At 38.4% G+C, this 576716-nt stretch overlaps 11 protein-coding genes across 29 annotated transcripts; 4 read left to right on the top strand and 7 right to left on the bottom strand.

Annotated features, from left to right (window-relative positions):
• Positions 1-3698: 3698 nt before the first annotated feature.
• On the top strand, positions 3699-53937 carry fat1b (FAT atypical cadherin 1b; the record flags this gene model as incomplete). Its single annotated transcript, XM_079893016.1, has 27 exons — positions 3699-6960; positions 8172-8486; positions 9440-9501; positions 9891-10205; positions 10486-10696; positions 12103-12168; positions 12399-12538; positions 13710-13985; positions 14095-14305; positions 14939-18997; positions 19861-20057; positions 20209-20362; positions 22238-22471; positions 24828-25217; positions 25302-25516; positions 26086-26223; positions 26375-26518; positions 26664-26852; positions 28982-29783; positions 30042-30173; positions 31606-31757; positions 31846-32308; positions 33051-33204; positions 33305-33415; positions 33498-34096; positions 34385-34504; positions 52598-53937. 27 exons carry the CDS (start codon positions 3699-3701, stop codon positions 52993-52995), a joined length of 13509 nt encoding a protein of 4502 aa, XP_079749142.1. The 3' UTR covers positions 52996-53937.
• LOC307171091 (uncharacterized protein) lies at positions 44438-51820 on the bottom strand. Its single transcript, XM_079892476.1, has 18 exons — positions 51740-51820; positions 50893-50983; positions 50638-50741; positions 50374-50509; positions 49970-50041; positions 49428-49811; positions 49217-49318; positions 48883-49115; positions 48616-48794; positions 47837-47927; positions 47371-47718; positions 47122-47239; positions 46871-46962; positions 46678-46795; positions 46239-46343; positions 45949-46149; positions 45636-45809; positions 44438-45261 (listed from the first exon to the last, which is right to left on the bottom strand). The coding sequence occupies exons 3-18, from the start codon at positions 50707-50709 to the stop codon at positions 45053-45055; spliced, it is 2634 nt and encodes an 877-aa protein (XP_079748602.1). The 5' UTR covers positions 50710-50741; positions 50893-50983; positions 51740-51820; the 3' UTR covers positions 44438-45052.
• Positions 53938-60744: 6807 nt separating the features above from the next.
• On the top strand, positions 60745-86004 carry mtnr1ab (melatonin receptor 1A b). The gene is made up of 2 exons (XM_079893393.1): positions 60745-61198; positions 83592-86004. The coding sequence occupies exons 1-2, from the start codon at positions 61009-61011 to the stop codon at positions 84458-84460; spliced, it is 1059 nt and encodes a 352-aa protein (XP_079749519.1). The 5' UTR covers positions 60745-61008; the 3' UTR covers positions 84461-86004.
• A 58632-nt stretch (positions 86005-144636) lies between these two features.
• Positions 144637-152480, bottom strand: cyp4v2b (cytochrome P450, family 4, subfamily V, member 2b). The gene is made up of 11 exons (XM_079892802.1): positions 152213-152480; positions 152001-152113; positions 151818-151903; positions 150490-150680; positions 150251-150320; positions 150002-150128; positions 149444-149614; positions 149265-149367; positions 148992-149126; positions 148380-148559; positions 144637-147020 (listed from the first exon to the last, which is right to left on the bottom strand). Exons 1-11 carry the CDS (start codon positions 152403-152405, stop codon positions 146857-146859), a joined length of 1533 nt encoding a protein of 510 aa, XP_079748928.1. The 5' UTR covers positions 152406-152480; the 3' UTR covers positions 144637-146856.
• A 12-nt stretch (positions 152481-152492) lies between these two features.
• fam149a (family with sequence similarity 149 member A) lies at positions 152493-168828 on the bottom strand. 3 transcript variants are annotated; one of them, XM_079892799.1, is made up of 15 exons: positions 168565-168828; positions 164096-164188; positions 163855-163987; positions 162881-163023; positions 161960-162082; positions 160531-160698; positions 159273-159457; positions 158388-158530; positions 158198-158292; positions 157826-158005; positions 156389-156512; positions 155736-155864; positions 155212-155290; positions 154906-155055; positions 152493-153469 (listed from the first exon to the last, which is right to left on the bottom strand). In XM_079892799.1, exons 1-15 carry the CDS (start codon positions 168759-168761, stop codon positions 153393-153395), a joined length of 2019 nt encoding a protein of 672 aa, XP_079748925.1. In that variant the 5' UTR covers positions 168762-168828; the 3' UTR covers positions 152493-153392. The 3 variants fall into 3 exon arrangements, with proteins under 3 accessions (XP_079748925.1, XP_079748926.1, XP_079748927.1); XM_079892800.1 differs by having other exon boundaries at positions 158394-158530; XM_079892801.1 differs by lacking the exon at positions 155736-155864 and having other exon boundaries at positions 153312-153469.
• An 8509-nt stretch (positions 168829-177337) lies between these two features.
• sorbs2b (sorbin and SH3 domain containing 2b) lies at positions 177338-229573 on the top strand. 10 transcript variants are annotated; one of them, XM_079892543.1, is made up of 30 exons: positions 177338-177638; positions 183837-183964; positions 195141-195191; positions 198004-198099; positions 199874-199900; positions 200090-200217; positions 200861-201154; positions 202424-202774; positions 203777-203918; positions 205639-205787; positions 208878-208944; positions 210941-211012; positions 211375-211588; positions 211709-211823; positions 212683-212766; positions 213356-213412; positions 215272-215315; positions 215628-215806; positions 216172-217710; positions 218968-219053; positions 219146-219192; positions 219361-219475; positions 219601-219729; positions 221157-221348; positions 223529-224374; positions 225134-225280; positions 226191-226304; positions 227363-227412; positions 227543-227649; positions 227914-229573. In XM_079892543.1, exons 2-30 carry the CDS (start codon positions 183958-183960, stop codon positions 227973-227975), a joined length of 5511 nt encoding a protein of 1836 aa, XP_079748669.1. In that variant the 5' UTR covers positions 177338-177638; positions 183837-183957; the 3' UTR covers positions 227976-229573. The 10 variants fall into 10 exon arrangements, with proteins under 10 accessions (XP_079748669.1, XP_079748675.1, XP_079748668.1 ...); XM_079892542.1 differs by lacking the exon at positions 216172-217710 and adding an exon at positions 226935-227000 and having other exon boundaries at positions 177341-177638; XM_079892546.1 differs by lacking the exons at positions 198004-198099; positions 216172-217710 and adding an exon at positions 226935-227000 and having other exon boundaries at positions 177341-177638.
• Positions 229574-233240: 3667 nt separating this feature from the next.
• Positions 233241-244259, top strand: pdlim3b (PDZ and LIM domain 3b). 3 transcript variants are annotated; one of them, XM_079892555.1, is made up of 8 exons: positions 233294-233770; positions 238030-238181; positions 238608-238692; positions 239650-239837; positions 240482-240664; positions 242769-242896; positions 243162-243273; positions 243414-244259. In XM_079892555.1, exons 1-8 carry the CDS (start codon positions 233678-233680, stop codon positions 243601-243603), a joined length of 1131 nt encoding a protein of 376 aa, XP_079748681.1. In that variant the 5' UTR covers positions 233294-233677; the 3' UTR covers positions 243604-244259. The 3 variants fall into 3 exon arrangements, with proteins under 3 accessions (XP_079748683.1, XP_079748681.1, XP_079748682.1); XM_079892556.1 differs by lacking the exon at positions 239650-239837 and adding an exon at positions 240137-240204 and having other exon boundaries at positions 233490-233770; XM_079892557.1 differs by lacking the exon at positions 240482-240664 and having other exon boundaries at positions 233241-233770.
• A 144-nt stretch (positions 244260-244403) lies between these two features.
• Positions 244404-248323, bottom strand: cfap96 (cilia and flagella associated protein 96). 2 transcript variants are annotated; one of them, XM_079892558.1, is made up of 8 exons: positions 248160-248323; positions 247874-247973; positions 246515-246734; positions 245562-245696; positions 245403-245478; positions 245063-245242; positions 244784-244956; positions 244404-244629 (listed from the first exon to the last, which is right to left on the bottom strand). In XM_079892558.1, exons 2-8 carry the CDS (start codon positions 247968-247970, stop codon positions 244578-244580), a joined length of 933 nt encoding a protein of 310 aa, XP_079748684.1. In that variant the 5' UTR covers positions 247971-247973; positions 248160-248323; the 3' UTR covers positions 244404-244577. The 2 variants fall into 2 exon arrangements, with proteins under 2 accessions (XP_079748684.1, XP_079748685.1); XM_079892559.1 differs by lacking the exon at positions 247874-247973.
• Positions 248324-248547: 224 nt separating this feature from the next.
• On the bottom strand, positions 248548-249539 carry LOC307171131 (uncharacterized protein). The gene is made up of 4 exons (XM_079892563.1): positions 249307-249539; positions 249001-249103; positions 248803-248931; positions 248548-248716 (listed from the first exon to the last, which is right to left on the bottom strand). Exons 1-4 carry the CDS (start codon positions 249339-249341, stop codon positions 248630-248632), a joined length of 354 nt encoding a protein of 117 aa, XP_079748689.1. The 5' UTR covers positions 249342-249539; the 3' UTR covers positions 248548-248629.
• A 17-nt stretch (positions 249540-249556) lies between these two features.
• On the bottom strand, positions 249557-251424 carry tstd1 (thiosulfate sulfurtransferase like domain containing 1). The gene is made up of 4 exons (XM_079892562.1): positions 251283-251424; positions 250214-250336; positions 249835-249997; positions 249557-249736 (listed from the first exon to the last, which is right to left on the bottom strand). The coding sequence occupies exons 1-4, from the start codon at positions 251293-251295 to the stop codon at positions 249682-249684; spliced, it is 354 nt and encodes a 117-aa protein (XP_079748688.1). The 5' UTR covers positions 251296-251424; the 3' UTR covers positions 249557-249681.
• A 641-nt stretch (positions 251425-252065) lies between these two features.
• On the bottom strand, positions 252066-552844 carry tenm2a (teneurin transmembrane protein 2a). Of its 5 annotated transcripts, XM_079892536.1 has the most exons (31): positions 552389-552844; positions 496459-496758; positions 479915-479956; positions 476043-476318; positions 345642-345839; positions 330191-330425; positions 314830-315068; positions 297005-297127; positions 287947-288152; positions 287491-287686; positions 286155-286256; positions 283212-283406; positions 279181-279381; positions 278865-279050; positions 272067-272213; positions 270906-271116; positions 270415-270534; positions 269602-269863; positions 268942-269209; positions 266366-266509; positions 265177-265426; positions 264988-265008; positions 264620-264849; positions 262436-262590; positions 261287-262176; positions 259556-259731; positions 258347-258582; positions 257870-258166; positions 255583-257200; positions 254441-254571; positions 252066-254306 (listed from the first exon to the last, which is right to left on the bottom strand). In XM_079892536.1, the coding sequence occupies exons 2-31, from the start codon at positions 496685-496687 to the stop codon at positions 253569-253571; spliced, it is 8322 nt and encodes a 2773-aa protein (XP_079748662.1). In that variant the 5' UTR covers positions 496688-496758; positions 552389-552844; the 3' UTR covers positions 252066-253568. The 5 variants fall into 5 exon arrangements, with proteins under 5 accessions (XP_079748662.1, XP_079748663.1, XP_079748664.1 ...); XM_079892537.1 differs by lacking the exon at positions 479915-479956; XM_079892538.1 differs by lacking the exons at positions 297005-297127; positions 479915-479956.
• Positions 552845-576716: the final 23872 nt, after the last annotated feature.

Below are 576716 nucleotides of genomic sequence, written 5' to 3'. Positions count from 1 at the left end.
TTTACACTTCAAATGTAGACTACTGTAGTTTAAATTACCATTGTTGCAGCTGTATGAATAACAGACTGAATGGTTTTATTTTATTTTTTTGCTCTGAATTAAATTGTCAAGAATTGGCAGTATTATACAGCTGTACTTCTTAATTTTCATATGACTATGAGTTTCTTATGTAAATGTGTTGCACAGATTGTTTTCCATGTTTAATTACCAATGTCCGTGTGCTATCATCCCACTTCTTTGCATCGTTACAGAGAACCTGAGTAATCCTGCTAGGGAAATAAAGACGATGCAATATGGGTTATGTGTTATGTGTTTATCTCTCCCTTTGTGTCTAACTTAACAGCACTGTACAGGGGCATATCATCGCCGGTATCATGAGAGGATACAGAGACGCTCAAAAGCACATATTGTCTCAAAACAGCAGAGTGCTTCTCTGTAGTCTCTTGCCAGAGATGAATGCAAATAACATGTTAGAGCGAGATGAAAAAGTGAAAGTGTTTTGCTCACAGGCTTATTCAATATACATCCTCCCACTCATGAACGATCAATGCGACACTTACAGCTTCCACGCTGTGAGTATCATCTTGTTGCAAAGCAAGTGCCAATACAATCAAAAATGAAACTGCAGGGTTTGCATTCTGTTGTTTTTCATTAAGGAGAAAATCTGGCAGTGGTTTATTGAATGGATCTTAAAAACTACACCAGTCTGAGAGGATAACCAAGTTTGTGAATAAAATGTCCAACAAATTCAAACTGTTTTTACAGGTATGCAAGTCAAGCTTGTTTAAGTTTTGTTATTGCTAGATTTATAAATAAAGCATGTTACCATGCACTTGGCAAGTTACTTTTAATGCACAATAACTGGACTTTATGGAGTAATATTCTGATGCATCGAGGTGTCTTGGTGTTTCTGGATTTGATGGAAGAGATATTAGGAAAGTGCATATAGCCTTTTCCCCCATTGTATTTCCTTTGTGAACCCCTTCACTCACTCACTCACACACACACACACACACACACACACACACACACACACACACACACACACACACACACACTTTGAATGCTCCTTAATGTCCTTTGGACTACAATCTATTTCCCAAAACAAACAACAACTGTTCAATAAACACAATCACATGGCTTAATTTTACGATTTAAGGCAATGTGTATTTCAGCATATGCCTTGCACTTAATAATAAGTTAATAACAAAATAAATCAGAAAGGTTTGTCATGTAAAAACTGTAACACTCAATCAAGCATAAAAGGGAATATTATGGAGGAAAAGTGAAATTTCGAGACAAAATGGCAGATTGCAATGAGACAGGCATATAAGACAAGCACAGGTCAGAGGATAAAAATATACTATTTTTAAAAAAATAAATATTAAACAGACAAACAAATAATTTTAATATTAATATGACCACACCCATCTACAGTATCAGGGTGAAAATACCCTGTGGTCCAAAATGACTATGAAATATTTCATTCCACTTATTTGTAGCATCAGCGAGCTGTGTATACAATTATCATGTAGTTGAATTATCACAATCTTGTTGATGTGTTACTTAAATATTTTTCTGACAGATCACACACAAACCATTCTGTAGCCCACTTAACTTACTTCTGACACTGATGACATCATCGAGGCTGATCGAGACGGACCTGTCCTCGGAGGAGCAGTAATGATCCAGCATCAGTGTGAGCAGTGTGAGGCACTGCTCTCCGGCTCATGTGGAGTTTAAACCGCATTTCTATTTGGGAAATACCTGAGATAGAGCCTATATGTGGATTGCTTCTTAATTTACACGAATATTCTTTTGCAGCGATGGTAAGTAACAGCTAAAGCCATGCACTTTTATTCACAAATAATAATACAGGTAAATCAATTTCTTGAATAGTTCCATAACTTCATCTGCGCTCGCGATAAATATCTGTAGCCTACTAAGATGATCACCACTACTATATAAGACGCGTGCATTTCTTACATTAACAATGAGCTTGGTATAAGGACAAACTTTAGAACTATGTCTTTCAGTCGGAACTGATCGATGTGCTTGCAGTTAATCAAAAACTTGACAAAGTCTTACGTTCAAATCATCCACATTAACTTTCAAATAAAATACAAGTAATAAAATACCAGTTTAATACCAGTAGGCTACATTTTTGACATTTTATTCAGCTCATATTTAGGCTAGCCTTTTATTCAAATAATTATATGGGATAGACTATTTTCTGTCATCAAGCCGTTGTCGCTAAATACACGTGTTTGTTCTGCACTGACCTACATTATCGTTCTTTTTACACTACCAAACAAACAAATAAATACGAAAAGAAATAAGCTATTAATTTACTACGAGTAAAAACTAATACCTGAATGATTCAGGTATTAGTTTTTACTCGTAGTAAATTAATAGCTTATTTCTTTTCGTATTTATTTGTTTGTTTGGTAGTGTAATAAGAACGATAATGAATGATGTAGCCAAGGCAACTGCACGAGCTGAGGATGTGTGCGGCGAGCAACTCGAGCCACTTGAGCCGTTGAGGAGCCGTTCGATTGGAGATAGAACCAAGTTTAACGTAGTCAGGACGTTCAAGTTTAAGTGCCAGAGTTATCACGAAAATCCTCGTAGTAAAATTGTACTTCGTCAATGGTTAAAATTAATGCATTTGCGAGTAACTTAGGCCTACGCGATTTCAGACGCTTCCTGCGTGTTTCTCAATATTGCCCAATCAGAATTAAGCATTTATAAGTAGGCTATTTATTGAAGTAGCCCTGAAATAAAAATCAGACAAAAATAAATATATATTTCAATTGAACAGTTTAGACAAAAAAGAAAAAAAGGTTACATTAGTGTTTTTGTTAAGTAGCCTAGCTATCATATTTAATTGGGATTGTATTGCTCAATGATATAGGAGAATATGGAGCTTATACTTAAGAATGAAAAAAACAAAACACTTAGAGGTTTTATTTAGAGGCACAACCCAAGGTATTTATAACAGTATAGCAAGCTAGTTACATAAACTGCATTTAAGAATAAATTGTCACTTTATATTTACCCATAATATGTCTTGGTAAGATGATATTTAAATATCAGTTATTAGTTTCTAATATTAGATTAGTTTTATGATTAAAGTTCTGTAGTTTTATTGTGGGGGAAAAACATTTAATGCAATCAATGATGATTGAGAGATGTACAGTAGGCCTACACAAACTTTCCTCAAATGCCAGAAGTATCATATTTCAGACTCACAGTCAAATTTTAACTTGATATTTAAAAAACAAAAGTGTGGATAATCCAGTAAACCTAAGCTGCATCGGTCCAGTATTTATCTTAAAATATTTAAATATCTAATATTTAAATATCTAATATTTTAAAATTAGTAACATGTGACCAAGACCTGAAGGTGGACATTTTTAGAATTATACTAAAATGCCATTTACTTGCTAAAAATGTATAAACTATCAATCAGAAGACATGTAGAAAACAAAGTTTTGATTATGTTGATAAATTAGAGGCCTTATAAATTCACGTATAAAATATGATACAGTATAGGCTTTATAGGGTTAAATAATTTCACATGGGGGTTGAATTGAGAAATTATTGTGCTATTTATTTTAATGTCATATTTACAGTTTTTCCTTCCACCTGTTGCTCTGTTCTTTTTTTCAGTTGGCTCTGTAATCACCTGTGTCACAATGGGTAAATCCTGGATTAACCATCTTGTAATGCTGTGTATGTGGAGTTGCTTAGGTGCCCAGCAACTGGATGATGCATTGCCTTTTCAGTTTACTCATCCAATTTACAATGTAATGATATTTGAAAATTCAGCAGCAAAAACCTTTGTTGAATGCCCCATAAAAATGGGCATTTTCATGGCGAACAAGTCTTGGGACATTTGGTACTTAATAGAATCCGGAGACCACGATAATTTATTCAAAGCTGAGAAGTATGTTTTGGGTAATTTCTGTTTCCTGCGAATAAGGACCAGAGGAGGGAATTCTGCCACTCTCAATAGGGAAGTAAAAGACCACTATCTACTGTCTGTAAATGCTATTGAAAGACATACTGGTGCTGAGGCACAAACACAAGTTAAAATACAAGTTCTGGACACGAATGATCTCAGACCTCTTTTCTCACCGACTACATACAGTTTTTCTGTACCTGAAAACTTAGCCATCAGAACAAGCATAGGCAGAGTTTCTGCCACAGATGCTGACACAGGCACCAACGGAGAGTACTATTTCAGCTTCAAAGAGTGGACTGACATGTTCGCCATTCATCCTACTAGTGGGGTCATAACTCTGGCAGGCAAGCTGGATTACTCTGAGGTGGCTCTTTATGAGATTGATGTGTTGGCCGTGGACAGAGGTCTTAAGCTCTATGGGAGTAGCAGCAGCAGTAGCACAGCAAAGCTAAAGGTGCATGTTCTGCAGGCCAATGAACATGCACCTGTCGTCACAGCTGTCCCCTTAACTCCATGGAACGCAACCAGGGATCCCACTTATGCATGTGTGACTGTGGAGGACAGTGATGAAGGGCAGAACGGCGAGATTGCCTCTTTGAGCATCGTAGCTGGAGATCCACTCCAGCAGTTCAAGACATTCAGAACAAACCCTGGGAGCAAAGAATACATGATCAAGGCCATCAAGGAAGTGGAATGGGAGGGTTATAGTTTTGGGTACAATCTTACATTGCAGGCTAAAGATAAGGGAAATCCTCCAAAGTTTTCCTCAGCCATAGTTGTGAGGGTGAGACCGCCCAGTGAATACACAGAGACTCCTGCATTTGAGAAGAGCATCTATAGAGTTAGTCTCAGTGAGTTTGCGCCACCTCACTCTCCTGTTGTTATGGTCAAAACTGTACAGAAACATTCTAAGATTAAATACTTGTTACAATTTAAAATGCAACAACATGAGAATCCATTTGTTATTAATCCAAACACAGGCCTTATTACCACCACGACACCTATAAAAGCAGAAAGTGTCAGTCAATATGAATTTGATGTTGTTACCAGTGACAGGCGAGCAGTGACCAAGGTGGTTGTCAGTGTAAGTGACGTGAACAACAACACCCCAACCTTTCAAAAATCTAATTTTGAAGCCAGTGTTGCCGAAAATGTGCCCATTGGGACCAGCGTCTTAACAGTCAGTGCTCATGACAAAGACGACGGAGAAAATGGCTATGTCACCTACAGTATTGTCAATGTGAACAAACAGCCTTTTAAAGTGGATTATTTCTCCGGTGTCATAAGCACCGCGGAGGATCTAGATTATGAGATAATGCCAAGCAAATTCTCCCTAAAGATTCGAGCCTCAGACTGGGGCTCCCCTTTCCGCCGTGAGGCAGAGGCTGTGGTTTCAATCACTCTCACCAACCTGAATGATAATAAGCCGCAATTTGAGAATATCGATTGTGATGTTACTGTGCCAAGAACTCTAGGGGTTGGTGAACAAATAATGGTGGTGTCTGCCATTGATGCCGATGATCTCGGCGTAGTGCAGTACAGAATTGACACTGGTAATAACTTGAATCTTTTTGAATTGGATTCCAGCTCTGGGGTGCTGACACTTAAAAAGTCGCTGAGGGATGGCAATGCCGCGAAACACTCATTCCACCACCTGCAAATAACTGCTAGCGATGGAGAAATATCAAGTACTCCTATGTTCTTAAATCTAACAGTTGTTAATGCTTTCAAACATGTCCACTCCAAATGTGCAGAGACTGGTGTTCTGAGAACTTTAGCAGGGCTGCTGCTTTTTGGCTCTAAACTACACAGTCAGAAAGAAGCAGAGGATGAATTCGCAGACATCCATTCTGTTAACCGCCACGCTCCACAGTTTATAGAGTCCACTCCTACTGTAATAGAAGTTAAAGAGGACCTTCCTGTAGGGACAAGCGTAGCACTCCTCAGAGCTGTCGATTCAGACTCTGGCTTCAATGGGAAATTGCTTTTTGTGATCTCAGGGGGAGATTTTGATAGCCGCTTCACGATAGAGTCTGACACAGGGTGGCTTAAAGTTTTCCAGCAACTTGATAGAGAAACAACAGACAGCTACACTCTCAACATCACTGTTTATGACCTCGGCTTACCGCAGAAATCCTCATCTCATATTTTAGATGTTAACATTTTGGATGCCAATGACAACAGTCCAGAGTTCCTTCAGCGTGAGTATTCAGTGGAAATAAGTGAGGACACTGCTATGGCAACAGACATCATTCAGCTTGAAGCGAAAGATAAAGATTTAGCGGTCAATGGAATGGTTAGGTACTCGTTTCTTACTGAAACTGACAAATTTGTCATACATGAGGAAACAGGGATTGTAACTGTTAATGGGCTGTTAGACAGAGAGGCCAATCCGTTGTTTGTTTTGAGGGTGGCTGCTTTTGATGCAGCAATTGATGAGCCTAAAATGGTATCAACAGTGTTGTTACACATTCATTTGAAGGATGTGAATGATAATGCTCCTACATTTATACCCCAACAATACCATATCAGAGTTAGAGAAGACATTCCAGAGGGCACCTTGGTGCTCTGGCTTGAAACTCACGATCCTGACCTTGGCCTGTCTGGACAGGTGAGATACAGTCTAACAGATGGGGAAGATGGAAACTTTCAGGTGGATAAAATGACTGGAGCTGTGTACGTCTCTCAGACTCTTGATTTCGAAACAAGACAAGTACATAATCTGACAGCAAAGGCCAAAGACAGAGGCAAGCCAAACCCTTTATCCTCATCCTGCTTCATTCAAGTGGAGATTGTGGATGTTAATGAGAATATGTACCGCCCCTCTTTCCCATTCTTTGTGGACTGGGGCACTGTGAGTGAAGACGTCCCAGTTGGCACCTCTGTTATGAAAGTTACAGCTCATGATGAGGACAGCGGCAGGGATGGAGAAGTTCGCTACACCTTACGAGGCGGTTCAGGCCTTGGAGTGTTCACCATTGATGATCAGAGCGGTAAGCTAATTTGTATTCTTTATTGCTTTTTTAAAGGAAAAACATTTATTAAATTAGTCTATCGGGTTTATTAATTCAAAACATTTGTAAGTAAATCATCAGTAGTATTAAGGAATCTACACACTAAATCTAAAGACAAACAAACACTATGCTGAATGAGCATACCATGGATGTGTAAATACATTTTCATGGTCATCTTTTTGTTCTTCTGTATTGAATGAGGAGAGATTGCTGCAAAAAAGTATTTGAACATTTAAACATATATTTCTTTGCATTGTGAATGTAATTGAAGTTTTCAAGCAAAATATTTCATTATTGTTCAAAATTATGGTTACAGTTTATGTGATGAACTACATCTGTGGTTACTCTGCAAGGACACTTGTGTGAACTTGAGGGGAACAGAATTTATACATTCTTAATCCATGAGGAACTTTTAACATCCATGGAACCTTTCCATTGCACAAAAGGTTCTTTGTAGTGGAAAAGGGTTATTTATTTAGAGGGTTATAATATTTCAATTATTAAAATGTTCTTCATGCCTATAAAAAAAGTTTCCAATACTCTTTGGGTCCACTCTATGCATTTTTAACAAACAACAATGATTTAATTTTGTTATTTGTACTATAGTGCTATCTAAAGACGTGAGAGAGACCAAATGAAAAAGAGAGAGAATAAGAGGGAGAAACAAAGAGCGATTTGCTGGGTACTTTCACCCTGAGGAAAGAGGTTATCAAGTTTTACTGAGTTGTAGAAGCCACACCGCTAGCTTTAGAAAAAAGCCCACAGCGTGAAAGCAGACACTGCCAAACAGAGAAACACAAAGAGCTGCCTCATCTTCCCTTACCATCTTATTCACTCAATATTTTATGTACAATGTCTGCCCTGTACACATTTAATCTTTTATGCAAATGTCTGTGTTATGAATTCTCAGTTCCCTGATAGATAATATATTTATTCTTTGCTTCTACTGTATGTTGATTAGCCTACATTTTTCATTTAAAAAGAATATTATTAGCAATGTATAAGACGTTCCTACTTTGTATGGTTATGTATGGTGGCTTCATCCTTATCTAGACTTTAGAGTTTGCAATGCAAAACTCCCAGTGCCATGTGACAAGATTTTATAGCAGCACCGTTGGTGCTGTCTCAGTCTAAATGTTTAAAGTGCTTCATGTAGTGCAACATGTTCCTTCTTCTTTTCTTTGTCACAGGCATTATAAGGACACAAGAGACCCTCGATCGTGAGACTACTAATCATTACTGGCTTACAGTCTATGCTACAGACCAAGGAATTGTGCCACTTTCTTCATTTGTGGAGGTTTACATCGAGGTTCAAGATGTCAATGATAATGCTCCACTGACAACAGAGCCTGTGTACTATCCCTCTGTATCTGAGAACTCTCCCAAAGACGTCTCTGTCATCCAGATCCAAGCATTTGACCTGGACTCTGAATCAAGTGATGATCTCTCATATAAAATAACCAGTGGAAATCCACAGGGATTTTTTGCCATCAACTCCCAGACAGGTAAATAGATGCCTCTGATCGAAACTGCTAAATCCCAGCATGTGGATTTGTGTTTTAAACATGTAAATAATGAATTTCAAATACATTTTACATATTTTTTTACATTTATTTCAGTGTTAGCATTATTATTATGATGATGATGAAAATGGGACTGTGTTATTAAAGCAATGCCCTTCATGTTTCATATGCAACAAGGAGCACCTTGAACATTTTGGGAACACAATTTAAAACATTTTACCCTGTACTTGAATATATACACCAATAGACATGAATAAACTGCAAAATTTAAATGTTGTTCATACCTGTGAGGGAGAAAAATGTATGAGCATTAACATGTTATTGTTCACAAATGTACAAGTAAATAACACATTTTCTGTTCAATAAATAACAAATTTTCACATTTACGTTTTGACATGAAATATTTCCTGAAGTTTTTAAACATCATTGATATTCACACCAGCTGGTTAATTACATTCACTGAGCAGCACAAGTAATGAATGCAGCTAATTAATTTGACGCGCCAATTGATTTCTCCTCCACCAAATTACTTGCCACACAGTCAGCTCAGCTTAAGGTCTCAACAGTGCAAGAAAAAAAGTTTTTCAAAGGATTTCGCTGCCAAAGTCAATTGAACAAACTGAACTTAGTTGGTACATTGAGAACTCAATGTTTTTCTGGAGAATAATTGTGACCGTTCAGTTAGCGTTTCCAGGAACAGAGAACATATTACATAAACTATGACTAGTTTTTTTCTCTTTTGCAAAAAAGTACATGAAGGAATGCAACATAAAAGAATACAAAATGTAGGGTACTTTTATCTGTCAAGCCTGAATGTTTCCCTTTTTTTTTTGTCTGGAGAACAGCTTGAATCTTTTATTACTAATAGAAGGTTTTCTCAGTCAGACGAAGAAACTCACTGAAATGTACTGTACCATTTTTCGTTTCTTGTACAGGGTTGGTGACAACCACATCACGGAAACTGGACAGAGAAAAGCAAGCAGAGCATCTTCTTGAAGTAAGCTGCTGAACCCTGTAACTGATGATATCGCATTGTATTTTCTTCCACAGAAGTCAAAGAAGAATTTTCATGCTGTTTTTCTTCATACAACAATAGAACAAAGTGACAATATGCCCAGCTCTAAAAAGGATATAAAAGTGGTTGGTCTGCTTCATGAATGAAATACTCTTTTGAGACATTCTAATTTTGTATTTCAATTACAAAAATGACACCATACCGGTTTAAAACAACCTGATGGTGTGAAAATAATTTACATTTTACTGTTCATGTTGAAGAGATATTGAAGTTTACCTTTAATTGAATACATTTTATGCCTCTCTCATGTTTGTTTTGGCAGTAGTTTCTCAAGCGCTCAGGCCTGAGATCTGTTTTTTATTCTTAAACAGATCACTGTTTCGGATGATGGCAGTCCAACCAAGTCTACAACGGTTCGTGTGATAGTCAACGTATTGGATGAAAATGACAACAGTCCCCAGTTTCTGGAAAAGACCTTTAAAATCAAGCTGGTGGAACGACCAGAGGCAGTCGAATGGGAGCCAATTTATCGAGTGATTGCTTATGACAGAGATGAGAGTCCCTCCTCTGATATCTCATACACAATCGAGGAGGGTGAAGAGCACAGGAAATTCTCCATTGAGCACACAACTGGGTTTGTGTTCTCCAAAGAGGCTTTTTCAGCGGGGGAGTATCATATTCTCACAGTACGTTTATTTCAATTCCTAGACTCCAAATGGTGACAGACTTAATGGAGGTGTATTTGCTGCTTCAAATATTTACAAAATTTTGAATGCAGCTTCTAAATGATAGAGAATTTTGTTAACTTTGATAATTAAATTAAGTAAATATTGTGACAGAAATCACCCACTGACATACAGTTAACAAAAACAGTATGCCCCATATAGTTACCATCCTTAAAAAATAGGCTCTTGATATGTCTATGTCAAAAAAACAGGAGAAAACACTCACATTGCTGTCTTGCAGATTAAAGCATCAGACAATGGAAAGCCTTCAAAGTCGTCCATCTGTCGGTTGCACATAGAGTGGATTCCAAAGCCTAAGCTGGCTAAACAACTGCTGGCGTTTGAGGAGATTCCGCTCTCATTCTCTGTGATGGAGAATGATCCAGTGGCCCATATGGTGGGAGTCATCAGCGCTCAGCCAATTGACTCTCCTGTATGGTTTACGATCAAAGGTAAAGATCTAAAGCTCTACAATCAGCCTCAAAATAGTATTTCCACCCACCTATTCACCCTCATGTGATTCCAAACCCATATGACTCTCTTTCTTCAGTGAATCACAACATGAGTTATTTAATACAAGTATGTTGGATTTCATGCAATGTATAGGAGTTTCCCAGCTTCAAAACGGACACAAATGCATCATTAATGTTTCCATGAAAGTGTCCATTACACTCATCCGATACATTTCAAGCCTACTGAAGTCATATGGTAGCTTTAAGTGAAGAACATCCTAAAATTGAAGTTGTTATTCACTGATAAGCTTACTCACCAGTGGTCTGTTAAACGCTATAAAAAGTCAGTGAGTTAAACTCCAGAATTGATGACAAATGATTTATGGACATTGTTACTTCTATCATGTTTTTGAGTGATAGTTTACATAAAAATGCAATTTCTGTTATCTACTCACCCTAATGTGTTTTAAAGCTTTATGACTTTCTTTCGTCTTTGTAACACAAAATAACATTGTAGCAAGGTTAGATGTTGTGGGAAGAAGGAGGCGGGAACCGGCAAACATTCAAAGACTTTAATAAACGTAAAATAAACAAATACAAAATGAAAGTAAAGACAGCAGCCTCTCGCGGATGACTGCTGTCACATATAACAAAACACAACATAAATCCAGGCCTGGCCTCTCTCGATCTTCACTGTAGTCGTTCCTCCTTCATGCTTCCGCTCCTCCATGAGAGATACGAGACTGGTGCGTTGCGCAGGTGTCGCTCATTTTCAATCACGTCACCGGCCTCGCGCCGTTCTCTCATGGCCCTCGGCCTCGTCCTGCTCGCCACAAACATATTTTGAAGAATGTCTATGTTTTTGTCCATATATGAAAGTCAATGGTTTCCAGTTTTGTTTGTTTTTCAACGTTCTTACAAATAACTCACACAGGGGGTGAGTAAATGATGAAAGAATCCATTTTTGAGTTTTAGTTTAATTTAAACTTCAGTTTAATCCTCACAAAATGTCTTTGAATGGCTTTAGAAGACACCACACAAGTCACGTATCACTTTTATAATACTTTTATGGAGCTTTTTGAAGTTTGAAAGCCTCAGTTCCCATTCATTGTAATTGCATGGGGAAAAAACATCATTACATATCTCCATTTATGTTTGGAAGAAAGAACATCATAAGGGTTAGAAGAACTAGATGAGGGTGAATAAATGGTGGCAGAATTGTATTTGCCATTTAATCTCTAGTCATTCTTGATGCTTCAGCTCTTTAAAGTTCAATGTTCAGATAATCTTCAATAACCCAACCTTGATTTTGCCCTAATCAGCTTTCAACTGTTTTTTTTCCCCCCTCTGCCGCCGCCTTGTCTGGCTCATCTGCTTTTCTTTTCTTGTTTCTCTTGCTTCACAAGGAGTCACACATGCTAAAGAAGTTTTTCACATTCTACAGATGTCTTGTGACCTGAACTGTACAGCAGGTATCTGCTGATAAATTGAAATATTTCCTATCTTCTCACAGCTCTTGCATTATTTCCTGTCACATACCAGAAAGAGTTCTGAATTCATATTCTCTGGAAGCGATCTTGCACAATATTTACTTTGAACGTTTGCTACTTTAATAGCTAATGCAAATTCTATATTATGCAAAAATTCTGCCTGTTTGTGAATAGCATTAATATGTGGCTGCTGTCTGTTTTGGTACTAAAAGGTGGAAACGCTGACAACCACTTTGATGTGGAGAAGGCGAGTGGCACAATTATCATCGCTGGAGCTCTAGATGCTGAATGGCAGTCAAATTACAACCTTACTGTTGAAGCAACAGATGGAACAAGATCCATCAGCACTCAGGTGTTTTGTCTTTAATGGCACTTACCAAGAAATTGCCCATGCATTTGTAAAATAGGATCAGTTGGATGGAGAGATAAGGAAAATGATGCACATCTTTGCTTTGACAGATTGTGCACGCGTGGATCTGTATTCTGACAGGATAATTATTTTGTTGTTTAGTATTACCTTTACATTTCGCCACTACTCAAATTGCAAAGAGTTTAAAATTAAAAAGATTGCATGTCTCACAATGAATGCCAGGTTTAAATTTGTCACAAAGGAAACATATCATTTAGCTTTTTTCTAAATGCTTGATATTTTAATCTTTTTAATCACGTGTCATAGTATAACTTTCACTCATTTCTCTTGCTACACATGACATATAGAAAGATCAGGTTTAAGCTTAATAGAAAATATTAAATTTCATGTTAAAAAAAAAAGGATAACCCAAGTAACTGGAATGTGCCCTGGCACCTGCATACTGTGATACTATTGGGCGCACTTAGCTGAAGTCAGGCTCACTGCTGTCTTTCTAATGTATAAGTTGCCACTGTCCTTTTGTCATGGTGTGAACATACCTCTCCTTGGGCGATACCTGCATCATGTATCAGCCAAGCCAGCCAGCCTTATCAGGTCACAGTGCGAGACTCATCCATCAGTGTGAGCAGACCCAGAGGCAAAGAATGATGTGAGAGGGAGTAATGTTTTAAAAGAGAGCTCTGTTTCAGCCCTCAGTCCATCTCTCCTGTTGCAGAGAGCATTGCCCTCCTGGAGATTGCACTCTGTACAGTTTGTCATCCTATAATGGGCTTCTTACTTGTGGGCAGTTTCAGGGTCTGTGTGAATTAAATATTTTAATAAATGTGTGTCTAAGGTCAAATAATACGTACTGAATACGTTATTGTTTTGAGTAAACATGCATCTTCCAAAAATAATATGTAAATCTAAATATGATTAAGTGTGGATTTTGGACATATATGCAATGATTTTGACTGGAAGAACTTAAAAAAAAAAAAAGTAGGAGTACTTCATTAAAGCAGCTAGATTTTTCCCTTTGTTATTTTATGGTTAATATAAATAATCATATACTTAAAATAATGTAAGTAATATAATATAATAATAATAATATAACAAATGTTTAACAAATACATATTCAAAATATTTACTGTGTGGATTGTGCTTTGTTAAACAGGTCATAATTCAAGTTCTTGACACAAATGAACATCGCCCCCAGTTTGGCCAAAATCAATATGAGATAAGTATTCCAGAGGAAACCAAGCCTGGTATGAAGATACTGGAAATAAATGCAACAGATAAAGATGAGAAGAACAAATTATCCTACACACTGTTGAGCAGCACAGACTTATTTAGCCTGAAGAAGTTTAGTCTTGATCCTGGGACAGGCTTTCTGTACACTGCTGAAAAACTGGACCATGAAACCATGCACAGACATATCCTCACAGTAATGGTAAGGCCATCTATATACTTCTTTTGTCCACTACATAAAAATAAAAAATAAAAATACCACACGGCATTTAACAGCTGATTGTTGTTAATATATATATGTTTTATTCCAGGTTAGGGATCAAGGTGTGCCTGTGAAGAGTAATGTTGTGAGAGTGATCATCAACGTGGAGGACAGTAATGACAATGTACCATGGTTCACCAGCTCTCAGTACGCCGCCCGTGTCTTTGAAACAGCTGCGATTGGTTCATCTGTATTACAGGCCACTGCACTGGACAAAGACAAAGGCTTAAATGCTGAGATCCTCTACAACATAGATTCAGGTACAGCTTATCTCTACTAACACTGTCAAATAATTGGAAAAGTTTTATTGTTAATGGAAAACGATCCAAATGTTATTAATTTCTGGACATCCTATATATAATATATACTAGTATACTAGCGAGCGGTGACTTCTTTAACTGGGTGTGCTGGGTGGCACATCACATCAAAAAAAAAGTGCTCGGTGCAGATATGTTGAATGGGTTTATAATAAGCGAGATGCTCGCTTCGCTCTAGAGACAGTGTTAACTACTCAGTTGCTTAGTCTCATGACACATAGCCTTATTTGACTTCTAACCACTGAGAACGCAGGACAATGATGACCCTCTGTAACTGGCAGATTTGAAGAAAATTACCTTTGTTTGGCAAATAAATAAATGACTGACAGTTACATACGGATTACCAAATTTTTATCATGTAAGCTTTATGGTACACCTCAAACAACTGAATTTATAGTAATTTGTAGTGTTATTAATTAGCGAGTCCATAAATGGCATGGGTATGCAGAGCATTCACAGATTATATGGAGTGCACACACCTGATACTAATATAAATAATACTACAAATAATGCATTTTTTATCAGATGTAAATGCTGTTTTTAAGCTCTCTATTCTCACTATTCTATTCTCTGTAGGAAATCATGGAAATTCCTTCAACATTGATCAGTCTTCAGGCATTGTAACAGTTGCAAGGGAACTTGATCGTGAATACAGAGACCAATATGAATTGTTAATAAAAGCATCTGATAAAGGAGAACCTCCTCTCAGTGTGGTTACAAGCGTCCAGGTCACAGTCACTATCTCGGATAATACCAAGCCGAAGTTCCCCTTCAATTCAATATTGGCTGAAGTCAGTGAATCTGTCCCTGTTGGAAGTTTTGTAACTTTAGTCTCTGCCTTCAGTCAATCAACCATCATTTATCAGATCAAAGAGGGAAATGTGAACAATGTGTTTGACATCAATCCAAACTCTGGCGCTATCATCACAAGGAAAAAACTGGACTTTGAAACCCTTTCGTCATATAAACTGATTGTGCAAGGTTCGGACATGGCTGAAATGTCGAGCAGTGTCACAGTAAACATTCATCTAAAAGATGAAAATGACAATAATCCTGTTTTCACTCAACCTGAATTTACTGGCTTCATCAGTGAGTCGGCTGTTGTCAGAAGTCTGGCTCTGACCTCTCAGAATGTTCCACTTGTTGTTCGTGCAACAGATGCTGATCAACAGTCAAACGCCAGGCTTGTCTATGAGATTATGGAGCCATTCGCTCATAACTATTTTTCTATCGTTTCTGGGACTGGAGCTATTCAAACTCTCAGTAACCTGGATTATGAGCAGAGAAAGGTGTTTAACTTCAGAGTTCAGGTCCATGACACTGGGATGCCACGTTTGTTTGCTCAAAACACTGCCAACGTGACTATACATGTCATTAACATCAATGATTGTGCTCCAAAATTCACTCAGGATTCATATGAGACAACACTCCTCCTTCCAACCTACAAAGGGGTTAAAGTGATAACAGTAAAGGCTACCGACGAGGACTCACTGCCAGACACCAAACTATGCTTTGAACTTGTAGATGGAAACATAGGGAACAAATTCCTGCTTGATCCAACCTCAGGTGATATTTTTGTGCAAAATGCTACACAGTTGCGGAGCAGGTACAGACTGACAATCCGGGTTTTTGATGGAAGTTTTACTGGCACTGCAACTGTGAAAGTCAATGTTAAAGATAATAAAGGTCACAATCTGAAGTTCACTCAGGAAATTGTCACCGCCTATGTGCAAGAAAACTCAATGGAGAAGAAGACCCTGGCAGTTCTCTCTGTAGTTGGAAATAGAGTCAACGAGCCTTTGTTTTATTCTATTCTCAACCCTAACAGTAAATTTGAAATAGGACGCACATCTGGAGTGCTTTTCTCCACAGGCATCCCATTTGACCGCGAAGAGCAGAATTTGTTTGAAATCGTTGTGGAGGTTACAAAAAAGTCAAGGTTGAATGGAACCGCCCATGTGCTTGTGCGAGTGCATATTGAGGATGTGAATGATAATGCCCCTGTCTTTATAGATCAGCCCAATAGCGCCGTTGTTCAGATTGACAAAATCGTGGGTTCGGTTTTCGGGAAGGTGACCACCGTGGACAAAGATATTGGCAGAAATGCTGAGGTTACATACTATTTGAACAAGCATGATAAATATTTTCAAGTAAGCCCGTCAGGAGAAATATCTCTTAGGAGACCTCTAGAGCTTGAAAATGTTGGCAAGTTCATCATTAACATTACTGCACAAGACAGAGGCAACCCACCGCTGTTCTCAAAAGCAGAGGTCATTATTTCAGTGGTAAACAAAGCCACACCAGTGTTCGAAAGACCTTTTTACAAGATTGTAATCCCTGAGAATGTGAAAGTTCGTACCTCTATACTCCAAGTCGTGGCCAATCAATCTGCAGGACATTGTGCAGTCTACAGCATCAGTGAAGGAAACCCATTCAATCAGTTCAACATTAATTTCAATTCTGGACTCATTGAAGTCATCCAGCCATTGGATTATGAGGCTCACCCCGCATATCGGTTGAGTGTCCAGGCGACAGACTGTCTAACCGGGGCCAACTCTGATGTTTTTGTAGATATCATATTGGAAGATGTGAATGACAACATGCCCAAATTCGAAGCGGCAGTGTATAATATTAGCATCTCTGAATCTGTTGTAATTGGAGCCTCTGTGTTACAAGTTGCAGCCATGGACTCTGACACAGGAAGCAATGCAGTATTGTTTTATCAGTTGTATGAAAAGGATGGAGCCACCTCAGATCACTTCAGAATAGATGTTGAGAGTGGAGTCATTTGGACTGCAGGACTATTGGACCATGAAACGCAATTGCAGCATGAACTGATTGTAAAAGCTGTTGATGGTGGAGCATTTCAGCTGTCTGCTGAGGTCCAAGTGATTATATATGTAACTGATCTTAATGACAACCCACCTATTTTTGCACAGCAGCTTTATAATGCCACCATAAGTGAGATTTCTTCTCCAGGGAAGCTTGTGACCTGTGTTAAAGCATATGATGCTGACAGCCGTGGGACCAGACAGCTGGAGTATGCTATTTTGTCTGGAAATGACAACAATTTATTTGCAATTGATGCGTCAAGTGGAGAAATTGTGATTGCCAACATCAGCCGACTGTCTCTTGAGCACTTCTACAACTTAATTTTGTCAGTAACTGATGGTGTTTTCAGAAGTACTGCTGAAGCAAACATCTATGTGATGGCTGAGAATAGACAAAGCCCATCATTTACCCAGGATGAGTATCTTATTGAGCTCCCTGAGAACTCTCCAGTTGGTACGTTGGTTGGACAAGTAGAAGCCATTGACGATGACCCTGGGATATATGGTCAATTGACATTCATCATTGTAAATGATATCGCCAGGGATAAATTTACCATCAAGGATGATGGCTGGATTCACACAGTAGAGGGTTTTGACAGAGAAAACCCAGAAGAGAAAGTGATTAGCATCAGTTTAATGGCTAAAGATGGCGGTGGGCGATTAGGCTTTTGTACTGTTATTGTAATTCTCTCTGACGTGAATGACAATTTACCCAAATTCAGGCTCTCAGAATATAAAGTTACTGTGCCAGGAGATGCTCCCAGTGGTACAACTGTGATCAAAACATCAGCAGTAGATGAAGATGAGGGAAGTAATGCTGATATCATTTACACTGCTGACTCTGATTCAGGGCACTTCGAAATTCATCCACTTAGTGGTGCAATTGTCACAAAGGAAAGTCTAATTGGACTGGAAACTGGCCTGCATTCCTTCTTTGTGAAGGCTAAAGATTCTGGAAACCCACCAATGCAATCTATTATTCCTGTTTCAATTAGAATAGTTCCCCCTGAAACATTAATCCCAAAGTTTGCAGAGCCGTCACTGTGGTTGGAGCTTTCAGAAGACCTGGCTGTCGGAACTGAGATGGATATCTTCCAAGCCCAGAATGAGCGGTCTGTGATCTACAGCCTTGTTGGAGGGAACACCCCAGAGAGTAACAAAGATGATGTCTTTGCTATTGACAGCAGTACTGGAAAGCTTGCACTCACAAAAAGACTAGACTATGAAACTATCAAATGGTATCAGCTCACAGTGCAGGTCCGAGACGTTGAAGATGGCATGGAAATGGTCTCAACTATAGATGTGAGTATCCATCTCAAAGATGTCAATGATAACAGCCCACAATTTGAGTCCTTCCCCTACCAGTCATATATTGTTGAAAACCTACCAGAAGGGACTTCTGTAGTGCAAGTCAAGGCCACTGATCTCGATTCTTGGCTGAATGGTCAGGTCACTTATACTCTGCATGAAATCCAGGAGCACCCTGATGTTCTGGAGATGTTTGCTGTGGACAGTGAGACGGGCTGGATAACCACCCTCACAGAGATAGACAGAGAAAAGGCAGACCGATATCGAATCACAGTGGTTGCCACAGACAGAACCCAAGGGCTACGTATGACAGGCTCTACTGTTGTAGAAGTGACAGTTGTGGACTCAAACGACAACCCTCCATTATTTGCTGAAGCAGTTTTTAAAGGTACTGTGAGAGAAGATGAATCTACACCAGGCACAGTTATCACCATTCTCAACTGTGCTGATTCTGACAGTGAGGAGATCAACAGGAGGTTCAGCTGTTTTATCACAGGTACACTGTCCATTCTACCAAGTAAAACTAGTGAGATTAAAATCACCAGACTGCTCTTTTCTATACAATGGTACATTATATTTTAGCTAATAAGTGATAAGTCCTCTAAAGCAACTGCTTAAATGTTAAGATATATATTTCACTAAAGATACTGTGTGAGTTACATATTATTCATCATATTATAAAGGCAAATGTCTATTATTGTAACATAGCGTAACATTTTCAGTTCTGTTTATTTTATTCAGATTTATTTGTAGTGTTTTTCACAATACATATCATTCCAAAGTAATGTTAAAAAATGCATTAAACATATTTAATAAATATTTAATATTAAAACCTAAACTTTTACAATTCAAAAAATTCATGGTGTAAAATATTTTCTTCTTGGCCCCCTAAAATTCCCTTGCAGCCCCTGGTACCAGTTTGAAAACCCTTAGTCTAAAGCCATACGATAGCTTTATGTGAGAAATGGACCAAATTTTCATCTTTATGTGAACTTTCCCTTTAAAGAAACTGGTATTGGCATTACAACATGACAATTTTGTGAGGTGTTTATTAACCTTTGGAAAGAAATTACAGAACTAATGCCACCAGCTCAATTGCTGAATGTTATGAATAATCTATGATATGTATATGAGTGTTCTGTATAATACCGACGCTGATTAGAGATATTCAGAGCATCTTGTTATTGTCCTCAGTTTCATTACATCGCCTGATTAGTATCTTGTATGCAGCAAGAAATACAATGAAAATCCCCAAGATGTTTAGAATTATGCTAAATGCATGATGATTTGACTGCTAATCTCCTTATTAAATATTTCTGATTAGACCAAAGTTAATTTTTCCTTGTTTAATGTATTCAGGTGGAGACCCGCAGGGCCTGTTTGATGTGAAGCACACAGATGGTGTTTGGGTGGTCGCTGTCAGCAAAACCCTGGACAGGGAGGAGAGAGATTTCTATCTTTTAAACATCACAGCCACCGATGGAACCTTTGAGTCAAAGGCTACCGTAGAGATCACTGTCCTTGATGCAAATGACAACAGTCCTGTTTGTGAAAAGGCATGATGTGTATATTCATTAGCCCCTGAGTTCTTTATTCTGGACTGTGCAGAGAACTTTTAATGAATATGCACATTTTTCACAGATGATTTTTTTTAGATAACACCCATTTCTTCAGTCACTTTAAACTGAAATCCACTTTTGTTCTCAGGATGTGTATGCGCAAACTGTTCCTGAAGATGCACTTGTTGGAAGACAAATTCTTCAAGTCTCAGCCACTGATGCAGATATCCAGTCAAATGCGGAAATCACGTACCAGTTGAGTGGTAGCGGAGCTGAATCATTCACAGTTGACACCAAAACAGGTAAAATTAAATTGTATCTAAAGCAAGGGGTTAAGTATCTTATTCAAGGACATAATGGCAGTAGCTCATTAATCAATCCCTTCTAGGTTCAAGCCCACAACCTTGTGATTATCAGTCCTGATCGTTATTGACTTTATAGCATTCAGTGTTCAATGTGAATAGCGATTTCTGCAATACATATTGTTCCAAAGCTGCTTTACATAAAATAATCCCTCAAAACTTTAAGTGAACAAGCCAAGCATGACAGTAACAAGGAAAAAACTCTCTAAGAGGTAAGCAGAAGGAAACATTGGCGAGTTTTCAACTCTTGCTGACATGTAGTATATATTAGTGTATCGTAAACACTACTATTCAAAAGTTTGGGCTCAGTAAGATTTTTTTATGTTTTTGAAAGAAGTCTCCTTATGCACACTAAGGCTTAATTTATTTGATCAAAATGTGCATTTAATTGTATTAATATAACATTTTATTTGAATAGGCTTTAAAGTGTAATTTATTCCTGTGATGGCAAAGCTGAATTTTCAGCATTATTATTGCAGTCTTCATAGTCACATGATCCTTCAGAAATCATTCTAATATGCTGATTTGCTCCATTTCTTATTTTTATTCATTGTGGAAACAGTGATAAAAATTGTTTTCAGGATTTCTTGTTAAATAAGAAAGAACAGCATTTGAAGACTTCAGATGCAAAAAACTCAGTCCGTCTGACATTTTTCTTTGAAATTAGCATGTTTTTAATTTGACCCTTATCAGTGACATTTTTGAAAATAATAATTTCAATAACTGACTAATAAACTTATCATTGGCATTAAAGTCCCTGTGAAATCAAAATTGACCCTATTTACTTTGTTAGCACATATTACTAGTCTTGTGGTGAACAATTAATCCGTGCAAGTAAATATTAAAAAACATTTTTTTTTACCATGGTAATCTTTAATCAAAATCTGAAAAGTTACTTCCGGTCTGGAATGGCGTCTTTTTCTGATGACCTAGGTTTGACGGCTTGGGTTGAAAACGCTTAACCACTCTTTGAGAGGAGATTGAGAGGAGGAGCGCTAGTTATTTACTAGGAAATAAAGCATTGGATTTAAGCACGTCAGACTTTATATGGATGTTTTTTCTTAGCACTTTTAATATTCGTACAATTTTTTTGTATGTTAAGTAAAGGGGGACAGAACTTGTGTGTCAACAATTTTTGTGTAAACAAATGTATTATAATAGGCCTATATAATTCCTAAAAAGGTGGGTCGCGGCTTGATGACCATGGGCAAATGTGGGTCCCATGGCCAAACTATTCAAAACATCATTCAATGTTGTGATAATCGTAATTAATAATCACAATTACAATTTCAAGGGAATAATCGACAATTATGATTTTTTGTCATAATCGTGCAGCCCTACTTTATTCAAATAAAATGTGAATGCATTTGACATTAATTGTTGTTTACTTGTTTGTTTATATCCATAATTAATTGATACCTGATTCCCTTACAAGAATTTTTGGCTAAAAATTCACTGAATCGATTTCAAGTCACTGAATCGTTTCGGATCGGATCGTTCTAAATGAACCAATATCGTCCTTGAATTATATCGACAACCACGAATCGCGATTCGAATCGTTGTTAAAACGAATCGTTACACCCCTAGAACCTTAACATATGAGCCTGATAAACATGATAATTTAAAAGAAAAATTTATATTTACATTAAATATATATTTATTTGAAGTATATCTTTCGTAACATTATAAATGTCTTTATTGTCCTTGCTGTATCCTTTATCCTTGCTGAATAAAGTAAGGTTTTTTAATTTCTTTAAAAAAGTACTGACCCCAAACTTTTAAACGGTAGTTTACATTTTTGTATTCTTCTTCTAGGTGTAGTGAAAACGTTGGTAACCCTAGACAGAGAGATGACAGATGTGTACAACCTAACTGTGCGTGCCGTGGATGGGGGCAATCGCTTCTGCCAAGCTTCTGTGGTCATCACTGTTGATGACGTTAATGACAATGCTCCCAAATTCACATCGGACCCACATCATGTGAGCATTTTTCAGAATACACAACCTGGGACGTACGTGGCACGACTAGAAGCCTTCGATGCAGATATTGGTATGAACAACTTTTCAACATAAGCAACAGTTTCTATTATTTGGTAACCTTGTTTTTCCAAATTCCCTCATACAAAAATGAAGAAAGAATTGTTAGATTGTAGTTAGATGTACAGTCATTGGTTCCAGCGGTGTAACCTGATTGGAGCAGTAGTTGCATTAGTCTGTGTCATCTTTCACTCTGTGTGGCCTTTCATCACTCTCGTCTTCACTCAGCATGTAGCGTTCCATGACGTTGGAACAAATTAGTATAATCTTCACTCTTGCACAATTGTCTTAGCTCCCTGCGAAGGTAACAATTACTTTCTTGCAGTAGTCCACACTCTAATTTTAAATAGATCATCTGAATTTTTATGCCTTGTAAGTTCAGATCGCTTTTTCCTTTTTGACATCTCAAGCACATTGCCTGTTGCTTATTTAACATTTCAATCATCACTCCATTCTCTGCCGCATCATTACTCTTCGAAGCTTCTGGACACTTGTATGTCTTGCAAACATTATTGTGGCCTCTAACTAAAGTAAACAACTGCCAGGTAGGATGTCTTGTAATTAGCGTTTCTTTCATGAATTAACATCCTAAAGATGTTTTTGCGAGTATTTTCTAATTGGAGAGGAGATTGTGAAGTGATTAATTTCAATTCATTCAGCTCTGTCATCATTGGATTTTCATAGGCGTTAATTAGTCAGATGCAATTAGGCTGGACGACCGGGCGACACCAACAACAAGGCCTACTCTCATTGCACTAATGAGCATGAGAACAAGTATGTTTTGTATATAAACTGCAAATTAACCCAACAAGAAGCAATTAGATCATATTTCTGCCTTCCTGCCTCACTATGTCATGAAGGGATTAGATTAGAGGGACAGACAAATTTTTTGCATCACTTGGGATTCATTGCAAGCCCAGCCGCTCTCCTCAGAATGTCATCATTTCAACCCACTCATGACTTAATTATATAATGACATTCTTCTGCCCACTTACTCAATTTAGGTCCAAATTTTAAATGTTTACTCTTCTCAGCAATGTGTATTTATTTTAGACTTCATTTTTGTCATTAGGAAGGGGGTCATTTTAATTACAAAGACTCCAAATCACAGCACAGGCCACTGCTTCTCTTGTTTACAGTAAATTTTATTCAAAGCCAGTGCCAGATTTATGCATAGGCATTCTAGACAAACATTATTTAGCCTATGTCACAATATGAGGTTAATACAGACCTGCTCAAAGCCAAGGTTTTTAAAAAAGTACATGTACTCCAGAGGTCCTTGGATATACTATAAAACACAAATAAAATTTCATTTTAAATACACTTTTACCTATTAAATACTTTTTTTCAACAAATTTTCAACTAATGATTTTGTCAACTTTCTTTCTTTCTTTCTTTCTTTCTTTCTTTCTTTCTTTCTTTCTTTCTTTCTTTCTTTCTTTCTTTCTTTCTTTCTTTCTTTCTTTCTTTCTCGTGGAGTAAAGACTATTGTAGAAAGAAGCACTTTAAAAAAAAAAAAAGCCTTTACAAAAAAAGGCTACAGTATAAACCTGTTTATTGGTTAATTGCAAGTTACCTTTATTTTTGTTATCAGTAATGTACATTAGGATGTTTCGTGTTACATTTTCTGTTATTTTGTTATGTTTATTTCATTATTTTAGTGTCATGTGTTACCCTGATGCTGTTTTGGTTTTGTGTTTATGACCCTCTGCTCACACTGTACACCATGTATTATGGACAGCCCACTTACAATGAACTCCTATTCATGTGGCATTTTTTCATCAGAGCTGCCAGTTTTTTACTGTAAATTTGACAAGATATCTTTTTACAGTGAGCGGTTTGAGAGGGTGGACTTAAACCTTGCTTCCTGCGAGCCGACATGTCTTGTACAGCCCACTGTGCCACAGCTCTGGCATATTCAAATATTAGAAGAGTACTCTACTATACAAGAGTTTGTTACTATATTGTGTTTTGTTCAGAGTTAACAGCATATTAATCACTGATGAAGAATTAAATTCTGACTATTTCTGCAAAAAAAAAAAAAAAAAAATAAATAAAAAAATCTGGCTTCAAATGAAAGGAGGGAAAGGGGACTTCTGTGAACACTTAATGAACTCAATGGATTCAAAGTTTTTTGCCCAGATTCACTGAAATGAACACTTCAAAAGAATTGATTCACTGAAATGAGAAAACTAAAATAAATAAATAATAATAATAGAATAAAACTACTCTCAGACAGCCTTCTTCCACCAACACCAACTTGATCCCAGTCCCTTGCTGCCACAAATCTAATACAGGCTGTTAGAAATCTAATGGAGACCTCCAAAACTGACATTTCCTAATACTCTTTCCCTTTTCTTTATCTCCAGGGATGAATGGAAAATTACGTTACTCGTTTGAGGACTCTGCCGGAGGTCTGTTTTCAATTGAGGAGAGCTCAGGAATTATCAGTTTAGAACTGTCCCTGGACAGACAGACGAAGGCCATGCATGTGCTGAGGGTACGTGCTACAGACCAGGGCTCTCCCCATAGACTCTCCTCTCTCAGTTCTGTAGTGGTGACAGTGCTGGACGCTAATGACCATCCACCAGTGTTTGAGCGCAAGGACTACGTTTCCACAGTTCCTGAAGATGTCTCGGTAGGGACTAAGCTTCTGAATGTCTTTGCTGCAAGCAGGGACAGAGAAATTACTTCCCAGACAACGTACTCTATCACCAGTGGCAACGAGCAAGGAGCTTTCCGAATTGATTCACAGACAGGTGACACACACATATACACACAGTCGCTCAAAGAGGACTCCACTGTGGATTTGGGGATCACTTAGTGAATGTTTGTATTTGCAGGTGACATCTTTGTGATGGAGCAGCTGGACTATGAGGTGTCTCCACAGCACTACCTGACAGTGAAAGCCACCGCCAGAGGGAAACAGTCGCTCAGTGACACAGTAACTGTTAACATTCACCTCCTTGACATCAATGACAACAGCCCTGTGTTCAGCCAGAAGATCTACTCGGCTGTAGTCAGCGAGGACGCCAGACTCGGGAGCACAGTGCTGACGGTAAGTGTTTAGCATATTTGCATTAAGATACACCTTATCCTTGAAGTGGTCCATAGTGTAGGTAGTTATGTTTTGTATTTTATGGTTTACAGTAGGTTCACTTTCTCATCACAATATGATCTGTTTTACCAATCACATAGCCTACCACCTATCAACAATGTTGGGAAGTTTACTTTGGAAATGTAATAGGTTACAGATTTTAACTGTAACTGATTACAGTTACATTTATTTTGTAATTAAATTACGTAACTCAGTTACACAGTTACTAACCAGCACTGCCTTTCAATCACCCCAAACACCCTAGCAACCATATAGAAGTGCCCTGGCAACCACATACTGTACGTAGTAACATGCTAAAAACTCACTCAGAACACCAACCGCATAACCGCATGAAAAACTCCGTACACCCTGGAATTGTGCCGGCAAGTTTTGTGTGAGCAGTATGCACATCTAATTAAAATGATGAAACAGTATTTTGGTTGGTTTGCTAAACCAGTATAGAAATATGTGGCATATAGTTTATGTGAGATAAACAGATTTTCATCAAGTGTAATGATCTTTTTCCTTAGGTACTAGCGAATGATATTGATGGGCATTTAAACAACCAAATCCACTATTCCATTGAGGACAACAACCAAACGTGTCCATTCATCATGGATGCAGTCAGTGGTGAACTTCGACTTGTCCATCCGTTGGACAGGGAAAAGGTAATGCTTTTTAAGTAACTTCTTCCCCTTCACTATGGAAAGGTGGGCTTTGAAATGATCTTCAAAGGTCTTGATAACAGTGTTTCTAATTCCTTTGCGAAAGCCAAGGATGACTTCATCTTTTCCGCCTTTTTCTTCTCCTTTAAATTAGGTAGCAAGTTACATGCTGACCGTGCTGGCCTCCGACAGTGGAAATCCCCCCAAATCCGACAGTGCTGTAATCAACATGGCTGTGTCTGATGTGAATGATAATCCACCTGTCTTCTCTCAGACTAACAACAGTCTCATCATCCAGGCAAGACCACTCTCTCCTATAGAGTAGAGCAAATTAAATCCTACGCACTCTTTTCTTATTCCATGCCTGAGTTCTCAGTGAGAGGTGATGGTGTAATCTCTCAGGTCTGTTGGAATGATTCTGTGTATCTTTCTCTCTTCGATAGGAGAATCTCCCTTCAGGGACCAGTGTGTTACGGCTCAATGTGACAGACAATGATTACCCCCAAAATGGGCCTCCTTTCTCCTTTAGTATTCTGAAGGGTGATGAAACAAGCCCCTTCAGCATAGACCAGCAGGGTGTGATAAAGACAGCTGGACCACTGAGAAAGGGCCAACACATACTCCATGTGCAGGTGAGAACTGAGCTTTGTCCTTTTGTTGTGTAGCAGCCCTTCAGGGGACTTTTAGAGCAGTGTTTCTCGAACTGAACTTCACAGATCCCAGTGGGTCCTTCACAAATAGCCAGAGGACCAGAAACCTCACTGATAGAGTGCAAAAGTTACTTTTTCAGCAGAATGGGGTTCTTTCTATAGGTGTTCATTTTCTCTTTAGAAATTAAAAAAGAGCATTAGGAGAGCCTTGAACGAAACCAACCAAATGCACGTCCTGATTTTGCAGAGTTAGGTAGCCTGGGTAACGTCAGACCTCGTCTTATTGAGATGTGGTCTGGGAACCACATGTTCTTTTTCTCGTATTTGAAGCGTGGTTTACGAATGCCCAGAGCCGTTTATTGGGCGCTACGAATGTCTATCAAACGCGCCTGTACGTACCTCATAGCCAATCGTTTCAATTATACCAGATGACATATGTAGAGCGACGAAAATTCGACGAGGAAGAAGACGAAATAAACTTGCGTTCTAAACTACTTAGAACACTATCTAAGGCTGCATCGAAAGGTAACTTCGCGTCTGATGCCATGTTGGATCCATAGATATAAACAAACTGCTTCGGTGTGTCGCATAGACGTCGTCATCGTCTTGCTACTCCCTCCCCGTTCTGTGATTGGTTCCCTTTTTGAGGGGAAAATCTGGTCCATGGTGTCCAGGCTGCCTAGCAGCGTGAATAAAATTGCGCTGCGTGCAAGTCAGCATGGGGAAACCCAGGCTAAGAGTTAGGTGCATTCCTGGATCAACATATTTTGTTGAACCTGGATCAACGTTCCTGTTCAAAATTCAATCCTAACCATATCCTTACCCCTAAACCTAACCCTACCCATAAGTTATCCCTAAAGTCACATGGAAATGATAGGAGAATGACACTGATGTAGAAGCACCCTTGTTGTAATACTAAACTTGACATAAACTGTAAACTTGTCCCTCAAATCTGATTGGTTGGTTGGAATATTGTTCCAGAATCAACAAAGATGTTGATCCAGGATCAGGTTCTGCTACCAAATGAATCGAAGCAAAAAAAAATGTCTGATTTGTAGGCTGAGAACAGCATTATGTATGTAAACCTAAAAAAATACATTTGTTATTAAATCAAAAACATGCATAATTCCTTTACTGTTAACAAAATATACCTGTTAGTGGAAGATTTGATTGTGTTATACAAAGCAGACATTCTTAAAGATTGGTGTGTTGAAAGTTCCCTCTTGTGTTGAACAAGTGTCATTACAGTCAAGTGAAAACCTTCCCATCCACAACTTCTGGTCCTGTGCCTGTTCTATAATATTGACAGAATTTGAATACATTAAACACATAATTTTATAATAAACTATAGACATATCTGATTTATATTATTATGTGTCATTTTATTTATATTTATTTTAATATTATATTTTATTATATACTGTATATACTACCCCCCCCCACCCCAATTCATATTTTTATTCAACAAGGGTGCATTAAATTTAACAACAATGACAGTTAAGACATTTATAATGTTACAAAAGAATTCTATTTCAAATAAATTATGTTGTTTTGAACTTTCTATCCATCAAATAATCTTTAAAAAAACTTTTTTTTTTTCTAACTGATAATAATAATAAATATTTCTTGAGCAACAAATCAGCTTATTAGAATGATTTCTGAAGGATCATGTGAGACTGAAGACTGGAGTAATGATGCTGAAAATTCAGCTTTGCCATCACAGGAATAAAGGACATTTTAAAATATATGAAAATAGACATAGATATAATATTTCACAATATTTTACTGTATTTTTTATCAAATAAATGCAGCCTTAATTGGTGAGAAGAAGAGACTTATTTCAAAAACATTTTAAAAATGTCACTGACCCCAAACGGTAGTGTATAGATTTATTTCTTTATTATTTTTTTCTATTTGATTAAGTTGTCATTTAAAAATATTATTCAGTGCTTAAAAGGTTAGTTGATGTATGTTCAAATTTGAATAAAAGGAAAATATTAAAGGTTTCATGAACTATATGTATGTACAGGTTATGGAGATGTATGAAAGTTATTGCAAACCATTACCTTAGTTTCATATTTAAAATGAAAATGGTCTGTGTCTGATTCCAGGTGTCTGACAATGGAAGGCCCCCACTGAAATCAGTCACTTCTGTCAGTGTGCTTGTAGTACAGGCGAGTGTGTATCCTCCATCTGTGCTTTCTCTGGATGTTTTCATCATGATCTTGGAAGATGAGTATTTCGGAGGCATGCTGGGCAAGGTCCACGTCACAGATCAAGATGAATATGACACGCTCACATTCAATCTGGAGCCACAGTCACACAGCTTGTTCTCTGTCATTGGCAAGGATGGCAGATTGTTGGCCCGTGGAGGCTTGGACGTGGGTTATTACCAGCTTAATGTCTCAGTCAGTGACGGTCGTTTCTCAGCCTTAGCCAGTGTCACAGTGAACGTGTTGCGGGTCACAGAGCAGATGCTGGACAGTTCTGTTTCTGTGGGCTTTGCTGGCATCTCTGCTGAGGATTTTATCCAGGACCACTGGAAAAACGTCCAAAAAGCTATCCGCAGTGTAGCCGGAGTCCGCAGGGGTGCCATGCAGTTGATCAGTCTGCAGCCTGCAGAAATGAACGACGGCCTGGATGTTCTTCTGTTCTTTGAGAGACCAGGACGAGGCGCCAGCTCACTGGAAGCCCTCTCTCAGAAGCTCAACTCTTCCAGAGCAGCCATCAAAGAGATGACAGGACTACAAGTAGTGAGGGTTTTGAATAGTCAGTGCTTAAGCTCTGAATGTCCCAGGAGTATTTGCAGACGAGTGGTCCTGCTTAACCAGACCAGTATGGCCACATACAGCACTGCCCGAGTCAGCTATGTCACTCCTAAACACAACATAACAGCCGAATGCCTCTGCACAGGTATGCAATGTGACCATTATAAAATGTGACATTAAAAACCTTATTTATTTATTTTTACTATTGTACTATTATTATATTAACAATCATAAAAGTAAAAATATTTGTTGAAAAGTAACATTATTGAAATTAAAATCATGATTATGTGTACTGATGCTTTGACAATATGTAAAACAATCATGCCAATACAGTAAAGTACAATTAAATTGAAACGTAATTTTAATCTCAATTAAAAAAATAATTCTACCTTCTGCTTTTCAGACAGTAAGTGTCTGAAGCATGAAACCACCTGTGTGAACAACCCATGTCCAGAGGGCTATGAGTGTGTGTCAGGCTTTGGGAAAGAAAAACACAGCTGCATATGCACAGGTGGTGCCAATGTCAAATGCTCAGGTAACAGTAAAATTAATTTCCTTATCAGATAAGACAGAAGTGTCATCTTGAGGACCCATCACAGGTGCAGATTAAATTGTTCCCCGCTCACTTAATTAATAATAATTTGCAAGCTTTTAGTGTGTAGTGTAAACACACATTCATTAAGTACAATAATACAGGGTTCATTTTCAGCTATTTGCAGATTTAATCATTAGGTGAAGCAGTGTTTACGCACAATTTAACACAAGGGTATTTTTTCATAATTTCAGCTTTCCTTGAGTAGGATCTATGAGGTGTTTAACAGTAAATCAACTACAAGATAATATAAGTGAATTTCTTCAGCTGATAATGGGTATCCTCCATTATATCCTTAACGAGAATGTCTTGACAGTTTTAAAGTCCCCCTGTAGTCAATAATTGTATCCCTTAAAACTCATCTTTGATCACCAAAATGAAAAGATTTTCCTTGAAAAAAAATTCTTCATGCCTAAAAATAGCTTGAATGTTATTCAGGTTATTCAATGTAAGGGCTACACCTTTACCTCATTTAGTATACGCGGTTCTATGAATATGCAAATTATCCCCGTCTCCACTCACTCACACCAGCTCAAAGATCCACTGGTTGACGATCACACGTTGACCTGATTGGTTACAGGGTAGTTTGTGACGTCAGAAACACCAGCGATTTCAAAGGTTCAAACTTTCTGAGACTGTCTTTGGTTCACTGCCGTTTTAAGGAGAAAATACTTCTGAATTTGTACATGGTTTGTCTTAAAACATTAAATACACCACATAAACAACATTAAAAGCTTGATTTTCACCACAGGGGGACTTTAATTATCTCTGACCCCCACAACCACGTGTTATGCTTCTTTTGTTAGAATCGTTACAAGTGGGTTTAACATGTTAATTTTGTTATTACAAAAATGACGGTAACACTTTAGTATTAAAATGGGATATTCTTCAAATCATGTATGAAGCTATCAAAATATTTCTGTAATATTGTTATTTTTATTATAGAATCAATAACTGTAGTTACAATGCAGCCAAAGGCAAAACTCAGTAACTGTACATTTAAAACTGTCCCGTGAGCGATCCGTTAGCACAACTATGCTAAGATTTAAAGAAATCCAAGTATGAAAACTGATCATCAAAATTCAGTCAAGAAATTTAAGAACTCAGTTCTAGTGTTGCTGTAGTTTCTGGGTTTTCCCTTTGTGGGGCAGAATGAGATTGTGGTAGAAACATTTTAGTATGGGTATTCTGTGCATGACATTTTCTACAATTTTCCATGGCTTAAAATGATTTAGTTAGACATTTATTTTTCCAGCCAGTATAAAGGTTTGTAAAATAGACACATGCAACCATGATCCAAACTTAAATGTCATCTGTATTTATTTTAATTAATGTGCTACTAACTTTATTTCCTGTTTTCCCTCTATGTTCTAAGGAGGATCTTCAATGACATTTAGTCAGAGCAGCTATATTAAATATCGCCTGAGAGAAAGCACAAGAGACGTGAAGCTCACGCTCAAGTTAAAAACTCTCTCAAGAGAAGGAACAGTAATGCTTGCCAGAGGAACAGGCCACAGCATTCTAGAGGTATAAAAGAATATTAAATCACTGTGTATTTCATTTTCTTGATTCATTTTCTTTCATTTTCTTAATACTGACTGAATGTATTCCTCAGATAGTTGGAGGCAGACTGCAGTTCCAGTTTGACTGCGGTTGGGGTCTCGCCACAGTTTCTGTGCACAGTGTCCAGGTGAATGATGGACAGTGGCACATGGCAGAACTTGAAGTGAAGGGGAACTATGCCAGGCTGGTTCTGGATCAGCTCCATTCTGCGTCGGGCATCGCACCCGGACCCCTCCACTGCCTAAACCTGGGCGACCAGGTGGTCCTGGGTGGACACGCTCAACGTCTCATTTCCAGACTCAGGCGCAATCTGCCTGTATCAAACAGCCTACAGGCCTGCATGGACTCTGTGCTGTTTAATGGACAGAGACTGTCCTTGGACTCAAGTGATCCATTAGGGGTAGCCATTGAGGACATGGTAGGAGTGTCTCCTGGCTGTGTCTTCTTCCCATCTCCAGACTGCTCTAGTAATCCCTGCCTGAATGGAGGGAGCTGCTTGATGAGGCAGAGTGGAGGTAAACTGAACCCCACATACTGTAGATTAATGAAAATAACATACTAACCGTATCTGTATTAATATAAAGGTGAATTATTCTAGTTACTGAACACCATAATCAGCTATATCAACATGCCCTCTATGTTTAATACATTTGGGCCTAGTTTCACAGACAGGGCTTAGATTAAGCCAGGATTAGCCCTTAGTTCACCCCAAGTAATTATGCTTTTACTTCTTGAAGGAGTTTATGTCCCCTAATGTGACTTTATATTCCATTTTCACAATGTGACTTTTTTTAAAAGTCTCATTGTGAGATATTAAGTCACACTGGGAGTGTTTGGGGTCAGTAAGACTTGAATGAATACTTTTATTCAGCAAAGATGCATTACATTTTTCAAAGCCATTCATTTAAATTGTAATAATATTTCACAATATTTAGTTTTCTTACCAAATAAATATAGACTTGAAGTAATTAAGTAATTAAAAACTATTACTGACCCCAAACTTTTGAATGGTAGTGTAGTTGCAATTTTGAGTAAAGTGTGTGTAACTGTGTAACTATGTTTCCTATTTTGAAATTTATCCCAGAATTACATTTTAATATTAAAAGGTTAAATATAAATTAGAATAACAGAAACATTTTTGCTTTCTAACTCCAACATTTTCTGGTTTCTAACTCCACTGTAGATGAAAAATCTTTATCTGACCTCCATGTTATATCTATCAGTTGGTTTATTGCTAAATCATTGATATTCTCCCAGGTTATGCCTGTAAATGCAGTACTTCATTCTCTGGGACTCACTGTGAGGTCAAGATCAGTCCGTGTGACTCCAACCCCTGCCTGTATGGAGGAACCTGCATCCAGAATAACCTGGACTACTCCTGTAAATGCAGGGGCCAGTACTCAGGACAAAGGTACTGCACTTTCAATGTACTGTACAAGTGAAATTTTGACTATAAAATCTTCTAATGGGACATAATTACTGTATGCCCAAAACTCTCTGTATGACCGCAGGTGTCAGATAGGTCCTTTCTGCAAGGAGAATCCATGCCAAAATGGTGGACAGTGTATAGACAGTCTTGATGGACCCATATGTCAGTGTGAGTCAGGATTCGAAGGAGAAAGGTCTGCTGTTGTTATTTTCGACCTCTTAACAAATCTTAGTACTTTCCTCTAGTATGTTTGACCGAGCATTTTTATTTTTTAGGTGCATGATTGATATCGACGAGTGTGTGGACAGGCCTTGCTTCAATGACGGCCGTTGTGTCAACACACATGGATCTTTTAACTGTTCTTGCTTGGTGGGATTCCGTGGGAGACTGTGTGAGATGGACACAGAAGTGAGAAACCAACTTATATCTTCATCCTGGAACTCTTGGATTGGAGAACTGGTCGCAATGCTGGCATTCCTGACAGCCATCTTTGTTTTGACGTTGCTCTTCTTAATAGTGTGGAAGGGAACCTCCAAATCTGGCAAGAGAGATAAAGACCTTGATAAGTACAAAGATGTTGATTCTTACATTCAGAGGTCCAGTGTATACAACCAAGCCCGAAAACAATCCTGCCCGGACACCCCGCCGCAGGTCCCGGTGCGACCCATCTCCTACGCACCCAGCATTCCTGGAGAATGTCGAAACAACCGAGGCTCAGTGCCTGAGTTCAGCAGCTTCACGCCAGATCCACTCTTTGGTCTTAGGAAGACTGTGGCTGTGTGCAGTGTTGCCCCTAACCTACCACATCACAAAGCATCCCATTCACACTCAGAAAAGGATTCCATACAAGCAGACTGGGATGAAGAGTATGATGGTAAGTGCAGTCTGAAGCTTCAGTTGAAGGCCTCAAGTAAGTACTATTTGGCTGGTTGTGTGATCTCCACATGTGGCCTCCATGTAGATTGTCAGCTTTTCTTTTTTTATTTATTATTTAAGACTATTTTTAGGTGTAAAACTAGTTACTGAGGGTACCTTTAAACAACAAAAGAGTTCTTGAAATTAACTCATGAATAGTCAGGTGTTTAGCAGTTGGTCTTAGTTATGACCTTTGCAGAATTGCTCTTTACTTTTCTGTTCCTTCTTTGTATATTCATTCTTTCAGAAAAAGTCCAAGACTTGACTTCCTGTTTAGAAATTGAGGACGACAGTGTTACCTTTTCTCGTGATAATAGAGGTCTGCGGTCCATCTGCTCCCTCCAATCAGACTTCACGGATGACAACAGTAAGTTGCACAAACCAAAAATTTCAGTTTGAAATGATATAATTTAGTCTTTTCCACAAATGCACAAATCTGACAAACGTAGGTATTTTTCTGTAGAGCATCTATTTTTTATTTTGTGCACTGGTGTATTCACTTGTGTCTGTGTCTATAATGAATTCAGCCCCAATATGGATTAAATCTGAGCAGAGATTCTGAACAGACTGCAGTGTAAGTGTTATGCATGTGATTAATTAGAACTAGAGTATTAGTCACCAATTCATGTTTTCTTTTATACTAGAATGTGTTTAGCCTTATGGTGCTATTGTTCAAAGGTTTGGGGTCAGTAGGGTTTTGTTTTATTTTGAAATAAATTAATCAATTTATTCATGAAGAACACATTCTACTGATCAAAAGTGACAGTAAAGACATTTATAATGTAAAACCAAGGTTTCAGTTTCAAATAAATTCTGTTCTTTTGATCTTTCTATCATCAAATAATTCCAAAAAAAACAAAAAAACACTGAAAACATGGAGTCATGGCTGCTGAAAATTGCATCACAGGAATTCATTATATTTTAAAATATATTACAATAGAAAACAGTTATATTAAATTGTAATAATATTTCACAATATTACTGTTTTTTTCTGTATTTCTGATCACATAAATGCAGTCTCTGTGATCATAAAATACTTCTTTCAAAAACATTAACAAATTTTACTGACCCACAAAGTTTGGAACAGAAGTCGTGTAATATTCGTTTCGTGATATACTGTTCTTACTGTTCTAATAATCATTTTATAGTGACTTTACAGAAGACCTAGTTACCGAACGCCATCATCAGAATCAGATTTAATACATGGGCCTAGTTTCACAGACAGGGCTTAGATTAAGACAGGATATCCCTTAGTTCAATTAGGACATTAGTAGTTCTTTTTAAACGTGCCTTAGAAAAAAACATTACTGATGTGCATCTTAAGACAAAACAGACTAGGTCAAGTTGCTTTTAGTTAAAACAGCTCAAACGTGCATTTTAGTCTGGGACTAGGCTTAAGCCTTGTCTGTGAAACTGGGGGATGGTCTTTTGTAAAGTTTTATGAAATTAAAAGAATTGTAAAATAAGATTTAATAACTGAAGTTTTATTCTTTACTTTTACAAGCTTTCAAAGTGAAACACCCTGTCAAAACATAGATTGACATGGTGTGAAAAAGGTATACAGTATGTACATATCACATCATGCTAGTGGTTTCATATTTATCATCATTCTGTATGTTTCTCTAACTCACTTCAGCTGATTGTTTATTCACTGTTAAACACTGACCAATGTTATCGCATGGACATTTTAAGAGATTAATTTTGCCATTTGAAATTTTGAATTTTTTTTTTCCTTGTGAGCTTTGGTACTCTGAGAATGACAGTGGTTATTTCTGTTTTGTTGTTTATCAGACCCTTCATGCATGCTCCATTGCTTTAGCAAGCTTGGTTACACTGAACAACTGTGTGAATTTGATCGGTTCTTCTGAATTGCCTATAACATGTTCTGCTCTATGCACTGGCATCGATCTCTGGGGCACTTTGCTGTTTAATCTTCTCTAACTCGGAGGAGTTATATAACAATCTCTTTCAAACCAGTGTGCTCAGATATTTCACACTGTCTAAGATTAATGAGCCTCAAAACTATCAAAGCATAGTCTGAAGATACCTGTGAGCGCAACCCGGTATCACGACAAGACGTGAAATAGTCACGTTGGTCCACTTTGGAAAACGTGTAGATGTCACAGTTTAACAGCCTCAGACGTGAATCTTACACGTTTGCGTTAACACGTTCCAGTGGAGAAATACCCGGATGTTGACCTATTCTACACGCGATCGCTGTAAGCTCTGCCATAACGACCTATTTTAGTTTTCATTAAACCTAGAAAAATGGCATTCTGTTGTATTGACGATCACTGAGCAATTTTATATTTAATTATTTAAAATGTGAAAAACATTATTATTTTCAAGGTGAAAAACATTCATTTGCCTTGTTCCACGCCGAAAAAAACGTCTAAATGTCACATTTTTATTCAAAACGTCAATTTTTCTTGCTTCCCCCAGCTCCTCGTTTAGGTGAAAGTAAACAATGTATTATATCGACGTTAAACCATGTTAACCATAACCTTTTAAATACTCAACCTAGTTCCGTTGCTTAGCAACTAAATTACCGGGAAACAATTAACTCCAGTAACTGCAGTGCCATTGGTTAGCACCTTAGTGCTTATACAGATGAGGAGACATTATGTGTTCACTGCATTTGTAATGTTTTGATTCCGTGAAGAATTTTTTTTTTTGCTGTGTATGGTACAATACATTAATAGTGCATACCCTTTCCAAACGTGAGAACTACACAATAGAAAGAAAAAAAATACCCGAATGTAAGACGTCACGTGACGTCACCGTAATTTGCTAAAGTTTTATTTAAAAAAAACCAAAAAAAAAAAACACACACACTGAATAACTATTCACAGGATTAATACTTTCAAATGTGAAACTTGCATGATTTTCCAGTTGTGGAAATTCTGGGAAAATACCCGTTAATGTCCGTTAATGATGACGTTATACTCCCGCTTTCAACCACGACTTCCTCCTCTTCGGACTTCATCAAGCAGGTAACGTAAGACGCGTTGACAACAATATGTACAACAATGTAATTATATAAGAGCTATTGCCATTTGCAATATTTTAGTGTATTAAATAACTTATTTCATATGTGTATGTTGTTCTTTGTTCACTCTATATATAGTTATAACGTTATAGTTATATTATAGTGAAAGCTAAACTTTCTATGTTGACCTTATAGTAACCTTAGGTATTTGGGTTATTAAGGATTTACCAATAATAAATGGCCTATTCAATGAGAATATGGAAATTGGTGAATACAGGCCTAATAAATGAATGATGCTTAATGCAGGCCTTATTAGGCTCTAATACAGAGACACATTAGTTATTTGTTAATTTTTAATACTTATTCCCTAAACTAAAGTGTTACCATCATTTCATCAATCAGTGCAACTTAAATATTTTATCAGTTAATCATTTTAAACATTTCAATTTATTTGATAAGAGCTCTTTAAAACGGATCAATTGGGCAGATCAAAAAAAGTTTTATGATTGGCTATGTATAGTGTCTCTTGTATTGCTAATTGGGCTAACTTTAACTGTCCCTTATAAGTATAAAGTAGGCTATAAACTCATCATAAAATATGATTATTTGAGACTACCCCCCCCCCCCCCCCCCATTTGTTAAGTGACCTTAGGTACAATGAATGGCGCTATATAGGTTCAAGTTGTTATTAACTATGCTGTTAGGTGTAGTGCCATATTTAATTTGACCAGCAGTTGATTGTCTAGTGTTCTCATTCTGTATTTTCACCCTCAACCACCCTACACTTTAGGAACCAATGTCAGAGGGAGGAAGAGGAATGTGTACAGGTAATTGCATTTGTTAGAAATGGCAATGTATGGGAAATCGCTACCAGAACGACGAGCTGTACAGCGAGGCAACCCCAAAAAATCGCCATTCTTATTTAGTTGTATTGGTTGTAATGCCTGAGACACCGTGCCCTGATGTTAGTGACCAGCCAAAGACCAGAAAAATTAGCCAACTTTTATATAATTTCATTGTATTATTATTGTGAAACCCATTCTTTTTATGTCTCTTTCCAAACAGATATGCCAGGACCTGGTTCAACTACTAAGAAATGTGCGTCTTGTTCGATGCAAATCAATGTGGCTTGCAAGACGTGCAAGTACTGCAAAGCAGCGCAGCCCCACAATCTGCGTTTGAAAAAAAAAATAGAAAGATTTGATTTGAAATCAGAGACATGGGCCCAGGCCCAGAAAAAGAATAACACTTCATCCCACCTCAGGGATGACGCTTCTTTGTTGGTATGTTACAGACTATTTTTATTTTTATTTTTTTGGCTTGCATACATAAGTAATTAAACACCTGTATTTTTTAGTTTTAGGTTTACACTTATTGACTCATCTTCTGAATGAAAAATCACTGTGTAAAGCTTCTAATTGCTGATCCCAAAATTCTAAAAACTGTTATTGCAGCGGAATAGTTCTTATGAATATGTATGCACGCACGCCACGCAGCATATGTCATTATGTTAGTATACAAAGATCTTGCTTTAACTGACTCTGAAATTTATCAGAGCATAAATGTTCAGAAATAATGTAGATTTTGCTTTACTCTTGTTGGAAGCTGGAAAGGTTTCAGGCCCTTGGCTCCAGGGGTGTGTTATTTATATCCCGCCCTGGAACTAAATCGTGGACCTGTGAGGTACTTCTGCCCAGATGTAAAGTCACTGAGGCAGCATCTGCCTGCCTAAAGAGGATGGAGGCGTTGTTTGAATTTGTTGTGCAAGGTATTGTTGTATGTTAAAGTAAAACAAGATGTCATTAGATAAATAGTAAGTTTAGTTTTTTTTTTTGTTTGTTTTTTTAATAGCAGTAATGCCATATTGAAATCAGTTAAACCCTTTAATTATATTGTGTTATTGAATTAATTTTTTGGTTTGACTTCTGTTAATACTAGGTTGGAGTCAGTCAGAGAAAGTAGCAGCCTCAGCAGCAGAGATCCCACAGCCTCCTGTGGACAAATCACTGGCCACATCAAGTAAGTGTTGCATAGTTACGTAATGTAGCCTACTGATATTCCAACCTAGATGCTGTTTATAATTTCACATTTTGTATTACTGATTGCTTTTAGGTTATTATGGAGCCCCTACTCTTCCCATTCCTACCCCTCCAGCTCCTAATATTGCCAGTCCTACCCCTCCAACTCCTACTCTTGCCATCCCTGCTCCTGGAGGAAACAAGAGGAAGAAGAAGAATGGTGGGTGTATATGTTTTTAAAAACATGTATCTAATTTATTTTTGAGACAAAGAATCTAGTGATTGTTTTCGCATTAGAAAATGAATGGACATTTCACCAAAAACAAATTGTGTATTTCATACTCTTCCCATTCCTACCCCTCTAGCTCCTACTCTTGCCAGTCCTACCCCTCCAGACCTTACTCTTCCCAATCCTACTCTTGCCAGTCCTAACCCTCCAGCCCATACTCTTCCCATTCCTACCCCTCTAGCTCCTACTCGTGCCAGTCCTACCCCTCCAGACCTTACTCTTCCCAATCCTACTCTTGCCAGTCCTACCCCTCCAGAACCTACTCTACCCATTCCTACTCTTGCCATTCCTACCTCTCCAGCTCCTAATATTGCCAGTCCTACCCCTCCAGCCCATACTCTTCCCATTCCTACCCCTCTAGCTCCTACTCTTGCCAGTCCTACCCCTCCAGACCTTACTCTTCCCAATCCTACTCTTGCCAGTCCTACCCCTCCAGAACCTACTCTACCCATTCCTACTCTTGCCATTCCTACCTCTCCAGCTCCTAATATTGCCATTCCTACCTCTCCAGCTCCTAATATTGCCATTCCTACCTCTCCAGCTCCTAATATTGCCATTCATACCTCTCCAGCTCCTAATATTGCCAGTCCTACCCCTCCAGCCCATACTCTTCCCATTCCTACCCCTCTAGCTCCTACTCTTGCCAGTGCTACCCCTCCAGACCTTACTCTTCCCAATCCTACTCTTGCCAGTCCTACCCCTCCAGAACCTACTCTACCCATTCCTACTCTTGCCATTCCTACCTCTCCAGCTCCTAATATTGCCAGTCCTACCCCTCCAGACCCTACTCTTCCCATACCTACCCCTCCAGCTCCTACTCTTGCCATCCCTGCTCCTGGAGGAAACAAGAGGAAGAAGAAGAATGGTGGGTGTATATGTTTTTAAAAACATGTATCTAATTTATCTTTGAGACAAAGAATCTAGTGATTGTTTTCGCATTAGAAAATTAATGGACATTTCACCAAAAACAAATTGTGTATTTCATACTCTTCCCATTCCTACCCCTCTAGCTCCTACTCTTGCCATCCCTGCTCCTGGAGGAAACAAGAGGAAGAAGAAGAATGGTGGGTGTATATGTTTTTTAAAACATGTATCTAATTTATCTTTGAGACAAAGAATCTAGTGATTGTTTTCGCATTAGAAAATTAATGGACATTTCACCCAAAACAAATTGTGTATTTCAGATTGCTCTCACAGCAGCCAGGAGGTATACAAGGGAGATATTTTGAAGGAACGAGTTAAAGAGGTTGGTCAGCCATTACCTGATATGGATAAAAACTAGGCAGTAGAACATTAAAAAATGGATGTTATTGCAGGGTTAGAACTGAACTTATTAACACATAAGACTTATCTACATTGCACATAATGATATGACATGATACAACATATGATTTTCCACTATTATTTCACATATGTTTTACATTTGTGGTTCAAGATTTTATTTGTCACATACACAGTTATATAGAGAATATATAACCAGCAGTGAAATGTAAAACAGGTCCGCTCCATGGACAGTGCTATTATTATTATTATAATAAAAACACATGAAGAAATTCCGAATACCGGTATATATATATACAGTATATATATAAACTAATTGTGTACAGAAGTATTAGACTTTTAGGTGAACAGAAATGTACAGAGATACTTACAGAAATATTTGGGAGAACAGAAATTTACAAGACATATGTGCAATGTAGAACAGGTTATTGTATATACTGTATGTAGACAGATATCATATACTGTACGTAGACAACTTAACAGTCTTTTATTTATGAAAGTGTATTGATAGTTATTGCACGTGTAAGCCTACTTAACTACTGTACTTTAAGTGTAGACCTACATATTACGTTACTTACAGTTATTAGGTTTTTTAACACTTTTGCTTTATCATTAGGGGGTTTTGTGTGTAGATTGAGGGGGGACATTATTTTAAACTATTTCAACACAAGGCTGCAGCAGAACAAAAATTGTGATAATAGTGAAAGGGGTCTGAATTCCTGAATGCGCTGTACAGTATATCTCTACCCTCTTTCGGTTGTGTAGCTGGCAGTATTGACAACAATCAAACTAACTTAATATTCTACTTTTTCATTAGGGAAGGAAGGAATACCTTCTGAAATGGCACCCTTGCAGTTTATGGTATGTATGGAAATCTTCTTTACTCTTTACCTCTTTTTTGTTTCAGTGCTGTTTGTTTGTCTGTAAGCAGGATTACGCAAAAACTAACAGCATGAGTTTCATGAAAGGTGTATCATGGGTCAAGGAAGTACCCATGACATTTTAGAGCGGATCCAAGTCAGTGGGCAAAGCTTCACATTCGCCAACATTGTGCCACACAGCATTTCGCCTAATCATTCCTTTCCTTTTATGGCCATAATTTGTTGGTAGTTTCAGTAGTTAAATGCACAAAAATGGCAAAAATGTAATTTAAGTATTTGAATTAATATGCAAATAAGAATGCATTTTAACTACTGAAGCTACAGAAAATTCAGTAAAATTAATAGTTTAATTGTTTGTAGTTCACTACTCCCCAACACTGGTAATTGAGACTTATTTTTTCTCAAAGGCCCCAAGTTGTACAAAGTAGGTACTCATTAGCCAACGTATATAAAAAATGTGGGCCCAAATGTGGGCTACACCAAATATTTCGGGATGATTATAAGATTGTATTTCAGTTAATCTATTTCTGCAGGGTTTGTAAAATTGCACTGTACTTTGTAGAAAAGCTTGACTTGACTTTGATACTTATTCATGTGATTTACATAACGTCAGCCATTTTTTGTCACCATGTAAGTGATAATGAATCAAATGTGTCAAATGACAACATTCATTTTTTTAAAGTAGTTTTGTAAGTTCTTGAACTCTTAAAATAAATACTTGTTACACATAACATACATATGTTCTCTGTTTTCATTTCAGTGGAAAAAAATGGAGAAGCACCTGGGTGGAGGAGGATTCCTTCCTTATGTAGTGTGTGTGTGTGTGTGTGTGTGTGTGTGTGTGTGTGTGTGTGTGTGTGTGTGTGTGTGTGTGTGCGTGTGCGTGTGTGTGTGTGTGTGTGTGTGTTTTAATAAACAGTTGTTACAATGCCAAATGTCTTTGTTGGACTTACTCTTTTATGCACTTTCACATACAACACATTCTGTCAACATCTGTGATGGAGTCATCACACATTAAAGCTGATTAAAACTGTTTTTTGGGTACCAGTACTATCGTCAAATATAAGTCCTTATTGCAACAGGTTGCACTCTTTTGTATATTCTGTTTATTTTCAGTCATCTTCATCATAGGAATTTAATCCCCCAGGCTCTGAAGCTGCACCAGCAAATGCAGTAAACAGCTGCCTGGAGCAATGACTTGGATTAACCTGGACTTGCAGTGAAAGCATGCAGAAAGCATGGAAACATCCATACTTCTCTTTATGATTCTTACATGTGTGTTGTACTGATTAATTTAATTTGACTATCACCTGCTGTGTCAACTTACATGTGGCTGACATCATTTAAAACTATCATGCAGGTACAGTGGTTGTTAAGATAAGGAAAAAAAAACATGGTGTGACCTCAATAAAAGGGTCAAATCTCTTGTTGGTCATAAGGGTCATGTCAGTAATTTTTTCACATATCAGCCTATGGAACATATGTTATACAGGACATAAAGACACAATTATTTGTCAAATTTGAGACCTCTACCTGGTTGTGTGTTGCCAGGAGGCGGAAGTAAAGCGTGGGAAAATTACATTCCTAGGGTTCACTACAGAGTCTGAGAGTGTGCGAGGTGTGACTTCACATCTTTCCCTTACTTTGCCTCATAGTGGGACATTATATTACAAATTTCAACATTCTTTGAGGTCTTCTTTTTAGAAATGTCAACCCTAGGTCTAAGCTTAATATCGAGCCTATGAACTGCATGGGTCAGACAGGCCTTGGCAGGGGTCTTGTCAGTAATTTTTTCACATATCAGCCTATGGAACATATGTTATACAGGACATAAAGACACAATTATTTGTCAAATTTGAGACCTCTACCTGGTTGTGTGTTGCCAGGAGGCGGAAGCAAAGTGTTGGAAAATTACATTCCTAGGGTTCACTACAGAGTCTGAGAGTGTGCGAGGTGTGACTTCACATCTTTCCCTTACTTTGCCTCATAGTGGGACATTATGTTACAAATTTCATCGTTCTAAGAGTTCTTCTTGTTAGAAATGTCAACCCTAGGTCTAAGCTTAATATCGAGCCTATGAACTGCATGGGTCAGACAGGCCTCATATCAGCAATGGAAACATATGTGATATAGAGCATAAAGACACACTTATTTGTTGAATTTAAAAGTTCCTTGTTATCTTAAATGGCATATTTAAAAAATGGCAAAGGCAGTCCATATTATCTGGTGTGACCAAAGGCCTGTTTGAACCATATGCATTTTATGGGTATTAAACCTAGGTTTACCATTTCGAACTTCTAACAGAACAATGAGATGTTGCATTAAACAATTGCATATGATACAAAACAAGGGAGCAAGTTGAAATCCCACCTCACTCATTCATAGACCCTTTAACACCCCAAATCAGATTTTTCAGATTCGTGGCTCTACATTCTGTGTACACAGAACCAGCTAGGGGTCTCAAATTTCACAAATCAAATTTGTCACTAACCCCTGTATCAATAAATGTCCTATGCCAACATTTCCTAATGTAACTTGTATGCCCCTCCCCCCACTATGCTGTCTCTAACCCTAACCCTATAATACAGCTTTTCATACAGATGAATCATTAAACAGTCAATTTAACCAAAATCTAACAGTCTGAATAGTAATTGTGAAGGAACAATGCAAAGTTAATGCAAAACTGGGTGGGTCTGTGGCAGATAATTAATTGCACACAGATTGTTTATTTTATTTTTGTAGCACGTGTGACTTATATGTTGCATTAATAAGAGGCACAAAATACTACAAATACTTTCACCTAACACGTCTGCAGTTGGATGGCTTCAACAAAAAAAGCATTGAATTGAATTTGAATTTATTTATTTATTTCGAGCAATATATAATGACACCTAACAAAGGCAATAAAGAAGCATTTTGATTCATCTATACAACAAGTTAAATTCATCATACTTTAACAACATAATTCCATCTATTGCTCGAAACGGAGTGGGTAGAAGTCAAATTTTAATATCCATAAAGTAGTCTTGGTGGTAGTCATTCATTATATATTAGACTAATGTAGTTGCTATATCCATAAAGTAGTCTTGGTGGTAGTCATTCAACAACTCACTGTCAGACTATGACTGTGTGAGAATGTGGTGCAGGAACAATTAAGCCTAGCATACAGAGCAGATAAAGCATAACAGCAGAAAGATCACTATACATCAGCTTTTATTTATACAGTCAGTAACAAATACATCAGTTTGACTGGTTACAGGGCTGGTGGGTGGGGACACTTCATCTGACACAAATAATTTTGCTAGTTTACTCAACACAATAAAGGCAATGGTATTTATTTAAATTAAATGAGGGAGGCTATCTACTGAAAAAGGGGATGTCCAAAACCACCCCCTCAAAAAAAAAAAAAAAAAAAAAAACCCAGGCAAGCAAATGCAAAAACACGTCAATTCACAAATTAGACATCTTCCAAATCACTGTCCTCTGAGCTCTCGTATTCAAGTTCTTTACTCTCATCCGGTATCTCCTCGGACCAGTCTTCAGGGAATAGAGGTCCTAAAGCCGAGCTGTATCTTGAGGAAACGACTTGAATCTTCTCCTCCACATTAGCAAGCCTTTCCTGTAGAAGACACTGTAGCCCACAATGCCCCTCGTCAGTTAAACTGCCTAGAAGGAAGTATAAAACGAAAAAGGCACACTTTAATTCTTACCCTTTTAGACCCTAAACTTGACCCAGTTAAGATAGCAGCCATACATTTCCATCTCTGAACAGCATTATAACATTCAATTCAATTCAAACAACATTATTTATCCCCGTAGGGCAATTCAGTTTTAGCCTACCAGTCATATTAACAAGACAACACTTAGTCAAGCATTCAGAAACATTGTCAATGACATCATATTGCATTTGGACATTAAAACAACAAATACACAGGCCACAATACATAGACTAAGCAGCGACCAAAGTTCAAGTAGATAAATGAATAAATAGATAATACTACGTAATAAATAAATGATAAAAAAAATCCCCATGTTCTTACCACGGTTTCCTCCAGACATTTCTGCAATCAGCTTCCTAATGCCATCAGCCAGCCCTCTGAGGTAGGTGCAGTGCTGTCTCATCTCCCTAAGAATTAGGATCTTCTCTTCTTGCAGCCGCATCTTTGACATGTATGCATCGAAGATCTTCTTCTTAGTGAGGATGTTTGTGGATTCTAAAGTCAAACAAAAGAGACAGTTAACAGGATTGACCTGTAAGCTGCAATATAGTTGTATAGAATACATGCCCATTAAGCTGCGTCAACATCTGTTTGCTCAATGTAATCCCTCTCCCTTACAAAAGTTGTTCCATACCAGTGCTGTGAACCTCCCATGGCCATATTAGACTGTCCTCCCCACTGGCATGGCCCACCATAGAGAGTCGGCTCTCCACCATCTGCTCATTTATGCCCTCCTCCTCTGGCACCTGCTCATTGTATCGTTTGATTGCTTCAAAGAGTTTTCTTTTCTCATCCCCCAATTTCCGTCGCCGCATTTGTCGAATCTTGTTGCTGTCTATAATTTCCAAACACATGACAGAAACATAAAATGTAGACAAGAGATTCACAAGTCATGTAAATACAATAGATAAGTCAACAACATACCTGTCTGATTATAAAGGCTTGCTTTTTTTTGATAGACACTCAGACATATGTGCTCTATCGTCCGCTGAAGGATATGTTGGTCATCCTGTCTGGCATCTATAGAATCTTGGGAGGAGACAAAAGCATGAATAAATAACCACTCTGGAAAGTAGTTTACATTTCCGATAGCTGTATTACTGAATTGTTAGTTAAGGCATTTGGGTCAGAGCCGTTTCTACCCGAGTAAGGTACAGGAATAGAAACCACAAATTTAACTGACAGTGCATCATGTATGTGCAGTTTGCAACAGTGGCTAAAACACCTTAAACATGATATTCATTTAGGACCATAATGTGTTACAGAAGAAAGTAATGTGATTACAGTAACAAGTCCTCAACACTGGCAAGCACACTATGCTGTAACTCTAAATATTCTATTATTTATAATGTCAATACTGTACCATCAGTGGCCCACTGTCTGACGTCATTTACCCACTGCTGCACCATGTTCTCAGGACACCCAAGTTCACGGCTCAAGTTCTCCAGCCTCTGGGACTCAGCCTCAGCCTTTCGGACAGTCTTCAATAAAAATGCAAACAAACAATTACCTTTGCCATCTTGGACCAAATTAATTCTGTGTAATATGGTCAATACCTTGACATATCTGTTGGACAATGCAAAATGAAGGCCATCATGCTTGCGTCTATTCCACCCAATTGCATGTACAGTCAGCATGTCATTGCGAGCTTTTTGAAAACATATTCAAATGTTACTGGGTGGCCTATTAAAATTTAATTAAAATAAAGGTTTCTCTTCTGTATTTTTATATAAAGAATGAAAGACTACTGAAAGAATAACTGAAAGAACAAAACATTTTATTAATGTAATAAAGAAGGATCACATACCAGATTTGGTCATGTACTTCGTTGTGAGAGCACAACGAGAGAGGAAACTGTTCACCATTTCCACCTCTTCCCCTGCAGTTGCGCCAGCACCCTCCTGATTCCTACCACTCCAGACAATCTAACAAATGTGTGAAAAAGTTATTGGTTAGGGATGCACCAATCTCAGTTTTGCAAAGATATAAATTGTGCATTCCCATTATCAATAATTAAATTAAATAGCAATATTAAATGGCATAATAAAGACAATACCTCACACTTAGTTGAATGGGCCTTGGCGTGCATGACTGACAGAAACGGCCTCATTTGAAGAAGAGGGCTCAGTTCAGGCATAGAGACTGACATCTTCTGAAGATAGGGCCAGTATTTGCATGAGATGTCAGTGCAGAAGAAATCAATGTTTGTGGCTGCCTGAAGCTCCTTCTGCAGGAATAGGGGATACGCAAAGATCTCCCCCCTGTACATGTTGAGACCCTTTAATATCACCCCATGCCTGCAAACAGCTACCTCAAGACCCTCTTCATCAAGTTTGGTAGCTCTTCTGGCAGTCTCCCTGGCAGCAGACCACTGACTAGCCCCACAAGTCCCTTTTCCTGGAGTCTGAATGAAAAAAAATTAAAAAATAAATAATAATAATAATAATAATAATAATAATAAATTAGATGCCCAAAATACTGCATTTACATAGCAGGACAACAAACTCTGAATCATTACTAACACTTTTCGCTTTACTCCTGATCTCTTCAACGAAAGAGGATACGTCCACATCTTTGGCAATAAAGTTGCCCTCAAAGTATGGTTCCTCTGACCTTAATGAAAGCAGGAAAAAAGGCATATTCAGTGTCAGACACCATTTGTTCAGTAGGTTTTAGAAGGTGTGAAACAACTTAAAGGGATAGTTTGCCCCAAAAAGAAAATTCGGTCATCATTTACTCACCCTCAAGTTGTTTCAAACCTGTATGAATTTCTTTCCTCTGCTGAACACAAAAGAAGATATTTTGAAAAATGTCAGTAACCAAACAGTTGATGGACCCCATTGACTTCCATAGTAGGAAAAAAAAATACTATGGAAGTCAATGGGGTCCATCAACTGTTTGGTTACTGACATTTTTCAAAATATCTTCTTTTGTGTTCAGCAGAGGAAAGAAATTCATACAGGTTTGAAACAACTTGAGGGTGGGTAAATGACCGAATTTTCTTTTTTGGGTGAACTATCCCTTTAAGCCAAGTGCACAGCTGCAAAATACAAAATTATCACCACATGGTTCTTCGTACTGGATTTTAAAAGGCAGCAAATTTATACTGATACCTGGCATCAAATGTGTCAAATTGTTGTAGTGTGGTGGATATATGACAAGTCTATAAAATGGTGCAGAGTAATGGCCAATGACAGCAAAAGAGGAAACCCCGGAGGAAGCAGAAACAAGTACAACCTATCATGGAACCTTGAATAATTATCTAATGAGAAATAGAAGCTTCTGTGTTGCCTTGCATTACCCTTTAGAGTGTTGAAATCTGTAGAGTTTTCTGTTGCCGTCTGCTGAAACCGCAAGCATGTTGGGCGTACATGCTGGGCAGGTGAAGTGCTCCACATTTGCCATTTTCTCACATAAAAACTGGCAGAAAGTGTATTCCACAAAGCTCCTCTGAAATGCATCTCCATGTATTTTACCCCTCTGTAAATGTGCAAAAAGTTAAGAGAAAAGTAAAATGAAATAGCCAATAGTCTCTAATTAAGGAAATCTTTATCCACACGGAACATACCCTTCCAAACTGCTCTGTCCTCTGCTCTAACAACCGCAAAAAGCCTTGTCTTGACAAACCCGGAGCAACGGTTTTCATCTCCTCAAATGTGCAGAAAACATCCACTGAAAACAATGTGTCAGCATTCACAGATGCTGGCCAATACCCACTTCTTATGAGGTCGCTTCTGTCAGGGGTCCATTGTGATAGACACACTCTGCACGCCAAATTGGGCAAGTACAAGTCATAACGACCTAGAAAGAGTCAAACGTATGAATATCTTGACACATAACTGCAAAACATATGAATATTTTGTGACCCTTAACTGCAAACCCAAAAAATAAAGCCAACCTACCATTTATGGAAACCAAAATTGTTGCTTTTCCAGCAGATTCTGTGATGTTTGTTGGGTCACATGAGCACAGTCGGTCAGGTCTCACTGTAGGCAACAGCCGAACTAAAAAGAAATTGCACAATTTTGAAAAGAGCTTAAAGGATTGTCTGATTGAGAAATGTAAATACTACACAAAAGTTCTCTCTCTCACACACAATAATCAGAGCAGTACCTTGATTTTTTAATGTATATCTGCCATTTTCTTTCACACAGCACACCGTTGGCGGAATGGGGCGGTAAAATCCATCAATACAGGACTCCCTGTTATGGAGTACCAGTTTTTTGTGGCAAATGACATCACACTCCATACACAGCCACTCTTCTGGCATGCAGTCTCTGCAACGAATAATGGCAGGAGATGAGCACTGACTGCATTTATTTTCTTTGACCACCCTGGAGAACAACAAGCAGTCCAGGTGGTAAGGCCTTGCTTTCTGCCACTTATCTTGGGCTGCAGACTGTCGCAAGCTCCATGATGATGATGATGTTGAAGGAGGACCATCTGAAGCTTCAACAGTTGTTGCCAGAATCTCCTGCAGTTTCTTCATCTCACTGTCTGAAAGAGGGACATGAAAAAAGCTCCTTAGTGGTTCTACAGAGAACCCATTGTGGTTCTGGAAAGATTAAATTACTTGGCTACAATATAGTGAAGTAACAAACAATCATTTTACACTGTTCATTTGATTAAAAAATGCCAATATGGAGTCATCCTACCAAGTAAGTGTTGAGACAAGTTTTGTTCTGTCACCATGGGTACCTCCTCAGCTGGTTCACAAGGATCCAGGACTGAAAGATATTGGGATAAAGTCTCCCTTAAATAATTTTGCAGTTTGGTGCAAGTAAGTAAATCAGACATGGTACTCTAGCAGAAAGAAAAATAACTACTGTAATGTTACTGCATCACTCGTTGATGCAATGTTCAGACAAAGTCTGTTTGGAGACATTACTAGCAAGGGGGGCATAGGCATCCTGTAATTTGTTGGGATTGTAACAATCAAAAGCAGTGAAGTTATAGGCTATATTTACAGGTGATTTAACCAGAAAAGACATAGACCAATCTAGCCTGGCTCCACATACACCCATTCAGAATATACAGTAAGATACAGACAAAGACCAACCTGTAGCTGATGAACGCATACGCGTTTCTCCGCTTCTGCTCTTTCTTTTCCGCAGTGGACGCCCTTCACAGTCTCTCTCAATCCACTGAAATTTACTCTCACGGTTAGGGGGTGTACTTTTCTCATCTTGCTTTTCCTTGCACAAGAGAAAATCAACATTACATGTAAACACAACAGCAGTGAGTTTTCTCCCATTTTTACTCACTGTATGAATCCCATTTATTTGCAAAATGAGCAGACTACTGTATAATTAAATATACTCACTTTCATTTGAGCCAAAAGCAGGTCTGCATGGAACATAGCATCCTCTGCTGCACCAATGTCCTGCTCAGCCATCTTAATTGTACTAAATTGCTGACGTTAGAAGTCTATTGGAAAATTAAGACATTTACTGAGTGACCAAAGAACACCATAAAAATATTAAATAAATTGTTTCATTTATTAATATTGCAAATGACATTAGCTCTTATATAATTACATTGTTGTATATTGTTGTCAACGCGTCGGTCTTAACCTTACCTGCTTGATGAAGTCCGAAGAGGAGTAATTCTTCGTCTTCGTCTGGCTTTATTTGGTGATTTGCATCGATTTCGCGCATTACCGCCACCTACTGTGAGGAAGAAGTCGTGGTTGCAAGCAGATCATTAACGGGCATTAACGGGTATTTATGGTATTTTCCCAGAATTTCCACAACTGGAAAATCATGCAAGTTTCACATTTGAAAGTATTAATCCTGTGAATAGTTATTCAGTGTGTGTGTGTTTTTTTTTTGGTTTTTTTTAATAAAACTTTAGCAAATTACGGTGACGTCACGTGACGTCTTACATTCGGGTATTTTTTTTCTTTCTATCGTGTAGTTCTCACGTTTGGAAAGGGTATGCACTATTAATGTATTGTACCATACACAGCAAAAAAAAAAAATTCTTCACGGAATCAAAACATTACAAATGCAGTGAACACATAATGTCTCCTCATCTGTATAAGCACTAAGGTGCTAACCAATGGCACTGCAGTTACTGGAGTTAATTGTTTCCCGGTAATTTAGTTGCTAAGCAACGGAACTAGGTTGAGTATTTAAAAGGTTATGGTTAACATGGTTTAACGTCGATATAATACATTGTTTACTTTCACCTAAACGAGGAGCTGGGGGAAGCAAGAAAAATTGACGTTTTGAATAAAAATGTGACATTTAGACGTTTTTTTCGGCGTGGAACAAGGCAAATGAATGTTTTTCACCTTGAAAATAATAATGTTTTTCACATTTTAAATAATTAAATATAAAATTGCTCAGTGATCGTCAATACAACAGAATGCCATTTTTCTAGGTTTAATGAAAACTAAAATAGGTCGTTATGGCAGAGCTTACAGCGATCGCGTGTAGAATAGGTCAACATCCGGGTATTTCTCCACTGGAACGTGTTAACGCAAACGTGTAAGATTCACGTCTGAGGCTGTTAAACTGTGACATCTACACGTTTTCCAAAGTGGACCAACGTGACTATTTCACGTCTTGTCGTGATACCGGGTTGGTGAGCGTTACTGAAATGTGTCTGTTGTGGAGCTGCTTGCAGCTGTGAGAGTGTGCATGATGTGACAATATACACTGCTGTTCAAAAGTTTGGGGTTGGAAAGATTTTTTGTTTGTTTGTTTTAAAAATGAATACTTTTATTCAGCAAGGATTAAATGATTTTATTCCTTCAATCGATCAAACATGACAGTTAAGACATTTATAATGTTAAAGGTTTCTATTTCAAATAAATGCTGCTCCTTTGAACTTTCTATTCATCATAGAATCCACAAAGAAATATTGAGTACAACTGTTTTCAACATTGATGATAACAAGAAATGTTTCTTGAGCACCAAATCAGATTTCTGAAGGTTTATGTGACACTAAAGACTGAATGAAGTAATGGCTGCTGAAAATTCACCTTTGCTATTCCATTTTAAAATATATTGAAATAGAAAGCAGTGAATTTAGATTATAATAATAATACACAATATTACTGTTTTACTGTTTATCTGATCAAATAAATACAGCTTTGGTGAGCTGTATTTGGTGAGCCATTAAAAAAATTCAACCAATCCCAAACTTTTGAATGGTTGTAGTGTAAAAACATGTACAATATAGTGACTCTGTTTATCAGTACCTACATTATATATATTTTGAGCTTAACAAATTTTCCATCTCAGATAAATGTGTAAAACTGTCTGATTTTCTAACAGGCTATTACTGGGATACCTCAGATTGGCTGCAGAATATCTACTCTCCTGGGGTCCAAGGTTTTCTCCAGTATGAATTTGTACAGATGTCCTCCTCTATGCACACCGCTCCAGATGTTCTTGACATGGACTACCTTACTCCTGGCGGTGACATTGAGAACTTCCTGCCAATTCCAGCTCTCCCTCTTAATACTGACATGTCTGCAGTTCCAGAGTACGACCAGCATACCAGACCAGAGGTCCATCACGTTATCCACCCAACAGCAAGGTCAAACTCCATGTTGCCCAGTCAACATCACAGCCATGGCTACCCACGGCCCATTGAAACAACCTTTGAGATGCCTCAGGGCCAACCTATAGGACCTGCTGAGATTAACGATTTCTCGGAAAGTCATTTGTGAGCCACACACTTCTAAACTCACTTACTCAGTCTTGCCAGCCAGTGGTTAGAAATTCAATTCTATGGTCAGTGACCGTGAAGATCTTAGTGAAGCTGCGGTTGGTAACACCTAAAGTGTGACACTGGTGGGTTGATGTGCTCTGATTTGAAACCACCTTTAGTCTCTCATGCAGAATCATGTCTTTATTCCTAAAGTCAAATCTTGTGTGGTTGGATATGTCACTGTTACACGCATTCCTAGATTTACTTTAAAGGTGCACTTTGTTTCTTCAAAAAATGTGTGGCAACATGACAGTCATGGACTTTATACTCTCACCTAGTCATATAGATGAAGCATCACAGTAAAGTATTGTTTTTTAGTTATCGATGCCATCATAGTCAAATGTGCTATTCACAGTCAGCCATGATTTATTCTGCAAGTGAAAATTTCCAAATCAGGGAGTATTTGGCCTCCGATATGATTGACCTTCATTTTATGTGTATGTGATTTTAAACATATAATTTTTTTATGAGGAAAGAAAAACAGAGTGAACTTTGAAATTATTGTGAATAACTTTCATTTCTGTGCCACTAGCTTCACCAAACAGAATTACAGAACCACACTGCCACCTTCTGCCATTGGTTTAGAGAGACATATAGAGTAGTCCAACCCCAAACTCATGCCATTGGTTTAGCCATTGTTTACAGTATATTGAAGTATTTAAAAATTTCACACTTCAGCTTTAATTAAACAAACATTTTTCCCCCGTGCTGACATGAATTAACATAAAAAGAAATGTTGTCATTGAAATGATATGGTCAGTGTGAGAATTTTACTGTTGTGAAATTTGTTATGATATCAGTTAGTTTTGGGTAATCAGAGGCAAATTTGACAATAAATTTAAAGTTTCAAGTTTTAATCCCTGAAGTATTTAATTACTGAGGTTTGTGAATGACCAGTGCCCAGCAAGAGGCATTATTTAAGTATGTCAACTTAAAATTTTAGAAACATAAAAAAGAAAATTATTTGTATTTGTCTTTTTTTTTTTTTTACACAATAATGTATGGTCTGTAAAATGGATATTATGCTCTCCTTGTGGACTCTTTGAAATGTTGATGTTCTGTATGTACATAAATGAAAATATTTTTAAGACATACATTATTCTGTCTCATTTATGCATTCATATTGTTTTGGTGGTTGTTTTAAGACTGTAAATAACCTGAAGGTCTTTGTTAACAAGTAACTTACATCAATCAACAGCAAGAGGTTGGGGAGTAGAAAGCATCTGTGTTCATGTGGTGAGGTAAAAAAATCATCTGAGAATGACAGAATGCGATCCCTTCACTGTTCTCCTGCTGCTTTAGCCCCACTATTGCAATCAAACAGTCTCATTAGGGGATTTAAACTTTTCTGAAGCTGTGAAATTTGCATTCGCAAAGGTTGATGATCCGGAGCTAATAGCAGATGTCCTCAATAGGGCTGTTATGGCAATAATGACTAGAAGGCCGTCTGCTATCAAGGTTATATTTTATTGTAAAATTAGGAGCGTTTTGCTACAACTTAGGGCATGACCACGTTAACATTTTAATGATTTCAAATGTTTGCAAAATTCAAACTTAATAGAATAGAATATAATAATAGCTAGCTGATTAATGACACGTCTACACTATTTTTGACTACAGTATTCAGGTCAAAAGTAGCTTTACAGAAAATGCTTGTTTCAATGTTACAATTTCAGATAATATATATATTGGTGTGCAAAATTGGTGTGTCAACTTTATATGCCTAATTTAAAGTCTTTGCATTGTAAACGGGATTACCAGGGAGATTCTTTCCATATTATATATACAATTGAACACTAGAGGGCAGCACACTCATAAATTCAAACAACCAGGTTGACTGCATGCATAACTGTCAAAACAACAACAACAACAAAAAAAAATGTATTACAAGATTTCAGACCTTAATACCGTTTATTTTGATAGCGATAATACATTTGAACACTTAATTTTGAGATTATTCCGATAAAAATATATTTTCATTTTAGAATGTTGCTGATAGTTAAATGATTCTCTATTGACTGTATGAAGCATAATATAATGGCCACAGCATGCTTATAGTAGCCTATAGGCTACTGGAGGGAAGACAGGTCTACACTAGTGCATGTCTTACAAATCACTATATGAGAGTAACATCATGTAAATGCTTTGACAAGTAGTGACAGAGGCCTGAGGCGAGGAACAGGATATATGCGCGTAACACAGTGTGACAGGTTGACCTTGTATGATGCAGTCATGTGACACTGTCATTGTGTGATCTACCCTGGTCCTTGATGAACAACAAATATTACAAGGATCTTCATGAATGGGAATTTATGTTCAAAATTACATAATACCATGCTAATTTTATATAGTATTATTAGGCCTGCTGGTTTTATATGGAATATATGCATGGAATCCATAGATGACTTTTGCCAAAATTCACACCACATACTGTGTACTGTTACACAATACACAATACTGTATCCTACAATGCAATGTGCTCAACTTGACCTTCCATTTATACAAACGAACTAGAAATATATGCCAGTCAGGATTTTCAACATCCCTTTGAGTGAACTGCCAAATAAGAGATTTTGATTTATTAATCAAAAAAGTCAAAATAAGCAAAATAAATCTAGTCAACTTTAGTGTCTGTATAATTTCAGTGCACTCGTATAACCCATGCACGTGGAAGAAGAGACATGCTTGCCTATAATAGATGATTGAATTTCAAATGTCAATGATGGATGGAAACTCTCTCCTAAAACAAGAGGTGCGTGAAGGGTGTTTTCAGCTTGAGTTAGGCTGTCTATAAATATGTATACCCTGAGTAGCACTTACATACAATCAGTGTCCTCCAAAAATATAAATATACATTTATTTTAGAGCAGCAGTTATAGACCAGTGCTGGTTACACTTTATTTTAAGGTGTCATTGTTACAGTACTGAGTAATATTATTTAACAACATGTACTTACTATAGGGTTAGGGTAGGATTAGAGTTTGGTTGAGGGTTAGTTGCATGTAATTATGCCTTATTTACTGTTAATACTATGGTAAGTACATGTAAAATATGTAACAAGGACACTGCAAAATAAAGTGTTACCCCAGTGCTTTTAGATAAATGGGTAATTCTTCAGTTTGAAAAAAATAAAACTTCTTCAAACTGTTTCAAAAGGAGACAGGTGAAAAGTAGACCTTTATTATAGAAGAGTAATTTTAAAAAAAATAAAAGGTCTGCGCAAAGGACAAGCCCAAAATTGTGAAATTATGTTAAATTAAACATTTCAAAACTTTTGAAAAAATAGGAATAATAAAAAACAAACACAATAAAAATTATATCCTATTCATTATATCTTGAACCTTTTTAACAGTATTTTATCTTTAAAAATATCCAAGTAGACGGAAAAATTCTGCTAATTGAAAAAACATTTATGTGTCAAGAAAACCACTTTAACGCACGCACGCACGCACACACACATAAAGTTCAATTAAACATGCTAATGAGCAGACCAGGTGGTAATAGCCTGTTTAGTGGAGTAATTGTCATGAGCAGTCTCCTCACACCTGGCCTCTACAGAAGGTGATAAAGTGGTGAAATGTTGAATGTCCTTGTTTCAACTCTGGCTGCTGTAAGTGCCCGTACAGAGATCTCTTAAGTGCTTTCAAAGAATTTTTTTAGGGAGGGGGAGGGGGAGGGGGAGGGGGAGGGGGAGGGGGGTGGGGATCTACAAAGAATAACCTCTTCATGGCAGCTATTGTTGCTCCCGGCCATTTCCAGGAAAATGGAGAAATAATGAATTTAATAAATAAATGGATACATAAATAAACAACAAGCTGTATTCCAGCCTTGAATACCTATTGTGCTCTTCCTATTCATTCATGTTCGATGTTATTTATCATCCAGAGAAAATAGAGAACGCCATTTCGTGTTGCTGCAAAATACCAATTGTCCATAAAATGAAACACAAAATAGCCCAACAAGATACACACACCATTCTACCTACAAAATGTCATTTGAAATAATCATTCCTTATCAATTTTACATTCATTGCCAAAATTTTGCTGATAATGGCATTTTTTTAACAGTGTACTTCAATATTGCTGTGGTAGACACTGACGTCTGCAAAAGTTTGTGCATTTCACAAATAGTCGGTTCTCATATAACTTTCCGAATCTGAGAAACTGTCACTTACTGTAGTAAAAAACATTTTCAAGTTCAAGTGACATTTAGAAGCAAATTAATTGAAGCATTGATTTTTCTATCCAGCCCATGGCAATATTTATTTTTTGTAATTAAATTACAATGTTTGATTTGAAAGACATTGAAAAGCTAAATCTTTACCTTTCAGAGACAACCAGTTAAGAAAATGGCAGTTCAACTGTGGTCAATAATTGTTAACTTTTTCACAATCTCCTTTGCTTGATGTTTCTCCGTTCTCTCTCTTTCACTTAAGACCGACCTCATCCATCTTTCCAGGTGACTCTCTTCACTCTCATTATCTCTTCTTTGTGTCTTCTAGAACTTCCTCTTTCCTCCTTCAGTCATCTGTTCGGTAACCGATATGACTGTCACACCCGCTTTGTCTTTCCATCCTCCTCCTTTCTTCCCTATACCGTTTATCTTGACCTAACAATATGTCAGGCTTTACTACAAGCCTCTCTTTATTTTATAAACCTCAAAATACCATTTTGGCTCAGCACAGAGCATGGCATTTCTCATTTTAAATTCACTTCTCAAATGTTTATTGAAGACAGAGGACTCACAGTCGCACAAAGACCTGGAGCAGCATGCCTCAGAAACACTGCAAGACTTACTCATGGCTGTGTCATAACGAATCAGAAATTTAACTAAGCTGAATATGCTGTCTGTTCCTTTACAGATTCGCTGTTGCTCTTGAAAATTGGTTTAATGCCTGAGGTAGGTAATTTATGTACACAGACGTCAACATTATTCATCCTAGTAAGGTCATTTTCTATTTATATGTTCTCACATGGCATTTAGAGGATCTTCTTTGAAGGTACAAACTGTCCATGTAATGTACAAATCTCAAGTTTGTCAGCAGCACCATAATATGTAGGATTGTCCACAACCACTGCATGGTCAAACATCAGTCTTCTCTGAAAGCCAATGGAAGACATTCAGGTCTTGTCCTTAATAAGCACACTGTTACAGACATTTTGATAACATTCTGATCATTCTGTTCAGAAAAGTTGAAATGGAGTCAAAAAGTTTCTTCAGCTCAAACCTAATATTACTTGGATACACAGTGAACGATAAAACCAAAACTCCAGTGTCTCCTTACTTCTTTACAACAAAGGCTCTGTCTCAGAATTAACTCGCGGTACACTTTAATGATTTATTGATGACCACGGTCCGGTATCCCCTTTCTCACACTCTCTTTAAAATGAGTGAGGATTCCTCGTATCTGAGGACCGACAAAGTTCAGAATGTAATTAAACTCAATACAAACGAATACCTCTACTTGGGAAACCAATGGTAACTCAGAGAGGTCACATGTCCACCACACGTCAACCTTTATCAATGAAATGCCAGTGAGACGAACAATGCACTTTAAGTTAATTACTTAGGACGTGGCTTTGTCCTTCATTGTTCAATCTGACAGTCATCAGATCATCATATCTTTGTAAATTTGCCATTAAGCCAAGCTGTCTGTTCTTATCTATCTGTTCCCATCTGCTTCACAATAAGGTGTAGTAGATAGCGTGACATGATTTAAAGGTTGAGGTATTTTTTTATTATATTACAAGTGTAAACAGAAATGAAAACGCCCAAGCCTGTGTTTGTTTAAGTGTTTAACCGCGTCACATGTGTGACTTAAGTTTGAAAGCTGATGCTGGCAGTTTCACACCATTGCATGACCTATTTGCTATTTATGTGTCACATTACAGAGATCAAATGCAACGTTGTTTCAGTATTATATAACCAAGCCAGGGAGATTGGGGAATTTTTTTTAATAGTCTTTACCTCCACTAGTGTTTACTGTAAATATTAATGTCAATGTCATGAAAAAAATTGGAAATGCTGGAATATTCTCCTCTGTAATGTGTCCTCTAGAGTAACCATGAGTAAAGTGTAATGAGATCCAGTGTTAATGTGTTCTGATAGGAGGGTAAGGGTACATGTCAATAAATGTTAAGATCTTCAGTCTTGATGAATGAGCGAATGCAAAATTGTATTGGATTCTTCTTCCTTAAATTGTCCCCCAGACTCCCAACTCATTAATCTGTTCCATTTCAGATAAGATGATTTTTTTCTTCTTTCAAGTGTGCTGCTCTTCAATACCTGGATCAAAAACAGACCCCAAAGTTGTCTGTGCATCATACAAGTTATACTGTCAAAAGTTCAATCAAATGCAATTGTTACCACTTGAACTATAGATGCTGGAATTTCAAAATGGCATATTGAGGGAAAAACTTACAAGATGGTATAAGTCAAATATGGCACATTAAAGTGCAGACTGTTTTGTCATAATGTAATGAATGTTTTGCAAAAAAAATGCTATTTTTGAAGAATGAGGGAATTATATTGAGCCTGATATCCAAAACCCATTAATATTGCAGTACATTTAAAGGCCAGAGAGATTGTGAAAAAAGTTTAAATCATCATTCGTTTTAGTGCAAGACACCAAGGGAAAATACTTCAAGGACACTTCAAGGGAAAATAGTTCCAATGTATGATATAACCTGTTTAACTTGAAATGTGTAGCTTTGACATGTCTGAAATGGAGTGTGTATGAGAGAGATAAAACTGCAACTATTGAATGTGAGTTATTTAAAGAAGCTGCACTGACAGGCATCCTCTAATGCAAAGCTAATGCATGGTGCTGAGCTACAGTCCAAAGAGCATTTGGACCACATTACGCTATGACGAATACATTTGGCTGTATGTGCAAATGGACAGCTGCATGGTCTAAAAGTTGTTAAGGGTAGTAGGCCTATTTATTGCTGCTCAGATGCTTTTTGCAGTTCTGTCTGGCAGTTAGAAAACTCCTACATTTAGATAACAGAATGCATGGCACATTTTTTTCTTTAGAATAATAACACCAGGAATATGTATTGAAAGAAACTTCTCAGAATTTTTCATTGAAAGTCATGCACATGCATGATATGACTGACTGCATGGCTATTATAGGGCTGGGCGATTAAAAAAAATCTAAATTTTGTCTCAGGAGGAAGCTGTCACATGTGTTTAATGAACTGTATCTTTTACAGTAATAACGGTGGAAATGCCAGACTTTGAAAAAATAAATCTACACTGAGAAAGATGCACAGGAGTAAAAAGTTTAATTATTAGTATTAGTTTTAAACTTATACATGTATGTTTTCAAGTGCACATTAAACTGACCTAAAATTTAGGCTTCTGTCTGTATGACTTTAATGCTTTAACAGTTCAACAAAAAACAGCCACGAAGCAACATGGGCTGAAGAGTCTTACTTAAAGGCATTACAAATACATGATTAGCAGTGTTTGAACCTACAAGTTTCAGCCCAAGTCATTAACCAATAAGCCACGCACTGAAACGATTAAATAAACTACGTGAATGTGTAAATAAACTATGAATTATCAAAAATTATGAATGGACACATGCATAATAGCACATGGATGTGAAAGGTGAAAGAAGAAACTCAACCATCTCCGACCCAAATTCCGAGCCGATTTCGTTGTCTTCCACAGCGGGGCAGCGTTACAGCGATCCACAGACAGCCTCATCACCCATCCATGTGCATTTGAGAAGAACTTAACTTGCTGTCGGATGTTACATACCAACAATCTGATGTAGACACAAAGCTATAAAAGTGCGGACAGATGTCCGCGCGCAGACCATGAAGGCGTGCGCTCCATCGAGGACCATGACATGACAAGAGACCTTCAATTTACGCAAGTTTACGTAAACGCAAAAACAGCCACTCATGGTTTTCCAATGGACTCAAAAATGCTTTATGACGAGGATTATTGAAGTGAAGATAAGATGAAAATAAATGGCAGCAGCCGGTTGATGAACAGTTCTTCATTGAGCCCTTACGAGATCTCGCTGAATCGCCCTCCCTGGGTCTCCACAACTTTGGGCTGCTTTCTGATCTTCACTATCGTGGTTGATATATTGGGGAACCTCTTGGTGATTTTCTCCGTGTGCAGAAACAAGAAACTTAGAAACGCAGGTAAGGTCGCTTTTAAAACAAACATGGCAAGCCTTTTAAACAGTTATTCATGTAAAACGGTTCCTAGTATTTTTTTTTATTTATTTTTTTGTCACTAGCCTATACAGTGCTTATTTTTAATTGCTAGCAGATGATCCAATATTAGTATCTTTCTCACTTTCACCTGTAACTATTCGATACTAGTAGCTACTACAAATAGTGACTAACATTTATTTCACTCGTCACCAGTACTTATTCCTTAGATTCTAGTGGGTTAATCTCAGTAGTGACAAGGAACAATATGAGTTGAACTTTATGGTATTTTTGTCATTCATTTCATTATAACATTATATAGGTTCAGATATTAACTGTTCTGATATAACTGACTATATGTATAGCCACTGTCCCAGTACTTACATAGTTTTCAGCTTTACTAGTAATTACTCATTGTATTTAATATTTATATCTATTTGATTTGTAGTTAAACTCCTTATCTCACTACAATTGCTTTATTTATTTATTTATTAATGAGGCAATGACTGGTCATAATAACATCTTTATTTCATTAAAATCTTACTAGCAGGATTTGGGCACCAGGATTTCAGTCAATGGGGTGCTTAAATTACAGGATATCAAATACTGACAGGATTACATGCATACTATTTAACAGACAGTGTACACAGTATGAAGTGAGTTTTAAAAGTTCATAAATGAATTAGGATCATGCATCATTCTGCATAAACTGGATTCTTACTCAGTGTGATTTCATATTTTCTGTCATTCCTGACAGGGTTTTTCGTTTGACTGTATTGGGCAGTAAGGGACTATTTTTAGAGGTTTCAGGTAACTGGCCCAATATCAAACAAAACTGAACAGGCAAGTCATTTTCCTGTGAGTGGATGGAGTGCTTATCACCGGTGTCAACACCGGCCCATATGTCACATTTCTCTGCCAATAGAGACATAGACCTTATGTTGTTCCTCAACTGTGAAGTTTGTGGCACCAGTTTGAAAACTACAACAGCACTATTTTACAAGGAAATCCAGTCTTGGACAAAAATGTAGCCTGCACTTGTGCATGCTTTACAGTGCTTATGTTTACATAAAGTACAAAGCAACTCCAATGAACTAAATATACTTAAATATGCATTATTATGTGGAGCAGCATATTGATGTTTTTGCTGTTAAAATTTGGTAGGCTTTAGGCATGTGATGGTATCAAATATTCATAACGCACAATTGCACAAGAAGCTTTTATAATGGTAATTGATAAACAAACTTTAGTATTGTCCTCTTAATAATAAGTTTAATAACTTTTTTTTTTTTATAATAACAAGAAGAAACTTTAAGATTTAAATACAATAAGACAATACATAATACAAATGTATTAAACAAATGTTCCAAACTGATTAACGTGCTAAAAAACACAAAGAACAACAATAAAGAATCAGAAAATTTTCAATCAATATCTAGATATCCTTTCTGGACTGGCATGTATTTAAATAAAATATTTAAATGTTAAAAATATCAAAAAATTCTGTTTGAAAACACATAAATACTGAATGCCTTCATTTTTTCCTCTGTGATAAGCATTCTCTGTATTAGAAACAGAATGTTATGCAGCTGCTTTGTGCGCTGGAGTAACCGGGGCAACCACTGTATTTCTGATGAGAACCACCTATGTCACTGCGGCTGTCAAAATTCGGAGGCTGCGCATTTGAAGGCTGCATACGTCATCGAGGCGGGCTCATTTAAGAAAAGTAACAGTTAGATTGCAATGTAAGAAAGAAATTACAGTATTTTGCACATCACGTGGAATAACAGTCAATTTTATTACAGTTATTTTTCTTAAATAAAACATCCTTGATATCGTATGCAGCCTTCAAATGCGCCCTCCGAATGACGTAGCCTCCGAATTGGGACACAACTATAGAGAATTTGCATTTTTGTTAAGCCCATCACGATGCAGAAATAAGCTACCCAGCAAGCAATTTTGCGTCTAAAAGACGTCTAATAGCCGTCAAAACACAGCTCAGACGTCTAGTCTAAAACAAGGCTAAATTTGGGCTGTCAGTGAAAATCTAATAGACAATCTAAATCTATAGATGTATAAATCTAATAGAAAATCTAACCATAGCCCAAGAATAAGACGTCTAACCATAGCCCAAGAATAGACTAGTCATCACTTAGACGGTTATTGAACGACTACATACGTCTAATAGACAGTGCATATGGGTCTAGGTTAAAACAAGGCTGAATTTGGGCTGTCAGTGAAAATCTAATAGACGTCTAACCATAGCCCAAGAATAGACTAGTCATCAATTAGATGGCTATTAAACGACTACATATACATTAATGGACAACAAAATAATGGCTAAAGGATTCTTTTCACTCAAATATAACAGGTTCTCATAAATGACAATCCATCCAAACAAATTAAATATAAAGGTTTTATTTAGAAAAAAAACATTAACAACTTACAAAAAGATCAAAACATAAAAATGACCAAATCAAATATTAAAAATACAATATAAAATGATTAATATATATATATATATATATATATATATATATATATATATATATATATATATATGGAACATCAACAACTTAAGATAATAAAATATAAAACTCTGTTGCTGCTGGGAAGTTGGTTGTAACAGCATCTGACAAATAAGAAAAAATTAATTTGCACAAGAAAAGCATTGTTGACAGTTTAACCTCAAGTGTGCATGGGACTAATACATTCACCTGTACTGTTTTTTCTTTTGTGTGTGTGTGTGTGTGTGTGTTCTGTTTAGGTTTTAATGCACATATGAGCTATTTGCATTATTGATATACTGCCGGATACTTTTTATAATTGCTCATTTTATATAGTCAATCATTTGTTTTTTTTATGCTGTATTATAAAATTAATTTGAAAGTTTCAAACTTGAATGAATGAAGGCATTTTGAATGAAACTTCATCTAATTGTGCTTGTACAATGACAAATATTATTCTACTCTATTACTGTATATGCTCTCTCTGTATGTAACAAGCCATTGTTCAGACAAATTCAATATTATAGTACAAATCATTGATGGACTTTGTCAAAGATGAGAGCTTTAGTGAGGAAATGCTATTTTCTTATCATAATGATCTAAAGAAAAGAGTAAAATATATTTGTGGCTTTCATAACACTTTATAATAGTTTGCACATGTTTCATGTTTACATCTTTGGATTTAGATAATTCTAGTTTAAGGGCACATGGAAACATGGGGTTACAGTAGCCTACACGTGCATGTAAGTTACCATGATACACTGTTACCCACTAAAATGTCACGATTCCAACAACACATGATAACAAATAATTTAGCTAAAAAATGAGCACGTCAAAACGAAAACACAGATATTTACAAGACAAAAGTAGGAATGTCTTACCTGTTCTCTTTGACCGAAAGCTGAATGCAATGCTCTGGCTCGTTTAAAATATTTCTTCTTCTTCTTTTTGTTTATTGGCGGGTGGCATCTAACGTTTAAAATATTTCAAAATGGTGGAAATGTTTATTGCGCGATCGCGAGAACGGTGATCTCCAGGGGGGCAGGGTTTCATATTATTTTGAAGTATATTTAATAATTCTCATATTATTAAGAATTTGTTTAATGTAGCATCCAAATGTATATAGGTGTGTGTGGGTTGTTTTAAATTAAATATATATATATAATTAATATATCATAGAGTTGTTTGTTAGGTGGTGATTAGACGAGATTTGTGGTGACGTCACAATCGTACTGCATTGTGGGACATATAGGTGCCTGAAGTGTATATATGAAGTAGACTCGCTCCCTCGGTCAAAATCGAGGGAACGAGGGTCTGTCCATCTAAACTTCCCTCGCCCACTTCACGAAGTGGGCCGCACTTCAAAATGGCGGCGGGGATTCCCTCAAGGGGAAGTGCTTAGGGAAGTTCGCAAGTGCGTGTCTAAAAGTGGACTGGAACGCAGCACCGGACGCCGCCATTGATTAGCGGACCATCACCTGCTGTTAGCATCCCATTGACTCCCATTCATTTTGGCGTCACTTTGACAGTGAATAACTTTACATCTGAGGCGTTTAAAGACTCAATTTGTCCATTATTTATTTCTAAAGAAACACGAAAATGTATAAAAGGCTCCATTACCTTGTATCTTACGTTATGGCCCCGTAAAAGCAGTTTTTGTAAAAATAGGCTAACGATTGCGTCATAACCACGCGACTCTCTGTCGCACAGTAGAGAGATTACCGTATGGACAGGAGCAGAAGCTCGCGTGCAATCGGGGGGACGTGGAGGCAAAATGACAAATAATTAATCAGAATACCTAGCAAAAGTTTCTCCTGCTCCTAGCTCATGGACAGCTCCTACTCACGATCTTCGTCTCTGCGAGTTTCGGAAGGGAATGATTCAGATTTCTCTTGGCACAGCTACTAGAAGACAGACGGGTTGCTCACGTCACATCTACGTCGTCGAGCTCAGTTTGAGTCTGAGCAGTACGCTCGACCATCAGGAAGTGAGTGCTTCTAACTGACATCACTTGTCTCTGTTGAATCCAATTGGGTCACTGTGTCCAGTTTATATACTGTCTATGGTGATCTCTACTAACTATCAAGTCTCGCGTTGCCAGTAGTCATGTCTCAGTAGGGCTGTTGCCATCTAGCGGTTGAGAAATGTAATTGCAATTTATTTAATTTAAAATGAAAGACAGTCAAATAATATCATAGATTTTTTACAAATGTGTGACAGCAAACGAAAAACATGTAAACAATTTTAATATTATTTTGGCTATACTAATCGCTGGTCTAAATCAGGGCTATAGCCAAGCCGTTAAACGTAGACCAGCAGACAGCACATAACCCGTCCAATTCAGAGCTGAATCGTGACTACAGATCGACCATGTCATGAAATGACACTGGCACCTTGTAGATATTATTACCAATGCGAACATTATGAGATATCAACCATACCATGCGTTGCCTGCCTAACAATTAATTAAAACTACAATTAATCAGTTTCGACTATAAGTGGGCTATAAATAGCCGGGCTGACTACGAGCTAAATCATGGCTACGCACAGCCTACACATAGAACATGTCAAAGAAATGAAACCAAACACCTTGTAATCACAGTTGACTTTGCTTACATGATGGAATATCATACATTTTGCAAGCTGCTTGGGAAAAAAATTACATGTAACCAACTTCAATGTTATTTTGGCTAGAAGTGGGTTACACATAGCCTGGCTATATCGGGTCTATATTTAACCGAGACAGTGAAATGACGGCTATTGCTTGCTGGGTAATGTGTATTCTAAAAATCTAAACAATTCAGAAAATAAGGTACCTAGAATTATTCACAATGTTTTGAAGTGCCCACAATAAGAATAGCCTACGGAACATGTTCATTACCAAAATATAACAAATTAACGATACTATGTAAATTGTAACACCTTTCCCTGAAATGTACTGTGCTTTGTAGTACTTTACTCTCCATTTTGACCTATTTCATTGTCTCTTCAGTTTACACATCTTTGTTGTAATGTTTTCAGTCATCAGGGGCCTCATTTATAACCGTTGCGTACACACAAAACATGCCCTGAAAGAGGCGTACGCTACTTCCGACGCATAAGTTGTGATTCATAGGAACAAACTTGACTGGAAAAACTTGACCTGCACGCAAACTCTGACCCATGCGTACGAACATTTTGGAGACAGAGCAGTTTGGCGACACCGATGGTGAGCTGAATGACTGATGGCAGATGAAGGAAAACTGATTTAAATCTTCATTATGAGTCCTAATCATAAAAAAACAGTGCATGTTTACAATAACAGTTTAAATAAATAAAATAATGATTTAAACTATGCTTTAGGCAACATCTGATATACACATTTAGATTAAATATGCCATTCTCATTAATGGAGTTAAGCACTTAAATTAGATGAAATCATTACCAAGAAGTTAATTTTTTAAAAATATTATAATAGGCTAAATATAAATATTTGTAGTGGATGCGATGCTTTTGAACACTTTTCTGTGTTTTATGCTGTTTTTTTAATGTTTTAACTACAGCGAGAATTGCTTAGCGCATGATATGGTCTGAGGAAATATTTTTGTGCAAATAATGATCAATAATGCACAATAAGGCCTATCTGTTTCCATTAAAAATATAAAGAAATTAAAAATACTATTTTGCCAGTGGAGAAAAACTCTCTCTGAAATGTATTTTATACTATTTTGATTTATTATTAAAAAACAAGGCAAGGATAGGCTACTAAATTATTTTTTAGCAATGTAGACGGCACATCTGTATCTCATATTTTCCAAATGTCTGTACTCTGTACCGTTAAACATGTTATCACGTGGATGAATATGCATATGTAAATGATATGCAGATGAGGATATGCATAGTAAAACTAGGCGTTGTAAGCTCCATATATGAATATTTCGGGGAGGAGACGCATGTGCGCACAATTTTCCGCTGACTGGGATTTATAAAGGGAATTCAGCGCAGGTTCTGGCGTACACACCGTTTTATAAATCTGAATATTTTTTTGCGTAGGCCTATGCCATTTTTGGCTTTCGGGCGCACGCACACTTCTAGTAAGGATCCTGCACAGTTCTATAAATGAGGCCCCAGGTGGTTTAATTACAGTTTTTCTTAATCGCTTTGGCTCAATTCTCAAATGAGACTTTTTTTTTTTTTTCTCAAAACAAGTTCAGATCTCTGAACAATTAGTTTCTTGGCCACATCAGATTTGAATTTCTTGTTGATTTAAGCAAATTGCATCTGTATTGGCACATGTGTGTAAAGGAGTAGCCTATTGTCTACAATTTGCGCAGTGACTAAATTCACATGGCTTGTTAATCAAAACTAATGAGTTGATTCCCAGTGAAATTTTCAAATTCTTCACAACCTCTAAACATTCCTTCATTGTGTGAGCAAAATGAGATTTCAGGTAACTGGCCCAATATCAAACTAAACTGAACAGGCCAGTCATTTTCTGTGAGTGGATGGAGTTCTTATCACCGGTGTCAACAAAAAAGTAGAAAAAAAAAACATGAAATTTGTATATAACAAATATTTCCATGGTGAAAACACATTTAAACATTTTGATCGGTGTGATTCGCACAATGACAAAAACACTTTTTATTTTAGTGCCATTGGCCAATTTACTGACACAATTACTAGTCTAGGTTTTGAAGCATACAAGTTTTGGGTGAGTTATTTCGCAGACATAGAGTAGAGTAGAGTAGAATAGAGTTCTGATGTTCCAGCAAATAGTTGTGACAATTGCACTTAGATAATGTTAAAGGGGTGGTTAATTATGATTTCCCTTTTTTAACTTTAGTTAGTGTGTGTTGCTGTTTGAGCATAAACAACATCTGCAAAGTTACAATGCTCAAAGTTCAAAGCAAAGGGAGAAATTAAAGAAATCACTTTTTAAGGACTACAACAAACTCATGGTAGGGACTACATGACATTCCTCCAGGGTTAGTGACATCACCATCCCTAAAATGTACATAAACCCCGTCCCTTGAACACGATTTATAGATTATTAAGACAGAATATGCTAATCAATGACTAGAAGATAACTACACATAAGCTACATAAATTCATCAACTAACCATTCAGAAATGTCCTGTTGCATTCTACATGTTGTCACTTCTTCTTGAGTCTCTCCATCATTGTCTGAATCCAGTTTGCAGATGAAAGGCTAAAAGTTTTTGAAATTTTCAGTGCATATCTGTGTGAGTGCAAGCTGTTGAAGCTCCACCCTCTGTGCCGGGAGCAGCAGCTCATTTGCATTAAAGGAACAGACACAAAACTGCATTTTTGCTGACCCTCAAAAAGGGACCACTTTAACATGCTATATAAAAATATATGTGGGGTATTTTGAGTTAAAACTTCACATACACACTCTGGGCCAATCTTGTGAAAAGGGCATTATACCACCCCTTTAAGACTGTTTTTCGAAAAATGTGCCAAAGTGATTTAGAAAAACTTCTTTATTTAATAATACATACATACATACATACATACATACAGTCATACATATACATTTTTGTTTCCTGTACTGAGTACAGTGCACTATAACCTTTGATAAGTGGGTCAAATTAACCCAGTAATTGTTCCATTAGCCTCCCACGATGTGTGCTTCATTATGTTCCTCGCCATGAGACGACCTCCCATGGCCCATTTTGAGAACCACTGACCCAGTGTGAATATTCAATTAGCAATCATTCCACCACATATACAAAGGTAAAGTGATTTAAAAAACAAAAAATGGGGTCACATGAGCACGCACACATTCACTCTTCATTGTTCTTCTGTGCTGAAACAAAGTGGTTCCGCTACTCCCCATTGCGGTCTATCTGTTTTATTTAAGCTACTCAACCTCAAAGACTCTATCTGCTGTGGCACAACTGTCTGTTTAGATTATTCAGACTAACCATTCCCCGCTGTTAGGTAAGCCTCCTTTCAACACAGCCAGTGTACCTACATCATAAAACTGCCAATGAAACTCTACCTGAGAGCTAGCAATGATATGCTGTTCTATATGCATGTTATATCTCAATACCTGTAGATTTCAAGGTATACACTCACACTGGGAATCAAATCCATGACCTTAGCATTGTGGGCATCATGCAGTACCAGTTGAGCTACAAGAACCCCATACAGGCACTTGGATTTCTTTTTACATTTTTCAAGGTCTCGGACAGTGTAACAGAGCCCGTCTTCTCTATGCGGCTCTCATCTCTAACTACTGCTCTTTAGCACTGACTTTGCTTATGAGCCCAAGGCGGTCATATTAGATAAAGTTCACTGTTCATTCAAGAGGAACTCTCTTCTACCAATTATTCACAGAGGCTGTGTGAGCGTAAGAAGGGCCCTTTCAGCAGGCTGGAACGAGGACAGAGAATAGTGATTATACTTAAAGGGCACCTATTATGGCTCTTTTCACAAGATTTAAAATAAGTCTCTGATGTCCCCAGAGTGTGTATGTGAAGTTTTAGCTCAAAATACCCAACAGATAATTTTTTACAGCATGTTTAAATTGTAATTTTTTGGGGCTCAAAAAAACACGCTGTTTTAGTGTGTTCCCTTTAAATGATAATGAGATGCGGTTCCACGCACAGGGGGCGGAGCCTCACGAGCTCGCGCTCAGAGCCAGGACAATCTAATCTGATAATATCAGAACAGAAACTCTCAGTTGCGGTTGCGGTGTTCATTTCATTCGGAGTCGGACAATAATGCCCACAGAGCCAGAGAATATATGCTGTATGGAGATAGAACAGGTATAGTTTAGTTTAATTACGGTTATAACTTATTTGTCATCTGCTTTTATCCACTATTAATACAAGCCTGCTGTGGCAGACCCTGTCCGCATGATGACCAAAATATACTGATGAGTTCAGTTAAGTTTATTGTACATCACACAAAAGATGAAGCGTTAGTTTTACTCCAGAGAATCACTGTAAGAGCTGAATAAACACAGTATAAGAAGTGAGCATTAAAATCTTATCCATAAACTCTCTCTCCCTTTCATTATCATCAACATACACAGTGAAGTACACAAAACACTCGTTACAACTAACAGTAAACAAATATATACACACCTTTTCAGTGGGTAAACTGGTAAATAAACTGGTAAACTTAATAAACTGGTAAACCTTATATCTGTAAAATGACTCGATGAGCTGTCATAAAGTGCGCGCTCTCAATTTCATTTCTGCCATGGTCAGTAACGTTAGGCCTGTCGCTCCGGAGACCGTAAGCTGGATCACAATATCCAGGGCTTCCAATGCAATGCACTTGTACATAATGATTAGTCATTACATCCTCAAATGTCTTGTTTTGTCCACAACTCAAAGATATTCAGTTTACTGTCACAGAGGAGAGAATACACTAGAACATATTCACATTTAACAAGATGGAATCAAATAATTTTTTACTTTTGTCTTAAAAAATTACTCAAACCGACTAATTGATTATCGAAATAGTTGTCGATTACAGTTTTTTCCAATTGCTAATGTAGCAGGTGCAGATTAACAACAGAAGGATGGATCTGGTGCCACATAGGCTATTTTAATTGAAAGAAAACTCAGTTTCTGTAGGCTAATTAACAGAAGACAATATAGCCTATGTTGCACTGTAGTTTCCACAAGTGTAATGGCTGCGACATTAACAGACGATTTTGCAAAACTAAAAAAACAAAAATGTTCCGTCCCGCCCTTCCGTGTTCGGCGACCAGGTTTCATTCTCGCGCAGCTTGTTTAGTAACTTCACGAGCGTGTCTTTGCCGCTCCGTGTGTGCGCCGTTCTCTTTGTTCCGTTTTTGTCTGTGTGTGTCGGCGCGCTCCGCTCTCTGCTCAATGTTCCGCTCCGTGTTTGCGCTGCAGCGTTCTGCTCTGTCGTTAACGGCCCAAATGCTCGAATCATGTACCGATCGGCGATCACGCACTAGAAAAGCAAAGTCCGCTCAAATAACGTGAAATTTAGAGGTGGATAAACGCAATTTAGAGGTGGATAAACGCACTTTGGAGGTGGGTAAGCACTATTTCCGAATTTTGGGAGGTGCGTAAACGGCGTTTACGTGCGTTTAGCCTCCACTACATCCCTGCGATGAAATCTAATGTCACACATCTGAATGTCCTCATTGCTATTTTAATTCACGCTCCAAAAAGAACTAAATACAGACAGACAGACAAACAGACTGCATTGCCCTGTTGGAAACTCACAATTTTTTTGCTTTTTGAGATGAAGCTTTATTTATTCTCAAGGAGTCATGTCCTCACTCCTGCCTGCCTTGGCCCTCGGCCTGCCCAAGGCTGGTTTCGATGCCTAGGCAATGAATGGACAATTGCTTATACACTGTACTGATGCTGCGCTCACTTACAGACTGACTCCTTTTTGAGATCCACTCTTGGCTCATCCACTGTTAAACACAGCCAGCCTGGTCCACCACCGTGCCAGACATTTTAATCCAGGGTCTGTATCAAATGTCACATGACATAGCAAATTTTCTGTGGCCATATTATTTTTTTTAAGTGGAGACAAAATATTTTTGTTTATTTTACTGCTGCTTATTATATGACTGTTTTTATATATATATATATATATATATATATATATATATATATATATATATATATATATATATATATATATATATATATATATATAATTACAATACTCCAAATAATTGAAGCAGCAGTTGCCATGTTCATTTATTGGTTTTGTGGTTTTTCTATTGTTTGGTCCAACAAAAAGTGTTTAAATCTCAATCTCTTGTTTAAAGCACACTTTTTAAAGGTTTTGTCAGGCCAGGTTGTTGCTTATTGCTTGAGAGTCAAACAAAATATCAGTGTGTGGAGTGATTGCCCATATTAACATAATTTACATATATGTGTTAACGCACAAAACAATATCCTCACTCACTCATACTGATGGTCAGGCTTTGAATTGGTTTGTTCAGTATTTCTGCAAGGCTGGACTATGACCCTTTATCTGGGTTTGACTGTGGCAGATGACTTAATATCAAATGTCAGATCACCCCTGATTGGGCTTTATAATGGTCTTATCATCTAGAGATGAAGTGAGGAATGATCTTCATGAATAAATGTTGCTGTGGCTCTATATTTTTTGTTGAACACCTTCAGAGTTTTTCAATTAGTTTTTTTTCTTGTCAGTTGTTTCTCTTAGAAGTAAATATGGTTATTTACCATTTTTACCTTATCAAGGAATTTTCAGTACCTTAGAATGTGACACATTTTATTGTGCTGATCCTTTAATCTGTGCACAATTGTGAGCTGAATAGTACATGCTAGATACAGTACAGTACTTTTTCCTCTGTCTTTTGTCACTCTGCTTGTCTTTAGTTGTACTAAGGACATGAGTGATGAGTTCTGTTTAAAGACTCCAGTATCATTTGAAACTGCTCTCCAGGATCCCAAAGCAATAAAATATTGATTTAAGCATAATATTTCTGTGAACTCAAGGTTAGTGTAGCTTCTCTTTAGTGCTCAGTTGGAGTGACAAAATTATATCAAAATTTATTTTGCAAAGGCTGCAGTAAAAACATGCAATACCCAGCCAATACTAATTAGAAGCCAGTATTCCAGAATTTGACCATCAGTTTGATACATTTGCTTTAATATCTGGTTGCTTAGATGTGGAGAGGCTTCATTAAAGGGATATTGAATAAATATAACCGATACTGTACCTACGGGACCCAAAATCTTTTGGTTAAAGCCAAGAAAGCTTAGTTCTGAAAACAAATACCCAACATTGTCATTTGTAATGAGTGCTGACTTATTCTTTCAGTTAGATAATAAAGAGCAAGCAACTGCATATCAATGTTTTCGTCTTGTTGTATTTGACTCTTGATAAATCAAGGGCACAGTATACAACATAATAGTATATGTTTTTATATCATGTTATACTTCTGTACATACATTAGTATGCAATGCAACAAATTGGCAAGAAAAGTGAATGTATTTATCTTATTAAAATTATTTATAATATAATAACTTACTGTAATAGCACATCCCCTTGGCTTTCCCACTGCAAACTTAAATATATGTCTCTTGTCCATCTACACTATGAATCAACATTTTCTCATGTTTATTTGACGTAGTTTATTTGGTGCTTTATAAGCAAAGAGACCTGTTACTGATGGTCTCTGTGTTAAAAGATTAATATGAGTATGTATCTGCAGACTTCTAGGTTATGACAGACTATTACATTCACAGTGCATGATGTCACAGAGACCTATAAAGATTTTGGAGTTCCTGTTGAATCCCTTGTTGTTTTGCCTTTAAAGGATTCTGAATCACCAGGGGTCCGTTCTTCGTACGTCGCTAACTCACTTAGCTGGATTTGATTGTTGGCGATTTGGCATGATCTTGGATTGTTTGGTTCTTCAACGTAGGCCTGTCGCGATAATTAAATAACCGTCTGATCGCGATTATTTGATCTAACCGCGATTGTTTCAGACAACCGCGATTATTGCGCTCTTTTATAGACCTACGGCACAAGGGGGAGTCATGAACTAAAATAAATAGACAAGCACTAATTACGTTTTCTAGCAATATATTCAAAGTCATAGCTTAATGTGAGGGACAGTAGTATATTTACATTGTTAAATTAAAGTTCACAAACTCGTCTGCAGCTGTCAATCATTCCGTTCAGCATTCAAACTCTGCAGCTGTCAATCATTCCGTTCAGCATTCAAACAACGCGCGTCGTCCGGTTACGACAGGATACACGGTAAAACTTTCTCCAATGTGACATTGACGTTATAATGCTTGATCTGTAGATAAAGGGCTGTGGATTTGCATAAAATGACTTTATTTTGCTGGAGTTTTTTGCTGTTTCTAAATGACTCGCTCGCTACCGTGTGCCTACACAGCACAAGGACTATGAATTGGCATCAGACGCACAATAACTGGAGTTTAAAACTGTGAAGAAACAAATGATCAATAAACTGTTGGACTGATATACACTAGGATTTGTGCCCTCGACATTTCTTCGCTTTGTGCCGTGAACTTTTAAATGCGCACTTGTGCAGCACGCGCTGTGCACTGTGACTCCATGTTGCATTAAGCACATCATTCTGCACCCGCGATGCGCATACGCGCTTTGTTCCGCTCTGTTTTGAAGCGTATCATATTATCATGGTTTGTGCGCATTTGTTTTTATTAACATGTTTAGATTTTATTAAATAACTGTGCAGATGTTTTCAAAAATTACCTTTTGCTGTTGATTTATACACTCACTAAGTTTAATAAACAAATTGTCATAGCTATTGAATATATTTATTTAATATTTAAAGGTGTTAACTGTAATCTTACACTGCAAAATGATAACTTACAAAGGATTAAATTCATCACAATTATTTAATGAATGAAGCACAAAGCCCTAAAACAGACAATTAATCAGCATAATCGCCAAAGCCCTAACACAGACAATTAATCGTCAAAGCCCTAAAACTGACAATTAATCGGCATAACCGCAATTATTTTTTAGACAATTAATCGTCAGCCAAATTTCATAATCGTGACAGGCCTACTTCAACGCTCATCCTGGACTTGCTGTCATAGCAACATGTGCGCAAACTTAAACCTGCTCGGGAGCAGGCTTATTTCATGTTAATAGGATTAGACTGCGGCTTCATAAACGGAGCTGATACGGGAAGTCCAGCGCAGCGCGATAGTGCACTTTCTTTCTGAGATATATATTTTTTCTCGTGATTCGTGAGATTGTCGTTTTCTGTCGCTTTTATGTTTAAAAAACAGTTTTAGTTTTTTTTTTTTTTTTTTTTTTGTGGCATTTCCAAGCCACTTAAGACCCAATGTTGTAAAGCAGTTTTTTTTTTTTTAGGCTATCATAATTTTTTATGAAGATCATACAATCATGACCATGCCGATTACAGATATGTCACTCAGGCTTCACTAACGTGATTGGTACCATAGACTATAGGCTACCACAGACTGCCAAGGCGGGGATTATGTGAACAGAAAGGGGATTCACAATGTAAATGTGCAGCCCAGTTACTATTGTGATTCTTAATATTCCAGATTAGTAATATTATATCAAATAAAAAAAAAAGGCAGTTGACTAAAATCTTCCATATCACAAATATGAAAGCAAAATGGCCAGGATCTGTGCATGACTTAAGAATTTTCAGAGATTCACATGTATGCACATTATTTGAAAGTGGTAAGGAAAGTTCCACAATTAAATATCAAGCTCACTGTATTACATACACTTATGCTGATCCTAACAGAACTGCATTTTTTCATAGGTGATTATGACATGTTCCTGCAGACAGGTGTTTTATGACCCCATTCCCTGACCCAAACCAGTTACAATGCAGCTCTTGCCAGAACAAGGGCACACAATGAAATGAACTTTGGCTAACTAAAGGGAACTTCAGTGTCTGAAAAGTCTGAGGGTTGCATACCTGACAGGGCCTGTGACATTGCTGCATGTGCCATATTACACAACATTGCCAAAAAAAAAAAAACACTTTTCATTAAATGTTTAATAAAAGACAAATATGCTTAGTTCCTTGAGTTTTATTTCAATTGTTCTTTGTAAAGAAAAGCCAGTGGTCAAGTGCCTGCAACAAGAGATATTAGACACATGCCTCATTCAACAAATAAAAAGGAAAAGTTGTCTATTCACTGCCCACCTGTAGGCCTATGTCTCCTCTGTCTGTGCAGACTCTTCTGTAGGCCTTTCTGTAGATGTGGAATCCTGCAACTTATATTGCAGCCATAAAGCATACAAGTATAAATTAAGTAAAGTTATTTATGCACTTGCAGGTAGGCTAGTTCCTCCATATGACAGTTATCTGAGAGGGTTTATTCACTGTCCAGTGCAATGGAAACAAATGGACATTACAAAGTCTTATACTTTCTTTCCTTTGGAAAGTTAGAAAATGTCCACTTACTGCACATATTTCAGCCACCACTTTCTTGGGAACAGATACAAGTGTTGGTGTATTATGTAAAAGTGCACAAAAGAGGAAAACACAATGTCATTACAATGAACTACACTGGGGAAAAATGTGATCAATAACTCATGGCAAAATATTTTTACATTAACATAAGTTTATCAGTTTTCACTTTCACAAGTCAAAGCAATTCATCATTACTCAAGATTTAACAGTTGAAATGACTATACAGCCTTAATTTAATGCAGCAAAAATTATTTTACAGTGTAGGCTACTTAGATCTTTTCTATTTTTTTCTCAGCCTTTTTCTTGGTTGCTTTTATAAACAGAACACCATTTGTTTAACAGTGCCTTTTATAAAAGAGACTATAATATAACAAAAAAATACCATTATGTAGAATATTTTTGTACTTCACTTTTATTTGTTCCCATGTTCTAGTATGGTGACTGACATTACAATGCACAAAGTAATTATGCAATTATTAAAATACAAAAATATAGGCTAAGTGATTAAGTGATAAAAACATCTAACATGGCCACTTCTAACGGATTTAAATTGTCTGCTACTTTTTGCCCTCTCTCCTGGCTTTTGCAGACTTTGAGGTGTTCCCTGGCGTTTTGATTAAACATTAAAATTCTGAATAAACTTCGACTATTAGTTCTTGCTCTGCTCAGGAGAAAAACTGAGCGCGCTCTTTGACCACGCTGAGCAGCCAATAGCAGCATTGCTGATCAATGTTTCTACTATCGTATCCCCTTTTAACCAGTGCATGAACGCGCAATTATCTCAGATAACTCAATCCAGCGATACTAATCATATCCGGCAAGTGTGTTCGAAGAACCGAGTTAGCCAGATCATGATTGATCATGATCACGATGATATCATCTTGGATGTGTCATTTGATCTCGGATGTAATAAGCAACGTATGAAGAACGGGCCCCTGAACTGCAAATGTCATGTGACAACGCTGATTGACTGACTTCACTAGTGACTAACCTGAGCTGTGATGTCAAAGGCAGCAAACACGAACAATATAAATCCACTTCACTCTTTTAAGTGCCCTACAAAAACAAATCATGATATGGGGAAAGAGAATTGAATTGATTATTGAATACTTGGCTGCTTTTGAATGGCTGTCCTTGGTGAAAGATGCTTTTTAGATCTAGATGGTGTAAAGCATCTACCAGCAGTGTCTAAACTAACGGGGCTTAATTCATTTCAACTTGATGCTGTGTTGATAGATGTTCTATCACATTTCCTACTGAACAAGTTGTGTGGAACCAATTAGTCTTCATTACCATCTCAAACTACTATAAATACATTCACCTCTGCATCCTGTAGGCCTGTTAGTCTTTTTGCATGTAAACAAGAGTAAACAAGTATCTTCTGTAGCAAAAAAGGAGACCAAATCATCTCATTTACACAGTAGACATTTTTATAGCAAAGAAAATACTGTCTTTTTGAGTGTTTTATTGAGCAAACCAGCTAAGGAGTCATTCATCAGTGAATAGACTACTGTGGTCACGCTGCGCTGCATTTGTGATTTTTTATTTTATTTTTATTTTTTTATAGCACAGTTGAATGACCTACTGTTTTGGCTTTATTTCACAGTACCCAGTAAAAATGTATCATCTCATCACATACAACTCATACAGCAAGCTCACAACTCGGCTAATCAAATTTTATTTATTTTATTCACTGTAGATTCAGCAGTGGTGATATAGCAGAGCAGGAAACACTGCAAGTAGTCAATGAGAAATTTAGTAAGTAATTATCTTTTTGCACTGACAGTTAGTGAATTTGTGCTTCCAAGTTAAAAGAGGTTGCTCACACACAACTGTAACGACAGTCCACTGGAGGCAAATTTGTAGAGAACCCAAGTGCAGGTTATTTACAAAAACGTGATCAAACAAAAGCATGGCATGAACTCCATGTTACAGGAGACAGGTTAGGGTTACAGGAAACAATACTTGACAAAGACACATGGCAAACATGAGGGCTTAAATACACACAAGACTAATGCCTAGACAAAGGACACCTGTGAACATAATCAAGACAATCAACCAATGACAACATGACACATAAGACAAGGGAACACATGGCAGGATCACATGACTAACGGGGAATCACATGACAAAGACATGAAACATGACTGACATGAAAAGTCATTTGAGTCAGGCTACTGGTTCATTCAGTTCAACCTCATTTTCTCCTCTTGCTGTTTTTCTCTGCTTTCTGATGACTCTGCATCTATTTTTGTGATGTGCTAAATAAAATAAAACATATGAGTTTGCTTTAACCAAGAAAATACTTGCTTTGTAGAGATGCTACCATTCAAAAGTTTGGGGTTTTTCAAGATTTTTTATGTTTTTGAAGGAAGTCTCTTATGCTCACCAAGGCTGCATTTACTTGATCAAAATCAAAGTAAAAACAGTAATATTGTGAAATATTCAGCATCATTACTCCAGTCGGCAGTGTCACGTGATCCTTCAGAAATTATTCTAATATGCTCAAGAAACGTTTATTAGTATTATCAATGATGAAAACAGTTTTTCATGGTACAACACAGCCATGGCTTCTCAGGTACAGAAATTGAATAAAATAATCAAATGTAAATTAACACTGCATACAGTCTTCACTGTATAAATTAACTAAAAATATTAATCATTAATTGAAGTTTCAAAAGCTATTCAGTCAAGAGCAGTGAGTGATTTCCTTGTCTTTTGTCATTTGATTAACATTAAAAACACAGACAGCAGGAATATTAGTCTGCTGTCACTTTAAGACATAATGCACTGATAGGATAATCTTTAAGATGGGCATGTTGACATCATTTTTTTGTGAATTTGTCCATTCAAGCACAAAAACTGAATAAGAACTCAACACAGTACATCATAGGATCTCTGTCTGTCTGTTTTACACGTTGCTATTTTTAACAAACCATATTATGGATGCTTCGTCAGATTTGAGATGAACCGCGGTGCAAGTGCGTGCCGAACCGAGGGTGGAGAACGGTACGGTTAGATTTTTTTTTTTTTAAAGAGAACCATTACACCCAGGGTTGCCAGGTCTGTGCCCAAGTAGCCCAATGGCCAGTCAAAAGTAGCCCAATGCGATTTTCTCCATATAGGGAGGCTGAATTCTCCACTGAATTTCTGTGGGGTGTTTTGGGGCTGTTGGATTGCCAAAATCATACTTACAGGGGTGGCAATCAACCCGTTACATTTTTTTTTTTACCCACGGCAACAACTTAAAAATGGCCCAATTCCGCAGACTTGGCAACACTGGTTACACCCCTTGTGGAAACCGTGATACACTTTTTTCCAGCAATCTTTGATGAATAGACAGTTCAAAAGAACAGTATTATAAATGTCTTTACTGTTGTCACGGTGCATGTGGAAGAAGAGAAGTTGAGGCATGTATCTAATCGCATGCTGAATTTCTTAAAGCAAATCACTGGAACACACAGGATTCCAATACAAAAATAACAGTGTTTCAGTTTACCATCAACATCAAACTTAGGATATAGCAAGAAAAGAACCGACAAAGGAATGCTAGATCAAAGGCCTATAAACAAAAACGAGGACCTAAACTACTGCACTGTAAAAAGTGAATAGTTTTCTCAACTTAAATTATCACGTTTTTCATAATAAACGTGATCATTTAAGTTGAGAAAACTTAATTTCTTTAGGTGTTACCAATTGAAGTAATTTTTTAAAGTTGATCCAACTATTCACTTTTTACAGTGTGTAGAAACAGGTGAGACTAATCCGTAACCAAGAAAACAAACTGGTAACAAATGGTAAAAAATAACTGGTAAAAAAATCTGGTAACACTTTATTTTACAGTGTCCTTGTTACATGTAACATAATAGTAATAACAGTAAATTATGCATAATTACATGAAACTAACCCTAAACCAAATCCTAACCCTATAGTAAGTACATGTAGTTGCTTAATATTACTCAGTACTTAAATATATAATTACACTGTAACAATGACACCTTAAAATAAAGTGTAACCAAAATCTTTCTGACCCCAAACTTTTGAATGGTAGTATGTATGTTCCTGATTGAAAACTTTCAATTCAAGAAATATGCTGTGATTGATTACTTTCATGTAGCTCAAACAGTAAAGTGTGGTGATGCAAGAACTGTTAAAATGTAAGTTGCTTTGCCAAGCATCTGGCAAATGCAGGAAGGTAAATGCAAACAATAAATCTCGCAAGATAATTTAATCACATTATAGTGCATAGCAGAAAGAAAGAAAAAAGCAGTCACATAAACAGTTGGATGTATAAGAGTTAACAGAGTGAAAAATCCTCTTTGCATTCCTCTGGCTCTCAGAGGATCTGGTGAATCTGGCCGTGAATTCCTCTCACTGTATGTGAGTTGGTGTGGAAAAATCATGGCCAAAGGTTTGCCCTGCAGCCTAGATGCCATTAGTGGCACAAACAAACTCTCCAGGGAGAAGTGACGTGCTTGTAAGGGCTTTTACTCTAAAGTCTCAGAGTCTTTGCCTCTTATGCTACAGTAGAATGGCTCAGCATTCACAGACACATGGTCATGGATCAGTGCTGCATTCATGTTTGCGGTGGGAGGTTGATATTTTTGGACATTTGATCATTTTTATAGAGACAAGATCATGATTATATTATGATCATTTTCAATATTGCATTTTGTAGTGTTTGTCCAAACAAACTTGAACAAATATTACGAATATTAAAGACATAATGTTGACAGTTTTGCCAAAACTCCTAGCGGTTTGATGTGTGCTTACAGACAATAAGCACACAAGCACTAATTTGAGCCTACATCTCACTATGACATGGTCAAGCATGCTCTGTTTACAAAACCTGTAATTAAACAGTTCATTTTCCCTTGACATCGACAACAGATCAGTTAGTTAGCAAAGTTTGTATAAAAACAGTACATTTATCTCCTTCCAGTTGTAATCATATAAAGCATCAAGAACTCTAGCGAGATAAACGCGGCTTGTTGCAGTTGTGCACTCAATATAATGATGTCTCATATGAAGTCTACAGCTGAAGATGACTTATGCAGTGAGATTTGTGGTCCATGCTACAGGGCCCCTGCTGGGCTTTCCAGATCTCGCTTCATATTTTTCCTCTCTCTGCTGGTCGTCCTCAGTTCAAATAAAATTTTAGAAATACAACGGTTGAAAATAGAGAAGCCATTGATATGTCACAGGAATGTTCTTGAACGATATTCTGATCTAATGATTCCTAATTGGCTAAATCATGAATGTATTTATTTCAGGGTTACAAGATTTTCCCAGCATGTTCTCACAAGCGTATGAGATAAAAATGCCAATATGCGAGTGCAGTGTTCAGCCTCTGAACTGGATGTCCGTTTAGTTTGAATGATTCAAACTTAAATGCTATCATTGACCTTTTCTTTTTAAGTGAGCCTAAATGAAATGAGTAGAGAATGAATATAGAAATTGACAAAATTGATAATAGAAAATACACTTGTTGACTCTTTAAAATTCTTAAAGTTCTTCCCTGTAATATAACAAGCTTCTTATTGTTCAATTAAATGGATAGTTGCCTGATTATTTGATGACCTTTCTTTCTTTCTTGTTTCTTTCTTTCTTTCTCTTTCTTTCTTTCTTTCTTTCTTTCTTTCTTTCTTTCTTTCTTTCTAGGATATAAAAATCTAAAGTCTCTAGGCAGGAGAAACAAGTCTCGGTTACACTTTATTTTAAGGAGTCATTGTTACAATGTAATTATATATTTAAGTACTGAGTAATATTAACTAACCACATGTGCTTGCATGTAATTATGCATAATTTACTGTTATTACTATGGTAAGTACATGTAATGTGTAACAAGGACACTGATTACACAGGTATCATGGCTGAAATCAACTAAAAAAAAAACTAAACACTTAAGACTGTTGATTTCTTAAAAATATCCATAATCTTTATATTAATATTAATCAAAATAGTTTATTAAAAAATTTTAAAGAAAATATTTGATACTTTGAAAAGGTATGATTTTATAAAATAATTATAAAGATGTGTACACTGGTGTATTCACAAGTGTATTCAAGGTGTAAGGAAAACTTGATGTTATTAGAGTCAGTGAATCATACAAATCGTACAAACATATAAATGGTTTTAAATATGTATGAAGCACAAATAGCTTACATGATACATGACATGAATAAAGAACAAACCATTTGGAAATGGTATATTTAAAACCAGCGACTCCAAGGATTAGCTAGGGTCTATGTAACAAAGTATGTTGTTCATGGAAGAAGGAGGCGGGAACCGGTGAAAGTTCAAACACTTTAATCCAGAATTAACACAAATCAAAAGTAAAAGACATACATACACAAAACATAACATAAACTAGTCCAGGCCTGCCCCTCTCTCGTACTTCACTGTCCTCCTTTTATGCTTCCGAAGCTTCTCTGTGAGAGATAGGAGACCGGTGCACCTCGCAGTGATGTGCTCTTCTAACATGGGGCCCAAAAGTTCTAAAAGGTCTTCATTGGAGAGCTATATGTATCATGTGACAATAACAGATGCAACCCAAATCCTTTTAATAGTAAAAGCAGCTGACAGGCTTAGGAAAGATATGAATTAATTGCATGCATTAAAGGTCATGCTGCAAAACTATACTGGCATCCATCCCGAAAAGCGCCTAAAGTTTGTTTTTGAAAGTTGTCATACATAAAACTTGTGCAGAATCTGAGATGGTGAACACATGGAAGTCATATGAAACCTCTTTATTTCCCATCTATTAAAATTATCGCTACAATATTGTATTTGCCCTCATGTTATTCAATAACCTAATAAATTGCATTCTGGTAATTTTAATAAGCTGTTTTGCTTGAAAGTTTTTCTCATTTTTACAATGTCTCTTTGTGCCTGTAATTGCATTTATCTCCTTTCCACTGTCATTGTTTTTCAGGGAACATATTTGTGGTGAGCTTGGCAGTAGCTGACCTGGTGGTAGCGGTCTATCCTTATCCTCTCGTGCTGGTCTCCATTTTCCACAATGGATGGAACTTGGGATTCGTCCACTGCCAGATCAGTGGATTCCTGATGGGATTGAGCGTGATTGGATCTATATTTAACATAACCGGCATTGCCATCAATCGCTACTGCTATATCTGTCACAGCCTCAAGTATGACAAGCTATACAGCGACAAGAACTCTCTTTGTTACGTCGTTCTCATCTGGATACTGACCGTGGTCGCTATAGTGCCAAACTTTTACGTAGGCTCCCTGCAGTACGACCCCAGGGTCTACTCATGTACATTTGCGCAGTCGGCCAGCTCAGCATACACCATCTCTGTGGTTTTCTTCCATTTCTTTCTTCCAATCATGATTGTGACGTACTGCTACTTGCGGATCTGGATCTTGGTGATCCAGGTGAGGAGACGCGTCAAACCCGAGTTTCGGCCCAAACTCACGCCGCACGACATAAGGAACTTCATCACCATGTTCGTGGTGTTTGTTCTTTTTGCCGTCTGCTGGGCTCCTCTCAATTTCATCGGCTTGGCGGTCGCCATAGACCCCGGGCGGGTTGTGCCTCTCATCCCGGAGTGGTTTTTTGTATCCAGTTATTTTATGGCCTATTTCAACAGCTGCCTTAATGCCATAGTCTACGGACTGCTGAACCAGAACTTCAGAAGAGAGTACAAAAAAATTATCGTCTCACTCTGCACTGCGAAGATGTTCTTCCCAGAGAGTTCAAATGATGCTGCAGACCGGAACAAAAGCAAGCCATCTGCTTTAATGACAAACAACAACCGAGTAAAAGTAGATTCGGTATGAAAACACAGAAAGGACACTATAAACAAAAACCAAATAAACATTTCAGCTGCTTTCAGAAACAACTATTAATAACCTGAATACAGGTGTCTGTATTTCTTGTACCTGTTGCTTTTTTAATAGGGTGCATTGCAAATATCTTGCTTTTTCTCAGTGTTTACAAGTTCATGTATGTATTAATGTAATGTTTTTATTTTATATGCAGCAGGTACACTTTTTTTTTCCAGGACATTATAAAATGAATGCAACAAACCAATGCAGACACTGTCAAAACAAGGTGCCAAGTGAGCAGATTAATAGCCCTTAAAGCTGATAAGTGCTCAACAATTCAACAATGTCATTTTATGATCTTTATCATGTTTTTTTGTTTTTTTTTTTGATTAAGTTATTTTCTAATGTTCTTTAGATGCTGTCTGCAGCACATGCCAAATAATGCATTTGCAAAATAACACTTTATACTTTGTTTATTGTACTTAAGTATAGTTGTTTCTTGGTAACCTTGGTTAAATTGTCAGATAGCCATTGCAGGGCAAATAATGTGAAAAACATTATTTATTTGAAAGTAAATGCCTTTTAGTTCCCACAACAGATTTTAAGGGATAGTTCACCCAAAAATAAAAATTCTGTCATAATTTGTTCTCCCTAAAGTTGTTCCAAACCTGTATGAATTTCTTTCTTCTGCTGAACACAAAGGAAGCTATTTTGAAGAATGTTTGTAACCAAACAGTTGTGGGACACCACTGACTTCCAAAGTATGGGGGGAAAATACCATGGAAGTCAATGGTGTCCCACAACTGTTATTTCAAACATCCTTAAAAATAGCTTCCTTTGTGTTCAACAGAAGAAAGAAATTCATACAGGTTTGGAACAACTTTAGGGTGAGTAAATTATGACAGATTTTTCATTTTTGTGAACTGTCCCTTTAAGATTACTTCACAAGTTAAATGTTGGCAAGCTCTTAAAGGGATAGTTCACCTAAAAATTAAAATCACAATTTACTCACCCTTATGTCATTCTGTATGATTTCCTTTTTTCTCAGCAGAACTCAACTGACGAAATGTTGCTAACGTGTTTTTGTGAAACGTCAGTTAGGTCCAAAACAACACTGGACTAAATTGACTTTCATTGTATGGAAATAAATAAATAAATAAATAAATGTGTTTTTAAAAATATGTTATTTTGTGTTCAACAGAAAAAAAATAGTTATAGACATGTGTAGCAATTTGAGGGTAAGTAAATGATGACAGCATTTTTTTTTTTTTTTTGAGTGAACTATTCCTTTAAGGGGTCCACCGTAGCATATATAACATGCATATCTTATGAAATGTGAACAAAATGGTAAATTCTAAAACCGTTTAGAATGAAGTTACTCTGAAACAACTTAAAGTTGATCAAGTTCAGTATACTGCTATAAACCACCTTTATAATGTCATATCAATGATGTTCAACACAGTACTTTCTTGTTTACAACATAAAAAGCAACAAAATGGAACATATTTGCTTGTCCTTTAACTTTTCAATGTTAATAAACTGTGCTGGATAAACTGAGATGAAAACAAGAGTTACGCTTGCTTAAAAGATGATAATTAGATAGGACAATGAAGCAATGGGAAAGGAGAGAAGGAAACAGGGTCTGGAAAAGACTTCAGCATGACTTAAACTCGTGTTATGCATAATGCAAATGCACCACAGGTCTGAGCGCTACCCACAAAGCCATACAACAACTTTCCTTTTCAGATGATGCCATGCGTGCCACACAGGGTTTTGGATAATGTTAGCCAAATAGCTGTTCAGTTTCATTGGTTGGATTTAATGTAATCTATTTAAGCTTAATGCTGTGACTTTAATCAATATTCTCATTGTTTTGCACCAGATAGATAAGTACTAAACTTAAAATTATACCTTCTGATATGATTTTAAAAAGACATTGCCTCATAAAACCACTTCAATGTAGATACTTTTTAAAACTTGTGTTGCTAACTACATTTTGCTTCACTTTTCACTCTCAAGTTATTCTAAACCTGTATGAATAATTGTTTTTCTGCTGAACGCAGAAGAAGATATTTTGAAGAATGTGGGTAACCAAACAGTTACAGAAACCATACTGGTTTGGAACAACTTGAGGGTGAGTAAATGATGTTTGGGTGAACTATCCCTTTAAGTACTTTAAAAACTTTGAAAAGCTAAAGATTCAGTGGCTTGCTTCCTTAACGACATTACAAAACAATTATGGTCACATGAATATGTGCCATCATGCCATATGGAAATCAATCACTTTAACTAAACACTATTTCAGCGTTATTTTAACATATCCCAGTCCCAGGAATAATAAAACATAATAAAATAATAAAACGTTTTTTTGCTGGACACCCTCCATAGACACAGAACGTCCATTCATTTTCGCAATGATCCCACTGGTGGTCTTAACACACTCTGATATGCATCCTGTTTGCTGCTAAGCTTTCCATATTCCAGCACATCACACAATGAGCTTTGACAACTCGTATTTGCACATTCGTATACATGGCCGTCTCACAATGTGATTCATCCAGCTTTTCCAATGCATATTTTAAACAGAATCACGCAATGCTATTTCAGAGCAAACCGGAGATTGATTGCATTGACCTGCTTACGTGCCCACGGATGGCTATTTCTGGACATTCAGTGAGAAGTGTCTTTAAACTGGGGAAAGCTTAAGTAATTACACACGAGCTTACGTTTTTTACGTCTCTGCACAAGCTTGACGAAGGATCAGGCTTCCTTTGAGAACCCCCACCACCTCTTTTCTTGGGTATCTCTTTCCCATACCCTTCATCTTAATGAACTTGAACAGATTAAATACGATCTTAAAGGATGAGCCATAGAGTAGCCACCCCCATCTACTGAGAATTTATAAATATATAGTTATTATTTGGGATTACATTATGATGAACTATTTTAATCTCAGGCTGATTCTCAGAGGAGGGATTAAAGAGGTGATGAGACCATCCCCACCTCCACACTTGAAAGAAAGGAAGCTTGATTAAATCAATTCCACAAGACATCGGCAATATTGATGGTAATTTTTACAGCATAGCCAAAAAGGAATACATTGAGTTTAGTAATAACCATCTTTCTGTTTTGCCAGGATTGCTAAAAATTAGCTTTGTGCAGGTTTATTTAAGTCAAAAATATTATTTAATATGGTTGAATCAACCTGACTACTTTAGGTGACACCAATGAGACAACAAATTTTTTTTTTTTTTGCCTTTTTTTTTTTTTTTGAAAGGTCAGGGATCAAGGTTTGGCTGGTTAGCATGATCCACTAAGCCCCTGCTGGTAGATGATGGGAACTACACACTTCACTGGTTCTCAAAAAGAACCTTTTTCCATTGACAGCCATTAAAAATTAGCTGTATTCAGAAAAAAAGAAGAAAAATGATGCTTTACCCCCCATGCACCCTCCCTAATTTAAATGGCTCTTAAAATTAGGAAATGAACAATATGAGCAATACCTTTTTTAATTAGTAAGACAACACTATAGGTTAAAAATTAACTAATACTGTAGATCTCACCATGTTTCCCCAGTTGGTTTCTCAAATGTTGTTTAAATATGCAAAATGACTAATTTTGAGAAAACTGACTGTAAAGATATATATTGCAATTGAAGATGCAAATAGATAAAGTGTAATAAAAGAAACACTTAGCCTAAATGTGTATTTTGTGTGTTTTCTTTCCAGTTTGAAAGCAGAAATATTATGGAAGCAAAATTGCCCAAATTCTCAAAATTAACAGTGCATGGAAAAAACAATGTTTTTGTCCTAATCTCTTGCCTTTAAATTAACAATAGCCTATTCTATATAAAACGATAGTAATAGTTATATAATAATAATACACGTATATAACTTTGATATCCTTGCTCAAGATCACTAATGAGGGTCTTGTGATTGTTAATGTTTTTGTGGTGCCATTAGCCAATCAGTGTTGTCGATGATTTTCTACAGCTTCAGAGTGATTAGTCACATGGTATTTAAAGCTCAGGTAATTGGCTCAAAAACGTTTGCAGTCCCATGAACAAAGACGGCAATTTTTATTCTTGTACAGGTCAATTAGAAATGGTCCCTAAAGGAAACAACAACACATTTCCACCTATTAAAGTATTCTGGATGAATGTTGAGGTGATTATTTTCCTTAGCAGTGGAGAGGACCTGTGTCTGTGGACAATGTGGACTTGTCTTCCCTTCAGGGCTCGAGAGTGCTGCTATTGAGTGGGATTCACCAGAGAGACTCAACTGTGAACCTGCTCAAGTTCAGAGCTCAGCAGTTTGAGAAAGCCAACTGTTTTTGTGCATTTAGGCGAGGGAAATAAGGGCCTTGTATTTGTGTGCATGCATGTATGAGTCTGTCTGCAGAGTCAAGATTCTGCTATCAGCAATCCTCAGTCCACCATGAAGCCATTGGACAGCTGAAGGGACAATGGATTACTATTCCACAGAGCAGAAAACATAATTGAGTTAGCAACATTTACATTTTGTGTCTGGCTATGGAGAGGGGTTTCATAAAGTCATGTTGTGTTAGGCTCCCGAGGATTTCAAACCTGCCCCTTATCTTGAAGCCTAAACTACGGATGGAGCCTCTTTCCAGGCATTCACAAGAAACAAGTGTGAAATGCAATTACTTTGCTGTTATTTCATAGTTAAATGCTTTCCTTTGGAATTCCTCCTTTAATTCTCCACAATTACCTTGAAAACAATAACATTCATGTCAGTCTGGTAACTGAACTTAAAATGTGAAAGGGAGTATCACAGTGTTGTTCAGCTGGTCATAAATATTCAATATCTGACTTATTAAACAAGGTATGCTAGAAGAATTTTGTTTAAGTTGCTGGATTTTTCTTTTTTCATTTGTTTTGTTTCACAGAAACGAGTGCTGTATTCATGAAATAAAAACAATCATGTAGAGCTCCTTCTCCACACCTCTTCTTTAATTTCACCATGCTTTGCAGATTTCAAAGCCAATATTTGTCTTGTTTCTTTGGCACAGGGGAGGAACCCGGCACAGCAGGTGAAAACACACTTGTACTTTCATTGTGGTGGAGAGAACACACAGTACTTATCAAATGAAAATATTACAATGTTTTATAAATTTTTCAACTCTGACCTAAAATACAATGCTGGCATGAATAGTGTTACTCAGTAGGTAAACACAAAAATGATTTATTTAAGATCTTTACACAAGGATATTTGCAGTTCTTTTTTGTGTGAACTGGAGCACATAAAGCCATTGTGGTTAACACACTGTGAGGTATTCATCGCTAATGCAATCTAACATTGTTTGCAGAACGGCTTGAAAAATTCTCTACATGGCACGTGAAAGCCAAAGGTCCACCAGATGCTCATCTGACCTCAGAGTGAGATGATTCAATTGAACATTCTGAGAAGAACAACTGGAAATTCAGAACAATAAGGTTCTCCTGGGTAGATGTTAACCTTTCCTTAAGGTCACTATGAAATCAAAATGGACCATTCTTATTTTTAGGAAATATTGCTGTTTTTGTTATAAATTATTTATCCGTGAACATATTTCTTTTTGAAAACAACAATTACCCTCTTAATCTTTAATCAGAATAACTTCCCCTCTCTCTTGCAATGACATCTCGTCTCTGTTGACATTTACTGGCGCGAGAATGGGACAACCTGTCACTCACATGACGTAACAGCAATAGCAAAACAATCCAATCAATTCACATTGGACAAAATCAAGTCCAGCCCTTCTTTTGTTCATTACAATAGAGAAGAAAAGACTTTAGCAACTTTTGTTTCATGGCAACTGTAATCTAGAGGCTTCAGAACTATCTATTTGCGTCATTAAAATAATCTGCAACAAAGTATAATTCCAGCAAAAAGTGTAATTTTTCATTCAACAGTTAGGAAACTGGTGATTCAAAAATTCGTAAAATATCATAAGGTGGCATTAATTCTCTGTGAGATCATTTGAAGCCTTCTTTTTGTTCATCTCATGCCTTTTATTTGGTCATGTGTTTGATGAATGAAGTTTGTGCGCACTAAAGTGTTTGGATGTAGTGTTCTTAAACCAGACATTACATTATTTAGAAACAGCAGCAGACATATTTCATTTATCACTGTGTATTTTTAGACTTGCACACAATGTGCCTGCATAACAATTTAATTGGGCTAGACTGGAGGAAATTTGCTCTCAACTTAAAGACTTAAAAAAACACATGCACATGCAAACACACATTCAGGCACTGTGGTCCAAAAGTGTAGCCGGACACTTATGCATCTAAATGTCATTGCAATACATACTGTACAAAACATTTTCTAGAACAAAGTAACTTCATGAGCCATTTTGATATTACCTTAAATCAGCTGTTCTGAAGTGTTTTTTTTTTTTTTTTTTTTTTTTGTGAATGTTAGTGAAGTTTCTTGAAATTCACACAGGTGTCCTATTAAAATAACCACAGGTGGTTCATCACATTAACTATGGATATGATCCAGTCATTTCTGATAACCAGAAAGTGTCTAAATATATGACTTTGATTTGTTTCTTAAACCAAATGTATGAAAATTGTGCTTGCTATCTTAAATTTATACAGTTTAATTTAAAGGGGTACCTCACTGCCAAAAAAAGAAAAAAAGTATCATGAAACTTCAAATGAACAGGCAAAAACTAATTTACCAGCCTACATCAGCAATGAACTGACCAAACAATGAAACAGCAAATTGAACAAAAGAACAGCCCCTTCAACCTATTATGAAATCACCATCATGTTATCATCATCATCATCATCACGAAACCCATAAAATAAACTGATGGGTTAGCCTCCATTTTTTGCCATGCATCAAAGTGAAAGGGTGTTTGGCAGGCATTCAGCTGACTTCAGAAATATCTCATTACACAGGACTGGACACAAAGCAGCTGTTTCATAAGCATTAGAACCTGTTAATATGTTTAGAAGTCCTTGGCCAGGGGAAGGTTAAGCCTTGCCCACCCTTACACATGCTCCGCCTATGGATGAGCATCGTCGAATCAGTCGGCACATATTTCAGAAATGAGGGGTGGGCCACAAATCCCTGAGTTTGTAAAACTGTTGGAACGGATTGCGAAAGACACATTTTGTAAGACACATTATCTGTAATACCGCTTCAGAGTGGTCTTTGGGGCCTAGCGTATCCTGTCAATCATCACGGTACGTGCCACGATTTCACATTATGCCTAGGAAAACTCAAGTGTAAGTTAAAATAATTAGATGTTACATATAATTTGTTTGCAAAACGTAAAGTATTGCACAGTTTATTGGTGCAGAGACTGCATGACGTTTGTGAAACGTTTGAAGATGAAGCACCACAATCACGCAGTGATTAATATTGGCCCATTGAGTCAACAAAACTCTTAAGACACTTGCGGTCTTCATGCACTTTGGCATAGCAATTTGGACAGGCCCACTGTCGCTCCCTTCCTGGACTTCACTCGCTCCCTTCAGGGACCCAGATCCTTACAAGTGATAAAAAAACTCTGACAGACTGTAGCTTGACCCTGCAGTAGCTGGATTCACTGTAAAAATGAATACATAGATTTTATTGATATCTAATCAGTAAAATTGAGGCAACAGATTACAAGCAATATTATTAATTAAATTGAACAAATTAGAATTGAGTAATAATTAATCCAATTAATTCCTTAAAAGTTAACCATTTAAAATGAGTAAAATTTACAAAATATCTTTTATTGCCAGCATTGAAGACACCTGATGTTAACAAGCAGAATCACTGAAGGAGAAAACCATAATGAAAGTCACCATTATGGAGATCGGTGTGTGTTTTAGTTGGGCTCTTGACCCTTAAATTATTAACTTTAAGTTTTGTTTGGCTGCTGTACATAAGTTATAACAGCCAGATGAACAAATAGAAAAGGTGATCTGATGGTGTTGGTTGTGTTTTAACATAATCATTATTTCACAATCATCTGACCTGAATCACTGAACTCATATAGAGTCCAATTTATGAGTTAGGTTTACTTTATTAAATATAGCTGCATAATATTTGTAGCCTTTTCAATGAAATCCAAATGATCAAATCAATAATATATATATATATATATATATATATATATATATATATATATATATATATATATATATATATATATATATATATATATATATATATACATTTTTTTTAGGCACACACAGGCATCAAGATTTAGCGTATGAAGCTCATTATTTATTCATGCAGCAATGCATGATGGGAGCCATGAATGAGTTTTGATTGGTGGAACCCAGAATGCACTGCAACATGCTTTATAAATGTCACCATTGTTGAGATTCACATGATTATTGATGTCTGTGTGTCTCTTTTTTGTGTAAGAGAAACTTTTTAGAAATTATTTGGATTACATTGTAAAAGTTAAATATATTATGCCGTACAAGGCCAGTGCTGCTATAATTAATAAAGTAAACCTAACTCATAAATTGGACTCTATATGAGTTCAGTGATTCAGGTCAAATGATTGTGAAATAATGATTATGTTAAAACACAACCAACACCATCAGATCACCTTTTCTATTTGTTCATCTGGCTGTTATAACTTATGTACAGCCAAACAAACTTAAAGTTAATAATTTAAGGGTCAAGAGCCCAACTAAAACACACACCGATCTTCATAATGGTGACTTTAATTATGGTTTTCTCCTTCAGTGATTCTGCTTGTTAACATCAGGTGTCTTCAATGTTGGTAATAAAATATATTTTGTAAATTTTACATGGTTAACTTTTAAGGAATTAATTTGATTAATTATTACTCAATTCTAATTTGTTAAATTTAATTAATAATATTGCTTGTAATCTGTTGCCTCAATTTTATTGATTAGATATCAATAAAATCTATGTATTCATTTTTACAGTGTTATACCTGACCATGTTAATGTACAGTATAGTCTGTAAGCACTGCAACCCGCAAACACAGAAAAGCAGGAATGATTTGTTCATTGTGTGCGTTTTTCATGTGACAAATAAACAATACTCAGGAGACATTACTCGTGTTTCTCGTAATTTATCTTTGGCTGCATTATAATGATTTTTTTTAATTCAGAAAATAATCAAAAGATTGTGTATGATAATGGGTTAGATACAACATTTTAACTCCACTCACATGAACAAAATTAGATTTTTTCTGAAGAAGATTCAGAGATCAAATCAGTAAAATTATCCAATCTTCCCATCCCATGTATTCTAAAAATATAATTACAAAAAACGTTGCTGATTTTTTGCCACTACTGTTTTGCGTTATTCAAATGTTCAATAAAATGTGAAGACTGCGAGCCATTGACTGTCCTAAGTGTGACGTTTGGATGGGTCCTGGTGACAAATCAGGTCCTCCTTGAAATCGGGTCTCTTTTAGGACCCCGAGCGATCCCATTGGCTCAAATTACTTTTAATAGGTACTCTCTTTAGCGCCTGATTACAATTGCTACAAAATCATGTTATGATAAATGTTACTTGAACTACGTAAAAATTACCATTAATGTCTGTATTAGTTACTCGATTTCCGGGTTCTCGGAAGCAGAAGTCGTAAGAGTTGGGTAAACTTCCATAGCGGCGAATGGGAGACTTCAGCCATATTTTTGTTGTAATAGCAAAAGAAAAAAAAATCCATGATAGCATTTCCACGACTTTCCAAAGAAAAGATATAGAGAGAGAAAGAAGAGAGAAAAATGTGAAATTTGCAGACACTCCGTCAGTATCACTCGCAGTGTTACATTGTTTGTAATTTACTGCCTTTTTTGCAATTAAACTGCATTACTTTATTATTATTACTGCATTATAAATATATACATTTATATATTTTTTAAACGATCAGATACATTTAATTCAGTGAAGGAAAAAGCGATAGCAAGGGAGGGGGTTGTTTAAGTAAAGGTGGGTGAGAAAAAATAGAGATGAAAACACCAGAGGCAGCAGCTAAGAATAAAACGTGATGCCTGGCGGTCGGCTGGCATATTCCCAGCTGGAAGAGGAGACATTTATGTTAAGTCAGAATGCATTAACCTCACTAACCGACAGGAGTTCTGTGCCAATGAGGATTCATTTGAAACAAACATCAAAACTACAGCCTTACCCATGGTAATGTATATATCAGCTGCTGTGATTTAGCCACAGGTAATCACAACGGTGCTGCTATAAGCCATATCACACTCCTGCTAGTGTGATATTGCTTATATACAACAATTCGACGGTACAAATATGTAAATAAATAAGAAACAATCATGGAGTATCTTAAATACCCCTTTTTAATGGTTTGCGTATAGAACTACTTCCGCCACAGATTCAGTGCTGCTGTTACAAATGCAATGCCTCTATGAATAATTCTAAAACATCACTTTGAATTTATCTCAATGAAGGGAAGTGTCAGAATTAAGAGGTATCTCGGTGCCACCGATTTGATTTGTCGGTTGAAAGACAAAAGGCAGCTTTCTAGTACAGCATTATTAAATTAAATTAAAATAAAATATAAAGTTATGAAAGATTCTCACCTGAAAACTCATTCTGTGACACAACAGTACTATTTTGAAATTTACAATTTTGTAAGTACTCGAATTGAGGGTAGGGTAGGGTGTTTGTGACAAGTCAGTTAGTCTAGATAATTTGTCATTATTATCTTACTAAAAAATAAAATGAATCTGGGAGACCCCACAGGTGCATTTTATTGATGGCATTTTGAATGCACAGAGATACCATGATGAGATCCTGAGGCCCATTGTTGTGCCATTCATCCATGACCATCACCTCATGTTGCAGCATGATAATGCATGGCCCCATGTTGCAAGGATCTGTACACAATTCCTGGAAGCTGAAAACATCCCGGTTCTTGCTGGGACAGCGTGTTCCAGGTCCTGCCAATATCCAGCAACTATGCACAGCCATTGAAGAGGAGTGGACCAACATTTCACAGGCCACAATCAACAGTAAAACTGCACATTTTAGAGTGACCTTTTATTGTGGCCAGCCTAAGGCACACCTGTGCAATAATCATGCTGTCTAATCAGCATCTTGATATGCCACACCTGTGAGGTGGATGGATTATCTCGGCAAAGGAGAAGTGCTCACTAACAAAGATTTAGACAGATTTGTGAACAATATTTGAGAGAAATAGGCCTTTTGTGTACATAGAATAAGTCTTAGATCTTAGATGAGTTCAGCTCATGAAAAATGGGGGCAAAAACAAAAGTGTTGCGTTTATAATTTTGTTCAGTGTATATACAGTACTGTGCAAAAGTCTTAGGCATGTTAGTATTTTTACCAACAAAAAAAGCTTTTAAGCCAGTTATTTATATATTTTGCTGTAGTATGTCAGTAGGAAATATCAGTTTCCAAACATTCCTTTTGTCATTAATTGTAATAATTCAGAGAGATTTTTGTATATCCACAGGGAGTCTGGTATGATCTCACCTCACCATCATCGAGTCTGTCTGGGATTACATGAAGAAACAAAAAAAAAACTGAGACAGACTAAATCCAGAAGAACTGTGGCAACGTCTCTAAGATGAAGAAACCTTCCTGCAAAGCTGAAAAACTATATGTGCAAGGGTGGTCACACCAACTAATGTTTTGATTTAGTTAATAAAAGTTAATTGATAAATAAAATCTATTTATGGCATTATTTTTTGAAAGCATCCTCACTTGGCAGCATTTTTATGTGTGCCTAAATAACAGCCCCTAAAAGTGCATAAAACTTTTCACAGTATTGTAACTTTGGAGGTAGGTTTCTTAAATTCTGACATATAGCCCCTTTAACTTCAATGTGTTACAAGATCCAGATATGAAGATCCAGTGCAGCTGTACAATATAGTACTGTAAAAAATGTGTTATATTAAACTACTGGAAGAAAGGTTGTGCTATCTCAGTGTATGAGTAAACACAGTTATTGCTTTAGGCTTTTTTTTAGACCAGCCAATAATTAAGTAATATTGTTCTACTGAGAAATCCTGAATACCACAAGCAGCAGGGGTTAATTAATATTAAAATAAAGCATATTTTCTCTCTAAAGGGCATTACAACCAAGTGTTATTTATAGGGCCGGCCCGAAGAAAGCTTCCACATGACACACGAGGCTTCCAAATAAAGAAAGCCCGATAATCATTTGGAGAGAATGAGATGTCAGGAGTGACAAACTGCTTCTTGAGTTAATGGGGACTTTAAATATGTACCATTTAGTGCCATTCAAAAAAAATCTTTTTTGAACACAGAGGGGTGATAAAGAAAGGAAATTATTAATATTCTGGCTTATAGGCTTATTAATCAATGACAACATGTCAAAATGACTAAATGCATACAGTATATGTTCATATCCCTTTTCCCAATGAGCATTGCTGCTGGCAATTCATTATGAATAGTTGAACAACCTTTTTGGAGTGTTAACACACATGTATTTAAATTTTCAGGCAGGAATGTTGTTCTAGGATCAACTAAATGTGTTGATCCAGGAACATGACTTACTTGGGGAAAATCACGGTGACCCTTCATGTACTGCGCTAGACTAACTGGGACTTGTCACAGCACTTGCATATTGTTGCCCTATTGTCGATTTGATTGCTTATATTTTTCTGCTCATTTGTAAGTCGCTTTGGATAAAAGCGTCTGCTAAGATTAAATGTAAATGTCCCAGGGACACGGGTGTGAAGTTTCAGTCCGAGTGGAATCTGACACTTGACCAGCAGCACTGCCTGGTGCTCCTGTTCACAAGGACTATAGACTATATAGGCCTTTGCTCCAAGTCAAATGAGTTTGCACATTAAATGTCATATGCTAGTTCAATAAATATTATAAACATTAATTGGAACTAAATTATATTCTCCAGTGCTAGAGTAATGAGCTTTTTATTTTTAATCATCCATCTCCCTCAGTTTTTAATTAACGGGCTGAGCTAAGAGAGCTGAGATAATTCCCATCAAAACCTCTCTCAACAGTGCTGATTTGGATTTTCTTTACCTTTTAGTTTAATGAACTGCCTCTAAAATTAAGTACTGAGATAATAAGGCAAAATCTAAGCTAATGGTAACCAGAAATGTAAGTTTAGTATTACAACCGCTTAGGGGATATTTCTTCATTATTTATGATAATATAGCATGGTTTATGTTAACAAAGTTAGTGAAGTGGTGTACAAAGCCTGCAGGCACACACACGCACGCACACACCCACACACACACACACACAAGAAAAAAAGAAAAAACAAAGAAAAAAAAAACTGCATCCAAATTAAACTAACAGCGCATTCAACAAAGTGCGTAAAATGTGTTAAATAATAATATACTGCTTTTTGGCACTGTTAAACTGCATGAAATTGAAATTATTTAGAATGATGTAACGATTGGAGTTGAAGTCTGAATAAAAAAGGAAAAGAAGTATTAGACATATCACATGCTGTTAGTGGCAATATGACCCATAAAATGAACATTTTTAAATGACACATTTTACAATGAAAATTACTCATTTTGCCATAGTTGAAAAAAGCATGTAGAACAATGCGGGAACTGCGCCAAAAGATAATACAACCCTGCATAAAACATAATTCAACCCTGAATGAATTACCCTGAAAACATGATAATTTCTGGGATGAATGTGTAAATAATCACTTTACGTTCTGTAGCTGCACATATTTGCATTTCATTAAACCTTGGTGTTAAACAAAACAGATTTCATAATGAATTCCCAAAGCTTTGTTCTGGAAATGCAGCACCTCGGTTCATATTACGGGTAATGAGAGCAATTTGAAAAGAGAAAACATTTGGAAGGACTGTCAGTTGATGCTAGATTATAAAGGTTTTTACAGCTTTTAAGCATTTATGTCATTATAAGTCAGTGTGTCCTTGTCCTTCTCTTCTCCTTTTTATTTTATTTTCTACTAGTAGAATGGCAGACTTACTTGTCTTACTAATGCTATTTTTTTTCTAGCTAGCATTTTATGTAAAGAATTCTAAATACACAAAATAAAGTAATATTCTTGCACTTTTGCCATAATTTGATCAAATTACAGCACAATTAAATGTATTCACATATCACATTACATACTTTTCACTGACACTGTTTTTTTCCGGCGTTCTACTTAAATACACTAACTATAGAGAAATAATTTTGTTAGGGGCAAAATTCTTGGTCGAGTAAAACATATGTAGGTCTAAATCATTTTCACACAATATTCTTTGTTTTTCCCTCCGCATTATATATATACATATACAGTTGTGGTCAGAATTAATGGCACCCCTGGTAAATATGATCAAAAATGGCTGTAAAAAATTAATCTGCATTGTTTATCCTTTTGATCTTTCATTAAAAAAAAAGCAAAAATATAACCTTTCATTGAAGTAAAATAATTGAAAGTGGGGGGGAAATCACATTATGAAATAAATGTTTTTCTCCAAAACACGTTGGCCACAATTATTGGCACATTTTTATTAAATACTTTTTGCAATCTCCTTTTGCCAAGATTACAGCTCTGAGTCTTCTCCTATAATGCCTGATGAGTTTGGAGAATAACTGACAAGAGATCAGAGACCATTCCTCCATACAGGATCTCTCCAGATCCTTCAGATTCCCAGCTCCATGTTGGTGCTTGTCCTGATGGAAGATCCAACCACGGCCCATTATAAGATTTCTAGCAGAAGCCGTCAGGTTTTGATTTTTTATCTGTTGATATTTGTTAGAATACACAATGCCATGTATCTGAATAAGAAGTCCAGAACCTCCAGCAGAAAAATATGCCCACAACATTAAAGATCCAACGGTATATTAAATTGTACACATGGGGTACTTTTTATTCTTGTGTGCACCAAACCCATCTACACTGTTAGACTTTGCCGTAATTTTACAGTTACTTACCGCAAAAAAGCCCAGTAAAATACCACTTATATTATTTACGGTAAACTACTGTAATATGCACTGCATTATGGGTATTTGTATGAAATTTACAGTAACTTACTGTATATGGAATTTACAGTACTTTACTGTTTACGCAAAAGCAGTAGTGCTACTGTAAATGAAGAAGACAGATTTTTTTAAGTTTGTATATGCATATTGTATTTATGTTTTAGGCATATTAAAATATAATATAATAATGTTTTATCATGAAATCATGAATCTGCATTCTCATTTTTAAGCTATGCAAACACTGGATGTTTAAAAGTTAAATAAAAAAATATAAAAAAATAAAAAAAACACGTGGATGGAAGTGTTTCCACTTCCGGTGCGGACTGGATCGATTCCATTCCTAGAGCTTCCGGACAACTCTTTGGGGTGCGGACTGATGGGGCAGTGAACCCGAGGTTACCCCGTGAGACAGTCCTAGAGCTTCTCATGTACTATTTTAGGGAAAAAGCTGTTTTTTTGGATACGTTGATTTCTTAGGCGTGCCGCAAGAACACCACCGACACAGTGTAATCACCATGGGAAAATCTCAGCGTAAAACTGGGAGTTGTGAAAAATATGATACACCGGTGTATTGCCAGATGAGAAGTTTATCTATGTATTATCTTTTTACTCTTTTAATTCATTTTATAACTGTACTGTACATTTTTTTATTGTTTTTATAACTGTTTTAAAGTGCCTCTATTATGCTATTTACTACAACACTTACCTACAACAGGTTTACGTGCATCAAAGGTAAATAAACTGTTTAATTTTCTCATAATATACATTTGCACATCACCACATTTTTCAAATATTCTTAAACGGCGTTTCATCGTCAGATGAATCAATCTCTCTAAATCCCTCCTTTCCACATGCTACTGGCCAGACAGCTCAGTCTGTTGTGATTGGTTTACTGCGTACAGCGCGCGTGTCTTAAACAAAAACACCCATTGACATAACAACATCAGCTGTCCTGAGGCTTCCTACACAGTAAACTAAACAGTAACGAACAATGACGTCGATTTTACCATATCAATCCGAACGCGAGTCCAGTAATGAAACACTGGAAGAGCTAGTTATTCAACCCGAACCTCCATCACAAGGACGACTCAAGCAGGACGTTTCTCAGTGATACACTGCATTAATAGACACAGTTATAGATAATCCTGGCCCATAAACTGATTAGCATAGGTATTTAAAGGGTTAGACCACCCAAAAATGAAAATTCTGTCAGTAATTACTCACCCTCATGTTATTCCAACCCCGTAAAACCTTCGTTCATCTTCGGAAAACAAATTAAGATATTTTTGATTAAATCTGAGAGCTGGATCACTCCTCCATAGGCTTCTAAGGGATTGGAACTTGCTGGCCCAGAAAATGTATTAAAGACATTGTTAATATAGTCCAAGTGACTCCAGTGGCTCAATCTTAAGTTTATAAAGCGACGAGAATACTTTTTGTGCGCAAAAACCCCCCCAAAATAACGACTTTATTCCACTGTTCATTTCCTTTTCTCTGGGCCTCGAGTTAGTTCGCGTAGTATAACTGTGCAGCGCTTCTGTGTTGTACTTGAATAGTGGAATAAAGTCGTTATTTTTGTTGTTTTTTTGCGCACAAAAAGTATTCTCGTCGCTTGATAAACTTAAGATTGAGCCACTGTAGTCACTTGGACTATATTAACAATGTCTTTAATACATTTTCTGGGCCAGCAAGTTATAATGCCTTAGAAGCCTATGGAGGAGTGATCCAGCTCTCAGATTTAATAAAAAATATCTTAATTTGTGTTCCGAAGATGAACGAAAGTCTTACGGGGTTGGAACAACAGAATTTTCATTTTTGGGTGATCTAACCCTTTAAATAAGACAGTGATAATGTGAGTTAGTAAGTATTTTGAACACCATCTTTCAAGAGCAAGCAGTTTGCGAATCCTGCATTGAACTCCGAGATTTGAGAAGCAGTCGTCAGTGAAATAAAGGGAACACAGCAAAAGTTTAGGATTATACTGCTGTGATATCATGGTAAAGATTAACTTTAATCACTGATTCTTCACATGCTTATCCTTGGGCAGTGAAAATAAAACTGGCTTTACCGTCACATTGTAGAGCACAGCGTCTTCTCAACATGATGCTATCCAGCATCCACAGGGATCAGCTGTAGTGTTTGAAGGGTTTCAAGTTTTCCCTGGTGTCGGCAATATGCTAATGTTCCGTCTTGACGTCACAACTAAATGGCTTATGACTCATTTGAAAAACGAATAGGCCTCAGAGGCCTCGTTTACACTGCAGGTCTTGATGCCCAATTCTGATTTGTTGGCTATATATTTGACTTCTTTTTTTTTTTGACCGTCGGTTTACACATTCTTTCAATTGTGACCCATATCCGATTCATGTGTTTACAATTGCCATACTATCTGAAACATTGCGCATGCTTAAAGGGTTAAATTATCTTGCACAGATGGACGAACGCGAACTACTGTATGCTTGATGCTAGCTCTGCGATATATGCGAAGTTCGCCAAACATTACCATGATTATGAGCCGGAGGAGGACGAAAAGTGCCATCATTGCAGCCTGTGCATATGCTTCAGTTATTGTGTGCGAGAGAGATCTCAGGACTGGTAGGAGCATATTGTGGCAAGCTTTAACGAGAAGCAGTGGGTCCGAAATTTTAGGATGAGCAAGCAAACCTTTGATATGTTGTGTCAACGTTTGTCCACATTCCTCTCCTACTACGACACAACGTTTCGACAGGCCATCCGTCCCTTTGCAGACGCGCATCGGGGTTGCTCTTGTCATTAAACCGCGGAGAAGTAGCCTAATGCCTCAGAAAATCTGATCAGCCTGTTTACTTGACAGTCACATTGGCACATATCCGATTTATATCCGATTTATTTCCACATATGAATGAGGCCTGAAACCGATCTCAAAATATCTGAATGCATGTGTTTTTTTCCCCTGTTTACACTGTCATAGAACACATCCGATCTGTGTCACATGAGCAAAAAATCGGACTTGGGTTACATTTCACTTGTAAACGAGGCCTTAGAGCTGTTACACACTACATGAAAGGTCATTTTCAAAAATCCATAATAGGGGCACTCTAATTTTCCTTTTTTGTAATTTTGTGATTATTTTCATTCCTTACTGTGTAAAGCACTTGTAATTGCCAAAGTGTATGACGTGCTATATAAATAAAACTGTCTTGCCTAATGTTGCATCACAATAAATAAATAAAATGGATGTAATTGATTGTGAGAGTGAATAAAGAATATGCTGATGTACATGGACTCAAGTCTTTTTTTGTGGAATTTATTAAATTAAATAGCATTCATGTAAAATATAAATAATAAAAGTGTAAAATGGGCATAATACTGTAAAATGAAATTGCGGTATGGACATCATACTGTAAAATTAAATTGCAGTAAGGGCAACGATAAAATGTCTAACAGTGTAGCGTGTTTGCTGCCAAAAAGGCTCTTTTTTTAGTTTCATCTGACCACAGAACTCTGTGCCGTTTGAAGTTCCAGTCGTGTCTGACAACTGAATTTGCTCTAGTTAGTTTTTGGATGATGTTTCTTGAAACCCTCCCAAACAACATGTGGGGATGTTGGGGTTGTTTGATTTTTTTTTTTTTTTTTTTTTTTTTGGTGGGCTTCTGACCCCAAGACTCAAGTAATCTCTGCAATTCTCCAGCTGTGATCCTTGAAGAGTTTTTGGTCACTCAAACTCTCCTCATCACCGTGTATTAAGACAATATAAACACACATCCTCTTCCAGGCAGATTCATAACATATTTAGTTGATTGGAACTTCTTAATTATTACCCTGATGGTCAAAATGGGGAATTTTAAATTCTTTAGCTATTTTCTTACAGCCACTTTCTATTTTGAGATGCTCAACAATCTTTTGATGCACATCAGAACTATATTCTTTGGTTTTAATCATTGTGATAGATGAGTAAGGGAATTTGGCCTTTGTGTTTCCTCATATTTAAACTTCTGTGAAATGATCAATCCCTCCTCTTTTCCTTCTCTGCTAATATATCTAACTGTTAAAATGACTTACTATCACAACAAATAACAATTCTTCTGACTCTCGCATGCTTTTCAAAACCTTCTCCTCTCTAATCAACCCTCCTCCTCCTCCTCCTCCTCCTTCATCAACCCTAACAGCTGACGATTTTGCCACATTCTTCACAAATAAAACAACAACCATTAGTGGCCAATTTACCAAACCACAAACTGACACACGCATCTTACCAGCTAGCACACATATTCTACCCTCATTCTCTCTGCTTTCAGAGGCAGAAGTCTCCAAATTCCTCCTTTCCATTCTCCATACTACCTGTCCGCTTGATCCTATTCCCACTAATCTACTTCAAGCCATTTATTCCTCAGTTGTACCCGCACTCACGCACATCATCAACACCTCTCTTCACACTGGTACCTTTCCCACAGCATTTAAGCAGGCTCGGGTAACCCCACTGCTTAAGAAACTCACTCTAAATCCAGCACATCTGGAAAATTCATAGCGAACACACTTGAACGTGATGTTTTCATCTTACGCAGAACAACCTCCTGGACAACAACCAGTCTGGTTTCAAAAGCGGACACTCAACTGAGACTGCCCTGCTCTCAGTAATTGAAGCTCTGAGGTTGGCAAGAGCAGCTTCCAAATCCTCAGTTCTCATCCTGCTGGATCTGTCTGCTGCCTTTGACACAGTTAACCACCTGTCAATCCTGAAGACGAAGGGCATCTCGGGAACCGCACTCCAATGGTTCAAGTCATACCTCTCAGGTAGGTCCTTTAGGGTGTCGTGGAGGGTGAGGTGTCTAAGACCCAACATCTAGCTACTGGGATGCCTAAGGGCTCAGTCCTTGGACCACTTCTCTTTTCCATCTACATGACATCGCTAGGATCTGTGACTCAGAAACATGGCTTTTCCTATCACTGCTACGCTGATGACACACAGCTCTACCTCTCATTCCAGCCTGACGATCCGACGGTAGCTGCTCGCATCTCAGCCTGCCTGACAGACATTTCTGGCTGGATGAAGGTCCACCACCTTCAACTAAACCTTGCGAAGACAGAGCTGCTTGTGGTCCCGGCCAACCCAACACTACACCACAACTTCTCCATTCAGCTAGGTTCGTCATACATAACTCCATCAAGGTCAGCCAGGAACCTTGGAGTTGTGATTGATGATCAATTGAACTTCACAGACCACATTTCTAGAACTGCCCGGTCCAGCAGATTTGCCTTATACAACATTAGGAGGATCAGGTCCTTCCTATCAGACCATGCTACACAACTCCTTGTCCAGGCGCTTGTTCTATCCAGACTGGACTATTGTAATGCTCTCTGACCTCTGCAACTGATCCGTCTGCTTAATGAATAAATGTAAATGTAAATATGTATTTGCACTTATGTAGTCTTGTGTAATGTTCCGTGTTACACCATTGGTCCTGAAGAAACGACATCTCATTCCAATGTATACATGCTATATAGAAGAATGACAATAAAAATGCACTTGACTAAAGCGGACCAAAAATCTACAGGTTGCCTTGACGCGTTCCCTCACTAGATTCTTTATTGCAGACTTTCTTCCCTTGAGAAGATAGTCAACATGGAAAGAGAATGTACGTCCTCAGCCCGCTCTGAAGAAGCGTCGAGGGGTGTTTCAGTAGCGGACAGGAAGACGTCGCGATCTGGCGAGAGCACAAGAGAAAGGGAAGGACCCGTTTCAAATCGACACGGGAGCTCCATGATCTTAACGAGGGTGTTGAGGCTCTCCCCTCGCGAAAGTAAGCGAGCCTCGGGCGGAGCTCTTTAATGGAAAAGAGCTCACAATGCTCACATTCCTCTCCCTCGAGGGCAATCACAGCACTCCAAACAAAACTCGGCGATGGGCCATGAGCAAGGCGGCACGCATCTCCTACCAGATTGTCTCGATATGTTTGTTGTTGTTTTTAGAAAGAGAGAAAATGCTGACTCCTGCATACCGTTTCTAACTCCTAACAAAGGCAAAAGAGATAGAAATAGAGAAGACCACTCACAGCATACACAATGCGGTCTTTGAAGAGAAAAATAAAAACCCTGAAGGCACAGCTGTTTCACGTGTATTTATAGCCTCTCACAAGCGCATTTAAATGACGTCATTGTCAGAGGTTAAATTTAAGCCAAGTTCTTGCTGTGTTTACCACACATGCTTCCCAAACAAAGAATGTTCCCATAGTGTATGAGTACGCAGCACCGAAAGTAGCTTTTGATAGTGAACACCCAATTATGAACAAATCTCTCACATGGACAGAAAAAGATTACCAGGTGCATCTTCTGTCGCTTTAAGATACTGTGGTTATGATTCAGGACTGGACCCATGAATGGATTTTAATTATGAGCTCCTAAAGTATCTGAATGATATTAAACACCACAAGCCGAGGAAGCTAAATGGACAGCCTCCCACTTTCATCAATCATTGAACAGCATGTGTCATGCGGTTGACCCCGAGAGATCATTCTCTGCTGGGCAATAATGAGCCAAGCCGCCAATATATTCACCTAAGTAGGGCAGAGATGGTCCATAATGAGAGAACTCCTGTCTGCAACTCCAATGATCCTTCACCCTCACTCCTCTATTCTCATCTACCACGTCGCAGCAGCAAAATATGTAATTGAGTTTTTGGATCTTGCTGTTTAGCTTACACCTTCCTTCACCTTCATCCTACCACAGTGATTCACTCAGCGGAGACAATGGGAGTCTGACGAGCAACGACAGGTAATGCAAGCAAAATTTTCAGCCTAACAAAGCAATTGTCATGCTTACATTTTACACCAGGCCTGGATGAGTCATTATGTGTAGGGTATGGTCACAGCTAGTCACATCCTATGAGAACTATTGTTGAAGTGTCCTGTACATTAGGACTTTTCTACCTGTTCCAGTGTGAAACTACATGGACCGTGTGTGTATGTGTGAGCTTGCAGGTTCAAAGCGAGTGCAGTGAATCATGGTTTAAAGCTTGCTATGTTCACCCATGCACACTGATTGAGCCAGCTTACTGACCTCCCACTGTTATCTGGCCTCTGGTCCCTGCAACAAATAACAAGACGTTTTCTAGCAGAACAATCCGTATGAAAAACATAATTTCTTTGTTTGATAAGCAAGACTCCGTGCCTGACAGATTTAGCACATTCTATCTTCACAAGGACTGAAAGCAAAAGTTTTAGAATCCAATGCAATGGTGCACAGTGTACTCCTCGTCAATGTTAATAAACAGTTCATACAATGAGAAAAATTGCAGATGCTTAGGGATGTTTAAATTCCCATCTTATTTTGTCGCAGGGTGCCAATGTTCAAGTTTAAAATCTTGCTTTTAATGCCCTTAAAAGGCAACATAGAACAGTTAATGCAATAGTCCACTCAACAAATGAGAAACGTCATCATTTATCACTCTCACATCGTTCCAAACCTGTATGATTTTCTTTCTTCATTGAATTTCAAAAGATTGTCTGCACTATAAAAAAAGATTCTGTCACAACCTCATCATCCGCAGAGAGAAACTGACACATAATTACACCAATTACAAAATGATGGATGTAAAGACTGGATTGTGAATATATTTCACTGGAACTTGGCCATTACTATTACTATTCTGTGTTTTATATGTATTTATTCATGTTCATCGTAAATGATTATATATGAATGTTTTCGGCTAATAACTGTTGTTAGAGCACTGTAATTTTAGCTACACTTTGCCATGATAAAAGTACCTAATTGACATGACTTGCTGTGAGGTTTTCTTTATGCAAAACCCTAATAGAGGCTATATTATAAGACTAGATTATAAGATATAGATTTTTAAAAGTTACTTTATTAACACCATTAAGGTTCTACCCAGCTAACAAAATATGTTCTAATAGTATTTTGCTAATGTTACCATTAAGTAATAATAAAAAAAACTTATTTCTGAATGAAATTATCCAGGTTTTTAAATGTTTTAAAATTGGTTATACAAAAGTTAAGGGAACATTCTATTTTATAATTTTGCAAAAATTATGGGAACGTTACTTTTGAAAGTTTTCTATACATTCTGAAACAAGTAGAACTTAACGTTTTAAAACATTTTCCATGAAAGATGTATAAATAATATTTGTGCTGACATTTTGAGAATATTATTAAAGACCAGAATATTTTGACCGAACATTTTATTAAAGATACTGGAATAATGTTTGTTAATAACTTTGAGAGAACCTTGTCAGAATGTTAGCCAAAGTTTTGAGAACATTCCCTGTTAGTATATAACACTTTTAAAGTATTTTTCAATGGAATCTTATGAAAATGTTTCTATTTAGCACAAAATGTGTTACAAAATGAAGAACCCTAAGAGTGTGAAGGATTTTTTTTTTAGCCATACAATGAAAATCAAGGGGGTGCAGTGTTTTTTGGACCTTCATTGTATGGACAAAAATCATTTTTAAATATCTTCGTTTGTGTTTCATTTTTGTAGGTTTAATATCCATTTAAAGCTCAGCTGTTCTAAATTATAACCTTTTATGACCTCATCAAAGCACCTAGTGTTAAACATAAAGCCTAATTATCAGTTTTCATTTATGTCAAAATCTCACACGTCACTGGATTGTTAATATCCTCACTGAGATATTTGAATTGTGAATGAGCAGCAAAAGTCACGTTTTCCCTTGTAGTTTGTGAAAGCCCTGGAGTGTCAGTCAGCCACATCTACTTCCGCCTGGTTCACGTGTGTCCTTAACTTGCCACAACTGATCGCGTTTCATCCGAGGAAGCATGTTTTGCCATGCACTCATGCTTTACGGGGGAGTCGAGGCAATGTAGATTTGCTAAAGGCAAAAGACAAACTGATTCATGTAGATTTATAAATATATGAATGCAGGGGCTCTAAAAATAGACTTGTTTTCCCTGCAAAACCCATTCATTTGAGATGGGCTCCTTTCACCGGGGAGATTCTGTTTATAGAGGCACTTCCCATCTCATGTGAGAATACTACACATATGGTAGAAATGTGTAATTTATTGTTTGGCACTATGGTCTATTAGACGATTTTCCTCTATAAAATGTAGGTGATATAACAACGCTAGATTTATGTGGTGGACATCAGCTTTATGAAACTAAATGTATAATTTGAAACACTCAGTGTAGTGATTTGTTGAGCACAGATAAATCAGTAACTTTTTATACTGTAATATAGAAAATGAAATGAAATTGCACATTGAACAGCTTTGTTCTACAGATCAAGCTGCCAGACGATAACGGCTTACTTAATTTTCTCTCAAGAAAACTAAATCACTTTAATAGAATTGACAATGTTTTATGTGAGCCAAAACAGGACAAACAGGATTTTGTAAGTATAATGAAGGTTTGAACAATCGTTCCAACTTTATATTAAGTGTCTTTAACTATGTATTAACTTTAAATTGAACTCATTTGACATATAACCCATGGTTATGTATGTCTGTATGATTATCATGCATATTGAAGTAAAAGCTGAGGGTTTTAGAATCTTGATGCCAGATATGAAATGATTCTTTAGGCCAGCTGAGCTCACAATACACACATTGCTATACAATGCACATATAACACAATATTCTTGTCAAAGAGACAGATGAGGTCCATCTGGTGAAGATAGGGAATCAAATTATTTTCCAAGTCATAAAATATATTCTGTCGTACCCACAGTGGTCCTGATACCAGTTTGAAAATGGGCCTTTTCCAGCTCGACTGCTCTTCTGGAATAGGGGGAGAGCAGGGCACAACGTAACGCGGGGCTAGTTGTAACACACTTGTTTTACATACTTCCACACATGCTAGCATGACGAAACTAAGTGTATTTACTAGTTGCCATATCAACACTATATAGAGAAAATATTGCGCCAAAATTAAAAATTTTCATCTCTATTTTTTGTATATTTAAAATTAGACAAATCTGATATTATTTTAATCTCCAATATGTTATTTAACGGTTGATATAGTTCTTTAATGCTTTGCTAACTAGCAGAAGACACTAGCAGGGTTTAAATCCCAGTTGTGCAGGTGGGGCATGTTGTCACACTGTGTTACAATGAGCCCCTATTAGAAATATGCTATTCTATTCGATACTTTTATGAATTCTATTGAGAAAACATGAGAAAAAGGTGAATAAAGACTGAGAGTCAATGTTCAGAAATTACTAATAATTAATATGTTTTGAACTATGTTGTATAGGTGTGTTTTCCTGTGTTCACAGTCAAACTATTTTAGTCGTAGTCAAATTATTTTATGTTTAATTATTAAAAAATGCCATTATTTTATATGAAAAAGTTATTAATTGTATTTTATTGAGAAAATATTTTAGTTTGTCTTATATATTTGTTTGATTAGATCAGATAGCATTTTAATCTGTCATATGGTCATGTTACAATACCCCACCTATGGGGCATGTTGTCACATTTCACTTCCATTCTTTCGGGGTATATCAAGAAAAAAGTATATACTGTATTAATAAAACAAAACCACATAATTGTACTAGATGTGTGAAATTAATGTGGGAAAAAATAAATACTCTGAACCCTAAGTAGATTTACACAAACTGAGAAAGTCAATAAGTGTTACTTTGTGCCCCGTTACTCCCCTACAGCCGGTTAGGTGACTGACTACGCCATCAAGGAAAATACGAAAGCAGTGTCAGATGTGATCATGATTTATGACTAGAATTCAGGACAAACTAAGCTGAATTAGCGCTACATTTCAAAACCGGAATCATGTTATTGTTTGTGGTGTTGATTGATTTGTGATTGTGTTGATTTGGGCTTGAAATCATCTAGCATGAATATAAGAGTAAACATAAATGCCTGCATTCACACACAAAAAAAGTCAAAACATCAAATATAACATAAACTTTTTAAATCATAAGCTCTTTGCAAGTGATCTTTATTGAAAGGACAGACATGTAAAAATGAGAGTGCTTTATTTGTTTATAGTTCCAATGCAGCATGTGGCTCTAATTGAATATATTCCAATATGGCTGTAAAATGTAAGACATTCAAAGACATTTGAATGATGAAGGATGAAGGTGGAAGTCAAAGATTAAACACAAATGATAATATAATTAATTCCTCAACAAAGATTCACACCATACTGCTTTTGTGAAATATAGTTTGTCTTTTAAAATAAGCTCAACCTGAAGTGACATGTGAATAAATTAAAATATTGAATTATAAAATAAATGTAGATTGTGTACATTCAAATATGAATAGCTTTGATAATTCTAACTGAATAAATGTGTATTATTATCATTATCATTATCATTATTATGAAGAAGAAGAAGATGAAGAAGAAGAGAAACAACAATAATAAAGTATTAAGCATTATAGTGGAAATATGGTTTTAATTAAAACGATAAGCAAAAAAAGAACCCAACATCCAATTGGGTTAGGTTGGTTGAGTTATCAGAAAGTATAAGCTACATAAAACCATCTAGATACCGTATTTCCTCAAAAGTGTTGATGTGAAAAAGAGCCTTCTGATAAACTGAGGAACTGAGAACAGAGTTGCACCAGTCAACCATATAAAAAGCTCTGCATATCATCGGCCAAGAGGGTGACACAAAAGACACCTTTTCTCTAAAAGAATTACATGAAAGCATGTCTGGAGTTTGTCCTTGACGAGCCCCTGAGACCAGCCATTTTTCAAAAAGAGAACACAGAATAATTCTTATAAGTACCTGACAATTCTGCACATTCACTTCATGGATGTACATTTTGCCTGCAGCTTCAACCAGTGCTCAAAGAAACATAAGATGTTTCTAAATGCCATACTAAAGTTCAATGTCTCCTACTATCATTCTTTCAGTGGCCACATTTACCTACATTAACCCTAACCACCCATGTTGCATTAATGGATTTAGCTGCGTGTTTAGCACGGCAAGTAACTGCTTTTCTTTGCATGTACACTACCATTTAAAAGTTGAGGGTCAGCCAGTAAGATTTATTCATTTATTTATTGAAAAATAAATTAATACTTTAATTCAGCAAGGTTGGATTAAATTGATCAAAAGTGGCAGTAATGATATTTATTGTTACAAAAGATTTCTATTTAAAATAAATGCTGTTCTTTTGAACTTTCCATTCAAAGAATTCCTAAATAAAATGTATCACAGTTTCCAAAAAAAATAAAAAAATAAGCAGCTCTACTGTTTTCAACACTGATAATACAATGTTTCTTGAGAAGCAAATCAGAACATTAGAAAGATTTCTGAAGGGACACTGTGACACTGAAGACTGGAGTAATGATGCTGCAAAATTAATCTTTGCATCACAGGAATAAATTACATTTTAATATACATTAAAATAGAAAACAGTTATTTTAATTTTAAATAGTATTTCTCAATATTACGGTTTTTCATTGTATTTTTTAATAAAAAAAAAAGTCTTGGTGAGAAGAAGAAGAAAAAACTTTTTAATGGTACTGGATCATCTCTTTTGCCAATCATTCATGTTGTGTTTTAATTATTGTTACATAGAGCTGAAACAAATACGAAAATAAAGAGCTGGATCTAATTGAAAGCAGTTCTCCAAACTCAAACTCAAAATAACACTTCTCAGGGTAACATGAAACAAACATGATGTAACCCTGATGCATGTAATCACCATGTATGTATCATGTTAATGAAAGGATTTGATCAATTGATGTATTTTTGTAATGTGTAGCTCTACCGCTAGAGAGATGAACAGTGTGTGAAGATGATGTTCGGGAAAAAGAGGCATGATATCGCTCAGAAGACAGGGTTTTAGTCTATGAAACCTTAATATTTCTAAGGATATGAATTGCTTCTGTAACCTAGGAGTGCTGCTCGTATCGCTAGAGAGAGAGAAAAGAGATAAAAACAAAGAGTTTTGTTAATTGAAGAAAAGTGTTGAAAAGAGAGTAGATGTGCTAGACTTAACAACTGAAGCAGAGTTTGTTGAAGTAATTAATTGCTCATTTTGTTGTTTTATTGATTTTCATATACCTCTGTTTATTGTTAAATCCAACATGTTAGAGTGTTTAATTATTTAATCTTTGTGTACTTTAAATTAACTTCAATATATTTGTTGAAGTTGATCTGCAAGTGTGCAGTGTAGGGTGTACTCTCCTGTTGAGACTAATTTTCATAGTGTATAATTGGGCTAAATAATAATCAAATTAGTAATCTGTTAGGGGTACAATTTAGTCAGAAGACAGTCAAAACGGATCCATTCGTATTAAGAACTCAGGGGCCGTATTCACAAAGCATTTTATCTTACTACTAGGAGTACTCCTAAATCGCACTAAAAGATTTTAGCTAGGAGTTTTCTCTTAAAAGTTATTCACAACGCCTTTCAGACCTACTCTTAGTAAAAAAAAAATGACAACTCCTAAACTAAGAGTGAGTCTTCGTTGCTATGGATGACATCATTACTCATGCACGAGCTTGACTGAAGTGACCACCTTGATTGGCTGATGATTGTAACGCGGGAATGATTCCAAACACCTCCCCTACGATGATGAGTGACAGGTGACAGGTCTGAGAATGCGTGCGCTACACAAGTAGTGCGAAGGACAGAAGATGATGAATAACTGAATAAATAGCCTAAATGAATAAAGTGTTATGACGGTGTGTGGAGATGAACCCAATTGCAGACAGTAGTCACAGCAACACAGTTTATTGTACAAATAACAGGAAAAACAAAGCCCACGAGGGGGCAAAACAAGACAGAATAGACTATTGGACAGAAAACACTAGACTAAGACTCAGACGATAAACTAGACAATAAAGACAGGATCAAATACTTCTTACAAGACTTTCAACTGGTAACTCACGGTAGGTATCAGACAAGGATAGATAATGAACCAGCACAGGACAGCAAACACAAGGGGATTAAAAAGGGAGAAACTAATGAGGGAAACAGGTGACACAGGTAAAGCAATAATGACAAAACGAGGATAACAAGGGGGCGGGGCTGGGTGACAAGACAACACAAGCACATGGCCCAAACAAATGGCCATGTGCTTGCACATAAAACATGGGCCTGTCATGATCCTGCCTCAAGACCAGGGAAAAACAGAGACAAGAAGGCAGAATCATGACATAAAGAGTAAGGCAAAACAAATAGCCTAGTAGCCTAATGAAACATATGGATTGATGCAATATCTTTGCAACATTATTGAATTAATCTGTCACTATATGCCTCTGCCTACATTTGCAAAGAGAAGAACATTTTAATTTGATTCACAATAAAACATTACAATTAGTTTACATGCAATGAGTAGCCTAGTTTTGGTTGTTGTTGGTGGCGTTATTGCATCCATGCAAAATTGTTCCCTCGCGATTGGAAGCTCCTGTAGCCGCCGCATACGCATTTCAAAACATCGCAACATGAAATGCCACAAAAAGCGGTTTGTGAAAAGGTCTTAGTGAGTTAGGAGTCCTCTCGACTTCTTTTAAGCTGTCCCAGGCTTAGGTGCTACTTTTAGGGCTTAAATTGCTTTCTGAATTACTCTTAGTCAAAAAAATTAGGAGTCCTAAAGTTACGAGTGACACGCCCATTATTTTTAGGAATTGCTCCTAAATTCGCCAGTTAGGAGCTACTTTTAGCCTTAAAATTCTTTGTGAATACGGCCCCTGGCCTTTATCAGTGTTTTACCTGGGGTTTAGTGATAAATTAATAAGGGGACTACACACAGAACAACCACTGTTACATAGATGAGATCAGCGGAACAGAGCTGCTAGATAGAGCCAACGAAGGATGAATCGAAGGGCTGAAGTGAGCCAGTGAAGACAGGGCCGAAAAAATGTGTAGCACAGGTAAAGGGTTAAGTGACGGCCTCCTTGGATGTGACAGGACAGACAGCTAGTTCAAATACGCCCTCTTGGCCGATATGGAACAGGCAAAGAATTAAAAACGACCTTCTTGACTGACACGGGACAAGCAAATAGTTCCGAAAAACTGCCTTCTTAGCCGACACAGGACAGGCAGAGGAGGTGGGAGTTGGAGCAATATCAACAACACAGACTTGGGGCTGGGTGGCGAAAAAAGGCTTGGTGCTAGGCAGGACCAGCGGTGATGGGAAATTCTGGGAGACAACTTCGTCCAATTCCTCACACTGCTGTTGAGAAGCTATGCACGGCTCACCCTCAGTGGTGGGAGAATGTGCAGTGATGCCGACTAACACATGGTCAGGTCTTTTGTTGGGCTCGGGCTCCGGGACAAATATGGGGAAAACACACAGTGGCTGGACTCATCGTAATGAATGAGATGAACGAGGTCCAAAAAAACTCTGTTCCAGGGAACATTCCCTCTGGGAGAGGAGGTGGAGTTGAACTGCTGCTAGATCCATACGATAGGTCTGATCTTGAAAGGAACTCATAACTAGACTGCTATTTTCCTCCTGGTCAGCAGGTGACGCTAGTGATGATTCGTTCATGAACGATCCGTTCATTGGGTCTGTCACGTGACAAATGAATGAAAGACTCGGAAGGTAAAGTAATTATTTATGTTCCCTGTAAATTATTTTTGACTGCATTATAATGATTTCTTAATTCAGAATATGATCAAGATTGCGTAGGTGGATGTGTTCGGGGAATTTGCCTGTTAAAAGTATAACATTTAAAGCCCCTTAAATGGATGAAATGACTCGAAAAAAGATTAGTTCATTTTAATGAACGAGATCAAACGAGAGTAAGTAAAATGATCCGAACTTCCCATCACTAGGTGGCGCCTCTCACCAGGCTCCTGCTGAACACTACCACTCATTATGCCTGGTGTGTTTTGCCCTGTCTGTGTCGGGCTTTATTGTTCAGTCTTGAGCCTATGTTACCAGTTGCATGCTGCAAGTTAAGTCTGTTGTAGTTTTAAGTCTTTGGGCCCTTGTGTCTATTTTGCTTTTCACTGAATTTTGGAAGCCCGGATTTCTTTGTTGTTGCACTTTTCATCAGTAAAAATTGCTCCTTGCTTTTTGCCACCTCTGCTCTTGGAGTCATTAATTGGGGAGTTAGCTCAATTAGTTAACTCAGTGACTTTGGACACAAGAGTCCCGGGTTCATTCCCCACCAAGAACAGCCCTACTTACAGATCTCACGTCAGTTAAAACAAAGGTGGGAATAAAAGAGCTGGATCTAATTGCAAGCAGTTCATTTTAATAAAATCAAACTCAAAATAACACTACTCAGGGTCAAATGACGCAAAACTGCGACACACAGAACAACCACCATTACATAGATGAGATCAGACGATCTGATCCAAAACTGAAACAAAAAAGGGCTATAAATACACCCGCAGACACTGGGACTAAACAAGATAATTAACAAGACACAGGTGAAACACATAAGGGCAAACCAAAAACCATGGCAACAGAGCATGAACAAAGAAAACACAGGAAACTCAACTAAGAACTGTGCAAAACACATACCAGATTATAATATAATATAATATAATAATCTGATATGTGTTTGTTTTTGCTTCAGTTGGACTTTGAGTTAGTTTTGCACTGTTCTTAGTTCAGTTTCCTGTGTTTTCTTTGTTCATGCTCTATATTATATTATATTGTATTATATTATCACAGCTAGAAATTAACTGAACACATGCCCCACTTCTGAATGTGCCAACTTTATTAATGGACCTTATTGTTTTTAACCTCAAGGTATTTCCTTGTGATTTCTTGATGCAAAGTTGGAATTCTTTGATCATAAAAGGACCCAATACGTTATGCTGTTGGCATTTATTCTTCTGCAAATGTCTTGCCGTCTGTAATATAATGCCTATATCTCTGTTAAACACTGTGACAGAACTGATGACCACAATAAGAGATCAAAGTAGGTAGTTTGGGCCTCGCAAAATACATCTCACACCAAAAGCAATTATTTCGGTTCACTTTATTGCTCAGCATAAATGTGTCTAATCAAATGCAATCACACACTTCACAATTACTAGGGGTCAATGCCTATCGTTAATGCCCCTGGGTGCAGTTTTTTTGGTTAATACTATAACCAGTCAGCGGCATGCACATATCAGAAGGGTCTAATAAGCATTTACTTCTCTCATCTTCTCTCAGTTTGGAAAGTACTTCTAGCACTAACAGGATTACAGGGAAAATCATTTGCCCAGGCACAAGCAAAAGGCTTGAGGTACCTAACGCTGTTTGCCTGTGATCGCCAGTATGTCTTCGGGGGATTAGTACTGCAGCTGGTGTGGACGTCTATTACATCAACAATATCGATAAGGGAAAGAGGCATTTTTAAGCCCATGTACATATTGGGTAATGTGATCAATCATGGTTTTTGAGGAGGAAGTAAGTGTGGAAAACATTATGTTTATGACATGAGCCATTCACATTTTCTCATTCTCACTAGACCTTGGCTCAGCTGACTTCTTCCAGCTGCAGTTTAAGAGTAATTTTGCCATGTCATGGCATTTATTTGACACAACTATGTCACCTCTGAATGATCTTTGGTAGAGTTGTGCAACACATTTGCAACTTTTCAAGCCACCTGAAACAAAACCATATAGCTTTTCCAAAAAGGCTGTTATGACTCCTCTGCCACATAAAATATGAGGCTTAAATTTTAGTGGGTATTAAAAATGCGTATAGGCAATGCTTTTAGTAAATTGCCTTATCTAGTTCAGTAATGAAACTCTAGAGCACACAAGCTGATGGGTTCTTTACATGCAGTCTGCAAGCAATCACATCATTACTGCATGACAAAAGCTGATTGGTCTGCTGATCCTGCAACCAATGAGATTGCTGTAAGCTGAGGACTCATTTATAAAATGTTGCGTAGAAACCATCTTATGTGTACATTTGATCTTATGATAATTTCTCAATTATGAGTACGTGTGATTCAGAGAACGAATGTGCCTCTCTTCCAGAAGAGAAATTTATAAATCACAAATTATCTTGTAATTGTGCACAGCTGAATGGCTTCAGATCTCCGCCTTGTAAACACCACCTAATTCATGTCATTAACATATAAAAGAGCACCAGTCAACGTCCAAATCCTTTACCTGAGAATCACGAGCGGCAAGAATAACTTAGATTGAACATTGACGTGGATTTTAGCGTACACACACTCTAAGTTCAAATCTGTGCGTACGCACGTTTTACAAGACTCCAGGGTTTGAAAAGTTCTTTGGGTTGCACCATATTTGCACTTTAATCTTTGTAATTTAAACGTGTGTTATAAACATTTCACATCATTGTTTATTTTATAAATGTTTTACAAATGAGGCCCCAGGTCCCGCAGCACGTTATTAGATTTACTCTGAAACCCTCCACCTCCCCCAGCTCCACCTGCCTAGATCTGCAATAGGATTTATGTATTCATGCAGCAGCAGCATTTATTACATGCTCACTGCAAGTGTGTCTGTGTATCTATTGGCATTAGCAGATCCATACCTGCTCTTCAGAAGCAGCAACAATAATCAACAGAAACAGCAGCAGCAGCGTAGCAGATCTAGGCCACCAAAACAAAATTCCACCTTAACATTTCTAATTTCATTAACATGCTAAAACTATTTTGAGAGTTGTCAAGAAATGTAGATATAATAAAAAAAATGTTTTTTATCCCTGTTTGTTATTCTTGTCCTTTTTGCATTGCTGTTGTGGTCTGGAAGATTTCCTGCTTCTAATACTTTCAGTATGTCATCCGCATTCCCTCAGACAGTATAAAAATGCTCTTAAGATCCAACCTATTAGCCGCTTAATGCACCTAAAATCATCTTCCTCCCTCAGGCCTCGTCCTCCACCACAGCTCTAATTCCATGCTGACTTTGGCAGATGCAGCACCTCTCAGTAATGAGTGGAGGAAGTCAAACCAAATAAGACACACTTTCAATAATTTTGGAGAGGATTAAAGGATATTTATGTTCTATTAACTGGTCGTTCCACCCACCGTGAGATAAAGAGTGGGCTGAACTGAGGAAACAACAACATAGTAATTGACTTAATGTTAAATGATAGCTTGTCATGTTGTAAAATCATTAATTACATCAACATATAACATATAAATCAGAGAAAATATGTTAACCAAGGAGCACTTTACCCAGTTTTTTTTTTTTTTTTTATATATAATGAGTCAGCAACTTTTTAACCCCTTTGAATAACTATTTGGGTTCTATAAATTAAACTCAGCTCTCTATCTCTATTTTTTAACAAAATAGATTAAAAACTTGTTTAATGTTTCTCACCAGTAAAACATGATCATAACTACCATCATGCAGTTGTAACACGTATCAGTGGGGTGAACTAGGAAGATTTTTCCCACCCTGCTTGACAAACTGAATCTACAAACATAAAAGTACCACTCTCTCACTCAAAAAACCCCCCAGCTTATTTAAGGCTTTGAAACAGAAGAAGTCAACTAAATTTTACAACATTTAGTCCTTCTGCAGATAAATGCAACCAATATTTTCGGTTAAAAGCCATTTGGTCTATACTGTGGATTTACACTATCTGAATGTTGCAACTCTGGATAAATTTGCATGATTTGAGATGTGTAGTTGGAGATTAACAAAGTTTTGCATCCATATTTTCATAGTCTATATCTACACTGAAAAAAGTGCATATGCCATGTAGTTACTCTTAAGAACAGTTTATACATTAATTGATCTGACTAAAATTAGTTTAGTTGACTGGAAGTAAAGTGAAATTAAGTTTTCTTGATGTAATTTCAACTAATTGCTTCAACTCATCCACATAAACTCATGTTTGGTGGCTTCAATTAATTTAAATAAATAATTATTGTATATTTCTATAGTTCATGAATATGTCAATCTAATTTGCCACCTTACACTGGGTGTAGTTATTTCTGGATAAGGTGACCTAGTTTCTAGCTTTATAATATACTTTGACAATGAAGTTCTAAAAACGACTTAATTCTCACCCGGGCAGCCTGGCCCTTGCTCCTGAAAAAACTGTTCCCAGTTAGTGTGACAGGGTGCACAGTGATAACTTTGCTTTAATAACTGTGAGAATCTGATTTATTCTTTGGATATGAATTAAATAAGAACTTTAAGTTGCTTAACCATCTGCCCACCTGCAGCTAAACCGTTTGTCATGAGTTCTGCAACAGTTTTGCTCTTAAACCCTCAGATGAGATTAACGGAAAGGGGTGTTGGATATCTGATGCAGTGAGATATCATTTCACCCTTTAAGGACTGTTACAGCTTCACTTAACTAAAGGATTTTCAACCACAAGATCCCTGTTTTTCATCCTTAATTCACACCATTTGACTCCAGCTTTGCATCTGGTGTACTGCGGCTAGGATTGAGATGAACCCACATGTTCCCATGAAAAGGCTTTACGAAACATGGACTAATGGAGTTTCATGGGTTGAAGTAATATGCAAAGAAAGGAGCAAAGTGATGTCACCTTGTGCACTTACTCTAATCTAGCATGTCCTTCAGGGAACACTTTTTAGGAAATACATTCATTTTCGATTAGAAAATCCTTACACATTGTACACACATTGTGTCAAAGGATTGTTATGAGTGAAATATCTTTTTTTAAGGATTGCTATAAGTGAAATATATCATTCAAAAGTGTTCTGTTGTTCTATTAAATATGTAATGAATAATATACCATCAAAATGTCATTATTTCAAATAAATTATAAAAAATAAAATAAATCAAATAACAATAATAAAGTAAAACCTAGGGCCTAAAAAGTTAGTTCACATTTCCAAGGTGCATATAGAGCTCAAGGGAGCATGACTTTTGGTTTAATAGCCTGTTCCTGCCTCTCCTTTTAGCACCTTGCACTTTTTCATTTGGATTTATGGATCACCAGCAATCTCAGGCTGGACTCTAAGCTCTGTGTTGGACTGCCAAGAGTGTATGCACATTTAAGTTCTAAAAAAGTAAATATTTTACCACAATATGAAGAGGTGACCTTTTACTTTTTGACAAGACTGCCTGAATTACTTACAGAAGGCACTTTGGGGTGATCAAAGCTGTTTATATCTGAGAAAATACTGTCATCATTTAGGAGCTTCAGTAAAGCACTAAACTCCACAATTATAAATTCAAACGGATGAAAAACATTTCTAATATTTGACATAAGCATCTTTGAATGTTTCCACTCCAGCTCTGAATATGTCATGAGCTCCCTTTGCAAGGGAACTTTTTAAATACAAGGATTAATGATTTGTTTGGAGTTTGGCCGATTTATTTTCCAGACTATTAGAAGCAGTTGCTAGACGGCTCTCTTCCGGGATTATGCAACACAGCAGGTCAGTCAAGTGCTCACACGACAAACTCTTTACAGCAGTATTGTGCAAAGAGGAGGAAACAGAAAAAAAGGAGCAGCTGTACACACGTGTATATCACTCAATTAGCATGTGCGCTGTGACCTCCTGTACATTCGCCCAGGGGACCAGTCACAGAATTCCACTGTCTCTCTCTCTCTATCTCTCTCTTGCTCCCTTTCCCTACCCCCTCTCTCTCCTGAGATTTCAAATCCTCTAGACACATCGTTAGTGAACAGCCGTCTTTGATACAATATGTGTGTAAAGAGCCAAATTAATTCTGCTGCCATTTTATCAACTCAGTAGTTTTATCTATGGTTTTATCTCTCAAAAAGGAAAAGATTTGAGTTAAAACCTTCAAAAAAATTGAATTAAATGTAAAAAAGACTGAATGGTATTTTCTTGTAAAACACTCCAATAATCTTGGTTTTATTTACAACTTTAAACAACATTTTATTCAGTGTATTAAATGTTGATTAAACAGAATCTAGACTAGATTAGATATGTGGACAAGAAAGGTTTAGTTACTGCATGTGGATTACTTAAACTTATAAGTTTTAAATGTAGTTTCAAATAAATACTTAAAAATAAAAGTTCTAAAGGAGGTTTTTCCCAGAGATCCTTTCAGTAACCAGCTCTTAAAAGAACTAGGCCTATTTTTATTTAGGGTGAAAAACATTGAAAAAAACATTTTTTACCACTATAAAGGACTTGCTTCCACCATGGATTACGTTATGTTGTTCATACCATAGATGCCATAAAGAATGTTTATTTTTAAGAGTGTTTCTCCAGTTAATGGAGCCACAGTATTTATGCGCCATCAATTATTATGTAAAAAACATTTTGTTGTGCCTCATAATACACCAAATAACAGCCCAAAAGATGAATTTAAACACATTTATTTGCTTAAAAAAAAAAGTATTTAAAAAAAAAAAAACTAATGAAATCCTTCGTCATCATCACAGAACAGACTTCTAAAAATCCCAGAGCAAATCTCAAGGATTTGCTGAGTAATGTGGATTCTGTCTTCTGGACTTCTGCTCGCTTTCTGCAGGGCTCTGGCTGATTGTGTTCAGAGGAGCTTTTGTCATGTTGAGTGACTTTCAGCAGACACCTCACCCCCAGGCCCACCGACTGATTCTAGCTTTGGATATATCCTGGCATCAGCATTTAGCTCACACTCACAATCTACCCCATCAGCCCAGTCTTTCCTTTCCATGTTGTACGTTCCTCTTAAAGTTGTTTGGAACAGCTGGTTCTAAAAGATTATGTCACAGAACAGATTGAATTTGAAGATGTATAAAAGTTTTGTTAATAACAATCTTACGCCTTAATTGTAAATGAAACAAAGAGTGGGAAACTGGGGCGAATGGTTTGAATCTTCAGATTTGCTTGACAGAGTAGCGTTCCAAGTGTGCTGATTTAGGCAGTGCAGCAACACTGAGACTCAATTCTCGACTGACAAAATCACATCCTCTCTAGATTTTTTTTTTTATTTGTTCAGAGAAGCCGTTTTATTCGGATATACGTCAATAGGGAAGAAAAGACCATTGCAACTTCCCTTTCATGCTGATTTTAACAGGGACATTTCTAAATTAGAACTCCTTGGTTTTAGGAAGTAATTATATTTTGAATTTTATTTCAGTAAAATGAAGATATGCACAAGCGGTTATCCTGATAGATACAGTCATCTACTCACCTACCTTCAACCAAATCAGATAAGACTATTGGATGAACGTTACGTAACCTCATTCATCTTAATGAGCCAACCTGATTCAGAAGGTTTTATAATGAGTCCCTCCAACTTTTCAGGTAATTTTCTATCCCCAGAAGGAACAGTATCTAACTGGATCAGAAACATCTCAAGTGTAAAACAGCACAATCATTGGACTTGACAGTCTTAAAATCTCAAGGTTAAACCCAAAATGTCAGCCTCATGCCATTCTTCAACACTCTATTGTTTCATAGATTACAAGAATAGCCAAACAATAAAACAAACAAACAGGAAAAAGGAAGTTACAGCAATAAGAAGGATTAAACATCATGTTTCCATCTCTGCTGTTGGTATGCCAAAGAGTCACATCCCTCTTCTACAGAGAAAACTGGAACTCATTACAGCATTATTAGGATGAATCGCTCTTTATGGTTCTCACCTTCTGCCAGGGAATCGATAGTAAGAAAATTGGGTTTCACACAAAATAGGGCTATTTTAGGCTCGAAAAACTCATTTATAATTCTTGTATTCAGTGAAATGTTTGTGATATAGGTCTTGATTGATGCAAAGCACGATATTATTCAAAAAGAAAGCCCATCTTTTATCACCTCAAAAGCCCTGCCATGGGGGCTTTCAGAGTGAGTAATTAAAAACTCATATTTAGAGAGTGTTTTCACCCCAGTAGCTTGGATCCACTTTATAAGGAGTCTCTTTTTTGGCCTTCTCATGAATCTGGATGTCTGTGCTACAGGCAGAATTTTTGTCTCAAATTAAAAATGCCATGCTATGAAAAATTACTAGCATTTAAACTCATCTAGATACACTCCTTTTTGACGACACAATCTGTTACCAATGCTGCCAAACTTGAATAAAAGGAGGAATGACTACAGCAGTGCCTTATTATTTGTGTCTAATCTCCCTGTAAATGTGTAAGAATCAGTCTTTACTGAAACGAAATTTCAAATCAACCGAATCACACTGTAATAATTTAGCTTGTGCAGGTCTTTGTAGAGATTAAAATCAGCAGGGTGCTCTAGACTTCACAATCCTCAAATGATCTGTGTGTAAGCCATCACGTCGATGCTTTAGAAGAGATAATGCTACATTAAGTTTTTACTCCGTAAGACATGAGAAAACTAGATCCTCACCATAGTCTCATGCAAAGATGTGTAATCGTGACCCATTTACTACATTGCCTGCAGTGGTAGCTATGTGCATTGTGTGTCATGCTATGCTCTGTGCCTCAGATATCGACTTTTTCCCTTGTTATTGGCAAATCATTCCTTGACCCATTTTAGACTTGATTACATATCAGCTTTTTAGCCTAAACTTTCATGACATCCTCCAAGGAGGTGTTTTGAACATGACAATGTAATAAATACTTATATACACTTATAAATGAATACAAAAATAGTTAATGTTACTAACAAGGTTTTGTGTGCACTTTGTTTTATAAAAAAATGTAAAATGCTATCCAGGCATCTGGTTTATTTAGATGAACACACCGATTTACTAAAATGAAACTTCTCATACTCCCAAATACTGACAACTTTTCATTCACAGATGTTAGAACAAATAAAACTTGTTATTATGAAGAGTATTTTTCTGACCTGGTTCATTCATCACTCATTGTTAGAGATATTTTCCAAATAACTGAATCTAATTTCTGTATATAATGCTACACATCATTGAGTATATATTGTTACACACATCATTGATTTGAGTCAATCTCTAACGACCCAGTCTCTTGTTCACATGACAAACATTATACTTCCCCTGATCTCCCGTGCTCCATTAACCCTCTGACCCATCTACAATCCAATTTAAACACATCACTTCACTCATGGTTCTGCTGACTCAATTGGTAACCAGTACCCCTGACCCGTGCAGCTCACTTCTTATCGCTCAGGTCCCCCACTTCTATAAATCCACCCTCTGCTCGGCAGTTTATTATCGCTGTGCTTCAGTCTGCCCTCACTCTCTCAGAGCTGATTCCTTCATGCTAATCTTGTCCTAAGCAAGCCTGACGACTTTCATTCCTTATAATGTCCACAAACTAAACTTTAGTTTATTCCTTACAGTTTTCCTATTTTCCTAAAAAGCATGTTTATTAAAGTTTTGGAAGTGAACTACGGAAGTGAACTACGCTGTCTGTAATGTCTGTATTTACTATAAATTTACTGTATATTACTAGTTACAGGGTGCCACACTCACAGTAATTTTCTGTGATTATCTGTCTGCTAATCTCTTGTGTATTTACACATATTTTGATCACGTTTGATTAAAAAAAGGTAAAAACAGCAATATTGTCATAATATGGAATTGTATTATTTCACAATAACATTGTTAAACAGTTTTTTTTTATTCTGATATTTTCAAATGTAATTTATTCTTTAATGGCAAAGCTGAGCAGAAGTAATACTGATATGGGATTAGTCTGGATTAGTCTCGTTTTAGTCCAAAAACGAAGAAGAAGATTTAAATAGAAGTGTTTTTATTTAAACAAAGTCAACTCAGATAATCAACAGATGCGAGACAGTGTGAAAGAACAATAACACAAACAACACCGGACCAAGAACAGAATACAAGGAGGAACTTAAATACACAGTGGCAATATTGAACAGAATACAAACAGGTGTGATCGTTAATGAATGTCCATGGTAACGAATTAGTGGCGGGAAACAGAGAACAAAGGAAACAGGTGAGAGAAACAAAATAAAAGTCCATGAAAATGAAACTAAAGCTAAACTGAACATAATGGTGACAGAAACATTTGTAATTATTATGTTGAAGACAGTTGTCTTCTAATATTTTTTGTGGAAACCATGATACATTTTATTTTCTTTGGCCATTTATTTGAAATAAAAATATTTTGTAACTTTATAAATGTATTAACTGTCACTTTTGATACATTTTATGTATCCTTGATTCCTTACTGTATAACTGTATTCATTTCTTTAAAAAAAGATTGTATTGATCTTAAAAATCTTAACTGTAGCGAAAAGATCTTATGTGTGTGTGTGTCTGTGTGTGTGTGTGTGTGTGTGTGTGTGTGTGTGAGTTCATGTTTTTCTATCCCGGTGGGGACCTCAACCTGAATGCACACTGACTCATGGGGACTCGTGTCACCGTGGCAACCTAAACTGAGGTCCCCATGAGGAAACAAGCTTATAAATCATACAGAATGAGTTTTTTTGAAAAAGTAAAAATGCAGAACGTTTTCTGTAATGGGTTCCATTAAGTGGTTGGGTTAGTGTAAGGGGATAGAATATAGGCTACAGTTTGTACAGTATAAAAACTATTACGTCTATGGAGAGTCACCACAAAGATAGTGAAGCAGACGTGTGTGTGTAAGGGGGAGGCGATGGAGGCAGGAGCTAGGTAGGAGACAACGAAGGGAGGACTCAGAGGAAGACCCAGAGCAGAACCAATATGAAGGTCCAAGGTGGAACCGGTGGAGAGAGAAGACAGGACAGAACCAGTAGTCCATCTGACAGAGGTGGCGTTGTGAATGGAGGAGACCCAGGTAGAACTGAGGAGATTAAGACACAGAGTGACACAGATGGCCTGGAGGGTCAAGGCGGAGCCGCAGGCTCATGTGACCAAGTTGGAGACATGGAATTGGCAGACCACGACAGAGTTGGTGTGACTAAGGGCAAAGGCGGAACCAGAGGAAAGGAGGAGCCCAGCTCAGCCAGAGGGGTAGAGGGTTGAGGCAAAGCTGGAGATTCAGAAGTCCGAAGCATAGCCAGAGCAACAACTGACCAAGGTGAAGCCAGAGGGACAAGGGACCCCAGTGGAGCCTGAGGGATGACAGACCACGGTGGAGCTGAGGGAGCATGGAGCCAAGGTGTAGCCAATGGGTTGGAGGGCTGAGATGACGTCTGGGGCTTGAAGGCTCGAGGTGGTGCTGAGGGATCTTCAGACCAAGGCAGAGCTGATGACCGGGAAACCCAAGGCAGATCAGAACAGCTGGGCAAAACCACCGAAGAGGATTTGAAGGGCTGAAGGTAGCCAGCGAGGTAAGGCCGAGGAACTGGATGGCTTTGTCAAAGGAGAGGAGAGAAAGAGGCTGTGCGGGACCATCCGTGATGAAAGAGACTTGGAGCTGGGCTGAACCAGTGGCTGAACTGAAGGGCTCCGGAATTAAAAATGGCCTCTAGCATGTGCTCTGGCTCTAGCTTTGTAGCGGGCTCAAGCTCTGAGTCTGCGGTGGGCTCTGGCTGATGGTCCATTACGGGCATGGCTGAAGGTTGGCTGGACTCTGGTACTGAAGTAGGACTGGAGTTGTTCTCATCTATGAGGCAGACAGTAAACAGGGATCTGCATTGAACCAGTACCCACTAAACACAAGAGCGAGCGGTTATGATAACTTTAAAGTGTCATAACCTCTTTTAGCATGGTCGTTCACACCTTAGAGTTGAAAAAGTCTCAAGAAATGGGCGTGTAAAGCTGTGGAAAAGTGGGAGTGAAGAGAGTGGGAAGATGGGTAAGAGGGTGGGAAGAGGGGAGACAAAAAACAATAAAACACAGACCTGTAACAATGATTATACAGACACGTGAATATTAAAATATGGCCATGGAGAATATGCTTACTCCAGTCCGTTGAAACAATTCACAAATCTGTCATTATTTTCTCACAGTCATTATTTTTCCCTCATTGGGGAACTATTCCTTTGACAATTAATACTCAAAACAATCAAACAGAAAAAAATACTCCCTTTTTGGTCATGATAACTTGATATCCAGACATAAGCAGCAGCTACAGTCTCAACAGAAATAAATCAATATCTGGTCAAGATCAAGCCTCAGGGGTTCAACTCCATAATATTGAGTTAACAGCACAAGTTATCTAGTTGTCAGCTCACAGCCCAGATACATGTGCATCCTAATGATGCATATTTCCCCATATATAGAAAACAAAGAGTGTCAAATGACAAAGAAATAAGCGCTGGCAGATCCTACACCAAAGCATCCTGTCTGATCCCAGAAGGAGGCTGCTCATCTCACATATGCATTGGCAATGCTTTTGGTATCATGCCATGTGTTTTTCCTATTCTCTGAGGACACTTTCAAAGTTAAAGAGCAGGGCTGTGTAGGATGAGAAGTGGGTGGCTTCTTTTCAGTTTTCTATTCAGGTTCACTCTATCAGTTCCCTCACTGATGTTCCCAGGCAGTGTGCAGCTTCCCCATTTGTCCTGTGTTTGGTTGTTAATAAACAGAGACGGGGGCAATCTGATACAAAAGATATGAAGAGCTGGGAAAGCTTATGGTAACCTTCACGATGAGCCAACTGCAGCTCTCATGTCACCCAGGCCAGTATGTAGCTGTTCACCTCAGCTGAGTGTCTCTGCTGGTATAAATACAAGTCTTTGAACTGGTCCATCCTGTCACTTCCCTTCTCTCACTACACATTTTTAACTTCTATTGCATATTGCATAACCATAAGCATATATCACATGGCAGCAATCATAGCCTGGGTTACATCAGAGAATGGTTATTTACAGTAGGCTAAGTGATAATAATGAAGATGAAAATGAGCATACATTCAGGAGGATCTTGTGTCACTGTGTGACATATGTAGTGTGTAATTGACAGCAAACATAGTGTTGCTTGTTTACTTTGTAACTGTTGCATCTTGCCTTTACTGGGTATGAAATTTAGATACTATTTATATAAACTATTTTCAAAAAAATCTTTTTATTCTGTAATCGACTGATTGGGATCACGCCAGGGAGCCAGTCATCTTCGAGTACTATTGAAACGAGCCAATGGATTTGACGTGCATGATTTGCATCACACACTGGAAGTGGATGCACGCACTAGTTGCCTTTCGCTTCAGAGCCGATTATTTAATGTCTCTGAAGAGTGCTGTTGTTTACAACGAGCGAGTGTGTTGGTGTTCTGGAAGACTCTCCCAGTGCTGGTGGTTTCTACAGTGTGAGTGCAGTGGTGATCGCGAGCTTTGAGCTCTCAACTGCTGTTCTCACAGCAACAAATTTCTAAATGTTTGTGTTTGTTGGCGGCTGGTTAGAGGGCGGAAAGGTGAGTGCTTCACTGTTTCAGTTCATTGTTCAGTGTTGTCGCGGTCATTCCCCTGTGTGCTCCGGCACTGGTGATGGGTCCTATTTCCTGAAAGAGCAACATGGATGAGGTTGTTCCCTGTTCCTCTCTGGCGGTCAAAATTGTTGCATCACGTGTTTAGGCTTACAGCACACTGAAGCAGCTTTTGTGGACGGTTCATGTTCCCATTGCGGGAATATGACTGTTGCGGTGTTGAGATCGAGACTCGCCTTCGTTCGCGAAGCTGGAGTCCCCATTACCATGCCCCACCCCCGGGTGCCGTGTGGGATGGGTGATCGGAGGATAGTGATGGATGTCTCGCCCGGTAACCATTCCCTGTGGGCTCCTCACTCCTCCATCACACCGCAGCCGGTGGAATTTCCTATTGAATGTGCTGGTCCCTCTGTAATGGAACGATCAGCCGTTTCAATTGGGGTTCCCCCAGAGGATAGGATGACGATAGCAGCATCGGAGAGTGAGCTGGCCTCTGGAGATGACGTCTCGACTGCGTGATGTCCCTCTGAGAGTGTAACGTTGCCCGAGCCGGATCCAGAATTGTCAGCAATGCTGAAACGGGCCGTTGAGGCTGCCGGGCTCGAGTGGAATCCTCCACCGTGTCCCACTTAGTCTCGGTTGGAGGATTGGTTTCTCTGGGCGGGCCGCGCTGGTTCTCAGCTCGCCGCCCCAGTGCCTTTCTTTCCTGAAGTGCATGGAGAGCTGTGGTTGTGGACGGCACCTTTCTCTGCCAGAAACTGCCTGAATAGTTTTTCCCCCTCACTACCCTTGACAGAGGAGAAGAATTGCAAGGCTATCCCTCCAGTGGAGCGGTCTGTCGCGACACAGATGCACCTGTGTCCGGCGGCCGCTGCATTTTGGATGGGGGATCCTCGTCTCCCCCCTAAGGCCTGTGAATTCTCGTCCGTTCCGATGGGCAGAGCTTAGAAAGCCTGCGGGCAAGCTGCCACCTCTTTGCATGCCATGGCGCTGCTACAGGTCTATCAGGCCAGGGCACTCATGGACATGCACGATGGTAGCCCAGACCGTGCACTCATAGGTGAGCACTGCACTGCATCCGACCTCGCCCTCTGAGTGTAGTGGCGTGCGCGATCGGTCTGGCCATGTCCACCTTAGTGGTTCAGGAGCGCCATCGTTGGCTCAGCCTGGTTGATATGGCGGGCGTGGAAGGTTCGGTTCCTGGTCTCCCCAATTTACCAGGTTGGGCTGGTCGGCGACACGGCGGAGAACTGCACCCAACAGTTCTCTGCCGCCCAAGCGCAGATGGAGGTCATCCGGCACATCCTGTCCCGGCAGCCTGCTGCTACCTCCACCCCGCCGCAGATGGTAGTTCCTCCGCCTGCTCGTCGCCGAGGGCATTCTCCTGCCGCCACTCCCGATGGGACTCCGCAGCAGCCTCCAGCCAGGCCTCAGCATGGAGCCGGCCGCAGTAGGGATGCCCAGCCCGCTCCAGACACTGCCAAGCCAGGTGGCAAGCGACAGCAAAAGCATTCCTGAGCGGGTCGCTCAGGGATGGAGGAGGATGCTCTTGGAATTGGTCACCGATCTACTCCCTCCCCCCGGGTGAGGGCCGGGTGGAGTCTTCGTTAATGTGTGTGTCTTTTCCACCGCTGGCTCCCAAAAAAGCTGAGCAAGCATTACCCACATTTCAAAGAAAGAGCAAATTCATCTGTTCCTGGGTCCCAAGAGGGCAAGTCTGGCGGTGTGCGACCCTGTAAAGCCTTGCACCCCTCAGCCCCCTCTTGTTCGGCAGTACGGCAGCTGGGTGCGGTTCAAGGACCCGGTCATCCTCCTTCTCACGCATCCCTGGCCGTCTCGTGGAGACAGGTAAGTGTTGTGCACCACACTCAGACCCTTCTTCGGGCCTTCCGAGCCGTGTCCCTGTCCTCCACCTCGCTGCCCCACCTCGGGTAAGTCTGTGGTCCCCTGGCCCGGTTCGTGGAAGCCAAAAATGCTTCCCAACCGGTCCAGATGGCCCCAAAACTATACCATCAGACTCAGCTTGCGATTCCATTTTGCTCGGCTTCCGCCCAAGCTCAGTGATATTCATCATCACACCTAGGTGTTGAGCAGATATGCTCCTAAAATTTGTGATATTTATCACACCTAGGTGTTGAGCAAATATGCTCCTAAAATTTGTGACTTTAGTCACACCTAAGTGTTGAGTAGTGCTCCTGTCTTGTGTGCGCACATCACAGTCTACTGGCGAAGGACGCGATGCAGCCGCTCCCTCCAGCCGATATGAAGGCCGGCTTCTATAAGCCCATACTTCATTGTAGCCTAGAGAGTTGGGTCACGACCATCTTGGTCCTGTGTTAATTGAGACTGGCCCTTTTTCGAAAGCCTCCGTTCAATTTGTTACACAGAGATGCATTTCCAAATGCTCCATCCCCAAGATTGTTCTGCAGCGTTCGACCTGAGAGACATATACTTCAGATCTCTATCCTTCCGCACCACAGGCCATCCTGTGTTTGTGCGTTCAAAAGGTGTGAAGTATCAGTACAAAGTCCTACCCTTCAAGTGCTCATAGCCAGTCAACTTGGAAAGAGTAAACTCGTCCATAGGCTGAGGATCTCTTTTCTAGTTTGGAGATGGATTCGGTCCACCGCATCTCTGAAAAAGAGCGTGTGGATGGTTAGTGCTGTATAGAAGTGAGAAAGGGTCCCACTGAAACTCTTCAGAGGCTCCTGGGGCATATGGTAGATGCAGCCGCTCGACTTCCTCCATATGAAGACCGCTTCAGCACTGACTTCACGGCCGAGTCCCGAGGTGGCTGTGGCAGAGCGGCACGCTCCGTGTGAAAGTGCCCTGGCCTGCCACCAAACCCTCAGTCCGTAACAGACCTTTTGTTTCTCCGGGCCAATTGTCCCTAGAACGAGAGTCCATCAATACCGGCTGAGGGGCCACGTACAGAGGGTATGCAGTAACGGAGGTCTGGACGGCCCGCCGACTGCATTGGCTTCCATTGCCTCGAGTTGCTTGCAGTTCATCTCGCTTTGAGACACCGCTACTCAGCAAATTTGTACTGATCTGAAAAGACAACATTGCGACCGTTGCGCTACGCTTCCGTCGCATGTCACAACTCGCCCGCCACCTCCTCCTCAGAGTCAGAAGCTTCTGAGGTCGCTTCATTCCACTTATTACTTCTGGCCTGCTCAATCGTGCCGCTGACAAGCCTCACGACAGCCTATGGCCCAGGGAGAGAGGAGTCTCTGTCCCCAGGTAGTCCAGCTGTTTGGCACCACTTCAGGGCTGCACAGTTACATCTGTTGCCCTTATGGACTCGTCCCTCTGCCAGTTGTTTTTTCTCCTGTCTGAGAGGACATCCCTTGACACAGAAAAAAACTCTGGCCACAGCTGGCCCCGGGGCCCCCGCAGAAATGTATTCCCCAGTGAACCTTCTTGCACACAACTGTACTAAAGTCAGGGAGGAGATGGAGCAGGTCTTGCTAGTTGCCCCTTATTGGCCCAACCAGGCCTCTCCTCTCGACAGCCTTTCCTGACTCCTTCCTCTGAATACATTCTCAGGGATGGGGCATGATGGCACCTGTGTTTAGAACTTGGAGAGTTACAGGTCTGGTTCTAAAAATAACGGGACGCGGAGGTTCTGGTTACTACCGCAATAATTTTTATGCCGTAGAGACCATCACTTCTGTGAGAGCACCTCTCAAAATGAGGCACGCTCCCCCTTAGAAGTGAAACCTATTCGTTGAATTGAGTCTTCTCTCCGTGAGGAGATCCCGAAGGTGTAGGATCACTTCAGTGCTTCTTTCCTGCTAATGGGTTGGAGTGAGGGCTGTCTCCTCAAAATGAATCCGCCTTGCAGATCTGCCTCTTTACCCTCTTGGGACTTATCTCTGGTGCTACTGCACTGCAGATACCGCTGAGTGAGTTAAAAATCCTTTTTTTAGAGAAACAGTTCTCCTGCTTGCTTGGTCTCTTTCTAGAGGGTAGGGACTTGCACACATTTTCGGTCAACGAATCGTGCCTGGAATTCGGGCCGGCTAACTCTCATGAAATCTGAGACCCCGGCCTGGATATGTGCCCAAGAGCCTGCAAGCGCTGCCCCGGAGGAGGCAGACCCAGCCCTGGCTTTTCTCTGTCCATCCGCTCCATTGTGGTTATACGTGCTCAGAATGCAAAGCCTGGACCTCAGACCAGCTCTTGTCTGTGACCAGCAGAAGGGAAGGCTGTTTCCAAGCAGAGGTTGGCCCAATACACGTGGTTGCCTTCTTCAAATTTTCCCAAGATGCATGTGTCCACCTGGGTGGTGAGCTCCTCCTAAGTGAGAGTATTGCTCCCTCCTAGGCGTTGACACAGAGTGCCTCGCTGAACATATGTTAAATTGAGTTGAGGGCTGGGCGACACCTATCATGTTCGCTAGAGAACTAGCCTATGTGTCGAACCGCTGCTTCCCGTGGGCTCCCTTCACATGAAGCCAGTTTCACTGTAAGCCGGTTCGAAGTGTCGGCTTGCTGCGCCATTCCCCTCCTATGGACTGGATACATGCACAATTCTTGCTCCAGTGAGTTCCCCTTACTGCCCTCAGCCGAACCCTGTCAAGTTCCTCCATACCCTTCGGAAACGGATGTGGCGGAACGTCCGAAGCCAGGTCTATCACTTGTATGCACTGGTGGAACCTGTGTTAGGCTGGGTCCATATGTTGTGATCCCTACGGCGATCCCATATGTGTATTCTTCCACGGTACGGCTCCCTGCAGCGAGCCCGTGTTTTCCCACGGCACTGTCCGATTGAGTCTCCCCCTGTCATAGGCTGGAGCCACCCCAGTGACATTTCATATGTTCTACTGCCCGGTCATCCGCCCAGTCCATATGTGTTTTCTCCACGTTACCTCCCTTCGGGCAGGAGGTGGCTTTCGCAGCGTCTCTTCCTTCCATTGATAGGGCATGCTTCCCAGTGGTCCTGTGGAACAGCATTGACTTCCCTGGCCTAAGCCCTGCCCCATCTCCGCCTGAAAATAATGTGTGAGGGATCAGGAGGCTTCTGTCTAGGCGCTGGAAGGTGGCAGCACTAGTGGCGTTTTAATAGGGATCCCAATCAGTAGACACGTCGACTACATTGAACGTGAGCAACTGAAAGGGAATGTCTCGGTTACGTATGTAACCCTCGTTCCCTGAAGGAGGGAACGGAGACATAGTCCCGTCGCCACTATTGCTGGACCACCGCTGACTCCGAGTTACGCTCGGCTCCTCAGCCGAGGGCGGAGTGTGTGATGCAAATCACGCACGCCAATTCCATTGGCTCGTTTCAATAGTACTAGAAGATGACTGGCTCCCTGGCGTGATACCAATCAGTCGACACGTTGACTACGTCTTCACATACGTAACCGAGATGTTTTATATTGTAATATATTCTTGAGTATAACAATAGTGAGCTTTTTTAGTTCTGGGATGAATAGTTTTAGGCAGTGATATTTATATCAAGAGAATTTTTCTGCAATGTAGAATTTTAACAGTAAACATGCTACAGTTAAAACTGTTAATTTGCTAATTGTAAGTTACTTAAAGGTATAGCGGAGGATTTTCCCGAATTTTAGAAAAGAACCGCCCTCTCCACTTTTTGAAAAGAATGCACATGCTCAACACTCTACCTGCTCCCGAGAGGGAACGCCTATTAAACGTGTGCACGAGAGAGCAAATTGAGATGTTTACCGTGTCTACGCGGTGCGTGACTTGTGCCAGGGCTAGCATCGCTAATCATAGCTTACACTAACTTTTACTAGCAGTGATTTTAAATGGATTTCTTCAAATAGCATGCCAAACTTTACCTGTCGAGTAGAAACTTCGCGACTGAGGCATCAGTGGGAAGCCCAACCTGTGTTTTGAGTGCACGCCATCGTGTGAATGAATCTCCCAAAAACACTCCGGTCTTGTTTCTATCTTCTGCGGCCTTTCTCTTCTTCTCATACACCTCATAGACTTTTTTTCTCTTGCGACCCTCAGCCATTTTCAAAGGAATGGCTGAAACCGTAGCTCATCACACACGAAAGTGCGCATGCGCAGAAAGCGAAAACTACCTAGGGACGAGCACATACGACGGGCTTACGTAAACATATCACCAGAATGATTGACACTTAGGAGGACCAATAGTCTTGATGATCCACCCGGAAAAAGAAAATCCTCCGCTATACCTTTAAAAAATATTAGATTCAATGGACAATGTGTGTAATTGTAATGTCATTCTATATGAAAGAAAAAGTTAAAATTACTACTGTAAAACGTGGGAACTTGCAGCTGTTATTGACCTATTTCTACCTGATTTAACATATATAAATTAATTTTGCTGCTATATGTTTTGGTTGATTCAGTGATGTAAAACCTTCATATGTAAAGGGTGCTACCAGAAGTCTCTGTATGATTCCTTACATTTGATTATATTTTATTTAATTGAATAAAAGTGTTTACTTATGTTATCAGTTGTGCATTATAGGTGTTTTGTGTTGTTTGTTAATGTTCCTTGCATTGTTGTAGTGTCATGTGTGTTACCATAATTTCTACTAGATGAACTTGACTCTTTTTAGTTAATGAAATGTATTGTTATGAACTGTATATTTGAAATGTAATCCCTGGAATATTGTCACATATTACTTTTATTTGTTAATTTCTGGAAATAGCTGACCTTTACTCTTGACATCAGGGACAATGACTCTGTCCCTATATGTTTATCTATATGACCTTCCAAATGTCATGCACAGTCCTACTCATGTTCCACATAACACAGATCAGCTCTGACATCAAGCTAATGTATACAGTATTTCCAAAGAGTTAAGAGATTATACAACACACAGAGTACAGGGATGTATGAATGCTTTTACCCACCTTTATAGATCTCTTTCTTATATATTAAATATCTGTGATCACTAAGCTTTATTTGCCACTGCCAGGCAAAGACTGATATAATAAACTCAACCCAAAGGCACTGGGCACCGCTTGTAGCATGCAAAATCAATGGCGCAAGATCTATATTGCAGGAGAAGGCACTTGAAGGACATTTTTCTTCTCACTGATAACATAATAAACACAGAATATGATCATGTGTTAATTAATGAATGGAGCTTCTAGATATTGTGACAAATTCATCAGTGTTATGAGAAAAAAATAATTTAAATCTATGCCACAGTAATTTTACACTCTGCTGGTGCAAAAGAGGAGACAGACAGACAGATAGACAGATAGATAGATAGATAGATAGATAGATAGATAGATAGATAGATAGATAGATAGATAGATAGATAGATAGATAGACGGAATTTGCCAACAACTCAATCATGCAAAAATATAAATCAGGACGCCACAAACAATAACATGACTTCTTCCACTCCCCAGGCATATTAATAGTGTAAAAATTGCCAAGGTAATGAGCTCTGTATTATGTTGAAGAGATGAAGTACTGTTCAATATAGCATATAGTTAACTCGCTCCATCTCATTAGAGCTCTTCTTTAACTGTGTCAGGATGAGGGCAAACCCAACTTTAGACTGCCATTTACAGTGTTTTAAGTAAAAAAAAATACATTTATCTGAAATCTTCTTTGACAGCTCTTCACAACATGCCCTTGATGTTTTACAATGAAAAAACAATGAGTTAGCGAAACATCGATAAGGAACTGGGTATCTTCCAAAGCCTGGAGCTGTTGAAGGGATTGGGGGAATTTAAATATTCAGCTCATGAAGACCAGGCTCCAGAAAATCAATTTCCCTTCACTTTCATGTTGAAGATCTGTGCAGATCCACCACACTGAAGCCCAAATTAAGGTTGAAATGGAGAGCATCCATGTAGCTCCGGGGGAATCTAAGTCCAGGCTGCCTCTGAAAGCGTGACCTAAAGTCATACTCCAATTATATAGGGTTTGGATTACTGGCTTGATTCAGGGTCTGCTAGGGATATTGAAGTGTTCCATGAACACTTCAAAAAGCACATGGTTATAACTATAGAAGAGATCTATTATTAAAGGACTAAAGATTGATACCAGACAAAGGCTCACTCAAAACGTCTCAGATCTCAGGCAAACAGATCTACCTGTGCGTCACCGAACTGTTCCCAAATCAGCTGAACCAACTGGGGATGGAGACTCCATTTCCCAGGAAGTGGCTGAAACCGTGAGAGCTCGTCGGTTGCAAGGTTCAGCTCTCCCGGGATGTGAATGGCTCGAAATGACCTCAGATGCTTCTGACTCTATAGGAAGAGGTGGCGGGTGAGTTCCGACATACGGCGAGAGCGTAGACCACCTTGTCGGTTGATGTACGCTACTGTCGCGGTATTGTCTGAGCAGACTAGTACGTGTTGGTCCTTGAGCAACGCACAAAAGCGGTGCAGAGCCAAACGTATCGCCAGCAACTTGAGACAATTGACATGCCAAGGGCGCTGGGGTCCTGTCCAGGAGCACATGGCTCCCCAGCCCATGGTGGAGGCATCTGATGACACAACAACATGCCTTGAAACTCGTTCTAAGGGCCCACCGGCCCGTAGAAAGCTGAGGTTCGTCCACGGGATGAAGGTCTGATGGCAGGCCGGAGTAACTGGTACTCGGAGCGTGCCCGGTTGTCACGCCGACCTTAGGACTTGATCGAGAAGCCAGTGCTGAAGCGGTCTCATATGAAGCAGTCCGAGCGGCGTGGCTGCCGCTGCGGACGCCATATGCCCCAGGAGCTTCTGAAATAACTTCAGTGGAACCGCAGTTTTCCCAGTTGACCCGAAGGCCCAGACGGGCAAGGTGCCGGAGCACCAGGTCCCTGTATTCGCAAACCTGGTCTCGAGAGTGAGCTAGAATCAGCCAGTCGTCGAGATAATTCAGGATGCGAACCCCGTGTTGCCGGAGTGGCACAAGGGCTGCCTCGACTACTTTCGTGAACAAGGGAGGAGACAGGCTAACCCGAATGGAAGAACAGTGTACTGGTATGCCTGCCCCTCGAAAGCCGAGGAATGTCGAGGAAGAATGGAGACATGAAAGTATGCGTCCTTCAGGTCGATTGCTGCAAGCCAATCCAACGGACGAACGCATTCGAGAATGCGTTTCGCTGTCAACATCTTGAACGGAAGCCTGTGAAGGGATCGGTTCAAGACCTGCAGGTCCAGGATTGGCCGTAACCCACCGGTCTTCTTGGGTACAATGAAGTAGGGGCTGTAGAAGCCAGACTTCATTTCGGCCGGAGGGACAGTCTCGATCGCCCCCTTCGCCAGTAGAGTGTCGACCTCTGCACGCATGACAGGGGCATTGCCACCAACCATGGTGTAACGGACTCCCCGGAAGCGGGGAGGAGACTGTGCGAATTGAATCGTGTAGCCAAGCCTAATGGTTCTCGCGACCCAGCGGGACAGATTGGGAAGCTCTAACCAAGCTCCCAAGAACTGAACCAGCGGGGTCATGCGAACCACAGACGTACCCTCGATGGGCAGCGAGGTGGAATGACTGGCCCAGACATGGGAGGCGTAGCATCCCGGTGAGGGGGCGCGGTCATTTGCCGCGTCCTGACAGAGGAGGCCAGGGAAGGACCAGCGTTCCACGGGGGCCTGCTCTGCCAGGGGTCTGGCGACAGAGGGGTCATCCGAGACCTCTGGGGGCTCAGAGATGGGTGTGTCAGTTCTTTCTTTTACCACAATAAGGTGCTGCCTGCCGAAGGGCGAGCAGTGGGGAGTGGAGAACAAAAGATTCTCCCCCGGCCCTCCACCGGGGGAAGGAGTGGTCCTGCTACCACCTCCTGAAAAGAACTGAGTGCCATCTTTGAGCAGCCCATCTCAGAAGCACCATTTGGCCTGGCGTTTGGCAGGCTGCGGGGCTGGAGCGGTCTGGGGTGCCTTCCTGCGGTCACCTTCACGGCGCGGCCCGGGTGGAGGCTGCTGCTGGGGCTGAGCAGAATATGCTTAATAGCCTTAGTCTGTTTCTTGGCGGTTGAGAACTGTTGGGCAAAGTCCTCGACCGTGCCGCCGAAGAGGCCAGCCTGGGATATGGGAGAGTCGAGGAAACGGGTTCGCTCGGCCTCTCTCATATCGGCCAGGTTGAGCCAGAGGTGTCTCTCCTGGACCACGTTAGTGGACATCACCTGGCCCAGGGAGCGTGTGGTCACCTTCGTCGCCCGGAGAGCGAGGTCTGTGACAGCAAGCAGCTCATCTAAGAGCCCTAGGTCAGTTCTACCCTTGTGCATGTCCCTGAGCATCCGTGCCTGATAGAACTGCAGGATGGCCATGGCATGCAAAGAGGTGGCAGCCTGCCCCGCAGCTCTATAGGATTTCGCAACCAAAGTCGACGAAAACCTACAGGCTTTGGAGGGCTGCTTACCATGGATTACCATGGGAAAAAGCGCTCTGAGGACACAGTTGCATCGCAACAGAGCGTTCAACCGGAGCAGCCACAGTGTAGCCTTAGGCTGCGGCCCCATCAAGGGGAGAAAAGGTGGAGGAGGCCACCAAGCGATCACGGGAAGACAATGGAGACTTCCAGGACCTCGTGACCTCCTCATGCACTTCCGGGAAGAAAGGTATTGGAGACGGGCGCTGACGGGAGTATGCCCCCAAAAACATAGACAAGCGCCTCCTCAGGTCAGGGTGGAGGGTTCCACTCGAGCCCGATGCTCGCGGCTGCCCGGGCAAGCATGGCTGTCAATTCTGGATCAGACTCGGACAATGCTGGCACGGCCGAAGGCGGCAGCACTGCAGAATCCTCATCTCCAGAGGACTCCAGCCCACCTTGTGATGCTGCGATGGACATGGTTTCTTCGTCTGGAGCGCCGAATGAATGAAATGCAGGAAACGTCCGAATATGGAACTGCGATTTCAACCGGACGACTCGTGGTTTGCAAGATGGGAGTGTGGGCAGAGGAAGCATCGTCTGCGCTTTGTTCCACACTGTCACCCTCAAGTCACCCTGGCCACCAACCAAAGTATCGCCTCTCGAAGAGGGGATAGATCAGGGTGTGGATGAGGGGACTCTACCTCTAGTGAGGTCATTGAGTCTTGACTGCAGCATCACGATGGTCATGTTCCCGCAATGAGAACATGACTCATCCACAAGCGATTGTGCCCATCAGAGTGGGAAACAGTAACCAGAAGTGCATCTTTATAAGACATGCCATGCGCAAGCTCTTTTGTGAGAGGATTTAACCTCTGCAGAGTGCTGAAGCGCCCAGGGAGAAACACACGACTGGCAGTTCACTGCACAGATCAGCAGGCAATGTGAACTCGCTGCACACCAACACCTGGAGAGCAGCTCGTCTTGAAGAGTGAAGATAACTCAGAATGGCTTGTGGGAGTGAAGAGAACTCGCTCCGAAGCGAAAACATAATGCGAGATTGCCACCGCTACTCCTTTTATAACCCATGCAGAGTCGCGGCATGCAAATTCCGCAGACCCTAGGCATTTTCATGCCATTGGCTCGTTTTCTAAAACTCGAAGGTGATAGGCTAAGCGAAACCCCCAATTTCATCAGTCACTGACGTAACTCATAGTGACCGTATGAAAGGGAACTATTATTATACTCAGTTTTGCTGTTGTGCCTCAAAATAATATAAACAATGATGCAAAATGTTTATGACACAAGTTTAAATGACAAAGATTAAAGGGCAAATATGGTGCAACCCAAAGAAGTTCCCAAATCCTGGGGCCTTATTTAACGAACGTGCATACGCACAGATTTGATCTTAGAGTGTACGTAAGATAAAACTCATGCCAATGTTTAGATTTGTAAAAAAGGTCTTTGACATGGAAAAGTGCTTAGCCCCACGTCAGGGTATAAACAGGCGTACAAACTTTTCCTTGTGGCAGAGTCGGAGTATAGGTATTTGGAAATCTAAGCAATTATTGCTGCTCATGATTCTCAAGTAAAGGATTTGAACGTTGACTGGTGCTCTGTTATGTTAATGCCATTAATTAGGGGGGCGTTTACTAGGTGGAGATCGGAAACCATTCACCTGTGCACAATTTCAAGATAATTTGCGATTTATAGATTTCACTTCAAGAAGAGAAGCATACACACATTTTTTTGTGCATATGTTCCTTTCTCTGAATCACACGTATGAACATTTGAGATCTTATCAAATACATCAAATACAGGACGTCTTTTACGCAACATTTTATAATGAGGCCCCAGATCATTGTAACAATTGTCTACTAAAGGCGAGCTGAATCCGAACTAAAACTTAAACTAAACTTAATGAACATAAACTAAACTTAATGAACATAACATGACCATAAACATGAAAATAAACTGCAGCTTAACATGACATATGATATGGCATGAGACATGTAACACGACATGACATGAGACATTTGCCATATGACAAATGACAAGACATATACCATATGACATTTGACAAATGACATGACATGAGACATATGACGACATGAGACATATGACATGACATGACATAAGACATATGACACAACATGATACATATGACATGACATATGACATGACATACGACATGAGACATATGACATGACATGACATAAGACATGACACAACATGATACATATGACATGACATACGACATGAGACATATGACATACGACATGAGACATATGACATGACGTATGACATGACATAAGACATGAGACGACATACAACATGACATACGACATGATATATATGACATGAAATACGACATGACATACAACATGAGACATAAGACATGAGACATATGATATGACATTTGACATGAGATATGACATGACATGACACGAGACATGAAATGACATGAGACATGACATGAGACAAATGACATGAGACATGTCATAACATGAGACATATGACATGGCACGACATGAGACACATGACATGACTTGAACTAACCAACAATAACAAAGCTGGACAAGGCACAATGGAAACATGAGGGCTATATAGCTGCGTTCATGCTATGTTGTAATTACCGTAAATTCAAGATGGCCACGCAACGTTTCACTCAGAGCTGTTCCTTAGAGGAATTATGCGTTCATGTGGCAACACTATCAAATGGTCAGGTGGTATAGTGGTCAAGTGGTACAAGTAGAGATCTCAGAAAATTCCTGGTGTACAAATTGTAATTACAAGCTCTACAAGAAAGTGAAAGCTCTTTACAAGTTGAAATCTCATAATTTATGATAATCACTGCATGGCACAAATCAGAACATGACACATGAACTACGGAACCACATGGAAGGAACACATGAGGGATCAGGGAATCACATGACATGAAACAGGAAACATGACAATGACAAATTATCAAATAAAAGACATGGCATAAGCACAAATAGAAAACATGAATAAAACGTGACAGATTTTCACAAGGACAAAAAAAAAAAAATCCTCCATGTAGAGGTGCCTTTGTCATTAACGATTGTTTTTATATTTCAATTATGTATATGCTTTAAGTCTGAAGTCCACTTTCTGAATTGGCCTTTAACATGATGCCTCTCTATAAGTCTTGCATTAAAGGATCAAAACAGAAGCTTTCTACTCATATGAAATGAAGAAGGTACGTTCAAGTTTGAAAGATGACATTCACAACAGATCCACCCCTAAATACACAAGTCATTTCTCTACTTTACTGTCAGTATAATATTATTTGTATAGGCTATATGTTTTTAAATTTCTGAAAAGAAATGTCTTCTTTAGAATTCCCTTTATTTGGCTCACCAAATAAATATATACTGTACATGGACATGAAATACTGATTTGATTATTTTATAATTTAATTATAAAGCTTATCATAAGGCTGTTGTTAAGCACTAATAGTCCATTACAACATACAAAACAATCAGCTTTGCAACAAGATGATGTAGCAAACTGGCTCAAAGGGGAAATATTTATACAACTATAGTTTTTCTCAGTCGCTTTGGTGCATTTCTCAAATCATCCTTAATATTTGCAAAGAAGTATTTGCATTTTCAAAACAATTCGTACAAATGAAAAGTCCTTGTGTCATTGTTCACAAACAAGATAGTCAAAATGCTTAGTCATGTTGTCAATAAAACACTGCACTCTGTTAGTATTGTCTGATGTAAACTATGGCAACAGTTTGTATGACAGTTACTGTATTGAAATGTACAAAGCTGCGCTTCTTCTGTATGCCATATATCCATTTCAAAAGTACAAATTTACACACTACTGTACGTCAGTTATTGATTGAAAGAGACTGGATAGGATTCACAGTTACACTTTTACTAGTGGTCTACAAAAACAAAAACAAAAAATTACAAAAACCATTCCACTATTATTGTGATATAGAAAAGAAAAAGAAATAGAGGCACAAAGGCAAAAATAAAATATTAGAAAGGCAAACACAGGAAAGATCAATTAGGGAGAAATTTGCTTTTGCATGCAGCACTGTATGAGGAATTGCAGTGGAGTCTGTCTACACCTCTTGACGTGCCAGTCTGTTGGGCCACAGATTCTCATTTACATCACAATGTATATCTTCCCTTGCAATGCAACATGGAAAAATATTTTGGAATGTCTTATCCAAACCTCTGCAGGCGTCTACTGTGATGTCATCACAGGCTACATCCATGGCAGCCAGCAGAGTCATCTGAGTATGTGGCTGGCGATCATAGACCTTCCACCTCCATGCTGAGAAGAACTCCTCAATTTGTGCCTATGTGTATTGGGTGCTTTCCATTGTCCTTTGCCACCTGGCCTTTTCGTGCTTGTCGTGCCTCATGATGTAATGTTTTTGTTGTCACAGGAGAGATTTAGAGATGTCTCTGGTTAAAATTTGGAAAGGCAACTAATGTGACACCGGGTCTTTTAGTGGCCATTATCTTGTAGAATGTTGGTGCCGGACTAGTGATTTAGTGTGAAAAAGGGGAGAGATTTTATGACCAGATGCGCAGATTGAGCAGCCCGATTGCCTCCCAACATTACAATGAACATTGCAATGATGGTACAAGTTGCATTTGTATAAAATGACAGAAGGCTGTTTGTATTGTCTGCTATAGTTAAACTACCATTTATTTTTTAATTGCAGGAGACCAATCAATTTACTCTAATTATTGACATCAGAACATATTTTTGTTGTGTTCAGAGTATTTTAGAAAAAACAAAGACAGCTTTCATAAGTTCTAAGTCAATGATCGAAAATGAGTTGCCCTATTGGCCACTGCAAATAGATTCTTAAAGCAATTATGTCTTTTATTCTTGACTGACCTGTCCAGGCCTCAAGTCAGGAAAAAGACCAGAGAAGCAATTAGTGTGTATAGTAGTATGTGTCACATTATAAAAGGAGGTCGTTTTTTTTTAATATAGGGCTATATTGAATTAAGTTAATATTAAAATTGTTCATTGATGAAAATACTTGCTTAATTGACTGATATGAAAGATGCCATCTCTCCCCCAGTATTTCAGTTCTGTGAGTTTTTTTTCCCCCACTATTCAAAGTAATTCAAGTTGTTTCCGGAAGAAGGGATTTGACACTCGCCTTTATGTTTTGGATAGCATTGATCTCTGTGCGGCGACGTAGGTAGAGGCTTTTGATGAGATGTGTCCTTTGAAGAATGGAACACTTAAGACTGTGTTATCTGCTGTAATCTCTTTGTGCTATAATGACTCTGCCTTCCAGCTAAAGAAAACACTGGCACATTATCACCTTCCCATTGCACAGTTAGTACAGGTGGATACTACCATATGTTTAGAAGTACAGTTGGCTGAGACCTCACTGAAAATCTTGGATATTTTTTTTTTATTAAACCTTGAAATTGAAAACAGAGCAGAGAGTTTTCAGACTTTGGAACATTCAAAACAAAGAAATGTTATGAATGATAAATGAAATATTTAAGATCTATTTCTAGATTGCTAATCAAATAATCAAATTTGTGACTATAATCATATGATTCTTTGCACAGACAGTCAGATGTTCTTGCTTCCATAAAAGCACAAGAGGCTCTTTGGAAGATTCTCAAATCATGCAGGAAAACATGATCATCAGGTTTCACACAAACTTGTTGAGTTCTTGTTGATGCTGCCGTCATCAAAGCAAAAGATGGACAAACCAAATACTAAGGCATTATTACTAAGACAATTTAAAACCCATTAAAATGAAAGTATTATGCAATCATTTAAGACACTTTTTTGGCATAAAGGATTCTTTAAAACTGAGTCAAGAACCTAGAGATCTAATAACACAGATGGAATAAAAACCTCTTTGAAATCTCTCATCTCTTAAGTATGAATGCACATTTTCACCTATAACTCGTCAAACTGCATCATCAATTTTAAATGTCTGTTATTTTTCTTGCCAATTTTAATTATAGATTGATACCGTACAACATTAAATACAGACATTTTACCCAGAATACTCCATTTATTGTCTGCCAAGACACAAGAATACCAGCAGACACAATATGGACATGAAATAATGTCATGGTGCAAAGCCGCACAATTGCAATCACAATCACTTCGAGCTGCTGGTAAATTTACATAATTGTTTCTACTCATCTAAATTACAGGAGAAACATGCATTTAAAAATCACTTTCATTACGTTTGTGCCATACTTTTTCCATCAAATAATTTTTTTCTTGATTCTTGATGAATTGCAGTAGCGGTTTGGGACTTGGCAGGATCAACTGACTTTCCCATCAGCCTGATGATTTAAGGTGTCCTCTCACCGGCACTGCTCAGGACAGACGAGGGATGAGGAGGAGCAACACTGCCTCTCTGTGGAGGAGCCCTGCTCCTTATCACCCATCAGCCCCAAATGAGCTGACAGAGCAGGTTTAAAGAGCATGATACAGAGATACAGGTGACGCTTGTAGAAACTGAACTGAGTGTTGTGAAGTAATTCTTAATGAAAGATATTCAGTACTGGACATCACAGACTGAGATATTTATTCATGCAAATTCATATAATTAGCAAAATCTCCCTGGGGATGAATAGAAAGATTTGGTTGTTGTTAATATCAAAGACATGGTATGTTGTACGTCATCTTAGCATTTCTGAGCTTAATTGATATTTTGATGAAAATCACTCTGAGCTTCTTTTTAAAGTGTTTTGTTTACTGGGACAAAATACACACTGAGACTTAAATTTCTCATTTAATTAAAGAAAACATTTCCACAAAATGAAAGCCTCGAGACATTCCACCATGATGAATGTCAGTTTGATTAAGCATCACTTATACTCAATCTGTGTATTTGAATAAGGTGCTGATGGTATCCGGTGTGTCTGGATGTGCAGACACTGTTTAGTCTGAAAATACTTTTGCCAAAGACATATTTTCATCCAGTGATTCGAGACGATTAATAATGGACAGCCCTGAGGGCTTTAGATCCGCAACAGATCTCTCAATTTGCGATTCGCCAAATGTTTGTTCATGCTTTTGAAACAAATCTCTTACTCTCAGCTTTTAAATAATTGTTTTCTATTTTAAAATGTCATTTATTTCTGTGATGGAAAAGCTGAATATTCAGCATCATTTCTCCAATCTTCAATGTCACATGATCTTTCAGAAATCATTCTAATATGCTGATTTGGTGATCAAGGAACATTTCTTATTATTGTAAATCTTGAAAACAGTTTAATATATTAGCTTAATATTTTTTGGAAATTTTTTGGGATTCTTGGATGAACAGAAAGTTCAAAAGAACTACATTTATTTTAAATAGAATCTTTCGCAACTTTATAAATGTCTTTACTGTCACTTGTGATTAATGTAATACATACTTACTGAATAAAAGTATACATTTATTATTCTCCAAAAATAAAGAAATAAATCTTACTGACCCGAAAACTTTTAAACAGCAGTGTATGCTTGAAATCAAATGATCAGTTTTGTACATCCTCTTTTTCTGTAATTACCCCCGCAAGTGAGAATGAAAGACTATTCAACATTATAAAGGGAAAACTAGAGTGCAAATGTGCAAAAATAGTTGCCTCAATTAAGTTGATTTACTTGATTCTGATTCAATTCAATTATGACATTATGTGGTTAAATATATTTATTGAATGACCATTTAACTCTATAATTCATCATTGTCGCACTTGCTGTGCTAGTTTAATGTACTCTGCGGTCTCTTTTTTCTCATATAATAAAATAATTTCAACTTAAATCAATATTTCATGTACATTATGGTAAGTAGCAGTGTTGAGGTTGTCAATTAACCGATCACCCTATCTTGGCTTATTTCGTGCTGTTAAGTGGCTGGCTGTACACGATTTCTAACTTATAACTACGTCCACATGGAATCAGAAATCTGCCTCGCTTTGGGTGTTTGTTTAGAAGATATTTTGCTAATTTTATTACTTTTTCAGCTTCTGGTAAGAGTCTGGTACTTTCAGCTCTCCTTTTACCATCCATTCCACAGAATTACCCATAAAATCAATCACAGAAAATACAAAAATGACAGCACATTGCGTTTGAGTCTACTCAAAGCTAGAAGCACAACAACACTAGCAGCACAACAACTGTCTGTGATGTGAGGACTGAAGCAACCGTAAGTTTTAATGGTGTTGAGAGTTATTTGGTTCTTCTTTGTAGTTTGATCCAAATGCCCTTCTCGGGACGCAAAATGAGTTCCCCCAGAGGCCGCAGTTCCTCACGGCTCTGACACGCCTCTACGTCAAAGTGACGCAAGATCGTAGCAAGAACTACCTTCTCCTCCATCATGGCGAAGCGCTGGCCTGGAGCCACAGATACACAGAAAAAGAGAAAATGGGAAAGAGAAAAACAAGGTCTTGGAATGGCAACAAGACTATGAGAGGGGAGACGCTCATGAAGTAAAATTTCTACAAATGTTCAGATTTGGAGCTTTCATTCCTGGAAGGCAGTGGAGATGAGTCGAGTGATGAAATAATAAATCTCCAAAGCAATGTGGCACTCTTTCAGTTTTGTTAGAAGATTATTCTTGTGTGTGGCCACTGGCCAGTGACCTGAACCTGCGAGCACCACTCGCTGTGAAACAATCTGTCTCATTCAGAGGTGGGATAGAGGCCCAAACACTCTGGAGATGAGTGTGGGAGATAAGTGCACTGAGTCTCTCGTTCAGATAGTGATGCTCAATAAGCAGATTGACTCTCGGGTGAAGTATAATAGAAAAAGAAACTTCACTTTAAAAAGTTCTGATAATAATAATGTCATAGGTTTGGAACCAAGATCTGGTTCAAGTTCAGAACCTGAATAATGCTACTGAATCTACAGTGGGAAGCAGAAAACGTAGCCTGTGTAGTCTGATTATAGAGAAAACGACTCTTATGAGTCGATTCTTTTTAGTGAATGAAAAACATACAACACAACCAGTGTAGTCTGCTTATAGAGCAAATTACTCTTTATCAGATGGTTCTGTTTAGTGAATCAAAAACATACAACACAATCAGTGTAGTCATTTTACAAGTGCAAATGACTCTTATGAGCCAGTTCATTTTAGAGAATCAAAACACTACACAACCAGTGTAATCTGATTAGGGAGCAAATGAGTTGATTCGTTTTGTGAATCAAACACATCCTGTAGTGTACAACTATTGTAGTCTGATTACAAAGCAAATTACTCTAAGCCATTTGTTTTAGTGAATCAAACGCATGCAGCGCAACCAGAGAAGTCCAGTTCCTGAACAAATGTCTCTAGTGAGTCGGTTCTTTTTAGTGAACCAAACACTTACTGTGCAACCACTGTACTTTAGTCTGATTCTTGGATAAATGTCTCTTATGAGCCATTTTTTTCCCCATTAATCAAAAACATACAGCTTTCAGCTAACTGTGAGACTTAAGCAAAATCGATAAATTCTTTATGATTCCCATCTCTATGCATATGGCCCATATAATAAAATGCACTCCTTTGTATGGTGCAGTTATATCGTTATGCAGTGCTTCCCAGCCTTTTTGTCTTATGCACCCCCACAGCCCCATTAAGAAGGCCCCAAAATTAAAATGTGCTCCTTTTCACATTAATTCATATTATACTGGATAGCATTTAGTCTTATCATTTCTATTATATGTCACTTTTAGATCAATTTTTTGTGTTATCATTCTGTTCTTTTTCTTACCGATGCAGTTTCTTGGCCCTGCAGAAAAAGGGATGTATGCATATGGATGCCTCCCTTTGCTGTTCTCTGGCAGAAACCTTTCCGGTCGAAATTCCTCAGGTTCTGGGAAGTAGCGTGTGTCCCGGTGAAGAGCATATGGTATGATAACAGCATCCACTCCTTTTGGAACTTTGAACCCATCTGCAAACGAGCAACAAAACAACCTCAGTCAGTTATTTTATACATGTCACAGAAAATTAACAACTAAATAGGATTTAGTGCACTATACACATGCCAAACTATACCGCTGTGTGGGAGACAGAATAAAGCTTTAATTTATAAATTGATAAACGGATGTATTTATTGCGCATTGCAACACTTTCTGTCCTGAAAAGTTGCTATTTCCCATCCAGCTGCTCTTTCATTTAACCTTGACATGAAAGACTCTTAGCTCTTAGCTAGAAATAAACACTCAGGGTGCTTCATATTTGACAATGTGAGATGGAAATAGAAGCCGTGACATCTGCTGTTATGCTGAGATGCAAATAATGAGAGTGGCATCAAAAATGCAGATCTTTGATCTTGCGCCGTTTGCTGCACTGTTTGGCAAGGTGACAAACTGCTGCCACCTACTGATTTGACAGGCCTCGCAGATGCTGCGTGCAAACAGAGGCACGGAGGGGAAGATCCGCAGACTCTCCTTGATAACACACTCCAGGTAGCGCAGCTTTTTCAGGTCCTCCACCCCCACGTGGCGCTCTGACGAACCTGCCAATCAGAACACAGGAGATGCAGCTGAACTTTAAATGAGGTTGTTAGGAAACATTCCCAAGCTGCTTTCTTGACTACTGAGTAAACAGAACAACTGCTTTCATTGAGAACACATTGTGGAAAAGACTTGCGTACCAAACACTTCCTGTAGTTCTGCCTGCATTGCCTTCTGGACCTCAGGATGGGAACCAATCAGATGTAAGGCCCAGTTCATTGAAGCTGCTGTGGTGTCATGACCCTGTTAAAGAGAATGGTCCTTAAAATAATGTTCAACCTTTGTCTTGACAAATTTCCTTTTATAGTTTTATTTGTACCTCAAACATGAAGGTATCCACTTCCTCCTGAATGTCCTCATGACTCAAATGCTGTCCATTCTCATAAGTAGTTTTTAACAGCATATCTAGAAAGGCCTGTCTCTTCCTCTGCCCCTGGTCAGAATCACTATCAGGCTCAGAGCTCATGAACTTCGCTCTCTCCTTGATGACCTTCAGGTTAAGAAAACAGAAAATTCTGTATGAATAATCTAAAGGTTTGTATTTAATAATTATAATTAGATTTAAGGGGGGGGGGGGGGGGGGGTAGCATGTGCTATCCACCTTATTTTTAACTTAAATCGTAACTTGAATGTGCAAGGCTTCCGGTGTTATTCTCTTTCAGTTATTTTACCTGTAAAAAATGCCCGTTATTGCTGTTTGATATTGCAAGCTAGCATTTCTTATCATATTATTTTTATGTATTATTATAATTCTAAACACATTGTTTTTCAGTGCAAATAGTTTTACAATTTACTGGACTTAGTTATTGTTTTAGTTATTTACCTATTGAATCGGAAGTCTCACACATTCACAGAAAAAAAAAGTGTGATCACTCACACTTGCAGTGAAAGAGTGGAGAATCTTCAATCTTCTGGAATGTTCTTTGCCTTCCTGCAACATGTTGTAGATCCAGTCTGGCCACAGCCATGGTGCTCTCTGTCTCTTGGTGATGATGTCACTCATTCTGCAAAAGGATTATAAACACTGTCAGTTCTCAGAGAGGACAACATGGCTCCCCTATTTATTAGCAAGAACACATGCTCTAACATTGAAGTATTTACATACTTACATACGTACACTACTTACTTATAGACACTTTGAACATACTCAGAGTCAGCATTGCTCTGTGCATAGATCTTCTCTCCCATTGCAGTTTCTGTTGCAGACAAACATATCCCATATGTTTTATCAATGGTTATTATAACTAAGCGATACGTGTTAGGGCTATTTTACATTAGCATGCATAAGCAGTGTGTAAACAAAGCAGCAGGACAACCTCAACAGCACTCTCACGTTGTGCTAAGGAAAGATTGGATGTACTGTACCACATATGATGTCCAAAGCACACAAGGTTACGTAGTTGAAGCAGTTGAACGGCTCTCCATCTCCCTGCTTCTGCATCTTCTGAATCAAAATATCTGTTTGTTCATTCATAACTTCCAGGAAGTCAGAGAGGATAGAGAAGTGGAAGGTTGGAGTCAGCAATTTACGCCGGTTACGCCACTTGTCCCCTGTGCTGTGGGAAGAAAAGTTGAGAAGAGTCAAGTCTGTGACCTCAACCTATCTTACATACTGTAAAGGCCTAAAGTGAACATGGGGGTCATTTTGTATTAAATTTCTGCATTTGGACAGATGGCCAGAGACTTTGTGTCCAGTGTGGCTGATTATAAACTGTGCTTTTGATAGACTTTGTTTGCAGCGCTTGATGCAAGCTGCTCTTGAATATGAGATATGAGATCTGCCAGTTTGGCAGGTGGTCCTCTACCTTGTGTGAAACAAAGTTTAGATTGACTTTAAATGTTCTGAGCTTTGAAAGACATGAGTGCGGCTTTTTTTAGGTAACAGAGAGATCAAGACAGCACTGCTCTTTCTACTTAATACATAACACACATGTAGTTATTTCTAACATCACCAATTGCAAACATAGTGATGTATTTAATCCTTGCATTATGTTAAAATTCTGGGTACAATTGTTATTTTCCAGGTGTGACCCAATGAAAAAGGTAAAACAGAACTTCTCACACATTACAAAAAAGAAACCACGAGGGCATATGCTTTTTAAAACTGTATTTAACAATTTTAAAACATTTTTTCACAAAATGTATTTATTTATTTAATTTTTTTCATTTTTGTGTGCTTTCCTAATGCTTAAACAGTAGGGCAAGGCACTAGCAACGGCAAAATCATGGGGTAAATCCCAGCAGATTTCACATAAACACATGAACCTTCGAATAAAAAAGCGGCTACCAAATGCGTAAATGTAAATACCCTCAGATTGTCACACAATATCAAGAAAAAAAATTATTCAGAATGTAATATCAGCAATTAACAAAGTCCCCCAACTGATCTCCTATTGGTCGAAGAAAGAGATAATCCCACCCAAAACTCACTCCATTGGTTGCTTGTCAAAGTCAATGTTGCTTTTCCAGACTGTCTAAAGTCACTGTGTTTACACATTTTGTGGGGAAATTAGCATTAAAATGTAAATACTTAAATATGTCTATTATTCATCTATATTAAGATGAGAGAAGCTATTATAACATAAAATTGACAGTATAATTTTTGTCTGATGCTACCCTATTCATTTAATTTCACATATTTACAGTGAGCATTACAACAAATTGTAATAGAATTGGTGGTAAACCCACCGTACCTAGTGAGCAGACCTGTGCCGAGCCACGGGTGTAGGAACCTATATGGGTATGACTTGTCAAGGTGTCTGGAATTACTGAGGACCACCTGATGGAAAAACATAGGTATGAAGAAACTGTGAGAAAAAAAAATAATATACACATCAAAAAGTAAATGGAGAGGATAAAATTTGAGAAATAGGCACCTCAATATTCTCTGCATGATACAAGATCAGAAAGGGGACTGGACCCACCCACACCTTTGCTAGAGGAAGGTGTCTGTTTTCATTTGTGCCCTCAATAATCTGATTGAAAAAATCTTTAACAGAAACACACTTTTATAATTCTGCAGTGTTAAATTATCATCAATCAATGGTAACAAGAGCTGATGTTAGTCAAAAAGATCACAATCCCTTACCGCCTGCATTGGCTTTAAACTGCAGTGCATTGCCAAAGATTGGATAAGCGCCTGGCATTCCTGGAATTGGTCTCATTTCGTTCCATTTTCCTATATAATTTTTAAGTGGATGATATGTGGTAGATACCAAAAGAAGTAGAAGAACGGCTGTAAATATAATCCCCAGGATGTATAATCCAAAAAGGACGCCCATTTTGTTTCGATGAAGCTGGTTGTAACTAATGCTCTGAAAGAGGAGCACGGATTGCTTCACCGTGAACTTCAGACTTAACAGTTTCACTCTCTTAACAAACAGAACAAACAGAGAGAGAGAGAGTGAGAGAAAACACCCTGGGCTAATCAAACAGATTTAGTTATGATAACTTGGACACATGCAGGTTATCTGTGGGTAAATTGCCTCCCGCTAAAACATTAACAGACAACAGAAGTAATGCAGCAATAATGCACAACTGTGTGTTGTGGTTTACTAGCACAAATTCAGCTGTCTTTCTCCAATGGAAGAGGTCTGTCAAGTCTATTGTTAAAGATAGAAAAGCACCTTGAATGGTCTGGATTTTTTTCTAGTTATCTCTTGCTTCATCAAATTACAATCTAGAGCAAAAATATTAACCCATTTTTTTTGTGAAAGTGAGCATAGATAGCATATTTGATTGCTGTGATATATTACTGAACCTTTGCCAAATTTTATAACAATTTTATTGCAAATGACTCTACCAAGGAGGAGAAGTCTCAATAAAATGTTGCTGAAATAAACAGTTTGGAGGGTTAAATCAGTATTATCAACCATCAATGTAAAATAAATAATTAGGCTATGCATTTTGTTTTATCAACCTGTTGGCCTCAGACATCTGCAGTAAAACAAATTCATATTAAACTCGATATGCATTAACAAAACATGTTTGGCATTCATCCTTCAAAATGGTAAAAAAGGAAACAACAGGGATGCATGAGGTCATTTGTCCTGTTAGCTCCAGATTGTTCTCCAGGTCACTGGGAAAAACTATAAAATCCATAAACTGAAGGCACTACATGTGACAGTTTGTAACGGACATATGGTGACACAAAATATGTACAATAAAGTCATATTATGACAGTGATTGAATATCAGTGCGCATCACCCTGTTGCATTCATGTCTGCCCTGTTAAGCTCTTTCATTTAATTACAAATTTAACTCCCCTGCTATGGCATGACAGGCTGAAATTTCTTCCTCACATGCAGTGGAAACCGGCTCAACTGTTTCCGATGAGTCTGGCCACCTGAAAGCAGATTGTATTGGTGGTTTACTCAGTCTTAAAGAAATATTTTCATTATGTGAACCTCTTCTCTAGGACACTATGGAAGCATATGGGTAGTAATATTCAATTTGAAATGTAATATGCAAAATGACAATGCAATATGTAAAATGGCAATGCATTTCTGTATTTAAATTTACATTTTCCATTACATTTGTGAAACGTTTGGTGCAAAATGAAAATGAAAATTCAATTATTGCCATTTCATACACTAGTTTTAATATGTAAATTGAATACATATTTTAACGCTTTATAAGTTGCAAAATTAAAATTAAAATGTATTACAGAAATGATTAGATATGTTTAACATCTGTAGCAAAATGATCATTTAAATGTTATTTTTCTTAATTGCATTTACACTTAATTGCAGAGTTAAGACACTTGCGATTGCATTTTCAAATGTCCAGTAATGAATGTAGCAAACTTCAAAAAATGTAAATGTAAATTTAAATACAGAAATGCATTGCCATTTTACATATTGCATTGTCATTTTGCATATTACATTTCAAATTGAATATTGCTAATGCTATCCATATGCTTCCATAGGACTCTGCCTTATTAAAAGTATTAATTAATCTCCAGTGTCCCAAAAGCTAAATAATGTCCATATCTTACTGACAACTCACACATATTCCTTTTAATTAAAGCCCTCTTTGTCATTGCTTATTTTTCTGGTTCATTTATTTGTTGATTCTACACAGCATATGGTGTGTAGACTGAACGGTTAATTGGTTCAGGCTTTAAAGATAGATTCTGTATTACATAAACATCAACAAAGGGCAATGAATTTAAACTATGTGAAACCAATTCACAGAAAAAAAGGTTCAATGGGGTTCTATATAGAACCCTAGGGATTTTGACTCAATTTTAAAATGCCTCTATTATGCTTTTTTGAATATTACCTTTCATGCAGTGTGTAATATAGCTGTATGTGAATGTAAAATGTCTGCAAAGTTTTAAAGATCAAAGTGCTTGACGAATAAAGTTATCTCCTAAAGAAAGAATCGATTCTGAACTGCTGAAAATAGTCGTCAGCAATTCCAGTCTCACTTGCTGTTACATACAGTACTGTACCTACATGACAATGTAACAAATTTGCATAATGCCAGCCTATGGTCTTCATTAGCTGGCCATGAACAACGTCTACTTTGACCCGCCCTCAAACTCTGTAGTTGTAGGTGAGGCCTGGAAGAGTTTGGCTTGTGTTGTCAGTATGTCAAGAAGATGCTGTTTTCAGCACTGTGAATACAATTTGTATGCACTTCAAAAGGATGAGGACTCGGGCTGGAATTGATTCAGAAAAACCCTTTGAGGTTCTATGTAGAACCTTTTCTTCTAAGAGTGTAATAAACTGTTACATTTATATTAGATGAAAGATAATAAGCCAGTACCGCACTGACCAATAGAGCCGAACAGGGGCATGTTCCCTCCTTCCCCATCGGCACAGGGCAGACGCCTCCTGCTAGGTGTGGCACACTCCAAGAACCCACTAGCTGTAGAACTGGTGATACCCATACTGAAGCCTGTCACACCCATAGGTGTGCTCTCACCTAAGAGGCATACAGAAAAAGCTTTTATTGTTATCTTATTTTTCTTAAATTACTTATTTTTAAGAAGTAAAATTGTAGAAAGCAAAGCCATAGTTGTTTGTGTTGTCCTTCATGACACTGGCCAAATCAGGCACCTACTTTGTAAAAGTGACGCACCTTTGACAAGTCCTCGACTTGTCCTCAAGTTACAGGCAAAATCCATAGGAGTGAATGACCTTTTCATCGGGGTGTCGGACTGCAGAACAAAAACATGGCATGGGTTACATCTAAACAATAGACTCTGTCGAATTTACCAGCTATTTCAAGCAGTGTTACCACAGCAGTGTCTGAACCAGGAAAGTATCTATATCACTTCTTGTAGGATGTGGTGTCATGTTTCTACAAAGTTGTATAGAACTCTTTTGGTATTTGGTTTTGTTTCACATTAAACTGCTGGTTACCCATAGCTATAACTGCCTAACATCTGACACCACAATGACTACTATTGGACTTCTTTTTACAAGAAGATACTATTTCAGTCATTCTACTTCAAAAATATTATGTTTAATCAATGTGTTACTTGCTGTAATTATTTGTATTTGAAATGTACTAGCATTTTTTACAAATAGTTTCAAATTAAATTCTACACCTTTTTTTCCCAGTGTAAATACTGTACTATGATCATAGTTGTAGGGAATTACTCTGAATGTATGAGTAGTATTGGGCCGAGACAGAGACTCCAGCATCAGGGTGGGCTCTCTCAACGGTGGGAGATTGTTTACTGTGTGCGTGACACTGGTAGCTCCGCCTCTTATGACCCTCCCTCTGAGCTAGGAGATACAGAGAAAGATCACAGCTTTGACTTTGAAATCAAACCAAATCAGTGCAGACTGAAATGCCAAACATACTTAAATACACATTTACTAACACAGAAATGTTTTAAAAATTAGATATTAGTTTAAGGTAGTTTGAACTTTCTATAAAAGAGCAAAGAGCAACCATGTTTACAGTTTCTAATGTCATGTCAACTAGACTGTATGGAGGCAATATGTCCTTCACCCATTTAAAAAAAAAAAAAAAAACCTGCTGCTATCTCTGTTTACAGAGATCAAAGTCTGCACACTATTTTTAGGATTCTTTAATGAATAGAAAGTTCAAAAGAACAACATTTATTTGAAATAGAAATATTTTTAAACGTTATTAATGTATTTACTGTCACTTGATCAATTTCATGAGTCCTTGCTGAATAAAAGTATACATTTTTCTGACTCCAAACATTTGAAAGGTAATGTATGTATGTGATAAGGCAGATCAATAGTCTGCAGGTCAAAGTGATACCGGTGTGGCTTGTTACCTGCAAAAGCCTGGAAATAGGCGCGTAGCAATCCTGCTCTGGAGACTCAGAGTGTATCTGAGGAAGCCTGTGGTTTTGAACGGCACTCACTGGGGGAGAGGGCAGGCTTTCATTCACAGTGGATCTGTGAGAAACAAACCCAAGAACACATACTTACTCTAATTAGCAATCTGCATGTTTACTCATGCCTGATACCCCTGCAGGAGCTCAAGGCTACTTCTATGATTTTTCCAAGTGATGACAAGGTTAAAAGTGTTACAATTAATTAGGTACAATGCAGCTTGAGGGACTAATTTAACAAGCGCTTTTAAAAAGAGTCTGAATTTCAAAAGGTCTCAGCCTGTTATAACGCGACCCCAGTAGACCTTGCATTGAATAATCTGCAATAACATATTATGAAAGAGTTGCATCATGCATTAAGTTTTTACTGCAGCAGAACCTCTCATATCACATTCGTTACGTAAAACTTGTGAGGATATAAAACGATGCACACAGAGTTGTAGTTCACTCAAAAATGTTCTCAGAGAAACACAAAAGAAGATACAGTATTTCTCTCCATGTAACTGCAAAAAATAGCGACTGGAGCTTCCAAGCTTTAAAAAGGATGCTATAAAAGGATGTACTATATTCCAAGTGTTCTAAAGCCATTTGATAGTTTTTTTATGATAAACAAACCATCTTTATTTACAGACAGTCTTCCCTTCCAGGGAGTTGTTAACTGCTGCAACTAGATCAGCGAGTCAGTGAGTTAAACTTTAGAACCAAATCAGTTTGATTTGTTAACAATTCATTCAGACGGTTTGGTGAACTGTATTGAACCGATTCAATGAAAGTATCTGACTCAAAAGAATATGAGTCGAACATCGTTACTTTTTCATGAAGTTTCATGATGGTGCCAACTAGGGATGTCAATATTATCAGTGAATACCGACTTTAAAGTCACCATGAAATTGACAATTCTTTTTTTTAATGAAATATTGCAGTATTTTTTATAAATGATTTATCCATGCACATCATTTTTATTCATGTGCCCAATCTTTAATCAAAATTACTTCCTCTCCTCTTTGTAACTTCTCTTCTCTTCTCTTTTATTTTCTTTTCTTCTCTTCTCTGATGACATGTTTACTGGAGCGACATGTTTTTCTTGTTTGAGAACACGTTTCATTCAGAAATACGTCACAACAGAAAAGAAAAGACTATCGCGACATTCGTTTCATACCAACTTTTCATTCAGTTTCTCAAACAATGTTGTCATACCTGTATGGCTTTATAGTGCAAATTTAATTTGAACCACTTTAATGATACTAAAGCTCTCTGTTTATATTCCACAGAAGAAACAAAGTCATAAAGGTTTGGAATGACACGAGGGTGAGTAAATGATGACAGAATTGTCATTTTTGGATGAACAACTCCTTTGATAATGTATGCTGATCTTACAGTCTAGTTCCTCGTAAGAGTTGGCTTCCGTTTCCTATAAGGCTGTGGTACATCCGAACCCTGCCACTGAGTCTGGGGAGTCTGCGATGGGCTGTGGGTTTCTGTAAGAGTGTGCTGGACCCTCTCAGAGCCTGGGTTTTCACACACATCAAGACGCTTGGTGCATCATCTGGGTCATATCTTAGGAGAAGCAAAGACAGATCAAGTTGTAGGCCTTCATTTGTTTTCATGTTGATTTATCTTTAGTTAATATACTCCTTAATTCTGTTTCTTATTAAATAGTCTTTAAAAATAGAAATAGCAATAGAAAAAAATGTTTTGTTTAGTTTTTGTAGTGTTAGATAAGAACTTTCCAAACTCCAAAAGACTTACAGGGCTCTCTCGCTAAATCCCTGATGTCTCTGTTGCAGTGGCTTTGCTTGGATTGTCATAACACCATTTAAATTAATCTTGTAGGCACTTGAGTCCTGAAAGAAGAAATGGCAAATTCATAACATGAGAACAAAATAACAGACAGAACCTCAACTTTGCAGCAAAGTGCATGTTTCTCGTAGAATGTCACCTGTACATTACTGCTGCATGTTGACAGGAATGTGGTTCTGCTACTAGAACCTCTGGACAACAAAAGGTGATGTCCTTTAACTGGGATCTGAGGTGAAGGCACTTGACTGGAGCTCTCTAATGTTCTCCTCTGTGTTGCTCCATCTGATGCCAAAAGAACATTAGGAATAGAGGGAAATCTCCAACAATCCACTTAACTGCTGGCAAATTAGCAACAGAATTTCATTTTATTACTCCAAAATGCCACAGAGTAGCACAAAATCACATAGGGTCAAATACAGTTCATTCTGATGATGCATCAAGGAGACTGTAATTGAGGTTTCTATCAATGATCAATAATCTGCGAATATGTTTTTTTTTTTTACATATTTATCATATCAAAGGGCTCACTCATTTTTATCATTGTTTCCACAAATATATTAAGAAGCACAACTGTTTTCAACATTGTAATAATAAGAAGAAATATTTCTTGAGCAGCAAATCAGCATAGAATGATTTCTGAAAGATCATGTGACACTGAAGACTGGAGTAAAGACAGGAATCCCATCACAGGAATAAATTACATTTTAAAACATTAACATGGAAAGCGGTTATTTTAAATTGCAATAATATTTCACTATATTACTATTTTTACTGTATTTTTGATCAGATAAATGCAGCCTGGGTGAGCATAAGAGACTTCATTCAAAAATATTAAAAATCTTACCGACCATAAACTTTTGCACACTAGTGTACATACATCGACTAAAAGCAACAAAACTCGATTTTCATTTCCAGGGGGTCTTTATGCATGCAAAAACGGTGTTCTTCACCCACCCAAGATTTATCGATCACACATGCACTGTTGGCTAATTCTGTTTAGTTGGTTTCAGTAATTCAGACACACCCGGGAGTTGTTTCTCCCAGTACTTATGTAAGAGCTCCTCCAGAAGACCCACCACCTCCCTCCACACGTCATCAAACAGCTCATCTGCAACAGCGTCACGGATGCATGCATGAGGGGATACTGGTGGGACTCCACCCCTGGGGGCCATGGATGAAGACTTCCTCTGATCCACCTCCTCATCCTCCCTACAGTCAAAACAATTGCAGAGCTACAATAAATGATTCCCATCCTAAGACAGGATGCCTTAAAATGGGTGCACACTATTATGAGTCCTGATGGTTTTATCCACCAGTAAAACTGCAGAAAACATGATGTAATAACAAGGCTGTAGAGTAATTGTAGAATTTAGATGACCAGTTACTGAATACCTATTGAAATGCTAAAGAAACGGAAAAAAGAATTACTATTTTTGATTCAATGGGAATAGGTAGACTGGGGCTAATTTTTGCAATGTCTATTGTAATCACAGTCAGTTCTTTTTGCTCAAATTTTGTTTGTTGTTTTCAACACAAAGTTCAAAACCCTCCTAAATACCAACATTCTAAATAGTAAAAGTACTAAAATTTCTCAATATATTTTGGGGCAAATGTTCAATTCAGGCTTTTTAGAGGCCAATAAATTTAAGGAGTTTGTACTTTCAAAATAAACCTACACTGAGGGATATTAGAGATTAAAAAGTGTGACAACTTGCCTTGTCTTCCCTATAATTATGGTTTGTTCATGAAGCAAAAAAGAAGCAAAAAAGATCTTCTGTTGCATTATAATAGAGGGGTATGTTAGTATATGGACCCTTTTTACAGACTGTGATGACACGTTTTAACAGTCATCAGGATCGTTATAGTTATATATTTATATATTTATATATGTATATTTTTATAAATGTATGTACATTTATCACTATACTTTGTATTATATTACCCATGCATTCGATTACAAAAAACTAGTTAACGCTACTGTGAGGGAGTTTCTAATACAGTGGCTGTGGGAGTGACGGTAAAATTGACATCTTTCTCTCTACTGACTGCCGTTATCAATCTTTCTCTTTTTCTTTTCAGCAGGTTTTTCTTTTGCTATTTGATCAAATGGGAACACAAAAATATAATTAATGCAATCTATCATTCACCGATATAGAAGTTCAACCAACTATGACAACTTCCACTTCTGAGAAACCAAGAAATGTGAAAAGATTAAATTAAGTACATGAATCTTGGAAAAAAAGGTTGTAGGCAGATTAAGTAAAAGACAACTTGTGACGTACATTTCTTTTCCATCATAAGCTAAAAACTCCTCTATGCTGCCCTCTGCTTCATACACCTCCTCTTCCTCAGTGAGGTAGAGTGAATGCTCAGAGAGAGGAGAGCTGGGGCTTTGGAAAGACTGCTCACACCAAAGGCCCGGGGCCAGACTGCGGCCTGCTACATACAGCCTGCAGACAGAGAGAGAGAGAGAGAGAGAGAGAGAGAGAGAGAGAGAGAGAGAAATGAGGGAGGAAGCAAATTCTTGCCACAGCCAGCCCAGACTGATAAATGCTTTGCCGGTGGACATGTTCAGTGCAGTATCTTTAGAACATATTGCATATTTTTAATCAGGTGAGAGGCCTCATCCTCAAGGGTTGGTTTTATGTGTTATATCAAATGTATAATGTATGATAGGCTTCAGTGCATATTTCAAAACAATAGATAAGTGCAGTCAAGCAAAAAGAAAGAGCTAAACCCAGAAACAAATCAATAGAGTGAGCTCATTAATCAAGAGATAAAGGACCCCAATATTTTTGGTAAGATAAGACTGACCTTAAAAAGTTCAGGAGTAACTCCAGCGATAAACAAAATACCGTGATAATTGTATAATGCCAAGAAATCGTTGAAGAAAATTAGATATACATATATATATAAATTATTATATTATATTATATTTCAGATTACATTAGATTAGATTATTCAAAAGTTTGGAGAATTTAATTTTTTTTTATTTTTGTTTTTAACAGAAGTATCTTATGCTCCCCAAGTCTGCATTTATTTGATCAAAAATATAGTAAAACAGTAATATTATGAATTTAAAAATAACTGTTGTCTTTTTTAATATATTTTTTAAAATTAATGTATTCCTATGATTGCAAAAATTGACTTTTTGCAATTATCCCTTTGATTTCTTTAAAATCAATTTTACTGACTGCAAACTTTTGAACAGTAGTCTACCTAATTATTTTCTTTAAATTAATGAATTAAAGTTATGACACCTGGTTGATGTCAAATCATTTCATACAAAAAAAAAGCCATGAAACAGACAGAAAGTAATCAAATACAGTTGCTTGAAAACAAATAGCTGAGGTTTCTATTGTTCCCAGATAAGTTTTACAGGTTGTTTGAAACCATCTACACTGGCCCTCAGTCAGACAGACATCCATCACTGCTGTGCTCAATGCCCGGAGTGGAGACTCAAGTGGACAATCAGCATTGTCAACCACTCATTAACAGTGTAGTGCAACTATTAAATATATCCTCATTTAAATCACAATTTCATTCATACTGTTTTCAAAGAGACAAATATTTGTATAGTTGAAACCATAAAAGTAACCCTCCTCAGAGCTGTTATTTTCTTAAACCGAAACAACTGAACAATTAAACATTAAATCTAACCCATGTGTTTTAGTACTTTTAACTGTTATTCAATTTTATTGAGAGGCTTACTCGCTATGGTCCTTGTCCAGACAGGTCGGTGTGGAGAAGGAATAGGTTCTGGCACTGGACTCATGTCTGCAGATGTACTGAACACCCTCCTGTTTGGGAGGCTCCAACTGGTTTCCTAAAATTCTGTGCTCAAGGATGCAACACAACGAGACAGTATCAGTTAGCAGGGCTGTGCAATGCTGTGTAATGTATTATGAATATTTATTTGGAAATTGTCTTTAAGTAGCACAATAATTTGGTAATAGCGACACCTACAGGTGAACAATATGTAGTGTTGGTTTGAACCATGTAGCTACAGTTGCTGTGTGAATATCAGAATGCACATGGACTAAGAGGTGTCTGATCGGAAAGAATAGATCAGTGCTTTCTGATTAGAAGGCACACACGGTATGTTGTTTGTTTTTTTGGATTTCGTCTGTTAATTTATCATTTAAATGTACTAGCTGTGTGGTTCAATAAGCTGTGGACTTGGCTAAACTGTGCCTTGGAAAATGCATTCACACATTATGCATCTAAATGTAATTTTATTTATCTCCAGTTTTTCACAGTGCCGTAATGGTGTCAAGATGGTATGATGATGGCAGTGCTGACCCTTTGTGAAAGAAGATATTAAACATTAAGACATCTGTTGAAGCGTGATTTTTCTAATCAGAAGAAAACCTTCAGGAGCCGTTATAGTGTGAAAGTGCTTATATACAGCAAAAAAAAATCATTAATATTGAGTAACTTACATTTTAGAAATAATATTGCAAGTTACTTTTTTTTGTTTTTGCTCCATCAACGAACAATTCCAAACAAAGCTACAGCACCAGCACTTTAATTCAATTTGTCAACTTTAAAAAACTAAGTTTGCCTAACCCTTTTAGCCTCAGAGCAGTCAGAATTCTCTAACAAATCTCTCTTTGCTCAAAGGAGCTGTACCTGAGATGGGGGGTGTGTCCGTTCCACTCCTCACACTCCTCCTGCAGGGACTCCGAGCGGCTGCTTCCTCTCCTCTCATACAGGAGCTCATCCACAGAGTTAAAGAGCTGACGAACACGCTGAGTATTCGCCCGCTCAAACTCCTGCATGCAAGAAAAAACAAACACTAAAACATTCAGTGAACACAGATGAGGAGATGGTGCTAGCAGCTAGTGATGCATTTGCAAAAATAACAGTTAGACACATGCACTAAAACAGGAAACTGTGAGAGATTTTAAATAACAGAAATATGTCCTGTTGTAGATGTTTCTTATTTTTCAATTGTTTATTACCTAGAACATTTGAATGATAATCAATAGCAGTGTTGCATGCTATTCAGAAACTGAGAATTCAATTTACATTCCAATTCAATTAACTAATTTCAACTGAGGTAGCAAACAGGATACATAAATCTAATATGAATTAGAATTTAAGTCAAATTAAAATGGAATGAAATTCAAATAAATGAACTCTATCACTATATATATATATATATATATATATATATATATATATATATATATATATATATATATATATATATCCATAAACATGCTGTCATAGATATACATTTTCAAAAACAATAATTATAAATCAGCATTTTTTTCTTTACATGGCCTTATGAAATTCGGATTCAACATGTTTTATATTGAATAAGAAATAATGAAATTATTTCAACCCAAGTTAATATTTCAAAAAATATAAATAAATAAATAATAATCTGTAAATTCCCTTGTCATTCCGATTCAAACTCCAATTGAGCTTCCTGTGGGTTGTGGCCAATTAAATGTAAGTTCTCATGAACTAAAAAATCGAAAAAATAAAATATATAAACCTCATTAATTGAATAGGAGTTGATTCTAAAATTCAGAATGTTGCCCAACCCTGATGAAAAAAAAAAAAAAAAACATCTGGAAGAAGAACAGAGGCATTACATCATATCTCCAGGAGCAGATGGAGCTGTGGTCTGTGGAGAGACCGGGGCCAGTGCCTGGGCTGCCGGAGCGGGAGGGGAGGTGACTCACGGGGGTAGTGCCACCGGCAGACGACTGACCACATGACGAGTTGCTACCAATGAAGAAATGAGGCATTACTCTAAGGACATTAGTATGTTGTAGAGCTAAAACCTTACAATAAGTTCTGAATATTCCGAAATGAAAATAATGTTTGTATTACCTGAGGCCACGGTTTGAGACCCTGTTGACACTTCTGGTGAAGGGGGCAGGCACTGCATTAATGCTTTTGCTAGGTTCGTTGAGCAGCTTTTTCCTAATACATGATATGGGAATAAGAATGAAGATGGGTCCATACAGTTAATGAAAACAGGTCCATTTATGACTTGCTACAGTGATACATTAAGAGGCACTTATGAACTGAAAAGCACAATAAGCATCCTTTGGTTAACATGCTAAACTTCATTTAAAACTATTTTAAAATGGATTCTGCTAATTGTTTTATAATAACTGCATGCAGGCAGCTATTAAACCCTCATATTATTTTAGAGACTACAGTACATCATTTTTTTTTTTTTTTTAGCAGGACTATTTAAAATGAACTAATCAAGGCAAAGAGCTAAAAGACCTTTTGTTATGAAAAGCATATCCACCTGCAGGTATAAGAGGGTCACATGATGCTGTCGCCGTCAAGCTTTCACTCTTTGTCTCAAACTGCCTCTAATCTATCAGACAATTATATCATGAATAATTTAAACAGTACAAGATCAAAGTACAATATACAGGCATGTTGGAGTGTCACATTTATCACTATGACAACAAGAAGCTTTATCTGGAAATGTTATACAGTAAAATAAAGAACAGAGAAACCATTAATTTATTTGAAACAAAGTTTTTCGTGCTTATTTCACATTGCTTTATATCATTTTAAATATCTCTTTTGGTCTCTTAAGATTCGTCACCATTCAGTATCAGTGTTTATCGAGACCTTTATGAACAAAATAAGTGTTGGTTATAACTGTAACCCACGAAAAAAAAAAAAAAAAAGATTATTCAAACCAAATGACAGCAATATGTCACATAAATGACAAATGTAATGGGATTATTAACTTGCATACTTCGTACAAGTGCCCTTGTTAATGTAACAAATGTTATAAAAATTCCAATAATGCATTACGTTATGACACATTTGTGATTGTTCCTTCAAAAATGCTACAACGTCACAAACAACTTACCCAATTACAATGAGTCCAGCATGTCTGTCATGGCACACTGCCCTGTAGCTGTCTGGGTAGTAAGAGAGTACAGGAGGTACATGTAGGGTGGCCAAAGATGAGGCCCACCCAAAGCCCAGTGCACTGTGCATGGGTAAATTACTCCTATCAGTGGGACCCAGCCAAATAGCTTAAAGACAAAACAGCAACATTCACACTTCCAGATCAGCCATCAGAAATGTGTGACTTCTTGTTTCCCCTGCAGGTCAACATGAATGTCCTTGTCGTCCTCCCGCCCAGTGCAGAGGTGCCTCTGATCTGTTCATTCAGCTCCATCAAGGGAGTGTTTGGACACGCTACAGTGGCACAACACAGGTGCATGAATGTCCCCACCCTCCCCTGGATGACTCACAGACACCTTACAATCCATCCCAGTGGACTTTTTCTTTTTCCATAAGATTTTTTTTTTTTCATCCTGGAGTAGGCTACAACCATTCTCTAGAAACCCTTAGAAAATGTTTCAAGGAATAAGACAACCATTCTTTTTAAGAATATATATATATATATATATATATATATATATATATATATATATATATATATATATATATATATATGATATACTGATGATGACTATATATATATATATTAGTTTTGTCAAAAGTACCGGTACTTCGGTACCAAGTCGTTACTGAAATTTTTAAAACGTGACCGACTTGGTACCGAAGTACTGATACTTCTGACAACACTACTGATGACTATATATATATATATATATATATATATATATAGTTGGAAGTGGAATGATGATACAGATGCTGAATAAGCTCCTCCTACTGGAAGAAAGGCTTTTGGTCTGCAGTGATGGCTTATTTTTTAAGGCCAACCTAAAGTATATCACACTGCATCACACTGGTTCCCTCAGAAAAAACCCTATTGGATTATAGGCTAGGCCTTTGAATTATAGCAAAAAAAAAAAGCTCTGTGATCAACAAAAGTTTATGATACTAACACATTTTGTCCATCAAGATAATTTTCACAAATTAACACAACTTTTATTAATTTTGAAGGTCACGGTCGCTCGAATTCAAGATCACTACCACCAAGCTTCCAACAACTTCTTCCTCCCTGACAACGTCCCATTTAGCAACCGCCTTTTTAAAGACATTTTTCAATTAGTGTGTTTTATGACGTAGAATAAAATGTGAAAATATCTTCACCACAGACCTTATAAAATCCAAAAAAAAACATTGACTTGGGGACGATGAAACCGGAAGTGCTAAAATGCTAACTTGTTTCCAGGGTTTTGACCTACAAAAATATATCATCCCTGCAGCACTCTATAGCTGATGTTTAACTCTTAAATGCATGCCTTGCTAGTTTGGTTTTCTTTGTCTCCATTTTGCCTCGTTCATCTGTTGTCATGGTTTGTAATTACAGTGCTATGCATAAGTTTAGACACACATGCTAAATTTGACTAAAAAGAGGAATAAAAAATTATCTTTTGGAAATTGAACTTAATGCCTTTTAAATAAAAAAAAAAAAAATAGGAAAAATCCAACCTTTAAGGACACCAATTTTCTTTGTGAATGAATAATGTATCGAAAATAAATACATGTTCTTCCTTAAAATACAGGGTGCATAAGTCTGGACACCCCTATGTTAAATTCCCATAGAGGCAGGCAGATTTTTATTTTTGAAGGCCAGTTACTTCATGGATCCAGGATACTATGCATCCTGATAAAGTTCCCTTGGCCTTTGGAATTAAAATAGCCCCACATCATCACATAGCCTTCACCATACCTAGAACTGAGCATGTGTAGTTGCTTTATTCTAATTTCTCCTGCGGATTCTCCTTGTCAATAAAAAAGGACAAACCCTTTGATTTTTCTGTGTTGTCCTACACGTTACAATAACATGTATTTAGTTAATTTATTTATTTAATTGAATTCATTTCAGGTTAAAGTTTTAAAGAGAAAGATCAGACAAAAATATTACAATACAGTAAAAATAGCAGTTTAACTTGTGTAAAATGATGTAACGAAAGTTGCAAACCTATAGGATATTGCAATAATGCCATACAGTATATAATGCCCGTTCCAAAAAGCATTTTATGTCATCTACTTGATATTTCTCTTAAAAGTTAATGAAGTTAACGAAGACAACAAGAGCACCCTGTGCATACAGGAGCACAAACTGACACCACAGCTACAGAAGAAGTAGCACAGAGAAAGGGGAAAACTAATTAGCAGCGGGTGAGGGCTTCAACAGTTGGCAGGGGTCAACAAGGAAGCCCAGCATCAGTGGCGGCTCAGGTTTCTCTCACAGAGCAAACAGCAAATAATTTCAGCAGGTTGAACGCCAGGGCCTAATGAAACATGCATGAACAGCATGGCAGCAGAAAGCCTCAGCTGACTGACATGGATTCTTTCTCGTGTCTGCCTTTTAGCAGCAAGCACAACGGGACAGTGATTTTACTCAGTACAAGCCTGTCAAATGTTACACCTTTCCAGAGTTCTGATAAAACATCAAACCTTGTCACTTTTTGCATATGATGGAATACAAAAGTCAGCACAGGGGATATTGGCATCACAAGAACTGCACTGATCAAAATAATCAATCAATCAATCAATCAATCAATCAATCAATACATGTATAAATTGTGTATTATTAACCATAATATTTAAAACAATTAAATTGAAGGCCTATGTGCTGTGGGGAAGAGTGAAGAGTAACTATAAAACAAATACTTTAGTTGCGTAGTGATATTTAACCATACATTAGCTATATAAAAACACAGTAAATGTATTCTTAAACTCTTCTTAAGCACAATTTCACCCATTAAACAATTTCCAAGGCATTGTATAGGCCTAATTCCATTTCTCTTTTATTCAGAAGACAGTGTCTGAAAGGCAGTAGCCCTTTTTTTATCTTTATTTTTTTATAAAACTGCATTTAAGGAAAGAGACACATTTGCCTACTTCAGGTTTTTTTTTAAAGATCAGCTCTAGAGAGGGATTTCAGTCGTAACTAAATGCTGGTGTAGATTGAGCAATTAGATATGCTCGTGCCAGAGGAAAGACTATACCCTGATTCGATGACATTAGTCTTATATTAATTAGTTATCAAGTAGTGAGCACAATTCAATTAACGTTAAACATTGAAGGTCTTGCCATGAAAGAACACAGTCTTGACTATTTTCTAAGTTTTAATGTATACAGCAGAACTAAATAACAGTTAATTTACCCCTTATTCCTCAAGTAAGTTAGCCTAGCTAACTTATGTGTTGCTGCTAGCTAGACATAACTTTTTCCCTAGACAGACAGAAAACCCCAATATAGGCTACCTAAACTTGAATAACAAAGAAATTCTAAATATTATTCTCAAAGACTGTACAGGTTATTGTTCTAAAACTTGAATGAATGCTTGACACACATGTATGAATCGATGTAAGTTAGGCGAAAGAGAAGGCGCTTACTTCAAGCTGTCATCACTCTCTCGGACCGGACTCATATTGTCCTGAGCTCTTCTTGTCCTCTTCCATCTAAGTGTTCGCTCCGAGTCTAGCGGGGACTTGTCGAAACCACAGTGATAAATTCTGTCCGGAAAGCCATGCTGGTACTTCGGTCCGGTAGAGCCGCCGCTTGGCTCAATGCGCTCTACGGTCACCTGCATTAATGACTGTGACTGACAGCTTCACCGCGCTGATAACGAGAGATGCGCGCGCCCCGCGTAGACTAGACAAAGCACTAAAGCAGGTGACAAGCTGTCACTCACCGAACGAGACGCTGTTACTATCTGCCATTAACATATCTTCGACATTAACCACAGTTCGAATTTTGGGGAAGCTGATTAAGACTCGACGGAAGACACTAGCACTAGGTGCGGTGAGGGGTAGGCCTTCTCAGAAGTGAGTAACTACTCTTTTACAAACCTACACGTCTTAAAACAAACTTTACGTAATCACAAAAGATTAGCAAGTTAGTCGGCTCGCGCAAAATCGAAGACGTCGAAGAAGGTAACAGTTTTCCGTTTCCAAATCTTTCGGTTAGATTTCGTTCCGAACGATTCATCAACAAAACACAATGAATACTGTAATTATTTAACAGTAGCTATTTATTCGTCTCGGACACGGTTTATATAGGCATAATTAAAGATCAACATAAAATGTAAAACCAGTTTAAGCTCTAGCCTACTCTTGAGAAAATTAAATTATAAGTATAAAAGTAAAAATAGTTATTTCCTATTCTTTAAATATATTGTTATACTTACAAAATATAAATCATAAACAACAGATGCAAAATAAACTTTGAAATACATCAAGAATATCACATCAAGAATATCACCTTGGTGCAATTTACACGTAGAACACTAGATGGAGCCATAGAACAGCAGATTAGATTTGCTCTTAGCACTACTCGCATCAAGTTATTTTCTTCTTCTTCTTCTTCTTCTTCTTCTTCTTCTTCTTCTTCTTTCTTCTAAATAATTCAACGTGTTTTCAATATTTGGAAACATTCAACGACTTCAATAGCAAAAGGCCCATTAGTAAAGACTAAAGAGTTGGCTATTTAGGTAGGCTAATATGCCACATGACCTCCTGGGATTTGCTTCATTAGGCTCCTGTATAGCTTTGAGAAAAGAGGACATGTCTTTACAAATAAAAACCTATTTATAGAGATATGTACTGTACTGTATCTGTCAATATCTCTTGATAGAAGGGCCAATAGTCCATATTTTCTGCTATAGTATTGAAAGCTTTGGGAAAAGAAATTGAAGTAATATGAGGGACGATAAAAATAAAAATAGACAAACATCAGCTGTTATGGGATATATCAGTGAATTTTAAACTATTATGACTTGTTTGTTTCTCTGTGGAGAAACAATAATCACTGCAGTTTTAATTCACTGATCCGTGGCGTCAATTCCTTTGAGGGTCAACACTGAGCCAATGTGCTTGTTATGGTGCTTCAGTGGCAAGTTTATTTATGAAAAGTGCGTATAAATAGTGCAAGAGGATACTGTGTGGTCAGGGTCATCAGGTCGTGGGGCTGTGAATCCTAGGAGGTGGAGAGATGAATAGCTGGCGTCGTCTTGGGAGGGCCAGCGATGAGAGGTACTGAAAGGTCATGTTGAAAGTGATACACCCATAATTCAAGCCCCCCGGTCACCCTCCAATCACACTGTCCCCTCCCTTAAGGTGCCGCCAGTCCTAGCTTTACGTCTTTGTTAAGACTTTTCAGTAGCCAGAGGAGGAATGTCTCGAGAGTCCACTCAGACTCAACAGATTCATTTTCTATCCTTAAATGTGTTGGTACTGATGACAGAAATAGCTAGGTTTGCTTGTGAAAGACGTGATTTCAAATGGATTTAATGTACGGCATATTTTTACCATGTATTGTACGTTAATAAACATAATTGATGCACTAAATCAATTACATTGTTACAAAAATGTCCTTTCAAATGAATGCTGTTCTTCTAATGAATCCTGAAAAAAAGTATCAAGGTTTCCACAGAAATATGAAGCAGCACAACTGTTAATAATGATAAATATAATATCACTACTAATAATACATGTTTCATGAGCAGCAAATCATCATATCAGAATGATTTCTGACGGATCACGTGACACTGAAGACTGGAGTAATCATGCTGAAAATTCAGCTTTGTCATCACAGGAATACAAATACATTTTAAAATATTCAAGGAAACATTAAATTGTAATAACATTCAGAATGTTATTACTGTATTTGTTTTAGGTTTATTAAAGTTTATTATATATGTATTAGGGTTACAAGGGTTAGTTGCTGTACTAGTACTACATAGTTATGTATAATTTAGCCTACTGTTATTAGGAAGTACATGTAACGTGTAACAAAGACAGTGTAAAATAAAGAGTTACCAAATTTTGTGTGTATATATATATATATATATATATTAATATATAGATAACATGTAAATGTAGAAATTTTCCTTTTAATGTCACTTCCATTTTTTTTTTTTTTTTTTTTTTTGTGGTCTGTTTAGGACCGTTAGGCTAAACGATTTGTTTACTATGCTAAAATAATTAGTCTTAAATTCTGATTAGATTCTAGGTCACTGGAACTACAGAATCCGTTTGAGAATTTATTCAGCTGTTGTTTTCCCCTTTCCTTCTTCCCTTCTTTCCTTCCTGCCTTACTTCGAGAACATTCTTTTCTCGCTCCATATCTACTATGGTAAATCACTACTATACTTTTACCACCAAAATAACATTTCCAGGTTATAACATGCTTTAACCTCAGTTAAACAAACAGCCTACCAAACATAGTGTGAATGGCCTCATCCAGGTCTTTGAAACAAAAATAAACTACACCAGGAATAACCTTGCAGGATAAAAGAGCAGATATTTATGCAAAAGTGTCTGAAAGGCCGGGTTCAATGGATTACTGCCACCCGTAGCTACTGAACAGCTCGCCGCCAGCACTTATAACCTGTCGCTATATATTCAGTCATTCCCATCTGCTTTGATTTAATACCTATTACCCAGCCTCCTCCATAGCCTCTGAGTTCTGATTGGTCCACTTACGTGCTAAGCCCAGGCAGCTTATAGTATTTGTAAAACGTGAGACACAAAGAACGCTTGTTCCTTTGCTGGAAGCCGTGTGCGCGTGTGTGTTTACTTGGAGCGGCTCTGGCTGAGGATGTAACCCATACAGTACGTTTCAGTGCAGGTTCATCACCTCAGAGGGTGTCCTGTGGAACACGTCAGCAGTGGAAGGTAAAACACAAAGAGGGACAGTCTGGAAGCTGAGAGGGAGAAAAGAGCACAAGCAGGAGATTTGGACTGGATAGCAGACACTTTGGAAGAGGACCTGGAGTCTGGAGCGAAAGAAGAACTGACTGATATACAGTACGTGTTTTGGATAACAGCTGGGGATGATATGATCTCTCATGTGGAGGACACAGAGGCCAATGAGCTTATCAATGAGCTTGGGATCCTGACTGGGAAAGAACCAAGAACCTCTGCCATGACAAGCCAGAATGCCTTCATTTAAAGGTAATGTGTTTTGTTTTTGCTCTCTTTTCGACGTTTATTAAATGGGGGGAAACAGGAATGAATGTTTTATAATATTTGCCACTGAAACAGATTTTATAGCACTGCTACTACTTAAAGTCTGACTTTAGACGATTTAACTTTGAATCTGTGTACAAACATTTATGTACAAGAGTTTGTTTAATGGCACAAAGCTGTCACTGGTTAATATTGACATATTCTTTATTATAGTAATACTTAAAGCTGCATTTATCACATTTCCCTCTCAGCTTTAAGCAGCTTATGAGACTTGTTGCCTTCTGGAAAGACAAGCAATGACACTGAACACTGATGTTTAATCCATGTTGTGGGTAAATGCCATGGGCATCATTACATAATATCATGTATCCTCTGTTTTTTTTTTTTTTTCAGTATTCATTTTATTCACAGTATTCATTTCTTTTGAACCAATGATTGCTATCTAAAACGGATCATACGTTTATGAAAAAATAAGCTCTATGAGATGTATTAAACCGACAAATTTAAACTCATGCTTTTTTGTCCTTTCCCAAATGTAAGATTATATACAGTAGTCAATTAACAAAACTGACAGTACTATAATAGGTGATCCGTGCAGTAGGATACTCTGGCAACTAAGACACATCTTTGTGTTAAACGTCAAAGTCAACCAACCTTTGTTTATTTCTAGGACTGTGACACTCAGCTGAGCCGGCTTTCAGCCCATAAGACCAGGCCACATGTCTGGTACAAGGACCCTGCTGCTAACAAAGTCACCTGGAAGTTACTGTCATAAGACAGCATAACTTAGTGACTGTTTCTTTAACACTGATTCTATAGTTGTGATCAGAGATACAGTGTGTTATAATCAGCCACAGGGAATCACTGGGCAAAACAAAATAAACAACTAAATAAACAAACATCAGTGTTATTTTAGTATCACTGCACTATCATAGTTTTATTAATATTTTGAATTTTTATATTTTCCATTTTCATATTAATATGAGCAATTTTGTTGAGTGTTTTTGTCTTTTTTAATATATTTCTGTTTTTTTTTTTTATTTTAGTACATGAAGTTAAACTAAATGAGTAAATAAGGTAAAGTTTATATTTATACTTATATCTATGTCCAATAACCTAATTAATCAGACCCGCTGTGCTGATTAACCCTTATAACACTCATCCTGAGACCAAAAATCTGAGTGAATGGTGAAAATCTGGTAAAATGCAGTTTTTTTCTTAACCCTGGAAATAAACAGAAAGTTTAAAAATATTTAAATATTTACAACAAAGAAAGAATATGACAAAACAAATAAGAAATATTTAACATTCTGGCACGATCATGTGAATCTATGTACAAACAGTCACTCATTCGTGTCTCTTTTGAAGCTCAAGATGCTCTGTTCACTGGTCTCAGACTTTGACCGCGCTGTAGATAAAAAAATTCAATAAAATAAAAAAACCTTTGATATCAATCATGTCATAAGTAGATGTTTACATTTATTTAATTTTATTGTTCTTTCACGGTTTGAATACAAAGTTATCTTTTTATGTCTTCTGACGTATATGCTGGGACCGAATTTCAGGATGAGTTTTTTTTTTTATCTGTTATATTTCAACCTGTCCCCTTCTCCGCCTTGAGTTAGACTGTTGTTGTTAGCACTCACTTACAGCATTACCAGCACTTCAAACTGACTCCATTATGTGTGACAGGCTCAAGTTTTTTGCAATTGTTAACAGGAATACACCTAAATTATTATTATTATTATTATTTTGTGAAAATGTACTCTAAAGAAAGCTACAATTCAGAGGTATGTGCAGCAACAACGTGTCAGTGAAACCCAAGAACCCCGCGGTATTCGGTTACAGGAGATTTCACTGGTTTTAGTTTCCTGTGAACTCCAGGCCTTGGTTGGGTTTGTAGGTATTGTGCATAGGTGTGTAGGCAGGTATGACCTGCTTTTCCCAGCCAGTGGCTCCAGACTAGTCCTTCACCTCATTCACAGTCATTGTGTAAGGCCAGATTCCAATTACAGCCTGAGTGGGTGTGTGAGCAGGGCAACAAAGAGAGAGCAACATGGAAGCCTCTGTAAAGTGGACAGAGGACACTCTGTCCGCAGGTAAAACTATCCTTTTGGGGCTCCCACAGCAATCACTGGGATAACAGGGCTCTGTTGCAGGGGGAAGGGGGTAATTTCTTACACCCTGATGAGGGAACCTTTATTCTCTATACTGTTTTAAGAACAATGGAAGGAGGTCTGTTAAATATGTCAGCTGATAAGCCGGCGTCAGCTTTTAAAATAAGTTATTTAGCATTCGGGTCATGTTTGTGAGGGTTATCCTCATGAGGAAGATTCACAAAGAAATACAAGATGAAGTGAAAGTGTCATGACGTGAAGGCCTAGGACGGTAACCCATACTCGGAATTTGTCCTCTGCATTTAACCCATCCATGTTACTGCACACACACACTGCAAACCCATGGACACACACACCCAGAGCAGTGGGGAGTCATTCACTGCGGCGCCTGGGGAGCGATTGGGGGTTAGGTGCCTTGCTCAAGGGCACCTAAGTAATTTTCAGCCAGTATTGAGATTTAAACCCACAGCCTTCAGGTTACCACTCTGACTCTCTAACCATTAGGCCATGACTGCCATGAAATTTGATTAGAAATTCCCAATGCATCCTCTGGGAATTTGGCAAAGTTTCTGTCACTGGCACAAAGCCTTGTTATGCCACACCTTTAGGCTAATGTGTAGACCTACTGAGGTCATTTATGTCATCTGGATGGCTCTGCTGTTATTAAACTTAATTCACTGACTAGATTTAGCCTACAATCCAGACACATAATAGCGTCTTTATAGGAGTGCTTTTGCATTTTTTTAAGGATTTTTTAAGATTTAGTGTTTTTATAGGCGTGAGGTTATTAGATTCAGCTCAGGCCCAAAAAAGAGACAAAGTGATAAAAACAGAATTTCCCCAAGGTCAGTTTAGCCCTTTAGTGAGAGAAACCTCAACGTATGATATAAAAATGTACAGTCAGCAGGCCATTATCACAAAATAAACCACTAAAGGGTGATCAGACACTGATACTGTACAAACCTGAAGGTTTTTCTTTTGCAAAAAAAAAAAAACCCTGCTGACTGCACTATCCACCTCAAACAAGTAAACGTTATCCAACTTTATTTGGCTATTAATTTCAATAAAATAATGATTGTGTGCAAAGAGACTGCAGAGTGATATAAAAACTAAATTTGTGTTGCTCTTTTCAAGACAGATCAGTTTTGTAATGTCTATTCCACATAGCATACCAGTAGGGGGCAATGTGAGTTCCCTTAAAATCCCAGTTGAATGTTTCTGTCCTAAGGGGATAAAGGGAATAGATGTGATTTCCATTTATCTCTGCTCTCAGTTCCTCTCTGAAATAGCTATTAGAGGATCACATTTAGCAAGGCTAATTTTGTCATAAATTAGTTCTGTGCGCATCCAAAATCCAGTCCATGCAGCAACATATTTTTGTAATATTGCTGCTATTGTACCTCAAAGCACATTTGCTTTTAAGTAATATAATAGTATATTGTAATATATGCACTAGTAATTTTCAGGTGCCCTATATTTCTTCACCAGCTGCTTACAATCCCTAAAAAGAAATCAAACATTTCCATGTGAAAAAGATTAACAGGTGGAATGTCAGCAATCCTTAAAGAGCTGAATAAAGCCATTGAGCCAGTTTCTATGCTTTGAAATAACTGTGAAATGCTACATAAGGTGTACTGAGAGAGGCAAATGACATTTTAAAAGAAATCAGTGAGATTAATTATATGCAGTTCTGTTAATCAGCTGGCAGTTTAAGCACTTATCCACAGGTTTAATCAAAATTGTGCTATCTGAAATTCAGCATTACTGATTATGTTCCCATAGTTTTTCTATCCGGCCCTGTCTGGTCTCTTGAAGGTGACAAAGTGCAAAGCGTAGTGGTAGTTGACAGTTTGCTGGTTAAATTTAGATGTGTGAGCGAATGTCTGACAGGCTCAAGCAACCCTATCAGGGACAAGGAAACTCCCAAAATGGTACTCGATGAAATATGTGGCATGTCTGCAGGGTGACCTGCTTAATGTGATCAGAGTAACAGAAGGCAGAGTGGGTATCAGATTATTTCCCATTGATGTTTTGGTTCATTCACACCTGTTTGACCTATTTTACATAAAAAAGAACAGTACCAAAGAAGTGATTCTAGACCAATAATTAAGGCATGTTCGCCCAAAGATGAAAATGATGTCATTATTTACTCACCCTCGTGTCTTTCCAAACCTGTAGAGCATATTTTGAAAAGTATTTTTTTTTCTTTTATTGAAAGCTAATGGGGTCCAGTGTTGTTTTGGACTCCATTGACTAAAACACTTGAAATATTTTTCCAAATATAATCTTCATTTTCCACAGGACTTAGAAGTAAATGATGACAGAAATTCATTTTTGGGTGAACTAACCCATAGTTTTGCAATATAGTGTTCATAATTTGCGATCATCACTTCAGTTACTTTGTAACACTTTACAGTAAGGTCTCGTTACTTATCGATGGTTATGAATTTGTTATTAATTATTCTTTTTTAATTTGCATTTAATAAAAATACTGCAGTTCATTGTTAGTTCGTGTTAGCTCAGGTCCAATAAATAATATCAACAGATACAACTTTTGATTTGAATAATGTATTAATAAATGCATGAATGTTAGTTCATGTTAACTAATGTGGTTAACTAGGCCTAATGTTAAATGAAACCTTATTGTTAAGTATTACCCCTTTTTTCATATGGCATCGCATCTTCCCCACAGCACACTGATTTGGCGATTCAACTGCAAAATGTCCCATGAGTGCATGCACACTGGTGGAAGATGTAAGTGATGGTTTAGTTTGCTTTGCTTAGTAATTTTCTTTCACAGTAGTCAACACACTGACATTCACATATAATGCAATAAAATTACTAGAGGCATTGTCACTTTAATGAAAGGTCTATTGTCGTTTTCACAATGAGCTTCCTCTAAACATCATTACATAGAGTGTAGCTACCTCCAGGAAAACATTCCTCAGTAAATATCCACCACAAGGGAGGGGTACTGCGCTATTCATTACATCCCATGATAAAGCATGCACTCTGTTGGCTGTTACTATGACTACCAGGATCTTCTCCAAACCAATGAGAGCCCTTCATCTCTGTCGACCCAAAACAAGTGCACTGAGAAGGGGGTCGGCATGCTTCATCATTGATCCGCGTTTCCATCTCTTGAGTCAAGAAAGCGCGTCTAAAATCTGAATATTGTGTCCGGGGCAGCCATAGTGCTTGTTGAGAAGAACAAAAATAATCGACTGGCTCTCGCGCTGTTGTTGCCGAGAAGCTGCGCGAGAACGAATTCATGTTTTTTTATGCAAACACACGTGTGTGATTTCGTTCAACGGGATAACAACATATGAGGGAATTTAAACCGCGTTTTCTCAATCTGTTGGATTGCACAACACATGGGAGGTAGGTGCGCAAATCAAAAAGCACTGCAGGAATAATTAGCATTCATTCAATTGATTCATTTTTATTGAATTAAACGTATGCATTAGTAAATTGCATGAAGCAATATGCACTATAAAATTTTGCATTAAGCAGTGTACATTTCAAAATGGCATTTTTGTATTAAAAAAATAGGCTATACACTAACTGAATTGAGTATTGCACAATATGCACTATAAATGTATTTATATTTGTACAATATGAACTTAAACTGCATATTGCTGCACGTGAGGTGCTTTCGGTTGGATTCGACTTGCTGTTGGATTCTCCCGCTGTCCCACTCCTATGAAACTCAGGCTTGTGATGTAGCCTATCATGAGAGCAGACACGTATAAGATCTAGTAGACTGTATTGAAGTATCAGAGCGACAGAAAAACAAAACTACGTCAGCACAAAATGGTTTGCACACAGATGTACTGTCTGTTGGAAGGTATTGCATTTACATCAGGTATTTAATGATTAAAGCACCCAGAGCCTTTCGCTACCTCCACTGGAGCTTTAATGAGCCCTTGGTCAATGGTTGCTGTGCAACTGTCATTAATGTGTCACTGGCTCTGATGTGCTTGAGGAGGCACAAGGTCAAGAAGGTCATTAGAGATGTGCACTATGTCATTGACTAAATGAGCTACATGACAATAGTCTCGTTTTCCATAAGAAAAAAAAACATGTTATTATTGTGCATTTTAATATATTTTTAAATTATTATATTACAATTTATGGAATTCACAAGTTCTGCCATTATCTTTTTTTGAGAGACATCTATCTTAATATTACTAAATATATGACTATAATAAAAAGCTGGGTTGGGATTGAGTAGGCCTGCTGCTACTGTGAGTGTCAAAGGTCATGACAACCTTAGCACTTAATTATTTAAACAATTTAACAAGTTTGCCCTGAGTTACCCTTGTGAAAAAAAACAAACAAAAAAACACTGGCATAATCTCTAAAAGAGAAGGCCTATTTATATAAATAATAGGCTATACTTTAAAATAATGTGCTTACAGTAAGTGCAAATTGAATGTAATGGTTTCAGACACTTAATTGCATGTTATTTGCAAATAATGAAAATGTATTGTAGTTTAAATTTATATTAAATGCAATTAGTCTAACTTGAGAGTGCATACCTATGAAGGACATCTTTATTTGTAAAATATGGTTAAAGTTTACTGCCAAATATAAGAATTTATGGTAAACTAAAATTTGATGTAATTTCTATTGAAACTTGTTTGTATTTGTAATTTTACATTTGTAAGTTGCAGTTTAGTACATTTAAATATTATATTTGATATGAATATATAATGAATAGTTACATGAAATGTAATATTGAATATCTCACCACAGTTCAGATCATAATCAAGTACTTTTGCATGCGCTTTAGTGTGTTAGTCAGCACACATCACAATAAGTGTACATTTTGAAAGCACAACAAAACATTATTAAAATGATTTAAAATTTACTTTAAAGTAAAACTTTTTAAAAGTGCAAAGTGCATAACCTCACTGTGTATTAAAATCAGTCATAAAAAATACTCTCTTTAAATATTTACTTACATTATAATATCTGCAAGAGAATCATGCATGTAAATACAGAAGGCCCCGATATTTATAAATACTAATACACTATATGAACATTTACATGCACAAAAATGGAGGTCTCTTATAACAACAGTAGTGAGAGTGTAGGTTTATGCAGCACCATCTGGCTTTCATGGTTCCTTAAGAGTGAACAGGATGCTAAAGATACTAAATGATACTAAGTTATTGTAGTGATGGATTCTGAAGTGTCTATGTTTGGGTTGCAGATCTAATTTTGACCTTTGTTTTCTTAAAATAAATAAATAATACAAAATTGAAAAATGCCTATACCCTATACTTTGTTTCTCACCAGTAGGCTAAATTTCAAACGTAGATCATAATTTGATATTATTCGGTTTTGAGAAACCGTTTGCTAAGTCCTGGATCATGACCTTATACCTTCCTTTCAGCTTCAGTTTAAAGGCTTTGGTTGATGTAACACCTAAGTCATCTCAGGCACGAGCATATGAGTGATGTTAGCTTTACTGGGTGGTTTTCTTTGGCTCAGGTTTGTGCTGACACCTTCGGTCTCTGCACATTCCTTGAGCTTCTGGGTGACGGCATCTCTCATGACGGGAGGGAGCAGATCACAAGGTGTCAGATCTTCTGTGTAGCTGTTGCTCTCTTGCTGTTGGATATAAAGGTGAATCTCATTATGAAAAGTCTGTGCAGGGGCAATCAAGTGTGAAATTTGTCCTGATGTGGGTTATAATGTTTAAGGACAAAACAGTAAGAACAAAAGCAACAACAACAAAAATCTCTTTAGAGTTGAAAGAGTTTCAGTCTTTGGCCCTGCTGTCGTCTTGAGGGATTTACACAGTTCATTTGTTGTGCATTATACTGAGTGGCAAGTTAATCTGTCTTCATAGGGTAGCATGACTCTGTCAGGCTTCTGGGTGGATGAAGTAGGAGACGAACACGAAGATGATGAATTCCAAGATTTTAATTCTAAATATAAACAAATACAAACAAAAAGGGAGCGTGCGCTCAGAACAAGGATAAACCTAACATTAAACAAACCTAACATAAACAAACCTAACATAAACATTGACCGACAAGTGATGAGTGAACAGAAGGAACTTAAATACACAGACAGATGAACACAAGACAGGTGATGCAGATGATGAACAGGCGGGTAATGAAGGGAGTGAGTTCAGGTGTGGAAACAAGGAGGATTCTGGGAACTGTAGTGCAGACAGGACGATGACAGACGGTGAATGTGACATTACTCCCCCCTCCCGGTAGGCGCGTCCTCGCGCCGTAGAAAGACCAAAGGGGTGGGAGGGTGGGCGCCCTGGAGGCTGACGGGGAAGACAAGGCAAGGGAGACAAGGCAGGAAGCCTCCAGGGCGGAGCAGACTGTGGGTGTGGTCACGGTGGAGCAGGCTGTGGGCGTGGCCAGGACGGAGACGACCCCTCGGGCGGCCACGGCGGTGAGGACCCTTCGGGTGGCCACGGCGGAGAGGACCCTTCGGGTGGCCAGGGCGGTGATGTCCCCTCAGGCGACCACGGCAGTGAGGACCCTTCGGGTGGCCCTGGCGGTCCGGACCCTTCGGGTGGCCAAGGCGGAGAAGACCCTTCAGGTGGCCACGGCGGTGAAGACCCTTCAGGTGGCCATGGCGGAGAAGACCCTTCAGGTGGCCATGGCGGAGAAGACCCTTCAGGTGGCCATGGCGGAGAAGACCCTTCAGGTGGCCACGGCGGTGAAGACCCTTCAGGTGGCCATGGCGGAGAAGACCCTTCAGGTGGCCACGGCGGTGAAGACCCTTCAGGTGGCCATGGCGGAGAAGACCCTTCAGGTGGCCATGGCGGAGAAGACCCTTCAGGTGGCCATGGCGGAGAAGACCCTTCAGGTGGCCACGGCGGTGAAGACCCTTCAGGTGGCCATGGCGGAGAAGACCCTTCAGGTGGCCACGGCGGTGAAGACCCTTCAGGTGGCCATGGTGGTGAGGACCCCTCAGGTGGCCATGGCCCCTCGAGTGGCCAGGACGGAGCCCTATGGCCCCCCCCCAAAAAATACTTGGGAAAAGTCCCGGGTACCAGAGAGGGCTCGGTGCAGGGCAGATCCAGCGACGAGGGCTCGGTGCTGGGCAGATCCAGCGACGAGGGCTCGGTGCTGGGCAGATCCAGCGACGAGGGCTCGGTGCTGGGCAGATCCAGCGACGAGGGCTCGGTGCTGGGCAGATCCAGCGACGAGGGCTCGGTGCTGGGCAGATCCAGCGACGAGGGCTCGGTGCTGGGCAGATCCAGCGACGAGGGCTCGGTGCTGGGCAGATCCAGCGACGAGGGCTCGGTGCTGGGCAGATCCAGCGACGAGGGCTCGGTGCTGGGCAGATCCAGCGACGAGGGCTCGGTGCTGGGCAGATCCAGCGACGAGGGCTCGGTGCTGGGCAGATCCAGCGACGAGGGCTCGGTGCTGGGCAGATCCAGCGACGAGGGCTCGGTGCTGGGCAGATCCAGCGACGAGGGCTCGGTGCTGGGCAGATCCAGCGACGAGGGCTCGGTGCTGGGCAGATCCAGCGACGAGGGCTCGGTGCTGGGCAGATCCAGCGACGAGGGCTCGGTGCTGGGCAGATCCAGCGACGAGGGCTCGGTGCTGGGCAGATCCAGCGACGAGGGCTCGGTGCTGGGCAGATCCAGCGACGAGGGCTCGGTGCTGGGCAGATCCAGCGACGAGGGCTCGGTGCTGGGCAGATCCAGCGACGAGGGCTCGGTGCTGGGCAGATCCAGCGACGAGGGCTCGGTGCTGGGCAGATCCAGCGACGAGGGCTCGGTGCTGGGCAGATCCAGCGACGAGGGCTCGGTGCTGGGCAGATCCAGCGACGAGGGCTCGGTGCTGGGCAGATCCAGCGACGAGGGCTCGGTGCTGGGCAGATCCAGCGACGAGGGCTTTGTGCTGGGCAGATCCAGCGACGAGGGCTTTGTGCTGGGCAGATCCAGCGACGAGGGCTTTGTGCTGGGCAGATCCAGCGATGAGGGCTTTGTGCTGGGCAGATCCAGCGACGAAGAGGGCTCTGAGCTGGGCGGGACCAGCGGCGAAGAGGGCTCTGAGCTGGGCAGGACCAGCGGCGAAGAGGGCTCTGAGCTGGGCAGGACCAGCGGCGAAGAGGGCTTTAAGCTGGACAGGACCAGCGGCGAAGAGGGCTCTGAACTGGGCAGGACCAGCGGCGAAGAAGGCTTTGAGCTGGGCAGGACCAGCGGCGAAGAGGGCTCTGAGCTGGGCGGAACCAGCGGCGAAGAGGGCTCTGAACTGGACTGGACCAGCGATGAAGAGGGCTCTGTGCTGGACGGGACCAGCGGTGAAGGCTTTGAGCTGGACGGAACCAGCGGCGAAGGGAGCTTCAGGGTCGACGGAATAAAAGAAAACAAAAGCTCTGCGGGCATGACGCTGTCTGTCACAGGCGCAGCGGGCATAACGCTCACAGTCTCAGGGGCGGCGGGCATGACGCATACTGCCTTGGCTTCGGCAGATCTGGCGTGAAGTGCAGGCTCGGCTGGACTGGCGTGAAGTGCAGGCTCGGCTGGACTGGCGTGAAGTGCAGGCTCGGCTGGACCGGCGTGAAGTGCAGGCTCGGCTGGACCGGCGTGAAGTGCAGGCTCGACTGGACCAGCGTGTTCCATGGCTTTTCTGACTGACATGAAGGCTGGGTCGAACATCTTCAAAGCCAGGTCTGCACTGTTCGACACCAGCTTACGAGCTCGGGGCCAGAGGATCCCCGCAATCAATCTCCCCATAGTCTCTTTATTCTTTTGGTCGGTCAATCTGTCAGGCTTCTGGGTGGATGAAGTAGGAGACGAACACGAAGATGATGAATTCCAAGATTTTAATTCTAAATATAAACAAATACAAACAAAAAGGGAGCGTGCGCTCAGAACAAGGATAAACCTAACATTAAACAAACCTAACATAAACAAACCTAACATAAACATTGACCGACAAGTGATGAGTGAACAGAAGGAACTTAAATACACAGACAGATGAACACAAGACAGGTGATGCAGATGATGAACAGGCGGGTAATGAAGGGAGTGAGTTCAGGTGTGGAAACAAGGAGGATTCTGGGAACTGTAGTGCAGACAGGACGATGACAGACGGTGAATGTGACAGACTCCAGGACAACTTTCTTCACTCTAAACTTTAGTTTAGACACGCTGATAAATTATAACTGTCATCAGCAAACTGTATCAGAGACAAAAATAGAGCCAGAATCTATGGAGCTTTGATCACTAAAATCCATCTTAAGGGAACTTTAACTAAAAGTCTTACAAGTTGCCCTTGTTAATTTATGTATAAACAGATGTTTAGATTTTTTCTCTCAGATTTGTTTAGATTTTGATTCATTTTTTAAACGTTACCTGCAGTCATCTTAAACTGTAGATATTAGCGCATGGTGGGGAATAGTATGCACTGGCATAGCCAAGATGTTTGACCACTCATATCTTCTTAAGCACAGATCTGTATATGTTTTCTCCAGAGGCGTGGAGTAACTTTCCAGCCTGCAGACGTGCATGTCTCCATCTGAAAATAGCTTGAGCACTTGTTTAGCGAGGGGGCTTGCCTCTCACTTTCTTACATCTTTTGCCTCCAGAAGCCAGCTGCAGTCTGGGACTTTAACCCTGAAACGCAGTGGATCTCAGGACTAAAGTGAGAAGTGTGGACGTGGATCCTGCTGCCTGTCAGCTCAAACCCGACGCCTGATTTCAGTCCTAATGCCTGGTAAGGATTTGCCTTTCTCTTGGTTTGGGATTGTGTATTATATTTGATCAAATATTTGTATTCTTTTTTAATCAGCTGCATGCGATATAAGAAAGAAGTTTGTCCTGTAAATATCAGAATAATTAACTTTCAATCATATATATATATATATATATATATATATATATATATATATATATATATATATATATTATATATATATAAAGATGATGTAAATATAATAAAAGAGCCTGTAAACAAGCAGTGGATAGACACAATATTTAGCATGTGTTAAGCATATTAAATAAATGACTGATTCTTCTCATCATTGACAGTTTTAAATAGAGGAAAAGAAAGGATTTATTTGTAAGATTTTTTAATGCAGTACTACTGATCATATATTATTATTATTATTATTATTATTATTTGGGACATGCCTAAAACCCTGAGTTGTTTTTAACAATCAAAATTTGCAATCAACAAATTAATTAATGGTAAAATAAAAACACAAGTGTAAAAACAAATTGGGACCAAATGTTAAATGTAGTAATTAGTATGTTACAGAATTACAGAAATGTATTTGTTCTTAACAACTTGGGTAACATGGATGAATGCTTGAGTCTGATGAATTCTGTCAGCTCTACAGTTTGTGTAAAAAATGCTTAAAATTAGATTTATTTACTTGCACAAAGCTGTCCTAAAAATCCTAAAAATGTTACTGTACTTCTCTACGTCGCAAATTGTAAGGAATGATAGAATTTTGTAATAGATTTGCTATTTATTTATAGAAAATCAAGCGGTAACAGAGTTGAGCGCAAAATGTGTTCCAGCTAAATATGATATTTTTGGTATTTAAAATGAGTTAATATTTAAAAGATCTTTGGTAACTCTTTATTTCGATGGTCCACTTTAGACATTCTACAAACTATGAGTACCTTTTCAATTACATGTCAACTAACAATCATTAGAGTATCAGTAAACTGTCTGCTTAATATCCTCTAAAGCCCCTTTCACACTGCCAGCGACTTTGTCGCTGTATGTCGCTATAGTCTCTGTACTGTGAAGTCGCTTGTGGGCGTTCGTAGTGCTCTAATGTTATTGGTAGACTGCACGTCTGGCCATATCTATACAAAATACCATCACTAGTGATATATACAACTATATCATTTTAATTTGACTTGGAATTAGGCTCAAAAGAAACAGTATGCTATTGGGAGAGTGTTTTTATATTACCACAGCAGTGTTTAGTGGATTAAATCATTTAGCCTACTAGATTAACGATCGATCAATCAACAAATTAACTCATACTGTCATAAATTACTAAAACGTTATTCGAATTTGACAAATAATCAATTTTCTTGTCCCTAATAGTCAACATAATGCAGGGGAAACTGTAAAATGAACTGGAGCAGTGCTAAACCTGCATCATAAAATTACAACACTCAAACTAAATGTGTGAATTAAACTCACTGAGACTGTCAACAGTTTTTTTTCCATGCATCATTTTATTATATCCATGTATGTGGTTACAGTCAAATCATATAAAACAGTGAAATCGCCCTAGAACTCTTCTGTCTTGCCTGCACTCGAGACGGTGAAGTGAGCTGAGCTCCACTGAAAGTCTTCTTTCCTATTGGTCTGCAAAACTTGCCCTTTCCAAGACTGCAAAACTGCTTTTAACTTTTAGCAAAATGCTAAACACAGTTAGTTGACATGCAGTTGCAAAGTTACTTATAGTTAGTAGAGTGTCTAAAGTCTACCATCGAAATAAAGTGAGGCCTAACCAAATTTCTTTTTCCTAAAATAAATTAAGAATTAAGTTCAACATGTAATATCAAAATTATGTCGTTATATGATTTTAATTGTCGAGAAGGTCAAGACAGTACCTAATGGACACATTTTACATTTGATGTTTAAAACTAGCTACTTCTCATACTAGATACATTTTATGTTGCATAATAGTTTATATAACGTATGTAATAGTTCAAATATAAATAAACAAATGCTATTTGCATGTTTCATGCAGTTCAGGACAGAGACTTCAGAGCTTTTTTATCCCAAGAAAAGTTTGTGAAGGTTTCATCATAAAATATTATATAATCTAGGTGAAAAAGAATTTTAAAATAAATGCATGCATCTGTCAGTTAGTTCTTACGTTCAATGCAATGCTTTTACTAATTCAACCCTGACAGACGTATCGTGTACACGGTTTGAAATAATACCTCCTTGTCATGCTTAAAAAGAGCCTTTGTTGCAATCTGATGTCTCTCTGACAACATTTATTAATATCAGCTAAATTGCATTTCACTCTGTAATGTAAGGCATCCATTGATTAACTGTCCATCATAACACCAAAATCCTTTCAACGTGACCTTATGTTCTTTTTTCCCATTTTGGTTTAATAAAAATGCACATGGTACTTCTGTGACTTTTGCTAGGGATTGCTTGAGATAGAGCTAAAGCAGCTTTGAGAGGTCAAATATGACATACAGTATAATACACATTTGCTGCAATATCACCACAGAAGCACGAAAGGCTGTCATGAAGATGTCTTACAGGAGGCCGCCTGGTAGACTCTCGGCCTGCTCCTGTTTTTGTTATGGGGGAGGGCTCTTTCGTGACTGTGGTATTTTTAACTTTGTATAATAAAGGAGTGCCCAATCCCTGTTTCCTGAAAATGAACCCTTGTTATACTTCTAACTCATTACAGCACTGTAGGCCTGGACGATATAGTAAAAAAAACAATATTTCACAATATTCAATGTATAGTTCTCAATAGCCCTGAAGCTATTTAAAGAAAAAACAACTACATTTTAACTTGATGTTAATGAATAAATGGATAAATTAAGTTTTGAATCAATTCACTTTAATCAGCAGTATGAACTGATTTATGATAAATGAATTGAAAGAATGAATCTATTGAAAAGGATAGTTCACCTAAAAAATGTAAATTCTGTCATCATTCCCTCACTCTCATGTCGTTCAGAACCTGCATTTATTTATTTGGAACACAAAAGAAGATATTTTGAAGAATATTGAGAACCAACCCAGCAAGTTGTCATTTCACCGTCTAGGTTAACTATAGACCCGCTATAGTCCGGCTGTGAGTAACCCACTTCTAGCCAAAATAACCTTGAATTTGGTTGCATGTCGGTTGTGCCAAAATAACTGGCGAGATGTATGATATTCCATTATGTAAGCAAAGTCAACAGTGATTACAAGGTATTTTGTTTCATTTCTTTGACATGTTATCTAATTGATGACTAGTCTATTCTTGGGCTATGGTTTAGACGTCTATTAAATTTCCACTGACAGACCCAATTTTGCCTTGGTTTAGCCTAGACCTCTGGGCTGTGTTTGGACGGCTATTAGACGTCTTTTAAACGCAAAATTGCTTGCTGGGAAACTACATCGCAGCCTAATGACTTATATTATATGGACATATTCCACAAAATAACTTATTTTATGTTCCATAGAAGAAAAAAGTCATTTGGGATTAAATGAAGGCGAGTAAATGATGAGTAAATCACGAGAAATCAAAGTTAATTAACTTTATGGACAAATAAAAAGTGCATTGAAATAATCCCAATATGCACGATAATGCTTCATTTTGTCACCAAATCATTTTCAAATATTGCTCAACCCTGTATGCGATACTGTAAAGTAACACAAAGATCTGTTGAATAGGGTAGCTGTTGAATAGCTGTTGAATTAATAATCCCTTTAGATCGGCTCAGAAATGTTTTGCGAGCCAATTCATTGTTTGCTAAAGCGTTTAGGTCCGTTTGAAGAGTTTTGAAATAATACTGAGGATTTTCTAGTAGAATGCAAAAAGTTGCAAAGACCTATTGGACCTCTCTTTGATATCATGTGGCTGTTTATATCGGACTGTTTTGAATGATGTCTTCTGATGGAAGAAACTACGCAGGATGTCAAATGATTTGCTAGTGTACAAATGGCGATATCATGTCAGAGGACTAAAAGACTTAGCAGTCTGTCACTTTGGGTGCCCTCCAGAGGTTAAACACCTAATTAGCAGATGGATCTTCTAGCCCAGGGGAGTGCTTCTGTCAGAGGAATGGGTCCAACTGGTTTTGTAAATGTCAGCCCATTTAGATATTTGTCAGATTGCGTCTAGGAGAAGGTGCTGGAATGATGAGTGCTGGCTGCTTATCTTGGCTCTCAGGTTGGGTCCCTGTTTCAGCCGCTGGCTGTTGTGTGTGTATACATTGAGACCCTCTAAAAGGTTTCCTATCTTTACATAGCACAGAGCTTCTTTCTAAAAGATGAATAAAAAGACAGGTTTTTCAATTGTTTTGAAATGCTTTCATCACGATATTTTTATCTGTAGACCTCAAGTCGTGCACTTCGTCAAAAACATTTAGAAATGGCAGAACGTGCTGAAGGCACCATTTATGGCAACTCTACCAAAAAAGGAGAGATGCCAATGTGTACTGTTTAGGGAGGTCTAAAATGACAAAACAGATGTAAGAAGGAAGCTATGCTATATCTCAGAATATCATTCTTGCGTCTTGATTTTTTCCATAGTAGTAATAATGAGCCTGTATAAAATCTTCAGCACATTATTGGTGGTCTTTGAGGTCAAAATGCCCACTTTGACTACTGTCTATATGGAAATTGAATTTCTGTGTGGTAAGTATCACACAGAGGGCTCAAATGTTATGATGCAGATACATCTAGTAAGACTATAAAAGCTTTTGGCACAAAACACAGGGCAATATTCCTAAAAGCTATTTGACTCCCTGTGATGTAGACTGTTCCTTAGTGTTGCACCTGTGCACAGTGTTTCGCCAAATAGTTCGCAAAAAAAATAAAAAATCTGTCATCAATTAAGCACCCTCATATCATTCCAAACCCATAAGGCTTTCGTTTATCTTCGAAACATGAATACATTTTTAATAAAATATGAGAGATTTCTATCCCTCCATTAAAAGCCTATTCACCCAAAACTCAGTTTTGGGTGAGATTGTTAAAGAAATCCATATGAATCGAGTCTTCTGATGTCTTCTAAAGGGTCATGGTCAGTTTTTATGATGAACACATTTAATTTAGGCTCTTATTCACATATAAAAATTAAACCTGTGCTAAATCAAATGTGTGTGTGTGTGTGTGAAGTGGACCCTGCAACTGAGCGGGGTCCACTTCACAAAATGGATTCACGCATAAACATTGGTCGACAAACATACATGGAGCACTCAAATATAGTAAATAGAAGCTCAACCATACTTGCATGATGTACGAGAACAAACCTCATTGACACTTGGAAAAGCTCAAACAAGCAAGTAAGTTTCTGTTTACCAAATTTGACTGACCTATGTTCACTGAACTAACCCTTTAGGATAAATAAATAAAATGTGAAAATACCCACTGTTTCAAAGTATAGCCATAAGATGTAAACAAAATGCGTGTTAACATGCTATCAGTGTGAAAAAAAACTAACCTTTGCTGTTTAAAGTTCTATCCAATTTTAAAATGTTGTTTTTATTTAAGCACAACGCCATAAAAACTGTACAGCTCAAATAAAAGTTTTAACAGAATAATTAATAGAACTAATTTTATTAAAAAAATTAGTTTCGATTTTTTACATTTTAAAATTTTGATGGAAAATAAAGGACGAGTTGATTATTATTATTATTATTTTTAATCAACATTATGCTACAAATGCTGTTGATAGAGTATAAATTGCATTGAACCAAGAATATGCATTCAATGGTTTTTGAAATCCTTTGACTAACTATTGTATTTAAAGACTCCCTTAAGTCTTATCTGAGATTTTTACAATCAGCTTTTTACAGCAGTCCAAGCTTATCTTGAAGACGTGCTTTCAATTCCATAAAGGCGCAAAATTGGGAAAGTAATACTGTAGCCAAACAGGAATCTTCCTGGCTTTCGATCTCTAGCTGTTCAAATGTCGAATTGGCGACGAATCTGCAGGCCACATGACCCCTCAAGGGCACCTGCTGTTTCCACCAGCTGGATCACAGCAGAAACACTCAAGTTCTGGCAGATGTCCCAATATCCTCCTCTCATCGGCTCGGCTAGACAATATCTAACTACTCACACTCACATGGATGCCAGTGAATACTTTCTGGCACAAACGTGTAAATCACAAGGGTCTCTTTTAATTCAATCCCTTCACTTGTGGCAAGATCATGTGTTATGCACTTTGCACAGTCATTTAACCATAGTGGGAAACATGTAGACTCACAGTCCTTGACCTGTAATGCCCTGTGCCATATTTGGATTGTGACCCACTCGAAGTTGAATAAACCAAGTTCTATCAGTAAGGCTCGAAAATAGCAGTTGTTCAAGTATGTGCACAACTCTGACCCATTACTCTAAACTAAATTTGGAGACGTTATCAACATGATTTGAGGTTTTGATGTACTGATCGCCATGTGTGTTCATTCTGCCAATATCAGTGCAATTGTCTTTATTATACAGAAGAGACCAGGGCAAGTTGTCACACTTTTTAGTCCAGTGAAAATCTATCAGGTTAAATTTCTCTATTTTAATTTCTTGGATACAAAAAGCTATTGAACATTTAATCTGTTTCATCTTCTATTTCCCAGGTAAAATGATACCTTTCACTGAACATAATCCATTGAACACATAGAATGAAATTCATCCAACGTTAAGTTAAGGCTTTACTTTAGTTTTAAAAGCTTTATCACTCTTAGGTACTCAATTCGAGTACTACACAGTAGCTATGTTGTATTAGGAGCTGGATTTAGAAATGAAATTATACTCCTAAAACACATGGGAACAATTTAAGCAATTATCTGAGGCTTTAGAAAATATGTGTGGGACTCATTGCATCAAACGGAAAGCACAGCAGCAAACATGCACAGTTCCCAACTTAATGTAATTGTGATTCCGAAGTTACCATTTAGGAGAACATAGAACTTCTTGTGTCCTGACTGGGATGCTCATATAAATAGCCTGTTTGGAAATCCCTGATGAAAAGAAAGATTCTTCCTATTTTGGAGAATACAAGCAGCATATCCAGCATATTACTGTCTTACTTTGGGGATTTTAGAGAGCTCATTACTCGGATGTTATGTTTTGACTGTCAGGAAAGGCAGGAGCCATAATGTAACCATTAAACTGCTCTTCTGAGGACATCTATTTCAAGACATTCATAATAGAATCTCCAGCAGGTAGGATACGCATCAGCAGAATCCATAGCTTTCAAAGGGAATGCAATTACTGTTATCGTATTATACACACTAAAGTACAAAAAGTATCTGCGTTCTGTGGTAGAACATTCCATTTAGAGCTGATATTTCAGCTTTTTAAAATGATGTTTTCTAATTATTCTCTTAAATTTGAACTTAAACCAACACCACTAAAAGTATTACAAAACTTATATTTATTGGTTTTATCGTCTATAAAGCTGATCACTTTTTTTCTTTTTTTTTTACTTTTGGAGAAGCAATGTCCCTCTAAACTATATGTTTGCTGCATAGGCCTGACTCTGTGGCTTTCATATCTGCATAAAAATATATGTAAATCTAAATAATATTTGTATAACTAGAGTGCATAAAGCTGCTTTGAAGACAACACATTATAGCCTTTAAACCATTCTGGCCTTTGAACATTGAATAATTCATCACAAATAAACAGACCAATAAATATTAAGACTGAATCCATTAATGCCTTCAGCTCTCTCTTAGCTCTAAATTGGCAGCATAGCTGTTTTTAGTCTTTTTCTGTCCTGGCACTTGAGCACTACTCATGGAGGCTACTTATGACATGGTTTCATCCCTAACTTCTGGTAAAAGGCTGTTAGGCTTGTGAAAATGGCCCATGTCCAGTCCTTACGCAGAAGTCGGAGAAATCTGACTATAAATAAGCCATCAAAACAGAGCAACATGATCGCCATGGTACCATGCATGTACAAACAGTACGAGTGTGTATTTTATTAACATAAAAAATGGCTTAGGTTATGTTTACAAACATTGTAAAATTAAAACTGACCCAATTTGAAGGGGTCATGGCATCATTATTTTAATATGTTCACTTATTTTAATATGTTCACCTGAGGTTCACTTATAATTTTAATAATGGGGATTTTTTTTCCACAAAAAACAAACATACGCAGAAAAATGTTTATTTTCAACCTTCATTCTGACCCCCTGTCTGAAATTATACATTTGTAAGGGGCGGCTCCTTTAAAGCTTGTCAGTAAACGGGCACTATTATGATTTGCTCACGTCATTGCATAGGAAACAGTATCAACGCCTACTTGCTATTGCATGTGAGTAAGTGTTTTGAAAACATTATAAAACCGTCATTTACAGACAAAGCATTATGAAATCTTTTACTTAGGGTTTGTGATGCAGCTGCTGTCAGATTCAATACAGCTGACTGCTTCGTCTTTTAACAAAAGTTTCTTTGTGAACTGTACATGCATCTGTATGCTGTATTCAGTGTAGACAGCGTCAGTGATTATAATGGGATCTATTTGCTTTTGACTAGGGATGGGCGATATATTATCGTTTGCGATATACCGCTAAAAATTCTCCTCACGATAAGAATTAGTCTTCCTGTGATAATAACGATAAAGCCCAGTTGATGACGTACTGTATTTCTGTTTGGGACCCATTCGCAGCTCAGTCTAGAACTGGAACTGCCATTAATCTCTTTTAGGCCATTCAATGTTTCACATTCAAGTCCAGTAGGTGGCAAAAATCTTCATCTGCTTCTTCAGAATTTTAATTCCTTAATTATTTTCTCTACCTCTGCAGCAATTACAACTTTTGTGCTGAGATAACAAAAGTGGAGAGAAATCATATTAAACAGTAATATCAAAGTTGAGCAATCCTGATGAGGGGTAAAATCAAGTCCTACCTATAATATTTCCCTCTGGCTATGCTGTCTTCAGAAACATTCCATGTTGGTGTAAATGCTGCAAAATTTTGTATTCACGCTTTGCAAATTTTTGTTGTCACTTATTCTGATATGCATGCACAGTCTTGTAGCATTTTAAATTCATTTTCAGCATAAACTGGAGCTTTCATGGTTACTGCATGTCCTCTTGGAGTGTCTTCGTGGTGGAGCTATTTATTTGACGAGCGCATTGAAATATTGATGGCAATGTAAATTAGTATGGCTTATTGGCTTGGCTTATTGGTCTATGGCATTTCCCCGACAGAATGATTCTTAATGTTTGGATAGATAAGTAAATGACCAGTGTGAGCCTTTCTCATGAATATAAATGTGGAGCTATGTCCATTTCTTAGGCGAGTGTCCAGCTCCCTTCCCCTCCAGCTGTTCTGTCGCCACAAGTCTGCACCCTTGAAATCCAATATCATAATCTTTTACTGCTGACAGTTCATTACAACCTGTGATTTAGCAAAGTCCAGTGGTGTCCCAGGCAAAACTGTCCCTTGTGTTTTTATCCAGATTTATTGGCTGTGGTGTCTGAAGATTTATTTTGAGGATGACCTCTGGGTCTGTTTTTTAATGAGACTCAGCATGGGGCAATCCTGTTTGGCTCAATGATTTATTAAGGGCTGATGGTGATTATTTATTTACCTTTATACAGAGCTGATGATACAATGTATGACACTTTTTTTTTTTTTTTTAGAATTTAGAATTTAGAATTTACAAACTCCTTTAAAGAGATAGGTCACCCCAAAATGATGTTGTTTTTGTTTTGTTTTTTGTACTTTAGTTAGGAGGATGATGTTGACACTGCTCTTTTTCATAAAATGAAAGTGAATGGTGAACACTGAACAGTGGCTGTTAAGTTTAAAAAATGACAATAAATCACCACAAAAGTGGTCCATATGACTCATAGGCTGTATTCTAAATCATCTGATGTTATACGATAGCTTTTGTGAGGAAAAGTCAGAAGTTGTTATCGGTCTTGTTAATGTTAAAGAACACTAAAACTATTAAAAATAGTTTTTGTTAATTGAAATAAAGCTACAAGTATAAATGTATGTAAAATATATATAAAATAAAATGTTTAAGTTGAACTACCAAAATTACTAAAAACTAAAACTGAAATAAAAATAAAGCTAAACAGGAAAATTTAATAAAATATTAAAATGACAGAAGCACATAATAAAATGAGTAAAGCTTAGATCAAATTTAAAATATAATATACAAATAATATTTATACAAGTACATAGTAATAAGATGCCAGGTGACACTTAACCGAAGACAACACAGCAAATTGAACTACTGTTATGATGCTTTTACGGTACTTTTTGTCATTTTTGGTCACCCTTCTCACATTCATTACATGAAAAAGAACAGCACGAACACTGCCTGACATAATCTTAAATATTTGGAATGGCATCAAGGTGAGTAAATGATGACAGAAATTGAATTTATCCCTTTAAAAGGTTTAGAATAGCAAATTTGAATGCCTCTCTTTTGTCATGACCTGTGAATGCGTAGCATACCGCTATCAAAGGATGGTCTCAGGTGCAGCACACTTTGGGTGTTGAACGACGGGTGGTCTACGTAAATGTGACAAGTGGCACACGTGCCTGCCATGGCACTCTGAAAGCTAGACATGCGTCTTTCACATGAGCACACGCTCACGGTGTCTCCTATCTGGCATATTTGCAGCTCTTTGCCTCTGCTGATGAGTTAAGTAATGTAATAATGTGATTAAATGACAGTGTTCCTATCATAGACCATCCCTGAAATATTCAGCTAGTGCTAAAAAAAAGTGAGATATTTCCGGAGTAGGGTCACATGGGCTGTTAATCAATCACTGAAAAATTAGTAATCTAGGTCAAACTAAACAGGGGTTTAATTAGTTACAATAGCCCCCCTACTAGTGTGTGACGGCTGTACATTTCTGGCAACGAACTCAAAGAGTTGTTAAGCTCTAACACACCAAAAGTGGTCATGTGTAAGATCAGAGAATGCGTGAGGATATATGTGTATGTATGGTGTGTATTTTGATACTGCGCTGCGTGTTTCTGAGCTGAAACGCCAGGCTTGTATCACCTTTCACTCTAGGGCCACATATCCCAAGAGGGATGTTAACCAGCCACATTAGACACTTGCTAGCATGCTGCTGTGCCGGGGAGAGATGGTACGCCAATACCACTCTACCTGCACCCATACATGCTGTACACACGGATAAATCAATGGTTTACTTACCGAGCAGTATGGGTTGCTGACTGATTCTTAATGATATGTCTTTCAGGACTGTGTGACATCAAGACACAAGAAGGAGAGATCTTCAACATGAACACAGGTTAGTTCAAATCAGTTTCAGTTTGCATGGTTGAAATCATTTAAGGCAAATTCAAATATCAAGAAAAATTTAGTAAAAAGTACTTTGCCATTGTCGTGTTTTTTGACACGGTATGATAATACCATGGCTTTTGGGAATTTGCAATGGTAATTTTTGACAGGCACAATTTGATTTTAAGATTTTTTTTGAGGTTGGAGAATCATGCAAAAGACATGATATATGAATATGGTAATCATTACCTACTATAATACTGTTCAAAGGTTTGGGGTCAGAATGATGTTTTTAAAAAGGGCTCTTATGCTCAACAAGGCTGCATTTATGAGAAGAAAATTACAATAAAACAGTAAAAAAAATATTTCAATTAAAATAACCGTTTTCTATTTTACTATATTTTAAAATGTAAATTATTCCATTGACGTCAAAGCTGGATTTTCAGCAGCCATTTCTTGTTATTATCAGTGAAAACAGTTGTGCTACTTACTGTAATATTTTTTTGTGAAAATCGTGATTCCTTTTTTTCCCCAAGGATTCTTTGATGAATAGAAAGTTCAAAAGAACAGCAATTATTTGAAATGGAAATCTTTTGTAGCATTATGAATGTCTTTACTTTAAACCGTTTTGATCAATTTAATGCAAGATTAAACATTTATTTTTTTAAAATTACCTTAAACTTAGTGTATATCAGAGAACCATGGTATTTCCGTTTGTCACCATCAGATCGTAATGATAGTAACACCACAGCACATTTAAAAAAATTGTAAGGGAATAGCTAGATCCTCTGGCTACCAGGTTCCCTCGCAGCTGCGCACATCTGATGCTGCTCCCAGATAGACAGGAAAAACTTAGAAGCCACACAAAAAATATAGGGCTTACAGCTAGAGATTTCTTAAAACACAGCGAAATGAATGGGCGGCATTTCAGCTGGAGTCCGTCCATATGTCTATTGATTTTCAATGTGGAACTGAAATCTTGTACTGTAAATACGCAGCATTGATTCATGCTTTTGTGCCCTCTACAAAACTTCTGCCATTTTTTTGTTATTAATTATGTATTTACATAATAAATGTAGAATCATAAAATTACTTTACAATTACTTATTAATTAATTTAATTGATTCATTTACTATGGGTGGCTGAAGGGTCTACCCAGTTGAATTAGGTTTGGCTCAGCAAGAACAAAAAGGAGAGGGAACACTGCCTACCAGCCACAACAACTTATACAAATAATGAATACAGTGAACAATTTAAACAAAATTGACACTAATCAAGTGTTATGAGGCAGAAAGGAATGAAAATATGCCTTTCCCTTCACATAGACCCAACAGGACTTGTTTTTGTTGGGCAGAGCATGTGATTTTGTATTCATCTCAGGGATTCTGGGAAAAGCTGTGCAGGGGGGTGTTCTTATTTCTTGGCTGACTGTCTCTGAGAACTCTTAAGAGTCGGGCGAAGACTCTGGCATCCAAACTGCCTTTTTGACATCCAGAGGTATAGCAGTCAGAAAAGAGGAAACCCATCAGGCTACATCTGGCAGTGCCAACACTGAAAGCCTGTCAATCTGCAAGATTCATCTCGTAGTGTCCTCAGTTTTAGGTTCTAAATTGGTTGTGGCAACCTTGGATGCCAGGAGTTCTTAGAAGACACTTAAAGGGACAGTTCACCCAAAAATTAAAATTCTTTCATCATTTACTTACCCTTATGTTGTTCCAAACCTGTATGAATTTATGCCTTGTGCTGAACACAAAAGAAAATATTTTGAACGATGTTGGTAACCAAAGAGATGCTGGTCCCCATTGACTTCCATAGTATGAAAAAAATACTATGGAAGTCAATAGGGACCAGAAACTATTTGGTTACCATTCTTCAAAATATCTTCTTTGCATAACAAAGGTAACTCATACATGTTTAGAACAACTTGAGGATGACTAAATGATGACAAAATGTTTGTGGATGGTAAGATTATTACAATTTAAAGCAACTGTTTTCTATTTTAATATAATTTTCAGCAGGTATTACTCCAGTCTTCAGTGTCACATAACCCTTCAGAAATCATTCTAATATGCTGATTTGCTGCTCAAGAAACATTTCTCATTATCATCAATGTTGAAAACAGCAGAGCTGCTTAATATTTTTGTGGAAACCATGACATATTTTTTTCAGGATTCTTTGATGAATAGAAAGGCATTTATTTAAAATATATTTTTCAATGTAAATGTTTTTTAGTTACTGTTATTTTACAAAAAAAAAAAAAAAAAAAAAATTAAATAAATAAATATCTTACTGACCCCAAACTTTTGAGTGGTATGTTTGTGCTTATACAGAGTGTTTACACAGCAGTAAAAGGTCAAACCAGAGAAATCTGGGAAAAATATCAGTACATTTTAAAAGTGTGATTTCTAGGTGCTGACAAGTCAGGTTTTAAAAAGTTATATGAATTTCTATAGTCAATACACTGTACATTTTTGTGCTTAGTTTTAAACCATGTGCTTGTAATGCCTGGAAAATGGAAAGGGAAAGGGAGTCATGGAAAAATCATGGAAATTCTTAGGTCAAAAGGTGTGGGAGCCCTGTACAGTCAGTCAGAGCACAGCACATCCAGCCATTCAACACGTGTAGATACTGTAAACCAATCATACACGTCACACCTACATTAATCCACCCTGGCACTTAAATTGTTTTGGTAATGTATATTGTTTAGTTGCTAAGGTCATGTTTCACATTACCCTGCTTGCTGTAAGTCACAGTCATCTTGCCATGCAGCAGTATTGATGCATGTGCATTTGTGTTTGCATGTGCTACTGCACTTTTCACAGACAGTGGAGGACAGATCCGCAAAAGCGCCACGCTTTTACTCACTCTAACCCCAATGAAGAGAATCCAGAGCTCACCAAACCTATACACGCTCACAGGTATCATTCCCGTACAGGAAACAGATCACACTAATAGAGCTTCATTGATCATATTGTCATAAAACTACAATAATGCATTGAAAACTAGTTCATTAAAATGAAAACATTTGCCAACGAATGGTTCATGTTTGCTTGTTAGTCATAAGCATTATATATTAGCAGTGGAGTATTTACTCTGCTGGTGTTAAATGTGACGGTATGTTTACTCAGACACTGTGAGCAGGAATTCCTCTTCACTGCACTCAACGTCACTCATTCAACATCTGTGTTTTATCCTGCTGCATCTTATGTCCTACCACAACCTCCCTCCCTGACTGTCAATCTTTCTCTCTGTTACCCTTGCTCGCCATCTCAAACTTGTGCTCGCAGCTCCTCAAGGACTGTTCGAGAGCTGGAGCTCTCCTTTTCTTTGCTTAAAGGGAAAAAGCAGCTCACAGTGACCAGATTGTTGCCATAGTTGTGCACTTCCATGGCAACAATTGTATACTTCAGGCTTTTTCCCCCGTCTCCTCTCGGCACAGTTTCCTCCGGGGGTGACCCTTTTTGTTTGAGCAGTCTCACTGACTATGACCTCACACACGCATATTCTCCATTGTTTAATTAGACAGCGAGGAACAAACACAGGACAGAGTTAGACCGCTGTTCATTTAGCACTGTGCTTAATGAACAAGGGTTTTTATGTTACATTATACACAAAATAAATCAAATTAATAGTTTTGACTTTTATCAAGTGTTTATTTAAGACAAAAGTGTGTGTTTTAAAAGAGCCTTTCTGAAATTAGTTTGCAGAAGTGGTAACTGACTGCCAGATGTTAAGGGAAAACCTCCTTCATTTGTAAAACTTTCCCACTTCGCCTTTCATTCTTTCTTCATGCTGTCCATATATTTTCCTCTCTTCCATTCATCTGCTGTAAAAGTTAAAGCAGTGGTTTGGAATAAATTACGGATGACATTTGCGCAACATAATCCGCTAAAAACGTGAATAAGTAATGAGTGAATATATTCTTTAAAATAAAGATTCCAAAAGCGGATTTTCACAGCGATGCCATAAAAGAACCATTTTGGGTTTCCCAAAGAACCTTCCAGTGAGCAGTTCTTAAAAGAACAATCATTTTCTAAGTGTAAATAACATTTTAATAATCTAAAGGACCTTTTTTCTACCTTAAAGGATCCTTTTTGCAGAGGAAAGGTTCTATGAATGAAACCATTGATGCCAATAAAGAACTTTGATGTTTAAGGGCCAGATTTACTTAACAGGGCAAATTAGCGTGAGCTCAATTCCAAAAGGAAGCAGATGGTAGTGGAAAGTTCTGCGCGTGATCTACTGACGACACAAAAATTAAAGAACACAGATAGATCATTTCCATAATGACCAACGTAATTTATCAAGAGCGTCTGGTTTGAGACATGCTTTTTTTTGGCGCAAATACCAGTAAATTGAATAGCGCAAACCTTAATAAATCACCTTATTGTTATTCATTTATATACTTGCCTCCCATACATTTTGTGTCTGAAAGGGAAACTCCTACAAATGCATATGCAATAAGGTCAGCCGCAGGAATAACCCTGTCTACGCATTTTCAGCACTAATCTTTCACTGCATGTCTTTAGTAAATCCTGACATACTGTAGTTTTTTAACGCCAAAAGAGGGTTTGAGCTGGCGCAAGCTGTTAGTTAATCTGGCCCTAAGAGTGTACCTCATTTCACTGTGAAAAGTAGATCTCTTGCTAGTATTTAACAAAGTTCTCTTATCTCAATTTCACCTGTGCATAGATTCTGAATCACAATCCAACGATTCAGGTAAGCAGCCTTTATTTTATTTATTTAATATATTTTTTTACAAACAAGTACATATGCTTTGGAAAACAATGTAACTGTTGCTGCTCGTATTATTATTTCTTACTGGTCAATAGTGGCATTCTGTGGTGAAATATTGTGTATATATGAATATTAAACACGTTTTCAAGTGTTTTGTTTGTCTCCTGATAGATTTGTGGAGGCCCAGCAGCAGCACCAGTGATGGTCTGAGAAATGGTGACCTGTGCTCTTCCTCTTTGGCAGCTAAAGGCTACAGAAGTGTCAGGCCCAACTTTCAGGATAAAAAGTCTCCCACACCAGTACGTTCTGCTGTGTTTACTTCATTCATTTGTTTTTCTTATCCTTTCTGTCGCTGGAGGTTTTCCTTCCACAGGAAACCCCTGTGGAAGTCCATTCGACAGGTTTTATTAATGACATTTTTAACTGTACCGGTCACACCCTTTTCTAGCGTACTGCTCAGTTTGAAAACTGAGCACAAAGAAAAGCTCTCAAATGACTTGAATGAACCTCTGTGCTATTATGGATTTATGATAACTGTGATATCTATCTATCTATCTATCTATCTATCTATCTATCTATCTATCTATCTATCTATCTATCTATCTATCTATCTATCTATCTATCTATCTATCTATCTATCTATCTATCTATCTATCTATCTATCTATCTATCTTTTCCAGCTACAGAGAATTTTGGATTTTAATATTATTTAATCCAATCTCCTCTGTATGTGTAATATGTTTGTTTTCTCACTGTCACACAAGTTATGCCCTGCTGATGGTAATACAGCAGAATTTGACCGCCTTATACATGTCCTCACTATAACAATCAACTGTTTATCTCAGAGAGATTATTCTCCAAGGCAAGCACATCCACACCCTTATTCAATGAGAGAACCACCACAGAACAACAGTATCTGACCTGTGCTCTAATATCCTACAGCCCACTCTCCTTAATCAGGCACAAGAGCATAGTGTCCATTCCCACAGACTGCTGTCCACAGAGGACCAAATCTCATGCTCTTCACAAGCAGGGCAGTCCTACTTGCACCCTTCATCTAGGGAGTTGGAGAGACACGTAGCTTCCCTCTCCATTCGCATTAACCCTATGCAACAGATATCGGGACGGCGCACACAGACACTGTCTTTGAGACCCCCGACCCCTCCTAAAAGGATGGACCTCCCGGATAGCCACTCACGCCCCTGCCCTCCACTGCCATCTGCAGCCCCTCCAGTGGTATATGTCACGGATTTCATAATCACATATGCATTAGCTTAATAACACCCTCCCTACGCCATGCTGTGTTTTAGCAAACATAACTAACGCAGTTTCTCCATTTTGCTGAAGAACTTTCAGGTTTCTGTCATTATATATTCAAATCATAATAAAGTTTATTTTAAATTGAGTACGATTTCACAATATTACTGTATTTTTTATAAAAATGAATTATATATACATATGTTATAATATGTATGTATAAAATAAATAACAAACATTGAAATGCCATGGAAAATGCCATATTCACATTATTTGTATAATATATATAATATCACAAGTAACGCATTGCATAATCAAATTACTTTTTTTCAAGTAACTAGTAAAGTAACGCATTACTTTTAACTATATAAAATAAAAATAAAACATAAAAATATATATATAAAAGTTACTTTTAAAAGTAATATGTTACAATATTGTGTTACTCCCTAAAAAATAACTGCGTTAGTTACTTTCTATGTAAAGTAATGTGTTACGTTATGTTTTCATTACTTTTTCTCACATTGCTTCTACATTGCTTGCTTGTTTGTTTTTTTAATTTCTATTTTTGCCAAACGTAAAGGCCCTTTCACACCAAAAGTGAAATGAAGGAAATGCAAATTCACGCCTGTACAATAGAGGGCACAGCTCAGACAAACCTTTCAGCGGTGATTCATTCTGAATCGCAGATGAATAGGACGCAGGAGAAGAAAGTTCAACACTCTTACTTCAGCAATAAAAAATTAAACACAAATGTGATGTTTATCTGAAGTCATTTTGTTTATTAGTATGGTTTAATTGAATCATCAAAATGCAGCAGCAAAGACACCGGTTAATAAAGTAAGTTTAAATACATAAAGTCTATTTTATGTTAGTTACTTTACTAGTTACTTGAAAAAAAGTTATTTGATTATGCAATGCGTTACTTGTGATATATATATATATACATACGTATAATGTGAATATGACATTTTCCATGTCATTTCAATGTTTTGTTATTTATTTTATATATACATATTTTCTGCAATACAATGTGACTTAGAATTGGTTGTCACCTCATTGTGATCTTAATGAAGTTTTAAACTTCTTTTAGCCTTATGCTTTAATGCAACATTGGAATAACATTTTGATCTGTAACCCCTCCATCCTCTCTAACGCACAGCCATTCGCTGCATCACATCACTTCATCTCTCACACGCGCTGTGTCAACTGCTGAGTCTCATCTGTGCCACTCTCCTCTCTGTCATTCAGCCTGAGGTACCAGTCCTTCTTAAACAAACCTATCCTGGAACAGCACTGACCTCACACTCACCCCCTAATCGGCTCAGATTCTCCCTCGATTTCATCAGCTCCAGAGCACCTGACGTTCACCCAGAGACCCCTTCTCCAGGCCCTCCCTCTCCCGGCTCGGAGCCTCCACTGGGGCAGAGCCGCTGCTCTTCCCGCACTCAGAGCGAAGCATCCACATCAGTGCTGGAGGAGTTGAGGGCGTGTGGACTTGGCCCAGAGGGTGGCTCTCGTACCCCTTCTCCAACCCTCTGCCAGATGAGTGCGGTCACAGACAACATGTGGTTACACTTCCCTGCAGCTAGCACCACTAATGTAACTATTCACCGGCAGTTCAACACTCTGTCTTACTGTTTCTTTGTCAGTTTTTATAAGTATTCCTACTTCCATTTTAACTTTTTTTTTTTTTGTAGCAAGGATGCAAGGAAGTTGATCAAAAGTGACAGTAAAGACATTTATAATGTTACAAAAGATTTCTATTTCAAATAAATGCTCTGAACTTTCTACTCATCAAAGAATCCTGAAATAAATGTATCTCAGTTTTCATAAAAATTAAGAACCACAACTTTTTTTTCAGCATTGATAATAGTAATAAATGTTTATTGAGCCTGAAATCAGCATATTAGAATTTTACTTATTTATTTATTTATTTAGAAAACTCCTTTAGCTCATTTCTACTTGCTTTGTTCAAACTTATTGTTGATTGTTTCTAATTTGAGGCCATTCATCTGCATTTAGGGGCTAGTTCAACAAACACCAATATCACTTGTCCAGTGTTCACATTTAGTGGTTTCAGCATTTCTTCTCTGTGTGATTATAAAAATACTAACATCGCCTCTGCTGTAGATTCACATAAACTCTGCATCAGTGGTCTCAAGGGTCGTCACTAACACCTTTTGCCATACAGATTGTCTTGATGTTGTGTCAATGCTCAGTTTATCGTTGTCACACTATGTCTTTGTCAAAGATTTTAGGTGTGGGAGAACATGGTTTAATTGAGACTTCTTCTTGTACTGCTCCTGTTGTATCTCTTTTTGTATACTAACACTTAATTCTAACCACTTCCAAATTCTGAAACCCATTGTTTTTTCCACCCTTGAATATCTTCCCTGTTTGTGGGCACTGTATTTTGTTTGCTTATTTTACTAGTCAATCCACAAGTCTTTGGTGGTTTTGTTTTCCTTGTTCTGTTCTTTATCCTCTTTCTATTTTATTAAGGCTAACAGATGTCATCTGTGGCATAAAAGTTTGATCTCAGTGTAATTTTTATGCCTATAGGTTCTTTATTTAACAGTGTCTCTGTGTTGTGTTATACAGGGCCAGATGACTGTGAACGGGGGTCTGACTGTGCCAGCAAGTCCTCGTAGTCACCTCCAAAGACCCTTCTCTCCCTCAACATACCCCCCTCCTCCTTCACTGAGTCCTAGTATTACAGCCATGCAGCACGCTAGAACCACTGGTGAGTACTAAAGCTAATCAAACACTTCCCCGTGCTCTTGTGCTCTTTTCATTATTGATTTCATCATTTGTAAGAACAGAGAAAATGGTATATTGCATCTCAGTTTGTAACTAGTTTAACCACAGCCACAGGTTATATAACCATATTAAATGTATACAATCTGATACATTTTCTCCCAAATAGTGATAAATAAGTTATAGGTTAGTTTGTGGCCAACTGTGACCAGAGCAGCCTGATTCATGAACAAATGACTCTCATAAGCCAACTCTCATTTTATATGTATCAATATATAGCCATACATGGTTTATGCATATATTGCAGTACTTTGGGTTACACTTTATTTTGATGGTCCCCTTTAGACATTATGTTGACCATAAGTAACGTTGCACCTACAAGTCAACTTATTCTCATGAGAGTATTAGTTGAGTATTAGAGGACATTTTGGGGTAGATTTAGATTTCGTAGAATAAGTTGGCATGTACTTGCAAAGTTACTTATAGTCAGTAGATTAACTTTTGGGGGCCATCAAAACAAAGTGTTTAGCAGATATTAAGCAGAGTCTACTAATACTCTTATTAGAGTTAGTTAACTTGTAGGTGCAACATTACATATAGTCAATAGAATATCTAAAGTGGACCATCAAAATGGGTTACCGTATATTGAAAAAATACAAATTTCCCATATATGAAAATGTATTATATCAATTTTTTATCTTAGAGTATATTCCTATATATTTTTGTTTTGTAATGGCTGATTCCTAAAGTAAACTTTATTTTTAAATTAAGTTCAGTAAGATTCATTACTAGTTTTAATCGGTCTGAAACACTGACCAGTGTAATTTACAGAGAGAAAATGTATTTCTTATGTTAGCAAAATAAACATTATAACTGAAATATACCCTATTGAAGTGAATCAAAATTGAATCAAGAGTTTGTGAATCAGAAACAAATTGAATCAGGAAATCTTTGTTGATACCCAGCCCTAATAAGCAGCATAATTTGTGAACATGGCTTTAATAATTAATCAAAGACATGGTGTAGCAGAACTGTAAAAATACATATATTCCAGAATGGCTGTTGCTGATGTTTAAGTAACTCCTACCATCCACCTGTCCTGGAAACACCTGTACTGCCAAGTGTATCTCATAAGCATTACAGTACAGCTGTAAAATTGATCTCTGATAAATCACTGTTGATGTGCCAGGCCCTAATAAAGTGCTAATGAGTAAGAAAGCATGACCTGACTGTAGAGGTGTTTACTGGCCGTGTGACACTAAGCGTATCTGGACTGGTCCGCTCTGAGCGTGCTCCTGCGATCTCTCTAATCCCAAGTGGAAAATGCTGGGGATTAAGCTCAAATCTGAGTGACGGAGGGGTTGGGGTGAGGGAGGAGCTGAGACACTGGGATTAGAGCGTCTGTATGCGTAGGGCTGGCCTTTGTTTTACAGAGCGCATTTTGTTGTTTTTTCCCCAAAAGGCTTCAGTCTGGATGCCTGTACATGTCGGACTGTGTGTAGAGCTGCTTTTTATTCTATGTTTTATTGCTGAAATACTGGAATCAACATATTTATGGATTCTTTCTCCTGATTTGGAATTACAGTGTGCACTGCATCCCTGACCTGGCTGTATTTCACAGTTATGAACATGGGAATGTTGGTTAGTTCCATGGGAATTACTAAAAACTCACTCACCCCAACTTGACCCTGTCTTCCACCCATCAGCCTCTGAGTCTAGCACCCCAATCTACGCCAACGTGGATCCTCCTGCACGAGCACCACAGACTGACAGGAAAGAATCAACAGGGAAAGCTCCGCAATATACTGGCATCGGTCCTGTGGATGAGTCCGGGATTCCCGCTGCCATACGGACGGTGAGTTAATGCTATTCTAGCATGTTAATCTTTTGTTTCCATATTTGGTAACATTTTATTTTGATGGCCCACTTTAGACTTTCTAATAACTATAAGTACCTTTGCAACCACATGTAATCTAACTCTCATTAGAGTAGTAGTAGACTGTCTGCTTAATATCTGCTAACACTGTTTCCTCAACAGACATTCTACTATAAGTAACTTTACAACTAATATAAAATAACATAAAATAAACTATTATATTAACCTGAACCCTAACACCTAACCCTAACCTAACAGTCTACTAATAGTCTACTAATACACTAATGAGAAATAAAGTGTAACCCAATATTATGCTGTGCATCTTAGAATAGATATAATCCTTTTTGAGGAATAAAATATTATTAAAATTATTAAAGCTGTATATGGGTGTTTCTTCAGCTGTGGGCATTAATGGGTATCTTGGCTCTATGGACTTCTGACATTTTTGTCATTTAAAAGTTATGTACATTTCCACCACAATGTCATTTCTATCGCATCTCAAATAATGTATTGTGTTTTACAGCGTTGTGATGGAAATTATATATTAATTTTACAAAATTACACTTTAATTGCAGATAATGCACAGTACAAATATTCTGTTCATGAATGATAATTCTAAATTGATAAAAAAATACCCTAGTGAAAAAAACCTATACCAAAATGTATTATATATTTATTTCATACTAAGTATACTATAAATCCGTTAACATGTTTACTAACATATCCCTTGAGACTTACTGATATACATATTATAATTAAACTTTTTTGGAGTACTTCTTTATTGCACAATGCACATTTCTTAATATTAAGCCTAAAATGTATTTAAATATAACTATTAGTAAGGATAGAATGATCTCTGTATAATATTAGTCTTTAAATGCAAGATATTTAAAGTGTACCTAAAGTATACTTGCAAAAGTTCCACTTTAGCACAATCAAATATACCTGTACTTACAGTAAGTTTACCTTTAGTTGGAACTCAGCACTATTTACGGATTAAGTACAAAATTAGTTTTAGCAGACTTTAAGTATATCAATTTAATATACCAAAAGTACAATTGCAGGGTATTTATATTAAGTACATAAATATGTAATTATACTTAGCATAAAATAAATGCATTTCACATACATTTTGGTCAAATTTATTTCATCAGGGTAATTTGAACACAAAAAAGATAATTTTGTGTTAATATACACTCACCTAAAGGATTATTAGGAACACCTGTTCAATTTCTCATTAATGCAATTATCTAATCAACCAATCACATGGCAGTTGCTTCAATGCATTTAGGGGTGTGGTCCTGGTCAAGACAATCTCCTGAACTCCAAACTGAATGTCTGAATGGGAAAGAAAGGTGATTTAAGCAATTTTGAGCGTGGCATGGTTGTTGGTGCCAGACGGGCCGGTCTGAGTATTTCACAATCTGCTCAGTTACTGGGATTTTCACACACAACCATTTCTAGGGTTTACAAAGAATGGTGTGAAAAGGGGAAAACATCCAGTATGCGGCAGTCCTGTGGGCGAAAATGGCTTGTTGATGCTAGAGGTCAGAGGAGAATGGGCCGACTGATTCAAGCTGATAGAAGAGCAACTTTGACTGAAATAACCACTCGTTACAACCGAGGTATGCAGCAAAGCATTTGTGAAGCCACAACACGCACAACCTTGAGGCGGATGGGCTACAACAGCAGAAGACCCCACCGGGTACCACTCATCTCCACTACAAATAGGAAAAAGAGGCTACAATTTGCACAAGCTCACCAAAATTGGACAGTTGAAGACTGGAAAAATGTTGCCTGGTCTGATGAGTCTCGATTTCTGTTGAGACATTCAGATGGTAGAGTCAGAATTTGGCGTAAACAGAATGAGAACATGGATCCATCATGCCTTGTTACCACTGTGCAGGCTGGTGGTGGTGGTGTAATGTGTGGGGGATGTTTTCTTGGCACACTTTAGGCCCCTTAGTGCCAATTGGGCATCGTTTAAATGCCACGGCCTACCTGAGCATTGTTTCTGACCATGTCCATCCCTTTATGACCACCATGTACCCATCCTCTGATGGCTACTTCCAGCAGGATAATGCACCATGTCACAAAGCTCGAATCATTTCAAATTGGTTTCTTGAACATGACAATGAGTTCACTTTACTAAAATGGCCCCCAAAGTCACCAGATCTCAACCCAATAGAGCATCTTTGGGATGTGGTGGAACGGGAGCTTCGTGCCCTGGATGTGCATCCCACAAATCTCCATCAACTGCAAGATGCTATCCTATCAATATGGGCCAACATTTCTAAAGAATGCTTTCAGCACCTTGTTGAATCAATGCCACATAGAATTAAGGCAGTTCTGAAGTAGAAAGGGGGTCAAACACAGTATTAGTATGGTGTTCCTAATAATCCTTTAGGTGAGTGTATGTTAATGTATTAATTCATAAATATTTTCATAGTTATAATTGAAATTTGGGTCTGGTACAAGGGCACAACAATAAAAATCTGTAATATATAATAAGGCACTTGAAAAGTAACACATATATGATAAATGCATGGTAAAGTTTATAAGAAAGTTTTAATGTGACATTTTTATAATAATATATAATTTAAAAAAAACATGTTTGCATAAAAGCCTAGCGTTAATTTTGATAAAACTTCTCTGACTCTTTATTGGCTCTGGGGAAATTTTTGGAAGTGCATTCCTGTAATTGTTAATTCCAGAATTAATCTTCAATCGGTCTCTGGTCACATGGGACTGGCTGTTTTGATTTGTGCACTAAATTGCATTTTCCCACACTGAGTTTTATATAGCCCCAGGGAAACAGGGGCAGCTGTGCTCAGCATCATTGATGGACCAGCAGACAGTGATGTGTCTCTCTCAGCTTAACATAGAGAGGCCAGTTGCATCAGCATTTTTATAGGAGGCTTTTGCATCCAGAGTTTTGGACTCAAGGTCATGGAGCACATTCGGGTTGCTATTTGTTTTCTAAACTATATTTTTGGACCTTGGAATCTTAATCTGTAAGGACTGGGAATGCCTGTAATCTAAAAATGTTTGTTCTGTGTATTGTTTTAGACTGTTGACAGGCCAAAAGATTGGTACAAGACCATGTTCAAACAGATTCATGTGGTGCCTAAATCAGGTAAGACTGGATCTTGTGTATTTACCTTCATTTTACTTTAAAACTTTATATGTCTTATAAATGTAAAGAAAGAAGTCTTAAAAAGCCCTAATTAGAACAAGCCTATTATGTGATTATTAGAAGGAATGTTCTAGTCATACACTGACAAACTAACATATTTTATTACACATTTTTAAAAGCTATTAGAGCATTTATGCAACATAGGAATTTAAAGAATTGTTTTGCAAACTAAACAGGATTAAAGACTGTGTTATCGTGTACATTCAAAATTGATTCTTTTACACTGTACATGACATAAACAGATACTATTTTGTTTTATGAATGCAAGGGATATACAGAACACTTGTCTCATTGCTATTGTGATTTTAAATTGGTCATGAATTGAGAAATCAAATTTTCCTTGATTTTTTACATTTTGACACGGCTAGGTCATTGTTCTATAAAAACATCATGTAAATTTCAGCACTTAAAGCTTCATCCTTAGTCTAAAAACAGCTTTTATTAAAACCAACCGACTCGTTTAGGATTTTGTCACATTATGACATAATAGTGCAACGAAAGACCACCTCTGCAGAAGAAAATCAACGCCTATTTCTACATCATACCGTCTTAGGCCCAGGCCGCTGGTGAATTAGTGAGATGAGAAGGAGAGAAGAGAAATACAGGATCACTGGCTAAAATAACATTACCTTCCAAAGGATCCTAATGCTAGGAAAGTGGTTATTTATTTTCAACTATGTGAATGTCTCAGTAGAGCATTATTTGTTTGTTCAGTACATTTCACTTTGGATTCTTTGGTAAATCAGACGCAATTTCGGCGCTGTGTTTGCAACCAGACTTTTCCTGAAAGACGTGTAATGGAGAAATGCCACAACATATAAGTAAATGTGTTCATTCTAATGCCTAATCTGTGATCAATGACTTCTGATATGATTCATGAACAGTCAGACGTTCTTTGTTTCAAAATCGTTTATTGTTGTTTATGTATCAGTAAATCAAGCCAGTGAATAAATTATCAACTTCATATTGTTTCTCTTAGTAGCATGAAAATAATCTTTTTTTTTTAATTGTGATTAAATTATATAAAACTGATCAAAGAACTCTCCCTTCATAATCACTGGAGCTGTCTATCGTACAGCGCAAGTTTATCAGTGACTGGACTCTGGACTCTCGCCAAAACTCCCATTATAATCAATGATGCTGTCTACACTCTTATTTACATCATGTTTGAACTGTTAGATATGATATAAAAAAAAATAAAGATCTGTATTTTCTGTGACTGCGGACCTGTCTGCTAAAGGGATAGGTTTTTTTTTTTGAGAGAGAGAGAGAGAGAGAGAGAGAGGTGCAACCTAGGGCCATCTAATGAGGAGTGACAACAAAAGAGCTTTGCTCAGCAGGTTGTGGATTACAAGTGTGTTCATTACTGGAAATGGACTGTCAGGAAGTTTACCTAAAAGATTACAGGGGTCAAATGATCAACACTATCGTTTTGCATCTTATTATGTTTTTTTTTAATTATCTTTCTCCCACATCCTGCTAATGAGTTTGTTTACATTATTAAGTTTAAAGGACTCTGTATGCAGTTCTTGTTTGTGATATGTGCAATCCATGTTAAAGGTACACTATGTAACTTTTGGCCCTCTAACAGTTAAAAAACAAAACTGCATGCATTTTGCAGAAAAACATTGTTTTGGTTGTGCTTTGGCTCTGTGTGACTGTGCGGATGAATATGGTTAGATCAATATCTGAAGCTGTTACTGATACACATTAATAGACATGGTACTTCTTAGAAAAATCCAGCACAGCGCAACAACCATAATGAAATGATCCCGCTACGTCGAAAATATAAACACTCATAATAGGCTTACCATATTGAATAAGGGTAAGACAAAAACATGTTTTGGTAGAAGGATTGATTATATATTGACTCTTTATTTAAATTGTGTTAATAAAAAAATAAGAAAATAAGAAAAAAGCTTATTTGTTTTCACAGAGAACGAGTGGTCTGGATCCCGTACTGCCACAGACTCTGTTACAAGTACTGGTACAACTATTTCCAAACAAGGTTTCTGTTCTCTTTAACTACAGTAAAGCAAACATACTATTGCCAAAAAAAATATATATATAAAAATACTAGTATAAACCAGTTGCAATAAGTATAATTGAGTTTCTTTTTATTATTGTTTCAAAAACAGTAACAATAAGTTAATGTCGTAATGATTTTGTAATTTCAATAAAAATATATTTCTGTGTAGATTATATACAGATATATACAGATTTTATATATATATATATATATATATATATATATATATATATATATATATATATATATATATATACATACATACAGTATATATATAAAATAATCATTATTATTATACTGCTTTTTGAAACTAACCTGATATATATTGTTATATATTTCAGATAAGCATGCTGCCCCTAATGCTGTTCAGGCCCATCCTGCACCTAAAACCGGCACCTACCGGCCCATCACCAAGAGTGTCTCTGATAATGGCGTATACGGTTTCAGGGTACCTGCTGCCTCTTCTCTCCCTTCTCCTCTTCCCACATCAGCATCCACACAGCAGAGATCCAGTGAAAGGGAGGCACCACAGAGAGGCAGGAGCACACCCGACATGTAAGAACCATTTTTCAGGCAAACTTTTTTTTAAGGATTTTCAGATTTGAAAAAGATTTGATCATGCATCTTACAGCAATATTTACAGACACTGTTTGTTATTCTTTGCATGTCTCCCAGGAATGAGTGGGGACCTCCTGATAGAAAGGTTGACACACGAAAATACAGAGCGGAGCCGAGGAGTATTTTTGACTATGAGCCGGGGAAATCATCTATTTTAGAGCAAGAAAGATCGGTAAATAATCAATGGTTTTTCAATGTTAATATGCTATATTTTTTGGCATGAAGCTTTAAAAAGACCCAGATTGAATGAAGTGAGCTAAATACATTGAGAGCATAGTTTTAAAGGTAGATTAATTATTTATGGTTTGTTTGAAGTTAGCAGCACAAAGTCCTTAAAGTTTATGAAGCAGTTTTGCAATTTCAGTTTAGTTTTTGAAGGCACAAACGTATTGATCTTAGAATTAATGCCCCATGACTCTATGGGTATAGACAGATCGTTAACCAGATGCAACTAATGAAATACTATCAATCGGTGAATCCACAGTGTCAGCAGCGCTTCAGGCATGATACACCATATACTGATTGACTAAACTGAGTTGTTCTTATATATTAATGGAATTGTATTGACAATATACATGGCAACATTTGTAGTTACATGATGAGCATTCTGTATATGTTAAAAGAATCACCACAAACGTTGCCCTAATCGAGCGGAAGTGCTTCAGCAAGCTTGTGTAGAGTCACTCAATAGAACACATAAATTGCAGGTCCATTAGAGCGTAATGTGGTCAAGGTCACTAATAAGGTTGGAGAAACCAATTTGCTCCTATTGGAGCAGTTTGTCCTTGTGCAGCGAGCATTTGTTATGTGCTGCTGCCCTCTGCTGGATAGAGGGGGAATAAAAAACAGCCTTTGCTCTGTTGCTATTTTCAACATATTATAAAAGTTTTGTACTCTGCTGAGCTTTTCATCATTTCTTGTCAGCTGAAGACAGTTTTCATTTTACATCTGATTGTCACATTCCCATGATTACCTCAGTTCATCCCTTCCTTTCATCTTCTTCTCCCACTTGCTTTCATTCTCAACACCAGACAAGTAACTTAAGACCTGAGGACTTAGATTTAGAGAATGAGCCATGGTATAAGTTCTTTGCTGAACTGGAGTTTGGGCGGCCGGTAAGTGTGGCTTTGGTTTGGTGCTGCTAGCATGCCGCTTGTGATTGGTGTGGGGTTGGAAAGGTCAGATACGTGCTGCACATGCCGTCGTCCCGTGATGGTCATGTCTGAAATGACTGGTTAGAATGACCAGACAATTCTGGACGCTGTAACACATACGATGGAGTTTGATAATGAGCCTCGAGTCGCTTCCTCTTACCAGCATTTAAGGCTTTGATTTTGTGTTTTTTTATGCACATTAAACTACTGTTCACTGATTATAAAATCTGTTGTGGAAATCATTTTACTATTATTTGCATGACTTTTACTGTTTTCTGGATTTACAAACTAGATGTTTGACTTTTGTCTTATTCTTTTTGCAAGGTGTGTGTAGTTCTGTAGTCTTAGGCTTGGCGTGTTATAGATTGTGATAATGTAAAAGCAGATGTACTGCAGTATGTAGTGTTTTTGTTGCATATGTGCAACATATGTTGCAGTTTGTGGTCGTCACATTGTTCTTCAATCTCCTCAGTCATGTGACTTTACTTTCTCCCTTGTTATGTCACTGTTTCTCTGCTCCTCCCCTGCTCTATCCCACCTCTGGGTGAAGCCTCCCAAAAAACGTCTTGATTACAATCCAGAGAGCACACCTCGATTCTCCGCAGAGGTAAAGAATGAATAAATGAATCCGATTCAGTGAGTGAGTGAGTGATTAACTGCTTCACTGGCATACTATATTGACTGACTGACTGATTCACAGAGAGAGAGAGAGAGAGAGAGAGAGAGAGAGAGAGAGAGAGAGAGAGAGAGAGAGAGAGAGAGAGAGAGAGAGAGATGAATCAAAATAGGCTAATGCCTACCTTCTCAACCCAACCTCATTTAACATCACTTAACTCCGGTTATAACAATAAGCCCATTGTTTCAAGTGGAGCAATGCACTATTTGATCCTTGAGATATGAACTAAATACATCAGAACTGACTAAATAAAAGCTTATGTACAGAATAATTACTTTGGATCATTCTGTTAGTCATGTTCAGAGTTATTAATTTAATTTGCAACCTGCTTCTCACAAAATGCGTGTTTTCCTTTGACAACTCTCATCACTCTGAGATACATAAATAATGTGCATTTGATTTAAAAATAATAATAATGGGCATATCAAATATGTATAAAGGCATACTTAAAATGAGGAAAAACTATTTCTTTACAAGAGTGATATAAAACGTATGCCTTTTGCCTGTATTACAGGGTCTTTTTTAGTGTCTTTTTGGACACTACTTACAAGTACTGTATTTATATTGTAAAATGGCATAGTATGTGCATAAGTACACAAATTGGGATACAGCTCATGTCATTTAAATAAACTTTGGCTGCATATTAGGATAGCGTGGCAAATTTGTGTTAAGAACATTCTAGTGATCATCTCTGATCATTATTTAAGTGAAAATGCTGCTATTTTCAAAAGTAATGGCAGGTGCAAGTGCGGTACATGTTTTGTCCCATGTCTCAAGAATCAGTGTTCTGCATCTACAACCACTCAGCTTCTTTTTTTGTCATAATACATTTTTTGTCTATTATTCCATTGTTTATTTATAATGAGACAGGAGCACTTCCTCCTGGCTCTCATCTGCCGATTCTGTCCATGTGTTTGTAGTAGGTGAAGGATCTATGGACATGCCCTGTACAGTATCATGTTACATTATCCTGTTTCACTCAGGGGCTTTTTTTTTGTCATTGTAAATATAGTTTGCTGGCTGTCAACTGGTGAAATTAATTATGAATAATGGTTAAACTGAACTGGGTAGTGAACAAGATGCAATGTTTTGCATATAACTATCACATGCAAAAGTGGTGCATCTGTGAGTGAATTTGCCCTAAAATCTCTAATGACTTTTTAAAAAAATGAAATGCTTTCTGTGAATTGCTACTGACCACTGTAAGGAAAGAATATAACTTAGAGGCCGATGTAGTAACAGTTATGGTTTGAGTAATGCTGTAAATCCAAACAAATAATTGCTAAAAATGGTCACAGAGGCTTTGCAGCCAAATTTTGAGCTGTGTAGTGTGGTATCTGTCACTCAGAGCTGTATTTATGTTGACTAGATGTAAATGTGTCACTCTGTGGAGACATTCCTGGTACTGCATGCTTGGGCTACTTTTAAAGAGGGTTAAAAAAACGCAAGGGGCGTCTGCTGCTGGTCTGAAGAGCTGTTCCAGATAATACTGCTCAGAGCTTCAGCAAACAGGAAGATGATTATCTACTCCAGCCATGCGTACAAGGAATTCCCTGCTTTGTTCGACATAGAAACCCTTGTAAGTGATCTAATGCGTCTAGCTGTCCTGGGAATGGCTGGGCTTTTCGAGGGAGACCAAACATATGTCACCGTATCCAAACATAAGAAGTTTCACTGTTTTTAACCATTGGTATATTTGGAGAGCTCTAGGTATCAAGGATCATACTATACCGTAAGTGTGGACATTAAATGAGGAATTCACCCTGCTCTTTCTTCTTCATCTGTTTCAGACCTCCCTTTATCAGCCATCCACAGGCCTTGAAAGGCCATCAAGGTAGGTTTACTGTGTATCAATGACCCCAAAAACATTTGGACATATGCGTCACAAAAAAATCTATACATTTAATTTCATAGATTTTTAAAAATATCGACATTTTTAGATAAAAAATATCAAACTATGGGACATCTAAAAACAGACATTTTCTCAAAACATTTTTACAATAACTTTTAACTAACTGGTCCCAGGGTCATTCTCAGTGGATGTATGGAGCAGGTCATACCATTACAGAACAGGTTAAGTGTAACGTTCAGAAAATCCTTTAGCAGTGTTTTTACTCTTTTTACTTCAATGACATTGATTCTGCAGCTCTGCAAGTGATAACAAGAGGAGAAGGAAATCTGAACCTGCAACAGCTCAGCCCAGGGTTCAGAGCAGCGTGGGCACAACACAAACGTCTATGAGGCCACCAGAGTTGCCCAAGAGCAGCAGCACCCAGAGGAATCCCCTCACCAGCCCCAGTTCCCCTGCCACCACCAGGACTAAAGGTAGATCTCAGACGAACAGTCACATTCGTTCACCTTATTGAAAGAATAAGCAACAGAGGAAGGTTCACTGACAATATTCATTTTGCTCCTCGCAGCACAAGCAGAATTTTAAACGACTTTCCCTTTGCATGAATAAAGTTCAATGAATTATTTAGTGTGTACAATCTTGCCACAGTGTAGTGTAGCATATCAATTGCTTCTTCTTTATTCAACGTGGGCTTGTTGATCAATATGTCTGATTTCTTTCCAGTTTTCTTCCAGGTTATTTTATAAACGTCCTTACTTGTCTCTCCCATGGATCAATTACCTTTTAATGTCTTCTCGTGTCTCTTTTTTTACCATGCTGCTTGTGGTGGATATCAAAGGTGGGGATGTGAGCTATATGCACACAGCACATTTAAATGGTCAAAATCAAAACCATGCTACCTCAGAATCCACATATCAAAACAAAGAGCAAAATGGGGACAGTTTTATGGCTGTCTCAGCTCTCTCAGATGGGTTCTCCAGCCTCCCTGAAGGCTGGAAAAGAGCCCAAGAGAACGCAGAAGACTGGATGATCACAGAAGAGACCTCGTCTAAGCTCAAATCCTGGAGTTGTGACGATCTCCTGTCTGAGGGGAGGGGAAAAGAAGTGCAAACCCGTTCAGAAAGCATCGGTTCATTGTTGCACAACGGGGAAGTAGAGGCATCACAATGCAATGACGTCCGAGAGTCTGAGGATCTTAGGGAGAAGACCAGGCACCACTCAGCCCACAATGCACCAGGCTTCCTCAAACTCTACAAGAAGATGCATCACATCAACCGGCAAGAACTGATAAGCTCTACCGTGATCTGCTCTGTGAAAGCCAGGATCCATAAGTATGAGAGCGAACAGCGGAAGGACAGATGCACTGGCAACAAGGGCTGTAGCGAAGCGGTGCCTAGGAACATGGTGCACAACAGGATTTCTGAATATGAGAGTCTGATCCAGAAGTCCAAATCCATGCCAAATCTTGGAGATGAGTGCCTGATCAGGGATTCTTTTAGGAGGATCAGCAGCCCCAAGCGTAGCCTTTCTATTGAGTCATTACTGGATGAAGAACCACCAGCCAGGAATCCCCCTGAAGGACGGCCTCAATACCCCAAGGTAAACACCCATGTGCCAATCCACGTCCAAGTCACCAGTGACCAATTACAAAACTCTGCCATGCACAATGACTACTCAGACAGTGAACATGATGCTGTAGTGTCTGATCTTAGTGACTTCATCCAGATTGAGGGCTCATCCTTCTGCAGCGAGAGGGAGTTCGACCTGTGTTCATTTGCCTCATCAGAGAGCTTTTGCGGATCGGGGCACCAACATCATTATCACAGGCAGCTTGTGAGCTCCTGCAAGGGCCGCTGCCCGGCTTCCTACACACGATTCACCACTATGATCAAGCACGAGAGGGCCAAGCAGGACCGGAAACAACATTTGCGGGTAGAGGAATCTGAGTTTGGCCTCAGCAAGCTTGCCTTCCTGGTCAGCCCAGTGCCTTTCCGCCGGAAGAACCTGTCACCTTTGAGTTTTTCCCGAATACCAAACTCAAAGAGCTGCATGTATGATGCTCTAGATTCTGCCCTAAAAGACATCTACGACCACATCCGCACTGAGAAACGCAGGGGTAGCCTGCCGGACAACACCATCCTCCATAGGTTGTTGGTGGAGTTGCTTCCCGACATTCCTGAGAGGAATTCCTCTCTGCACGCGCTTGGGAGAGGAAGCCCTACAATTCAACTTCGCTCTTACCACCCACAGCCAGATGGCATGCCCAGCCAGGACACTCACCAACCTGAGTACTCACACCTGTCCCATAGTGCCTCTCACAACCATATAGACAGCAACAACAACCAGAGGAACCACAACTCTGAATTCTGCTATCAAGGTGGACCCTTATCTAAATACCCTTCGTCTCCTGTGTTTGAGTTCTGCTCCTCCACCATTGCATTGTTCCATCTGTGTTTGTTAATGTGCTTGCTTAGAGCAGTGATGTCCCAACCTGCTCCAGCAGGGCCAACATTCTGCAGAGTTTAGCTCCAACTTGCCCCAACACATCTGCATGGAAGATTCAGGTAAGCCTGAAGACCTTGATGAGCAGGTTCAGGTGTGTTTAATTGGGGTTGGAGCTAAACTCTGCAGGACAGTGGCCATCCAGAAGTAGGATTGGACACCCCTGGTTTAGAGAAAGGAATCATTATGTTGCAAGGAGTATCAGAGAGCATGACTCATTCCCACATCCTCTGCTTCATCAGTCTTTTATTTTCTCATTTTATCAAATTGTCCTTTTTTTCTTATTTTTCCCCCAAACAAGTTATTTTCCTGCTCCATTTACAATACCTTTATGTATTTGGTAGATGCTTTTATGCATTTAAGGTATATATTTTATTAGGTTCATGCATTGTCTGGGTATCAAAACACTAGAGGAACACTACTTTGTGTGTGGGCTTGCCACAAAAGAAATGTAACTTTGTAAAGTTTCAGTCTATATAAATAGCTTTAGACAGATGACTTGAGCAGCTGAAGCATGCAATCTAAAAACAGATTTGAGATTTTATTGGCCTGGGAAGAAACATACTCTCTTATCAGTGTTAACACAGTTCACTCACAGTGTCTAATATGATGGTGATGAGATCAGCCTCAGTACCTAAAGTTTTAGTTTATTTGTTTTTTGAGAAGGTCAATGTTTATGATTTTTTTAACCATAAAGACATGCAACACTGTATACTTTTGCATAGTTAATAGTGTTTATAAATGAAGACCGTTCAGACCAAGGGGGCTTGCCTGCACTTGGCACAGTTGCCAGCTAACCATTTGCGGTTCTAGTATAAATACGCATGGTCTAAACTGGGGATCTGAGTGGATGGGTATAACATAACTTCTGAGATGATTCTTGGAAGTTGACTTCATTATTATGGACAATAAAATATGTATATATTCTTTCTTATTTACAATATTTACTTTTAATTTGCCAATAAAATGTGTATATATTCATATTTCCTTTTTTTCTTTTATTTTGTGTGCATTTCTCTCATCAAGCCCCAAATCATTACTTCCTTTGCTTGTGCTTGTTCCCATGCATGTAATAGCGTTGGATCTCTGTGAGACTTGTCTTTGAATCGGTTTACTTATCTGTTCTCTTTAGATCAGGACACATCCAGAGAATACTCTTACCCTGATGTGGGCAGCCACACACAGCAAAGCAGAAGACAAACCCCTGAAGTCAGAGAGGTAAGGGAATATGCTTTGGTCAAATTGTGAATAAACCCACATAATGAGAAGATGTATTAAAGTTTGATTGCTCTGCTTCGTTCACTTGACAGAAACTGCCAGCCAGAGCAATATATGACTTCAAAGCACAGACAGCGAAGTAAGAACAACTTGCAAACCACGTCACCGGTTTCTGTTCTTATTGCATTTGATGTGCTACAATCAACGAGTACATTTTCATGTATTATTTATGTCTTTCCTTTGAATGTCTTTCATTTTGTTATTTCCCCACTTGGAATATAGTTAACTTAATTTTTTTTCCTTCCAGAGAGCTGACGTTTAAGAAAGGAGAGACGGTATACATCACTCGGCAGATAGATAATAACTGGTATGAGGGAGAATATCGTGGCCATGTGGGCATCTTCCCCATCTCATATGTTGAGGTGCGTACTTTATTGATAAATATGTTTAGCTAATAGAAACACTATATATTTATACTGTTAATTATTGTTTTTCTTATTAACTATCTTCTGAAGTTGCATCTTCTTATCTTCTTGTTTCTTCACAGAAAATCCCTCCTTCAGAGAGACATCAGCCAGCGAGACCTCCTCCTCCAGCCCAAAACAGAGAAATTGGAGAAGCAATTGCCCGCTACAACTTTAATGCTGATACTAATGTGGAACTTTCATTAAGAAAAGTAAACATTTTCTTAGTACTGACGTCATAAATATGATTTAGTGTCAGCAACTGCTCATTAATCCACTCCTTAAAGGGATAGTTTACCCCAAAATGAAAATTTTGTCATCACTTGCTCACCCTCGAGTTGTTCCATGAGTTGTTCAATGTTGGCAATCAAACTGTCTGGTTAGCAACATTCTTCAAAATATCTTCTTTTGTGTTCAACAGAATTAAGGGTGAGCATTTTTGGGTGAACTATCCCTTTAATGTTTCTTACCACTTTAAGAACATGGGCCCTATCTTGCACCCAGCGCAATTGACTTTGTACACCATATATCATTCCTATTTTGCACCCGACGCACAGAGGACTTTTCCCTCCACAGACGCACGTCGGTAAATTAGGGAATGAACTTGCGCTCCCGGGGGCGGTTCAGTGAAAAGAGGAGGCGTGTTCCGGCGCAAACATTCCCTGGTGCTATTTTGCAGTTTCAGAAAACAATTCCGCCACAGACCAGGAAAAACCTAGTCTAAAGTCAGTGGCGCGTTATTCAGATGCTATTTTAAGGGCTCATGCTTGGCCATAATGTAGCGTGTGCACAACACGCATAGACTTTGCTTCTCTCATCTACACAGACGCAGGCAGCAGTTACCATTTTTTCAAACCATACATGATTACAAGGAAAAATATTACCACACAAGTGAAATCACTGTGGTGTCCATGAAGATGTGAAAAAATAGGCATAAATCTAGCTTACACATTTACCCAAATTATTATACGCCTGTTTAACCGAAGCTAATTTGGGTTGGTTTCTCCCATCCCCATACAATGTATGCTCTGTCTTTTACGGCCCTGGCAAGAACGTTGGTCTCCTCAGCTGTGAACCGCTCCTGGCGTGCGCCTGGCAAATCCTCCTTTATAATAGCAATCCGCCATGGAACAAACGTGCCTGCTTTTAAAGGGAATGTGAGATGACGCTCTGATTGGTTTATTTCACGTTACGCCCAAACCACAACTATGAGTAATGTAGCTACTTCAGACCAACCCATTTTAGATTTGCGCTGGGTGCAAGAGTCATTTATCCCGCCGGTATAATAGCAACAGCGCCCGAGACCCGCCCACAAAGTTACTTGCGTTCGCGTTTGATACTTGCGTTTCAGATCATTAAAATAGGGCCCCATGTCTTTTGCTAAATTATTTTCTATTTTACTGAATGCTAATGTTTTGCACTCTAACATTGTGCTTTAACCAAATAAGAAGAAAGTGCCAAGACATAAAACACCTTAAAAAAACGAAGCTTTTGCCCCAGCCAGCCACCACTTCATCACACAGTTGTATACTAAATATCAAATATGTTCTATTTGGTTATAATTTTGTCATTTTGCACTGCATTTTTGCTTTCAATCCACCAGATATACCACCTTATATCTTGTGTTGGTGTCTTCCAGGGCGAGCGTGTTGTTCTGTTGCGGCAGGTGGATAAGAACTGGTTTGAGGGCAAGATCCCAGGTACAAACAAACAAGGGATTTTTCCAGTGTCTTATGTGGACGTCGTTAAGAAGACCACAGTACAAAGTACTGGTCAGCCTCCTGGGCCCAATATACCCACCAGCTACTGCAGTGACAGACTGAACAGTAGGGTATGTTTAAGCTGCAATTTTACCCAAAAATGTACTGAAAGGGTTTAAACCACAACAGTTTAAGGGTCTAAAAATGATCACATATTACAGTCTCATGAGGTTTTAATCATTGTGACTAAAGATATCTGAATTTCAGGGAACTTATCCACAAAATATATACTCTGATCCAGTTAAGTGACTTTATGATCTTATCTAGATGAATACTGTCTTATACTTTAAATACAATACCGACAAACGGTGGCGTCAGAGGCAGTAAAACCTCTCATTTATATCATGTTACTCATATTGCCATAGGTCATGTACAGCACTATCAGTGTCAACAAGGTGGCAAGTACAAAATTAATCCTTTCTCAGATGGCAACTGTCCCAATGCCAAAATAGATCACCTCTGTCATCTTTAGATTACCTTTGGCTTGTTGTGTAAGATAAGCCTGAGTTTAGATTAAATGCCCTTGAGTTGTAATTCCATCTAAAGAACAAAGAAGTAAAGGCTTATTCCTTCGCTCACATGAGCCGAGTTCAGCAGGATTAGATCAGATTTATCACACATCCTGCCAGTATCCAGTATAGGCTAATTAAAACGTGGACATGACCTGCTGTGCTATACATGTGCTACTCGGCTCTTGCTGTTACTGAAAGGGATGTTCTGTAAAGGTGAACTAATGTGACTGGACTGCACTAGTATCTTGCTTTTTCTTATTATAGCAAACATTGTAGCAAATACAACTTTGTACTACATACACTGACACCATAAAGTATTTGGACACTTAAGTCACACACAAAAGATGTAATATTATTGCATTAGATAACACAATATCAAACCAATGTCATTTATCTATTACTGTTTCTTCTTATCTAATGGACGCTGAGTCTGGAAATAAAGTTGAATTGAATTGAATGGAAAATTATATATACAGTATATATATACAAACAAAGATTAAATGATAAATCAACAGATATACACTGTTTGAAGTTGGTAAGACTTTTTAATGTTTTTGAAAGAAGTATCCTATGATTGCTAAGGCTACATTTATTTGATAAAATGCAGACAAAATAAAATAAATACAGTAATACTGTGAATCTTATTACAATTTAAAATGACTGTTTTGTATTTTTATATATTTTAAACTGTAATTTATTCCTGTGATGGCTAAGCTGATTTTTCAGCATCATTACTCCAGTCTTCAGTGTCACATGATTCTTCAGGAATCATTGAAATAGGCTGATTTGGTGCTTAATAAACATTTCTTATTGTTATCCATGTTAAAGACAGCAGAGCTGGTTACTATTTTTGTGTAAACTGTGATACTGAACAGAAAGTTCGAAGGAAATAGAAATGTTTTGCCACAATGTAAAAGTCTTACAAAAATCATACTGATCCCAAACGTTTGAACAGTTGTGTACTGTTCAGAATTAAGCGTGTTTAGACACTTTCTAGTTGTCAAACGTTAGTGCACGGCTTATATTTGTAAAAAAATTTGTTGAGGAATTCACAAATACACACATAATTGTCCAGAAAATGTCCTTCTAGCTCATCTTTGTTCAGTGACTTTTTTTAATTAAAATTTTACCAAAGAGTGCTTGAAAAGCATTGTGCACTGGGGAGGACAGGATACTCTAATTGCTGGTTTATAGTTACATTTGCTATGACCTCTCAGTGACCTTGTTGTTGTTTCCACCTCACAAATCAATATAGACAGCGAATCTACTCTAAAAATGATTAATTATGGCATATCCTTCCTTGTAGTTCATGTCTTTTGTCTTAGGCCTGTTTCCCACATACTGTGTCTGCGGAGCCTTTACAGTACTTGAGTGCTTGACTGCAACAAGCTTTCACAATGACAGCATTTCTGCTATGTAGCAGAGCTATGGCTGTATACTGAAAATAAAGTGACTTCTAGGATATTATATTAAGAATTTCTTTTGACAGTGGCCATAAATTATGTGAAATCTAATTTACATGATGAGTGGGATTATATTTACATCCAAATAGTAAATAATCTACTCATAATGGAACTCAAACACAAACTGAATACTAAATAGAAAGTGCTGTTTTTGTACCATGCTTTTCTAGGTAGCATTTTCTCGTAACAATTCACTTTCACTATCAGTTCTCTTATTTTCCAGCGAGTATCATCACTATCACTTTCTGTTTCTCCTCTCTCCTTCTTTCTCTTAAGCTGTCATCTGCACGTACCCTCTACAACTCTCCATCCCCAACTGTCCGTCCATTCTCCTCATCCTCTCCTAGTCCACAAAGAGCCGCACACCTACAGGCCATCACCAGCGAGTGGTTGGCCCTCACTCTGGGTCTGTCTCCTTCAGGAACCCCTGCCCCTACACCTCCACCTTTCCCTTCCAATTTCCAGCCATACTATGAAGTGTTGGACTCTGCCATCTCCCCTTCTCCCGCATCCTCCATGCTGAGCCACTCTCCCGCCCTCACTCCTCGCAACTTCACTCCTGCACTCAAAGAGGGCCACTTCATTCCCATCTCCTCCCCAAAGTCTTACATGTCCCCTGAACCCAGCCTGTCACCTCAACTTTATCTAACCTCCACCTCCTTCACTCCTTCGCCCACCTCACCCTCATTTGATGCCAGCCCCAGGTCTGGCAGTGTCATAGAGATCCTCTCCAGTCAAAAATCTGATTTACCCGAGAAGGAACTGCAGTTGTTCTCAGATTACCATTATAAACCTGACCAGACAGACCCCCCTAAATTGCGTAGCCCTATTGACTTGGTTGTTTTTGACGCCCACGAATCCCCATTGGATATTCTGCCATCAAAAGAACCCGAGGATGATATATGTGAGGAGTTAGTTTCAATCATTAAAGCCAGCCGATCAAAGGGCACGTTCGAAGAAGAGGAGGGATTTTATTGCCAGGAACCAGACATAATGGAAAAGCTACCCAGACTGTTTATAGAGGAAGAGCCGAAAGAAGACAACAGCTTCTTAAATGAACCCCTGACATCAAATACGTTTGCTCCAGTCCAACCCGCCCAGAGTGAGGGTTCAGATATTGAGGTAGTGCTTGCAGTGTGGTTATACTGCCCAAATGAAAAGCCAAAATAAATTTCCTTAAAGGAGAAGAGTTTAATGTTTTAGATGACCAAATATTAAAGGAGTAGTTCACCCAAAAATTTAAATTCTGTCATCATCTGATCACCCACATATTGTTCCAACCCCATAACTCTAAACCCGTAAAATCATAAATTAATCTTCAGAAAATAAATTAAGAATTTTTTTAATGAAACCTGAGAGGTTTCTGTGCCTCCCATTGAAAGTCCAGGTAACCAAAACTTAGAATATCTAAAAAAGGTCATAAAGGTGTTGTGAAATGAATCCATAGGAATTGAGCGTTTAATCCAAGTCTTGTGAAAAGATATGATCATTTTATATGCTGAACAGATTTAACTTAGGCTTTTGTTTTTGTGACGCATACACAAGCATCTGGTTTTACCATAGATGATGCACTCTATGTGTTCTTCAGAATTACATTTTTTGGGTGAACTATCCCTTTAAATTCAATGATTTCGGAACAAACAATGGAAGATGGGTGGAGTGCTCAGATTCGTATTAATTTCAATGATCATAATTTATGCAGTTCTTTTTGGTGACGTTAATGGCAGAAAAAATGCACACTTTAAACCTTTAAACCCTGAAGCATCTGTAGAGAATTACAAACATATCTTTAGCATGTATAGCTGTTTTAGTCTCCACATTAGCAGGGTGAAGTTTCCCAGAATGCCTCTCCATATGTCTCTCCCTCCCCTGTCCTCACAGATATCATTGCAGTTCACACAGCCCTCATCGGCTAAGTACTCTCCCCCTTCCCCGCGCTACACCCCCCCATTGCCTGGGGTTTCACAGTCGCCCCCTCTCTCTGCCAAACTGTTCTCTCGACAGGACCTCCGCTCCCCAAAGGTCAAGGTAAAGACAAGCTGCTTGCTAGTGACTGTCGTAGTGCTAATCATCCTCTACCCTGCCCTTTAGTCTTGCCACTCCGTAATACAGACACTAACATTCCCTATTAAAGTGACCTATATAACTTAAAGCACATAATCCTTGCAGTATGTATTTCCATGAAAGATTTATTGCACCACAGTGTGCACGATTCATAAATAATTCTCAAAACAATGTAGTTCATATGTTTGGCATGCAGTAAATTATTTCAGTTACATGGGAAGCTAGAATCATAATTATTAGTAGGTCGTAGACATATTTAAATCACCCAACCCTTTTTAATTCAATACTCACAACCCCAGGATCCTTTAAATTTGCTTGATAGGCCTTCCCCTATTAGTTCTGTCCACTGGCATGGGAGGGAACAAACAAACTAGCAGCGCTCATTATGGATGGTTGGGCAACTGAGTAAATAATGAGACATTTAGACCAAAAATAAAGTATATTCACTCATTAATGTTAATCCGTTTATTTAATATATAGACTACCATTCAAAAGTCGAGGTTGGTAAGATTTATGTTTTTGAAAAAAGTCTCTTATGCTCACCAAGGTCATATTTATTTCATTTCTTATGATTCTCAATGTTGAAAACAGTTGTGCTGCTTAATAATTTTGTGAAAACCACAATATATTTTCAGGACACTTTGATTAACATTAAGTTAAACTGAATTTTTTTCTGAATTTGTACTTTTTGCAAATTTTTTTGCAGCAATGTAAAAGTCTTTACTGTCACTTTCAATCAATTTACTGCGTCCTTGCTGAGTTTTATCTTACTGACCCCAAACTTTTGAACGGTAGTGTATATTTTTGTAACTTGTGTTTGTATATGACTGCACATAACCCTCATTTCAGCTTCTCCTGGTTCTGGTTCTTTCAGTCTGTGTTAAGGCGTGATGTTGTGGTTGTTGGTAAGCCCCCTCGTAGCCCTGTGATGTCTAGGAGGTCCTGCGGATCGCCTGTTAGAGGTCAAAACTTGTCACCATCTCATAGGGTAGGGAGTATGTGCACCTTGTGTGACTCAAGGGAAATTCAGTTTTCTCTCATTTCAAAGTATCCCTGCACAACGCATAATGTCATTCTCTGTATTTGACCTGGGAATTCACTGATTTAAGTGCAATTCTTTCCATTTTTGCTGCTATAGGTGGATATAATGATATTATGATAGAGTATAAACTGCCATATTATATATTTTTGTCAGCGTCTGGTCACATGATGCTTCAGTATGCAGTAATATTCAACATACAGTACAATATGGAGGAATGCTGAGTCATGAATGAGGGATACTCTTAACACCATGGCCTTGTCTGTTTATGCATTAGTGCATTTTGTGGTCAAGAAAATAACATTTAATTCCTAACAGTGCTGTAGAGTGATAACATTTTGTTTGTTCTGCATGTGGAAATGTGTCTGAAAGTGTTTTTCCTGCATGTCCATGACTTCTTGGATCACAAACAGTGGATTTTGACAGCCTTTCTTGTTTTTTTTTTTGGTGTGGCTCAAAGCAGCTGAAGAGATTGGCTTGCTCATGCAGCATTGGTTTAAGCCATGTACTGTATTGAGATTGTTTGGGGTGTCTGGATTACTCTTGGGAATGTCCCAATGATCTTTCCTGTGTACACAGCTTAAACAAGGTGTACTCCCCAGGGCCAGGCAAGCAGCCTATTCCCCACATTTCCTTCCAAAAAAGGGGAGTACAGTCCTCGTTTTCAGGATTTAAGGCATTTCTCAACGGTTTCTAAATCCATAAACACATTTTAGAAAATGCGTTGTTTAATGGCTTAGAAACCCTGAATTTGAGCCCCGGTAGTCCTGGATCTCATACGTATTTGACAAAAATGCAATTACTCTTTTTTTAAATCTGTATTTAATCACGTTTGTGGGTTTGATCATGAAACTAGTTCAGATACACAGCTGATCCAGGTCTGGCCTCAGGCTTTGCATTAATGGTTCTCATTGAGCACAGTGGAACTCACAGTGTTCTCAGCATCAGATACAGCAGAATGAGAGACAGAAACATTTAAATGGCCTTTCATGGTTTCTCTTTTTCAGTCCCAAAGACAAGCATATGTTCATGATCCGCTTCAAGGTGTTGGAGAAGCGTGAGTATCTTATTCAAATATTGTAAAATATTGTTTTATGGTAACATTACTTTATTTTGGGATTTGGCCAGTATATTACTTAATATAACCTATTGTAGAGTACACACTTAAAGAGCCTTTCCTCTTGCAGATTTCAAGCCCTGTATAACTACATGCCACGAAATGAAGATGAGCTGGAACTGAAGGAGGGGGATGTTGTTGACGTCATGGAGAAGTGTGATGATGGATGGTTTGTGGGTAAGACTGTAAACTCTCATTTTTAATAATGTTGCTTGTTACTACACAACTTGTTACTGTTTTAGTGATGTTCACTTATTTGCCACTAGCTGGCGCTATTCTCCAACAAAAAAAATAAAAAATACTGTCAACAATGGCCAATGGATTTATGGATAAATAAATCGAGGGATCCGTACTAAAATATTGTTTTGCCTAATAATGTATACTTAGATATTAGATAGATTCATTTTTATGTCTGCCTCATTCTATATTAATTTTTTTTAGGAACGTGCAGGAGAACCAAATTTTTCGGAACCTTTCCTGGGAACTATGTGAAGCGGCTATAAATGGACTCTTCTAATACACATCTCTGATGGTCATACATATACTGAGGAGAGATGGACAATGTCACCTACAGCTTCCTGCTGGAAATAGCATGACATGTTCCAGTCATCAACCTGTTGGACTGATGGAAACAGAAGCCAATGGCCTTGAAGGGGGTTATTGCACCATTCATGTAATTTGGCTTAAATACGTTGAAACCATTATGTTAATTAGGAATTTCAGTAAATGCTTTAAAACATTTGGTTGCCTACATTTTTCTCATAGTTGAAAAAATCAGTACGCTTACCGTCTAGTTAAGCTGATGAATTTCAACAATATGAGCACTCAAGTGCCCTGTTTATCTTCATTGGAAGGGTGAAATACAGGTGAGGAATGATCTACTGGTGCCCTTCTGTACACTGGACCTGATGTCTGATCTGATCTAGACCGTATAGATTGAACAGTATTGCAGTTTCATGTTTGCGTCAGGCTGTGGATATTAACCATTCCTGCCAACATGTATGTTTTTAGTATGAAAACTCTCTGGTTCAGAAGAATGACCTCCGGTTTTCTAGGGCTCTGTGTTCTTCCTCCAGACATTCCTTTAAGCATTTGAAGGATTTTACAGATAAGAGAAAAATATTTTTGATGTTTTTCAATCTAAAGAGAGAAAGTTTTTAAGAATGCAGTACCCCTTACAAAAGGCGTTTTGGCAAAAGTGGGCATGTTAACCGTCGTAAACTGACTCTTATTAATGTCTCTACTGCCTATAATAAATATTTCTGTGTTGGGTGACCTTGCACATCACTTTTGGTTTACACTGTAATCTATTTATGGCCAATAAGAGGAGCACATGATGTCATAATTACTAAACTGCAATTGGCAGCCATGTATTTTGTATATGTCGTCTTCCGATTCTTCAAATTGGTTCAATTTGAGTGAGGAAATGTACGTGAAAATCTATTTTTGTTTATTTGATCATTCAGCAAACGTTTCATTATGATATACTTAATATATTGTTATTTGTTCACTTTCTATGTCTTTGATCTGTTCAGCACAGTGAGTACACTCTCACGTTCAAATGTTCAATCTTCCTGTGAGACTGTATGACTAACAGTTTTATTCCAGTCGGTAAAGCAAGAAATGTAAATGTGTCAGTCAATAGAAACATGAACCAATAATATATGTAATTTAGGCAATATTATACCTCATGGAATTATGCAGTCTCTGTGTTGTCACTATGCTTAATGTACCAGTAACATCCTGCGCATGTTGTTTCATAAAGAACTGCTCGTCAGTGCAAACTCATTATTGTACCAGTATGAGAATTTATTAAGAGATGCGTATGGTTGTACAGAGCAATATTTCCACCTGGCTCTGAGCTGTCACCAAGTCTTCCTGATCAGAAGTGAAGTTAACTGAGCTGTTCCTGGTGCATAACTCTACTACGTCATTTATGTGATAACATGGATACTTGTTACATTTTTAATAATGCATGTTTCAGAAACAAATGTTTATAAAGTACAGAACACTGTGATATGTTCATTCATTTAAACCTAGTATAATTCTGGCATTGAACATTTGGTGCTAGAGTGTGTGATGGATTCTGATTGGATAAAAACGGACTAATTTCACCGGTCAAGAATAGACAGAATATCACATCACTGAATTATATAAAGACATGACATGCAAAGTGCTAAACTATTGCTGCTGGTAAATCAACATGTCCACCCATTTGTTAATACACAAAAAAATATATAGAATTAGACTCTCCAAAAAGTAAAAGCAATCAATGTTTTTAAAGTCTTTCTTTGCCTTTTCTTTCTCTGTGCAAAAGTACATAAATAAAGTCATATATTTTCTTAGTGGGATTCACAGTCTCCGTAAGGATAATTGTGCCATCCTGGACATCATCCTTCTGTTAGCAATCTAGTCCCTGCAGACCGTCCAGTCTATAAACAGCCACATCGTGTCCTGGAGTTGTCCCTCCTGCTGCCATGGGGACACAGTAAACAGAGGGTCAGTGGAGAGCCTGTCTGAGTTTCTGTCCCAGAGAAAGAACCAGAGCCATCCAGCTCACTCACAGGAGGAAGGGGTTTCTGTCTAGACTTTGTGCTTTTCCCGCATTTGTTTTTACTGGAGCAAAATCTCACACGCTCTCTGATATAAATATCTGGGAACAGAGCTCAAACCTTGTTAACATCCAAGCCAATCTGTTGGCCCAAAATCATAATTTACTCACTCTCATGTCATTTCAAACCCCCTTGACTTTTGGAACAACGTGAGGGTGAGTAAATGACAGAATTTAAATTTTTGGATGGCCTGTCCTTTTAATTACTAGAAGGTACACAAAGTGATGACTTGGGTTAGAGAAGGATTTTCTGGTGTTCTGGTTTCGTAGATTTGATGTAGCTCAGGCCATGACAAATAGCCCTTCCCTGGCACACCAAACAAGGAGCTGTTCAAGCCTACAATACAAGTGCTCTCAAGCTAGAATGTTTGGCCTTCAAATGAAGAGCACACAGGCCACTCCAGTGCCACATACAAGTACACAGTCCTCTCTGTGCAGTTAGGCTACATAAACTTTACTTTGGAAACAAGCATCGTGAGCATGTGCCTGTATTTCGCATAATAAACATGACGACAGCCAGGGGCTGGACCTATTTTAAATTTTGAAATGTTTGCCAAATCCATATTCATGAGTGTAAAAATATGGGGACACCTTTTTTTAATGGGGTGCCTATGTGTCGCAGTAGGCCTACTGATGAATAGAAACACTCCTTATGGCAGCTCTGAAATAATGAATGGCATCCAAAGTTTTGGCTACTTCTGTTAATCAAAGTAGGCTATTTGGACACTTACTTCATGAATGATGTCTACCTGCAATGTTTTTGTTTTTTTTGTTTTTTTTTAAATCAAGAAAAGACATCATAAATGTAACAAATAATTGCTCACTAGATGGGCTTGATGTAGATCTTTGCTTCATAAAAAAATCGTATGAGTCAATATAATGTTCTATTTCTTTCTTGAAACATTTGCGAATATAGATTTTTTTTATTAAAATCATAAAATGTATTAAATAAACCTGACTGGTGCGCATGCTCTAGATGATGCCATGTTACGCATTTACATAAAGTCGAAAAGCTATTGAAAAGCAGCACAGTGGCATGTAAGATCGAGTACTGAACCAGATTTAACTTACGTCTGTTTGTCAGACGTTATTAGATATCAATCTGGTGAACTTCACTTGTGGTACTGTGCGAGTGTGAAGTTGAGGAGAACTCTGTACATGCGATAAAAAAGTCACCTAAAAAACACCAGTTGGTAACAGTCATTGAGAAAAGTTAGTTCGAAGAAAAGGTCGTTTATTTGCACATGCCACTTGGTCCTAATGTTTAATCATCCAAAGCAAATGACAATGATAGTATTTGGCTGTAAGTTGTAACCACCCTAAACATTAAAAGGTCCGTCCACACACCAAGAACGATAACTAGGGGAGAGTGGGGTGAGTTGTGCCAGTTTTTACTCAAAGTGACTTTAAAGTGAGGCCATGGCAGTAATGCCTTCAACTTAAGGATGTACATATATTTCAGGATGTGGTGCATCCCTGAGAACAATAACTTTGGATCTGAAATAAATTGTTTCAGAAATATAGCTCTTGGAAAAAAAGTGGTCTCATGGCACAACTTGCCCCTGGTGTGGGGGAAGTTGTGCCTTTGGGGGAATACATTGGGGGTAAATTGTGCCAGTGATTTCTGAAGTAAAACAGAACATTTTAATGTTATAAACCATACTGCTATATGAAAGCAAGATAAATTCAATACAAAATTACTAATTCAAGGTTTATTTAGATATTGTCACCCTGGATACCATAGCATGCGTTTTTCACTATGGTCAATTGCATAGGGATTTTGTATTGAACATAACTCTGGATCACAGTGTCATAGAGACAAGGGGGCAGGCTCATTTTACTCAGACGACCAATAAGTCGCTCAGGATCATTGTGAAGCTATCAAGCTTTGCCCTAGCAACCATTAAGAGCACCATAGCAACACAATATATGATATTTGTGAATCATTTCAGGCAAAAAGGCTTTGGCAATAGATGCCTGTTGGCATAGCGCTGTCTGTCAATTATGTAACATATAAGAATAAAGTGACTAGGCTAATTTCTAAACATCCTATTGTGACATAGGCCACTTAAAAAACGGAATAAAACTTCTCTTTAATAACATAGTGCAAACTCAAAACTGAAATCAGTGTTAGCTAAATTAAACAAATAACAGGCAGGCCCAAGTAAAACACTGATGAGGCATGCCCATCTCCTCACTTCTCAAGATTATCCCCTGTGAGAATGTAGGTCTAGGTGGTCTGGATCTGGCACAACTTAACCCAGGCCCTTTGGCACAAATCACCCCAGACCCACAAGTTTGAAAAACTAGCATGATCCAGCAGTTAAGAGCTAACATCATGCTAACTGTATAGACTCATTGTGTAGCCTACTAAAGCACTAAAACATGTGTGAAATGTTTTTCAAACTTGTCTATAATTGTTCAGACACTACAATCAAAAAACCTTAATCATAGAAATTTTACTTTTAAAGGGAAAAAACAGTTTTTTGCACTAAAATGTGCTTAACTCTCATGCCATGTGTCTCTCTTCTTTGGAGGACGAGTAAAAGTGATTGCTTTTCAAAATTATGTGGTCACATGACCAATTTCTTCTATGGTTTTCCAGAAACAAGGGTGGAACTACTTCCCCCACTGGCACAAATCACCCCACTCTCCCCTATAGATAACTAGCGTCCACACCAGCGGACTCGATGCTCGAGCTCGTTACAGCAGAATGGATTCTGATTGGCTGTCAATATTTTGTATCGTCCATCAGCTGGATAAAATCGTTCTGAAAGTGATTCGATTTCGTTTCTCTGAGCCGATATCGTAGCTGTGGTGTGAACTCTGCTATTCTTTAATATTGAGAACGATTTATAGAACTATATCATTATCTTTGTAGTTATCATCCTTGGTGTGAAGGGGCCTTAAGGCATTTTTTCTTGTATGAGAGAATTATCACTTGGACTGAAATCCACACAGTTGTTCCCTTATGTGGCTGTGCTATTAAAATTGTTTACATTCCTAAGAGGAGATGTTTAAAAAAGTGCTGTGTTGATATGACAATATGACATGATATGGTTTTGTTATTGTGCTCTGTAAATAGCTCAATCTGCTCATCGACAGCAAAGGCTCTGACTCAACGCTCAGCCTTAATTTCATGACGAGTTCTCCTCTCATTCAGGCACAGGTGTCTGGCCAGCGGTAAGGAAAGAAAAGTCTAGACAGCACACAGGGTGATGACAGAGCGAAGGGAGATTTTAGTTATTGAACAGCTAAGAGTTTTGGGAAAAGAGGATTAATCATAAAGGGTGTAAGGTTTGGATCTGAAGGAGGTGGGGAGAGAGTTTGAACCCTCAGTTCCTCAGTCTACCCTATGACCTCACAAGAGGAGTGGCATCCTGGCATCATCTTTCTTTCATTCACCCTCCTAATCCCACACTCATGCTTAAAAGGGATTCAGAGACAGGCACTGGCTTCCAGTCGTGGTAGGGTGAGCAATTCGTCCAGGGTAGGAGGGATAGAGCTGATCATTCTCTTCTTCCTGCAGATCCCTCGCCAATAAGAAGAGACAAGTTCAACTTTGAGAAAGAGACTAAACAGAACAAGACAGAAATGCCACAGAACGTGGTACTGGACGGGCCAGCCCCTTGGGGATTTCGACTTTCAGGAGGCAAAGATTTCAACCAGCCGCTGACCATAACTCGGGTAAGTGAAAGCCTTTGGCTAAAGTCTCTGCTGCTTCACACAGTCCACTCAAGATATAATGATGCTTTTGATGTGCTGGGTAACACCGCCGTGGGCATGAGAAACCAGTGGGTGGATCATAAAAAACATTCCCAGGACCTTACTTTAGACGTTACTGAGGAGGACAGTGAGAAACATTTCAGAGAAATATTTTTAGAGTCACAAGTTCAAATTGACATTCATTTTTAGAAACATCTTTGGCTGTCAGGGAATCATTTCCCAATAGAGACTTTCTATGTTTGTTATATTGACTCACATATTTTTTTGATGTTATTATGTGACTTTCTCTAGTAGTGCATTTTAAAAAATGAATACTTACATTCAGCAAGGATGCATTGATCAAAAGTGATAGTTTAAATTGTTACAATATTTTTATTTCAAACAAATGCATTATATATATCATTAATATATAATGAAAAAAAAATCAGGGTTTCCACAAAAATATTGAGCAGCACAACTGTTTTTTCAACATTGAAATGTTTCTTGAGCAAATCAGCTCAGAGTGCTTGCTGAAGGATCATGTGACAAGACAGAAGTAATGATGCTGAAAATACAGCTTTGCATCACATGAATAAATTACATTTTAAAATATATTAAAAAACATTATTTTAAATTGTAATAATATTTCACAATATCACTGATTTGACTGTATTTTTGATTTCCAAAAATGACTGTGAGGCATTTTCTCTTAGCTACTAACACGCACACACACACACACACACACACACACACACACACACACACACACACACACACACACACACACACACACACACACACACACACACACACACACACACACACAGGCTCCAGAGGGGATCTCTACACCTGTTGTCTGAATGAATTGCGAAGCTCTTAGTCCAAAAATATTTTAAACAGCCAATGAAGTCTGAACATTTGTGGTAAAAGAAGAGGTCAAAGGTTAACAGCACCCATGTGAGACATGAACTGAACAATCTCTTTAATTTAAGTTACTATGTCAGCACCATAACAGACCTCTTATCCACTAGGATTGTTCATAAATGCCTGACACTAGATCACCTGGATGGTGGTGAAAGCGTGTCATTTCATATATGTAATTATTTTGAACTGAATAAGAGACAGGTACAATGGCATGCTAGATTTATGCTCTGCAACTGCACAGTTTTGGTGAAGGCTAAGAGGATCCTATAACCAAACTTGTGCTGTCTCTCTCCTTCTCAGAAATCTGTTGGGAGTCTGACTGGGGAAAATGCTATGTATTGTAGCTACACGGCATCTACATAATGACTTTTGTCTCTTATCCAGGCCTGTGTCTGAACAGTGCTGCATTCTGATGTGTGGAATGTAGCAGTTTGATTAGTGGCTCAGTCTCATCAACAGCAGCTCTTTGATCATGACATTCAAGTATATTCTTATACTTAAGAAAGCCAGTTCTGACATTCACCATAAATTGTGGGGAAAAATGCAGTGGAGAACAGAGAGGTCGTCGTAAAAATGACTGTCTTCATACTCTCTGATTAGAAGCAGAACTGCAGGTCTTACGAAATATGAATTGAAAAAAAAAACCCAGAAAACTGAAGAAAAAGAATGTGGTTGGATGCATAATACAGTGCTGGTATAAGATGGTATAATGGTTTTTCAATGATTAACTTATTAATATACCATGGTATTCCAAGATAATACAAAGTTATTAACCATGAAACGTCCAAAAAAAAAGTATTTTTTTCTAATGCATCACTGGGTTTTTTGGCCACATTAGTGGGAAAATGAACTTCTAGGTGAACTAAATGTGAAGTCTCAGCTGAACAGAATGATGTCATTCTTAAAATAAACCAATCAGGTTTATTTAACATTCCTTGCTAATAACTTCCATCCTCGTGAAAATGGCATTGGATTTGATTTCAAACAAAAACAATAAAACCAGCTCAAACATAATTTAAATGGATTAGAATGAGCGTTTCTTATTTTTGTGTACGTCAATACCCAGAACCTGAAAGCTAAATATATCATGTTTTCAAGCAGAGAAATACTGATGACTAATGCAGAATATGTGTGGTTTCTTTGTATAACCGCTGTCTGTAATCATACACATATTGATGCCAGCAAGGTGGTTCTTTTCTCATTCTCTGAGCCCTGATGTTCTTATTCGAGTAACATTAGCCTCCATTGATGCGGGCATGCCAGCACAGATGGGGCTTTTATGAGAAGCCAAATCAGACTGTCTAAATTATACTGTTGAATTAAAAATGTAAATGACTAAATCCAGTCATTGAGCAGATACTTTACCGAAAGCGACACAGTACATTTATTACTGGGACATTCCCCCTGGAACAACCTGGGCTTTAGTGTTTTGCTAAAGGGCATGATGGGGATAGTTCATGGTTGAGCATCAACCTTGAGCTTTTTCCATTTTATCATTTAAATCACCCTCGTGTCGGTTTCCACGTAGGTTCAGTCAGCAGAAAAAAATTAAAGGAATAGCTGTGTTACAAAAAATAAGATACTTTGAAAAGTATTTTTTTGACCCCTTTTTAACTGAAGAAAATCATGGCTTTGGAATGACATGAGGGTAAATACATTTTCATTTTTAGGTGAACTATCCCTTTAATTCATTCTGCCTGATGTTGCTCTGAACATATTGTCTAATGCTCAGCTTGCCCTAACATGCTTCTCTTGTGGGTTTGTGTCACCTTGGGGATTTTTCTGCACAGGTGCTGCATAGCTAAAACTGTTATATTCATGTTTCTGTATATACTGAAGCTCAGATACCAGTCACTCGATGGTTTCATCTCAGTTCATAGCTCCTTTTGTTTCCATCTATTAAACAGAGTGTCTTTGTTTTTGAGCCAAACACATCCTCCATTTGTTTGAGTAGTGTCAAGGGAACAATCTCATTTTCATTGTGTCCATTCTGAACAATTTGGGTGCTTATTTCTTCACAGTCAACCCTTTCTGCAGGCGCCCTGATAATAGATGTCTACAGGGGAAATAAAGTCTAGTTTTTTTTTTCCGTTTGTTGCCTTAAATATGGCCAGAGATCAATGTCTCTTAAATGACATCTTCAAAGATGTATTCTCTCTAGAAAATACAGGCGGACAAAGGTGATTTTGTTGTGTACACAAAGTGAGAAAGACGTCAGGAAATGAAATATTACGCAGTGACTGTTATTTGACAGGAAACAGGCTTAATCACTGCTAGCTTCATCGGTCAATAAATTATGCATTTGGAATAAAACATCACAAATCTTCATGACATTAAGCACTGATGATGGAAAACTAAAACCCTCTGGTCTTAAATAACTGGCATGACTTGACCTGGTATAAATCTTCCCCTCTTGAGAGGCAGACCTAAAAAGAAGAAGGTCAGCGGTACTGGGATATAATAGAGCAGCTGAGTCAGGAGGAGGCAGACAGAACGAGACCTGCACACAGGACGAGGTGATGAGATAAACGACTAGGGGGACGATGAGAATACCTAAGAAAATGAGCCGTCAGTGATGAGAGGAGTAAGGAATGATGTCAGAGTCCATTAATGAAAGAGAGCATGATGGAAGGAGAGGGCAGAGAAACACCGGGCTGCAGGGTGAATGCCAGAACAGTCAGATCATCAACCGCCAATAGGCCTGACTGTGTTCCCCCCGAGGGCGATACACGGCCTTGACTGACACATCCACGCCGTGCTATTTTTAGTCCACTTCTAAACCAGAGGGTCAACAGATTGTTTCTACCCCTGTCACTTTCTGTTTAGGTCTAAACTGTTCCATGGATTGCTGGAAACTTACTGTGACTTTAAAAGAAGGTTCACATCTGATCTTAAGAATCTGAATGCTTTCAAATCTTTGTTTCTAAAAAAAAAAAAAAAAGAACCATTTAGCATATTTATCCAAAGTGATGTAGAAGCCCATTGTCCTGAGCGGACACGATCCTAAACCACCCCCAGTTACATTGAATCTAGGGGTCATTGAAATGTGCTCATAATAAAAGGAGAGATTTTTTATCTAAGTCCAAGAAATGTTCTATTCATTTTGGTTTCTTGGTTTTGAAAAACGTGTATACCATCTTCAAGGTTCAATACTCTGAAAACACAATGCAGTGAAACCTCCCCCACTATATATATATATATATATATATATATATATATATATATATATATATATATATATATATATATATATATATATATATATAAAATCATGAATTATTAATAAACACTAAAACAAAAAAGGTTCTTGCTTTCAGGTGACTCCAGGCAGTAAGGCATCTCGGGTCAACCTGTGTCCCGGAGACATCATCCTGGCCATCCAGGGAGTGTCCACAGACGGTGTGACTCACGCTGAAGCTCAGAACAAGATCAAAGACTCCACCAATCAGCTTTTCCTCAAGATAGAGAGGTACCATGAGCTTTTCTCATTAAAGGATAGAGTTACAAACAGCGTTAGGCGTCTTTCAACAACTTTATATCATGTTCTCTCACCTCCTTTTAAAGTTACAGAGAACTGTAAGCAGGAGTCCCAAAAGAATTTGTCTTTACCCCTTGCTATGAAAGTGTCCATCAGTACGCACAGAGCCTTATTTATGACAACGATGAATGTGTCTTTCCTCGGTGATTAATACCCTCCTATAAACCACCTGGCTTGTACATGCCAGACTGTTGACGTTACTTTACTATCTAGAAGAGGTCATGGTCCTGTTGCCCAGTAATGACCCCCACCAACACCACCACCCCCACCCCTACCCCTTAGTGCTCTTTGATCTTTTTTTACAGTTTCACAGGAGACGAATACATCGTGTCTAACTGTATGCATTATGTGTTGCAGGCCAGAAACTAAAATGTGGTCACCTCAGGTTATAGAAGAGGGGAAAGTAAACCCATTCAAAATCAATTTGGAGGCAGAGAAGCAAGTAAGTGCACAGCTCATTATTTGTATCTGCTTATAACATGCAGCAATAAAATGGATAATTAAAGACTTTTTATTTTTTTAAAGAAATGCTAGAGTGCATGAGGCATGTTAAAGAGATACTCCACCCAAAAACCAAAATGGTCTCATTTACTCATGCTGTCCCAGATGTGTATGCCTTTCTCTCTCATGTATAACACAAACGAAGATAGGTGTGTGTGAAAATTTTTAATATTGACACAAAATCATTGTGAAGCACTCACGCAAGAACTGACGGTCCTTTGTGCTTCCGAATCACTTCTCGCATGAGTTTCATAATGTCCTGGTGTTTACATAAAGGGGGAACTCATGAACCCACATATGACAGTAGGCCGAAAGCTGGTTTATAGTTTAAAAAGTATATTAGTATTTTTCTCACTCACACCTATCATTTCACTGCAGAAGGCATTGCATCATCGAGTAGGGTCATATGGATTACTGTCGTGTTTGTTTTTCGTGGTTTTTGAAGTGTCAACTTTGAGGGTTCCAAGCATCCACTTGCATTATATGGACTGACAGAAATGGGTTATTTTTCAAAAAATCTCTGTGATCCAAAGAAGAAAGTAAGTCATATACATGCGGAACAGCACGAGGGTGAGTAAATGATGAGAGGATTTTCATTTTTGGGTGAAGTATCCCTTTAAAAATTGTGCAAGTCTGCTATGTTTTGTTTGACCAAAAGTAGATTTGTCCTTGTCCAACACAATATAACTTAAAGTAAAGCCATATAAATACTTACACAAACGCACATGCACACATACACACAAACGCATATAATTTGCCAGATTTAAATGAAAAAATATGCAACCATTAAAAATGTTTCGAGAAGTTAAGCATCTTTAACAAAAGGACATATCTGGAGAATGTGGTGTTTGTGTGGGGCTTTAAGTATGCAGTGTGTCCATCTGTCCTACACATGCAGGAGTATAAACCTATTGGCACAGGTCATAACAGAAGAGCACAGCCCTTTGTGGCTGCCGCCAGTCTGGATGACAAAACACAGGTGGTGAGCTCCGCCTACAACACTCCCATAGGCCTCTACTCTCAAGATAACATCCAGGACGCCCTGCAAGGACAGATCCGGGGTCTGGTGCATGAAAAGCCTGAGGGGTGAGTGCCAACTTGGATCACCCCAGCCATATGGACTAAGACACTTCCCTCTGCTTGCTGTAGACCGGCTGTCCACTTACCACTAACACACGCCAGAAGTCCTCACAAGACTTCCTGCAGCCTGAATATAAGCATTTGGATAGAAAATGATGAAAATGAAATGCCAACCCCTTATTTAATGCTGAATACCAGCACGTTATAGCAGACAAATATCCACATTTGGGCCTGCAGTGTTGGATCTTGGAGGACTTTTGCTCCTTTCACCTGTCTATTAACATCTTCACTCTTATGTCTTACAGGACGTTGATTACTTCGAACACAAGTTTAATGTCAGACCAAAGCCCTTCACAACTGCAAGCCAAAGGAGGTCATTAGACAAAAGCACCCTGCATGTAGTCATTATGGTCACATAATCACAGTAGAATTATTATATTTTACATTCATATAACTTAGAACAAACTTTCTGATGTATTATATAGCAGAAGCGCATTATATACTGAAGCTCTATGTACATCTCTAACTACTTCTTCCATTCTTTTCTGTCTTGTTTGTCATTTTCTGTTTCCTCTATGTGGCCCCTTTGATTTGATTGCTTCCTGGTTTGGTTCATCTGGCTATTATACACTGACCTTACACAACTCCAGTGACAGTACATCCCAGACGCTGATGGGAAATGTAGCTCAGATGCCTGGCACCCCATCGGCTGGGTCCAAGGCATCTCCTTCTGCACAGTATAACTCCCCTATTGCATTATACTCAGCAGACAATGTTTCAAACACACTGCAGCAGGCTCAGATGTCCACTGTAGTCAGTCAGGCATCGCCCAGGTAACCAGAGCTTTGTTTCCATCACGCTTGCTTTACACCACCTTACAAATGTACCAGCTCATGCTGATACAGTAAGCATGGGAAAAAAAGGGAAAACTTTCAGTTATGTTCTACAGGTCTGGAAAAGACACTGATATTAATAAAATATTAAATATTAAATATAATTAATAGGTTTTGCTCAATATGAATTGTGTTTACAGTAATAAATTATCAAGTTTAATAATGCTCGATGAAAAAAAATACTATTATTTAAAATAAATGCACTTAATACAAACGTTATGGGTTCATATGAGACTAGTGTGATAAAATTGATTGCTAACTTTTCAGTTAGCCTCTTACAAAGCCAGAAAACACGGTGTCTTTTACTACATAACTAGAAGTCCATCGACTTATGCAGTAGCCTCACTGCGGAAAGAACGATTTAGACAGCCCTGCAATTTAAACAACATATGTCTTTGTATGGAAAAACAAAAATATGTGTTTGGTTTTCTGTTTTTTGGTTTTCAGTTTTTGCTATTAAACCCTCTGGAATGTAGCCTGACTACGTCAGACTTCTTACTTCCGCTCAATTTCATTTCGCTTCTGTACTCAGTCTGAGACAGCGTAATAGCTTTCCGTTTTCCTCCGGCCTGAAAACAGCCGGCCAATCAACAAACAAGAGGGCGGGCTGAGAGCCGTGATGTAGACGCTGATTGTACCGTGGATGCGTAGATTTACTTCACATAATCTGCAAAAGTCGTTCACAGCCATGTTCACTCCGGTATTTCGCTCGATGGTTTTGTTTTCGCATCATACATGTGTTTACAGTGGAAGTTAGATGCGGCTGAGCATGCGCATAACACACGCCATAACCAAACGTTATGTGATTGGCTTATGGGTAACCAATGATTTTAAACTTCAGACAAGCGCCCCCCCCCGCGAGAAAGAAAACGCTTTTCAATTATGCCATGCCAGACTCTGTCTACGAAGCAAAGCGAAGTAGCAGAGTCTGGTATTACCAGGCAATCTGGAATGCCTTGTCCCATAGACATCACAGGTCAAAATTTACTGTGGTAATCAACAGCATGTTTATGCTAACTTGTTTTAAATCTGGGACATTCCTTTAACTAAAATTCTAGGGATGCACCAAAATAAAAAATTCTGGGCTGAAACCAAAAATTCTGGATGCGCTTTGTCAAAAACCAAAACCAAAATTTGTTGTTTACATTTGCTTATTTTTGTATAATTGTATTAATATTAGACTTTTTAATGAAATTCAGTCATTTTAATGATACTGAATTGGGAGAGGGGTGGGTGGGTTCAAATACACTAAACACAGCATAACAAAGTTACAAATAAAGTAAGTTTGAATTCCGGTACAGACATGCAATGATAGGCCTAAATGTAAAAAAACAAAAACATTATTGTGTTCACTGTAAAAATTAAGTTAATCTTTGTTAAAGCTGTGTTTTGTTGTTTGATTAACATTAATGACTTAGCAGCAAGTATTTATAGATTGCTGTCACTTTAAGACCGAATGCACGGATCTAATATAGTGATGCACATCCGATTTCTTTCTCATCTCGTTTCGTTCATTTAAGACATAACCGACTGTGTTTACAAGAATACTTTCTGAGACTGGTATTTTGACATAAGTTTGTGTGTATGTGTCCATTCAAGAGCACAGAGATGCAAAAGAGGAATCAATTCACGTGCTGTCTCTCTATGTGTATGTGCGCGGCCTTCGGGTGTGTGCGGCTGTGCTGTGCATGCAGATAATAGTGAGCGAGTACTGAATTGATGGTGAAACTTAGCAATTAACCAGTAAACACCAGTGCCGAACCATGGGGCCTGGTCCGTACGGATCACGGATCTACTATGATCCGTTTAACCCCTAGCATAGAGCGCGCTGATAACGGTTAGAGCGAGAGTGAAACCTGAGCGCTGAATACTAAGGGTGCGGCGGCATTTATTTCCGGCTCATATTTTCGGTCGTTTTTCTCTTTCAGCCAAAAACCGGCATTAATACTCATAATGTGCACTGCCAAACTTTTATATAACATTGAATGGTAATTTTCACTGAATGGACAAACGTTGTGTGCTTCTGCCTTTTATCCGTTTTCAGCCCTAAACCTCTGACATCCATTGAAGAATCCCATGTATACCGTATGCTCCAAGAGGACCATGCGCTGCCACATGAACCACGTCAGTCTGGATCATTTAAGGCCCTGCAAGACTATGTCGAGAGTGATGGTGAGCTGCCTTTATTTATTACAGCACCACTCATCTTTAGAAGGGTGCAATGTTGGATTCATAAGACAGAAATTACAGCTAGTAGCACTGATGAAGAAGTCAAAGTTATACTCAATTTGACTTCAATATCCCTTAGCAATTCTGCTAATGACATCAGTCAGAGCCTGCTGATCTTTTAATGGTCTGGATTCAGATGAGTTTTTATGAGGGAGCATTTCACATTCCCGAAGTGGATCTGAGCCTCTTTCCTTTATTATTCTGACAGGCACAAGGCCCATGGTGACTAGAAGTGTAAAAGCCCCAGTGTCAAAACCACAAGCGGCCACATCCTCACTGCAGAAGCTGCCTCTCTGTGATAAATGTGGCACCGGCATTGTGTGAGTATTCAGCATTCAGCATGATACCGCACAAATGGTGTCTTCTTTGATAATATATTACCAAAATCTTCTACACTGAATTGTGTTCATGCATTTTAACTACTTCATTAAATGAAACTGTTTCTACAACTGGCTTACAGAGGAACGGTGGTGAAAGCTCGGGACAAGTACCGCCATCCAGCCTGTTTCGTGTGCTCAGACTGTGGTGTGAACTTGAAGCAGAAGGGCTACTTTTTTGTGGAGGGACAGTTGTACTGTGAAGCCCATGCCCGAATGCGAATGACCCCACCTGAGGGACATGATCTAGTTACTGTATATCCCACTGCTTAGAGGGACGGAGAAACTCAGAACTCACACAACTGACAGTTGAAATTAGACAATTTGTATTGTTTGCCCTATCTGGTTAGTGTAAGAATAGAGCTTGAACCTTCAAACTTCATATTATTTTATAAAAGAGAACGCAAGGCAACTTTTTGACCCTGTATACCACAGCATTTTAAGTGATCATATCATTACTGTTTACACCTGGTATTAACATGCGCTTCAAATTGATCTTCTGTGTTGACTTGTGTTCAGATTTTGACGAGACACTCCCAACTTATTTTGCCACACTCTACAACAGAGTGCAGGGCATGAACACTATGAACAAATCCATGTTACGTGGCTTACGTGACTTACAAGAGAATAAAAACATCTATTTTGAATAATCTGCATGTTTTAGAGCAATCCAGCAAAGATTGAATCACTTTCTTTGGTGCGCTTTCTCACAACTTGTCCCTGAACAATCACATTTGGTGCATAGGTGCATATTTGGTTGCTTCACTGCGGTTCGGGACACATTTAGGACAGATAGAGTTTACACTACAAATGCAAGGTGGAAACATGCGTTTCTGACTACATGTGTATGTTTCAGTGTAATGATTATAAAGCATTATATATCCCCAAAATGACCATTTGTGATCCAAATCACAAAAAAATAAATCAAATTAATGCCAGGTGTAATCTCTTTCTCAAGGCCTAAATCCAGTTCTTGTTGAAAAGCCATGAGTAAACTCTCTCATTTCTGATTTTACATATTAGGCATCTGTGCAGATCAAATCCTAAATTTCAACACATCAATCATACTAAGTTTCAGTTATTCTTAAAATACGCAAGAAAGGTCATTTTCTTAAAATACGCAAGAAAGGTAATTTTGCTTTTAATACAGGTTCAAATACGCCATCATCTATGTACAAGGTATTTGGTAATGCGCACAAACTGTGTAAGAAATAGAAAAAAGCAATATTTCTTTTATTGAGAAGTTCTCAATATGCCATGACTGAGAGGATTTGATTGTAGTTTGTGGCGTTCACAGCCCTGCAAAATAAAGTTACAGTACATTACAGTGAGCCTCAAGTGTCTTTCCCTGTGGAATTTGGTAAGCAACTAATATTAATGACCATTATTATGCAAAGCATTAAGCACAGTTTGGAGTGTGATATGGGTGTCTTGGTCCTGGACCCCAGCTTACTTTTTGACATTGAGGCTGATGATGCTCTTGACGGGTGTACTCTTTGGACCAGGGGAGGGGTTAAATATCTTTCCTTCCTTATTTGTCATCGATGATTTAGTCTTTTTGGTACCATAGGCTTCTGCAGAGTAGCTGGGGTAGGAGTCAAATGTTCCAGCTTTCATGCCTCCATTCTGCAGAAAATAAGAATACAATACCTCAGCATACTACCATAATAATACTCCACAAAATTTTCCAAGACAGCTAACCTCTTTATCTCCTTTTAGGCATATTATGTACCTTTTTACTGGGTGAACTTGGTTTGAAGGGCACCATAAAGTGTTTTTTCCCATCAGCCTTCTTTGGAGGTGGTAGAGGTTTGTCAAATTTGTAAGGATTGCTGTCAAAGCATTCATTTGGATGAAGGTTCAAACGAAACGCTCCCCCTTTCAGCATGGATTTGTGTGACATGATCTCACGCTGGTAAACAAATTATCTCTCTCATTAGAGGAAGAGAACACAGTCGCATGCTTGCATAGAATTATACTGTCAGGCACTCAGCGGACGCCTTATCTTAATTAAAACAAGGACCTGGGAGCCTGATAAAAAAAAAATCTAATTTAGGTAGAGCTAAAAATACCTTTAGCATTTCCTTGGCTCGGTCATAGGGGTCTGAGGAATAGGACACCATCTTGGAGAGAGTGATGTCAGGATAGCTATTAGAGAACAGGGACAAATCAATACATCTGACACAAAACCACAGACACTTGCATATTAAAGGATAATGTAATTTGCTTACCCATAACTTCCCTTCTTGGGTGGATTGGTGTAGAAGTTTTTCCCAGCTGATTTGTTTGGTTTCCTCGGAATCTGTAGGGTACTCATTGCTTGAATGGGACCCCCAATTGTCCCATAATAGCTGCCCATCCCACATCTACAAATCAGAGAAAACTATTAAGCAACTGCAAAGACCATATTAGGAATGATAGCTGTATGGCAGTTTTTTTTATTCTGGTATAAATTGGGAAAACAACACTATTACTCCTCAGGTTTTGTGTATATATTTTTTGCATTCTCTCAGATGCACATGAAAAAGACTGTTTGCATTTGATGCTTTGAACTATTGCATTATGGTGAAATCCTTGTTTTTGAAAAACTGAGGATTTTATCTTGTTTTCGGGTCAAACACATCATTAAAAAGCACAAAGCATGTCCAAAACAAAATCTAGGTTTCTGGGGTCTTTTTCATGTCTTTAGATTTTAATAGACCATGCCAATTGTCACACTAATGAAATAGCCTCGAAACATATACATCTCGGGTTCAACCTTGTTCTCCTTACTGTACAGATTCAATATATCTTTCTGGATATTCTTTACACCCGTGGGGTACACTTTATTACGAGGTTCAATAAAGCTACCGAATATTAGAGGGATAGTTCGCCCAAAAATTATGTCTTCATTTACTCACCCTCATGTCGCTCAAATCTGTATGACTTTCTTCTGTTGAACACAAAGAACGAAAGCCATACAGGGTTGCAACAAAATGAGAAAAAATGATGACAGTTTTTAAGGGGAAATTATCCCTGTAATATCTTGTAGTCCATTGCCACAACAGTTAGGCCTAATACTACTACTACAAATACAAATATTTTTAATTCTTATATTTTCACAATTGTTTATCATTGAATACTATATATATAAAAAAATATTTATTAAACAAGTTGTGTACCACAGAAAGAAAGGAGGACTTACGTTTTTTTTTCTCCGTTACTGGGAAGAAAGGCTTTGCCTATGTTCTTTTTGGCCTGTTGTATCTTGTATTGTCTGGCTATTTTGACAGGGTCTGTGAGCGCCTCTCTCTCAAAGATCCTCTTAAACTCTGTGTCAAAGTATCCCGTCTGAAGCGCGGACTTTGATTTAAATCCTCCTGGTAGCATCTGTTTGTTCTTGTATGCGGAGTCATTAAATGGGCCTTTCAGCGACAACAAAGTGCATTACACACACATTACATATTAACCATTTTATTTTTTCTGTTATGCTGCTGTCACATTATCCTGTGTCTTACACTGTATACAAAAATGCTTATTGTACTGTATTGCTAGTCATATTTTTTAATGAACACATGAACACAATACAGTCACAGTGACAATGCAGCGTACTATATATTAAAGGTTGATTTATTTTAACTCAAAAAGCTGAACTGTGATCATTCAGCACAAGTTTTTAAGCCAAAAATAAATGGTGCTGAAACAGGGATTTATGACTCTTTTTCACTGACAGGTCTTAGATTAAGTCAGGATTAGGCCTAAATTCAATTAAGACATTTTAGCAGCTTTTAGAAATGTTCATTAGAAAAAAAAAAAAGAAAAAAAAAAAAAAAACTATTACTTTTGGTGTGCATATTCATAAAAAAAAAAAAAAACAATGGTAGTGACATATTTTAAGATACCAGTGCAAGTTGCTTTCAGTTAATACAGCTCAAACATGCATTTTAGTCTAGGACTACAGGCTTAAGCCATGTCTGTGAAAACTGGTTGAAATTATGTGTGCCTTTACAGAAACTGACTTGAGAAATATTCAATGGGGTAAAAGCGTGACAAGTAGCCAGTTTCCTTGGTAGATAACAAAAATTGATATGGTGACCTGTTTGCTAAAAGGCCATTAGCCTACTATGCGGCTACAACTGTGGTGATTTGATATGTCACAAGTAAATAAAAACAAAATTAGACTGTGAAAGCTACATTATTTTACATTAGGAACATTAGATACATACATTAGGAAATATCATGTTCATTTGCGATTTTACTCAGAAAAAAAAGTAGGCCTACAAAAGCTGTCACTGGGGCGGTCATATCCTACAGAGTGCATATTGTTAGGCCTACTTTAAAGGTACATATTAGTAGCCTACCTAAAGTGTACACACTAGTAACTAAAAAGGACAAATTTAGCTTTCGAAAAGGTACCACCCCAGTAGCAGCTTTTGTACCTAGTGACCATAACATTATTTTGAATTAAGTTACCGTGGTTGATGCGCTCTTCGCAACAAACTCACACTGCGCATGTGCGCCACCAACTGTTACTAATAAAGTTTAATATGTTCGTTACACTTACGGTAAATAAAAGGTGTATATTTGTCCCCTATTGAGATGTATCCCAACTCTTTAAAGATGCCAATCCGCTCCATGTCAGATTTCCCTTCTGAAGGCATTTTCTAAAGTTTGATACACAGCATTTATGGAAGAAAAGGAATAGAAAAAGATCTGAATGTGGAAACATGAGCGCAGCTGTGCAAACTAGTTTAAGCAGATCATCACGCTATGATTGCATTTAGCAGATAACCTACACCAGTATGCATTATACTTTCACTATTATATAATATGGCTCAATATATACTTACCTCGAATTGTGTATGCCTTGTGTTAAACAGTCAGTAACTTAGGCTAATAGAACTAACTCGACCGCTTAAGTGTGTTCGTGTAGGTTGTGTATTCGTTGCCATGGTGTCCAGCAGCTCAGTCAGTGCTGGACTGTCAGAGTCGTTCACTTTCTTACAACAGCAAACACTAAACAAATAAAACTACAACAAAACGTTTAAGATAAATACTATTTTATGCACTTTACATTTTTATGCACCTGCACATTACAGTCTGTTACGCAAAGGATAGGTTTTGCAGTGAAACGCAAACTCACACTTAGCGGTTATAAATGAGGCTATAGGATAGCTATATTATAACAAAAGCCTATTTATTTAAGGAAACCGAACTATTTACATAGGCCTATATAAAGTTAGCCTACTTTAAACATAAATTATCAAAACTTACATTATTTTATGGACATAACACAGCCTACAATTCTGAACCATTAGATCTACTGCAACTGCAGTTTAACTGTCAAATCCATCCCAGAACAAGAGAACTCCATCATTTTAAAGTCTTCCATAGTGACGGCAACAACCTGCAACAAAGGTGAATCAGTTGTTATCCATAGGCTATTTGAGTGCAAATCTATAAGAACGAGCATCAACTTAACCGGGCTCTCACATTTCCGTGACAGGGGTCGTCGTAGTCACAGATGTCCTTTGGAAAGGCAGATCGGACCATCTCTTTGAGCTCAGCTGGGTACACATATGTGGGTTTGTCACATGTACTGCAGCCGACCCTGTTGTTCAGCTGTCAACATAACGTTAAGATTAACCAAAATAAAGTAAAACTGAGATTAAAATGCAAGGTGACGCTTACTAACTGACGCTGGATTAAACGGTAAACTTTTCTTCGTTTAAGCCGGTCGGTGTTCTTCAGCCTGGAGGCCGCGTGCAGCAACGGCCCCACCCAGAGGGGCACACTAGATATGGAGAGCTTATGTGAGTCATCATCATAACTACAGCAGTTTTAAGTCTCCAGTGACTGCTAGTACTTATCTGAATCAGGCATTCACTAGTTAAAAGTTGATTGCACAAACAATCGACTTAACACACGATTCAAACACTGATATTACATCTTTACATTCAACCATTTAGAGAAAAAGGAGTAATCGCAGAATATTACCCGAACGATTGACAGAGATCACTATAAGTGTCCATTAATTAGCAGCATATCATAACGACATTTCACTGAGTGATATTGTTGCTGCTTCAGGGTGAAGGCTGGTGCACGATCTGCGCATGCTCAATTAAAAGAGGAAAGCATCGGAAACAATGTAACTGAATCATCGGCTATTGAATCTGAACCAGTATGGACCTAAAACCTTTTTCATTTTATTTCATGCCAAAGACAAGGACAACAATTATTATTTTTTAGTTATCAGACTTTATTAAAACACATGTACACATATTAAGATGTTATCATTAATTTTAATTAAAGTAAAAAAGGTCCCTGATCTCTGTTTTTTAAGATGGAGTCTTATAAGCGTTTTGAAGATTGTCATTTGCCCCCTTTTTCTGACCATTCCTTGTAGCCCCCAGCATAATTCCGGGCACTGAAGAGAGAGAAGGACAGAGAACAGTGTTACAGTTTCAGCAAAACCCTATGGTTGCATGTTTAAGCATTCACAAATCGCGATGGCAAGTTTCTTACCACTTGAACCCCAGGCTTCTGGCTTTCTCTGTGGCAACAGCTCCACGTCTTCCCATCTGACAGTGGAAAACCAGTTCAGAGCAGTCCAGAGATGGCTTACCTACGCCAAACTTAGACTGGAATTCAGCTGCGTCCAGGGACATGTCACTTTCTACATTTTCCACTAAAATAAATTGGACCAAAAAGAAAAAGAAAAAAAGCTCCTGTTTTTACACTTGGCCAATTCACTTACTGTACAACATTGTGTAAAAAAAAAAAAAAAAAATTGTACCATAAAAATGTGCTTCATGTAGTAACCTTTAAAAATAACTAAGTAGCCTACATTCAAATTAAAATATTGCACTTTATATAAATGATGATTGTGCATCTTCCCTCACACCTGGAATGTGGATGGAGCCTGGAATACGTCCTCTGTCTACCTCATCTTTTGTGCGCACATCCACCACAAACCCAGAGCCCTTCTCCAAGAGAGATTTGAGATCGCTGTAGGAGATATCCTTATCTATAGCAGAGAGGAATGTGGAAATAAGGTCAATGAAAATGCAGTTAACGTCTACATACCTGTCATGTAGTAAACACTGTTGATTGACCCGAGTAATAGACATCAGACAATGAAAACAAAATGTACATTTTATACTTCTAGGCCTACATGTTATTTTTTTTTTTTTTTTTTTGTTGAGATTGATCCATTAATTGATGTTTTCAAACAGGTTATTTCAAGAAAAAAAAAAAAAAAAGGTAAAGGTAGGCTATAAAAAGGCTGCACCCAATGTCACTATTGCACCTGTACTGTGTGGTTAACCAATGGTTAAGTAACAATGAAAGTGATTTGATTATGATGATATAGCTCATATAACAGCCTTTTTGCTTTTACTTTAGAAAATTAATGGATTTATTAAATACATTTTGTATTAAAAAAACCCTTTTTATTTCTTCGTTTGTTTCTTTTGTAACTTGTTTGGTTACCTTATGATTATTTACTGGTTTAAATTGTTTCGATGGCTGGATGTTCCAGAATATTGTTCATGTTTTTATATACAATGCAAAATCCAGAACGTGTCTACCACAATGTTTTACTTTCTGCAAGTCATCATTACGTCACAAGATGAGATAGCAAACAATAACGAAAATAAAGAATAGGACAGCAGGCAAGCATTAGGAAAGGTAACATAATAAATTTGAGAGAACGTGCACCACAGAATATTAGCAAAGATATTAACGTTCAGCTTGGTATGACTGTAAGTAATACAATTTTGAGATAATGGAAGTGTTTATTAAGGTGCACATAGGCACTGTCACCCTGACAACAACAGAGAACGAAAACAGATGCCCATGTTGTTTACTGTAGGAAGAAAGGAGTGAAAGAAGAAAACACCTGCAGTTTCACACGTCGCTTTCTTTAATTCTCTTAAAGTATGTCGCTTACATTTAGATGAAAACAAACTTACCGCTGCTTGCCATGTTGAAAAGATTAAGACAATTCACCAGGTGACTACGCTACACCTTTCCTTCCTTGTCATTCAAGTTTTTAAAAGGCATCTCCTATTGGCTAATCATAAGCTTATGCGTGGTCGTGTAAAAGCTCACCTCCTCCTGTAGCTTCAGCTAACTTCATAATAAAAGACCCGTAGCTTCAAAATAAAAGACTGCTTAGGTAACTTTTTTTCATTCCTCCAAATTCAAACATTTCACTTTCATTATTAAAGTTTTGTAAGGCGCACAAATAATAATAGCAGTCATAATAATAATAACAAATCATTATTACATTGATTATTATTACCAATAGAAAGTGTGTTGATGATTATGAATAGTACTTATAATCTCTAGCTCACTTGGAGTGTTTGATTGTGTGAAGGCAGCACTTAATTTTACCATGGTAAACAGTTTCCACCAAAGCACCCTTTACGAGTTTTCGGGTTATTGTTACTGTTGCAAACCATAAAAATGTCAGATGGAATCTCCTTCAAACAGTGTATCAGACGCTAAGTAATACTTTACATATAACAGATTACAGGTATAAAGAATACCGTGCTATTACAATAGCACATGTTCATTACCATATTGCATATCCAATAAGCCATACTATTACCACAGTAAACTATGGTTAGCATGGTTACTTTTTGTAAGGGAAAGAATAGTCCACCCCATGAGCTGTGGAGAAATGACATGTTATAACAGCAGTACATATGTGAAGACATATTCACAAATACATGAGACTAGCCAGACTCACATGATTTAAACTATTTATTGGTAAGGTCTCAGAAGAGTCTCACTTGAGTAAGAATCATCCCTCAATACTGATTTGGTACATCATGACATCCATAATGAGTCTCTTCACAGTGGAACAAATCCATTTCTATGGTTTGGGTTCTAGTACAGCAACTTTTCTGCATAAAAACAAAACTAAAACAGAACATCAAACGGGGCATCGATATTATTCATCTGTGATATCTGAGTGTCACGAAATTCTAGTGTTTTAATACCAGCTGTTGATTTGCACATAACAAGCCACCTTCTGTTAGAAATATAAAAGTTGATATTATGAACAATATTCTACTGTGCTGCATAAAGGTAAATCTATACACTGTACATACAGATATATTTTGAAAAACAAGTTTCACAGTTTTTAAACTTTATTTAAAGTATAAACCATTTTAAAACACTTTACATAAATTATTTCTGTGCATGACTAGAATTTGCTTTGAAGCAAAAAAAAAAAATGTAATACAAAAATGAAAAATTATTACATATCATACAAAGGAAAATAAACTCAACCATTAATGTTCATCTTTGTAGCTAAAAGCGGTGACTCCTTTATGATTGTCATATAGTACTATGAATGATAAAAATGAAAACAAACTAAGTAAAAATAAATAGTTTCTGACACTAGTAACCTTTCAATCTGGAGACTGTGAGCGTTATTTTTTTCTGATATCTCTATACAGAAGTGCCTTGGTGAAGGTCTCGTTACTCTAATGCGACTGGGACGTACAAAACTATCGCATCTAAAGCACACTCAGAACTTCACTGTTATCTGATACAATGCAAGTACTTCTCTATCAGTGATAAAACAAACTATGTCTGACTTGGATTTTCTCATCACTTTTACTCCACTGGAATTCTCTTGAAGAAACAGTCTGTAGACGATGGAATATGCTGCGGTGGCAATTGAAGAATATGAGGCCTGAGACTGACATTTGTCTTGATGGATGTTACTCCTCAGTTTTGACCTCACCAGGGGCGCATGAGACTCGCAGCACCTCTCTGATCCGGATCCCACCATCACAAGGGTACCATCTGGCACCAACATCCTCTCAGTAACCCAAAAAATATGGGTAAAAATATCTATTCTTTTTTAAAAAGGGGATTTTTCATATTTCAGCAACAGTAGCTCTGTTTTGTTTTTCAGTTTATCAGTGCTTTTTGACGTCCATTGTTGAAAAACAAAGACGAGGTCTTTCAAATTGTTATTTTTTGCCAGAGGCAGTATTAACAAAGTTTTTTGAGTGTTCTTCTTTTAAAAGTCCCTGCAGCGTTCAGTGAGTTCCCCCATTAGTTCAATTATTCTCCATGGGTTCAGGAGATAACGGAAAGAAAGTGAGGGGAAAAGAGAAAGACGAAGCAAGAGAGAGAAAAAGATAGAGAAAAAAGAAATGAAAACTGTAAAGGTATAAGCGGCGAGAGAAAGCGAAATATAAAGAAACGGGAAAAAAAACAAAAAACGATTTGGACTGTTACCTCTTCCCCATCTCATTCTGTCTCAGGAACTGAATGTTGAAACTGCTGTCTGCTAGTTCAGGGTACTGTTCCACTGGTAAAATGTAGTACCCGTCGTACCCCTGCACTTTCCCTGTTGAAAGGAGCTGCTGTCTCTCTCCTTCAGTCCACAAGCGGCTTCCCTCTTTATTATCCCGCGCCCGCTGCTGCTCTCGTAACCAGGCGCCCGATAGCGCCCGCTGCCGCGCCAACTCCAACAGCCGGGCTCTCTCCTCATCCAGCACGTCTGACGCCAAACCGTAACGCACACTCAGAGACAGAGATGGAACCCGGAACTCAACGGTGACCCCACGCCGCGATCGACCGCTTACCGTCACGTTGATCCCGCTTTCCAGTGCCTTACGTCCATTGGTGAGTCCCAAAGCTAAAAGGTCACTGTCAGCTGAGCCTATCTTCACAAAGAAATGACAATCAAGGCCGTCCTGAGTGTAGTGCGTCCCATCTAAGTAGACAGCGCTATTTAGCACTAGAACCACCTTCCTGCTGTCATCGCTGGCCATGCTCGAGACCCCTGTGACCACACGGCCTTCCTTCACCGCCAACATCACTCCTCTTCCAATGATGGGGGTACTCGTGCCAAACCAGTGGCCCGGTTTCTCGTGTTTGGTCTTGCGCTCCTTGTCAAGAAGCCGTCCCTCCAGAGCCATGAAAGCTTGGCTGTGCCGCTCGGCTTCCTGCTGAACTCCGGTTATCAGCTGCAAGAAGACAATTTAAGCCCTTGGTAAATGCAAGCAAGATCGCATAGTACAATATTCACTGACCTGCTACTCTTGGAAATACAAAAGTAATTCCTCTGAAGATTTACTATGGTATTAAGGTAGTGACTCACCTGCCCGTTTTCACTTTCTTGACTGGCGAGGAGCTCATATGGCGGATCCACAAAGTAAAGTGTGTGTCTGGGAAAGCCTGGGATGATGTTGCTGAGCTGAAAGCCAAACATCACCAACCAACTCTTCACATCTGCAATGAAATGTATATAGAAAAGGAGTGTTTAAGCTGTGATTTTGCAATAAAAAGGGTAATTCATTTACTGAATATAGGGCTGTCAATCAAGTAAAATCCTGAAACAAATTAATTGCATTATTTGCCTTTACATTTAATATTTATGAAAAAAAAATGAATACTTCTATTCACACATTAAACTGATCAAAGTTACAGTAAAGACTTTAATAATGTTACAAAATATTTCTATTAGAAATAAATACTGTTCACTATTCTTCAAAGAATGCTGAGAAAACTATCACTGTTTGCACACAGATATTAAGCAGCACAACTGTTTTTAACATTTAATAAGAAATTTAGATAACACTAGTTCGAAGTGTCCGTGTTACATTGTAATTATACATTTAAGCACAGTGTAATGATAATAAACTACATGTACTTACTATAGGGTTAGGATTAGGATATGGTTAGTTGAATTAATTTATGCATAATTTATAGTTATTAATACAGTAACTACATGTAACATGTGTAACAAGGACACAGTAAAATAAAGTGTTACCAAAATTTAATAAGAAATAATCATAAGAAATGTTTCTTGAGCACCAAATCAGCATCTTAGAATGAGTATTGATGCTGAAAATGTAACTTTGCCATCACAGAAATAAATTCCATTGTGTGTGTGTGTATATATATAAACCAGTTATAATAAATGTAATTAATAGTAATAAAGTAATAAAACTGTTTTTGATCAAATAAAGGCATCAAATTGTAAGCATAAGAGAATTCTTAAAAAAATGGTAGCGTATGTGATGTGCATTACGATTACGTCTCTGAATACATTTTGTGTTTTCTTTCCATATCATTGAACATTATAAGAAAAACCTGTATTTATTTTATTACATTATAAAAAAAAAAAAAAAAAAAAAAAAAAACTTAAAGAACTAAATTAACATGTAAAACTGACAGCCCTAAAAAACTAATACGCTGGCAAAGCTGCAAAGGCACCCAATCATAAAATCATAAAGTCACCTGTGACATAATTCTTCACATCCAGCATGTCACTGAGCGGGTTGTTGTTCTTGAACATGTACAGGTTGAAGGGTGCCAGATCTTTGCCGATCTTCTGCCACATGGTGTAATCAGGCGATGTCCATCTGGCCGCTAAAACATCATAGTCTCTCTGCGTGAAATGCGCTAACTTGGTTAGTGAGTCATAAAGCCCTCCGTGGAAGCCGATGACGAGCTGGAACTCAGGGTTGGAGTCGTGGTACACCTCCCCATAAGCAGTGTACTGCACCTGTTTGATCATTTGCCCGTTGCTGCTGAAGACCGCCAGTGGCGTACCGGTGTTGTCAGAGGCGATGTAGTATTCCTCCCCACTACTCACCTCCATGGCAAACAGATGGCCCTGCAGGTCATAGTACAAAGAGCTGATTTCCGAGCTGGAGTGGTTGAACACATGCGTGACCCGAGTCGGGTTGTTCAGGTCAGCATAAAAGAACTGGAGGTGCTGACCCAGACTGTTCTTAGTTGACACCCTGCGTCCAAGCCCATCGTAACGGTACTGCACGCTCCATCCTCCAGCTGCACGGCTGTAGGCGCGCACCAGCTGGCCTTTAGAGTTGTAGTCGAACACATCGCCGCCCCTTTGGCTGAGGTAACCGTCCTCGTCCAGACGGTACTGCACGTCACCGAGCCGTGTGATGCGGTCTCGAAGGTCATAGCGGAGCGGCATGAGTCGGGCACTGTTACCCGGGTTGAGCAGATGCAGGTTGCCGTTTAAGTCGTAGCTGTAGCGCCAAGTGGACCAATCGTTCACTTTGACGCCGCTGAGTTGTCCGTCACCGTCGTATTCATAGCGGTACTGCGTGGTGTTGGCGTACGGGCCGATCTTTAGCTCTCGTTTGATTACTCTGCCCATGTTGTCGTACTGCACCGTCATCCAGTACATGAGAGAGCGAAAGATCTCATACTGAACCTCTTTGATTCGCCCGTGAGCATCGAAATGCTTGCTGAGGGTCATCACAGCAGTGGTGATTATCTGATTGATGTCGTAATAGATGACTCCGAACTTTCCAAAGTGCTCCACTTTACCGGAGATCTCGTCATAGCGGTACAGATCCACAGGAAGTGGCGTCTCGCTGATCACCGGCTTCATGCTGGCGATTCGGAAACTATTGTCATGGTAGGTGTAGTCAAAGCGTGCGTTCACCATACCTTCCTCCGAAAAGCGATAGATCTGTTTGTCGATAAGGGGACCCATTTTACGATAGCGAATCGTGCAAGAAAAGCCACCGCTCTGCAAGTTGACCATTTTTAGCACCCCTGCGGTCTCGTCGTAGCCAAAGGTGATGGCTGTGCTGTCATACAAGATCTCTGAGAGCTTGGCCAGCTTGCCGTATTTGTAGAGGACACGACGCCCAGTACCCAGGAAGTATGTGGCCTGGGGACGTCCATCCTCACTGAAGTCGTAGATGATGGACGCGTTGCTCTCTGGTGGGTTGTAGGTGTTGCGTATGTAGCCGATGGAGACGTGAGTGAACATGGTGTGACGGGCGACACTGGGCATGGTGACAGCCGTGATGCGGTTAGACGTGTCAAACTCAAAGATGTATTGTCTCTGGCTCTGCAGGAGAAGCACCATGGACTGAAGAGAGAAATGTTTTCAGAAAATCATTATCACATTCATATTAATTAGCAACAACATCTTTAACAAGCTGTCATAATTCGAAATGAAATCAGGCATCATAGTGCTCCGAATGTTGGATAATTCAATTAAAAAGCAATTACTGAATGAATTTTGTATTATATGGTGTGTTTTTAAAACAAAACATAAAACAAAAAGATACAACATTTTTGTTTAATTAGTTTAAGTACATCAATGCATGAATATCTCTAAATTGTGTTAAATACATGCTTCAAGATATTTCAATATTTTACTGGAAAGCAAGTAAAAAATAGTGTTGAAGAATTAAAAATGTATTTATTTCAATGACTAAATAAAAGCCATTAAAATATGAAAACAATATTAGGGTCCAATTCTCACTATTAACTAACTATTAACTATGACTTTTGCCTCAATAAACTCCTAATTACTGCTTATTCATAGTTAGAAAGGTAGTTGTTAAGTTTAGGTATTGGGTAGGATTAAGAGATGTAGAATATGGTCATGCGGAATAAAGCATTAATATGTGCTTTATAAGTACTAATAAACAGCCAATATCCTAGTAATTTGCATGCTAGTTATTAGTGAGAATTGGACCCTAAACTAAAGTGTTACCCAATATTCCTACCTCACTTTAATCAATAATCTCACCTTGTCCAGGTAACTGTAGCTCCACACCTTTCCATCTACAAAAGAGCGTGAGAGTATTCGTCCCTGCGGGTCAAACTCTGTTCTCTCACTCATACTGCCTCGGTGCAGACCCACCAGCTGGCCTGTACTGGAGTACGACACATTCACCACTGCAAGGCTGCTGCTGGGTTGCCATATTGCTGGTCTGCCCTGGGCATCATACGTGATTCTCAGAGTAAACTTCCTGTGGTCGTCATAGATCTTCTCCGTCCGTGTGTTCCTGTCGAAGTCTATTGACAGTAGATTGCGCCCATGTGCCTGCAAATTGCACAAATATTTGGCATGAAAACCACTCCATTTGGTGAGATGATTTGGTTACTGATTAGTTGATCTATCAGATCAAGCAGGAATCTTGCACAACTTTGCTTGCAATGTGTACAGAAATGTGAAAATAATGTACTTAATTACAGTAATTAAAATCTTAGAGCAAGTGCCCACCCGAAGTTTCCTGCCAAACACAGTGACCTTGCCCTTGGCCAGCTCTTTGCGCAGTCTCCACTCGATGGAGTTCAGGCCGTTGTCAGTGGGGAGGCTAATGTTCCTGCGGCCGATGGTGGGACTCACTGATCCTGCCAGGATATGGGGCTCAGTGTGGTAGCTGATTCCCATCCCATTGGCGTACATTACTCTTAATGTGCCATTGTTACACAGTTGGTAGCTGTTCCGTACTTGATCTGCAGGGGGCAATAGAGTGACATATAACATTACCATAAAATTAAGAGCAAAAAATGTTTCATAACAAATTATCAACGTGACAAGAGGACAAAACGACGACAACAAAAAAGGCTTGATTTATTTTAAACTCATGAAAGGGCTGTGGGGCATTTATCAGCTCAAGAACAGTCTGGTTGTCTATCTTAGGATCATAAAAGATAACAAGAGAAGTGCTTTGTTCATAACAAATGATGTGGATCCCTGAATCCCTTTGTTTCAAAGTGCCACAAACATTTATTATGCTTCAAAACACACACTATAAATAAATTACAATCCATGAAACTAATTTATGAGCAGAAGGTACGTTCATAATTGTAGATAATATCGCTTATAATTTATAAGGAAGCTTTTAAAAGGCATTTAGTCAATTTATTATTCGCCTCATGAGCGTGTCAAGGTTAGATTCAAAAGCATCCTCTGAGGGATGTTCTCCTTGGACTAAATCCTCTGTATTTCCTTCAAAAGGTTCCTACCCCATCCTGTGTTATGTCTGATTGAAGTTTTACTTTTTTTGTTTAGTCTGCCATGGGAAGGAAGTAAAACATTTTTGCTTTCTCCCTTTGTCTTTTGTTCTTTCATCTTAACAGATGAAATAAGCTTTGGGAAAGCGGGGTTTGTGGTTGAGGACAGATGAAGATGGTGAATATTTACTTGGGATAAGGTAATGAATTTGTCTCAAATGATATGCATCACAGCAAAACACAACTGTAGTGCTAGGCTTGGGAGAGAAAACAAATGATGTTTTCTGCACTGAATCATACAGTACTTTCGCTTCTAGCCTCCCACATGAATGTCGGGTCTTGCCGTGCAAGTTTGTAGGCGCTGATATATAAAACAATTAAGTTAAAGAGTGAAACGAAATTTAAACCAACTAAACTGAGCACATAATCATTTTCAAAATGATTTATGAAAACGGCTACTGAGCCGACATACCTTGCACAACAGTATAGGAGGCTTCTACTGACGAAAGATTAGTGATAACAGTGACGTCATCATCCCTGTTGGAGCTCTCAATGTCAATGTTGATGGATTTTTCGATCTCTCTATGCAGACTTGTAACCATTCCCGTGGGGTACGTCACATTGGTTAGCCTCCCTTCACTGTCATACCTGCAAATATACTAAATGTTAGGGAAAGTCATTTTTAAAGTTCATATTAAAGTAAAGCACCCTTGGGACTTATTATAATTATGGCCAAAACCATCTAAAAAAATAAAATAAAGTCTTAAAACAAGTCTAATAAGGTTTGCTGGACTTAGAAGGTCAGGCAGTTCTGGTTTTAGAAGCCAGTTAGCTCAACTGAAAACAAGCAATCTAAGATTTCTTTAATACTGATGTAAAGTAATTAACAAACAGGTGTTTACTTTTAATGTAGATGTTCTTAACAGAGCCTATAATAGTAGAGGGAAAGGACTGAAAGGTCTAGTAATGTGTAGACAATTACTCCATATGGGTTCAGTGTTATCCCTGTATCTCTCTCTCTCTCTCTCTCTCTCTCTCTCTGTAACATTACATTAGGGAGTAGATCTGGATCCTGCCACAGATCTGTCACAGTCTGGCTGATGTCTATGCCAGTGCAGTGGAGTGTGGGGAATTGTGCATTATCAAGAGCTGGGTTGCTCTGTCCTCTTCCTGGAGATTTACTTTCCAGCAGAGTGTTCCAACTCTAATCAAACACACCTGAAAAAGTTAATCAAGATCTTCAGGTTCCCTTGGAAATTAAAGGCAGGTGTGTTGCCAGGTTGGAACAGAACTCGGCAGGAAAGAAATTTATCTAGTGTTCCTTTCAAAGTTAAATAAATGATAGTCCTACAGGACAGTCCTCTAGTGTATGATGACTTGTGTCTAATTATTATCATATTGAAAACAGTGTTCAATATTTTGATAGGAAATTTTTTAAATAATTTTGTGGGAACTGTTTTACATTTTTCAGGATTGTTTGATGAATAGAAAATGTGACTATAAATTTCTACTCCGTCACTGATGATCAACTTAATGCATCCGTGCTAAATAAAAGTATTAATTTCTTTCAAAAAAGAACTTCCCCAAACTTTTGAATGGTAACTGCAAAAAGACACAAAAAGTGCAATTCAAGCATTTGTAAGCAAGTGTATGCTTAATCACCAGAGAGGATCATTTGCAGTGTTTTAAACATCTGTCTCTGCAAACATCTGTAGATGTTCTATCCTTAAGTAATGTTAGTTTTGACTCATTTTATTGATTTGTCAGCATTTTATTTGCTTAAGAGTGAATGTTCATAATTAACTTTGTATCTACATAACTTAGACAGTTACCTCTGATAACAGATCACTCAAAATTGTAACGTGGGCTCATGCATTTTCTTTAAAGCTGCTTTGAAACGATGTGTATTGTGAAAAGCGCTATACAAATAAATGTGAATCGAATTGAATTGTATCTCCCTAGGTGCCGCCATGTTCGTGTGACATCTTACACGCTCATCTTGTCAAAGCTTTCTATTTTCCATTCAAACTGTGGATTTGAATTTAAATGCAGTTCTTTTTCAAGTGCTTTTCTGAGAATAATGTTGAGCATTTTGACTCTCCAAGCTGAATGGAACATAGAGAAAATACTACATATAACTTCTGCTGAGTGTAGATGAAGAATTTAATGTACACACAACATGTCATAGACCACAAACACTTACTCGTAAAAGGTTGTCCAGCCCGTCTCGTCTGCCTTAGTGGCCAATAGGCCAGTGTTTCCATTGTATCCCAGCAGAACGATCTCCTGGTTGAGAGCAGAGATAGAGCGCAAGCTTCCTGCAGGATCCAGTCCCAGCGTAACCACCTGATTATCAGGCTGTAGGATGAGCCTGAGCAGACCCGCTCCACCCTGCCCAGCCCCATCCCTACGCACTTTCACTGTATTATTGCAGTTATCCACCACTGTGGCCAGTTCTCCATCAGGGCCATAGCTGAAGTTGTAGAGGGGCAGGCCTGTCACAAGACTGATGGTCTGTAGGTGGAGACCCTCTTCGTTAAACACATACAACTCTTGTTCCTGAGGGGACGCGACCTCATATAGCCCCAGCGCTGAAGGTCCCGGTCGGTTAGTGCGCACAGCACGGATCCGAATGTTATTGAGATCTGCAATGTAGAGCGTGCCATCAGGTGAGACAGCCAGAGACATCGGGGAGTTGAGGCTGGCATCTGTAGCGTAACCGTCGTCTCCTGCAAAGCAGTTACAGTTGACATCGTTCTTGCAGTCGCACTCCGACACAGCGCCAGCCAGCAGCGACATCTCTCCGTTGGTGCTGACTTGCCGCACGCGGTTGATCTTCTTCTCGTCTGTTTCTGCGATATAGAGCACGCCTGAATGGGAGATGCCAATAGCCGTGGCACTCTCCAGGGCTGAGTGGATGGCAAGTTTGCTGAGGGAATAGTCGATGCCAGGCACCTGGCAGTGCATAGGCCGCCCCGCGATGATACTCACTTGGTGGTTTTCAGTGATGCGTAGGATAACATTGTTCTCTAGCACATAAAGAGAGTTATCCATGGGGTTTACTGCCAAGTCGGTGGGCCACTCCAAGCGCACCTGGATAAAAAATGAATTAAAGTTTAAATGAATCTTTCAGATTCACCAAGGACTTTTCTTGCATCATTTTCTGGGCTTCTGATGAAGGTTTTGCAAGCCTGCTAGACATGATTAATACTTGCATATCTGCATGTTTAGCTTTGAGAGTCTGTTTTGAAGATTTAAGATATAAAGAAGTAGATTTTGTGATCAAATGAACCATCCAAGTTCCTGTCTCTGACTGCAAATCATTTATAACATGGGCTGTCGACATGCTGACCTGACTGACATCCATGCTGGAGTCGCAGCTCAGTGGGCGCACAGCAGTGAGGTCGTTTGCACCCAGGAGAGTAGAGATGATGCCGTTTTGATCGACTTTCCTAATCATGGTGGCATCCACAAAGTACATAAGCCCGTTCTTATCTACAGCAATACCTGAAAAGAGAAACAAACAGGTAAAGAGTCAGCTAGGAAGTTCAGGGGTGACAAAGACACAGTAACCCTTTGCCTGTTAGACTTGTTTATTTTTGTCTTCTGTGGTTCTTAATGATCAGACCAAGTGAATCTTTGATCTGGTTTCAACCTGTTCTAAGTTTATCTTCAGGCTCTTCTCAATTTGTCTTTCCCTCCCAAGTCCCTGTCCTATATAAGCTAGCAAATAATACACGTCCATCAAGCGTCACTCCTGTGTCAACTCATCAATTCCCCTTATCAGACACAGAAGGCAGAGCAGACGAGAATATCTCGAAGTGCTGACAAGAAGATGTTCATAAAATGGGCCTGTGTAGGTGTATGGTGCAGAGGGACTTTGAACAAAAAGACAGGGAGACAAATAGCATGAGGGGAGAGACTGAGTGCACTTGACTGAGTCTTTTCACTGTGAAGTCATCTGGGAATCGGTAATGAGGCCTGTGTAGTCTGTCACCTCTCTACTTTCTTTCTCTCACTCCAGCTGCTCAAATTCAACGTCACGTACAGAAAATGTGACATCCTTGACAGTTTGGTGTCAGACTGGCTATTTTTTCCTTACACCAAACCTGGATTTCTCTTTGAAAACCTGCTCTAACTTATCATTGCACCTTTATCTTTCTTTTTTCATTGCTATATATTTGTTTTGGTTGAATATGTTGTGCTTTAATTCCAGTTTATGTTGAACTTCACCCATTGCATGTATGTAGAATTATATTCATACAAATTTATAAATTATTTTATTTATAATCATTGGTGTACATAATATTACAATTCATAAACTAGTATAAACCCTTTAAAATTAATTTCAGTTTATATACAACAAGCTAATGAGAATCTCTAGAGGTAAAATGTAATTGTTCAGATGTTGCTCTTTCATAGCTCAGGAGAATTAATCAAGTTCTCAGTTTACTTATCATCTCTGTCTCAGATGTTACTCCTCTTTAAGCAGAAAAACTAAACACAAATGAGACAACTGACCCGAGTAATAAAGAGACCTTCCTGCAAAGCTACAGTACTGTGAAAATCTTTAGGCACTTGTGTAAAAATGTAATTTAATCAAATCAATATTTAGTGTGACCACCCTTTGCTGTTAAAACAGCTTTTGTCCAGGTACACTTGAACATAGTTTTTCAGATAGATTTGCAGGAAGGTTTCTTCAAGCGTCTTGGAGACGTTGCCACAGTTCTTCTGGATTTAGTCTGTCTCAGTTTTTTCAGTTTCTTCATGTAATCCCAGACAGACTCGATGATGATCAGATCTCCATGTGGATCATACCGGCTGTTGTCAGACTCCTTGTGCATACAAAAATCTCACTGGATTAACAAAATTAATGGCAAAAGGAATGTTTGGAAATATATATATATATATATATATATAAATTTTTTTTTGGAATTAGGTCAAATTACAAAAAAAATAGGGTCATGGCTTAATGACCATGGAAAAATTAGGGTTCCATGCCCAAACCAGTTGAGAACCACTGATCTAGGAGAAAATGAAATATTCAAGAAAACTTACTGTGATTTTTCTTTCTATTTGATCTACCTAAACACAAACTCTGTATAATACAGAAATATGCTCACTCACAGCTCTGAACTGTAACATCTGAGAGTTAAAAGAGCCAGCACATTAAGTAAAATTATCTTTGAAAGACAGACAGAGAGAGAGAGAATACCAAGAGACTCCAATAATCGAAGCCAGAGACTCGCACTCCCCATAGCACATTCAGAAATTAATTAATAGCTTAAGGTTGAACGTTCTCTGTGATTGTGGAAGCAGCTGGAGGATAAGGCTCTTTTTATCCTTGTTAGGTGTCACTGCTACAAAGGAAACAGATGTAAAGACAGCCTGCAGAAACATTTCTTCACCTCAGACAAGTGTGAAGATGTTAGCGTGATTTCAACTGATGTGAAGGGGATAACCCATGCAATAAGCTTTAAAACTAAAACAACTGATTTAACTTTTGCTATGGTATTCTTTAATGTTTCCACCTCACCTTTGGGGCTCATGAGAGTGGCTTCTACAGCTTTTCCCCCGTCCCCGCATCTCTCATCGAAAGGAAGGCACTGCTCTCCTGTGCCCGCCACCACATCGGCATTGTCGGCCAAAAGTCTTCCCCCTGTGAGTGATCGCACCTTGTAGATTCGCCGTGAATTTGTGTCAGAGATGAACAGAGCCCCGGAGATTGGGTCCACAGCCAGGAAGTACTTATGAGTCGGGTTGTTACTATGAAAAATTAGGTAATTACGGAGTCAGTCCTGCAATTATGTAATTAGCTATAATGTGTTGCTCTATCATTATATTGAGTGAATAATCCAACCGAAGAGTCAAATGTGAGAGACAAACTTAAAGTTAGAGGCTCACCTATGTCGAAAATCCTTATTTCTGTAAGTGAAGAAAAGAACAAGAATCACAATTATGGTGCTAATACGATGAGATGGCAAAAATATATTGTATATTTAATTTAAGAGTATACCTATATAAGAATAATTTCTATTGATTTTTTATAAATTATTAGTAAAATAAAAGTCTCCTTTGGCCCTTTTTCAATACCTGAGCTCCAGTATGCGTGTGGTATTGAGGTTGGGATAAACTCTGCGTACAAAATTCAAGTCTCCGACATAAAGGCTGCCATCAATGCCTGCTGCCAGGGCTACAGGTGCCAGCAGCTTATTTCCATCAGCCAGGCCATTACAGCTCGGGCATGAGATGCTTCGCCGACGCCCATTACCCATGATGCTTGTGATGATGGGTGGCTGCTGGGACACAAAGATGTTCTCACCGCTGCCCTTATGAAGGATGCCTGGTGTCAGACAAATAAAGAAACAATAACTATTTAAATGGAAAAAAAGAAAGTGCCATTTTCAAAAGACCATTTTAGTAAAAGTGGTTTACCTGAGCCATTTATGAACATTACAACCACATTTTCAGGGGATTACATTAAATTATTGATCAAAAGAGGAGGCTATTCCACTAAAAGCAGCCAAGGATTACATTGCATCAGATTTTCAGTGTGTCACAGAGGTATGGCCCTCCCCTCACTCCAAATCTCAGACTCAGCTGGTCTGAGACTGGTCTGGAAAGCGTTATTTTACAGTTTAACCAGTGACAATCAAGACTCTAATTTGAAATGAGTATAATTACTTATTACACAACAGGGTTCACAAAATTATCAAATCTTAAAAATCTCTTATGTTCACCAAGGCTGCATTTATTTGATCAAAAATATAGTAAAAATAGTCATAATGTATTATTACAACTGAAATCAAGGCTGTGAGGGATAGAATAGAGTGCGTTAAATAGATTTTCAGCTGACAAAACATCTTTCCAAAAAACTAAATCTTTTAGTAAGCAAAACCTTTATACAGACTCTACATCTGTCCTTCACAGACTCGGTTTCATCTGCGTTAAATTCAATATGGTGTCAAACTTGACTAAAGTCTGTTACTCCAGTCTTCTGTGTCACATGATCCTTTAGAAATCATTCTAATATGCTGATTTGGTGCTCAAGAAACAGCTATAATACATATTATAATTATTATATATTTAATATATTACACACACACACACATATATATATATATATATATATATATATATAAAATGCATCATTTGACGAACATGAAACAATTAACTAAAATGTGCTAAAAAAAATAAAATAATGAATGAATGAATGAATGAATGAATGAATGAATGAATGAACAGATGCATTTGCCCCCAAATTAGAACAGAAGGCTCATACCACTGCGCAGGTTGAGTATGTGGTGTTTGTCCAGAGACCAGCCGCCCAGATTGGAAGGTTCCAGCTCATAGCCCTGAAGCATAGCCGTTCTCTTCTCCCACAACACCAGACTAAGACATGATTCATATTCATACCCCACAGAGACTGAGAGAGAGAGAGAGAGAGAGAGAGAGAGAGAGAGAGAGAGAGAGAGAGAGAGAGAGAGAGAGAGAGAGAGAGAGAGAGAGAGAGAAATGTATCAAAACAGCATATAATTAATTAACTACATGACAGGCCAATATTAAAGATGATTTATTTACATATTATGCAAGCAGATTGGATGGGGAATCTAGCAAGGAAATAGTGAGGAAGAATATAAATATTTATTCGAAAACCAAATGCTAAATTAACAATAAAAAAAAAAAAATTCAGCACTTAGAGACACATATGAGGCAACCAAAAGCAATAAGTGACCCTGCAACAATCATCACATTTCTCTTTCCAGCTTTGCCGACTGCTGGGCAGAAGTAGGACATATCAGGTTCTGGGCAAGCCTTCACAAATCACTGCAGCTTGGGTGCTTTCACAACCACAAAGCACCTTGGTAAAGTGTGAACATGATTTGTTCAGACACCCTGTGGCTGGACATGACTTCAGATTTAACTTTTCAAACAGGACTGTGTGATCTGTGCTGCTGCCACAGGGTCATTACAAGATCTGTGTTTCCACAAAAACTTTCCTTCCAGTTCATGAAAAGTGGATCACAACTCCATGAAGCCATTAGCATAAATACATATGGATATATACCAACGAGGCAGGTGAGAATTTATAGCTGCATAGATGCGAGAGGGACTGTGGGTATAAGAACCCCAAAATATAATAAAAAAGACTAAGAGATTGAGAGCTGGAAGGTAGACAGGCTGGGAAAGCAAGGGAAAGACAAAGAGAGATTAGTGGGTGTTATAAGGAGGTCACCCTAGACAGAGTGCTGTTCTCAGCGTTTCCTTCGGCTCACTGCGGCTGCTCTCTGAACCTGTGTGTTTTTCTGACAGGGACGGTCAGGCTGAATGATCCTTGGGTCCTATGTTCACACGGATGAGCACAAATCCTGTCTGATGTGTTAACTCTCACTGTGTTCAGTCAGTAAAGTGACTGATTAACCATTCCTGTTTAACTGATGTGTGTCCAGGATGCTGAACGGTCAACACAGCCGGCCAGGGTCCCAAATTAACAACCGTCAATTGGCAAAAGTGGGTAAATTTTATATTTGGCAGGTGAATTTCGCAGTGTCACAAGCCAATCTGGAGGGTGACAATTTTATAATGGATTAGTTACACTAGATTTGTGTGTTGTGACGCGGAGACCATCTATCAGTAACGTAATTTACAGTAGTGAAAAACATGACAAGACGAATTTGAAAAATGGTGCGGTGGGAAAAAAAGCACGACTCAAGTTCTCCAAAGCATGAGAGCACTTACCATTAACTATAAGAGCAGAGTTTAATGTGGGCCGGGTACCACGTCAAGTGCTGACAGCATTTGTGCCGTTTAATGCACTTGAGTGAGGTGTTTTATGCATTTACCAGCGCATAACTTACATTTTACGGTTACATTCCTTTTCTGTAATTGTTATGAACTGAAAGTCATCCGCCAAACAATTTGTATTAACAGTAGTGATGCACCAAAAATATTTTTTTTTACCAAAACCTAAATTAAAGTTTTGTATTTAGCCTAAAACCAAAACCAAAAATACATTTTATTTAATAATCAAATAATTAATCAAATTTATTTACTAATCAACACTCAAAAAAAAAAGCTGTATATAAGCAATTAAACTGCACCAAAGGCTACATATTCAGCTATGAACACTGAATGGCTTTCCTGAGATAAAAGTAGTTACGTGACAGATTGTTATACATACAAGCGGTTTTATTGATGTCATTCTGCATATGAAACACTGATTAAGCGATTACATGAGACAAGACAGATTTCAGTAAGTTGTACTGTTTCTTTCTACATACCTTCTGATGTTCATTCATGTATATTTTGTGCTATAACTAGTAGGGGTGTGAACCTACACTGTTCTCACGGTTCAGTGCGATTACGATTATCACGTCATCGATTCAGTTCAATTCGATATCACGATGTACTGTATCCTCAATTTTAAATTTTACTTCACATGTATACAATTCTGTCAATGAATACAAGCAGTCAGTTGTGCATAAAATAGACACTGAAACAGTCAAAAAAGTGCCATCTGAGAAGTGCTAATTAAACATTAGCGTTTTGGTAAATTATTTAAGCCTTTCAAAACTGTTTCAGATGAAAATGAATTTTCAGTTTGGGCCGGAATCAATAAAAGGAAATGGAATATATGCGGTTGGCGAAATTTAGGTGCATCACTGATTAACAGCAAGCGACTCTGCGTCAAAAACATGAGCATGTGCTCATACAGGTCAAACAATGAATTAATGTTCACCGAAATAGATAAGAACAACGACTGTAATGGGATGATAACATTTATGGGGAAATTGTGTCGGAGCATGTGTGCTAATAACTAAGCCATGCATTCAGTCACAATCGATAGTGTGTGCTTACCCACTGCATCAGAGAGGCCGTAGACACGCTGACCGTATGCATCAGTCTTGTCCCATATAAAGGTGTAAGCGAGGTTAGGTGAGGCGTGGAACCACTTTTGGAAGAGGTGGCCCTCCACAGCAACCATCAGATGGACTTTGACTAGGCTGAGGGGCACCACGGCTTGAGTCATGGTGATCTTGAGCAAGGAGCGGTAACCTGAGGTCCGGGAACTGAGGTGACAGAGCTTCAGACTGGTGCCAGGAATCTCTAGCTGCTCATGCAGAACCTGGTGGACAGATGGAGAAATGACTTTCATGTCATAGGAAAAGGGTATTTTCAAACAAAAAAGGAAAATTATTAAGAAGGTCAGAGGGCAGAAGAAAGACTAAGAAAGATGAGAGGACAGGGAAATGCCAAAAAAAACAGAAAGAGTATAATTAGAGTGAAAGTGGTTGATGAGGGATGACCTGTGAGTTTTGTCAGGTTAACAACCTGTCAGCTTATTTAAGAGAGAGTGCTCAGGGCGCATGAATAAAGTGAAAAAAGAACAATATTTGGGACACTAAAATGAGCAAAATTGAAGGGTAAAGTCTAACTGAAGAATCCAATCAGTGCAAAATGCATTAATCCGCTAATTACAGTAATGGAGGTCTCAAGGAACCAAGGATCTCATCACACCTGTGTCTCTGGAATGATGGACCTCTCTCCTGGCCTGGAACTGAAGAAAGAGGAAAGGGGGGAGGCCACTACAACAGGATCAGGTCTCACAAATCCACTGAGGTCACAGCTTGGGATGGTGTTCTCCTCTGTCTTCAACATCAGAGTGTCCATGGCATAGAAAATGTTCCAAGGGAGCCAGACCGTGCGTTCTTGACTCAGAAATGGAGCTCGCTCGAAGCGTAGGGTAAAAGAGGCTCCACCATTGGCAATGAGGTCAAATCTAATGACACAAAGAGAGAGCAAGGGGGAAAGGCAAACAGAGTGCAAAAAAAGTACTTGTGTTATTCACGGTTATTGATAGCGCTATTACATTCTGAATGCTTTAACCATTAAAAGATGCCATTTCGCTGGGAGGGATAATTCATTGTTTTAATATATTGCAGTCATTTCAGTGGAAAGACTGAGTTTGCTCTGCTCTAAATGAATCTAATAAAGATTTGTTCATTTAGCATGTAGCTCTCTAAATCACTAGAAGCTTATGTAAACAAGTAAGTCACAAAATAAGGCTTGGCGGCAGAAATAAAGTGTTTCAGAGGGGAAAGGGTAGTTTGTTGCTTGGATGTGGGTTCCATCCATCCATCCGTCCATCCTTTTCTAGTTAAAAATCAGTTACATGAATTTCTTACATTAAAATTCAAATTGCGATTATGCATCCACTTTGCTACCTCAATTTGAATTCAAGAATTGAACTGGAAGTATTTAAGTGGTATTATCAATTCCATTCTGAATGGCATACAACTCTGGTCCGTACAAGTACTACATTGAACTTACGTTCCATCCTGGCGTGTGAGGGTGTAGCCATACTGGGGGTACTTGACAAATGACACATTAACTCCCACCAGCGGGGTTCCATCTGTAGTCACTACCTGACCTCTGATCAGTGATGCCAGACTGGAGAACACAGAACAAACAAGATGACATCTATAACCAATATATCCAAAGAGATAGCATAAAAAAATAAAAAATAAAAATTTCATACATTTCTCATTAGTCAACTAATCTGTCAGTCTTTCTATGAAATATCCAGTAGAAGAAAGACAGGAAGATGCTTTAGCACCAGTCAATACAGTTCCTCAAAAATAGCTCAGGGTTACGAAATAAACTGACAATAACTATCTCAGCATTCAATGTTCTCTCAACAAATTGTGTGTACGTCAGTGGATATTTCATTTTTCTCCAACCATACAATGCAGGAGACATGACAATTACCCACTTCCCAACTAAGCAGGTGGGAAGTTGTTGTGTGCAGTAGAGCAAGTTACCTTGCGTTAAAGGGATTGTCTGCAGGGATTATATGTGTGCTGTCCCGGCCCACTAGCATCTTGACACGGTCATAGAAAGAGCGGACTTTTTGCTCAGGGTGCTGGCCCTGCTGGATGACCTGTAAGGGATCCCTAGACCCTCTACAAAGTGGACTGTTTTGGCAGGGACTTTGGATACAACAGTCTGGATCCATACAGTCAGTCAGACCATCTAAAAGAAACAAAACAGTGGTGTGATGAGTAATGTCATATTACAATGGTGCACAATCAATCAGAGCTGCCTAAGGCTGCAAAAGATTTCTCTATTCATCTCCTTCTCTGTTGAAAAAAAAAAGAAAAAGAAACATTCTTCATCTGTTGAACAAGAGGCTGTTTCATCAAAGTGTTCTCGTTCGTTTTGAACACAAAGATGTGGGATTAGAATTTTACCTCAGTCCCAGTATTCCTTTACAAAGAGTTTGAAAAGTGCTTTCTTCTTTCCTTCACCTTTAGGCTTTGATTTAAATTACTTACTGCAGAACATCTGACGTCCTTTTTGTAATTCCTTGTTTCAGATGAAAGCCAACAGTCCAATTCTATTTATTTTCTGAGCACAGTCATCATAATTCAAAGGCTAGCTTATTCCTATGAAATTTATAAGAATTGTGAACAGAGATATACATACAGACAGACAGAAAGTTGCCAAGTCTGGTTAGAATTGCACATTTACATCCAAAACCTCAAACGACTGAGTGTACTAAACAGTCACTCTCATTCCATCAGAGAAATGAAATACACTAAAGCTGTGGGGTGTAATCTGTTTGATGTTAAAAAAACTTTATCCTATGGCAGCTTAATTTGTTGAGACAACTATAAGCAAGCCATTCATAGGATGACTTCCTCGAAAAGTGTAAACACTGTGGTGCTAATAAACTCTGTCTGACAGCAACTTCTTGCTCAATTAATGGTGTAAGGTTGGGTTTAGACTACCTGTTTGCAGGAACAATGGCAAACAGGATAAATGTCTGTGAAATCTGTAAATATCTTTGCTCAATTCCATTTGGAATTATGTAAAATACACCAAAAATACACACAGCAGCTGTTCCTGTGCACATGTGACTGTTCCAATAACATGCAGTCTTTGACACAAAGTTCCCAGAGAGTAAACAAAAGATCTCTCACCTCCTTCATTGTCTTTGTTGTCTGCACATGAAGTCTCCATGGCGACACTGCAGCCCGTGCCTCTCCATCCAGTTTTGCACTCGCAGTGCCAGCTGTTTTGACCCAGCAGACACTGTCCATTTCCATTACATCGGTTAGGACAGCCATCTGCAAGAGCCAGAGAGAGAGGGAAGATGGATTGAGAAAGGCAGAAATCCATCATGCCAGTCATAAGAGCATTGATGTGTCAATGATTGTGACCTAAAATTTGGAAAACAAGCTAGAAATAGTTTCTAGGCTTTAGGTTTGCTTTAAAGTTGAACTTAACTAAACTAAACTTAATGGAATCAAATAGAACCAATGAAATTGATTTTATTTCAAAATAAAATCAATGGAATTACTATTGAATAATTATTGAATATATTTGTAAATAACTATTTTGTGATAAAAAAAAAAAAACGTTTTCTAGTTTGTTACCATCTTTTTTATTTTTTTAAGTTTTCATAAATTGATCTTGACAATCAACTTTTTGTTCAGCTGTTTATTTGCTAAACTTTGAATCTCCACTGAACCAAAATTAGTAGATGATTAGAAAAAAACATAATTTTGGCATTGTATGCACCAGCTCTGAGACAGCACACAAAGCATATTAACATGAAAACGGCAGACATAATCCAGACAATCAAAACTGACTGCCACAAATGAACATGAAATGCAAATCAGAATGATCCTTTATGTTAATATGTATCTAGGTTTTCAAACTTTTGGCCGTAACACTATAGGCAGACATGCATCAGTGCTCACACACACATATATATCTACCAATGCACTCAATGCCTGTCTGAGGGGGTGAAGTATATGAAAAGCATTACTATTCACACCTCAGATCAGTTCGAACTCTCAGAGAGCAATTAAATTATCTTCGGTAGTCTCCACTGATAGATGCTGTTGGTAGCAAATGAATTTATCTGAACTCATCCATTCAGGAGGGGATATTTGTAAAGAGCACATACACTCTCCGACTGTTCATTTACAGTAGCTGATTTGATTTGTCTGGATAGAGAGCAATGCTCTCATGTAAGAATGTGGTTAGGACAGACCGGAGTCTACAGATCAGATTAGGATGGCTCTTTAGGTCGAGGTATGTGTGTGTGTGTGTGTGTGTGTGTGTGTGTGTGTGTGTGTGTGTGAATGCATGCATGCGTTTGTGTGTGTGTATGCGTGTGTGTGTATGCGCATGTGTGTGTGTGTGTGTGTGTGTGTGTGTGTGTGTGTGTGTGTGTGAGAGAGAGACAGAGAGAACCAAAGACTTTAGAAAAAGAACATAGTGTGGGAGAAAACAGAGGTGTGGCAGTATACTTGTTTAAAAGATGTTTTATAGATAGAAGTGATTTGATAAATATACCACAGGTTTTTTGGAGTGAAATGTGGCATGTATGTGGGTGTTTAATGTATGCAGTTAGGGGATAAACAGTCATCCTAAAAGACAATAGCAGAAAACAATCTCGTCACAAAAGTTTTAAAAAGAAGAGCATGGATTGATGTGAATGTTTTAAGGAAGCTCTCTCTGGGATAGCCAGATACTGAGATATACAAACACAAGATAAAAATAAAAAGACTAAGCACTATTCTTCTTTAGCCGCACCAGTCCATAATTAAGCACCCTGGAGATGTGACCTGACATTTCCGAGTCATCAGGAGTTGTGTGTAAATAAAACATGCGGTCTAAAATTCTCAGCACTGCCGTGGGCATCGTCTCTTACCTCGCTGTAAAACAAAATCCATGCTGTGACCCCACACTGTGTCATCAGAAACCATTGCTGGTGTCTCGGAGTTTAATCTCCAACAGTTAACACTTCTGTTAGCGTGTCACAGCCTCCGCTTATGGTTACCCTGGAAACACAGCCTTTTGGAAGGAGCCAGTTTCCTTCATCACAAGGCTATATAGTATTAGGCAGCTGACCTAGCACAGGTGACACTTCAGATGATTTGTGATGAGGGAAAAAGAAATGGCCTTAATCAGAGGAGTGTGAAAACCCAGCATGCACTGGGATGCATCAACCATTGTAACTCAAATCAAATGTTGCTTTAATTAATGTAATTTTCAATGTCTGGGGTCCTTGAGATGCCACATTAACAGCCTGCTATGCATCGATTGTCACGCAATATTGAGCTGAGAGAAAAGTCACTTAGCAATGATTGCCTTTTAAATGGAGCTGCCATTTTAAGCAGCCAAATACTTATGAAACACCAGAACAGTAAAATCTATGGTGACCATTGATCTTCCTCATTGAGCAGCACTGAGTAGGGTCCCTCTTTCATGCCAAAGGCCAGTCGATTCTCAGCACACTAACTAGAATAAAGTGGGGTTTCACAAACTATTAAGCTATCTGGCTAAAGTAATGTGGGTTGACTCTATTGTAATCTACTTAAAAAGGAGCTGAGATTGCCTTGAGTTATGGGTCAGCGCACACGGTATGAGAGAGATACGCAAAGGTGAGATTGGGAAAGAAGCACACTGCATAGCAACATTTAGCCACTGATGGATGGAGATATGGATAGAAAGAGACAGATGTATTGGTGGAAAGGAAAAAATGGAAAAAAAGGAAAGAAAGAAAGAAAGAAAGGAAGGAAGGAAGAAAGAGTAAAGTAATGAAGGAAAAAAGAAAGGAAGAAAGAAAGCGTAAAATAAGTCATGAAGAAAGAAAGAAAGAAAGAAAGATAGAAAGAAAGAAAGAAAGAAAGAAAGAAAGAAAGAAAGAAAGATAGAAAGAAAGAAAGAAAGAAAGAAAGAAAGAAAGAAAGAAAGAAAGAAAGAAAGAAAGAAAGAAAGAAAGAAGGATGGAATGAAAGGCAGGAAGGAAGGAGAAATAAATGTCTTAAAGGATGGGATTTTGAGGAGGAGAAAGAATGTGTGGAAGATAAATCTAGTCCTCCTCCTAAACCGGCACCTGTCCACTGGCCTGCAGCCCTCTCGCCTTTAAAGGTCATAAAATAAAGGTTACATTCATAAATCCTCCAAATTCGCCTTAGGAAGAGACCGATAAAGTCCCACAGGGAGTGAGCACCTACTGTATTAAATGGCCTCTGTCTAGGTTTTCCTCACCTATACTGTTTCATGTACTACTACAAAGTCAAATAACACCCTGAATTTCAACATAGGCATAGCGAGGAGCTGAAAATTCTCACTCAAATGGCTTCTGAACTTTAGCAGAAGGGGATAATGCCATTCCTTAAAAGGAAATCCACCAAACAGATGTGCAGTTGGGAAGCTGGGATGCATTTGTCTTGTATGCTTATTTACCCAGGGTGGGTGTGGTTTCCACTCATGAGCCAATCATGCATTTGATCAAGTGTAACTCACATCCACTCAGGAAACTCTAGCATACAAAGTCAATGCCATTTCAGCCAATTAGAGATGTGCATTTAAATCGAGTAACTATTATCACTAGCTCTTGTTCTAGACTCGCTCCTATGATGCATGAGCATTCAGGTGATCACTGTGGGCCCTGCAGTTAAACTCTTTATTATCCTACACTCCCTGCAAACACACCGTACTCTCCCTTCTAAGGAAAGCACACACACTCCTGCCCCTCCATTAGTATTCATCCTATGAGTTGGAACTCATGCAGGCACCGAGACAAAGTCATTACCATGCCTCCTGTGGTCCTGCACCCTTTGTGCCGAAATATGTGCAGTAAAAACGTTGCTTGCTGTTCCTGACCCACTCTGCACCAACGGCTTATATTCACATTTACCTTAGGATCCACTCCCTCCCGATCCCTTTCCTCGCAATATCTGCATCCCTCAGGTACAGCAAAATCTATGTGATCTACTTTGTCTCCACTTTGCAGTTTCCTCTAATTTAGCTCTTTTGTCTGAGGTGGACTTGATGGAAGTAGAGAGTAGGATGACTGCCTCCTACATCTCTGTTCTGTGCAAACATAAAGCCAGACTCAAACAGACTGCTAAGAGCTGGTGAGCACTACTCTACCTCCAGTAGAAACTGCAGTGTACTTAAAAGCAGGCATTCCCATTTTGCTTGGAGTCATGTAGTTGGCCCAGCCTTTAACTCTGCTCCTTCAGCAGTTGAAGAGAATGGGGGTGGTGTACTGTAGTGGTTACAGCTCAAGTTTATTAACTGGAGTTTGCCGGTTCCATCCGCCACAAGAAGCCATCACTATTGTGCTCTTGACCAAGGCACTTAACCTCATGTTGCTCCAGGGAGACTGTTCCTTTAATACGTTTTGGCACCATTCTATGAATTTCTTCAAAGATGCAAAAACTAATGCCTACAAAAAGAAAGTCTTTGAGGTTAATGCAATTGCTTGGTCAACGCATTGCAAGAGTGTGGTCCTGTTGTGCATAGGATTCTCGTATTACTGTGGTGATAACAAAGCTCAGTACTTAAGGGAGCAATAGAGTTCAATTTAAATGTCATTAAACTCTATTGGTTCTTTTCAATTAAATATTTAAAATTTGTTACAAGATCTATTTACTCTGCAAGATTGTCTTCAAACCTTTGCTCCGCTACAGACCTGACAGACTGACTGGCTGTGACATCATGGCAATGTCTTGGCTCATGAATATAAGGTTGTGCTTAAATTAAAAGATAATCTTATAGGACCATCTAATCACCAAATTAACATTCATAAGTCAAACCTTTCCCGCGGTAGGATTTGTAAAGTCGATGATGATTTGGTGTAGCGGAGGTAAGCAAAGAGGTGCTGTACAGATAAACCTCTATTCCATGCATTCAAGAGGTGCCTGCTCGAGTGGAACCAGTTGCACTGGCATTGAGATTTAATATTATGTCATATATTGTTCTTTGACTCAAGCAACAACTTGAACAAAGTTACTCCAGCAGGATTATCTCTGTAATAACTGTAAGATGTGGTCAATATTTTGGATTAATAAACATCAATAAAATGTTAAGTTCTGAAGGACTGACAAGCCATTGCTCTTTCCAAGTAGATCAGACAGATTGGACAGTTTCCGTAGATCAGTTAATGCTGTTGGAGAGGGTCATTTCAAAAGCAACAAAGTGCAAAACAGATGATTAGAGCTATACTATCATCAACTGACAACACGAATATAAACACACACGCTGAAGAACACAGACTAGCACTATGAACCTACTCGACACAACATTCTACTCCACCACGGCTACTCTACAAACAGAAGCACACAGTCGCTATGCAGCCAAGCTATCAGAGGCGGAGGGGTTGCTCACAACCAGACTAAAGTTCAGCTAGCACTAGTCACAGTACGACGAGGTACAATACCTTCAATACTCCCATCCCAAAAGTCTGCATCAGAGAGGACATTCAGAGAGAACAAAAATGCATCAAAACAAGAAGACAAATGAATACATGTGTTTGCTGCATTTGAATCAGTTAAAAACAGAAGAATTCTAAGAAATAAAAATGGAAACTGAAGATGGAAGCACAAGTGTTTTTTAGCCTACAGAAAGAGTTTGGAGACGATAAACAGACTTCCTGTCATGGTGTACAATGGGGAGAAGGATTAAAGGCAGTGCACTTTCAGTCTTTGTCAGATCATCTTTGGAGTGACACACAAACATGCACACACACGCCCACAGAAGATGATAGAAAGGAAAAGGAAAATTTGAGTCTATTTTTGAAAGAGAGAAGTCAAGGCAAAAAGAGGTGTGACTTATCAAGGTGAAGACGCCTCTCCCTTCAATCAGCCGCAGCTATTCCGCAAGGACTGTTCATTACCCAGCAGCCCACTCATCTGCTGTTTGAGGCATGATCAAACACAACTAAATCTGTTCTAAGTCCAACACCAGACAGAGGAACAGTCTAATTATCCTCAATAACTACCACACACTATTGCACCTGAGCACAGCCATCATTGATCTTTCCTACACCTATTGACTCTGCTGTACCTGATTTCTCCTTGGTGTGTCTTATGCCCTATTTACAACTCATATAAACTTATGGTAATGTGATTACATAGAGATTTAAAGGGAAGATTTTTAGTTTGCTATTCTCCACTATTCTCTAAAAGCTTAAAACTTCTTCTCCAGAGATTTGGGCCCTGACTCTAATGACGCACTTGATTTGTACTTGCGGTCCTGCAATGACTGTCACTTGTGTCTGTGGTTTTCATAAGACTGTAGGGCAGGGGTGTTTGATCCAGCTCCTGGAGGGCAATGTTCCTACAGAGTTTTAGACAACCCCTGGCATAGGGTGTCCTATTTAAAAAAAAGAAAAAAAAAGAAGTTTTTTTGATCTAGATGGGTGCTCACAAACGCCTGCTTTTGTAGCCGCTACAGCATGTGCCCTCTATGCATGTCACCAATGTGAAGACTCTGAGGAGGACCACAAGCATTTTGAGCAGAATTTGGGAAAGGGAAAGGTTTTATAATGATGTACTCTATACCCCATCCTGATGGATCAATTTTTCCTGGAGTTCTCCTAAATCCCTGAGCTGCATGTGAACAGGTCATGTTCCTAGATCAACATCCTTTGCTGGTCCTGGTGAAGGAATTTCCCAAATGATAATCTGTGCCTAAAATGAGAGAGCAATGATAACACTGTTCTAGACCCTAACTTTAGTTCTAACCCCTTTTTCTTGAAATCTAACTGGTTGATACGAATTTTGCCCCAGGACCAACAATGATGATCCAAAAACAGGAGCCTCTTGTGTTAAGCTTCAAGGACAGATAAGAGGAAGGTCTCTATATAATGTTTATGAGAACAGTATAAGCAGAGCATGTGACATCTTTTGCAATGGTGAGTGTAGGGAGCAGGAAAAGGTCACAGTCTGGGTCAGGGGTGGGCATATGCCTACCGATGGTGCAGTGTTCTCCATTCCAGCCCTGCTCACACTCGCACTTCCCATCCTTACAGGTGCCGTGCTTCACGCAAAGTGGATTGCACACACGCTGGTCACAAGCCGCACCCGTCCAGCCCTCCTCACAGCGGCACGAGCCACCCATGCATACGCCGTGTGTCCCGCAGTCAACCGAGCAAACCTCTGAGGAAAGAAGAATAGAGCAGTATTGCCACAATTTACATATCATACATTAGAAATCAGGAATAATGAAATGAAAGGTTATGCTAAAACATTTGTATTACAGAGGGTACAATCAAACATGCAGACTGACCAACAGAGCAATCAGGGCCCATCCAATTGGGGTCACAGCTGCAGACGCCTGTGTCTGGAATAAAAGCACCGTGACCGTGGCACTGATCTGGGCATTGTGCTCTGGGCAACTCACAGCTGGGTCCGCCCCAGCCTGGTTTACAGTGGCACTCTCCGTTCACACAGATGCCATTATTTGAGCAGGTTGGATCCAAGCAGTCAACTGCGTACAACATGTGAGAGTCATGAATGAGAATTCATCTGTCATAAATATTAAAGACCCTATGATATTGGTTTATAAACTTAGTTTACTCTTCTGCATTGACACAATTTCTATTGAAAAAGGAATATTGAAGGACATAGAAGGGTTGTTAAAGGCCAAGCCTTTAGTTTGTGTCAACCACGATCATGAATTTGCTAATTGCTATTTTTAGTTAATACTGGTATTAGCTGAGGGACATTGTTTATTCTAGACATCATATAATTGTAGAAAATGATAAAGTGAAATTTGAGTCATATAGGAAAGACTGTACATTTTAAATTAATTTATGCGTTAAAATATACATTTTGACTTTTAGGGATACATTAGTTAGTAAACTATCCTAAAAATTAGTAGATGTGAACTAAAAGCCACACAACTACATGTTTAATAATCAAAGTCCTATTTACTAATTTTTTTTATACTTAATTATTTATTAGACCAAATCACTATATCCATAAGTCTTACTGTATATCTTTAGATGCTGAGAACATAAACATACAAAGAAAAGAAAAAAGCAATCACATAATGCAGGAGTTAAAGGGAAAAAAAAGTCAAATCTTTTGACTGAAAATTTTTCCTCGGCCAAACCCCATTTCACAGCCTGTCACACACTCAGTTTGAGAGCAGTTTTTTCTTCTTCTTGTAATTAGGAGTATAGTGAGTACATGCTTTACCTTCACAAATGAAATACTCAAAGATAATTAGCATTTAAAAAAGGCCATTTTGAACTGCGTTTCTATTATTTACACACTTTATGAAATTTCAATGTTTTCAATCTAATGCTTGTACAACACTTATCTCTTTGTGATGTAGACATACAAATAATTAACTATTTGCATAACTTTAACACAAGTTTTTATTTCTCAAATAATAAAAGCCAAACAGAGCTTTTGCCAAAAAGTGAGCTAATATCACAAACTATACATAATAGAATATCTGTTTTTAACCTACCCATTTAGCATTATAAATAAATAATATAATGTTTTTATTTGATTTTAATATCTATGTTGATTATATGAAACGTGAACAGCATGAGTATGATAGGATCATTAGATGCGCAATATATCAGGAGACATATGGAGGGGGTCAGACATGATAAATATATATATATAGATAGATAGATAGATATAGATATAGATATATAGATCTAAATATATATAGATAGATAGAAAGCTTGAAATGTCTACTTTTAAGCAAAACAATTCAAAACGACTACTCTCTGATGTAGGCTAATCCGTATAAAATGTGCATTTCTCTCTATAGGCGCGTTCACTACATTTGGGCATTTTTGTGTAATTATATTTATTAAATGTGTAGAATACTTTCCAAACCGTTACACATAGTATTATAAATTCAGACATTCATGATATAAAAAAATAAACGTATTAGAATAACTTTTAAAATGGAGTGAACACAGAGCAGTTTTTCCGTGGGCGGGAATGGAAAACCAAGAGTGGAGTGATTACAGAACGCTTAAGCCCAATTTATACTTCTGCGTCGAACTTACGCCGTAGCTACGTCGTAGGCTGTGTGTAGCGCGCGTACTCTTCGGCGTACCCTGACGTGCACCTCTCCAAAAATGTAACAATGCGTCAACAACGCGGACAACGACACAGAAGTATAAATGAAAACCAACGCGTTGCCTACAGCGTAGAGGCTCCGGCGTAGGTCCGACGCAGAAGTATAAATCAGCCTTTAGAGTGCAGAGAGGAACGTGCTTTCACTCCACTCCAGGCTTTGATCACATCCACCTCAGCAGGGTGAATACACCTCATCTTTCCTTAATTTAAGAGAAATGTAAGCATATTTACGGCCTTAAAATTATGAAAGGTGAATTTAAGACATAAGGACAGTTGGGAACCCTGCAATTGACGGAAATCCGTCGTAGACTCGATGCAATTAACGGAAATCTATCGTAACGACGGAGAACTTTAATCCCTGCACTTATAAATAGGTTTGGAAGTATCCACAAGTACATACTACAACTTTCACCTAAGCATGAAAACTCAATATACTACACCCTAAGTGTGAGTAGCAGTTTCCTGTCTAGAGGCTTTCACACTCACCTCTCAAACCCTCTCTCTCCCTGTCTCAGCATCTCTGTCTGTCTTCCTTCCTCTCCCTTCCTCTTTTTTTTTTTTGACTTTGACCCTGTCTCTCGCATGTTTCATCCAAGGTGCCTCAAAAAATTGATATCGACTGCTGAAAGAAAGAGATCTGGCCATGAAAAGTGCTAGAAAGCCATTTGAGAAATTACCCGGCCCTGTGGTGCCCTGCGTGACACCCCTGTCTCAGCCCCCCTCAACTGACAGAAGTGCCGCTCTTTCCCCTCTCGCGCATAAAGCCATTCACGCCAAATGTTGATGCTGCAGAAACTGCACATCACGACTATCGATTTATATGTCACCAGCACTTCAGGTAAATTGTTTGAGTGACTCTGCTGTGATGAATATCTGATTTGAAAATCTTAGAATGGCTGACCTAAAGTGCTGACCTTGTGATCTGCAATACCTCAAGATCCAAGTGCTCCACTAAAAAAACTCTTTTTACACACACACACACACACACACACACACACACACACACACACACACACACACACACACACACACACACACACACACACACACACACACACACACATTTGTTTTTCTGTTATGGTGGGAACTTTCCATTGATATTCTATTGTTTATTTTCTCTTAGTAATGATATTTTCTATCCCCTAAACCTAACCTTGATTGACAATTTTCATTTAGATATTATTAATATGTGTGTTTTTAAGTGATTTTTTTCTTGGTAACAGTTAATGTCTCTGTGTACACAAACCTTGACTGACAAACATATTACTATCCCAAAAATGTACATTTTGTCATTATTTGTGTTGCTTTTTTTGAAGCTTGATAGCCCCTTGTTGACTATGCTTTTATTTTATTGAAAAGAGTGGGATGAACATTCTTCTAAATATTTCAGTTTGTGTTACACAGGATTGGAATGACATGAGAGTGAGTAAACAATGACAGAATTTTCATTTTTAGGTGAACTATTCATTTAAATATCTTCAATCCCTCTCTAAACATTTTAATATGGGGACTTGATGCCAGACTTTCAAAAATTAATTAGAGATTTGGAGAATGAGAATCAGAAAGAATTAATATGCAAGGCTTTTGTTGTTCTATTTATTTGTTTGTTTAGCTGCCATCGCTGTCTCTCTGTAATGAGCAGACTTTCTGTTTTCCATCAACTCTGCTTTCCATCAACCTATTTCTATGTTTGTTAGCTGTTTTCATCCGAGTCTTCTTATACATCATCTTTATTCTTCTGTCTCTGTCTTTTTCTTTCTCTTCCCTTTCCATTTTTAGACTCCTGGGAGGCTGGGAATCTTCTCGTTTTCTTCTCTATCTTATTGCCAGTCACTGTCTTACTCAAGAGCCACTGAGCTTTACAGATAACAAAAAAATGAATCAAAACCAAAGCTATTGTTCTCAACATCTAGATCAATATTTCACAGCCTTTACTCATATCTGAGAAGTGTTTTTGCTGGAGCCTATTAGGCCCTACCAGAGAATCTAGGGAAACAGCCAAAGACGACTGTTTAAATATGCTAGAATGTGTGTTTCCCATTTTAAAATAGAAAAAAAGCTCATACAGGTTTGGAACAACTTGAGCATGAGTAAATGATGGCAGAATTTTCATTTTTGTGTGAACTATCACTTTAAGGCCATTGACAATGAAACAATGTCTACAGAAAGCAACACACACACACACACACACACACACACACACACACTTACCCTCAGCGCAATTATCTCCTTTGTAGCCAAGAGTACAAACACATGTGCCCTCTGTGCACGTGCCGTGACCACCACACTGGGGGTCGATGCACTGGCTGATGGGAACATCGCATTCCGGACCCTTCCATCCGCTATAGCAGATACATGATCCCTTGTCATACTGCCCATTTCCACTGCAGAGGACCGGGCATGCCGCTTGGAGAAATAAACAGAAAGAGAACAAGTAATGATTTGATATGAGTGACGTCTGATGTTTTCTTATTCATGTTTTGTCTCTAAATACATATTGAATAGCATGACAGACAAATGAGACCGCTTCGGGAGAGATATTTTTTACAAAAGAATCTGTATAAGTTTACAAAGAGATTGAGAAACAGGCTGGCAGTTGTGTCAAAGAATGGTGTAATATAGGGAATTAGAACATGGGAGGACAGAATCCATATCTGATAACAATGGGCTCAGAAAAGTCTCACACTGAGGACATATGATGTAAAATATAGGCATCAAATTTCAAGTACAATCAGTTTGGTGGATTTCTTGGTGGTATTCTCTTATTGTGACTTTTGAAATTATGATTGAGATTTCTTTATTTAGCTTTTATCCAAAATAACTTACAAATTAGATAAAAACAAGTTATTTATCAAAAAAAGAGCCAACAAGATTACATATTCGTACATATTCATACAGTTTTATGGTATTCATGGTACTTCAAGGTTTACTCCAAAAAGAAAAACATGGTAATACGTGGTACATGTTCTAAAACATAATATTACCATTGTGCATATAAACATAATGTAATGGTGCATGTCCAAAAACATGGTAATAACATTAAACGTGTCCTAAAAACACAATATCACCATGGTGCATGTTCCCAGTGTTGGGGAGTAACTAGTTACATGTAACAGCATTATATAAATTACAAAATAAATGTAACTGTAACTAGCCTGGGTTTCCCCATGCTGCCTTGCTCGCAGCGCAATTTTATTCACGCTGCTAGGCAGCCTGGATACCATGGACCAGATTATCCCCTCAAAAAGGGAACCAATCACAGAACGGGGAGGGAGCAGCAAGACGATGACGACGTCTATGCGACACACCGAAGCAGTTTGTTTATATCTATGGATCCAACATGGCATCAGACGCGAAGTTACCTTTCGATGCAGCCTTAGATAGTGTTCTAAGTAGTTTAGAACGCAAGTTTATTTCGTCTTCTTCCTCGTTGAATTTCTGTCGCTCTACATACGTCATCTGGTATAATTGAAACGATTGGCTATGAGGTACGTACAGGCGCGTTTGATAGACATTCGTAGCGCCCAATAAACGGCTCTGGGCATTCGTAAACCACGCCTCAAATACGAGAAAATTAAAATGTGGTTCCCAGACCACGTCTCAATGAGACGAGGTCTGACGTTAGCCAGGCTAAACTGTAACTGTAATTCTTGACTTTTAGACTACATTACCCACTAGCACCCTGTCTGTGAGAAGATGTCAATTAAGCAGCCAGCAGTCTAGAAATACTTCCTAAGGTGATTTCAGTAATGAGAGAGTCTCAAGGCTCTGTGCATTGTAAATATATTAATGTGTACACACACACGCACACAGCTGTGATCGGTTGGAGAAAACTGTAATGAAAAAAAAAAATGTAATTTAACATTGTGGTAACAAAACTATTAATCATGAGCTTCCCAGGTGAACAATAGAAGATATTGGGCTGTATGAACTGCCATTCATCATCCTTATGCCTTGGAGGGGGAGAGAGAGGGAGAGAGAGAGAGAGAGAGAGAGAGAGAGAGAGAGAGAGAGAGAGAGAGAGAGAGAGAGAGAGAGAGAGAGAGAGAGAGAGAGAGAGAGAGAGACCTCCACTAACACACAGATCTCAGTTTCTCAATGAGTCATACAACTAAAGTATGTTCTTAACAGTAAAGTATATAAATACAGTGAGTGTATTGTTAATTTGCACAGCACAAACAGAGGGGGTAATGGGGACTTCCCATTGACATTTGTTGTTCTTAGCTAATTATAATTGCTACAGACTAACTCTTACCTCTTAAACTTTTGGCAGTTTTAGAATTTTTAGAAGATACTCACCTATTTATTAACTTCTGATGATGGTCCATAAATTAAGTTGGGAATTATTTCATCAAATTGGTCCCAAAATGTATAGCTAAGTCAGAAACACACACACACACACGCACACACACACACACACACGCTCATCTAGAAACTATCTGGACTCTTGGGCTATACCCAAAGCTGTTGAGTGTCTAGAGCCATTGGGACATCTGAGATTAACACACATCTTTGATGTGTTCAGCTCTTTGAATCCCACTGCTCCTGCCATACTGGCAACAATTCACTGCTGTTCCCCATCGCATGTGCTCTTCTTTTCTTTATGTCTGTCTGGACCTTAATCTGCATGTTTTTTTTTTTTTTTATTTGCTACTTTTAATATTTTAATTTTAATATTTAATATTTTATTAAATATTAAAAATATTTTATTAAATATGACAAGGAATGACTGATGAAGATGTGAATGGCACAGAGAACCTTCAATGAGTGCAAAACCACTAATCCACAGTTTCAAAGAATAGTTCATCCAAAAATGAAAATGTTGTCATTATTTACTCTTCCTCATGTCGTAAATCCGTATGACTTTCTTCTGTCAAATACTGGTGAGTTTTTGAAGAATTTACCAGTCACTCTTTTCATTGTCTGGGGCTGTCAAACACCAAAATGACAAAAATGCACCATAAAAATAGTCTTATAAAAAATTGTTTTCCAAAGAAGAAAGTCATATGGGTTTGGAACGACATAAGAGTTAGTAAAAGATGACAACATTATCTTTTTTGGGTGAACTATCCTTTTAAACACGAAATTAATGGATCACTCTCTCTCTCTCTCTCTCTCTCTCTCTGTTCAGGGTGTAATTGGAGTGTTTCTTACCTTTCGAGCAGTCCATGCCATGGAACCCTGGGAAACAGTGACATACTCCTGACACACACTCTCCATTACCATGACAGTTACGGGGACACTCTTGCACAGAGTCTGTGAAAAGAATGAAACCTTTCAAAAAAAAAAAAAAAAGAGCCACTTTGATGGTAATGACAGCTGTAACCACCATATACAACTCTCATCTTGTCTTTTCCTCCACTGCATCGTTCCTCTCTCTCTTTCACTCCAGTTCTGAGTGGCGGTCTCTGGTCATTATTGATACAACCCATTCAAACAGCGTCACACGCCATTTCATTAGCCATGAGTATATCACGGCAATGAAAGTAGGCCATATCACAGTAGATTAGCGCAAGGTTAATTGGTGAGACACCACTTATTCGCAGAATTCATGCATGTGAATATTCATAGAACAGAGCCACAAGGTGCTTATCTCATTTCAAGTGGATGATGATATATATTAAATTGTTTAACATTAATAGATTGACATTATTTAATTATTTCACTTTTGCTGGATGGCAAGGACACATCTATAATTCTATACAGACAAAAAACTATTCATATTTTAAAATTAACTGGTCTGTTATTAGACCTCATTTATGAAACAAGCTGAACAAATGTCTGTGTGAATTGTTCTGAATATCTATCTTCGGGCAATTTAGTTTTCTCATTCATTACTTAGTTTTAAACTACCATTTAAAAGACTGGGGTCGGCAAGATTTTTTGAAATGCCTTTTTATACTTTTATAAGACTGCATTTATTTGATCAAAACTACAGTAAAACAGTAATATAGTGGAAATATCATTACAATTTAAAATAACTTAGTTTATTTGAATGTAATTGATTCCTGTGATGACAAAGCTGAATTTTTAACATCAATACTTTAGTCTTCAGGGTCACATGATCCTTCAGAAATCATTCTAATATGATGATTTGGTGATTGAGAAACAATGTAGAAAACACTTGTGCTGCCTAATATTTTTGTGGAATCTGTGCAAATTTTTTTTTTTTTTTTATAAATCATGATTTTTTAATGAATAGGAAATTCAGAGAATGTCTTTTGTTACTTTTGATCTTAATGTGTCCTTGCTGAATAAACGTATTAAAACTTTTTTGAATGGTACACACAATTAACTTATATATCTTTATGAACATATATGCCTGTTATAAAACACTTTTATATTGAATATTTGATTACATGCTTGCCTATCATCTAAATATACTGTATTTTCCCGTTCTCTATTAACGCGTCTCAGTTGAGAGGTATAGTGCGTGTTTTGAGGAAGCAAATGTATAATGTCGAGTTTAACCCGTGTGTGAGTAACTGACCCAGAACAGCTGTGCTAAAGGAGACAGATTCCTTCTCCTTGCCGTCGTTGTAGAAAGCCAGGTGCCACGTGCCGGGGTCCAGATACTGCACAAACACGGCCTCGTTCAGAACCACCGTCTGAATGCTGCGTCTCTCGCGGGGCGACTCCACAACGCTCCATTTCTCCTTTCCATCCAAACGCTCCATATAGTCGTACTGCACAGAGGGGAAACACAGAACGAGAGGGGACATTTTTATTTTTGTGATCTCAAGTGATTTGACAGCATTCATACATATCAAACAGTGAAATACTTTTGAAGTCGAGCTCAAGGAAAGATTTTATCTAACACCTGCTGACTTATAAAATGTATTTGCAATGACTGATTGATCCGTTGTTGTGATGAAAGAGTGTTTTTTTTTTTTCCTGAAAGGACTTCACAGAGTGGTCTCTCTGTAAATAGAATGGATATAAACACCTGTGCATGTGACGGCGGCAGCCCTTTGCGAATGTAAACCCCAAACAGTGCATCCTTGCCCAAGGAGATGTTGAACTTGAGGAACTGAGGCTGGCTGAGGTGCATCAGGGATCTCCAGAACACCCCGGGCGACACCTCCTGGGTCACGCGCCTGCCCACCTCCAGGCTGCCCGTATCTATGCTGCTGTTGCGTGTGGCCCAGGGACCTGAGACGGAGAGGAAGGAATAAAACAAAAATCAATCTCTCACCTCGGCTGTGTTGCAACTGCCCCTTGTTTATGGATTCAGAGGCAGTTGCTTTGAAAACAGAAAACAAAGGGAAACCGCACAAATGCGCTTTCTCTCTGGGAGACACTTATCTGATGGAAACTGAAAAACACAAATGCTGCTTCCTGAAGTCTCTTTGACCATAACCTCACTGTATCCACCAAGCACAAATAAAGCCGAGAGCGTATCACGTTAAAAAGCAGAGAGCCCGAGAGAGCGGGAATAGGGGCTTCTTTGTTGAATATCTGAGTGTGTTATTTTTTTTTTTCAAACACAGCTCGCAGAAAAAAAAAGAGGAATAACTTCTAAAGATGAAAAGTTAATGTCCCTTGTAAGAAGCTGAGCTTTATTGGAATTGTCACATGATATCAGCATTTTTTCAAATGTGTGAGGGCTCTACGATTATGAATGACATCTGGTTTTCAGAAAGACCTACACTCTTAAAGTCGACATGAAACAGCGCTCATAAAGTACTTTATTCTCATAATGTGATAGTGAAATAGTATAATCAGTGAAATAAATGTAGCATGGGAATTATGAAAAGATGTCACACTACCAAACATAAAAAAATGTTGTCAGTAAGATTTTTAAAAGGAGTCTCTAATGGCTGCAAAATACAGTAGAACAGTAATATTATTAAATTAAATATGTGAAATATTATTACCATTTAATCTCTTCATCTATTTAATGTATTTAAACTGTAATTTATTCCTGTGATGGCCATTATTCCTGTCTTCAGTGTCACATGATCCTTCAGAAATGATTTCTGAAGGATCATGTGACACTGAATACTGGAATAATGTATATATATATATTCTCCACAAGTGGGTTCATGGGTTGTTGTTTTTCTTTTCTTAGGGTGCTGCAAGGAAATTGAAATTGAAAGTTATAAGTTGATTTTTCACTTATCCCCTACTTCACTTTCTCTCCTCCTATCTTTCTGTCTCTGGTGTTTGTGGACTTTCAGGCCAACAGAGAGATCTCTCCTATAGCGAGAGTTTGTGTATTCTCCACCCTCAGGCTTTGGCTCATACCGCATGTCAACACCACCATCCTGTTTACCAACATAATCACACAAGCTGTTATCCACTTTTCATTTAATGGAAAATCCATGGTTGCTCTCTACCTCTCTGTCTTTTATTCTCTCTATCTCTTGCTCGTAGCTAGCGGCAATGGCCGAGTGTAAATGGAGGTTGCATGCAACAGATTCCCTCTGTCCCTATGGTTGTGATGTTCACACACACACACACACACACACACACACACACACACACACACGAAAAACAGCTCCCCTGTAATCAGGTCAGATCTACACTGGAGACCGTAGCCTTGACAGAGAAAACCTGTGAAAAATGGTGAGGAAATAAAGAACAATGAAAACACAATCAGGACGGAGCAGCCGCAACAGGAGATGAAATAGCCCCCCTCATTAATACAGTAAGAGCACGGACAGAGGAGAAATGGAACTAAAGAAAGGAAAAATAGAGAGCGAGGGAGGCCGGATGAGAATTTCCTTAGGGAAGGAGCGATCAGTCTGCGACTGTGGCTGAAGCAATAGTCCAGCTTTATTTCACAACAAAACACAATAGATCGGTTCCAAAACATAGTGAGCCATGTCACTGACTGCAGGTAGCCTAACATCCTCACTGGAACAGAATGGCATAAGTGACTCATTTGGAATGCTGTACACTGAGTTATACACATCTCTAATAAATAAAAAATATACATGTAAATTTGCATTGCACACAAATAGTCTATTTTAATTATTACTGATCATTTATTTATTTAGCTATATTTTCCAGTATGTCATGAAATGTACAGTATCTATAATCAAAATTTATTTCACTTCGCCTGCCATTTGGGATATATTTTACAGTGCATTCTGGGTCTGATTCCTTAGAATTGGCAAAAAAGAGCAATAGGGGTTATGCGCAACATACTTCCGGGTTCTACGAAACAGATATAACTACTTCCGGTCGTCAGCTACTGAGGTAAACACAGCGTAGGAATGGCGACCTTTTATAGCCGGTGTTTACAGGAGCTACCCATTCTATCCATTTCAGATGTAGCCTACAGCTAACTATCAGTAAGTTAGTTTAGACTTGTATGCTATCATAGTAGTTTAACCTTTTATATTTGCTTGCAGACGATTAAAACAATCAAATGAAGACTGCATTTTATTTTTTTATAAAAAATTTTTTTTCTGATACTTAAGCATTCGTGACATTTTAATTAAAATAGAAATAAGAATTGTATTCTAAAAAAGCGACAAATAAGTTACCTCAGAGATAACCTACCGCTGCAGATGCGTATGGTAGTGCTAACCGGAAATGCTTATACCTGTTTTCCGGTTCGAACGTTGGGCGTTCCGCATAACCCCTATTAAGATTCCTACTTCTTGGAATTGCATAAAACAACATAAAGTAATCCATAATGTGCTTTTATAGACTAGCATTCAAAAGTTGGGGTGAATAAGATTATTATTATTATTATTTATTTAATTTTTTTTGGTAGGCAACCATACTTTTATTCAGGAAGGACATCATCAAAAGTGGTGATAAAGACATTTATAATGTTTCAAAAGATTTTCTTCTTTTGAACTTACATTACAATAAATTACACTGTAAAATATATTAAAGGTAAGACATGAAAATCTGACTCCTGATCAGAAAACATGAAAAGTGGCAATTAACCCAGTAACTTTGTTTTGGTAAGCCTTTCTCTGCAAGCATCGCTCCCCTTCTGATTTATGAAGGTTACCTTTCCAACGTGATGACGCAATGCGTGGCGCGTCGCAGAACAGCACAAGACGAGCAACTGTGGTGTGGAGAAAAATCCTGAAATGTTTTCCTCAAAAAACGTAATTTCTTTTCCACTGAAGAAAGAAAGACATAACCATCTTGGATGGCATTGGGGTGAGTAAATTATCAGGAAATTTTCATTTTGAGGTGAACTAATCCTTTAATCTGCACGTTTCCACCCACGCCGCCGCCATTTGCTTTCGCAAGCGACTAGCAGTAATGTTAAGTTAAGTAGCTAGCAGTAGCAGCTAAACCAGTTCTAACGCAATGGCAAAAGTTCGAGCAGAGCATGCAAACTGTTCTGTCGTTGGCTGCACAGACGAGCACTGAAAACTATTTGACCAAAACAATGTCACAGGTGTCTTATAAAGACCTCAGGGAACTGTGTCAATTTGTGTAAAAGTTTAATTTTACAGTAAATGCAAGTCGATGAGATGAATCAATGTAACTCCACAATTACATACATGTATCCACTAACCATTAAGAAAGGTACAGGACAGGTGCAGTCTAAAAGTTGCAATCTCTTCCCGAGTCTCTCCATACTGGTTATTTCTGAGATTTTGGATGAGTGCGATTATTCGCGTGTTTTGTTATTGCATAAAGGATCGTCAGTCTTCTGAGGCGGGGAGCAGCAGCTCATTTGCATTTAAAGGGACACACACAAAAACTACATCTTGTGAAAATGGCCATTATTATCACCTTTAAAATACAAAACAGTTATTTTAAACAGTAATACTATTTTCTATCAGTTACTTGCAGCATTAGTGAGCAAATGAGACTAAAACGTTAAAAACAAATCTTACTGACTCCAAACTGAAGGGGGTCGCACACCGGACAAGAAGCGCCGCGTCTAGGACAACTCTAGGTATCGCACACTACCGGACGTGCACTTTCTCAGTTTATGGCCAGCAATATTGTTATGTAAGAGGACATTATGGAATTAAGACAATGTCTGTACTTTGTTATGATTGTACTGTACAATTAAATACAATCGTTGCTAAGTCTGTAGTCTGAACACTTTACCTCAGAGCGTCCGTTACCTGAATGAATTGAGAATATCACCTGAAATTCCGATAACATCATCAATTTTCATTCAAGCAGCTGATTTATGTAAATGAATGTAAAACTAAATGTATATTGCAGCACAGGGTGAAGTCAGTAGTATACATTAACTACGATTTGAGACAAATAAATGTATATGTAATATAAAACTATTTAAATGGCGCTCTGTGGCGCGGCAGGATTTTGAACAAGGTCCTGAGCCGTTGCTGGGCGCCGCCGGTGTGTGTACACTCAGAGAGAATAATGTGTTCGAATTTTAAAGATGTGGCGCTGCGCTTCTCGTCCGGTGTGCGACCCCCTTTAGAGTAGAACCTATTTTATTTATTTTTTTAATTATTTTTTATATGTTGGACACAAAAAGCATACACAAATAGTTTCCCATAGAGGCAGCCTAGTAGGTTTCGAATCAGAGCTAACGTAGAGATAGCGCATTTGAATCTGAGTGTCTAAGCACAGCATCAAGTACCATAACAGAATCCAGTCGAGTGCAGAGAGGCCAATCATAAGCTAATGTAGCCAGCAGGCAGAAGCACACACAAATCATTTCACAGATCAGACCAGAGCATCAAATCATCCCGCAGAAGCTCAGATTCGAGCATCTCAACACAATATGCCAGACAATAAGGTAGGATAACAGTTATAGGCCTACACAAAGACGCAGTAGAGGATGAGAGAGAGAGAGAGAAAAAAAGCAACAACAACCACCAGACACAGCAAAATGACAAAACTTATTATGTTATGCTACTGATACAGAGCAATCAGCAAAATCTGCCTGATAGCCTCATTGCAGCTTTGTCTGTGTATGTATGATTAATGAAATCTCACTGTTATGTGGAATACATTATGTTTGTATGTGAGAAAAAGAAAGAGTGAGAGGGAGAGAGAAGTCATATCTGTATGGATGAAATTGAAAGCGACATGCTGAGGAGGTGAGATTGAAGCACTTGAGGTGAAGAGCTGTTTCAAAGCTCACAAACTCACTCTGTTACCTACACACTCAAACAAAAACACAGCAAACTTTCACGCCACATAATCCACAGTAATCACAGAGATAGGTGTGTTCATATGTATCGACTCCGTTTCAAATGCCGCAGAGCTACTTACATTGGCAGCTGCCTTCTTAGACTGCATCTGCAATCTGGAGCACACTAGTAAAGAAGTTACTAAGCTAATGCAGCTATATTATCATGAACAAATTGCACCAAACATGCAAATATTTGGTAAAATAGTCAGTTTTATGTGATGCTGCCTTGATAAAAAGAAGGTAGACTAATTAAGTAGCTTCACTTTGTTGTGTTATGTTGATTTACAATGCTGTCTCTATTGCTGCTCACTAGGTTTTGTAACAGAACATCTCTCTCTCTCTCTCTCTCTCTCTCTCTCTCTCTCTCTCTCTCTCTCTCTCTCTCTCTCTCTCTCTCTCTCTCTCTCTCTCTCTCTCTGTGTGTGTGTATGTGTTTTCAAACATGACTAGCCACTGCCTGCTGTAAAAAAAAAAAAAAAAAAAGCTGTGTTGTCCTTCATACAGAGGTGATGTTGTTTTCTAGGACACTTCCTATGAATCTGTGAGCGTGTGAGATCAAGAAAGAGACAGCCAGAGAGAGCTGGGGAAAAGATATAGGTGAAGCAATGGGTTGTTACTTGCAATGTTAATCAACTTTGATTTTTCCAGCAATCAAACTTTCAATTAGAGTTATCAGTAGGTTATGAGGAGGTGCTAATTATGTGGGATTATGCTGGCTGCGATTAAATATCCTCCCATACTACTCTACATACTACAATATCTGCAGTATACCGAATGAATACTGTGTTATGCATGTACAGTAATACTTGTATGATCTACTATATCTGGGAAAAAGTTTGCAGCACAATTTGTACAGAATACAATAAACAACTTCTGTTGACCTTCTGTTTCCAAAATATTTAAAAGTTCATTATTTTCTTTATTGGGTTAATAGAATAGGATAAACACATTCCAAAAAGCTCAGAGTGCTCTGATTGGCCAGCTGACCCAGTGCGTTGCAGACCCTCAAGCGTGTGTCGGAAATGTAACGGGAGACGATGACGGAAACTTTGCAGATATTATACACAAACAGATTACACACTAAAGTTAAAAGAAAACATTAAAAATAATCATATGACCCCTAACATCTTTTTCTGGAGTAATTATTTGATCGGACTGCTACAGAATATTGTTTTTACACAAAATTGAATTAAAAATGCTAAATTTTATGTGTCTAAGATGATAACTGAACACCATTCGCAGATTAAATGTGCATAATGAGGTCATGTAAAAAAAAAAAAATCTCTCTGCTCATACTTCACCTGGGGTTAACAATTAATCCTGGGTAGTCATAAACTGACATTTTACATTGTACATTCCTTAAGCCCTCTATGGGACTAATTATGGAATCACAGCTAGAAAAAAAAAAAAAAGACTTTATATTTTACATACATTTATTCTCCAAAATTAGTTTTCTATATCTGACCTTTGACCTTTTTTAAGGTTTCATCATTTAAAACTGACTTAGTCCTATTAGGGTAAACTATTTTTGGCAAATTGTCTGAAACACACATTCAAATACATTTTCACTTTCTGAAAAGTAGTGAAAATGTGTTAGTGTTTCAAAAACTTTAAAAAGCATTTAGTACCATTCTATTTCATCTTGTGCTACTATTTAATTTGGAACCTGCATGTGAAAATGTCAAAAACTTGACACAAATTCAGATGCAACTTCGCTGCCTGGAAAATAGTGAAACCATGTCTTAGTGTTAGAAAAAAACTAAAAAACAAAAATCAACATTGTTTATTTCTTGGAATTTCTTATCAATGATTGTAGCACAGGTGAAAGTCAATAAGACTCTTCTTTTTCAGTGTAGCCCACACTTTCCACATGTAACTCGATATGGACCTGTTAGTCTTCATTTTTGGAGCATCCCTGTGAGTCTTTCCTGACCTCTGGTTGTAGTGTGGATCACATCTTCCAAACTGGCATAGGATAATATACCCAAATGCCTCACTTTCTCAACAATCTATGACTTCTATTCTTCATCTCTGCCATCATCCTTACTGCTTCTATCCTTCTTGATCTTCAACTTCTTCCTTTCTTACTAAGACCATATTTTCTGATGCACTGCCGTCACTATCATCAATACTCTCTGGAAAAGGTAGCTTCAGCTTCTATAAAATTATTAACATCAACTTAAAACACAAGCAAAACAGCTATTATACTGCCTTCCAGTAATGAACAATAGTGGCAGCTACACAGAAAATATGTATCCCCTAAATGGACTTTGTCATTTATTGCATAACAAACAGATTTGTTGGTCTTTGAGTTATTGATTTTCCAAAATCTGTATTAAAAAATGACCAAAAACTTAAGAGAACACATTTGGATGTACAATGATATAAAAAATAAATAATAATACTTTTATATGTATTTAGTGTAAAATGAGCTCACAATGGAGGCTTTACAGCATACTTGAAATCACATACTCTCTTGAGTAGGCTAGGTACTTATTTTGAACAAGTAATTACTTCACGACCTCTAAAACAGTAGGCTACGTCCTATATAGTATGACTGTAATCTGGACGTTCTACGTTCACCATACTGTCATCATCACTTGACCTACCAGCGAGCATTATTTCATTCGTAAATCCTCTGTGAATACTTATTTTGTCTCATACTGTTTTTTGCCTACTATACAGTAGTAGGGAAGTATGCGATTTCTGATGCAGCCATTGTCTCCTTAACTTCCTTGTTGTCAAAAATGTCAAGCACATGGCACATATGTTTTAATTTTAGTGGCTGAAGGGGATGTCATATGATAATGCTAAAATGTTATTTATTTAATGTTAGTTATTTCTAATATTTGTTTTACTGAATATTATTATTGTATTTCAAATGCAATTTTCTCTGCGTCATTTAATAATGACGATACACCATAGAGGGTTAAGCCAGTGTTAACGTTCTTATTTGCATATTTGCTGTGTCAGTGTCATTGATTGGACGAACAGCGCACACAAACTGTTTACATAAAAGGCTCTAGCTTTGCACATCCTCATTTATCACTCACTGTTGGCTACTATCAAATGTTTCCCTTTCTTTCTATAAAGGTAAGAATAAAACATTTGGAGTCTCTTGTTCACTCCAGATGAAGGGTTTTTTCAGTCACCATTTGACAGCAGTCATAACGCATGTGTTTCTGTCACTGCCCAAAGCATGCAAATCCAAAGAATGCAATTTGGTGTGTGTTGTCAAGCATCTTGCCAACATTGCTAACATTGTTTCACACTGTACAAGTTTGGGGGAATTAACACCGCAAAAGCAGGGGTTTTATAACCCAGGATATTAAAGTGGTGCTAACTTCGCTTCCAAATTACAAGAGTAAGACGTTCCTTTACCTAGGGTTAAAAGCAAGGCTTAGAATGACGATATCACGAGGGTTACTCGCAGTGCGAAAGCCCTTTTGACATGTTTCTCGTTGCGTAACATGGGCTACTGTTTCACCACTATTTTTGAAAAATAATCACCTTTACAGCATCACTGGCCCACAATACCTTGCTGCTCTACCTAATCACATGGTTACTTGGTTTCTTGTCACACGCAGAAATGAAGCCCGGAGAATAATGTCCTTTGTCGATCGTGGAAGCAGGCAGAGAAGTGTGTGTGGGCATAAATGTGCTGTCATGATGGGACCTCAGTGTGCGACAGAGAAGCAAATTACTAAACACAAATCAAACTAAATGGGTACAAGCTGGAAACAAATTGATATACAGGGCATGGAGGTTTCAGCACAACTGATTTCCCCCCCCTGAATCTAGTTTATAGACCTTTTTCCCGTTGTGTTTTTCTGTCAATCTCGACGTCGTCCTTATGGAAAAGAGCGTGCAGGACTACAGCATGCTGTGAGGCTGTGCTGCTCACCTCTGCCTCCAGAGGGCGCTGTTGCTACATCACTGTTGCTGGGCAGTCCGGCTCCCAAGCCATTGTTCAGCATGGGACCAACCACAGGTTTCAGCTGCCAGTTCAGCCCCAACAGATTCATGGCTGAGAGAGAAAGAGAGCAACAGAGAGAAAGAAAGAAAGAAAGAAAGAGTGTAAACAGTGCAGGTATGTGAAAAGAAAGGTAGCAAGAAAATGAAAAGCTCGAGGACTGCAAAGGCTACTCTGTAGGCTACTGCTGCTTCACAAAGAGCACAAATGATTCAAAACTAAATACGAAGTCTAAAATGTATAATATTGATCTGTTAAACCTAGTACAGACAGAGAGAGGCTGTAAGATGAAGTGGTTTATTTTTTCCCTGAGAAAAAAAAAAAAAAAAGACAGACAGGCCTAGTCATTTTTATTGATTGCCTGGCTGATTGATGTTGACTGACTGAGGAGCCATCTGCCACTCACAGGACACTTGCATTTGATCCTCAGTCTGATATATGTCACAGCGCTGTGTGTTTGTATAAAACCAGTCTGGGCTTTCTCTTATTGGAAAAATTAAAAAAATTGCTCTGACTATAGCAATAACTCAATATAATAAAACTCCTTTTACACCAGATTTGAACAGCTAAATTTAGCACATGCCCCGCACCTTGCACATTTATTTATTGAATATATTAAATATTAAATAATGACATGCATATATTGCAATATTACCAGATTATGTTCAACAGAATTCTACATATTTCCCACAAAATAAGTGCAAAAATGCCACAAAAAAGATTTCTTTTACTGCCTTTTGTAAAGCTTGTACAGTATACAATACTCAATGCAATATAAGGCATTATAATAAATTATAATACACTTAATAATTCATTGCATGTCTTTGTAAATGATTGCAGTATTGTAATAATTGTCAGGTCTTTAAATAGCATAATGTATAACAGCACAAGATTAACACCAAATGTCTGCTGTACTGATGTTTTATGTACTAATGATTTGTAGTGTTTAAAGACAGCCATACATTTGTATTATAACTGTTTATAAGTAATTACTATTTATAAAAAATTCAAAAAATGTGTAATGTAATATAGAGCCTTCATTGAAAGTGCCACAAAATGATTTTCTGCTAGTAAATTATATGACTGGCAAAATCACTTTAACTGTGTGTGTGTGTGCGTCTCTTCAGTCATTCAATCAATGAAGCCCTGAGGAAATGATGTAGACACGCTTCTAAAGACACAGACAGAAAGAGAAGCAGGCGGCGAGACCCACGTCTGTAGGAATTACTCGCACCTCAACAGGTTAAAAAAAAGTTAACAAATGCGTAGACAGAAAAGCAGCAGAAACCTGACAGCATTCAGAGCTTTCATGTCAAGCTGGCATGATTCAGCGACAATCTGAGTGACAGCTGAAAGAAAGCAGATCTCTCTCTATCTTTCCTCTTTTTATTGCGGGGCTGTTGTTTCTTTTTCATGCCTGTGGAGCTTATTTTGGTCTGTTCGCTCCAAGGTCTCTTTGCAGTTCGTCAGCTGAATCTCTTCCCGACCCGCGTCCTTTCTAGTTTTGCCAAGAAACTTTTATCACAAGCAGAAGAGAGAGGAGCGCTTAGTCTGCTGAACTCCAGAGGTGGCGCAGGAATCGCAGGAGAGAGGAAGCTCTTGTGCTTTATCTCTCGCTCCTGTGTGTCTGCGTCATCTGTTCTTCACAGTGGCGGTAAAGACGGGCTGAGATTGTGTGAGATTGTGAGTCATCAGAGACGGCAGCCATCACTGCCTCAGTAGTCTGAGTCACAGGAGGAGGTTCATATGGAGGTGCTGTGTTACTCTCATGTGTGACCTCATTTGTGAATTCCTTTACTGCACGATTCTTTTACTAACTTGCGAATCCATAGTGCAAATGTGCACACACTATTAGAATAGTGAATATGCTTTCTCTCTGTCCGTCTGGCACTCTCGGTGCCTTTCTCAGTCTAAATCTTTCTGCCTGTCTAACTCTCTCCCTGTCTCACACTTTGTCTGTCTCATTATCTCTCTACTTGTATACCTTGCTCCCGGTCTCACTCTGTTCTTCTTTCCCAGCCTGTCTCACTCTCTACCTCCAGTATCTCATTCTCTCTTCCTGTCTGACTCGCTCCCTTATTATCTCAAACTATCTCTCCATGACTAAATCCATCTCCCACCCTCATCCTATCATGGCAGGATTTCATAAACCTCTCTCTCATCTCGCTACTGTCTCTTTCACTCTTTCTATCTTTATCTGTTTCACTCGCTCTGCCTTTCAAACGATCTCTGTTTCTCATTCTCTCTGTCCGTATACCTTGCTCTCTGCCTGTCTTAAGGTCCTTGCACACTGAGTCTGAAATTTTCGATCCGAATTTTTTTATGACGTATGAAAGTTTCGGTGCCAGTATGTAAACGTGATTGACAAAATGAGGTCGTATTTATTTTTTAACTTGCAAAAATTTCAGTGTGCAAGGTCCTTTACTCTCTCTACCTTGTATCTCAATTCAATTCAGTTCAGTTATATTCCGTTCCATCTCTGTCTGTCGGACTCTTAAAGGAGAACTTGGTAACTTTTTTAACTTAATAAAACTGTCTAGAAATCATTTGGATGGTTAAACAACCTGTTCTGGTGATATTGGTGACTTTCCCCGCTCCCCCCAGCGTTCCCAGGCGGAAAACCAACCTTGCAACTTGGGGACTACCGTCCCGGCAAAATAGAAATTGGAAGTCTCGTGAGAAGCGAGAACGAGAACGAGCGCGAAACACGAATCGCTTTACGGCAATTCAACATAAACACACACGCATGTATGATGTATTACCAGATTACCCCACCTCGGTAGACAAAGCTCCACACGATTCAGTTGGCTTGCTCCGATCAAAACAAACGCACATGAGCAGCGGTAGAGAGGGGGAGGAGGCCGCCGCAAGTGAGTTTTTTACGACCGTGTTGTGACATATACGCCCCCCCACAGCTATAGGGGGAGCTCGTGGGGAAAACATGCGACAACAAAAGGGAAAATCAGCGAAGAAGTGACTAGAGTTCGCTAGAGTTGCCGAGTTCTCCTTTAACTTTCTATCTCAATCTATCTCTCCCTTTCTCAAAAACATCTCTCTACCTGTCTCACTCTCTACCTCACTATCTCTCTGCCTGTCTAACTCTCTTCTGTCTCTGTCTCACGTTCTCCCTACCTCCATTCTCAATTTCACTGTATTTTCAATTTACTTCACTATGCCTCTCTACCTGTCTCTCTCTTTCCTCACTGTTTCACCCTCTCCTTAACTATATCCATCTCTCACATTCATCCTATCATGGTAAGACTTTACAAACCCCTCAATCTGCCTGTCTCACTCTCTATCTCACTATTTCTATGCCCGTCTCGCTCTGTAAAGCCCTGTTCACACTAACAACGATTAAACTGCTGGAAGTTGCCAAGTTGCTGTGCTGTTGTTTTCTTGCAGGTGTTCCTACACGATTTCAGTATCCATCTGTATCAGGTAGTGGATCACTTTCTGCACTCTGATTGGTTGGCGCTGTATCATGTCATTGCTCATTTACACATCACATCGCCAACTGTCTCTGTCACTGGAAATCACGAAATCTATTTGCAAACTAACGATTTCTGGTTCATTTTCGTCATTGTAAACGTTCTCTCTGCCTGCCTTTCTCTCTCTTTGCATCTTGTGGTTTTGATCCAGCAGGTGGAGATTTACAGGATTTACAGGTATACTGTCTTAGTGACTCCACCCCTCTTCTCACCTTTCCTCTGCTTGCCTATCACACCTAAATCTCATCCCAGAAAATCAATTTTCTCTTCTGTCAAATTCCATCTCCCCATCTGCCTGCGTTCAGACATAGTCTCCCTCTCCTTTTCTCTCTCTCTAAACCTCTCCCTTTCTCTCTCTGCCTCTTTCTCAGTTAAAGGAAAGCGCTGACACTCTAAGTGTGTCTCTGCTGTCTCTGTCAGCTCTTTTATTTGTTTCAGACGGTCTGGAGCAAACACTGAGATAGCCTTTCTCTCCTCCACTCCTCTCTCCGTGCTTTTCAATCTACTCCTTCACCTCTAACGTTTCCACTCCTTTGATCTTCCTCAACCTCCTGTCCTTCAATATCTCTCTCTTTATATCTTCATTTGTCTCTCTGTTCTGATGGTGCGTGTCGAGAGCGACTGAATGCAAATTTTTCGATCGATTAAATAATTAACAAACAAATCATTGAACTACAATAACTGAAAGCATCGAGAGACGGGACTCAGACAGATTAACTGCAGCTCAGACACTCTGGATATCTGCCCTCCATGCTGTGTGTATGTGCGTGCAGCGTAAGCCTAATATATTCTGGACCAGTAGGTGGCAGTATTGAGTTAAATCTTGACTGCATGAAGTGACGGGTGTTCAATACAACAGCGAGGGAATGAGACCAATCTAATGAGCGTGAGAGGAAAAGAGAACCAAAGCTGATGGCTTGCTTGATAGTCACTGACGTTAAAATGAACGGTTGTTTTAGCATCTCCTTTTCTGTCTTCACGCACATTTTGCACAACATTAAGCTGTCTGCTATTTTACGCATGTGTGCAGATCAGGCTATAGATAACAGCTTTATTCTCAGACTCCTGATGAATATTCACTGAAAGGCTCAGCTTTGTGAGGAAATGTGTATGATTAAATCAATGCATAATATAGATGTGTTGATGTTTAATTCACCTGTACAAACGATATGGATGGATGGATGGATGGATGGATGGATAGATAGATAGATAGATATGTGTATGCATGTGTGCTGTCTTGTCTGCACCATAATTATACTGTGGCAGATGTTTACAGCTGGAATATTCCAGAATTCAAAATTTGGCCTGACATGACAACAGCCCTGCTACAAGGTTACCTTGCACAGAGAGAAAGAAGGGATGGAGCAAGGAAAAAATAGGAGAGATAATGCATTGAGGGAACAATGGAACGACATAGGGTGAGAGAAATGCTATAGAACAGAGATAGAAGAGAGACAGAACAAGTGTGAAGCTGGGCCGCTGAAACGGGTTTAAGGTTGTCCTTAAGGCACAGTTACGTGACAGGGACCTGGAGGAAGCTCTTGGCAGTTCCCGTCTGTTTATTTGTGTGCATGAGCGGGAGACGCAGAAAAAGAGAAAGTCAGCGGACGTATGTGCATATTGAAGTAGGTCTGGCAAGATGTCCCTCTATGATTCAGCCGCACCTGTCATCACCGATTAGACCTCTGTGACCACACACACACACATATAGTCATAAGCAGGTGGCAGGTTTCTCTCTGCTAGAACGGATCCATATGCCTGTGTACTATGCTGGTGTTGGCTGAGCTGCTTCTGGCCCGAGTGGAAAGTAAGTCACATGCGAGTGGACGGCCAGGACCAACCTCACCCCGAGACATGGCTATAAATAACACAATGGACAGCAGATACACAAACACACACACACACACACCATTTTCACATTTTTGGGGGAAATATCTGTTAACCCTCGTGTTATGTTGGAATTCTGTGCACTCCCCTTATGGTCCGGGTCAAATTGACCCGCATTGGATTCAATACAATTCCTCAAAATTCACACTATGAAAAACAACAAAGATTCAGCTTCAAACTGTAAACTTTTAATATCAACATTTGTCAAATATTCCACAAAATATATATCTTAAGATATGATTTAATGAAAATGTTTTTTAACCATTTTTTAAAACTATTTAAAATTTGAATATACGTTATATTTATATATATATATTTGCATATACATTTTTTTAACTTTTTTTTTTTTTTTTGCTTAGAACATCATAATTTTTCCTGCTGTCTATGTCGAAGTCTCAATATATTTCAGATATCTTGAATATATTAATGAGAGCTTATTTTACTATCTGTGTCTGTCAAAAAATTTCATTTGTAATTTGCAATTAATTCTGAACACCATGATTTAGCTTTTTCAAGTGTGTTTGGTTTGGGTTAGAGCACTTTTAGATACACTTACACTTTAGAACTGGAGTTGATGCCCTGACATACATAAAATAAATGTTTTTATTTTGTGTCTGTACAGTTGCTTTTGAATAGCTGCCTATGATGGTCAAATTGACCTGCGAACATCACAAACGTAATAGTAATTTGGTTTGTATATGTAAAAAAAAAAACACCAGCATGTTGAAACTTTGCATGCATGTTCATGATGATAAATGTGAAAAAGTCACAAAATATCAAAAAAAAAAAAAAAGGTTTAATATTATTTCAGGTAGCTTGAAAAAATAAATGATAGGTAATTTTTACCATCTGTGGCTGACAAAATATTTTTCTGTATTGAAATAAGTGTGGAAAACCAAATTTTTTAGCTTCATAAGGTAGTAAAAAAATAAAATAACAAAATATAACCAAGAAATGTTATTATTTTGGGTCCGTACAGTTGCCTTAGAGCGTTAAAATATGCGGGTCAAATTGACCCGCGAACATCACGAAAGGAACAGTAATTTTGTTTGTATATGTCAAAAAACACCAGCATGTTGAAACTTTCATGATGATAAATGAGAAAAAGTCACAAAATATCAAGAAAAAAAACATAGGTTAACCAGTATTTCCAACAACTAGAAAATCTAAACGGGTCAAATTTTCCCGCAACATAACACAAGGGTTAAATGGAGCTGATGTCTTATTAATAGCTGACAGTATAATAACATTAGCTCATTAGCTAAAAAACTGAACATACAAGGAAATGTGGAAGTTTCTGCCGAGTTCCGAGTCCATGCGGGCCTGCTAGAAACCAAAATAAATCTCACGGCCACACATTTTATAAGCACTATTGCTCCCTAAGATGTTAAATATGAAGTGAACAAGAGGAAAGAGATGTCTTCATATCTGCTCATCATAAAGAATACATGCGCTTATTTCCCTACAGATGTTATATATGAGGCTGGGCTCTTGCATGAATTTCTCTGTAGGCAAGCAAATACATTTTTCATAAAGAAGCAGCAACTCTGTCTACATACCTTCATCTGTTTGTATTTTTTCCCTCTCACTCTTTCTTTCTTTCATCACACATGCTAACAGCTTCTAGCGTCCACACTTATGAGTGGCATGCAGCTAAATTCTTTCATGCCTTGAGTGAGTCCATGTGCAATTCATCTGCATAGTTCCTCTGACAGGCACTTTCTTGAGAATTCAGAGTTGTGCGTTTCGTGGAAGCTTTCCCTGCTAAAATCTGTCCGATCAGCAAACAACGAATGTGGGAAAATGCTCCTTGACTCGCTTGGCAATTCTTGACAGAGAATCTCGCAATCTCACAAAAACACTCCAGGCATTGTGTGTGTGTGTGTGTGTCATTGAGCTGAGGGACATACTCTCAGGTCACCTTTCTAACATACCACAACACACGGCAGAATCCAGGACATCCTATCCCTCCATCCACACACACCTCCACTCAACATATCACACAATTACACAGCCATAATTAGAGCGCAAAAGAGACCTCATATTACTTAAAAGGTAATTTTCCCTTACCTTATTTTTGCGGTCTCCTTTGGCCTCCATAATAAACGCATATTAGCTCTTCTAATTTCCCGCTAAATTAACAAGACTGACCTCAATTAGGACACTAATTGTAAGCTGAGACTATCCTGGACGGCATTTGTAATTGGTTTACGAAACCTACTGTAAAAGAAAAGAGAAAAAAAAAACCCTCACCCTTTTCCAACATCTCATCTGAAACAGTAACACATTAACAATAACAACTTAGCATTCTCACTGACGCTTACAATAAAAGAAGCAAACATGCTGTTTTTACTACTAAGAATGAATAGGTTCTGATACTAACATGCATAGTCATATGCTAATGAAGCTAGTCAAATGAGGCAGATACCAACACCCTAATCCTAATAAAAAAAACTACACAAGGTTAAAGAAAACACGATCCTAGCTATGTCCAAAATCATATACTGTCTGAATAGATACATTAATGAGGAACAAACTTCATGAACGTTATAAACTATGTTCTTCAAAGTAGGAATGTGTGTAGTATGAATGCAATCAGGACGTACTACATTTGCCATGTTGTCATTGTTATGTGACCTACGAGTCAGCAAATTATCTGTGGGGTATTTTGAGCTAAAACTTCACATACACACTCTGGGGACAATAGAGACTTATTTTACATATTGTAAAAAGGGGCATTATACCACACCTTTAATACACAGCAAAGTTTGCCATTTCATGTCTGCAAGTCTCTGTCAGCTGATGGTTAGAAAACGATATGCAAATGTGAATGAACAATTTCCATATTAATTTAAAAAGTAATTCAATGCAATTTTTTATAAAGAGTAACATGTTACTAATAAACAAACACTGATTATAACTGTTCAGCTGACATCAGTCAGAAATGGACATACCTGAATACATCACTTTTTTACAGTAATAGCTAGACTACATCAGAAATGTGTTATGGAGTGGGAAATGGAATAGGGTAAGGCTACAGGGTAGAGTCAATGCCAATAAGAAGCCTGGTCAAAAGGCTTTGAAATGGAACTACAAAGCACTGGGAGATTCCCATGGGCTCTGTGTATATATGCATGTGTGTTTCAATAGAGCCTTGGCCTCTGTCTCTTGAGAGAGGGGCAAGTTCAAATACACAGTTAATGAGTGAGGCAGCCATCAATAGCATCCTAATCCATCAGAGAAGCACTGTCCTCACACAAATACACACACACTTCCTCCAGGGGCCCAGCCCAACTAAATGATGCAACTGAAAGCTCATTGCCTGCACTCCAAAGGTTGTTCGTCACTCACCCCTATGTTCAGAACACAAACATGCATTAAATCTATCATTTAGGCTATATGCACAGTAACATGTACTGAGTGAAAATGTATTTTGCCAGTCTAAAAAAAAAAAAAAAAAGTCCAGGTCATACCAAAATCAGAAGAATAATTATTTGAGAACTGGAAGGAAAATTTGCCTATTTGTAATAAAAAAAAAAAAAATGGTACTAAAAGTAGGCTTCATTGCCAAACAAACACACATTCTTATTTATTTATTTTGATATGGGGTCAAATGTAAACTGGACATCTTGACAATTTTCATGAGATTCACCCCCCGTTCATTTTTAGAGAAAAATAGAGACAGTAACCATATGAGAAACAGAGCCACAAACACATCTGATAAGAGTTTTTCAGTGCAGAGCTCAATACAGTGCAGGAATGGCTGGTGCTCTGCAAACCTGCTTATCAAGACACAAAGAGAGGAGCTTGTGGTATGCTGTTTTTGTATGCAGTCTGTGTATGTGTGTGTTGTGCCTAGAGGCTCATCCATTCACATTAGCGACAGGAAATGAGAGGCAGCTGAAATCACGAGCTAGATCAATGGCACACAGAGATAGACACACTCGCCCTATCTCTCTGTCTTCATTATGGCCGCCTCCCTCGTTCCCTCCATCTCTGTCTCTTCTTCTGGTTTCATTACGAGACATTCTGACGTATTTCAGGTCTGTCTCTAGCACACTCAGGGGTCCAACGCTATCGCACGTCCCAGGTGAGATCATATCGGCACTTTCTCTTGATGTATTTTCATACTGTTCATCTTTTATATCCAACTTTTTCACATCCTCCTTTCTTTCCTTTGAGATCAGAAAATCCTTGATGTCTGTAATGGAGATTGTTTATTTGTATGCCAGTATGGCATAATTGTCTTTGCAGCTATGAAATAGTAAGCTTTGTTTTTTCTTTCTTTCCACTCTAAAGTAGCACACATCCTCATGTCCGGTTCAAAGACTCGCCACATGTGGCATCATTGATTACTGGTATCAGCGAATGCAACCACTTCAAATGTCATGATTATAAACAGTTTTTGAGCTGAAATCAATCTAATACCTTCAAGAGCCTCTTTTATTGCGGGTCGTCAGCGGTCATCGTTTCTTTTTACTGACGGCGCTTGATGTGTTGGAAGCCAATCAGTCAATGATAGAGGTTACAGACTGAAAGTTTTACTTCAGAGAAGGCCCTTTGTTAGACAGGGACACACATGAACAGAGAGGAGGTCCAGCTGCAGATGGACAGTACGGGTTAGCCAGAGCAGCGGTGGACTAACATTAGCGCTGCTAACATTAGCACTGGATGAGGGGGTTCGTGTGCATGCGATCGGCTGACCACCGTGCCAGAAATGAAACACATCAATCAAAACCGACAAGGACAACGATGAACAGAGGAGAAGATAGGAGATGAAAGCCGTCCTTCACACGCACTCTCTCCTCTTTAGAGAGATCTTGCACTCTAATGTGTGCCAGCGCGAACGCTCTCCCCTCCAGCCCGCCGTACCGAAGTGAACTTGTGTCCCTTTACCCTTGGTGCGACTTCTCTTGACCTAAACAGTCTGTTGAGAGTCACCAGCTTCCAGACTACAACTCCTGCTGCTCCCGAACCAGGAATACACCATACACGCCATATGCTTCCTGTTTCCTATGTACCATATGTTGGTGCAGTGTCAAAGTCCAGCTTCCTCTTTCTCTCACTGTCTCTATGTCCCTCAAGACTGCCGTGAGATGACATGTCGAGGTCACCTCAGAGACACAATGACAATGTGGAATAAAGCTGCTCGTCTGACACACACACATATAACTAAACACAGCAGCACTCTTCATCTTGTTTGCAACTTAGATGCAAATTTGGTCATCCTTTACTCACCCTCATGTCATTCCAAACCTGCATGACTTCATTTCCTCAGTATCATCATAAAAGTGCACCGTATGTGTATGAATAGTTACTTTCCTCATGCAAAGCTGTCATGCTTTCAGAAGACTTGTATTACCATTCAAAGGTTTGGGGTCAGTATATATTTATGCATTACATCAAAAGTGACAGTAAGGACATTTATAATGTTACAAAAGATTTCTATGAATAAATGCTGTTCTATTGATCTATTACAATTTCCTTTAAAAAAAAAACATTAAGCAGCACAACTGCTTTCAACATTGATAATAACAAGAAATGTTTCTTGAGCACCAAATCATCATGCTAAAATGATTTATGAAGGATCATGTGACCCTGAACACTGGAGTAATGATGCTGAAAACTCAGCTTTGCATCACAGGAATAAATAGAAAAGTTACTTAAATAGTAATAGTATTTCACAATATTAGTGATTTTACGTGTGATCTATGAAGACAAAAAGTCACACAGGTTTGAATAACATAAGGGTAGTAAATGATGACAGAATTTTCATTTTTGGGTGAACTCTGTTTAAAAAATAATGTGAAATTAAAATCATTTTTATTAACTTGATGTCCATGATATTATTGTGCATTATCCATGAGTTTACATTACTCATAAACATTTTTTATTTTTTTTTGCATGAAAATGTAATAAATTTGCCTCTGAAATTACTTTTCTTTTCTGCTGATTAAAAGCCTTGTGGGTTGTGGAAAACAATATTAACAATAATATAATAGCTAAACAATCACAATCCAATAAAACATCCTGATGGATACAACAAAGTCCTGCTCTACATAATGTGCAAGTGAACATTCTGTTTCAATCCAAAATACATCACATTATGGAAATTAATGCAGTTTTATGTTTTCTTTAAGATCCCTAAGCTACATCAGGAAGCATGCAGTTAAAACTGTCTTAGGCAATCGATGTGTTTTCGGTGGTAGTGGGGTGATGTTTATGGATGCTGCCTGACTCCTCAGACCGCCCCAACACTGCGGCATGCGGTTAGAGAAAGCGGCTCTGATTACTCAATAACGCTTCAGACAGCGGTGCGTTATGGATGGAGGTGCACGCATCGGCTGGCGTGAAGGTCAACGGCCCAGAGTGGCGATGAGCATTTGAGTCATTGGTGGGCAATGAAGGGAAGTGATGATGCTGCTAAAAATACAGAGAGAAGGGGGTACAGAGAGGGAGAGAGAGAGAGAGAGAAAGCGAGAGTGTGTGTGTGCGCAAATTTGTCTTCTGTCTACTTCCATGACACTCACCACACGGCCTGTCTCCACTGATGTATGAGCTGCCTCTGTATCCGCACAACACAGAGGTGACACAGAACTCACATGCACCACACACTATCGCCATACCCACACACAACTTTCCCAGCTCAAGGACACTGATGCGCACGGAAAACGCACTGTGATCTAGCAGCATGCTAGTTACTAGAGCAACATATTCTTTTGGTTCTGGAACTAACTAAATAAATAAACAAATACAAATAAAAGTACTTTGTGATAAGAAAAAAATTCAATGCAGTCATTTAGCAATAAATACATTTGCAATTATAATAATTAAATAATTCATAATTAGTTTAATCATTTTATATTAATAGTTTAAATAAATGAATGATAATATAATCAAAAACACTAATAAATACTCTAATGCTAATGATACAAATAATACTTTGTAAAAAAATAATTTTGTAATTTTAATAAATACATTTATGTATGTTTGTATGTATGCATGTATGTATGTATGCAGGGCTTGACATTAACCCAAATGCGGGTGGATTTCAGCAGTGGTGTGTAACACAATCACTCCTACTATAGCCACTTTTGCGGGTTGAAATTTATGTATAATATATGTCAAATTTTAAGGCATCTGAAATAATTAAGTGAAATAATAAATTGCAATGGAGTGTTGTCTAAAATATAGATTTTTCAATACATATCGATACTGAAATATCTGAAACGCTTCCAATACTCATTTTCTGCAGACACGATTCCAGCTGTGCTTTCTAAATCACATCTCTCCGACAACGAGTTGACAAACCAGCCTCCCTCATTCACTCGTTTAATTTGCTTCAGATGAATATTGTTGGTGTTACAGGGCTTGAATTTCGTCTTAGGATTGCGCATCATTTTACTCAATCCCGCAGCTTTTGGGTGTGAGCACATAACACCGCTTCTCCGTACTAAATTGAGTTCTTTTTCACGGCTTATTGCGCTTAAACAGTCAAATACACACAAAATAATGTCAAAATGCCTGTCTTGGTGAGTAAAAAAATGATGTTTGAAGTGAACGTAAACAGTTGAGAAAGATGAATAACAGTATAATGGATCTGTGTGTCAGTTCTTAAATTGACAGCAGCCTAATATATCTGCTGCCAAATTGAGATCATTTTTACAAATATCTATATGGTATCAATGTCAAAATTGTGGCCAGTGAAAATGCTGAGTGGTAACTTTGGAAAACCACTCGTCACAGTGGCTGGTGAGCAAAAAAGTCAATGTCAAGCCCTGCATGTATGTATGTATGTGCTAACCCTCATCATTATCCCAACATAACCCTTAGTGAATCAGTGGACAAGGACTGGTTGCTGTTCAAGGAACCTAACCCAAACCCTATGCTTGACCCTCACCCTAAAATCTGATTGTTAATAAGTTCCAGGACCAACAAGAATTTGAAGAAAGAAAATGGTCTACTTGTGTATAACATGTTTATCAGCAGCAAGTATGCTTGACTTGCAGTTTACGGTGTGTATTTTAGCTGTGTCAGTGTGCCATAAGTGAGTCGTCATCTTCCTGTTGCAGGTCTGATGTAGTGTTTTTTCCTCACCGGGCTCTGAGCCATTCAGACTGCAGCCTGTGGAATCAACATGTAGCCCGATGGAGTCTAAACCTTGTTATCTCTGTTACACATTCCATCTGCCCCTGTCCGCTCTCCCTCTATCTCCCTCTTCCTCTCTTTGATCACTCTGGGCCAATGAATCAAGCAGTCTTTAGCGCAGACGAGACCGCGAGGGAGCTGTTGAGCGTTTGTCTTCTCCACAACATATGATGACAGACCTGTTTCTCTTTTGCATCAGGACCGCTCACCTGTATCCCAGCAACCCCTTCCCTGCTGTAGCAGCCTCACAAAACAGTGGTGAGAGTGATGTCATGAATGCATGCAACAAGTCTCTTCTCTTGTTTGTTTCGACACTTTTATTCTCTTCTCGTCATCTCTATTTCTCATTTTGTCTTCTCTCTTCGCTGTTTGTCTTCTCATTTTGTGTTAATTTGTCGAATTTATTTCCTTTGTCGCCTTTCTTATCATTTCGACTCATCTCTGTTTCTTTTGTCTCATCTTGATGCTTCTCGTTTGTCTCATCCCATTATCTCTATTTAATCATTTTCTTCTCATCTTTGTTTCATTTCTTTCTGGTCTCAATACTTCTCTTATCTTCTTGTCTTATCTCAGTTTCTCTCATCTTGATGTTTCTCCTCTCGTTTTGGCTTTCCCTTGTCATGTCTATTCTCGTCAGGTCTCATCTCTTCTCGTATCTTGTTTTGAGACTTTTATTCGATTCTCATCCTGTTTCTTTTGTGTAATTTCCATTTCTTGTCTTATCTCATCTAATTTTGATGCTTCTCTTCTCATTATTTTGTGTCATTTCATTCTCATCTAAATCCTTCTTATTTTGTCTCAAGACTTCTCTTAACATTTCATCTCATCGCTGCCTGTGGTTTTATCTTGACGCTTCTCCTCTCATTTGCTCTCATTGCTTTTTTTAATTTTGCCCTCTTGTTTTGTTAATTTGTCTCATCTCTTTCTACTGTCTCATCTTATCATGTCTTAATTCATGATTTTTCCCCCACATCTTTCCACTTTAATTCGGTTCTCATCTTGTATTAATTTGTGTCATCTTTTTCAATTGTCTCAATGCTTCTCATCTCATCTCTATTTCTTGTCTTATCTTGATATCTTGTTTCACTTCTCGTTTGGTCTCAGCTTGTGTCATTTATGTCTAATCCCTTTTCCCCTTTTACTGTATCTCATCTCAACTCATTTCACCAGGTCTTCATCTTATGAGCTTATATTGTCTCTTCTCTTTTGTCTCATCTCATCTTGATGCTACTCTTTGTGTCTCCTCCTCTCTTTTTCCTATCTTTTGCTCTACTCATTGATAACTACTCTGCACACCTGTGTGTGTGTGTATGTGTGTGTGTGTGAGTGTGTGTGTGTGCGTGTGTAAGCCAGGGGGAGCTGATATGTGTTAGTACGAGCATCTGTGAGCTCTCCTCTCCTGGTGCTGAATTTAGGCTTTCAGGGGCTACAGTGCCGTTCTGGGACAGTTATCCATCCCCAAAGAGAAAGCAGCAAAAAGGAGTCTTTCAGGCCTCCAGTAAAAGATGCGGAAATAAAAATAACTTCTTCTTTCTCTCCCCTGGAAGCTCCTTCCATTCCCAGGGAGATTGGGCATCTCTCAGTGGACTAGCAGCCACGTCTGTGTTGGGGAAAATGCCGCAGTGGCACATTTATCTGTTTGTGGGGATGCACTAATATACAAACACACACACAAAAATGTGCACAAGTCCATAAACACAGCTTAAGCAGGGGCAGTTTCTGACAGTTAAGACCTCCATCAACTGAATACTGCTGACAGTGCCGATAGAATTACCTTTAGAAAAGTAAATACACATTTATTGAATGAATCATCCCACTGGAATGAATCCTGTTCAGACCAAAATAAAAGTCTGACCTCTGATTTCAAACAATTTACAGCTGTTATATGAGTCACTACTATTTGATGATGTGTTTGGACACTAAGTAACAATTACAAATACATACATTTAGTTGAATTTCTTAACCAAACTTAGTGCGACAATCTGCATTAAGATTATTTGGTTCCCCTGGGCACTGACACCTAGAGTACTCGCCCAATTGCCCAAATGGTTAATCCGCCTATATCTGCAAACAAATGAAGCCAGATACTTTTGTCAGTACTAACTTCACTTTTCACTTTGAGATATTTTTGAAATTACTTTTAATTAATTTAATTCATCCACATGTGTAGTTCATCACATAAACTAACAATGTTCCATTAACATTTGACAACCAGAAAGAGACTTAAGACTTTTTTTATCTTCTATCTATTGTTTTAAGATTTAAAACTGAACAAATCTTAAAATACACTTCTTAAAATAAATTTTAAGTTAAATCTTTAAATTAAATTCCACTTTGCCCTCACAGGAATAAATTAGATTTATTCAATATTAAAGCATTATATTAAAATAGAAAACAGTTCATTTCAATTGCAATAAAATTACAATATTACTTTAAAATTTCACTTTAATGTCCAAACACTTTTTGAGGCCTCTATGCTGAAACATCGTTCCTCTGGCTTTCTGTGTAGTGTTATTTGGAGCGGGATAATTGAGCCGAGTTTCAGACAGCACAAAAGACTGTGGAGCACTGAAGGACATGGGAAAGGCAGACGGGTAGTTGAATACACGTACAGCGACGCAGGCAGGAAGAACAAGGGCGTTTGTGCTGACTCCTGCACTTGCTGACTGCCCCATCTGTTGAGCGGCGTCTCCAGAGAGAAGAGGGGCAGTGCGGGTCCGTGTGACACATCTGCCCCTTGCTTGGGGCTTTTAAATAGAGACACAGAGGGGACTGAGGCATCCTGCCAGAGCAAGACTCCACAGCCCAGGTGTGCTTCTAATAGAGGCCACAGAAAGCCAGCCTCTTCCTCTGTGTCCGCTTTTGTCTGTCTATGTGGCTTTGTGCCTTTATCCTTGTCTCACTTTCTCTCTGATGTTCATTGAGAGTGTACATTTTCTCATTTTCTCTTGCGTTCTCATGCTGTTCACACCCTCAGTGTTAAAGTCATCCAGTGTGAAGAGCGAGGACTCATTTCTGCTCTCAACTGGGGGTCTTTACGATGCTTTGTGAGGTGTGAGGGGAAGGCCAACGCTTCTCCATTATCCAATAACTTACACTCACAAAAGACAAAGCAGAGACGCCTTATTGAAAATAATAACAAGTGCAAGTGCAAGGTTAAAGACGCATGGCAATGCTTTGCATTTAAAGCGTCCTCCACAATAAGAGGTTGACTTTGTCTTTAGGTTGACTTGGATATCCATCGAGTAAACGAATACGTTGTAAATAGACTGAAATAATTTTTCACAAGTATATTATGTAGTTTACTTAAGTAAGCCAAATAATAAAACAACACAAAAATAAATCAGCCTATAGGATTTCCCCACTTAACTTATACTTGTGAAAAATTATTAAAAGCTAATGTCACCGGAGCTATAGTGAGTATAATTGTCGTTTATGCCTTGATGACATACCTAAAAGGACCACCCCTTTCAATCTGATCGAAATTTCACTTGGATCGCGCTCATTTGGATTGACTGAAGTGTTTACATGAAGGATTTTCAATCCGATTGAGCCATCAATCAGATGGATTATTTGGGTGCATGTAAACGTAGCTAGTGTGACACTATATCTTGTTTTAAATTTATCTCACAATTACTTTTTCATTTTTTCACTCTGTGGCAGAAATGGTCTTCTGTAGAAGACAGAGTCCTTCTAAGATATACACTGAATAAAGCCAGCTGGGTACCTTCGATGCATAAAGCACAAGGCGATTGTTGCTTTTAATAATTCAGATCTTAAAAATGTAACAGGTTCTAGTCACAGTTCTAGTCACAGATCATCCGGTATGAGTTAGGTAACATTTCGACATTTCTCCTCAGGCACATTCAATAATGAGCAGCATCTGGATAACATATGCACACACATATACAGTAACACACACACACACACACACACACACACACACACACACACACACACACATACATACACACTAATCTAATGATGAATAGCCTACTTAATCTCTATGTGGAATTAAATGTTCTGCTTATTGCTATTGCTGAACAACTGTTTGTACAGATATAAGTGTTCATTGCAATGCCTAAATGAGTCTCTCAGATGATTTAAAAAAGTGATGATGCAATAACGTACTAGTCTCCTACATTATAGTGTCTGATTTAAAAATGGTAAATCACAGTCAATACAAAAACAATTAAAAGCTACAGCCAAAAAAGAGAGAATGAGATATTTTACCGATGAAGTAAGACAGCAGAATGGCCAGCAGAGCGGCAGCAGTGATCGCCGACAGGGCCGCACATTTCCAGCTGCAGTACTTGGACGGTTTCTTCAGTTTGAAGGCGCTTCTGGAGAAGGTGTTTCTGGGTAGGAGCCGCGGTGGGGGCGAATATACTGTGCCGGAGTTCAAAGGGTAACCCGGAGATGAGCTGCTAAAGAGAGGTGTGGTCCCTGAAGAGGTCTTAAACAGGAAATGCCTGCAGAAAAGAGAAAGATAAATAGCGCTTTTAGTATTTCAAGCACACATGGAAGGTCACATCCATCCCTGGTATCAAACCCTCTCAGCTGTACTGTAGCTTCCAGCTTTAAGGTATATATGAGTGTGTGTGTGTGTGTGTGTGTGTGTGTGTGTGTGTGTGTGTGTGTGTGTGTGTGTGTGTGTTGTGTTGACCGTTGAGTGTCGCAGGCACTTGTTGGGGGTGAAGGACAGTGTATGCAGCGCCTCAGTGTGGTGCAGTGGACATATGGCACACGAACACACGGCACCGCAGGCCTGTCCCGGCCCACCGAGGGACACTTATACAACAAAGTCACTCAATAATTCAAGAGCCTCCGCTCCTTTCAGGTACAACAACAAACACATACTGTACAGAGACACAATTCACTGAGACCGTACGCAGCGGCTCGGCTCTCTGGTGCAGGGTCATTTCCGCTGAGCTGATGAATAGAAACATATAGACAGGAGGATATTGCTGTGTACTTCACAGAGAGATTAATCATTATAGCCTTATAAACTGACTCTTGGTGCAGACAAACAGGATGTAATTTGTTAATATCCAGTCTCGGCACCTAGACTATAGAGAGAGAGAACATACTCACTGATAATCAGCGTTAAGCTAAAATGTGGTCCATAGACCACAGAGTCATGTAACAACAGCCTGGCAGGATCCCACAGAATGCTTTTCACTACAGTGTGCAATTTGAAAGATCTAACAAATGCATCACAAATCACTTTTACCCCCGACTAGCTTTAAAGGGGTCATATAATGCGTTTTCATGTTTTCCTTTTTCTCTTGTGTTTTATGTAGCTGTTTGTGCATGTATAAGATCTGCAAAGTTACAAAGCTCAAAGTCTCCCACAAAAAGACTTCTATCTAAAAGAAAAGGCAGATCCAGACCTAGCTAAAACGCCTCGATCGAATTCTCCCTCAACGACCTACGCCACTAGGTGGAAATATACGCATAAAGCCGCCCAAATGCATACGCAAAGAAAGAAGGCGTGGCTTCAGTTATCGTAGTAGTGTTGTCACCGCCATGTTGTGGAGGTGCTGTGTGTTTCTGTGCGAAAGCAAAAGCAACACTTTATTTGGCCTTCCGAAAGTGGACGCAATTAGGAATCAGTGGTTTAGATTTATTTACAACACTGTTCCAGAACAGTACAACCCAAATGTTAGTGTGTGTACAGAGAATTTTATGGAAGACAGTTTCCTGAACCTGAAAGAGTATAAGGCCGGCTGTCCTAAAAAAAAAAAAAAGGATAATTTCAATTTAGGGCAATCTGGCACTTCTGAATCAGAGCCTGTAAGTATGTTTTATTGTTTGTTAAAGTATTTGCTATTGACTGTTCAAATGCGGAGTCTATTAACTGTCTTTATAATTGCTTTGGAAGCTGAAGCTTGCGATTATGGTAAGGGCCGTGACATTTCCGACACACGCTTGAGTTGTTTGGCCAATCACAATGCACTGGGTCAGCTGGCCAATTAGAGCACACTGCGCTATTTGGAAGGAGGGACTTTGTAGAAATCGATGCATTTTAGAAAGAACGGGCATAGAGGACCCACAATAATGTACAGTATGTGGAAAAATAATGTATTTTTTAAACATTAAAACATCTTAACATATTATATTACACCCATCTTTAAAAATAGCATCATATGACCCCTTTAAAAGTGTAATTTCTGTGATACACAGAATTGTTTCCAAAACACTCCTAATTCTTCCCTAAAAAATAATTTATTATCAGTGCATCAATACTGATAATACAACAGAAATCTGTGACAAAATTAATACTGAACAACATTGATGCAAAACACCTAAAATCATGTTAAACATGACTACTGAAGCCATGACACAGCTCTGTTAGGACACTGCGTCTTTAAGAAATTACGTCACACGGAAAGTAGCTGTCAGAGCGGTCTCTCTGGTGTCACACTGGTGTTCTCCAGCCTCTATTCAGTGCTGTGACACTTACTAACATAGCCTTAATGCTTCAATAGATTATTGATGAAACTTGTACAATTTAGCATTGTACTTAAATAATTTAGCAGTTAATTACTGCTCTGAGCCCCATGCTGGTGTTTCCTGCCCTACAAATGAGAACTTTTAAGCCTGGTCATGCCAGCAGCACGGATGCGGTGTTAAAAAAAGATGTAGTGTAAAATGGATTAGCTGCAGTCACATTGCCGTTGTGATTAGCATGGGGTCATGGGGTTTGTCGTGTTTTATCAGGTCCCGTTCTCTATTAATACCGAATCGAGAGGCTGAGAGCTTTAGTTCGGTCAGTTATCAGCCTAAAAGGTTTGTCTTTGGACCAGCCCACACACACTACCCCCAGGCACATCCATCCCTCATACCTCTAACCTACAAGGGTAACGGCCACAGGCTGCTCACTCCTGTGATCTTTAATAGCCTCTTTCCACAAGATGCCTTCCAATATCTCTGGACACGTTCCAGCGGTGGATTCCATTTCCAGAGCTGATTTTTGTTCCGTCGTGCTCCAGCCCTTCCATTACCTCCATCTCTTATCAGCCTATCCCCATACATCCCTCTATCATCCCACACTCACCCATGAATGGACAGACTGAACCCCCCTGGAATCAGGCCTGATGGGGCTACTGGGGTCAGCGACTAACTAATCTATCACCAAGCGATTTTTAAGCTTTAACCTACAGTGCACCTACATCTGCTTTCTTACATACTGTACTTATACACAATAGAACATGACCAGATAATACTAAACTAGTTTAACAAACAGTACTGGTCATTTTATATTTTGAATTATTAAAAACAAAATACTATAAAAATATATTTTAAAAAATATATTAAAAAGCAAAAAAATGTTTGATAAAAAATAAGTTAATACTGACTTATTTCTGTCTAAACTTACATTTGAGACACAAAATGGACAGTTGTCAATTTATGGTCAAGGAGCAAAAAAAAAAAAAAAAGTATTGTGTCTAAAACATAAGTTCTAAATAAAGAAATAGTAAGAGTACTAACCTAGTATGGTATGTTCAATTCAGTAAGCCACTTGTTTTGTTCCTGAATAAATCAGTGTTTTAAACAAATTGATTGAATGTATAATACAATAATTTAATGACAGTCACTTTTTTAGTTCCTGAACGAATCAGCGTTTTTGAATAAACCATTTGAGTGAGTGATTCAATGACTCACTCATAAAGACAGTCACTTGTTACTACTGGTGAAACAATGAAAATTCCCCACCACTATTGCACAGAAGTACAATCTGTCTGAAATGCATAAACACAGAAACAATAGAGTGAAACAGTGAAAAGTTCCAGTGCTGGCTGACTGTATATCAGCACTCATAGTGAGGACACCCTTTTAGTTCTCACACTTAATTTGTCCCATGTTAATATCTTATGTATGATTCCTTAAGAAAAAAAAGAAAAAAACCTCTCCAAGTCATGACGCCATACCCACCACGTCTGTATTCGCTCATCTCTCCACAATAGGGAAAATAAACCTCAGAAGAAATACAAAAGAAAAAGATAGAGGTCTGTCCTTCACACAAGCCACTCAGGGAGAGACCGAGAGAGTGAGAGCAGGTTGATAAACGTAATGAATGGTAATAAATGATAATAATGCAGCCGTATAATGAAAATAGGCCACACGGAGGATTCCACACGGTGGCTTTACATAACAAAGCTGTTTTTCCCCAGCTGAGGGTGACATCTACACTGCCTTAGGCCTCACTGACTCACACACATGCATGCATAACACATACACACAGAAGTGCACAAACTCATGCAAAACTTGTGTGCATGAACCGGGAGGCTCAGTCAAGTGTGGAAAAAAGCAGAATCTCGCATTTCTTTGTATTCACACTCTCTCTCTATAACGTTCTTTCCGCCCCTTCTCGCTTCTCCAAATGATGGTGTGATGCCACAGGTGGCACCTCCACCTCCAGCTCCATGCCTTTATCTGAACCTGCGTCATATCGCTTCCGTTCTTCCTGTCAGGTGCGACCGTGCACAAACTGTAAAGGGAAGCTAGCAGGTTGCAGGTAGGCAGTAATCAGCCCTGCAATGAGCAGCAGAGTGACAAGAAGTCAGCAGAAGTGCACGTCTAAAAATATAGCTCTGCTAACTTCCTGCAGGCCGCCTCTGTGTCATTCCTCCGCTGTCTGAAGTTGGGCCACTCACAAGGTCAAGTCAGTCACTTAAATGCCAAATCATTTTTACCCACGCAGAAGGTTGCAGCCACTAATTTGCCAGCTGACAGGGGTGACGGAGTGAAATTAATTAAGGTCATTTTGGAAGCGTGTGCGCTCAAGTTGAAGTGTAACTCATAGCTATTGGCTGAATCTCTATTGAAAGCTCATTTCATCTCGGGACAGTGAGGGGAAGCCGAATGCGGATGGAGTGGCTTAATTGCGGAATGAAATTAAAATGGTTGATTTACATAGTGTGCTTAATTGACAGTGATTTATGTCGAGCATTGTTTGGGAGGGAAGCTGGGGGAAGAGTTGAAGCCAACTGAGATGATGGAAGACGTGAGAGCAAGAGAGATAGAGAGAGATGAACCCAGACCAGGGGGTGGACAGAAATAAAGAGAGGCCAGATTGAACCCAAAAAAGGAGTGCTGACAGGGTGGGGTTATGCAGAGGACAGTCTGGAGACAATGTCAGTTTTGCACTTTTCAAAGTCCACAGGGACTGAGAAACTAGGGACATAATGATCTGAAGGAGGAACACGACTTGTTTACTGGGAGACAGGAAGTGAGAGGAGAAGAGAAAGAACAACGAGAGAAGGAGAGAAGCCAGATGAAGAGATGAACTGAGACAAGAGGGAATAAAATTGAGAAAGGAGAAGAATCAAGACAAGAAGAGGAGGTGAGATGACAAGAGGAGGAGAGCTGAAAGTAGGCAAGGTGAAACAAGATGAGAGTAAATGAGAAATGGATACTAATGATGAGATGACATAAGAGGAGATCAAATAAAGAAATGAGAGGACATGAGATGAGGATAATTAAAGATTGGACTATAGAAAACAAAATCAAAACAAATGAACTAGAGCAGATAAGATAGGATAGGATAGGAGAGGAGATGAGAGGAGAGGAGAGGAGAGGAGAGGAGAGGAGAGGAGAGGAGAGGAGAGGAGAGGAGAGGAGAGGAGAGGAGAGGAGAGGAGAGGAGAGCACAAAATGAGACAAGGAGACCTGATGATATGACATGACATGAGAAGAGGAGAGCAGAGAGAAAAGGAGATGAAATAAAGATTAGGGGAGTCAATATGAGAAGAGGAGGTGAGATAAGAAGAGAAAAGCTGAGAAAAGACAAGCTAAGGCCAGCAGAGATAAGACTAGAGAAGAAGAGATAAAATGAAGGAGAGGAGTCAAGACAAGGTGAGGAGATGAGACAAGAAGAGACGAACTGAAGAAAGAAGAGAGACAAGATAAGGTCACATAAGAGATAGGACAAGAGAAGGGAAAATTGACCAAAAAAACTAAAGGAGGAGAGAAGAGGAGATACAAATTAGTCCAGAGGAGAAGAGCTGAAAGGAGATGAGGTGAAACAAGATGAGGAGAGGAGAAGAGATGAAGAAATGAGAGGGTAAAAAATGAAGTGAGGAGACAGATGATGAAATAAAATAAATGCGAGGAGACAAGAAAAGAAGAACAGAAAAAAGAAAGTCAAGGAAGACAAGATGAGATGAAGATATGGGAAAAGAACAAGAAAACAGAAGACAAAACCAAGGAACTAAAAGAGATGAGATGACATGAAGTGAGAAAAACAGTAGAGGAGAGAAAAGGAGATAAAATGAGACAAGAACAGATGAGGTGAGATAAGGAGAACTGATGAGAGATGAGATGAGGAGAGATAGGCAAAGGATAGAAGAGGAGATAAAAAGAGACAAGATAAGATGAGGACAGACCAACAGACTTGATGGGATGGAACGAGGTCAGACAAAACAAGACAAAGAGAAAACATGATAAAAGAGGAGATGAAACAAAAGAAGAAGGGAAGGTAAGGTGAGGTAAGGTGGGGTAAGGTGAGGTGAGGTGAGGGAAGAGAAGAGAAGAGAAGAGAAGAGAAGAGAAGAGAAGAGAAGAGAAGAGAAGAGAAGAGAAGAGAAGAGAAGAGAAGAGAAGAGAAGAGAAGAGAAGAGAAGAACGTGAGACAAAAAAAAGGATATAAGCTGAGGTATTTTCTGTAAGTTCTCTGCAGATACTGAAGAAGTCATTGTTGAGGTCATGGTGTGTGTTGTGCATGAGGTGATTAATGACCATGTCTCAGTCAGACAGGTGTGTGTTCTCACTCTATATATGTGTGTGTGTGTGTGTCATTGAGCCCTATTAAATATGCATTGCTGAAAATGGCCCCTGCCACTCATTAGTTGTGACAGCCCCAGAAGACCCCTCATCACCAAACATGTAGTTAGTGTCAAACACCAGTGTTTATTTATTCATTTTTAACTTTCCATTTTCAGATCTATCCCTCATTTAACTGTCTGATCTCACACTCGCTGCCCACACACCTCTGATTGACACCCTCATTATATACATCATTTCTCCACTTTAAATAACCAACATCAGCGCCTATCAAGGCATGTAAGTGACTGGTCATGAAATACCTCTCTGTGCATACTGTAATAAGAGTAAAATACTTTTTTAACCACTTTTTCTTTTTGGGAACACCCACATACCAAAACACCCAGCATCAGACCAGACAGTTCACTGAGACAAGTTTCTCCCTGACCCAAACAACACTTGTTCGGTTTTTTACAACTTTTCTTCACTCCCCATTCTCCTCTTCACCTCCAATCCAAGTATGGGTGAGGGGTATTCTAAACACCAAAACAAAGGTCTCCGAAAACTTGTCTAATTATGTTTGCTGGGATTGCTGTGCCATATCCAGAATATGATCTGCGCGCGGCACGAGTAGAGAGAGGGCCCATAAATCTTCAGCGAGCTGCGGGCACCTGTATTCTGATTGGCTCCTGTTAGGATAACAAATTGGCCTCGGAGCGCAGCTGAGAATTTAAATCTGCCCCACACAGATACCTTGGCAACCACTGATGAAGTCTGAGAGAGAAAGAGGGGGGTGAAAGAATAGAGGGAAATAAAGAAAAGAGGCAGAGAGAAGCAGAGTGTTGCATTGTTCACTTCTCAGCCTGAGCTCAGGAATTCAAACAATTTTCTTTTAGGACAATTTTCCTGCATTTATGACCTAAAATTGTGCAACAATTCTCCTTCCCTCTTTTTCTGAAAAAAAGGCTGGAAAGTAAATGGTGCAAACTAAATTTGCATGAAGGAAATAGTAGAACTTACTATAATGTGCAATAAAGATCAATAACAATTCAGTATGCAAATAATACTATGGCATCATTAATGTGCAGTCACATTTATCTCCGTTAAGTGAATTTTCACAGACAAAATTCAGTGATTTCAATAGCAATCCATGAGATTGAGAATTTTGTGTGATGGGGAACGAAAATTTCAACAAAACTTTGACCACAAATTTATTGTCGGTGAGATTTGGAGTAGTAAACATTCTGCATCCCGAATTATGTGTACTTACACTTCACGCTGTACTTTGCCATCTAGTGTGTGGATTTTACAAGAATAGTCTTGTCTCAAATGGAAGACTTTTTTTTTATTACATTGTATTTATTGTTTATTTGCAATTATACAAATATTTTATAGTTTTACAGAAGATGTCTCTTTAAATATAATGTCACGTTTACGTTTTGTTTTAATTCTAGTTCCTGTTTCCTTTGTTCTCATTTCCCGCCACTAGTTTTTTTTCTATGGTTACTGATTTGAATTACACACCTGTTTCAGTTTCTGTTAATAAGCTTCCCATGTGTATTTAAACACTCGGTTCATTCAGTTATTTGTTTGGTGTCATCAACAAGTTAAACATGGTTATTTTGCTAAGCTTTCTCCTGCGATCTCCTGTGTGTACTTTTGTTCGATTTTTTTTTAATACAGCTCTCATCATAGCAGTCAAATGTATGTGAATAGGACACGTTTTAAGTCGATGTGGGATTTTCATGATGCATATTGAATAAACTTCACAATCAAACTTCAGCTACAGAGAACACCTACCACCATGTCTTAACCAGGTACCTTTACAGCATCACATCTGGTATAAATGTGAAATTATCTGATATAATCACCAGGGACTACAGGTGGAAATTAGCAATTGTTGCTATAACCTGGCCCAAGACATATTCTCTTGTTTAACAAGTTTAATGTTTATTTGTGCATTGTCCCTGTTTCAAATAAAACAATTTCCATTTCCATTCCATTTCCATATACAACAAAAGTACGAATGTATTAAGCGGTTTGTGCTGAAAAGTGTATGTGAATAAAAAACATAAGTGAGACTGCAAGTGCTATAATTAAACATTCACAAGAATCCTCTTCTGAGGTCAAAAATGACATGGCCCATAGCTAATGGAGGTGAAATGATGCAGAATGGATATTACCATCAAATGCAGAAATAACCGCAAAGACATCTGGTTCAAAGAGTTCATGGACCTGTGAATGTGTGCACAGCATATCACACAACTCAAATTGAATCTCTGATATCTGCACAAACAAACAAATCAAATTCTCTCATGGCTAACGGACCCAAGCTGCACTTTAAGAAGTTGACACAGGACCCTGCTACAAACACACTCGAAACCAAACACCAGCCAGGCCGAAACGACAATGCTCACCTCCAAAAACATCCCCTATGCCATGCATGTGAAAGCGCTGCTCCTCTTTGGTTCAATTGTGATAGTGCGACCTGCTTGGAAATCTTATTTGAGTGTGCACGAGTCTGTATGGAAGGGGAAGAGAGCAGCTTGCGAGTCCTGAGATGAGAGTAAAATTGAAGCAGGCATCAGCTGGTGAAGAGGCCTCACTCTATGATTGGAAATAAGCCTTCACAGGACCAGGCCATCTTCAGTCATTTATGCTGCCGAAAACCGATTCCACCCTCCTTCTTGTTTTCCGATCTCTCTCTCTCTCTCTCTCTCTCTTTCTTGCGCCGAAGCAATCTCTCGGATCCTCCCCCTTTCCCCCCAGCTTGTCTCTCTCCCTTCCTCTACCTGTCTGACAACTGCATACTTTGGCAATCAATCTTCCGGTGCTGGCAGCTGTGCAGGCACCTCTCAGAGAAAGGTTTGGTTTTCTTCTTTAGCAGGAAAGGCCTGACCTATAAAATAACATAATTTACATAGAGAACACACACACAGAGCTGTGTGTTCCTCTCTAAATGGCTCAAGGTGTTAATCTGTACGTGGAATATTCAGGGTAATCAATCTAAATCCTTATAAAAGTCACCCACATAAACAGAAACAGGCATGACCTCCAATTCCAAGAAAGAAAGAAAAATATTCTTTGCTTTTAAATGTCATGTTACTCAATCAAGACCATCTGGATGGCCACACAGAGAGAATCTTCCTTAGCATCAAGTCATAAACTGATGTGAGAGATTAATGTTAAACGTAGTTGTTTATCGTTAGAGATGTATAGGTGTCTTACATCTGCATCTTGTGATCAGTCTTCTCATCACAACGTCTTAGTTATGAGCAGTGGAGTTGTCTACATTCATTGAATGAAAATGCCCTTTGGAAAAAATAGCCAATGATCAATTTAGAAAAAAGTTAAAGCCAAGCAAAGCTAAAAGTTTATTTGTTTTCTATTGGATGGATAGATGATGCCTGCCCACCTTTAGCCACACAAAGAGACAGAAAAAAGGATGATAAAGCGGAAAAAATAGTGACTAGGAGACATGTACTGAACGGAAAATGAACCATTCATCCTATGGGAGCTCATGTCATTCCCATCTTTGAGCTGACATACAGTACATTGCGCCATGCACCACTCGCAAATTAACTTATTTGTCAACAAAAAAGTGACTAGAATAGCGACGACCCAAAACTCTTCCGATCATGGCCTTACAGGAGGCTGCTGTTGCATCACAGGGCTGGAGATTTTCCTCCAAACTTTCTCTCTTTGGTTTATAAAAGGTGGATTTTGTCAGTGTTTTTCTCCTGTAGAGGGAGAGGCAGGCAGTGATTGAAAATGCTCTCTCTGTTAGTGTTGATACAGAAATAAAAATAGGCCTATTAACTTTAGTGTGTCGGCTTATGTTGTGTGACCCAGAGGCGAGAGGAGATGAGCCTCTGCAGACACAGACTCTCCAAGCCTCCATCTCTGCACACTGAGGAACTGTCCATGTGACATTCTGTGCTATTTACACAGCTGAACACATCTCTGATCTATTCGGCTACTTAATGTGCTGGATCCCATTTTAAGCACAATATGGCAGCTAGTTTTTTTTTTTTTTTATTAAATATTTGATTTCATTTTCAAATTACCTTTTACTCACCTATTTTCAAAGAAAGTTAGGAATTTTGGGGCAAAACTGAACTGGAGACCTTCAGAGATAAAACAGCTGAGAGCCTGAATGGGGCATCAACATTAAACAGGCCTTTTCCACTATATCTACTGTACTACAAAATTGGGAGTTTTATGCAGTATTATTTTACAGAATAGATAAGAAATAATAATAATAATTAAAATCTCTGAGGACAAAATACATACATAACACAGTTATAATTTGTAATATCTAAATGATCGTTTTAAGTTTAAACGGTAACACTTTACAGTAAGGTTTCATAGTTAACATTATTTAACTGTTTTAATTAACGTGAAACATATCAATGAACAACACTTTATGACTACAGCATTTATTAATCTCAGTTAATGTTAACTTCAGCATTTACTAATACATTATTCAAATAAAAATTTGTATTTGTTAACGTTAATGCACTGTTAATAAACAGAAACAAACAATGAACAAATGTATTTTTTATTAACTAATATTAAAAAAGATTAACAAATACATAAACAAATGTATTGCTCATAGTTAGTTTGAATGAAACCTTATTGTAAAGTGTTACCATTTAAACTCAAAATTGAGTTACTTTAATTAGTAATATAGGGATGCAAAATTGAATGTCTATTCTAGAAATATACACATCATTTGATATTTTTACTTCATTCTCAAGACAAAATACCTTTAAACGTTATTATCAAAAAATAGTTTATTCTTTTATTTAAATTTTGTTTAACCAAAAAAGTGTAAGTGTATTAAAAAATATTATTATATATTTGTTCAGGCTTTAATCATATTCCATAGTTCACACAAAAAATGAAAATCCAACCATTATTTTCAGACATTCAGATCATGTCACTCCTATGTCCATATGCTGTTATTTATTTTATTTAATTTTTTCTTCAGTGAAACAAAAGATCCAAGAACATGGAACAACATGACAGCGGGGTAAATAATGACAGAATTTTCATTTTGGGGTGAACTATTTCTTTAACTCATTGATAAAACGTATATGGAAAAGACTGTGTCCATGTGGATCACTGTCTCTGCGGTTAACACTTAAAATTGAAATGGACAGGCACTTGCATGATTCCACTCAGAAGGCCCACACACTCGCCTGTTGCCCATGAATGGTGTGTGTGATGCTGGGCAATGCCAGCACAGATCCTGGGTGGTCTGCTGGTGCTCCAGTCTGTACTCGTGAGTTCTCTCGCCACACTTCAAAGCCTCCGCAAATGCAATGAGTAATGCAGTTAATAAATGTGAATATATTGGAAATGAGTTTGTGAATTGCACGTGCATGTGTGTGACAGGTGGCCCATCTGCATTGACAGAACCCCAATTAAAAAGCTGCAGTGATAGGGGTGGGGCCTGCTAGCAGGGGAACGGGGAGAGGGGCCAGAGTTTGGGCTGGCTTCCTGGCTTAGTGAGGCTTGGATTGGTGTGGGGAGTGTGGTTCTGTCTCAGCAGATGGCAGGCTTAGTGCTGCTGGGTAGTCCTGATGGCTTCAGTACAGGAGCCCATTCTAACACACCTGAACATTCATGATTCAATGCCGAATGTCGGCCCTTCATTTTAAGATCGCTTCATAATTTTGTGTGCAAATAAGGAAAGATTGTGTGACAATTATCCAGTGCCAGTTAGCTGTCTAAATATTACCCAGGCATAAAGCCGATAGATATTACACACATTGGCAACTTCCAGTGATTTATGACGACAGCGTGGAGAACCGAAGGACAGAATTAAATGCTGGAACCCACTGGAGTTTCCCGACAGGAGTACTTTAAGAAATATCATCATTTGTTACCTGTCAGGGTTAGTGCTGCTTAGCAGAGGTTTAATATGAAACAACAGGCTTTATGGAGTGGTTATGGACAAATGAATTTACATTAATTTATTTATGTATTTACATTTATAGTAGTTTATAAAATATATTTTATATATATATATATATATATGTGATAAGATGATAAAAGATAATATAAAAAGAAAAATAATGAAATAAAATAGCAATTTCAGGACTAACCGGTCACCCTAGTAGTGTGGTAAGATTACATTTATTTGATGGAATCATAACATTTATTTGAATTAATAAGTCTATCAAGAGAGAGATGAGCATCTGAATTACCTGCGTCTGTGCAGCACTCTCTGTGAGTTTAATTAAACAGCAAAAACAGCAACATACCTCATTGCTGAGTAATATAATGTAGCGGTTCAGTAGCGAAGCTAATTTATTCATAAAAGTTGCGGGGCAGTGTTGACAAGTTTCTGTGCTACTAAATGTTTCCATGTTTCTCTATATAAAATACATGTATAATGAAATATATTATGAGATGTAGCATTAATAAAATTTCTGGGAAACTGATTAAATTACACTAATTGTATTTATTTCATGAACAAGCTAGAAACATGACATGAAATAAAGCACATGAGCATAAACTATATGAAATAAATAATCTCATCTTAATTATAAACTTTCTAAAGAATTTTTAATGTCAGGATCAAGAACTACAAAATAACTAGATTTGCTGAACTGAAATTACATTCTAGTGCACTCCATAGCTCTTTATCTTTCTTTCCACTGGAAACCCTTCATGTAGACCCAGGGTTTTCAACCTTCAGGGGTTCCCCGAGGGTACTCCAGGGGTTCCATGCCGAAAATAAATAAAATATAAAGAGCTTAAATTTTCATGGCATTTCTATTAACACATTTCTAAATAAAGACGTATTTGCATTTTATAATAAGTTGAATGTTCTTAATGAAGGTTCTAAAGTGTTTCAGAGAATATTTACATTTTAATTCTGGGAGTCTCTATTTTGGCTGGGAGTCTGGCTTTGGGGGCCTTTGGATCTGTAAAGACTGAAAACCCTTGACGTAGACCACAAAACGTCTGCTGGGTAAATTCTGATGAGGAAGGTGCCGGTGGGCGTGTCCACAATCACCAACACAAAGAAACCAATCAAACCCAGCAGACAATTAACGCTGGAGGTCACGGGCAAACTGTCAATATATGTGTGCGTATACCGACCTTGAACTGAACAAAACCTTGCCACTATCCAATCCTGTACACAACGACCCCAGCAGTCCCAAAAGCATTCATGTCTGAGTGCTGGATGGCCCATGCTGACATACAGGACAGCCTATCAGCTCTGCTTTAATTACAGCCAGTCAGGAACCTGCACTTCCAACAGGCCTGAGACCTGTCCTTGTGAATTAAACATGCAGCCCAGCCTCATGAATAGTACATGCAGGTATGCTTCCTCTCTGATCTGGGAACAGAGGAGGTGACCCTCTGCCCAGCAGGAGAAAGATACAGACAAAAAAATAAAAAAATTATATATATACAGTATATATACATATATATTGAGAGAGAGAGAGAGAGAGAGAGAGAGAGAGAGTGTGTGTGTGTGTGTGTGTGTAAAAGCTGAGCCACAGGGGTGAGTGTGTGTGTACGCATGAGAGACAGAGCATTTGTATTTCAGGGAACTATGAATACTAATACCTCTAAAAGCTGTGCATGCATAATACAGTGTATGTTTGTGATCTGTAAGCACACAGTACTCTGTCTGTTTGAAAACTTACTGAGCACGAAAGTCACATAACTATAATGCTATATATTCTGTAAGCACATAATTAAGGACAGATTAAATGGATTAAAAAATGACAGTAAACACATTCATAATGTTACAAAACATTTCGGTGTCAAATAAATGCTGTTCTTTAAATTTTCTGTTTCTCAACGAAAAATATTTTTCAAGCAGCAAAACTTTTCAAAATTAATTTTAATAATACATGTTTATTGAGCACCAAATTAGCATATTACAATGATTTCTGAAGGATCACGTGACACTAAAATATCAGCTTTGCCATCAGTGGAATTTTTTTATTATTAAATAAATGTACAAGACTTCTTCTAAAAACATATAAAAACAAAAAAAACTACTGACCCCAAACATTTGTTTGAATGGTAGTGGGTGTGTGTGTGTGTGTGTGTGTGTGTGTGTGTGTGTGTGTGTGTGTGTGTGTACTGGTTTGACCTACATTATGAGGTCCTTATATTGTGGCGCATATTCAGGTTTCAGACCTACATTATGGATGCTGATGTATTGTTACTATATATATTATATATTATTTTATAATTTTATAATATTATTTTATAATTAAATAAATAAATGAAGAATAAGGCATTGCTTTCAAATTAGTTTCTGTATTTGAAAATAATAAAATATTAACCTATTATTTCTGTAATTTTATAATATTACAGAATTATTAGCATAAATAGGTAAAAACAAATATATATTTTAAAACGACAAGCTTGTCAAAATGCCTAAATTGCTTACACCCAACTAATAACACTCCTAGATTTGAATAAAAAATACTTATTTGGATTGAGACAGTATTTCTGTCACATCGTACTCAATAATCTTGCGCCCTGGGGGGCAGAAAGAGATTGTTTTGTCAGAATTAGGATATAACCTGCTATTTAAAGTCTCTTTTCTGCAAGAAATGTCTCTAACAACAGTGTTTTTAACTGTGTGACGGTAAAATTTCCTGAATGCAAAACTGTCATTTATTTCTATTTCTAAAACAGTTAGATCTGGTTCTCCAATCTGTCAGGAAATGACATTTTAACGGTGCAGATGAAAAGGAATCAAATACTTTGTGTCTAAAATGTAAGTTAATCATTGTTCATTTCTTTGTTTATACAGATTTGTTGTGGGCAAAAAGTGGCCACTGACCTGGTCTCCAATGGGACGTTGCTGTTGAGCACCCAGCTGTCCTGCAGCTGCACTGACTCGGGTGTGGTGGGCCCGTCACCCGGGGCGGACGGAGGGGCGTGGATGGGGTTGCGTCGGCCACTCAGCGTGTTGCGGTTGAGGGAGTTGGCAGAGGACTGGTGGTGCGATAGCGTCTGGTGGTTGTGCGGTGGAGGGATGGGCGGCCGCAGGGTCTGGCTGTGATGGTTTGGAGCTCCTGGGGAAAAAAATATTGAAAAACCCTTTTATCAGGCTGTCAATCAATTATCAATTGGCATTGTCAAAAACTGTGTTAAGCGATGCAGGAAATGCAAACGGAATAGCAGCAGTGTGAGGGTGAAGTGCAATCAGAATAAACATCAAATCAGGGACGAAAGGACGCTCTCTGTGATGACAGCCTGCCAAAGCTGTTTGTGTTGTTATTCTTTCTTTCCAAATTCGCATTCCGTGGCGGCAGGAAGCCCCTAAAACACTCAACCACCCAGCTTGTTAAGACACTTGTCAGACATGAAACTCTTGTCTTCACTTTTTAAGCTGTGCCAGCGTTGCTGGATGCTGCGTTTTTGTACCTCATGAAGCAGCATTAATTGACATTGTTTGGCTCAATGTAATCCTTAATGCAGCCTGAATTCAAAGCATGAATCTGCAGGAAGCACCGGCTCTGACTCTTTTACCGTGAAACACTTTGTACCTGGACACAACTGCGTTGCGGAGGCTGTTCACTTCAGCGCTGCTTTTGTAAGAGGTAACCTGCGGTGCTTGGGAATTGTCTAGCATATAATTTTAAAACAAAAAGAAAACAAATCTCTCTATCATGTTACATTTATAACTCTTGTCTATCAGAGGAAAGAGAGCAGGGAGGAGGTGGAGGCCAGACAAGAAGCATCAAACAAGCTCCTAATAATGTTTTCCCATGAAACACGGAGTAATGCAATAAAGATGAACCTCCCAATCCAAGTTTTCTTTCCACCAACACCCAAAACCATTTCCATTTTCTCAGGTTGCCCATCTCATGCTTGTTGATCCATGACAGTTGCCTGAAAGCGAGTCCCATGGCCTGATCTCCTGTCTATGGCTGTCAGGAGTCTGATCAGTGTGAGCTGATAGGCTAAAATAATATGAAGAGCCTCACATGCTTACTAAAAGTGCTGTGGCTGGTACTGGAAGGTAATACCATGGTATTTTAATATGGAAATCAAAGTATCATGGTAAATATATGAATATACCATGAATACCATGGTAAATATAAAGAACTGTCACTGAAAAAAAAAACTAACCTTACATTAGTTATTTTTTAATATATATTTATATTGCTTAACATTAACATTTAATATCCAAATTAGAAACAACATAAAGACAGTAGTATTTTATTAAAGAAGGCATCACCGATACCAATACTTTTAATTTAAGTTAATCTTCACATAAACCCATTATAATAATTGTCACATTTACCTGTGCCCTTCAGTATATCAGGGCAACATTTTTTCTATTCTATCTAGCACAAAAAGTTATTGTTTTCGTTGTTTTTGACAGGTCTAACAGGTAGGATATATATACAGAAATTGAATAAAGTCAAACACTTCATAGTCTTCACTGCATAAATTATAAATTAAATATAGATTAATCCTTATCAAAGCTAAAAAAGTTATTCAGTCAAGAGCAGTGAGTGATTTTCTCTTTTTCTTTTGTTCTTTGATTATCAACAGCAGTGGGTTTATTAGGCTGCTGTCACTTTAAGACCTGCAGCACATGACGTGCATCCCATTTTCTCACAACTCTTTATTTTTCATTTAAGACTTCATTTAACTCATTTAAGACTCATTTAAGACTGCGTTTGCGAGGATATTCGAAAAAACGGGCATTTTGGCATAATTTTGGTGTGTTTGGCGCGCGCCAGTACTGCACTGTGTGTTATCGCGCTTGAATGGTTTAAAAGCATTTGCATGTATAACAGCGTGGTCATATAATGTAATGCTAGCCAAAGGATGATGGGGAAAAAAGGATGCTGTGTTAATTGCGTTAAATATTTTTTACATGTTAAACTGAAAAAATTAATTGTGTGCGTTAACATGTTAATTTTGATAGCCCTTTTAAATCACTTTCCAAGCCTCGAGTTTAATTTTGAACAAAATAATTAATAAATATAATTGCTCACTCTCAAATCTAAATAAACTGCCCTTTAGCTATGCAATGAGATTAATTTCCTATTTTGTACACAGACAAGAGATTTGTAGCAAGCTCCTATTCATCAATGATGTAGCCAAAGACTTTTGGTTTTCTGTCGGCTTGACCCCTGTTTAAATCTGCGACATTGAAAAGCCTCTCACGCTCTCTCTCTCTCTCTCCTCTTATCCTCTTCTTCTCTTTTTTAATACAAGATCATGCATGTGCCAAGGACAAGGATGTGTATGTGTGGGGGATTCAATTCATGAACGACGTGTATTGACAAATAGAACGTTCTTAGAATCTAAATCCAACCAAAGGAGAACAGATCAAGTAAGTGTGAGTATGTGTGTGCATGAGTAGAGTGGATCAGTGCTGGCCTGGCCATGTAATCTGCTGTTTCTCGCTGTATTACAATGGCAACAGTGTTGGATCAAACATGGAATAAGCGTAAAGCCGGTCCCTGAGTGCTGGGAATTGGGAGTGATCCTGGCGCACAGGCACAGTGGGGTGGGTGATGGGGTCTGACCCCCTGTCTAAAGATCATGCAGGACTGATCTGAGCTCAGTGGCCCTGTGGCTCTATCCGGGGGTGACATGCTCTGATGACCCAAACTCAGATCTGTCATCAGTGAGCAAAATATATTGTGAAATATATTGTGAAAAATATGAAATATATTGTAAAATGTATTTTTGCCACTTTATTTAATGTTCATAGTCAGATAATTTAACAGATTTTATACACTGGCAGCTCAGCAACAGGTATAATGTGTATTTTTAGAACTGAATAAATTTACTTTGATATAAAATTTACCTGCCACTTAAAAATCATACTCTGACATGAGAAAAATTCATACAAAACACATGGTGGTCACTTTATCGTAACGTGTCAAAAATTTGACTTTCTAGATTAAGGGGGCGACACAACTTACCCATTGACACATTTTACCCCACTCTCTCCTACATTCTGTTTATTCCAGATCTGCAGAATATAACTATGAAAGTGATTCTGCAGTGCTAAGGTGAAGTAAAGTTTAGCCCCTGTCTCTCATTAGCTCTATATGGTGTTTGTTTGTAACACTATGCATGGCTGTCTGAGGCCACAAGATGAATGCCTCCTCTTCTCTAGAGGCATGATTCCTGTGGCTGTAGTAAAAGTCCTCGTCAGCATGCTGCTATAACAGTGAATGTGGGAGACGTGGCCTGATTTTGGGCCCAGGTGCAGGGTGAGGGAGGGCAGTGTACAGATGTTCAATGTGGAGGGAGGGGGGTGACCCCTTAACCTGAGAGAGACATTTAGCATCTGCCAATATACACTCAAACACTCTCCTGAGGATGTGTATACCCACGGTCAAACCCACGCATAAATATGCATGCGTAAAAACATTTAAGGACAGCAAAATAATTAAAACTCAGAATGTCTGTTGGGTAACTTGAGTAGCTAGGAAACTACATAACTGTTGCTCAGTTGCTTTTCATAAACACATACACTACCGTTCAAAAGTTTGGGGTCAATATGATTTATTCTTTTTTTTTTTTTTTTTTTTTTTATGTAAAAAAGCCTCTTATGCTCACCAAGGCTGTATTTATAAACAGCAACATTCTGAAATATTACAATTTAAACTGTTTTTAAACATATTTTAAAATGTAATTTATTACAGTGATATGAATATCCAGCATCATTACTCCAGTCTTCAGTGTCACACGATCCGTCAGAAATCATTCTAATATGCTGATTTGGTGCAACATTTATTTTAATTATCAATGTTGCAAACAGTTATGCTGCTTAACTTTTTATAGATGTTTTATACATGTTTTCAGGATTGTATAATGAATAGAAAGTTCAAAAGAGCAGTGTTTGTTTGAAATAGAAAACTTTTGAATGAAAGTGTAGTAAGTGTACACAACAGAACTTGTCACTGTCTTATCCAGCATCTCTAAAGAGAATTAAAGTGAATGTTATCGCAAGTAATATAATTATTCTTACTCGACAAACGACAGTCAGTGTATCGAGTTTGCTCATCTCATTGTTTACTTTGACAAACCATTAAAAAACAGCACTATACTAAACAAGACAAATTATGGCTCAAAACACTCCTATTGTCAAAAGGACATTTTTATGAATCACAGATGAGATATCACGCACAAGCTAAATAGAGCTCCTGCTTGTGTCAGTCCATTTTTTCCCTTCAAATATTCAAGGTTAAAGAACAGCATCTATTTCCCTCATTCTTCACAAATGCCTTTGTGCTTATTGCTGCGCAACCAGCTTAAAAAAAAAGAGAGAGAAATATTTGTTTGCACATTGCTTGAGAAAACAACAAATGCAAGTCACTTGTGGTTGAGGTGAAACGCTGTAGGCTCCCCCGTCAGCCCTTCCTGGACTGATGAAAAGGTTGATTTCATATTCATGAAGAAGCATTCTTCATTCGTAAACCTCTGCACGCATCATCAACTTTTATCCCGCGTCGACTCTGAAATGGCTGTGTAGAGGCTCTGTGTGTGTGAGGGTAAAAACTCACACCCGCAGCGCACAGTAATCGCTGTCCTTTTCACTCTCGATGTCTCCTTTACTGTAGGACACTGACAGAGTTGCACGCTTATTTTAGGAATGACTAATTGAAGCTTTACTTTAGAGGATAATCGAGGTTCTTTGTCCATGAATGTTTTATAAAACTAATTGATTCCTATTATAAACAGATTGACTTTTGCACATTAGTTATTCTGGAAACTGTATTAAATACGAGAGCGTACTTTTTCAGATGCTTAACAATAAAACTGAAATGTCTGCACAAACTATCAGTCAGTCATGCACCAAGGATACGTTCAAGGATAAAGCTAAAGCCCAATTCCTCTTTTTGGCTACAGTTAAACCAACAACAGCCAACACAAATTGAAATAAACCGCTGGACATAAGTGGCAGAAACCTCAGGAAATAACAGGAGTGAGAACATAAAACGTCAATTTGGGATGATATAAGAGATCGGAGAGAGGCCCTGGACCACAGGCTTGTGTTTGCGTGTGAATAAATAAAAGTGTGTAATTAGGAAACAGCCACTTAGACCCCCTACTCTTATATCCCAATGCAACCACCCCCTCCCACCATTTTCACTGATAACAAGGTGTTTTTTTCTCGCCATGGAGAGTGCCAAGATTCAAGGCAGATTACAGTGAGGCTATATACAGCACACCCCAGCTCAAGGCCCATCAAATACAGCTGCCTGCTCCCTATGCTGTACATGACAGCAATAAAATGGAATATGAAAGTCATTTCAGAAAATAATCACACAGAAAGAGTTTTGCATACATTTTATAATCAAAAGGTCAAGGTTTGGCTGGTTGGCAGGGTCCAGTTAGCCCCTGCTAATAGATGCGAGAAGTACATCATCTGACTACAAAAAGCATATTTTTGATGGCCATATAAAAAAAGCTGTATGTTCAGATGGAATATAATTGATTTTCAGTTGAATAGTGCCTGATTTGTTTTTACAGAGCTCTGTAAAATATGTGAAATGGACATTTAAATAATCAAATATAAAAAGATACTTATATAACTATATGATATAAAAATACATAATATAAAACCAAATTTACACACTCAAAGAAATCTTGAATTAGTTTCTAAGTTAGATTATTATATTTTTTTCTACTCAATATAATGTACTGTTAAATGTATTATTTATTCATTTAATTTTTTATAATTGTTGTATTTACTTATTTTAATCTACTTTAACCTATTAATAACTAATAATTTACTTATTTTAATGTTATTATTAATTATTATTTATTTTTATATATTTTATTATAAATTTTATTTATTTATTTATTTTTTAGACTTTTCTACGGACCCATGTCACTCCCTTACGGACACCTGGGGATCCCTGGACCCCAGTTTGAAACATCACTGCCATATGAATAGTTATTTTAAACAGTGCAACCATATTTACTTGCAACTAAAGTTTATTATTTCCGCATTCAACATTCATCATTAATAGCAACTCCTAGTAAATAGAATAACAAAACATTCAGGTATGGATGAGCCAATCAATAGACACATAATTTATAAAGGAAGACATTTTTTCCTTCTAAATGCACAAAAAAAAAAAAAAAAAAAAAAAAAAAAAAAAAAAAACACACACATTAAACTTTTACTCACACACAAAAATATGATCTGACAGTTTACTACTTGTACACTGGAAACATGTACAACCTTACAATTTAAGTACATCAAAGCACTGTGTGTGTGTGTGTGTGTGTGTGTGTGTGTGTGTGTGTGTGTGTGTGTGTGTGTGTGTGTGTGTGTGTGTGTGTGTGTGTGTGTGTGTGTGTGAAAACACTGAAAACATAGTGGAATTTTGTTCCTGTCTCAATAGCATAGTATGGAGTTCATCTAGTTTGACACAGATCCAAAACTACATGGTTCAGCTCGCTCTTACTAAAAGCAGATCCCCACACACAGTCCAGCGTGCCTGAGGTTAGCACTTAAACCCACCCCCTGCTCTTTCTGGGACCGTGCCTGTGCTGGGCAGAGCGAAGCGGAGGCACTGGGCAGGATGGAATTGGCTTTGAGTACACTGCATTAGTTTCACAGTAGCGCTCCGGAGGCCCACTGGCAGCGGGAACAGAAAGCCACCATGTTTGTTTTCCAGGCCCAGCCTCAGTAAAAATGTTTATTGATATTTTCTGTGGTTCAACACAAGAGTCGGATGCTGAGGAAGGATGCCCGCTCAGCAGCCACAGCCAAGAGGAGCAGTAGGCGTCAGGACTTCTGCTTCCTTTCAGAGGCTCTCACAAGCGTAGCCTCTGGCCTAAACAAGTCTAAAGGCCTGTTCACACCAAGGATGATGACAATAATGATAATTATAAAGATGTATTGTAGTTCTAAACATTGTTCTAAATACAAAAGAATAGCAGAGTCCACCCCTTAACTATATCGATAACAGCACCGAGAAATAATATTGTTGGAATCATTGTCAGATTGATTTTTCCCAGCTGATGAATGATAAAAACATTGACAGCCAATCAGAATCCATTCCGCTTTAAAGAGCTCATTTAAAGTGGCAGACGACAAACAAAACATTTCTTTGAACCGGTTCAAACTGATTTGCAAAGCATTTGTAAATCAGTAAACCAAAAGAGTGAATCATATTGGAACCACAATTTGACACAATCTTTGTAACCTAATTGAAAATAAAATAAAAATCACCTAATTTATGTTTCAATAACAATTATGCAACAGCACACCCTTAATTACCTGTGCAAAACAGGAAGAAAATGACTTTTAAATCTGAGTGTCAAGTCTAAACTAAATAGCTTCAACAGTTTCCTCAAAATGATCACTCAAATTAATAAGTGACTGTTTTTTTATGTTCGAAAAAAACTGAAACGCTAAATGAATTGACTTCCCTATGCTATTTTTCTTTGCAACCTTTCAGTACATTTCATGCTAATACATAATGAACAGCTAAAATTAATAAATAATAATACAACTTAATTACCAATGCAAAATAGAATAAAATGAGCTTTTTAAAGGCAGTGTCAAGTCTACACTAAATTGTTTCCACTGTTTCACCCAACATGATCACTCAAATGAACAGGTTCATTGAATGTAGTGAATCCCTAAAATGAATCCCAGTGTTTTTCCAGTACATTCTCTTATCCCTCAAAAAGACATTTACTGATACCTGCTCCCTCAGAATGAAGGGACAGCAGCTGGTCTGGAGGTCATGCTGTTGAACTCATGACGTTCTTTCTGAGAGGAGGTTTAATTAAAACACAGATTGGTTGGTGGTAACAGAAGTAAATCCAAGCTGTGTGCTGGGCTCTGAACGAAACATTTCCCTCACATTCAGTCTCATTGGCCCAATCCCCTCCTGTAATGAGCAATAATAACAGTCTGAGAGAAGAGTCATCAAATCAGCCTGAATATAAACAGGCTTTTGAAACCCCACTCTAAAACCTTCCCACACACAAACATACACGGCCCTCTGTTCTGAATACAAAGGTTTAAATACAGTAATACAAAAAAACAAAACAATTATACAACAGCACAACCTTAATTACAACTAAAAACAGCATAACATTAGCTTTAAAGCTGCAGTCTGCAGTTTTTCCTCTTTGTCACCATCTCTGTTCGAAATCTGCAATTGCAGTTATTCGCGGAATTATCAACTTTACGTGGGTTGTGCGGATGAATCCAATGTTTTGAGGAGAATGTGCGGCTGTCAATCACCGCGCTAGTGGTGTGCATACTGTCATTCGCAATCACAGATTCTCCTTTTTGGAAGTATGACCAACATAAGAATTTTGAATTTTGAAAAATGTCGTCTGAACAAGTAAGTATCCACTTTTGTTCTGACCAACTAAGGGGAAAAAAGCATTGCAGTAAATCGCGCCGATTAAATCTAATGATCGCTTATCATATCACGTCAAACAGTGCAAATTATACTTTGTTCGCAAATTGTTAATGTTAACAACATCAGCATTGCGTGACTATATTTAAAGCCCTTCCGATATTTGTCCTTGTTTTCGCATGGGCCCGGTTGCAGTCTCTTTTTTTCTCTGAAGTCCGAAGTCTTTCGTGTTTTACAATGGGTGAATCTCCAGTTGTCACTGGTGATTGTCGTTTGAACCTTTCTGGATCCGCCATCAAATTGATAAGTTTAATTATATCAAGTGCAGTGAGAAAAGGCTATAAATTTCCACCTCCAACATCCTCACACGCAATATAGCCTACTAGCCGAGACACCTTCTTTATGTGTACAGATGTGATGTAATGACGCAAAGACATGCTCGAATTTCCCGTGGAAATCCACCAGAACCACTGGAATTAAAAACGTTATTATTGTTTTGAATCAAGCTAAGGCAAGCAGATGGCTGATGAACACTGGCTGGTTATGTACTTGCTCAAAAAAAATATTTTGGATCATTTTTAACCCAAAAAAGCTACGGACTGCAGCTTTAAGGGGGCATCCAGTCCAAACTAAATTGTTTTAACAGAATTTCTTCAAAACACACAGTGATTAAAAATTCATCGCATTAGGATCTACGGCTGATTTCACTGGCAGGAGTATGTGACTTTGGAAACTGCTAAAAATAGCCAGCCGACACTCTCCATTTATAATAAATGGATAGCGATGCAAACACTACTCTCTCTTGCTCTCTCTCTCTCTCACGCACACACACACGCATATCTGGTTTACTATCTTTGTGGGGACTCTCCATAGACGTAATAGTTTTTAAACTGTACAAACTGTATATTCTGTCCCCTTACACTGACCCTACCCCTAAACCTACCCATTACAGAAAACTTTCTGCCTTTTTACTTTTTAAAAAAATCTCTCATTCTGTATGATTAATAAGCTTGTTTCCTCATGGGGTCCCCACAGTTACATGAGTCACCCCCCCACCCCCACCCCACCCCACCCCACCCCACCCCACCCCCCACACACACACATGAGAGATGGCAGATGTTAAAGGTACACTGTGTAAAGTATTTTATAGGCTAAAATCAATGTCTTTATTCATAAATATGTCCTCATTGGTGTAAAATTACCTCTGCCAATGATTGCGAAGAATTTCTTATCTTTATTCACATTGGACAAGTAAATCCAAGGAGGCTTCCATGTTGTTCCGCCATTTTGAAAAACTATAATAGCAGAGAGGGACAAAAAACACTAGCCTACCTCAACGTGTTTACACAACGCGTTTTCGTTCAGAGCCAGCGTCACGTGACTGAAACCAGCGGACAAGGAGATCAGTGAGAGGCGCTTGTCACTGCCCCGGCAAATATGAAAGGCTGCACTGCACGGTACTTCATACTACGATCTAAATTATAAGCTTTTTTTCATTGCTTGGTTGTGGAATTCATTATATAGGCAACATAACAGTAGAACATATATAGTTAAACTCGATGAAGTGCTATTGGAAGACATGTTGTCATAGCTTCTTGGTACATAATGGCTACTGTATTTGCAACACGCATTTGAAAAAAGTGAGGCACTAGAGAGCACTATTCGTTTGAATGCAAAATACAATTTCACTGCTAGATGGGAGAAATTCCTTCAAAGTGTACCTTTAAAAACTCTTGACTCTTTAAAAGTAGAATCATGAATAGTAGTACTATAATGCATAAAAACATGAAACATGAAACTGATCAAAGGTTAAAGTAAAGACATTTATAATTTTGAAATATTTCTTTAGTGTATGTCTAAAAGAAAGTGTTTCCAAATCTTCTATGTCTTCCTTTTTTTTTTTTTTTTTTATTTTACATAGAATTCATGTCAGAAAAGGAGGCATTTCGTCAGATTTCTAAGAGATCTCTCTTTAACACAGTCAGGCAGCCAGTCACAGGGTCTCACTGACAGCTGCAATAGCTCAAGTAATGACTGTGGCACGGTGTGCATGCCACCAGTGTCAGCGCTACCCACTGGCAGAGACACAGTCCAGCTGTGCACGTCACCCACTGGAGCACAGACCCGCAATAAACTAAGCAGAAATACAGAGATACACTCCCCTATCTCGAATTCTGAAGCTTTTATGTATTTAAATACAAAACCAACCATTAATAAATGCACTCACCAGACACACAACAAGCTCAAAAACATCTACTCAGAGCACTCTTCCTTTTTATAATGTCTCTCAGTTACTGGCCAGACATTTCAATTCCTGCACAGCAATCACCCTCGACAAGATTGCAGGACATTTAATTGGACTTTGTCTCACGCAAACACACATTTCAATCTCAATTTAACACAGCAAGATGTAAAACACACATATACACTCACTTGTTGAAGCAACATTCTCAGACTCGTACACAAAAATCTAAGCTCAAGGCAACATGATAATAAGGCAATTATTTAGCGCTTTATTTTCAGGCTAATTGCGAGCTTTGAAACTCCTCTCAGCTGAATGTGTCATCAGATCAAGGAAATGCAAACTATATGACAAACTTGTAAAGAATATGAAATAAGAATGATGATTTGCAAGCCTTTAATATTCAAAGTAGTTATTTTTCGAAATGTGGTTAAAAAAAACCCCACTGCATCACAATGAACGGCATTCGCCAAAGCAAAAAAGTTTTCTCTCATATATAGCTGATTAGAATCTAGAAATATATAGATATTTGCATCTACATCAAAATTACAGCTTGATTAGAGCATTTATATTCAGGAATTTAATACAGTACTAAATTGTTGAAAGAATAAAATAACTAATAGTTATACTATTATTACCACCATTATCATTATCATAATCATCATCGCTATTGTCGCTCTTCTGTTGACATATTTAAAATACTAATCACAGATTACATTCTTTGATTCTGACGGAAAAAAAAAAAATCTTTCTTATTTTGCTGTTTCTTTTCAGCAAATGCAAATTTGATGGCAGCTCAGAAGGAAAAGCAAGACTACTAACAGGCTCAATAAAATTATTAGTGGTCACCTTGTCTGCACTGAAAGACACTATGATTTCCCCTCTTGTATTTTTGATCTTCTCTCATCCATAATCCTTCTGGTGCGTCGGTCTAGAGCCGTTGTGCTGGCAGTGTTGGAGTGAATTTATTTACAGCGTGGTTAGTCTGCAAATGATTGATGTTGCTGCAGCAAACAGTAAACCAATTAGAGGCATGATGTAATGTCATTTTAAAAGGTTTATAATCGCGTTGCTCCTGAACTTGGGCCCCTGATCAGACGTAATAAAGATTTATAGCAGATCAAAGGAGAGGCTAATGCCATTAACAATAGATTATATTCCAGCAGAAATTACATTAACAACTTTTTTTTTCTCCTCCCCGCTAAATATATCCCCTGGATTGCAGATTTGGACGCGGGGCAAAGTTTGGAGGACTGTGCAGCGTACGGAGCATTAATTACTCTGCATGAGAGCAGCTGTACTAGGATGACTCAGACACACATTCTGTTCAGTCTGAGCTGTGATATAGTGATGCATAGTGAGGTTCTACACAACCTGAAAAAGTCTAATTAGTCACCATAACATAAATCAGTGCTTCATATTTAATGCCCTTGTAGGAAACCAATGCTGTTTGATATCATATCCATTTGTTTTCACCTTGAGCTTCACTAGTCATAAATAGCATATATTCCTATAATAAAACAACCTTTTTAGGGACAACAACTAACACTATGTCCTAGCCAAGCGCAACATGACAAAATGACAAACGATAAACCCAATCTCTCCTACGTTATGAGACATTCACACAGGCAGGCAAACAGCAAAAATCTTTTTTCTTTATTTTTCCTGCTTTTCCGAGTTACGTCAGTTTAGTGTTTTTTGGATTGTGAACCAGGAAACAAACACATGAAATTGAATTTTTACAAGCCAGATGCATTTTAAACATACAAGTTTGTTTGTATCGTTAATATGCAGTGCTATTTTAAGATATATATACAACTTTAGTATTTAATAATAGGCTACTCTAAATTATCATTCTTTACATTACGTTTTCATTTGACTAATTTTGTTCTATGCTTTTGTCATTTTTATTTTTTATATATATTTAGTTCAATTTTAGTTTTAGTAATTTTAGTACTTCAAATATTTTCTCGTAATATACATTGCACATCACCTAATTTCTTAAAGCAATTTGTTAGAAGATTCAGTTTCTCTAAACCCCTCCTTTCCAAGAACTTACTCTGCTCTGATTGGTCAGATGGCCCAGCCTGTTGTGATTGGTCGTGGTCTATCATTTACAGCGTGTTGGAAATTAAACGTCCATTACAATATCTGAATTTCAGCTCCAGAACTTCCTCAGCACATGATACAAGGTGATATGAACAGTAATGGAGTTGTATTTTTTTTTTTTTTTTTTTTTGTCAGTTCCAGCCCAAGCCCTCTGGTCCTTTTGAAGTGCATGCAAAGTGGATTCACAGCACTTAAAACAGCGTCCTTTTTTACATTTTGACAATACGAACCAAACTCTTCCAGGTCTCAGCTACAACTAGAGCGTTTGAGGGCGGGTCCAAGTAGACATTGTTCACGGGCAGCCAATAAAGACTATAGGCTGGCATTATGCAAATGTATTACATTGTTACATAGGTATGTAACAGGAAGTGAGACTGGAATTGCTGACGATTCGTTTTCGACAGTTCAGAATCGATTCTTTCTTTAGGAGGCAATAAATTAAATAAATTTATACTACAGGGCCGTTGAATGCTTGAATCTGATTGGTTGACGAACGTTCTAAGGTGTGCATTATTTTCAGGGAAACGCATGGCTAAAGTAGTTCCAGGCAGGTCTTGACCGCATTACAGTTCCATATCACTTCGCGTAGTTAACGGTTATAGCGGAAAATAGGATACAATTCATAACAATAAAAAGCATTTAGCCCCATGCGCTTGATCTGCAATTTTCAATGTCTAGCTTCACAATCAATAGAAACATGCAGTTTAATTTTAATAAATAAAGTATATAGTCCTGTCTATATTATAATCAATAGAAAATTAAACTGAATATAGGCTAAATAAATGGATAGTCCTGCAGTACGGATTTTTATTGCAGATAATAATAAATAAATAATTATTTATAGGCCCACTTGTTAAAAGGGCTTTGTGTTTCATTTATTTGGCTATAGTCTACTGTCATCTGTCAATGAAAAAAAAAAAAAAAGAAAAAGAATGACCGAATTAATTAAAACGAATTAAATTAATAAATAAATAGGCTAATAATACTGACGCACATGCTTTTCTGTCTCTAATAACTGCATTAATAACTGCATAAGGCCGGGGACACACTTTAAGGCCGGTTATGAATGCAATTTGATACTTATGACTGATAATGCCCAAACGTGCGTTCAGCGCGTTCAGTCTGTGTTCAAAGTCGGTGTTTAAAATCTGCTGCAGTCGATGAAAACAGTCCGAGAATGTGTCAGCTAGTCGTGTGTCCCAGCATTAGTCTGCTATCAGTGGCTCAAACCTCCGTTACTAACTCTAAAATTACGTTTTGGAATTCGCAACGGAGGCATTGGACTAGATGCGTAAGAAATTAGTCCTACATACAAAAGCGTTTTAATGACAAAAACTTTACAAACATCTTGAAATACATAATCTGAACAATGTTTCGAGGTGTGGTAACTGTAGTATAAGTGGAATAATTGACTTCAGGCCGTTGAATTATTAGAAAAATAATGCACACCCTCGGGTGTGCATTATTTTTCTAATAATTCAACGGCCTGTCGTCAATTATTCCTTACTTATTTACAGTGCACTTTGATCTTTAAAACTTTGCAGACCTTTGACATTCACAATCAGCTATATTACACACTGCATGAAAGGTATTATATATATAAAAGCATAATTAGGCACTTTTAACAATAACAACCCTGTTACTATGACCATGTTATTTTATCCATTGTGGTTGCCAGCAAAAGTGACTGAATAGTCTAAAAGCAGATCTAAAACAGGAGAAAAAAAAGAAAAGATAACATTTTCCCTGCAGTGTGACGGAAGCCAAAGAAAACTCCGATTATTCATGTTCAGTGGGAGATTGAAGATATCCAGCAGCCATTGACAATGTAACAAAGGGCCAAAATCATACCCTGGCAAGCCAGACCCACATCAAGATGTTGGGTCTGAGAACTCACCATTGGCAGGGCTCAATCCGAGGGGCGGGATAAACGGTTGTCTTTCAAATTCCCTCTGCACGCAATTGGATAGCGCTACAACCAACCAGAGTGTTTTCCCACCAGCGGAGCTAGTTGATAGATTAAACTTTTGCTGTATCTGGTCGGCAAAACTACGAACACATCTTCCTTTTTTTAAGAATGACGTAAGTGCCGTTCTTTGTTCTTTTCTCAAAGAAAAGCTTAACTCCAAGTCCTCCAGAGTCGCGGCCAAAGGTGATTCGAAAGACCGCTGTTCGCCAGCAGCAGCAGCCATTCTTTGTTTTCAAGTAGCAGGGAACCGTCGCAACTCTGTCGTCATTATGTAAAGCCCGCACACCGACTCTATACATGATGTGATTGGCCTGACTAGAGTTTGGTTTTTCCAGCTCGAAAGTCAACGGAGAGTTGCTAGACTACCCTGGCTGCAAAATAAAATTTGCTGCCGCTATGGTGCGTCTAGATTTCTAGGCTACCAAAATCACATTTCTCATCAAAAATGCTCTAATTGATTTTATTGCTCATTTTGTTGCGTCTAGTTAGGACACTACTATTTTCATAGCAGACAACCCACTGATAATACAGAACACAGTAAATGAATAAGATGATGATGGGGGCGTCAGCCAATGAGATATGAGTGGGAGGGGCTTACCAGTGGGGGGCTGTGCCCGGAGCAGGTATGAGTTGGAGATTTGGTCCTCTGGGTGGGGCTCCAGCATGGTGTGGGAGGAGCTGCTGTCCAGCAGGGGCACTTGACACTCCCTTATGGTAGGCGGGGCTGAATGGAGGGGGGCGGGTGGGGGAGGAGCAGGGGGCAGGAGGCTGGAGGAGGAGGGAGGGAGAGGACGACCTGAGGAATGGACAGAGAAAAGGAGGAGACAAACTTGATCATGTGACATGACACGGCAGATATCAACATACTACAGACAACATATAAACAGTTTTACAACACTCAGATTACACTGAATCATGAAGCACATAGACAAATGATATAAATGCTCTCATTTATGTAATAAGCACCCACTAGTGTGATCAACATGATATGTTTTACAACCCATTTTACTTCCATTATATTATGTGTTTGCAAGTGAAACGCGATAATACAAAAATGCAGGACTGCATTGACTGGATCATGAAAGTGTCTGTTTGTGATCTGTGTCTGATCATGAATATGTATTTAGTATTATTTAGTACTACTCCCCTCCTGAAACACCATGGACACTCACTTCTGAAGAAGCTTACAATACGTGGAGGCTGAAGATAAAGTTCACCCTTGAGAACATTAGTATGAATTCCAATGGTAATTCTTCTACAAATCTATCGTAATTTGCTGTTACTGTTGTAAAAATTACATTGCCTACAACAGTATAGCCTAAAATGATGCACCTGTATCTATTTGGCAATCGGTTAATATTAATTATTAAGTTGTTTCTAAGGCAATTTAATTAGTCTCATTTTTCACTTTAGAACATGTACTGATAAAAATGTGCTCAATAATACCAGATATGTGCAGTAAGAAAGTAAATAGGGTCAATTTTGATGTCATGTTGACCTTAACCATAACAGTCCCCTGTGATGTGGACATCGACAAATGAATGTACTCATAAAATAATTCTCATAAAGTGAGCTCCAAGGTGTTTCTCATAAGGCCACAGACTAAATTTACGGTGCAAGTTATATGTGCTCACGAATGCATACATAAATGATCTGCTCACACCTGTGCATAGACAATGAGGGTAGAAAATGACATCACACTCACTGCGCATTGACAATGTACAAAGAAAATTTAGGTAGAAGTAAATACCGTAGTAAATAGTGTGTTCATGTACATGTGTGCTCGTTTGTGAGTTATGGAGTGCTTGGACTGCAGAACAGCAGACAGGAAAAGCTGATCACAGCATTTTTATCCAGTAAAACTCCACACTGGGAGCATTGCATGAGTACATTTACACACAAACACATTCTACTTCATCACTGTAATACAGATGTTTCGGATGTGATTTCCCAACAGGATCCTGTAATAGAACCGTATACATACGCTATATGACAATAAAGAGCCGGCAGTTATGAAGTGCATGTAATTTTTCTACTCCAAGCAAATGCACGAGTGCCTTTCAATGCATCTGAGTTTCTGAGTAATTGCCATGACATTGGGGGTAAAATTGCAAAGGCTTTTTTTCTTCTTCTTTTAAAGAACTGTGTGCAGTCAGTCCTCATAAATGCGGAGAAATTATGAGGCTATTACCTGCCTTAATTACTCCTGAAATGACAGCACTGAGGGAAAAGACGGAGCTCGCTACAAACGTGCTACGCTGTTATCGGGCCTGCAGACATCCGAGTGGAGCTCTTTTAAGATTCATATCAGTAAAACTAAAATGACAACATATTGACCATCGTTTTAATTGGGATCAAACGAAGACTGTGCACTTTCTCTCTGTCTTAACTTCAAAAAGCCGCATGGGTACACAAACAGATTATCACGCGCAAACACACAGCTACCCTTTCATCTTCCTTTCATCGCATCAAACCCTGACTGCCTGTTAGCAGAAATGGAGGAAAGAAAGAGGGTGAAGAGACCTTGAATGCAGAAAGCATATTGAAAGTGTACTGACTCAACTTTCCTTTTCGAGCACAGCCGCACACGCTCGTCCTCCCTCTCCCCGTGACTCCTTTGTCAGTACAGTCTGCGGTCGTTCAGGGATATTGAGTCGAGGTTGCTGGCTGTGCCTTGTGTTATTGATTTGGTTTAGCGCTGCCCTGTGCCAGAATCACACACCAACACGCAAAACGCAGAGCTTATTAGAGGTTTTCACATTAGTATTTCTTTTAATACCATTTACAAATGTATGATTTGATCAAAATAAAGTAAAATCGGATATATTGTGAAATATTATTTCAATTTAAATGAACTGTTTTCTATTTTAATATATTGTTTAAAATGTAATGTATTCTTGTGATGGGATTTTACTGCATTATTACTCCAGTCTTCAGAGTCTCGTGATCCTTCAGAAATCATTCTAATATGCTGATTTGCTGCTCAAGAAACATTTATTATTATTATCAATGTTGAAAACAGTTCAAAAGAACAGCATTTATTGAAATAGAAATATTTCTTAACAATGTAAAAGTAATAACTAAGTCTAAATATTCTTGACAACTGATATATTTCAGTTGTCAACAATATTTAGACTTAGATACTTAGACTTAATATATATATAGTATATAAGTCTTTATTTTCATTTAATTAGCTATTTAAGTTTACGAAATTTTAAAACGAATACTTTTTATGTATTAATAATAATAACCCTGAATTGCCATGTGTCTTATACTGTTTTCTCCTTTTTCTTCTGTTTGGAAGACGGATGCATATTATGTGAAGAAGCGGGCCGATTGGACTGCTTGTTAATCAGACCCCAGGGACACGGGGCAGAGTCCTGTTAAATAATAAAAAAGTAAGACGAGGATGGAAGGTTATGTTTATGGTCAGCATTTCATAAAAGCATCTATGGCATATGTAACTGAGAACAAGTAAATGGGAGGAGAGAAATAGCGAGAGATACTGGGATCTTCACTAATGCACCGAGGAGATGAATAAACTCTGAAAAGCTCAGCGAATATGCAGATGAAAGAGCGAGAGGTTAAGTGTGCTGCTGGCTGATTAGCTTGACTTCTAAAAAGATGGATGGAGAATACGGCCGTAAAAATAAAGAACGCATATGGGCATCTGAGGACAGAAGTGTTGCAGGAATTCTGTGAAGTTGCAGGAGTGTTCTTGTCAAACAGTAGATGGACCAATGAACAGAAACAGAGAATAATATTTGGTAAGTTTCAATAAATATTTAAAACAGTTCAGAGGCAGAATGTTTATTGTCGTTGCACTCATTTTAACAAGCACATAATATTCATCACACAAAACCATGACACCATTTTCAATGGACCATTGCCTCAATAATGAGAGTATTTATGGCACTGGACAAGAGAAGCCTTTGTGTGTATACGCCTACAGTATGTGTGTGTGTGTGTGTGTTGGGGGTTATTAAATTTTTAAATCACTTTAATTACAAAAAAAGGAAAAAATGCATTAGGTGGCCAAAAGCAATTATAGGAAACTTAATCTCCTTTGCAATTAGGCTCAGGGGCATTTTTTAACTATTGTAATTTATTTTTGCTACATTTCTATAAAGGTCAGTATAAATTGCTTTGTGTTATTAGAACAAAGGCTCGTTAGAAGGGGGCTGAGGGGGGGCACCTGTTCCTCTAGATGATTCTTCTCCTTTGCCGTCCTTCCTAAATTCCCTTTATCTAATGGGAGAAGATGTGCTACTGTGGATCTGCTGGCCTGGAAAGCTGATTTGACCTTGAACGTCCCTGGTTTGGCCCTTAGGTAGATTGAATGCATTGAAGTTAAACTTTTTTTGAAATACTTTCTCCGATCCCAACTCAATGTGCAGAGGCAACTTTTGATTTCCTGAAGAGTGTTAACTTTGTGGCACTTTCAAAACATTGCACAATTAGTTTGAGCTGCTCATAGCAAAATACAAATTAAATAGGCTGGGGAAAAATATGATGCATATTCTAAATTAAATGTTTTTCTTTTGAACTTTCTATCCATCAAAGAATCCTGAAAAAGCACTGCATATTACCAAATCAGCATATTAGAATGATTTCTGAAGGATCATGTGACACGGAAGACGGTATACCTCACAGTATTGGTTGCATTTGCCATCACAGGAATAAATTACATTTTAAAATATATTCAAATAGAAAACTGTTATTTTAAATTGTCATAATATTTCACAATATTACAGTTTTTGTTTTTTGCTTTTTGCGATTAAATAAATGCAGCCTTGCTCAGCATAAGAGGCTTCTTTCAAACATATTAAAAAGTCTTACTGACCCCAAACTTCTGAACAGTAGTGTGTATTTCCTTGAACTTTTTGTCTATACACTGTAAAAAAAAAAAAAAAAAAAATTGTTGCCCTAAATTTTTAAGTACAATCTACTTGGATGTTTTAAATTACACTAAACTGACTTCAAAAAAATGTATGCTTCAATGTAAAAACATATGCTGTCATAATTTATTGCTCATGTACTTTTTTAGCAGGAATTTTTGGGAAAAACATTTTCAATGTTTTGCCAAATGAAAAATCAATACCCAGGTGCAGTCGTTTGAACCGACTGTATTCTATCCCTCACGGGCTTGATTTTGTTAAGGTAAAATTAAATATGACGTCTACTCTGACTGAGGTCCATGAGCATCAGTTGTGTGCCTTTTGTTGACAAGAAGCTATACATGGCTGGTCTGCTATAGCTAAAAAGAGCCGTCAGCTGTACTTTGGGTTCAGTCTCTCATTACCCAGCATTTCTTCACCGCCGTTGCTTTTGGCTTTAGTCCATTCTGACAAAACTCGATTTGAGAAAGTTTGTGGATAGACTACATGAAACTGCATTGTGACGCTTGGTTTCACACAGCTCATAATTCATAAAGTTTAAGCCTGTCCAGTGTCTTGTTTTATTTTGATTGCTGCTGAGTCTAACTTTTCCATCACTTGTTGGAGCCTCTGGGTAAGTGCGCTCACAAAATTAGATTATGTAATGTAATACCATTATGTGAAAATCATTTCGGTAGATTCACGGATTATGAGATGGAAGTCGACATGCCGCTGACTGAGGCATTCCTTTCGGCAAACTCTCACGAATGCGCTCACAGACGTATTCTAATACCGCGGTCTGGGTCTAACTAACACATGGGACACGGCACAATATCTCTCCACCCATCTGGCCGGTGAGGAGACGGTGAGCCAAAGAGGCCAAAAAGCTCAGGAAGAGACAGCTGGAGCCCAGTCAGATGGAAAGTGACAAATTACCGCCCTAATGAGAGCCATTCATCATTGCGACCAAACTCTCTCCTTCCCTCTATTTTCATCAACAGCGCACCTACACGTTTAGCTCAACCGTCACCCAACACCTGCATTCAACCACTCTGAAGACAGAGAGGAAAAGGAGGCGGATTGGACCTTAGAATATAAGAAATGCAACACATAGTTTACCGTACAGGTGTGAGAGAGGAAATGAAGAGAACAAAGAAGAGTAGGATGAAAAACTGATGTGAAATAGTTTTGTGTGTGTTTTAATCCATTTAAATAATAATAAATTTTGTGTGGGCTATATATATTTGCACTTATTAAAACGCATGGAGAGTCGTTGGAAAACTTAAAGTGAAAGTTCCCCCAAAAATGAAAATTCTGTTATCATTTACTCACCCTCATGCCTATCTGTCAACTCTGTCACACATTCCAAACCTGTGTGACTTACTTTCTTCTGCAGCACACAATTAAAGATATTTTGAAGAATAAACATTGGGTCGCATTGACTTTCATTGTATGAGCAAAACAACAAAAGGCAACTTTTTTTTTTTTTTTTTTTTTTTTTTTTTTTTTCACAGAAGTGGGGATGTCACACAGGTTTGGACCAACATGAAGGAGATTAAATTATGACAATTTTCATTTTTGGGTGAACTATCCCTTTAATGTTGGGATCAGTTGTTGTCTTTGTAGTGCATTCCAAATGAGTTACTCATGAGGGTCCATTTCAGTTTGAATGCTTCCAGAGAGTGCATCCAACTATGTAGGCAGTAGGCAGCTCCTTGATTTGGAACAGAGTGAATATAGTGGATGTAAAAAGAAGCTAAGGGGCAGTGACATAGATCTCTCGTGATATCCAGGGCAGGATGCCATCTTATGCCCACTGTCGCTAAAATGGCCGCCCCTGGTCCAGCGTCTGTCTCTGCTCTGTCTAGATTGTCTGGATTCTCTGCGATTGGCTCCATTTGCTCATTCTGATGTTGTGTTGTGTCAAATAGGCTGACAGGATCCTAATCTTTACAACCACTAAACTCAGTGGGGCCTGTCAAAACACTAACGCCCATTTCACACCATCAGCCAATGGTAATGGCAGAGTACTGAGTTCGATGATCGCACACACACACACACACACACACACACACACACACAACACACACACACACACACACACACACACACACACACACACACACACACACACACACACACACACACACACACACACACACACACACACACACGTACTGGCTCAATCCTATTCCCTTCATCCTGGTCTATTCAGCTGCAAATATCAAAGCATGAAACTTACTTTAAGCCTTCCACAATTTAGAAAGTTATCATTTCTCACCTCAAAAGTGAATTCATATATGTTTCTCTCCTCAAAATACCTTTGATGTTGAACTTCAAGCCTGCATACTCCTTTATAATCCTGCTCATTTTTTTCTGTCTGTCTGAGAATGACTTCAGGAAATGCAAGTTAAATCTTTCAGCATGAGGGAACAGAATGCAGCACTGAGACACACCAGCACGGCTCCTACACTTTAATGGAGGATCAGCCAAAAAGACTGAGCTTTAATAGAATCTGGCGAGTCCAGGTGTGTCGATAGCCACTTTAGCATCTCTTTTGTTATCGTGCTTTGCAATGTATAATGCTGGGCTTTGTGTCCATCATGGTGATTTTGACCTTGTTGGTTATGGGTGGTCATTTAAATACCATTATCATGCACTTGCTGCAATCAACCAAGTAGTAATAGATTAAATTTAAGGGTATGCCATATATAGTTAAAGCTTAAAGGAGCATGCTTAAACATTTCTGAGTGAACTATCTCTTTAAAAATGCTTTTGTTTGTTTCCCTTTACACATCAGCATACTAAATGCTCTGCTCTGTAATGATAGCAATTCATCATCTATTCAACGCTATGCTTATTTACTGTTTAGGCCGTGCACTGCAGCGCTTTTGCAGGACACTGAACTTTGATTCATGATCACTGACTAAAACCCATCCTCCACCGATAGCAGGTGTCAGTGTGTCCTGTTCCTCCAGACCATGATGGTATGACACTGAGAAAATAATTCCAGTGTAGCCACACAAACACACATTCATAAACTCATTGTCAATTATGCTCAGGCCTCTGTCCGCTCTCTGCACGTCATTTCCATATAAATTACATCTGTGTTGTCTTTGTATGGAATCCATAACAGTGTCATCAATCCACAGTTTACCTTATGGAAGAGAGAAGGAATAAATAACCTCCATCACTCAACAGCCCCAACTGTGAGCCTACAGTTACACATGTACCTGTTCAGCCTAAAAAATCTGTTTAATATTTTAACTGGAACAATTATATTTGGCCTTGCAAAACATTGCATCATGAAAAATATTAGCAAAATATAACATAAACAGGACAACCATCTGTGTCCTTGTTCAGCACAATCAAGGTCCTCTAACTCAGACATTCACCACTCACAGTGTTTTAGCAGCAATTCACAGGAAAAACAAATCACTGTACTTGCCAAAATACAAATGTTGAATTTGTTGACTTCTTTATTAAAGAATTTCTAAATAGTTATATACACTGTAAAAATGACAAAAATACCACTAATATTATTGTTCATGTAATACATTTATTATGTTAAAAATATTTTAAATAGTATTTATAATATGTATTTATGCATATTATATTATATTTGTATTTATAATATAATATTTATTTTTCCTTATGAAACACCCAATGAGAAGAAAAAAAAAAAAAAATTTTTGCAGACCAATATTGATGACTCATCCTGGACTACACATATTTTTGTCCAATCAAATGCACAAATAATAATGCCCCGCCCCCAATACCATTTGCAACTGATTAGCTAAACCTAAATAACAATTTTGGCTATATCTAGAAAGAATGGAAGTCCGTATGATATATCAATCTTAACACTTACAGTTAAAACATCAAAAAAGGAAATAAAACTGCACTCATCAAGATATATCACAGGTGTTTAATGCAGCAAAGAACCAGAGTATGCTGAGCGCCATTTTATATGAGAGTGATATTTCTATAAAGCAAGAACACACCAATGCTTGTCATTTCACTCCCAGAACAAGTCCTACAATATTCATAAACAGCTTTTTGCCAGCCACACACATCCTTGAGAAATGCTACACTTGTTTATTTACAAGGCTAGACAAAAAAAGCTCTAAAACCCAGCATTAAAAAGTAATGTCTACTCTGACATCGTGAGGACATGGGCTCAACCTCATTTGCCCCATGAAAATAAACTTTTTTTTTTTCGCTGATGCGCACTATAGCATTTTGCTCAAGGAAGAAGTTCACATGAGGAAGAGCTGACATACAGGCATACGCTTCGGGGCTGAACTGTAGAGTGGAGTAGCTGATATAAGGTGGTGACATCATAAAATTGCAACCTAGGCTGGGGTGTCTGCAGAAGTGATGTCACTGCCTCTTAGTGTCAAAAACTGTCAGTTCTCTTGCCTAGGATGAACTTTACACCTGTTGCTGGAGACTGCAGAGCTCTGCTCCAAATCACGGTCTGTGACTGTTCACTGTTCTCATACAAAGGGTCAGTGCCAAAAACTTTATATGCATTTCCTGAAGGTGCTTTCAAGCCACTGAGCGCATAGGGTTAACAAGAGAACTAAAGAAAAGTGTTACAGTTTTTACTTAGGCACATTAAAACTGCAGTTGGCTGTGAATCAACACACGATGTGGCCTCTGTGCCACGTTTTAAAAAACCATTCACACAATCTTTTTTTTTTTTTTTTGCTGTTTTGCAGCGATTGTACAGTGACAAGTTAAAATAACCTCAACATTTACAAACAAGTCTCAATTCATCTACTGTATATTCTTTTCCATTCTGTTGTGCTGCATTTAGCTGAAAACGATAAAGCATCCCTGGTGCAAGGATGGATTAAGAGCGACAAAAAAAGGTCTTGTAAATGAAATATTCCCACAGTAAAGAATGCTAATAGAGCAAAAATACAGTTTTAAAATGTCCCTGTAAAAATAGACTAGAGATGAAGTAAAGATGGTTAAATAAATGTAAGAAAGCACAGGCTAAGCATTATACAGTACGCAAACAAATAAAAGAAAGGAGACCAATGGAATACACTACATAGCTGAACAGATTTGAAAACACTTGGCATCATACACTAAAGAACTGAGGATCACACATTACCAGACATTCAAGTCTTTACAAACACAACAAACTCACACAGAGACAACAAATTAAAATCATGATATTTCACCTTAATGTTCACCGAAAATGTTTTCACTCTGGTGTTGTTCTAATGCAGTATGCCTTTCTTTCTTTTTCAGACCACAAAATGAGAAATTGAAAGAAAATGTCCCGTTCACGCTCGTCCATATAATGCTAGTGAATAGCGACCAGCATGAAGCTTTTAAAAGAGATGCAGAAGTATCACTGAACAGTCTCATTCAACACGTGTCATATATTTCAAGTGTTCTGGGGTATACAATAGGGTTTGGTGGAAAACAAACCGAAATTTAATGTATTACTTAATATAAATCCTAACCTCGGCCATTGGTCTTCTGTGCACGGCTGTGCAATAACTTCTTGCTGTGACAAACACAACAGATATATTCACCTCAGTGAAGATCAAATTGAATTTGTGTTGCATTTTTATTAATCTTTATTTCTCACAACTTATGTGCTTTTTCTGTGTGGGTCGAAGTGAATAATAGAGTGGCATGAACGCATGGCGAGCACATAAGACCAATGGCCAAGGTCAGGATTTTGGTAACATAATACATTACATTTTGGTTTGTTTTTCACCAAACCCTATCGTATACCTCTTGACACTGGTCACTGTTCACAGTCATTATTTGGACGAGCGCGAGTGGCACTTTTTTTTTTTTTTTATTCTCATTTTGTGGTCCAAAAAAGAAAGAAGGGCATAAGGCATTAGAATAAAACTAGGGTGAGTAAATGATGATTTAACTTTCATTTTAGGAGAAACTATCACTTTAAGTTTTGAAATACTATTATGATATCATCACCGGCTGTCTATTTACCAAGTTAGCACACATCAAACTGAAATCATCCACAAAACAAAGAATAAATGAAGTCATGCACAGCAGGTTATCCTCATTCAAATCAGCTGTTGTGTGAAAGTATATGAATTGCTAATAATGCTCCAGCTGACTCTCTTTGATGTCTGTGACTCTGATAGAAGCAAGCCTATTTTTAGCACTGGTAAAAAGAAATAAAGCACCGACAAACTTCTGTCTTCCCATTCTCCCCTCTCCCCACCTCCAAACCCTCTGTCGTCTCACCGTCTCACCTCTCCCTCCAGCTCCTCGATTGTGTGGTCTTGAGAAACCGTTTCACTCATACTGAAGATCAAAGTGTTTCGGGGAGAAAAAAAAAGCTCTCTTTACTCGAGATAACAGACTTCATCCAAAACCACTTTGCCACAACTATCACTGTTGCCTTGTTTGTTTGGCTTTTTGGATCACGTGTTTCTGAGCACACTTTTTCACATTTTTGCACTCCTTCACTCACTCATTTAAAGTTTCTTCACCCTCATGCCGCCAGCATAATGTGATAAACTTATGTCATATTACCATGGCTTTGAATTGTAGCTAAAGGACACAGTCAATTTGTGTATTTAAGATTAACGGATGAACAGTTATATAATAACAACAACAATTATAATACTAATAGTAATAATAATAACATGTTTAGACCATTTTAAGGTAACATTGTTATACTGTACAGTAATTACACAAATAAGTATTAAGAAATATTAATTAACTACATACGATAAGGTTAAGATTAGGGCTTTAGTTTGGGTTAGTTGTAATTATGCATAACTTACTGTTTTACTAAAGTAAAGTACACGTAACGTATAATTATCACCTTAAAATAAATTTACCAATAAAATCAATCCAAAAAAACCCCAAACAATTTATTATATTTTTATTATATTATTTATTATAATTTATATTTGTTATTATAATTTATTATTAAAATGTAAAAAAAAAAAAATTGAATATTAAAAAAAATAAAACTTCTTAAAATAAATTGTTACTACTACTACTAATAGTAATACTAAATAAAAACAATAAAACATATTTTAGATATGTTATATGCATAAACTTACTTTCATGATTGCATTTTAATTTATTATTATTATTAAATTTTCTATTTGAAATAAGTATGAAGAAGTCCAGTATGCTACCATGGTAACCGCCAACATACTACAACAATCTGTGATCAACAAAAGAACACACAAACAAACAGAGACAATGCAAATAAAATTCTTGAATATGAATTTATTAAGATGTTACTGTACTAAAAAGAACCTATGGTATTTTTATTTTATTTATTTTTTTAATTGTAAGGGCCTTGTATACATCTCATTTCTTTTATGTGTGAACAACAAATGCAAATCGGAAGTATTTATAGGCGTGACAAGGCAGTGTGAGCGTGGGGTGTTTTTCTACCTCTCTCTCTCACACACACACATGCACGCACACACACATAGGCAATGGTTTGGAGTGCTACTATGATGAGGTAAATTCATCAGCCCTTTGCATCAGCTGACCCTGAGGAGAAAGTGTGTCCCTGAGCTCAAGTGTTTGGATGAACCCTAAACACCTGATGCAACCGCTCCTGTGTGATACCTGAAATTACATCACACACACACACTCTTATTTACTGCCATAAACCATGACATCGAACATACGGGGAATTAAGAATGAATCATAATCGACACACCTCGCTCTTTCTCTCTCACTCTTTACAAAATCATTTAAGATGAAGGAGAGTCTGTGCTTTCTATGAGTTGAAAATGAGATTTTTAATTACTGCATGACCTGGGGTATATTAGCAACATATTAATGTGCGTCATTAACCCAGTGGTAACTAACCCCGTCAGCTCATTAACTACATGTGATTGGACCTGAGTGAGCACAGGCGAAGCTCCAGCTCTCATCACAACCACCTGTGATGATAGCACACATCCGCTAATTACAGAACTTTCAATGCGCGCATGCTGTTATCTTGTGGTCAGAAGAGCAAAAACACAAGATCTTAATGAAGCGAGAGGATGTCATTACTTAATCTACAGGAAAAAATACTGCTTTTAGAAAAGAATTATGTTTAATCATACAGCATTGCAAAAGAGAAGTCGCAGAAGTTTTATTACGTTTCATGAAAAATGTAAATTCACCTATAAACAACACTACTGCAGAAAATGATATAAATATTCAATTACACTTTTTTGAATGAAACCAATATACCCAACTATTCAAAAGTTTTCGGTCTGTAAGATTTTTACATTTTTTTTTATTTTTTTTTAAATAAGTATTTTATGCTCAGCAAAGCTGCATTTGTTTGATCTGTTTTCTATTTTAATATATTTTAAAATGTAATTTATTCCTGTATTGTCAAAGCTCAGTTTTCAGCACCATTACTCCAGCCTTCAGTGTCACATGATCCTTCAGAAATCCTTCTAATATGCTGATTTGCTGCTCAAGAAACATTTCTTATTATTATCAATGTTGAAAACAGTTGTGCTGCTTAATAGTTTTGTGGAACCCATGATACATTTATTTCAGTTTTCAGAATCAAAATTACAGCTTTTTTAAATAGAAATATTCTATAACATCATGAATGTATTTACTGCCACTTTTGATCAATTTAACGTGTTCTTGCTGAAAAAAACTAATTAACATGAGATTTTGTGTTTTTAATGCATTATACTTTTACAAATTATAAGGCAAGGCATTACAAATATGTTCATAATGATGAATCATATTTACAGGCTTAATAGAAAGTGCTTTCAAATATTGCATTTCCAGCTTCACGCATCCTTATAAATCCATTTAAGCATCTAATATTCATAATGTAGTCTAATTTAGATAATGTATTGTCTAATAGTGCAAAGAAGTGTGTGCTACATACACAAACAGATAATTGTTCTAAACAAACACAGGTTCATGTAATTGTGAATGCCTGTGCACATTCACACAGTCTCTCTCTCTCTCTCTCTCTCTCTCTCTCTCTCTCTCTCTCTCTCTCTCTCTCTCTCTCTCTCTCTCACACACACACACACAACACAAACACACTGAACAGATGGCTGTGTACATTAGTAGATAGGGTGCTTAATAAATGCACCTGCACACCTGATCTCTCTACAATCTATCGAGTCATTCTGAACAGCTTTCAAGTCAGAATAAGAGAGACCATATTTGACCTTGTGAAAGCCAAACGGGGCACAACTTAATAGTCTCCCACAATTCTACCTCACAAACTCACTCTCCAACCAACCCCACAATCAATACATTCACAGAGTGGTTCACCAAAATCAATGTTGTGACCATATAGAAATGATCCTATGGTCTGACACCATATATAAGTAAAAACAAGTGTCTTACCTTCTCTGGTCTCCATGCTGCAACAGTCTGCTTTATTTCACCCTTCCATGACAGGAGGACAACATGTCTGTCAGAATGTCTGTCTCATTGATTCATTTACACTAGGAGACACACTTACAGTTTTCACTGTGCTGCTGTCAGTGCCTCACTTCCACAGAGACTTCAGCTAAGAGTGAGGAGATAAAGGAAACTCTCTCTCTCTCTCTCTCTCTCTCTCTCTCTCTCTCTCTCTCTCTCTCTCTCTCTCTCTCTCTCTCTCTCTCTCTCTCTCTCTCTCTCTCTCTCTCTCTCTCTCTCTCTCTCTCTCTCTCTCTCTCTCTCTCTCTCTCTCTCTCTCTCTCTCCCTCCTCCTCTGCTCCCTCCCCCTCTCTTGGGTCTAGTTTCTGCATGTTGCTGCCATTAGTAAAGGGTCTCTGTAGAGCCGGGTGGACGCTTTTGATCTGCGTTTGGATGGGGCCAGTCACATCACGTCCAGGGGTTTTCAAAGGGACCTTCTTATCCTGCCTTTTTTTTGCAGGCTCAACATCTTCTTATTTTCACTTTAGGCTAATTCTTCCCGTGCACCTCCATCCATCTCTCTGAGGAGGGAAGTTGTGAAGGCAAACATCACATTCACACTATGTCCAGATGTAGCAGGCACGGCTACGAAAGCACTTAAGAGAGCTGCTCTTTGAACGCTTACGAGGTACAAACACCATACATTAAACAGAGTGCTTTAAATGAGAGCAAGGCCTGAGAAGATGAGACGGACAATAATGTCTTCGATATTCACCACAAAAGCTCTTCAGGTTCATTCCGCCTAGTCTCAGCCTCAGACGGCACACCCACTGACCGCCTGATGCATACTGAACACAAATTTGAATTCAATTTAATTGGCTAACTTGATCTGCCTGGAAACAGAGTCATATTTACCATGTACCAGTCTGGTAAAATTAGTGCTTTTGAACTACTGGATTTGACAAAGTTTGTCAAAGTTAGTGGCAACTAAGATACTGTACATCAAATCATACGCACTTGTAAGTGTAACTATCCTACACATTTGCTATATTTTGAGGAGACTGCCATACCATTATTGCAATTCTGAAAGTAGTAGTATTTCAATAAGTGCTGTTTTTCCATGCTGCTCTATAATTGTGATTATTTACCGTCTTTACCTTCGTGAAACCTGAAATTTGATCAGATCCAATGTGATTACTTTGGAACAAATCATATACATTTCCAAAAATATAAAGACATAAGTGTAACTGGAAATGTAACTGAAACTGATCTATAGTCAAATAGATTGACACAATCATTCACCAGGCTCTACATTCACAGTCAAAAAAACAAAATTTTGGATAATAAATTAATGCAGTATCATCTATATCAACTAACACAACCAGACTTCAAATCTTTTAGGCTGTTTATTATGGGATTTGCATATCATGTGACTTGTCACTATATTTGCTAAAGACTGCCATACTATTACATAAATTACAGGTTTTTTTATTTATTATTATTTACCACGCTGGTCTATTATTATGGTATCACTTATTTCAGATAAACCCTCCTCTAAACAGCATATAAAAACAAGGCAAGCTGTAATTGTTTGCTTATGTCAGTCAGAGACCCTCTTCCTAAGTGGGCGTTTCTTGGCCAGAATAAGCTACAATGTGGACCAGACCTCTTGCTGTTCAGTCATGCTCTCTACACCACATTCAGCCTCACATTGACTCTGAAGCGAGTCATCCATACAGAAAAGGAAGTTGTTTTTCAGATCAACTCACATGATGAAATCCAGGGTCTGAGGAGAAAGAGAGCTTTCTCAGCTTCTCGGTGCACAAAGGTAGCGGAATGACAGGATCTTGACATCTTTCCAGGGCTTGCCAAACATCTCCCCCATCACTGCATCCTTCATTGTGCGTAAGTGTGACTGGGCATGCATGTGTGTGTATTAAGGAGGGAGGGGGCACTTAATTGGCATTCCCTTGTGCGAGGCTGGCAGTATAAAACCAGTGGGATGCCTCTACCTTCATTAGGTTGCGCTGATGATCCAGCTGCAAGTTGCAGAACAGGCGTTTTACGCCCCATCTCTTTTGCTCTTTCTCCTTTTGTTCTCGTTCTCCTTGCATTTAATTTTCCGATGTGCGCCTCAAAGCATACGTATAACTCTATATAAGAGAACACAAACTCTGCCAGCGGGTGCAGTCAGCCAAAAGTTGCTTCCAGCTAAATCAACAAAGGGACTTATACTGTACACTTCACCGCCTCCTCTTCCCACCTCAGCCCCCTTTGCTCGCATCTTCCGCTCCCTGTGCCAGAATTCCAGCACCCAGCTGGAGGAAACATAGAAAAATGTGTCCAATTATGATACAGCATGCCCAAACTCTGCTAATTAGTGCTAATTCGGTGACAAATGGATTCTTCTTTGAATAGTCCTCCACTCGGGCTCAGCTGTATTCACCACAGCAATATGCAGATTACCTTAAAGTGGCTTATAATGAAACTATGAGCTACATCTCAATACGGAAAAGTCAGTTCAGACCAAACCAGTTTGCGAAAACAGACCCCACTTCCACAGTACAGCCAATGAAAACAAGAAAGATAAGACTAGGAAGAAATCTGAGAGTAACAAGTCAGGAAGACAGGTGGACAAAGAGGAAAAGAGAGTGAGATGAAAGCCATCTGAGGAGTTTTGGGACACTTAAAGCTATGACTAGAATGCTCTCCAGATTCCCATCTGCAAAGAGCACAACTAGGTTTCTCTAGTTGGTATTGGATTTAATTGGGAGTGACAGATAGCGTTCAGGACATCACTGGGATGTGTTTCCAGCAAGGCTCTAGTAATAGACTTTCATCTGTCCTGGACCAGTTCATACAAACATGGCTTGTTTCCTCATGTGCTTGGTAACGCATCTGCTCAATGGAGGAAATGGACAGTTCAGCGTTGATAGACAATCACGCTGTGTGAGTCAGTGGAAGAGTGGATTGGATGGAGGGATGCGCAGATGCTAATTACTGTGTGACACGACGGCAAACACAAATGAAGCTGAAATTGAGCTCACTTGTTTGCGAGCAACTTAACCACAACCCTTCACACACGACTGTGATGACAAAAGCTGCTCAAAGTTAATAAACTGGTTTTAAATGAAATGCTGAGGAAGACGCAAACAGGATTTTGAGGTAAACAAGGCCTGTGAAGAACCAGCTGGCAGTGTTGAGGAAGCTACATTAAAAACTGTAGCTTGTTCAGTTAAGCATAATTTGAAGTAATTAAACTAGTCAAGCTTCTGTTTTGAAGTAGTTATCTATCCTAAAAGCTAAAAAAAAAAAAAAGTAATGACTACACTAATGTTACTTACGGGGTAAAATATGCTTTATAAATAATAATAAATCTATAACTATCCAATCATATGCATCATATCAATTTAAGCAGGTCTGTAATTTTGCTGGCACAAAAACAATGTGTGAGTGCTTTTGAATGAATGAACAATCTCAATTAGGTTGACAGTATCAAAACTGAAGAGAAAAATGTATACTACTGTAAATACAAAAAATAAAATAATGTATTCATTTACTTGTCCAAAACAGTGCACGGACTTGAATCAGTAAATCATTGTTCTGTATATTTGTACGAACCGTCTACAAGAACCCACTCACTGGAATAAATCAGACTGTCTAATGCTACAAATGAGTTTGGTCCATTTAGGAAGAACCAATTCACTAGAATGAATCAGATTTTCTAATACTATATTTGAGAGAGAATAATATAGGATTATCCAAATCACTATAATGAACCAGACTTTCCAATGCAACATATAAGATAAGACTATTTAGGATGAACTGATTCACTAGAATGAATCAAACTTCCCAATGCACGAGAACCATTTAGGCGAGTGTGTTAGACTATTCCCTCAGTGTGTGGTCGCGCTACACCACTACCTTCACAGAAAAAGTAGCGAACAAAGTGTGGGTGAAAAAAAAAATACAATAAAAACTGCTCTGAACTAGTGGAAAAGTTGCATAGCACCTCTGGAAAATTATATAACTTTCTTTTCAGTTTTTGCTCCGTATATCTCTCTTTCAGTCGGTCTGCATCTTTCCTTTCCTGTGCTGATGTAGATCATGTTCAGATTTCTCCATAATCTCTTTCAGTCTCTTTCTCTTTTCCATCAACATTAGTCATCGTAATACTCTAATACTCCTCCTAATGACAGTCAATACTGATAGCATTATGAGGGGAATGGACATAAGAATGGGAGAGGTGGATGTATTCCCATGCGTCTCTTGTTTTGCGTCTCCCTCTCTCTCTCTCTCTCTGTAGAGGACGCAATCACAATCGGGTAGGAGCCAGCTCTGCGCAGAAAGGGAACCAAGCAGAAAATTGTTTGGGACATTGTGATAAGAAAGAGACTTTTTTTTTTTTTACATTTACATTTTTAATGTCTAAGTTTTGCATTTGATTATAGAATGTTCATAAAATGTGCATCTGGCTCTCTCATTACGCCGGCCGTATGGCCCTGTCCTACCGTCTGCGTCTTTAATCAGGGTGTTTGGAAGCAGAGTTACATTGACTCTGCCAGACACCTCAGCCTCATCTGTGGGGTTCTAATGCATGCCTGTAGGCCGGGATCCGGCAAACACAAACAACCCATGGCCTCTTTTTGAGTTCGGTCACTTTATGGGACTTTGGTGTGAGAGAATGGGTTGCGTGGGAGACAATCAGAGCAGAACAGAGATGTGTTATCTACATACAGACAGACAGACACACATGAACGGCCACCGTATATGTCAGCGCTGTCGTCAGACGCTCCTGTCTCTGGCTGACTGCAGGAAGCGGTTCTGCGCCGAGCTTCGGTCTCTCTGCGGACACGCTGAGAGGAACCATGCCGACACTGACGTTAATTAACCTCGCAGGGCCTCGCGAAAAATTAAAACACTAATTAATAAAGTAAACAATGCAGGGACACAAAGGGAGACTTTGCAGAGTCCACTAGTGGATGTCTGTACTCAGTTAAGTAACCTAACCTAGACCGTGTTAAAGTTGCGATGAGACTGAAGTAGCAACGGATCTTTTCTTCAGTATTTTAATGTACATCTGAGTGAAATGAATTGCCAAAAAAAATAAAAAAATAATAATTAACGAAATTAATTTTCACTACATTAATGAAAGTAGTGTCACCATAGAAGCACTCAGTGGGGTCTCCCTGCTGAAAAAAATGGAGATTTGCTGGTCTAAGCTGGATTAAACTGGTCTAGCTGGGTTCCCAGTGTGGTGAAGTCGGTTTTACCTGGTTTTGCCAGTCAGCGAGCTGGTCTCCCAGCCTGAACTGCTGACAAGTGCCTAAAACCCCTCGAAAACCCGCAAACTAGACCAGTTTGGGAGACCAGCAGCTGCATAGGCTGGTTTAATCTTTTTTTTTTTATCTATCTCTGTCTGAATCAGCCTTAAACTTCTTCTTGACCAGATATTTGGTTTATTATTATAGATTTACATTTTTTTAAATACTTGTTATATGAACACGTCAATATACTGGGCCATGCGGAAGATGCTGGTCCGATTCCGGCTCGCACCATATCCCGACATCCCCCACCATCTTCACCTCCTCAGGTTCTCTCAGCCTTCATTTCCCTTTCTCTTTCATCCCATCTGTCCTCTCCTCCATCTGCTTTCCCTTCTCGTTTCCTCTCCGTCTGCTTTTGTCCTCTGTACCGTTTCCTATCCTTGTGAGGTGCAGGCGCCATCGTAGGAACCTGATCAGCACTATATCAGCTCCCTCTCACACCGAGGCACACACTGTGAAAAACGCACACACCGATTCAATGCCTTATTTCAGCACTCCCCCCCTCTCTTTTCCTCACCTTACAAAAAAATACATGCACTAAAAAGTAGAAAAGGTCACATAATTAGCACACAAGCTAACGCTAAAACACCCTCTTAAAACACACACACACGCAAAGATAGACTCGACTCTTAGGGTTGCAATGTGTCTCTGGATTCGTGATTTTATGTGATTTGAAGACACGGATCCTCATGTTTTGTCTCCCTCAGCACGGAGAGTGATTTTCCCGAACACAGTACAGCTGAGCTAATCTCTCTTGGTTTCCCTTTCTTCAACATTTTTTGCTCTCTCCCTCTCTTGGCTCTTCTTGCTGAGCTTCTTGTTTGTCCTTTACGCGGGTTGAGGGATATTTTGTGCTTACTGACTCACTGCCTTTCTGCTGAGATCTAAGGTAGCGTTTCTGTGCCGCGGTCTCCCGCCGCGAACCGCAGCCCCTCTCATTGTGAACAATTTCCCAACCGTGACTCGCCCAGACTCACATCCATCCATGCCCTGACTCCACAGCTCCGCGCTTAATATCTCGCCAGCTGTTTTGATGGCGCGCACCGCCTCTAAAAGAGCTCCATTTTACATACAGTGGATGAATGGGAGTCATTAGCCATGCTAAGCTAATGGAGGAGAACTCATCCTGTCCTCTGCTGCGTTAATAGCCCAGGCGTCTTTTACAGAGAGAGGGCCAGAGTCTCTCTCAGGACCCATACGGCTTAATGAACTATAACCCCCTGTGCCTCAGAAAACACAAAGCTCTTTGGATTAGTGTGCATCTCAGCAGCAATGGAAATTAGCTGGTTTTGCGTTAAACTCTTAGTTTCCATATGCCTCCCAGGAAGTGCACATGCGTTGCAGAGTATTTCACTGAAAGGGTACATCATCTGGAAAGTATTGTGTTCTACTTTATAAAACAAATTGTTTTGGCCCTGGATGCTGATCGGTCATTAAGCCATTCCAGCCGTGCTAAAACACACAATATAATAGCCGTTATGAGCAAAATGGCTAGTTACTATGTATATCACTGTGCACTGTGTTATTTTAAGGGCTATATCTTAAAGTAGAAGGATGGCACTTATTAAATTATATTTAATACAATCATGATATAGAAACCTTGGACATTAATACATGTAGATAGTGTAGATAAAGAGCTCTTTTTAAGTTGAAGTCTACAGACCCCCTAAAGGGAGATGGTGAAGGAAAAAAAACTTTGTGTTCACTCGCAAAAGGTTTGCTTCTCCCCAGGACACTTTTGCGTTCGCTCTTAAAACTTCTGAGGGAACGCAAAGGTTTTGCGAGCAAACGCAAAGTTTCCTGGGGAACCCACCTCAGTACATTTTTTCCTCCCATCTCCCATTTTTTTCCATCACCATGTCCCTTTAAGGGCTCCGCAGAAGTCAATGGAAAAGATGCTTACATTTTTTTTTACTGTTTTTGTGTGGAAACAGTTTAAGATATTACGTAAACAAAAATAAAATGTATGGGGTGGTAATCTTTTATGCATCTCATTTGTATCTCAGATAATTTATTATGTAATTTACAAGCAGCTACCTTTATAATATAAAGTGGAATAAATGACTGCAAATGATATCTGCTGTATACTATTATATAATTTTTCAATCATTTGTATACTATTATAGTATTTAATGACATTTTGAATTAGATGCTTTAGTCTTTTTTTCTTTTTTATATTTCTAATTAGCTTCAAATTATGTTTATATCAGCTTTAGTTTTAGTACATCAACTTAGTTTATTTCAGTTACTTTCCAAGATAACATTTCTAATTTTGTTTAGGGTGTTTTAAGCTTACGTTTTTCATCTAATATTTATATATTATTTCAGCTTTATTTCAATTAAAGAAAAGTTGTTTAATGGTTTCAGCTAACAAAAACACTGGTTTGTGGCAAGATGAATTTCTCCAATCCACTGTGAAAACTAGTTTCACCACTTTAATTATAATTAATTCGCTTTCAGGTGTTTACGAGCAGATTGTGACCTTTCCAATATGGTGGATATGCAGATTTTGATCAGCAACAGTTGCTGATGAAAATCACATCTTTAAGATAACACACGCAAACACACACACACACACACACACACACACACACACACACACACACACACACACACACACACACACACACACACACACACACACACACACACACAACAAATAGAAAATAGTCAACTTTTGTGCACCAGGACTCTGGTTCCAAAATGGGTTGGATTGGTTTTTCATTCCCCAAAGAACCTTTCAGTAAACAGTTCTTAAAATAACATTTTTCTTTCTTTCTTTTTTTCTTAGTTTGAAGAACATTTAAAATATCTAATTAATCTTTTCCACTCTAAAAAAAAAAAAAAAAAAAAAAAAAAAACCTTTCATGGAATGGAAAGGTTGCATGGAAGTTATTTGTTCTTAATGGGACCATTGATGCCTATATATATAAAAAATAAAAATAAAAAAAACTTTACTTTTAAGAGTGTAGATAAATAGTTGACAATAGAAAATATAGTTTGACTCTATTCCAAATGGCCTGTGGTCCAGCACTTGCAGAGATGGCTGCTGGGTAATGGAGGACAGAGAGAAGGGATGCTGCTCTAAACGTTCTCATCCTATTTGTGTCTGTGTTGCAAGTCTATAAAGAAGCTGTCACTCTTCATTAGCTTTCATTTGGCTGTGGAAGACCTTCTATGTCCCTGTCTCTATCATGTCTTCTCTCTCTCTCTTTCTCTTGCTCACTGCAGTACCCATCTGCAAGCTGCAACAGGAATAAGGGATTCCTAAGTCACATAGCATCTATGCGTCTCTCTCTCTCTTCCTGAAACTTTAACCAAAAAAGAGACTGAAGACCACAATCAAAGAACTCACAATAAATACTTTAATATCCAGTCCTAGAGTAGATACAAGCTAAATAAATGTCAATGATGCAGTATTACCTTCAGCGAAAAGTGTGTCAGCTTCACCCTAAATGAATTTTAAGAGTCTTCTCGTTCACATGGACTGGTTTCCATCAATGCAAAAGGAGATTTATAGCTTAAAGTGCTTAAAGTCATTGTTAACGGAGAGAGAGTGAGAGAGACGGATATTCATAGAAAGAAAGGCCTGAAGAAAGAGTGGACAGACAGGCAGAGAGAGATTTTGCTCTTTGTCAGACACACTTAAAGGGATTTGGCATCTGGAATGATGAGGTACTCCCATCTCAACCAGTGACTGCTCTAAGATACTTAACACACACAAATACGCTCAAGCAAATCTCTGATTCATGCCGTGTGCATTCAAGCTGTGCGTGTATTCAAATATATTTAATATACTTGCTGCATGATGGCCAAAATGAGGCTGATATGAATTCAAATGAAAATTCATAAAGCAGCTTTATGCTCCTTAGAGGGGCTCTTATTGAAGAACAAACCGCTGAGTGCAGTTATTGTATTATGACTGATCATGTATGAAGTACAAATAATACAATAAACCTATTGTTCAAAAATACATAAGTAACCTAACCCATACATGCACAAAGAAAAATGCGAACACAAAAGTTTCTTGTAAAATGTACTCTGTAATAACCCAATTACTTATTACCAAATTATATTTTCACTTTTACCCAAAGCGACTTACAAGTGAGGAGCAATATGTCACAACAATATTCATAACATACAATGATGCTGCATGATGTGCAGTGTAGTTCTAGGGCGAATTCCAAAATGGCATTTTTACACCCTTCAGGAAGTGGATTTGTAGGGGATTTCCAAATGAAAGTGAACAACTGAATCCCAAACGTCCCCTCCCACAAGTCCGTTAGCGAACGGAACATGTGATGTGCACTTCAACGACATAATTTAATTGTTTATGGTCATGACAAGTCCTCACAATTCACTTTTAATATAGATATGGTGGGAGCAGATCAGGAACACAGACACACGCACACACACACACACACACACACACACTTCAGAATGGAATTTGACCATAGAATGTACGTAGTTTTCTTTCAGCTCAAGGATGTTTTAGAAAACTTTAATAAACTGCTAGTGAACAAAAACAATTTCAAGAGCTTCACTGGAATCCAGTTGTACTTGTTATTGTCAAATAAATGTTTTATAAATGTCATTTCTAGAGCTGCAGCTCAGATATTAGAAAACTCCTTTTGTGTCCTACAACAATCAAAATAAAAAATGAAACTTTTATGAATAAACGATGAGAGAATTCATTTATTTTACCATTTTAAAGTTTAGCCCTGGGTAAAGTGACGGAGTCCCATGATATCAGCTAAAAACGGTACGCGTGACCTTTAAAAAATTGTTACTAAGTGACATTTTGGTGGTGCAGGATAGTCACCATAGTGTCATTTCCATTGAGAGTGTGTTGTACTATCGAAATAAAATAAATCTTCAAGTCAAGCATAGTGCATTGATGTACCTGGAGGAGACAGTCAGCTGACTGTGAGAAAAAAATAAATATAATTATGCAAAAGTAACATATTGAGTCATTGCAATAATAACCAACACAGCTTTTATAATTATACTGTACTGTTACTTTTGAAAGTAATGTAAGACATGCAAACATAACATAAACAAACACAAAAGGATGAACACATGCACGCAAACAGACAGAAACAAATGCATGCATGCATACAGAAAAGGCATCAACTCCAGCAAATAACACACTCTCCCAAGCGTAATGTATGTATGCGTATGCAATCCAGCGGGTGATTTTTAGTGACATACAGTAAGAGAATTGGATTACTGCCTCTCTCTCTCTTTCTATCTCTCCTTCTCTTTTGACGAGGATGGCTGGGGAATAATCCCATTAGGGCGATACTATGGGCTGCTGAGCATCCTTTTTCTCCTGCAATTACAAACCACCAGAGACACGCGAGAGCCCATTGCTTTCACAGCTTGTCCCATCCATCATCTGTTTAGTTCTTCAGCGAGGCCCACCGCTTCCAGCTTTGTTTGGGTTAGCACGGCCCTTCTCACTGCGCCATGAGCGAGAATGAGTCTACCTTTATACAATCTATTTGCCATACATGAGTGATTATGTATGCCGAGGAAATGAGGAGATGGGTCGGGATTTTAAATCACACTGAGCTGTTAACACACGAATTGAACTGCAAGCTGAAGTGAATAATCTTTAAAGACTTTCTTCTATCTTATTTTGATACGCAGACATGACTAAAAGTAAGCTTCCCATAAGCTGATTTCTCTGAAACGCGTGAACACTCTAACTCTATGGCTCTATCAAAACATTGCTTTTTTAAATTCTATTTGACACAGCAACACTGTTCAATGGTGTGAACGGGGGGCGGGGCTATGTGTTTGTCCAATCCATGACAAATGGATACATTGTTTCAGAAATTATTTATCTTTGCAACCTTAGTTATTATTTAGCAGTTATGATTGTGAATATGTGATTATGAATATTAAAGATGAAGTTTAACGTAAAGATTACTTAGAAAAGATAAAAAAAAAACTTTTCTTGAGTTTACTAAAATTACTAAATCAAATGCAGAACATGTTTGGCTCCATTCTAGATACTTGGAACAGTGTTGTTATTGTTAAATGAAACTTCAACTAATTAAAATTTTTTTTTGTTAATTGAAAAAAATAAGTAAATATTACATGAAAAACGCAACTTACTGAAGTTGCAAACCTTAAATTACTAAAACTAAAATAAAGCTAAATATACATATGTTAAAACTATTACAATTAAAATGACAAATATTAACAAACAAAAAAAAAAAAAAAAAAAAACAATGAAAAATGAAAAAAAGGTAAAAGTCAAAACAATACGGACTATAACTAGTATAAATAATACTAAAAATAAGATAAAAACTATAAATTATAACTGTTTGGTGAAGTGAAATAATATTATGAAAAAAATCTAGAAAACTATTGATAATGAACCTGTTTAATAGATAATCAAAATTTTTATTTTCATTTAATTCATTTTCTTAACATTTTCATGAATTTGTTATACATTTTTGAATGTACATCAACAACTGATCTGCTAAGCACTTTTTTTTTTTTTTTGTTGATTACTTATTAATTAAAGCACTTTTAAAATGTTCCCAGAGCATAATTTGCATTATTGCAAGATACTAAAATAAAAAAATAAATAAAAGAAACCATGCAATTACCAGGTCCAATTTAGAGCACCAGCATGTGAAGTCGCGCACAATATAAGTCAAGATGAAATTGACATGACATAATTCGACAGAAACGTTGTCGTTAACGAACACTCTTAAGCACTCACGCACACATACAAACACATCGGCGGTGTGTGTGAGAGCTGGGTGACATTGAGAGGTGCAAGACAGCAGTGCTGATGAGATGAGACGTGATATGCCCTCACCAGCGGTGGCACTTTAATTAAAACCCCCAGCCACATCTACACCACATCGCTATAGAGAAAAGAGATAGAGACAACAATAATGCTGGGAAGAAATGGCGAGAGGCACCGTATTCCTTCTCTCTAATCAGGCAGATTAGGACGAGGTCATTGTGTTCGCAGTCCACATGAGTTTGAGGATGGGACAGCAGGGCTGATCCAGGTAATCGACGGCTGGTTGCATGGCTTGTTAGGCTGGCGAAGATGCCGATGTTTGACGACACCTGCTTGAGGTTGTGTATATGTATCATTATTAAAAGACCAGGTTGAAAAGATGGCGCTGTGGACTTGTGTTCTAGCTGTGGTGCTCATGTTTAAGGGGTCAAAAAGTTTGAACATCTTCTCTGCAACTGTGTCATTACATGCTGTTTGGCGATACCATTGCTATCGTCCTTGCATGGAAACCAGCACACGTGTCCCGCAGGAGACGGGGGGGACTCAGCGGACTGCCGCACCCCATGTCTCTGTCGTGTATTTTGGGGAGAAATTCAAATTCAATCACGGCGACAATGTCCGTCAAATTCTCCCAGTCCCCTTGCTAAATCCCACCACATCCTAAAAACCCACATTCTGGAGGAAAAAATGAAGTTGACGAGAGTAGAGGGAGTGCTGAAGGGAACGAGAATAACTTCCACTCAGTTAAAGTCTGTATGGGTAAAAACTCCCTTCAGATTACAGAAATAAGGAAAAGCTCCCTATTTGTTTATGACCCTCAATAAAATGACACATAGCTAATGTTGTTTCTTCTGGAAAGCTCCCGAGTGACTCCATCTCAGTCTGAAATATTACAGTTTACACTTACTGAGAATCACAATATTTGATATGTGTAGACAATATTTAAATATTTAAATGTCTCTGATGGTTTCACATTCATGTTCAACAGCACATAATGAGTGGGATGAAAAAAGCCACACGTTTATATATTATTACTTTACAATAAGGTAATGAGTTAACCCAATATTTAACATGCACTAACAGTTGACTACTTTTAGAGCATTTCTTAATCTTTGTTAATGTTGTAAATATGTACGTAAAATGACGTCATTACTTTATACGTTAACGTTATTTTATACATTATGAACAAACATGATCAACAATATTAATAATTGTGGGTGTTTGTTAACATCAGTTAATAGTGAACAACTATTTTATACATTACATTAATGTATATTAATGAATATAAAATTTGTAATGTATAATCATACAATTGTTCATGGATTCATGTTAATTACAAAACTTGACATGTTAAAAGTGTATATATACATATTATTCATTCTTAGTTCATTGTTCCTAATGCATTAACTAATTTAACCTTATTGTCAAGTTTGCATGTGTTGCTATTTTACAATAACTAATGCAATAACTAATGTATACAGCAGAACCTCATCATAAATTATTCTGTAACCTATAATCCGGAGTATTTGGTTTGATCTTCCAGCACCTGTTAGATCATCTCTCTCTTTCTGAACCTTTGCATCAATTATTCAGTCTGAAAGCACCAAAGACATAAACAACGACATCTAACCCAGTTTTTCCTATTATCTACTGAATTCTAATCCATTTTTGTTTATGGTTTAGGAAAAACATAAGAGCAAACACATTTCCATCTCGTAGATGACAGAAACTGTGAAAACATGGTAAACCAGAACAGACTAAAGCATTTCTGGCCTTTCTGTTCTCCTTCAAACACAGTATGATGGTTTTTTTGAGATTGCTTGTCAGAGGACACAGACACACACACACACACACACGTTACAATCAGTGTGACAACTAAACCCGCAGGCACACAGACAGCTAGGGAGAATGAATGAAAACAGAAAGAAAGAGAATCAAGAGATGATATGATAATGATGTGAACTTAGCAAAAGAAAGTAACAGGAGAAGAAAAATGGGATCAGTGCTTTATCCTGGTGGGGTGTTGGTGGGAGAGCGTATCATCAATGATAGAGTGATGGGCGGTCGAGGGAGGAGGAAAGGCCAGAGTTCATCTAAATTGTGGGGAGATTGAAGCAAGCAAAGAAAAACTGAGCGCAGAAGCTAAGCAAGGCCAATGAGTGACGGGGTCTAATAAGATGTGTGACCTATCGATCGCCAACAGAGACGGAAAACAGCAAAGCCTGATTGGCTTCCAGCCACCACAGACATGGAGCGGGATCACAATAACTTACAAAGCTCACACAGACACTGCACACCACACTGTCACAAACACATCCATTTCCTGACAGTGCCTCGCTAACAAAGACAACCGAACAGAGCGGCCAATTTCGGCTAATGCAAAGAGCCAGGGAAAAAAGTATTTTGTTAGAGGTTGCTTTACTTTGACAAGAAAAGCCTTAAGCCAACTGACAGATCTCACACAATCAGACTATAGTATATAGGATTGCAAGGTGAAGATGGAAATGCTTCATCTAAGCTTTATCTGTAAGCTAAGCTGTATATCTCATGTCTTCCCTTGTGCTTTAAAGGCATTCAGCATGAGAAATATCAACACTATGCTAGCCCAAACAGTCTAGACTGTCCGTCCGTCCATCCATCCATCCAGTTATTTACGCATTATTTGCATTTGGATTTTTTTATACATACAATATCTAAAACTAAATCAATGTAATACCATATATACTGGTAATACTCTATTGCACAGTCATTGAACTTCTTTACACATCATACTCTGAGCCTCGAACAAGAGATATAAAGTAGGAATATCCCACATCTGACTCAGTGTAACAGATATCTGGGGAAGCAGCAGAACACATATTAAGAGACTACTGTATTTCCCTGTAGGCGAGACAGGTTAATGACTTTTTTAAGGAAGATGATTTCTAGAGCACATATGGTGTGCACACACACCCAACACACCTCCAAAATGCACAGATTTTCCACTTTCACCTCATTAAGCGCTTCTCATTTTGAGCCAAGAGCATTTTTCATAGCAAACACTGTTGCTCATGGCTATACTGTCTGAGAGGGAACAAATATTCCAAGATGACACTCGCACCACCAACACCCTACGATCCTACACCGCGAGGTGCCGGGCTCCAGGCTCCAGGCTCCAGGCTCCGGGCTGGACTGACCCCATGGCCCCTTTGCTACGGCGGGAGCCACTCAACAGCCCTTTAGAGCCAACGTGCACCTGCGGCTACTTACTGTTTAATCTCTGTAAAATACCCAGGAGCTTTACAACACTGCTGAGCGAGGGAGAAACTGTGTGTGTGAGTGCGAGAGTGTGTGTGTGATTCCTGTAGACAGTCAGTCTATGTTGGCCAGCTCTCTGATTGATTAAGGCTGGGATGTCTAAACCTAGTTTCACGTCTAAAGAGATTGATGTTGGCTGCCCTTGATGGGCTATGATCGAGAGCACACCTCTAACAGATGTGGGGCAATTAGCCCATAAGAACTCGGTGCAAGAGGAGGGGGAACTGGAAAAATCGATGAATAAATGACAGTTGGATTGTGCGTGAACTAAATATTTGTTCGTTTAGCGCTAACGGCCGAGAGTAAACAAGCTAAAAAAACGCACACTGAAGGGAAAGTGTTGTCTAACAGTACTGTAACGTAATGCTGAATGATAGATAACATGCAGTCTATGAGAAAGGGACGGCACTTGTCCCAATGCCAGCGATAACTGCTTCGTTTATGGCTCCATGGCTGCCTAATGAATTATTGAGAGAGTGCTTGGTATTCAGCAAAAGGAGCTGGCAAGGGAATCAGTGTCAACTCTCACTCTCTCTCTCTCTCTCTCTCTCTCTCTCTCTCTCTCTCTCTATTTGTCTTTCATTCTTGCGCTTTATAACACACAGCTCGCTGACTCCCCTCCTCCATTTAATATTCAAATTAGAGTGATTTGCATTGATGCTGTAATCTGTTAGTGCCAAAAACGCCATTAATAAGTCTTGATGGCCGACGGGCTAGAAAACAGCCGCCACCCTCCATTTCACTCGTGCCTCAGCCTGAGTCAGGATGTGAAAATCGCATCACTCTCTCCTCCTCTTCTCCATGTGATGGATGGACGGACGAGCCGAGCCGATGTCAGCCCGCTTCCCTGACACCTGTCATACCACACCACATGTGCTGCAGCTAATGGTGTGCTTCCGTACGGAAAAGTCCACAGTGGGATAACAAGCAGGCCTGAGAGGAGAAGTCGCTGTCTCTCTCTATATCTCGCTGTAATCTCAGTCTCTCTCGCGGGTGAGACAAGGGCAGGGATGAGTTACAGCAGACGCGCAGATGAAGTCGTTTAAATGAGATCATGTATGTGAGAGAGGGGACGCAGGCTGCTGGGAGTGTCCGACTCAAAATGCAGGTCACCAGTTTGTGTCATGGCATTCTAAATGGCATTTTTGCGCTCTTAAGAAGCACAATGCACAAGCAGAATCATTCTGAATGGATGCTAGCGAAATGTACAGACAGGAAGTAGTTTTGCTGTTTATAATCATGTGATCCTGGTTTTGAAAACTGGTATTTTAAATTTGAGGGGGGACAACAAAAGCAAACACAAATTAGGAAAATAAAAATGTACTATTCCTTTGCTCATTTTTTGTAATAATTATATAAATTAGGAAATAGAAAAAAAAATCACCTTGCCTCAGGGCTTCTGTAGACAGGAGGTTGCTGGGAAATGTTTACAACAGAGGTCTAGACATGGCGGAACAACAAAATAGTCAAAGGATGCAAAGACAGGGATGAGTTAGTAGCTGTGTAGCAAAAAAGAAAAGAAAACAAAAAGGACATGCCAAATCAGATGATAAATTACACTGTTTTGGTGGCAGGATTTATGTACTTTCAACATTACCTAAGCAATCAGAGTGGACGCAATTATTCTGTGTTTATAGGATAGGGAGGGATACAAATGCACTATAGCGAGAGAGAAACTGACACAGCAGGACCATCACTCCCTGTAGGTTTAAATGCATGCACCTTACTTTAAGTGCCAATATATCATACATGAGAACTGCAAACATAATAATTATCAACATTCCTAGTCCAGAGAAGAAAAAACAGTAAATGCAACAGAGAAAGGGGCATGAAACGCTCAGATAATGGTGTTAAAATGTAATAAACACCTACAAACAAATGAACTGTAAAATAGTGTCATTAGAATTGATTGTGTTATTAGATGTTATGAATACATTGACTACATTCATAAAACGTTCTTTTGAACTTCATACTCAAAGAATCATAAAATATGTATATATATATATTACTTTTCTCACTAAAATATGAGCAGCACAAAGTTTTCCAAGATTGATAATAATAAGAAATGGAGAAAATCAGCATATTAGAATGATTTCTGAAGGATCATGGGACACTGCAGACTGGAGTAATGATGCTAAAAGTTCTAAATTATAATAATATTTCACAATAATACTGTTTTGACTGTATTTTAAATATATGCAGCCTTGGTGAGCATAAGAGTAATAAAGAGATAATTTCAATTACAATATTGTTTTTAAATGTCAAAATTTAAGATAGCACAATGTATAATAAATGTTGCATACAAAAAAAATGCCTACACTGACAGAAATCACCAGTTCCAGTCTGATTAGCATGTAGGTATTTTTCATCAGTAAAATTTGGTTAACAAGGTACTGGGTTGATACAATAAGTACTTTTGAAGAAGAACTAATCAAGCACAAGAGAAACGCACCTCACCTGGCTTATTTTGATTAATAAAGATTACTGAGCCACACGTGGGACATTTGCATTCACTGCACATATCAGAGAGGAAGAAATCTGAGAATGAGCACAGGAGATGCGTAGGCATTAGTGACCTTCAATCTAAGCAAGGTCATGTAAATTAAGGCTTTAACTGACAGAGCGCTTCAGACTCTGGCCTGAGGGGAATGTTTGATGTGGCTTGTGTCATTCGATGGAGACGCAGCACTGTGAAGCTCACACGATCATTCCCATTGGATGGGCTCCGTCTCAAGGTCACCATGTTCAAATGCTGCTAAATAATGGAATGTGTTCAAAGTTCGATTCTAGTCAACACAGACATGCTTTTTCCTCACAGCGCTCTGGGACTCAAACACAAACAGAAATACAAACACTTGAGAGGTAAAACTGTCTCAGTCGTTGAAATACTTTCAGTGCTTTATTTGCTTTGTTCTGCTGGTTTTCAATGAATCTTCACCTGCTCTCACATCCTACAGATAAGCAGATAACAAAACAATGAAGACTTGCCCTATTTTGTTGTGTATGTGTGCTTCTTCCAGACAGAGAAAATTTCTCTTTCCAATGAGATGGACCAGATGAATCAATATGTGCCATGTCCATTGCCTGCCATCAATCTTCATCAGTTTCTCTCAAGACAGAAAGAGGGAGAGAGATAAAAAAAGAAACTGAGAGAGAGACCAGCCCACCATGAAGGACCTACATGAGCCCTGTCATTTAAGTTTAATTGATTCAAATTATGACACTAATACAATTAGTTGCTTTAAAAAAATCCTTATTACTGGAACATTAATTCACCTCTATATTCTCTTTCAAAATACGAATGGGAAAAAAGCAAACCAAGTGACACTAGCTATAATGAAATGACATGAAATGAAATGGTAATGTGGTAAAATGTGTAGAGGTAGATTAAACCTGATCACAACACAAAAGTGATTTCAAAAACTGTGCAATAGAGTAAATGTGTTGCATGCTATCTGGTGTTAAAAACCCAGCATACTATAGCAGGATACAAATCCACTGTGACTGATAAAAAGCCGGAAACCAAATACAAATTACTCAAAAAATAAGCCCAAAAGTAATGGCGGCCACAAGAAAAACACATTTAGACAAATAAAACTGAGATGAAACTGCATTGCCTGCCTGACTGACTGCATAAAATATGAAGACATTCATAAAAGCTAATCAATAACATTTCACCGATACACCTTCAATTTCACAGTATGCAAAACCGCCAATCTGTCTGATCCCCAAAGGGTGGAAAATTATTCAACTTTTATTCTGTTAGAGGAATACAAGTGCAAGAAAAATAGAAACTCAGCTGAAAAAAGGCAAGGAAAAAAGAAAGAAAAGAAACAATAAAGGGAAAGGAAAAGAAAAAGAAAAAAGAAAAGTGGTGGGGGGAGAGCCTAAAACCTTTAGTCCTACCATAGCCTGGTTTAAACTTTTTATCCCCCAGCAGGGAAATCTTCACCTTTTCTTTGAGTCAAGCGGCGTTCACACTGCCAGTGAAATGCAGTGACAAAGCGGCATGATCCCATTCATTTCAATGGAGAGCTGGCGATTTCTGGCAACATGAGCAACAGTGACCGTCGCCGACAGGATGTAGGCGTCTTCAGCGACGTGATAAAGTTGAGATATGTTTAACTTTATGCAAATGAAGAGCGACTTTCGGGGAACCAATAGTAGTGAGCGCACATGATCCATCAAATACATCCTGTATTGACGTGTCTGTGGTGCAATGGAGGAAAAGTTATTTTAGCGGTCAGCAAATTTCCTTTAATTTTTGATATGTCTCTGTGTACATACGGGGGTACTCGCAGTGCGGACTCCAAGTGATATACTGATTCAATATATATTTAGTGTTTCCCTCCATAAATGTTTGTTTTTCGAAACAAGAAAACTGATTCTGTGTCTACAACATGAAATAACATCCGTGAATGTCATTCATAAACCGGTGATGAAAACGGCCACTAGCGACCCCACCGCCAGCCACTGCCGACAACGCAGATATACTCTCTTTCTAATAATCACGTTTTGAATCATTTTATTTTGTTTTCATTCTCTAATAATTCATCTCAAACTGCTCTTTATTATAACAATAGTCTGCTACTGATATGTTCATGAAAGCATATCATTTTTTGCTGTAATAATAAAGACAAATGAACTTGGAACAGAGAGAAATGCAGAAATAGAGATTCTAGTGATATTCAAGAGACTGATATATGTGGTTTAAACTTCAGGCTTATATATTTAAGTGCAGGTTTGTAGAAGAGCTTGTTTTTCTCTGCTATCTGCACAGATAAGGAGCGATGTGAGCTTGCACATTGCATGTTTCAGATGTCTACTCTTGCCCATATCTACTTTTTACAGCCGCAGAGTTGCTGGGCTCAGCCTGTTACGAGGCCAGCCGTTATTCTTCCTGTCTGGCTGAAAAATAAAGGTCAATTTCTTGCTAAGCCACTGGTCCGGCCAAAAACCTTGAGTGATCGATTTGACTCATTGGCCCATGGAGCCTGATCTTTAAAACGAGGGACGGTAACAGTCTTCTTTCTCCATCTCGTTCAACAGAGATGCCTAACATGAGATATTCACATGATGACTGACACTTGAGGACAAGATTCTTCTTCGATGGAAATCGTCTTCATCTGCAATGGTAGAGGTAAATGTTTCATAAGGGCATTTAGAGCTGAAAATAGTTTGAATCACATTCAATGTGGACTTTAAATTCAAGGGAAGCACATGGGATTTACTACTCAAAAACCTCATTAAGCCATTATACACATATTCCCAATACATCTTTGATTTATAAAAAATGTATTACACGTTACACTCTGAAATGTGTCTGAATGTAATTCTTAATGCAACTAAAACAGCTGAAAAAAAAAAAAAATCTCAAGTAAATGTAAACAAATAAAAACTCAATGAGACCTATTGTCTCAAAAGCTCATTCACATCAGTATATTGATGAACCATCCAACATTTCTCAAGTGACAACACATTGAGAATGTATTGAAAGACCAAGCCACAGATCTAGATGGAGAGAGACAGCAGAAAATGACACTGCACACCCTCCTCCTCAAATAAAGTCCTCAGATTACCATGAGGACATGAGATATGACCATACCCTACTGAGAGAGCTGCTAGACGGATCCACCTGTGTATAAGATGTTTATTCTATTATTTGAAGTGTTAGATCAATCTAGCAGCGCCCCTCCAGAGCCACAGCACTCTCAGGGACGACAGACTCATTATTTAGTGGAACGCTGTTGAGGCAGTGGAAAAACACACAAAGGGAAGAGGAAAAATAGGGGAGGTAAAGTGAAAGAACTGGGCCATTTCTGTTATTTCTATGGTTTGTAATTATGTAGGTCATTGTATACCCCAGAGAACGGAATTTGTAAATCTGACATAATAACACATTTAGCCCCAGTGATGCTACCAAGGTGTTTCTCATCTTGGTTAGCATTGTGCTGATACGTACGAATAAAGCAGCATCTCAGCAGAGAAGTGCAGAACTGGGTTAGGCAGGTGTGTTGAGTAAAAGAAAGAACCAACGAGGTCTTCTCTCCTTCCCACAGCTCAATGAGTCACTCAGCGGCAAATCAGCTCGGATAAATCAATACTTGAACGATTCAAGACGATGTGAAATCAAGACTGACCCTGGCTTAATAAATGTCCCTGGGCTTATTACACTCATGCATGTTGTTCTACAAGAAAAACAAACAAATGTTTGTTTTTATAATCTTTCATCAAAAGGTAATAACTCTCTCTGCCTCTGAAATGACTTTTCTGCTGATGTAACCAAGGCTGTGAGGGCAGGGAAAAAAATATTAACCAATAGCATCATGGTCCATCAATAACAATTCAATCCAACCCCAATGGATATGATTGTATCCTGAATTATTTCCCACTGAAATGTTCTATTCCACTCAGACACACATATATTTAACTATACACACACAAACACACACACACACACACACACACACACATATATATATATATATATAGCCATGAATTTATTTGGATGTTTACACACTGAAAACGTCCTACACAGCGAGCAAGTAACATGCTTGAATATATTAGTTTGCACTATTAAATAAAAGTTTAGGCTCAGTAAGATTTATTTCTTTGAAGAAATGAATACTTTTATTCAGCAAGGATGCATTAAATTGATCAAAAGTGATGTAAAGAAATTTATAATGTTAAAAAATATCTCTATTTCAAATAAATGCTGTTCTGTTGACCTTCATATTCATCAAAGAATCCTGAAAAAAAATGTATCATGGTTTCCACAAAAAATATTATGCAGCACAAAATTCAGCTTTGCCATCAAGCAATATATTACATTTTTTACATATTTTACTGTATTTTTTGGATCAAATTAATATAGCCTTGGTGAGCATGAGAGACTACTTTCAAAAACATTACAAAATCCTACCGACCTCAAATTTTTGCGCAGTTTGTGACTTCTACATCAAACATTTTGTGACTGTTCCTAATAAAGTTTCCAGCAAACTGGTGTTTAATTTATATGCCAAAGTCACTTTTTACTTAATTTGGCATTCGATGAGAATTCATTTTGAACCACGATCCCAAGCATTCATTCCCAAGACGAGGCAAATCAATGAGTGCTTGAGTGTCCAAGGCCCTCATTTCATCCCTCTCCATCCATCCACCATCTCTAACTGAGAAGTTGTACACAGAACTCTAATCACATTCAGCAAAGTAGCAGGATGAAAAAGCATCAGATTCTGAAAGACTCTTAGAGTACGCTGTGCAGGAACTCATTCATCAATTATTCACGACTCGGGCAGAACATTCAGAGCTGGGATATCAAAGCTTCCTCCTGGTGTAAACGTCCCATGCACTTTGAATAAAAGCAGAAATCAGTGCCCGCGGCTCCAGCCCTTATGTTTTCAAATGACGGAAACAGCAGTTGGTAATCAGATATGGCACTTGAACCACTGCAGATCTCTTGCATGACTTTGAGAGAGTCTACTGCGTGTGACCTCTGGAGGAGCCGTGGGCAGAGGCAGAGAGTGGTGCATGGAGGTTGCAGTTGTGTGTGTCTGTTCCTGCAGAAAGAACCAAAACTTGAAAGCAGGACCAGTGTTGAAGCTCTCAGGAGTACCACTAAAAGCTCTAAAAGTGGACAGAAAAAGCTCACCAGGAGAGAAGAATTAATGGAAGGAGTGCAAAAAGTGAAGGATGTAATATATTTCTTTTGGTTTAGCAAAAGGACAGGGGGAAAGAGTGGAAGAGGAGTGGAGAAATGCCTCTTCCTGCAATATCACCACTCAGTTCTAAAGCCTATTGAGCTACCTACGCTCTTATAAATAAATGTTCTTTATTGGCATCTATGGTTCAATGAAGGACCTTTAACATCCATGGAACCTTTCCATTACTTAATAGGTTATTTAGTGTAAAAAGTGTTATTTAGTTATTTAAATGTTCTTCACACTAAGAAAATGGTTGACATCGCTGCGAAATCCCAGTTTTGGTTTATTATTATGTGGTTTATGGTCAATGTAATGTGTACTTGCTAAATAAAAGTATACTTTTCGTTAAAAAAAGCAACACTAGGTGTTTAAACAGAGCTAGCAGCTATAAGCACAGCACTGACATCATAAGAGAAGCCAGGCTGCTCTCTGCCAATAAAATCTCTTTCTTCCAAGCTGTTTAACTTTGAGATAAGTTTTGTTTAATTAATCCAATGATTAACACCGGTACGAGCAATGTAGTATTTGATTATTCTTTCTTCCAGCATTAATTAAAAAAGTGATAGCATGCTGCTCTGAGAGTGATAAATGTTGTTATTAAAATGTACAAGTGAAAACTGTGTTTAAGTCCTGATAACCCCTCTTTAAAGCTGGGTCATGAGGAAATAAAATCTAGTATTACTCTGCATGCATTAAGACTGCATGACAGGCAAATCATAAAATACATGGATTTTAAAAGCCCCTTATTAAATTTTTAATACAACATCAGCCAAGAACAAGCTATGTGGTAAATAAATAGCATCAAAATTTCATGTGCAATACAAATTCAGGAATGAGCATTCGCTGTGATTTAGGTTTTCAGCAACTCGGCGGCTCAATTCGCCAGACAGCAGAGCGTAAAAAGCATGTCGAAGTGTCCGCTGTCAATTCCACTCCCTGACACACGCACAGCTCTCACACTCCCTGAATGTGCTAGAACTAAACATCTCTTCAGCACCATTATGCTGTCAAGGCACAGCATACGTGATGGTTTCTTCTCCTATCGCTTGTTTCCGACATGTATTCAGTGAGCGTGCCAGCTCTTAAACACCATGAGAATTTCATCTCCAGGATTTCCTTCTCCACCACTAACTAGTCTAAAGGCGACGGGAAGAAAGTCGGCCTTGATCTACCAGTCTCCTTGGCGTTCTCATTAGCGCTAGAGTTGGTGAAGACTTGCAGCAGGATTTATCCATCCCCACATCAGCCGTACTGATTATCCACGAGCCTACAGATCTCTCTCCTCCAGTCCGTCGTTCTAATTACCACCTATATTCCACAACAGTGGACGAGCTGATGTGTAAGCTTGCAGTCCTCCCTCGACAAAGAATAATGATGCGACTTTCCAAAACATCTTCTCAGCTTTAAAACATACCTGTTGTTCCTTTCACTAGAAGTAGAAAAGTTTTCACTGGAGGTAGAAAAAACTTTAGGTATCTTTAGGTATCAGATTTAGATGGGCTGGTACACAACCAACCGCTCTCCAACGTCTTATATTAAGGGTGGGTTGAGCTTCCTGTGGAGCAAGTAGATAAGCAGAAGTGGCTGTGGTAAAACAAACAGGAGAGTTGCTGTCAGAATGGTCTAGTCTTGGCCTCAGATCAATAATCTATTTTCACCCTGCCTGTGATGTCCTGTTTGTCTGGCTTACTCCTGCTTTCAGCTGACCCAGATGGAGAGAAGGCAAACACTTTCAAATGAGGCTCTCGTCAAGTGCTGAAAAACTGCAAACAACAACAACAACAAGCCTTTGATACCGCTGCTTTGGACTTTACATATTTATGCACTTATTGATGTCAACATTTATTTGCTGTTCTGTTTTAGAAGAGCTAAAAGAGCATTGGAATTTTTGTTGAAAGGTTTTTTTTTTTTTTTTTTTTAAATGTCTTGATTGTTTCATTGTTTGAGAAATAGAGGAAATAGAATTTAGGTTTCAAATAGCCAGATCCAAATTACTTTCCTGTTACTGGCCTGACTCTTTTAGAGAGCTTTGTTGTGCGAATTCGAGATCAATACTTGAAGTTCTCCCATTGCAATCGGCTCTAATTGAGATCCGTAACAAAGCAGCGGTGTCTTGTGATCCCGTCACATTCATTTCCTGTCTCTCCGTCTGCACAGAGAATTCAAATTACACCTGCTTTCACATTGATCTCGCCTTCACCGCCGTGTAATAGTTTCAAGAGCAAAGAGAGCACCTTGAGAACTTTGCAACTACCACTTTGACGCTTCAAAGTGTTCATAAAGAGATTGTAAATCTAATCCATGTGAATTGAGAGCTTAAGTCCAAATTTTCTGAACTGACACGATCGCTTTATATGAACAGATTTAATTTAGGCTTTTATTCACATATAAACATTCATCAACTTACATATCAGTTGTGGTAAACAGAAGCATGTTCGCCTGACGAGAAAGAAAAAATGAGGTTCCTCCTCATGTTACGCAGCACGTTTGAGCTTCCGCAAGAACCAATAAGGTTCATTCTTGTGTTACGCATACAGCATGTTTCGAGTTTCAGCAAGAACAAATGAGGTTTGTTCTCACGTGTCAAGAAGGTTCGGTCGAGCTTCTGTTTATGTTCGCTGATCAATGTTTATATGTGAATAAAACCCTAAATTAAATCTGTTAATCATATAAAGCAATCAATTCTCTTCAGAAAATTTGGACTAAGCTGTTCGATTCATATTCCTTCATATCTCTTTATAGACTTTTTGAAGCGTCAAAGTGGAATTTGCATGGACTGTCAATGGAGGGACATAAATCTCTCAAATTTCATTGGAAATATCTTCATTTGCATTTCAAAGATTAACAAAAGTCTTAGGGGTTTGGAACGACAAGAGGGTGAGTAATTAATAATAAAAAAAATTTTTTTTTGAAAAACAAAAAAAAACAAGCAACTCCACAGCAACACTAAAAACCAACTCAGGACACCTTAGCATCCACTTAAGATTACATCGTGGTAATAACTTTTATGTGGTTAAGTACCATTCATGTTCTATATAGTTCAGTCTTGATGGGGAAAAGACAGAGTGAACTCAACTGATTCCTTTCCCCCTCCCAACTCTGTTCTTTTGAAAAAAGAAAAGAAAAAGTTCCCCTTGACATGCTCTTTGGAAATAGGACATCAACCTCTCTCTGAAGGAATCTCCATCCAGACATTCACACAGAGTAGCTCGTACCGAAGTTGAACACCCTTCCCTAAGGTTTAATGACACACTCTCCACACCCCATCCTCTTCTCATCAACCAGATAGAAAGCGTTTTGGGCACTGTAATTAACCAGACAAAATCTCTTTCTATCATACTGCTCAAATGAACGAAAAAAAAAAAGAGGACTAATTACAACATTTGCACAAAGATTGTAGGACACTGATTTGTAGGATTTCTGCCACATTTGAAAGAAATAAAATCGTTGACGGCATCTGATAAAAACCCGGGTGCACCTTTTGAAGATCAAAAAACGCTTTCTATAGGTTTAATATCAGAGAGAGCAGTTTATTCCCATGGGGCCATTGAGCATCGTCTTCAAACGGACTTCCTAATGACTGTAGAGAGTTCGGTACAGCGAGAGACGTCTGTTGTACCGTAGAAACATGATTTGGCTCTAATGCGTTATCACAGCCTTGCACGGCATAAGTCCGCGAAGAGGTAAAATGGAGCTTACATGCTGAGATATGCTGTTGTTTGAGGGTCTTTTGGCATATATCTATGAGCCCTGAAAACTATGCTCCAGGCAAAAGGTTTGCAAGCGGTCTGAAACACACAATTACATATTCCGCTGCTGCCTTCACAAGCTGAGAAATAAGACAGGAGAGTGAGCAGGTGTGTGCGGTAGAGACGCTTGGGGCATTAGCATTCTCTCTGTAAGGGAGAGAGGAGAAACAGCACTATTATGCAGCGATAGCCTGCCAATTACACTAGTTTACACGCTGCACAGCTCATCAATATATCCGTCAGCCATTAGGAGCTCTTCATCATGGCCAAACACTCATGCACCAACCATATCCACCATAAAAAAACACACAAAAAAAACACATATATTTGGTTCCTGATGCTCCCTGCTGACATGACAGGTCAAAACCTGAATAAGGGCCATGAACAAGCAATGTGTGTTTCAGATAAACTGTTTCTTCACTCAGATCTAATCAACGATAACATTGATTCTATCAGCCACCCCCTAGGGACGGTATAAGATACGGCTCTAAAAATAGATACAGACCTTCATGACGCTTCATCTTTTCTCAACTCACCACAGTTCATCCACCCCCCTCACACATATACACTCTAATAACATGGTACATGACCTATTAGGGCCTGGTAACAATCACAAGAATCAGAATCGTAGTTAGTTGGCATGGAAACATAGCAGTCCATAAGACCCTCATTTCTCAGAAAACACCAGGAGGTCTGTAATTTCAACCATACTTTCTCTAACATGCCGTTCTTCAGAGAATTAAACATGCCAGTGGATTCTGATGGCAAGGACGATACAGGCTATTGGTTTGTCAAACATTAATTGTGCAGGTTGAATGTTTTAATAGCCTTCTGGGAAACTGAATGTGTTCAAAGGAAGAAAGACGAGGGAATTCAGCTTTAGTGCTGTGATACGGTTAATGGATCGTGCTTTGTACTATAGGAACACTTTTACTGCTTATTCTCTGACAACTTAGATGTGTCCCGTTGCCTGGTTTCTGCATCTCTTCCTCAGTCCGCTATGCTATTGAGGTCATACTTATATAATTTTCTCTTTAGGTTTTCAGAAGATATTTAGGTGAAAGTAAAATCTGGAGCGATCACATAACAGGACTTTGATCACAAGGAAAAGTGCAGCATCATGTCAAACCAACCCTGAGGTGCATCAGAGTGCTCTTTGACATCAAATAAAAGTGAATGGATACTGGGGCTCTAAAAAAATTCCCATAAACACCAAAAAAGTGTTCCCAAATTACATGCGTGCCAAATTCCAAGTCTTTGAAGTGAACTATGCAACTTATTGTTCATAACAGTAAATAAATAAATAAATAAATATACCTTTATTCAGCAAGAATGCATTAAATTGATAAGAAAAGTGACAGTATAAGTTTCAAATAAATACTGTTCATCAAAGACCATCAAACTTTGCCATCACATGAATAAATTACATTTTAAAATATATCACAAGAGAAAACATTAATTGTACAAAACACCCCCAGTTATTTTAAATTGTAATCATATTTCAGAATATTACTGTTTTTACTGTATTTTTGATCAAATTAATGCAGCGTTGGTTGCAGACATACGACTTCTCTCTGAGATTTGAGAGCCAGAAATAGCTACAAAAAAAATTGTAAGAAATAGTGACAGAAATGTATTTTTTGGGTAAACTACTCCTTTAACAGCATGCCCAGAAAACTTGAGACAGGAGATGACAGAGACAGGACTGAAAGGAGGCCACCAAGTGTAAAATGGTGGGAATGAAAATAAAGTGAGGGTCAATTTCTCTCCTAATGACTCCTTGATTACATGAGTGCGGTGTTGAATCTTCAAGGGTTTAGAAATCTGAGGGGAAGGGAAATTACAGAGCAGGACATCTCACAGCCCATTTCAAATGATGGAACAAACTGCTTCGCAGATGCTCAAGAGAAATATAAAAAAGTGTGTGTGTGTGTGTGTGTGTGTGTTTGTATCAGTGTCTTTGTGCGTGAGAGACAACAATCATTGTCCACTTTATTGAGCTTTACTAACCGCTCTAGCACTTCACTAACCTTTTGACTTAAAGATATAAAAGAAAATACGAATTTATACCTTTATCAGGCCACGTCAGGCTGAGGCTGAGCTGTTAGAGAAGCTAAAAACAGCAACATCACCCTGGGTCAAAGGTCCATCCTCATGTAAACAGTGTACTCACGGAAAGGCCTTATCTTGGAGTATGTGTGAGGAAAGAGAGAGAGAGAGAGAGTAAGAGACGGAAAATGTGAAGGAGAGGATGGGAGAAGAGTAATGATGTGGAGGGCAGGCCAGGCTGTGTTTAATGAGACAGAGGGAGAATGATTCATCCCCATCAGCAGACCAGCCTGCGATCGATGGCCACAGTCAACCCAGAGCGCTAATGCCCCGAGCCTCCGTACCACACTCACCCACACATTTACCACCCCTCCTCCTCTTTATTCATTTACTTTATGCTACGAATGCATCTGAGTGTGTTTCCATTTTCTCTCTCTGTGTGTGTGTGTGTGTGTGTGTGTGTGTATGTAGGATCGCATGAGTGCAATTCATTTTGGAATTAATATGTTCCAATTAATTTTGGAACATATTAAAGTGCAGCCTCTACCTCGGCCATTATCTTGAGTATATACAATTATTATTCATAAAAAATAAATGTCAATATTTAATGTGCATTTAAAATGCAAATAAATTATAATATTTATATTTTATCTTAGATTTTCATTTATCCATTTATTTATTTTTATATTTATAGATCACATACAACATTTTTTTATTTACACTTACACTTCAAAATTCAAATTTATAATTTAAACGCCTTGCTATCTTGTGCTACTGTATAAATTAGAATTTTGAAGTCTAGAAATTTTGCGTCTGTTCCTTTAAATGCAAATGAGCTGCTGCTCCCGGCACAGAGGGCGGAGCTTCAACAGCTTGTGTCCTTTAACCTCACACAGATGTGCACTGAAAATTTCAAAAACCTAAACCTAAACCTTTAGCCTTTTATGTTCAAACCGGAGTCAGGTGATTTCAATGGAGTCAATGATGGAGAGACTCAAGAAGTGACAACATGTAGAATGCAACAGGACATTTCTGAATGGTTAGTTGATGAATTTATGTAGCTGATGTGTAGTTATCTTCTAGTCATTGATTAGCATACTCTGTCTTGATAATCTATAAATCGTTTTCAGGGGGCGGGGTTTATGTAAATTCTAGGGTTGGATGACGTCACTAAGATGGGAGGAATGTCATGTAGTCCCTAACAGCCGTTTGTTGTAGTCCTTAAAAAGCGATTTCTTTAAAAGCAAATATCTCCCTTTGCTTTGAACTGAGCATTGTAACTTTGCATATGTTGTTTATGCTCAAACAGCAACATTACACACTAACTAAAGTTAGAAGAGTGAAATCATAATCAACCACCCCTTTAAAGCAAAAGTGGGCCATTCCTCTCCGACCCCTCGTTTGTGCTCCATGCTGGAGGAAAGGTGATCAGGAGAAGTCATGGAGTCTACCTGCAGGATTAGACAGCATTACACTCTTAATCCTCCTGCCCACATCCTCACCGAGAGAGAGAGAAAGAGAGAGAGAGGAGAAGGATATGCAAATGATAGTGATATACTTGCACCACACTGATAACACACGTCTATCCTGAGCGAAGCAGACGGTCGGCAAGTCCACGTACACACACACACATAAAACACTACCACACAAACAACACTGCATGTAAATGGCCAATCAAGTAACAGAAATGCAGGTCATGAACCAAATTCATGGTATTACAGGGACATGCATGATCTGTACAATTCCAGACACTCAGATCAAATGGATTCTGTCTGATAGTTTGATTTCCTGTGTAATATAGAGCACAACTGCTGACGGCTTTGCTCATTAGCATTCCATAACAATAACTCTGATCTCTCTGAATGGAAAACACTCAGCTCTCAAGATTTCTGTCTAAAGTCAACATGAAAGAGCACTTACAACCTTAAGTAATGTGATGCACTGTGATGTCTGTGAAAAAAAAAAAAAAAAAGTAGGATGGGACTGTATTAATTGGATCATAAAAAGAGTGTTTCTCTAATCAGTGAAGTCCTGAAAATGAGTTTGCTGTTGCTTATGAAGCACTACTGCCCTCCTGAAACACAATCAGCACCCACTTTTAAATATATGGTCATGTAGCTTCGGCTTGATATATATTGTCAACTATAATGCATAATGCTGATTAATACATTTAAGGGGCTGTTATTATTATTAATATTGCTCTGGCTCAAAGTAAAGCCAATTGTAGCTTTATCTGTAAAGCCAATTGTAGAATTGCAGATTTCAAAGTATAGCTCAATTTCGACCCGAGTTTGATTCCCAGCTCGAGGTCCTTTGCCAATCCTATTCCCCTCTCTACCCCATGCTTTCCTGTCAAAATCTCTACTGTCCTATCCAATAAAGGCACAAAAAGGCCAAAAACATAACTTAAAAAAATTACATACAAGCTTACATTTACTCATTTATTGAGAAAAGGCATGCAGTTAGTTTCATTAGCCAATCCAAAGCATACAATACATGGGTAACACTTTATTTCGATGGTCCACTTTAGACATTCTTACCTGAACCTTAACACCTAACTCTAACCTAACAGTCTACCGCAGTCTACTAATACTTAGTTGACAAGTCACGTATAGTCAGTAGAATGTCTAAAGCTGACCATCAAAATAAAGTGTAACCAATACTATGTGATGCGATCTGGGAAAACCCGTCGGATGTCGCGCTGGGCCATTTTCAGTAAATTCCAAAATAGTTTGAATGTCAGTTTTTTTGTCAAATTTTTTTTTCCATTAAATTATTATTCTATAACATCTTTTCTCTTATCTCTGAAAATATCTTGGCAAAATTCCCTTGTTTAGTGCAGAAAAACAGCGATTTATAGTGTCAAGCTGAAAATACTCTCTTTCTCTAAAGCATTCTCTTTGACCATTTTCTCTAACGCCCGGCAGAGGTGAATAAAAACAAACAATCACCGTATATCCCATACATCTGTCCGATAGTTTACGTTTAAAATAAACCACATACATGTACAGTGAATGTGTATAGTGCGCATTTCGCGCCAATCCTGTTTAAACTATAACGTCACGCAGTTTTATAACAATCGCGAGAAGGACAAGAAGCGTCTCGACGGTGACAGTTAATTAAACCTGTTTTTCTAAAAATTCCGTTCCAGAAAATTATAGCGATCAGCCGACTTCAGATAAACATAACTTTTGCTACCAACAAGCTATGATAAAAATAAAAACAGATTTGGAAAGGGCTTGATACCAGCTTCCATATGATATCTTAACCTGTAATAGGTGAAATTTCACCATGTGGTGGGTTTTCCCAGATCGCATCACATATACTTAATTAGCTGGGAATAACAATGAGTGGCCTAAAACAATTCCTTAAAAGCTAATTGGTTACAGGTTGGCATTCAACATTAGCCGGAAAATAGGAAAATAATAAATAGTCAGTGTTTTTATTTCTCATTAGTTTCAGAATTTGCTATTCCACAGCTCTGGTTCAAAAGCAGATGCTAGTGTATTGTGTCAAGCAACCGTACACACACAAAGTTCTGAGATCAGCCATCACAACCGTTCTAAATCAAAGCCAGAGAGCCACTCTCCTGCATGGAGCCGGCGAGAAGCAGCTCTGCCCAAATCCATTTCTCAGCAAGCTGTACTGCACTTCCTCTGGCTTTGACAGCACTTACCAGCGGGACTGCTCGTAGAGAGACCACTGTAACAACACACACAGTGACAGCATGGACGTGGAAGAACTTAGACGTGGAGTACATTGTGTGCACGGGCCGTAATGTGGACAGCAGGGTGTTGGGTCGTCACAATAGCAGAGGAAGAGAGGAGGGATGTGGACATTCTTCCACAGAAAGTCACTAAACTCAGGCCTCTGCTTCTAACCATTGATCTGTTTCAAATTCAAAGCCCTGCCATTGAAAAACTCTAAATTCAGGATCGAGACAAGCCCCACACACCAGCTCCCAGGAGGACGAAGCGCGGAAAAGAAACTGTCCCCCTCCCCCACTGCAGCACTTAAAGGATTTCACTTCTTTTTTTGTGTGTTGATATTCGATAAGCCTGTGTGCCATCTGTGCCCACACCTGCCAGGTTTAAGAGAGAAAGGTGGCGAGAGAGCGTATTTGAGATCCACGGGGAACAGCACTCTGAAAACAAAGCTCTCGTATGCAGCGAGTTCCTATAGCGAGATGGTGTTTATTGAATGTGACGGAGGCATACGAATGGGGGCTTTGCATGTGAATGAATCTACGGACACACCTGTTAATACACTGTGCCAGTACATGTGTGGATGTTTGCAGGGGCAGGTGTATTGGCGTGCGCTGCTGAGAGAATTGGCAATGAATAGAGCGGATGGCAGATCAATACCAATCTGGAGTCAGCACGAGGAATGCTAATAGCACACTGCTTCAGATGGCACAAGGCCAAGAGCGGCCCCACGTTACGTTTGTGCAATCCACATGCCAAATAAACACATGTGATGGAAATTACCCATACATGCACAACAGTAAGAATTTTGTATACATCTATCTATCTATCTATCTATCTATCTATCTATCTATCTATCTATCTATCTATCTATCTATCTATCTATCTATCTATCTATCTACACACACAAATATGCAGGCCATCCTTATTACTGGTACATAATGCAGCTCCACATAAGAGAATCACCAGCAAATGCATCTGAGTGAGTGTGTACGCGTGTGCGGGCAGAATGACAGATGCGCTCCGTGTTGAGAGGTGGCGTCACTGGGTGATCAAGAATGATGGATGAAAATGCTACACTGCCCTCTCGTCTCCAAGCCTCTTTGCCCATTTAACTGACTGCCATTCCTCAGAGCCAAACACACACACACACAGAGAGATGCATGGGGCTCGATTTCATGCTGTTATTGTCCCCAAGGCAAGGTCACATTGCCGTCGCCCCTCTCCCCATCATTAGCGTCTGCTCAGATAATAGCTCAATACACAATTTTACACAGATCTCCTTTCTCAGGCATCTGTCTCCCGAATACATACACGGGGCGTGCAAATGTCCGTGTGCCTCAAACACCTGTATACACAGGGGCGCAAGACTCTGAGGCACAAACTGTCTCTCATGCCAATCTCTTTCACAACAAATAGGCTAAAATCTATTTCCTGGACTCTCTCTTCATTCACACATCATTTCTCGTCCGCGTGACCTTTCTCACAAGGCGGAGAGCAACTCAATCTTCCTGACAGTCAAACCCGAATCTTGCCCGTATCAAAGAATGTCGATCTCGGGAAGTGGAGGGCAAACAAGCACTAGCGACTAACCCGCTCCTGCATCTCACGCCACCAGCCGTAGACAGGGTGGGAACGGCTTCAGCTGAGTGTCATTTTCACCTGCGCTTGCGTTTAGGTGTGTCTTCTCGAGTTTAGGTTCAGGTGAACTTGGCGTTTCGTCTGGGTGGGGAGATGTGTCGCTGACAGCTGGCTCTAACCGAAGTTCTCACTTTTATTGTGGAAAGTAATCTTTAAGTCGATGTGCACTGACAGCCAAGCTGTCAGATGGCGTCACGGGCGCCAAGAGGCTTTCCTTTACACAGGTGTGACAGCGCTAGCTACCTGAATAGCCACACAAAAAGCTTAATGAGTGTTGGCCAGGGGGCTTCGTTCCTCTTGGCACCAAGGGACCGCTGTGCTACTGAGTATCACGGTCTCGAGAGACTCGATATATCTGGAACACAATGAGAGTTTAATATATGACAATGAGCAATCGCACCACCCAGATTACATCACCCGCAACAGCACAGAGGACAGGAGGAGAGAGATTAGGTGAAGGAGACAGAGGGTCCATGGGACACGGGGAGGTGTAGAAATGCTGGTTTGTGAGACGCGTAGCTGGTTCACATGCGCGAGCAGCGCTCGAGCGAGCAGCCAGGGAAGTGATGCGTGAAACTGGCCAGCTTGCCAGACAGTCAAACTCACACACACACATACACACACAAAATAAGCGGCCAAATTACTGCAGAGAAAATGAATACCTCCATCCATCCATAGCAACAGGCCAGTCCCACTAAACACACATACTTAAACACACACACTCATAGCACACTAATATCAACATGCCTAATCAAATAAACACACACTAGGGCTGATGACAGTGTGACACTAGACATACCACTTGATAAGGGGTTTGCTATACTGTTAATACTGCAGTAGATATATTTGTGTGAATGTTAATAGGATGGGCTGCTTTTATGCTACTTATACGTGATACTTAGAAGGAAGAAGAATGTACACAGCCAGATGTGTCCCAAAAAGGCAATATGATGATAATTTGTTTACAGGTGCTGAGTGACATCACAACCGAACTAAAATACAATTAAGCTTTAACATGGTACTTTACAACACAATTGAATGTGGTTCATCCAATAAAAATTTAGAGAAAACTGTCCTGATTTTTTTTTTTTATTGTTTTACACTAGAATCTTGTAGTTTAAGTTGTTTTCTTGCACTGATGACTGGCTTATTAAATTATATGAATAATCTTTTGGTTTGTGTCTATTGAATTCCAGATAAAAAGAGAAAATAATCTAATTGCTCATATTGCCCTCTCCTAGCACACACACACAGACTCTCGCAAACCCTTTCTCATTCTTTTCTGCACATCTGTGGAAATGCTGTACACATGGAGAAGATGACAGGTGAACCAATGATGGGTTTAAACACTTAAATCTCAAGATTGTCTCTCCAAGGCCTCACCATGCTAATTTCCCCCTCATTCATCTGGCTGTAACAGCACCTGATTACAACAGAACAAATGCTGTTTACAGCAGTTGGCCGTGTCTGCCGTGTGTGTCACAAAGGGATATTAGGTGGTTGAGTTTAACTGAGCTAATTATTCAACTGTCGAGTCACCTCACTTGACTGTGAATTCCGCACATGAATCAACTGCACATTTACAATGTACCATTATGTGGGCAGAGGGAGAATTTCATATGGCATTTTCAGCCATTTAATATTCAAGTGTTAGAGACTAATCACACATATTGTTATCCTGACTATTGAAGTACATCAATACTAAACAGATCTGCTTTACAACACTTGAACACTCATTCTTTACATCACACTCTTTATTTCTTTTTATCTAGTTCAAGATAACACGAGAAGAGAGAGTTATTTTTTTATTTTAAATTTGTACACAATATTAATGTTCTTACCCTATTTTTGTTAATGTTAATATATATTATGTTATATATATTAGATTGTAGAAATGTATATATATCTATATCTTACTGACCCCAGACTTTTAAATGGTTGTCTTAATGTTTATAATATAGCTGGTAGTAACTATTTCTGTTTGCTTATTTATTATTTGTCAAATACCGACAAATAACAGTTGTCTTTTTGTGCATTACTTGGTGCACATTACTGGTCTTGTGGTGAACAAACAATCAGTGCAAGAGAGAGAAATACAGAGAGAGTATACAGAGAGAGAAAAAAAACAAAAAAGTTTGTCATGGTAATCTTTAATCAAAATCTGAAAATTTGCTTTGGAAATACTGTACATCACAACACTGAAGTAAAGTCGGTTGCAACTTCCGGTTACCGGGGACTTTAGGTCGAGTTGAAAAACTTTGGAAATGACCTATTCAACCTATTCAATTATGCTAGAATTTAGACTGCTAGAATTTGCTGTGCGTAGACGCCTCTAAATCAGCGTAATTATACTGGCCTTCCTTAACTTGCCGACTAGTGGTTTATGAAAATATGTCTTTTTGCACATCCCTAATGGGGGCAGCATAACAAAGCCCCCGTGGGCTTGGAGACGTAGCTCTTGAAGAGGATGTGTGTGTGTGTGTGTGTGTGTGTCATGTGTGCGCTATTAAGCATGTGTGATAGCAGATGGTTGTAAAGCTCTGTGTGATGTGGGTGCTGCTTGATTTCCATCTCAGCAACACGAAGCCCACACATCCTCTCTCGTTTTCTCATTCATTCCCTCTGTTTCTCGCTTTATCCGTCTCTTTCTCATCTCAGCCTCTTTCTCGAACAACTGACGCTTGTAAACTCAGTGATTGACCTTTACACTGACAGTATTTACAACTTAATCACATCCTCTGTAGCTCCCTCAGCTCCTCCATGGCACATGCTGTTTTTGCAGCTTCACTCTGTCACCACTTCACACATTTACTCATTTTTCAACACTTTCAATTAACTTCCGTGGCTCTTCCATTCGGTTTGAACCAGAGAGGAGTTGTTTTAGCAAGAAAATGACTGATCTACTTGGGTTCCTCACGCTTTTGGGCCGATCTGTGAGGACGACACGTCTTCAATCATACTGAAAGCATTTGTGTGTGTGTGTGTTTTTTTTTTAGATTATGCATTTTGCCACTTTGCACCTCTCTAGTGCTCTGTCCTTCACAATGAAGGTCAGTGGGAGATTGAATCGAGACTCCCGTGTCTCTGTGGAGGTGTCTGGGTGGATGAAGGACAAGCGGTGTTGTAAAGCAGTCGCCCCAAACTCCCTGCATCAGCGGAGGAAAGAGACAGAATGCAGAAATGCTACTAATGCTTTGGCAACACCAATGTACAATTACTTATCATGCCAATAAAGCACATTAAACTGAAACTGAGAACAAGAGGGAGATAGTGAGAATGTGATTTTGTGTGTGCATTTCTTCTTGTCTCGTCTCCTCTTGTACTATTGCTTCTTGTCTTGTTTTGTCTCGTCTGAGCTCATTTTATCTTGTTTTGTCTCAAAACATGTTGATGAAACTATTTATTTTCTCATCCTATTTTTTCTCGACTTATCTCATTTTGGGTTGCGTTGTCTCATGTCTTCTCTCGTCCTGTCTCTCTTCCTGTTTCGTCCCGTCTCGCTCCTTTTTTGTCTCATCCTGTTTACTCTTCCTGTCTCAAAATATATCAACATGTCTCTTCTATTGTTTCATTTTGTCATCTTATCACTTTTTTTCCTTGTCTCATTCTGACTTAACTGGTCTCTTTTCTCATGTTGTCTTATTTCAGTTTGTGTCATATCTCTTTTTTGACTTGTCTTATATTCTGGTCTCATTTCACTCCTCTTCTTATAAATAAGAATATATATATATATATATATATATATATATATATATATATATATATATATATATATATATATATATATATATATATATATATATATATATATATATATAATTGTTAAATAAAGTATCTATATCATAAAACAGACAGCATAGATTGACACTAAACCCTTAGACATTTCAAAAGATGTATACTTTGTTAACATTATTACTATTTCTAAGTGAGGTCAAGCCTGAGGTTGGGTCAGTGTGCTTCAAGAGGTTAATGCCAAAAAAAGAAAGAAAAAAGATCTGAGGTCCGACAGCAATGGCTTTTATTACACAAGTAGTATTTGATGGTTATAGTAGTGGAGCTTTAAAGAGGATGAATTTAAGGACAACTTCTGACACCCCAGCACGCTGACATCTCCCTAAAATCCTCTTAGAGAAGATGTTTCTCTTAATTTAACCCAGTAACACCTAAAATCTAAAGCACCAATTTAGAGAAAAAAAAAAAATCTAGATAAATTAGTCGACCTCACCAACAAATCCTGACTCATTCAAAATCCCCTACACACACACCAAAACACACCCTCTGACTTAATTTAACCCATTGTTCGTCATTCAAACACTATGAAAGAATATTTACAACCAGCATATGTAAATCAGATCAGAATCAAGAATCATGTGTTGGCTGATGATTTGCTCCTGTGATACACACAATAAAAAGAGAGCAGAGCGGAATAAACAATAAAGAGCGTTTCAATTTCCACACATCTGTCATCACAGAAGCTCGGGAAGTGTGGATGCTGTGCTCTGGGGTTAAACGTGCTGTGACTCGCCCACCTGCGCTGCTGGAGCAGGCCAGAGTGTGTGTGCAGTACCTCAAATGTCCAGCAGGGGGGGCTGGTGACTGAGTTACGAAGAGCAGAGAGAGACAGGGGGATGGGGGGGGGATGGGGTTTAAGGGGAGGATGTCAAACAGAGCTGGAAAATGACGGGATATATTTTTGCTCTGGAATTCATATTTTTCTGATGGCTTTGGTGGGGGGGGGGTGAGCTTTTTAGAGACTCAAGACGAGCAGGGAGGTCTGTCGACCGCCAGGCGTGCAAATGACTGCATGAGTCTTGTACGCTGTCTCTTCTCCTCTTTTCCCCTCTCCACAAGCCTCCCAGCATGCCCTGCATGTGTGCATGGCCTCTGGCTAATAAAAACTCGACTAGAAATGATTACAGATAATGTCCAAATACACACACACTCGCCTTATCTACACATAATGGTAATCAGATCAGTTAGGTGCGGATATTTACTGAAAAAATAGATGTGATATTTAACAGCGCAAAATTACGCATATTGCATGTTTATTCTCTAACATGTTGTGGCTTGATTCTCCACGGAGAGTTTCTATTGATATGGGGTGTTTGTGACAGAACAAGTGGCTGCGTTTACACTCTGGACCTTGTAAATGAAAAATCGCCACCTATTGCAACAATAATAGAATTTGTTCCTTACCTTTCCTCCACACTAATGAGATGCTAATGAGAGCCCTGGGCGGCAGGGTTAATAGAATCCATATTTTCAATTAAAATCTCCCTCTCTCTCTATTCCTGATGGACGGCGTCCTCGTCACCACAAACAGGCCTCAACTTAGTGAGGTAAACAGAGCCAATTAAGTTTCGCCATCTCTTGATTACTCTATCACTCTCACAGTTAGTTTTGTGTGATCAAATGAGCTGTCATCAGACATATGGCTCCACAACAGACCCAGGGCCCATTAAACTAGCTCACTGCAGGAAGAAATAGATGGAAAGCGAGGGAATGCTTAATCCACTCTTGCTTCTTCCAAAGCTGAGATTCTGTCTTTAATTCTACATCGGCTTGCAGTGTAAGAAGTGTGGTGTGTGTGTGTGTGTGTGTGTGTGTGTGTGTTTTGCTGAGGTCAGCTGTGAATGTGTGCCCCTGGACTAAAAATCCTCAAAATGCACCGTTATCAGTTCAGTCCGGCCTAGAAGTGATTTAGGGGTCTTGATCAGGGGCCGCTCAGTGCTTTGTACCTACATGTAGCCATCACTGATTGTGTACACAACTAAAAGCACACATTTACACTCAAGCCTGTGCACTGGGTTAAATTAAATTGTATCTATCATCAGGTCTGCTATTATTATCTTTTCACCCTTTCATTCTCTTTCTCGCAGTATTCTTCACCTCCCTAGTCAGGTCTGTTTACACAATCTCTGAGACGTACTGTATATGGTGCAGAAATGAACGGATATCAAAGTGCTGTGAGCTTTCGCACGCACACATGTGTGTGTATGTGAGAAAACAAAGGAAAAAATTATGAGTGGAAGTTTTATAGATTTTTCTTTTTTTTTTGCAATTTTATTTATTTCTGTTGTTTCAAGGATGGGTGCACATTCAAACAAAAAAAACATGATGATTCACACACGTTAAGGTTTCACACACAGTTAACAACTAATGGCATTTCACATCTTAACTGTCACCTTGGTTACTTGACATCACCAGAATACTAAATCAGACCAATAGAACAATACCCCAATATGCCACGAGATCCCCAAACATCTCACTTATGGCTACTAGCAGACACATACGATCATCTGAGACGCCAGTTTCAGTTAGATAGTTATAAACAACCTGCCTCAGGCACTCCCACCCTGAACGTGGTCGGCATTTAACCTAAAAATCATTAAAAAGCAGTCAAAACACAGCAAATTGCTCACATTGTTTTTATCGCCAAAATGCAAATTTGATCAAATTTGGCAATTTGGTCCATTTACTCAGGGAGGTAAATTAGGCTAAACTGCGGGCTTGTAAATATTGAAACTCGCACATGCATGAATAATTAAATGAGAGGGAGGAAACAAATCAACCATAGGCGCATCCATTCGCCACCATAAGTCGAACGTCACTCATCTAAACTACTGTCAACCAACATAAATCTTAAGTGCCAAGCGTGTCTACCGAGACCTACAAAAAAGAAGTTAGCAGCTAAAAAGCATAAACAGAAGAAACATAAGCTCTCAGATGAATGGATGCCCCGTTTTCTGTGGTATCCTGACTGCTAGAGGCACGCAAGCGAGAATGATTAGCGTTCTTTGACGTCTACATTGAGCTTCCCAGCTAAAAAAATAATAAATCAGCCTGAATTTTCGTCTGGTTTGGTTGCTGGTCCAGTTGGAGTAGCATCACATCCGTGATGTTCACCAGGAAAACTTGGTCCTTCTGGAGAAGACGGTTGACGGAGGAAGTTTTTAGCTAGCCAAGAAGCCACCAGTACCCAAAACATGACATGTGCTGGTTTTTCCAGCACGGTCTGAAGCAGTTTCATCTGCAACCTTTCACAGTTCAGTAGCACTCTCTCACACACACACAAAACACACACACACACACGGTTCTGCAGAGCTCTTACCGGTCTCTTGAGAGAGGGCTTTAGCTCTGCTGCTGGTGCTGCCTGAGTGATGCATTGCTCCTAGCGCGAGTCTTCCCCTCGTATCTCCTCCTCTCCTCTTCTCCGAACCGTCAGACGCGGTCCCCAGGCGATCTCTCTCTCTCCGGGACACAGGGGCGAGGGGCTTCAGAAGCCACCTACGAGAAGCAGTTCTGCCCTCTCTGTCTCCGTATGCCCTCTCTCACACAACTTCACACACGCGTGCATACGGCATGCAGCCACTTTCCACCTTCCTGGTCGCACGGCGCTCTAGTCCACAAACCGACGGGAAAGCTCTTAAAGTACGGAAGAGAAGGACGCATGAATGAATGAATGCCGGAGAAAGGAAACGGAGTTGTTGTCAATCTCTCTGCGAGTGCGGAGAAAATAATACAAAGGGCTGTTCCATCCTACATCTGCACATGACTGGAGCTCTGCACAGACTCTGAGCTCTGAGAATTATACAGCATCGCTGCGGAGCATGAGAGAAAGAGAGAGAGAGGTTTAGAGAGAGGTGCGGGAGAGAACAAGAGTGCGGGGGAGCACAAAAAGAGAGAGAGAGAGAGAGAGAGGAGGGGTGAGGATGGGGGAATGTGACAAAGCATGTTCATCAAAGAGAGAGGAGGAGAGAAAACGAGACAGATCGCGCATGTTTCTTCCGTCTAGCCGAGATGAGAACGTGTCAAGCCATGTTACAGAGAGAACGGTCAGTATTCGTTCTTTAACGTGCACAGACAGATTTTCGCTTCTTTACATGCACAAGAGTGTCGCTTTGGAGAGGAGGGCTTTCAGCATCAAAGGCGCTGACACAACACGCTGAACCTAAAAAGCATCCGTGTGGCTAAAAATACATAACCTTGTAACACCATGCTTTCACGCAAAACAACACTGGATATGTGAATGTTAGATTGGGGATCTGGCAGCCGCTCCAGGTCTTGAGAGCAGAACATGATCTGGAACTGAAACACGCTGAGAACGAGTGCTGTAATACACAAGCCGAAGAGGCAAGCTCTCTTACGCCTCGCACACACCTCTGACATTACCACCCAACAAAACCCAACCACTGCCTACGTGATGATATTCTTTATTTGCATTAGATTACAGCGCAAACAACTGCATGAAATGTCACCAGAAGAGCGGTATGAGAATGCAATGCGATTTAGCTCAAGATATAACTTGAGAATAAATAGTTCAAGTCAACGTAAAATGGCCTTCACATTTTGTGTGAATCACCTTTCTCTGTGCAGCAACTCTATATAGTGAAGCTGCGAGTTTAATTAGTTCAAGAACAGCGACGTTATCGCCTCGTTGCTGAAAAATATAGCATAGCTTTCAGTAACAAAGGTATTTAATAAAATTTACACCTCAATAAAAGAGAGTTGTGAGTTTTTGTGCAGGCATGTCTGATTCATTATCCGACAATTAGAAAAATAACGGACAAGTGGAAATTTTTGCGTAAATGTGTTTCCCTCACCTTGTGGTGGGTTAGAATTCCAATGGGATTCAGATATGCGTGTTTAGACGTAGGTCATATGTCCAGATATCATATATATATATATATATATATATATATATATATATATATATATATGTGATGCGATCTGGGAAAACCCGTCGGATGTCGCGCTGGGCCGTTTTCAGTAAATTCCAAAATAGTTTGAATGTCAGTTTTTTTGTCAATTTTTTTTTCCATTAAATTATTATTATATAACATCTTTTCTCTTATCTCTGAAAATATCTTGGCAAAATTCCCTTGTTTAGTGCAGAAAAACAGCGATTTATAGTGTCAAGCTGAAAATACTCACTTTCTCTAATGCACTCTATGCGACCATTTTCTCAAACGCCCGGCAGAGGTGAAAAAAAACAAAACAATCGCCGTATATCCCATACACCTGTCCGTCTCTTAACACTACAAAGATAGTTTACCTTTAAAATAAACCACATACATGTACAGTGAATGTGTATAGTGCACATTTCGCGCCAATCCTGTTTAAACTATAACGTCACGCAGTTTTATAACAATCGCGAGAAGGACAAGAAGCGTCTCGACGGTGACAGTTAATCAAACCTGTTTTTCTCAAAATTCCGTTCCAGAAAATCATAGCGATCGGCCGACTTCAGATAAACATAACTTTTGCTACCAACAAGCTATGATAAAAATAAAAACAGATTTGGAAAGGGCTTGATACCAGCTTCCATATGATATCAAAACCTGTAATAGGTCAAATTTCACCATGTGGTGGGTTTTCCCAGATCGCATCACATATATATATATATATATATATATATATATATATATATATATATATATATATCTTACTTAAAACCATATTTGGAAGTGACTCACAACGGATGCAGAAACAATTCTGATCTTGAGGATTTTTGTGTTTATATGTGTGCAACAATATCTGATCTCTGTAAGATGATAGCAAAAAACCTTATTTGTTTGTGCCAGTGTAAACACAGCCCATGAATTCACTGAATCATAAAAAGTGGGCGTTACATACTCGAACGAGGAGTTTGCAGTGGACCTCCCTAGCACCCTGCTTTTGAAGAGGCTTTTGACTAAGTAGAGGTTAAAGGTCAAGTTTACTCTTGAGAACATGTTGATGAATCCCAATGGTAATGTTTCATTTTCAAATCATTATTTGACATTATAGCTGTAACCTTTATTTTATTTTTTTTCTGATAACCTTAAACACCTTTATGATGTTAACTACTAGATATAATTCACCCAAAAACGAAAAGTCACAAAACGCTCAAATTAACGTGTTGGCGAAATGTACAAATTCTGTCATCATTTACTCACTCTCATGTTGCTCTAAACCTGTTTGAGTTTCTTTCTTCTGTGGAATATAAAAAGTGTATATGGAATGTATGAGGGAGAGTAAATGGATGAACTGTCCCTTTAAATTTACATTAATGCATTTCACAGACATTTTTATCCAAAAGTGACTTGGGCTGCGTTTCCAGATAGCGTTGTCTCTTAGCGCGCTACAAAGACTCTAAAGGTATAACTTAACCCTTTAAGGTACTACTCAACCGTTTGGTAGACCCCACTTTAAGTCACTATATTTAATTGAAAAATGCATCAAGCTTAACTCAACCTGAATGAGTCATCTCTATTGTTTGGTTTAGTTGTGCAATGCTAAAAAAATCCACTAGATGGCGCTGTGTCTGTGAGCAGCATGCCTTTTTATTGTTCCTTCAAACAGCATGTGACACAGCAAAAATTTACTCATCCTTTGATGACGCATATCGGCGGGACTTTTAAAGGTAAAACTATTTTGTTGACATATTATCGTTTCAGAGGAGATGTTAAACAGAATTATGTAACTTAATTAAACAAAAATAAGTCTTATAAGGGTCAAATAATTTTTTCAAAAAATGCTCTACCAAACGGTTGAGTAGTCCTTTTAGGGTAGAGAAGCTAGCTAATGTTGGTAAAATTAGCTAATGTTAGTAAAATTAGCTAATGTTGGTAAAATTAGCTATTTACAATGAACAAAAGGGTTAGTGTTGGTAAAATGATACATTTAATATTATTAAATTACATATTTGATGAGAAATATTTGATCAATATAGTATCTCAAGATAGTATCTCATGGGCTCAAGATACTATCTCGTGGGCTCAAGATACTATCTCGTGGAAGATACTATCTCGTGGGCTCAAGAAAGTAACTCATGGCCTCAAGATAGTAACTTGTGGGCTCAAGGTAGTAACTCGTGGCCTCAAGATAGTATCTCGTGGGCTCAAGATAGTAACTCGTGGGCTCAAGATAGTAACTCGTGGCCTCAAGATAGTAACTCGTGGCCTCAAGATAGTAACTCGTGGCCTCAAGGTAGTAACTCGTGGCCTCAAGATACTAACTCGTAGTCTCAAGATAGTTACTCGTGGCCTCAAGATAGTAACTCGTGGCCTCAAGATAGTATCTCGTGGCCTCAAAATAGTATCTCGTGGCCTCGAGATAGTAATTTGTGGCCTCGAGATAGTAATTCGTGGCCTCAAGATAGTAACTCGTGGCCTCAAGATAGTATCTCGTGGCCTCAAGATAGTATCTCGTGGCCTCAAGATAGCAACTCGTGGCCTCAAGATAGCAACTCGTGGCCTCAAGATAGTAACCCGTGGCCTCAAGATAGTAACTCGTGGGCTCAAGGTAGTAACTCGTGGCCTCAAGATACTATCTTGTGGCCTCAAAATAGTAACTCGTGGCCTCAAGATACTAACTCGTGGCCTCAAGATACTAACTCGTGGCCTCTAGATACTAACTCGTGGGCTCAAGGTAGTAACTCGTGGCCTCAAGATACTATCTTGTGGCCTCAAGATAGTAACTCGTGGCCTCAAGATAGTAACTGGTGGCCTCAAGATACTAACTCGTGGCCTCAAGATACTAACTCGTGGCCTCAAGATACTAACTCGTGGCCTGAAGATACTAACTCGTGGCCTCAAGATACTAACTCGTGGCCTCTAGATACTAACTCGTGGGCTCAAGGTAGTAACTCGTGGCCTCAAGATACTATCTTGTGGCCTCAAGATAGTATCTCGTGGCCTCAAAATAGTATCTCGTGGCCTCGAGATAGTAATTTGTGGCCTCGAGATAGTAATTCGTGGCCTCAAGATAGTAACTCGTGGCCTCAAGATAGTATCTCGTGGCCTCAAGATAGCAACTCGTGGCCTCAAGATAGCAACTCGTGGCCTCAAGATAGTAACTCGTGGCCTCAAGATAGTAACTCGTGGGCTCAAGGTAGTAACTCGTGGCCTCAAGATACTATCTTGTGGCCTCAAGATAGTAACTCGTGGCCTCAAGATACTAACTCGTGGCCTCAAGATACTAACTCGTGGCCTCAAGATACTAACTCGTGGCCTCAAGATACTAACTCGTGGCCTCTAGATACTAACTCGTGGCTTCAAGATGTGGCCTCAAGATACTAACTCGTGGCCTCAAGATACTAACTCGTGGCCACAAGATACTATCTCGTGGCCTCAAAATAGCAACTCGTGGCCTCAAGATACTAACTCGTGGCCTCAAGATACTAACTCGTGGCTTCAAGATACTAACTCGTGGCCTCAAGATACTAACTCATGGCCTCAAGATACTAACTGTGGCCTCAAGATACTAACTCGTGGCTTCAAGATACTAACTTGTGGCCTCAAGATACTATCTCGTGGCCTCAAGATAGCAACTCGTGGCCTCAAGATACTATCTCGTGGCCTCAAAATAGCAACTCGTGGCCTCAAGATACTAACTCGTGGCCTCAAGATACTAACTCGTGGCTTCAAGATACTAACTCATGGCCTCAAGATACTAACTGTGGCCTCAAGATACTAACTCGTGGCTTCAAGATACTAACTCGTGGCCTCTAGATACTAACTCGTGGCTTCAAGATGTGGCCTCAAGATACTAACTCGTGGCCTCAAGATACTAACTCGTGGCCACAAGATACTATCTCGTGGCCTCAAAATAGCAACTCGTGGCCTCAAGATACTAACTCGTGGCCTCAAGATACTAACTCGTGGCTTCAAGATACTAACTCGTGGCCTCAAGATACTAACTCATGGCCTCAAGATACTAACTGTGGCCTCAAGATACTAACTCGTGGCTTCAAGATACTAACTTGTGGCCTCAAGATACTATCTCGTGGCCTCAAGATAGCAACTCGTGGCCTCAAGATACTATCTCGTGGCCTCAAAATAGCAACTCGTGGCCTCAAGATACTAACTCGTGGCCTCAAGATACTAACTCGTGGCCTCAAGATACTAACTCATGGCCTCAAGATACTAACTGTGGCCTCAAGATACTAACTCGTGGCTTCAAGATACTAACTTGTGGCCTCAAGATACTATCTCGTGGCCTCAAGATAGCAACTCGTGGCCTCAAGATACTATCTCGTGGCCTCAAAATAGCAACTCGTGGCCTCAAGATACTAACTCGTGGCCTCAAGATACTAACTCATGGCCTCAAGATACTAACTGTGGCCTCAAGATACTAACTCGTGGCTTCAAGATACTAACTCGTGGCCTCAAGATACTATCTCGTGGCCTCAAGATAGCAACTCGTGGCCTCAAGATAGTAACTCGTGGCGTCAAGATAGTAACTCGTGGCCTCAAGATAGTAACTCGTGGCCCTCAAGATAATATTTTGTGGGCGTGGCCTCAAGATAGTAACTCATGGCCTCAAGATAGTAACTTGTGGCCTCAAGATACTATCTTGTGGCCACAAGATAGCAACTCGTGGCCTCAAGATAGTAACTTGTGGTCTCAAGATAGTAACAAAATCTTGAGGCCACGAGTTACTATCCTGAGGCCACAAGATAGTTATAATACATTTTTTTTGACAAAGTGGGACTTGGGGGGGCTCCGTACTAATCAAATCTTGGTTGAACTTTTGCACCAGCACACACACACACACACACACACGCACGCACGCACGCACGCACGCACGCACGCACGCACACACACACACACACACACACACACACACACACACACACACACACACACACACACACACACACACACACACACACACACACACACACACACACACACACACACACACACACACTCTTGATGTGTTTGGAGCCATCAATAGCAACCATCAGATTTTTTATTGGTCAAGAAATTGCACTTAATATGACTTGTTCTGAATGTTGTTCTTTTACTATGAACAGACATCTCAACCGTTTGGTAGAGCACTGTATCTAAAATACTGTAGGATCTAATTTAAAAAAAAATATTGATTGTTGTTATTGTTATCATAATTGAATAAAAAATGCAAATAAATAATTTTTCCTTTGCTTTTTTCATGGTGCGTACCTTAAAGGGTTAACTAAAGGTATACCATTTCTAGGCGTGTTCCCCGAACCATACCTTAGGAAGCTGCTTAAGATATACCTTCTTACGTGCGACGTTACCAGGTGCTGTCTGTGGCGATGCTGCTGAATTGGTTGATATCGATGGCTCGAAAATCAATTATTCTCTTATGCAGGGGCAGCTTCTCTGCGTTAATGTGTGAGCACTTCAGAAATAGTTGAAATTGCATTTATTAGGACTCATGGGATATTACAAAAAATAAACCAAACTATAATAGCCCATATTTTAAAAATGTATCATGTATTGCTGCCATAATAACCATTTCAAATTTTTACGTGCTTACTTCTCTTTCCCATTTTTGTTCGCTGAGGTGGAGCTGCGATGAAATATTGTTCTTGTAAATACTTTCCAGCATTTCAGTAATAAAAGTGTACATCTTACATACGGTGCTCGGCAGTGATCAAAAAGGATTTAAACAGTGAATTTTGAATCTCTTCTTGTAAACTCAGAGATGTGGATTCAGACGGCAATTAAATTACCACACGACCTGTTTGTCAAAAAACAGTAGGTAATTTGGCCAGGGATTTTTACGCGGGTTGGGTGAGAACAAACACTGACATTATGGATTCGGAAGGCAATAAAATCACAGACTTACCCCTGTAAATGTTTAAAATACCGGGCGAGCACATGAGAAACAATATTAGCGTCCGAATAGGACTTAACTGACAGTAGCCTATGCCTTCACTGGCCTTAGAAAGCGCTCCGCAGGCGGCGCCGTCTTTTAGAACAACTATTCGCTGTATCACTGCCATAGTTTGAGCAAACTCCCCACCACAATCATTCCCTTTAAATAGACTATTAAGCCTTTAATGGTTTGCCAGCTGATGTACCTTTGGATAATATAATTAAAAATCTAACAACAATCAGTATAATGACAGTTTTATTCTTTGCATGAAAACACTTGAATTAGCCTAATTGAACACTGTCTGGGTGTATTAAAACATCTGGATTATATTCGTATAGACTTGCAACAGTGATAAGGTAAAGCTAAGAGTGGTCCAGACCAACCTTCCGAACGTATGACTTACAGAAGGTATACTTAACTAAGAACGTTTCGGGAAACACGTATTAACGATAAGGTACAGCTTAAGGTGTAACTGATTTCCTGATTTCTTGATTTCCCTGGGAAACCCATGACATTGACGTTGCTAGTGCCATGCTTGACTATGTGATCTTACAGAAATGCTTTGCAGTTGAACCAGAGTTAAATTACTACATTAAATAATGGTAAGATTGTAAAAAGGTGGCATTTCCTACAACACCAGATTAAAACAATGCCTATACAACCTTTTGGCTATAGACTAAAGTTATTAAAGGCATACTGTACCCCAATATTCTGTCATCATTTTCACTATGCCTTTAATGCCATACAGTAGGTGAAGTCAGTAAAAAGGGAAAGTCACTTCATTCAAAGGCGGAGGAAGTGATTACATTTTGATGAAAGGATATGAAGACAAATAAAAACAATACAACTAGGAATGTGTATTAAGAAAAAAAAACAGGTTAAATTTTGATTTTATATTGACTTTAAAACTGCCCAGCTCAAAGTTCAGACTGCATGCAAGAGCAAATTATGTATGGGAGTGTGGGAACAGCCTCCAATACTATGCATTCAGAAAGGAGCTGGCCATGGAACTTCCTGCTCTGTCCAACAGAGGGCAGGGTTACAGATCAGCTAGAACGCATCCTGGTTCCAATCTTGCCTGCTTCCTGTCACCGAGTTACACACAAGCACACACACACTCCAGCCGAAGTGGCTATATTTGCAACGCCTCTATATTTAGAGCCGTTTGACCCTTCTAGATTGGACAAAGAGCCAATCTACTCCAATGACTCTCTCTCCTGCCCTCTCTGGGCTCACAGTACCGTAGGGAGGGACTGGATCCTGTACATATAATAAGCAATCTGGCCGCACACAAACATGCACCCACCCATAGCAAGAGCTCTAATGAAGAGAGCAGTTTTGGAAGGCCACACTGCTAGAAGTGCAGACAGCTGGATGCATTCATCTGTGCTCAGTTCATATCAGACTCCCCTCATATTGTGTTCAAATTACAGAGGACTTATCAAACAGACTTTTATCAGTGTCCACTCTTCATTAGAGCTATTGCAATCACTGTTAAGTGTCATGAGAGACGAAGCCTGTAACAAATCAATGGTGCAATATCAGTTAAGCTCAATCAACAACAGTGAACACTTACAGTGGGTTATGGTTAGTGAACGGGGGCAATCTGTTAACATTAAAATACTTTCAGTAGTATAGCCACAATTTGTAAAAGTGTGTTAGCAAGATTTTAGTGTGGAGAGAAAGAATTGGTGGTGGTTGAGGAGATTCCCCCTTCCATATAAAGCGATTTGAATACCCAGAAAAGCGCTATATAAATGTAAAATTATTATTATTAATTATTATTGTCCAAGACAATTTTCAATGGACCCTCAAATAAAATGTAATATTTCCTGCAGTATCTTCTGACAAAGCTGCTTGTTTCAAACTTTTTTTTTTTTTTTTTACAGAAAGCAGGAGTCATATATTAAATGGTGACAATATATTAAATTAATTAACCACAATTGTTTCTGTGATTTCAGAAAAAAACATTTTATTTTATTGTTCTTTAAACAATAAAATAACAGTTGAAAGTTAAAATTAAAGAAATTAAGTTCTAGAAAATAATAATGTTAAGTGATGTAATGTTCTGTGACCCCCTTTTTGAGAACCACAGCCCAATTTTTTTTTTTTTATTAATTCAATGTTATAAAGCTTCACATTTCTGCTTTTAAATCTTTCAAATATTGGCACAATTTACTTCCATTGTAAGTACTCATCGTAACCTTGATTTGTGCTTTATTGCAAAAAAAAAAAAAAAAGAAAAAAAATGATTCAAACAAGGGACTAGTCAAAATTACTTTTTTGTGATAATAAAAATATGCCACAAATGTTGCCGACTGAGCTTAACTTGTATTGAATGCAGAATATGTATTTAAATGGGGCAGAGAGTAAAAAAAGATTCAATGCCAAACTATTGAATTTCCAGAAGAAACAGATTCAGTCAGAAGAAAATGCACTAAAGAGGAAGAATTTCCACGTGTAATCACTTCTCCTGACCTCAGTAGAATAGCACCTGTCTTCCTGTCTTCCCTGAGCTGTGATGCGGAGCAGCGACTGGTGTGCGGAGCAGCAGATATGGACGATGTTGGCGTCCAGTCTGAGGCTCTGTAATCAATGCAGACAGAGCCGTCCTGCAGTATTAAAGGCTGTTCAGCCTAAAGGCTTCCAACCTGCTGAGCTGAAAAAGAGCACAGCACTTACACCTCTCAGCTTAAATATACAAAACGCATGCTGCACTCAAACACACGCATATAACCTTCCACCTGACGGCTCCAGCGACCGTGCCATCCGTCATTTTCAACAGACGTGGATGCACACACTTACTCACACACGTGTACACATGCTTACAGCCCACGTAACTTGTTTCTGAAAGAAATTTGACAAGTATTGCAGACAGGCCTATGTAGACGAAATACTCCAAGGCAGTCACGTGTTAAAGTAAACAGCCTTTAATGAACTGGGCTAAATCATTAAAACCAGTTAAAGGCAGGCATAGACCTACACTGTGCGATGTCTGTGCGATTTCAGCAAGGTATTTACTCACACTGAACGAGTAGATCGCATGCGATGTAAAAAGCCAAAGCACAGGATTTATGTGCTCACACTATACGTCGAGCTACGACTTCACTGCTCACACTATACGTGTGAAATATGCGCGAAGCAGCGCGATAAACCCTCGTGCCGGGTTGCGCCTATAGACGATATCATGTATCCAGAGATATTGTCAAAACAAGCATAAGCTATCAATATCAAGATGATTTAGCATTTCCAATTTATGTATTAAATTATTATTAGTATTATTGTATCATTATTCATTGTAATCATATTGTATTATAATTAAATTGCCACGCAATAATTTCATAGCGCATCACCGCATAACCAATGCGCTGTGAGGAAAATATTACATAGAAGCTTACTCCTGCTCATTGAAAATTGTCTAAAACATTTAGGTCGATTACAATGAATTATAGGCATATAATTAATTATTTAACAGTCTATAATATGTCCGAACACTGCAATAATTCATCAATGACATTTAAAACCAGCTTTATTTCAAAAACATTGTTTAACAAATTAATAAAAGAGGCAAAGCGTACATCGCAGGTGGCTTGGAAGACGTGGGTAATGGTTAATCCATTTTGCAACACGAACTGGAGGTAAGCAACAGTAATTTGTAGCTAGTTTGAACTACAGAACTTAAAGATCTCCATCTTTTCGTTTTTTTGAAACTTGTTTTCGCGCAGGCGTGATATAGTTAGAATTACTTTCAGAACGCTTTTTTTTCCCCAGCTGATAAAAGATAAACACATTGATACCCAATCAGAACCCACCAGATTTTAAAGAGCTTGAGCATTTAAAGTCCCCATGAAATCAAAATTGACCCTATTTACTTTGTTAGCGCATATTACTAGTCTTGTGGTGAACAATTAATCCGTGCAAGAAAATATAAAATTTTTTTTTTTTTTACCATGGTAATCTTTAATCAAAATCTGAAAATGCCCCTCCCCTCTGCATTGGAGGACCTTCTCTGATGACGTAGGTTTGAGGAATTGGTTTGGGCAACGCTTAACCACTCCCCTCAAACCGTTAGTCTGCTATGAGCGAGAGATGGAGAGGAGGAGCGCTAGAGTAAAACCCTGCCCTCTGTTCAATATTCCTTTTCACTGGGAAATACGTCATAACACTGGAGAAAAGTCGTTTGCAACTTCCGGTTCACGGGGACTTTAAAGTAAAAGACGGCATAACTGCAGTGTGTCACGGGTCAGTGTGTGTCACTGGTTCTTCTCTGTTGTCATGGTCCTGTCATTTTCTGCAGCTTGTGAATTGAGCAATCCGTGCTGCCTGGTAGCACTGTGTGCACAATCACAAGCTGATCTCCTCCACCTGTTGTTACTTTCCCTTACTCTTTATATTTCCAGCTGTGTCTACCTCTTGTTGTCAGTTGATCACTATCTTTGCTGTGTGTTTGTCTCATGTTCTGTGCTCACTTTCATGTGTGTTACTTCAGTTACTTACCTGCATGTTATTTGTGCTCAGGAACCTAAGACTGTCTGTAGACTATCTTGCTTGCTGAGCTCGGGGCCCGTCTTTCTGTGGTTGTCCTGTGCTAATTTCCTCTCGGTGGTCTCCTCTGTCTGTGTGCGGAGCGCACGGGAACCAACCATACTGTGAATCATTTATTTTTGCGTTTATTTTGTGTTACAAAGTTTACTGATCACCTTTTCACGTTTGTCACCGCTATTGAGTCCTCCATTTATCTGAGTTACCTGACACAGTCCACACTTACGATCAACAGAACGTTATTGTGCATTTATGCGAATGCTAACATAACTTTGTTAATGTTAATCTAACTTAGTTATTGTCCTAACTAAGTTGTCCTAACTTAGGACTATTGTCCTAAGTTTTAATAATTGTTCTAAGTCTGTAAGAATGGGAAAGCACATACCATAGCTATAACAATAATGACACAAAGGAACGATATCACTGAAATCACTTTTATAACGATTTTTTTTTAAACTACGATAAAAACGCTGACAGCCAATCAGAATCCTTCTGACTTTTAAGGTCTGGAGTATTTAAAGCTGCAAATGGCATTACGCTTATAATAAACAAATTGTTATCGTCCTTAGTGTGGACACTAATACAGTTATCATTATAGATCTGTCATGACAACTCTTGGAGTGTTCCGCATGGTAATGGGTATAAAAACGTTGATATATTTAGTCTTGGCGAAATAGATCTGCTGCGCTGCTTGCTACTGCCAATACATCCATGACACGCTGCAGTGAGCAAGAAAGACATGATGCTTCTGTACAATATAGCGTACATGAATTACCTGTAGCAGATCAATAAATGTGGAGCTGGGGAAGGTGGAGGGTTTCTGAAAGAGTGCATGACTGCTAAGGCAAATGCTAACCAAGTATTTGAAGGTTGAGCATGTGAGGTCATTGGCAACTGACACAGTAGGAACCAATCAGCTGTGCCCTATAGAGAATGATGTGACTGCATTAAAGAGCATTGTTTGAGTTAAAGACCAATGTAGAGTTTAATTAATATTAATAACTAATGAGTTTTACACTCAGAAATTAATCAATGCTGAATTTACTTAAACTGGACAATTACTTTCTTCTAGAGCTGCTGTACAGCCAAAACAATCTTTGTTGAATTCATTTTCTGTAAACACTGTAAAGCTGCTTTGAGACAATCTGTATTGTAAAAAGTACTATATAAATAAAGTTGACTTGGCATTACAGAGCTTTGTATTTATCTTTCATAGTGTGAACGGGATGTGGGTCCAATAAAATTAATGTTAAATGTAACTTTTTCTATAATACATGGACATGTAAAGAGGAAAGTAGTTACTCATTAAAGCAACATGCATAATTAGAACAGAAATACTCATAGCAGAACAGTAAATACTACAATTTTCTTCTCTTCTCCCAGGATTTAATTCACACACACACACACACACACACACACACACACACACACACACACACACACACACACACACACACACACACACACACACACACACACACACACACACACACACACACACACACACACACACGCGCGCGCACACACTCAAAATGCTCAAAAAAAGAAATATTACAAAATAACACTTAATTACACAAATCATGCTGAGAACTACAAATCCACTGCTCAGTTTGTTCATTCTAAATATTTTCAAGCAGTCACAAAAACAAATTGATTAGGTACGTTTCCATTTAACTTATTTAAGGGAACACAATTAAATTATGTTGTGACAAATATTTCATTGCATTACAGTGGTAGATTTACCAGTATCTAGTAACCAGTAATTATTTTTGAAACACTCTTAAAAGAATGTAATGAACTTTTATTTTCCCCGATCTCTTACATCATACCTCATTACAGTTGCTAGGGAAAGAGAGTTTTTGTGGTGCCATCAGCCAGTCAGTTTTGTCATGCAGTTCCAGAGTGTTTGATCGGTTTGTTCTGAAGATATGTTTTGGTTTGTTGTTTTGGTGTATGCTCAAACCTAGTCTCACATAGCTAATGAAAACTGCTATGGAGTCCAGACCTTCTGCCATCAGTCTGAAGGTCTGGACTCCATAGCAGTTTTCATTGGCCAAGGACCGCCCAGAGGCCGTCTGACTGACATGTAGCAACCAATCATGTTATTTGTGTTCCGCATCTTGTTTAGGGACGTGAAAATTCAACGTTGATGTCCCTACAATAACAGACTGGTGAGTAAAACTCTTGGATACGTCAAAAGAGTCGTTTAAAGAGTCTATGCACTTTATATACTTCACATCCTTTTGAAAATCCAGCGTTTAGTTGATCTCGTTAAGTGCTCATTGTCACAGTTGTAAACACAACGGCTTGCTTCTTCCATAAGGGGGTTTGGCGTCACGGCATATTTGTTTCCAGACAGACCATTAAAGAAAGCGTCACACACGTCTCCCGGAAATAGAATTCAACCAATCAGATGTCGACTTTGAAACTCCTGAAGTGTTTCCAATTTTGTGTACCATATTCATCAGACGTTCAGCCAACAGCTGAGACTAGCTCAACCTCTGATGTCAAGAAAAAAGTCAAGAAGATAATTCATTCTTATTCCAGTGTACGTAGTAGCCTCATCTTAGACAGGGTCATAACAGCCTGTAATAATTTGTGGCACCATTCCACAGCGACACAGCCTCACAGCAAATGGCTCCTGCCCTGGTCATGTGATAAAAAAAAATAACAGACTCCACATACACTAGATTGAGTTAAAAAAACAGAATGGGTAGTGACTAGTATCTATGGCTGCTGAGGAAGAGTTGGACAAGGTCAGACAACAAAGGGTGGGACAGCTTTCACAATTCTGTGAGTTCCATCACACTACGTTTACATTACAGCCATCGCACAATCTCACTGTTCTTTCATCTCTCCATTCAGCTCTTGCCCTCTTTCTTCTGGCCCAGGGTGAGAGGAAGTGAATGTGAATGAGCTAAAGGAGGTATGGGATGGGCAGCGAAGGGACCCGTGGGTTGAACACAGCCATTTGTCATCCGGTGAAGGCTTAAGAAAAGACTAGTTAACCTTTCCAGGGAAGCCCCTGGGGAGGCTACCGGCAATGAAAAAACCCAGAAAAAGTATCAACCAAGAAAAAATTTCTCTGGGAAAATAGATGTCTGATGCTCAGAGACCCATACCTTGCAAAACGCTGTGCTAGGCACTTTTGACATCTGGGTCGCCTCTACTCATGAGGAAGGACATAAAGACTGATTGCAGCCGTTGCACTATATGTAGATATGTAGAGATTACAGAAATCTTCTTGCTGACTATAATTGCAAATTTATTGGTGCCATATCAATGTATATATGCAAACTGGTTTTATTAGTGTATGGACTTTAGAATGCCATCACATATGTATATTTGCACTGCACAAAAGTATGAAAGTCTACAACTGCATGCGACAAACCTACTAGAGATGTATTACACCAGTCTAAGCTGGTTTGCTGATCTTAGCTAGTCTCCCAGGCTCGTCTGACTGGTTTTAGAGGAGTTTTGAGCATTTTGCAGCTGCTCGCCTAAGTAAACACCAGCTTAACCAGTCTGGGAGACCAGCTACTGTACACTGAGACCAGCACACCAAGCTTAGGCTGGTTTAAGCTTTTTTTTTTTACAAGCATTTACACAAGCTTTGATTTTAACAAACACATCAACACTCATTTCGGATGACTTATAACTACTCATGTAGTCCTGACAGTCTCAGGTACTGGTATACTGACCTGCAGGTCATCATTGAGAAACCAGTTAGTAATAGTGGCCAGCTTTAGTCGTCATTTGCCAAACTTGCCTCCAAGCCTGTCACTCAAGGCAACATTGCCATGGCAACAACTCGAGAAGGCCAATCATGTGCACACAGCAGCGGGAAGCTAGTCATGAACAATTACAAGAGTGACAAAGCCACTGAGTCAAAACAATATGCACATATGACTGGAGGCAGACCATCTTCTGTTGTAAAGCGTCATGTTAGTGAGAAATATCGATACAGACAAACAGCTGGTGATAAGAATAAAGAATTAAGATACACAATCATTCATAATCATAGCTTTCAAATTTCATAACCAAACATTTCAGCCTCCCTGGAAAATGACTGTCAGACAAATAACTCAACTGACCCATAACATAGATAAAATAAAAGTGCCTAAAGAGGAGTGACATACAGAAATACATTCCAGTTCACCAAAGTTGGATATGCAATTTTTGCTGTCTTTTATGATTGTTGCTTGTCAAATTGTATAATGTGACCCCAATGAGATTGTAGGTAAAAGCCAAAGTGTGGTAATATGCCACATCAACAGTCTTTTAAAGCTTAACTAAGATTTCAGTTACAATTGCCAGCATTAACTGGGTGTTTTAACTCCCAAGTCCAGTTCGAGTCCAGTCCGAGTCCGTTCTGACATGTTCATTTACACATGAAATTGAAATGATACCACAAAAAACCACGGAGCTAATGCTGCAGATGTTGTGTCTGGTATATGTGTGAAGGACCCCCTTCCTAAAACATAAAGATGGTTACTGTATATATTTTCAACTTTAAAAAGAGTGTGATAAAAACTCATTTATACTGTGTGAGGAAAAAAGTGAGACATTGTAAAAACTAAAATTATATAACTGGCTTTTGTACTGTACTAAAGCAATTTTTTAAATTATTCCTTTTAACATATTTCATTTATATTAACACATTAACTTTGGCAGCTCTAAAAATTATAATTTTGTACAATTCTTTTTTTCCCTCAAATATTTTGCAGATCCCTGAGAGTCCCCAGGCCTCAGTTTCAAAACCCTAACCCATCTGATTGCACTAAGCAATCCAACACTGGCAATTTTTCCTAGACAAAATGGATCTTTTACAATCAGATGGCAAAAATCACAGTGTGCACCGGGCTTAACCCCATGCAAGGACACAATAGCTCACAAATGCTAACAGGCTCATAAAGCTTGGAACGAGGTGGATGACGTCTTGCAGATTAAGACATAGATTAATGGATGGCCTTCTGTGACATTAGAGGAGGCAGAATTATGAGTCTGTAATTGAGGATCCTTCAGCAGGAGCAGAAGGACTAGATTATATGAGACCAGAGGGATGGAGCAGCTGGATGAAGCTTCTACCCTTAACAAGTAAAGAGAGAGAGTGAGAGAGGGAGAGAGTCACAGGGGGAATCAACTTCTCTATGCAACTATCTTTGGCGGTAGCTTTCAGCTCTTCCCCGTCTCTCTGAATCCATCTCTCTCCTTCACTTCCTTTGTCTTTGTCCCATGAACACAGGTTATAGCACACTTCTATACACATACTAATCTTTAGGGAAGGTGGAGGTTACACAAGAAACAAAGACAGTTTCGAGACTGAAGAGAGAAAAGAGAAAAGAGAAAAAAGACTGAACAAAAAAGCAAAGTAGCAAGAAGAGAGAGTATATGTGAGGAGGAAAATATATGATCTAGCTGGAGGTAGTTGACATGGGGTCAGTCAAAATGGCGTCTCATTGAGCACTCACTCTGGTTTCACAAGAGCTCTGGGGTTCGAAGGAAAGCCAGGTCTGTTTGAATCAGGTCATATACTTCTGCTCTTAATATATAAATATAAATATATATTGAGGTGGTACCATGGTACAGTGATGTAAGAGATAATAACACTATGGTATGTAAATATATACTAAGGAAGTCTGTACTACCTGGAGAAAGATATCCGTTGGCATTCCTAATCATGTCAATGTTTGTTTCTCAGCTGGCGCATGACCTCCAGGAAGTAAAGTTCGAATACTTCTATCTTTGTTGCAGCCACTCGGTTTTCTAGCCAATCACATAATGCATAAATGTGAGTAATTTAGAAAAAGGTTATAATATAATATAATATAATATAATATAATATAATATAATATAATATAATATAATATAATATAATATAATATAATAAATATAATATAATATAATATAATATAATATAATATAATATAATATAATATAATATAATATAAAAGGAAAATTGCCAGAATACAAAATTACTTTTTACATGGTGTTGTTTTACAAGATTTCATTCACAATTTTTAATAATATGGGATATATTAATAAACAAAAAATAGTAATGGAAATCTTTGATTTTTGAGTATGAATCAGTATTGAGTTTTTGATGCAAGTAAAATGGATTCACACACCAAAATAAGACAATACAGTAGTAAACTGAACCATGCTAACCAGCCAACCCTGGATTCCTTATAGTCAAGGGTACTGAATAATTACAGTATATACATCATGGTACTGTAGTTGCATAGTACTTGCTAATATGTGTCCAAATATCACCTGTATTAAGATGGTTCATGTCCAGACAGAATGAATGAATGAATGAATGAATGAATGAATGAATGAATGAATGAATGAATGAATGAATGAATGAATGAAGACTGTAAACTTTGTTAGTGAAAAGCCATAGGTATGAGGATGACACATGCACACACTTTCATGATGAGACAAATTCTTATTTAAAACTTATTTTGGAAGAAAATCTTGTCTTTGAGATAAGAACAAACCTCCTCCTTTGCTCTTTCATTAACCCGTATCCCTTGACTCCTTAATACTGCTCTTAAGTGAAATGAAAGTCACACACACATAAGCAAACAGCATTTCAGCAGCCTGTCACCCACAGGCCCTTCCAGTGAGTGATTAATCACCTCATGCTAATGAGTTATTTACTAATTAGAGTCTGACGTGAGAGGAGACATGGGGAACAGGACCACCACGATGACACGGGTGACGAAGGCACTTAGTGTGGACTCAACCCAACTGTTCACCACTGATTAAGAAAGAGAGATGTGTGTGTGGGTCTGTAAGTGCGTCTGAGTATCCTTTAAAAACAGTTAGTGCCAAAACTGCTTCACGACACAACAACACATTAGCCAGACAGGCCACTTCTAGTTCTTAGTCACACTTAGAATAGGACTTGTACCTCAACAAAGATGACGCCCATTGAGTGTTCAGCAGGGAATGTCAGCCACATGTTAATGTCTCACTCTGTCAGCCCTCTGAGAAGAGAAGTCTGCCCATTATAGAAACCCAACTGTCAATCAAAGCTGGCCACGCCCCAAGCCAACAGAGAGATCAGTCACAGGCTTTCAGCTACCTGACAGAGGAGCTCCCTCGCTTTCAATCAAAGTGTTAAGCAGAGAAGGCCTCTCATTCCTATGCCCACAATAGCCCTCGCATAGGTGCAAGGCAACAGGTCTGAATCAATCTTCTGCCTTCTATCTCTCCCACACACTCAGCACAAAAGCAGCAGAAGCCACCGAGTGTGTGCAGTGACAGAGGAGCCGTATTCATCAATGTGGCCTTTCAGAGCTCAGCTTTTGATCCGTCGATCCTATAGAGGGGTTCGTATCCAGCGCGGACCTTTACATAATGCTCAATTTCGCCATTAAACGGAGACTGACCTCTGAATGTGGGTGTTTTTATCTAGTGGGTGTGAAATTGAGGCCACTGAGTGTGTGGACCAACAGACCTTGTACACAGCAGCGCCATCTTTGATTTTTATCAGGAATGAAAGCGAGGCTGTGAGGGACAGGCATACATCTCTTAAGTGGGTTGTACCATTATTTAATGTGTTTTTGGATTGCTCTGCTGACGAAACACTGCAAAAAATATCTTTCTAAGAAGTTTCAGTAGACAAAAAACTACAGGCAACATGAGCTGTGGAAAATTAAAAGTTATCAGGGAGTTTTTTTAAGCGGATGCTATTGAAAACATGTCTATGCCTCACAGCCTAGCTGTCATGGCGCTGTCATGACGCTGCTCTGAATAAGATCTATGAGACACACATAAAGCTTTTCATCTTATATGTTGTGTACATCTATATGTATGTCTTTCATGCTTTAATATAAATTTGAAGAAGAACAAGAAGAGAAGAAATCATTTAAAATATGTTTCATCAAAAATAAAATACATGTAAAAAATAAAAATAAATGAAGAATTAAATAAATATCAACTTTGATAAATTAAATTAAAATAAATACATTAATAAAATAAGAAATTATTCAATTAAAAATAAGACCAATAAAAATAATGTTTTTAAATACAATATTTTAATAAAATAGTAGAAAGAGGTAGAACCAATAATTACAACTACATGCAAGTCTTTCAGGCCAAAGTCAAACCCACATTTCCCACATGTACACCAAGGAACATGTCAGTGTACATGCACTGCTAAGCCACAGCACCATCTATATAAACTTCTGTGTGTGTCCACATTCTTATTTATTTTTGTGTGCATCACCATTGAACACTGGCAGCCTGAGGTGTGTCAGGTGAGTGATTTTGGCAAGGTGTCTGAGTCAGACATCCAGAGGTCCTGTGGGTGCAGGGCCCGCAGGTGTCTGTCTCTGCCCATCAAAGAGATCTTCACTGGGCCTGAGGCATGGCGAAAGAACAGCTGAACCTCATGGAGAGGTGCCACTCTCCAACTCTCTAGGGCCTGTAGACCCAACCCTGGACACCTGGGACCTGTCAACCCCTGGTCTTCTTCAGACCACACACCCCCACATATGCCGTGAGATGCATATCGCTACAGATGTACGTGTGTTTGTGTATATTATCCATATAATCCGAATATTATGGAGCTGTTGAAATGTGGCTGTTCATAAAGGCTGATCAGATTAGAATAGACAAAGTGTTGGAGTCCAGGGGCCCACCGGATATCAGGTTGCCCTGAATAAAATAACCCAGCAAATTCAATGCGTACTGATCTCTCAGTGTAGTCGTACAACATGTGTGAGCTCTGTTAACAGGCCTGCAGAAGGCTGGAGGACATGAATAAAGGCCCTTTGTGTGATTTCAGTCAACGTTCCCCAACGCACAGAGCAAAGCATCAAGCTTTTTATTTAAATAATAATAATAATAATAATGTATAATAAAGTTGGAGAACTATGAAAACAGAAGCATTTTATGATGTAAAAACTCACTTTCCTTGTCCCACCTCCTGCTGTGCATCTGTGTACTTCCTCCACACATGCACACGTCATCTGCAGGAGTACAAGAATAAACATGCTCAACCTTTAGATTACAACTCGTTCTTTCATAGACCAATTCATACGTACACGCAAACCTAACAACACGCATCTTTTCATCTCAAAGCCAAGTGCCTTTGCGCCATAAAGAGTGCTGTGATGGCTTTCTTTCAGAGCAAAGATCTCAGCCCTTTGCACTCTCACATGTTAATTACATAGAAATGAACCAGGTTGGTTGCCAAGTGTAACATTTATCCTATTTTCTGAAAGACACAGCAAAGCTTTCAAAATAAAAACAACTTCTCAGGCTCCTTTTTCATTTCTCCTGAATATTCTTGTGAAGAATGGAAAAAGTTAACGATAATTCACAAATAATGCAATATGAAGAATGTAAAAGACTACATCAAGATGTTTAAAGCAGGGCTCAGTAGTTTCGGGATTTCTTCGCTGTATTCTCGCTTTTTGCTCGCAGGTTTCTCTCTAGAGCTCCCCCCACAGCTTCGGAATAGATATTTGACAACACTGTTGTAAAAACTCGTTGGCAATTCTCAGACACCAGAGGCTAGTAGATCAACGACATCAAAGCAGATGGGACATTCTTTAAAACGTTTTCTTCATTCGGGTTCGAACAGCGTGAGGGAGCGCAATAATGACAGCATTTTAGCAGATTTCTTTTGGCCGTAAAGCAATTGTTTACATCGCGAGACCTGATATCACGCGAGACTTCCTGACGCGGCGGCCGGCGGCCCGCCGGTTCAAAGTTGCAAGTGCGGATTTTCCGCTCACGGGCACCAGGGGGGTGCGAAACGACCACCATTCAACCCGAAATAAGTAATATAACCATTCCAATGACTCCGAAGCTGTTCAGTTAAGGTAAAAAAGTTACTTAGTTCACCTTTAATAAAGCAAAAAGCAGTTTTTTTAATGCAGCTATAAAGACTATGCGCAGTAATATAGAAATAAATTGATGCCGATCACAGGTGTGTGTGTGTGTGTGTGTGTGTGTGTGGTTTAGGTATTCCCTACATTATTCCCAAAATTGCAATATCCGAAATCCTTGTCCTTGCGGGGACATTTTTTGGTCGTCATGAGGAAAACTGCTTATAAAACATATTATGGGGTATTATTTAGGGGTATGGTGTAAAAATCATTACGTCTAAAGAAAGTCCCCATAAAGCATGAAAATTCAATGTGTGTATGTGTGTAACAGCTGCTGTGTAAGACATTTTAAAAGACACAGTTCAGTCATCTTTCTATGAAAATACAAGATCGTAAGTCTCTTCATCATTAACATAATGTGCTTCAACATGCATTCATCTGAGTGACTGAAATAACATCATTAACGATATGCTGAAAAATTTGCTATTAGTCACACACACGTTCATGCACCTTTGCTAAAAGTCACGTCAGATCTACTTAACAAAATGGCAGGGACACGTATAGAAGCACATGCAACCATGCATGCACACACACAAAGGCAAAATAAATGATATAAAGCAGGTCTACAGTGACAACTAGCCTCTGCAGGTTTACGTGTGTCATCATGGTTGCTGGAGTGTATCATATCTCTATGCAGACAGGCCTATTATTGCCAGCATATTTACACCTATGTGCCAGCATAGCAGCATGCGATAAACATAGTGATGAGTGCTGTGTTGATCAGTCAGTGGTGGGGTGATAATAAAATCTGAAGTATGAGCAAATCTACTAATCAGAAATGTCAGCTATCAGTGGCTCTTCATCACTACACAAAAACACACAAACAAGCAGATTCTCAACATATTATCTCCTTTAGTGTATACACACTTTAATATTTACAGTTTATGAATGTTCATAACATTAACAAATTTGGTTAATTTATTATTATTATTATAATAGAAATAAAATATGGCTTGAGTATAATCATATTTAGCTTAACGTGGCACGAGAGAGAGAGACAGAGAGCGAGTGCGAGAGAGAGAGCGAGAGAGAGAGAGAGAGAGAGAGAGAGAGAGAGAGAGAGAGAGAGAGAGAGAGAGAGAGAGACTTTTAACCCCTTTTATTTAGAACAATTAAGGGTTTAAAAAAATATATAAACAAAATACATTTTCAATCAATTAAACAGAAGACAAACATTTAACCAATTAAAAACTAAAGTTCCGTACTCACTCACAGTCACCAGTGCCTCTCTCACACCCCATCTCCATTCAAACAAAGCAACATTATCAGTGTGTTTGTAATATGTATACTCAATGGTCACTCGAGATTCTATTAAAGACCTAAACATAGCTACCATATCAACTTCTTTTCCTGCATTTTTACACGGGTGGTATTTCAAAATGGCAGCTTGGCCAATTAAAAAATTGGCAAGAGCACGTTGTTGCCATGACCTTCTATATTTATATCCTAATATAAACAAGGTATTGTTATATGAAAACCCACATTTTGTGATCAACTTTTCAAGTATTACAAATAAAGGACCAAGTCTTGGACATTCAAAAAAACATATGAAAAACATTATCATGAGCATTACAGAATGGACATAATAGAACCATCTTATTAAATTTTGAAACCAAGCTATTTGAGGCAATAGCACAATGGAGTACTCTCCACTGAAGATCTCCACATCGCTTAGAGATAGGAGGTTTATACAATACTCTCCATGATGGATACTTCTTCACAAATAGAGATCGTAGCCCTCCATTTAGTATCTGTTTTCCTTGCAAATGTCCAACATGCACAGATTTAACACAAATATAATACAGATTTTTCTTAGCCACATTATGAAAAACCAAATCCCCATATCCCTTAAACAATGTAGTCTGGTTTGTATTACCCCCAACTCCTCCATCTTTAGGGATCACCTTCAGCTCAGAGAAGTTCTGAGGTGTAAAACCATTTACCAGGGTTTAGTTTATAAAGGACATTAATGCAGGGGGGAAAGTATCCCTAATACACTTGATTATCCTATCCACAGTTCTCAGAGATTTTAATTTAACCTGTGCAGCAAGTGATAACACAGTTCGCCACTGACATTGTGTCAAATTAATTAAATCCATTACTTTACTGACCCCAGCATTTAAACAAATTAGATGGTAGTTTTATAAGGGGATTAAAAAAAAAACAAAGGTTCTGAAATCCCATAGTGCACATCTTCTGTTCTTGAAAAGTTTAAATATTTCCATGATTTAATTACTGACATCTAAAAATTAGGGAAGAAACAGTGTGCCTTTTCCTCAAAGGGCTTTTCCATTAAAAACAACTGTTTATCAAGGCCTATCCCACCTAAATCTGTTAGTATACAGTAGACAACCCAAATGTAACCCATTGTAAAGGAGCAGAACAATACAAAAGCCTCTGTAATGTTTGTAATCTCATTGCTAATATTTTTGACCTGCCCACACTGCCAAAATAACCAAAACCTGATTCAATGACCATGGTATCACTATGTAATTACAGTGTGATTTCATGTAATATTCAAATTTTTTGAAATCCTGTTTTCGTGGGTTTTATGAGCTGGAAGCCCAAATTATGTACAAATAAACAACTAAATACTTGAAATCGTTTAAGTTGTGGGCCCTGAATCTATAATCTATGGAAGTTTAACGTTTTGAATGGAATTATGGAAATAAATAAACTTTTCCATGATATTGTCATTTTTTGGAAAGGGTCTGTATATGGCGGTCAGATAGAAAAGATGGTACTATTAGGCTGTTATAAAACCTACCACTATTACTCTTAGCAACGTAAAATCAGTCAAGTCTCGCTCCAGACAAAGAATTTGTCCAACCATAATATCTGCTCTTAAAAGTCGACCAGGTATTATCTCAAACATAACACATAGAGAAAAAAGTATAGTAACACCAGCACTAAGATTAGTCCCGTGGCTCATTAAAATATTTCCCTTCCAATCACAATTCCATTGTGTCTGATTCTTTAAAGGAGTCATAACCTAGTATTACCTTGGATACCCACGCTCTATTATAGTCTTTCAGGCCCTTCTAAAAAAGAAAAGCTGAAAAAAAGTGGAAAAAAAATAAACACAGAGCTCCTCTGACCCTTATTTCTGAAGGCATTATTGTCTCGCGAGATCTGATGCGATATTTTGGCTGTCGTGGACGGTCATTTTAATAATGCAAATGAGGGGCGCGTTGATTGGTGGCAGGAAGGAGGGGGGTTGACACCGCAGGTAACGCTTCAGCATATCATTCCAAAATGACATCATGGCGCAAGTTGTGAATGAACCCGACCTGGCCGCGACGTACGGAATTCAACCTTATATCAAAAACAGAGCAACTCACGTGTGCACCACGTTTCTGCATCTTTCACGGTCGAGTGCGTACTTCGAATCGGAATTCAGTAATGGCGGCGCTCGACTGAATATGAGGGGGAGAGGGGCAGGGCGGGCTTCCTGCAGCATAGGTCTGCGGTGTCCATATATGGTATATCCTGAAATTAACATCACGTATTTGAGTGCGCGTGCACGTGGGCTGGTTGACGAACCCAGGGGTAAACAAACGTTTTCACTTTTAAATATCGACTTCCCGGCCAGTGTATAATCGTTAGGCAATCATAACATACATTTTTTCTCGTGGAAAAGTGAAAATTACAGGTCATGACTCCTTTAAGTCAGAATGAGTCTCTTGAAGCATAATAATGTCTGCCTTTTTTTGTGTCCTGACATCCACTGATGCTAAAAGATCCAATATTTATGAAAGCCATGGAAAAGAAAAGATAATGTTAGGGTATCCAAAGACCCCAAAAAATTAACTGGCAATCATGACCCCATATAGTCCTTAAAATGAGCTTTTAATCTTTTTTTAACAGTGCTCGTATGTTTTTTGAGCCTGTAGCGTTTAGGCTGATCAAGCTCCTCCAGAGTTGCCTTCCTTATCGCCAATGTACATGAATCAACGAAAAGTTGTAAATCTGTTAAGTGTTTTTCAAGTTTTGGTCTTCGCTGGTTAAAGGTATTGTCTAGAAAATCATTAATTTGGTGAACTGTAAAATAGGAATGTTTTAATTTAAGATTGTGACCATTCTCTGCCGAACTTCCCTGAGAATTTGCAATAGTACGATTTTCTGCAATATCAGTGTCACTATCAGAATCCATTGACTGAACTTCACTTCCTTCTTTCAACATACCAGCATCGCCCTGAGACAGGCTAAATCCTGATGCCTGCGAATCGACTGACTCGCCACCAGGCATCACGAGCTCAGCCCGCTCTACTGGTCGCTCCGGTTCATCGATTGTGCCAACGGGATCTGCGTCAGCACGCTCTACTTCAGCCCGCACTGTGCTGTCATTTACACTTACAACGGAATTCACAGAATAACGTACCAAATCGTCAACGTGCTCGTTCATAATAGGCTCGTTAGCACTTTCTCCATCTTTAGAGAGAGAAGACGCTTTAATTCCCTGATCAATTCTGTCACTGTTATTTTTTCACCTTCATTATTTCCTGGAGCAGAAGGCAATTGTTCCGTAGAAGGATTAAGCTCAATCACATGAATGTTAGCCTCATTATTCATTGAACATACCAGTTTTGTATGACCGTACTTCCCACAAGTAAAACACCTCATTGATTTAGTACTGATAAAAAATGGTATAATCTTTACCCAGCACAGTGGTTTTCGCTGACGTATTCAAAGATTGAAATTCAGCGTTCAGGATCATGAAAGTCTGACGTCTAAATGACATCACATGTCTGAGTTCTCGATTGTTTAATCCTAAATGGATCATTTTAATCGGCCCACTAGTTTACCATAGCGTCCTAACAAACGCTCGAGTGAATCTTTAGAAATGAATGGGGGCACATTTGAAAGGATAACCTTCTTAGAAGGATTCTAAACTGATAAAAAAGTATGATGACGGATAAACAGATAAACCAAATTCAACTAAATGCTGAATCAAAGAGACTTCTCTCAAAAAGACAACAACAGCCTTGTTCATCCTTGATGCGGACACAATGTTACAAGCACCAACTTTGCTGCTGATCGCAATTAGACAGTTCTCAACTGTTATGGACTCATCAGGTAAACATTTGCACCCATGTTGAGCGGTTAAAGGAGCACAATCATCTGAATTTGTCCCCATTTTTTCCACCCTTAGGTGATACAATCGGCGACAATTAAATATACACTGAAACCAAAATATCTAAACAAAATAAAGGAAAAAGGAAAAAAGTAACAACTCACTCGCTCACACATGCGCACACGCAGAGAGAGAGAGAGAGAGAGAGAGAGAGAGAGAGAGAGAGAGAGAGAGAGAGAGAGAGAGAGAGAGAGAGAGAGAGAGAGAGAGACTAATAATGGGATGGGTTTAAGACGGGCTAATGGGATAAGTGTACAGTTGACAGACAAGGGGAAGTACACAGCATTCTGAAGAAGGGATAACAGAAGGATCATAATCTAAGCAGCGTCTAGAGTGGTCTGGATGTCGCTGATAGGCTCACAGTGGCTCACACTCATGGCACTTGCCCAGATCCCTACTACACTCTCACAAAGCCCCACCAGATCAAAACACTTCCTTCCTTTTTTCCTGCTAAAGATGATAAATTCAGCTGTTTCGTTCTGGCCTTGGTAGACTTCCTAACACCCTCTCCGTGTCCTAAGAAGAACGCTGATCCTCATTCCAGAACTGATGGCGCGCTCACCGTTTATCCAAGTGCAAGCTGGCACCAGCCCCGGGATTCTTCCCGGAACAGGGCAGCACATTAACATAGGCATTGATTTCCCCATGCCTCCTACATGCCTGCAAACATGAGTTGAAATCATTCATTAAATCTGCCTCTTTGGAAAACTGAATAGATTACATTGCTTATCTTAGCTGGATCAATAAATGTAAGCAATGGTCGGATTAATTGCTTGTGACAGGAAAAAGCAAGCACCAATGTTTGTGTAGACGGCAGGGAGGAGAGAAACAGATACGGCGAGTACAGAGAGTGCCTTTATAAATCTTAATTCAAATATTCTGTCTAGGCTCATGGTCAGTTGTACCCCTGGATGTGACAGTCAGATCTTTCCATTACTCTTCTATCACTAAAGATGAAGGTGACTCAAGTGAACAGAGTGCAAAAAAGAGAGAATTGTTGTGAAGTGTGGAATGTTGGACACTTCATGCACTCAGCTGTCGCAGCTTTAATTATGTAGCAGAGGGGGAGGGGCATCATTGCTGAATGACAAAATAACCTTATAAAATTCATGCACTACACGGTTGAGAACAGAGTGCATAAGTGCAGTGTATAAGTGCATAGTGTATAGTGCGTCATTTGGGATACATCTTAAGTCTATTTCAATCAATGTAAGTACTTTTCTACTATATACTATGTGAAAATATGCATGTCAGAATAAGTATCTGTGCATCTGGCGGACATATTTCTATCCCATGAGGTCAATTTTAAAATATGGCTGACGTTGAAGGTAACATGACAAGGACAAGAACAAGACCGATATATTGTGTCTGTCTTTTATTCATACTAAACCAACGGTTCTTAACCAGGGGCCCGGGGACCTGGGGGGCCCTAAGAAAAATTCTCTCTCAAAATTGTGTACTGTCAGAAGACTTTTGGACCATTTAATAAATATGCATGTGTATACTGTAGTACAGCGGTTCTGAACCTTATTGACTTGAACGAACCTCCCATACTGGGTAAGCTAATTTTTTCCGGTGTGTAATTATATAATGTAGAATTAAAATATATTACAGTTTCAGCTAAAACAAAAAGTTTTAACTGAGTAAGTTTTAACCTTTTGAGTTTAAGTTTTAACCTTTTGTTTTAACTGAAACTGTAATATATTTGAATTCTATAATGTTCTGATTCTGTATGATTTTAATTCAAACAAATAGATATTGAGGGGGGAAAATAAATATGATTTCAATTTAGATTTTTATTTTTATTAGCATTTTAATTACATTTTGATTAATTTTTTTAATTGCAATGCTAAAAAAATCTAAATGTAAACTGAAATCAGAAACACTTTAAATCAGGGAACACATTCAATATTAACAAGTTGCTTATTAGCATGCATATTATTTGTATATTGGCTGTTTATTAGTACTTATAAAGCACATATTAATGCCTTATTCTGCATGACCATATTCTACATCCCTTAACCCTACCGCATAACTAAACAAAACCACTACAGCAACTATCAATAAGCAGTAATTAGGAGTTTATTGAGGGAAAACTCCTAGTTAGCAGTGAATATGTGTTCCCTAATCGAAAGTGTTAGCCAAAAATCATATTTCTTTTCCCCCTCAATATTTATTAGTTTAAATGAAAAACATATAGAATCAGATCTAAAATATATTGTGTTTAATTAAAATAACACTTCCAGTTTCTGTTAATAAGTTATTAAGTTTGAAAACAAAAGGCATTGCCATAATAAATGGTGCATTCATCCTCAAAAAGAAGTGAAAATCATGAAACATGCCTAAACATAAGGATGAGAAGTTTACCTTACCACACACTGCTTAATGGAAAAAAGGGGGAAACAATAGAAAACAACAAACACATAGAATAAGGACAAAAGGACAAAAAATGAAAACGAAAACAAAGCTGCGAATACAGTCAAAGCAGAGAAAATAAAAAACATAGGCAAAGAGATGAGAGAGCAGCAGAGTGTAACAGTTTTAACAGAGTGTAACAGAGAGAGAGAGAGAGAGAGAGAGAGAGAGAGAGAGAGAGAGAGAGAGAGAGAGAGAGAGAGAGAGAGAGAGAGCAAGCAAATACAGATAGAGTACCTGCGCTCTCTCAGTGTCTCAGTGTGTGCATGGTCTTAAGATGGATAACGGTATGCCACAAGGGCTCCCTGTAGAGAGCTGTAAAAATAGCAGCCCTCTCTTCCTCTTCTTCCCCACTCTGCACTCGAACCCTCTCATCTCCCTCTCTCTCATCCTTATCCCTCTTTTATCCTCTCCTCTGTCTCACCTCTGCCCTCCTCCTCTTTATCTTTCCTAATCTTTCATTCACTTCTGCTCTCTTAGTTACACGTGCAAACACAGACAACACTCGCCCCTCGTACCAACAGAGCAAGTGTTCAAACAGGGGGAAAGGAATAGCAAGCTGCGGAAAGGAGTTTTGGGTCAGAGAGGACAGGCCAGGACGGGATGGGGCGTGTTTATGTGGGAGAACGGTCACCCTGGCGCAGGTGTCTGAGACAGCAGAACAGCAGGGCCTGTGAGAGGAGAGAAGTGGAAACAGTGGTGGACTAGAGCGCTGCTACAGCAAGAAGAGAGGACCAGAGTGAGGCCTGCGGCGCTGGGCATGAGATCACTTATAAGATGGAAAAAATATGGATTTTATTGAACTAGGTGTCATGTGTTTCAGATGATCACGTAGTGACTGATGACGGACAGGTATAAAACAGTCAACAATACACTAGCGATGCATCAAGGACCGTATAAGAGGGAGAAGACGGAAAAATAGTAGACTAGAAATGCATATAGGCCTATAGAAAGAAAAACGCATGGCTCAATATGGTGGCTAAAGGAATTAAAGTCTCACTTTTAGCTCAAAGAGCCAGTCGCTTTTAGTTAAATATGTTCGCTGGACCAGGCTGAAAAAAGGTTTTGATTGATTTGAGCTGAAGCAGCAAAATTTATGATACCATAGTTCTCAGATTTTATTTCTGATTTTGAACATGTCATTTAACCCTCTATGGCATGGTGTTGGCCTCAGGCAACAAACTACCTTTTTGGACCTCACACCGCCCCTTTAATTTTTTTTTTTAGATATATATTTTTTTAGATATAATATAACCTGACATGTCTGTTCAAATGAAATGAGGGGCTGAAGTGGGTGTGACCTTTTGTTTGGGGGTGGAGCAGTCCTTTAATGAAGCAAAGCCACACGGTACACAGCGCCAGCAATTAGTAAGATAAATATCACTTTTTAACATGTTTAAGTTAAAATAACTTTATATTAAAAAAATATATGCATGTGCATCAGTATGTAAAGATGTATGTTTGATTGCCTAAAGATTTATTTTGTTTTTATTTATATACTAAAACACGGGGGGTGGGGGGGTGGGGGGGGGGGGGGTTTTGTCTCAGGGCAACACTGTGCAGTTAGACCACTTTTGTTAAGGCAATATCATAGGGTTAGGACCATATGGTGCATTCAAGTTCTCCTGGGAAGTTTGTTTTTACAAGTTCGGAAAACTCAAAGAATGCACATTATATGTGTCATTATTATTATTGTTGTTGTTGTTATTATTATTATTATTATGCTGCCACAGAGAATGATGGGAAATGTAGTTTGGTCACTCGTGCTTATCAGCTCATAAACTGGCTAAATGAGTAAATTGCCAGTTTTCTGGCAAACTTTATCTCTCTTCTTCATTAACAGTACACATAACGTGTAAAAACTACATTGTACTGCCCGCATGCAGAATTAAATTTATCATGACTGAAAACTAATTTCTTCCGCCATTGCTTCCCGCTCGTAATTATGACTTTGTGGTGATGTTCATGTGCATTCAACTCGTAATTACAAATTTCTGACATGCCTTGAATGCATCAATAGTCAATGTTTTTTGCAATCTGATACTTGCAGGAAATGGACACAAGATATATGGATATATTATCAGGGACCCCCAAGACCCTCCTAAAAAATGGGGAGAAATATTTTTTTTCCACTGCATTTCAAAATATTGTAATAATACTAATAAAGAAATTTAGATGAGTTTCAATATTTCTTTTAATATTTCTTACTTTCATATTTCTTTCTTTCTTTCTTTCTTTCTTTCTTTCTTTCTTTCTTTCTTTCTTTCTTTCTTTCTTTCTTTCTTTCTTTCTTTCTTAACACATTTGTTTAATTTCATGATGGCTGACACTTCATTAAAGATAACGCAAAGTCTCTCTTCAGAAGCTTGTGTGAGCGAGTGAGTGAGTGAGTGAGTGAGTGAGTGAGTGAGTAAATATGCACAGAGAGAGAGGGAAAAAGGAAGGAGATTAAGGGCATTGTGAACTCTGGTCAGTGTGAGAGAAGAGTTGAGAATCAATAATGCATATGCACAGATCCGATCTCAGCCCAGTCCTCTGACAAGGTGAAAACAGAACAGGACAGGACAGAGAGAGAGGGAGACATGGTATGAATGGCTGAAAACAAGAGTCTTCACTCTGCATTGTTAAGAACATTCTGTGCACGTCCAAATTTTGGAAAAAGATGCAATGTTGCATAAATGCTGCACTAAAATGTTCAACTCTGACCAGCTCATTCAGTAAATACTCGGATACAACTTTGGTTTTGAGCTTTTCCAGAAAACCCAGGGCAGGTTATGGTGTTCATGCAGTTCAACCCATTTAAGATGTGTTTTTTGAGGTTAACTACCTAATTTAATCTGATGAGTCCTAGCAATGCTGCACAAGATTGTCTACCAGAACAAGCTAAGCCAATGGACAAGCTAATGCTCAGTCAGTTCAGGATTCACTTTGGAATAGAGTTAAACAAGTCCCCACCAACTTACCCAAACTGGTCTATCAACTCTAACCAGGCTGATCAATTAACCTTTGACGGCTGGTAGTCTAACTATCCAATGTGAACTAGCTAATACAAACATCTGCTTAATCACAACCTTTTTGACTCCAAGGCCCCCTTTTTGCATTTTAATTAAGATTCTGTTAATTTAACTAAATGTAACTTTTGGCCCTCTAGCAGTTAAAAAACAAAAACGCATTTTTTCAGAAGAACATTTTGGTTGTGTAAATGTAATAGTTACACCGATCTGAGTCAGCTTCAATTGAAGATAATGGTGGTAAAGGAGGCAGAAGTGTTTTGCTTTGAGTAGAAGTAAAAAGTTATTTATCATAACTAAAAAAAAAAAGAGAGCGATAATCCTACTGCTCATAAAACATTCACTACTAGGCTTAAAAGATTTAACCAGTTTAGATGGAAAGAATCATAAGCTGACTAGCTGAAGACTTTACTGTAGCTATACCCATTAATTGACAAGGTACTTCAGCACAGCGCTACACAAACCCATAATTACAACATTTTAAATCCCTCAGTTCTCGTCATCTCCGAAAAGCCAAGCCAATGTTGATTCTTGTTTTCTTATGTGCTCTGTTGCGTTCTCTTTTTGCCAGCAGACTCTCCTCTATTCAGTGTTTTGTTTTTTTTAAATAGGTGATTCCCCAGAGGATCGAGATTTACCTGCTCCATGTCAACCTTTCTCGCTCGTTGTGGCAGCTAGCCTCTGCCACTCCCTCACCATACATGCGTCAAAGTAGCCGGAGGAATTTTTCTCTATTTACGGATATGACGAGTCATACACGGGTGAGTGAAGCATGTGCACAATTTCCCGCAAAAATCATCCTGCCGAATATAAACACTAGACTTACCATAATGAATCAGGGTAAGATGAAAACATGTTTTCTATGAAGGATTGATGATGTATTGACTCAAAACTCTATATGTTAAATATTTTACCTTTGAATTAAATAGGAATCATTTTTGAGAACCGCTGTGCTAAATGAATACATTTAAAATAAATGTCTAGTGACCATCAGTTCAAGCTGTGTTTTAGAATATGATTACCAGCTTAATAGCTTTGACATACTAGAAACCATGTGAAGCCTGCTTCCATCAGAAAACATTTTTCTTTTGTAAGCATAAATAAATATCAATAAATATTCATAAAAAAGACCTAAAGTAAGAGTGATACATGATTGCCTCGGCATAACCCTACAACAGCTGCAGCTTCTTATCAGACTTTGCAGTGTAAAGACAGAAGAAAAAAAAAAAACAAGAGGACCAAAGCATGAGGTGGCATGTGAGATGCTGGGTTCTGAATGATGGCTGATCAGCATGGCCCCGCACAGCCCTCCACTCCACTAACTGACTGCACTACTACCATCACACAGGCCCCACAAATGCCGAAGTGGTTACCATGGCAGCGAGAATGACAAAACTCTCGAATTCACATTTTCTGCTCTTTAAAACATTATAGTTGAGAGCGAGCGTGCGAGGCAGAGAGTGAGAAAGAGAGAGAGAGCTATCAATACTCATAAAGGAGTATGAGAATCCATGGCACTTCACAGCCATTTAGAATGGAGAACCATGAAAATGAGGGCAAAGCAGGACACATGTTCTCTTTATCTCTCTCCCACAACAAGATACAATGTGATCGTTTAGAATAAGAACATGGAGCACAACCTCTCTCTGCTCAGCAAAAGAGGCTGAGTTATCAGCTACTATCTAGTATAATATTTATTGTGAATTGTAAATGTGTAGTTCCAAAGCCTAGAAAGTTACCCATTGAGGGACCATTTTTAGGCATCACAGGTGTGCCCCAGATGTGAAGTTTGTTCCCAATGCAAAATTATACAGCATGTGCATCTCCTTCATGGAAATTTCAGCGCACACAGTAAGTTCAATTCATTAAAACACACCACTTATATGCTACATAGTTAATTTATCAGTTACAAAACATGTCCATAATTACCAACTGTCAAGTGATAGTCTAAAAACGTGTCTTCTTTGTGTCTTCATGTCTAAACATTTAACCTAAACAGCAGGGTTTTACAATGCATAAATAGCATTAAAAAAATAAATAGATATATACATAACATTTGGCACTATTACTGTTTGATTCCGCTTTCTAAAGACTGGATGGAAATCATAATTGCTTTTCTATTAACAGCCATAGTTGTAAGTTTAGGTTAGTAGGTTATCTAACAGTCCTTTAATTGTATCTTTAATAGGCTCAAATTGATAAAATGTTTTACGGACATTATTTGCCTTTACATTTATTTTTTTTTATTTTTTTTTATTCCTCAAATCAAGCAACTAAAACAAATACACTGTTTGTGTGAAAACATGAAGAAATTCAAATGTCATTTGGACTATTATTTTAACAGAAAAAAAAAACATTTTTTTTGGCTGGTAATTTGAGCAATTCACTCGGCATTGCCAGGTCCGGATAAAGCTAATTTGGGACCCTGCTTGTGAGCTTCTATTTCTGTTAGGATGCTGCCTTAGAAGGTAGCTGGCTATGTGGACAGCAGACAGCTCATTGTGTTTTGGAACAGAGCCTATGTGTGCATCTTTTATGTGCATGTGTGCAGGAGGGTCTCAGGTGCAGCAAGCAGGATTTCACCCTCATCACTTCACATAGACAGGTGGATTGGAGAGCCAGGGGGTTTAGGAGACAGTCTGTTACACCAGTGACCCCCAAAGAGCCTACCTGTCCACTGAGCCAATCCTCATGTCCAACACACAGGTGCACATACACACACACACATTAAACATTCACATAGATTGATGGAAACAGCAGTTATGCTGCTGGACAACAGTCTATAATACAATTTGTGACCATCGCTGATGCTCTAAGGGTTTGGCCTGTCTGCTGAAATGCTCTTTTGAGGGTCACAGCGGTAGACGAGACTAACAGATGGTCTCTCAGCCCACACTCAATGAGCAAAGTGACCACCAACAGGACCGGCTACAGAGAGGAGAATGAACGAGCGCCATTCAGTCCCAACCTACCATCCTAAACCACCGGTTCAGCTTTTACAACATCCATAGCTGAATCTTATGAAAAAAAATTCTAAAAACAGTGACGAGTATATATATATATATATATATATATATATATATATATATATAGAAAATATATACAAATAAATACAAATCCATCTGAAATGGCAGGCGCATACATCATTTTTTATCTGATTTATTTATGAGCAACATAGATTCTGGCAGATAGGCTTGTAGGGAAATAAACACTTGTCATAAATCGCTAGTGCCGTTGACCGGCAGCGCAATCTGACCACGGAACCTGCTCCACATTACACAGTGAAACCGAAACTGAAAAAGATTGTAATTTACAAAATGCCATAGTAGGATTTTTATTATTTTTTATTTTTATTTTTTAAAGGCACTGTGTTGATTTACGCTTGTGCAGCTCATGATATAATAATTAATTAAACTATTTAATTAATTAAACTATTTAAGTAATTTAGTGAAAAATTGTGTATTTATTGCTATATCTTCCAAAAAAAAAAAAAAAAAAAAAAAAACCAATATCATGTCTGTTTTCTCCCCCAATATCGTGCAGCCCTAACACATGTTCATGATGTTTTTTCAGAGAATGTCTCAGCGCAAACGTAGGCTTACGTCTCATGGCTGCTCACACGTAACAGTATGTGAGCCTGTGTGTTTTGTCAGGCAGATCAAACAGAGTTTTTTACGGAGAGGCATAAAAGCGCAATGGGCGGGTGTGTGTTTAATGCGAGGTTGAGCAGTCTGCTGAACGGCTGCCAGCGCTCTATCAACAGCCCAGCACACTGCCAATCGGCCGAGGAGGCTCGGAAGAGTGCAGCATCTGTGCCTTCATTCATCTGTTTGTGTGTGACCTGATTGACTGTCAGGCTCTGACGGCACAACGCTTACACACCTTCTCTCTTTCTACATATGTGTACGTACTGTATGTGGGACGAGACAAGACAAGAGAGGAGCCTGCGTATATCTGTACCAGTATTAGTATTCATTCATTTCTTGCTGAGTGTTTTATTCCATTTCATTTTATTGTATTATTGTTATTACTTTTATATATAATAACAGTTTTTTTTTTTTGCTCAATTTTATAATTTATTACCATCACTAGCATTTTAATTTGATTTAATTATTTTTAATTATTTAATTATAATGATTTTATTAATTATCAAATATAATAAGTAATATTTAAATATATATATATATATATATATATATATATATATATATATATATATATATATATATATATATAATTTAATAATAATTAAATTATTACCACCATTACCAGGACCAGAATGATGCTTTGGCAATATTGTGAGGAAAACAATAATGCCAATAACAGAAAAAATAAATGAAAAAAATCACAAAAAGAGACAAGATGCAACAAGAGAAAGAGAATAACTTTCTATACCTATGGTGAACGACAACAACCTTGCTTTGCATTGAAGGCAGTGCAGAATGCTCAGTGACAACTGACAAAAATTGTCAGCTCTGGCCTGCCTCAACTCTGAGTGTCAGAGACAGCTTGATGCCGTTAACATCTCTGTAAATGAAACACTGCATTAAACTTACCTTAAACTTTGCTGTTGTCTTGTTTTCTGACAGCTGTGCATTCAAATTCAGACAGAAGGTAACATTGTAAAAAAAAAAAAATCTGGCAATCTTTTTTGAGATTGTGATTCCTGTGTAAATTAATGTAAATATATACTGCCTGTGTGCCACATTATATGTAAATATGAATTTATCTTTTTGTGGTTTATATCTTTCAGTGCCACTTTTGCAGTATAAATATGTCTTTAGAGGCTTAGAAGTAGAGTAGCTTTAAAAGTTCAGTCGAGTTTCAGGTTTAGGAAACTGCCACAGCCTCCTCCATACTACACTAACAAACATTCCTTACACTGTTTACAACTCGTCTCCTGATCGCAGTCGTAATCTGATGATGTACTGTAGCAGCTGTAGATCTCAGGTTAAGCACCTCAATCGGAGTGACCGGCCTCTGCTGCACTGATCTGACAGCAGGCCTTTAACGTAATGGGTTTGTGTAGAACCTGATGAGAAACTTTCTGGAATGAAAAGCCTTTAAAAGAGTACTTCACTTCAGAATTAAAATTACCTGATCATTTACTCACCCCCATGTCATCCAAGATGTTCATGTCTTTCTTTCTTCAGTCGAAAAGAAATGAAGGCTTTTGAGGAAAACATTCCACGATTTTTCTCCATATAGTGGACTTCAACAGGGACCAATGTTTCAATGCAGCTTCAAAGTGCTCTACACGATCCAGCCGAGGAATAAGGGTCTTATCTAGAGAAACGATTGGTCATTTTCAAAAATAAAAATAAAAACATAGTTTTTAACCACAAATGCTCATCTTGCACGTCCATGACTTCATGCATTACGTAATCGTCACGCGAAAAATGTAGGGTAGGGCGAAAAACTACCGATCATTTCACTAGATAAGACCCTTATTCCTCGGCTGGATCGTGTAGAGCAGTGGTTCTCAACTCCAGTCCTCGGGACCCGCTGCTCTGCACATTTTGTATGTCTCCCTTATTTAACACACCTGAATCAGATCATCAGCTCGTTAAGAGAGACTCCATGAACTGAACTGAGTGTGTCAGATAAGAGAGACATACAAAATGTGCAGAGCAACGGGTCCCGAGGACTGGAGTTGAGAACCACTGGTGTAGAGCACTTTGAAGCTGCATTGAAATTACAATTTTGTACCTTCAAACCGTTGGTTTCTCGTTGAAGTCCACTATATGGAGAAAAATCGTGGAATGTTTTCCTCAAAAACCTTCTTTTCGATTGAAGAAAGAAAGACATGAACATCTTGGATGACATGGGGGTGAGTAAATTATCAGGAAATTTTCATTCTGAAGTGAACTAATCCTTTAAGGTCCTGACACGCCAAGCCAATGTTCGGTCGTTGGCCAACGTCGGGCCGTTGTTGAGTGTCAGCCGGCCTAGTTTTTGTGGTGTGTTCCGCACCAGTGGTACTAGCTGGACCCAGTCGGGGGTATTTTGGCCGATGGAGCATATTGTCACTTTTAGTCCTTTTGGTGTGTTCAAGTGCAGCTTGAACAGTCCCAGACGCAACCTAGGCGAGGCGACAACACAGTAGCTTTTTGGTGTGTCATGGCCTTTGAATGCACTATTCCAACCCTGTGAACACTTATGCTCAAACTCAATGTATGTCAGTGAGAATGTTACATAAACTGCAAAATCATACACACATCCAAGCAGCATATCTTTAAAACAGTCAAGTCACGCGCCAACGTATCCTGAGATGAAACTGGCATGACAGGAGCATCGGCGGTGTGTGCAAGTGCTCATCCGAGGAGACTCCCTCAGGGAAACGTCTCTTTTAGATCTCGCAGACATGCAGCTGGCTCAGAGACGGCACTGCAGACAGGATCATTAAACCTCCCATTTCCTAATCTGTCCCTTCAACCCACCATTACACCATTCCTACGGCCCGCCGTCTCCTCGCACACACACATATGCGTTCCGTCTGCTCTATCCGTCATTACAGAGAAAAAACACGGCCCCCCTGCAGCAGCACTAATGCAACGCAAGTCCAATTAGCAAAGCTTCCCGACCAATCAGCACGCAGCTCCTTTCCATAGACTAATATGGCATGATTGATGAGGGCTTTTCTCTCGGGAGATAACCTCTTATTAGATGCGCAATCCATGTGTGCGGCAGAGGCCGGAGTGGGATGTTGCGCATAAGGATGCTCGCTCTCGAACGGCACGCTGCAGTCATAGCCTACACACAGACAGCCACTCCACAAGTGCTTAACTCACAGAGTCAAGCACGATTATTAGCAATTACTTCTCTTTGTGCGTGTGTGGATATCTAGGGTTTTTTTCCCATTCCTCTTTTTCTCTTACAGAACAGCATGTCATCTGTACAAACCAATTTCATTAATTAAACAATGAATTTGTGTATTAATGAAATGCAAACAAAGAGCAGAGTTTAACATTCACAGTGCCATGAAAAGGAACAATATTGACTAGATCTCATAAAGGAAGAGGCCTATCCTCTGGTTTGCAGCCCAGCACAGTGCAATGCAATGCCAAGGTCACAGGTTTGACTACCGAGGAACATGTATGCTGCTAAAATGTTTACTTGGAAGTTGTTTTGGATAGACCAATGCATAATTGTAAATATGAATCTCTTCTATTTTGGGTTGAGCTCATCAGAGGTAATCACTTGCCAACCTGCTGTCATTACACAGACAAAAATGCCACAATAAACACTGTGAAGCCTACTGTAGATTTGTACGTGTTAGCAAGACACTTACTCAAAACAAAAGGGCATGAAACTTGATGCTTGTTGGGAGAGATACCGCGCGAACACAAAATTGATCCCTCTTTCGCATCTCTTTGCGCTTGAACGGACACTTACACTCAAAAATATGTTAAGTATTCTTGTAAACACAGTCGGTTATGTCTTAAGTGAACAAACAGTTGAGAAAGAAATCGGATGTGTATCATCATTGGATCTGTTCATTAGGTCTTAAAGGAGAAGTTCACTTTTAAAATGAAAATTCTGTCATCATATACTCACCCTCATGTTGTTTCAAAGCTGTATGAATTTCTTTCTTCTGCTGAACAGAAAGGAAGATATTTAGAAGAATATCAGTAACCAGACAGTTTTTGGGTCCCATTGACTTCCATAGTAGGAAAAAAATATACTATGGAAGTCAATGGGACCCAAAAACTGTCTGGTTACTGATATTCTTCTAAATATATTCCTTTCTGTTCAGCAGAAGAAAGAAATTCATACAGCTTTGAAACAACATGAGGGTGAGTATATGATGACAGAATTTTCATTTTAAAAGTGAACTTCTCCTTTAAAGTGATCTATATTTAATTGATACATTTAATGATTACATTTCTGTACCTAAATACTACTGTTAGCTAGACCTTTATTTTTAACTTTGTTATATTGTATTTATCTATGCTTGTAGTTTGCGTATTTGCTCTTATTTTATTAATTACTGTTCACTTGTCGTTAATAATGTTTAATTATTAAAAGTAAATTATTAGTATTTTAGTGAGTAAAGTTAGTAAATTATTAAAATGATTAAAATTACTGTTTTTTGTGCTTTTTTTCAGCGTTGACATCACAGGAATAAATACATTTTAAAATCTATTAAAATAGAAATTTGTATTTGCAAAATGTAATTGTATTTCATAGTAGTCAAGTCATAAACCATGATCTACTATTTCTATTTGCTAATGCCAATCAGGTTATTGAGCCTAGGGAGAAAGATGAGTCATTAACACTTTTGGTCTGTTTTCCCAGGAGAAGAAAAAACTCTTTATTTTTAGATAGATTTATGATAATGTGTACATCTATTAAAGGTCAACGTTTAGGAGTATACTAGCATATAGATAGTTTGAAAGCCAATAGATATGACTAAAAGCCCCATATATTTAATTTGGGTTTCATGGGATCTTAAATATATATTTTTTCTAGCCCATGTGGCCTCGATTATGCCAGCAGAAAATATCATTTCTGAATTAGAAGTTAGTACATTGGAAGATTATGACATTTCTTCTCTTCTGAATAACTTGCACTTTCAAATCATGCACAATAAGACCTTTATTAACAAATCTATGGTCAAATTTAAGTTCAGGTTGTATGTACAGGTATGCTTGTTTATGATTTAAAACGTATACACGTCCTGAACTTCACATCATAACGCTGATATTTGAGGTGTTTCAATCTCTTAACTGCGGCCGGAGGTTGAGACGTCTGACAAGGAGAAGCAGGGGTCTTTGCTTGATAAGACTCTCTGTGTGGTAGGGGTCAGTGTGAGATAAGAGTCAGTGTGTGTGTTAAAGGTCAGCGTGTGTTAAGGGCCTTTGTGTGGGCTGGTCTAGCCAAATCCAGTCTTCTCTATCAACACACACACAGACACAAAACCAAATCAAGCTCTTCTATCATTTCTGCTCCCTCTCATCTCTTCTCAGCACAGGGAACAAAAGGACAAAGAGAATGAGAGACAAACCAGGCTCTTTCTGTGCTCTCATAAAGGTCTCAGTGAGCTTTGATGGTGCAGTTTCAGTGAGGAAGGGAGGGTGGAATGAACTGAAAGTTGAAGTATGAAAAAATAATTATTATTAAATAAATAACCCAAAAACAAAAGCAAAGCATTGCAATATAAGTGTGAGGGTGGAGTAGCCCTACCAGAAAGCTTTATGACTGTCAGTATTGTCCCTTTGATAGAGCTGGTCGATCGCTTTGGTCTGAAACTGCCTGTATATCTTCTGTCATCTATACACATAAAATGAAAATACGACTGTGTTTCACACACAAACACACCCACTTACTCAGCTCTCTGTCTAAACAACATCATTAAACTGCTGTTTTTATATATTATTTCAGGGAATCGGAAATATATGAAACAAAAGGGGGGATTTTAAAGGGATAGTTCATCCAAAAATTCAATTGGTCATAATTTACACACCCTCATTTTGTTTTAAATGGTTAATATTGTTTTTCTTCCATGAAGAAAAAAAAAAAAAAACAAAAAAAAAACAACAACACAAGAACCTTAAAAGAGGTTATTTATACACCATATTTCAACTCACTTGTGGCCATACAATAGATACAATTAGATAAATTAGGTCAAAATTAAATTAAAGTACTTTTGGTCACACTTTATATAGGTTTCGTTAACTACTATATGCACTTACTATGTACTAGCCAATCCTTATGAGCTGCTAAATAGTCTTTCGTTGTTTTAATGACAATAGGCGCGTTTCCATTAAAGATTCGCGCAAAACTTTTGCGATTTTTTCTAAATATCGATAAAAAACTATTTGCGAAATGGCGGCGTTTCCATTAACCGATATGCGACTAAAACGTCATTTTTTCCTCTCGCGATAAGTCATTACAAAAATCATGGCAACGGACGTTGGTAGGTTTATATGTATCACAGCCACGTACCGCACTAGACATTAATTTTTATTAATGGAAGGAAACGTAGGCGTGTTATCCAAGCATTAATGGCAAGTAAAGACCCTATTGTGTCTGTGAGCGGCACATATGAAGTGTTTCGGGGTTTTCTCACTCATTTCTGCTTCGAGGTCTTGATTGTGGCATTTCTTTGAGCTTTAGAATCCAGTATTTCTGTCATTCTTTTGTCTTTCATGAATTCAATAAAGAACCCTGTCTCGTAGGCTATTCTGTCCAAACACACCGCGCCTTCTAAGTCAGCTGACCTGTAAATGCGCAAAAACTGTTTCCATTGCAGTTTTGCGAAATATTTCTTTTTCGAATTGCCTGAAAAACCACCTCATGCGAGCGGAAAAACTTTTTTTCCATTGAGCATATTTTCAATTCGCAGTTTCAATTTGCGCAATTTGAAGGTTAATGGAAACGCGGCTAATGACAATAAAGATCTATTCTATTCTATTCTATTCTATTCTATTCTATTCTATTCTATTCTATTCTATTCTATTCTATTTTCTTGTTGTATTTCAAAACTCTTTTGCTGCCATTGAGGTGGGATATAGGTAAGGTTGGGGACAGGTTTAGAAGTACTGGTACTCAACTGTACTTTCTGTTCTCACGGAAGCTCAAACTTGCTGCATAACACATCATTGACTCTCTCACGTCAAGAGTTTATGATTGAGCTTCCGTTTACCATAACTGATGTGTGCTTTGATGAATGTTTACATGTGATTAAAAGCCTAAATTAAAGTTTGGAATGACTTAAGGGTGAGTATATGATGACATTTTTTACTTTTGGGTGAACTAACCCTTTAAAGGGGTCATGAACTGGCTTTTTAAATTTTTTTATATTGTTGTCTGAGGTCAACTTCTGACGTTCGCTTTGTTTTTACATTCAAAAACATCAAAATGAATAAGTAATAGAGGCTATTTTCAACGCTGGTTTTGAGCCTAGCTCCTGAAACGCTCGGTTTTTATGAGCGTGCCGCATTGAAAACTTGGAAGTAAGCGCCCACTGCTATGATTGGATAACAGTTTTGCATATTATAATGAGTTTCATGTAATGCGAGAATCGGCGGGCGGGGCTAAACAGGCAGTGTTGAAGTAGGTGTTGATCTTCTTCTGCGGAGGCGGTGTTTGATACCCTTTGACGTCATAGCTCCCCACTTTGAAAAACCTGTCGTTCGCTGTGCCTGGTGTCAATGAAAGCTTTTACTGGACTAACAAGGAAGTTTTCAGTTCTGAAACTTACAGGATATTCTTATAGTATGATGACCTCTTATATGTCAAAAGCTCAAGGAAAATTTGATTTCTCAGTTCATCACCCCTTTAAGGGTTAAGGGAAGGGTGCAGGCTTGATGAGCATAAGAGACTTCTTTCAAAAACATTAAAAATAGTAATGTTTCCAAACTTTTGACTGGTACTGTATTTGTAACTACGGGAAATAATTACAGCTGATATTACATGCAGGTACAGTATTTTTAAATATAAGTACAATGCAAAAATATTTATGTACACAAGTGCACTATATCAAATGATTAATTTAAATGTTAGTACATAGCAGTTGAAGACACTTAATATAAAGTAGGACCATGCTTTTTTTCATTATTGTTATTAATTCATTATTTATTTATTTGTCACAATATTTTTTTGTTGTATAGAAGACTAGCTTACAAATTTGGGTTTGGAATGACATGAGGGTGGATAAATTATGGGTGAACTATCCCTGTAAGGAAGAGTAAAGAGTGCATTTCACACAGAAAAAAGAAAAGAAAAAAAAAAGAAATGTAAATGAATTTAGTCATGTAGTACTGAGACAAATAAAAAGGCTAAAAGATTGGTGGTGGTGGTGGTTTACAAAACAAGGGCAAGCTTGTTCTGTCACAGTGGCACCTTTGATCACAGAAATCTCAGTCTGGTCTCATAGTCTCGAGGGCCTAAAGGAGAGCGTGTCTGAAACAGGTCACACGTTTGCAGCCCCTGAGACCCACCCGGTAAAAGCCTTTTTTTCAGAGTTGTAAATACAATTTAATGGAAGGAAAAGCCTGTCGTAGGTGTCGTTTTACAAGCTGTACACATTGCTTTCTCTATTATGTCTACTACAGGTCAGCCTAACCTGTCTTGCCTTATGACCTTTTTGTTTTGTTTTTTAGAAAGTATGAATTTTGCAAATGCAGAGGCATTTTGGGCTCTTTTGTAGGAAGACAAGAAATATCTGGGTTGAAATATCAAAACTGGTCATATCATTTCTAACAGAAGTAGGGGTTGTGATTAGATGCTTTCATCAAAGACATGCTCATTTAATGAGCAACCTGATGAAGAGAGAGAGGAGTGAAATCCACACCCACACACACACATATCCAAAAATAAAAGGCAAGAGAAGCTTTCATGTCTTCATGAACATGCTCGAGGGGTCAAGTAGTTCATTAAACATCTTTCAATATGTCCCTTCACACCCGCAGAGACACAGTGATGGGACAGTTTGCTATGAAATGTCACAAAGCATTGCTCAATAGCTCAGTCATTTTAAAGGCAGTCTGTTTTGACTTTTTCCTATCACAACTTAAAATGCAGACACAACTATAATAAGCCATTTGTATGTTGATTTCCCTGAAAAGTGTAAATATAGCAACATTCGCTCAAACAGTGGCATGACTGGTTTAAAATATCTGTTTATCCAACCAACACAAAGGCAGAATGTTTGGGAAAACTTTTTTTTTCAATTATCATTGCAAAATCCATAATCATGCAATTCTATTTGTTGCCACCATTTTTAAACTGACATTCAAAAAATGTGGCTGTGATGATAGAAGTAGCTTGTTCATTGTCATACAATGTTTACCTCCGTGTTGATTATTCAGCTAACAAAACATAAAATATGCCTTTCCACAATTTTAGCAGATAATTTTTTTTTTTTTTTTTTTTTTTACTGGTCAATTTTGAGATTTTTGGACATTTGTCTTCAATAACGTCTTCTTTCAGACTTGTGGTGAAAAAAGTCCGAAATACACATTTAGGTCTTTATTTTACTACACTTTGTCTGTTTGCATCTGTAGATTTCTCATAAATTCAACAAAAGTTGGCGTTCTTAATCATCGAGCTGCTCCGCGATCGCTGTCTGCACCCTGTCATCATATACACCGTTAGAAAGCTCTCTCTTTCCTGTACAATGCTGTTGGATCCAAATATGGTCATTTCCTTTTTATCAGCAACCAATCGTGAAAGTAAAAGGGCTGAATGCGCAATCTCATTGGCTGATGATAAATCTTTAAAGCCCGTTTTCTCAAAATGACTCTTCTCTCATCTCCACTTCAGTAGCACCTATATACACCAAACTTTCCAGTCTTGTACCTAGTTATATTATGAAGACATTTACAGAGGGATTTTTAAATATATTATTCCTAGCTTGATTTATATAACATTTTATTCCAAAAAACATGGCGGAAATCTTTTTTTAAGGCTATTGACAGTATATTCTGATTTACAGGATAACAAAAGTAGATATCCATAAATCCCTCTGTAATGTTTTTTTCCCATCTAATATGTGAACACAATGAAATAATAATTTTTAACCTGGCTTTGTCCAATACTCAGATTTAGTTTTTTTTTAAATATATGCAAATTAGCGCATTTTAATTAGATATTGCCTACTTTGCATATTTAAACATTAAATTACAGAAAACTTGTAATACCTTTTTTTCTCATCTTAGGTAATCAACTGGGAAAGTTTCATGGTGATATCTGCTAGTTAAAAAATGTAACCTATTCACCTGTAGTGTCTCGCCTTAAAAAAAAAATGCCCCACCTCTTGCATTTGCAGCTGATAAATAACTAATGAAAAACGATTCTTGAATATTCAGCCAATGAATGAATACAAATAACTAAATAATTAATTAACAAAGACCTCACCTTTTGATTTTGGAGCTAAAAAATAAATAATTGAATGAACCAATAAATACATAATTTACAAAATAACAGCAGCAAAAACAAAACAAAACAAAAAACACTTCTTGCATTTTCAGCTGATGAATGAATGAAAAAATGCATTTTTTTCATATATGCAGCAAATACGTAAATAAATTACAGAAATCTCACTTTTTAGATTTTCAGCTGGAATTAATTAATGAATGAACGAATAAATGAATGAATGAATGAATGAATGAACGAACGAATGAACGAACGAACAAACGAACGAACGAACGAACGAACGAACGAACGAACGAACGAATGAATGAATGACATTAAGGTACCGTTGCACAATGTCCCTCAAAATCAGCCTCAAAAACATAGCATTCTGTGTGGGGCCTAGGCATGACCTATGATACTACTACATATCAAATGGACTGTTACTAGCCTCATTTTCATTCACATCAAACGAGTTATGTCCCTTATCTCACAGACTCCACAGTTACTCAGAGATGAACAACATTTCAATCTGGTTTTAGCTGGGTTGTGTATGTGAACAGCTGTTCAACCACCCTGCAGCAAATGGACCCTAAAGCCTGCACAATCCTTCTGGTCCTACACTCATCACATCAGTCCCCTCCTCTTCCCTCTCTGTCAGGGCAGAGTCCATATTGTGCTGCTGTCCTCTAAACACTGCGTTGCCTCTCACACAGCCCGCAGGAAGCCTTGAGCAAACACACACACACACACACACACACACACACACACACACACACACACACACACACACACACACACACATGCAAATACACATGATGATAATCCCTACATGTGCTGTCATCTAAAGAACTGCCTGTTCTATATATCTCAAATACCACAGCAGATTTCAGTTAGGAAGGTTATCTGCATTTGCATGTTTGGGTACATGTGTATGTGTCCCTTTATACACATGTGATTGTAAGGCTGAGTATGTACAATTCCAGAAGATATTTTAGTATTAATTATGTTAAAGTATATCTATTAATTATCTTTATTTCACTTTTATTTTAATATCTTCAGTTTTAAATTCAATTAATCAATTTTAGTAATTATATGTTCTTTTGTCATCTTTATTAGTTTTTGTGTTATTTTATTAGGTTTTGATTGAGATTTTTTTTTTCTTAGTACTTTTATAGTTTATTTTACTTTATTTTAACGATTTCTTTCTTTCTTTTAAAAAAAATAGTTTTAGTCAATGACAACAATGCTACTTTCATGTACTTCCCTGCTAAACAGACCAGCATAAATTTCCATGCTTGAGTGGAAGGATGGATTATGTCTCGGGCTAATGGGGCCAGTGCCGTGGGACCCCTGACTGCCAGGGACACCAAGCTGAAGACCCACAGTGGCCTGGCACCCAGAAACAAAGCACTGCAAGTGTAAAATTAATACAGGCAATCAGCACTTGAATGTATGCCAATGACTGCTGGCACAATGTGAAATACATGAATACAGATTGTTGTCACCTTTGTTTTAAATACAGGGTGTGTTCTTCCTAGTAAGTGTGACAATGTCTTGCAGTTGCTACATTATTACTTATCTTTTTAATGCAATTTCTTATTAATTACAACAATGTTATGTTCGGCAATTTCAACTTTCTGTTCCAACTTTAAAGCCTTATACATGAACATTGTCTAGTAGACATGGATTAAATACAAACACTGACACAAACAACAATAAATAAGACTATTGACTTTAGTCAGGTTAGATGCCATACTGAATTCAACACGGATGAAAATAAGTCTTACAGTCTTTACAATGGCACACACTATATAAAAGACCTAGATCACAAAATTATTTCATGGTGAAATTCTGAAAGTATTGGTATGCTATTCTACAACTGGTATGCTGTTAAACAACAGTACAACCTATTGAACAGTACAACCCCTTGTTTTCATTCCTGTCAAAAATTAAAGGTGATGCATGTAATATATTGACTGTACTAATGCTTAAAAATACCAAATGTTTGCAGATATGTAGGAAACATGCTAAGTTCACATACTAGTTTCTCTGAAAAACACTGCTACATCAAGTTGTTCTACTTCGTGTCAGAATGTTTGTTTTGGTCTGTTTTTTTTTATTTTTATTTTTTTTATCTGCCATTAATTACTCACCCAAACCTGTAACAATTTTGTTAATCTCAGAAACACAAAGAAGTCTGAAAGACTTCTGTCCCTCAACTGACAATCCATGCAACTCTTTGACAATTCAAAAGTTTCATAAATATATTGCAAAAGTAATCCATATGAATTAATCACATTCATCAAGGCTTATCAGATATGGTAAATGGAAGCTCAAGCATGCCTTCTTGACGTGAGAGAACCAATGTGTGTTATGTAGCACGTTTGAGCTTTCACAAGAACCAATGAGGTTTGTTCTTACGCTTCAAGCAAGTACGATTGAGCTTCTGTTTTATGTTCACTGACCAACATTTATATGTCTAAAAAGCCTAAATTCAATCAGTTCATCATATAAAGCGTGTCTCTGTTTATTTTTAGGTGAACTAACACTTTAAATACAATGTACCCCTGACTAAGGGTATTTTTTCTTTTTACATATACTGAAGTGAGATAACCTATAGTGGTTGATAACTTAAAATACAGCAGACCTATATCAGTTTTTTTTTTGTTTTTTTTTTTATCAGCCACTTGTTAAGACATATTAAAAAAAGTTTGAATTACAAGAGGCTAAAGTCACAATTCTTCATTTTTAAGGGGCAATTTTAAGAAATAAAGTCAGAATTGAGAAAAAATGAATAAAAATGAAATCAAAGTTAAGTCACACCTGCACACAAATAATGTAAATTAGTAATTAGTTGCAACTGCACAAAAGCCACAGTTACAAAATAATATAATGCCCTCTCTGGAAGAAACAGTATGTGGGGTGACAAAAGGAGGCCTAAAACAGACTTGTGCCCCTGGCTCTTGCAGGACAATAATCCATCCTGGCATACAGTATGTATACACCCAAAAGTGTGAGATTGGGTGAGACAGAGGTACACAACATTCCCGCCAACAAATTCTGTGACACATCATCCTCTGCATTTGACAACAACCAAGCTTCTATTGTCACCATGGAAACGCATACATTTCTAACATATTCTACACTGATCCATTTCGAACAGCTTTGACTGCGGTCACAATTAATTTTCCACTTTCTGTTTCCATTTTTCACCATCTGGGAGCTTCAAGAACTTGCATCAGAGAAAAGGCCTGTGGCCCTATGCGTAGGAGGCTGTATCAGTGGAAGTGCATATAGGATTAGCTGGGTTCACAGGAGTGTTTCATTAACTGTGCATTAGTTTAAGAGGAGGGACTATTCATATGGTATAGAATGTTCAAAGGATTTAGCAGAAGTGGCTATTCATCTTTAATAGGGAAGTAAATAACTTATCGATTCATAAGAAAGGTGAAAGGACTAATACACTGATTGGCAGTGAGGTGAAGGTGGTCAACCAGAGCCAAGGGCGTTGGAGTCAACCATTAATTGTTGGCTGCATGTGTGTAATGACCAAATCATCTATAATAGGAGTCAATGAAGCACCTCATTGACTGCAAACAAAGGCATATGTGCAGTTTTGTAAATAAACACAAAAATACTGGTCGTACAATGCAGAAATCCAATCTGCCAATCCTGCTATAATCAGCGCTTAAGGCAGCACATAAATTGTACAAAGGTATGTTTAGGTTGTAGACTTTAGTTCTACACAGTGACACATGGTCACTGTTTAATATAAATAGTACGAATCTTAAATTATATCTTAAATTATACTTTTTTTTTTTTTTGCCTGGTAAATTGATCAAAAGTACCAATAAATTGATATTGTTACAAAAAATCTATTAATATCATCACAGCAGCTTTGCAAGATTCATCAAAAGTACCAATACATTTACATTGTTACAAAAAAAAAATATATATATTTTTCATATAATATCATCACAGCAGCCTTGCAAACACTGTAATAAGAGCATACTGATGTCTTTCAAATCTGTAAATAATGACCATGATTTACAATATGAATGCCAAGGCTGACTTTTAAGCAAGTAGCAGTAAAGCTACCATTTAAAAAACACACTTCACAATGTTCTTATAATAATCCCTTTTTAACCAAATAACCACTTTACAATCTTGATAGGTTTGAACTGAATAAATAGAATAAAGACCTGAGGCTGAAGGTTATTGGGGCCATACCTCATATATTTACACTGAAAGAACTAGGATTAGGTCAAGACTTTGCAAACAAATACCTCAATATTTAAAGTTGAAGGCCTAACAGTGAAAGAAAGCAACAAGCTGCACTCTTTTTAAGTGTGAGCTCAGCGGAGCTAAGGAATTGCATACTGTAGTTGAACAGACAATCCTGTTCATTTGGAATAGGGCTGAGAGGAGTGACCTATTGATCACCGGCAGAGTGGAAGGAGCCAATGGGAAGGCAAGCTTCATGGATTGCCAGGATGGATTTGTGGAGTTTGCAATTGATCCTGAATTGGAATTGATTGAATTGTGGTTGCTAGGACAATAGTTTAACTGACACGTAATGATAGAGAGAGATGAAGGGGAAGTAGAAGAGGAAGAGAGAGAAACAACCCCTGATGAGTCAAAAAGAAAAAGTGCAAGAGGACTTAAACCATTAGCACAATTATAGAGTTGCCATCTCTTCTGGCGGAATCGTATAGCTGAAACTAGCCTCAATTTACAGACTCGAAATTGGAGGAAGGAAGGGGAACACAGTAGAGCAAATGTGTAGTATTTAAGTCAAAGTCATTATACGAGACTGACTCTTGTTGCACTTCAATATTTTACGTTTGTAATCCCAGATTTTTAGCCAATTCACACCCAAGATTACCAACACTTTTATAGCGTGTATACTTGTGAAACTGGTTTGAAATTTGTCTGACTAATCTTCATGTGCACCTCCTGAACAAGCAAGAAAAAGGCCACAGAAATTACGAGAGATTGTAGCTACAGTAGGGGAGGAAATCGGTCTTTACACACCTAGTCAGAACATCAGAAACTGTTTGAAACTGTGAGTCTTTAAGCTTCAGGTTTGTAGTATGTACTCTGCATTAGACCTGTAGGAAAGCTGGTTTAAAAACATCGGAAATATCAGAGCTCTGGCTCCCGGCAGAGCAGACCGGTGGGACAGCATATACGACAGAAAGAAACAACAAAGAAGAAAGGCAACCGAGAAGACTGCACATTCAACAGCAGTGTGTTTGTGTTTGTGTCTGTTGCGGACAAGAAAAGGGCCTATTTGGAGAACATTTCTTGTGCATGGAGGCATCTGTTTCTCTGTATCTTCTGCAACTCTCTCGACTCATCTTGCCTGATCTGAAAACTGAGCAGATCCTCTGAGAGAGAGAACATTCTGGCAGGTTGAGGTTAAATTGAGATGCGAGCCCTATTTAGAGAACGTTTCTTGAGCGTTTATCGAACACACTGTGGCAGACATCTGTTTCTCTGTATCTATCTGTTCACTGCACAAAGTTTCATGCCCACTTATTAAGAGCCGTCATCTGTTGTATTTCTGTAGCGTTTAGCACCCTCAGCGAAACGCAGCTTCTTGTAAATTGAACAACAAATGTGTTAATGTAGGTTTTTACATTTATTTTCTGTCATTATGCGTGTTTTTTTTTTTATATAATGCAAAGCATGCCTATTAGAGGGTCTAACGATTGAGACAAGCCCTATTTAAATGAGAATATCGGCATTCTCGCCACACCTTTTCTGCTGAACAATGTTTTCGATCAATGGCGCATTCTTATTTGATATCAATAAATTGACTAGCATCTGTCTCAATGTGCAAATGAAGCATATTGGATCAGCTGTTGTTATTGCTGTAAATCTACATCTCTTCCAGGGATAAGACTAGATTCACTTTGAAGGTGAGAATTAAAATGGATTTGTGGACTCGCAGTTCCATGTCACTTCACCCCCGGTAAGTCAGCAACAGAGAGACCAGACAGCAGCAGAATTAAATCAGGTTGACGCCTTGGCTGCAGCCTGGGGGGAGGAGGGTGAGCAAAACCATGCTTCATTTATCCACTCAATATCTTCAATGTCAGATTTTGTTGTGAGATCGACAATTGAAAAAAAAAATCGAACATTTTTTTTTCTTTTCTCTCCTTTTTTAATTTTTTCTTTTTTTTCTTTTCTCTCCTTTTGCTCTTGATTCAACAGATGGCAATTACTCCCATGTTGATACACCAGTATTTTTTTAACCCCAAAGATACAGGTGTCACCAAGGGAACGTGTCATGTGAAATCTACGCTCTTTTCCCTGAGGGATTGCAACAGGTGGCCTATTGCCATGGGAACTGCAGAGGCATTTGAGAGAAGGTTACCTGTGATTGGTTAATGCATTTGCAAATGCTGTCAGTCTTGTTAGTAGTAATTCCCTTCCTCAGCCTAGTATCACATAAATCTGCCTCTTGGATCTTACCTCGGAGTAATATTTTTCTAACGATGCAAGATGTCATTAAAACACTGGTTCACAACAGAAAAAAAAAAAAAAAGGGAAGTGTTGAAGAGTTGAAGTGTTGTTTTCACTTCACGTCATTTCAAACTTGCATGATTTCTTTCTTCTGCCGAATTCAAACGAAGATCATTTGTGAATATCTTGAATATTTTGTGGAACACAAGTGCATTTTTGAAGAATATCCTGTCCATTCTTTTTAATATAACTAAAATTAATAAGGACTTGGGCTTTTTAGCTTCAAAATGATAGAAAAACACTATAAAAGTCATAATGTGTGCAAGACACAGACCAAAATTTAAATTCACTGCAAATTGTAGCTTTCCTGGGCACATTCATGATTGTTCATCAGAGCAGAAATGATGTCTGATTTGAGAACAAATTATTATTTTGAGCCAGAAATGTTCAATCAATCTGATGATCTAGTTCACAAAACCATCGGAATGATTAATTCCCTAAGCTGACTGATTAAGTTCTGGAGTTAAATTGACTCTAAGTGTTTATGAAGCTTTTCAATACTTTTTGAAGCTTGATATATCCAGGCTCATTCATTTAGATTATACTGAAAGGAGTGGCCAGAATATTCTTCAAAAGTTCCACTTTTGTGTTTGATGGGGAAAAAGTAATTTGGATGTGGAATTACATTTTCATTTGTGGGTGAACTATCATTGAATTATAATAACAAATACAGACCTTTATTGTGGCCTCTTCCATGAACACAGAAATAAAAATGATCAGTGCCTCCAAACACAAACTATCACCCTTAATCAAAGAGAAACAATCCCTTTTCATAGGCTCTCTAAGTCACAAAGATCGCTAAATCCAATTAGGTAACGATTAGCTTATTGACTGGTCATGTTGGGTTTAGATGAACCAAAGCTGTAGACCTGGGAGAGATGGGACCCCACATACAACAACAGGTGGGAAAGATCACAGGTGAATCTATGGCAAGAATAGTCTTGGCGCAGAGACCTCTAATGAATTGAAGTAGATCAATTTGAAATGCTTTGACACATGACAAACACATACACACACACACAAGCACACATGCATAGGATTGCCAACAGGAAGCAAAACAGACTAAGACTGCAGGGCCTCTGTTAGAGCCCGGAGAGGGACGATCGATGAAGCCACGTGCCGTGCAGATCAATCTGGATTAGAACACTGGCGGGAGGCATTGGGAGGCCCCCTCCCCATCCTGCAGCGAGAGTATGCGGCCAGCAGGGGGCTCATAGAGGAAACCCTCAGGGAGAATCATGGGTGTGAGATGGAACCATGGGAGCTTGGATGAATATTGATAGGATTTGGAAGCAAAGCAGAAAGATTTTGGGGTTTTAAAAAGTATAAAATCTTGAGCTTAAGCCACCCTTTGCAACAAAAAAATCCATCTGTAGGAAAAACGTGTGGGTGGCATGTCTAAAATCATAGTAATTTTATAGTAATGGTAATAGTATGGTTCCACAATAGGTATTTTAGCTGAACTATTCAAAATGGCAAAATGGTGAATGTATCAGATAATCATACATGCCTATTTATAAATTATTTACTGGCTTAAATATAATAGAATAGCATTATAAGTTGGAGAATATGCCAAAGTTTTCTGCTTGGTTTCAGATTTTTAAAATTGGATATATGCCACGGTATAAACAGAATACGATTCACACAGACATTTCTACTGCCACACAGTATATGGATTTCTTCAACTTTAATCACTTTTAAATCTCAGGGGTTGACCTTTTTTAAGGTTTTATTTTTTTTTTGTTAAATGAATGTCACATTGAATAAAACATTTTCATCATACCTTTATTTATTTTTTACTACTTTTCAACCATTTTTACCTTTCATGTTCACATTTTTTACCTTTCATAAAACTGAAAATCCAACAAAAATATGAAGTTTTGTTTATATGAAACATTTGAATTAATGTTTTAAATCTAATCTAAAAAGTTAAACAAACACTACTTTCAATATTTATAGTGTTAAAATAAATGTGTATGATGCCCCCAAGAAAACTCAACTTACAAAAACTTTTTTTTAAATTACAGAACTTCTTACATTTTGTCCGCATATGCACTCCCAATAGGTTGTTTGCATATGACGTCACGTTACTGCGATGCCATGGCGCGAAATGCAGATGGAGGGCAGGAAGTGATTTGCTACATTTAGGAAGCACTATAACAAACTCAAAATACCTATGTTTTGCGTCGTTTATGGTTGCTCAAATCGATCAAGCCGAGAAACCATGAGGAGTTTTTATCGTGTACCAAAAGTTGTTGTTCATAAGGGGGAAAAATGCAAGAAACTGACCGAAAACCGCCAGAAAAATGGCTTGCAAACCTACGTCTGTGGTCGGGAGGAGCCGAATCGGAAAATGCCCGTGTGTGCAGTGATCACTTCATCAAAAGGTGAGTTAATACAACTTATGTGTCTATGTTTGTGTAACGTACCAGTTTCCGAACTTTGTAAAGTCTAAGTAATTGTTTCTTCTTTTCTTTGAGTTTGTAAGTTACCCCTGTAACTGAAGACAAACGCGTAACGTTAGCAAAGCTACCTACAAAGTGTTTTGAGGGTGCAGCCTTCAGTGGTTTAGTGGTGTTTCGGCGGACCTTTGAGAGTGGTTAACCTAATAACGTAAACAGCCGTAAAAGTAACGTCGAGAAGCGCCGCAGCGTTGAACGGTTGTTAGGGTTAACGTTACGGATTAATCCACAGGACAAAAAAGAATGACAGCCTCGATGACAGGCAAATCTTTCAATTCAGTTGAAAAATCACTCCTCTTCATAACGCAAGGATCACATCCAACATATGTTTCGATTTTTTGTCTATATCTTTCTCTTGTAATAGCATCTAAAGTAGTACAGTACAGACTTTCCTCCATCTCGTCCATTCCGCTCTTTACTTCCTGCCCTCCATTTGAATGTTGCGCGTCATCACAATCACGTGACTGCAAACCACCTATTCTATCGACAATTGAAATAAACTATTGAGATTGTGAAGTATAACTAAAGATCCACGACCCAAAAATGGCCATAGTTGAAGACACACAGTCATACAGCTTAGAAACAGCACACAGTAAGCGTACTTTGTACTTTGCAGACTGAGGGGGAAAACGAGGCTGCGATTGTGTGGAGAGATATGAATGACAGGAGAGAGGTTTAAGTGGGACTTTAAGAAGCTAAAGATCGCAGACGTCCAACCCCAACACTTTCCTAGAAAGCAGCAGGAGGTTTGCACAGGTTTGGTCACCTTGAGTGGGAGGAGGAGGAGGATGGTGGTTATCTAGGAGATTTCAGACACACCGCTGGGGCTCTGATAAACCAGTAAAGATGATGAGTGTTAAGAGACGCTCTGCTGGATGGAGACTCCTGCTCACCCTACTAATAGGCACATCTGCTAGCCTGCCAGTACGTCTAAGCATCACACTGATGCAGTTATGCCCACCTGCCAAGCCCTGCAGGGGGCCACACTGAGCCGACGGAGGCTGGCCTGCAGCACACTGGGGTGGGCGTCCAATCATGCCTCAGGGCTGGGAGGAAGATCTTTTAGAAGACGAGGACTGAATAATAATTGAGCACTGTAACTTTTGAGAGCGTCTGAAAACTAAAGTCTCCAGACCTGATCTGGCAAACCAATCAGATCCTTCTGGGAGGTTGAGATGAATGTGTTGTGAGGCCTTGCGGAGACATGCTGGAGACAATTCTGGAATCCATACTGACTTAAGACTGTACACAAGAGAAAAAAACAACTCAGCTTTGAGAAAAACAAAGTATTGTTGTGCCAGTGGGGGAGGCAAATGTTAATTTATACCATCTATCACCACAACTAGAAATATACACCATCTCTATGCAGCACTGTGGGCAAATTTTTTTACCGTTTCCCTAACCTTTATTCTGCCTGGCTCTTTTCAAGTTCACTTCTCTTTTTCTTTCTCTCTATTGTTCTTATCTCCTGCAGTGTTTTCAAAATGACCAGACCGCAGCACCGTGACCATTACACCCTGATACTCTCGTTAATTAACAAACCTGAAGATTTTGGCAAAACAAACAGAATCGGGCCCTCGGCTTCACTGCAAGAATCTGAAATGCATGTGATGGAGGAATATTGAAGGGAAGGAGGAATGCTGAGAGAAGGTGTGAAAGAAATGCCAACTTCAAATGCCATAGCCGAGAATAAATGCTCAGTACTATCACAAGTCAAATCAGCTATATGGTTCATGGTGAAAACATTATGTCACAAAGTAAGCGTATGTTAGCCATGATACAGCATAACCCCTAACGATGTAATAAAAGCTGAAAGCTGTCTGAAGCTGTTACCTGGGATTACTGATAGCCAGATGGCTTTGCCACTGTAATTAATTAGCACTGTGACTGCTGAGCAATCCTTCAGGGTCTAGAAGGACATCAGAAACCAGACTTTGCCTCAGACGGCACCACCCACGGACCGTTCACGGAGCGCCTGATGCATATTGCATATAAAAATGATGAGTGCTGACTAAAATCGCCTAATGGCTGGCTGCTACACAACTTCCGGGAGTTGGTGTGCGTCGATTATATAAGTCCGCAAAGGTATGGCTCTTTGAAAGATTACTTTTAACCACAATTTGCTAGTCCAGTGTCCCATCACCACCTACACTCAATTCAATAGAAATATTATTTAGCATCCAGAAGAGAACGACTGAGATGCATTAAAGGGCCCAAAGCGAAACAAGTACTCATTATAATCGTTTGCCACCTTAAAATCAAAATGAAATACATAAATTAAGCTGTCACTGCAAAACCATTTAGAACAGAGGACCAGGAGACGTGGACCCTTCACGTCCCCTGATGGAAAACAGCAACAACATGTTCTGCCGAGAAGGTAATTGTTCTAATAATTATACAATGCCCATGATACATTGACTAAAAATCCAGTTTTTTTGCCAAACATTGAAACTAATTGGTAACAGAGTCTGTTAAAGAATAATGATTAATGGAGTTCATAATGTGTAGGCTTATGATGGGGTAAGTCCTACACTTTCCTGGAGACACAATCTGATAACACTACAAACACTACCAAATCAATCAGACCCAGTGAGCAGCACTGATTCCACAGGGTCTTGTCTTCTGTTCTTCTAAGTCCCGATCGAACTCCAGGGGCATTATGAGTGGATCTTCATGTGTGTGGTATGTCAACCCCCCCCCCCCCCCCTTTTTTTTTTTCATAAGTACCACCATATACATCAATAAACATTAAAAGTAATAATGTTGCCACTAATGCTATTTCAAACCCTCTGACTGCAACTCTGCATGGCAGCCAACAAGCTTTGTATTCACAAGGTCACCTTTGAACTGCTCCTTTTCATTTCAGAGGCACAGTGATTGTTTGCATCTGATGAAATCTTACCTCTTCCTCGTCGGAATCTGCACAACGCTGCCTGATGGCTCCTTTCTATTCCCTATCATACAGTGTCTGCATTTTTTATATTCGTATTTATATGTTGAGTCTAAGGGAAGGGTTGATCCATTTTCCATGGGAGGATGTCAGTTCTGAGAGTATATTCCGATGATCAGGGAGATGATTAGGCATTTTAATATATTTAAGCAGTCCGTTCTGGGATTGCAGAGACTATCTTAGAATGAGAGAAAGCCGAATGCAATGCGGTCCGCTGTCACAGCGTAATTGGCTACAAATGAAAACTTTAAAATTCAATAAGAAGGCATTACCCATGAATCCATGCTTCAAGACAAAGCAAATAAGACTTGGATCTGAAGGCAAAAAAAGAGTCTGCGGGGAAATTTTCTTCAAGTACAGGAAACCAAATTAACAAGTGGCAAAGTTAAGTGGTGAAATAGTGTCCCGCGATGCAAACAAATCTACTGCTTTTGAATACTAACAACCACAATCTAATCTAGCACTAATTTCACCAACAGCTCTTGCTTTAGTCCAGCATGTACCTTTCTGAAGGCCAGGAAAGAGTGCCCGGATCCCTTTTTTGTTGCGTCCAAGGAAAGCAAGAGGAGGAATATTAAATAAATTGGTTAGAAATTCATCATTGTAAAAAAAATATTGCAAGTGGCAAGGCCAATGATTAACAAATAACAGTAGACTTTGTGTCATCTGTTGGCCAGAAGCCTCTGATTGGGAGGTTAACTCAAGCACAATAAACATGAGCAGGTGGATCAGGTTAATAGATGCTACACAGGAAACAACTCTCTATTTTACAAGCACACAGATGGAATCACACAAATACATAAAACACAACAAAATATACTCATTGAGGAGCAGGGTATTGAATTCTGTTTGGACATATTCACAGGGGTAGAGATTCAGTGGCAACTTACGGAACGGAATATCACCGAAAGGGTCATCGAAATCATCCATGTCATCTTCAAGGTACGCTTCAGTGGCATAATGGGAAAGACAATGGAGACAACAAAAAGATGAATGTAAAAGAAAACAAAAGAAAAAAAGAGAAAAGCCCAAACACACACTATATTAAAGCACCGAGACGGAAACCACTACCCAGGTAAATTATATTCTATAGCTGCATCTCATGTTTTAAACAGGTTCATTTCTCACAAACGTGCAGGATGTGACTATACGCCACAGGCCTGCATGTTGTGGAGCTCTCCTGTGGTCTTACCTCAGTAAAAAGATTAGAATGATTTCAGCAGCAGTGACTGAATCTGACAACTTTCTCTCCCTTTCTAATTTGCATCTGCCATGGAGCCACACTCGCTTTGTGCCACATATTTATTATAGGAGCGGCAAGGCCTTGTTGCATCTTACTATTAGTTGTGTTATTTCCAGCAGATGAGAACATTACTCAAGGCACATCTTGTTATGCAGGTGAGACCCTGCTGAAGCAGTGTTGTAAATGGAATTGAGAGTTTGAGGTGGCCTGGACTGAACAAAGCTAATAATTGAACCAAAACCATTATTGGATCAGCCTCACTATTAAAAGCAGTTAACGACATCGGCAGTGATGGAGAAGCTACTTTAATGTGTTACCTATTTCAGAAAAATATAATACAAATAATATAACACTCTGAGTGCCGCTATACAATCTTCCGTTATAGCATATAGTATGAATGATTCAGCCAACTGTTACTATTTCGTAAATGTCACGTTACAAGTGAGTGGGTGTTCAATCTTCAGCTGGCTAGCCAAAGCTGGCACTGGCAGGTCACATGACCTGCCACGATCCACTGGAAGGTCAGCTACCTGCCACCCCAGCTAGATATAGAAACTACTGAATGAAAACAGATATACCAATTTGGAAGCCACAGGCCTTGGTTTTTTTTTTTTTAATTAGCCTCATTAAATTCAGTAAAACTGCCCACTGGCAGCTCCATCCAGGCAGCCGCTATTTACGAGTATAACACATTACAATTGTGTACCTATTATTATGGACATTTTATTTCATATGATTGATGTTTTATGGAGGTTTAACACAACTAAAGTGGTCAAATGACAGTGATCCCAACTAGTGATCTCTGAATTTAACGTGTACACTATCACTCTTGTTGCACGAAAATACATTGCTTTATTATTATGACTATCTTATTAAAATAATTTTATATGATCAAAGTTTTAAGGAAGTTCAAGGAAGTTAAAATGGTCAAATGACCATGATCTCGACCAATGAGTTACTGATGCTTTAGTGCAAACAGCTGCTTTTAAGCTCATAGTTTAACATGTTCCCTATCTCTCCAGGTGAACTGTCAGTGGTTGGTGCTTCCTGGCAGTTAGGGATTGCTGTCAGAAGTAGCAACAAGGGCTTGGGCTGTTTCTGGTGAATAACAATGCTGCCTGCACACTTGTGTGATATTGCTTTTATAAAACAGCTCAAAGAAAGAAGTTCATATTGAATAACTTACAGTTACCTTTGGCTCTGCCAAAAAAAATAGTTCCAACCAAACCAGCAGAACCGTTGCTACACCCAGGAAAATGCATTTTGATGATTTTTAGTGATATATGCAATATGCATTTGTTTTATTGAGCAAATCAATTGAGTGATTGATTCAATGACTCGCTCATAAAGGCAGTCGCTTGCTTTGTTTTTGAATAAATTGTTTGAGAGAATGATTCAATGACTCGCTCATCAGCCACATGTTTCGTTTTTTAATCAGGTTTTTTGAACAAATCTTTTGATTAAATGGTTCAATGACAGTTAAAAGACAGTCACTTGTCACCATCTATTGGCGTAACAATGTAACCCGAGAAAGAGACACTGAAAATAAATAAATAAATAAATAAACAGCAGCATAACATAAAGTGTCTCATAGGGACACAAATGATTTGTTACGATTTTTTCTTTAAATTAAATAGCGGAAATTAGTTTGGTTTAAAGTGAACCAATTAAAAATATGCTAATACTATTGTTTCTTTGAATAGTTATGTCCCAATACTGCAGCTCAGAATGGTAAAGTGAATTTAACAGAAGACAAAGACAAAGGGTCAGTCAAGAAGAAACAGTGCATGAATTAGATGAGAATATGGAAGAGAGGTCTGGAAGGGTAAAAAAATGAAGGGATGAAAATGGAAGAAGGGTTGGACATGTGAGTGAGCAAACAGCTCTCACTTACAGTTAGCTGCGCACAGAGAAAAGGGAATGGAGGTTCCTACTTTAAAGGGGGAGGAGACCAGACAGCCTCCCTCACAAGAAACAATTAGAACATCCCTACCTCGATTCATCTATGTCATTCCCACAGAACAATAGCTACCATCACTTTACAGTAGGTAAAGACTGAAGAAGTAGGACCGGAAACAAAGAGAGCTTCTGAAAAATGATACAGTTATCAGGGTGTTTATATCTAGCATACATGCCCAATTCAGTGCAAATATCAATCTTATCTTCACTATTACTCCATTACTAATAATCATTTCAATTAGTATAGCACTTTTCATTGCATTAAGCAATCTCAGAGTGCTGAACAGAGAAGAGAAATAGATAAGAGTACTTAAAAGGGGATAAAACATTATGATTATGGCTGCAAATAGGCTGATTCCATCAAGGCAAATCCTTTACTAGTGCTGTGGAAGCACTGGGGTAGTTTTAAAATAGAGCTGTATATCATCAGCATAGCTGTGAAACGTTATGACTCTTTTGTTTACGATCTCAATTAGTGAGAGAGTATAGATGGAGGAACAGAATGGGGCTAAGAACTGACCCCTGTGGGACACCGTTGGTAATGTTAAGATATTTGATCTGGCCTTCATCAGGCCATGTGTGACTAGTTGTATGTGGAGAGAGATACATGAAGAACTGATCCAGAAAGATTATCCAAATCCATCAACCTCAATGGCACCTATTGGAGATAGATGGATACATTTTGAAGACAGAAAGACAACAATCTAGGGGCAAATGACTTACAAAAGAAAATGATATCGGCAAGTATTCTTTGTTTTTTTTTTTATGCATACGCTAGGTTATGTGTACAGTTTGCGTGATGGGAATTTCTTCATCAGCACAGTATGTGCGTATGCGTACGCGTGCAGCTCGATTTTTCTAACCACACATACAACGTACACTCAGCTCGTATATGCACTTTGAATTTTTTTGCACTGACTGACAGCTTACAGTGGAGGCCGTGGCAAAGGGACAACAGGCCTCAATAGCTTTAGCAGGAGAATATTTGGAAAGTGATACATAAAATTGCCTCTTGCATCACCAGAGTATGGCTATGATACACATTTAGCCTACTGACCTGGCAAAAACATAAATAAAAACAGCACTTCTAGATACTTTCACTGAATTGCCCATTAAGCAAATGTGTAAATGAAGGTTGTAGAAAAAACAAAAATACATACTCAAGGGACACTGCAGTGAGGGGATTTCAAGTGGCCAAATCATGCAACCCTTTGTCCTTTCTCTCTCTCCATCGGACTTTTTCAGACTTCATTAAGCGGTAAACTCTGGCTTGCTAAATGAGCCTGCCTGCATCAGCACTGTGCTGAGCAGAGTATGATAAGTCATTATTGGCGAGTAAGTTCTCAATTAGCTGCGTGTTGTTGTAGTCAGCACGTTTTAAAAAAAATGTTGGGTAATATTTTACTACTGTTATGGCTCCCATGGAGACACCCATAAGGGGCTGCAAAGCAAATCACAGTACAGGATGCATAAGCTTTCAGGATCTGTATGGCTTTGAGAGTAATAATTGGAATTTTTAATGGGTGTTGAATATGCTGAGATGGAGAGTGCAGTGGCTACCTTGAGGATAGAGTCCCATTCGCCCAGTGTTGTTGTCATCGTGGGCAACATTGACAGAGATGAACTAATATTGGCATGACACTGATCAGTGTTAGGAGGTAACTAACAGCAGTGATGCTAGTAATATATTTTTTTCAGTAGCGAGACAACACCTTAGCTGCTTTCAAAATAGTGTTGATTTTATATCAGTAAGCTACTTTTTGCAGAGGGTAGGTATTCCCAATTCTTTTGTAAGCCGAACCCCTTTGAACAAAAATATTTACTTGATGTACCCATTGAGATTTTAAGTCAAATTTTCAATCATTTATCAGCATGTTGGTAATGGTCAAATGACATGCAATATTCCATCTTTTTTCTTTTTTTTAACACAAACCCCCAACAGTTCCTCCACGAACCCCCAGGGAAACCATGGCCTTGAATGGCTGTGGCCTTTTAAGCTGTGCATGGTTTCGATTCATTTTAGTGAATCAGTTCTTTCAGGCAGCTCATGTACAGAACCAGTCTGATTTACAAAGTGTTATTCATCAAATCACTTTCAAGGTCACTTTTATATACAGTAGAAAGTGTGTATTTAAAGTATTTAATAATATGTATAAATACATTTGCATCCACTCTCCCACAGCAGGGGAAAAGAGGCCACACTGCTTTTGTCTCTGTGGAAATGTCGTCTTTTCTATTCTCTTTCTCCACTCCCAGGCTGCCGTCAACATGGCCATGGAGTGACCTTGACGAGCACAAGCTCCTGGGTTCACAAACCGACGCAATTTGCACATTTATTAGAAAGAGGACGGTGAAAGGATGAAGGTGAGGGTGAGGGTGCGGCCCACTGCTCCACTAAAGGACACGCATGAATGAGAGCCCTGATCTCACTCAGCACAACACCATGACTTAGAACAGAAATCATAGCAGAACACTCTCTCCTCACCACCGTAACAACCACAGCATAAGGTAACATCCCTCTAGAAATGCAGTATTTTTCAACCACAACTTGATATGTTTATTTCATGTCTCTGCCTTATTTGCATTAATAGTGCATAACTAATCAATCAAACATGCTATAAAAGTAAAGTTTTAAAGTGGAATATGGTTGCTGCCCAATGTGCCATGCAGCACAGACTGACCTGAAGAAGAAACAAGAGTAGGATTTTTCTCCATCTCTGGTAAGATAGTGATTAGTTAATGATTAGTCTTGTGCGTTTTCTTGCGCTTAAACAGACACATAGACACAAAATTATGTCAATTATTTCTGGAAAAGTATTCTCTCGGTTATATCATAAGTGAACAGTATATTCGGTCCATTCATTCGGTCTTAAAGTGACAGCAGGCTAGTATTCCTGCTGTTGTCTGTCATTAATGTTAATAAAATAAAAAAACATCATCATCAGCTACCGTATTCAATAGAAAAGAAGACAGTGAGGAGAGTAGTCAGGAGGATTATTTCTTGACTTAACTTCATACATAAACAAATAATCTTAAGAAAGTGTTATGCACTAATTAACATTAGCCTTGAGTAAGTTTTGAACTTACTTCAAATTGTAATGAAAAGTGATTTAGTTGTAGCCTAGTTGACAAGAGAAAGACTTGTCTAGAGTTGCTAAACTTTTTGGCACAACGTGTTCTGCTTGTCATTCCACCAATAGAGAGAAGGAAAACATACATAAAGCATTGTGTTAGGCATGCAAACAAATTAAAACCTACCTAGAAAATGCAAGAATTGTGACTCATTCTATATCCTATTGCCATTGCATTGACAGAAGAACTTTTTTGATAATGTTTTGTCTTTCAAAGATGGTTCTCCCTCCCAATTATTGGTGTTTGTTCTGCTAACAATGTGATGTTCAAATAATCAATAATCTCTTTTCTTCTTGTGTGTGCCTTTGGTTAGAGCTTGGTACAAAATGATCAGACAATTGTTCCAGACATAATTTAGAGAGGAACTGCACATTTATAAAGACAGAGGTTTGTAATAACAGCTAGCCTAGCCCAGAGAGATCCTCTGGCGGCTCTCTGGAGAGGAGGCCAGCCTGGAGATCGATGCCATCAGGAGGTAAAGTAATGGAGAAAAGAGAAGAAGGATGCCACACCCAGCAGTCCCTCCCCAGTCATCCGATTCTTTATGAAGTGACTGAGAAAAGAAAATGGCAGCCAGGATCAATAATCCCCTTCACTGAATTATAGCAACTCAAGCCAACACATTAAAAAGTGCACTTTAAAGTGTTTAATATCTTGAGCCCTACAGGCTCAAATCCTGTGTTTCTCTTCTGTGTCTTTATTGAGTCAGAAACACAGTTGTATTCATTGCTGGATTTGTCCTGTTCACTGTTATTTCTCTTTTATGGAGAGCGCTCACTGACTCTGACGAGAGGAGAATTTGGCTCTCTTCCAATTCGGCTTTCTCTGCAACCCTGTGGAAATACGGTACCCTTCAACATCCCAAAAAAAAAGCAATCCTTAGAAGGCAGAGAACTCTACAAGTTTCATCCAAACATATAGGGCTTTTTACCATCTAACAGTGAGCTGGGCTGTCACACATGGGGGTGGGAATAAATGCCTTAAACAAAAGTGAAAAGTCCTTGGTGTTTAAATGAGTATAAACTGCACAGCTAAGAGTAAACCACCATGGGGCTGTCAGAGCCGCTCTGTCACGCAATTCATCATGGGGTACTAATTCTCTAACAACATTACAGAGTCCTTCGCACTATACATTGTCACCAGCAAACTCAATCAACTTATTTAGACCCAAACACGAATCGCATTGCGATCGAGCCCCTGGGGGCCTGCCTTCACTGCTGTATGCCGCTCTGTTACACTCACTGATTCTGGATTGACAACACTGGCCAAAAATGTGGGAAGAAAAGGATATACAGCGAATTTTATTATGTCAATGCTGCAGATAAACTAAATACAAGAAGAGTTAGTTAGACACACTCCCCGTTGACTGTGTTTGCGATGATTCATTTGTGCATGGTATTCTTAAAAAAAAAAAAATACTGTTTAAATTACAAATTGTATCAAATGCTCTGTTCCAAGCTCTATTGAGGATATTAAGCCATCATTTCTATCTGCCATTATTTGGCAGAAGATTTTATTTTTTTTTTCTCAAAACAATAGGCAAATAAGACATCTTGAATTAGCCAAAATCTAAGGTACCAAGTCAATACCACAATCCATTGAGCCGAGTAAAATGGCAAGTATTCATATTCAAGTATGTAGAAGTACAAACAAACAATCAACACATTTAAACAGTCATTTTTAAAATGTTTCATGTTGTTTTTTACTAGTAGGCCTACAATGCATTAGTTTTAAGGGCAGTTGTCTGGCATTATGGTGCTCAAAGTAGATTACAAGTAAGAAAAATAAAATTGATGACCACAGAAAAATTAATGGATGGGGTGGGGGGTGGGGGGAGGTGAGGTGAGGTGTTATTAAATGTGTTTTTAAAAAAATTATAATAATAAAATTGCTTTCAAGTCTGATAAAAGAACATCAGGTGTCTGAGAGACCACGGGCAATGCTATATCACCATCTATTGTCAAAAATCAAAGCTGAGAATTAACACTGATGACTTCCATTACAACAGCAAATTAGAGCACATTGTAGACATCAAATGTTGTACAAAGAAATCAGCCCGGCAGTTGAACACTGCACTCCCACAATCAAACTTTTGTTTCTACAGTACCGTGATCATGTCTGACAAATTAACATAGACTTTGTGTATTTGTGTATTTGACAAATATAAAAAAAGGGAATGAAAGTTACAGAAAGAGAAAGCGTTAGAAGGCAATGCACACACTCACTGCTGTTTTTTTTTTTTTTAAATCCCAGCATTATTTGTTACTATAAAAGTATTTATACGATGTGGCGTTCACAATCATTCCTGGCTGCATTGATGTAGGCACAGCAGAGACCACATACTGTTTGGTTAGCGATGGAAATTTGAGTTTTTTGGGACGGCAACAGTAAATTGGTCCTGATGCAGATAAAAGTGCATTAAAATCACTATTGTTTTGCTCCCTTCAACACAATAATTCCGTAGGAGCGGTGAGATTGTGTATGTACTGTATGTGTGCATTTCTATTTTTAAGATAGATAGAGAGAGATGAAAAGATGAGAACCAGCGTTTAAAGTCTATAAAGAAGACACATGTTGATTGTGCCTGAATTTTCATATAAAAACACAGCGAGGTGGGAACGTTTTTTCATGTAGCAGGATCGCTAAATATGACGTGACTTTGTGCTTCCATGTGTCTGTAAGCCAATGTGTGTGTGTGCACCACAGGTTCGACTAATAGAGCCCCCCGAGTTGACATTAGGACCAGCATTGTCGACAGTAAATAACAATCAGCACAGCACACACACACAAAGACTGTAGGGTGACAGACAGATGTACGTCTCAGAAAGGTCAGGCAGCTAAATATAACTTCCATCTTCACCCCCCTTTATGATATATTGTGGTGTCTGACGGTTGGCCAGTGGAAGCAGAAATATCAACATTGCATTGAAATGAAAGGGGACGGTTAAGCTCAGATTTACTGGGGCCTGATTGATCGGAGCACATAAAGGGCCCCTGCGTCGGCCTGGGTCCGTTTCATTAACTAAAGCTGCAATGTAATGAACCCAGCAATGGCAATCTTGACTCCAATATTGGATGGGAAGCAAGGAAGAGGACTGAAAGAGACCTCTCAAGGGAGAGTTGTAAAAGGCAGGAATATTTAATGCTTGAATCAATGCCCACGCCAACTCTTATATCATCTAATGCATGTTTTAATCATTCTTCCCCAAGATCAGTATTATTTGGATGTGGGACATGGACACCACTGCAGAAATTTACAAGGGTTCTTCTTTCACCTGCAAATGGCGACAGTATAAAGACTTTTACGAGCATAGCTGCTGGCTGCCCGTAAATTTTCCTAAACGTTTGGGGAAATGAAAAGAGCAGCAGTTTGTTGCTTTATTTGTTTGTTTGTTCAGCGTTTGTATGTTAGGTCAGCAGAAAACAATAGCTGCACACTTCACTTCATGTTGAGATTACATGACTACAAATATTATTTGCTTAATCTTCATAACTTCATGGAATTAAATGTGTGCATTAGATTTCTACAATGGCATTCACTGATAAAAATGATTCTGTGGTGGAATAAATATTACAGAAAAAAACTATTCGGGTTTTTTTTTTCCGTAATATTTATTCCACCACAGAATCATTTTTATCAGTGAATGTTCAGGCAAGAATTAAAAAAAATTAAATTCTATATTAGTACTCAATTTCAGTTTGTGGAAATTAAAGCATAAATATCAACATAATAAAACCTATACTCAACTTTCTGATACTGGTGTTCCCATCATGCACGGGGGCATGCATAATTATTAAGGTAGCATTTTTCACTGTTTTCCAGCTGTATTTCCAATGTTTTATTGTTGTTAAGATTAGTAACTTGCTGTTTTGTGACATCTGGAGTTCATTTTCTACTCAAAATGGCACAACGAATATTATCATTATTGAGTACCAAGTATTGAGGTCTCTGTGTTCGAGTGGGCACCACATTCTATTGTGTAGATATATTATCTACAAAATATCTACCGTATTATTTACTTAAATGTTCTAAGTAGAGCATACACTTTGAAAGCATGTCTTGATTCAATGTTATATTGTTTGAGTAAAATGTACTTGGAAAAAGAGTTTTGCTAAGTAAACTTCAAATAAGTAGAAATTACTCAACAATTCAATTATAATGCTCAATTCAATTAGTTAAGTAGATTTGACTTAAATTTCTATCTGAAATTGGCTTAAATCTTACAATATTTGCAAAAGAAAATTGAAGTTAATTTTTTTTTTTTTCTCAGTGTCGCAATTTTTGTGTGATTCTGACGTCAGTGTCAGGTGCCAATATAAATGACCAAACCACTGACATATCGACCAGGACAACACAAACAAAAAATTAGCATGCACTTTTAAAAAGTAACAATATAGTGAATATCAACCACTAACAAAAAAGCACAAAACAAAAAACAAATTTGTTTGTTATTATTAATATTATTAACAATAATAATAAAATGCAGTTGTATATTCAAAATACCACAGTATTGCAATCAAAAACAGTTTTTTTTTTTTGTCTTGCACGTTCATTTTAAACGTGTCATAGTTTGTTTACCTTCCATCAATGACATTTCCCTCCTTTACAACTTTAGTGGAGGAGGTCGATACAACCTTTGTGGAGATTCACAAAAACAGAAAAGAGAGAGGCTTCTTCACAAATGATTGTATCCACTTCACTATTAACCAGCAACCATAAGAAAATGTTGTTTATTGATTTCTTGTTTCTATTCAACGTAAGATAAGAAGTTAAACATTTGTAAATGGCAAAGGACAAAAAGGCGGCTGAAAAGTAAAACTGAACTGGAGTTCATAAATAATTGATATTTGACGTGGAGTAGCCCTTCCATTTGCCTAACATGAGATGTGTAAGAAACAATCGTAAAAGCTGATGTGTTTCATCGAGGGTCATTAGTTGTGCAATTAAACTCTTAATTTGAGTTCACCTCAAAGAAAGTTAAAACATCATTTCAAGAAATATATTCTGGCACAATCCCACAGGTCTCCCACCAATCAGCATCCTTTTTCAGCAGCGTATGCTAAATAGTGCAATATTCATTAAACACATCCTGCAATCACACAAATCGCTTCATGCATCTGTACGATGTTCCTTTAGCCCACATGCAGTCAACTCATTTCAGCGAGTATCAAATAATTCCAGTCTCCCCTCTTAGATATGAATATCCCAGCATGCAACTTTGATTTCTCTCTTCTTCTACTGATGCTCTTTTCTTCCGTATTAACGAGACCTCTCCTGATGCTCCCATTACAGGATTGATTGCAGTTATTTGCAGAGAGCCTCATTCATACTATAATCTTCGGCACAAATCTCACTTGCGCTACGCGTCTGCATAAAGGGGCACAATCGGTTTGGTTCAATCTTGTTGGTTTAATGCGAGACTGCCCCCATGTCGTTGCAAAATTCACATTAACCAAAGCATGATTCATGGTTATTCATTCAGAGTAAGTGGAGCTGATTAAAAAAAAAAAAGGAAAACAATTGCAGTTGTTGTAATAATGAAACGTAATGGTCAGTGCCACAATCCTCTCTGATACACAACAGTAGTTATCGGTCATGCTCAAATGTGCTGCATGTCTATGGTCATGGGCTTCCCACACAGACACAGCAGCGAAACATTTAAGCTTCAAACTTAATTATTCAAGTAGAAAACATTTTTTTTTTTCTGAGTCCCCAACAAAGCTTCTTAAATGTTTAGTGAGTCAGATCAGTGTGGCAGAATACAAATAATCCAGCAAACAAAAGCCGCCCAACTCTTCTCGCAGCATGGGGCACCAATGTGGCTTTGTTTACCGAACGTGATGCGAAACACTGATCGCCGAACCGCTGCCAAACGTAGCTCGCATGGGACCGCAACCGAATGATGGGATAATTTCTTATCTGGCTGGAGTGCAATTACTTATGCAAACAAACACGCGGCAGAGTGCAGAAATGACAGCCACCCTAGTCTGGACAGCCGGCCAACGCTTCACACCTGCATGAATATCAATATACACTGGAAATACTAGAGTTAAATCCTATAGAGACAGCAGCAGAAAATGACAGCACCCATGCGGTGTAATTGAACCCCAGACACGTAAAGATCACTGACTCTTTGCTCTGAGAGCTGTAGCATGTGGGCATTAATCAGTCACTCAAATCGAAGAGGCTTCCAGTCATCCAGGCTGCTTAATAAGACAATCACCTGGCCTCATTATCAAACTCCCTCTGCACCTTACCTAGCATCAAAAAGGTGCGAGGAAAATATTCTAAGAGGATTACACGGAACAGACGCCATCGATAAGCAGAAAGAGTCGAATGAGGGTTTGTTTTATCCGCCTCAGAGGGAATCACACTCTTTAATTTCCTATTGACTTTTTTAAATTGAGCTGACTCGAAACACTATCTACTAGTGTGTTCGAGTTACAGTATGAATGAAGCTTTTGTTATGATGGTGAATGATGTGCTATATATGGAATTACTGTTACAAACAAATTCTCGGCGGTGACACTTCTTATATCAACCCAGGAAAGAGCTAGTTTAGATTAATGCTAAGATGAAATTGACCAACAAGTGCTTTGTGTGTTTGTTGAAACACTTTCTACATGCTAAAAGATCTTCATTGATCTGAAGGCACTCAGGATTTGACATTAACTATGATATTTCACAGACCGTGATCATTATGTTAGGTTGTTTTAAAAAGACCAGTGGCCTGTTGCATAAACACAGCCATTATGTTAAGACTATGTATTAGGAACTTGTCTGACAAACTAGCAGTTAGTCAGTCTTACTTTGAATTCTTAAATTAGAGAAATCAAAGTTCTAAAAAAAGATATGACCTGTCCTAATGAAGAACAAAAGCCTGACATCGTGTTTAAGCTGCTTATGCAACAAGTGATGATTTTGTATGAATACGATCTCTATAGAAGACATAATGGGACATGTCACCACGGCCCAAAATGGCTGTTTGTGGTATAAGATATTTGATCAAATATGTATTCGCGTCCATTGTAGTATGATACGGCTGTTAATAAATTTGATCAGTGTAAAATATTGTTATTTTTGCACCAATGCATATTTAAGTTAGAAAGATGTATACCATTCAAATGTGTTTTTTTTTTTTTTTTTGGCCACACTATAGATTAGCGTCCAATTCTCACTATAAACTACAACTTTTGCCTTAACGAACTCCTAATAAACTCCTAATTACTGCTTGTTAATAGTTAGTAAGGTAGTTGTTACGTTTAGGTATTGGGAAGGAATTGATTAAGGGATGTAGAATATAGTCAAGCAGAATAAGGCATAAATAATAATAATAATAATCAGCCATTATCCTAGTAAAATACATACTAATAAGCAACAAGTTATAATAGTGAAATGAACCCTAAACTAAAGTGTTACCGTTTGGGTTTTTTTGTTTTGTTTTTTCAACAATGATGCATTAAATTGTTTAAAAGTGACAGCAATGTCTTTAAAATGATAACAGGCTATTTCAATTTCAAATAAATGCAGTTCTTTTGAACTTTATATTCATTAAAGAATCCTGAAAAAAAAAAAGTATCATGATTTCCACGAAATGATTAAGCAGCACAACTGTTTTCAACATTGGCAATAATGAGAAATGTTTCTTCAGCAGCAAATCAGCATATTAGAATGATTTCTAAAGGATCATGTAAAATTGAAGACTGGAGTAATGGCTGCTGAAATTTCAGCTTTGCTTCACAAAAGTAAATTTTAAAATATATTAAAATAGAAAACAGTTATTTTTAAATGTTATAATTTCACAATATTGCTGTCTTTACTGTATTTTTCAGCAATGCCGAGTCTTTGTTAAAAGCTGCTCGTCTGAAGAACTGGAAGAGCGGCTGCTATTTTTATCCTAACAACTTCTGACTCCGTGCCCAATCAGATATTGACTAGTAAGCCCATGTCTAGACTTAACATCTCAAAAGCACAAATGGATGTTTTAGTCAAAGCGGGTGGTAGACTTTGAAAGCTGCCTTTACGTCAGGGAGAGTATTTTGGAAGAGGCAGACGGAGGGTGATAATGGATGAAAATTTCCTTCTGACCCCATTCTCTCTCCCTCTGTGAGTGACACCTGTCTTTCAACGTGATTGGTGCTGCTGACACATCCATAATATAACAGGGCAAAAAAAGGAAGATGAGAGAGAGAAGGATATTGAAGTGCATCAACATGCACAACAATTGTGAAAGAAAAAGGGGCAAAGATAAGGGTGAGGCTTCAAAGAGTGTTAGAAGTGGAAAGACAGAAATGACAGGTTTACTTGCTTCTATTTTGAACATATGCTTTCTTCCTTGTGAGAACACATTCACTGAAAGCAATATCCCGCTTCTAATTCAGTTCAACAGCAAGAAAGCTTGATTTTCTCAAGCACAGACTCACAGAGGTATCAGTAACACCTTATCTATTTTTTTCATGTTAGCATCACCACAAAAAAAAATGCAAATAGCCATAAGCAACATTTTAAGAACATGTGTGGAGAACAGAGTGAATCCAATGACGCTTAAGGCCAGTTCTCACAAAACTAGGTAAAATGATCCTAATGGAAACACCACACTTATATACAAACGTCCATGACAATTGATCATAATTTAAAATAATGGCAGCTGTATTTTGATTGGCTCTTGGCAGCCATTGCTGTGAATTTGTCTGACTGATATCGTAAACGTATGTTAGCCCATTGGCCCTAAAAAGATGCCACATGCCACATTTGCTCAGTAAAATGGTTAAGATAATTGAATTTGGAATAGCATTATACTCTTACTATTTCTGCTACATCTTTAGTATACTGAATTCATATAAAGATATGAATTACCTTCTGAAAACCTTTATTGAAATATTTATATTGTAGAAACAGTAGTAGTATGACGCAAAAAGGGGCATGAAATTATAAGACTATGTCTTCCTCATGCTCCTATTCAGCATTGAATGTTATTATTTTGCTGCTGAACTTGAACTAGTATGTTAAATTTAATAGCATTCTGAATTCATAATTTTTTTATGTTTATATGGCAGAAGCAGCAAGAGAAGTACACTAGTAGTAACATACTGAACTCATTTAATATATGGCAGAAACAGTAATGGTATGCTAGCACTGAGTTCATTTCTTCAAATATTTATATTGTAGAAACCCTTACGGTAGTATGCTAGTTTGTTATTCAAAAAAGTATACTGAATTATTTTCTTTGTATGGCAGAAATAGTAAGAGTAGCGTGCTAGTATACTATTCAAAATAGCATACTGAATTCTTATCTCTAAATGGCAGAAATAATATTTGGAATAGGATATTGAATTATTCTCTTCATAAATCTATATCTTCATAGCATGTTATGAATATTAAACGTAATTTCTTCAAATATATATTGTAAAAATAGTAAAAGTATTATGCATCAAACTGAAATCTTATCTTTACATAGCAGAAATAAAAAAAAAATATTCTATGCTATTTGGAATAGCATACTGAATACATACTGTATCTGGTCAAATTAAAATTGGTTTGATATTCCCAATTCAGCAACATTTATTGTTTTATTGTATTAAGTTTTGCATTGTATAAGCCCAAGTGTCTTTAGGTAAATTGTTGCTTGGTCTCCTAAAAAGCATAAAACTCAAAACTATATTTATTGAATCTCAGTACCACTGCTGTTGGTGCAAGGTAACATATTATAACATATTTTTTTTACTTTTTCTTAATTTATCATAGATGGTTCCTCTGTGACACATCCTGCCCAGATTATCAGGCACAGCCTGGGCGACGTTTAATTGGGATTTCAGTGGGAATGAGCCATGGTGCAGAGCTGAGAGACGCTGTCCAGCTTGCGTCCACTGCTGTCGGAGCAGACAGGCATGGGATCCGGTGACTGGCACATGTTGTGCCTACGCGTTTTTTCTGTGCCGTAAAAAACAGCGGCCGGGAGATTAGCATGGCAATTATCTGTGAGGCAATTATCAGCCGGCAAGATGAAGATGACTGCTTTCCAAGGTGTTTCTTTATGTGTTTAATAGCTGTAGAGTAGTTTGATAAATTGTCAGAGCGAGTTTGTGCGATGCTGGAATTCACAGCTGATGGATCTGCTTGAGGTGTGATATGGTGAGAACTCAATTAATTAGGATGGGTTTTGTCTTTTCATTAACCTACTCTGACATTTTCTACAAACTATGCTAAGATTAAGGATGCCACCAAATTAACAAGTAAGTGTGGAAACAAGGAACACGTTGCAGAATTCCAGCTAGGAAGGTGCCGATGAGGATTCAGTCGTCAACAACAACATCAATGGAAGATTGTTTTTCACAATGTTTTCGCTTGACGAACATGCATCATTTGACATTTAAAAAAAAAATATTTCTGTATACAGTCTTTTTATATTAATTGAGAGTGACATGTCATGATGTATCCAGTCTATTTATACGCATTTCCAGTGGCAGATTAGCTTGCAGTTTGACTAACAAAATCGGCTTGTGTCACTGGGGAATGATTACTAATGCACAGTGAAGCTATAACACCCAGGTAAGAGTAACACAAAAGGTATCCGAAATGCATTCAGCTCTAAATGAGTCGAAAGCATATAAAAGTGAATGTTTTATCACATGTTGCACATTTTTGGCATCTGTTCTCACACACCTTACACTCTAAAAGCCTTAACGATTTCTCTCGCACCCTCAGTTTCTCATAAACACGAAACTTGCTCGCTGCTTTCTCGCTCTCTGAAACAATCTCTCACCTGATTCGTCATCAGACTTGTTCTCGTTGTCAGAGTCGGTGAGGGTGAGTGCCGAGTTCTCCCGGCTGGAGAGGCCAGAACTGCGACGGGACTTGATGCCTTGGCCCCCCCACAGCTGGATGGCTCTCTCCGGTGAGATAGGGCCCTCTGGGTCAGAGTCCGCGTCGGAGCCGGCGCTCAGAGAGTAACCGCGCTGCAAGAGGCCGATCTCAGGGCAGTATGCGTTCTGATGCGGGGATGGTTCACAAATGCCCAGCTCCGCTAAAGTAAAGTTCCCTAAAGTGGTCAAAACAAAGCACAATCAGTTAGTTGTTGATGCATGTGGAGGAACTGGCATGAGAGAATTGATGCTGCCTTGATGCACCCTGTGAAGAAATCAAGCCATTTACACAAACTAGACATTGCGACTTAATCTTAATCATAATGAACTAGTCTATCACAGTCAATGCACTGCAAAAGCACTCTCTAATAGAATCAAATACCTAAAATCATCACTTAGCAGGACATAAATCACACAATGCAGCACTTTGGCAGCATCTCAGTTCTAAAACAAAACATATGTTATGATACCAGACCAGAATTAGAGCATTAATATGAATCAAACAACAATATCGGCAAGAAAAAGGGAAAACCACTCATTGCTCTTGCCATTTACTTCTGTTTACTTGAATAATTGCATGAGTAATGGTTTATTATTTGCGAAATACTTGAAGGCCTCACGCTTTTAGTTTAATTTGTTCAAATGTATAATAATATTTAACCGTTTTAATTTGGTTTTTGTTATTTAGCATAATAGTTTTTACTGTGGTATCACAAATCTTGAAATGTAAGTGGTACTGGTATCAACTGCTGAAACTCTGGCATTGTTATGCCTATCTCTGTTCTGCTGCTCATTCTGGACAGAAAGGAGAAGCTGTGACACACTTGTACAGTACATGAGTAATTATACTTAAATTATTATACATATGTATTGGGTTATGAAATGTGTACTTTACTCAAGTACCTTTGAAAATGAACAATTACGTAGCCAGGCCAAAATCATGATTGTTTATTTTACTGCTTACAATTATACCTTCAAAAGTATATATGTCATTAGTCTTCATACAGTAAACTATCCTCTTATTAACGTTAGAAGTGGAAAGACAGAACTGACTGATTTACTAGCTTCTATGTTGAACATAGGCTTTCTTCCACATCCATTGAAAGCAATATCTTGATTTTCCTGCTTCTTCTTGATTTTCTTAAAGGAGTCATAACCTGCAATTTTCACTTTTCCACGAGAATCAATGTATGGTATGATTACCTAACGATTATACACTGGCCAGGAAGCCGATATTTAAAAGTGAAGCGTTTGTTTACCTCAGGGTAAATAAACCAGCGCGCGTGCACGCGCACTCAAATACGAGATTTTGATTTCAGCCCCGTCTTGACGTCATGACGGGGCAGGATATACCATATATGGACACCGCAGACCTATGCCGCGGGAAGCCCGCCCCTCTCCCCCTCATATTCAGTTTAGTCGAGAAAGATGGAGAAACCGAGTGCACACCTGAGTTGCTCTGTTGTTGACTGCCAGAATCAACATGTAAATGTGTTTTCTCGCCCAAGAACGGACCAAGCTGTCAGGGACCAGTGGATTAAATTCATTTTTAATGACGCGGTTCCTACAACCCTTCCCACTGGCTTAACGTTATGTATCTGTGCTAACAAAACATTTTACGCTGGAATCCTTCACAAATTTGCGAAGTTGGCATCGAAGCTCGGGAAAAAGGGGCCATTTTCAACAATCAGACACTTGCCTGCAATTGAAACGGTAAGAATGTGTTTCTATTGCTCTACTGTGTGTAACAAACAGCAGCTAACTGCTAACGCGGCTATTGTATGCTAGCGGGAGTATTAGCTTCGAGGTAAACATGGGGAATGGCTGCTAACGTTACTTTGCAAACAACAAATGACTGAGATCATCATGAATTCGGCTATTGTATATTGATTGCCTAACGCTTATATATGAGGCGCCGTCTAGTTTGTGTGTGTGTGTGCTCGCGTCTCATATGAGTATGTGCGTGGAGAGTTCATATACATGTATGTGTGACTACTTAGTATGTATGCAAGCGTGTTTCATATATGTGTGAGTGAATGAAGTTTGATTTAAGCCCTAAACGGCGCCTCATACTTATACACTGGCCGGGAAGCCGGTCGCGGCCAGGTTGGGTTCATTCATAACTTGCGCCATGATGTCATTTTGGAATGATATGCTAAAGCGTTACCTGCGGTGTCAACCCCCCTCCTTCCTGCCACCAATCAACGCGCCCCTCATTTGCATTATTAAAATGACTGTCCACGACAGCCAAAATATCGCATCAGATCTCGCGAGACAATAATGCCTTCAGAAATAAGGGTCAGAGGAGCTCTGTGTTTATTTTTTTTTCCACTTTTCTTTTTTAGAAGGGCCTGAAAGACTATAATAGAGCGTTGGGTATCCAAGGTAATACAAGGTTATGACTCCTTTAAGAACAGACTCACAGAAGTATCAACTTAACTTTTATTTAAAACAGCCAATAAAATCAATTTCAATGTGAATTTAATGCATTATGCTCATACAAATGTATTGAACATTGTGAAGATACTTCTCTTTAGTCTAAAGCCATTCATTTTGATAATGTTAAGATCATTAGTGGGGGAAGAAAAATGTGGCTTGAAATTGGTTGCTGATCTTGCTCAAGTAATTTTTTCTGTGCCATTCCCCCCATCTTTTCATGATTGTCCTGTCTTCTCTACACTGTCTCTGAAAAACTGAAACACGGTTGATTGATCAATCAATCAATCAATCAATCAATCAATCAATCAATCAATCAATATTTTAAAGCTTAAAAGTTTGTTCAATATATAACAATTAAATGTGTTTGAATATAACAATTTATGCATTTAAATGTGCTTCCTCAATCTTGATTCCTTGTCACTACGTGCTCTGGTGGTTTTAAGACACTATTGTAAAATTGCTTTGGAACAATATAGTATTTACTGTGAAAAACAGTATATATGAATAAACTGAACAAAGTTAATAAACTTTCAAAGTGTATTAAGACAGACCTCACAAAAAAAAAAGGGGGCAGCAGGAGCCCAAGGTTTAACTGCTCAAATCAGTGGACGTGCATTCAGACAGCATCTCATGTGTGGTGCTGGACTAAGGGGCCTATTTGATCCTGCAGCTCTTTACCTGCTGTGAAATTTCCCTCACAGCATAACACCTCCTGCTTTGATGAGTGTGACCGCACTCATGCGCATACACAGCCTTGACACAAACCACATTCACAGAGAGCTGGGCAGAACCCCTCTGCAAACTAATATATATTATATATATATTGCACGTCATCCAAATTAAAGCACATCAAAGTGAATCGATAAACACAAGGGAGTCCCAATTAAGGACTGGCTGTGGGAAAAACAATTAAAGGATAAGGCATGCACAACCAATTTCTTCTCTCCAGTAATTAAAAGAGTCAATGCATGCCCTCCAATCAGCTGAAAATGAAGAAGCCATTTTATTCATTAACGCTCTTTAAGGCAGGGATCTTTACAGCGGTTGGGATCAATATTGCTAAAATCAAGAGACCTTAATAGAGTTGCTTTTTTCCTGACTATGTGGTGGGTGGACATAAAAAAAAAAAAAAAAAAAAAAAAAAAACACTTGATTATAGTAGTGCAAATGTAATTATTCCTTTTAAAATTACATTTAAGTTGTGAGAACTGGATACATTTACTACTAATAATATTACTACAGAGCTACACAATAACATTGAATATTCCTATGCTGCTAGTAATGCTACAAACACAACTAGCACTCATATCATTCTAGTCAGACCGTACTGTACCTGAATTGAAGTAGCTGAGGAACGGGGAAAAATCCATGTACTCTGTGAGGGCAACAACACAAAATACCGCCTTTAGCCTAATACCCAACTATTTCACTAACTTGGAACATGTATTACATCTGAATAACATCAGGTTTACAGTGTGTACTTCCATCTGTATGAACATTTCTTCCATCACCTCACAAACAGGTTTGTCTGTACACTGTTGTGCCTTTCATAAAAGTATAAAATTGATTAAAACAGGTTTGTATAAAACAATGACATTTTTGATGGCAAACACTTAGTGTTTAATATATATGTGTGTGTGGCATTTGTGAGTATATGCAGGTGAAATCACATTTGTCAATGACCTGCAGCATGCTAAGTTTATTTCTTTCTTCATATTTTCATATTTCATTCAAATCATTCAATTAAAATTATTCAAAAGTGTTGTATAATTATTGGATACTTTTGAAGAAGATTCCAGTCATATTTGGGTTTTTTTCTGCTGTCCAGCTTACAAGCAGTGCCATATGCATGAACACACGTACTCGCATAATGTTTGTTGGAAATCTGCAGACTGTGAAAAAAAAGACCATCTTGCTCCCTTTTTATGTTTACAAATTTATAGTACAGCCAGATGGAAAAATACTATAGTAAACCAAAATAACAGGCATCTTTTTCTCAAACTGGGAATCTTTCCCGGAGTGGGGACCGATCCCAAAAGCACACTCAAAGCTTGTCAAATCACAACTCCCAAAGGAGGTGGTCTTTCACAGTAAGAGGCCACAAAAAAAGACCCACCATCCTGAAGACATCATAATATCATCAAAATGTCTCCTAACTTCAAAATGTTCTTTTAAAGTTCTCAGTTCTCATTGTGTGTGTGTGTACGTGTACGTGTACGTGTGTGTGTGAGTGTGGTGGATGCATTTTCTGCCCCTATTCTCTTGTGGGTTATTTAGTCAATTACACACTTTTCATTACTTCTGATCATCCGGACTTTACTCTTGTCCTCATGTCTCTCATAAGCTCCTAAGGGATCATGCCTCTTTCTTCTTCTTCCTGCCAGTAACTGCAGTAAGAGCCACCATGCTCCATATTCTCTTGACCTTTGGCTTTATATTTCCTGTGCTCACTCTTTTCCTGACAGTGGTCCTCAAATATTAGAACTCAATTCTTACATGTCATGCATTTGCTGAGGTTACTAAACTGCTTCCTGCAGCTATCAAATACAATAGCCTCTGAGGGAGTAAAACAATTTGTCCTGTTCCATAGTTGTCTAAAACATCACAGTTTTTATAATGACCAGCAACATTTTGGCACCATCTGAAGAAACTGTTTACAGGTCATGTTTTTATGAGCGGTATAGGAAGACAAATGCATAAACTTAATTGAGTAGGCTGGATAAAGTATCTGTGCAAGTTGCAACCCACTAGACAAGTACATTTCCGTGCAAATGCATTTGTGCACAAACCCACTATGTAGTTTGATCATGCTGTTTTCTTGTTTCTTTTTTAGAATGGTATTTTGTACACTGTAAACTAGATGTTAAGACTTTTTTATTTAATATCATAATGAATTATGGGGTTTTGTAAGATTTTTTTTTGTTGTTGTTTTTGAAAGAAGTCTCTCATGCATTACAAGGCATTTCTTTGACCAAAAAATACTTCAAAAAAATAATATTGTGAAATATTATTTAACATAACTTTTTTCAATTTCATAATGTGGTGGCAAATAGGAATTTTCTACAAGCCTTACTCCAGTCTTAACTCTTTCCTGCCACTTTAGTGAATCTGTCAATATAATATAAATGCAAAATAAATAAAAGTAAAAGCTGGTAGAGAAGGTAGTAGGCAGATAATTTGAGAGAAAAAAAAGTGTGTGTGTGTGTGTGTGCGTGTGTGCAAAACCCTAGCAAAATCTTTCATCTCATTTCCCATTCCATTTTAGAAGCTGGTGCCAAATCAGTCAAACAGGTCATTTGAAAAAGTTACAAATTTCAACTTTTAGTGATTCTGGAGACTGTAGGGGTGCTGCATTGGATCTTAAAAATTGGCTTTTAGTTTGCATTAAAGCCTCGTACAGGTGCCCGGACACACATTGAGGTAATTTACGGGCATTACACATCCCCAAGGACTGACTCAATCCCATTTTGGGCCCCAAGAGTGTAAATTGTCTTCTGGTCATTATGCTTCATCAGGCCCATGAAAGAAGCATTTGACTTTCCGGAGAGAGTGGGCTGATTGGCCATTTGAGTAATATAAAAAGACCCCCGCTTCAGCAGGGAGAAGGATGTGATTTCTGCGTCCAGATCGGCATGCCTCTCTGCGGTCTCTATAACCCCCCACACCCCACTACTGATGATAGCGGGTAATGGACCTGCTCCAGAGAGCGTCTTTGTGCTGCATGTTTGTTCATGTTCTGTGGGCTGATGGTTATTATTGTAACTGAAGGCATGCACTGAGGAAATGGAGCTCTGTGGGAATCTGCGAGAGTAAGTGAGCGCTGACTGAATCTTGTTTAAATCTGCCACTTGACAAAATTTAAACTTTAACTCTTTTAAAAGAAACTTTGGAAAGAGTTACACGTGGGGTACACCATTTTTAAGTTGTCACCATAGACTGTAAAAAAATATGGACGTAAGATGTGTCCTAATTCAGGGGCTGCATCCTTTAAAGGCCACGTCCTTCTAAGTGCGCGACGAAGGCTGTCCCAATTCGAAGGTCCTTCGAAGGCTCCTTCAAAATGCGGCCTGCAAATGTGTCCTTCTTTTCCTGTGAATGCAGGATACATCAGAAGGATCCTTGCCTATCCCAGCCTATCGCAGCCTTGCCTATCCCAGAATTCATTGCGCGCCGGAGACGAAATTGCCAGATTACACTTTTAAATGTAAGTATTGGGTTTCAATTTAATCGAGTAATCTAATGTATCTAATAATAAAAATGAAAATAATATTAATGAAAAAATACAATAAAGGTTCAAATGTTGACTTATATGTTACCAGTATGTAATTTTACATAGGCTAGTTTATACTCTTTAGATTTTATTATGTACATAAATTGACTATGGTGAACATTTTTAGATAGGTTTTCAACCCCGTTTTGTTTTTAGGCAGTTACAACTATATATTTATAAATATATAACTTATATAAAGTATATATAAAGTCCAGTACAAATGTTACTGCAGCTTATCACAGTTACTAAGCGACAAAACTAGACCGTCTCATTGAACAAATCCCGGGACACAGCTAGCAACAATTTGTTAGTGGCAATACATTTTGTTAGTTTCATTTTCCAAATAACCAGTAGTGGAATTTAACGACATACATTTAATCTGGATTAAAGTATAATGTTGAAGTACTTTAGATTGTTATTCAACTCCAATTCATCTCAGAGGCAAATAATGTACTTTTTATGAAAAAATTACTTTTTACACATGGATATTAGATTATGATATTAGACATTGTTTAAAAAAATAAGAACAGTATATAATAGAAAAAGTAAAAATATGTCTTTAAGATCAGGAATAGGCAACGTTCGGTCCTGGAGGGCCGCTGTCATCGCTTGCATGGTAAAATATTTTATGGTTTGATTTTTGAGTATGTGAGTTAATTTCTTTTATTCTTCCCTCTTTCTGAGAACATCCCAATGACATGGCAGCCCACGCCTGAGTCAGCCCTGCAAACCTGTTAGTGGAAAGTGGAAATATGCACTAATCCCAGATGATGTCCCACTGGCAGAGGCCTTATACTAGGGCCTCTGTGCAGCACCACCAGGATCTCCTGCTCAGCTCAATAAAAGTCTACAGATTTTTTTTTTTTTTTTCAATCTGTTTTATGTATACTGTTAATTTAAACTTTTTTTGTTTTTCTTTATCTTAAACGTAACTTATCGAGTAAATAGTTATAAAAAAAGTAGGCTACTAGTAAAAATGTATAGAAATGTATAAATTAATTGACATGACAAAAATAAAAGTACAGAATAATTTATTTATTACATTTACAAGTTATACCTTGCATTACAAACATAAACAATGCACAGAAATTATTTTTTGTTTCATTTACAAATTATAACTTACATAAAAATAATGTAAGCCTATACGATTGTTTAATTTACAAATTTTAATTCACATAACCAAAAGTTTATTTCTCTACCAATCTGTCAAGAAGAGAAAACAATCTGTCCATTCTCTCTCTGCTCTGTCTCTCTGAAACTTCATCTCCTCCCTAAATATCTCGATCAGCTCATCCTCTCGGTCTCGTTTCTCTTGGCTGCTGCTGGTGCTGGTTCCTCATTCTATCCTTCGCAGCCTGGGGAATGAAGGACGGTAGGCAGGGTTGCCAGGTCTGTGCAACAAAAGTAGCCCAAAAAGCCCATCTGTTCTTCTCCATCGGGCAGCCAAATTCTCCACTGGATTTTTGCGTCTGAGGGATGTTTTGGGGGTGTTGGAGTGTCGAAATCGTACTTACGGGGGTGGAAATCTTTTTTTTTTTACCCACTGCGAACAACTTAAAAGTAGCCCAATTCCGCGGGAAAACCTCAGACTTGACAATACTGACAGTAGGCCGCATTAGAAGGATCCTTCATCTTGGGACAGCCTTCGTCGTGCCGCTGTGACGCAATCGGCCTTCGGAGGATGCAACCCCTGAATTAGGACACAACTGTAGTGTCTGTGATGTCACCCCAAGGTTTCTGAAGAGCATTTTTGAAGCCCAAAGTGGGCGGAGCCGGCCGTCGCCATCTTGGCAACACGTCACCTCCGGATAACCGAAAATGGGCAAAAGAGGCGGGATTAGCTGAGTTGATGTGGTGATGCGGTGATGCAATCCACCTGTCACTCAAGTGACCATGCCCGTAATTATGCAGAACTTTAAGGCTTAATATAATTTAAACGGATGAGTTATAGAAAAATACACCCCCCTCACAGTTGTCATGAAGGGTAAAAATAGCTATATAGACCAAAACCACTTTTTGTACCAGGCTGTAAACATATTTTTTTCTGCTGTAAAGTTGGGCATTTTAACATGGGGGATTGGGATTGACTTTCTTTTGGAGCCTGTCTCTTGCGGCCAGTCGATGAATTGCAGTTTAAGTCACTTGACTCACTTCTGTATTGGATTCAAGAGAGAGACCGGAAGGTTGCCGCTTGGTTGTCACATCTACCTAAAATATGTAGAAGATATAATGTACAGTGAATCCAAAAAGAATTTGGACACTTTAGACACATTCAAATTAATAATTGCCTCTGTGTGAGAATATCAGCCAGAGCCACATTTATATTAAATTTATTTATAGATCATATTTTACACAATTGTTTTTTTAGTTTTTTTTTGGATGACACCAACTTCTTGGTTGACTAAATGTTATTGCAAAAAAGTAAAGTGAGTTCTGACAGTGAGTTCTGACGCACTTTTTAAGTGCGGATTAGGTGTCTGATTTTTGAAAATTGTAATTTTCAAAAAATGTTCTTTTGTTTTTTGTTTTGTGCAGTGAACAGATAAATCAAGGTCAGCCTGCTGTGTTCAAGGCAAGGTACATTACTATGAGGTGGATTGTGAGAATGTGGTCCCATTAATGAAATGACACAGCTGGCTCGGCATCCCTCTTGATATCTACACCCAGATCCACTCGCTTTCTCAGCTCACGTATACACACACTCACACAATCACGACACCTTCAATCAATCAGCACCCATTCAGATTTACCTCTTGTTCAACACTCACTCTATTGTGATCTCTAAGCAACTTGTTAATGTAGTGCTCTATAATTATATTGCTATGGAGACGCAGTTGGGTTCCCCATCATTTGCCAGTAACTAATATACTTACATTTGATAGAGATACAGATTTTCCATAATTGACTGACGACACACTGCATTCCATGGGAAATCAGCTACTGCCACAGTTACACAATGTTGGGGTGTAGCACATCACAAGTCACACATGTTAACAATGTACATGTAATGTTACAATGTAATTTATGCTTGTGATTGCAAAGCTGAATTTTCGGCATCATTGCTTAATAATTTTTTTTTGTTATTATCAATGTTGAAAACTACGGAAGCCCTGAAACGCAACGTTAAAAAAAAAAAAATCTGTAAAAAAAAAAAAAATTCTAGTATTTCGAGATTAAAGTCGAAATATTTTGAGAATAAAGTCGAAACATTTTGAGAATAAAGTCAAAACATTTCGAGATTAAAGTCGAACCATTTCGAGATTAAAGTCGAAACATTTCAAGATTAAAGTCGAAACAATTCGAGATTAAAGTCGAAACATTTCAAGATTAAAGTCGAAACAATTCGAGATTAAAGTCGAAACATTTAGAGATTAAAGTCGAAACATTTCGAGAATAAAGTCGAAACATAAAGTGTGTGTGTGTGTGTGTGTGTGTGTGTGTGTGTGTGTGTGTGTGTGTGTGTGTGTGTGTGTGTGTGTGTGTGTGTGTGTGTGTGTGTGTGTGTGTGTGTGTAAAGAAATGCGCTTGTGAAGTCGAACTGCCTGGGACATGGATCTACAAAAAATAGTAGCTTTTTACTTTTATCTGACAGGTGCCAATCTACCAACATGCATTACCATGGCATTGCCTATAGACGAGCACACAGACTCCGCCGGAGTAGGTTCACAATCTGGTCGAAATTTTATGTGGCAGTGTTTTGACGTGTTTTCGTGCTTGTCTATAATAGGCAACACTATCTGGGTCGCGAACACTTAACAGTAACCGCACTGTCTCCCTCTTCACCATACGTTCTGGATACATTTTAAGTGCATCATTCTGTATCCAATCATTTGGCCGGATCCCGTGATTTCCTCAAATATAATAACCACTGGTGGTGGTTGAGGAGAGATTCCCTGAAATGACTGTAAAGCGCTTTTAAGTGTAGGCCTACAGTAGACATATGAAAGCGCTATATAAATGCCTCATTCATGCATTCATTCATAAAGCTGGATATCTTGATCCAGTCTGAAAAGTGTTTTCGCCTGTAGACTAAAGTCTATTCCGGTGCAGTATATTTTATAATGTACTATAGCCTAATGTCATGTTGGTAGACTTGTAGAATTTCCTTTTGTTGAAAGGCAAGATAAAAGTAAAAAGCTATTATTTTGTGAAGATCCATTTTACACACACACACACACACACACACACACACACACACACACACACACACAATGTCTGGTTCACTATCTTTGTGGGGACTCTCCATAGACGTAATGGTTTTTATACCGTACAAACTGTACATTCTATCCCCTTACACTGCCCCTGCCCCTAAACCTACCCATCACAGGAAACATTCTGCATTTTTACTTTCTCAAAACAACTCATCCTGTGTGATTTATAAGCCTTTTGAAAAGTGGGGACCGCTGGCTGGTCCCCACAATGTAGGTGATCTCAGGTTTTACTATTCTTATGGGGACATTTGGTCCCCACAATGTAATATAAACAAGGGCACACACACACACGCACGCACACGCATGAATGCCTGTGCGGCAATGTGAAATAATGGCAAGCACACACGCAACTTCTACGGAAGACTTTATTCTCGAAATATTTCGACTTTAATCTCAAAATATTTCAACTTTATTCTCAAAATATTTAGACTTTTATCTCGAAATGCCAGATTTATTTTTTTTACACTTTTTTTTTTTTTACATTGCGGTTCAGGGCTTCCGTAGAAAACAGTTATGCTGCTTAATATTTTTTTCATATTTTTAATTATTTAATTTTTTTGTGGAAATGATGTTCCTTTTTTCAGGATTATTTGATTAATACAAAGGACAGCATTTATTTGAAACAGAAATCTTTTGTAACATTATAAATGTCTTTAATGTCACTTTTAAATAATTTAATGTGTCGTTGCTGAATAAAAACATTAATTTCTTTCTCTTTTTTTTATCATTTTACTGACCCCAAACTATTGAATGGAAGTGTACGTTATTTTTATGTAAAAATGTACGAAAAAGTAACTAGATACACATTAAGAATAAAAGGTAACTAGATACACATTAAGAATAAAAGGTAACTAGATACACATTAAGAATAAAAGGTAAAGATGTGACAAGACTGGTTATTTTTACAAGCAAGTGCGCAATATTTTAACACCTCACTGTAAAAATAACATCTCCCAACACTGCAGATACTGAGCGGAAACTGCCACTTCGCCTTGGTTGACCGTGTGAGGATCACATCTAGCACACTGTCTGATTCAGAGCCTCCTACCTGTCCCTGTGACATCAGATCCTGCGTGGGGCGTGCTGGCACCGTAGGTGGTATGCTATCATCGGTGGTCTCAGAAGGGCAGGGTGTTAATTGAGAGGGTTTACGCTCAGCAGTGGGTGTCCAGTGAGTTTTCGCAGCATACTTTGTTCCCAGGATGCATAGCACATCATTAGGGCCCCCATTAATGTTGGGACATAGAGTTAACAGCTAAGCAAGAACAGGGCCCTCAGTGTCAAACGCCCTGCCCCATGTGAGCCACCTGCGCCACGCGGCCACTCAACACCTTTTAATTGGGCAGCAGAAATAGATCTGACCCCACAGGGAGCCATTTTGCTTCTCATAAACCACCTGACATAAGCCCTTGATATTAACACCATTGTATACGCTGCAAAAGGCTTCACCGCTAACATGTTTGAAGGCCCGAAAGAAGCAGATCTAAAGTATTGGGGAGTGCTAAGAGGGTGAGTATATTTTTTTGGTAGTCTGATAGCGTTCAAGTTGGGATCCATACTGGTTAACAGTTTGTAAATTTGTGGTGACAATTTTATCGAAACATCGTCTGCATTTGGCACTCCATTACACTTGTATAATGGCTTGGGTTGTGTTTACTGATCAAACCAGAGAGCTCCAAAACATATCTCTAATTTATGAGACCTTCAGTGTTTCCCATTACAACACAAGCTCGCTACTCATTACACAAAGTGTCATTTTAACCTCTCTCTCTCTCAAAAAAAAAAAAAGAAATCTCTGAATGTTTTAGAGTCTCGAGGTGCTGCGTAAGATGCTGTCTAAGGCTGGATTTGACAAAGTATTAAATACCCTGCACTCAGCAGCGTAGTACCATAATTGAACCCAAGGGCAAAAGCGCCCCAAATCGCAGCCACTTAGCCATGCAATACTGTACAAAATATTTAATAATTAAAAGAATCATTCCTACGGAGGGATAAAACAACAGCCTGAGAGATACAAGGAATGACATCTGTAATTAGGTAGAGCTTAGCAGGCTGGTGTCAGAAGAGGTGACACAGCTGTCCAAATTGTAAGTTTAATCGGCATATCATGAGCGCTATTAAGTGCCAACTGACCCCCTGATGGCCTTCAGGGCTCAGACTGGCCACTCAGTCTTGTCTTTTTGGATATTGTGCCCTGGTGATGTGGTAAGCTCCTTCATTAGATGTCTCAGCCACCCACTGCAGCTACAATGATTTACTTCTGCCTTAGAAGACCCCAAAATAATACAGCAAGTAATATACTGTATATTATTCTAACAGTAGGTTGGTTGTGGTTGCCAAGCAATGTATTATCTATTATCTATATCACACTCACATTGCACTCAGAGGTGTGTATTTATAGTCATTTTACTGCAGCTTTGGATCATCCAATCAGAATTTAAAACTATCTTTTTTTTCACTGTAACTATTTTTAACTATAACTTTATAAAATGGCCCATGCTTATCCTGTAAGCTAAAGTAAAACTGTTATGTTAAATGTTGTGTGGGGTGCCACACTTTTACACATTAGTAGTTGAAAAAATTAATAAAAAAAATAAAGAATAAATAAGGTAATATATACCTGAATCGTTATTTATATACATATACATGCATGATCTCTGCCGTTTAGTCTAAAGAATTATATATGTATATATATATATATATATATATATTATTCTTTAGACTAAACGGCAGAGATCATGCATGTATATGTATATAAAATAACGATTCAGCCCTCAGGGGAATCAGGATAACATAATGAGAGAATGTTGGCTGTGATCATAATGTGCATTTGCCTTGAGAGATTCCAGAACAGATTAAAGGCTTTCAGCAAGAATATGCCATATTAAATTCTTAAAAGATTAAGTGACATCATGTTAATGTAATCATTGTAAGGCTTCTGGTATATACGTACAACCTAAGTTTAAAAATACAAAACAAACAAATAAATAAATAAATAGATGCTGGATTAATCTGTTCAGAAGTTTTCGCCTGTTTGGGTGTGATCTCCCGCTGCTTGAGTTTTTCACAAAATGATTTTTTCCCCCCTTGCCTATCACTCAATATGTGTCACACACTCAGATACAAAAATAATGTGTCAAATATGTATCATACACTTCAATGAGTAAATGAACTGAGACAGGATTGTTTCAAATGATCTTCAGCTCAATCAATTGAACGCTCTGTAAAGGTGATGATACACGGGGCAACTTTTTGAGCAATCTTGCCGTCAACATGCAGCCAGGTGAGACACAAGGCCCACGGCCGATCTAAATTATACATAGGCTATAGAAATATGTTTCCCATTCTCAATGGGAAAGTGCCCAAGCAACATCGCTCAACAACATTGACCAGAAATATTGCTCAAAAAGTTGCCCTGTGTATCATCACCTTTAGACTGAATATCTTAAGGTGTTAAACTATATTTTGTGCATGACATATGTTTTTGTATTTCTAATGTTGAAAGCTACTAATTGCGTTACACAGTTGCCATACCAAAATTGTTATTTATATTAGCTATATTTATGAAAATTTCATAAATATGTGGTATTCAGATTTATAAATAAAGGACATATTAAGGTATAGTCTGAGGACAGGTTATTGTAAGGGTATGAGGCAGAATGCAACACTATAATTTTGATAAATAAAGAGATAAATCAATGGAAATGGTACACACCGTATGTGCTAAAACATATCCTCTCAAATCTAGTGATAATGTCTGATTCATTTTAAAACGTGGAGATGTAAATGTTGGTATTTGAAAAAAAATATATATATATAGATATATAACAATGTCAGGAAATGTGGGTAAACTTTGGTTCCATGTCCTAAAAATAAATGTTAGAGCATTTTTCTGATGTTTTTGGGGTTAATTAAAAGCCCAAGGCGTAAAATTATTTGCCTTGAAATGAACCGCTTTGCTTGTATGGGTTGACAAGCAGACTAGTTACAGACAGAGGAGCGTCTGGAAGCTTCAGGGACACTTGAAACCAATTCCCAAGCCATCAATGAGCAAACAAGAAAACTCTCAGCTGTCTCAAGGTTGATGTGAAAAGAGTTCCAGGGTGTTTGGAAGAGTGGACAAGGCTACAGGGCAATGAGAAATAGAATGTGACGAGGGCAGAGAGGGACAGAAAGACAGAGAGGGAGAGAGAGACTGCATTTAATCTCAGAGTCTTTTATTTTTAATACCCGGCAGGTTCTTTTGTTCTCCCTTTGATCTTTTCCTGCCCAGATTTATTGCGATAAACCAACAAAGCACAGAATCAACAAAATAAAATAATTAATGAAATGTGTGACTTGACAGCTAATTCCACATCAAAACCACAGCTGTAGGGTGAGGAGAGGGGACGGAGTGGGAAAGAACGAGTCAGAGAAAAGTCAAGTACAATTTCATTAACAAACTGCTAGGGGACTTCTAAACAGAAGATGACTAGCTTGTTCTTGCTCCTCTTTGAATGCCATGCACAAGCTATCAGCTTGTTTTAGTTAGCTCATAAAGTAGGAATTAGAGGTTAGGCAGTGTGCTGCTGTCCTCCGAAATCCACAATAAAGCCTGTGACGTTTGGAACAAAAACCAACATACAAATCTAGGATCAAACCGGATCCAAATAAACACCCCTGAGGGACCCCTAAAGCCCCTAATGTGAAACTCGTTAGTTCCGAATTGTCATTCTGAGTGATGACGTCTATAAAAAACCCAGATGCACATTTTATACAGTCATAAAGGGCTGTTAATAGACTATTTTTTACTCTGCTATTTATTTTAAAAAATATATATACATTTTGAATTTATAGTAAATTAGACTAACTTAAGTTAAATTAGCATCACTACACACACAAACACAAAGCGTTGCCAATAGTGTCCCCATCACAAATAGTAAGGTGCAACCAAAGTTTACAGCAAAAAACAAAAAACAAAATAAAAGCTTGCTGCAATGTATGGTGTTGCAGGACAGGCAATGAGTGTAGCATCTCTACCAAAGGCCTGTGCAGACACAGATGTGTCTCTGTAGACACAGATGTGCCCCTGCAGGGGTGTGAAGACATAGAGGGGCGGAGAGTGATGGAACATTCGATCTACTGGCCTACCGCTCGCAGCTGGACCATACGCTTGAGAGCCACCGGTGAGCCATAGAGCCCAGCTCAGTTTTCATTTTCACCTAAGAGGGACCATTCCTGAGATGTAGAACACATCTGTTTATAGGAATAAGTGGCCAGATCAATTACAATCAAAGTAAGGGATGCTAGGAATCTACCTCACCTCACCAATTCAATACAATGTAATTTACGACCATTTGACTGATTCAGTTTAATTCTCCACTGTTCTGTCTAAAATGGCACTGCTAAAAACAAATTACAAATGACTTAAAGGGTTAGTTCACCAAAAAATGAAAATTTATTAATTCAATAATTTGCTCACCCTCATGTCGTTCAAAACTATGCATTTCTTCCTTATGCGGAACTCCCAAAAAACAAAAACAAAAAGATATATATATAATTTTTGGTACATATATCTTTTCATTTTTGGATGGATTATTCCTTTAATTGTAATTCAAAAATAATATCTGTATATCGTTGTTTATGTTTTTTTCTTCATGTTTGTCACAACCAATTACAGTTTTCAAAATTGTAAACTTTTTTTATATATAAATAAACACTTTAAAATATCATCCACTTTATATGCTACAAATTAATGTAGACATCACAATATAACGTATGAAAATAAATTCTCATTTTCAGATTTGCTAAAGATTACATTTAACGGGATTACCTAAGTGAGCATTAGTTGACAGCTAAATGTAAAAAATGTAAACTGGAAAAGAGCATGACCAATTAAATAAATAAATAAACAAACAAACAGGCCATTAGCTAGTACAAAAAAATAGTATATACAAAAAAACTAAAAAAAAAGTCCAGTCTAAATGCTTTAAGTACCTTATCTGATTGACAGTCCTGACCTGTGAGCAAATTGTCATTCCCCACACAGCAAAGAGGCTTAAATTGAGGAGCATTAGAGTCAAATCTGCACTCAGCATGACATACAGGAGCATTAGAAGCATGTTGTGTCCTTAAACATGGAATGCAGTCGGAGTGAAAGGTTGGACTGTTCATTCGGACAGAAAATAGCTCTCTTAAAAAAAGTTGAAAAGTAATATTCCGCTTCCTCTCTGCGCAACCGTTTACGTGGGCCGTGATGACTATGTGAGTGAGCGGGAGAGAGGAGCGTAATTTGGCAGTGCCCTTTGAGTGCTGTTACATATGGCCCTTGCACACTGTTAGTCTCCCGTGGCAACACTTCCCACGGATGCATCTGCAGTCAGTGAGCCGCTAGCGCCTCAAGTAGCATCAATCTGACGGCTACCAACTCTCTGCTTCTCCACAGCCTGTCAGTCTGTCTATCTGTCCTCCCTCAATCCAGTTCTCTAAAGCTACCCATAATTCTTGCTCACTGTCGCTGTCACCACACATCCCCCGAGGGGACACAGGCCACTCCACCCCGGGCTGCATGAGCTCTGGGATCTGTTGTCAGTGGCTAAGTGCTGTGGCAAGAAACAGTTGAATGGATGGAGAGAAAAGAGGCTGCAATCTCTCCAGCGGGTTTGTCTTCCTGCCTCGCTCTGAAAACCCGGTCTGGCGCTGATCAATGGCATCGAGTTGAAATCCATTTCAGTGAAATCAATGCGGCACCGGCAGCGGCTCACGCAGAGGACGACTCGCAGGCCTGACCCTGCTTTTTTTAAAGATGACCCCCGCTCCGGATCCACAGCAGCCGGCTCATTATGATGGTGTAGCATTTAGACAGTACTCTCTCGCTCTCTTCCTGTTCTTCCTCTACTGCTTCCTTTTCTAGCCTGCCTCAGTTGAAGCGGCTGGCTTTTCTTATTCGCATCATCAAAGACATTCAAAAAGGGATGTAAAACACAAAGATTAAACAAAGGGTACCGTATCTGAATCAATCAGTTGAGTTTGAGCTAGTAAGCCAGTCACCTTCAATTTGAATCAGCACTGATCAAAAGTCTCCTGTTATTTTAGCATGCATCTGCAGTTTGGCACTGTGCCGAACACCCCTGCATAGAGTCAGCAACAAGTCTACAGCCTGAGGCATGAAGTGGGTCGAGCAGCATAAGCTATACGACGAATAAGACTGAACAGGTGACGGCGGATCAGAGGCATCAGGCTGGGAATCGTCTGCTGGGAATAGGTGACACATTTGAAGCAGCAGGGGGCAGACTTGGAGGGACTTCCTGTAATTTAAGTAAGCACTCTGAGGTTGAGTTGCACTTCTCTCCAGCAGCATGCGTAAACACAGAGAAGGTCTGTTAACTGAACGATTCTGCTTTTATGCTTCAACCCTTCTCTGTACAACACGTCATGTAGAAGCACAGATATATGCCATAGACACAATGTGATTTTGTTGTTGTTGATCCAAAATCGTCTAAATCAGATTATTATCACCCTAAAATTTTACCTACCATACTATTAAAAAAGAGGGGAGTGAAGTGTTGTTAGTCCCTAACTAGGTATCAAAATCTAAAGGGAATTATGATCTGATTTCAAACTTATTCCTGATACATCTAAATTTGTTCTTACACCATGTCCAATGTGTGAAGCTTCACACACACACCGACGTGAAGCTGTAACATGGGATAAACGGCATCTTATCCATGTTAATCAGAGTTTTTGTCCTAACCAGCCGCAACGGCGATACAAGACGGGTGGCAAGATTCTATTTTAAAACTAATTCTATTCGTTTCTGTGACATTGTGGCTGGTACAACAACATACAAAGTATGACAATGATAATCTCAGGTACTGATCATGTCCTTTATTTGATGTTAAAATAATTGAATGTGATTTTGAATATCATTTTGCATGACTTTTATAGACATACTGAAAGCGATGTATAATTAACCTCAGATCTGAATACATGAAAAGAAACTGTGAACAAGCAAGTGTATTGTACGACAAAGATTGTTTCAGTTACTCAGTATGTAAAAATCGTGTAATATTTATGAATTTGGTAATTTCGTTGTGACACACTCTTCTGATTGGCTTTGATTTTGAATGTGTTTTTTTTTGCATCACGTCTAGTGTGGACAGACAAATTGTTTGTCACTGGATTCTTATTGCATTGCATGTTTTTAACTGGGTCTTGAAAGTAGATAGAGAAGAGATGTTTCGAAGAGTAGTGAGATCCAAAGTTTAGGAGCAGTGACACAAAATGATCTTCACGTCGAATGTTTCTAACATCACACTTTGTCTGCGTTCAAAATTGCATACTAAATAGTAGGTACTATATTTTGGTTTAAAGTTTACTTTGTGACCTTAAAAAAATTAGAATGATTGTGTGTAGTATGAATGAAATTCGGATGTACTACGTACACTATGTTGTCAATCTTCCATTCATATATCCTCTCCCATGGGATGTCCATTGAATGCGCATTTCAGAATCTCACCGGAAATAGTAGGTCATCTGGGTACTTTTCGCCTACTGTTTATACTTTGAATAGGGACATACTACTCGAATCACAGACTGTTTTTCGCCTACTATATTGTATGGAAGTAGGCATATTTAGACGCAGACATTTGTCTCTAGTGTGCACATAAGTGTCTCTGAGCAAATTCGCCTAAGAAAAACCCTAACCATCAAATGTGATCGATTAATAATAAAGTTAATTAGATCAAAAATACAGAACAAAATTAAAATATACAGAAATATTAAAAAAAATATATATATTACAATAACTATTTTCGGTTACTATACATTTACTATACAACTACATACAACTATACATTTAAATTCTGAATAAAATTAATGATCAATGTGTACTTATAATTTGATCTATATAATTGGGTTAGGGCTAGTTGTATGTAATTAAGTATAATTTACTGTTATTACAATAGTAAGTACATGTAACATAATGGACAATGTAAAAGAAAGTGTTATTTTCTGTTTTGAAATGTCATTTTTACTTTAATTTTGTGATGGCAAAGGTCAGTGTTAATCTTCAGTGTCACATCATCCTTCTAATATGCTGATTTGGTGGTCTTCTTTCATGACTCTTGTTTAAAAAATAAAAAAGGTCAAAAGAATGGCATTTATTTGAATAAAAATCTGTAACATTATAAATGCTTTTACCGTGAATAAAAAAAAAAAAGGTATTCAGCAAGGATGCATGTTTTAAAACACATTCCTATTGCCCTAAAAGATCAAATATACAATATTCCAACACTGCCAAACGCATGTGGTATATGATCATTACACTGAGCGCTGTATCTTCGGCAATTCTGAGTTACATTTGTGCTGTATATGTGGTTGTCTCTTTACTTTGTGGTATATCTCTTGTGTGTTTACCTCCTTGTCTGGTGAACTCATCTGCTTCATGGTGAACCAGGTCCGCCACACATCCTCCATAATGAAGGCGCGAGTCATGATCGAATGCTTTCAGGGTCTCACTAGAGCTGTAGGATTTCTGGGTGGGTACGCGGCATTCGTCGTTGTCCAGGGAGGAGGTGGTGAACTGCAAATCTTTCCCACAGCGGCCGTGGGTCAGTGTACGGTGCCTGCGCTCTTTCAGATCCATGACATCTGCTGCAGCCCGATGATCAGATCAGTCCACAAGGTGGAGGTCTCAACAGCTGTACAGTCCTTCACCTGTTAATAGAAGACAACACAAATCAATAGATTTCAAAACATAAATTCCCTGCCAAAACGACCAATACGAATTTCTGGTTTATGCTGGTTGTTGCTGGTTTTGTGCTGGTCCAGCTAGTGGACCAACATAGTCATGTTGTTTGCCAGCAAATCTTATCCAGAGAAGCTTTCTGCTATAGAGAATCTTACTGATTAAGGCAGTTTTATCAGCACTGCAGCATCGTAAATCCAGGCCCACATGGAATCAGAAAGCTTTGCAGAATTGCCTAGAATTATAACATCCATTATTCAAAAAGTTATAAACTGTGTGTGTGTTCAGTTATTAAATATTTTGGATAATTTGATTATGCTTCAGCCACCAAAAAGAATGTGCTACTCAGCAATGTAACACATTTTACCATTCTGAAGAATTTCACAGATTTTCACACAGCACTGAAAATGTGAAAATTTTTATTTCTAGGTATTAGAAAGAAAACAGCATTTCATTCAGGCATTGTCAAACAAATAAATCCTGCCTGTGAATTACAGAAAAACAAAATCTCTTTCCACAGCAACTTTGGCTGCATGGCTTGTTCATAAACAAAACAGTGGAGAACCATCTAAACAAAAAGAAGAAGCTGTCATTACAGCCATAATCACAGATGAAATAGAAGAGAGGGAACTGAGACGTGTGGAGGAGTGAAGTCATGATGCCGGTGAAGAATGAGTGATAGAGTGAAACAGAGGAGAAGGGGGAGGAGAAAGGAAATGACTTGAGGGCATTGCGAGTCTCTTCCTCATTATCGCAGACAGAGTGAGAAAAGCTCCCTCTGTGGCCGTGAGAGGATAATCACAGATGCCTAGATGTGCCGAGGAAAACAGGGAGCCGAACACAGCTCGGCCCGATCGTATCACACGCTCACACACAAAAACACCAGCTCTTATCTATTTTAAATCCAATGCACACTGACTGAGATGCTACCCTAGCCATAAACTATCAAAGACAGATGAGATTCCGCCACTTTTTTAAGGTGTTTTCAATGTTAAAATACTTTGTTCAGTATACTTTCATTTTATTTGGGGGTTTTATTAGGAATACAAATGATTAATGTTATTAGGAATGTGAATATAATAATAAATTCTCACTAATGAACTGCACAGTTTTATATGATTAACGATGATTAATCACATTAGCTGTGACTAATTTAATTATAAATACACTACCAATGGAAAGAAATAAATAAGTAATTTTATTCAGCAAGGATGCATTAAATGTATCAAAAGTGACAGCAAAAACGTATTTTTTTTTAATCTTTTGAACTCTTTCAAACAAATCATTTGCAAACGTTCTGGGAAAAAGTTCTGGGAAAAAGGTTCGCACAAAAATATTAAGCAGCAAAATTGTCTTAAACATTGATTACAACAATAATAATAAAAATAAATGTTTCTTGAGCAGCAAATCAGCATATTAGAATGATTTCTGAAGGATTACATCTGAAGTAATGATGCTGAAAAATTCGCTATGCATCACAGGAAACATTACATTTTAAAATATATTGAAAACAGTTATTTTAAATTGTAATAATATTACCGTTTTTTTAACCTTGGTAATCATAAAATCTTACCGACCCCAGACTTTTGCAAAGTAGTGTATATTTAAGCATTGAATCCCCAAATAAATGTAGAATCAACAAAATACTATTAATATTATTATTATGTGCTTCACAAGTCCGGGAGAGAGCGTCTGGACGTGGGGCGTGTAATTAGCACAAAAAGAGCACATAATCACAAAAATGAAAGCGTTAATTTTTTCACTCATTTGTTTACTTCACCTCTCACATGTGCAACTCTTCAGAGCATGTGCACTACTACCCACAAAAGCCACATATCTGACACCAATACCATTCTAACTTCAGACGTGAAGGCACAGTTTTAGCGTGAAAGCCAGTTACTGTAATTAGACACTAATTAAAGGTAAATTCACCCACACTCGTCCAGCTGCAGGCAACCTCCCTCCACACACTCGAGCACTCCCTCTTAACTCTCTCCCAGTACAGAGTACATCAGGAGGAATTTTAGCTGGCCCTCTGTTCTGACCGCACTTAGTAAAACAGACAGACACAAACTCGACCTCCTGCCCCCCCACACACACACAAAAAAAACAAGCGTTCTCCACGCTCTTCCTCCTGTATTAGCTTGATTGGAGAAGTCCACTGCCCCAGGGACAGTCCGGCGTTTGGCATGGAGAGGATGATTTTCCTGCAACAGATCATTACATAACAGCACAGCCACTAGCTGTCCTGGACATACTGAAATTAATTGAATATGCAGAGGAAAAATAATCAGGTCACCTAACACGATAATTATTTACTGCGAAACACTCGCATAAAGAAACGAGACAGACAAAGCGTGCGACACTGGCTTAATACGAATTCATTAAAAGAGACTATAAGGTCATTTCAAGATTTGCCTCCCAGTGTCTGTTGATTAGAAGCGGATATTTAATGTTTATAAAGTCCTCATTATGGGCTAAAATAAAACATTCAATGGCCAGAGGCCATTAACGGTTCAGAATGGGAGTGTTTATTACCCCGAATATAAAACAGACAGAGCTTCGGATTGCGGAACGCAGGGAAAATCTTTGCTCACGAATGAATGACCAATTACCTATGTCCATCCAAATATGAAACTGTCCATTTCGAGTAAAAAAATGTCCATTCATTGCATCTGACCTTCCTTTATTCTACCAGGCCTGCACTGGAAAGCTTTGTTGTGATGTCTGGAGAGGTTTATTTGGTCAGCCATTGGGCTGCAGGGGCCTTTCCGAACTCTGATTTAAGATGCAGTGACATTGTGGATTTCTGCGAGAGCGTCACACGCGCGAGTGTGTGGGAGGGAGGGCTGGTTAAAGGAGGGCCTCGGGGCTGCTCTAACACCACAGTGGTGAGATGATGCACGATGGTGTGGAGGAGGAGAACCGGGTCAATATGAGCACAGGCTGCAGCACAACCAGGTCAGTCTTTCCATTCATTACAGGCAGTGGAGGAGAAGAGAGGCCTCAGGGCTCAGAGCAGATCCTGCCTTCATCTCCTCAGGCTCAGTCTACTGATACTTCCCCCTTTCACAGGACTACCATCCTCCCCAGAGAGAGGGACAGGAGACATGATGAAGATAGAGCCATGGAGCGAGGAGGAACAACAGGATTGGTGGAAGAATCTAGGACAGGCGATCAATTACTGGGAAACAATAATGGAGAACGCATCAAAGTTTGTGAACACCCTATCTATCCCACACCTACCTTTCTACATGCCTACCAATCTTCCTGTCTGTCCGTCTAACTGCATAATTGTCTATCTACATATACAGCAAATTATCTGTCGACATATCTACCTGTCAATTTTTTTTTTTTTTTTTTTATTAGGAATGTGAATTAATAATATCATTTTATTATGAATGTCACTGTGAATATAATAATACAATCTCATGAATGAACTGCACAGTTTTAAACGATTAACTGTGATTAATCATTTTAAATGTACACTAATTGTTCAAAAGTTTGGGGGTCAGTAAGATTTTTTTTTTAAGTAAGAAATTAATTATTTATCTGTTATGCATTAAATTGATCAAAAATAATAGTAAAGATATCCATCTGTTTGTCAGTCTGTCTTTCTGTCTGCATATCTGTCTGTCTGCCTGTCTATACTGTATCTATCTGCATATACTGTATGTCTGTCCATCCACCTATTCATCTGTCCATCCATCCATCCATCCATCCATCCATCCATCCATCCATCCATCCATCCATCCATCCATCCACCTGTCTCTGTCAGTCTGTCAGTCTACCCTTTTCTATCTGTCTGTCTATACACATTTATTGTGTACGTGTGTTCTTGTATATATGGTTTATGTGGACACAAGTGTGTATAATGACATGAGTATTGCAGCGTAAAAATGGTGGACACTTCCTATGTCCTCATAAACCAAATGGCTTAAAAACATACTAAACTGTGTTTTTTGAAGTTCAAAAAATGCCAAAGGTTTTCTGTAATGGGTAGGATTAGTGTAGGAGCACAGAATATATGATCATCCCTGATCAGTGCCCTGAATACTGAACTAGGGAGCTGATTGAGACGCACCCTGATTGTGAGTGTGTAAAATAAGGGAGGCCTACAAAATATGAAGAGCAGTGGGTCCCCAGGACTGTAGTTGAGAAGAGTTACATGGACCTATTTTCTTGTTAAAAGCAGTAAACACCACTGAGATAACACATGTGTGCACACATACAGATGAATAAACATTGAATTTCAGGTTAAGAATCTGATCTTAACTTCTTTCAAAACACAACACGCCACAGACACAATCTACGTGAGACATAGGAAAGAGATGAATGTCCAAAGAGAGAATGTTAATAAAACTGCAGTGCATACCATGAAATCACAGCTGAACTGAAGGCTTTATAGGGGAGCGATAGAAGTGTTGAGAATTAATCTGAAAAAAATTACAGAAGCACAATTTTGGCATCCAAAGAGCGTCTGACTAAATTAAACTTTCAAGGGCGAGAGTTTAAAAATGACACGGGTCTCCACAGAGACGGCTCAGAATGAAAAATCTGGCTGCTATAGAGAGATCACCACGCATTTAAGCTGGGAGCACTCTTATCAAGGCAAAGACATAAACAAACCCTTAACCTCAGACATTTGGAAGTTGAAGCTTCATTGTAAATAATGACATAATGTTCTATTTAAGATGGCAGGCCCATTTTCTAGTTTAAATGTCTGCACCAGCAACATTAAACCCAGAATAAATTGACAACAGGCATAAACAAACATGACCCTGACCTCTCTTCTCAGTTTATGGTCTGTGGCCTCCAATGCCTCAAAAAATACAGCTATTACTTGAGTCATAAAATTTGAAAACGCTAAAAACACAGAATAACAAATTGTCGAGTTGAAACATAGGAAGGTATTTTTATCAAAAACCACAGCACTTAAAGTTATAAGCACATTACAGTTTATCTGCATAATTCCTGTGAATGAATGAATTAATGAATGAATGAAAGAAAATTAAATACACAGAAATTACATACTTTAAGTATCTTCATCCAAACCCTTTTTTTTTTCAGCAGGGATATTTGCTCATCTATTACAAATACAACATGTTTAAAATGTATTTCCAAGAAAAAAATAAGATATAAATTAGATAAACATTGAAGATAATGCATTGAATTCAATTGCCATTAAACAAATACACATCAGGGCACAATTTACTTGACAGCCAATAAGATAAGCTCTTATTTGGTCTCAATTTAGGAGGAAGTCAGACGGGAGATTTCTCTTAAGTAGAGCATACATGCATCTTAGTTTTTATCTGCTGTGTACTTTTAACTTGTGACATTACAGCCCTTTTTTCACAGACAGATGAGAGGAACAGATCTGAAATTTTGCTGCAGCCTTGATGGTGAGGCAAAGCAGAACAGAGGCGAACTGGGTGTCTTTTGATTAAGATTTTAATGAGTGCATCCTCACCCAAGCAGGGGTCATTAATCATGTCCTATATGGAGGTATGACCGACAGGATAGAGTCTGTGCATGACAGGCTTCAGCTGGAACACGGCCACCATTTTAGGTCCATGCATGACCAAATTATAGCGGTGCACTTATGCTCAATTTATCCCTCCTATTCTGGGAGGTGAGTGTTTTGTATGGAATATGTAATGTATGGATTGTTGTAAAAAATTGTTAAAATAAAGTTGCTTTGAAAAATAAATTCTCTCTCTCTCTCTCTCTCTCTCTCTCTCTCTCTCTCTCTCTCTATATATATATATATATATATATATACTGTTTATATATGAAACCATATTGTATTTTTTATAACAATTTTTTTATATTAACAATTATACAATTAGTTTGCCAACCTCTCCGCCTTCTATTGTCCTCTCATCTGTTTTAACACCTTCTAACTCTCGATCCCTAGATTAAAACTGCCCTGCAATTGTCCATCAACCCTCTTAATTTCACACTCTCACAATTAAGAGCAACAAGAGTGCCTGTTTATTAGACTAATTCCAAAATCCAAATCCTGGCCATGCTCTCAGTTTCTTAATCTGCCTCTAAACAAAAAAGGGATTTGAGGCGTTCAGAGGTGCTGTGCTGTCGCTGCTAACACCAACCATCACAACCGCGCAGTCGCCAGAGCGAAGGTGCAAACGTGCGTGGTAATTAAGGACCGACGGAGGGAAGCTGCTGCTAGGGGAAACAGTTAGAGACAGCGCTCGGCCTAGTCTGCTGGGACTTTGAGTAATGACTTCCTTTACAGCTCCGGCAAGATTACGTCTAAAGCCAAGCCGTATCACGCACAAGCAGAATAACACATACATTAACCTACAGCTCACGTAAAGTGAAATAACCAAGATGGTGTGATGCTCTGCTGAGTGTTTCTACCACTGGAAAAAGGCATATCTAAGCACACTTCTCTAATGTAAATCTTCTTCTTTTTTTCTTTCAGCGAGGCGTGCGAACATATGCTGAGAGCCCGACAAGAAGTTCAGAAGTTAAGAAAAGCTGACAAGCTTAACGCCTGGAACAACAGCAGATGAGGTACATGAATAGCACCAGGTGAGAGCATAGAGGGCTTCGGCGGCTCAGGAGCACAGGTGCGCCACTCATCTCCTCTCCACACAACCTTGATGAGGGTTAAAGAGATGTTGGGACTTTGACACAGACAGCGCAGAGAGCAGACTGGAGCATGCGACCCACGGGCCATGCCAGGGCTGCCAGAACCGGTCAGACGTCACCCGCCAGCACCTCCCAGCATTATTAAAACAATACACTTGACAGCCTCATACCGTCATTTCGGGGAAGATTAGTAAATCTGTGTCACAGCTTGACATTCTTACCATCTGCTGGGCAAATTATTCAAATTTGCAATAAATGCCACCGTAGAGAGAGGAGATGCCGAGTAATTAGCAAACTGACAGAGGTGCCACGCTATGGCTGAGTGAGGCTGCGTTTTTCTTCTGCCTTGTTGTTGGTTTTAATCTTCATATCACAGGACATGAGAAGGGCAGGGCAGAACATGTTAGAAAGCCACAGAAGCACTGTTTAAACACCTCCCGGGTAAATGGCACGCGCGGCCAGGAGCCGAAACCTCTCCACGTTGAATAAATGCCAGTGGAGACACATTTCCTGTGCGGGAAATGTCAGCGGGAGAGCAGCGAGTGGGCCGACTCATCTCTGGTCTTCATCAGGTGAATAGGACACCCCTCCTCATCATCATAGCTCAATTTAAAAGGCTGTGATAAAAGCACCAGAATCACTTCACACTCTCCAGCTCTAATTTAAACTCACTGAAAACCCCATGTTACAAATAGTGGACATGTGAGAACTGGCCAGGATTGGCTCACAAATCAATCTCCCATGGAACCCATTAAAGGGATAATTTTCCCCAAAACGTACTCATCTTCATTCTTCCGTACAAAAACACACACACACACAAAAAAAAAACACACAACATATGTTAGGCAGCTCTTTTTCACTCAAAAAAAGTGAATTGTGATCATGGATGCCATCACACTCCAAAAAGTACAAAAAAAAAACCTTAATAGACAGTAGTCCATATGATTTGTGCACAATATTACAAGTGTTTTGTAGCCATACAATAGGTCTGTGTGAGGAAAAAATTCTATTTGAACATATATTCAGCTATATATATACAGCTATATATATATATATATATATTTGATATATATATCAAATTCTTATTATCTACATAAAGTCATTTTGACTTTGGGTAACATATAACGTCAATGTTACCCAAATTCAAATGAGTTATGTAGATAATAAGAGTCTCTTGGGAAGAATGAGCCAGTGCGATTGGTCACCAGAATAGCTTTTTAAGCTAGTTTTCCCAGAATGGCCATGGGCCATGGGTCAGCACACAACATCGCGCTCATGACATCATAATCAGGTCCTACCCACAACAAACAAGTCTGGAGGGAGGCAATTAATGTCCATCAGATGAGGAGTCACAGATGACTGAAGGCTGGTCTGGCCAAGGGACAGCTAAACCCAGAGGGCTCAATGACAAGGGGAGGGAATACAATATGCTGCATGCTCAGAGGACCACTGCCAAAGGACACCAGCTCTTACGGTGGGAAATTCAAGATGGACCTGCATGATAAACAAGGCAACAGTGCTCACCATCCAAACATGACAAAGCAAATATTGTGGTTGCGTATTGGCAGGTCTTTGAAAGATGATTCACACCTTCACAATAGAAAACTGAATCAACATTTCAAAACAAAAAGATTGTATTTGTGTATTATGTGATGCATGTCACTGTACATCTGTAGCGGTGAATATTTACGGCAATAGCTCAAATGCATTGCAAATTGCAACAAAAAAACAATCAGGTGATGTATCACATTTCATTATATTTGAAGCGCCGTCACTGAAAGGGCTGCTTGGCAACTATAAATAATGTTATGAAAAATGATATGAATAAAACAAAACTATGAAAGTTTTTAGTCTGATATGATGCTTTATAGAGGCAGAATATGTTGTGATTAAATTTGCTACAAAACAAAGCATGCAGGTAGACACGTGTCCATTGATAGGTGCATAAGAGGCTGTCGTTTGAAGGACCTCTAATGAAAAGATTGAACACAGCTAAAGTTTAGAGTGATGCTCAGTGGGTAATACAGAGGCCCAGCACCATATCCCAAGGGCACTTCATCCTCCCCAGCTGTGCCACATGTATAATGCACATCATTGTCCTACCATGTCCCATTTTATCTACAACCCAGTCATGGATGCTGAAGAGTATGCTACATAAACAAGTGCCATACAATTTATGAGTTAACATCCTGCAAAGCAGTGACAATATTCACTCTCTCAGTCTATTCTCCTCTCTCTAACGAACACCAAGCCATTCCAACACTTTTCGTACTTCCTCCCTCTCCACCCACCCCAGTGTCACAGGATTGGAGTGGCCTTTGGGGCCAATAGAAACACGGTCCCAGCTCCAATAACATAGTTCACTGGTCCAATTATGCATGCTAGATTTAGCGTCATTAGGAAAGACATCTTTTGGAAGGAAGAAATTCGGGATGCAATGAATGGTGCACTGGAGTGATTCCTTGTCAAGCCGCAGAGAGCAGGAATGGGTGCATTTCACATTCAAAATAACACTTGAAATAAGCTATAATTCAGTTTAGACTTAATACACAGTCGTTTGGAACATTTCATTCGGATTGGCAGTCGGCATGTAAATATTCTTGACATCGTAGTGGTAAACAGTAACAAAGTATTCTGTATTTGATCATTTTGATCAAATAAAGTATCTTTATTTTGGAAAACTTTTACTTTCACTTCACAACATTTCAAAGCTTTTACTCCACCACATTCCATAAAAACGCATATTGTTCTTGTTACTTCGAACCTAAGAAATCGCCAACCCTCTGAGACGCAAGAGTCAAATTTGTGAACGAGTGGATTCTTTCAAATGAACCCGTTGAATTGGTTCACAAATAACACTGAATGATTCATTCACAAAACAGACTGATCCAATTGCAGCTGTACGTGAGTCAACAACTCACTGATTCAAAGATCCGGTCAAACTGATCTAAGAACACCATTGTCTGAGCTTAAATGTTCATGCAACTGATAATTGAAAGTAAGTAACTTGTTCATGAAAACTTTGCACTACATGCATAAGTGTGGTCTTGTTTTTTCATGTTACTATATAGTATTATTATTATTATAATTAGTATTATTAAAAACCTCAAATCAATAATTTAACTTTATTTATTTAGAATGAATGAATGGATGAATTAATTAATCAATGAATATTAATTAATGAATTAACAGTTGACCAGTTAATATTACAAAATAAATCTGCCAGGGTTTATTTTGGGATAATGATTGCTTGGTTATTTATTTATTTTTTATTTTTTCTATGTATGTCCAGCCTCTTAAAAAGCTATGTGCTACGGCAGTACTTGAGAAATACAGGAAGTGCTGTCAGCCAAACGCATGACCTCCAAGGTGGCTTGATGACCGTGAACACAGCAGGGGTGACAGTGGAAGGTTAAGTGTGAGTGGGACCTCCGGGGAGGCCTGAGACAGTGGGTGTGAAGAGATCTGACCCTCAGCTGAAAGATGAACTACACAATGCTTCAGGTCAATGTCACTGGATCCCCCACTGATAACAGCCATTATGCCACAGCGGCCAAACTGTAAGTCCAAGGACATCAGCACAGCTAGTGTGCATTTCAAAAAGTCAGCTCAAAACTTTGGAAGCGTGCCGCCTGTATAAAACATATATGAATAGTTTAAGATTTAGTGGATACGTATAGTTTAAATATTTAGCAGGAAACATCAGTCTTGTAACGCAGAAGAGTGGCGTAGCTGTAATATTGATGGAAATAAGAAGGGAAATGTCCTCTTCCTCCGCTACGTGGGGGCCTTTCGGATTTTATGCTAACTGCACATACACTAGTCACTTCACAGTGTTACTTCCCAGTGTGAGCCTAAGGCGATAGTGCTTTTTTATTTGTTTGTAATGTTAAAGCATTCCACAAATGGCCAACCCGGTGGTGTAAATTGTGCATACTTACATTTAGGCAATCGACAGAGCTCGTTACAACAAAACACAGTGGCTAAATTTATTTAGAATGGACTGAAAATCCAATACGCCAGTGGGAGGGAGCCAGAGAGAGGGAGAAAGAGGCAGACATGGAGGAACGGTAACTAGAAGAAGATGCTGAGAAGGTAAATTGAAAACATAAAAGATTGCACAGAAATTATCTCCTGTGAAGATGTTATTCTGAAAAACAAAAACAGATGAATGATGGGACCAGGTATAGCATACTGCAAAAAAAGAGCATCCGTCATTTTGTCGTGTTTCTAACTGCTTATTAAATATGCCTGTAAACTGAAATAGATGGGAGCATGACCGCATGACAAAGAGGCCGAGAAGCATCCATTACATTTTAGGTGCTGCTGAGGAAAATCTATTTTATTTTGTGGGGGTTTCGCAACCCCAATTCACTTCCGTAATGTGACGTACTTACGAGTGAAAAAAAAAAAAAAAAGATATTCAATGAGGAACAATGTAGGACAGCACTTTACTGGATTGTGAGGAGCATTTTTTTAAATATAAATATAACAAACCATGAACTGTTGCTACATAATATTTGCATGGTTCCCTAAGGTATACCTTGGTAAGAATACCTTGGTACATGTCTGAAAAAAAATAAGGTATTGTGCCCAAAAAACAAGATAATACCATAGTACTTTTGTTTAGTGTAGTCATAAATCAATGCTGTTTGCTTAATCTGCTCAATTACAACAAATATTGAACGCATTTGACGCTCTGTTTCCTTAGTTTTGCGGTGTCATTTTCATTTCATGTTCCCGACTTCAATTACACCTGTTCCAGTAATATCTCTGTCTCTTTCCCCCGTTTCCAATAAAAATTAAATACTTTTTTTGACATAAACTTGGTAAAAAATGTCTTTGGGGACTTGCTCAAAAGCTTATTTCTAAGAAGCATGTTCATTAGCTCTGCCCTTCATCCGTATATGAATACTAAATGCATTTTGGGATTAAAATGTTTACGTCTGAATTAAATTGTCTTCAGAGAAACAAGGTGTCCTTGCAAAGTTCCTGAGTGCAAAAAAAACAACATCTAAATACCCCTGATGAAAGAAAAAAAAAGTGGAAGAGGGATTGGGATAGTGTGAAAGCAAAGCAAGTGTCTGATGTGGCCTCCACAGTGAGTGCACTGAGGGAACAGATGCCCTCTACAAAATAATTGCTTGTTTGATGAGAACTTTTTCCCCTAACCTAAAATGCACCGCTACACCACTTGCACAGCACAAATGATCTTCACTCTTCCGTCGGTTTTGTCTCTCGTTCCCTCAATGGCAATGAAATTTTCTTTATTCGACTCTTGATTCTATACTGGATGGACTAATTAAGCAAAGGTAGAGTTTGAAGGGTGATTACGGCAGACTGATTAATCTCCGTAGAGTCAAGAGATTCAGAGAGGGCTCAAAAGAGTGTTTGAGAAAACACTGTTTCATATTCTCACCTCCAACGTGGGATGTAGGGGTCATTAAACCAACACACACACACACAAAACACGCATATTGTTCTCGCTCATGTGTTCCTACTAATTGTATCCACTCAGCATCACTTTCCATCCCCTTGTGCTTCCTTTCATTTTGTGTAAAGTCTTCCTCCATTCCTGTGGCTGGCAGCACATGTCATCCTACAGTAATTATCTTCACCCATTCTGGAAAGTGACCTTCAGCAACTCTGAGAAACATACTAATCAGAGAGCAATTAGAGCAGATTTGTCAAAAGCAGGCAATGCGAGCCTCAGCAGTGATAACTCCTTACACGGGTCTGCTTCTAGTTAGTAAAGGGGTAGAGGTGTACAAACATCCAATGTTTGCACCACAGGGAATATATCAACCAAGGACAGGAATCATTTCTGCAAATATTCTTTGTTGTTAACAACAACAAATAAAAGTTTCACCCTGATGCAACAGTGATTCCTGACTGAATGAGAACTGCACTACAGCTGTTCTAATAAGTGATCAAATAAGAGATTTCAGAAATATTTTAAAAAGAAAGAACAAAATAGAGCAAAACAAACCAAAAACAACTAAGGGTATGTTTCACAAAAAAAAATGTGCTAAAAACTGAAAGGTTTTTTTTTTCCTTTGCGTTTTTCATGTGCAGATGTCAACGTTGTCAAAACGATCTCCGTTCACACAGATCTGCGAAAACAACTAAAAAAAAGTAGTTGGCTTTGTAAAGAAACACTACGTGCCAATAGATTGAACATGTGCATAACATCACCGTTTTCACAAATTCAGGTTTTTGTAGTTTACATGGCGAGGTATCGTTTTGCTGTCATGAAAATGAATGGTCAAAACGCATAAAAAGTTTACCGTTTTCTTTTCTTTTCTTTTTATTAGGGTGTCATGTAAATGGCCCTGCAGGCTGTCAGTTCATGACTTTTTATTTATTTATTAAATTACATGTTTAATCATTGCAAGAATTTATATTTGTTTTATACTGTCAAGCATTGTGTTTATTCTTATTGCTTTTTTTTTTTTTACATAATACTTAATTGCAAAAAAAATAAATGTTACACTGACTAAACAAAACTCAAACCAAGACCAAAACAAGATGAAACAAGACCAAAAAAAAAAAGAAAAGAAACAAGACAAAATCAAATCAATGCTAAACGTGCACTAAATCTGCGACAAGGGACACATTAAGTGTGTTCTCAATAATGTATTTGGCAACAATAAGCAGTAAGGAAACGCATTCAAACGCTGAGTGCCTATTCAATAAGTTTATCCTCTTGACATTTACAACTGTCATGATCTAACATGTCTGTCTCTCCATTTCAATGACTAAAAGTGCTTATGGACAAAGCAGATCTCCTGCATTCCACACTTTACCACTCAATTTGGCTCTCATCTTCATAAAAACCAATGGAAAACATCCCACATCGAAGCACTGCACATGCTCTCATTGCGATCGCATCTGCAACACTTACAGCTGCATTCTGGCACAAGCAAACACATCGCATAAGCCTCATTCTGTTTTTACTATGTAGATTAGCGGCTGAAACATGGTGCTAAAGCTATTTCCGGGAATAAATGGTTATGTTGAGCATTGAATGTCAACTTTAGATGACTAAGTATGGGGTGTCTAGCTAAGTAGAACACCATTAACACTTAGCAACTTGAAAGTGCACATTTTCAAGGACTGACAATTACCTAAGGTACAGATACACATATTGGCTTGTCACACTTGAAACTGTGTATCATGGGTCATTATTAGCTCTGGCTAGACATAATCCTGATTATGTTGTTCCATGTACAGTATTACACTGTTTATACCTCATCTTGGGTTACTAATTAATCCTAGGTTGTTAGGTTTTGAGATTTGGTGTTGAAATCTGGATTTAACATTCTTATTTGCATATTTAAAATGTTTATAACATTGATGGACAAATAGAGAGTGGAACCTGTTTTAATAGCTGCTCGTCCATCTGTAGAAATGTCACCTCATAAATCCGCTCTGGATATCTTAAGTCTTCAGAAACATTGCAAAAATAATAGTGTTTCTTCATCGTTAATTAACACGTTTGTCATTGCTGTTCAACATTTTACACAGTTTCCTTCAGACGCTGAAACTAATCACAGCATGAAGATTTCTGTGACTGTGCAAAGTACATGAATATTTAATAAGTTGAGTGTTATTAAGTTAATAAGTGCTGATGCAGTTTATTATTGTTTGTCTATAGCTAAACAACTATAAATGACAGTGCAATTTGGGTGTAACGCAGCAAAAGCAGGGATTAAAAAGACGTTAACCCAGGGTTAATTGTAATGTGAAAGCCAGTAAAAACACTAACAAAACTGCAAAGTGGCAATCCATGTTGGAATCACAATGTGGATTTTTCACAATGTGGATGCGCAAATTCCACAAAATATATAAATTATGCTATATTTATATACTGTATATATATATATATCATCAAGTCACCACCTCTTCTATAACCCACTACGCACAGTTCTGCCAATGGTGTGTAAAAAAAAAAAACATCAGCACATACCCCCCTCTGTCACTCCCGTTGTCTTATACATGGTTTGAATTCAGCAGCGTGGCCAAACGCTATGACATAAATAAGCAGAGGACAAACTTCCAGCTTTCTGTCAGCTCTCTCCATACTCCCAGCTTGCTGCTCCTAGTAGTTATGGGACAAAGTCTCTTGGCATCATGCTGATCATGCTAAAAAATTCCTAATGTAGATATCCCAGAAAATGCCTACACTACCCGAACACACAGATTCAGTTTGGTCACTTAGAAATAACAGTGTGGACAGTTAGTCCTAAAGATTGAGTTTGAAAACAAATTAAAGTTGTCTGTAGCTAGAACAGACTCATATTAAAGGTACACTGTGTAACTTTTTTTTGTTTAAAACTAACAAAATTTTAATGTCAATACACCATCAATCCTTCTTTCAAAACTTGTTTTTGTCTTATCCTGATTCACTATGGTACGCCTATTATAAGTGTTTATATTTTGGGGTATGCCGCTCGCCGGTGTATGTCTAGTCATATCTGTAAATAGAAAAAATTTGCTCAGGCTACTTTGACGCATGTATGATTTGTGAGTGCCATAGGTTATTTGTCACAATGGTCGAGATAAAAAAAATTGAGAAAAAAAAAAATTGAGATAAAAAAGCGCCAAACAGAAGAGAGACTGTTGGAAAAAGAGAACCTGACAGAGCTGGTAATAAAACAAGAAAAAAAAAACAAGGCTTTTCGGAGATGGCGAGTAATGAGGGATTTGAAATGTTGTAATTTTGGGTTGTTGTAATGCTGTGGCGAAATTTAATTTTCAAGGAAGTACCTTGTCTATTAATGGGTGTAGCTACAATAATGTCTTCAGCTAGCCAGCTTGAGATTCATTAAACCAAGAAGTGAATGTTTTATGTGCAGTAGGATTAGTATTTTCATCCGCATCCGCATCACACAGAGCCAAAGCACAACCAAACCAATGTTCTTCTACAATGCATGAAGTTTTGTTTCAAGTTGCATAGTGTACCTTTAACATCCTTTTTCACTATCAACATCCTGATCACTGCTACCATGCAGCTCAAATGCATTCAATGAGACTGCTTATGATTTCAAGGGGATTGTCTAATAAGCGTAGCCTGGGTTTCCCCATGCTGCCTTGCGCGCAGCGTGATTTTATTCACGCTGCTAGGCAGCCTGGATACCATGGACCAGATTTTCCCCTCAAAAAGGGAACCAATCACAGAACGGGGAGGGAGCAGCAAGACGATGACGACGTCTATGCGACACACCGAAGCAGTTTGTTTATATCTATGGATCCAACATGGCATCAGACGCGAAGTTACCTTTCGATGCAGCCTTAGATAGTGTTCTAAGTAGTTTAGAACGCAAGTTTATTTCGTCTTCTTCCTCGTCGAATTTCTGTCGCTCTACATCTGGTATAATTGAAACGATTGGCTATGAGCTACGTACAGGCGCATTTGATAGACATTCGTAGCGCCCAATAAACGGCTCTGGGCATTCGTAAACCACGCCTCAAATACGAGAAAATTAAAATGTGGTTCCCAGACCACGTCTCAATGAGACGAGGTTTGACGTTAGCCAGGCTATAATAATAATTGCATGCAATGATGTGCATTATTGCATGTTGATAAAGAACAAAAAATGTGCAATGTGCATTTCTCACTTGAATTTCTGTCTACCCTTATATGTAGTTTGCATGATCAGATCAAAAGCATTTTGCAACCTTTTTCTATCAAAATTGTCAAAGATGATTGACAATTAGCATATATTTTGAATTGGCAGTATGGTTATGTTCTAGGCTAGAACTCCCTGCTCATCCATGCAGCCTAGCATGGATGAGAGCAGGGAGAGCAGCGATAATTGATTTTTTGTGTATTAGGTGCTTCCATTTAAAACAACCATTTATGCAGGTAAATCCAGATTGTGCTGCGAAAAAAGATTAGATATGAAAGTAGAATAGAATAGAATAGAATAGATTAGAATAGTTGTATTGACGCTGGAAATGAGCTCTGTGTAAGTGCGTGTCAGAGAGATGGAGGTGCAGATGTCTTCAGACTCCAGGAGAATGAAACACGAGGGTGGCCGAGCGACAGAAGGAACACAGAGATAACCTGCTCCTGATGATGATGTTATTATTGTGTGTTATTGGTACGTGTCACACTGGCACAGCACAGAATAAACAACACAAACAACATTGTGTACAACAGCACAGAATTATGACTAGCCAAGTTACAACATATTTCTATGACACAACAGCAACATGGCACAGACAATTCATCCAGAAGTGTCACACCCTTTTAAACCTAGACAAGCTTTTTTGAATGCAACTTTCAAAAAAAATCTTCCAAATATAAATGGGAGTTTAACATGTGCAACACCACAAAACCATGAGCATTTGATGTTGAGACGACTACAAACACCCTTCTAAGTGGATGCTAAGCGGCTTCTGGCACTGTGATGTTAGTGGGTGTGGGAGAGAGTGAGCTAATGGACAACATTAGTTCTCAGGCTGAGACACTAATGCACAATGTGTCAGATTAAGGAGATATGTATCAACACAGGTGGCTGATGGTGGACAGGCAATACACAGATAGATCTCCCATTAGACACTTATAGTGAGCATTATGCATTGTGTTCTGTGACATTAGAACACTGGCCCTTGCTTTAACTTCAGGTATTTAAAGTTTCTCTGTGATGCTAAACCAGCACTTTTTTTATATAGTGGACAATGTTACAGTAGCAAAACTTTTAAAGGCTAATTGAAAACTGACACAGTATCTTTAATATTATTATTTTAAAAGATTGTAACATTACATCTGGGAATTTGACTACCCAATGTACGCAAACCACAGCTACATAAAAAGCTGTTCTGTTAAGCAATAAACATACAATATGTACAAGAAAAAAAAAAAAAACACTTGCCAAGCGCCAAATGTGGGTAAAACAGTGTCACTCGCCAATTGGTCGGTAACATTTTTATGAATTCTAACAATGCATGAATGTGAACGACGCTCGGGACAGTTGATGGGCAAGCGCTGTTTCTTTCATTACGAATGTTTAAGCATTGAAAGTTTAAATATTCATGCGAAAGAAGACTTGCCTGCTGTGTGAAAAGTTTTGTGTTCACACATCCAAACCCAGAAACAGAAAGCCTCATCTCAGACAGCTCACGAATACTAAACTGAGCTCTCTTTCACGTCGCCTTGCATTTGAGCGGACAAATTCACACATAATTATGTCAAAATAAAAATACCACGCGATCAACTTGGCAATATGATACTATCGGACTGTATTGACATAAATTGTAGATTTGTGCAGAACGCCACCTGTATACAGAGGTTCAAATCAGTCACTTTTGAGGTAGAGTAGGCAGTGTAGGTAGTGTCTCATTAGGTTTTGAAAGAGCTGACGTTTATTTAGGAGGGTTTGACATTTATTGTTGATTTCCTTCAGGTATATCCAAAAAAGAGACGCTGGAGATCGAGACCGAATTGAGTCTGATGGGTTTCTGACAGGACAACACTCCACACTGCCATCTTTGTATCATGCAGGCGAAAGTATAACGTTGTGAAGACACTTTAAAAAATATAGAGTGAATGATGCAGTTGATAGGAAATATCACAGAATCCAATCGTTAACTGGACAACATGACAAGGGTATTTTATAACGCATGTCTTTTCTACAAAACTGCATAACAATGTGTCATAGGGAGAATTATAGTTGCTGTTATTTGGCGACAATTTCATCACTATCTGCAAAAAGAAACTTGGTTTGAGAGCTTTTGGAGATATAACAATGGTTAGAAATAGCATCCCTTAAGAGTGGAGAATCTGCCAACTTGATATGCGAACCTATCGATTAAAAACAAAAAGTAAATCTCAGTGACGTCAGAACTGCGACAGTGTTCTGACTTATTGAGCTATTAAAAATCACAAAGAACACATTTGGCTTTGTTCTGTTTTAATTGTGTAAATGGCAACCTAGGCTGTTATTTACATTTGATTTACATCGCTGCCGTTCTGATTGTGCAGAATGTTTTGACGGGACGTCTGGGTCTTTTCAGAAGGATGTCAACACACAGATATAGCTATTACAAGGACAGTTAGATCCCCATAACCTGAATCCATTGTTGTTTCTCATTATCATTCTGACTAAATAAAGGCACGATAACGCTGATCTGCAATGAGGGCCTCTCACGCATGAATAACAGACAGTTTCATAACACCCATCTTCCCCTGCTGAGGACTTGGGTGGTGGGGTGGGGGAGCAGCCGCGCTTCAGAGAGAGATATCAGAAATGGAGAAGATATCAGCCGGCTGTTATTCATACCTGAAAACAAGACGGTGCCAAAGAAGCTGACAAAGCTGTCTATTTCTGAACTGTGGGAAATGGCATGTGTGGTGAGAGCTAGATGGCTCAAGATTGGCTATGAGACCTCATTCTCTCTGTCAGTCTCTATCTGACTCATTGCTTGGTTGCACATTTAAACTCAAAATGCACATCCACCCTACTAGTACAGTTCTGCAATTTCCAAGTAATCTTCTGGCCACAAACAAATGCTCATTTGAACAGATGGAATCTGGGCTAAACAGATTCAATCTCATATTTGAGGAAAAATCATAATAATGGCAAATAAAACACATGTGACCCTGGATCACAAAACCAGTCATAAGTCGCACAGGTATATTTGTGGCACTAGCCAACAATACAGGTGAAACTCGAAAAATTTGAATATTGTGCAAAAGTTCATTTATTTCAGTAATTCAACTTAAAAGGTGAAACTAATATATTATATAGAAAATTACATGCGAAGTGAGATATTTCAAGCCTTTATTTGTTAATATTTTGATGATTATGGCTTACAGCTTATGAACATTTTCAAATTTCTTAAAAAAAAAACATTCGTAAAGAGATTGTAAAAGATATCCATGTGAATCTAGCAGTTCAATCTAATTAAAGACTTCTGAAGACACAATTGTCTTATATGATGAAAATATTTAATTTAGGCTTTTATTTACATAAAAACAGTGATCAGCTAAAGTAAAAGCTCAACCGTACTTGCTTGATGTGCGAAAACAAACCCCATTTGTTCTTGCGGAAGCTCAAACATGCTGGCATAACACGTGAGAATGAAAGTCATTGGTTCTCACCAAGCGGGAAGGAAGTCGACCGGAAGTTGAAGCCGGCCGCGTGCCACCATCTTGTAGCAGAACTTCACCTGCTGTTAGCATTCCATTGACTCCCATTCATTTTGGCGTCACTTTGACAGCGAATAACTTTACATCTGAGGCGTTTGAAGACTCCATTTGTCCATTATTTATTTCTAAAGAAACACGACAATGTATAAAATGCTCCATTACCTTGTAGCTTATGTTATGGCCCCGTAGAAGCAGTTTTTTGTAAAAGTAGGCTAACGATTGCGTCATAACCACGCGACTCTCTGTCGCACAGTAGAGAGATTACCGTATGGACGGGAGGAGAAGCTCGCGGGCAATCAGGGAGACGTGGAGGCAAAATTACAAAATAATTAATCAGAATAACTAGCAAAAGTTTCTCCTGCTCCAAGCTCATGGACACCTCCTACTCACACTCTCCGTCTCTGCAAGTTTCGGAAGGGAATGATTCAGATTTCTCATGCCACAGCCACTAGAAGACAGACAGGTTGCTCACGTCACATCTACGTCGTCAAGCTCTGTTTGAGTCTGCGTGTCAGGAACGGAAGTCCTAAAAAATCGCTAAAAATGGGCTTCACTTGTCTCAATTGAGTTCCAATGAGATGGCTCTGTCCACTTTTTATACTTTCTATGGTTCTCACACATCAAGCATGCATGATTGTGAGCGCGTTACATGAAGGGGGAATCTTTTCAACTACCACTAATGTGCAGCATCCACCTGGATGATGTGACGGCAGCCATAGTTCGCCAGAAGTCTCAATAAAAAACAGCTTATTGGTGGAGAGGATACAGAGTGATGAAGCCAATTATTATGTAGGGATGATTAGAATGGACACATGCCAGTGGGCCGGTTTGGCCAGGATGTAAGGGTTACACCCCTACGTTTTCAAGGGACATCCTGGAATTTTTTATGACCACAGAGAGTCAGGATCTCAGTTTAATGTCACATCCGAAGACAGTGCTTTTTTTGATAGTATTGTGTCCATCACTATACTGGGGCATTAGGACCCACACAGACCACAAGTTGAGCTGGCCTCATTAGCACCTCTTCCAGCAGCAACCTAGTTTTCCAGAAGGCTTCCCATCCAGGTACTTGACTAGGCTCAATCCTGCTTAGCTTCAGTAGATGACCAGGTGAGAGCTTTAGAGTGATAGCTGCTGGATAATTATCTCTAAAACAACCCATGCCATCCAAAATATCTATCCAGTTTTACTAACTGCTTTGAGCTTCCTGAATGTTGTCAGATACCATACCCTAATGCACTCTTGGTTCACCTCAGCCAATACTAATTTGTGACTCAGTTCAGAAAGATTTATTCCATAAAGTGATTTTATTAAAAAAAAGAAAAGCAGAGCGAAAAGGGAAATAAAAGTCAAGGACAAAAGTACCTCCCGATGCAGACTTCAGCTGCCTGTGTGTCTCATTCACATTCAGGCCTGAGTCACAGATTTGACAAATTGGAGTGATCTCAGGACATAAGATTTCTGCAGGGGAAAAGTGTTGCTTCCCGCAGTCTAGCTCTGAACTGAAACTGCATGGCTGTGCTGGAACAGAAGCGATTCTCTCCAATTACCCATACTCCCCAGCGATGAACATCAGGGAGGGCCCAAACTCTAGGCTGATCTGACAGTCACTCCGCAGGTGACAGAGACAGCTACAGATAACACGGCCGGGCTGCTCTCCTCTTCCTCTCTCCAGACCTGTGGCTCACGGCTCTGCTACCGGTGCCTCTCTCATGCGTAAATGACAGAAAGAACAAAGAACTGTTGAGCTTCATGCGACGCTTGCCGCTAGCTCCGGCTGACAAAACCTGATGCTGATGGAAATCAGCACAAGCTAAGGGTGTTTTTACACTAGAGCTTTCTGAGTCTGCTTAAAAATGTTTTTCTGAACTTCTGGGTTATAGTGCAGATGGCTAGTTTATCGTAGTTAATGGGTACTATTATTGATATAATGAGCCCTTTTTTATTGAAAATGAAAAATGGCATAATTTACTCACCCTCATGTTGTTCCAAATCTGAATTCTTCTGTAGAACATATTTTGAAGTTTGTGTCTTTATGATGAAAGTCAAGGGGATTCAAATCAACTCTAGACCCCATTGACATTCAATGTATGGAGGGGGGGAAAAAATTTCAAAATATTTCAACAAAAAACAAAATAGTCATCCAGGTTTAGAATGACATGAGAAAATGTGAGAAAATGACAATTTCCATGTTTGGGTGAGGTATTCCTAAAACCATTCCTTGTGTTGTTTATGATTTGTTTGAAGAGTGTGACACAGAGTCTGACTCATTGCTTTCATATTTCAGATGTGCTTCTTGAGCTCTACCAACCCCAGGCACTAGCCTTGGTATTGACTGTCTTGCAGTACAAAAGCAACACTGCGGACACATGAAGGTGATGTGTCACATTATTTACATTACAGACCTCTAGTTGTTGCAATGGAAAGTTGGTTTGGTAGGTACTCACTCACCCAAGGCCAGGCCAAAGGCAGGGAGAGAGTCGAGAGGCAGAAGATGACAATTTACGGTCACTGGTGCTGTTCTGTTTATTTGTTGAATATATAGGTCTAAAATAGTATGTATATATTTAAAACACACTTAAATTAGCAAAATACTACATAAATATTACGTGGAAAAAAAAATATAAGCAGCTCTTAGATCTCTACCATACAGAAGCCCTGAAACGCAATGTTAAAAAAAAAAAAAAAATCCATCAAAAAAAAAATCTAGTATTTCGAGATTAAAGTCGAAACATTTCGAGATTAAAGTCGAAACATTTCGAGATTAAAGTCGAAACATTTCGAGATTAAAGTCGAAACGTTTCGAGATTGTTTCCAATTCTGATTTTTTTTTGTGTGTGTGTGTGTGTGTGTGTGTGTCTCTGTAAAGAAATGCACTTGTGAAGTCGAACTGCCTCGGACATGGATTTCCTCAAATATAATAACCACTGGTGGTGGTTGAGGAGAGATTCGATGAAATTATTGTAAAGCGCTTTTAAGTGTAAGCCTACAGTAGACATATGAAAGCGCTATATAAATGCCTCATTCATGCATTCATTCATTAAGCTGGATATCTTGATCCAGTCTGAAAAGTGTTTTCGCCTGTAGGCTAAAGTCTATTTCGGCGCAGTATATTTTATAATGTCCTATAGCCTAATGTAATGTTGGTAGACCTGTAGATTTTCCTTTTGTTGAAAGGCAAGATAAAAGTAAAGCTATTATTTTGTGTAGATCCAGTTTACACACACACACACACACACACACACACACACACACACACGCACGCACGCACACGCATGAATGCCTGTGCGGCAATGTGAAATAACGGCAAGCACACACGCAACTTCTACAGAAGACTTTATTCTGGTAATGTTTCGACTTTATTCTCGAAATGTTTCGACTTTAATCTCGAAATGTTTCGACTTTAATCTCGAAATGTTTCGACTTTAATCTCAAAATATTTCGACTTTAATCTCGAAATATTTCGACTTTATTCTCTAAATATTTCGGCTTTATTCTCGAAATATTTCGACTTTAATCTCGAAATGTTTTTTTTACTGATTTTTTTTTTTTTTACGTTGCGGTTCAGGGCTTCCGTACTACCATGATTTAAAAAGTAATAAATAAATACATTCATTTCAGAATATTTACCAGCCATGTTGATGCTATTTACAAAATAATTAAATGAAATAATTTTCACAATGCTCCCATTTGTATATTTGCGTGTTTACAATGCAAGCATTTGTGGTACTTGCAATATCACTTAGGTCAAAAAATGCCTTCCCAATCAAAAAAGTGTATCAAAAGATAAAGTACATACAACACAAGACTGGACAGGTTTATTTCAAGTTAATTATGACTTAAACTATAATGATAAACTGCCGTTTAAAGAAAAAAAAGTTAAACTGCAATACAGATAACATAGAAAAAAGCAGAAAAATGTTTATAGACTATCAAAATTTCCATGTGTCCAAAAGTAATAACAATAGATTGTTTCACAGACATAACTTAGGGAATAAAATGAATAAACAATTCTGATCAAGCTATGTACTTGTTACCATGTGCCTCAAACAAAAATCTGAATATCGTGCAATGATTTTATGGTACCAATCAGGTAAACTTATTTCTTCCTCAAAGGTGCTATATCATCCTGGGATTATCGCCCAATTTGCATGTACTGAAATGTTTGTGTCTTTCGATTTTGTCTCCAGAATCTAATTAATGACTGAGCACAAGGTGCACCTAAAAAATTGCAGGGTCCCAGGCCTTCACCAGACTACATACATAGTAGAGCAGAAGGATAGCACACACACACACACACACTCGACCGCAGAACATTTCAGCTAAGCTAAGGTTACACTGGCAAAAACCCTCACATCTTTACATGCCGTCTTCACAATGTCTCACATAAAAAAAGCATTTGTACTCTTGACTCTCATGACTACAGAATCAAGGGTTAAAGTCTCTGTGATAGCACGACCTCCTACCCACTAGTAAGGTCCCTAAAGGAAGAAAGGTCCATTTTAGTTTCACCCTCTCTAAAATAATAATCGAAGCCAAAAAAGGAAAACTTTTAATACACATGAAACTAAAGCCATCCGCATTGTTGTTGCACCCAGTCTATTCTTTTGCTCTGTCTCATGTCCATTCCTCTGCCGGCTTTTCTTTTTCCTCATGAATAATGAAGGGGAAATATCCAGCTTGTCTCTGCAGAAGAACACTGGGCTCTCCGGTGTTGATCAAATACAGCCTGTTAAATTATTGAAGGGAGCCTTTGTCATGCAAATCAAGTGCCTCAGGACTGGAAAGCGGCGAGGTTGGGCCGGATGCTAATGTCTTACGTTTGTTTGTTTCTAAATAGTCTTTTTTTTTTTTTTTTTTTTTTATCAAGTTTTTGAGGCCTTTTGGGCCGAACACAATGAAAAAAAAATTTTGATCGCTCTCGTTGGGCGTATAGGGTGCACTTTGCACTGCGATCCCTTATTTATAAAAAAAATATGGGCGTGGCATTCAACCTCAATACTCAGGAGAACTACGTTCAACTTGAGGACATCCATCAAACACGTAGTTTGTGACACTTGGAAGAACTCAAAGTAAAGATGAGGGCGCTTCGGCGTTAGGCGGGGCAGCTGCTCATCAGAGAGTGAACGAACATGAGCTAACACAAGCAGGGCAATTATACCCGCAGATAAAAGCTCATTACACAATCAATGAGCTGCTTTGTTTCTGGGGCCTATTATACCCTGTTATCCACCACTGGAAGCTCTCACTTCCCCCATCCTTTTATTCATTCCATTCTTTATTCTTCTTTGTCCCTGGCGATTTTGGATGAATGATAAATAGCTTAAATGAAATAGCAGAGTCGAAAGAGAAAGCAACAACACAGTACTCTGTGGAACAAAAGGCTTCCACAAATATGCCTATGCTGACAGATCGGATCGAACCGGCTCTTAGGAAGGGAAAATATGAAAATGAGTGATTGGACATCATTCTCTCTCTCACACACAAACAAACATGCAGAGACTATGAAGAAGAGGAGCAGGGATGGTGTTATTTTAATTGGACAGCATGTCATTTCAGCTTGCATGTATTTACACTAAACCACATGGGTGGGAATGTGCACTGCAATTTCATATTTAACCAAAGAGGGCGCCATCTGTAAGCAGAAAGCAATCAGTTCAGGGGTGTGTGACGGTTCAGAGACATTTCCAAAAAAGACCACATAAGGGTGTGTGAGGAAATGTCCTTGAAATGCACCAATATTTCTCCAAACCAATACAATATTTATGTGTCTTCCTTCCTGGCATGATACTCCGATTACAAACAGTTACAGTAAATAACTCAGCCTGGACAATAATATACTCACACAAATCCTCACAAACTAAGGCAATTCTGCACACACATTTTTCTGAGATATAATATTTATCTTCATGAATCGATATAACAGGAAAAATCTAATTATAAAACAAAGAGCCTGCATTAACGTGTACTTGAAAACAGGCACATACCAACAAACAAAACTGTGATTAATATTTGGTATTTCAATATTTATTTCATAATTATTTTGTGAGAGCTGGCATTCTACCAAACGATTTTATATGATGTGGTGAGTGATGGCAAATTTGTTTGCTGCAGATGTCAAGGACAAACAAAATGGTGCAGGGAATAAACAGTTTAGTCGCCAGTAAATAAAAAATAAATAAATAAATAATAATTAAAAAAAAAACCTGCCACATATGAGCTATAAACTCAAAGGAAATAAATGAGTAAATCAACTTTTTTGTGGACAGTTAAAAAAAATAAAATTATATTTCTAATTTTGTAACCTTATTAAACTAATGGCTCAGTTCTGATAATTTAGTCATACACATTGCACTGTTCCCAAACGGCTTAACCCTGACTGAAGAATACACAGCGAATCATGCAAAGACCAACACCTCTGTGAATCCATGTCCCTGCAGAGCTTCCATTTAGTCTCTTTTTATCTGACTTTCTCTAACTTCTCCCCACTTGCCTTTATTTTCCTCTCTTTTCCGGTACCTCCTGACCCCTCTTACCATTTCACAGCACCTATGTTTATAACATACTTCATCCCTCTGTCTCGTTCTCTGCCCTGTGGCGGTAGAGTGTGCAGCTCCGCAGGGATCCTTTCTCTAAGAGGCATCCATTAGTTACACTCTTCTCAGAACCTGTGGGCTTTATGGGTCACGGGTTCTGTTTCCCTCTGAGTGACAGCAGGCCTGGAGAGCAGACCACAAGCGCAGAGCCGCCGCACCACTCAACTAGAAACCTCCACACACAAATAAACAAACATCCACAGCGGCCTCTGCTACAGACGGAGGGATTCGAGGAATAAGGGAATTATTCTTCAGAAGCATCTTAGCTGCTTGTCTGTGTGAGGTAGAACACTTATCGCTGCAGTAAGTGATGCTGGCTTGATGAGACATGCTCTTTTACTGGGCTCATGGGCCTCGGGGCACACAGACAAACAGACTGTCTAACAGCTTCTTGTTTATGGTTTGGAACATCCTTGTGGCTCTAAGATGTGTAACATCTCTTGATCTTAATGTGGTAGAGATGTAGTGTTTATTGACTCCAAAACCTCACAGGAAGCAAAGAAGGCCTCATCCATAAGTATTCTGCTGCTGTGTGAATGTGGCATTGGTGTCTAAATGTGACCTTGCAAAATGAGAATAGCCACTTACTTAATATACAGTATATCCCATTGCAAGAATAAACAACTTGACAAGTTTGCTTCAACCTGGCATACTGTAGATTATGAGTGTAGTCTGAAGTATTGCATTAGAAAAAATACACTTGTTTTGTGTTTTAAAGGTACTATGTTCATACAATGCGAGCTTGATGTTTAGAGACAACATGCAATGACATTTGATATCACAATTTACCTTCAATGCTTACAATTGCTGAAAATATTATAAGACAGGACTTGATATACCCATCAGGTCAACCCAGAAGTTAGCATCACTCTGATTTATCTGTCATTTATCTGTTTACATATTGTTTTTTTTATTCATGTGCCCTTGTCATCTTTAATTAAAAACATTAACTTCCACTTCCACTTGCAACAGCATGTCTTCTCTGATGACGTGTGCTCCAGTAACTTTTCACTCGCATGAGACCACATCAATTACAAAACGACAGATCCCATGATCCAATAAATTCCAGATGGAAAAAAAAATCTAGTCCCGTTTCACTTAGATATACATCACATTAGGGAATATAAGACGATCACAACAAGTTTCATGTGACTTTAATGTCTCAGACGACAACCTCTTTTGTCCCATTTAGCCACTTGCTAGCAAACACATTTTTTCAAGACACAGGTATATGGTTTTGTATCTCCTTTTGTTGAATAAAATTGTGAAATTACCCTGAGCTTGTGTGAACCACATACCTTATTTCAGTCATTTAACCAAAAACCCATTGACTTCAGGACAAGTGAACCAGAAGTTTAAAACTGCTAAATAATGTGTTTCCAGAATCTAGGACTCATTCCTGCAGCACTCTATTTGGGTAATATAGTTTTTCTCCAACTGATTTTCTTACGTCAGCAGAAAAGTAATTTCAGAGTTGGAGAAAGTGATTTTCATTTTATAATGCTTATGAGTGTTTTGCCTTTAAATGGACCGGGCAGCAGAGAAATGCTAAGGAAAACAAGTTATGATTCAAAAATCCGGTCGCCCACACAAGTGCCACATCACGTTGTGGGGAAGCATATGCATTACCCAGCAGGCCACACCAATGAAAACCACTTTTTTTCTCTCTTTTCAGAATAATGTGCACTGATGAATACCAGGGACATTTATTATTGTTAGCAAAGGGGTCAATTTTGATTTCATGAGTTTGAGTTTGCTCACAAAATGTTTGCGTTCCCCTGAGAAACTTTGCGTTCGCGCGAAAAAAAAAAAAAGTGTTCTCTTTGAGTGAACCCAAACATTTTGGGTTCGCAAAGATTATCGAGGGAAAGCAAATCATTTGCGAGAGAACACAATAGCCAAATCATTTTTCCTTCCATCACATTTTTGTTTCACCCTGTCGCTTTAGGGGCTCTGTGAAATTCATCTTACATGTAGGCCTTCATCTTATGTCATTCTATATGTTTAGGCTGACCTGTTCATGAATCATGCATTAGAACAGTCAAACTAACTGTGACAGACATCAACAAAAGCGAATGATTCAGTGTGTGATCACCCGACAGTCCATTACTTATAGAAACAGCAATCAAAACCTCTCCACTGCTCGTGTATCTGCATTCATAGAGCCGAGTCCCAAAGGTAGCGAAAGCTGCTGCGCTGAAGATTGGCTAGTGTAGGCTCTTTAATGTCTGCAATACTAACAAGGCTGGCTCGTAGCTACACAAAGCAAGAATCTCCGTTGCTTCGCCGGCGACCCTGCGGTACCAGGGGTCAGACTACCCACACTTCCTCTAATTGGGTTGATGGAGAGTGAGAACTGCCACAGGCTGTAAATAAAAGACGGGCCACAGAGCGGAGGAGAGATCGACACAGTTTACTGTTTGCTAATGCACCTTTTTTTTTTTGTATTTATACCGCTCATGCTCTCTTTATCTCTGCCCTTCAAAGAATTATTAAACCTGAAAACATTTATAATTCATAGAACATCAAAACACGTCTGCAAGTATGACATTTATGGAGAGTTTGTCAATATCTCTCCTCACCCCTGGAAACTCGATGTTGAGCAGCCTTTTGACTCTGCTTAATTAAAAAAGCTGATTCGGATCATTTTGCCTTGTCAGTCAACTCCTGTTTTTAAAGTGCTGTGACTTTTGGGGCATTGTGCAAATTAGCATACAGAATTTTAACCCACAGTAAAAGGCCATGTCACTGATGTTTGTTGAACGGAGAGCTGAACTTCACTCGTGGAATGACTGATATGATATTCACACTTGACTGGAGCTCTGAGTTACTAACCGGCCTCAGTTTGCCTTTGGCTCATTTTCAACGCAAGAGATGACGCCGCTAACCTTCAGCCAACGGCAGACTACCTGACAAGTCTTGAATTTGACAGCCTGTCCACATGTCGCTCAGTGCTTTGCAAAAAAACAACATGGTTCCACATGACTAAGAAGGCAGTTATTCTCCATCCGTTCTGCACCAGCTTATTTTACAATCTGCAGTCCATTTCCTGACCTAACGTGCTTGATGGCATTCACAGGAGAGTCGGACTACAGGGAATGAAAGCACTCTGGTGAGTCACAGTCAAGACATAGACACCCACTCTCTTTCGAACCTCAGGCTGCGGCAGAGAAAAAGCAGCCAAAGAGCTTTTGCTGCAACATCTCCCCCCCCATAACCAACAAGAGAACAGTCACGATAAAAAAATAAATAAAAAAAAAACACAGCATGCCTCTTTATAAACATATTAGTTCACCAAGCTTTCAAAAGGTTTTCCCCAAATACAGCAAAGAAAGCTGCAGGGGTTTGTCATCTTAGGAGGAGAAGAAGGGGATGAGCGTGGTCTGAAACAAGATGATCAAGATGGGGGGGATGTACGCCATCAAAGACAAAACAGCGAGAAGGTGTAGGGGGAAATTAAAGCAGAAATATTGACTGTATAAACTTCTGTTTTCCCACCTAAAGTGCCAATGGGCATTTCTAGATAGTGATCAAAGGCAGGTGTCAGTACAACTAAACCTCCAGGATTCTGCTACCTAGAAAGAACAATGGAAATAAGCTATGAGTTATTTAGTTTCTAAAAAAAAAAAAAAAAAAAAAAATCACGACAATCACAGATATATAATTCTATATATTATGTGTATATAATTATGGATTGAGAAATTCTCAATTCAGACAACAATGCAGCAAAAAATGCTTTATGTATGTATGTATGTATGTATGTACACATTACATTACTGTTCAAAAGATTGGGGTTGGCAAGATTGTTTAATGTTTTTGAGTCTTATGATCACCTGCATTTATCTGATCAAAAATACAGTAAAGGCAGCAATTTTACAATTCAAGTGATTTCTATTTGAATATATACTTTAAATGTAATTTATTCCTGTGATGGCAAAGCTGAGTTTTCAGCATCATTACTCCAGCCTTCAGTGTCACATGATCCTTCAGAAATCATTCTAATATGCTGATTTGGTGCTCAAGAAACATTTATTATTAGTATTTTTATTATTAATGTTGCAAATGGCTGTGTTGCCTACTTCATTTTAAAAAGAAAGAAAGAAAGAAAGAAAGAAAGAAAGAAAGAAAGAAAGAAAGAAAGAAAGAAAGAAAGAAAGAAAGAAAGAAAGAAAGAAAGAGAATTCATGTGTCCACACACCCACACTGTGTGGCTTAATGTGACACACACACACACTCTCACCCAAGACCATGTTAAAATACCTGTCATTCTGCTGGCCCTTTCCATACCCACGGCAGGTAAATTAATAAAGCTCCTCGCTCTGTCTTCTTTTTGAGGAAGAACACCATTAAGACCAATCCCTTAAAATGGCAATTTAAACAAGGTGTGAAATAACATGAAACTACTGGAACTTCCTGATTGCTATGACAACTCAGGTTCATTTCTGCTTCTCTGAAGATAATCCAATCAGCCAATCAGCCCTCAAAGCACCTACGGCTACCATGGAGGGAAAAATGGAGATGTGCAGATGCTAACCTTAAAGAAGTGAATGTGTGTGTGTGTGTGTGTGTGTGTGTGTGTGTGTGTGTGTGTGTGTGTGTGTGTGTGTGTGTGTGTGTGTGTGCAGGGTTGGCTCTGTAAATCTGGGGGCCCTAAGCAGGATAATTTTGGGGCCCTGCCTTGCAGTGAATAATGGAGTATTGCCACCGCAAACCAGCAACTGTATACAATCTAACCCTTACACATTTAATCTGTACCTCTTTTAACATGATTGCCCACAATTACTTTACTGCTTATTAAAGTACACTCACTGAAACAGTAAAAGTAAAGATTACAGATTTAAACCTTTAGTATTAAAAAATCATCAATAAAGTTGTTGCATATAGGCCTACTACAGGTGTTGCCGGAGTCTCGATCTTTGAACTTCTTTTTCCCTTTTCCACACTTTAAAAAGAGGGAGAAGTTGGACCAGTAGGCTCATTTCTTTGCTTCCTTCTAAAGTGATTTAAACATATTCTTCTATATTGATGTATCAAAGAGATTAAAAATTCTGCAAAAGATTTGAGTTGGTATTTATTTTTATATATATTCCAACTACAAAAACACTACTTCAGCGAACAATCATTAGCCAAATGTGTATATAAAATGTTTAGTTATAAAATATATAGGCTACATAAATCTAATAAAAACTCTAGGTAACACTTTTTACATTTTACAGAGTCATTGTTGCACATTACATGTAGTTCATACAAAAATAATTCTACAGTTAAAACTGCTTAAAATGTGGATTTCGTTGAAGTGCCTCTACTATAATGGGATAATGTCCACTTTAACGCACCGTCTGGTTGCCGAGAAACAGCGCCGCGAATTGTGCAGAAAATGCAATAGGCCGCTCTTTGTGCATTGTGTAATGTGCCAAGTTCAAAAATCCATACAAAAAGAATTCTACAGTAAAAACTGCTTAAAATTTGGATTTCGTTAGAGTAGTAGCTCTACTATATGGGATAATGTCCAATTTAACGCACCCTCCGAGGCTGCTGTGAAACAGCACCGCGAATTGTGCAGAAAATGCAATAGGCAGCTCTTTGTGCATTGTGTAATGTGCCAAGTTCAAAAATTAATGCAAAAATAATTCTACAGTAAAAACTTATTAAAATTTGGATTTCGTTAGAGTAGTAGCTAATGGGATTTTTTTCTCCTTTTTTCTGCACCCGATTTCATTTTTGCGGTCAAATTTCCAAGTCCAGGGAAGAAAACGATTTTACACGGTTGGTTGACTGTTAAACCGCAGCGACACCGGCGAGTACCATCTGTAGTTAGGGGGCCACCTAGTGGCGGCGGGGCCCTAAGCAGCCGCTTAGTTTGCTTATAGGGAGAGCTGGCTCTGTCTGTGTGTGTGTGTGTGTGTGTGTGTGTGTGTGTGTGTGTGTGTGTGTGTGTGTGTGTGTGTGTGTGTGTGTGTGTGTGTGTGTGTGGTTCAGGTAGTCCCTACATTATAGGGACAAAATGTCCCCACAAAGATGGCAATATCGGAAATCCTTGACTGGGCATGTTTTGGTCCCCATGAGAAAAACAGCTTATAAATCATACTAAGTTATGTTTTTTGAAATATAAAAATGCTGAAAGTTTTCTGTGATGGGTAGGTTTAACACTAGAAGTGCCAGAATTCCATAACTACTAGAACTGCCGCAAGCGGTCATTTTGACCGCTATATTCCAAACTCTATATCTTTAATGATAAATACCCAATTGAGAGATTAATGCATTTATTGTATTAATATGTCTTTAAAAAACAAAACAACACCAAACTGTACATTTAAACAAGTTTAATTATACATTTATAAATAAATAATATCCGTAGATGTCCTGAACAAAATGACAGAGTAGCCCATATTTGTTTACACAGTTCGATCGCGTCCGCGTCCGCACCCGCCGACACACACACACACACACACACACACACACACACACACACACACACACACACACACACACACACACACACACACACCATATTCCAGTATTGCAATCTTGACATTGCAGCCTGTTCATTATAGCCACAATAAAATATAATAATAAAATAGTCAACCTAACATAAAAATTCCACTGCTCTGTTTGTAGCCTAGCCTACAATTCGTACCATTTTGCGCATGTGAAGAGGATGATTTTTTCCGTCGATATTGGAACGTGAGTGAAGTACAAAGCCTATAATAAAGAAATAGTTTACCATCCAAATACATCGCAAATGTTGAAACATTCTAATTAGAAAGTTACGTGAGCCTAACGCCGCTTACTTTCACTTTCGCTTAACGCATTTCATTTTGGCTTGTTTATAGTTATTTTTTCATTCTTGTTCTGTTCTGAATATCATTACATTTAAATGATTTGTTGTTGAATATGTTTAGTGTATTTTTAACCACATTTTATTGTTGTGTATATTGGTAAAGCCTATAATAATACCGCGAAATTCCGTGCGGTCAATATGACCGTCTATGGCCGAAATAGGTAAATATGTTCATTTGTTTTTTTGCCTTATGTGTAATTTATATGAAAAACATTTTAAATGAAAATACAGACACTTTTAGGAAAAGTCAGGTACCAGCAGGATTGTATTTATTTTTTCAACAAAGTTATTGCAGATATAAAATTCAAAACGGTCAAAATGACCGTCATGGCCGTTCTAGTGTTAAGGGTAGGGGATAGAACATATAGTTTGTACAGTATAAAAATCATTAGAAATCATCATTTTGATCATTATGGAAAGTCCCCATAAAACATGAAAACCCAACTTTCTTCAAAATATCCTTTGTGTTCAGCAGAAGAAAGTCATACAGCTTTGCAATGACATGAAATGATGCCCATATTTGATTGTTTGGGTGAATTATTCCTTTAAAAATAAAGGTTTTTCAAATCTTAGGTTCAGCCCACTTTTGGTTGACATTATCCAGTGCATTGTTCATATTACCGTGTCAGCACCAGACGTAAGGAGTAAGGCACAATACGACAATTGCAAATAGAACCTATTATAATCAGGGATGCTGTCTACACTAGATGCTCCGCAACCAACGCGACACACCAAATTCCTAACAGTAATCTGATGTCTGTTCTATTTCTGATGTACTCCACAGGCTTGCGTTACTTCTGATACAAATGACAAATGGATTTGTAATGGTCGTGTCCAGTATGGACAGCTTTTAACTGTTGCGGCACGAATTGATGCAACAACAGTCACATCCGGTATATGGGTTCATTAATGCTCATTCCAGCTGTTACTGTGAATTAGTGCATGTTATTCCAAAGAAATAAAATGTTTGCCTTCAAAAATCTGTCATCAAATTTAAATCATACTTTTTTTTTTCCTTTTTCAATACTGTTTCACCTTTCTTACCTGTTTCACTGTTGTTTTTTACAATTAAATGAGGATAAGACTGAGTTTATTATGTTTGGGAACAAGGAGCTTGGGAATGGTCTGGCTGGAACTAATGGACTATTGTCCAACAATATGCAAAGTTATGTAAAAGACCTTGGAGTATTTTTCAATTCTGACATATGCTTTGATCGTCAAGTTAACAGCGTTGTGAAATCATCTTTTTTTCAGTTAAGAAAACTGTCTAAACTGAAACCAATCCTTTCGTACAAGGACTTTGAGATTGTTTTGCATGCCTTTGTTTCAACCCGGTTAGACTATTGTAATGCTCTTTATCTAGGCATAAGTGAATCACTGGTTACTCGTCTTCACCGTGTCCAAAATGCTGCAGCGAGATTCTTAACAAATACCAGAAAACGGGATCACATAACACCTTTATAGATATCCCTTCACTGGCTACCTGTTAGATAAAGAATACAATATAAGGTGTTAATGTTTGTTTTTAAAGCACTACATGATCAAGCTCCTGAGTATATAAAGGACATGTTAATCCCTTATCAGTCTCAACGTCACCTTCGCTCCTCTCAGAACATGCTTCTAACCGCCCCACGGTCTCGCTTGAGGCGTAGTGGAGATCGCGCTTTTTCTGTTGTGGCTCCTGCACTTTGGAATGTGTTGCCATTATCTTTAAAATCCTCATCAGGCATATATTTTTAAGGAATTGAAGACTTTTTTATTTTATCAAGCTTTTGGCATTTGATTTGGTCTGAGAACTGTGAGTGATTTGTTGTTTGATTCTCTTGGTGACATGTTTTAATGTAATTTTATGTTTCTATGTATTTTAGAGTTATTTACTACTTATGGACAGCACTTTGGTCCATTTAAATGGTTTTGAAAAGTGCTTTATAAATAAAAGTTGAGTTGAGTTGAGTTGAGTTGAGTTGAGTTGAGTTTCACCCAGAAACACAATTTCCTGTGTACTGCAGACCATCAGTACATGATTTTTTTAAATAAACTAATAAAGTTTTATGAGTAAAATAAAAAGGTTATCCAATGCCTTCAGGCTGTGTAATCAATGTGGAACATTTATTTTTAAATGTGTATCATCAAGCCAAACTTTTTTAGAGGTGAAACTTGTAGGCATATGCAGATAGTGTGATTACTGTACATCTCCTGACATCAGTTAAGTTGAGGACTTCAAATATCCTAGCATAACCTGAGAGCATACTCAGCTCCCCTCAAATGGAGAGAGATGATAAAAAGACTAAAAAGCAGCTCATCAGGGGATGGAGAGAGGAAGAGTGAAGACGCTGGGGACGTGTTAGCAGCGACGGAATAAAAAAAACAGACACTCTCCACTGAATGATAATGTTATAAGACCAGGCTAGAAAAAAAAACAACCAGAAGTGAATTAAGCAGCTCTGCACCTGCAATCCAAAGTCCTAATAGATATTGATGGAGTCAGTCAGTTAAACAGTGAAACAATTAGATCGCTCCCCTCGCCAGCCCTCACCCCTCGACTTCAGACAATTACAGAAGCGCTAGGATGGTGTAGCCCTTAGCAGAGTCTACATCACAGAGCCCATCTCTCTCAGGGCCCCTGAGCAACTACCCCTCTTGCTGAGGCTCAAACAGACAGATTGGAGCTCATTATACCTACAGTGGGGAATAGCGTCCCTGCTTGGGGGACCTCATCTTGCCTATGCAATAGATTAGGGGTCTGCTGTAAGCTGGAAACCTAAAGCATGCTTGCGCTCTTGCAACGGGGTGAGCGAGAGGACGTCCGTGTGAAGGATAACAATAGTAAATGGGGCACACAGAACAAGAAAGGTCAGGCCATGGCTGTATAAATGTATGAGCCATGAACTCAACATGACACTAAAGGGGAAAGAGAAAGAGAAAGAGAAAGAGAAAGAGAAAGAGAAAGAGAAAGAGAAAGAGAAAGAGAAAGAGAAAGAGAAAGAAGAGAAAATGATTTTTGCCGAGCCGAGCAGGCAGGAGAAGTTGGGTCATGGAATCAGAACACTTATTTCATATTTTCTGAGCTGATTGTGAAGAAAGATCTGAGGAATTCTGTTTGAATATGGTTAAAGGTTTTAAATGGCACTGAGAGTGCAAAACACTTTTTGGTAGCTGAATGCATCATCTGATTATTTGAATATCTCATATGAACATGCAGGAGGGGTATAAGGCTGGTGCATGAGATAAATAACCATTATACTAACCAACCTATTGAGCTCTGGCAGGATTTACTGTGCATCCTGTTGAAAAAAAAAACTAGGTTAAGCTGATAGCGAGTTCAATGACAAACAAGAGTCCAAGACAGAGAGAGAAAAAAACAACAACAGTGAAAAGTAAAGTAAAAAGTAGTCTCAATCTCAGACGTAACACCCATAGAATGTTGGCTGGCACAATAAAACACAAAATGGTTAACACTTCAGGAGTTTTGAAGTTGCCATTTGATTGGTTGAATTCTACAAGATTTCCAGGAGACATGTATGTCACGTTCTTTAATGGTCCTTAATAAGCCCTTTGTGACACCAAACCCCCTCAAGGAAGAAGTTTAAAATGTTTAAAACTCTGACAATGAACCCCTATCAAGATCAGCTAAACGTTGGATTTTCAAAAGCATGTGAAGTATTTAAAGTTCATAGCATAGACTCTTTTACACTCTGATCTGTTATTATAGGGACATCTACTTTGCATTGTCACACCCCTAAACATGAACCTGAAAAAAACAAACTGTGATTGGTTGATTTATATGTCAGTCAGGTGGCCTCTTGGGCGGTCCTTGGCCAATAAAAGTTGCTATGCAGACCTTCATTGTCATTGTATACATGCATTTTCCTTTTAAAGTTTTTTTTTTTACAAATAAATAAAAGCTTAACCAATTTAAGTTGTTACTGCATGACCATTAAAAATCCAGCTCAAATCAGCTACAACGTTCCAAAACACAGCTATCATTTTAAACTGAATTGTACAACAAGTCCTAGCATTCAGGAGGTGGATCAGCGTGTCCTGAGGAAATCACCCCTTCCCTTTCCACTGTATCCCAGTGGTCTGGCTGCTTTCCTCTCTGATGTACTCTGGTGACCCAAAGCCCCAGAGAGAGCCTGACCTCAGTCAGCACATCTAATCCTGAGGGATAAACAAAAAACACACTGCTTTATTCATAAGCCCCACACTTAGACACCACACAAGCTCTTCATAATTGATGACACCACTCGCAACACTGCCAACCTCCCCAGTAATGAGACTGTATGTCAGATCCACCTCCTTCTCCCAAAGTCAGAACAATACCACACATATTCAAGCCAGCCTGCTGGAATACCAGCAAAATCCACCATCATGGCACCAATTTAACTTGTTTTTGCTTTAGTATAGCCTCTTAAAAGCAACCATCTCTATTGCTCTGTTAGAAAACAACTCTCACCTGAAGACAGCAATCACCTTCTGAGGCAATAATGGTGCATTTTACTGAATACTTGAGAGAGTAATGAGCAGAGATACATGAAGACACCTTAACAATTTTTATAGTCAGTAAAGATACTCTTTGCTTTAAATGCTCAGCACCACTGTCAGGTCATTGCATGTATGAATTACATGTTATGTACAGTACTAAAAAAATAAAATGAAAGAATAAAATGAAGACTTCAGATGCAAAAGCCTCTAAGTGCCATCTGAAATTTTCTTCTAGAATGATCATTTTTATTAAGCTTGTATGTTTATGTTCAGTTATTTCACTTTAATGGCAATGATAATTATCTATTAATTGTCATTAAAGTGAAATTACTGAACTTAAATATACAAGCTTGATAAAAATGCTCATTTTAGAAGAAAATTATTCAAATGTTCATCATACCATTGTCCTAGATGCTTTTGTAAGCAAATAAAAGTACTAGACAAATAACTAAAGAAGGCCTCAGTTTGAATCGGTGTAGTCCTTGTAAAAATCAGCATTGTACCTGCAGATAATTAGGCTTTCTCTTGACGGGGAGCAGTTTGATTGACATTTCCCATCTTTGAAGGGTCTCCTATTTATAAGTCTTCACATGGATAGGGGAGAGCAGTTAATTTGAAAGACTTCATTTGAGGCATATTCGGGAATCAGAACACCGCCATCTACTAAATCATCATTTTAATCAGCAAGAAGCCTTTTCAGCACACTCTGGATGGCACATCCTACCCAGCAGAGCGCAAGTCTCCCCACATACAGAACAAACGGCACACAAGGACCAGAAGAGATCCCGACAGTTGGAAGATTGGATCCTTAACCCATTGGGAAGCAGGCGTGCAATTGGTATGCAGAGAAATAAGGAAAACTGGAAAATGAGATGGCTTAACAAAGCACCGCTACTCAGTCAGAATGAGGTTTATTTGACAGGTCTCAGTGCTGTAGAGAATTCAGAGACTTCAGAGCAAAGACCCAAAGGACGTTTCCCTGCTTGCTATGGGTGACATGAAATCACAGGAGTCCCTGTTCAATCGGTTTATTCAGTCCAAACAGCACACCCACACGTGCACACATGCCAGACACGTAACTGCTGCTGCACGCTAGCTAGCTTTTCTCACCTCTTGCATACCACATGCACAGTGGACGGAGACAGGCAGAGCGTCGAGCAGATTCAAGTAGGGGCCACTGTGAAACATTCCCAAAACATACGCCATTCTGTGAGAGCTGATGACATCACACTGCTCTTTAATAGCGTGCCGGAAGACTAATACACACTAATGTAGGGAAACAAAGGACATCATCCAGTCAGATAATCTCCTGATCCAATTGAAGGAAAAGCAATAGAAAAAATGAGATCATACTTTGCTCAAATGAAACACACTCGACTTAAGTGAGTACCATGCTGTTCACTGAGGGGCCTGTTTGGAAATTAAATTGCAGCTCATCTGGGGAATGAATAAACAGTCAAAATCAGAGTTTTTGGACCAAAGGTATTGCGTGGTATAGATCAGTGGTTCCCAAACCTGTCCTGGAGGACCACCAACACTGCACGTTTTCTTTTTCTCCCTTGTCAAACACACCTGATTCAACTCATCAGCTCATTAACCCATGTGATAATGAGCTGATGAGTTGAATCAGGTGTGTTTGACTAGGGAGAAAAAGAAAACGTGCAGTGTTGGTGGTCCTCCAGGACAGGTTTGGGAACCACTGGTATAGATGTTTTAATCCTACAATCACATGAGTTGTGTTGCATAGCCCACTATGATAGGTAATGTTAATAAACCACATTCATACCACTCACACACAATAACAATTATAAACACAGATGAACGCAAATTGAAGTGAGCTATGGACAAGCTATATTTTATACTATAAAAATACAATAAAAAGCAAATGTATTTACAAAATATAATCATCACCAGTGAATGAAACATCTTTTCTTTTTTTTTTTCCTGAAATCAACATCTTTCTGTTTCACTACTTTTTTTTCATCTTGGTTTCTCAACCTGAAAAACATCAGGCAGATGTGCCATTTCTTATGGAAATTGATTGCCATTGGTCATATATCAAAGGCTTAATAAAAGACCAGTATACGTACACATCAGTTCTGCTAATTTGCTGGTAATAAGAGATCAATACAGCCAAGCAAATGTATGCGTATGAAAAGATCTAACAAGATTATGCCTACAAGGGAAAATAGATATTTTGTGTTTGTTGGTAAAACAGCAACCAGTCATTTTAATTTAGCATGTTTATCAATTGCTTTCATTTTCTTTTTTTGGTTCAGCTCTGTCTATGTGTTGGACAGGCGATCGATTAGGCATTCCTTTAAGGGACATTGTTTAGATCCCACCATTTACAAACACGCAATACTTTGCAGCCACACTTTTTCCATGGGGCTGCTTTACGATCTTAAATCTATGAAAACAACTGGTTGAATGTGAAACCAATTTTATAAAAAAAAAAAAAAATGATAGAATACACAATACAACTACTACTGTTACTACTAATAATAGTTACTACTACTACTACTACTCTAGAATGAACTAAATAGTTGTGCCTCTTAAACATGTAAAAACTAATTATCTTTGTTAATAGTACCTGTATTTCCAAGAGTAAAAGTGGGACTTCCCAAATGATAATTTTTCATAGCCTAATATCCATTCTATATTAGTATTCATTATTAATTATATTGTCTATATATTTCTATATATTTCTAATAAAATAACAATAAATAACATTTCATTTATATAAATAGTACAGTCATTTTAACCCCATTCCCCCTCTGTGCCTGCCTACTTTTCTCTTAGTTCATTAAACTAACAAACAAATAAATACATTTATAAATTTTCCCTACATACAGCCCCTCTACATGGTCAAACAGACCTCTACATGGCTTTTATATTCCAATATGTGGCCTCAAATATATTAGTTGAGAAAGAAATGGACTCAGCCTTCTGTTCTTGTGCATCTGTTCCTGAATATATGGCGGCAAGGTCATCTCTGCAGGCTTTCATGTCAGCATGCAGGCAGAATTAAATGCAGCACTTGACTCATACACACAGCTGTCAACCTCCTTTAGGAACAGAGCAGAACCAACTCACAAACACACACACAGGTGTGACTACGAATGCAAGAATCTCGCACTAACACGCTGTTCTTTCACGGCATATTGTTCATCCATAAAAATCTAACAATCTAAAGAGCTCCAAAGAGATTTATGGGTTACGCCTTCACAGTACACGGCATAAAAATAGTAATACCTGTGTTTATTTTGAGCTATGCTGTTCAACAGCCTGCAGCTGTCTAACTTACTTCTGCTTTTGGAGGAGCACATTATTGAAATGCTCTTGCCAGTAAAACACGTTTGTTACTGTGGCAAAGCATCTCATGGGTCTCCTCCTGTGGCACATCCACACTAATGCAGCCCGGCAGCCGTGCGGTGCGAGACCGGACACGTCTGAGCTGATCTGGTGTGATTGTGGACAGCAGGGTTTCTCTCGTCAGCCTGACAGCTGCAGCAGAGCTCACTAAAGCAGATCACACTCACACACAGACTGACAGGCCAGCTGGTCCAATAAGCCTGTAGTGACATATGAGCAAAGGAAAATCAACTTACTTACAACTAGAGGAGCAAATAATTAAGGGAGAAATGTCTTCTTCCTCCAACTGATAAAAAAGACAGAAAACAAAAAAGAAAAAGAAAACAATCATGCGTGATATAGTGATGCCACACAGAGTAACACAACCCTAAGAATCATAAATAAATAAATAAATAAATTCATGTGCAGCTAAAAGCTATTTAATTTAAGAGGAAATGCAGCTGGTACAACAACATTGTGATTTTCTATTTATTCTTTTTTTCTCACTTTAAAAGCTCAAAGAAATGTTGACATTTGCTTGAAATAATGCTTGACTTGAATGTAAAAAAAAGTGGGTACATTTTTCTGATGATGCGTACATTCATCTACACACATTGGTCACTATTGCAAAATATACCATAACAGGACCCCAATGTGCAGCTTATTACATGTATTCCAATTCTTTTTTTCTTACATCAGTTTAAAATAATTTAAGCTGAAATGACTTGCACGGCCAATTTGATTACTTAAGGCAGCAACTGAGCTTCAGTTTTTAAGTTGCAATAGATGGACATGTTTTACAGAGCAGCAGAGACATGAAGACATGAAACTAGCACATTTGTAGGAAATCGACTGCCAACACAATTATACAGTTTAGCGACCATTAAACACAAATGTATGACTGCAGGTGGCTGTGATCAAAATGAAATTACATTTGAGTGTTTTTTAACCCAAAAATGCCAAATCTAACTCCATAAATGACTAACTAACCAGGATTGTTTCTTTAAATTTATGTTCTAAAATTGTATTTATTTATTTATTTATTTATTTATTTCCTCATGCTTCCTACTTTAAAAGCTGCTATTTCATGGCAACACATATGATTAAGTGTAGAATCAAACCATTACTGCTAGAAAAAGGGAGCATAAAGATAAACACTTATCCATCTATGAACTCTGGGAAGTGAGTGTGAACCCTATGACATTTGTGTGTGTGTGTGTGTGTGTGTGTGTGTGTGTGTGTGTGTGTGTGTGGTTCAGGTGTTCTCTATGTTCTGGGGACAAAATGTTTTTGTTTTGTTTTTTGGACATTTTTGGGTCCCCATGAGGAAATCATTTGAAATTGTGTTTTCTGTGATGGGTAGGTTTAGGGGCAGGGTTAGGGGACAGAATATGTTTGTACAGTATAAAAATCATTATTTCTATGGAAAGTCCCCGTAAAACATGCAAACTCAACGTGTATGTGTGTGTGTGTGTGTGTGTGTGTTCATGTTTTTCTATCCCGGTGGGGACTTCAACCTGAAAGCACACAGACTCATGGGGACTCGTGTCACAGTGGGGACCTAAACTGAGGTCCCCATGGGTAAACAAGCTTATAAATCATACAAAATGAGTTTTTTTGGAAATGTAAAAATGCAGAAAGTTTTCTGTGATGGGTAGGTTTAGGGGTAGGGTTAGTGTAAGGAGATAGAATATACAGTTTGTACAGTATAAAAACCATTAAGTCTATGGAGAGTCCCCACAAAGATAGTAAACCAGACATGTGTGTGTGCGTGTGCGTGTGTGTGTGTGTGTGTGTGTGTGTGTGTGCCAGAACCTCTCTGCCCTCGTATTGACACTCTAGACAACTCTGTTAATCTGACAAATCCATGATCAGTCTTATCACCCACCAATGTTCACAAAACAAGCTCACCATATGCGTGCACATACTCATGTGCATTTTTCACATTTGTGTAGGCTTCACTGTGTCTGAAGGGGACTGCAGTGTATGGGTGTTGAACTTTCACACTTCATTGTGAGTTTACCAGCATGACTGAAGGCTGGGGTGCGTGTAATTCTATTGAGGAACTGCTTCTGAGTACACAGAGAAAAGCTTAATCTCACTGTGGGACCAAACCTAGGCTAATCTAGCACTGAGAAACCAGCAGGATAAACAAAACGTCACTATATGGGGCTGTTTACACCTGGCCACTTCATGTGTTTTCTCAGATCGGATAGATATCTGATTTATCAAAAAGATTGCATTTACACCTGGTCACATAAATGTGTTTTTGCAAAATGGATTTAAATCCGATCTTCAATTCCGGCGCTATATGCAGATTTATTGGAGTGCACGTCACCGAAAGCAACAGATATGAGCTGCATTTTATTGATCATCAGCTAAAATTTCAAAATCAAAGACCGCAATATGAGAGAGCGGCATTCAAGTTTGGAACAACATGAAGGTGACTAAATGAATTTACATTTTTCAGGTGAACTATACTTTTAAGATGACAGAAACCAGGTTCCATAATTTCAGGGCTACATGTGCCAGCTGAACAACTGATGAAGAAAAATGGAAGTTAGTTAAAGTTGGCAAGAAACGGAAGTCGTGATAGTCTATTCTGCCCTATTGTGGCGTATATCCAATTGAAGCGGCTTCTCAAGAAAAATGTAGGACAGGACTTAATTTTGTCCAACGGGAATTAATTGGATCATGGTTTGCTTTTTCTGTAATGTGTGAGTGACAGGTTACCACCTTCGTGCCAGTAAACATGACATGAGAAAAGAGAAGATTTTTTTTTTTAAATAATGATGTCCACAAATAAATCATTTATAATAAATACTGCAATATTTCATAAAAAATAATAATTTAACCAAAAAACCTACAGGATATGAGAAATCAACACTGAAAATAAGGTTTAAGACCCATTCACAACAACATACACATTTTTTTCTTACAAAATTGCATTGCGTGTGGCGTTAATAAGCACTTGTAGAAATTTGTCATTTTTGTTATTAAGGTAATGTAGTGTATTTGTAATGCAGATCAGCTGTCACTATAAGGTGAGCTCACAGGAGAGAATAAACACCGGCGGGTCGACCCGACTGTCACAGCCAGTGTTAAAACACAATTAACAAAGATGTGCGTTAAGAATTCCTCCGGTTTGATTCTGTGCAGATTAGCAGTGATTCATAATTCATTAACCTTGGGTGACTTTACACTATAGATTAATTTTTTATTTCAGTTCAGCGCCACAACGGGGAGGTCAACTGCGTGATGTCACGACATCACATCCTCCAGGAGCCCAGGTCCACGTTGACACTTCATTTTGTGGCTCCTCGTGGATGGGGGAAAAAAATGCAGCCCATCTGAAGCGCTCTCTTCACACACTAAAGCACAGAGTAAAACCTGTCACTTGCACTCCATTCAGAGCCAAACTGACAGATAAACAAGTCAATAGCATGACAATTTACATCAGTAATAGGGCCAACATAGAGAGCAGGAGTCTAAAGCCCGAAGACTGAGAGAAAGAGAGAGAGAGAGAGAGAGAGAGAGAGAGAGAGAGAGAGAGAGAGAGAGAGAGAGAGAGAGAGAGAGAGAGAGAGAGAGAGAGACGAGAGAAGAGAGATGACTTATGTATACAAAAGAGGAAAGACAGAGATTTGGCTTGGTATCTTGCAAGTCTGTGGGGTAAAAGCGTGAGGGGCTTCTGGGGGTAATAGATCAATAAGCACACTGAAACCAGTCTGGGTCCCTAAGGCTGAGACAGATCGTTCTCGCACACACATCGAGAGGTGAGCCCAGGGCAAGCCAGTGGACTCATCAAACACAAAGGCCTATTTCATATGCAATCTATAGGCCAGCCGAAATGACCTGCTGGCTATGAGACACAAAGTACTTAAAAAAGCACCCATGTCAGCAATATCAAAATCGATCGGCATGTAAATTCAACAGGATCCTCGCAGAAGTGGCTGTTTTGTGTGCAAATGACTAGCTGTTGCTTTAAATGGAGTCTGCCGGCCCATCGCTCGTAATATTCTATCTACACATGCAAATAGAGTGCAATTCTGTCCATCAATACCTCAGTGAAAAAAAATATACCACATAAACACATCGTGATTAGACAATGAGAAGCGCATTCAAGCGATTCTGCTGACACACAATGCCAAAACAAGCTTGTGGCTCACCAGCGCACTCACACTGTCACATACTGACCCAATAACTGAAGACTTAAGACAAATTAGCACCTGCCTATTTAATTACAGCGCCGACTTAATTAAACTGCCAAGGATTAAACACTGCTGTTGAGGCACAAATATTACACATACAAACATGCATGGATGCCAATGCACAGCGAATCAACTGTAGCATGCTACTTCATGACATTACATCATATTTGTAGCCTGTGTCGGAATGATGCAATACCAAAGCTAAAGTGATTTTACCTTTCATCCGCTTTCTGTAAACACCAAATATGAATGGTGCAGCCTTAGGGTGGATCAGATTATAATCAGATAAGACATTAATCTATTCTTTACACGACAGAGCAATCGAGCCTGGTTACACTGATATGACGGAGTTTTTGTACTGGATAAGATTATTCTCATCCCTCTCCCAGATCCCTGAATTTGCTAATGGATTCAGGTTTGTTGGATGGAGAGGTAAAAGAGAGACTAAAGTGGTAAATTTAAGCGAGAGAAAAAAATCCAGCAAAATAAGGAAAGAGGATTTGTCAGAATCACGGCACTACACTCAGTGAATGTACAAGGGAAGTTGACATGAAATGTCAAGCTTCATAAACAGTGACTTGCTGTGTTTCATTTAAACTATTTTAAACAGCATTTCTTTTGTCATATGCTTGTATAATAAATACTATACATGCAGTTTTATGACCTCATATTACTTGAGCAACTACATGCAACAAATGTGCTTTTAAAAACTAATGTGTCTTACCACAGAACTATTCAAAGGAGAAGTATATAATTTATTCAGTATTAAAATACTTATATCCCAGCTTAATATGAAGAGAGAGCTACACATAAATCACATATTTTTTTTTTAAATTCAGTGTAAACACTGGGATGCTATCAACAATTAAGCAATTTGTTTGAGCATCTCGACCAGCCCACAGTACTATATTTGTTTTGACTGTTTGAAGACATTAATTTATGCGATTTTATTTGCATGCTGGTTACACAGGATTTTATCCAAAAGAAGATTTTATGATCGGATAACAGAAAAATGGCATTAAATTCATCTTTGTTTTATAATGATAATAATTCTTCATCCAATAGAGACAATAAAGTACACTTTCGGCCCAGTCTGTACATGCCGAGCTCAATCACCAAGCATTTAACAGTGTTTTCACCAAGAGAACGGATGATAGCACAATCTCCGGGTGAAAACTGAAAACCAATGACTTAGAAATAGGGAGAGAGAAAAAAAAAAAAAAAAAAAACTATTTACCTGCTCTGTCATCAGTGTTAATAGAAGCATTGAAATTCAGCGGTGCATCTGACTCATCTCTGATTTGAAATGCTCTTTACATTTTCTACACCAAAATCAAACGGCTGCACACTTCCATATCAATATTTTACTGCCCGCTTAATGGGAATTTAATGATACCAATCTCCTATTTAACGTCAGTGTGTTCTGTAATGGAAGGCTCTCAGTAGGAGAGCGCCGGAGAATCGTACGCAGGACGCAGGAGCGGCGCTGGAGCGATGCAATCCAAGATACTATGAACCCGGCAAAGTAATCACAAGGTACAAGAGTAAATCAGCCACAACATTTAGAAGTCTGCAGCATGTGAACAAAGCCCAGGAGGTAGTTAAGACTGGTTCTTAATGAGCTAATTAGGTTTGTTTAGGCAGCTTTTACACGCTGCTGGTAATGAGGGGAATGAGAGACAAATTCCTATGCCAAGGAGGAGAGGATTTGGAAAGGGTTGTAAAGGAGAGGGGAAAAGAGCTGTTCTAAAAGACAATGGCTATTTTTAAATCTTACCGTGCATGTTCTTCAAGCCAACATTTCCAGATCAGTGTAATCTAGTCTATGACATCAAGCCTTGTGCCAGCTTGTGCCAGGTTTCATGTCACATGTGCTTCCGATGGCCAGGTTACAACACACACAAACACACACACAGCGGGATTAAATACATGCACATCCTACCTGCTGTCTGCTCTCACGCTGGTGGCAAGATAAAAAGATCATATCTATTAATGCAACAAAATGCATCGGTTTAAACCATTTGAGCATTCAGAAAAACACTCATCAGTGACTGTGGCCTTCACTGTCTGATAAAGCACTGCAGCAACAGGACCATCACAAGCCTGTCGTGCATAATTAATGAAAGAGATGAGAGCTGTTAGCCACACACACACACACATACACACTTAAAAGCAGAGATGCCCAGTACCAGATGAGGATTGTTAAAAGAATCAAGATGAATGAGATAGGACAATGAATCTGATTTTAAATAGCTGTACAGATTCATGTGTGTTAAACAGGATGTTTTTTTCTTTCAAGAAGACACTGACTGTCCAATGCAGTCGAATCATAGTATGAATACACATAACCTCGGTTCACGAAACCTAGCAGGGAATGTAATGGTCGTATTTCAAAAGAAATAAAATTATGTTTTATACAGTCCCATGTTTTATTAAGCTTGTTTGCATAGTGACATTTAATGGATTAGGGTTATTCATAATTCATTATCATAATGCATAAAAAATCAGTTTTTTATGTAAATTCTGTCTTTCATTACTGTGATACAGATATACTGTATATAATAGTACAAATTAATTCATTTAAAAATTCAAATATTGTTTATCTTAATATGTTATAAAGATAAATTGCAAAGAACATTTGTCACATACACTACTGTTCAAGAGTTTAGGGCCAGTAAGATTAGTTTTTAAAGAAAGTAATATTTGTATTAATCAAGGATGCATTAAATTGATCAAAAGCGACAATAAAATTTAAATATTTCTATTTCAAACAATTGCTAATCTTGTTATTTAAACAATCCTGAAAAAGTCTCACATTTCCATAAACATATGAAGCAGAACAACTGTTTTCAACATTGATAATGATCATAAATGTTTCTTGAGCAGTTTCTACTGTACGCATCAAGATGCTATTAATTTCATTTCATTTAAAAAAGAAAGAAATAAAGAAAAATATTCACATAAAATGTAATCGCTTTTTCACTCACTTGATTTGAGGATGAAAAATAATCTGGCCATTTTCTTCGTGGAATTCATTCTCAAAGAAAAGCACGCAGAAGGTCGCAGAAAAGCTGAAAGCATTTGTCTGAACTGGCAGTACTTTCTATCTCTCAAACCTAAACATGTCCCTTTAGTCTGCTCTACAGAACATAACACAAAAGCTTTTAGTACCTATCAATAGAAAAACACTGTTTCACTCCAGCTATCACTGATGTGTGTGAGTCACAAATATTTTAAAGGTGGAAGGGTATAGAAGAGTACTCTACAATTGGTATCTACGTGTGCACACTCACACAGAGATCTACAAACAAGTACCGAAGCACACCAACAGAAGGTCATCACATACAAAATGTGCCCAGGTAAGAGGTAAGATCTCTCTCCTCTAACTCCCAGGAAATGACCGCATACATGAGCAAGAGAGTATGTGTGTGTTGTGTGTTTGGGGAGAGGGTGTTCAGAGGTTAAACTTGTACTCCTGAAAGTGTTCCCAGCAGAGATTAATCATTCCGGGCCGGGATGCATCATCACAGCCATAAATCATTGGGCCTGACCTCTCTTTCCTCTCTCTTGTGATATTAGTGAGGAGCGGTGAGGAGCGGTGAGTAGCGAGATTGCTCTCTGCGTGATGGTTACCACAAATGGTTTGCACATTACATATTTCAAAGTGCATGTATCTCAAGTCAGGTAAATATGGAAAAAGCCATTGCATCTCTTTCTTTTTGGAATGTGTCAGATATAAGTGAAAAAGGTGCAGATACGTCTCTGTATGAATGCAGTTCATTCCAGTTTGCATGTTCAGATTTGCTCACATGTCTTTGGAGGGTGGAGTGATGTAATTCAGTGGTAAGAAAGAACTTAGTAAATGTCTCCAATCGCTAACAGCACCTTTTAAAACAAACATGTGAACTCTTGTATTGGCACTAACATAAGCCAAGTACACTGTTTAGTTTCAGATGCTCAAATTGGCAGCATTCAGGAGGTATTTTAGGCCTCTTCTGCTTCAGTTCTGCTTCTTGTGCAGTCTTGTCTTGAAATGCATAATATCTTTTTTTAAGGTCACAGCACATTTAAATGGGATTGAGGCCAATGGGATTACAGACTGACTATAGTTGGTCTTTTTTTTCCTCCAGAGGTTTGCTGTTGGTACATGTTCCTTTGCGTTTTCCAAATTACATCAAGTTTGGTCTCGTGTCATCAGGTCATTGTTGCAGCAGTGCTAAAGAATATACAGGAATGTTTCCCCCCCCTTCCTTCAGAGAGAAATTCAGGATTTCTCTCTGACGAACACAGATGTTATCACCTGCAAGAGGTCTCTGCAGACCCTTAGCGGTGACCCCAGGTTTCTGTGTCACCTATTTTAGTATTCTATTCGTCCCTTTACACTAATCACTGTAGGAGACCCACTGCTAGAGAGAGCAGCTGTGCTGCTGAATTTCATCTTTTAAACGGAGCGCTGAGAGTTTGGTCACGTTTGCTTCCGTCAGGTCACGTTGGAATGATCGTATTTACGAGATCATAACTAGCGGGAAACTGTCGGCTTTCTTTGAGCCCTAACTTGTTAAGACTCGAATCATACTAATTTAGCTGGTTTGTGAACCGGTTTATCCACAAACAAACTACATTTCCCATCACTCTCTATATCAGCATGAGATACTTAAATGCATATAGATATCAAGTACATGGTCATGGCTCTGGGCCATGGATCATGGGGACTTCTGATATCTGTCTGTTTTTCATTGTTATATTTTAATCACAGCTAAAATGACTGGAGCATCGGACTTTCTTTCAAATGTTTTAGAAGTGAATAAAATGTATCTTTGATCATTAAAAAAATGTATTTTAATGGTTTAATAATTTGCTCAATAAAAATGGATTTATGGGTGTTTTAATTTTACTTATTAATGTGTCTAAAAGCACTGCTAATCATCGCTGTAGAAATATCTGAGTTTATTAACACACTTTTTCATGTGTGTATTCCTATGTGAATAACAGCCTAAAATAAATCTGTTCATCAAATAAAGTGATCGTGTCTCTTCAGAAAATGTGGACTAGACCGCTCAATTCATATAAATTAGTTTTGCGATCTCTTTATGAACTTTTTGAAGTGTCAAAGTGGTAGTTGCGTGGACTGTTGAGGGACAGAAATCTCTCAGATTTCATCAAAACGATCTTCATTTGTGTTCCGAAGATGAACGAAAGTCTTACGGGTTTGGAACGACATGAGGGTGAGTAAATGATGACACGATTTTCAGTTTTGGGTGAAAAAACCTTTAACTAAACGATAAACATATGAAAATACATCAATAATTCTCTAAATGTGCAAGCTTTTTAGACTAATGGACATTGTTTATAAAGCACTTGACAGGAGTCACACGACAGCTTGCATGACTGAACAGGAATGTGTTTATTTATTATACACCATGCATAAGAACAATTTGATTATTGATGTATTGATGTAAAATTACATTTCATCATGGTGCATTTCGTCCAACACCCACTACTATTGAACCTGGAGATATTTGTCTTAGTCTTTAAGACACTAAGCCCTGAGGCTGGTTGCATAAACATAGCCATTATGTTAAGACAGTGTCTTAAGTTCCAGTGTGACCCACTAACAGTTAGTCAGGGGCAGTCAGTCTTGGTTTTCGGTATCAAATGAAGCTAATCTACGATTTTCTGTAACTGATTTAAAAAAAAGCTATGAACAGTCTTAAAGAAAAAAAATTGATTTCTAACTTGTAAGACTACTCTTAGAGGTTTATGCAACAGGCCCCTGCTGATGTCCACTTCAGAGTGCCCTATTAAAGCAGTGAGTGCGAGAGAGACTGTATTTGTGCTAAAAGTTGCATCCAAGCTCTTACGTGCTTGTAAGTCTGTCTGGGTCGTGGATTTGACACCGTCACCTAGTTAAAGCTTATCGACAGCAACCTGAGCTGTGCTGAGTTGAGGTAAGCCGCATCTATCCGGTCTGACTAGAAATTAAACTATCAGCTTGTTAACTCTGTGGGCACCGTCGGCCTGACCTGTAATAAAGAGATACTGAAGAGGCTGCTGGTGACAGATATTGTTCATCAGCACTCTGATGTTCTCAGCTGCATGTGTGTGAATGCGGTTTTAGATGCATTAGGATTATTATACACTCCCACCCAACCCTGTAATCTCTTAATCTGCTGAGGACTGGAATCACGGGCTGCATCTGTCAGAGAGCTTGACAGGGGAGAGCCATACACCTAATGTGTCAACACACCACAGCACAGCATTTCAAATCTGGCAGTTTATGCCATGTCAACAGCCAAAATAGTGACCACCAAGCATGAACACACACACACACATAGAGTACACACATGCTCAACCATTAATGCATCTCTCTACCTCGGAAAAACACCCCATCTATCAGGTCTTATTATCAGCTCTCCTTCACACACCACGGACCTGGCTGAAGGACGCAGGACTGGGTAGGGGGGCTTGATAATGATGCAGATGCTCTTATAACTGCAAACGGACTTAGCAACATCAGCCACGGCAATACGTACACAAACACTTTTACAAAAATGCGCACACGCACACACATCCGAGTGAACTAGAGTTTTGCCTAATGATGCTAATTGGTTGAAAAGAGCTTATGTTGACAGTAATGAAGACTGATGGTCGTGTGTGTCCTCAAATGTGGTAGACGCTAGTGTGGGTATAAATAAATACTGTCAGCGCTAACCCAGATCTGAAATTTTGTGTACACGCATAAAAGAAATAGAGAGAGAGAGAGAGAGACAGAAGAAACACACACATCCACACATCCTAGCAAGCCACTGAAATCCAGTAAACCGGGTAACGTGTACAGAAAAAAAAGTGTGTACAGAATTGAATGTATGGAAACATATTTAATGTATGGAAAAAAGAATGAAAGCTGACACTCCATCTCTTAGACTAAATGTTTTCTGAAAGCAGGGTCAAGAGGAGATGATGATAGAGATGATGAAATCAATGTAAACATTATTATAAATAAATAAATAAGTGCACAACTTCTAAATGTTCCTTCTGCAGTGTATGTGCCAATCAAGGGACTGATGAGACTCTTGTTGCAGCATGAATTATCTAAATTACAGGAAAATTGATCATCAAAATATGGCATTGTGTGTACAGTATGTTGCTCACAGTACTTAAAGGGATGGTTGACCCAAAAATGAAAATTCTGACATAATTTACTCACCCACAATTAATTAAAAATAGCTTCTTTTGTGTTCCACAGTAGAAAGAAAGTGATACAGATTTGAAATTACAGCACATTATGGTGATTAAATGCTTTGGATGAAGCAAATTTGTGGGTGAACTATCCCTGAGTGTATAATATGCTAAGAGTTTATTGTTGGTGACTATTTGGATGTTTTGTGCCATTAAAACCACTGACCTAACAGAACAAAGAACATAAGACTAAAACATATATTTGAACAAGTTGGACATTTGTTGCTGATTGTCAACATGTCTTTACGTTTAGCGTGAAAAATGGCAGTCTTACCAAGCAAGACTTCAGGGTAAAGGAGGAGGCAAACAGAAGGAGTTTACATTCAGCAAAGGTGCTCAGCAGAGCCGGGTTGAGTCGAGCATCTGCTCTCATTTTGGGCTTCGTGGAAAGAGCCGTGCTGCTTGCGGCCCAAAGAAGGCAACGAGCCAGTGTGTGAGCTTAAGGGGGTTAAGGCCACACACAAACAAACACACACACTTACCGAGAGAGCGAGTGAGAGTGAGCACTACTAAGTGTGATCTGCTCTGCTCTGCCATGTTAGCTGGAGTTACACTGTGCCAACTGGGCCAGGATGAGGGATTGTGTATGACATGCACGGCTGTCCGGTGTTAAAGCCGTTTAGCCGCTCAGAGTGTATGTGTGCTGAGAGTTATCTAAACATATACAGCTTACATCTAAATATTCTGTCGCCTTTCACACACACACACACACACACACACACATCGGTACCAAGAGGATGAGGCCTGGCAGGTGCCAACTGGATTGTGGGTTAATCAGTCCAATCTTCATCCCCTTGAACAGTGCATTCACATGAGTAAACAGCATGTGGGTTTTTGAGGACGGCACAACACACAGTTTCCCAGATTGTTAGTCTGTATCTGTGAAAACTGAAGAAGATTTGACTCATTCTGTTCAAACATCACACATTCTCACTTCCTCGCCGTCGGCTGATCTCTTCTCTGCGTCCATTTGATTTTGAGCTCTAATTGAGAGATACAGTACAGTACATGAGAGAGGGATCAGATGGAGGGAAGGATCAGGGGGAGATAGCACAAGCTATCAAAGCCAGAGGCCCAGCAGGGAGCTTCCATCTCTTGATCTTTTTTCTGACCGCTTCATTCATATCCTAGCGCAGCAATATCAATAAGTGCATTAACTCACCTACTTTAAAGTTTTCACACAGTAGGGACAGGTGAGATACTATAACATGAGATGATAACAGCTATAATTCCTAATCATTCGGTAAAGTCATTCCACTTTCTTCTGAGATGACAAAAAAAAAAAAAAAAAAAAAAAAAAAAAAACACAAGCAAGCAATCCAGAGAGAGAAGATAATAATTCATTCGACTTTGTAGTGATGCAATTGGACAGTCAGCACTTATTGAAGATGACCCTGGCGCTATCGTGACCCATTCACACAGCCAGTCATAGTCAGTTGGTCACTAGTAGCCTTAAGGTGGAGCTCTGTGCCATTAGCATTAAATCAGTTCTTATGCCACAACAACTGAACATTCTGAAGGAAAAAGTTGTTAAAGGGTTAGTTCACCCAAAAATGAAAATTATGTCATTAATTACTCACCCTCACGTCGTTCCAAACCCGTAAGGCCTTCATTCATTTTCGGAACACAAATTAAGATGTTTTTTAATGAAATCCAAGAGGTTTCTGAACCATTATGATGTTGAAGAGAAGAGATTGTTGAATAAAGTTGTTATTTTTTTGTGGTGGATCACAAAAAGTATTCTCATCGCTTCATAACATTAAGGTTGAACCACGTAGTCACATGGACTATTTTAATGATGTCTTTACTACGTTTCTTGAAAGTTGCAAAGATGTTGCTGCCTGTGGGTGGTTCAGAAACCTCTCTGATTTCATCAAAGATATTAATATGTGTTCCGAAGATGAACGTCTTACGGGTTTGGAACGACATGAGGGTGAGTAATTAATGACAGAAATGTCATTTTTGGGTGAACTAACCCTTTAAATTGCACCTGTGAATAATGCATCACTTCAAAGTTGAATAAGAACCATGCTTGCACTTCGGCATCACAGCCATCTATCTGTATAAAGAGCACAAACACAGGGCAACCTATGTACAAACACACATAACTGTCTAAGACCATCACTGCAAAACATGCTATATAAATATGGAACTTCTCATTGCAAGGATGAACTAACCCATCTGACACTCGACTGCAATTTAAACATGAGGAACAACTTCCGTGGTACCTGTAGCACTTACAATATAATACAATTATTATTATTAAATTATCTGACATATTCAGGCACCATTCATTGTCCTTACATGGAAAATACACTATTTGGAATTTTTCCTGTGTCAACCGAAAAATATTTTAAGTGTGAATAGACCTAAATGACAAACATTTCCTTTTTGCATGACCTGTCCCTTTAAATGCATAACAGCAAAAACACTGAATATTTCGCTATACGTTTTATCAATAACACGCTGCCTCCCCACCGCAGAAACACTATAAGGTATCTGCCTTTTCTGACCTTAACAGAACATTAGCCACTAATTGCGGCTACACCATTAGCCATTTCTGGCATATTCTCCAACTGCTGATGATACACGACCTTATGCGTCGCTGTCAATAGCCGGAAGGGAAATAGGTGCAGAGGGTCATACGATTTACCACGAGCACGCCGCGAGACGAGCGCGCGCCTCTCATAGATGGTCAGTGTCGGTATGCGGTCTCCATAAACTGGACTGTCTTGGACTGTAAGCTTGTCTCGATTATGTTTCTCAAAAATCTAGCTATAAAAAAGACAAAACTGCTCACTGGACGCCAGAGACAATAGTAAATAAGAAATAAAAAGAAAGAAAACAAGTGTCGGCGCGTTTTGGCATTCCGCACCAGAAATAATGAGGATGAGGATGATGAAACCAGCGAGAAAGATCCACATAACCAGCAGTAAGATCACACGACAGGGTCAGTTTCATCAAAAGGATTTGTCAGAGAAACGACACGGTTATTAAGTTGTATTTCCAGCATTCATAGAAGTGTAGAAAACAGTCAGTTATATATAGACGTGTACTGCCAAAAGCGCAGAGCTTGATACAAACGTAAAATCTTACCTGCGCTGAACAGCCTGTTCATTTACCGAAGGAAACTTTTATTTCCCTCGGGAAGCACCTTCCAAACGCAAAGCCGACGAGTCGTCAATACTTTTCTTAAGATAGCTGTCAATTCCTTTAAATATAGCCAATAGCATCACACTTAAAAGCAACGGATAAAATGCCTAACGCAGATAATGCCTAATGAACACTGAATGGAGAGTCATTTAGACGATGGCCGTCCGTTGGGATCCAGCTGTCCTAAAATGCTCACACGGCTAAACACGGAAGATCGCGAGTCTCTACAACCTTCTGCTTTGATTAAGCGAAACAGAGGCGCGCGCTGAATGAGCGCGTGTGAGGGAGATCGGACGCTACCATTCACACTGAGGGACAACTGACCGATACATGCGACTGACGGCTCAAGCATCTGTCCGAGGACATAACTGTTTGCGCTGACGGGAGTTAGAAGTTGACAAACAGCCCTTCTAATCGAATTAAACCTCGTGAATGGCAGAGAATGGTTTAACTGTAATTTCCTTCAAGAGAATTTACTCGCGCCTCAGGTACATGCCCCGAATGCGGGTGCACCTGCTTGAGATGTGAGAAGAATGAAAATCTCTCTCTTTTTTTTTTTTTTTTTTTTTTTTTGAGTCTATAAAAAACATCAGTACGTTTCATATTCTGAATTATTTGGACATGGTTATGCATGTAATTATTGAATTATTGAACACATGAATTATTGATCTGAAGTGAAATAAGTGTTAGCTTAACAAGGGGAGATGAGTGCCATACAGCGTTGTCATAGTGACCATTTTTCAAAAATATCTGACCTCTTGCCACAAATGACCAATGATAATGAAATATTCCACAGCGACAGCGTTGTGTAATAACTTAATCTATTAAGGGTTTATTTTGTACCAAGGCTAGTGACAAAACTGAAAAAAAAAAGAAATTCACTGTTCTATTTCTATTCTCTCATACTTTTTTAAACTTTTTTAATGCAGCGCAATTCAAGGTTTCATGTCATTTGCCATCACATACGGCCCCCAAATTGAGTTTATGTAGATTTTTCACCTGTCTAAGGGATGTGTCTGGTGAAAGTCATTTTATCACAAGTCATGAACAGTACAGTCATTTTCTTATACCTGACAAGTCATTTTAGGACATAGGGTACAGTATGTCATTATGTACAAACAAGTTGACAAAACATTTGGTCTTTCAGTTACACAAATTTGACTGCTTGTTTTTCATTAATGCACCTGCAATGACATTACTTTAATAGGCATTTGAGCAAGGCATGACAACAATGGGATGTAATTACAGGCTATAACGAGGGAGCCATTGTAGAGAATTTCTGCGTTATTCAACGCCAAACAAAGATCTAACAGCAGATTTCCCTATAGGTTGGGGACATTAAAGCTTGATTATTTGAGAACACCTTGTTAGAAAAAACCCCATGGCTGCTATTTGAAATGCACATTTCAAACATTTCTTACACTCTACTGGTGATTGTCTGATTTGGTTATTACACAGCATGTCTTCCGGCTTGAGATTTGTTCGGAGAGACAAAGATGGGGAGGCATTCAGTTTTGTCCATGTTGGCTTGTGCCCCCCACCTGCAACAAGATAGAGGCCAGTGAGAGAGAAAATGTTCTGTACCAAGCTGTGATTCTCAATGAGGTTATTCTCTCTGCTTCAAACCAACACTGCTCAGCATGGAGTTGTTTTCCTTGTCCCACAACCAGGATCAGTCGGCTTTAATCTCTGGTATGTTAGGTATTCGACTCGAAGATACAATTTCAGCATTGGCTCAACACTGACTATTTGTCCTCACAGAAACCCACCTTTACCTTTTGTCACAAACTGTCGATTCAACTGTGACTCACATGAAGTTAAACCGAAGAAGTAAAAGAGAGAGTGAGAGAGAGAGAGGCAAATGAGTAAGTGTGCTGGCACTTCCCTAGTCTAAAGAAGCAGATCCACTTCTCAATTCTCACTCATACATATGCATGTGAAATAGCGCAATGAATATGGAATATTTATAGATTTTTATGCTACAAAGTTTGTTCACTTTGTTTGCAGATTCAGTCTAGGAGAAGGTTAATCTGAGAAATATCAGATTTTAAAAATTATACACACACACAACCGTGCAAAAGTTTGGGGTCTGTAATATGTTTTTAATGTTTTTTGAAAGAGGTCTCTTATTTTCACCAAGGCTGCAATTATTTGATCTCAAACAGTAAAAATCATATTGTGAAATATTTTGTATTTTAAATGGTTTAGATTTTTTTTCCTATGATGGCAAATCTGAATTTTTAGTATCATTACACCAGTCTTCTGTGTCACATGATCATTCAGAAATCATTCTAATATGCTGACTTGGTGCACAATAAATATTTCTTGTTATTGTCGATGTATTTTCAGGATTCTATGATGAACAGAAAATTCTAAGAACAGCATTTAATTGAAACAGAAATCTGTGTCCAAACCCTGTGTGCTCTTACTCCCAGAAGTTTAAGTCATATCAGAGCTTTCTAAATTGAGACAGTTCTTTCCATGTTTGTAAGAATTATCCATCAGTCAACAAATGGACAGTGGGTGGTCTATGGGCATGTCTTCTGAGGCTGAGACTAGGCACATGAGAAAATGTTTCCATCGGAGACCCATTTACATGCAAACAACACACCAAAGTCACCTCATGTCAGTCATCACGTCTTTTCCCTGCAGATACAACACTACATCACGCCTGAGGAGCTATATAATGACTGTGTTTTTTCAGGGGTTTTGGTTGGTCCATGGTTTGGAAGCCAGAGAGGGAAAACATGATAGTCATGCTGTGTCTGTATAAGTTTGCATGCAAAACACAGAAAACGTGTGTGTGTGTGTGTGTGTGTGTGTGTGTGTGTGTGTGTGTGTGTGTGTGTGTGTGTGTGTGTGTGTGTGTGTGTGTGTGTGTGTGTGTGTGTGTGTGTGTGTGTGTGTGCGTGGTCAGAACCTGTCAGAAGAGTTTCAACAAAGATATAAACTTGTAAACTCCACAAGACAACAAAGCAAACGTCATCTTAAAATTATGAGGAAGCATGAAATATTGCACACTGTATGAGTGCACATAGATGTTCAATATTTCACCCCTCGGCTGTATTCTAATTTCACCACACGCTGTATATTTATGAGCCAGAGCTTCACTTCTGACTCCAAATGAGAAGGGCAATGCAATCCTCTCCCTCAATCCACATCTGCTGCTATTAGATTTCCATCAAGGCTTAGAGAGTCACAGAGAGCAAAGGTGTGCTTGTAAGTAGACGAGACTGTTAGAATCAGCATGAGGCCAAGCATATGGAGAACAGAATGGGCCTTCCATTAGATGTTTTTTTTTTTTGTTTCTTTTCTCAGGGCTTGTAGGAGAGCAAAATGTTCTCTCTTTTGGACGTGACTGCGATGCAGGAGTTAATTTACTACCCCCAACTGTTCTGAATGAAGAGCACCTATATCAGCAGTGTTGAAGCTGCTTTCTTGAACCCTCAGCTCTGAAGTAGCCTGGCAGAGGAACATTTTGTGAAGATTAACTAAAGTCCTAATTCTCCTTAGCTTCTAAATCTTAAAGACTTTCCACCGGGAATGAGGTAGATGTGTGAAAAAACATGGGTTTATAATCTAATCTCACTCCTTTAGAAGCATTGCCTTGGTAAAGGTCAAATTACTTTGGAAAATTGGACTACTTGCAGGAATTAGTGTACATGAGACATTTTGCCGCATAAACCACAATGTAGGATACATATTCTATTTCTCCTGATTGCTGCATAGCAACGGACATTCTAGCACATGTGACATGCCATTACTTATGATGACAGAAGATGAAGGAAGGTTTATCGATGGCTTTGATGTGCAATGAGCATTGCCTGATTGCTTTGCTTGCGTCATCCTTCATAACAGTGGCAAGTTTCAGGGTTAATGATGTCATACTGCAACTGCAAGCATGGCTTTGTGTGCATGTTCCTAAACCGCATTTGTTAAATTTTGAGGATGATGTATTGCACTGTTAATTATTTAATCAATTTTGATTGATTCCTAAAATGCAAATTAGCTCATTAAAAACCTGAACTTATGGAATTACAAGTGATTAGCTTAGAAAGCAGCACTGGGGCCTTGTGGTTAAGAGTGGAAATATGTATGATTTAGAGTTAACTGTATGCATATAAATGGACTGGCATCCTCCAATTCTGTAATAATAATAAAGCATAATATTATTAATATTATTTCTCCATCTCCAGCATTGTGGTTTGTACAGCAAAATAACACTATTATTAATTTAACTCAGCTTTGTTCCAGCTAGACAGTTCAGTATAAATTATATGAATATAAAACATTTAAATATTTAAAATATAAACTTGCAGTAGCCCAGATCTACTCGTTTCACCTCAAAACTGTATTAGTGTGAGCTTGCAGCAGTGTATACAAATTAAAGGATGCTGTAGGGGGTAAGTGGACCTTTATTTAAAAGGAGTTTGCTTTGTGGTTTGGGGTGGGGGTGGGGGTGGGGGATCTCCCTCAGTAGGGGGTGGTGTTGGAGCACAGGCGGGTTGCCAGAAGGATGTTACAGAAGAAAAAAAGAAAAAGGGAGATAGGAGCCTGGGAGAAAAGTATCTGACTGAAGGGAGACGTGAGGCACAGCACAGCTGGCTCTTAATTGAATTTTTTACTCAGCACTTTCACAGCTGTTTTGCTGAGATGAATGAAGAGCTTATATCTGGCACACATCCCTTTGGACACACACATACACACATACTGTCTCCCTGCCTGGGTCACATGACTGGACGCATCCCAAACCTGCCTTGGAGACAAAGACTCACCCAACATGTCCACTGGTGTGGAGTGAGTTCCTGTTACCAATTCATTCTCTATGGGAGCCGAGTGGCAGTCCCGCAGGGGATAGTGGGATTGACATGAGCAAGCAGTGAGAGCATCAAAAAGTTTATTAAGGACAAAAATGCAATAGATAAATAAACCTCCCTCCTGTATTACTGTTGTTCCGCTGTGCCGTTTAGTGCTGTATTAGTGCGATTCGGCCTCACTTGGCGATTCTTGACCACATCTGAGTCTTGTCAGCCTCTCCTCAGGACATCCCAAATGACCGTCTTCTGCTCCATTTGAGTGATTCCTTCACAGTACAGTTGACAACAAATGAAAGCCACCTCATTAGATCCCTAAGCCCTAAAGCTAATGGGCCACAGAGAAAACAGGACTCAGCTTCATCCATTAATTATAATAATAACAATACCCAAGCTCCTCTGGCAGCTATTTGCTTTTCTTTTCAATTAATTTCATCACACACACTTGAGGGAGAAGACACGGAAAGTGTTCGGTAAGCTCCGCATTTATAGTAGCTGTAGTAGTTGAACTGGCTGATCTTTGGGAACCACAGGATGAAACACTGGAGGGTGAAAACATCCTGGTGTGCTGCCCAAATAGCACTGCAGAAAGAGGGAGCCATTCAGCGAATTCATGCTAGTGCCCACCAGAGAGAAAATGGAAAGATAGAGGAGCTGTGCCAGGGAGACAGGAGAAGAGATAGACAGATTCACAACGCAGATAGGAATTTCCCCCAGAAGAGGTGAGGCGCAGAGGGGAGGAGCTTTGACTTTACTCTCACCTCTTATCTTCTCTCTCTCCTCCTCTCGTCCTCGGGGGCTCATGCTAGGTGTTTAAACACTCCGGCGAGTGCAATAGGACATCGCTGGATAAGACGGAGAAATCCGCAGAGTGGAAAATGTGTTTATGTCTGTATGTCATCCATGCATAATTCAGGGTTAGAGCTCAGCATTTCCCAGCTCGCTCCTCAACTGTCCGGATTATTCTTACCAACAGCAGGTTTTAAACTTTGAGAACAAAGAATGCTATTTATAAAACAAGCCTTGAACACTGGAGAGAGACAAAAATGACATTTTCTTAATCAATTGTTTTTCAGTAAAAATATCGGTCCCACTTTGTGGCCCTACAAATGTACAAATGTGTAATAGGACATTGGTAACAACACTTTTTTCACTTCAGTAAGTACATATGTGTAACAGGAAATATGTCTCTATATTTTGTTACAACAATATGTATTCACACAAGTTGCTCCACTTCCACACGCAGTCTTAAATACTGCAGTTACCAGTTTGGATATGAATGTGTTTCATTTCCAGCCATGTCAGTATGTCAAAAGCAGATTTACTTTCACAGTTTCCAGAGTTTTTCTATTTTTATTTTAGGCTGTCTAAAGGACCGTGTGCTGTTCTAGTGTTAACCCACCTGCAGATACACAGGGTTTTACTTCAGAATCTGTTACACTGTTACACAAACTTTGAAACGGTAGTGTACATTTAAGTTTATTTTTCTTATTACATTAACCTTTTTCTTGTGTCAAAAATAAACCTCACTAACTTGTTAGATTTACACTGAAACAAGCAAAATCTTGTATTTAATAAACTATTCAAGGTGTCCTATTTGAACAATTTAGCTTCTCGTGTAAATAAAAAAAAAAGAAAAAAGTTTCAGTCTGTTTGCTTGCCATGAGAGGGTGGGCGTTGGGGGAAATGGGAACATACTCCTGCCAGAATGAAATGCAGAGACTTCCCAGATTGGATTTCTTTAATGAATTCAGTGATGCTATGAAGTCATTTATTTTGTCACTGGCACCAGATATATTGCCGTACACGCAAACAAACCAGAGAGATGACATTTTCACTCTCGTGATGTGTTGTCATGAACCAAAATCAACAAGTCTGACAACATATGCTTCCTGCTTTCTGCTTGATAATGGAGCACACAAATTTCACACCGGCAAGGCATGACTGACTGTGATGTCAGACAGCAAGAGACATGACTTGAATCAAATGCAGGATGACAGTGTTTAAACACTCTTGCAAATCATCTGTACATATAAAAAAACATCAACAAAGTGTGACATATCTTCCTGCCAACAGCTGATGATGGTTGAAAGATGTAAAGATGTAAGTCCTAAAACTGAAAATGGTGTTCTAATAATGGTCTAAAAAAGATGTATCGCTTAGCCTAAATTTTCTGGCACTGTTATCAATCTCATGCCGGAGTTCTGAAAACACATTATCTCACATTTATTGTTGCAGTCCATCTGGCTGCACAAGTTCAAAGTCCATGATGAAAAACTCAGACAGATGACTTAAGAAATGAAAGTGAGGTAATAAGGCAATTAACATCCAATGAGTGCATATCTGTCCTTCCAGAACAAACTTTAAACCAGATTTTATAATATAATCCCTCTCTTAAAGTGGTATCAGCAGGTGTGTAACAAATTTTCAAGGGGACAAAAAGCTTGAGGAGGATGGATCTTTTGAAATGGATGCAATGTGAGCTGGAATAAAAGCTCGCTCATTCTTTTCTCTGTCAATGTTTGTGGGGACTAGACTTGTGCTCTTCTCAGCAGAATTATTTGTTCAGCCTAATAAAAGTAGTTATTGGTCTGAGATACGACTGATGACCGTTGCAAACTTGCAAAACCTCACAAATTCTGTAACTGAGCATGAATAATGAACTATCTGAGCACTAATGCACACACTCAAAACAAAACATGGGTTTTTCTTAAAGGGACAGTTCACCAAAAATGTAAACTGTTATCATTTACTCAAAACCATCTTTATGTCTTGTGTGGAACAAAATGAAGATATTTAGCAGAATGCCCAAGCTGCTCTTTGCTATATAATAAAAACGGATGGAGATTAAGATTCGCTTTCATTGTATGGATGGACAAAAGCATCTCTCCTAGATAACTATTCATTTAAAGATAATTTGAATAAACTGTACATGGCTGAGCAGTTTAATTCGTTTAGACTGATGGCTGCCACACTTTAGGTTTGTACGTCTCTTGAGAGTCTAAAACCATTTGAGGATGATGGGGAGAAAAATATGTGTCTGCAAGTGCTTATTCCAAAGATATAGTCCCATGGAAATGGGTCCAATTTTCTACCTGAAATCACGCCCATGACTGCTTTCTGAAACAAGATGAAGTTTTGGCTTGGCGAGGAAATGAAGCTTGTCCTTGCCCATCAATCAGACAGCGTGCAGACAGACAGCTGTTTAATATACAGCCACCATTAGAGGCCTCTCTCTCATGTCTTTCCATTGCCCCCTTTCTCTCTTTCCATCTCTCTTGCTCTCTTTCTGCTCCCAGGAGACTCAGGTAAAGTGCTGTTTATCAACCAACAGATTCTAATCATATCGCCTTTTCCTGACTCGTCCTACTCACTATCTTTCAAACATATATATCCCGTATGAACAATTATCAAAGCTGTGCAAGTGCTTTGTCAGACATGTGCAATTGCCATTGGAAAATAAATTGAGAAAACTGTATATTTGTATTAAAAATGTATGTATTTAAGACATAAAAACAGCATTCAATAAATAAATATAAATACATTAAATGTGAGGAGTATTTCACACATGCACTGTCAAATCTTGTGTCCTGGATAAAATAAAATACAAATTAGAATTTTTTTTTTTTTTTCATATGCATCATGTTCCAGTTCCTTATGAAGTTTATTTACTTATCAAAGCTGACACAGTTGCAGGATTATGGACCCTGAACATACAGTAAAACTGTCTCACAATCCTCTTTTCAGCAAGTTGAGGTATGCTGGAATGTTACACCCACTGCCGTTTTTTCATGTCAGGCTGTAATTTGTTGCGTAACTGTCATGGCTTTGCTTGATGAAATAACCACTATCATTCTCTTGTGTTTCTTTTCCCCTTTATTCTTCTTTTTCACCCTGATAAGAAAAACTGCAATTTCATTTGATTCATACAAAGAGTTCAATCTGTGCGGAGACACAATGAATGCTCAGACAATCAATATATCCCAGGCTCTCCCTCCCATTCTCCTAATATATCGAAAATGAAGTTAGAAAGATTGATTCTGTACGCTGTGCTACGGGCCAATAGAAAATTAAATGAAAATGTAAATGAACACTGTTTTGCACAGAGAGGTTTTTGCTGTCCTCAATTTGTATAATTTGGTATTTGTAGCCATTCACAGATATTGCGTGAGTCTGCGAGCGAGTTTTGATTAGTTATGACCCTCGCTAATACACAAAGTGTCAGGACAATGTGCTGACAGGAGGTGGGGTGGCTGAATCCATCAACTTATTTTGAATATACGGAACGTCCCCCTTATACACATAGCTCATTCAGGTGTTTCATTAAACTATCTTTTAGAGATTCCAAATACATGATCATTCTGCTTTTAAACATACAGCGATACACGTGTGAATGAAAATAAAAATTGATCTGAGCGACTTTATAAAAAAAAAAAGTAAAGGTATAGGAGTATAGGAAATGTAATATTTTGTTGAGCAGATATCTTAAGCTTTATAGCTGCTCAGCTGGTACGGTACATCACCGTGCTGTAATGGCTTTCATTGTTGTAAGAGATCTGAAAGGTGCTATTGTAGTCAGGCCGAGTCTAAATGGCAGTGTGGGGTGACGTTTCTGTACTAAACTGCCTTTCTGATGACTGCTCACACTTTATCCTGAACACCTGCTTTCTGACATGCTCTCCCAATCTCCCAGACTCCCCATTAAGCAGAACACTGAGGACAGAAGAAAATCTGACATAAATCCTCAAAAGAAAGGGATATTCCTGCAGATTAAAACACTCTCCAGGAAATGCAGAGACAAGTCTGCCATTAAAGCCCATTTAATCCTCTCTGGAACATGACGGGATTGTTACAGTACAGCGGAGATTGCCAGAGGAGATAGACGCAGTGCTCAGGCATCTCTATTTCCCCGTCCACTGGCGCCGTTTCCTATGCTCTATTTGTAAAGTCATCAAAGAGGGAAATTGAAAAGAAAGGAGAAATCTGTTTTTTGAATGTTGTGAGGCAAATCTCATGCTCTCTGCCTGTCTTTGACGTAATCTACTTCCAGACTTGGGGAATAACGGAATATTTGTAACAATATTATGTAATCAGGATAAAGAAGGCAACTGTTTTTGTTAGGGCGATAAGTGGAATTCCATTGTATTAACTTGAAAAAGTACTGAAAAAATATAGCACTTCAATCACTTGTGGCGGATGCTGGCATCAGAAATTTCACGCTGGCATCATGCAACGGAAGCTTCACTTCATCTCTTTAGTTTCACGAGAATATGCCGCTCACAGTGAACATGAAGTGTGATCTAACTTTCAGAGCAACTCTGAAGCTTCTGAAAACCTAATTTTTTAGCTCGCTTCACTATCACATGCGCAAATGACACTTCTCTCATAACTCAGCTTCGAGTCAAACATGCTCAAACCATTGACACACTTCACAAAACAACTTCCCAATGTATAGCATGAAAACTTCTCCCTCATCTCATTTCCACGCACACACACACATACATTATATATATATAAATTATATATAAGTAAATTTATCAAAATTGACAGTATGATCAAATAAATACAAAAAAATAATTAAAAAAATCTTACAGTCCCCAAACTGTAGTGTTATATTTGATTTTAAAATGTTCTATGTGGCACATGAATGATAAACACAAAGAAAAAACTATGTTAATGTTTATCATTTGTTCTTCATTATGTTGTATGTGTGCTAATAAGCATCCGTCCTTTGTCAGGGAGTAAAAAAGAGAGAAAAATGAAATTGTTCCATTGCCACTAAGGAAACACTGAGGATTTAGCTTCACCCAGTCCCAGAAGCACATTCTGTGTGAAGCACAGAATTCACAGAAATGATGCATTTGAGTGTTGCCATGTTCCAGTTCCTTTGACTGGCAAACAATGTCCATCAGTAGAACTGGAAAACACTTCGACTATCAATTAACAAAGCAGCCCAATATTTTCCCCCAGCCACAAGAACAAAGTCTATGAGGCTTGGGAGTCACATGGTGGACATGGAACCAGACATGGAAATTTCTTTAAATAGGATTTATCCTGCTCTTCAGACAGTTTCCTGTGCTCCCAGTCAGCTTTAACAATCAATCTAATGCCTCTTCCCTCAAGGTTTGCATAAGCTAGTGTCTGAGGAGTAACACAAGTGCCTGTACTGCTTCTGATTTATTTCTTTCTGCATGAAGATGAGACGCTAACAACCTCCCCTCGGACTAAGAAGCGCTGATAATACACTCCATCTGGAAATGTTTGAGCACTGTGACTCGTCCCATTCAGTCTCTGATGTGAACAGAGGGAACATGGTCACAGCACTAAAGAGGAGGTTTCTAAAAATGTTTTATCCTTTCTTTGAATCACAATAGGCAAATATAAAACCGCAGTGCAAAGAATCAAATGCTTCAAAGTCACTAGATAGAAGAGACCAGTCCTACTAAAACTACTAAAGTCAAATATCTATATGGACTGAAGTGGATTAATGTCACAGCAAATCAAATCAAGGTCAGTAGAAAAGAATCTACTGTGAATCCAAAATAATATGCCCATGGTTCTAGATTTGAAATTAAATTAGCTTAATACTTTCTTACATTCTAAATAATATATTTTACAGCTGAATCTAGAATGAACACAGACAATCGACTATCTAAGACTTTATTAATTTACTTTTGGATCACATTATGAAATAATAGTTTTTTCTACAATATACGTTGGCCACAATTATTGGCACCCCCAGAAATTCTTATTAGTAAAATATATCTGAAGTATATTCCCATTCGTATTTAAAAAAAATAATAATGTTTTTGCAGTTTGACTAGGAACATGAAATTGTACAGCCAGGACTTCTGGAGAATTGCAGAGATTAGTTCAGTCATGGTGTCAGAAAGCCTAACTCAGATATTTCGAACAGCACCTACATTACCACAAGTTGTTTGGGAGTGTTTCAAGAAAAAAAAAAAAATCATCTGCTCTCATCCAAAAACAAACTCCAGCATATTCAGTTATCAGACACTACTGGAACTTCAAACAGGATGGTTCTATGGTCAGATGAAGAAATTTTTTTTTTTTTTTTGATGGGTTTGGTGCAAACATGGATAAAAAGAACCCCATGTCCACAGTTATATATACTGCTGGATCTGTGGAATTTGGGTCTATTTTTCTGTCGGAGGTCCTGGACATCTTGTTCAGATACAGTTGTAATAAAAATTATTCAACCCTCTTTGCAAATCAGGTTTATTTGCAAAATTGACTGACTTTCAGCTGTTTGCAATGAACAGAACAAACAAAAGTAACTGAAATACCTCAGTTACAATTGAAATAGCTAAATATTTCAAATGGTTTCCCCAAATTGAACTGAAAATGCAACTTTTATTGACTTATGCAGTCTCAAAATTATTCAACCCCCTAAATAGAATCCCTCACAACAGCACAAATCTGCAAAACAGTTGTTGTCTAAGCACACCTGATGCAACTAATCACGGGCTTCATTAGTTGCACCAGGTGTGCTTGAGCTTGAAAACATGAAATATCTGGCTATGTTTGTTGAGTGTCGTGTTTGACTGCATGTTAGAAATATGGCAAAAAGAATGCTACAAAAAAGTTAAGAGAAGATATCATCACCCTTCACCAACAAGGAACAGGATACAAAAAGATAGCAAAGGCACAAAATGTTCCTAGAGATACCATTGGAAGCATAGTTTGCAAAGGAAGAGTGGTTACACTACCTGGACGGGGCAGAAAAAGGAAGCCATCAACGGCTGCCCTATGGATCAGCGAAATGTCTGGAGGAAGAAGAATAAAGCAAATGCAGAAAGAACACTCTGTCTACCGTTAAGTGTGGTTTGTGCCCCGTGATGCTCTGGGGCTGCTTTGCATCCTCTGGCACTGGAAACCTGCAGTGTGTGGAAGGCAAGATGGATTCATTGAAGTATCAGGAAATAGGAGAAAACTTCATTCCATCAGTGAGGAAGCGGAAGCTTGACCGTCATTGGACCTTCCAACCGGACAATGATCCAAAGCCTACAGTACCTCAAATTTCACCAAGGCTTGGTTGCAGAAGAATTACTGGAAGATTCAGTGGCCATCACAGTCACCTGACTTGAACCCCATAGAAAATCTCTGGTGGGATTTGAAGAAGGTGGTTGCAGCACACAAACCCAAGAATATTTCTGAACTGCTCATTTTAGACCATTGCTCATAAGGAATGGGCTAAAATTCTTCAGAAACGCTGCCAGAAGCTGCTGTCTGGTTATACATCTCGTTTGCAGCAAATCAGAACAGCAAAAGGGTGTTCTACTTAGTATTAAAATGCTTGCCATGAAGGGATTGAATAATTTTGAGAATGCAGAAGTCATTAAAAGTTGCATTTTCAGTTCAATTTGGAGGAACCACTTGAAACATTTAAATTACGTTTGTTTGATTTGTTCATTGCAAACTGCTGAAAGTCTGCAAATTTAGCCAATAAACCTTATTTGCAATGGGGGTTGAATAATTTCAATTACAACTGTACATGGCAATGGCATCATGGATTCTATCAAATACCAACAGAAAAAAAATAAAAATAAATCAAAACCTGACCCCTTTCATTGGACAATGGTCCAAAACAAACATCAAAATCAACACAGAAAAGCACAAAACTAAGCTTCTGCCATGGCCATCCCAGTCCCCTGACCTGAATCCTATTAAAAACTGAAGTGTACCAACATGGACTTGGGAATTTGAAGGATCTAGAGAGAACTTGTATGGAGGAATGGTCTCTGATCTCTTGTCAGGTATTCTCCAAACTCATCAGGCATTATAGGAGGAGACTCAGAGCTGTTATCTTGGCAAAAGGAGGTTGCAAAAAATATTGAATAAAAGGGTGCAATTAATTGTGGCCAACGTGTATTGGAGAAAAACATTTATTTCATAAAGAGATTTTCTCCCCACTTTCAATTACTTTACTTCAATAAAAAGTTTGATTTTTGTGAATTTTCTGAATGAAAGATCAAAAGGATTACCAATGCAGATTTATTTTTACAGACCTGTATATTTACCAAGGGTGCTAACTGCTAATAATTCTGACCATGATTTGCAAATGTTCACTAAAATAAAGATTTATTTCTGATCCTTTTTTTTTTTTTTCTTGAGCATTCTGTTTGGAAAACTTTTGAAGTGGGTTGCGAATGCTGTCTCATGTTAACTTAAAGGGTAAACAGGGTCAGGCGAACACAATTTTGAACAGCACTTGTGAAGAGTTCTCAGAGTGCCTGGGATATTTGATAATGTTAGTGTGTTTCGTAGCCAAGCTGCGTGGGTGTGCGCCATCTATATGAATCTGCTATGGGCGCGACCACAACTTACTGTAGCTGTGTCTGAACTTCTGGTGCAGAGGAGGACACAAACCTCCAGACACTGAATAATCTACAGCCTTAGATGATGCAAATCACCAGCCTACATGGAGTTAGCTGCCTGTTGCTATGATGTGAGGAGGCCTTGCTAGCAGATGGTGTATAAAAAACCTAGGGTTTACTCACATGCACACACATAAGTGTCATTACACAGACTGAGCTTCCAGCAGCACAAGATCGGCTTACAAACAGTAAACAAAGTCATATTTGATGTTTCAAAAATAACCTTATCCTCTATAATATACTCAAATGATACATAACACATCTATAAATTATATATGTTTTTAGTCAATTTAACACAGTAGAAATAGGCACACAAACAAAAACAAAACCACAATAAGCTCATCTAAAAGAAAAAGGTTTCTCTCTGAAGAAAGCAAACATAACTAATAGAGAAAATAGTGTATCATCACACATCTTTGGAGCAAGCGAAAAGATAGCACTTCTTTGAAGAAAATTACAAAAATTACAGCCCTCAATACAATGCTACTCTGTCTGCTGTGAATGAATGACTATTTATCTAAGAACCGAGTGTGTATGATAAATAATAATGTACATTTGTAAAGTTGACAGATTACAGAAAGCTCCAGAGGACTTAGCGGAAGGAAAGGAAGAAAGATGGCAGAGTGAATATACACACTATATGGCTGTACCAGATGAACAGAAGTGACGCAAAGAGCGTTTGGCCTATTTTTGAAACTGGCAAGAGAGCAGCAAAGAAACATCAAAATACTTCAAAGGCTTCTTTTTAATGCTTCGTTGTGACTAAGTTGGGAAATGCATACAGAAAAAGTCTGCATATACACACACTCTTTTGAATGTTTGTAAACATTCTGCATTTCAAAGACCTCTTGGCAATATGTGAAATATGAAATTAGATGAAAAGGTGCTGGATTGAGCAACATAGGGTTGTGAAAGATGGACAGCAAGTTGTTTTGCATACATTGTATTCACAGACAATTTATTAGCAAAGTTATTGTTGTTGACAAACTAGGGGAGAGCGGGGCACAAAGTAACGCTTTTTGACTTTCTCAGTTTGTGTAAATCTACTTATGGTTCAGAGTATTTATTTTTTCCCACATTAATTTCCCACATGTCTAGTACAATTATGTGGTTTTGTTTTATTAATACAGTATATACTTTTTTCTTGATATATACCCCGGAAAGAATGGAAGTGAAATGTGACAACATGCCCCATAGGTGGGGTACATTGTAACATGTGAGGGGCACATTGTAACATAACATATGGCAGCTTAAAATGTTATCTGATCTAATAAAAAAAAATATACAAGACAAACTAAAATATTTTTTAAATAAAATACAATTAAAAAACTCTTTCATATAAAATAGTGGCAATTTTTAATAATTAAATATAAACTCATTTTTGAGTTTTGATACGAACACAGGAAAACACAGCTATACAACATAATTCAAAACAAATAAATAATTAGTAATTTCTGAACATTGACTCTCAGTCTTTATTCACCTTTTTCTCACGTTTTCTCAATAAAATTAATAAAAGTATAGAATATAATAGCATATTTCTAATAGGGGCTCATTGTAACGCAGTGTTACAACATGCCCCGCCTGCACAACTGATTTAAACCCGGCTAGTGTCTTCTGCTAGTTAGCGAAGCATTAAAGAAATATCTCAACTGTTAAATAACATATTGGAGATTAAAATAATATCAGATTTGTCTAATTTTAAATAAACACAAAAAATAGAGATGAAAAATTAACTTAAGTAAGAAATGTACTTTTGCTATATGGTTTAATAAATGTCTATGGATATCTTCCAAAAAAATAATAATTTTAATTTAAAAAAATAAAATATTTTTTCTCTATACAGTGTTGATATGGCAACTAGTAAATACACTAAGTTTCGTCATCCTAGCATGTGTGAAAGTATTTAAAACAAGTGTGTTACAACTAGCCCCGCGTTAGGTTGTGCCCCGCGCTCCCTTATTTTGAAGTAAAACCTAATAGTTTTCAAAATATAAGAATCAATAAAAATATATACATAAAAATTAAAATGACAAAACACTATAAAACAACTAAATAAATAGTGTATAGTATACACTCATGGGCAAATGTAATCCCAGAATGGCTAAACACTAAGCTTTTAATTGTCTCAACCACAAATTATTGGTCAAGAAATTTGCTAAAGTTAAAGGGATAGTTCACCCAAAAATGAAAATTCTGTCCTCATTTACTCTCCCTCATGTTGTTCCAAACCTGTATGATTTCCTTTCTTCTGCTAAACACAAAAGAAGATATTTTAAAGAAGGTTGGTAATTAAACAGTTGCTGGTCCCCATTGACTTCCATAGTATTTATTTTTTCCTACTATGGAAGTCAATGGGGTCCATCAGTCGTTTGGTTACCGACTTTCTTCAAAATATCTTCTTTTGTGTTCAGCAGAAGAAAGAAAGTCATACAGGTTTGGAACAACTTGAGGGAGAGTAAATGATGACAGAATTTTCATTTTTGGGTGAACTATCCCTTTAAGCAAATGCACTACTTTAATAATTGTCTCAGAAAAACATCAACCAGAATTAAGTTTTTGGCAGAATATGGGAAATTGTGGATGGATTGATGAATCACAATGAAACTGATGCTCCAGAGTGCTGTCTTTGAAAATTTGGTGAGAAATATAATAAATGCATCTCTACCGTAGTAAAGCATGGAGGAACAAGTATCATTATGTGGGGAGTCTATTTAGCTGCTTCCCACAAATGAAAAGATTGTATCTAAAGAGGAATGATCAGATGTTATTTTTTCAACAAGACAATGCTCCTGTCCAAATTGAAAGACAACCAAGAAGTGGCTTGAGAACAAGTCCATCAGGGTCATGTTTTGGCCTGATCAGAGTCCAGATTTGTACCCTGGTGAAAATTTGGTCTCACATTAAACTTTAATGAACTGGGAGTAAGAACATTGACTCTTCTTGCTGTAAAAAGCTGTCTGCAAGTTGGGGAAGGCTATTCCTGTCACGAAGGCTCAGCGTGGTGTAGGTAGAAGACAGATCAGGAATTCACAAAATTACTTTATTAAAAGAAAGATAACCATAACCAAACCAGACCATGCATTAACGACAACCGACAAACAGAACTGAAACCACAGGAACTAAATACTCAGGGAGACAAGACATTAATTAATGACACACAGCTGATAACAAGGAACTAATAATGACTGTAACCATGGTAACTAAAGAGTGGCGGGAAATTCAAACAAAGGAACACATGTGACTGATGATAAATCAACTAAAAGTCCAATCTTAACAGAACCATGACATTTCGTGCTAAGTTACTTTTTCTTCGGCATTTGTGCAATTCTTGCCAATTTCTTGACCAGTGATTTGTGATTAAAATGGTTGAGACCATTAAAAGACCTAAATATTATGCTATTTTTGGCTTGGCCTCACTCACTCACTCATTTATCTATTCATGATCATAATCATGATCATAATCAGTGTCGGGTTATCTGATTTATTCCATCAAAAATAATCAGACAATTAGACAGGAGGGGGTCATCTGATAGTAAAACAAACTCCACCTTTTCACACTCACGCACACACACACACACACACGCCAAAGTGAAAAAGCAAGGCAAATCATCAGCTACAGAACTTGAAATAGAAATATCTGACAGAGGAGCAGTACCTTGGACAGCTCCTGTGGCAATGTGGGTGGTGTGATTCAGCACCGTGGACAGCAACATCAACCTGAAAAGCATCATGTGAGTCCAAGTTTCATTCTTATTGGGGGTGACTGTACTTGAAGGCCAAGTTTAGTCAAAATATACTGCAACAACCTCTTTAGCTTCAAAAGCCTCACCAAATGAGGGCACATTAGCCAGCTGAACTGGCCCACAAAAGAAGGTCTGGAGACGAGCTTTTGTTCTGTCTGAGTCATGACTGCTCTATATGCCCACACTATTCTGTTTTGTTTTGGTGGCAACTAGAGCAAGTTAAAATAAAGTGAACGGAAAATAAATAAATAAATAAAAAAACACAAAAAAAGAGAAGTCTGTTTGAAAACATAACATGGTTGTGTGACTGTGTTTATAGGAAAGATTCTGCTTAAGCCTAAATAACAGATGCTCTTAACTACTAACACCATGTATCTGTCGCAGTACCAACTCATCTCATATTTCAACTTGCTGTGGGATCTCTCTTGTGGGTGCTTGCTTTATTTACACTGTGATGGAGTTGTATCACTGCTCATTGGCACACAGAGCAACAGAACAGACGTTAGGCAGCTCATTACTCCTGAATCACACTGATTTGGAGATGAAGAGTAACTTTCCAAATTCCAAGACACTTGATGACTAAAATGCAGTGCAAGAAGAGACTCCATCTTCTCTTTCACGTATTCAATGCTCACATGCTAAGCATGCTTCATCTTTGCCAATTTAATTTTTATCTTCCTGTTATTCTGTTACCTGGAGAAAAGATAAAGCCTTTCTGTAACTAAGAGTACATTATGGAGTGAGAGATCACAGGAGGAACTAATGAATGCTGATGATCATTATTCTAAATGTATAAATCTGACCACTTACATTAAATTAGCTTAAAATAAATGCATTAAGATGCCTGCTTCCTTCTCTTAATGGCTTCCATGAATACATAATTAGGTACAATATTTCTTGCAAAAGACGAAATATAAGTAGCAAATTTCAATGCAATTAGGAAGCTTACGTGTGGACTTGGACTTTGAGGTGAATGTGCAGGCGGGTAAAATATCCCAGAGATATGAAAATGTGGGCACGCTTTTGCCGGGTTTGTGAGTCTTGGCAAGAATAGAAAATGGGTGAACCTGTTTCATGCCTCGCTAATTCCTTTCATCTTTAGAGACACTACAGCAGAGATAAAAAAGAGAAAAGGATGATGTGCCGACAATAAAGGAGTCACATTTCACAGGCCCAAGACTGCGCCACACAATTGCGACTTCAAAATAGAGGAGCTTCAAATCAAAAAACTAGCAGCTCATCTAAACGAGACACTCTTGAAGATTTCTATCACTGAAGACAAATGAACATGATAGAAACATGGGGCTTTTATTAAGAGAATTTTCATCAAACAGAAAATCACCAGGATGAATTGGCCTTAGTTTCTGTGTGCAAAATCTCTCAGTGAACTGATTTTAAGCTTATCGGGGGATATAGTTTTGCAGACGAAAGTGAGAAGCAATATGTGCTTGACATTTATTCTTAGCAAGTTCCCCTTTAGTGTTTATTTTCTATATTGCAGCATCGTTGTTGGGCAAAGCACTGCTTGCCCACTCAACAAAAATCCATGGGCTCCCCTGACAACTTAAAACGTTGAATGCTCAAAGCAGCAGTTTGCTTTTTCAAAGTGAACACACATCCATAAAGACACACATTGGAGTGAAGTTTTTCAAATCCATGGGAATCTGCGCTCGACCCACTCTCGGAGAAGTGTTCAGGGAAAACTGGTGCTGCTGGAGAGAAAAAAAACCCAAAACATTAGTTTAAATGCTGGAGCCAAGCCTCACGAAGCTGCCAGCCACAATCAATCCGCCGTCATGCACTTACAAAAATAGAGATGCGATCTGCGGCTTAGCTGGATCGTGGGCCGGCTGAGTGTGTTTTGTGCACCCGACACCCCCCAGTGCTGGAGGAATGATGGAATATGTGTGGACAAAGGTAGGCCATCTTTAGTTCCTGCTCCTGCTTAAGGCAACAATGAGTGTGATGGTGTCAGTATGTAATGTTGTGTGTGTGACGCAGCATTAAGAGGACGGTTCCAGTACCCGTTTCCCCAAGGCTGCTGTGAACGTCCAGTCCTCGTCCCCAACCCAGCTGTGTGACCCCTCCAGGCCCGTCAGCCTGTTCTCTCTCTGTGCGCCCGACACATAGTGATTGTTTTAGGGGCAGGCCTGCAGTGTGGTGGATCTCGCGCTCATGACCTGACAGGGCGAGATGCTGTAGCTAATGGGATGAATGAGATCTGAAAGACCTCTTACCCAGGAAGCACTTCCAGTGTGTCTGCACTAGATTTTAAATGATTCATTATTGTTATTTTTTCACAAAAAAAAAAAAAAAAAAAACCTGTATATATATCAATAATGAATCATTTACAATCTAGTGCCTTTATATATGGTATATAAAGGTAGCAGACATGCATGTGTTTGTTTGAGTGTAAAGTGGAGTCCAAATGTCCGAGACCATTAGTGATTATTATTACTGTTGTTATTATTATTATTATTATTATTATTATTACCATATTTGAAGAAACACCAAGCTACTGCTGCTACTGACATAGTAAAACCCTTCAACATAGTGGAGGACACAGTGACCCAGACTCAAGAACAAGCTCACTGCTGAGATCTTTCAGAATTGTTCTTGACATGTCATGTCATTCCTTAAGCCTGCATGTGATGTGAAGATTGTAGCCAGATGGCAAAGCACTAATAATAAACACATTATCTGTAACGATGAGGCAAGGACGGAGCGGAAAGAGAATCCACATGCAAGCACTACTTTAATGAAACAAACAGATAATCCAGGGCGAACACCGGAACTCAGGACAGGAACAAGAGACAGCTACAAGCTACAGCTACAACGACCAACAAACAACAACTGAAGCACAGAGGTTTAAATATACTGGCAAACAAGCTAAACAAGATAACAAGGGAGCGTGGTTCATCAGAAACACCTGGGAAGACTAATAAACAAGAAAAACTACAAAGGACTACAAAACATGGCACAGAACAGTAAATAACAAAAGTTGTGTGGTCACAATGCAGGCACTGGAAAGCGGAAAGCATTCACAACGCATTCAATACCTGGTGCACAAGGTGAACTAACCATTCACGGCTGAATGGATTGAACATATATATATATATATATATATATATATATATATATATATATATATATATATATATGCTCCGTAACACAGCTCCCTAAGGAAATAGCACTGTCACAGACAAAAGTGGCAAGACAAGCAACTACATTTTGTAATTATGTAATTATACACTGAAATTTCTTTGTTTTTTGTTGATTTTCTAGATGAATTTGAATATTTCCCCCTGGGAAATAATTATAACCTTGCCCGTGGCAAACTCGACAGAGGGGCAACATTTATTAAATAATAAAAAAATAAAAAAATAAATAAATAAACACTTCACAGTTCTTGCGAATACAAACAGAACAATTAAATCAGTCAGCTTTAGGATTAAAAAAAAACAAAAATCAAAAGGTTTCTTGCCCGGCATCACTGACTTGGGAATTAAGCACATGGATTGAATCGGAGACTAAGGGAGCATGTGGACATAGATTGTGAAATTTAAAATGTCAAGAACTTTGGCAAACTGAGGCCTGTTTTTCAGCCTTCACATTATTGCTGGAAGAGCCGTTCGTCAGCCAATTGTGCAGTGAGCTTTGGTGTGTCTAGACTGAGGGCCATAAGGCACACTAACACTCATGGGAGCTCAAGCCTTTATAAAATGCAGTGTTGAAGATAGGAAATAGAGAGGAAGGACAGGCGGAGGAAAAACAGCTGTGTAGCTTTTACTGCTCTGTGCGGTGTGACCTAGTTGTCCACCTGCACTGTTCTCTTCAACACAATTACCCACCACATTCTCAGTTACAGGTAACATTCACTTTTTAAAGAAATTGACTGTTGTAAAACACCGAAAATAATATCGACTCAAACCTCAGTCTGTCAAAAAAAAAGAAAAAAAAAAAAAAGAAGAAAGAATTGACAAGTCGATGGGGCAGCTTTACAACGGTCGGTTGCATTTACACATTATAAACATATAATGGGTAGGGCCGTGTTACATGTGCATAAAACACATACCAGATCTGATTTAATTGCATCCAATTTGTGCTAAATCCTATATCTAATATGAAACTGATATGTTAGTTAAGCCTTAATACTTGTAACCAAACAATTTTTAATGCAGTGCTTAATATTTACTGTCAAAATAATGATATCGCTACTGTAGCAAAAATCAATAGATTTCTGCTACAGTCAACAGAAACACAGATGAAATAAACAATAATAAAAAATAATAATAATAAAATTAAAGAGGTTTCTTAAGCTCACCAAGGCTGCATTTGTTTGATCAAAAATAGTTAAAAAGCAATATTGTGAAATATTATTAAAATGACTGTTTGAATATATTATAAAATGTAATTTATTTCTATGATGGCAAATCTAAATTTTCAGGACAAAATGTTTGTGTCAGTCATATCTGTGCATTAAGCCTTGCAGTGTATGGTACATGAAAACGTAGACTTTTATTGCATTTATATCAACTAATTTATAGTTTAATAGACTATATAACTGTATTTACAGTAACTATTTTACTAAAGTTGTTTTTAAAGTATTTAAAGTTTTATGTCTATCACAATTAGACATCGGGTCTTGAAATCAGCAGGAACCTCATGAATTAATTGTGTTCAAAGCTAAAATACAGAGCTACAAATTATAATGTTAATGTTTGATGGACATGAATGTATATTATTTATTAATATTATTAATATGATTTAATTTGTCTTCAAAGTGACTTTAAACTATAATTTCGTTTTCATTGGCTTTAGAGAGAGAAAGAGACAATGAAGAGGCTTATGATGATAAGAAGGCACACACACACACACACACACACACACACACACACACACACACACACACACACACACACACACACACACACACACACACACACACACACACACACACACACACACACAAAATCACATATTTATCAAATCAACCAAGTACACAAACTCTCACAAACACCCACAGACATTTACACACATATTCACACACTACTAGTTTTTCGAGACTTCATCTTATTATACGACAACTTGTTTTTCTGCATTCTTGAAGCATTGCTCATTGTTACAGTATGTGTATTCTTTTCAAAATCTAAAAAAAATACTGAAAAATACTGAAACTAAAACTGAAATTCAGTACAAAAGCTGTATATAAAATAATATGAAAATAAAACTAATTTAAAGAACATTTGCCCCCAACAATTACACATTATTAATGTTTATATTTATCCTGCTAAATGAATTAATGTAAATGAACATAAAGTCTTGGAACAGTTTTATTATTACAGGTTTGCACAAAGAGATTAGTGTTTGCATGATTATTTGATGTAAAATTAGGAACACAGAATTTTATTCCTGATACATTATTTCATTTGTATTCCCTAAAGAAATTGCAGTGTTGCTGCGTACAATTAAAACAGTGCACAATTAAAATAGTACAAAGCAACAACATAAATTAAGAACCTAAGGTTTTCTATGTCTCTCTCTCGCACACACTGAGTCTCTATCTATCTATCTATCTATCTATCTATCTATCTATCTATCTATCTATCTATCTATCTATCTATCTATCTATCTATCTATCTATCTATCTATCTATCTATCTATCTATCTATCTATCTATCTATCTATCTATCTATCTATCTATCTATCTATCTATCTATCTATCTATCCATACTAGGGGCTGGATTCTTTTGGTACCCCACAATTCGATTTAAGTCGATTCTCAATTTTGGATCAAATTTCGATTCGATTTCGATTCGATTTGATTTCATAGTCTTCACTGTATGACTTAAATATAAATTGATTAATATTAAAGATACAAAGGTGATTCAGTCAAAAGCAGTGAGTGATTTTTTTAAATGAACATTAATGAAATAGACGGCAACAGTTTGAGGCTACTGTCCCTTTAAGAATGAATGCATGGATCTAATATACTGTTTAACATCTGATTTGTTCCTAACTGTTTACCTTCGCATAGGACAAAACAGATTGTGTTATGTGAATACACACAAGTGTCCATTTGACCATTCAAGCGCAATAAGCTGTGAAAGAGAACTGAATTCGGGATCGCATGCATCTAAGAGGCGGCATCTGTGCGCGAGTATTGCATTGCATCCTTTTTCATGGCTTATTGTGATTAATAACACTCTACCATGTCAATAACTTTAAGTAGTACTGCAAAGTTAAAGAAGTGTAATACTTTAGAAAATAGATTTTTGAAAATGTGTGAATCGATGCGAATCGGTAGAAGATA

The sequence above is a fragment of the Squalius cephalus genome (genome assembly GCF_949319135.1).
Source record: "Squalius cephalus genome assembly, chromosome: 14".
In the NCBI taxonomy this organism is placed as follows: domain Eukaryota; kingdom Metazoa; phylum Chordata; class Actinopteri; order Cypriniformes; family Leuciscidae; genus Squalius; species Squalius cephalus.
This window is presented reverse-complemented; position numbering and strand designations above follow the sequence as displayed.

Excerpts from the sequence above, each read along its gene's own strand:
- LOC307171091 (XM_079892476.1), bottom strand. The coding sequence starts at position 50,709 with ATGGCTGAGCAGGACATTGGTGCAGCAGAGGATGCTATGTTCCATGCA. Across the intron at positions 49,319-49,427 it reads ATATACATTAAAAAATCAAG|TTCGGCTGTTGCCTACAGTG; the intron begins GTACTGCTCTGA and ends ATTTCTTTTTAG. Across the intron at positions 45,262-45,635 it reads AATGTCTGGAGGAAACCGTG|GCAGTTTAACTGACGAGGGG; the intron begins GTAAGAACATGG and ends ACTTCCTTCTAG.
- mtnr1ab (XM_079893393.1), top strand. The coding sequence starts at position 61,009 with ATGAAAATAAATGGCAGCAGCCGGTTGATGAACAGTTCTTCATTGAGC. Across the intron at positions 61,199-83,591 it reads CAAGAAACTTAGAAACGCAG|GGAACATATTTGTGGTGAGC; the intron begins GTAAGGTCGCTT and ends ATTGTTTTTCAG.
- cyp4v2b (XM_079892802.1), bottom strand. The coding sequence starts at position 152,405 with ATGGGCGTCCTTTTTGGATTATACATCCTGGGGATTATATTTACAGCC. Across the intron at positions 149,615-150,001 it reads TCCACTCTTTCACTGCAAGT|GTCATCAAGGAGAGAGCGAA; the intron begins GTGAGTGATCAC and ends CTTAACCTGAAG. Across the intron at positions 148,560-148,991 it reads CTGCGAGGCCTGTCAAATCA|ATGGGTTCAAAGTTCCAAAA; the intron begins GTAGGTGGCAGC and ends GCTCGTTTGCAG.
- fam149a (XM_079892799.1), bottom strand. The coding sequence starts at position 168,761 with ATGCAGGTGACCGTAGAGCGCATTGAGCCAAGCGGCGGCTCTACCGGA. Across the intron at positions 156,513-157,825 it reads CTCTTACGAGGAACTAGACT|ATCCACTGTGAATGAAAGCC; the intron begins GTAAGATCAGCA and ends TGTTTCTCACAG. Across the intron at positions 155,865-156,388 it reads CTATTTCCAGGCTTTTGCAG|CTCAGAGGGAGGGTCATAAG; the intron begins GTAACAAGCCAC and ends TGTATCTCCTAG.
- sorbs2b (XM_079892543.1), top strand. Across the intron at positions 211,013-211,374 it reads TACAACTATTTCCAAACAAG|ATAAGCATGCTGCCCCTAAT; the intron begins GTTTCTGTTCTC and ends TATATATTTCAG. Across the intron at positions 211,589-211,708 it reads GGCAGGAGCACACCCGACAT|GAATGAGTGGGGACCTCCTG; the intron begins GTAAGAACCATT and ends CATGTCTCCCAG.
- pdlim3b (XM_079892555.1), top strand. The coding sequence starts at position 233,678 with ATGCCACAGAACGTGGTACTGGACGGGCCAGCCCCTTGGGGATTTCGA. Across the intron at positions 239,838-240,481 it reads GTGCATGAAAAGCCTGAGGG|TGACAGTACATCCCAGACGC; the intron begins GTGAGTGCCAAC and ends ACACAACTCCAG. Across the intron at positions 242,897-243,161 it reads AGACTATGTCGAGAGTGATG|GCACAAGGCCCATGGTGACT; the intron begins GTGAGCTGCCTT and ends TTATTCTGACAG.
- cfap96 (XM_079892558.1), bottom strand. The coding sequence starts at position 247,970 with ATGCCTTCAGAAGGGAAATCTGACATGGAGCGGATTGGCATCTTTAAA. Across the intron at positions 246,735-247,873 it reads ATATACACCTTTTATTTACC|GCCCATTTAATGACTCCGCA; the intron begins GTAAGTGTAACG and ends TGTCGCTGAAAG. Across the intron at positions 244,957-245,062 it reads CAAGTTCACCCAGTAAAAAG|AATGGAGGCATGAAAGCTGG; the intron begins GTACATAATATG and ends TATTTTCTGCAG.
- LOC307171131 (XM_079892563.1), bottom strand. The coding sequence starts at position 249,341 with ATGGACACTTATAGTGATCTCTGTCAATCGTTCGG. Across the intron at positions 249,104-249,306 it reads GATCTCTGTCAATCGTTCGG|TGTGCCCCTCTGGGTGGGGC; the intron begins GTAATATTCTGC and ends CTCCATATCTAG. Across the intron at positions 248,717-248,802 it reads ACGACCCCTGTCACGGAAAT|GTTGTTGCCGTCACTATGGA; the intron begins GTGAGAGCCCGG and ends CCTTTGTTGCAG.
- tstd1 (XM_079892562.1), bottom strand. Across the intron at positions 249,998-250,213 it reads AGGCTCCATCCACATTCCAG|TGGAAAATGTAGAAAGTGAC; the intron begins GTGTGAGGGAAG and ends AATTTATTTTAG. Across the intron at positions 249,737-249,834 it reads AGAAGCCTGGGGTTCAAGTG|TGCCCGGAATTATGCTGGGG; the intron begins GTAAGAAACTTG and ends CTCTCTCTTCAG.
- tenm2a (XM_079892536.1), bottom strand. The coding sequence starts at position 496,687 with ATGGATCTGAAAGAGCGCAGGCACCGTACACTGACCCACGGCCGCTGT. Across the intron at positions 279,382-283,211 it reads AGGAGATAATTGCGCTGAGG|TTGACTGCTTGGATCCAACC; the intron begins GTAAGTGTGTGT and ends TGTTGTACGCAG. Across the intron at positions 264,850-264,987 it reads AATAAGGATTTTCGACATAG|TAACAACCCGACTCATAAGT; the intron begins GTGAGCCTCTAA and ends AATTTTTCATAG.